Genomic DNA, 568,469 nt, shown 5'->3' with positions numbered 1-568,469 from the left:
CGGGGGAGCCTCTGCGAGCTTCCCCTTGGAAGGAAGCTTCATGGGCGAACCAAAGTGAAGACGTGAAGGCAGGGAGGGGCTGCCCTGATGGTCTCCTGCCCGTGCCGCTGTCTCCCGGCCGGGTCCCTCTACCTGCGGCCGGCGGGTGTCGCTGCCGGCCCGTCTGTGCGCCCGGCCGGGCCCGGCCCTGCAGCCAGCGCGGGGCTTTTGGGGAAAGGAGGCGGTCCCAGGCCGCGCCGCGGGCAGGGGGGGAGGTCGGGGGGTTTCGGTGTGTGTGGGGGAGAAATGGGGAATAGTGGCTTTATTCTTGTCTTTTTTTGGGGGGGGAGTTGGGATGGATGGGAGGGCGAGCCCCCTCAGACCGCGGCGGGCGTTGCTCCGCAGGGTCACAGGCTGTGGGGCAGCGATCCGCTCCCGCGTGCCGAGACACCATCGAAATGCCGCCGGTAAAGGCAAATTAGCGACTTCTTTTTTTTTTTTCTTTTTTTTTTTTTCTTTTCTCCCTTTCGCTGTCGTTACACACGCGTAGGTGTGCGCTGAAGACAATAAGTTTGGCCGGAATATCGCTGAACACCGGTGCCAGCGTTAATTTCCTATCTGAGCAGCGAGTGAGGGGCTGTAGGTGGGCATTCGTGCTCTTACAGACACGTAGGGGAACCATTTGCCTTGGGCACTGCCTTGCGTGTGCCACCAGCACGGTGCCTTCCCGCCGGGATTGCCGTTCCTCCCCGTTCTTAAGGAAAAAAACAAAACAAAACAAAACAAAACGATAAATGCTTTTTAACATCTCCCGATGTTCTGGGCTGTCCGTGTCCCCGTTTTGTCCTTTTGCGATGGATTCACAGGAATTTGCAACTTTTGAAAGCTACTCATTGTTACTCAGAACTTATTGAAATGCACAGATATGTTAAATAGCGAAGAGAAAAAAAAAACCAAAATCCCACCCGATGACTTCTGTTTCACTGCATATGCAAAGGAGCGCAGCCTGCCTGTTCCCTGGCGTTTGTTAGTCACATCCTGTTGTCCATTGTTTTGCTGTTTGTGGTGCGAATCCCATGTATTTAATGGTAAAGAGCCAGGGTGGTTTTCTTCTTCCAGCGACGGTGAGATGAGCTGGGCAAAAGCTCTGCAAACGCAGGAAGAGCGGAGATGCCGATGTGCAGCTCCATCGCAGAGCTGCGCCTGCCCCTCGCGAGGCTCTGCTCGCAAATATTGCCCTGCATTGCTCTGCTTCCCGACTCATTTTGGCCCAGACGCTGTGCGAATGAATACGTGGAGCAAACTTTGCCGTGCTTCCCGCGAGGAGCTGCAGGCACGGCGCTTTGCTCCTTTTTGCCTGCCCGAGGAGGTGATCTGCTGCTGCTCTAGGCTGCCTGTTCCTTTAAAATCCTCCCCAGAGCCCGCAAGAAAAGCTGTTTGTAGCAACAGGCCTGTTTCTAACGTTGGGAGGACACACCGTTTTCAGACGATGAGATTTTCAGGGAAACAGAAATAAAAGATGTGAGTTTCCTAAGTGGAAGGACAACACCGATATGAAAGCGCCGTGGTTCCAAAATGGTTTTATTGAAAAAAGACACATTGAAGACCGAATTTATGATGTTGTTATGGCAACAGATATAGTTGGGTTGTGGTGTGTGTATCCAGAACGTAAAATTGTAAGACAGTGGCAAAATAAGCGCAGTGCTGTAGTTGGAAACCAAACGGAGCAGTGGCAGCCCCGTATCTGCTGGTCTCACTCGCAGCCTGCAGTGAATGCTGCAGTCTTGCTCTCGTGTGCCCAGTGCTACCATGGTGCTTTACCCAAGGCGCGAGCAAGGCACTGCAGTATTCACTGCCTTGAGATTTAAGTTTGTCATTTTTGCTGTTGCCACGCTGGCACAGTGATATTTAGCACTGTTTTATATTTCCTCCTTTTCCAGAACCTGTGACTTCTCTTCTGCCGTGCTGCAGGGATGTGTGCTCTGATCCCTTTTTGTCCCTGCCACTCTCCGCCTTGCCTCCCGCAGGACTGTTGGGAGCAAAAAGAGCTGAACGTGCTCCCCTTAACTCTTTGCAGTGGTAAAATGCTGCCTCTGCCTCCAGTCCAGTCGTTAAGCTGCAGCCCGTCCTCGCAACCCGCGCTGCTTTAGAAGCGGCAGCAAAATTTGGCTGCACCGTAACACGCTTCGGGAACCTTTTGTCCCGCATCTGACATGGATGAATTTGCCAAGTTTCAAATTTCAGGGGCACGGCAGTACATTTGTAAGTCAGTGTTTTTGTTATTCTGGAAAAGTTATTTGACTTGCAGGCTTTCTTAGCTTACGTTTAATAAAAAGGAGATGGAGTGTGACATTGGGCAGTTTCACAGCGTTATAGGTTTGGGCTGTAAACAAAGGCAAATGAATCTCGATTACTTTCAGTCTCGGAAGTTTGCTGTCATTTGTTCATAAACTGTGAAGCTGATGCTACGGGATGTTATTCAGGAAAACAGGGCTTGAAGCCGCTGACAATGTGCCTGAGTAAGTACTGCGGGACCAGAGCCTCTGCCTGCTCCAAATACAGTACCTGCATCCGAGGGAAAGAGCTCCTGTGCTGCTCTCCCCGCAGCACTTTTGATTTTCTCTGGGACTGCCTTGCTAAGATGCTGGTCGGGATGTGAAGAGAAAAAGAGAAATTGAGGTTTTGGACTGATGCTCGTTTTTGGTTTTGGTGGTTGGTTTATTTTTTTCCAACTAAACCTCCTCAAAGCAAAGCAAAACAAAAGAAAAGAAAACAAAGCAAAACAAAGCAAAACAAAACCAAAAAGCTTTTCTTCAAGCATCTGATTTTAATTTGATGTGATTTTGTAGAGGTTTCTGAAAAATTAAAGCATATTCCTCCAACGTTCTGAGCTTAGATTTTTAGCATTTTACAATATAAAATTACTTGACATTATTTAATTGGACATGAGGGTGTAATACAGGAATTTCCGTTACGTGATGGATTAATTGTTTTCCTAATACTTTAAAGGCTGGGATCCAAACATTTTTCCATTCTATTGCGAAATTAACTGCAATAAATCTGTCAGACCCAATTATTCATTTAAAACATTCCACACTGATTAAATCTGCACATTTGCCTGTGCGTGTGCGCGGCTGCGAGCGGGCGGCACGGAGAGGTGTGCGGCGGGGGGCGGCCGCACTCTGCTTCCTCCCCGAAACGGCGGAGGGCTGGGGGGCGAGCACTTTGGGGTTTAACCTGGAAAATGTCATTATGCAGATGGTGCCCTGCGAGGAATTCGGCAGGCAGATAGCTCTCCGTCCGTCCGTCCATCCGCGGCCGCTCTGTCCATCTCTGTCCTCAGTGCCAGCTCTGAGCAGGCAGCAGCGTAGCGTGGAGGTGTGCGACGCCGTCCGACTCGATCCTATTTTACTTCTATGGTGTGGTGGCGGATTTTTTTTTTTTTTTTAATAGTTTGTTGATGTTTTCAAAGTCTCTAAACAAAGTCAGATGTGTTAACAGTCTTATTAACAATGTTAAAATGGAATTAACAGCTTGTGGATACCTCGGGAGCACAATAGCATGTCAGCCTACCCTGCCCCCTTATAAATCGTGTCCCGCTGTCTTTCCTTTGTTTCGGGCCCAATCAGCAAACCAAAGTTTTGTCGAGGCAGAAGGGCAGCCCGCGCCTTTCTGCGGGGCCACGGCGGCAGGCCGGCCGAGGGGAGGGCTCCGCTGACCCGCCGGGCTGCCTGACCTCTGCCTTGCCGGTTTGGAGGTTTGAAAGGCTTTTCCTATGTTGTAGTTTACTTTTGTGGTCCTCTCAGTGCCGCCACGAAAGCTTTTGTTTACTTGAGATGTATTTGGGGTTCGCTTTCTGTTAACCTTCACATCGCTCCCAGGGCTGCGCTGCTCTTGGGAAGGCTTACCTCTGGAACAGCGCTGTGCCAGACTGTACACAGCCACCACCGACCGCAGCCAGGTTTTGATACTTCAAGAATTGTTTGCCTCTGAGAGGGGAAGCTAACAGCAGCACGTGCTGCTCTTCAGGGCGATTTCACCGGAATGGGCTTCTGTGCAAGAGAAACTTTTACTTCATGCTCTGTGTCAAGTTTTCCTCCTGCAGCCCTGCTGAAATCTTGAGAAATGTCCCCCGTCACATAGCAGTGTTAAATGTAAAAAGGGCATTTAATGAGACGTAAATTTTTTCATGTGGCTAGAGTAACCCAGGGTTAATTTGCATATAAAATTTATGTGAAACGAAAGGCATTCCCCATAAGAGAAGTGTTTATATGTTTTGCTTTAGCTATGATAATGACATTTTTGCTCCTTTCATCCAACGGTCTCAAAGTATTTACAATTCCTTGTAGGGCTGCATAGCACCACGAGGCAGGCGGGCGCACCATCCCAGCTGCACGCCACACACTGTGTGCTGCAGGCAGGCTGCACTGTGCCCAAGGACTGCAGAACAGCAGCAAGCTAAGAAAAGCTAAAGTAGTCCCGTTTATAGCCGGCGCTACCCCGGCATCCTTCCCTGCTCTGGCTGTTCCCCACAGCCGCTGGCAGGAGATGCGGGGGGATGTGGCACACAAAAGCACCTGCTGGAGGTGCACCTGGTAATCCAGCTTTAGGAAGTGGGCGTGCTCACTGTCCCCAGAGCCCTGCTGTGCTTTATTCAGTTGTGGCACTTGGAGGCATCGCCACAGCGCCCAGCGAGAGTCTCTCCAGTGTCATCGTAAACGCGTGCTGTCATCCCTGCTTCCCGTTCTATAACTCATCATTCAGAAAAGTTGGCTCTTGCTGCTGCTGAACAGCTTCTTTCTCATGGCACTATTTTATCTAGTGATGTTTTTATGCATATTGCGCTCATTTGTCTGCATTTGGGGTCATCTGTGGATTCAGTTCCACTGGTTTATTAGTCCTTAGAGATAGAATAAGCCCATCCACGAGTAATTTTCTTCAACCTCAGTTAATGTAGCTATTTTGAAAGCACAGAATATTAGATTACAAACATGCACTAAAAAAAAAAAAAAGAAATGCAAGCTAATCAAGAAGGCCTGCAGGCAATTTGGCTTCGCTCTGGTGTCCGCTGAGCACTGTTCACCCTCGCTGCAATGACAGAAGTTGGAAACATTTCACCTTTTTGAGGGTCACATCCTGCAGAAGGTGTGTAGTCAGGAGGATGAAGTTGAAAATATTATTTTCTCACCTAGCTGGTACAAAAAGCTTCTCACAGGGAAACCCGTGCCAGATTTACAATGATAAAAATCAGTACCTGCTCTCCATTTTGTAATAATGAAAGAACCAGGCTGATAAAGACTAAATTATAGAGGAATCAACTATGTTATTTATAGCACAGCTCACTTTTTACTATGTTGTGAAAACATATGCAATGGAATACCCAGCAGTTTTCCAGTAATTCAGCTTATTTTCAATATTTCGTGCCTATTTTTAAAATGCAGATTTTTTGCACTGTGTAGAAATTCCACAGATAAAAAGGGATATTTTAATATTTAAGTCTATGGCATGAGAAACAAAATGATTTGTAACTGGGTGCTGTTTTATAAAATTTTATAACAAAAATAAATACTTAATGCTTAGTGTTCTCATTTTCATGCGATGTTGTTTGAGGGAGTTGGGAGATCTGTAGTCTAATAACTGCAAAATTGGTAAGTAGGTGGAGTGTTTGCTAAGAGCCCAGCCAGAGGCGTTGCTGAGACCTGCCTTGGGCCACAGCAATCGGAAGAAGATCTAAGAATAATTGATTTTTCCTCTATTCATTTCTATTCTTTATAATATATAAGAAAAGCGACCTGGTGTAGGGAACCTGCTTTGGCAGGGGGGTTGGACTCGATGATCTCTGAAGGTCCCTTCCAACCCCTACAATTCTGTGGTTCTGTGATTCTGTGAAAAGTCCTTTATACAATTTATGCTTTGTGAAAATAGTTCCGTCCGTTTACTTTTAACAAATGGCAGTTTTGTATGTGGAGCTACGTGGATGGCCACTAAATGTACCGCGTTGGTGAGCTCTGAATAACGTGTGCGAAGAGTTACGTGAGTTTCTTGAAAGGAGAGCCATGAAGACTACACAAAAATATGTCGAAGCTATGCAAAAAATAAGCAGGCTCAGTGCCACTGATTTAAGAGCAATTCTAAGTGAGAGATTGTATTACTGATATGCTTGTCGATTTAGGTCCAGTTGAGTGTCAGCTTGGAGAAGGCACAGCTGAGACTGGGAGAAAGGCCCCAAAAGTGCTCATGGTTGCCTTCCTATTGCCTTCACCTGCAGAAGTGAGCACGTGGCTTTGGGGCACAAGGGGAAAGTGTAGGACTTTGATGGGTGCCCTGTTTGGTTTTTCTGTTCCTCTGGGTGAGCTGCATGCAGAGCACGTGAGGGTGATGCTAGGTATATGTGCCAATGGCAGAAGCTTCTGAGGATGGAACTGGAACATCCATCTTTTGCGCAGAGCAAAAGGAGCTGCATTGCCCCAGGTATGAAGATGTTTTAGACATCATCAGCAAAACCGGTAATTGCTGCCCACCTGGGTCTTGGTTGGGCTGAGTGGGACATCTGGGTCCTCACCAGCATATCCCTGAAGTTCACCCCTGAGCTTAGGACCCTGGCTGCCCTTTCCTAAGGCATTAGTTGTGCTCATGTGCTAGTTGACATTTGTCTGGGCAGGTTTATTTAGTTACCTGTTCTGTGCCAAGCTAGCTTTATTGAAGACATCCTGAGGATTAACTTGTTGCAGGTGACTTTCTTTTTTTTTTTTAACTTAGAAGGGAGGTGAAGTGAGGAGGCTGGTTGGAGGACTGTTCAGACACAGGGAGGCTGGGTTTCATCTCTGGCACAGGGGGAGGTGTGGAGAAGAGTCTGAAGGAGAATTGATGTGTGTGACACAGGGGCTTGGATTTCCCCAGATCAGACTGGTCAATGAACAAGTTATGGTGCATCAGCTCTTTACTAATGCTACATTTTTATGAATGCATGCATGCCATGAGATGCAGTCTTTAACTCTTTCATCTGTGTAGACATATTTACGTACAGTTTTCTTTCCACGGAGTTATAATGCAATAATCATTTATGTAATGGAGAAAGATGCAAGGAGCGTTTTGAAGATGTAGCACATTTAATTACATATGCTTTTCCATCACAAGTCGATTTTTAAATTGGGAAACTTGGGAAAACCTTGTAAATGAGGATGGTGGTTTATTTATTTATTTGTTTCGTTTCAGCTAAGACAGATGGGATTCTCGGATCATGCTCTGTTAAGCCTTCCTTTGGAATTCGCGCCACTGTGACCACAGAGCCCAGATGGTGCTTAAATCTGTCATTTTTTAACAACCCTACTTTCTTAATTTTATATCCAAACACATTGAGCATTCTAAGTGATTAATTACTGTCCAGATATGTCTGTGCTGAAGCAATGTACTTGCACGTGCCAAAGATCATTTTGTTTGCAGAAGTTAGCTTGGAGAGGGTTGGATGGGCAGTGAGAGACCCCCCGGCACATCCCTTCTCCTGGAGGTACCACACACAGCAATTTGTACCTTCTTTTTCTGACAGCGGAGCATTAGCAAAAAAAGTTTCTGCCAGTAAAACAGAATTTTGGTCACTGATATTTTCATAGAATCATTAAGGTTGGAAAAGATCTCTAAGATGATCCAGTCCAACCACCAACCCACCCCCGCCGTGCCCACTGGCATCCATGTGGCGCACCCATGTGTTTCTTGAACACATCCAGGGACGGTGCCTCCACCACCTCCCTGGGCTGTCTGTTCCAGCACATCACCACCCTTCCAGAGAAGGAATTTTTTCTAATACCCCACCTGATATCCTCCCCCGGTGCAACTAAAGACCATTACTTCTTGTCCTAAGTCTTAAAGCTTCTGTGTGGGATTCACTCTACTGCAATATAAATTTTGATCTTGCCAAGTCTTCCATTTGTTGGGAGCAACAGGAAAAGGACAGGTTTTGATGCCTGACAGCACCAATGTTATCATTTAAGGACTTTGCATCAGAGGTTGTAATGGCCAGCTATTTAGAAAGCAAAGACTGAAGACTTCAAGAAGCAGAGCTTGTTTACTGAGATTTCAGGAATGAAATGCTCAAATCACCGTATTAAGAATTGGATGTTTCTCTGGTGGTTTCTCTTCAGTTTTCGTTTAAACTCTTAAAGACTTTAAATGCAATTATTATTTGTGTCTGACACTTGCTTTAATTTGCGTGTTGGCAGCAGGCTGCTATCAGTTCCTTGATTTTTGGAAACGAGGCGAGAAGTGGTGCTGTGTGGTGTCGCACAGCCTTCCAGCAGCTATCAGTGCAGCCCAGGGAAACCCCTGAAGTGCTGCTGCTCTTTCCTTTGGCTGAGCACCGATAGCCACCTGAGGGTTGTTTGGGGATGTCACCGTGCATTGTCTGCTTGATCACATCAGCTGTATATGCAGGTAGAGCCGCTGCTCAAAACACTGCAAGGAGTTTCCTCTGGGGTGCCTGAAGTCTGTCAGGGTTCCTGGGGCTTTTTCTGTTTTGCAAAGGAATTGCAATGCTCATGCTATGTTAAACACTGGCAAAGCAAATGTCGAATGCTTCTTGCATTACGGGGGACACTGGACAGCAGCAGGCTGTGTCTCTCCTTCTTCATACGGTCTTTGTGCTTTGCACAGTCCTACCTATTAGCTCCATGAATAAACACAGCCTGCAATGTTAAACGTAACAGCATCAGCATATGCCATTTCAACCAAGGGATGTTGCTTTTTGCAAGGGAGATACTATTCTTGTCTGAGGGTGAAATTGCCTTCCCTTCCTTGCAGTGGGAAGCTGCGCAGTCCCTAGTGGCAAACGAAATCTGTTTCTCTTAGGTGTAAAGTTTGCAAGGAGGCATCTTTTCCTGAAAGGTTTTAAATGAGCTCAGCCAGCATTAAGTACTGGAGACTATAATACTGTGGTAGCTGCTGCTGCTGAGACTCAAAGTGATGAAACAATGCATGTCATTTATCAGACCAGGCAGGGTCCCTCAATGGACAGGAGCTCTCAACTCAGAGTGTTTTGTCTTATCCACATCACTGCTGAGGACCAGTTCTTGGGCAATGAACAGCCCAGGTTGTTTGGTTCAGACTGATCTGCACTTGTTTAAGAGCACGGGTTTAGCAGTGCTTTCTTTTGGTTATTCTTAAAAACCTCAAGAACCATTCCTCAGCATGGTAATGCGCTTTAAAGAAAAAAATTCTGGTTCTTGAAAAGCAAAGGGAGGGTTCTTTTCTCCCCAGTTCCTAGTATCTGTACAGAATCAGATAAGTAATACTTAATTAGATAATCAGACACCACCTGGCCAAAGGTTTTAAGGAATCCTTATACCAAGGTGAAAATGCTCTGACTGAAACACAGGCAGCACTCAGAGGCTCAGCTAGCCAGGCACAGCGTTCAGAGGAGGCACGCTGCAGGGTAAGGCTTACGTAGCTTTTATTGTTTCCTTGAAAGCAGGAGTCTTGCCAGCAGAGCACATGGACTGAAATTGTGCTAGAGAAAGCAGGTATTAAAAACTGAGTTTAGATGGACACGTATAAGGTGATTTTTTCTCTAAGATAAGGACAGTGTATGATATTCATAGTGATAAATGTGTGTTGTAAGCCCAAAATATCACATTTTGTTATATACTGGGGCTTCCATCATTTAACACGTCACTGTAGAAGTCTTTGATTCTGAGGGTACTCTCTTGGCATAGGCGTTTCTCTTGTCGTGTTTCAGTTGCATTTAATTACTGCTAGCAATTACTGACTGGTGTTGCTGATTGCAAACCTGATTGTTAATATGAAGTAGATCTCATGCAGCATCTCTGAGAGCTGCCCTCTGAGGTGGGAGGTGCTGGCTTGGCTAGCCCTGGCTGCAGGAAGCTCTGTGCCCTGCACCCTTTAGGATTGGTGGGCACAACCTCTTTCCCCTTCACGTTCACCCTCCTTGCCATAACACAGCCTAGGCAGTTCTGGGAAGTCATGGCATTGGCTTTTGGTTTAGGATTTAATTAGGCAAGAGTGGGTTCTGGTTTTTAAGAGGGACATTTATTGGCCTTCTGGGGCAGGGAGTTTGGGGTGGACACTATTTGTTCCATGCCTCTCTTACCGGTGATGTTTATATCCAATGAGATGTTTTTGGGTGTGCTGAGGGTGCTGTAGTTAGCAGTGGTTTTCAAAAAGTACTGATAAGCCCTTAACCTGAGCCCCGCAATAAAAAAAATGACAGCTTACCTTTGCTGCTGTTGAATCAGAATACCCTGCTTAGTATTCAATGTTTTTTGATTTTTTTCTTTTGATAAATAATTCTACGTAGTAGCAGCTCTCTTAGCAGTTGGTGTCAAGTGCCACAGGTTTTCCATCAGGTGAATTGCGAGGGCGGGAGCCTGTCCCCTCACTAAGGAAGGTGACCTAAGGAAGGTCTTGCTCTTGGCTAAGTTTTGGTAGCCCAGTAAAATGTCCATGGTCATTTCTGTGCCTCCAGAGTCCCTGTAAAATGTGGTGGTAAGAGATCTTTAGACAAGGTGACAGCTTGGGCTTTTTTTTTCTTCCTCTACTGTTTAATAAAATACAATCAAGTTTACATCTGTAGCTTCATTTTGTCCTTCCTATATGAAGCAAAATGCCTGATGTCCCACTGGAAACACTCTGTTATTTCTAGGCAGACACAGAACGTTACACTACAGTGTTTTCCCTTTTCACAAAACTTCAGGGCAGTTTCTCTCAGGAGGAGATTACCACCCGATATCCTGTGTTTGGTGTTGGCACTTGAATTCCTCAGAATATCTCTCTATGATCTTCCTTAAATCTCTTTAGCCCCAGGATGACCTGACAGTGTTCACAGCTTTTTGACACTTAAAACATCAGAGGGTGTCTTCTTGGTGTCTGCCTGTAGTGACCTCCAGGTGTTTGGCCGGGCTGCTCACAGTGCATGTAGCTTTTGGGTGAGTAGAAGCTAAATCAGGCTACCTTGTAAAAATCAAAAAAAAACCACCACACACCATAATGTGAAGAATGAAAATCCCAGAATCTCAGTTCCTACCCACCTTTAAAAAGGAGCCCACTTCATCTGATTTGAAGTATATCAGCTTTTAACCTTATTGTTTCCAGCACTGACAGATCGTCCTAGCAAAAAAATATGCATGACCAGGTTAGGATCCCAATTTTCACCAGCCCTCTGCCTCGTGTCATATAAAACTTTAATACAGGAGTTGACGAACAAGTTGTTTTCTTCTGCAGCTTACCTTTGTTGTGTGAGCAGAACCCAAGGAGGAAAGCCAGCAATCGCTGTTGCAGGATCTTTGCACCCCATCTTCCTCACGCCCCAAGGCCGGCTTCTTTGGGATGCTGCTGTCATCAGAACAAAGCTGTCCTTCCAAGGGAGCCTTTTTAACCTCCCTATAATGAGTTCCCAAGTGCTTTTTGGCCCAAGATATTAAAGCTTGTGTGTTTGCAATTTCTCTGGCAAACTGCCTTTCGTAAAGAGGATATAGTGTTTTCTTGGTTCTTTGCCCAAAGTAATTTTGCAAGAAACTGTAACTGTATTTAGTACATGTCGCTCATTTGAGACAAGCCATTGTAATTGCATTTGATCAGATTCAGTTTATGGTTGTTTTATCATGTTTTCATGCTGCATATCGACTCCAACATCATAGCAAAACTTAATGGCTACTGTTTTACATCTGCATAAAACATTTTATGGCCTTTTTGTGCAGCAGACATCAGGTTTCAATCACTGTTGCCCCATAGAGAGAGAAAAAAGTTGGCCAAAGAACTATCAGAAGTCTTTAACTACATAAAATTTTATTTCAGGTCAACTTCCCATAAAAGATATTAAATGTATTTTGTGGTTTATTCTTCACGTTAACAATTTTAGAGGAGCTGTGATGTTTGGGGGGAGCAGTATGAAGGGGGAGGTTAATTTGCAGAAGATGTTTTGCATTCGGGGTAGTTTTCCTTTGTAAAAGCGTGTATTTGGGCTGGGACAGGCGGCTGCAGATCCGCACAGCCATGTGTTCAGCCCAGCTCCGAGAGCTCACTGTTGCCTTCAGGAAATTCACACTTCTGACCTTCCGTTGATGCTTTTTAATCATAGCTGTACATTTTTGACGTGCCATTCATAAAAACCGGCACAATTCACATTCCTTAAATAAAACACTTTGCTGTCGGAGCGCTGCTGAAGTTCCCAGCTGAAAAGTTTAATTAAAAGGGAAACTTTGACACGGTGCTGAGAAGATTAGTTCGCATTACAATGGCAAGATAAAAGAAAATTTAATTCTAATCTAATTAACACCAATTAAAAGATGTAAAAGAGTTTGCGTCAGCCAATTGTTAATTATGCATCAATTTGCCTTTCCTGTGGCACAAAAAAGCAAAATGCTCCTCGTTTTGTATTCGGGACACCTATCGTGTGATGGCACTGCCACAGTCCCTCTTCACGTGTGGTGTTCGTGAGGTGGTTACACTTGCTTAGCATCAGCCCTTGGCTGCTGCTGGGGGTTTTGGTGCGAGGCCTTTCGCTGAGTGGTTCCATTACTTGGCGAGCGTATGCAGGGATGATGCGGAGGCCAAAAAATGTTCAGGCTTCTCACAAATTCTGCTTAAATATGTGTATGGGTTAGACAGCTCTGCCAGTCCTTTTTTAGATGTATGTGGGCATTTATACGTGCTTAGGTAGTGCATTCATTAATTCACAATTTCTTTGTATCTGGGATTATCTGGCAGGAAATAGGTTTTATTCCATGCCCCTTGACTCTTCTTTTGTGTGTGTGGAATGTAATATTTGGAGAGAGCCAGTGTGGCTAGTGAGCTCCACACTGCTTTCAGGCAAAGTCTGGAGGTGTTTCTTTGCAGCATGGCAGGCACTTGCAGCGAGTTTACAATGTGCTTTTTTTTATGTGCATTTGCTTTTGTTTTTTTTCTAAATTGGCCCTTGCAGATTTAAAAATTGAAACAAGATAAAGGAGGGATCCTAGCAAGATTATGTTGGTTACATTCTGTTAAGGATTTCACTAAGTTTATCATACTGCTAGACAATTTTATGTATAAATTCAATTTGGGGAGGGATAACACTGCCAAATAAATAATTGGCTTATGATGTTGGTCATATTTGAGGGCTTGTGCCCTCAATAACCCTCAAATAAATTTGATACAAAAATCCTGAACTTATCTTTCTCAACTCTTCTACTCACTGTGCATATAGTGGGCAGTGCAGTGGCAAGAGTAACGGGATTATGAAGATATCAGAGCCCTGAGAAACACGAAGGTTGCAATTATCTAATAGTTACAGAGGAAAGGAGATGTGTGCAGTTATGTCAACCAACTTCAGGAAATCTATAGGCAAATGGAATTTTAAAGCTAGGTTGTACATTAGAGGGACAAATAGGGACAGGGAACACATCCAAGGGAGTAGAAATATTATTTAGCAGTGTTGCTTGTAATCAGACGGTGTAGTTGGAGTGGTAGCTGTTACCATTAAGATTACAATTAAGAATTTCCCTTAATTTGGTCATAATACTTAAAAAACCTAACAACCAAAGTAATTCTTTACTGTGAATGTATACCAAGTAACTCTTCGGTGTGTCTTCTTGTTCATGCTATGCCTTGCTGTGCTGCTCTTTACTCTTCTATTGCCTTCTGTGAAAAGCTCCACAAAGGTTCTTTATAAAGAAAACAAACCAGGAGCTAGAACATTAAGAGAACATTATATGTTTGACCAATCACTTTTATGAAGTCTGATGCAAGTCTTTAATCTGAAATCCTTGGAGAATGCTTTCGTTTTTAATATTTCTATGACCTTCTCCAGGGGACTGAAAAATTACTTTGAAGTATCAAAGTGGTGCATGGAGTTTTAGCTGTGTGATTCCCATTAAAGTCAGTAGGAGCCAGGTAGCTAAAACTCAACACAACTATGAAAACATGCTCCTTGTGCAGTGTTAAGTAGTTAGGCAATTCTGTGACATGGTAGTGACATTTTACTGCATTTGCTGGCTTTATAGATCCATTCAGGGCTTGTATTTTTACTGGAGTTTTACTGTTTGGTGAGAATAATAAAGGAATATTTAAAAGTAGGTGTAGGCTAGTGTAGGAGCAGGCACAGATGTTGGGTAAAGCTGATGCCTTGCATAAATTTTTAATGTAAAATGGCGAAATCACTTTTGCAGACTCCTAGTTCTCCTACGTGTAGCAGTTGTTGGAGATGCCTTAAAATGCTTTGTGTATTCTCTTAGCATGGGAACAAATTCAGCCCTCAGTGAATTTGGGTGCTGGCAGATAATGGGGACATATTCCCATCTATGGCTGCCTTCCCCCAGAAGCAGTGGAGTGGTTGTGGTTTTTCATGTCAGAGCTGTGGGTGCCTGTAGGAGGACAAAACTCTGTTGGGCAGTGTTTGTCCTATGGACCAGGAGGGCAAGGCTTTCTGTGGGAATGTCAGCCCTGGTCAGGATGATATCAATGAAGAGCATCATCACCTGCTTTCAGTGGTGTGTCTTCACTTTCAGTTCAAGCTGTAGTATTTTGCATTTTATCTGCCATAGATCTCCATATATTGTATATGAACCACTTCAGGCTTTCCTGCAGATGATTTTACCCCTCACAAAAACCGCGTTACATTATTTTGTGTTGACTGTAGTAGTCTTGCCTTTGTCTTTTCTAGCAAAGGCACCCCAGAAAACCAGAGGCTCATCCTTGTTACTGAACTTTCAGCTTCTCTGGATGTGTTGCCCGTGATATACTGTAGCTGTAGTGCCCCTCTGTGTGAGGATAGATGTGATTTACAAAAAACCTCTGGTCCAACTGAATTTATACCACGTAAGTAAGCACAGAATATGAAATGTTTTCTGCAGACATCTAATTATTTTGTTTTTAATGACAGAAAAGTTTGTGTATCAGGTTTTCTGAAAGACTACATTCATTGAATCACAGAATGGCTTGGGTTGGAAGGGACCTGGATTGCTTAGTCTGGAGAAGGCTCAAGGGGGACCTTATTGCTCTCTATAAGTACCTATAGGGAGGCCGTAGGGAGCTGGGATTCAGCCTCTTCTCTCACCTTTTCCAAACTTGGTGATTCTACAATGTTATGATTCTATGACCTCAAAGACCAGCCAACCCCAGCCCCGTGCCATGGGCAGGGCTGCCACCCACCACCTCAGGCTGCTCAGGCCCCCATCCAACCTGGCCTTGAGTGCCTCCAGGGATGAGGTATCCGCAGATTCTCTGCAGCCTGTGCCAGTGCCTCACCGCCCACTGAATGAATTTCCTCCTAACATCTAGCCTAAATTTCCTATATTTTAGTTTAAAGCCATTCCTCCTTGTCATATCATTTTCTAGTCATGTAAAACATCAGTCCTCCTGTTTATAATGTCCCTTTAAGTACCGGAAGGCCACAATAAGGTCTCTTGAGAACCTCCTCATGGTCGAACAAGCCCAGCTCTCTCAGGCTGTCTCCATAGGAGAGGCGTCCCAGACCTTTGATCATCCTTGAGGCCCTCATCTGGACCTGCTCCAGCAGCTCAACATTGTCTTCAGGGGCTGGAGGCTCTGGGCTTAGATGCAGTACTCCAGGTGGGGCCTCACAAGGGCAGAGTAAAGGGTGACAGTCACCTCCGTCTCCCTGCTGCCCCCTCTCTTTTGTTGCAGCCCATGATTCCACTAGGTTCAAGTTACTTCCAAGATACTTCTGAGCTGCAAGTGCTCACTGCTGGCTCATGTCCAGCTTTTCATCCACCAGGAATACCAAGTCCTTCTCTGCAGGGCTGCTCCAGTCTGTACATATACCACAGATTGCCCTGGCCCAAATGCATCACCTTGCACTTGGCCTTGTTGAACATGGGCCCACTTTTCAAGCTTGTCCAGGTCCCTTTGGATGGCATCCCATCCATCTATTGTATCAACTACACAATTCAGATTAGTGTCATCAGCAAAGTTGCTGAGAGTGCACTATGATGGAGGAGAAAATGCAATGGTATCTCCACTCGGTCATGTCCTAAGATGCAATGAATTTCACAGAGGCTTGATCCTAAACTATAATTTTTCTTTTTCATGCAAAAGAAACCCATCCTTTTTGTCTGTGGAGCTGCATGCGGGGATCTGTAGGGTTACTGTATATCACAGACGAGATATAGAAATAATTTATAATACCTGAAGTGTTGATAATGTTTGGGAAAGTGGATGACAATGCCATCACAATCTTTAAGCAAAACTGAGTTGCAAGTTTTCCCAACAAGGTCATCTTTCCTTTGTGCACTATTTAGGAGAAGAGCAAGAGTTCAGAAGGCCTGGCAGTCAGAGCTCTATTCAGCTCCTCTGAGTTGTGCTTTCTCCATGCTGGCCTTTGTCCAACTCAAAGCACCTTTGGAACCAGCGTGTTCCTTTGCATCCTTTTGCCTGGAACCAAAACATACTTTAAAAAAAATCACAACAAACTCAAGTAATTAGATGCCTGTGAAGTTTTATTTACACCGATCTATAATAAAAATCAGGTATTCTATTCATCTTGCCTCAAATCAAAACAAGGCTTTAAAGCTTCCTGACCTCACATTTCACCAGTGCACCCAACAAACCAGCAAGCCTCCGTGCACAGAGCTGTGTACCAGGCCATGCTCCCTGGTGCAGCAGGGCATGAGTGCCTGATGCTGCTGCCAAAGGTCCTTGAGGAAATCAACGTAGAGCTGTCCCATCTGTTCCACAGTCATCCCTGAACAGTCAAAATGAGTTACTCCATAATTCTAGGGCCTGAGCTCATCCCTATTTGGCATGACATGCTGAGAAGCCCACAGTACTCAGAAGATAAATCCAGCAATTAATATCTGATTACAGTTTCTTGATTACGGCTGGTAACACACTGACTCTTACCTTTTCACCAGAGAGGAGTTTGGCTTGTGCATAATACGTCACATTACCTCAACTACTGCAACTTCTATGCAGCTAGGCAAGCATATTTATGGAGTTCATGTTATAGCATATCAAGTTTTATAGCACCAAGTGTTACATCATTAGCAGGAGTGTTTCAGTTTTCCTCAAGCTGTCTGAAAATAGATTGAAAAAAATACAGAATGTAATAGCATGGAAAGAGAACAGGTAGTGTCCCCGGGCTAATCTACCCTTAATCCCCAAATTTTGCTGGTGTGAGCCTCAGTGCCACTTGCCAGGAGCTCAAGTACTACGCAGGGTTTTCAGAGAAAAGTAGTGGTAATTCATCTCTAATATGGGTATGTAGCTCCCAGGATCCACGGGCTGCAGCATATGAGCTGCCCCTCCGTGACCCAGAGCCCAGGCAGCAGGGATGTAATCTGGTATCGCAGAGGTGTTTCACTGCACCTCTGTTTTAAAACAGCAAGCTGCATTTGAAAGTCATAGCACTGACTTCCTTGGGGCAGTCATTTCTATGAATTAGATTTCTGGAGCTGCTTTGATTCCTTTCAGTGCCGTTTTAAAGCCTTTTGAAAAGGCCAAATTTGTGAAATATTGACCTGTGCTTTAGGGTTCACGGTCAAGGCCAAGTGCTCGCTCTGTTTTCTCCTCAGCTACCTTGTGCATATTTATACTGATCTGTTGGAAAATTGAGTTGGATCTTCATTGCCATATGACCGTAGAGCGACTTTTCTCATATAGTTAATTCAAACTGATGCTTCTTTAATTTTAATAAGGCAATGTGTGCATGTGCTTACCTGTATTTGCATCATACGTAGTGAGCCATGTCTGAACAACAGGCGTAGTAGTATCATTGCATTGGCTTTATTAGGCTTCTCAGTTTTAGAGATGTAAGCAGATTGTGATTTTGTTTAATGGCTTATGATTTTATTATTTGTTTCTCTTTAATTGAGAAGTATTTGGAAGTGTGCAGAGACTGAATCAAATGTTCATTATGTACCTGCTCAGGGACCGGGCTAAATGATTCTTTAAGCAGTTTGGAGAAAAACGCTCATAGAAGACTTGTTAAGTCGTGTGAGAATATGTATTAAATGCTTATCTCTCCTGTGGGTATGTAGGTATCAGATACTTGGTTTGCTGTGTGAGGTTTAATGCTTTTCTTCTAATTTCTAATGAACTTTACCACCAGACTACTTGATCATGACTAAGCCTATGAACAATGCAAATGGAATTGCCCCCTGATGGTGAGGAATGGGGCCCAGATGGCCCTTAAAAGGTGATAATTAGGAAATATAGCATATCTGAGTAGCTAGAAAGAGAGAAATTTGTTGAAGACAGTCAATCTGTTTGAAGCAATGGTCTTTCCCTTAATTATATAGATTTTCAGTTAGGGCTGCTTTAAAGTAAATTTTCCTGGAAAAAATTATTTGCAACTGGAAACTAGGAAACACTGCTTCTGCTGCTCCCTGCTTTAAATTATCTGCGGAATCTTCTTGTCTCACACTGTTTTCAAAACCCAGATGAAGGCTGCTTCTATACATTGTGGCAGCATTTCAGGCTGTTGGGATTCTCCTGCTGCAAAATGGTAGCAAAAAGAGAAGTACTGGAGGTAGATATCAATGTGCTGTAATACATAAGCCTGACCAGAAGTTGGTTGTAAACTCCAGTAGATGAGAATCTGCTTGCTTCTACAATGATTCGACCTCATTTAGAGTGTTTCATTGCCTTTTGGGGCTTTCATAAAGCTCAGACTTCTATTCCTCCATTTATCTTTATAACTTCATTAAAATACTGTGATTTGGAAATAGGTTGTTGCTTTATATTGTAGTTCAGATGCTAATGAAATAGTAGCACAGGTCATTTAAGGCTTTCCATTGTAGTTTTCCTTTTACAGCTGCTTTATGAAACGATGCTTTATGTTGATTGCATTTGCTGTGTTCGTTTTGAGAAAAAATGCCAGTGGGAAAGGAGCATCTATATTACTGGGTTCTGGCAGGATATTATGAGGGAGAGACAACTTACTGGTAAATCCACTGCTATTGATTTTGTGTATTTGCTAAATTCTGTACCTGAGAGTGCTGTGACTCAAGCACACATTTCAGAGAAGAGGCAGGTAATGTAAAAGTAGATACAACTGATAAATGCTGATGTTTTTTTTTTTTAATTTAACCTTGAGTTCAAGTGTCAAATGCAGGCATGCGACAAATATTTTGCAGTAAAACCTGTTGGGATGGCTTGTTTGCCTGATAGTGATAGGACAAGAGGGAATAGCTTTAAACTAAAATAAAGGAGATTTGGATTAGATGTCAGAAAGAAATTCTTCTCTGTGAGAGTGTCAAAGCACTGTCACAGGCTGTCCAGAGAAGCTGTGGTGCCCCATCCCTGGAGGTATCCCTCAAGGCCAGGTTGGATGGGCCCTGGGCAGCCTGAGCTGGTGAGGGGCAGCCCTGCCCAGGGCACAGGGTTGGGGCTGAGTACCTTCCAACCCAATCCGTTCTGTGATTCTACAATTCTAAGTTCCTGTATCCTTAAACATAAATGCATTACTGGTGTCTTTTCTGCTAGAGCATCCTCTTCTCACAAGAAATCAAAGATAGCGCTAAGAGGCAAGCTACAGGAAAAGTACTTTTGTTATTCCTCTGGATTTTCTTTCTTCCAAGTCAAAGGCACTCCAGTGTCTAGTGCGATACCTGCACTCGGTTACTACTTTTGTGTCTGGAAGTGCAGCAAGTGAAAGAGTTCTCAAGGCTTTGAGCACTGTGACACAAGCCAGAATACCTGGGGAAGAAGTATAACCGCAGCCAGGACTGTGGGCTACACAAGGTCTTGGCTTCATTGTTACCTGTTGCAATCTCAGAAAGCTCTGAGGGCTGGACTTCTTTCGGTTCTGATTGTTGTAAGCCAAATAATCAAATCTTGTCTGCTAGTCACAAGTGTGTGGCTTCCCATAGTTTCCATACAATAAACATTTTAGGTACCCTTCTGCTACAAATAGAGAATTTTTATTTATTCCCTTGCTCCTCTGCAGCTGGTTAAAAAAAAAATCTAGTCATGTCTGATGCTGATTATTGCTTAAAGAGAATGCCTTTGGTGTCTCTATACATCCCATCCTACCTAAAATCTTCCAGAATGGCATTCTGTCATTTTACAAATAATTTATTGTAATTTATTTTATAGAGCACAAAGGAGAAGACAGACATGGGAGGTTACTTCATTGGGCTCTGGTGTGATTCAGTACGCTGGTCCTGTTTATTATAATTGATTGGGAATGGTTAAAGTACCTAACAGCTGCTGCCTGTATTGTGCTGATATTTATATGGTACTTTAATACTCTGTCTGAAACCATAAGCACAAAAGGTTTCCAAAGAATTAATATTAAACTTGCTTGTAAAACTCTAAGGTTTACAGCATGATTTCTTCAGTGCAGGCTTGCTTAGTTTATGTGAGTGGATGCTACTTAATTACTTAACTTTGCACGTTCTTTTCTGTACTTCTTTCTTGCAGAAAAATGCCAGGTTTTGAAGTTTAAAGCCCTTTTACCTTACTGAGATACGCATACTGCCCTTTTGTAAGGCAGTTATTTTGAAGGCAAACGTGCAGGATTGGTGTAGTGTAGGTACATACAGATATCCTGAAGTACTTTAAGCCACTTGAATAACCAGTGGCCACTTTTCCCTAGCACTTGGAACATTTTGTTTAGAATTAACTCTTCAATAGCTTTCCTATTTCCTTTCCTATTTTCCTTTTCTTTTTTTAATTTTTCCTTTCAAGTAGTCACAGCCTATGGCTTGATCCAGGAGAGGCTGCCAGTACAAACTGGCTCAGAACCATCTTTTCTCCTTTATCCCATGACCACTCTTACCTTGAGCCTGGCCTCTTCTGATACTTTCCCCAAAGCTGAATTTACGGTTCAGGAGTTTTACACTGGCTTCCAGCTGTGCTAACACAACCCATCTCTGTTTGGTAGCCACAGACTGCTTGTTTCCTTGTGAGCCTGTGGCCATTGCCAGGCTTCACACCATCTCCATCCATATGCCTTGCCCTGTCATTGCAGGGGCACACAATAAGGTAGGGGAATCCTGCAGCTCTTTCTGTATGTTGTCAAACTTGGGTGTCTCAAACATATCCTCTGGAGCCTCTGCACACATCTCCCACTCAATTTCGGTGACTTCTCATGATCCACTGTATTTCATTCCCATAACTTAACGTTATCCTCATGGCACCTTTCTCTCCATACCTTCTTTGCTCTAACTTGAGTTGGAGCATGCAAAAGCTGAGAAAAGTGGGCATGCACTGATGGGATCGAGGGAAGGACAGTGGGCTGTAGTCCCCAGTGGGTGGCTGTGCCAAAGGCACTGGAAGTGTGATGTGTATTTTTTCAGAGCCCTTTCTGTTAAGTTCTTTGGTATGAGAGTGATAAGGCACTGGAACAGGCTGCCCAGAGAGGTTTGTGGATGCCCCGTCCCTGGAGGTGTTCAGTGCTGGGTTGGATGGGGCCCTGGGCAGCCTGGTCCAGTATTAAATGGGGAGGTTGGTGGCCCTGCATGTGGCAGGGGAGTTGGAGATTCATGATCCTTGAGGTCCCTTCGAACCCTGGCCATTCTGTGATTTTGTGATTTCCGACTGCAAAAGGTGTTGGGTCTGTCCTCGTCACTCCCAGCTCCTATAAGGTTGATCTTTCCCCAGCAGTTCTGCCCATGTCTTGGGGTTGGTGTTTGGCCATGGAAGAAGACCTTGCAACAGGCAGGCAGAGTCATTCTTGTGTTTCCTGTGGAATTGTTTCTGAATTTTTGGTGTAGTCTGTGCCCATCCAGTCCGTGCCCAGCCTGGACTAGCGTGCCAGGAGCACCAGAAACACAAACTCCCTGTCTCTTCCCAGCCCTCCTACCCTCAGCTCCGATGTTATTACACAGTGTTAAGCATATTCTTTCCTTGACATTTGCAAAAGAATAGGAAGATTACCTTATTTTCATGTCTATAGCCTGCATCCCAGATAGCTTGTGCCCTGTCAGAAGCACTCCTACTTGAAACTAAGTCTCTGGATAATCTGCACTCTCAGAAAACCTGTATTAAATGAGGAGGCAGAGTGGGATTAGAGAGAGCAAGGACTAATTAGTCCCCCAGAAGAAGCTTTTGGCTGAGTGGAAAGTAAACTTCCCATCACATACAGGCTCCCTTCTCCCTGTTTGTTTTGTATTTTATCAGACAGCTCGGGGTTTACACGCATACAAATCGGAGAATAGAAGCCTGCACTTCAAGCGAGGTGCAAACCTGACTGCTTTGGCAGTGTGCTGTGCCGGGTGACAGAAGCATTGCCTTCACCTTGCAGTGCAGTTTTGAAGCTGGGTAGCTAATAGACATCTGCTGCGCACAGGTGAGGCCCAGTGAAGGCAGGCACTCGGGCTGTGCTCTGAGGCCATACCCAACTGCGTGCTGTTAACCTCCTGATACAAACAAAGTGCCCGGGTTCCACTGCCTTCCTACCTGCCGATATCTGCCATGCACACGTTATCCCAGTGGGGGAAAAAACGAAAGCTCCTTTTCTCCCTTTTTATTGTGGAGAAAAGCCTGAGGCTGTGGAATCTTTAGCCTTACAAAAATATAAATGACCAGTCTTTGATTCATGCAGAAGGTTTAAGGCCGATTATTTTAAGAACCGTTGAAACCTGAAGCCTCAGCCCTCTGATTACAGTTCTAGTCTGTATTTGACACAGTGCAGAAATGATTTTGAACATCTATTTTAGTTTGGATTTAGAGAGAGAGCCAACCTACATTGAAGTATATTACCATGCTCTGACTTGTGAGCATTGTGTAGGAGGTTTAAGTCAGATTATTTTAAGAACTCAACAAGCCTGAAACAGCATTTTTATGATTATAGCTTTTTTCTCCCCCATCCTTTCCACACAGTGCAGTAGTGAATTCTAACATCTCTTTTAGCTGGCTTTAGAGCAGAGCCAGCCTACACTGAATTGGCCTCTTTTGATGCTACAGTATTGACTGAGGGGAGGGACAGATGGAACAAAAATCCTAATTGCCCAAACTTACAATAGGTTCCCAGCAGCAGCCATCACAAAAGAAATGTTAATGCAGTAAAAGGTAAATGGAAGGAAGCTAAACCCAACTTGTGGACAATTCAAAACCTACATCAATTTATTTCAAACTGCTTCCTGCCGTTTGTGAACACCTTCCTTGTCATAGTGGAATTATATTTGTTTTAACATTAGTCACCGCTCTGCAGAAGTCTTACCCTGCTTCTGCAATTTGTAAAGTAAACTGCAAACTGTAGTCTGGCATGGGGAACAAATGACTTCCTATGGTCTGGGGCCAATGGTCTCGAAGGTATTTGTTGCAAATGGTCCCCTGCGTATCCTTCGCAGCTGCAGCTGAACACTGTCTTTTCTAGCAGTGAGATGTGAGGGTATCTGCTAGGAAAACAGATGGCAGTAGTATTTTGATACTTCGGCCATGAAATGAGGGGGAAAAATGTCATTTTCCATCCATCCATCCATCTCCCAACAATTCTGTTAACATTTATGTATGCTTTTTCTTCCATTTCCACACCCATATTTTTGACACCCTTACCTTTGGCTATCACTTTCTTTTCTGGTAAGGGTGCAGCCAATGATAGTTTTAACAAATTCGTTGTCTTCCATGCTAAGCATTAATTCAGTATACAACTTTAATGTATTTTTTGCTGGGATGAAAAGCATCGCTAGTCCCAGAGCAAGCCCCTGTGTGCTCAATAGTTACAATTCAGCAAGATGGGCCATCCTCTAAAAATACATAAGTCATAAGTAATTCATCTCTGATTTTCTTAACTTGTGTTTAGGATGGTTTTTATAGATTGATTGGATTCCATTGCCCAGACTTTACACTCTCAGAAGAAGCCAATACAAATGTCCTTTAAAATTTAAGATAGGAACCGGTAGGTATTTAGCTTCCAATATTTGATTTTTTTCCAACATTGTAATCAAAATCGTTACACGTATAAGGATCACACTTGGAAACCAAAGGCAGCTGTGGCTCTGCAGCTCCCTGAATCCAGCAGCCAGGTGTTCCCTTGCCTTCGTGAGCATCACTCCCACTGGGGCTGTCCCTCATGTGGACAGACCAAGGTAGCCCCCTCACCGCCCTGTCCCATGGCAGGGTGTAGCCTTAATTACAAGCTGCTACAGGTTTAGCCTTAATCACAGAGTGCTTTGTCCCTCCTCTGCCTGCTGATCAACCTAACCTTTGCCAGCCCCATACGCCAGCGGAACATGGGTGGAACCACAGCAGAAGCGCTGGGCAGCCCCTTTAGCTCTAAGCGTCTTTTTCTCCAGAGGAATTTTTCGTAGAAGCTTTGGTTTCTGCGACCCAAACCCTTTCCTTCCCATACCCTCAACTGCTGGCTTGCTGGCAGTGCTGCTGGCCAGTCCCGCCAAGGTAGTGATCCAGGGTCTGCATGTTTAGTTATAAAAGTCAAAGGTTAAGTGATTTGGGAATAAAATGTCATTTAACGTGACAGAAACGTGACAGAAATGAACCTGCCGATGCTCGCATTACTCCTGGGGTTTTCTTTTCACGTGCAGGCTTGGTGTTAAGTAATTTTATTAACTGAGGAGGGGGAGACGTGTTATTTGCTAATGTTTTTATCCTCGCGGCAAAATTTATTGTGTGTCGCTTTGTAAGTATTTTAAAGCTGAGGGATGGGGAAGGCAATGAAAGTAAAAAAATGGAACATGTTTTTTCTCTCGGAGGTGTTACTTAAAACATTGTACGGCTAGTCAGAAAGATTAATTGTTGCCGGTGGCTAAACAGATGATAAATTTTAAAATGATATTATTACAGTGTGTCAGCATAAAGGCTCCGTGTCCCAAGTGTGTCGCCTTTTTATGTTTCTGTTGACAAGGTTCACATTTTATAGCACGCTACCAGAAAGTGTTGACACATACTCAGATCACTGATTAAATGTTTTAAAAACGTGCCACTCAGAAACTAACCCTGATGGTCTTTGAGACAGGCGTTTCAGGAGCCTGAGCGCCTTTCCCTTCATCAGTCATGCTGTAGCACAGTGAGCAGCGGCAATTAACATTTTAACTTCTTTTTCATTTTCCTGCTCTACTATTTTTAGAACACAACGATGGATTATGTATTTTCAGGCATACTTTACGGCTGTCTTCAGTATGGTTTAAAAACGGAATGCTAATGTAAAAAACAAAACACCTTTCTCATGTGGAATTTTGCTGAAGGATTTTTCTTTTCCATTTTTGTTTGTTTGTTGCTTTTGCTCATTGTTAACGTTTTGATGTGTCCATCTTGAGACCATTGGATGATGTTTAAAAGTACAACTCAGTGTAATCTTTGTAATTTCAGTTGTTCAAACTGGAGGTGCCCCTTTGTACTTAAAAATACGTTTCGTTCCACGTCCTGTGATCTGCTTTGCCACCTCCAACATTTTCTCCCCCCAGGGCTTGTCCTGCAGTTCCTGAAGCCCAATCGTGATGTTGCTGTGCAGTTTCCCATCCTGCTGCTTTCACAGAAATGCTGCTCATGGGATGAAAAGCAAAAGCAGTCCTGAAAGCACAGGGTGGGACCCAGGTGGTTCCTATCCCAGCCCTGCTCTTGTTCACCAATTCAGGCTGCTCTGTAGCTCCTTTTCCCACCTACTTTCCATTCTGGGAAGACAAGTGCAGGAACGCCTCTGCATGTGCTGGTGTATGAGGGACCTGGGAAAGTCCCTCCCACAGGTCACGGCTGGCATGAGCACCCTCGTCTCTCTCTCTGGGCAGCAGCTGCTAGGTGGTTCCTGCAGGAACTATCTGCTGAAAGAAAATAATTAACCCTAATTAGGAAAGGACTGCTTTTCATTGAAGCTATGCTGTGAAGCTCAACTTACTGTTTTCTTAATGTTTCTTTTTATTTTTGAGAGGGAAGGCGTTACTGAAATATGAAACATGCAATCTATCGGTGTTCTGTTGCCCTGCCTGCAATTCCAGCCTGTTCAGAGCAGAACTGTAGTATTTCTGGAGTGAAAAGTTTGGTCAAGAAAGAATATCTGGCTGACAAATTGCCTTGCTATTTCCCGTGACAGGAATGTGTAGAACACAAGGAAAGCGCTTTTCTATGTTCTGATCACACAATTATCTCATCTCTTGGTTCACCAGTAGATTTTATTGTGCTTATTATCTTCTATCTAACTCTATTCACGTTATGAGTTTTCTTTCTCTTCTTGTGATTCAGCTGATCAGAGATTTTTTTAATTGTCAAAAACGTGACTAAAATATTATGCAAAAGATTGGCCAGCTGAGTGAGGAGTGAATTAATGGCACTTCCTAAAGCTTTGTTTCCAAAAGATCAATTGTGATGAAAATGTGTTTGTTCCCTTCAATTCCTACCAAAACCTCCCTGTAAACTTTTTTAAATAGCAATTTTTTGAGAAGAGACTTCCTCCCATCTTTAGGAATTGAAAGAACCTGCTGTGGGGAGATAGGTTCGGTTCCCACATCTGCAGGCCTTGGGAACACTGAATAACTGTTCAAGGAGAGCAAATCATATAGGCATAGCATCTCACTTCTGCTCTTTTGGTAATGCTGACCTCTCTCTGGTTTTCCTGTCCCATTACACCACCAAAGAGCACTTCTCTGGTGTCTAGATTTTGGAATAAGCCCGTCCGTGGGGCCACGGTGCATTTGCACAGGCAGGAAGTCTGTCTGGACACCATCTCACCCAGGAACTGTCCTTCTCATTCTGCACCTGCACTCTTGGGGCTGCCACCCTTCTGCTGGTCCTCTCTGCCAGAAGGGGATCTAGCTTATATTATACAGAGTGATAATTATGCATTAATAAGAGAAAAGAAAAAGAAAGATTTTCCTCAAGAAGGTAGTTCTCCTCATCCCTGAAGTAGAGATTTAAGACAGTTGTGATGGGACCATCTTGTGAGGAGCTGCCTCTGTCTCCACTAACTGCTTAAATGAAACAGGTGACGTGCGTGGACTGAATTTTAGGTGGCTAAAGTTGAAAATAGTGAGTCCCAGCCTGGACTGTAGAGACTAAAAAAGTTATGTGTGGCCTCTGTGTTTCATCAATGATTCTTAAGCAATGGAAATTATCACCGTGATGCAAAATACCCACATTTATCCTGGGCAAGGGGCATCTTCAGGGGTGTTGCGGTAGCCAGGGTTTGGCACAGACCACAGTGAAACGTGAAGAATGTTGTGAGAGTTGAGGGCAATATCTGGTCGTCGTTTGTGGCATGAAACTCCCAGCCTTGACTGAAACCAAATATGGTGGAAATGCTGCCACTGGCTTCTGAGGGAGCAGAATGTAAAATGGCGCGTTGTGGTGTTGGGTGCAGCGCCGAGCATTAGGGCACCTCGAGCTCCACCTCTGCTGGAGTGACATGGGCAGCGCAGGTGCCACAGTGGCCTCTGTGTAGGGTTTTCTAAGAGAAACAAGCATCCCCTTTTTAATTTGTGTTCTTGAAAGACAAAGTGCATTCCGAGCAATAACAAATGGAGCCATCACGGTGCTAACAGACATGAAAATTCATCCGTTGCTCCACTTAAACTACAAAAAAGCTTTCACCAAAACTCCCAGTTGGGCATTATTTTCTGGATTTACTACAAAAAGAACAATGCATGTTTATTAAAAACAGAGTGGCTTTTAGCAGCAGCAGTAGCACAGCACACAATACACCAAAGCACAACAGGGGCCTTCTCCTCGCAATTGATGTGGAGAAGACCTTTGGCAGAGCAATATGGAAATTCGCATTCAGTGGCTTGATTAATTTGGAGTTTGGAAGCCACCTTCCAGAGATGGATGACAGTGGCTTATTAAATAAATAAATAAGAAAAAGCAAGCCGAAGCAGCGCCGGCACTACAGCACCAGATTTATGTCATCGGCTGAGACAGAAAAGGCCTTTGTGGCCGCTATTGTTCCGCCTGTCAGCCGAGCCCTCAGCAGCAGCCTTTTGTAGGAACTTGTGCTGGGGTAATAGCAGGGAGACGGCGGTTGGTCTGTTTGATGTAACCCGGTTTTATGTATCCTGGAGCTGGCATCTAGGCACGCAGGCGGAAGAAAATAAGCGTGCCGGAGCGCCGGGGTGGACGGCCCACATCCCATCCGGGGCGGCAGCTCCCATCTCTGCTGGCTGTGGGCCCTGAGCACCAGCACTGGGCAGATGCTGGTGAGGGTCTCCAAGGTCTGTTCCTGCCTGGGTGAGGGTGACGTGGCAGTGGAGGGCTTCTCATGAGCCCCTCACAGCTCACAGCAGCACAGCCTGAAGCCTAAGCTGGTTCTGCGATGGGGCACACATGGCCAACGCTGGTTGGAGTGCCTGTTACAGAGTGGGGTACAACGACACGGTACGTGGTCATAACCTGGCACATTTGGAGTAGAAACAGATAGGGACAGTAAAAAAAAAAAAATTATTCCTGTGCCACAAGTTCAAATACGACACTTTTGGGGGAGTGAACATGCCCTCATTTCACATCCTCGTTTTATAGTCTGTGACCCTGTGCTCCTTACCAACATCTGTGCGTTTCTTTTCAGCTTGATATTTTTCTGTCTTATCCTAAAATGTAGAATTTTAAAAGCATGATTTTATTTCAAGTGCTGTAGGATTCATTTTCTCTACAGAAACACAGGTGAAGTTTATGTTGCTCATGCTTAGCTCTTCCATGTTAAACACGAAAAGTAGATAGATGATCACAAGTCGTCTAAAAATGTAAGCATGCTGTCCTGAAGATATAAGATAAAAAGGACTATTAACTTGCAGCTGACTGTAAGAGTAACCCACTGTTTTCAGTCTCAAAGCCAATATCACTGTGTAGAAGTTAAGGGGTACATAGCGTTCACTGAGAACAAACCCCTCCGATCTTAACCTTAAGAATGAAGACTGAACAGTTGCCATGCACCCTGGAAGCTTGAATTTTCAATTTGCAAGCAGAATACAAAAGTCATTTCAACTCTACTTACGACAAATTGAATAACAGAGAATTTATTATGAAGACTTTTTAAACTGTTTCTCCTCTTTGGCATTTCTTCAGAGGTAAGTAAGTGAAAGTGAATTAAGTTTGACACCAGTAAACTAAGTAACACAGTGAGACTCTTCTTCAGTAACCTTTTTTGAGAGAGGGAGAACAAAGTCATCAAGTTTCCCACTTACTTGCTTTGGAAGTAGACTTTATACATATATAAATCCTTATGTACAAAAGTAAAATGCATGCAGTAATAAATCAAAACAAAGCAAAACAAGCAAAACCAACCTTGGGCAATCCTCTTATCTTACTGCAACTCATGTCAGTACTGGCATGATATGGATGTTCAACTTTTTTACTTGCCTGCGCTGCACAGAATGAAGAGAAATTGTCCAGGGCCACGTCTACAAGGCTTGCTCTGAAAGTAATGCCTCCTACTTATTTCTGTGGAAAATACAACCAATACAAAGATCACAAAAACAGTATTTAATAGAGCAAATCTTCAGCTACGAAACAATATTTTTCAACCTAGTCACTACCATTAGCCGTGCATTTTCACCAGCAACGAAAAAGAGCCTGCATACTGTGCTCATAACAATCTGCATCAGTGAAGATGACCCACTGTTGCTGTTGCCACCGCTGAAATGCGCTGACCACCACCTCACTGTGCTCACATACGCTGGTTGGTCTCCATAATGTTCAGCAAGTGCCAATGAATGTCCGTGGATGCCACTGTCTCCCTGTGGAGGAATTCAGTTTACTTCGTACGCACTTCCATGTCAGACACCATTCTGTCGGACTGCCCCTCTGCTGCCATCTGTTGCACAGCAACAACATGGAAGGGAATACTGGCGGAAAGGTTCAACCTCTGCTGCCATACCACCACCATCTACCTCTGATGTCATGGGCAAATGTCAGAAAATAGGGGACATTGCTTTCAAAGCAGCTCTCACAAAATATATAATATAGTTAATGTATGTAAGTAACAAAAAAACTTACATATTTTCTAATTAAGAAGTAAAAAGGAGAGCAACAAACCCATAAAACTAATGGGATATGTAACCTTGTTTTTGTGAAACTAGCACATCAGTCCGGTTCTGTGGCAATGATTGCAGTTCTTAATGAGCTCCCAAGGTCAGATTTTTGATAAAATTTTACTCTTCCTGTACTTCATCCTTGAAAATAGTTGTTCACAAATATACTTGCTGCCAAAAAGTGATGACACAAACAAGATGTGATTGTGAAGCAAGGGATATTTCTCTCTGGTAAGAGGGTGCTAATAGAGGTCTGGTAAGGAGGTAAAGGGATGTGATCAAATTTTTGAATCCAACTCTATGGATTCTATTTTAAAATTGCCAAGTATTGTACTTATTTTGTCTAAAATATGGAGTTGCAAATAAACCAAATAACTGATGATTTTTTTGGGCAGTCTTGAAACCTGTTCTCAATTTCCTCTATAAAAGCAGAAAGCGCAGCTGCATATTTTTTGCTGTTCACAGGAACTGTGTTTAGCCAATGTATCAAAACCCAGAAACTTATTTGCTGTATCTTGAATTAGCACTCCACTGCTCCCTGTGCCCTGGTGTCAGCCTAGAATAGGACACAGGTTCTGTTGTTGTGAGTGCCTGGAGCTGAGCTGCTGCCGTGATGGTACAGGGCAGGAGGTAGCAGCAGTGTGAGTTGTGCTGGGTGCATGTGGCCCATGGGCCATGGGTTGGAGATGCCTGGCCTACATGTGTCTTACCAGGATGGAATCAATACATATGAGTTTTCTATAAATTCCACTGGATAGAATTTCGTCTCACCTGTATAATACAAAATCTGTGAAGATACTGGTCATTTTTCTGGGTTATGTCCAAACTTGTAGTGTTTTTGAAAATGGGATTATTAATTCTTTGCGTGTGCATCTACTGGAGAAAAGGGATTCTGTGAAACAAATCTTACGCTGTGAAATTGGTGGTGCAGCTGATGGTAAAAACCCTTTTTGCTTTCCCAGTCTTTTCACATTTCTAACATGTTGCTGCTTTCAGAAAAGTTTGTGTTGTCTTATTAGCTAGACCTGTGCTGTAGCTGGATCACTTGGCCTGAGAATGCCAGAGCAATGCCTGGTAAGATCAGAGGTGTTATTGAGATTACACTGTATGCGGTAAGAGCTGAGATCTGTAATAAAGTGAGCTCATTTCAGAAACTGCGCAGTGTTCACTTGTATGTGAATGACTGGGTTCAGTGTTTGCGGTGTTTGACACTGATGAGCTGTGTAGATTGGTGAGGTACTGCATCAAGCTCACTGGTTATGGCCCAACTACAGGAGATGTTTGAAACGCAAAGGGTGAACATTGTAGGTAGCCTCACTGTAGGTTTTCCTCAGTTTCATTGTGTAAATTCAGGTTATATGCTTTACCTCAAAATGTGTTTCTTAATATTATACAGAAAACATCCTTGCATGACTTTAGATTACCTAATGAGCACGCTCTCTGCTTCTTAAATAGGCTGACGGTTACCCTGCGCAGTGAAGGTTTTGTTGGCAGCTTCAGCAGGGACAAGATTTCACCCACAGCCATTTTGTAGAAGTAGAAAATCAGACTTCCAAAAGGTCATCTTCACTTCTGCTTGACTTAAGTTGATGAATTGAGAGCTTTGGAAGTTTCAAAGGAAACAAACCTCATTTTGAAGGATTTATCCATCCTAATTTACTTATCCCAAATTTTAAAAAAATATATAATGATTTTTTAAAAAAGAAATTGTGAAGCATCCTTCTGCTGGAAATGGCCACAAATTTACGTCTGTGGGGCTATTTTTTCATGCCACTGTTTTGTAAATTGTTAGACAACACCTTTAGGTAGTATTCAGAGTGTTTTAAGGAAATTACAGTGTATGTCATATATAACGCAATTGTTACATTTCAGACCGACAGAAAATAATTTTCCCAAAAGCTGGAGTTCTTCTTTGGGTGAAACAAGCACAATTTTTTGCCTTGTAAAGCTATCGAGGAAGCTTTCTAACCTGTTCTAGCTGGAGATAACCGAGTCTCTCTTCTTGCTGATTGAGCTGATTGACACTTGCACACCTTAGAGGATTTTTTGTTTGCTTGTTTAGCTGTCCTTAGACATACTGTCATTTGAAAGCAGTATAACTAGTAAAATAAAACTCTAAATCAAGAACTGTGATTGAAACAATAGGCTTAGAGATTCTGCTGCCACGGAGGACTGTTTTATATTGCACCAAAATACTTTTTTCTTGTTTCTAAGAAAACTTCCTAGATTCAAACCAGATCTTCCAAAAGAGAGTGAAAAAGAAAGAAAATCTTTATGGAGTTAGCCCTGACCTATAAAAGCACCACTCTGCAGGAGTCACAAATGGCTTTTTGGCTAAGTTCAGCAGCTGAAAAGGCCGGTACTTGTTTTGTCTCCAACTCCAACAATAGCTGTGAAGAAGAATGTCTTCTTTAAAAGTTCTGGGGATCAAGCTGCATGTTCGGCTGCTAGAGTGTTGCCTCTTCTGATCCCTCCCCCCCTTCCCCCCCCCCCCAAAAAAAAGTATGCTAAATGGCCTAATCCTGCTTCCATTGAAACTGATATAACTTTGTCTCTTCTCAGAATTTTATGGTTGACTCTATTTTGGTGTTGCTTTTTATGCTTTCAGGTTAAAAACAGGTTTCGTATTTTGCAGCACAATATAAAAATATCTAAATATCTAAGGGAAGGAGAAGATATTTCATTTCTGAAAAACTCATCTGGTTTGACAGTAAGCAGTAGGAAGATTTCTACAAGGTGATTTTTACATGGCTGCAGATGGCATGAGCTCTCCCATTCTTGTTTGCAAGCTTCTGTGCTGGGGCTGTTGGCAGCCCTCAGGCTCCAGCAGGCTCTCTAAAGCTGCTTTTCCAGGGAATAACTGAGTTTTCAATGAGTCTCCTGGTTTATTTCTTACAGTAGGAGTGCTTTCTGCCCAGCATCTTTTTGGTGTTCTGGTGCTATCCCACCTGTCAGTATGTGAGAGCTGGGCTCAGCTCCAGCGTCAGCCAGCGAGGGTTCAAATATAGAACTCCGAAGATGCTCTGATCATCCAGACATTTGCACTTTTGGTGGCGGGGAATCCCCTGTTCCTCCTGATGAAACTGAGTAAGAAAGAGTTGTCAATGACTGCTTGTAATGCCAAAATGTACCTACACCTTAGTTCTCCCCAAAAGAATCAGCCAAGGGAGAGAGACAAGGGGGAGCAATTCCTCCAACCCAAAGGTGCCAAGCTTGCTTTTTGGATGCTCTCTGGAAACACGTGGTTCTCTTGGTTGATAGTAATGTTTTAGATTACCACTGTGAGGTAGGATGAAATCTACTCCTGAATAGCTGACCTGATTTACAATGAAGAAGTGGTGATGCCACTGAAAAAAAACCAGTGGTATCTGCAGTAGTCCTGCAGCAGCTATGGAAGCAGAAAAATCAGCAGGCAAAATAAGTCTCATGGTTAACTGATGGGAAAGAAAAATGATCCCAGGTGTGAATTTCCAAATAGGTCTATCTCTGAACACAAATCCTTGAGTATGTAGAGCTGTAATAAAACCACAACGTGTATTGCAAAGGAATTGGGAACAGACATCAAATTGACAAAATCTAACTGAACACAATTTTAAAGAGAATTATTACAAGCCAGAAATACCATTCTTACATTTCCCGCCCTGCTTTGTTAAACTTGTTCTCCTACAGCGAAGATACACTGGGTGTGGGTGCGCATCTCCGTGTGTCTGCCTGGGCTGTGAAAAGACCATGCAACCTATTTCATGTGACACGAAGCAGGATAAAATTAGAATGAAGAAGGACCGGAAGAGACACCATGTGGCTCTTGAGGGGCAGGGGGAGAAGCCGAGAAGCACGAGGCTGTAGCTCTGGCGGAGCTGCCCATGGGCTGTGGCTGCATGCCCGCTGAGGGAGGGGAGCCTCACTGTGTTCCACCCACGTTCCTGGCTGGAGCAGGGAGCAGCGGGTTCCTTTCGGGGATAATGGAGCCTTTTAACTGCCGTGCCTTGCTTGATGTATGAAGGTAGATTCACGAGGAGTTCCCATAACATTTTGCTGGTGGTTTAATCATTACCGAGAGAAAAGGCTAAAGAATGCAGAGAACAGGACACTGCACTTGTTCTTTTTTTCGGGGGTGGTGTTTTCTTCTGTTTTTAAGAAATGCGTGTCTTTGATGAGATATTGCCACAGGCTAACGTTTTACATTTTATGTCGGCCACCTTTTGTCAGCGGCTCGTTATTGATGCCGTACTCTGTTTTAATTCACACTTCTCTGCTAATCAATTACAGCGTTTATCCATTAATCAGGTGTTCTGACAGGGTCAATAACTGCTTTTCGGTTTTGTGGGACGTTGCGTGTTACCAAGCAAGTAGCAACAGTCGGCAGACCAGCTCAGCACGGTGTTATTTCTGCAGGCCGGCGGGCATTCAGGGGAACAAACACATAGCACAGCTTCTGGCCATTGCTTCAGGTTTGGGATTCCATGTCACAGACCTCAGCTCTCTGCACGATTCACCCGCACCGGCCATAGCATGAATGTGTGTGCCCATGCGTGTGTGCCCATGTGCGTGCGTGAGGCTGGGCCTGCCCCCATCTGTGTGCCTGCGGACACAGGTCGGCACCTCACAGCCCAGATGTCTGCCTTGGGAAATGGGCCTGTTCAGCTGGGAGGCTTGCAGCTCGTAAAGCCACTCGGGAATTAAAGTTTTTTTTTCATTTTAACAAGTGGTGTAGATAACAGAGGGGGCAACATTTAATTGAACAGTTACAGTTTTGGTAGTTAAGTTACCATCTATAATGATGGTAACAGGTTTCAATTATCTTTTTTATGACAGATGTACCAACATTTAATTGTTTCTCGTCAAGTGTGGAAAGAAAAGACACTTCTGTAGATTTTTCAATTCTTCTACATGTCACTTAGCTGTCTGCACCATTGTTTGAGCTCCTTTCTCTCATCCTCTTTGCAGCAATGAGTTGTGTCATTCCCTCATGATCAGCACTTTTGTTGTCTTTGTTTTTTGCTGTACCTCAGAAGTCCATCTTTTCTTTCATCTCCTTCCCATTCATGCATGAGGGAACAGTTGTGCTCTGTTGTGGGGATGTTCCGCTGGATTTCAAACAGTAGGGTTTCTTTTTATTCTCTTCTAAGTAGTACAATGGGGCTGAATGTCTGTTGCAGAATGCACACACTAATATGCCAGGTTATTTGGTTTCTAAGAAGTCAATAAAAATGCTACATTTAGGTTCAGTACTTGGCTTGCTTTTTTTTTTTTTTTTTTTTTTTTTTTTTTTTTGCTGTTTGCTTTTCAGTCTTCAGTTATAAATCTGTTTGTTTGTTTCTGGTTATAAAATATAATCCTCTATATTAAATCCAAGCGTGGAATCAACAAACACTTAGGAAAAAGCGTTGCTGGCGGTGGGGTATTTTCACACTAGCAGATTTGGCAGACCGCTTCTTCCCTGATAAGGAAGGGAAAACTGCCGCCAAATCTAATTAATGGGGTCTGTAACAGAGAAGGGGAGAGGGAGCAGGGAGGGGGAGATGCGATCATGAGTTGGTCTTGGCAAAACTTTCCTGTTTCTTGGAGACTCAGCAAGTCTTTGCATTTAAAAGAAGGTAGCTTTAGTAGATTGGATTTTTAAGGGTTGGGTTTTTTTGCCCGTGCTTGTACTTAGTTTATAAACACTCATTCAAAAGCCGCTTCACCAGCAAAAAGCTAAAGACACAAAAAGCTTGAGATACCTTCAGATACTTTGTTCTCATATTCAGGAACAATCTTCAAAATCCTTCTTAATGAGGTCATAAAAGAAAAAAAATCGAACAAGTGGTACTTGTGTACCTCTCTAGGATGTGTCATCGGGGTCACTTGCCACTAGGTTATCCTATTTAAAAAGGGATTGGGATAGTTCAATCAAGCATTGCATTAAGAGAGAGACTTTGATTAATTCCTTCTCTTCTCTATTGTGCTATAGATAATTTCAGTAAATTTGTGATACTTTCTTCTTAGTCGGTGTTGAGGCTTAACGTTCTTGATGCGTCATGCTGAGTATTAGCATTTATTGGGCCTATTTGGCTCTAGTAAAGAGGAGTGTAGGCTGCAGACAGCCCTCTAATCTTTGACAAGTGAGGCCATTCTTTCAGCATTACCGTTATCTCAGGTCATAGAGAGAAAGTGTTCTCTTACAGGTTTGCTGCAGGAACAAATATTGCGTGTAAAGGAAGGGGAAGAATAAAAAGTAAGTAGGCTGATGATTTATTGCAGATTTGTTTTTGGAAAGTAGAGTCGGCTTTTATGCAGAAAATCACTGTTGTGAGTAGCTCGTTCCTTTTGTGGCACAACGAGATGGAGGTTAAGAAATGCAAAGCTGAGCTGCTTTACCGACGTACGCTGAAACACAGCGGAACTGCAACTTAGAGGCCAGCTGCGATTTTGTTATCTTTGTACTGTGTGAGACCTAACTTTTATTTAAAATGCTGATTGGTTGTTGTGAGAAATTTCCTTCTTTGTTCAATTCTCTTTAAAAAAAAAAAAAAAAAAAAAAAAAAAAAAAAAAACCAACTTGTCCTGACATTGACAAAATTGACTTAATGTCCTATTTATCAACTATCTGCGCACATTGCACGTTTCTTCCCTTTAAACTCAGGTCTTTAGAATTTGCATGATATGTCACTTACTCATTGTAAAACTTTCTATCTCCACGTTGCTTGGTGTAATCTGCTTTCTCTCTCCCGGCTCATTTTGAAAACGTGTGCGCCAGTCGCTCCGGAGACTCCAGGCCCTGTTGGGTGTACACATATTTAGGCTCTCTTTAAGAAGTGGATTTTTGACCTGATAGACCGTAACGGCTCCCAGGGAGCCACTATGGTCATTGTGTAAATCCTTCTTAGTTTTTGGTTTACTCACTTGATATACCGTAACGGCTCTTAGGGCCGTTATGGTCTATTGTAGTAATCCAGCTGCTGCACATGCGCATGAAGCTTTTGTGCCCAAAAACCCCAGGGAAGTTCTGTGGGGAGCGGGTAGGCATGGATGAGGTGCTGCCTTCCTAGCGGGGCCCAGGGGCTGAAGGGACAGCTTTACTCCCTTCCCTCTGGCGCAGCCAAAAAACCATAGGGTGCACCAAGGCCAGCAGCCTGCCAGCTGGGGTGTGGCAAGAGAAACAGTCCTACTGCCTGGCCTGGGTGCTCAAAATACCATTGGCTTTAAATTGAACGTCCCTGAGTACGAAGGAGCCAGCTTGTGTCTGTGCAATTTTTTTTAACGTGCGTCCGAGCTGCGTGTCAGGCTTCTGCCCAGTGGGGTTTTTGACAACTGAGTTATTGACCCTTGAAAACAGGGAGTTGTAACTGAAAGGCTGATACAGTCGTAACTATAGCAACCCTGTCAGTGTTCCTGTGATTACTAACTTTTTTTTTTTTTAATACAAAAATTAAGAAGCTGTTTCCGTTCTTAAAGAAACCCTCGTTGCAAACGGATGGTGCCACCGCAGAGATACGCTACGCTGAAACAACACATGCCTGTAGCTAACACAAAGTACAGGCAAAGCAGGGGAAAAAGCTAAGCATTGCTCGCCAGTAGGGCTGGAGTTGCTTGGCAGCTTCAGCCACTGCTTTGTGCAGAGGTGGGTGATGGCTCCGTTTCCTTCCCTCACATCAGGACAGAAATGCCCGTGCTGGTAGCAGAGGCACGGGCATTTCTTGCAGTCAGTGCCTGCGTCTGGGGAGCAGCGAAGATGGCAGCTCCTGGGATGTGCTTGCACACCGCTTTGCAGTGCCACCATGCCACAGGAGCGGCCAGCCTGCCCTGAGCCACCCGTGGGGGACAGTCCTCATTGCAGGCACCTGCACATCCACATCTGGTGGCTGCATTCCTTGTTGTTGGTCTGGGGTTTGCTTGCGTTTTCTCATCCACCTCCCAGCAGGCGCAATAAATGCCCGGTGGGTATAAAATGGGCGCACCTTGGTATTTAATGTGAGGGCAGCAAGTGTTTGCTGCTGCCACAAATGGCGGCCGGCCCTCCATTTTCTTGTTCCTTGGAATCCAAACTATTGACAGTACTGTATTTAATGGAGTTCCTTAATTGCTTCTGTTAAACAATCAGTTGCTAAGCTTTCCTTAGCCAGGTTTTCAGATAATGGCTTTTGTTTTTGCTTAGCCATCTGTCCCTGTATTAATTGTCCTTTCCCCCTAGCATCTACCCATAATTTTGGCAAACTGGTTCCTGAGGACAATCTAAATTCCTTGTGCCTCGTTTTCTGTTGTTGGACACCGTTACCTTTAGCGTTTCACACATTTAATGGATGTAGTTCTGGATACTGAAGGCAGTTCAGTCACTTGCACCGCATCGCAGGGAGCTGAAGTTACTCTATTTCTATGCAACGCTAAATGCTGGCAAAACAATCAGAGGCCTCAGTTGAAATGATGGCTTGTTTGCAGGAGATCAGCATGCATGGCAAGTAAAAATGTTTTTCTGCTTTCTCTGCCGAGTGAGGTGACAGCTCGCAGCTAGAGGGCTTCAGAAGAACTTCCTCTGAGCTCAGCACTGAAGTTCCTGTTTTGTTTCCACCCTGCATACTGAACCACCATTTGTTCTGCCTGGTTTGCACAGCTTTGTCCCGAATCTTTGACTGCAAAGCTGCTGAGCCCGGCCCTGGTGCAGAAGGGTGCTCAGCCAGGTGATATCTCTGGGTGCTCAGCCCATTCCCATTGTGCTCAACTACTTGGCTGAACCAGGACTGTTCTGGTTCCTTTTTCCTCCATCCTCCTCCCCTCTGCCCTCCTTTCTTGCTTCCCCTTTCCAGTGATTCATTCTCCAAGACTTCTGCCAGGCTGCCCATCTTTTCCTTAAGTGATGCAACTGGTTGCCCTGAGTTAAAACATTTCCTCTTGTCTCTGGAGCTGTGTTAAGAGATTCCTCAGGCCCTGCTTTTCACTGATGCTCACTATAATCTCCACGGATTTGTCACACCCCTTTAAGGTATCTTTCGACCTTGGTTCCTTCTGGCTCCCTCGGTGCACCCCTACCCTGGTTCCTTTCCTGCATCACTGACTGATGGTTTGGTATCTGCATTTCAGTCACACCTCTCACTCTACTGTGCTCCTCCACAGTTCCCTCAGGCCTTCTACCTGGTGGCTCAACTGGGGCCACAGCCTGTTACCATCTGCCTCCCTGCTTGCACAAAACCATTCCTTCCTGTTGGGGTTCTTGACAGATATCCTGCATATCTGTCACTCATCTCCTTTCCATCTGAACCAGAGTCTGGATCCACAGCCACCTCTTCTGCTTTGCCTTGCCTCTAGAGCCATGGCTGTCTGTGGATGGCTTCAGTCTGTGTGTCTATACTGCCCAGTTTTCCTCACCTCATCCTTCTGCCAAACCTAGGTTTCTTGCAGCCTTTTATTCTCTTTTTAGAGAATAAAGCACATAGGTGCTTTTTTGTTTTCTTCTTTACTGGTCTTCAAATATAAACAGTCTTAAAAAGTCCTTCATCATTCCTGTATTCACAGCCACCCTTATACTCCTAGTTCTGGGTTAAACACTGATGTGTTAGTTGCTTGCTTGAAAGCAACTAACTAACTAATGAAAGTATGTTTTGAATCAAGGCATAGCAGTATCAAGAGCCCACATTTGTCTCTCCAGACTCCTATATCTTCACTCTTCATAACTCAGTTCATCCAGGGCTAGAACTTGTCTTCAGTTTGCATTTCTGTTTTTTTTTTTCCTAATGGTCAACATTTCTTAGAGAGACTAGAAAATAATAAAGCAGAATATTTTAAGACTGGCATGTTGATTCCATAAAATTTACCAACTGGTTATGATTTTTACACAAATACAAAAATAAATTCTTAAAGCACTTACTAATATTTATTAGATCCTTTTTGTGGATAAAAACCTAGCAGCATCCCTTGCATGGTCAGGTTAGCTAATATGACTCTTATCATGGTGGAAAAACAGTTAACATTATAACTGCTTGGGACAGGAACAAAGGCAACATATATTTAAAAGACCAAAAGACACAACTGCATTTGTTGAAAGGAAAAGCAGTGTTTAAGGCCAGACTGCACCAGATTTTTTTCTTTGAGTGTGCTGAGTGCTGAGACTTATCTTTTAGAGCATGCAAAATGTTTAGCAACTAAACTCTTCTTCTGAAGATGTAATGGTTGTAGAATGCAGCAAAGGAAATTATTTATATACAGTGTCAGTAGTGGTGGTAATTACCTTTCAACTTTACCCTAAGCACATATCCATTCAGTGCTCTGTCCTGTGTACAGGGGGATGCCAACACTGTGGGGAGGAGGACAGCTTGCCAGCAGGACTTCCCAAGCATCAAGCAGGATCTTAGACAGAAAAAATCCACCATTCCTTTGGCCTGAGCATCACCGTCTGGCTATGTTATCGAAAAAGTTATCTTCTCAACTATTAATGTATAGTGGCATACTGTTGATCAAGCAGCCCCTAAATTCCTTCCTTGCCCTACAAAACAATCAGAGCAGGGACAAGGGAGGATATGAGGTCATCATCTTCCTTGTTTAATGGCTAAAAATGCTAAGCTCTAGGAGACAGAAATGAAGGAGTGTCTCTTGTGCGAAATGCCTGGTTGCTTGCTTTGTTCTGACGGGGATTTGGTGAAGACAGAATGCAGTAACATTAAGGGCAGAGCTGCTTTGGCTTCTTGAGATGCATCTTCAGCATTCAGCAGCTATAAACCTGTGGGGTCATACCTGTTCTTGCAAGGTACGTAGGATGCCTGCAGTATGCGATGCTAAGAGCAGCAGCACTGTGAAGGAAAGCCATTGGCACTGGAACTGGTGGTGGAACAGCCTCCCACCTAGAGTTCCTGCAGCACTGGGGGACTGAATAATTCCTTGTAGAATTCCCAGTTTAATAACATTGCTGGAGATGTGGGAAAAGGCAGTTTTTTCCAGCAAAGTATTTGAGACTAAAAACTGTGGGAAAGAGCACTTTTATTATATATGGATTTATGGAAGAGGAATTATTTTTGCCACTTTCCACTTATACATGCTATTGTTGTATTATGCCATATTGGATGGTTTTATATGCATGCGCGGACACATGTATCTACACTTATATAAGCATGAATAAATAAATTGTAAATGTAGATACATGTGCAAATACATAAATACATAAATATAAGCACGCATGCAAATAAGTGAATGCCTACTTCTGACTGTCATTGTTACAAGCTAACAAATAACTTTATCTTTTAGACAGGATATCCTACTGCCTTTCCCAGGTCTCAGATTTTCAGTAATTCAGTTTCTAGATTTATTGTTAATTACACATTGTTACTGTTTTTTAAGATTCTTAAGTAGTAGCATTTTTTGATTGCATCCAGAGTAAATGAGATTATTTTGCATTTTCTTCCATATCAAATTCCCCAAAAAAGGAGGAAATTCTTTGCTTTCTAGAACTATTCTGGAGAAAAGAGTGGCTATGCCATGTTGGTTTTTTTGTTTTTCTTTTTTTTTCAATGCATCAGATGCTAATCTCTAACCACAAATCTTGCTGCCACTGAGACATTAGCTCGACTAAAAGGTTATTCAGGGAGATAAATGTTGAAAGTCCCTGACATTCCTCCGATCAGTGAGGAAGCAGATGATGATGAGCAAGGGGTGACGTGAAACTAAAACTGGTGTCTGAAACCATCCAATAACGTATTATATAATCTCAGATCTGAGAGTCATACTTTGCGAGAACAATTCAGTTTGATCCATAGCACTCTTCAGTACTTGTGTGACTGTTTTCTGCCTCTTTTTCAGTCCTTTGTTTCTTACTGTTAGTACAGATCGCTGATCTGCTCTGTAGAATTTAAATGTATCTCAAGAAAATTTTACTTTTTTTTCTGTACTGAAATGTATCTCAGGTGATTCCCAGTTTAAAAAAAAAAATAAAAATTGAGATTTGATTTGAGAATGGAATACTATGGCAGATTTGAGAATGGAATACTTTTTTCCCTGTTTTTCTAGTACAGGATAGAAGGCATACGTTAACTAATTATCTAATTTCTGTAATTCTGAGCCCATATTTCTGACAGAGGTCATTAAAAAAGACCTTTAGCAGAAGAAGAACGTGATGTCTCTACATGTTTTCACAGGGAATTTTTTTCTGCAAAGTTATTTACCAGAGAGTTTGTATGTTGTCTGTATGTCGCTTAGTTTTTATACGGACGTTCAGTGGTATAATGTTTACTTGCAGAAACACAGCTGCTCATTTAAAATGCCATAAAAACAGTTGAATGGAGGTAGACCTAATCCTTTTTCTCCGTACTGGTTTTATTTACATGTAATCCAGGACTGTTCCTTATCTACTGTATGTGAACGTTAGAAACCAAAAGCATTTTTCTTTGTGCAATGGAGGCAATACTTTTTTCTAATCTCACAGTAAGTACTGCATCAAGACTTTGGGGAGCAACGGATCAAGGCCATTGGGGAAGAGAGCAGCTTTGACTGCCAGTGTTGCCTGAGTTTTGGCTGGCTTTTTGCGTTCTCACTGGCCATGGTCAATAGAGGCTGTAGCAACTGCAGCCACACAAGCCATCTCACCTGTGAAATATAGATAAGAAGCCCCCGCAGAGCCTGTAATGCGAGGCCTTGCCCTCGTGCCTCCATAGAGCCAGGCTCACCAGGTGCTTCCAGTGCCCAAGAGGGGCTTCTTGCTGCCCATTGAACTTCTTTTTTTGTTTGTGAAAATAAATGCACAATGTTTTGCAGAGGTTTTCAACCCGTCTCTCTTCCGTTCTTGATGATGATTTGTGGAACTCTGGCCGCGGCCAGTGGCCGACTGACCATCAAATGGGATGGGGCTTACCGTGTGGAGGATCTGCAGAGGGGCTGGGGTCATGCTTTTATGACCACTTTAAGTCTCCCAAGATGTGGTGAAGCTGATGTGAAGAGTTCTGTGAGAATGTTTAGAGATAACTAAATGATAAAAGTAGCTCCTTCTCATCCAAGTGGGCTCATCTCCTTGGAGCCTTCAGTGACCTGTCTGGATGGGGAGAAAGGTTATGACTGCGTTCCCCCTTGAAGGGTGAAACTGGGGCTCTGACCACCCCCAAATACGCACCCTTTTTGGGGCAGGACCTGACCCTGGGTCAGTTAGGGCAAGGGAGCTTTGCCCCTTTTCAAGTGGCACTGGTGTGTTCTGTGCAAAGCTTATTCCTCATGCTGGAGATTTTGGTGACTGGAGGAGTCTGGGCCTGAAGAAGAGGATAGGCACTAAACATAGCATTTCCAGTTTCCTGACTTTACCAAGGAGATGATTTTGGAGGGATGTGTCTGTGTTAGGGGTTGGTGTGCCTGTTTCCATATGAAAAAACATCCTTCAACTGACTGAGGGGGTGGTCAAATGGAATTGATAGTGTCAACTATTTTAGCCTTAGTTTCACAGTATTTGCCATTTCCTTCAAGTCCAACATCCTAAAATCTCTCTCTCTCTATTTTCTTTTTTTTTTTTTCTTTTTTCCTTTTTTTTTTTTTTTCTCTTTTAAAGAAAACATCTGGCTTCAATTGTAAGGGAAAGTCTGAAAATACAAACAAGAACTACAAGAACTAACAAATAATACTTCATGGTGCATTTTCAAGTGTCGAATTTTTTAATGCAGTCTCACAGTGCGATGTCACATTCTTAATGATTTTTTAAATTATTGATATTGTTAACAGACAAAAAATGAATGGCTTTTTTGAGAGGCACATAGAATAGTGGGAAGACATGGAATAAATAAAGAAATGGAAGAAAATGTAGGTGTTTATGTTTTCACTGTACTTGTTCAAAAGCAGTAATAATTTTAATTCTTGCATAGCAAGAGAAAATAAAAAAGCAGAAGAACAAGTAAAGACATTGGGCAATAAAGCTTTGCCAGGTGCTTACTTACAGGAAATTTTTGCAGTCTCCATAATATTGCTTACTCTCACCTCTCCTACTAATTTTGTGTATTTTAACTGTAGATAATTGAACAGGGACATAGTTTAAGGCATGAAAATGTAGAAGTCAGAATTTGGGGGCCATCTCTGCTGTTTTTTAAATTAATAAAATGAGATCTGCCCTAAAGTAGTAGGGCTGGGCATATTATTGCTACTACCAGAACTGTCATAGAAAGGTTCCCACATTTTGTTTAAATTAAATATAGATAGAGGCATAGAAAATTCATTTGATCTTTTATAATGTTTTCATGGTTAATAAGATTTACATATGACATTTTTGTATGATTAAAAGTACTGGAATTTCATTGCAGTAGACGTTAACTCCTGTGATTGAAGTTAAGTGATTTTTTTTTTTTATAGCTAATCAAGAGTTTAACAACCTCTGGGGCATTTTAAGAAAACGTTATACTGTACTTAACGAACATTATACTACAAATAAGAGTGATATTTCTGTAATTAAAACGGTCTGGATATTGCTTAATGAATGTTTTTCTTATCTTAATGCATAGGCCATAAGGATTCATGTAGTTGCCTTTATTAACTTGTGGAGTTAGTTAAAAAGCTGGTTAAAACAGTAAGTCCATATCGGGTCAATATAAAATGCTTATGTAGGGATTTCATTGCTCTTATAAATCTGACTAGTTAAAAAATAAACACAGCTGCTTGTTTGTGCCATCCTGAGCTGTACTGCAGCAAGGAATTTCTGCCTGAAGACATTTCTGAAGTGAGTATTGCCCCGAACTCTGAGCAATTTGGGAGCATTCTTTATCATCTCTTTAGGAAATACTTTAGAATTTGCTCCACACTGAAATCCAAAACAGAAAGTAATTGTTTTTCAATTATTACGGCCGCATTTGCTGGGGAACTACCGGCAGTGTGTGTTTGTTCTTTCTCCTATCATATGACATCAGCTTTGATGTAATTATTTTTCTGAATGTAATTACAATGTATTTTGGTTTCTTCAGCAATTTCATATCCGCTAATTGCTGGCTGAATTTTTCCTCACCGCTCAGCTGTTTGGCACAGAAACAAAGCAGAACTGATGCAAAATGAGGCTTCAATCTGAAATGCTCGATGAAACATAGATCGTATTTTTCCTTTTCATCAGATTCTGAAAATAACACGCAGTTTATTTCCCAGTTGAGAACGACTGCCTTTATGTTGTTAAAAAGATGTTCACCAGCTGGATTGCATCTGCAAGCCTCCAAGTCTCGATTTTGCACCCGTCTGTGTCCCAAAAACATAAAAGAGGAGGTTGACCTATGAATAGCCTACAAACACATATAGAAGAGTTTCAGCACCCCAAATGAATCCTCAGTCCTGCGGGCGCTTCAGCACACGGGCAATTGTAAGTGCTTGACGAGTCCTCTGGATTTCTCTGGGCAGAGCACATGCTTGAGCAGGTTTACAGGAGCAATCCCAACGTGCAGGGAAGATTGTGGTATGGTTTTGTTTCTCCTGAGTAGTAAAAGTGCCTGCGCTTTATTTAGTGGCGCAATTTGCATACACTTCTAAGTGCGTGCACAGGAACCGCTGAGCTGTTGGTGCACGGCAAGTGTAGTATGCCATAAATTGTAAATGGACATGAAATGCAGCCTAGTTGATGAAAAGTCCTCAGAAGTACGAAGGAGACCTCATTTTGTGAAATCGCCTCACCGCAACAGCAATTGGAGAGAACAGAACCAGTGATAAAACATCCGAAATCCTGAAAGAGGCAAAGCGTGGGGCAAATGTCTTCCTTCTGACAACGTCCCTGGTATATTGATACCGACTCTTCTTTGCCCAGCTGCTTCATTTAAATATTACCAGGTGTAATTTTATTGTAATTGCATCTTGAATTGGAGCTGTTTTTAGGGCCAGCCCAGTTTGCTGCAATCTCTCGCTGTGCATCGGTGCATTTCTGACCCTGCAGCTCTGGTGCAGGCAGCTGCTCTGGCCAACAGCACCGCGGTGCTTCATCGGGGCTGATTTCACCAAGTGCTTGCTTCTTATTTTACGTGGAATTCGTTAGCAGTCCTTGACTGTGGCTGTTTGGGCCTGGGATGGTAATGACAGTAATTAGCACCGATTTCCAAATCCCAATCTTGGTGTCGGCCCTGCAGCGCTTGGCACACATGCAGGCAACAGGCCAGCGGCTGTGCCTGTGCGAGGAAGAGAGGGGAGTGGTGAAGAAAAGGGATGAAAAACAGAGGAACAGAGGGAAAAAGCTCTGTCCAAATGCTGTTACCCATTTTTGTATGTGTGTGTGCATAGGGTTGTGGTTGGGTGCGTTTTGAAGCAGTTAGCAGCAAGGGCAGTGTCCCCGGGCAAGGCAGGGAGAAGAATGTGAATTGTTCCCTGCCAAGATAGGGGTGTTTGGGTGTGACTGCCCACAGGGAGCATCTCCTCAAAACCCTGCTTTTCCACAGAGGCCACTTCTCTGATTCTACAAAAGCATTGATCTGTGCTTGTTTTGTATTCACTTCCTAAGGCAAAAAATTGTACTGGGTTCTCACCAGCAGCTCGTGGGTACTGTGTGCCCCATCCTCCTCCCAAACTTGAGGATGCTCAGCTTCAGAAGCCCTGTTTGTCCCTTGGTGTCACACAGCCCTGAGCACACTTTGGTTTGTACACAAGAGCGATAAACCAAAGCAAATCATAAATCAGTGCCATATACCCAAAGCAATCTCTTTTACATTGCCACACGTCTTCTAATGGCTGATCTCACATGCAGCCCTTTCTAAGTCTTCTGACGATGTACTGCTCAATCTTTGTCTTTATAGCGGGACGTTTTTGTGATTTAAAAAGGGTTGTCATTTCGTTGCAATTCTGTAAGAAATGTGTCATGCAAGAGCTTCCGTCTGGACGTTGTATGGCTAAACAAAATTCCCAAAAATCTCTGTGCGGTGTTGTGGATTAAAAATGCAAAGAACAGATAGCATTCATTAGATAATTGAGATCACCTGAAATTTGCCTATAGAAATTGAAACTTCAAAACGCGAGCGATGCAGCAGTGCCCTGTTGGTGTGACATGTTGCAGAGAGGCATCCACACGGAATGAGGGGAGCGGCCCGTCCCCCACATGTCACGTATGTTACAGCTCCCCCAGACAGGACACCAGTTAGCCTTGGAGGCACACGCACGTTGCCATGTATGCACACAGGCTTTCCTGTGTGAGCAGCCAGTCGCTGTTAGTGGCAGGCAGCCCTGTCACCATGACCCGTTCTTTAAATCTTTTTCAAATTCCCCTGTTAACCCCAAGAAGCATCACACCATCGTCTTCCTCAAAAGCAAACTATTTTTGCTGCCTGAAGAATTCAAGGCATCACTGATGGGAGCAGCCCGCAGTCCTCTTCCTGCTTCCAGCCTTATTTGACCGTTCTGAGCGGAGAAGAGAAACCCCACCTTCAGTCACAGCAATTCAGGGCATGGTGGGGCTCCGAGTGAACCAAAACAGCGGGGTCAAATGTGGTTGAAAGAACACGCAGGGGTAAATAAAAGGTCTTTTTTTTTTTTTTTTTTTTTTTTACAGATAGTGCTGGTGGGAGGAGAAAGTCTGGTTAACTATTTAACCTGTGATAGCCTTTCATCATTTTATGGCTTAGGGGTCTGTGGTTTCATGCCATTGTCAGTGAATTATTGGTTTGTTCTCCATCCGTGCCACGGCCAGGCTCTGGTTTTCAGTGACACGACTTACATAGGTTCACTGGAGATAGGAAAAAAACTACAAATAGCAGCTGGCAGCGCACATTTTCCCTAAAGTGACTCGCCAGCAACTTTTGCTGTGGTACTGTTTCCATCTGAGCACTGAACTGCTTTCTTCTCAGCATTTCTCCGCACCACCATTTCTTTTCCCAGTGGAGCTCTCCATCCCCAGGCCATTTCCCGCTGGGTTTGGGGTACAAGGCTCCGGTGCTCAGCCCACCTTGGCCAGCACTGCCATGGGGTCCCAGCCCTCTGACACCCCGTTACCCAGTTTCTCTGCTCCCCATGCTGCCCTCCCATTCTGCCCCTTCTGGAGCCTGCAGTTTGTCATTCTCAGGTCCTCAGCCAACTTGCGGGATCCCTCGTGGCTCTGCACGAGCTCTCAGGATAAATATTTTGCCTTCCCAAGAGCTGAGAGAGGGGGTCCCGCTCCCATCTTGGCTCCTGCCTTCTTACACCTGTACGGCTCCATCAGCGTCAGGAGCATTAATCCTAGCGCTGGGTTGCTGGGAGATCACACAAGCCTTACTGGAGACTCGAGCGGCAGGCAATGGCTCTTTCGGGATTCCTCGACTTCTCAGCAGAGCTGCTTTTCGAAAAGTCCCAAACCACGGGAGAAAGCCGAGTTTGGAGTTTGAAAGCTTTCTAAATTTTCTTCCTTATTTATTTTTTTTCTTTCGGTGCGTCGGTCTCAGTGGGATCAGAACAAAAGAAGAAATCAGAACGTAAAGCGTGGCGTTTGATGTGTTGATCAGCCGCAGTTTTGATGTTAGCATAATTGGATCACCGTTAGCGGCGGTTGTGAGGCGAGGTGTCCGGATGCAGCCGTGCCTTTCTCGGCAGCAGACATCCCACGCCTTCCCTTTCCCCGCTGCCGCCAGCAGCAGAGCGCAGCGCCCGCATCCCGCACTTTGCCGGCGGAGCCCCGCGCTGTGCCCGCACGGCGCTGCCCTAAGAGCCTCTTGTTTTCCGCCCGAGAAAGCGGTGCCCTTTTTTTTTTTCCCCCATGTTAACTTCTCAACAATCGCGGGGAATTTGTTCCATTGTTTTGTTTTGTTTTTCTTTTTCTTTTCTTTTTTTTTTTTTTCCCTTTTTTTTCCCCTTTTCTCTTTCCTCCCTTTTCTCTCTTCTTGATATTTTTATTTCCCTTTTATATGGAGACTTGTAGATTTTGTCACTTCAAACGTCCGCTGGTCCTCCTCTTTTCTTCTGCTTTACAATACGCACTAGGAGATTTTTTTTTTTTTTTTTTTTTTTGCATATTCCTCCCCTTTCTCAGTGAGATATTGTCGCTGACCAAATTTAAAACACTACAGTATTTAGGATCCCCGCGGTGCCATTTGAAGTATTTGGACCTGGAAAATGCCCCAAGCAATAACTACCTGAATTGCTTTTAATTACACGATATAGCTGCATCATTTTACTTCAGATTCTTTCTGATTGATGCTGTAAGGCAATTGTAACCATGGATGATGGGATTAAGTGCCTCTTGAAGTGACTTTAGCTTCTTGTGGGAACAAAGGGAAAGAAGAGAACACTTAGTCCCTTTTGGAGCGAACAGCCTTTTTTCACTTGCTGTATAAAGAAATACAATTAACAAACATTATCCCCAGAGGTGAATTGAAATGTACGTGCAGACAATAACTGCTCTTGACTGCAATTAGACATATATGATCCGAGGAATTTTGGCCATTCATTAGTGCTAATTGTTTGAGAAACAAGCCCACAGAACAAATGATTAAAATGTTAGTGCCATAACCGGGATTATTAGCATGTGTGATAAAATGCATGCGCTGCAGCTGTACCAATAAAACTCTCGGGAAAGTCGCTTTGATTTGACGAACGCTCGGCTTGGCTGTGAGCTGCTCGTATTTGCACAAGGCCTGCTGATGTTTATAACAAACAACTTCTCGCTTCTTTTCTTAATTAGAAAGAATTACCATGCAAATTGGGGCGCTTTGTAATTTCGCGCAACTCGCCTTTGTCTTCGGTGGATCGTTTGTGCGTGTTGGGGAGCTGCTCCCTTGCAAATCAGACATAGTCAGACCGCCGCGTTTAATTTGTGTGGTGGTGTGTTTTTTCACACATCAAACAATTAGCTGGAGGAGACTTCGCTATGTTAGCTGTGCTGCATTCAGGGTCGCTACTTATGATCTTTAGAAACTTGTTGCCTGCACAGTGCTGTAGGAGTGGAGATCTGGCCTACCAAGCCATGGGTATTTTCCCATCTGTTGGGCATGTGATGCTGTAGAGTCTCTTCTAGGATGATTGGGTCTGGCCAATAAACACGGAGCGGAGATGCAGGCTGAAGTGCTGATCTTGAGAACAACTTGTGGAAGTGCTTTACTTTCTGTGCTGCAATTTGTTGGCTCCAGTGAGAAGGCACAGGTGTGTGCCATTCAATATATGTGTGAGCACGAGCAGTGCTGGAATATGACGATGCAGAGTGCCTCAGGGGCATCGCTGTGCTTGTCAGTAATTTCGCTGGTTGCCGTCCCGCTGTATGGCTGCCATCGCAAAGTGCAGCTCTTAGTAATCCAAGTGCTTTTGTTTTCTCCTTCCTGAGGATGTGCTATTTGCTCAGTTCAGTTAAACTGTTCTCAGAGGATCAAGAGTAAGTTTAATTTGCTGGCTACTTCTACATATTTGATATAGACTTTAGTAGAATGTTGTTTGCAGAAGCAATGTGCCTTGATCACCAAGACCCACAAGCGTTCAACATATTCCTGGATGCTATGGATGGAGGAATACTGCGGTAAAACTATGCACTGAGCATTACCCAGTAGCCTAGTCCTTGTTTTAACTTAGAGTGCTTAATGAAAGAAACACTGTCTTAGCATATTCACCTGGCTTATGTCAGTGTATTTAGTTTTAAACACAGTCAAGCTTAGTTTGAATCATCAAAATACTTGTAGTCAGCAGACGTGTAAGATTTTCTTCCCCTTTACAGCATGGGGTTATAACAAATTGCATCTCCCCTTTAAAAAAGCGACCACACTGGGGATGTTCTCACTCCATCAGAATCACAGAAGATGATGATCAAGATAGCATTTGTTGCTGGAATAGCTAAACTATTAGTATGCATGCCACTGTCAGATTTACAAGGTTCTATAGGCAAGTGGATTTTGTTGTGGAGTTGTTCTTCCTGGGCAATTTGTTCTATTGCAGAACATAAAATTTGGCTATGCAACACAAATGTGCAGTGAGAATGGGGGTTTTTTAAGACTATTTGGCAAAATAATAGTGTCCAAAAATGTACCTCAGTATCCTTGATAAAAAGGATTTTATTTTGCACTCACATTTCTAGAGCTCTTTGTTTTGGGAAGAGAAGGTGTTGTGTTGGTCAGCCAATGGCAGTTCCTTCCATACACTCCAGTTTCAGAAAACGTCCTGAAAAAGCTACTTCATGTTTCATAAGACTATTAATTTGACAAACTGTCAATATATGTTTCCAATATTTTGTGTCCTAAGAAGCTTGTTTTTGAGCCCCTGGGGCTGCAAGTTGACTAACTGAGGAGAGCCCAACATTTTCTAACATTGAGCCCAATAGATTCGCAGATTAAATATGCTGCTTCTTGAAGGGGAGCCACATTGCTGCCCCATCTAGAAGGGTGTTCACAGACGTGAGTGGGGATATGTAGCTAAGGCTGCTCTACTGGCAGCGAGGGTTTCCTCATGCCATTGTGTAATAGGAGATATGTCTTCTCCTGGTGTGCTCTGAGAGGATGGTTTTAGCCACTCCTACCAGAGTAGGGTGGGTTGGAAGGCTGGTGGGAAGCAACGCCTTTGGGCACTATGGAGCTGAAGCCAGCAGAGACAAAAAATAGAAATGAATCACTTGTATCTTCTCATACATGTCTTGTGAAGAACTGCAGAGTTCTTTACTGACCTCTGTGTGTCACACTGAAAAAAGACCCTCTGCTATTGCACTTCCTCCTTGCTCTTCCAAAGTGTACTACTGCAAGAAAATGAGATTAAGCAGACTTAACTAGCAGCCACTTGATTTGCCTCAAGTTGTGTCACCACCCCCTCTTCAACACAAGGCTGGGAATGAGGAATGGTTTGTGGGAGAGGAGCAAGGAAGGTGCTCAGGAGAAACTCAGCTGGTGCTGATTATCAAGATCTCCAGCATCCATGTTTTGGAGCTGCTGCAGCTAGAGATAAGATTAACTAAGGAGGCTAGTGGCACAGTTTGTAACAAACAGTGAAGCATTTCTGTTTAACAGCAAAGCTACCATGTTGCTTAGGGTGAGACACATTACAAGGAAGAGATTGGTGTGAGATTTTTGTGGGCTCAAGAAGTGAGTCCACCCAGGATAGGCAGAGACCTGGCAGAGGAGCTAGTGGAGTAATTGTCCTTTTCTGATTAGTTTTGCTGAGATAAAATGTAATTAAAGTTTTCTTTGTGTTTTTAATTCAAGATCTGTCTTTCAGGATGCCAAGTCTAGGGGGAGGGAGAATGCATTGGTAGGGTTAGTTTAGAAAGTGGTCTGTCAGCAAGGCATCACACTGGCTCTGATGTAGATTGACTGAACTCATTTCCAGATGTTTGAGAGGGTTAGTCACTTTGGAAAAAAGCCTTGTGTGCATGTAGTTGTGTGTTACTCAGATGTAGCGACCTGGGAAATATTATTAAGAGGGACATAGGAAAATGCATGGGTCTCTGACGTGATGTGATAATGACATATTCAGTGTGGTGCTAGAAAAGCTTTGCATTATTCAAAGTGCTGAATAATATACATGATAATGCGTAACGGGGTTGGATTATGGTGGGATTATTTTGTGACTTATAAGTGACTTGTGCACGGGCTATGAAGATGAGTTGTGTTATTTTGTCCTCAGTTTTGATGTAGCAGAAAATGTCTGAGGGGTACAGCTTGAAATAGGTAGAAGCAGGGCTAGGGTAGAGCAAGGGCTTTTTCTGAAAGGCCACGAAATGCAGCGGTGCTGTCTGCAAAATATTTCTCTGTGCCTGTAATTACGGAGCAAGGCAAGCTCCCTACTGTGCTTGAGGCCAGCCTCTTTCAGCAGCCCTGCTGCCTCTGAACACACAACACCAGATTTGGGATGGGTAGGCCACAGCCTCACCAGGAATGATCAGCATGGAGTGGAGACCACCACAAACCCAACACCTACAACCACTCAGGTGAAGCCCACTCAAGCCCTGTGGCACTGCAGGCTCATACCTGTGCTGAAGTGTGGGGCACGAAGCCTTTATAAGCATGAAGAGATTCTGTGGCCAGCTGGCCTGCTGATGATGCTGGTGGGCTTGTTAGCTCTGCCAGCATTCCTGGTTTTTCTCGCTTCCCTCTCCATCCATTTTGCTTATTTAAAATCCGCATGAAAATACGTTTGTTGAAATAATACTGAGGTTGCAAAATCAACCTTGCAAAATGGTGTTTGTTTAACCAGCCTTCCTTCTTCATTCACAGCATGCCATCCAGCTCCTGCAGCACATGTGGCAGGGAGCAGCCCCTGTCTTAAAGCAGCCCTGACTTGCTCCCATCACAGTCTGTGGAAGAATCTCATGGCAGGGGGGAAAAGTAAAATAAAACCTTACTGTACTTGTCATGGGGCACAAAACAGGCAGTGCAATTAAGGCCACATGGATAACCTCAGCCCTGACATTTCTTCAGTTCTGGGTGTTATAGTTTGCGACTTCTGTTGAACATGGTGTTTTGAGGGTTTTATACCATAATTACCTTTAATACTGATATCTCCCTACCTTAGCTATAATACTAATATTTCCCTACCTTATCTCTTCCTGAGAAATAAATTCAAAAGGCCACTATCTAGATAGGAAGGTTTCAGTTTTAGGATATCGTCAAGTACTCTTTTAAGAGCCTAATTTCAACTTTCTCCTTTACAGGCTGAGTTCTCTGCCAGCTGGCGTCCCCAAGCTGAGCTATCGCTTTGCATCATCTCACAAGTACATTCCCAGGAGAGCTGTGCTGTATGTACCTGCGGATGATGAAAAGAAGATACAAAAAATCCCATCACTAAATGTCGATTGTGCGGTGTTGGACTGTGAAGATGGCGTGGCTCTGAACAGAAAGGTAATTAAAAATTATCTGTGCAATACAATCAGCGCTAACTTGGATGTGTGGGCAAATATTGCCTTTGCCTAAGGGGAAGTGGCAATCAGACAAAGGTAGATCTTAAGATATACAAAGTACAGTGATGGTGATAGGTTTTATGGAGGTGTTGGAAAATGTGCTTACCCAGAACTGCAAGAGATGGCTCCTAAGTGGGAAGCGAGTTTTGAAGGAACGCAGGGCTGGGCATAAGCACTCACTACAGGAAAGTGGGAGGTGCCATTATTTTTGCTACATATTTCTTGTAGAAAAAGAGGAAATAGACTGTTAGAAGAGAAGCAGGGAAGGAAGAATTGGCTCACAGACATCAAGCAGGAATTTTGTTGTTAAAACAAAAGCTTCAGATTGCAAGCAAGTTTGGTTTCAGGCTTGAGCCTTGGTGTATTTAGAAAGATTTACTCACTGACATTTTCAGAGGAAATGTTGGTGGGTTATTTCTGAATAAGTCAGAACCCAAGTCCACCAGGGACTGAAGGGCATTTTAGATCCAAGGAGCTGCAAGAAAGCAGGCAGAGTGAGAAATAAATGTAGACGTGTGAAGTACCAGTGCTAAGTTTTTGATGATATTTGATTTTGTGAGAGAGGATGATCCAAACGTGCTTTCATCTATCCTTGCTGGCAATCTTTTTAAAGTATCTCAAATGAACCATTAAAATGTTTCACATCTCAAGTAATGCATACCAGAAACTGGTTTGAATCTTTCACAATGCAAGGTATTTTGGAACTGGAATATGAATGTGCCAAAGCATCATCTTCGTATTTGTAAGTCTTACAGTACATTTTACAGTACCTCAAACAAAGGCAAGCACTACTTAGGGTTTAGGTATTAATTTGTTGTCCAGACAGTTATGAAAATAGGCTTGAAAATTTTTCCAGGTAATTTCAAAAATGTGGATGAAATTTTATTCTTTTCAGTTTCTTGGGAGTTAATGCTTTCCAGAAGGACTCGATTGGGTAGCGTTCCCTTTAACTTCCAGGTCTTCTTTACAAGTATGTTGAAAAGAAAAATATTACAGAGTTTTCACATAATAATTCTAGCTCTGAAAAGTGAAAATAGTGCTGCTGAATGTTCATGTGCACTGATGAAGGCAGATGGAAAACATTTTCCAGTTGCTAAAATTCTGTGTAAAAGGCTAAAATTATATCTGCTGTCACAGTGAATTAGTGTTGTTTAGTTCATGTTTGGAAGGCTGGTACTGTAAAATGACACAAGACACAATCGTGTGTTAAAATAGCATTTTTAGGCACAGCTTAATTATGTGAAACAAACCATTTATAGCAGAGGCATCAATTTCTAATACAGGATGACAGCAAAACGAAATTTTATGATCAAGGTGACAAATTTGATAGTAGTAATTTCTAAAGGGTGATAAAATTCTACCTTTGTTGAAGTGAAGGGGAGCTGTGCCACTGGCTGTAAGATTTCAAAGAAATTAGGAGAAAATTATGTAATACAGACTGGAGGTGACAGACAAGCCCCTGACTGAGCTTAAATGCAAACAAGAAGCAGATAGGAGGTAAAAGTAGGGGCAAGCTACCAGAGAGCAGCACAGAACTGCTGTCTGGGCACGCAGGGACAGAAGGTAGAAGGTCAAAGCTTGGCTGGAATCTAAACCGATGAAGCTTGAGCAAGTCAGCAAGAATGGCTACTAGGAGTTTATCAGTAGCAAAAAGGAGAAGAAAGAGCAGGTGAAGTGTGGACTCACTGCTCCATGAAGCCTCAGGCTTTACTGTCAGTCTGCTCTCAATCCTCCTGGGGCATTTCTTAGAAGCAAAATCTGTGGCAGCAGGACATAGCCACAGTAGAAGAGGATGAAGTTAGGGTCTGTTTCAGCTGGTTTGTGGGACCAGGCAGGGTGCACTGGAGACTGCTGAGGGAGCTGGCTAGTGCCATCCTGAAGCTGCTGTCAGTCGTCAGTGAAAGGTCATGATGGCTGGGGTGGTTCCTGATGCCTGGAGAAAAGAAAATGCTTACAGCCATCTTCAGAAAGGGTAAGAATGAGGAACCACAGGCCCATCAAGCTCTCACTAGTGGTTGTGAAAGCTGTGTTGCTGATCCTCACTGCAGTTATTTCATAGCCAGAATCAACTGATCAGGACCAAATCATGCCCAATGAATCTCTAAATAAATGATCATGTTTTAGTACGAGAGATGAATAGAGGTCTACCTTGACTTTGTGAAGACTTTGGCATGGCCTTACACAGTATCCTTGGTAAGCCTGAGAAGAAATGGACCATGTGGACAGAGTGTAGGGTTGGTGGCAGTTTGCCTGGACGTGAGTGGTGCGTGCTGTGTATATTTTGCAGTTGCCCCTTGTGGGGCAAATACCATGAAAATCTTCATCAACAGCCTGGTTGATGGGATGGAGTGCACTTTCAGCAGATTCATGATCATAGCAAATTGGGGTGCAGTTGATAAGCTGGAAGGGGCAGCTGTTCTTATGGGGCTTGGCCTTCAGAGGAATTAGTTGGCAGAGACATAATGAAGTCCAGCCAAAATAAAAGTAAACTCAGAATCATAGAATTGCTTAGGTTGGAAGTTGGCCTTCAAGAACATCTTGTTTCAACTCCTCTGCCATGGATGGGGTTGCCAACCACTAGACCCTGTGATCTCAAGGACAGGCTAGGGGCACAACTGCCTTAGTGCAGCTCTTCAAAGAGGCCCTAGCAGTAGCTGTTTTAATTGCAGCTGAAGGGGTTTCAGCAGCGCATCCTGTGGCAAAGGTTGCCTACTGCCTCAGAGCCATGCTGCCAGGGATGCAGGCAGCTGGTGCAGGGAAAGGGTTCCTCACCCTTCATTGGGATGGTGAGGTGAGCAGATTGTGCCCAGCAGGAGGCCCCAGGACAAAAGAGGCACTGAGAAATAGGAGGGAGCCTGTGAGAGGCCACCAAGACGGCCATGGCACAGGGGGCGAGGCTGAGGGAGAGGAATTTATCTATCCTGGTGAGGAGAGAGCAGAGGGGACCTTGGTGAGGCCCTACTTTGATCAGGAGGATGGAGATGTTCTACTGAAGTCTCTTCCAACCTATGAATTAGTCTGTGTGATGCACGACCTAGTAGCAAAGCATAACTCAAAGTGATTGGAAGATCGAACTTCATTTTTAGATCTGCCACAGGTACTCAGGAAGACTTTGACTATTAGGTTCTGTGAATGCGAAGCTGAAATTATTACTGCTCTTGCTGCTTAATATATTAATGTTTCTGAGGTGTTTGGAGACTTTATGTGAAAGATATGTCAAGAATATGCACTGAAGTACTGTATTCAGTGGCCCGTTGCAAATGGGTCGTCTAAAACTGAGAAAAAAATACTCAGCAACACTGAGTTTGTCCTTTTGATTCATTATTCTTAAAATAAATAGTGCTGATGATTTTTGCTGTTTACTGCCATGTTTTGTAACAATAAAAATTCCACCTGTGAATTTTCTTGAAGCTACTATTAAATGTTAGGGCTTAGGAAAGTAAGAACCTGGCTGAAGGTTCACAGTGCTTTGGGCCAATTTCACCTGATTACACAGGGTCCTTGCTTTAATCATATCCAAGCAGCAAATTTGAACAACACCTCACCAAGTCTGTTTTACAAGACTCTGTGTGGTGCACATTCAGATTAAGCTAGATTCAGGTAGATCAACGATCTGGAATACCAGCAGTTCCATTTGTTTTAAAATGAAAAGTCATTTCCAAATGAGAAATGTTGCAGTCTGAAGTCATAGAAGTGGAGTCATAGAGTCATAGAATCATTTGAGTTGTCAGGAACCTTTAAAGTTCATCTGTATGTCAAACTGCAATATTTCTGTAGTATCCAACCTGTTTGTCTTTTTTTTTTCCTTAACAAGACAGTGCCTCTCTCTATCCTGCTTAAGCAGCAGTCTTGATGTCAGGGTCTCTGCAAATATGTTTCTGAAACATCCCGGAACCCCAATAATTGCCTGTATTCAGCTGTGTATTCAGTTGAGAGCATATTCTGCCTCACCAGGTAAAAAGGTGTTGGAAGAAAGAAAAACTAATTGGCTGCAGAGTTCAGGTTTCTTGGAGGAACATCTTTATTTCTTCGCACCCAATACTGCTGTTGGGGGCAGGTAATTACAGCTTGATTGTCTGCAAAGTAAAGCCATATGCAAGTCTTTGCTCATTTTGAGACAGTAGCTTCATGAGCAGTTCAGTGATCAGGGAACAGCTGGCAGGAAAGCAGCCTCCCTTGGTTATAGCATTTTCTTTGTAACTTCCTCTGCTTAGTTCTTCCTCATCCTCTAGCATGAGTCCCTTTCCAGGTTCCTCTGGACTTTTGCCTGTGTCTTCTGCTTCCCAAAGTCTTCTCTTCCTCTAACCTTTGGTCATAGCTCAGTAGCCTCTGGTCTCATCACTTAATAAATAGCTTTCCCTCAATGTTAGTTTTTGTTCAGATTTGCCAGAATGTTAACCCCAGTAGTGGTGTTAGACCTAATTGCCCTTTCATACTAGGGAATTAAATCCTGCCAACAATATACAGATATTTATCACTCTTTGTCCTAAAAAAAATTTGACATACAAAGCTTCACATTTCTCATGTTTTTTACAGTACAGGTAAAAAAGCAATCTCTTGGATTAAATATATGTTTAGGAAACTTCTGTGGGATCCCCCAACATGAAACATTTCATTTGAAATTGAGCAGTGTTGCTGTTTTTCCTCTGAAACTGAAGAGATCGTCTTCATCCAATAAAAGTTATTAATATTCAGGGCTGGACTCTAAAATGATGTCGGACTGATGAGAGTTTAAGTTCTTTTGCTGTGAGACAGGATTCTATGACTTTGTGTTTTGTAGGAGGAAGCTGCCTGCTCCTTCAGCGCCTGAGCGATAGAAGCTGGGGAAGAGGAAGCTGTACTCCATCTTTCCTCTCATCTCTGCCTTCAGCAGACAAACAACAAGCCCTGAGCCTTCCTGCTCTCCCTGTGCTCCTCAGCAGTGAGGGAAGTTCAGTTTGGCTGGGAAGATGGGTAGGGAAGGACCTATTTTGGCTTATCTGCAGCATGGCTTCTTAGGGTCAGAGCATAAATTTACTCCCACTTAATATCTTATAGCAGCCACTTAAAAGATCATCACTGTGCTATGCCATGGAAGAAGAAGAAAATCAATTAATTCTTTTGAATCGTCTGTTTTTAAAAGTAGGATTAAAGCCTGACCACTTTTCAAACTGTTCCATTATGAATAAGGCATACGTGAGGGATGTCTCTGGGTTTCATTACAGTTAAGAGCAGATCATCCGCATACATGCTGATTTTATGGAGATTTCTCCCCATGAGAATGCCTCCTCCATCGTTGTAGTGATCTGATCCTGGGGTCAGAACAAGTAGCACACTGGAGAGAGAGCATCCTATCCTAGCATTTTTCTCCTAATATGAGGCGTTCTGACCTTTTTATTCCTTATCACAGATGAGAAGAGGCTCTTGCATACAAAGTAACACTTCAGCTGAGTTTTGGGGTGGAGATGAATACATAAAATGGGTCAGCACGGCATACAAAAAAATCCTAGGCTTTACTTACTGAAATGCATTTCCTTGTTGATCTTTTACCATATCAGTGGAAAAAAGCTGCAGTTGGCTTCCATAAATTTCTAGCTACTTCAATTAAAACCAACAGTTTTCCTGTATTATGCTATGATGATTTTATATATACATATATATATGTATGTATATGTGTATGTATACAATTATTAAAGCCAAGATGGTTGGGATTTGTCAATGCTGCAGGTATTTCTCTAGACTCATAGTGAGAATGTTAGCTAGTACTTCATAGGCACAGTAGCATGAAACATTGATAACTAGGTTATCTTACCAGGTCTTTGCTTTATTTATAATAAATTAGTACTGTACCTAATTGTATTCCTCCTACGGGGAGAAGGCTTGCTGATAAAGTGTGTAGAGAATGATTAAATGTACACAGGCGCATAGTAGGGTGACTTCTCTTCAAAAGATGCACAAAATTAAAATGGGAATGCTGCTCTCCCTGGTGGCTTGCCATTATTAAAAGTCTCAGTAGCATGGGAAATTTCTTCTGTAGGAACTGGGGAGTCCAAAAGTCTCTCTGGTATATTGTAGGGAAGCTGAACTGTACAGTGAATCTCTGCAAGGCCTTTTTGATCCTTGAAGAGTTCTGATGAATATACATTTTTATGAAAGTTGTAAAGTATTTTCACTTTCTTATTAATCCCACCATGGTACTTGAAGAACTGCCACTCCTTACTGGTAGCTGTGGCAATAAAAGTTCTTGTTCCTATTGTTTTATCCTACAAGCCAATCATCTTCCTAACAGAAAGATTTGAAAATTCATAACTATAGTCACAATATTCAGCAATTTTCTTCTTAATGATCTCAATAATGCTTGTGTCTCTTCAAGCAAAGCCTTTGAAATGCCTGTTATTTCTTTTCCGCTGATTCAGTTGTATCCAATTAAGTTTGACTTAGACGTATTCTGATATAACAATTACTACTGACAGAATGGAGTCTAGAAACTTAGTGAAAATGTCTTGGTTCAGTATAAACAGTAACTTCAGGCAGAGGTATTTTAGCAGACCTGAGAAAATGCTTTAAAACACAATGTTTGTTTAGGTTTGGAATTCATTTAAGTCCTCATGAGTAGTCTTCTGTCTTCAGACACAGCAATACATGTGGGTACTGAAGGCTAATTGCAGGGCTAGAACTCATTACTGCTACGTATTTCTGTAGCATTGTCTGGATTGTTTTGCAATATTTCCTGTGTTCTCATAAGAAGAAGGACTTGGCTGTGCAGTCAAGGAGCATCTAGCACTCTGAAGGGCATCAGTGAGTTTTGGGTGTGCTATGCCAAATCAAACCAATGCAAAAAGTTGCCTATTCACATGTAACTTGGAAATCCATTGGATCAAATTTGGGTTGACTTCTGTCTATACAGAATGTGTATACAGGTATGTGCATGAGGTTATGTTGCCAAGGCTGCGATGATAGCAGAAGAGAGCAAAATGTAAAGTTACTGCCCAGACCCGTCAGCAATGTTCTTGGCACTCAGAAACATTTGTTCCACGTCTCATTTGGTTATGAACAGAGATATACGTCTGTCCAAATTTCACTTGCAGTGATCTCAAAATCTGGTCTTGAACCTAAGACTTCATGATTCTTTTAACAAGCAGTCCACTCTGCTTATCCTTCCATGTTGTAAAGACCACATTTTGAAAACAGAGGCAAGCCAAGCATTGGGAATCTCACAGACTCCATTAATAATGGCATGAAACAGAAGGTGGTAGGACACAGAGACTATAGAACTTGCTCTCTGGTAATTTTTTCTGCTACATATCTCTATAGTTCGAGCCAATGTACCTTTGCTCTGATTTAGGGGAGGTAAGAGAAGGCAGAAATCGATTGTACTTTTCCCATTGCATAAGTCACAGGATAAGGAGAAGTGGAGGGAACCTTAGAAACATTCAGAAGCGACATTTGTCTGCCACAGTGATGTTGAGCTTGCCTTTATCTTGGGTGGAAATTGGCTTGAGTGACTGTGAATTGTTGGCAAAACCTGTGCTATATTCTACCAAACTACCTAAACATTATCTGTTTACCTGGGAATTAGTGGTATTATTAGGAAACAAAACAAGTGTGGTGAGATACTAGATAAGAAAAAGGAATTTTTGATGTCAGATGGTGGAACAATGTAGTTGTACATATGGAAGTTGCAGATGAAGGTAGCAATGTCTCTGGTCTTGGCTAAGTTTGGGAACATGGGCAGGTATTTGCTGTAATTATGAGGTTTAACCTCTGGACCTTTGGTTTCATTGTTATTCTTCTCAAGGCCAGAGACAACAATTCTAACTCTCGTTGGTGAAAAAGAAAGCCCTTAGTATCTCTGCAGATTACGTACCTGAGCTTCATTTCATCCCATTCTGTGTCTTAATTGTTAAGAGTCTATAATCCCTGCTATGCTCCATCTTCATAGGCAGATTCAGCAGATCTTATTCCAAGAACATTTCTCAGTGAATTAGGACATTTGTGTCTAAATGTGTAATTCAGGATAAATCCCAACAGGAGTTGGAGCTTCCTTCTAGTGTATCCTACATATAAAATTGAAGATCTTACCAGCTTCTAAGCTTGCCTGATATCCCTGAGTACTTTTGATTAGCTCATTTTCTCAGCAAGTTTCAAAAGTTAACCCCTTTCTTTGAGCTGTTGATGATTCCATGAATGTTCTGTGAAATGAAAGCCAACTGTCAAGACAAGGGTTGCTGTGCTGGTATGCACATGTGTAGTGCAGGACAGTCTGCTCCCAAAGTAAGCAAAGAGCCATCTTAAAACCAGCCATTTATTTCCACTAAAAGCTAGGCAGATGCCATGACATCCCTTCAACTTAGAGTGGAGTAATTTATCTCTGTTCAGCAGAAGACAACACATGGATTACATTTGCTTAAAGCTCTGTTTTTTACATATTCTCTGAATTACTTCCTTCTTTGAATTGTAAATAGGCTTTATGTTGAAGAGTGCTTTATACAGCTGAAAAATACACTGTGGAACAAGCTGCTAACTAACATAACTACAGAACCAAACTTCTGGCTTACTGAAACTGGAGAGGAGCCAGAGCCATGAATTCATTTTGTGCTTACAGACCAGAATAGGAAAAAAAAGATATGCAATTCTGGTGATTTTTCTTGTCCCTGTCTTAAAAGCCATAATTAATTGGGAACAGAAAGTTAGAGAAGCACAAGTACAGTTTACTCACATCTAAACCTGCACATCACTGCTGGTTCTGCAACAGGCTCCAGGGGCAAGAAAGCTCTTGATGTGTCTCTGCATTGCCCACAGCCATGCCCACATTCTGGGCATTCAACCAAGGAATTCCTCTGCAAAGAATCAGAAATTATCCTTTTTTTTTCATCCTTTCAGCTAAGTCAAAATGTCTAGCAACATTTGAAAACTACTGTTTTATCACTGCTTTTTATGTACGTACGCTGCCTGTGTGTTTGTTAGCACACCTAAGTGTGTTGGCTGAAGTCTACTGTATTTTTTTTCCCCAAAGGCAAATACAAATACATGTACAAACCCAGCATACTACAGATTTTGCTGTTGTAGGTTAATCAGCTGAGGTTGTCCACCTTTTCCCTTTGGCTACAAATGTCACAAGGGAGGTTATGATCTCCTTGTTTATCAATAAACAAAGTGATAAGCTGCCTGTAGAGTCTGATTAGCACTTTGCATAATTTCTGAAAGGATTAATAAAATCGTACTGCTTTCTGCATTTGACTGCAATTTCTATCTTTAAAGGAGCTTGGTTGCTCTGAGATTTCTGTTTCAACTTCTAAATGGCTGCATAGCCTCCTAGTATCTGCTTTATATCATTGTAATGGTACTTTCTGCTGTCTTTCTTTCACTGCAGTGCATTAGGACTACCCTCTCCAGAACAATAAACTTGCTAGTTATTATCTCTTCAAGGCTAGGGGAAAAGAACTGCAAATATTTTTCTTCATTTCTGATCACTGAGCTCCAGAAGGTCATAAATCCTTGTATTGTTCCTTTATTTGGGAGCAAATGGTTGTAAAGATGATGGCTGTTCATTTTAGCATCATTGTAAAACATTGCTACCTCATTCTTTCCTCCTCATTTGTTATGGTATCTTATAATGTTGCCTCAAAATAGCTGTTCCTATGCCAAACTTGAGATAGCTTCATCTTCTAAGGTTCCGTGATGAAACTGTGCATTATAAGGGGTTACACCGAACAAATTGATATTCTCTTCCTGCTTAGTGAGGTTATTTGGCTATATTTTAAACTTTGACTCCACACAGGCCCTATCTTCCACTCATTAACCAACCATTTTTAAATAGAATAAATACAGACAATAATTTAGCGAACATTTTCTTGAGAAAAAGGGCAGATTAATGCATGTAAACACGGGTGAATCTATTTAAATAAACTGTCCACAAAATCCTTACAATATGTAAACAACATTTGTTATGCCTTGGAGATAGCAAATGATTGGACTCATGAGACCCTGTTTATCCTACTGAACAGTTTCTTTCATAACTTCAAAGGGAATTTTATATATTTATGGCAATAGCAGGGTGTTAAGTGTAGCTAGACAGAAATTATACCTCAGCTATTTAAGTTAATGCCAATAGGGATTAAATTAGATTTTATAGCTGTTAGTAGAAGTCTGTTTTGTAGCTAACAAGTGGGATTTTTAAATCCTGGAAAGCATAATCCTATTATAAAACTGGCAGCTGAATTAACATTATCTAGGAAGCACGTCTTCACGGATTAACATTTTTTGACATTAACAAAGAAAAACTAATGCTACAGGGATATTAGATGCTTTTCCCAAAAGTGGGAAAAAAAGGAAAGTGAATATAGGACAAGATAAATGGCATAAATACTGCAGTAAGGAAAAAAACGGAGAGAAATATGCATGAGAAATGAAATCTGGGAGTGACCGTTTCCTTTATCAAACACAAAAGAGATACACAGAGGAAGAAAAGGCTCTACAATTGATAGCTCATATGTTAGCCCACGTGTTGATTTATACACAAGGCTATCCTGTGCTTATAGCCATGAAGGCATTATGCTATCCTGAAGTCTGAGATCTTTGCATTCCAGAAAGATGGTATGAGAGAAAAGAGCTGACAGTAATACAGAAGAAACACTCATCCCTTTATTAAACAGGACCATAAAGCTGTTCCAAAGAGACACTGAGGAAGTTCTCGTTACCTTGAAGGGCAGCTATGGAACAACTGCTGTAAGTGGTGGCTGTACAGGAGATGAGTGAGTCACTGAACTTGCTGTCTTGCACTACATTTTTTTAGGTATTTATTAACTGAGTAGGCTGACAGCAGTGGTAAAAGCCACATTCCTGTATCTCCGTAAACTTTTCATTACTTAAAATTACAAAGAATACATCTACTTTTCATTATTTTAAAAGTTTCCTGTTTAGAATCTGACTCCTTGTTCACAACTGCAGTATTGAAATAGTAGAAGCATTTTGTAGTGTAACATACTGGGGAATCCACTTGGTGTACACAGAACAATTTTCTGGACTTTGCAAAATATTCAGTGTTGCTGATCCTGTACAGGTTCTACAGTAACATTATCTGTTGGCTGCCATCTTGTCTCACAAATTTCTTCTGTCTCGTCAAATATAAAATTTCATTAATTACTAATGAGAGATGAACTGCAACAATTTCTTCTGGCTTTACCTTCTAACATCCAAATCTCTTGGTTCAAGTAAAGTCACCGTTAGACTGGATTTTGTGATCAAAGGTTGAACTGTGTCTTTACAAACCCAATGTATGGCTTTACAGGTTGATCCTTGGTTTGTCGCGTTCAAAACAAACATTGCATTTTTCCATTGCCTTCACACACATGCTTGATTTTCTAGCTGGTGGGAATTCACATACTGAGCAACCTCTGAACAGCAATTGATTTGACTTGACAGAAACGAGCAGAAAGAACAACTGGCTTTTAGCCTGTGACAGCCACCTCCATCCCCAGTCAACAAACGTCACCTCTTCCTATGTCCATGCCTTCATACCAGCATAATTGTTGTCAAAATGAGAGCACTGCAGGGCTCACATCCTCCCAGGGGTGATGTTTCCTGGAAGAAGAGTGACGATGCTTTGCCGTAAGCAACTTGGTGGGTCAAAGAAGTCTCTCAGAGATCTCTCTTCCTGTCACTGTTGGAGCTCTGAGTTCTCCCTGTGCTGCCAAGAGAAAGCAGTCCCACAAGGGTCACCTTTCCATGCCACATGGCATTGGCAAGCAACCTCCTTCCATACTGATTGGGGTAAAAAAAAACCAACAAAAAAAGCACCTGTAGTAAATCTGTGGGTATCGAGCCTAATTCCTTGAGAGAAGCAGAGGATTTATTGAACTGTGTCTTTTTTCCTTCTACTGGTAAGTATATGCAGCAGGGGAGCCCAAGACCTCCATTTGGAATTGTTTGTTGGAGGGCATTCTGGGGTAACAGCAGTGTTGAGCTTGACCAGCTGTCATCATCCATTTCAGTCCCCTGACCTGAAGTAGGATGAAGCTTAACCGTGTCAGAGACTTTGACATGATCTCTTGCCATATCCTTCTCTCTAAACTGGGGAGGTATGGATTGAAAAATGGACTATTTGATGAATTAAGAACTGGTTGACTGATCGCAGCCAAAGGGTTGTGATCAATGGTTCTATGTCTGGGTGGAGACCGGTCACATGTGGTGTCTTGTGCCCCTTGGTCTGGGGCAATCCCAGATATTTATACAGAGCAGCCCTGCAGAGTAGGACTTGGGGGTCCTGGTGGACAAGCAGCTGGACATGAGCCAGCAGTGTGTGCTTGCAGCCAGGAAGGCCAACTGTGTTCTGGGCTGCATTAAAAAAGGGGTGGCCAGCAGGGAGAGGAAGGTGATTGTCCCCCTCTACTCAGCTCTTGTGAGGCCCCATCTGGAGTATTGCTTCCAGGCCTGGGAAACCCAGTAGAGGGAGGATGTGGAGCTCTTGGAGTGGGTCCAGAGGAGGGTCACTAAGATGATCAGAGGGCTGAAGCACCTCTCCTGTGAGGAAAGATTGAAAGAACTTGGCTTGTTTAGCTTGGAGTAGAGAAGGCTCCGGGGAGACCTCATTGTGGCCTTCCAGTACTTGAAGGGAGCTTATAAACAGGAAAGGGAATGGCTGTTTACGAAGGTGGATGGTGATAGAGGGTGGTGACATGCTGGAACAGGTTGCCCAGAGAGGCTGTGGATGCCCCATCCTTGGAGGCATTCAAGGCCAGGCTGGATATGTCTCTGGGCAGCCTGATCTAGTGGTTGTTGACTGCCCATGGCAGGGGGTTGAAACTAGATGATCATTGGGGTCCTTTTCAACCCAGGCCATTCTATAATTCTATAATTCTATAATTCTATGATTCAAACCACTCCAGTGGGTATTTCTGTAACCTGCTGTTGGTGGTGTGGCCCAGAGATGGCTATGGTTCTTCTAATGTCTGTTATAAATTTTCTGATATGTCAACACTGATGAATGGAAAGCTGGACATAAGCCAGCAATGTGCCCTTGTAGCTCACAAAGCCAACCACTGGGCTGCAACAAAAGCAGCCTGGCCAGCAGGACAAAGGATCTGATCCTGCCCCTCTACTCTGCTGGTGAGGCCTCACCTGGAGTACTGCATCCACATGTACGGGAGAGACATAGATGTATTGGAGTGTGTTCAGAGGAGGTCCACAAAAATGGTCCAAGGGATGGAACATCTCCCTTACCGGAACAGACTGGGAGTACTGGGGCTGTCTTTTTCATTTCTGGTTCTCAAAACTGTTTATTTCAACTGAATTCTTACAAATGCTACATAAAAATGTGTAGTTGGCCCCTATTTTATACTGTGTGATGCTTCTGCTAATATATTTCCAGAATAAGCTTTTTTTTTTTTTTAATAATCCTGCACTGGTGGCACCTATGAACGTGACCATAATTAGCATTTTCAGCTATGTTTCTGCCTCTGTCTCCATCTCATACGTGATGTTGTTCTTTTTTTTTCACTTTTGACAAAGTTTGAGAACATGTTTGCATGGTCCTCCAAATTCTAAATCCCTAAAGATGCTGTAAATCTAATCACTCTTGCACTTTTCATGTTGCTACTGAAAATATTGAAACCGTGCCCATTCTCCCACTGGGCCAGCTGCTCCATGGAACTGCTGGTTGCTGGTTTCCGAAGGCAGCTTTCCACAGTATCCTATTTCCTTTGACATTATGTGCGACAGTGTCAAAAGCTTTCTCACATCTTGGATGCCCTCCACTGAGCCCTGCCCAGTTTTTCAACACCTCCCTTGAAGTGAATTGCTTAAGCTGGATATTCTACTTCACATTTCACCTCACTGGTGCTGATCAACACAGTAACAGTAACCTCCTTAGTTTTCTGGTCATCCTCCTCACAATGTAGTCCAGTATTCAATTTGTCGTGTTTGCAGTATGAGTGCACTGTTCCCTTCCTGGCCCTCATTCGGGTTGCCACTCACTAAAGTCCCATGATCTTTTCAGTAGCCAGTCTCTACAGCCTTTCACTCCTGGCCAGGTAGGTGCATGAGATTATCCTACTCATACTGCACAAGTGCTCTCTTCTTCTTGCTGAGCTTTCTTGAGTTCCATTTTTCCCAGTCCTTCACTTTCTCACGGTGCCCCTGGATAGAAGCTCTACCAGTCACATCCCTCTGGTTTGGTGTCATTGGAAAATTTACTGAGTGTTCATTCAGTGTCATCACTGGTGCTGATGCAGAAGATGCTCAATAAAATTGTCCCCAGTGCCAAAGCATGGGGTCTTTTTACCAGCTGCCAACTAGGCATAAGCCATGGATAACTATCCTTCAAACTCAGCTGTCAAGACAGTTTTCAGCCCATTTAATAGTTCCTTCTTTCTGCCCATATTTCCTATGCTTCCAGATGACAATGCCATGCCTTCTAAAGTCACAGTGTATTACACCTGCTGCTCTCTGTTCACGTAGCTACTCATTTTGTCATCAAAGGTCATCAGATTGATTGTGCTGAGATGTCCTCCTCCTATCTCCAACCCACACAGACCATACAGACCATCTTCTCCTTGTTTGGTTGTCTGTGATTATCATGATACCATGATTGTAACTTGTTCTGCCTCCTTTTCTTATTTACCTAGCTAGAATCTGTAGTCTTAATAAGCAAGGGACTTTGTCCTTGTTTCGTTATACAACTTCCCAGTCTCGGGTATTGATGCCCCTAGCATTGCAGCTACTGTGCCTTCTGAGCAATAAAATTTTAGTTGCCTCACGTTAAATGTGGATGGCTGCATCTGAAAATGTGATTCCTAGCTACAGTACTAATGTGGCTGTAAGTGTGTAAAAGTCTGCTTTTGTGCATGCTCATAAATGCCTCTCTCCTTTTCTGGCAGCTTGTTGCCTCTCTAATGTCAAGGCTATCAGAAAAATGCCTTCTGTTCTAAGGCTCCTGAGTAGATGAGATCAAAACTTGCCTAGCAGATTCTGAGAGAAGACAAAGAACAGAAACCATTGCCTTTTTATTTAAAAATGGCTAGAAAAGGAAACAGGAAATGATGGATAGTGATAGGACAAGGGGGACTGATTTTGAACTGAGTCAGGTAAGGTTTAGGTTAGATATTAGGAGGAAGTTTTTCACTCAGAGGGTGGTGACGCACTGGAACAGGTTGTCCAAGGAGGCTGTGGATGCCCCATCCCTGGAGGCATTCAAGGCCAGGCTGGATGTGGCTCTGGGCAGCCTGGTCTGCTGGTTGGTGACCCTGCACATAGCAGGGAGTTGAAACTAGATGATCATTGTGGTCCTTTTCAACCCAAGCCATTCTATGTTTCTATGATTCTATGAAATAATGGTCTTGTACATAGTGGCATGTGTAACAGGCTCACTGGAAGCTAATTGATCAGGGTCACAGATCAGGATAGTGGAGTGTTGTAGATAGAGTAAGAATAGTGGAGCATAATCATGTTGCCTGATCAGGGAAGGAGACTGTAGACAAAAATTTCTTTAAACAGCTGAAAGAAGTCTCTGAAATTCTTTCTGGTTTTCATGGAGGACTTTAACCATGCCATCATCCCCTGAGAAGGTCACATAATAGAACACAAGCTATACAGATTTCTGGAGCGCAAGGGAAACAATTTTTGATGCAAGTACTGAACAAGATAACTCAAGGAGATATTTTGTGAACTCTTGAGTGATAATGAACTGTTAATCAGTCACAGTTCTGTCCGCAGGAGCTGTGTGAAGCTGGAACTTAAGATCTTGAGAGAAGTGAGGGCAGCAAGGAAATGAGATTTCAGCTTGTTCAGTGAGCTAGTAGGCAGGACAGATATCATGTTGTGTTGCCTCTGATGGACAAAGAAACTCATAAGAGCTGGTCAGACTTCAATGGCAATCACCTTAAAGTGCAAGAAAATCAACTTAAGCACAGGAGAACAGGCAGCATGGCAGGAGGCCAGCTGGCTGAAGTGGACACTCTTGATTCAGCTAAAAAGCAGAAAGATTGTACGCAGGGAACCGAAGCAGGAGTGGGCTACCTTGGAAGAAAATAGAAGTATTGCTTGAGCATGTAAGGGCAGAATGAGGAAAATCAGAGCCTGAATGGAATCAAAATTGATGAGGGGCCTGGAGAACAACAAGTTTTCAGTACCTTCAGTAACAATATAAAGGCCAAGGAAAATGTGTGTCCAGCTGAGTGCTGACCTTTGCTGCAGGACCAGACTTAGGTGTTTAGTAGGTTCTCTGTCTTAGGCTTTAGACCTTATCTGAGGGCTTCTGGTCTTAGAATCATAGAATCATGGAATCACCAAGGTTGACCTCCAAGATCATCCAGTCCAACCATCCACCTATCACCAGTATTTCCCACTAAGCCATGTCCCTCAGTACAACATGTAAATGTTTCTTGAACACCTCCAGGGTCAGTGACTCCACCACCTCCCTGGGCAGCCCATTCCAGCATCTGACCGCTCTTTTGGAGTAGGCATTTTTCCAAATGCCCAACCTGAATCTCCCCTGGCACAACTTGAGGCCATTCCCTCTAGTCCGCATATTAGTTACACAGGAGAAGAGGGTGACTCGCACCTCATCACAACAACCTCCTTTCAGGTAGTTGTAGAGAGCAATAAAGTCTCCCCTGAGCCTCCTCTTCTCCAGACTAAATAATCCCAGTTCCCTCAGCCTCTCCTCATAAGGCTCTCCTTGTGTTCCAGGCCCCCCACTTTTGCTCTTCTCTGAGCATGCTCAAGGGCCTCAATGTCTTTCTTGTACTAAAGGTGCAAGAGTAATTAGTGAGGATGAGCGAGCATCCCCAATAAGCACGTATACACAGTTACATATACATGCACATATGAATATATATACACACGCATAGAATCATAGAATTATAGAACCATAGAGTCATAGAATCATAGAGTGACCATATGACCATTGAGTGAGGACCTCAAAGATCACCTAGTTCCAAACCCCCTGCTACAGGCAGTGTTGCCACATGTGGCCCGTCGCACAGCTCAGTTCAGTCAGAAAGCAGTGGCTTTACCAGCATCCACATAAACACGGTGCTCCTACATATATGAACAGCATGGTGGCCAAATTCTATTCCCAGTCCTGCATGTACTCCTTCTATATATTATTATCCATATGCACACAGTGCATGATATGGACACACATAATATGGACCTCCCATATCCGACCCTAGAAAACCTGGATTTGGTTCCAGGTACCTCAGTTTCTGTCATATGGACCTGCAAAGTGTGGAGGTTCATGGCCTCACCACAGCTGCTTTAAGTCAAACTTTTCATTAAACATGCACATGCATATACACATGTGCACATGTACATGTATATACACACTGTCAAGTAGCCCACCCAGTATCTGGCCCTAGATCTCATTAATAATTTGTGTTCTTTTGCCATTTGCCTAGGATTTACCACTTCTTGTCCCCCACAGCCCTACATAGTTGGAAAATTAAAGGCCAGGTTTCTGAAAGTCGTAGACTGGTGATAAGAAATTTGCTGTCATTCTTTTTATTTCAGTAGGATTTGGGTGTTAAACTGTTATTCCAAAAGCCCGTTTATCTACAAATGTACATGTGAAATGAACAGCTGTAGGAATGGCATGATTGACTACCCTATAGAATGAGGAAGGAAACTTCACAAAGGTCATACACACTTCATTTGAGATTGTAGTTTCAAATTGTTGTATTACTTGTTTGCTGTGTTGACCCACATACAAGGGTCTGTATATGCTATGTGTTTTACTGTTCCTTTTGTAGCAGGAGGAGAAGCATCTCAACTGGGTTAAGCACAGTAGATGGTAGAGATAGGAGGTTGTGGCTACCCTGCTGCTCTTGCAGTTGATTAGCTGTTTTCAGTAATTACACATTTCCATCAGGGGTGCAACGGTTATCACCTCTGGTAATGAGATTACTCCCATTTCATACAAGTGTAATGTTCTGCTGCTTCCCTCTTGGCACTTTACATGTCTCTTTGACTCTCACTCTCAAAGCTTACTGAGGTTGCTGGCCATATTCTCTCCTACGGATCTATTGAACCATGCAAACTGGCTCCCCAGCATTTGTCAGTTTCATGGTAGTGACAAATAGTCCTGCCAAGGTAGTATGACGGCATGGGCAGAAAATAGCCTGCTTTGCAGTTATTTAGAGAACTTGTTCAAATTTTTGTGTTGCCTTTTTTAAGGTGGCTAAATTAAATGTTTTTCACTTCTGTGAGGGATTTCTGCTACCCGTAATGTAGCAGGATTGTTTTTCCTTGTTTTTTCTTTCTGTTCACCATGGAAGAGAAACCAAATAAGGTACCATATCTTCATTACAAGATTGAAAATCTTGCAGAATTTGCTGGGATTCTCTAATTGCAGACTACTTGTTCCCCAAAGCACTGTTGAAAATCATTATCGTCAGCAACAGGACAAGGCAGAAAAGTGGATGCTGGTGTTGCCTCTGATTTATACAAACGAATCCCCCATTCTTCTGGTGTTGAGTAAGTCCCGAGAAATGTCTTAAATAGGAAGAGAGACAAACCCCAGTAAGAGGCAAATAAATCACTGAAGAAGACACACACACACACACAAATAGTAATGTGTGTTACTGGAGCTTAACAAAGAGGAATGAGGATGCAGTGAAACATTACTCTGCAAGGAGCTGCAGATTCCAGGCATTTCTTTTGATAGAGCCTCTGAAGGAAGGTTAGTGGCTGTGTACTCTTTTTGAGACAGCTTTGCAGTTCATAGATCTGGCCTAAACAAAAGTATTTTTTCTAAACTACTCTTTTCATTTCCCTCCTCCTCATGGCAGGACTCCAGCAGAGTTTTGTAAGCAGTCTGAGGGCCATCCTGACAGCATCTCTCTCCCTGCCTCTGGGGACAATTCCAGGTCATAGATCACAGTGAAGGTATACTTCATAGAGCTATTTGGCGCTTCCACATTTCCTTTAATAGTTATTTTTTTTTCCTTCCAGAGTGTTGCATGAAAAGGGCAACACTGTAGGCTACCAATCAACCACCTCCTTAAAATAAACTTCATCATCGCAGCATTTTTCATGTAAGCATCCCAGTGAGTAAGCTGCATGGTGCAAAGAAGGGCATCTGGTTTTCACCCTGTTCTGGAAATCAACTGAGTGCATAAATGCAGTTTTTGCCAAGAAATATAAATGCAAGTGCTTGAGCGGCAGCCTTGGAGAGCAGACTTCCTTGACTCTCCGTGTGGTTCCAGGAGCCATGTGACCCATTCCTCCAGTTCTTTTTTCCCATTAAAATTGATCCAAAATCCCAAAAGATAGGTAATGAAATTCCCCTTACGTATGAAGCTGCCAGATTTCCCCATCAGGAAACCAGAAAGCCATCAAGAGACCAGAAAGAAATGCTACCTCTGCAGGAAACCTCTCCTACCACTTAGGAAGAATGGTCTCCAGTCTGAAGGTGCTCATAAACCGAACAGTGCTCTCACACAATCTTATCCGGGGGGAAAGAGATTGAAGGTGCAGAAATAACTGTCCAAACTAACTTGGACACCGGGCAGTGTGGCAGGACACCTACCTGCTGCTGGCAGGAGAGGGAAGCGTGAGAAGTGAGTTTGCCAAGCAGCACATTAAATAAGCTGGGAGCTCTTTTGCTGTAGGAACTCTCTTGAGATCGAAGGGATGGGGAGGTCTGAGCCTCCTACACTGAGAGCCACACAAAGGAGCTGTGCACGAAGCCTGCTGTGCAAGGGAACAGTTTCCAACCCTCCTACTTTTTCTGGCCCACCTCCCTTGTTTCCCAAGTGCTAAAATGAGACAGGGTGGTGTTCAATCCAGTCGCTTTCTTTGGTCATGCTTCTGGAGACCAGACCCCAGCTGTGAAATTAAATTGATAAGATCTACATTTCAACAGAGTAAGACATATAATTCACCCTTGAAAAGTCGGGAACCTTATTTCTGTCAAACTACTGCTTAAGAGAAGATTTGAGTATACTCTAATTCAGTCTAATCTACCCAGTCAAATTACATGCTCATTTCTTCTCTACTTTTAAAGAACAGTAATATAAAAAGTCATACAAAATTTGGGATCTTTTTCAGCATTGCATGAGGTCACTGAGCTTGGGTCACATAAGTGCTGTGAAGGCAACACCATGGAGTTTTCATTGAAAGGGTCTGATAAGGACCTTACATGGTAGCAGGGGTAAATGCACTCTCAATTGAACTGGTTAGTTCATGTAAAGCTGCAATAATGAGAAAAATCATATCTAATTTCCTGGAAGAGTGGGAAATTGAGAGAATATATTTTAATGGAAGTCTTACTGTTAACTCTTTGGTATTCTGGTGTATTTCAGTGATCTCCAAACACAGCTGTACAGTACAAGTGCCAGCATTGGCACGGAGAGCATCTGAGAAAGTTCCCCGTTGTGCCAAGACTGTGACATTGCGTTCTGCTGGAGATCTCTTTGGCCTTGTTTCATGCATACCTAGCAGACTTAGCAGATTGTGAAAATGAATGTTTGCCATTCTCATGGCTGATTTTTGCATGCATCTGTTCACTCATCTGAACCTTAGTTACATGCTGCTACGAGAATGAAAATCTATAATTTTTTTCCTTGGAAATTGGGATTGTTTCATGCACTATGATTTCTGCTTAAGAATACTGCACAGAATTTATGAAACACTTGTCTCACTATTTGTCTTAGAAGAAATCATAGTTACAGGGACATATTTTTCTCTCCCTCTTCGTATGTGTCTGGGCTTCATGCTATAAGAAATAAGCACATAAATCAAGAGAAGAGTAGTCCCCTTAGAAAAGAAAATGCCTGCTGGCAGGTACCAAAAGGTAAGTATTTAAACAAGGTATTTACGTGTGACATTCATGTACCTGCACTTATTACATCACAAATTCAGCTCTGTAAGCCATAGTTCTTGCTTCATGCGTCAGTTTGCAAGTAAGTACACAGAGTGTTGGATTGTTTAAATATTGAAGTTGTGCTATATTTCAGAACTTGCAGAGAGATTTATATGCTGAATATTCTTCTTATTATTTTTTGAAGAAAAAATGGCCTGACAATTAGCTTGATATTGTGAATTTGGATGGGATCAGGGGAGAAGACTGCTGTCTATGTAGTGCTCCAGCATCAATAGTGTTTACATTCTCACTTTCTAGAAAGTGCACTTCTGACAGAGCAGCTTTTTATTTATAGTCACTGGAATTATTTACAGTTCTATATATCCCTTAGTACTAATACTTGGTTTCCACAAAGGACGGGTGTAAGTGGTAAACATTATTTCAAAAGAGATCTAGGCAAAGACAAAGGATGAGATCCAGATGACCCTCTGCCCACCCTACTCCTGCAGTGTTCCCAGTAAATTGTACCAGCTCCCTTTTTTCTCCAAATTATTTGTGCTCTGTGGATGTGTATTTGCTTTGCTGTGGTGGTGTACTTTTCTGAGCCTCGTGCTTGTGCTACCAAAGTTAACGTGCACCATCTGAAAACTTAAGACAAGGATATAAAGGCAAGAAAGCCATCAGTGGAAGCATTGTGCTCTTAAAACACTTGCTTCTAGCACTTCCAAAGCACCCGTTAAATCTTTATATCACTCTTCAGAGACTGTCATTGCTTTTTCCACAGCATACACTTTACTGGTCTTTCTCCTTTCTCAGGCACCCTCTTTTCTGAGTAGCAACACAAAAGCAACAGAGCTAAAAAGTGAGTCCCATTAGTCATGCTGTGTAAGGTCCAGTGAAGTGGATTTCCAATTATTGCTAATTTATTCAAGGGTAAATTGTTGCACTGCGAGGGGGTTAGCAGTAGGGGTGGATGCAGTGGGCGCCCGGCAGGGCATGGCATGCAAAGGCTGTCATGGTCATCACATCTCCCAGAGGCCTTCAGGGGGCTCTCAAGCACGTGCAGGGCAGCTCCACCATCCCGCAGAAGGAAGAGACAAAGGTTGGGTTTCAGCCCCTCCTCGTCATCTGTGCATCCTCCAGGGTGCCAGGCTGCATGCAGGAGCTGCCACCGACTCAAGCCTGGCTCAGCCATTGAGGCTGGATCCTCTGCAGAGCTTCAGATCATTACATCACTGGCTCTGGTCACTGTTACCTTCTCTCCAGTGTTCATGGCTCTAGTGAGGATGTGTAGAAGAGCTTTCATTTCAATTTCCAGACCCCATCAGCTTCAGGCTGATGATCTATATGATCATATGATCTATATGCTAGCTATGTTCTGACAAGCCGTCAAAGGAAACTCCTGTGCTCACCTGGTGGAGCACCTACTCCATGCTTTTGTAATGCAATTAAAAAGCTGAAATGTGTGATTATCTTAGCTAGCACATTCAGAGCCCTGAATAAAGTCTCTTTGCAATGGCTAGATATAGAACTCTGTGGTTGAGAACAGCTGGCTTGGTGTTAGTGGCAAGCACAATGTTTCTGGCTGTGCACATATCTGGCCATGGGAACTAAGCCCATCTGGGCCCTTCCCCAGGGAGCTGGGCTCCCTGCTATGGCTGATGGATATTTCCCTGCCAAGCCTGCCAGTCTTTCCCTGGAAAGGACCAAGCTACTTCTTTTTACTGTGTCATAGTGAGCTTTTGGGCATCTCCTAAAAAGCTGAGGATATTTTCGGTGGTGTTTAGATGCTTAAAAGTCTCATTTAGCCTGTCTGAACCTCTGTCTGAACCTGAATATCTAGGGCACTCCCAGTATTGCTTTGCAGAAATTTCCTCCACTCAGTGATCACGCTGACTCATGTAGCCAGATCTTCCTTTGCAAGTCAGTATTGTCTTTCTGGCATAGGAAGAAATCCAGTAAAACCAGTGAATGGTGTATCAGCAGTGTGTCTCATAGTAAATCAGGTGGGTCTCGGTGCTTTGCAGATTGGGACTAATCTTGCTGTCTTCTTCACTGTTAGTTTAAAGTCTGCACACTGTTGAAAATCAGAATATGATGTGTTTCTCTAAGGAAAAAGTGCATTTAGTCTTTTAATCCCCTACGCGCTCAATACTAAATATCTCCAGTAAGAATATCCCATCATTTTCATCAATTCATCTTTAACAAAGTTTTGCAAAATATCCCTGTGTATTTCTAACACATATTTGTCAGAGTGTTGTGGATTTCCAAGTGCTTGGTTTTGGCAGAATGCTGTAAATTGTTTACACTCACAAAGATTTTGTTCAACTGGAATGCCACTGTATTCTGTACTACGTAATATTTTACATAATGGAGATGTAAGTTTGCGTGCTTTCCTCTTTTTTCCCTGTTATAAAATGTAAGAGCTGAGAAGCAATTAGAAATGGTGATTTTCTTTTGGCAACTAAAACCTGTTAATAGTTGGAAAGTTATGTTTGTAACATAGATTGCTAATAAAATTCGCCTCTTCCTGCCAAAATCAGAGAGTCCAACTTTCAGCATCTCCCCAGTCTCTCTCTCCGCACGAGCCGTTCTCACAGACCCAATTTCACTTCTGGCTGTTATGTTCATGCACTCTTGTCAAAAAATATTTTCTGCATCTCTAATTTCATCAAGATATGCTTGACTGCGGTCGTCAGAATCACTGAGAACTAGTGTTTAATTCAGAATTCACTGTGTCTATGAGTGTGGCAGCTGAACAACTGAAATATCAGCGAGGAATCAGACCACCGCGGCTCCACAGTTTGTTGGCATGTTTGTGTAATTAGATGGGAAACGTCACTATTGTGTGACTGCCCATTCTGAAGCTGTCCTCCATGCACAGTGTAGTGTGCTTTTCTGATATTCGCACTGGAAAAGGACTATATAAAAAAAAAACTCTGCATTTAATTCTTCAATACCTTTTATAGAGAACTGTGTTGTATTTTCTGAAATAAGACGTGCCCTTTTTTCTTCCTCCATTAGTCACACTAACACATTTTTAAAAAGCAATCTTCAGTGGCAATTTTCTCATCTGTGCAATTTCTAAGGTATTCCTTGTGCTGAGGTACAGTCAGTAGCATCAAGGATAAGATCAGTGTAGAAGTCCTAAAGTCAGACACAGGTAGGATATGAACATGTAAGGATGTAATGAACTAAGGCTTGAAAAAGAATGAATGGAAAAAATTTAGTGTCCTCCTTCTTAAATGGGGATTGTTTCTATGAACCTTGATCATTTTTGAAGTGAAGCTGTATCCTTCAAGTCCAATGTGCCCTCACTTTCACTGCTGATCTTAATTTACCTTGACATAATTACAGTGCTGTGGCTGCCTGCTTCCCTGGCTGTGTCATTGCCTTGCACAGTTCTTCTTGAGAATTGGCACACTGGGAGAGGTGGGTGCCCATGACACAAGGCATGGCAAGCAGTGTTGACTTTGGACATGCTGTGTGGGAAAGTAGCACTGTATGGGCTGGCACAGACCAGTGGTGGACCTGCAGTGGTGAGTAGCTTCAGTAAGCACAGACCTTTCTGGGTGGACACCATTTCCAGGTGCCACGGCTTCCAGGGGGAAGGCTATATGGATGTGGATCCTTAAATATGGAGCTCCCTTGTACTGACAGCAATGGGGGAAAGGCGTTTGGCTCAAGGATACATCATACTGATGTGCAGGTGGGTGGTGGAGCTCAGAATAGAAAATAGGCCAGGGGTCTAGACTCACACCATGTGTAAATCCAACCATTTCTCAGATTTCTCTGAATATATTTAGCTATGGAATTGGGTTTAGCGGGTGATTATTTTGAATGATGAGCTGTTCATTACATCTGTTTTCCCTGACTGCTGATGTGAAATAATTGACAGATGAAATGTGAGAGGATAATTTCATGTTTCACACCAGTGACTCCATTTTATGTGGTTCCCTTCTCACATGATTGGGAAAGACTACTGTCATATGAATCCTTTGCCTAACTGAATGATGAATCAGCAGGTCAATGCCGAGGTCATATCAAGACCTCCCAAACAACTCTTTATTGTTGTTTTGGTTTGGTTGGGTTTTGTAAAGGCTTCTGAATAGGTTTTGTGGCATGGCATATGGTTTCAGTGCTTGTCCCAAAGTTCAGGCTGGTTCTGTCAAATATTTTAACTATGCAATGGCAGTGGTACCCGGTGGCAGTCCTTTTTCTGGCAGTTAGCAGGGCAGCCAGTAGCTGATTGAACACAGACAGTGGCCTGGGCTTCATCCCAGGGATAATGTCTGTGGCTGAGGGAGGAATAGGGCACTATGGAGAAACTTGCTTAAGTTTGTACTTCTCTTGTTAGGGTCAAACGTGAGCAGAGCAAAACCCGTAGTATTTTTTGTCCTGGTAGATGAGCCTGAAGTGACCTTTGCTGTGTTCCGTTTGGCAATAGTTTTGGATGCCTCTGGCTCAGAGCAGGGGGCAATCTGGTGTGCTGTGAAGACAGATAGCAGATCCTAAACGCAGCAGGTATTCATGGTGAATATGACACCAACATCCTTGGGAGGTGCTCCGTGGGGCCATCACTCGCACTGCCGAGGAGACGAGCTTGCAAAATAATGCAAAGGCGCAGAAACTCTTCCCCTTTCTCCTATACAAATTTGAGATTACTGTTTGCGTTGACATCCTACAGCTGCGCCAAGATTCTTTTTATAGAATTTGTCCCAGGTTTGCCTGGTGATACTGAGCACCCACAAGAAATTTCCCATTTCCTCCTGCTGCCCCCACCACAGGAGTAGGTGAGGAGCACAGCGGCTGGCAGGGGCCTGACACCAAGCGTATCCTCATGCCCAGAGTTCTGAGCCTTTCTACATGCTCTGAGGTTCCTGCCAGCACAGTTTTCCAATTTCTCATTTACAGAGGGCTTAGCACATTATTGCCATCGGAAGCTCCTAGGGCAAGATAAATACATGCTTTGTGCTTCTGCCTCTTGTCAATGGCGCTATTCTTGAGCCCAGTCCCAGCCCCGATGCTCGGTCTGCAGGCCAGCAGATGCAGGAGCTCAGTGAGGGTGGTCCGGGCTAGGCGCACTCTGCATCCTGAGTTTCTCAATGCCCAGCGGATGAGCCCTGGGGGGAGACCCAGGCAGCCCTTCACTAGCAGAAGAAGCTGGCAGCAGCACAGGGCCCCCAGAACAGTGCTCATAAAGCCGGGAAGAAGTCTCCTCCTGTGGCGTGGTGCTGTGTGCCAAGCCGCTGTCCCTCCAGCCAAGGCAGGCCAAGGAGTGTCCCGCCAGGCCTGCCAGCCCCTTTCATGAGGCAGCCAGGGCTGCCGCTGTGTGATGCTCCCGGCCAGGGGCTGGGGGCAGGGTTAGAAACCAAACTCCGGCTTTTCTTCTTGGCCCTTGAGTTTTTATGTCTAAACATATCAATAGTCTGTTTTTCTCAGTTTTGTTCTCGGCCTCCGCCTCCCCTCCACCAGAGGTGCAGGCATGGGGGATCACACTCCACTAAGGCAGAGGGCCGGCCGCAGGCCATGTGATTTCGTCCATCTCATTACAGCGAATGCATCACCTGCGTGACTCAGTCGTTCTCCAGCCGCCTGCGGAGCGAGGCCTTCGGGAGCTGTTGCAACAATAATCCTGTCTCATTACAGCATGCGGCACTGCCGCTGTGCTAGGAGGCAAGCTAGCACATCTCTCCTTAGAAAACAGAAGCAGTAAAAATATCTTCTACATCCTGGCAGAAAATTAAGTGTACAGAAAAAAGCAGATGTTCAGTTCTTGTATTTCTCTGTGATGATTTTTTTCCTGAATTTTGGGAGAAAGATGCTCAAACTCAGTGCATTTAGTGGGCCACTACTCTACGTCACAGTTGGGTTCACCATGTTCATGTTCTGCCATACTCCTCCTCCCACTCACAATTCCCTTCACTACTACATGTCTTCTGGTGATCCTCCAGGGGTACTGCCTTGGGTAAACCCCCTCAGCAAGGAAAAGTTGCAAGCTGGTACCAGAGGCTTTTCTATAGCCCCTGTTATGCTTTAGGACCACTGGGACCACTTGGCAGCACAGCTTTTTGTCCTCCTACAGGGCAAAGCTCTTTTCTACCACCCCCCCTGCCCCAGAGCCTTTCCTTCTACTGGAGCTCTGCTGAGGGGCTCCCCAATATGGGTGTGGGTCTTCCACATGGGGGGCTCCAGGAGCTGAACTCTAGCTCATTCTAGGTCCTGACTGGGGGCCAGAATGGCCTTCTGTATGCCACAGGATTTGCTGCAGGAACCTCCTCCTAAACAGCAGATGTCCTTGCCAAAGGAGGGTATTCAAGCTTATGCTTTCTGTAAGAAAAAATGCTTCCTGAGCAGCTAGAATTTTCTCTCCAATTCTCTGTATTAAAACTTAAAAAAAAAAAAAGAGAGAAAGCATTATTTTGTGCATGTGGTAGTGTAGTTTAAATATAATAAAGGAGAACTAGTCTTTTTTTCTCCAGTTAAAGAGTTGCATTTATGCATTTTAATATGAAGATATGCTCAGTGGGGAGCAAGAGCCTATCATTGGCTCTTACTGCAGGCAACACAAACTGCAAATGTAAAAGAAAGGACTGCAGCACAGAAAGGAGGAAGTGAATTTTAGATGCAGGGGGAAAATACAAGTATTTAGACCATATCTGGGTCTATAAAGCTAGAGATAGAAGGCTTTCTATTTTATATTTTCTTTTTATTGTTTTTTATAGAGCAGTACAATACAAACATTACAACCTGGCTGACTCCTGCAGAGATGCCAGGCACTAGCGTCGTGTCCAAAAATTAGCTTTATACATATGCTAAATTAAAGATTGGCAGCCGCAGCAGCACAAATCCCATATTGGCAGCAGTTTGCAAATCCCACGTTGGCAGTCTTCTCCACATGAAAGAAGAGAGGAAATACAAAGGGCAAAAAGCCCAAGAGACTTTCTCTATCGAATAGCAGCGAGTGGAACACATAAACTATCTGTAGGGGAAAAAAATCTCTGAATTACTGAAGATGAAAGATTAAACTGAACGTGTGATAAGCTCAGGAGAGGCTCTGTTTACACCTTTTACAAGCAAACACTGGTTTGGTTTTGGGAAGGGTGCAAGTCCAGAGCTGATCAGGGGATGGCATTTGACCTACGGGGACTGGAACTGAGGGAGTCTGCTGCTTCTCTGACATTTGTACAAGGCAGGAATAGCACTATTAAGTCTTTTAAATCCAACCTGTCACTAAATACCTTGGACCCTGTAAAGCATGTAAGGTTACTTGGTTACCCCTTCACAAACTGTATATCATGCTCTATCTGCAGAAAATCCATTGTTTTTTGAACTCGCGTTCATTATGAACCGATCAAAATTGTCATCACTTTTAATTCATCAATCTGAACATCTGTATTTGCATGTTACTTCTGCTTATTACTGTATTCTGTGTGTGTTTCACAACAGTGAATATTTTCTTTTACATGTATGCTTTTGGCAGCAGTTTTTCATGGTCTGCCCAGCCCGGATGGATTACTTAGCTCCTTATCCACCCTCCTATGTTATTTTGGCTTGCATTGCTTCCTTCTTGAGAAGCTGCTGCATCTGTTAATTTACCTTGAGGAGTAATTGCTTCTAATGCTTTAGCCTGTTTGGATTTTAGAAGTCACAAATCTTTTGTTGGTGTAGGTGTCTGAATCTAACAAAGATATTCAGCAGCACATCTTTTTTAGAAGGTGTCACCTAATATTTAGTTGTAACGGTTGGCTGTATTAAAAGGAGAGTCCTGAGATGGAAGTGCAGAGAAGTATAATTTGCATTTTTCCAGGGTTTTTATTTTTGTTTAGTGCTCACTTAAAGAATAAAGCATTTCTTGGTCTTCCAAATCTCTGATCTAGCCCAGGACATGAAGTTTTTTTTGCTTCCCCAAGGAGGAATTTGCATTCAATCCAAGAACAGCAAATGACAGACATTTCACCCTTTCCATTGGCATGCCGAATGCCAGCCCTCACTACTTTAGGTAACAAACTGTGCCCAGGACAGCCAATCCTAGGCCAGCAGCGTGGGATCTCATGCACTGCCAAATTGATGGAAGCGGCTCTGGATCAGGCACATCTGTCAGGCAGGATAGCACGTGTGGTACAATGCTCTTGGCCTTTGCTTCCTGCAGGTGAAGGATGCAAGTGTTTTCTGCTTGCACTGGGCTTTCCAGCTGCATCAAGAGGTGGGCTGCAGTGACTGGACATGGGGTTTGGGGGAGGAGAAAGTTGTTCCTGTATTACTCATCAGCTGGCCTCTGGTAGCTATGTCCTGGACAAAGGCACTCGGGTTTTCCACTGGGGCACCCACTGAAGCCTGGCTGTGCTCCATGCTTGTGGTGGTTTTCTCTGCCAGGTCTGATTTCACACATTCACTTTGTCCAGTCTACTCTCGCCACTGCAGCCCTGTTTTTGCTCCCAAGCTTTCTCTAGAGCCTGAAGGACTGGCTGTGTCCTTGAGTTGTCTGGCTTTGGCTGCAGATGCCAAGATGCTTCAAATAAGAAAAATTATCAAGTGGCACATTCTAAGCAAATAGAAACAGCTCTTTTAAACACAGTGCATAGTTAGGCTATTTTCCCTCTGTTGAGCAGATGTGCATCAGTCCAAACAAGCAGTAGGGCATATTCATGAAGGCTGTTCAAGGGCTGTTAAAGGGCTGTTAAACATAAAAATGTTGCCTCTCACTCCAGCAATCTCTGAGTTGTAGGTAAGAGAGGTGTTTATTTCTTCAAAATTATAGGAAAAGTGGATTTTTAACAGTTTCTCTCAATTATGAATGGATATCGACCAGTTTACAAAGTACGAGAGAGTAAGGATGGGAAGTTTAGACAGACTTTTTGGTAATTACTCTGACCAGCTGAGAATACCACACAAATTTGTGACTGTTGCTTGGATCCATGATGTTCTGGATTGACAAATGTGCAACTTTACTCATGCTATGCCTATCCTTTTTCTGTTATTGCATACTGTGCCTGTAGTGTATTAAACTATAAGAAATCTGTCCAGATTTCTCTAGAAGAGCTTGCTGTGCTGGGAATCCATTCTGTTATCTCAGGTTCAGGTTTGATTTTATCAATTCTGATACACTAAGTGAATGTCAGAGAATAATCTGTAATTACATATGGTTTTTGCTGTATGAAATTCTTGAATCTGACAAAATCAACACCACGTAATTCATGACCATTGATCTCAAGGAAAGCAAGGCATTGAGGAAGAAGGCCCATTACATAGCAAGTACCCATACTGAGGAGGGTGGAAGTGAGGCCAATTTCTGAACATCTTGGGAAACCAACAAGGATTGAGTGCAATCCTGCTGAGAAAGACCTGGGGGTACTGGTGAATGGCAAGCTGGTCATAAGCCAGCAATGTGCCCTCACAGTCCAGAAAGCCATCTCTATCCTGGGCTGCATCAAAAGCCATGTGAACAGCAGGGCAAAGGAGGTATCCTGCCACTCTATGCTGGTGAGGCCTCACCTGGAGCATTGCGTCCACATGTGGAGTCCTCAGTACAGGAGAGACCTGGACCTGTTGGAGTGCATCCAGAGGAGGGCCACAAAAATGATCCATGGAATGGAGCACCTCTTCTATGAGGAGAGGCTGAGAGAGCTGGGGCTGTTCAGCCTGGAGAAGAGAAGGCTGTGGGGTGACCTGATAGCGGCCTTTCTAAAGGGAAGCTACATACAGGAAAGAAGGGAACAGACTCTTTAGCAGGGTCTGTGGTGATAGGACAAGGGAAAAAAGTCTTCAAGCTCAAAGAGGGTAGATTTAGGTTAGATATAAAGAAAAAATCTTTTACAGTGCCCTCACTGGTGAGGTGCTGGAACAAGTTGCCTGGTGATGTTGTTGATGCCCCATCCCTGTGGACTTTCAAGGTGAGGTTGGATAAGGCCCTGGGAAACCTGATCTATCTATGAATGTCCTTGTTCACTGCAGGGAAGTTGGACTAAATGGCCTTCAGATGTCTCTTCCAATTCTAAAGATTCTGTGATTCTATCATCAACTTGATATGTGCGTGACAGTGTCTGGAGCATCTCTTGGTTGTCCCCTCATGGATGCTGCCTTCTCAGACCAAGCACATTTGAAGCCCCAGAAAAACACTGATGTTCCCCAGAGTACTGCTGCTGACTTGCAGTCTGTCATGCCTCAGCTGGAGTTGCTGGCCCAAGCCCTGCTGTGCTCCTGTTCAGTGTGGGTGACCTGGGCTGTGGTGTCTGAGGGGACACGGAGTGAGAATGGGTGTTTTGTGGTGGACGAAGAAGCACCAACGTTCAGCAAACTTCCTTATGAATCATCATGAATGTGCTAGTAAGGTCCAGAGGATGTGCAGGGACTTGGTGTGGAAAGGGAATGACAAAACCACAGGATAGCTGAGTCGTTTTTTTTAAGCCTGTTCAGAAGCTCAGGCTAGGCTAAAGTTACCCTTCTGGAATGCGTGAATAGCTTGATCCTGGCTGATGGACCTTATCCTGTGTCAGTTCCCTGCATCATGTGGGCAAAGCGATTTTAGTCTGGGATTAGGAGCTTTAACAACAAGACACACTTTCCCATTGGCTGCAGCTTTTACTTTTTGTACCTTCTTTCTGATACTTATCCAAATTGCTCACGGAGTGTTTTTTTTAAAAAACACCCTCAGTAACTTATCATTTTCAGTGCAGTGTTTACACGCTTGAATTATTTGTAGATGCCTTCCATCTTAATCATGGTTAAGCTAAACAATGCATATTTATCTCATTTCATCTCCTTTTTTCGCTTCAGTCCTTTTTGCTTCCATGTGAACACGTTTCTATTTATTATGATCTTTCCGTTGAGAAAGAGCTAGAATTAAAAATAACTAGATACTGGCAGTGCTGCAGTGGCAGAGCTGCACAGGGAGCTCCACTGGCTGTTTCCTTATGAGTGCCATGTCACACAGCGTGCCCCTTTCCCATTTGCCATCCCCGGTGAGCCACACCGCCTCTACTGCTTTGTCTTTCTCACTGATGATCCGTGGCTTTGAATTTCGTTTTTATCTTCAGATCTTTTGTATCATTTCTCATACTCTCACACGGCTTTTCATTTTTTTCCACATTAGAACCGCTAGAAAATTTTCATTGGGGTGATGCTCACATTTTCTTCAAGACCGCGATGCAAATTACAACAACAAAAAAGGAGGGGAGTACCCTGGGCACTTCTCTTAGCTCGATCTGATCATTTTACTTTTTATTTCTGCTTATAATGTACTTAACAGTGTTTTACAGCAATGTACCGTTGTCCCCTTCAACATGAATTCTGAGTGATTGGGAAGCAGAGGTATAATAGATTAATTGCAGTGAAATGGTAAGAAAATCTTGAACAACTAAAATTCTATCATAATGCATAATATTTTGAATAGTCCTCCTGATTCCATTTCATTAATTTCATTTTGTAATATCATAATGACATAAGAATATGTATCAAAAAGCCTGAAATTATTCATAATTGTGACCGTCTACTCCTCCCCCATGTCCTGTCAGTTTCTTCATCCCAGATTAGTGTCTGTTGGCTTGGGAAGCAAAGAAGGAGCAGATGGACCACAAAATGAGATTCTGTAACCTTCTTACCCAATAGATCTGCTTTCTGCATGTATTCAGACATATTTACTTACTGTAGTGACAATTATCAGTTTTATTTCTTTTAAGAAAACCAAACAATTTCAGCTCAGTATGAACGAGAGCAAACTAAATTGTCTTCTGGCACCACTACCATCCATATAATTTTAATCAATTAGGAGTTATATAGCCAAATTCCGAGCTGTGTTATACCTGAATATGTCCATTAAATTAAGAGAAATGCTTTGATATAAGGGGACTTTATGGGGGCCGAAATAATTACAGTACATGTAGTCTGTGGAAACCAGATAACATTTTATTGTGCAGAACACAGATCAGAAGAGCAGAACAATATAATTCCTGGATATTTTTTTTAATATGCTTTTTTGATGATCAGAAGGAGCATCTTCTTACTTGCAAATGAGGAGAGTTGGATACAAGAGTAACCAAATCATAACGATGACAAAATGCACTATATAAAGAATTTAGTTTATTCAGAAGCTCTGCCTCATTTGAAGAGCATCCGTTCAGAGCACTAGGTGTGTTTTAAAGGAGTGGAGATACACATCACTGACTAGTGTTTGGGTAAGATATTTCTGTGAGTGGAAATTGCCATCTATTCACAGCAGCGATAGATTCAGCTCGTCTAGCAACACATTAGCCTTTTCTTACTATAAAACGCCATGTGTGTCATCCAGGATAGCAGCCAGTGGTCCCAGAAACATAGGGGTGAGGTTCACCTTGCCAGTTGTAGGTCTCCAGGAGGAAGGCACCTGGTCTGAACCAATTGCCTGTGAGGGAGCTGGGCGGCTCTAATGAACAAACCATCTCCATGTCTGAGGCAGCTGTCCTGGGATAAGATGAATCTCCGTTCAGAGACACCAGCCCAGCTCTGTTGGCTGTAAAATTGGCCTCGAAAAAAATCACAGAGCACACTGCTGGCTTTAGATGACTCAAGCTGGATGAGAGGAATCCCACATCTGTGTCTAGGGCAGTCTGCAGTGCAGAAAAAAAAAGCAGAGCGGAGGATTTTGCCCAAAAATGCAAGTTGTACCAGACTCCTTTACTAAAACAGTGCCATGCTAAGCACATGGGACTCGTCCAACACCTATATGGCACACACATGGCCAAGCACTGGGTGTCTTCCTTAGGAGGAGAAAGGAGCATGCCAACCTGGTGATTAGGGCCTGGAGTTTTAGGAGTTTAGGTAATCGAGAAAATAAAAATGAAAAGCGGGCACTTTGTGTACAAGAATTGCCTGGCTGCCTTGTATGCCTGAGAGCATTGCCAAGAGCTGCAGGTGTTCAATCAGACCGCTTTTATTCAAGGTGCCCAATGTGGATTTGGAAACCACCATGTAAGGAACCCGGCTTGAAAATTGACCTTAATTTCTTCTAATTGCATGTCTTATTCTTCATTATTTTTCTTGTAAAAGACAGAAATTAGAACGGCAGTTCACTAGTGCAGCTATTTTTGACTCATCGCTGACTTTGTCTTACTTCTTGTTATTTAATGGGTTCCAGTGGCCATATGCTGTGGAGAATCCTGGAACAAAGTGAGTAAACTGGGAGGCATTGCTCAGAAGGATAAATTTCACAGTTGGAAATACACTTAATACTAAGCCTTCTAACCAGTTTTTCCAGAAATCGCAAACTTGATTACCGCAATATCTGAGCATGGCATTAGCTACTCTAATGAAGAAAATAATTGATATGCCATGGAAATTAGGTCTAATTAGTTCTCAGTAAGATAAATATCTCAGTTTAGCTGAAAAGTCAAAAAGAGATTTTACAGTGTTCCAGATTATAAATATGACCCTTGTTCTTCACCCTCCCCTGCCTTGGGATGATAGTGGTAGAAGTGAAAGGTCTACCTGTCAGAATCTCTGTAGCCTGTACCCACCTGACATGGGAAAAAGTGACAAAGGTGCTAGGTCATTTAGCTCTTGCATAGCTTAAAATCCATTTATTTTTTTCCTCGAGTTTTAGGCTAAGATTCTATCTTTAGAACTGCACAGCATAGTATCACATATCTATTCAACGTAGTAGCACGTACCTATTCATTTTCTTCAATTAAAGAAATACAGTGATGTTTTTGTGCAGGTATACAGCAAATAATGCTCTCCAGTCTTTTTGAGCACCATTTTCAGTGACTCCAGAACAACATGAACATTGTATTATATCAATAACATTTTGATGGAGGAACAGTGTTGACCTATGACAAAATCAAAGTCATTATTAAATTCTAAAGGACGAAAGATGGATATAGATATATGTATATGTGATGGGCCATCCATCCATATATACACCAAGGCCACCTCTAGGCCTTGTTCATGTTTGGACAAGGTGGGTGATGTACAGCCAGAAGTACATCTTTGCAGGGTGCTGGCAAGCGATGAGCCAGGCTCTCTTCCCCCTTCACCAATGCAGTTACAGCGATGAAAAGCAGAATTAAGCCTTCATAGTGTTGCCTATTTTTTGCTTCTTCGGTGCACAGAAAACAGATCAAAATTGTTCATTGCCCAGATAAGCTTGAATTTCCAGTTTGCATATGTCTTGTTTTCTACAAAGCAAAAGAGAGAGGAATCCATGATAGCTAATAATTCTATTTGATATCTTCTAATTTTCACAGAATAAGCTCTAAAGTGAACCCTTTAAAAGTCTGCCTCCAGATTATGAATTTTTCAGAGCCTCTGAGCTAGTAGCCCACAGGCCCTAAAACCACTGTGTGCATTCTGCAACACCACAGGCTGTTTTGAAAATGTGAAATATTAAGGAGGCAATTTCCCTTATTTGTTGTGATCTGTTTAATTCCTTTGCCGACAGCCTGGTAGAACTGCCTCTTTTGCCAGCTGCTTCTGTTCCCTGTTGCCTCTAGCTCGCCTCTGGGAAGGGAGCATGGCACAGGCGACCCGCAGAGCAGCAGGGACACCTCCATGGTGTGTCAATGGCACTCAGAGCCCAAAGGCATGGGGACAGCGTGCAGGACCAACCCAGAGATCTGCTGGTAAGGAGCAATGCTCCCAGGAGCAGTGTCACTAAGCAGGACCTGGGGCGTGCAGGGGGAAAGTGATGGCAGGAGGCAGGAGAGCTCCTTCCAGATGCATACAGTCCCTCTGCAAAACCAGCTCTCTGTCTGTATGTCTTCTTGGCAAGTTTCAAGTAGGGGAAAAGTGAATGATCTGAAGTTGGTAGTCACAGTTCATGATGACTTTTCAGTGCCTCTGTGCCTTGATAAACACACACCTCTGCCCAATGATATTTTTTCTTGCAAAGTGAGCGTGGGGGAAACCGTGGCAAGCTAGTATTCATTTTGCCTGGATGAAGGTGAATAATAAGTGAGTAAAACAAGATGACTCTTTGCATGGCCTTTAAATATTAATAAATATCCATTCTCATTACTCATTCCCTATCATTAATTTATTTCTCTGATTTTATTATCGGTCTTTCTGTTTGCTACCACTCTCCTGCATCTTTCATTTTCATACTTGCAAGCATCATGAAGGTTCCCAAGTACTCCATTCATAGATGCACAATTGCAGGATGAGATTCCATGCAGACCAGCAGCATATGTATGGAGATTTCTTCAGTGGGAGCCTATTGCAATGATTTCATCACGCAGCACCAAGACAGCAGTTGTTTTTTAAAATCTATTTACTCTTTTCATAACAAACCTACTGACTGCAGAAATGAGAACTCAGCCTGCAAACAGTCCCGATTTAAGTAAAAGCACCCCCACACTAGACTATAACAGTGGCAGATGGACAGAGGAAGACTGTGTATATAGTCATATTTTTTTACCATTATAGTATAGACCCTTTCAGCTTGCAGCGAGCGACTTGCCATCTGCAAATCTGAGTCTTTCCTTTTCTGCTGAGGCACCGATTCAAGAATCATGATTTCTAAAGTTGGAGTTGCAGTATTAAGTGGTTTATCTCTCGTTTAAAGGCATATTTGTCTCGGGTTTTTGCTTGAAATACATAGGAAAGGCATCCTGAAAATTTCCCTCAGATCTCTTCTTAAAACAAAAGCAAAACCCGGTGGCTCCGGCTTAGGTATGCGGTGAGGTAATGGATTGCGCACATGAATAGCTTTTTGTCAAACAGTCCCTTATTGCTGTTGTTCTCCCTTCTTTGTGCATTTTTCAAATGGTCTGTGACGCTTCTTGATGCTCTCTGGGCAAATGATTTGCTCCGTGCCTGTCTTAGATGTGGGCTGCCACGAGCACTGCTGTGGCACACACACAGACCTGCAGCACGGCCGTTTGCTGTAGTGCTGCTCCTCCAGAGGGATGGAGAATGTGATCGCTACATAAATGTCATTGATTTTAAGTGCCAGACCTTTGTGTAAATGGCTGCTGATTTGGCGGGAGTGTCAATTTTACACATATTTGAAACAAGGTCTGGGCACATTTTTAAAACCTCTCGGTGTGAAATGCTGCCTTCCACACTGCTTTTTTCCACTGTTCTGTCGGTCCATAAGTTTTAAAAGTGTGATGGAGATGTTGAGCATCACAGAGCTCAGGAGAGCATATGCAAGGTACAGCCTACCCAGCCTTCTGCTGCTCTCAAATGATGGGCAGGGAGTCGCTTATTCTCAGGGTCACGACTCATACAAGTTTGACAATTTTTTTCCCTCTGTGTAGCCAGCAGCAACCAAAAAATCTCCTTCAGGGATGAAAGCCCATTTTGAACTCGTCTAAAAAGGAGAGGATGCAATGCAGTTCTGGCAAATCTGTTTCAAGAGGTGCTGCAGTTCGCACTGCAATTCTAATTTTCACCAAATCGGGGTTGCTCTCTACAGAGGGAAAAAGAGGAAGGGTTTCTTTTGTTAATCACACACACAAGAGCCTAGTACAAAATAAACTATTAAACACAGTAATTACAGTCATTTTTGTTGAAATATTTCTACACAGTAAACCTGTGGCTTTGAAAACTCTACCAGAAGCAGAAGGAAAACAACCTGTAATGAAAAAATTGAAATCAGAAGCCACTAATAACACTAAAGGGAGCCCAGAAGCCAAATTAACGTTTCTACAAAGAAATACTTTCCTATACCAGGCAAATTCATAGGAAGACTCTTACCTGGCTCTTTATATACAGGATTCAGATTTCAGTTTGAAGCACGCTTTTTACAAACTGTTTAGTGTTCATATGTCATTACCACTGTTGGGCCAGATTGCACCTGGCATCGATATAAACAAAGCTTTGGCAGGAATTCTTTCCTTTGGGATGGAGACATCTGATTTTCAAGCAGAAAACATGTCAGTGTTGCAAGACACTCCAAATAGCCTGTTTTACCAGTGCAGTAAATTAACCCGCCTGGTGTAGTGTTAAATGCTTTACAAACATCGACTGAAGGTGAGGGAGGGAAGCAGCAAAAAACAAACAAAAACGTTTCAATAACTAGCTTGACTAGTAGAGGTGGAAAAACTACCACCACAGCTTGACAGCAGGAGGTGGGCCTTGGGAGGGAGGACTACAGGGCACACTTTCTGTGTTTCGTCTGTGTTCATCGCAGAGAGCGTGCCGTGGCACAGGGAGGTGCAGAGAGATGGAACGGGAGCAGTTATACAGGCAGCAGAACAGGCATCTCCCAACAGAAAGCTCCATCTAAAACACAGATTAGGATATCAGCACACAGTGTCTTGAACTCATCATAGCCTTGTCTACAGGAGGAAGCTTATGTGCAAATAATTACACTCAAGGGGCTTGTCTCCAATGCTGCAAACCGCTGGTAGTCAGTGGCAAAAAAAGAGGATGCAATATTCAGCTGTCCCCTCGCCTCTCCGTCATTCAGGATGAAAACACCGCGCTACACTTTTGGGCACGCAGAACTGGCTGAGTGGAAGCCCCTGTTGCTAGGTCTGCATTTGTGTTAGCTGAATGGTATGCAGTGCAATGGGGCTCAGCCTGCCTGGGGCTCTGTGCTGACTCTGCGTGTAAGTGTTCAGCTATAACTGCCAGAAAGCGGGTCCATGTGCATGTAACCAAACAGTGACCTGTCCCAAGGAACACGGGCAGAAGCGGTGTTCTTTTAAGATGGGTATTTATGTCACTTTTAGTGATCAGAGAAGACTGAAGCCATTTTGCTACTATTGTCTTGCTATTTTAATTACCGTAATAGCCATCTATTTACAAACATGCACGCAAGTGGGCCAGAATAATTAATTAATATTCATAATCACTCATAAAAAGTGACAAAGCTTGTGTTAGGGAGGGTGATAGCTACAAAGAGGATTAGATTTATATGAAGGGTAGATTTATATTGATATGATTCAGCGTGCTTGCTTCTTGCTAGGGCAGCGATGGAGGAGTTAGCTTCCATACTGGCAGAGATTTTATCTGGTCAACAGGAAATGAAAACTGGCCAAGAAACTGCCAACAGAATCTGAAGCTGTGAAACCTGGTCAAGAAGAAATTAAGCCAAATAAGCAACAGATGAAAAATTATCTTAAAGCAAAGATCAAATCACTCAGTTGGAAATGAGAATTATATTGGAAAAGGTGATGCTGAGAGTGTGAAGGGATGTAGGAATTTAAAACATATATATTAATAAATATATATAAGTGTTGAACACTAGTATTTTTTTTTTCTAATGGACTTAAGCATTTTTCAAGGAAATAAAAAAAAAAAAAGTGGAAAGCTTTGATATGTCTAAAGACTTACAACAAATAGCAGAGGGGAATTTAAAATCTTATGAATAAGATTTATTTTTCTTTTTAAGAGAATGCCAGAGGTCTGAGGAGATGACATATCAAATGAGGAATCAGAAAAGAAGGACACTCTGGTAGGGTATGCATTTTACAACACCAGTGTTGTGCCTGGTATCCTCAGCTTTAGAATAGTCCAGAGGCCTCAAGATAAACTTCCTAGGAAGTCAGTTGGGCAATTACCTGCTACATGCAATAGTGGGGAGAGACAGAAAATGAGTGGAGCATTCTTGATGTAGAGAAAACACGGTTCAGGGACCACTTTGGTCTACAGTGGCCACAGCCCCATCACAAACAAAAGCAAAGACATCCTAACTACCAATGGACAGCACAAGGGCCAAAAACATGCTGGTGGGGACAGTGTTGCAGAGCCCAGTTGGAATTAACAAATGGAACAGGGTGCTTCTGGAGATAGCTGGTGTCGCTGCCAAGGGAATGTGATACTTGGTGGCAGGCAGACAAGGAAGGAAAAAGATGGGAGTACAATCTGTGTCCCATCAGGGTCAGTCTGCACCTGCTATGGGCAATGGGAGTGGGAATTCTGGCTGGAGAAGACCTCTGGGGGAAAAGTTACCTGCTGCTCATTGTATGAGGTACGTTATTACTGGGGCAGTCATAAACAGTAAGTGGGTTTACCAAGCAGAGAACAGCTTCCATAAAAAAATATTTGTTAGGTAAATAGGAGACCTTTTCATGAATCTGTCTTGGTACTCCTTCATTCAAACCAAGGGGGAGATTCATAACAAATCAAAGGGGCAAAAAAAATCGCTGAATACATGTTTAGTGCAGTCAGTTACACAACTATAAAGCCAAGACAATGTGAGTAAAAGCGATAATCTCATGGGTGTCAAATTTGTCAGTACTGAATTCCATTTTATCACAGCTGGTTTAAAATTAATATTGGGGGGGAAAAAAAAAGAGTGCCAATGAATGTAGTTATACTGCTGTAAAATCCTGATTGTCCATTTAGGTCACCTGTACAGGAAGAAAGTGCTATCAGCATTTTGGCAAACAGATGCATGCCAAAGTTTTGTATCAGCTTAATGTTATTGGCGTTAACCAAATTAATTGTTAAATCAGTACAAAGGCAGGGTCTGGGTTGGCCCCAACTTTTTATATTTGTACTGAGATGTGGTCTGCACCCATCCTTTCAGTCTTGTATTGATTTTTCATTGAGAGAAAGTATATGATAACCCAGACAAAGAATTTGAGCTCAAAGCCTGATGGACTGCTTGAGGTAGATGAAAGCTTTGTTGCACTTGGACTTGGATATATCTAACAGTAGGTAACAGAGACATGGCTGGAGGAGTCCCCATGCTCAAACCTGGAAAGAGGCACTGAAGAGAGCTAACTAACTTGAGGCAGGAGTTGCAGGAGTCAAGTAATAAAAGATTTAGCAAGGTTCCCTGCTTCCAGAGGCCTCCATCAGCTAAGCTGAGGTGCCATTATGGGTAAACAAGTGTGGATATAAGAATGGTGATTCCTGATATGGTTGCGATGGGATTCAGACACTTGCTTGAATCTCACCGCTACCTCTTCATTAGCAGGAAAGAAATGAAGTCACGGGTGCATAGTTGGCTGGCTCCAGTTCTCTAGGAGCAGCTATTGGAAAAAAAGAACAAAAAAACCAGAAAGTTCTTTCTTATTTACCCTCCTGGCTGCTTATTGCCAACCTTTACAATCCCCTTGCTTAAAATGGTGCAATTTTTTGTTTGGCCATGCTGAAATGGTCTAGATTTTAAAATAAAAATAAAAAACAATTTCTCCACCCAGAAGTGAAATAAACCTGAGTTTTTCTAATGTGATTTCTCTGTGATCCAGTTTGTATCTTGGCTTGAGAAACAGCTGCTTTGGAAGCTCTGCATAAGGGAAAAAAAGAAGGATGGAATGGCAATAAGCGGAAGATAGGAACTGCTTAGATCTTGAAGAAATGAACCTGAATTGATTTATCTTATACTTTGATTGGGAAATATGCACCAACCTTACTTCAAATTTTCTGGAAACCCCACTGTGAAGCACCTCCTTAGCCTAGCATTACAAATAATTGATTTCATCAGAAAAAAAGTACAGCTGAACAAAACCTTAGGGAAGGAAATGCCACAGGTTCCAGTAATTTGTTCTGCTGCAATCAGGAATATCTAAATGAGGAATTTAAAAAGGTGTTGAAGAACACCAATAAATAATTAAGATTTCTTCTCTACGTGTCTATAAAGATGTGTATTGTATTGCACTGGTAACGTACAGTTCATCTATTAGTGATGTACAAATACTGTGACCGTGGGGCTGGCACAGGGGAGATTTGACCTAGAAAATAACCACCTCCTCAGGTGCCTCTTTCAAACCAGAGAAAAATCACAATTTCTTTAACACTGATCATAGGTCTAGGCAGGAACAAATTCACATCCTCAGATTTGGCTTAGACCACAGAAAACAACTGAAGTCATTTCTAGGAGATCCTTTCTCCTTGCCATGAGTACATGAGTCACTGAATTGATCTTATTTTATGCATGAGGGCTCAGTTTCTGTCTCAGATAATCGCTGCAGACTGGGATGCAGCATTCTGGTGCTACTTCCCCTCTTCAGAGGTGTAGGTGAGAAGGAAAGGGGGACAGTTGCATAGGGATTCTGCCAAGAGGGAACAGCAAGCTGTAAGCTACTGAGAAAACGCAGCCTACAGGAGGTGCTAATCTGTATTTGGGGTGGATTTGGAGATCATTGACTCACTGCTGACACCTGTCCTGGTGGGTACTCTGTAAGAAGGAAGCTCTTCTAGTGGAGAAAGAAGGATTTCTGGCTAAGTCCAGCACAGTGACACACTCTTAACATTAAGGTAAACACTGGAGGAGAAATACACGTACAAAAAAAAGCCTGCTCTGCAGGAAAGCAAGAGTTATGTTGATTTGGCATGAAGCTTGCGAGGTCAGAGTTTCCTGCATTGAACAACCCCGTGAGGCGCTCTCTCTTCAGTGCTTCTGCCATCTTCTTTCAAGCTCCTAAACTTAAAGATATCTGAAATTGTGTTCGTGGTCTCCTAACATTATTCTCTCATGGAAGTAATTACTGCAATTATAAGCTACTTTACAGTGTTAAAATGTATCTGGTCCAAGGAGCAATCCCTGGTGCCTTCACCTAGTGGGGCTGAGGACCCATGTTGTATGGGGGCAGCCCTCCAAAGCAGACAAACAGCAATGACAGGTGCATGGCATGTTGCTGGGCATCTCCCTGTGAAGAAGAGGAGGCTCTTAGGGACCTATGGTGTAATTGTTCCGTGTGGTTTTTCTACAGTTTCAGCAGCCAGAGTAGTATGAGCACTGTGCCAAATCAATATGGCATTTGTTGAATGTTTAGCTGAGAATATGTTTCTCATGTCAGGGTGATATATGTGAGTGGTTGAAGGCATGCAGGCCTTGCTGGAGCACTGGACAACACTGAGCAGTCCTACCCATACTTCTGGAGCATGATCACAGAAGACCCATTGGTGAGACCACACTATTGCTTTGGTTTGGTGAAACTCCTCCAAAGGAGAGCCTGGATGTAGATGAGGAGGTAGGCCTCTCAGGTGCTTAGAGCCCAAGATCTTTGGGTGGATTTGGAAGCTCAGTTTTCTGATGGCGCTGATGTTCTCAGAGGGTCCATACACAGAAATTACGACAAATTTCATGATCTCCAAGGGAGTGTGGGCCTGCGTGCAATGATCTCTGCTTTAAAAAGCTGCACATGTGATGAAAAGGTTTCAGAACTCTTCTGAAAGATGGCGCAAGAACTCACCTTGGGGGAGCAACTTCTGCGGGTGTGTTGCTCAACGCAGGGGTACCTGAGTGATCAGTTGGTGCCATAAATCCCATGCTAAATCCATTGTGTGGAAACTCTTGCAGCTGCTAAGTGACACCATTTAACTTTAAAATATGAGTTGAAAATGATCCCAGCTTTTTTTTTTTTTTTTTAATAGAAGCATGATTTGCTGTAGGCATCACTTGTAAATATTTGGTCTTTGTGAACTCTAGGATTCTTATCAATTACAAAATTTGAAGAGTTCATTTGGAAGGGAGCTTCAAAGAATGTCCAAATGCCTGACCTCTTCAGGGCTAACCAAAAATTAAAGCATGTTACTGAGAGCATTATCTAAAATTCTCTTGAATACTGACAGACACGTGGCATCAACCATCTCTGGAAGCCAGTACCAGTGTTTGACCAACCCTCATGGTAAAGAAATTTTTCCTAAAGTCTGATTTTGGTAGCCTACAAATGCATGTAAAGCACTTAATGAAAAGTGAGCTAAGGGCTGTTAATCAGCTTTTGCATGGTTCAAAAAAGTCATGCTCCATTGTTCCAAATTTTGTCTCTAAAATACCTTTTACTGAGGCTGGGTGCAGATAGTGAAAATTCTCTTCAAGAAAAGAAGAAGAATGGAGAAAGCCATTGGTGCAGTTTATCTGATTTTTCTTAATGTTCTGTGTTCCCAGGGGCCTCTGTTAACCATGGGGTAGGTAGTGACTCTTTCAGTGAAAGCCTTGGCCTTCCTTGCTTTCTGTTCAATAACTGTCTTAAAATGTGAGGAGTACTGCAAGTGGTTTTTAATCTAAAGACCTTTCCTTGCCTTTTCCTAGATGCAGGCTCTCAGTCACTTTCTTTCTGATAAGATATTTTCCCCCTTAACTTTACACTATTTTAATGTTCACTTTATTTGGCTTATTTTTTTCCTCCTTTCTTTCTTTCTTCTTGTCTTTCTTCCTTTCTTTCCTTCTTCCCTTCTTTCTAAATAATTTATTAAATAACTGTAACAGTAATTAAACAGCACTTCTGATGATGTGCATTTGCTGTTCATCACACCTCAACTCAGCATCTGAACAGGAACAGATAATTTGCTAAAGTAAAGATAGTTCTGGTGGACAGTTATATATGTCGTTATCAGCATTAGAAAAAGATACATTCGTAAAGATAAAAAACGGGCATCTAAATGCAAACATTTGTCACAATCATTTATTACATCATGCCATGGAAATAAATCTTCAGCTAGAATATTTTAAAATACAAAATAGCCATAGCATACAATTAAGTTCATGTGCCAGATGAAAGGAACATAGAGCCTTCTTTGTATTGATTACATCAGATTGGTTATTTTGTGGTCTCATTTCATCATGCAGTGGCTCATTCAGACTGTCCAGGAAGACTAATTAACACTAATGCTTCTAAAGAATTTTCGTTTGTGATGCTAATCTGTCACAAAACAAAAAGCATCCTCAGAAAGCCAGGGAAAAAAAGTAAAGAGACTACATCTTGCAGCCAGCTTAAATTAGTGTTAGCTTGATTTGTCTTAATTGAAAGGTTGTTTACATCTCTTTTGTAAGTGTTTATAAAAGTTGGCAGACAGAAGAATAGCTGCCCACGTACATGCACAAAATTTTCTTTTATTGGAGCTGTTGTGTATGAGACTGTCATTAAAAAACCTTTTCTGTACATTTAGTCTTAAGGTATAAGTCTGTCTCTGTATTTATGTATACACACACAGCAGGCTGTATTATTTTTACTATGAACAAATTTATGCTAAGTCCTCATATCACACTGAATATTTCTATGCATTCATTCTAGCAGCCTCTAATTAGATTTCTGTGAGATATGTGCAAGTTTGAAAAATATCTTAAACACAACTCGTAAAATATCTTGCTCTTGCACTAAGATACATGTCTCTGGGTTCCCTGGATCAGCAGAAACGTGCTGCTCTCATAGCTGAGCACCCCTGCAGCCGCATGGGGAATCACCAGCCCTGTCCTGGACTGCTGGCTGAGGGGACCTTAGGGTCTGCTCCTCCGGTTCCCCACATTCCTGGCTTCTCAAGCCAAGCCAACATGCCATCATCATATATGGAAGTTGTCCAGCTCTGTTGGTGTTGGCCATTAAATGATGGATCTTTGGGATCCACATTGTCTGTGCTGATGGAGGAGGGGAAAGGCTTGCTAAAGCTACGTGGCAGCAAACAGCTCCCAGATACTCATAAGCATCTTAAAGTGATCTTATCCTCCAGAAAATACAGCAAAAATATTGGAGATGGGTGCAGTGATGCCTTCCTACATCTTTAGGGCAACTTCCAGGAAAGTGGATAAAGGAGATAAGATTCCTCAGCAGAGCATAAATAAATTGCAGCTTAGTTCATAATGCTGACCGCTGAAGTGGTTTGCTTCATTTCAGTGTTGATAGACCATGTACTACATGTAAAGACAATTAGCAGAGCAGAGAGAAAAGCAGCAGATGCTAGAGATGCACCGAGTTAGATGAGTCATTATGTTACGATGAATCTCTTGTTCGGAAGAGTGAAAAGGATTGTATAAAAAATAAGGGACTTGGGTAAACCAAATCATTCTTAAAGAAAGATTTCAAAGATTTTACAAGAGCGTAGCGGAAAAATCAGACTCTTGCAGAGTGCTTAAATGCACCTTTGCCTAAAGTGCAGAGAAGAGATACAGCCATACACATGGAGGCCTTATTCTCCCTCCCCACTCCTGCCCCTTCTTTCCTTTAAGATTACATGTTGGCTTTGACAAGTTCTCTGTGAAAACAAAAGAAAATGTGTTTTAAAAAACTTAATATTAAAAATTTCTCGAATTATAATCTGATCTAGAAGGTAATTATAAGACCTGATTAAATAGAGGCTTCCTGAAAGCTTTGCAATAAACATATTTTTTGCAGCAGTTTTACAGTCTCACAAGGCTAGCTAGAAAAAAATAATTGCCATCTCAAGGATTGCTTCTCACAAACAACGGAAGCATATGAAGTAGAAAACAGGTATGAAGCAAGGACCTCCCATGCTCGGCAATGTTCTGTTTTGCAGTTACAGTTTTCTTTGTTTTCTTAAAAATGAACACAATTTTTCCCTTCTCTTGCCAAACTCATTTGAGAATTTGAAACTAAATGAAGTACCATTCTGTATGGCAACACTTTATTGATGGAGACTAAGTATGTAAAAAAATTCAGGCTTTCTCTTTACAAAAATGTAATTTTGTCCAAAAATCCAAATATGCACTTCTGCAGAACCATGTTTGAGTGTTGCATTTTTTGCACTAATATAAGTGACAAAAGATTCCGCGATGTCAAGCTCTGTAAACAAACCACTCCAGGGAAGTAACATTAACACATAATTGTATGTTTTTATCGTGTCAGACCTGTCACAAAAAATAACTTGAATTGCGATTATAGTAATTAATTTTTCGTCCGCCATTTGAGACACACAAACTCATTATGGCTGCAAGGAGGATATATTCTGGACTGCCATTTTCGTGCGTTGTGTATTTATGTTTCTATATGAAGAATAATTACAGAAGGAAGTTAACAGGACAAGAGCTCTACATACACAGGCCTTTAGGTATACCCACTATCTTTGTGTTGAGACCTCAAGGTCTTGAGAAACCAAAGGGTAAGAATGTACAAGAAACATGGAGCAAAATAGGTACAACTCAAGAGTAATAAGATGCGTTTATGTGTGTATATGCTCCTTCCCACTTCTCCCTAGATCATACAGTTCTGGGAATCAGTGCTGGAAAACTGGGCTGAGGGGTGTTGCATCAGTTTGAAAAGAAAGAAGAAAATGTAATTTTTCTCTGCTGTTTCTGTCCCCAGTATTCTGTTAATTCCAGTGCCTGCGTTTCGTTATTTCTTTATTAACAGTGTGTCCGTGGTGAGTGGGTGGCTGGGCTTCCACTCCTGTACCATCCCTTCTGTCTCACAATGGAAATCTCTATGCATTGGCATACAACTTAAAGAAACAGAAAAAAAAAAAAGAAGAAGAAGAAGAAGAAGGAAAGGTACAGATTGAGATGCCAGGAGATGATGCTAATGCTGTAACTTAGGGCACCCATTTAGGTGTGCTTGTACTTGGTTCCATTAGCAAGCCCAGGGGCTCCTTCCCTGCCACCACCTCCCTCCCTGAGTCTCGTGCTCTGCCTGCCTGATCCCACCCGACAGTTGCCCCGACACCGCACTAATCCCTGCAAGTTTAGAACTAATGAACTCGCTGCTGGGCTGCCGCCACGGAGCTTGGTCCCAAACTATACTGTACTTCACACTCGATTTATTCTCCAGATGGCGAGACTGCGCAGCCCTGCCGCGAGGGACCACCTCTTCCACTGGAGTGTAAAAGTGGACGGATGTTGTTTTCTTTGCAGATTTGATAATTCAGAGCTAGCAACTCGTGAGGATGGGTAGTGATTAGCTTTAATGGGTGCCAATTGAGACGGCTACTTGCGTATTCCCGTCTTTAATTTCGGTGTCTGCGTGTCCTGTTGGCAGTTGATTCATCTGCGATGCAGCATCACCAAAGGCTTTATCCTCCCCAGTTGGCGTAGCTGCATGCAGGAATGGAAATCTCCCCTCGTCCCCCTCTGAGTCAGACAGAAGAGACACAAAAGGAGCTACAGTCACCTTGACCAACATTTTTTCTCAAAAAGTTTTCCAGCACAAGTAGCCAGTTTAGGATATATCAGCATATAATATATAATAATATTAGTGTAATTTAATATCACTGTTTACTACAGACTCTCTCGATTGTCATCCTTCCTTGATCACTTTGATAAGAACTCAACCTACGGGTCCTAATGGAGTACCACAGTCCCAGAGTGGACCCCTTTGTTTCACGGCCAAGTTTTTTCTTTACCTGTTCAGGACAGAGAGTTGTCCAATGCTGTAAGGTGAAGAATAGATAAATAATTTCTTCCACTGTTGTTGATACACTCTAGCTTGACCAGTCTTGACGAGGACTTTACTTTGGAAAATGCATTTATTCTTGCATCTATTGCTACAAAAACGTTGTATTAAGTACTTTTTTTCTCTACTATAACATCATTGAAGTAGATCAACTAGCTTAAAATCTCAGCTTTTGTCTGCATATTAGAATTGTATTTACATTTCACTGCATAATGAGGCAGAAGGTGATCTCCTTTTCCTCCATGCTTTTAGTTCATGCTGCCGAGAGATTTTGGTAGATTTTATAATTCAACCATGATGTTTTTTTCCTGGAATCCCAAGCAGGGCCACTAACATCAGTGGGATTTTCCCTATTGTAGGAAGGGCAGGCGCAGGGTCAGTCCCCTCAAGAGGTCTCTGACTTGGAGTACCAGGTCCATCTGCCTGTCCCATGAATAAAAATGCCTGTTCCTGATTCAGAAATTACAGTGACTAGAGGTTTATCATGGAAGGGAGATGTTTCTGTTCCTGGGGTATCTAGGCAGACAGATCTAAAATGTAGTGGCTATAAGAAACTGCATTGATTCTCAGCCCAACAGATGGCATGGGTGTGTTAACATAGCAACATATTTTCTATTAAAATATGGGAAAAAACAACAACCCCCTCCCCATGTTTGTTGGTTGGTATAAATTCAGTGAAGTTGTTAGTTATTTTTGGGATATGTACCAGAGGGCTGCACATTTAGTTTATGTAAATTGATAACAGCAACAGCCTGTTAATAAGTGTTTTGTATGGAAATATACCTAGAAAGACACGATCTGTCTTTTTTGGGAAGGGAGTTTGCAGCCTGAGGAGAAAAATAGCTAATGAGATGCTCTACTGCTCATTATTATAATCTGAAAAAATTGTAATGAATTAGACTACAAGTTTTCGAGAGATGTGCCTTCAGTTGGAATTGGATGCTGCCTTAGTGGATAATTTTGGGAGAGCTTTATTTTGCAAATTGGATCAGTGTGTGCTGAGACGGTGATAATCTGGCTTTAATTAAAAGCATAAATTGTTTTGGAGAATGCATTTCAGATACCGCTCTGCATCACGTCCAGAAACCTTTGGCCAAACATAGGCACCAGCCACCCCGCCTTGAGAAGGACAGGGAGGTGGGTGAGTGCTGGGCAGCATCTGCAGCCTGCTTCATAACATTCAGGCAAACTGGCCTTGGCTGCAGGGAACTCCCTGCATCTTTGCACAGATTTCCTGAGCCCACTCATGACTGCTTTTGGGCTGGATTTTACAGAGACTACCTCTGAGAGTGACCCTGTACAAAGATGCATACTGGTGTGCCCTGTGTCTCCAATTAAGGCCCCTGCAAAGGCACAGAGTTGCAGCCGTCTGGTTTAACTCTACTACTGTGTCCCATCTCACTGATTGGTATTAGCCTGAATGTTAGCTTTGATGATTTTTTTCTCCTCCAAGTTTGCCTGTTTTCTTGCAAAGTATCTCTCCAGCAACTGCATAGTGTTATAGTTGTTTCTTTACATTTGCAAGTCAGCAGCTTTAAAGTTTTATGAGGACCACAAAAGCTCTTCAAAAATGAAATTACTTTTGATAAACCTTCATTTTGACAATGAGGATTTGTTAGGGCCTGTTGGCAAGTAGGAGGAATTTGTTGCCGAATCTGAAATGGGCAGAAAGTGAGGGAGACCAACGGTGCTCTTCTGCCACTGCCACTCCTCTTCTTGAGGCCAATAAAAGCACTGCATTTCAGAAAAACACCCAAGTATTCTTCATGTATATCAAATATTCAGCAAGTTTATAAATTTACATTCACAAAAAATAGCGAGTGGCTACAAGAAGCAAATGTATTTGGACATTTTATTTAGTGCCAGCAGGAGAGTATCTTTTTACATGGTTCATGAAAACCTATGAATCATTGTTGTGGCATTGTTTTCAAAGGCAAGTTCGGAACTCTGCTATGAGCCTTAATACACCTTTTATACATGGAGAAAAAGAAGATTCACATAGCAGAACCAAAGAAAGAGATGTACATCTATACTTACTGATACTGATATCTGAGCACAGGCAATATGGAGATGGATTACAAAAATGAATTGTTTTAAGCAAAGGTATTAATGCTCCGCTGTTGTGAGCATAGACTTAGCATAATATATTATAGTTAGTAGACAGATTCACATTTGTTAGATGTATTTAGTAATTATAATAGAGATGGATGTTTTCCATAAGTGGCTGTTGAAAAATATTTAGGCATGAACTGATCTTTTATTTGCTGGTTACAAAGAACTGAAAATTGCAGAACTGCAAGGTGCTGCTGATGACTGCTTTGACAAAGAACCAGGAGTGACAGACTTGTTGGGGACAAAAATACACTGGCTGCCTAGCTTTTTCCCCATGTCGTTTCTGTGAGTTTTCTGTTCAGCTTATAAAAATGTCAGTAGAAAATAAGCTTTCTTTTTCTCTTTCTCTGTGGCTTCGAATGTATGTGTATGTGTATATATATATTGTAGAGAGAAGCAAGGCTGACAGTTGTGAAAACGCTTGAAGAGTTTGACATTGGCCGTGCTGAGAAGTGTGTGAGGATAAACTCCGTGTCCAGTGGCCTTGCAGAGGAAGATCTAGAGGTGCTTTTGCAGTCCAAGACTCTTCCTTCAAGTCTGATGCTGCCAAAGGTTGAAAGTGTGGAAGAAGTTAAATGGGTGAGTAGCTAACCATGTACCAACAATGTGGTGGTTTTTGACTGAAGCTGCTGGGTCAAGTTAAGCCAGGTGCAGAGGTAAGGGACTCTGATGTGTCATGAGTGCCATGTCCTGTTGCTGCTTGAGTAAGGTAATTGGGAAGTGCTTCTGTTTAAATGTGTGTACAATGTGCTACATGAAAAGCATATGTGGAGTGCATAGCCTTTGTAAAGAATACTAGATTTATTTCTCCTATAGTCAGTGAAGAGTTAGAGCATATTTTGAAAAGTAGCTGCATTGGTATCTGACTCTCATTTAAATATTCTGCCACTGAAATGCTTGTCTGTGGCCATGTGCCATAGTTGCATGCGCTGTAAGAGGGAGCAGAGGAAAGCATGCTAGCAACATGTGAAAAGTACGCCGGGGGGGGGAAGGTCACTCCTGGGGGCAAATGGAGGAACAAACAGGAAGCTTTTAACTACTGTTTTTAATTAGCACAGATATTATTTCCTGAGCAGTTCTCTATTTCTTCCTTTTTAATTGCTGACAGGTGTGTTTGTGTTTCATGACTGACTTTTCAGCCAATAAAAACCTGAAATGTAAATGGCTGGTATGTCAGATTACTTAAGAAAACTTTGAAATAGGCCTAATTACGCTATAATTGTTTTAATTGTCAAGAAGGGGGACATTTGTTTGGGTAAGCCGTGACTGCTGCACGGTGCCAGTGCAGGAGCAGCCGTTCCATGCGTCGGGCTGGCGTTGTGGCGGAGCCAGCAGGCTGGCTGCACTGGGAAGCTGGGAGATGCCCTCGTGCCAACTGTCGTCCTGACACTGAGCCTCCATCACAAGCTGCCGAAGACACACAAGGGCACCCTGAGCAAGCGCATCCATCCCACGCCCAGCCCCAAACAGCAGCCAATGGGCCACAACATTTGTTTGCCGCAACAGAGGCTGTGTGCCTCGAGCAGCCCTGTGAGCTCCGGGCATTGCTCATCACACGTGAACATTCGTGCTGCCAAAATGGCGGGTCTTCGTGGCCACGAGGCAGGCTCTGGGCAGGGGTGAGGCCCAGGTCCCCCCACTCCCCACCCATCCCTTCCACCTCTCCTCGGGCCTGCTGCCGTGGCCACCGGCTCGCACACGGCCGAGCCCAGGAGCACAAAGAGCGTGCTCTGCTGAATGACACCGGCGCGTTTCAGAGATCCTGCGGCTTCGCTCCTGCCCGCTTCTTTTCCAGGCTCCCAGCCTAAGAGAAGCTGTTTATTTTTCCCCCCTCATTTTTATTTATGCGGAGCATAAAACCTGGAGGCTGATGCACAACTAAAAGATGGGCTTACTTGTTTTCTTTTGTGTGAGAATCTCTTGCTCTCCTTTTGTCCCTAGTGTGGGTACTTGTTTGACTGGCATGGCTTATTGGACTATAACAAGCGTAACTCTCCCTCCTTTGTGGCGGGACAATTCTCCCACAAATCCCGAACAGTGTGCATTCTTTCCAACACACTATTGGGTGTGCACGGGAACTGAAAGAATTGCGGGGGCCTGCTACTTCATCCCCTCCCCGAGCTTTGTTTTCTTCCCTCCGCCTTCTCCTTTCCCCCCTTCTCCCTGAAATGAACACTTTACCAGGCCGGAAACATTTAATCGTCTCCTTTTGAAAAAAATTAATTGAAACTTCTCCACTAGTTACCTTTTGTAGCCGTGCTTATTGCAAATTTTTTAAAGGGAGAGGAAGGGAGACGCCATTTAATTAAACCTTCTTCATTTTTCATTTACCTGCCAACAAACCACAAGCTGTCAAAAATCCCGGAGAGTGACTTTTAAAATATTTTAAGAGTTCCGCATCTTTAACTTGCACCTGAAATTTAAACTCAGTAGCACTTTTTCCTTTTTTTTTTTTTCTATGGCTGGGAGCCTTAAGAGCATACGCTGATGCGGTTTGATTACCTCATTTTCTGTGCTTGCCTGCACAGAGTTTGCATGTTGTGCTGCCACAGTACCTGCCCAGTCGTACGCTTGCACGTGTGAATTGCACTCGCGTTTTCTTGCTGGCACATTTTTGGTGGAAGTCCCTTCTCCAAGGAAAAGTTGCGGAGAGGGCCCCGCTGGTGATGCAAAGCAGGGACGGGAAGGGCAGAATTCTTTGTCAGAGAAAGCTGTGATTTATTTTGGCCTAATTGTAAAGTTACTGCAAATTGCTCGAAAGCTTTTTAAAGATCTCGGTGATTAGATTTTCCTTCTTTTGGGGAGGGGCAGTGGGGGGAAGCTAAAAGGGGAAATAACACCTCTAATCCAGCTTCTGGTAAATAGGCTGCCAGCTTTTAAAATGAGTTTCCTTTCTATTAGTCAGAATATTATGCTAAGCCTTAAGCATTAGTTTTTTATGTTGCCATAGCAGCCTTATTCCTGCAGGGTTGTGACCTGCGATGATTACAGTACAAAGCTTATAGGGTCTTGAAACCCCCTTTGAAGATGAAAAGTCTTTGATGGTTTATATTTATGCAAATCTCTTAGATATGATTTACCCAACTGAGACTGAATGGAGAGATGATTAAAATTCCCTTTCCTTTGATATCCATTAATAGTCGAATATTCCTTAAATTTAAAATATATGCATATGTTATTTTTGTCTTTATTTATTACGATATTTTTGCCATACCTGCAGTATGTTTATCTCCGCGCAAACAGCCAGATCTAGACCGACATAATAGATTTACAATATAGGACCGAGGGTTTCTTTTCCCCCCTTTTTTTTCCCCCTTTTGAAAAGGGAAAAATCTGTGCTAGAGCTTTTGTATGTTTCCAGATGATAGATTTTGGAATTTGGGCTACCCCACTGGCAGCTCAGAGCTAGCTGTGAACTGGTCTCATGGAAAAAATTGGAAAGCTTTGGTCTTCAAAGAATTAAACTTCCTTTTTGAGGCCTTCCTAGGTAAGCTAAAAATTATGAAGAAAAGCCCGGCGAACAAAGGGCAGCGGTGCCGTAACGAGCCATGCAGATGCCTCAGCGGCGGTGCGGTGCCCGACCCGAGGCAGGCAGGGCAGCACTGTGTGTGCCCCATGACTGGGGCAGGCTGTGCCCCACCAGCACGCCCTAGGACACGAGGTGCAAAGCCCACGCCTCGGCACAGACCTTCCCCAACGCTCTCTGCAATTTTTAATTACGTCTTCTGAGTTTTGGGGCTTTTTGTGCGCCGGCGTTGCAGCCAGGTGAAAGATGTAAAGTGCTGCACGTGCCCGCGCGTGCTTTTTTCGCCGAAGCCTCACGTTGTCTGGTTTTAGTTTGCAGACAAATTCGCACATCACTCGAAAGGCCGAACACTTGCAGAACCAATGCATTTTATCCCATTTGTAGAAACCGCGGTGGGGTTGCTCAATTTTAAGGTAAGTAGGTTTGGGTGCGGTCCAAGCGTTGGTATTTTGCCCTCTCAGCCACCAGGATAAGCAGAGAGCTCTGTTGTCCCGGCATGATTTTCCTCAAGGAAGAGAGGCTAAAAAATGGTAAACGTTTTTCAGTCCGCTAAGACATTTGGATGCCTAACTGTCGTGTTTATACGGCAAAGGCCTTCATAAATCCAAAATATTTTGGTGGAGGAACAGCTCTACATACTCCTTGCCAACTGAGGAAACCCATCTGCATTTCCTACCCGCGTTTCTAACAGGAAACTTGCTTCTCTGAGGATCTGGAGCACACACGCTGCTGCGATAAACGACTATTTAGTAGCTGTCGAGCTTGACTTTGATATAGCATTTAATTAGAAAAAAGAACAATCCTCATTTCATTGCTGCTAAAGCGGTATAATTTTCTACTGACACAGTTTCAGCCAGATTTCACGTTGCAGTTGTTTTTTTGTTTCATGCGTACAACAGGGAGTTTAATGCTAAGATTAAAAGTGCAATTAACTTTAAAAATATCAAATATCTGAAGGGTGGTTTCAACCAAGCCTTACATTTAAAGTGCTTTGTAATATAGGTCCCTCCCCACCACCTCTCACATCCAGCGCAGGTTTTCAGCAAGGAGAGGCAGCACGAGGAGGAGGCACTCGTGGGGCTCCCCCAAAGTGGATGGGGAAGGCTTGGGGCCAGCTGAGGGCACGCAGGGCAGGAGCAGCTCGGGAGCTGCCGGCAGCCTCCGCCTGGCGCAGCCACGTACCTCCCTGCACGTCATAACATCGCCAGGCAGCGTGCTCCCGTTTCAGGACACGGGCACAGAACTTGCATTTGCAACTGGTTTTTATTCGACTGCAGTATTTTATGGGGGGGGCGGTTGATGCTGCGGCCCTTGATGTTGGCAGCAGAGTTGCCTTTTAAAGCATTCGGCTTAATAATAATTTTGTGTCCCACCAGCGGCCATGTAAGAACACCCACTAGCAGAGTTTGTAATTACTTCTCTCCCTCTCCGCATACCTAATCCTTAACAAATTAATATTACAGAGGTCAATATAAAACAGTAACAGACTGGAAATGCACTTCTTTATATATAGGTACGGTAACAAAATTCTGCTTGCTTTCACTTTAATACTTTTCTGTGATACTTGTTGCATTTTTAACTTCCTTAGCTACTTTTTAGTTTGATGTAGCAGAAGCTTTTAAATTGACAATTTATCCGAAAAGGAATCCACAACCATTTTAAACCATTGAAATTGTTAATTTTATAACCAGTATCCCAATCTTTCTCGGGCAGTGCTGCTACATGTTAAACTGATTAAACATAATAATTTTTGTTTGCTTTTAAGCAGTTTTTGAGGGGTGTTTTGTTCCTTATTGCTACCTGAATATCCGGGGCAGCAATTGCAAGGGCATTATGGTAAGCTCCGGCTAAGAGGCAATGAAGCTGTTGTGATGTCCTGCATCTCCACACTGGAGGCATATAGGTGCTCAGGGCAAGATAATGTTTTCTATTCTGCTGAGTCATTTTAAAGCATTGTGCACACTTGAGTACCTACAATGGTTTTACTTAGCAGGAGAAATTTTAACCAAAGGATCACCAGGTTTTGGTAATACTGAGTTGATGTAACATCCTCTTAGTCTCTCTGCTTCCTGCATTTCTATACAAATTAACAACATGCTCCCATTTGTAGGCTGTCTGTGAAGAAGCATTGAGAACAGGATCCCAGGTTGGCTTTCATTTGGATGCAGTCGTCTTTGGAGGAGAGGATTTCCGTGCCAGCATAGGTTGTTACGTGTTTCTTTTCTATAATAGTTAATGGCATTTGCAATGGAGAAACCCAGTTTATCTCCATTGCATTACTGACAGCGATAATTAATGTAATAAAAACTCTTGATTCTGCATTTTACATATTCCCTTTTCTCCATTTTTATTTTTTTTTTTTTTCAATGCGGAATGTATCACTGAGAAATTAAAATGTGGTTCCTGTGTATTACAGGGCACTGACACTTCCTCTTGCTTTCTGCCATGCAGTAGCAAAAATTAACAAAATAAAAAGTCAAGGCAAACTGTTGAGTCACTGACATTATTTAAAAATACCATACCCATAAGAAACATGCACATGCTTTTAAGAACTATGTTAAAAATCTTAAAATTCTGCTGTCTGCTTTATCTCTGATCTAGAGTCAGTTATCACTTGGGATTTTGACATCATCTGCAAATACTCTCGTGTCATATTTTGCTGTAATAAATTTGCTTTAAATATGCCCTGTGTCAATACAGTAATCCCTAGCATATTTTCCTGTAAAAACACTATTAATCTTCCTTGAAAATGAAAAGTTGTTCTGATTTTTTTTTATGAGAAGCCACTTGTCTCCTCATTAGTCTGATTCGGTTTAAAGATATTAGTTCACAGCTGCAGACGTTTAAATTAAAAATAAATTTTAATATAAAAATTAGCCTTGATTCATTAAATTATTCCTAACAAATTGGAAATCTGCATCTAAACAGTGACCCTCAGGAAAGGAACGTATTATTATTTTTTTGCATCAGCCTTCACATGAGAATGCTGCTTAGCTGGTGCACCGTGTCTTGTGAATACTTTTGGTTCCTCTCGGTCATCTACCATCATTTTTCATCCAAATACTAAAGCTTAAATATTCAGCTTAGGACATCCGTTGTGACAGGAATCACAACCAAGGAAAGTGCAATTCTGCTCTCAGTGTGAATTTTTTAACCATTTAGTTGTAGCCGGCGGGTCACACTGCAGAAAGCTTCCCTTGCTTTAGTGCTTCTTGCTGCACATATAGTAATACAATAAGGCCATTACTGCACGTTAGTCCCAACTCAGTTGTCCTTACCAGCCAAAACTTCCATCGACTTCATGCTTACAACTTCAGATTCGAACTGAGTCAAAATCTGAATTCTACAAGCGACTCTATAAAGAGAGATTTATTCCTTTTGCTAAAGCAGCTTATTTTTTCCCTGGGAGTATCGGTTTTACAGTACAGCCTTGCGATCCACCTTTGTTTCCCAAATCAGTTAAATGAAATCTCAGATTTTCTTTTCTTTCTTTCTTTCTTTTTTTTTTTTTTTTCTTACAAAAGATTCAAGAGAGAAAGATTTAAGGCATTGTCATCTTTTCTTTGTTTTCTTTCTTTTCATAGGTGCAACAAGCAATAAGGAAACTCACGATATTTTATATGCCAGGCAGAAAATAATAGTCACAGCAAAGGCATTTGGCCTCCAAGCAATAGACCTGGTTTACATTGATTTCCGAGATGAAGATGGGCTCCGTAGGCAATCAAAGGAAGGTGCCTCGATGGGCTTCACTGGTATGGGTTTCTGCCAATGTCTGAAAATAATGCCTATATTCTTCAATTTCAAGATATTGCTACATTTCTTTGACAAATATTTGACAAAGTAATTCACATTACTTTGACAGGTCAGTTTTTTAAAAACTAAGTGACACCAAGCTCATATGCATTTATTAGCACCTTTACAATTTTGCCTGGAAATTTTGCCTGAAAAGTCTCAGGCTGCTTTTTAAAACTACACCCCTTGGAGCATATGACTGTATTTTGAAGAGAGGTTGGGGCAGAGGGTGTGCAGGATGTGATTCCTCCAGTCACAGAGTACGGGACAAGCGATACTGTACTTTGCAATGCTCAATCCACAGTCACTTTTTAAAGATATTCAGATCCCTTCTGCATATTTTTTAAGCAGCAGTTGCTTAAAAAGCACTTGCTAGGTGAGGGAATTGATAAGCAAACCCTGCACGCTAATTGCTACAGGAAAGTTCTTTTTTTATTATTTTCTTTGATTTGTTTTTTTCATCTCCTGGCTCCCCTCCCAGTAAGTGCTGGTGACACCTACGGGTATTGGCAGACAGCAAGACCAGCAGGCTCCTTGCAACAGAGCCCTGTAATGCAGCCTGTTACCCTGTGATTGGTGTACCAGATCACTTGGACACCCTGGTGGGACAGTGCAGCCACCAAAGATTGTGTTTTTGCAATAGAAATCAGCCATTTGACACAGGCGTTATAGAATTCTAGGATTCAGCACTGACGTTTTATATTATTCGTCTGTGACTGTCATTCAGGGTGTATGCATAGCAATCGTTTAGCTGCTCGGGTTTTGTTAGCAAAGGAAGTGCTTTAGCACACTGCATTTTTACAGTTAATGGCATATGACATCTTAAAGCACTAAGCAAAGTAACCAAATGCAGCGAGCGTCCTTTTAAAAGTGTTCTTTCAAGTGATCTGGACTCGATAGTAAAAAAAAAAAAAGACATTGATTCCCTTCAGCCCAAACTCTGCTTCCCCGTCTGCTGAGCTTCAGCAGTTGTAAAAGCACATCTCGTTTCAGAGGCAGAGCAGGAGCTCCTCACAGCTACACAACATTATCTGTGTCCGTGTGGACTTCCACCCTCAATTCGTCCGCTATTGAAGTGGGAAAATAATGGAGCTCCTGAATGGTAGCACCTGCTGATGGCTACGTAATCGAGACCAATCTTTTCTAGTTTAGGGAAGGGCTTGATTTTTGAAAAATTTAAGTATCTGAACCTCCTGTTGACGGAAGATGGAGCTGCAGATGCCCAGCACCTTTGAGAGCAATCTTTCTGAACGTTTAATGTGCTTTTAAATACTTTGCTCAGGCTGCCAGTTTGGAAAATTTTAAATCGTAAAGCATAAACAGCACTGATGGGGTTTTGGACTCCTCTGACTTTCTGTAGGAAGCTTTCTAGCATGAGAATAGGGTCCAGATAGGAGAAAAATAAAAAGGTCATACGTGGCAATTTAGAGCATCAAGTTGGCATCTAACGCACCCATAAAGAATAAAGCTGTGTGTAAGGTACCAGCTTCACCAACAGAAACTCACAGCTCTTTGCCTTCTGCCTCTCTGCAGTTCTGATCACCATATCTCAGAAGGGCAGCAAGCAGCCTGACAAACACTCCCATCATAAACAGAGATGGGTCAGTATTCAGATTTTGTGGCCAAAATTCTTAAAGAAAAAAAAATTGTTCAAAACAAAACAGATTTTTTTTAATTTTTGGTAAAGAAAAAATATTTGAGGGCTATCAAAAATATTTCCCTTGTCTTTTTTCTTTCTTTTGCTTGCAGTTCACTTAATCTTTGTTTTTTGCGTAGTTTAGCTAAATTAAAATGTCACTTCCAAACTAAAAGGAAAAACATTTGGTTCAAAAACTATAAAAATAAAAACATTTTAATATTTGCAATTTAATTTTCATCACAGAAATTTACAAATGGGCCCTAGCTTAATCCATGACCTTCTATAAAATACATCACATTTGTCACTGGCAGTTGTCGGATAATGCGATAATAAAATCCCGAAGCACTGCCTTCATAACAAGTTCTAAACACATCATTCTTGTTATTTCTAACTACTTGCGATCACATCTTTCTACTTTTTCACATGTAATCTAAATCACTGGAATCAACAGGACTAAAATGAGGGAAAGCTCACCAATTACCTGGTAACTGGCAAAACGCGTAGGGCCACATTCACCTCTCTCAAACACAATCATAAACTCCATGTATTCAGCAAAGTTACACGTCCTTGCATTTTCTTGTATTCAGAAACCAGTAGAACAGAATTATCCCTTAAGTAATCACGCGTGTTCACTGACAATTTAACAAGTTAAATAATATAGCGAAGAATTTACCGTCTATTTGGTTACTGCTGTGACCCTCAGTGCCAAGTTTTTTTCCAGCTAGCTTTCAAACAGCCTGGTTTTTCGTCGGCTACTGTGTTTCCATAAAATTGATTGCTTTCAATTGTAGTTTAGCCAGTGTAATATATCTTTTGTGTATTTATTAATATACACACGCACATGCACATACAACAGGATGTTTTACAATGCCGGAGTCTGTGGACTTAAAGCCAGCGTGCAGCCCAAGTAAATGGTCATCAGTTTTAGGAAAGTTTATGTAAAAAATTAAGGAAGACCTACGACAAGCTTTAACAGCCGACTTAGTCATTATAGAAAGTCCTGTGCTCCATGCTGAGAAGCCAGATACAAATACGAAACACTATAGGTTTCCTCTCTTTTTGTAGCCTTTTGTAGAAGGCTAAAACGACACCATCATACAGTTACCTAAAAGACTTGACAGGTATTGATTTAAAGCACGATATATCAAGAGGTACTGTAAAAAGGATTTCATGGTCATAAATTTTAATGTATTCCAATTTTGCACTCTCTCGGTAACTTGTCAATAACAACAATTCCACTTAAAATATTTGCTTCATTCCTGCATGGCATTACGTCTATTATGCAGTTATTTGGATACATAATTCTGTGACAAAAATCCACTGAGTGCTATAAATCAAAGGCTCGATTTTCTTCTCTGTAAATTGTTTGATAATGTTTTAATGAAGCAAAGTACAGCTTCCTGCTATGGATATTTGTATCAGAAGAAAATCATTTCACAGAAACATTTCACACCTTAAAAAATCGTACCTGTGTTTTTATTTTTGTTGTGATTTTAAACACAAATTAAAATCTGTTCTTTATTTCTTCCAGAAAGTTAGGTTTTCAGCATTTTGCAGGAACTACTTGTCCACTCTCCCTCTTTAGAATTAGTTTAGAATGCATCATGTTAAAAATAAGGAACACCATGAGCTTATCAGTAGTGACATTTAATTAAAGCAACTAAAATACATTTCGTTAGAAAGAATGTAAAGCATTAGCTCAGGGAATTTGTCTGCCTATAATTTCTTTCTTTAAAAAAAAAAATATCAGATTATTGTGAAATATATGCAATATTAAGATTTGAGACAGAGTATCTGGCCGCCCTCGAGATCTTACACCAGCAACTGTTTAATGGGAACTAAAATAAAATCGAACGACTTGTGGATTTTGAAGAAACGCGGCAACTCTGAAGAGTTACAATTGCTTTCTATCAAAAGAAAGCACTCACAGTCCTTTCATGGCACACATTTATCAGAGAGCCATTGCAGGCTGACACAAGGAATCCCGGTGATGGGAATCTTTTCTCCACTCTGTTGTTTAAAAGAGTGGCACGCGTGTGCTGTGGTACGGGATCTATTGCATGTAGCGATGAGCTTATTTCTAGCTTCACATCCTGGAGCCCAGTGGAAGGGTCGCGTTTCTTCCCCAGGCCGGGCCGCATGCCGTGGGCAGCTGCCCACAGTGCCAGTGTCACCCCAGAGCCGCACCCCAGAGCTTCCTGAGGACCCCAGGGGTCCCTGAGCACCGCACGAGGGCTGCAGGAGGCGTGGGCCCAACATGGGGCACGGCAGCGGCCCCAAGCCCTCAGCCTAGCCTGAGGTGCCCCGCTGTAGGGCTGGGAGGCGTGAAAGGCTTGGGGATGGGGCTCGTGGCTGCAACCCGCTCTGCCGTGTGGCATAGAGGGATTAATTTGTGTCACGGCGAGGCTTGAGGCTGCAGTAGCCCCGCTTTATTGAAGCGCTCCCACGGCACGGCGCAGGGGATCGTGCAGCCATCACGTTGCCTGTGAAATTCCCTTAGAAACGGGCTAATAACGTCGAGTGCCACACTTTGAAAACTGTCAAACAAATTAGATATGTATTTGTTTTAATGTGGCTAAGTACAATAACAGATTAGAACGGATTATGTGGCTGTCTATTCGCATTGGAAAATCTCTGGTAGGAAAAAAAAAAAAAAGAAGGCTACACCTATTTTTATTTTCCTACTGTATGTTCATACAAGAAAGGATTAATAAAAAGTTCTTCGTAACACTTCAGGGTACCTCTGGCAGCAGTTTAATATACCGGTGGCTAAACAAATGCCCCAGCCTACCTGCACCTGTGAACCACAACAAAAACATAAGCAGCCCTGAGCATCGCGTGATGCAGAGCCAGTGCTAAGAACTGAGGGAACGATCTCTGCATGGCCAGAAACTTTTCAGTTCGATAAACCTCATTTTCTGAACACACTTTAATGCAATTTATTTACGAGTGACTGGCAGTGCCATTTATAAAGGTAAAATTCAGAGTTGCATTGTGCTCTAGCACTGCTGACTTCCCCAGACCAACAGTTCCACCTGAGATGAACCATGGAAGATGTATGGACTGAAATGAGGAGGGAGGAGAAAGAATTCTGGGTCCCTTCAAACATACTAAATGCAAGTATTGCGCCAGATATTTTTATTGTTAAAAAATCTGGCACGTAGTCCAGTTAAATAATAAAAGAAAACAAGTAAAATAATTAGTTCAGGAGCAGAAAGTCTGCAAGGCATAGGAGAGCCTCAAGTGGTTGGAACATTTTGCTTGAACATCTGTTTGTCGATGCATGATTCTGGTGTTATTAATCTTCTTTGTAGGTAAGCAGGTGATTCACCCTAACCAAATTGCTGTTGTCCAGGAACAGTTCTCTCCCAGCCCTGAAAAAATAAAGTGGGCGCAAGAACTGATTTCTGCTTTTGAAGAACATCAGCGTTTAGGAAAGGTAAATATTTTGTTATATGATGTTGTGGAAAGTGAATTTAAACAATGTTTAAAATTTAGAGAGATGGTGGTGGTGGCTGTTTGCGTTTGTCTTACAAAGCATGCTGCATAGAGAGTCACGCTTTTAAAATCTGTATCTGCATCGAGTCTGTAGAGTGTGTATTTATCATAAATGTGGCACCAGTGTGTTTACAAATAACCTGGCTGTCTTTTTCTCTCCCCGTTTTAACCTTAATTTTTTGAGCACAGAGCCTTCTGAGTACACGCATATATCTCTGCAGAATCGGTGAATTAAAGCTGCTTCTGAGTCGCACCACCAAAAGAAAATATTTGCCAGCAAAAGGCAGGTAGATGGGCAGAAGACTCCAACAGCTTGTGCAGGCATAATTGATGGAAAGGGGTAAACAGCTGAGGAAGATTCAGTTTTCAGAAAATCTCTGTGCTGCTAAAACTGCCTCGCTTTTGGGGGGGTTGATCCTGCAAACGTCCCTAGCAGTGAGTAGATTTACTTCTGAGCAGAGCTGCTTGCGGATTGTGGTTCTTAATCATTAAAAATGGGAATGTTTTATGTGCATTTACACCGATTGCTGGACCTGAAATTTGGATAGAGTGGAAAGCAAATTAACACTAGAATATGATTGTTCCTAATTTAGTGCATCATTGAGTCTCACGTTTCCTGCTCTGTGGGTTTCTGCTATGTAAATATTGCGGTGGTGATGCGCAATCTGTCTCCACTTTGTGCCAGTAATACTTAAATTAGGGGTCGCCTGAAGGAAGATTTTATGCTAGTTGCAGCATTGTCAGTTAATTATCTTAAAGGTTATTTGCTATAATCCAGTTTGCCTCTTTTTGAATGAAAAAAGTTGTGGTGAAATATGTTTGTCTTAGTGACAGCCAAGCCCGGGACAGCCAAAATCCCGATGTCAGAGCGGGTAGTGGGGGCGTGCAGAAATGGTTTACACTTGCATGTGTGCAATTCGAGTGGGAAAAAATATCTTTGTTAATGAAGCTCACATGTAGGGCTGTGCATAGATTCTCGCTTTCTCTGGTGCAGCTTAGAGATTTTCTGTGTGTTTTGTCGCTTGCTGGTGGGTAGGAATAAGCTGCAGCGTGCCCCTTCCCTGTTCCCTTGTATCTCGGCTGCCCCAGGTGTTGTGTGTTACAGATTCTAAGAAAGGTCAAAGCAGAAACGATGCTTTCATCTCAGGATGAAAGTATGACAAGGTATTTGTTATTGGTCTGCCCTTCTCTTTGCGAAGCTGCCGCATCCCGTCTGCGGTGCCGAGGTGTCCTTTACTATCATATTTGGGTGCCATCCTGAGCAGTTATTTCAGGGTCACTGTTACTGTATTACATGCCTGGATCTCTTTGTTCTACTTCCCCTATTTTGGAGGGTGACTGTCTTCCTGTTAGTGGTTTAGAAGTAGAAAATCTGTGACCAGCATTGCACGTTATCTTGATTTTAAAAGCTTGGGTCTGTTGGCAAAGGCATCATTATAAATGTGCTGCTAGAGCAAGAGTGTGGGCAGGTAGATGCAGGATGAAAAAGTCAAATGACATGTTCACCCCGATATTATTTATTTTTTACTGCTAGTAAAATGCTTTTAATTCACCGAATTTAGAAACTCATCTATGGAATACCCCTGTCGTTTGTACAGCCAGTGAGGAGACTGGGAGAGATGTAACTACAGTCCCAGTCTCACACAACAATGAAGCTACAGATGTTAAAATGCAAGCACTCTGCATTAGCAAGCATTATTCTTTGGATTTGTTTCGTAGCTGCAATTTTATTGGCACGACATTGGTTTCCTGATCACATCAGCCATTTTTTGGTGTGTTTTAATAAATGCTTTTCATTTAGGTTGTAAGCTTCTGTAAGCAGACACAAGTACAGATTTGTGGGGGTTTGCATCTTGGTATATTATTTTAACCATGCTTCATATATGTATGCTTTGTATCTGTTTGTAAAAAGAACTGGCAGGTTAATCTGAGAACTTCTGATCCTCACACCACTTCAGTGTTGCTGGGCTTCCTAACCAAACTGGAAAAAACAGTTTTCTCTGTAGTGCTTCCTGCAAACTTCTTAGCTGGGTTTGCATTTTGGTATTAAAAACGTGTCAGCTAGAAGAGCTCAGGCAGCCTGATTACTTCATATTTTTCCAAAGCAAACATATCTCACCGAGGGAGCCTCTGGCTCTGCGTCCTAGAGACACGCTAAAATGTAAGTAATAACTCTTCCCGTGCCACCTCCTGACAAATGCTCCACACAGTGGTTTTAGTAATCCTCATGTCCTAATGAAACACCTCTTCTGTTTTCCTTCTCCTTTTATTTTATTAAAGCGTTCGTGTCAGTAGGGCTGAAAATATAGCTGTGGTTAATATGGTTGAGACTTGTGTGCTTTTGCCATGTTATTAATCAAAGTTGAAAGCCTGGAAAAAATAAATGTGAGGGATTTGTGTGGTTGTTTGCGCAGCAGATAAGTTACTGGTCTTTGGTCTCTGGGATCGCAGTTTATTATTCATTGGTTTTAAAGTTTGCTGCCCTTGGTCAACAGTATTTTATATTAAAATACAGTGATCAGCTTTTACAGTCAGTTCCAGTTTGAGAGAGACAATTACCATAATCATGTTTCTTTGAGCAAAGGCTGAGGCAGGCTCCTCCGTCCTGGAAACTGACAAGCTTAGGCAGAGCAGCCCCCGAGTTGTATTTGAGTATTGAGGATCCTAAAAATTTGCCTATCAGATGAGCACTGCAGAGCTGGAGATGCTGCGACAGCGTCCAAACAGATGAGTGTTAAAGACTTTGCTGGCCAAAAACAGGTTTACTTTACAGAGATCGTGCTGTCTGGGGTGTTGTTTTGGTTTGGCTTCTAGGCTGGTTTCATTGTATTTTTTTAAATATATTTTCAACTTGAAAAATAGCATATGTAGGAAATAAATAGTAACAGTGCATTCTGGGCAAATAGAAGGCAAACGCTAAAAACGTACATTTCATGTTTTATCGATTTACATATTAAATGTTCTCTATTGTCTAGGAATTTGAGATCTAGAAATAAAAAGTACTGGAAGAAAAAAAATATATATATTATTTCTGTATTGTTTCAGTATTTTTCCAGCAGATCTGTTTTAGTAGGGGATGTGATTTCCAAAATTGATAACTTCATCCTAAAGAAAACGGGTGTAGCTGTTGGGAAAACCTAAGCATTAGATAAATCAGAGTGTGCTCAGAAATGAAGGAGAGAGGCAATAAATGTTGTGTTGGCAAAGTGAAAGTCAGATTCTATTCTAAATTTTTATAGAATTTGAGCTGCATTAAGCACAGAAGTCAGCTTAGAAATCCAGATTAACTGAGTGTGAGAGGGCAGAGTTAATGGGAGAAGCTGCTGGCTTATTGTGGGAAGATCTCACTTTGCTGACTGCCGCTGCTGCTCTCTGCTGTGCAAGTAACTCCCGTGTTTATGCTACCAGCACATCGGGTGAACAGAATACCTTCTCTATCAGTTTGTACATGATGAGTGAGTGAGGCACTGTTGCTGTAAGAGGATCTTCCTGAATTGTTTGTTTTTACAGTAAGATTCAGACAGAAGGGAAAACAGGAGAATCGAATTAAGAGGTTGCTTACACGTTTACAGCAGCATGCTAATTTATAAGTGTTTTCAAAGCACCTGCACATCGCACCAGGCACGGGGAGCTAAATGCTGCTGCCAACATTGCCTGTCAGGTAAGGAGTGTTTAGAACCAAGGCGAGCAATTCACAAATCCGAGCTGTAACAGGGACAAAACAGAAGAAATATCTGTACACACAGTATCCAAACACACAGACTTCTCCTTAGAAAGCTTTTGGCATACGTTTCTTGCATTCAGTTCTGTGCCATTGTACATCGTGTGCTCAGCGGCGGAGGAATAATATTTATGAACGTTAGCGATTTGACAGGCTGTAGAGCTTCTTTTACGGGCCTTTCCGGGATTATGAAAAATCTTAGGAATGCATTTATTTACACAGCATCCACCCAACAAAGGGATGGAAATTTCCAGCAGTGGTTCCCTCATAATGCTCTTTGTCTGGGACAAGCTGCCCCAAGCCACTGTATCTTGGAGACGATGCGCCTCGCGCTTGGGCCCTGTCCAGCTCCTGCCGGGCCCAGGAGGGCTCTGCCTGCTGAGAGCAGACCCCTCGCAGGGCTAACGGGGCGGTCAGGACCCCACGGGGAGCACAGGGTACCTTGTTGTGTGTTACACTGATATAGAGTACATTATATTTGGGTGTCTGCAAGGATCCGTTGTCCCCATGAAGTGGGCAGCGCATATTCCTCACACAGAGGATCCAGAAATTTGGGTGGCATTCCTGGAGTTAGGAAGTACAGGCTCAGGTGCTTCTCTGTGTGTAAATGGAGAGAGCTGCTAGGATTTAAGCATGGGCTGCTGACAGGCTGCTTGTTTTTAGAAGTGCAAATTGATGCATATATAAAAATAGAGACTGGATTCCTGCTTCAAGTTTATCTGTACAGTTGTACAAAATGTGTGTTGTGTCACACTAAAGGCTTTTCTCTTAGGAAGACCCACCTGGGGGCACTTTCTGAGCCCCCTCAAGCAGAGCAGTTGGGGATGTTTTAACTAATTACTTGTGCTCTACCTATTCTTACACTGGCACAGTCATGAGGGAGATGTGCCAGGTGGGGAAAGCAGGAGACAGATTTCACTGCACAGGGCTGCAAAGCCTCCTAAAGCAGGGCAGAAACTCACACAAAACATTTTCTTGCTAATTCTCCCTTCCTTGTTCCCCAGCAAGCATGTATTGCATCTTTAATCTGTTTTCCTCCTCTCCTTAAAGGCCAGTGCATGGGGTCAGAGGATCTGGGATCATAAAATCATAGAATGTCTTGGGCTGGGAGGGACCTTACAGCCCATCCAGTTACAACCCCCTGCCATGCGGCTGTAACCCACTAGACCAGGTTGCCCAGGGCCCCTCCCAGCCTGGCCTTGAATGCCTTCACAGACAGATTGTGCTTATATACTGCATTTCTCTGGTCAGGAGGACAGTCTCCACACACCTTCATTGCCTGCCCAGCCAGGGACATGGCCCCTGCCCTCCAGGACATGCACCCACAGAGGACAGAGGATGTCATCTTTCTGGGGTCCAGGTGCCAAGCCTGTCCCTCCATGTGGACATCTCCATGTGGAGGTGCAGTGCCAAGAACCACTTCGCACAAAGCAAATCACGAAGGCAGCCATGTGCCCAGCCCTGCTTGCAAAGTACTAACAAGTGCTCACTTTTCAAAGCAGGATCTGACATGACATGTCGTATTCTCACCAGATGGCCCTTTCTAAGGCTTACTGAGGGGAATTTGGAGGCCTTTACATCCAAAATATTGTTTCAGGTAATTTCAACAGTAGCAGTCGTGCTGCCTTGCAGCTCCATTCTGTGCTAGCTGCCATTCTCACAGAGCTAGAGCAGCTTTCTGCAAAAGCTCCCTCAGCTGGAATAGAGAAACGCAGTGAAGAATGGCTGCTCAACCCTATTCAGAGAATTAATGTGAAATTAGAGATAATAATACAGAACACAAAAATAATAGCAATTCCCTTCTTGTTGACAGAACAAGCTTCACCGTTGCTACTATTCTTGCCTGTGTTGCTTCACAACCACCTTCCTTTTCAGTATCAAATGCCTTCTGAGTGTCCTGTAGGCACCTACTTCCAAATTCAATTTTCGAGGTTTTAACAAATTGCTTCAGTAACTGGAAGCCTCAAGTTAATATTGAATGACTTAATTAAGGGCATCTGAGGATATGATCTTAATGTTAGTTACTTTTCATTTTTCTGTATAATAACCATCGTGCTCGTGGTTGAATATGATGTTTATCCAGGGAGCTGCTTCTGTGCTATGAAGTAAAGATTTCCTTGGCAGCAGCATCTCCAAACCACTGTGCTCTCTAGACTTCTTTCATTCCTCATCCATTATATAGATGACAGCTGGAAACTAAGGAGGAATATTCCTAGGACTCTCTTTGTTTATTTGATTTTATTCCTTCCTACTCTACATGAACACACAGGAAGGCAATAACTACAGTGAGAAGGAATCTAGTGAAATCATAAAGACAGCAATTAAAAATCCTGGTGCCAGCCTTTCACTCAGGGATCTTACACAGGCTCAGTGCAAGGTGGAGACCTCTGTGGCTTGAAGCAGTTTCTGTGGCTGGACCAAGCAGGATCTGTTGGCCCATCCCAGCCTAAATGGCTGTCTCCACTGGTTCAGACAGTCTTGGGGAACTGTGAAATGGAAACATGACTTGCCTGATCACACAGCAGGGCAGGACCTTCATCCGAGGACTGGGAACATTGGGTGGAGGAGATGGCATTCCTCAGGACTGAAATAATAGATTTTCTGGGTCCCTGTTCTTCATCTTTCCTGCCCCATTGTGGACTGGGGGGATCATAGAGTCCTTTCCACCTGTTGAGCTTTAGAGAGGACTTTCCTGTCAGAGTTCATGTACTACTGCTAGGGGCTTATTTGAGGGGAAAAAAAAAATCTCTATTTCATGTTGCTGTTGCTCTTTTTTTCTCGACCTTTTGTGTCCTTCCATCATCTCCAAGAGGCAGAATCATGTCTCACACACACAGGCTGTCGACTAAGTCTTGCATTACAAAGTGATACATCCTCTGTACCCAGTAACTGCTTCCGTACTGGTGGAAGTTTACACAGGTGAGAAGAAAAACAAAGGCAGTGATATTTAAAGTCTTATTCACATCAAGACGGGATGATGACAGGGCCTTGCTGGTGTACATACATATATTGCAGAATCCCCTCCCTAATCATCCCTGACTTCTGTGGGTCACAGAGACCCCCTATGTATCTCCTCTTGCCAAAAGGAAATTTTTGACAAATCTTTCCAGGGATCATTTATTTTTCCCAAAGATCTTGTTTATAAGTGCCTTCCTTTCTTCATGTAACATTGTGACCAAAAGAGGCAAATGTCAAAGTGTTCAGTGCAGAGGATATGAAAATATGCAACCGGAAAAGCTCTTCTAGCTTGCTGTGATGGGAGACCTCAGTTTGTTGTATGTGACCGCACTGGTTCTTTCTCCATTTCCTATTGCAAAGATGCTAAAAGAAGGCTGAGAGTTGTGTGTCAATTTGGAGGCAGGACAGACCTGAGCAGAGAGGAGTGGGAGACTTTTTCTTGCTATAACCTGAAAAACGTGCTCAGTTGACCCAGATATCATTGACCAGCTCCTAGTAGCTCACTGACCTTTGGAAGTTCACCAAAAATAAAAATGGAATTGTGACCCAGCTCTCTGTGATGGGTCTTTGGCGACAACTCGCAGAAGAAAAAGAAAATTAATTAAGCCTTCATTCAGCACCATCACAGCTGTTAGCTTATTTCCTACTCTTGACTTCCCCAAAAATATGGTTTCAACCTTCTGTTTGAAGGGAAAGTCATTCCTTTGTGGTTAGGCTAATCACTCCTCCCCCAGGCACAGACCCAGCTCCATGTGCTGCGAGCTGGGCTCCCTTTTGTTCAAATACCTGTAAGCAAATCCAAGCGTTCTTTTTAAGCCCTGAAGCAGAGATTTCCACATTTCCTCTGCAGGGGGGTGCTTAAAGAATGTGTGTTTTCATTAATCCTTGAGGGAATTATCTTCCTGAATGCCATGCTTTTTAGGAGGACCCTTTGCCATCCACCTGCTTCCTCCCCTCCTCAGAAGAGCAAATCTGCCATTCTTCTAGGGCACAGCACTCCCATTTCCTTAGGACAGGTTAATGTGCAGGATAAGGGATAATGTTCTCAGACCTGGGAGGATTTTAATGGGTTTATTGTACGTACATTTGTGGTCTCCAAAAAGTCCTAAGTAGACTTCTAGGATCTATCCCCAAGTAATCCATCGAATTACAACAGAAATAGAGACTGCTTCTCAGGTAATTGTGTCTCAAAGACATTTCTAGTGTCTGTGGAATTGGGGACACTTGCCTACGTGAGTGCAGGGATTTGGTCTGCAAGGGAAAGTATTTCTAGCGGAACTGAGCAGAAAAGTAATTGAAGAAAGGCACGTCTCCATCAGCAGAGCATTGTTTCTAACTAGTGACACCAGAGTGCCTCCAAAGGACTTCCCCTCACTCAAGAGCTTGCTCATCTTCTGAGCACCTAACCAGCAGCAGAGATTTGCTGGTAATTTCACAGGCATTCAATAACCCTCACCCCAGACCTATGTCTAATTCAAAATTCAGCAGCAGGTTCTTTCTCGTAGGAACTGCAATTCCATGGAACATGACCTTGGCTCTCTTCTCCTTTTCTTTCACTGACCAGAGTGCCCCATGCTAAGGCCCTATCTGCTCATGAACATCTCCTGGTACCTCCAAGCCTCCAAATCTCCTGAGTAGGATCCCGAAGTAAACTGCTTTGAGAGAGCTGGCTATCCCCACATGGGACTGCCCAGTGCAGTCCATACTTGTAGACACACCACTGAGCCCAGCACCGTTGGCTATATTATTTCACGTTATATGAAATAAATGTTGGGTTTTTTTCTGCAATAGACAAACTACAAGCAAGGTTGATTAGCAAAGGTCAAGGTAATTGAGAACAACTACTGTTGATTCCCAAAACAGAACGCGGAGTCCTCGCAACCATTTGGAGTCATATCTGTAACCAAAAGGGAAGCCAGTAGATTTTGGTGATTTTTTTGGATTTTTTCAGTACTTTCAAATATATATACTTGCTAGCCCTTAGGAAAACTGATCCTGTTTCTGGTATTTTCCTCCATCTAGGGAAGAGAGGATCTGCAGCTGCTTTTGCAAGGAGCTCATTGCAGCCACCCAGATGGGTATGGGTAGATGCAAGGAAAGAGCAAATACTGAGGAAACTGCCCCAAGTGTTCCCTGGAGTGGGAATTCCTCTAATTCCTCCCTCTTGTCAACCAAGGGGGACTAGTTTGTCTGATTGCTGTCCCACATGTCCCAGAACAATTACTATTTTGCTTTAATTAACTCATTGTCTTTCATCCAAGCCATCGCTCAGAGGCAAGTGCGCTACAGAGTTATGAGGTCCCCGAAGTGCTCTGTACCCCAATAGCTTCAGCCAGCTTGTTTCTTTAGTTTACCCAGTGATACATAAGGAAACAAAAGTGGAGGGAGTAAAACCCTGTATAGCACTGCACATTACATGGAAGTAATGTAAAAAAGCAAAAAAGAAGAAGTTAGAGACTTCAATTTCCATGATCTTCTGCAAAGTCATGACAGGTGACTCACTGGTTTTTCTGTTCACTCAAAGTCACCACAACTCTTCCACACATAATAAATGCCAGCAAGAAAGTTGGATGTGGAGTTTTTTCCCCTTTCCTGGCTCCCCCAAAACCCATTGATCCCCAGCAGATACAGAAATCGCTAACTCTGAATCCCATTCATTTACTTTCTAGGAAGATCAAATACGTCTTGCCATAGAAAACTTATGCTATGTTTGTGAGAGGATAGTATAGATTTAGCAAGCTCTTAACCATCCCCAAAATTCCACAAGGCAGAAGATCTTGGATTCTGCCTCATACAACACACAGAAAGAAGATCTGTGTGTTCCAGGAACCATCACATTAACACATTTAGCCTTCGGTCATTGCATATAAATGGTCAACGCCAAAACTTTCTGCTACTTGGTGCTTCTTGTATAGATGGGACACATTGGAAATTTATGACCTGATCCATGGCAATGCATGGACAGGGGTGTCGTCTACATTGTGAGCGAGGAGTCCCCAGTTATGCACTGAATTCTGTTAGATCTGAGTTAGTTTAGGCAATGGCTATGATTAGTTGGCCCCTTTTTCTCAGATTGCCTCGCCAGCTCCCAGCCTGTGAAACTGGCTGACCTCTGTCAGCTCTCTGTTGCTGCTTCCCATGTCAGCAGGCTGGATTTCTGTGGCACTGACACTGACTGGGCTCAGTTCTCATTTTTCCAAGACTAGCACTTCTTGTTAGTTTCCTCTTGAAAAAAAAAAATAGAGAGAAAAAAAGAAAAAAGAGAAAAAAAAAAAAAAAAGAAAGAAATTGAAAGAAAAGAAGAAAAAAGATAAAAACTTTATCTAATTTTAATTCCCTTCCAGCTGTTTTGTTTGTCAAAAGCCCTCTACGTTCTGTTCTCAGAGCACTTTAGGACACACTGAAATTCATCATAGAGGGGATAGCACCTCTTTGGGCTTGGCCTGGATCTGGTTTCCTTGAGAGCTGACTCTGGGTCTGACCAGCAGCTGAACTACTGGAAGTACAGGCTGGAAGTGTGAGATGATTGAAGACCATCAGCCAAAAAAAAAATTGAGATCTATGGCTACACCGATCCTCAGATTAACACAATCAAAGTCAATGGTGTTTATAGAAAGTCTCGTTTTCTTCGTATTAATGTGAATAAAAATCAAAAGAGTGTTAAGGGCGAATTTCTGCTACCAGAGACGGAAAAGAGAGCGTGGGGACAAAGCTGTAATTACGGGTATTTCCTATCTGCCGAAACCTGTGGGTGGAAGGGGAGGCAGTGAATAGGGCATATTCAATGGCATTAAAATCGGTTTCTTTTTCTGGACTTGAGCTCAGCACTGCAAATTAGCAGGGAGAAATTAAGCCTCTGAGTGAACGGGCAGAGAAGCCAAATTCTTTGTGCTACTCGTTGCTGCTTTTTTTCCCTTTGAGAATTCAAATTCATAACAGCCAAATCTGCAGCTGCTTGCTGACAGGAGGATGCGCTGCTTACCTGCCGTGGTTCTGTGTTCATGCCTCCATGTGCTGCTATCCCATTTTCCTTTCAAGACGGGCCCTGAAGACCATGCCCTGACCCCACAAACATCACTGGGCGCCCACCTCTTTGCACAACATTACGGGCACTTGGGAGAGCTGCTCTCAGTGCATCCACTTCTCAGGGCTGGGAAGGGCCATTCCTGATCTTAGCAGCTCTCTGCTTATCACACACGCATGAATTTCTCCTTAAACAATAGCCATTCTGAAACCAACTGCTTATAGGAAAACAGGCACAATTAAAATGCATTTTTCTCACTGTGAAAAAATATGCCTTATGCTTACCAGGAGCGTTACATCATCGATTTGAGTGATTCCAAAGAATAACATCATAAAAGGTCTACTTAAATCTTACGGTATTTTCACAACAGTTAATAAATGGAGTGGCTTGATGCTGCATCTTTTGTTAATGTTGAAACTATACATGAAACTGGCTGGGATGTCACTAAGGCAGAAAGTATTGTAATCGTTATTTTAATTCATATTGTTGTTGCTATTAATGTAGGCTTGATCTGTTGCTCTGTAAATAAGACATTCGATCTGAAGCATCTGCAGCTGAGTGCTGTCAGTCTGTTATTCTCTGACCTCCCTAAAATACTGCAAGCTCTAGCATGAAATCCTACTTGCAATAAAATCATAGCTCTAACTATTGCTTTGTTAATGGCTCCTACAGAGCCTGCTCTTATATGCAGTGATACTGATTTGTGTCATGTTAGTGTGCAAGAAGGATTTTGTTTTACTTGTTTCACAATGTGATTCAGTGTTTAATTCATACTCCTTCAGTCAACCGATGTGTACCACCAGAGCAGCACATTTCATTCCCATTTCTGTCAATGGGCAATGTCTTCCCTCTGTTTATGAGATTCCTCCATTTAACCCCTACCAGCCCTCAAAGACAAGCAGACAGCAGCAAGCTGCCTATCCCAACCCGTGTGCCCGCAGCAACCTGTTCCCATGCCATCCCCCCCATTCTCACCTCACTCACTGCCAAACCTGTCCCTGGACCCACTGCCACACTGCACAGGGTGCCCCTCTCAGCTCCCTGGGGAGAGAGTTGCACCCTCGTGTTTGCTTTATCCAAGAATGTGCCAAGGTACTGCCAGAACTACAAATAACATTTCCCCCCCCTGTTTTTTGGCATATCCTGATGCACGGAGCTTTATCATCAAGTCCTCTCTTGGTAAGAACACCCAACTCAGGCTTTGCTTTGCTTCATACGTGTTTCTTCTGCCGAGTGGTGGCTGTGACACATTGCTGACTGCTTTGAACTCAGCACAGCACCAGCACAGAGTCCCTGGAAATGCAAAGTGAGATCCGGCTTTCCTTGGTTCTCCCATCACTGCTGATGTGTGTTGGGATCGCTGCTGGGAAACCCCCTATAGCAGCATTCAGGTGGGCCTCACACTGCTTCTGGAGATTTGGGCTAGATTCTTACAGTAACCACAATATTACAATAACCATTTGTTTTTCCCAGGCTCCAGCCATCCCCATGCTCCCTGGTGGGGAGGCCCAGCCATACACCCAGACAATGGGAATTCCCTCTGCCCACCCCAAAACCATCTTTACTCCAGGTGTTGGTTATCTCATCCCCTAGGAGCCATCTCTGCACCCTGCCAGCAGATGTCTTCTGATGGGAGAGCCGAGCTGCAGCTTCCCATGCTCTCTCTTTTGCAGGGCGCTTTCACGTTCCGCGGGAGCATGATAGACATGCCGCTGCTGAAGCAGGCACGGAACATTGTTACGCTTGCCACAGCCATCAAGAAAAAATGATCTGGTAAATGGAGCGCTCACCATGGGGCCACGGAAGCTTGTTTTAAAAGATGACTATAAGACTTCAGGGGAAAAAAAAAATCAAATGCATCACGCTTAAGAAGAAATTCATTGACGTTTTGCAGATCTGCCATAATTTCCTTGCCAGAATTGCTCGTCGTTAACAGTGCTCGCAACCCAAAGTGCCGCTCGCTCTCAGTGCCTGCCACGGTGCCATGTCATGCGTGATATCATGGCTATGGGATCGTGGCTTCACAAGAGGACACCAGCAGGATATGAGCAGTGAGCTCCCCTCAAATAACCTGCGGACACCGGTCAGCCTTCAGTCTCCATTCCCATGACAAAGTCCATGTGAAAGTCAAAGCTCTGGGTAATCACACATCAGCTGAAATAAATGTGATGAAACTCACTGGATGAAACTCACTGTCCTGCACAGGCTTCTCACCCTCCATTCCCCCCTCCCCCCCCCCTCGCCTCGTATCTCTGCCATTAAAACACTGCCCCTACACAAGACTCTGTCTCTGCTTTCGGCAGCCGCGGTCGAGGCACGGTTCTCGGCGGCACAATGCGGCAGAAATCGTGCATATGGTCGCGAGTCAGATTTACATCACATTAGGGATACGGCGACAGGTCATGTGGGCCGTGTGGTTAACGGGCTTAGTAAAGCTGTTTTGAAGAGGTTAACCCAGCTTGTAGTAAGGGTAAATAAACATAACAACCGGGCATTGTCCTCTATTCAGCATGTACTCTTATATGGAGGGCTAAAGGGTATTGAAGCTGCAGAGGATCAACTTGTGGTTGCCAGAGGACTCCAATGAAGTTTGAAACACCAACAATCAGAGATTTTGTTTCTGTTCCTCATTAAATCATGAGCTTTTGTGCTCAGACTATGAACGACTGTTCTTTAAGAAATTAACAGAATGGGAAGTTTTAAACTATGCACCAACCTTTTCATGACCTACACAGCAGCAATGCTGCTGCACTTAGACAAACACCGCGGGGAAGGCTGTTCTGTTTATTTAAATTTGTAAATAGAAAACAGTTGTTTTTGGGTCTCATTCCTCACCGCCTCCATGGCCGTTTTACGCAGGGAGTCACAGCACCTTCTCCCTCCCATCTGCTCTCTTCTCGTGCTTCCCGCACCTCGAGCAACACTTTTTGAACGCTTTGCTTAGTTCTGATGGAGGGGAGAGGAAGGGAAAAAGAAAAAAGAAATAAGGAGAACAGAATCCAGCCTCAACCCAATACACCGTGCCTGGAGAGCTGCGGCTTGGCCAAGCCCCAGCACTGGGGTATGTACAAGATGACCCCAGGGTCCGAGTGGCACGGGGCGAGCTGTCCTGCTGCAGGGTGACCCATCCCAATGGTGTGGGGTGACCTGTCTCAGAGCAGGGTGAGCTGTCCCCATGGCACGGGAACCCACAGGCTAATCAGATGAACGCAGGACTACCTTCCCAGATTGTATCTTGTAGCACCCCCAGCCCTAGCCCTGTGAGTCCCTTTGTTATTAATTCTTGGATGACTAAATTACGGGTAGCGCTGTTAAAACATTATCGGGACTAATGAGAAACAATTACTTAGGAGATGATCTGGGACAGGCAGGGCCAGGCGCATTTCTTGCTCTCCCCACAGATTACGTCTGTAAATCATCAGGTGCAGGGCAGCATGGGGGCGAGGCCTGGCACAGGGAAAGCAAAATAAGATACAGGGTCGGGATCTTTTTTTTTTTTTTTCCTTTTGCATAATTTTTTCATTAATCTCAATAGGACCCGTGTGGCATAGATTGTTTTATTCCCTCTGTGCCGTGTCGGGAGGGGGAGTGGATTCCCCCATAACTCCTGCATTGTCCCTGCAGCACCAGGGGTCCCGGCAGACCCTGGCCCCAAAACCTTCATTCCAGAGGAACTGAGGACCCGATTCCATGCCTTCACTCCAGCACTGGGGCACTTCCATTTCCCCCAAAGTCCCTCAGATCCCCTCCAGCAGAGAGTCCCGCGTTCATTTCCCAGCCCTAACGAGCTGCGCTTTATAACAAATAAAATCCCATTTATTTGTTTCTCAGTTTACTTTTGGGAGCGCTACGTGCTTCCCAGCTTTATTCTGTCCCTCTTTCTTCCCTTCTCTTTCCCTCTCCTTCTCTCCCGCCCGGTGCCAGGCAGGCAATTGATGAAACAAAACAGATTATAAGATTAGCAGCGGGATTTTGTGCATATTAATGATAGGGAAGGGCGCCGAATGGGTTTGTAATTGCAGATCTCGCGCTCGGGATTGGGAACTGTAGCCCTGCTGCAGCAAAGACCCCCCTGTGAGGTTTTCACATTGGAACTTAGGGGAAAAGTGAAAAAGTAATTACCAGAGCACAACATTGAAATGTTAAAGCACTTATTCTTTCTTTCAGCGTTCTGTTTTAAAGGGGGAAAACGGGCAAAATGGAAAATAAATTACTTTCAAATAAGTAGGTTAGCACCTGAATGCTAGTGTGCATTTTCCCTTCTGCTGTTGCTTCTTTTTTTCTCTCTCCGTTCCTTTCCTTTCCTTTTTTTTTTAATCAGATTCTAGCAATTATTGAGCAGGATGCTGCTCAAGCCACCATCCGGGAGGCAGCACGGGGAGAGGGCAGGGGCATGGCGGCGGGGGCAAAGCAGCAGCCAAGGGCTCTTCAAAGCCGCGCTTGGAAATTTAGAGGGTTTTTTAAATATATCTTTTTTCTCCTTCGGTTTTGTTTCGAAATCGGGGCTTGAAAGGAAAAGATTGTTTTGGTTTCCTCTCCAACATCGGCATCAAACGGCGCTGTGGCAGGGATGCGTTTCCCAGTGCAGTCCCTCGCCGCTCTCGCACAGCACCGAGCAGTGCCCGACCCCGGGCTGTGCCTCCTCCTAGGGTCCCGGGGACAACCTCACCCTCCCGGGACAGATCTCCCAGCTCTGGGGTCCGCACTCTCTCCCCACCGCCACCTCACGTTGCACACACGCCCTGCTGCAATTCCGCCGCCAACGGAAATCGATGAACCCAGGAGAAATGGGCTCTGAAAACTTTTTGTCTAGGTGACAGAAAAAGGGAGTACCTGCTCCTAGGCGGCAATTCCTTATTTTTGAAAGGGAGGGAGGGGAAAAAAAATGAAAAGCAAGCACAGCTTTGGGCACATTTCATCCATTCTCTGGCTATTTTGGAGAACCATGCAGTCCGAGTCATCGGCTCCTGTTCTAAAGAGCAGGATGGGGGTAAACCTGTGGGGTGAGTCATTGCCTTGTTTTCTGTTTCTCCTCAAGCCCCTTTCACCTCCCAGCCCTGAGTGTCCCTCCCTAGGCAGAAGGGACTCCACTCCCCACGCTACAGGAGTGGGTGCCCTAGCAGGGAGATCAGCATCCCACTGTGCTCCAGGGCTGCCGCTTCCCAGCACACAGCTGATACTCCCAAATCTGCTCTGCAAACCGACGCCGGGTCTCACACTTCTGATTTTGTTCCTATTTCTGCTATCAAAAATCCCCTCTGCTGTAACACTCTGTTGGAGGGGTGGGAAGGAAGGATAATAAATTTTTTTTTAATTGCTTCCCCGGCTATAAATTGTCATGCATTGGGCTATTTTTTTTTTTCCTTGAACAAAAGCACAATTGACAGTGGGGCTTAGGGAAAAACAAGAGGGGGCTTCGAGCCCCACGGCTCCCCTGTGCATTGAACCTGAGCCAGGGGGGTGGCTGTGCCCAGAAGTTGAAGGACACCGAGAGCCGCAACACAACAATAGGGATTTTTATGTCTCACCAACTGTTTTTGCAGCTGCATCTTGCCCCCTCCTCCTCTCCTCTCCCCCCATTATTCCATGTGAGAATCAAGTACGAAAATAGGAGCCGTGCTCTCCCTCCGTCCTGAGCAAGTGTGCATAAATCCAGACTCCGCAGAGGTCTGGAGCTGGTTGTTACCAGCAAGGGCTACAGGCAAACACAGTGCTTGTTTCGTGCTTCAGTACTGCATTTTGCTCTTCTTGTCATGGATAGGAGGACATACCCAAAGCGCGCTGCTGGCATGCCTGGTTGCAGTGCTGGCCCCCACAACCACACCTCTCTGTTTCCCAGCATCCCCTCCATGCATGCACCTGGACATCCCAAATATCCCAGCAAAGCCCCTCTTCTTACACACCACAAGCAGAGGCTGAGGGATGGGGATGGATGCCTGTTCACCCATCTCTCCAGTGGGGCTGTGCTGGACAGAAGGGCAGGCAGAGCTCAGCTGACTCTGTAGTGGGTGAAAATACAAACACCTGAACTATCTGTAAAACAAACCAGCAAAATTTAAAAAAAAAAAACACATCCCTTTGAAGACCAGTTGCACTAAAGTCACTAAAGAAAAGAAACAAGTTTTTTTTGAAGCAGGCAGGCTAGGTCAGCATCTGACACAGAGCCTTGATGAGGGAGTTGAACTAGGCAAGCCCCATGGTATGTTCTTGCCTTATGTTTTGATGATGCTGTGTCTCCCAAGCCTCTGCCCTCACTGTCTCAAGGAGCAGTGGGCACAGGATCCTCACCCTCCCATAGGCAGCCCCAGCAGGTGCTGCAGCCACAGTGGGCAGCTGCCTCTTGGTGGCAGGCATGGGATTCACCTGTTCAGTGTGGCAGAAACACAGCCATGAGTCTTTTCACTTTAAGGCACGCTCTTCTTACTGGGCTTAAGTTTATGACAGTATTTATATCCTTTAAAACTCTTTCTTTTTTTTTCTTCCAGTTTGTATTGTACTTTATAACAAATCCACTCCAGATGCATCATCACTGCATGCAGCATGCAACTATGTAGCATAGGAAGCAAATCATTCCTTTCTCACTGTGGTGTGGAACAGAGCATTTGCAAAAAGCATCCAAGTTCTGCCATTCAGTTCAATTTCAGAACTAATGTCCTGCCCTGGTATCATTTTGGATGATTTTTAATCAGGCATATTCTCTGCTATTGCTCTTACATAAAACACCTTGCTGGCTGAACTGCGAAATGCTGCAAAGGCACCGATTGAAACAAAAAGATATCGTCTGAACTGAAATGTGTCCCATCCCCAAACAGCATCCTGAGCATCCAGGTGGTAAGGGACGTTTTTCAGCCACGTGCAAACTGTGAACCATATTTGAAATTAAGTCTCTGTATGAAAATCGGCATCTCTGAGCCTCCCGCTGGCAGCCGCTGCTGTTCAGCACGGTGACATCTTCCCTGGCACCGGCGGGCTGGGAGCTCGCGCAGACATCGCCAAGCAATTTCCTACTGCTCTGCAGATATCAGGGCTTTACAGCGACGTGTGCCAAGAAAGTACAAGGAGTGCAAGGTGATGGGGGGAGTGGGGAAGGGGCCGTGGGTGCTTTTGTCCTGCTCACAAGGGTGGAAGCCGTTTCACAATCCTCTGTTAAAGCAGCATATTGCTGATGTCACAAATTATGTCATTTTTCAGCAAGCTGTTAAGGAGCAGCGGGATGCTTAGAGGTCCCAATCTGAGCGCACAGCTTGAGGCCTCATCATCCATTGAAATCAAGGAAACACTCCAGTCCCCCGACCTCTGTTTACAAATAATATATCAAGAATCAGGATTCCCACAAATGAACTTTCAGGAGCCGAGCTAAAGGAAAAAGGTGTATATATACATATGCATACACACTCACACACATACATACATATATTGACGTATGTACGTGTGTGTGTATGTGTAGTCAACTGAAGTCTGCAGTTTACCACCAGGTTTCTTTGAACAAGCATTTTCCATTCTTCCTTGGTGTTTGGAAGAAATGCTTCACCACCACTTCTACGGCCTTTTCACACAGAGCCCCATCAAAGTCAGAGATACCAGCACGAGAAGGGAGTACAGCCTAATCCCATTCGTTTCTACTTTTAGAAATAGTTGGGGTTTTGTATGTGTCGAGTGCTTATATAATGTAACAGTGGTCTGATTTATAAACATATGCATAAGAAGAGACATATTGATAATGCAATACGTTGTAAACAAATAAAGCAACAACAGAAATGTCCAAAGAGATAGCAATTGGTAGAGCAAACCAGCTTTTGATGCTCAGCTTCTCTATTTGGTGAGCTGTGTTTATAGACATATAGTCCCCCCACTAGAGTGGAATAAGCCTCCGTGTCCTCCTGACACTCCACATATACCTGGTGGATCACAGTCTTCATTAGAAGATGAAAAATGCCTATTACATGATAGGCCAACCCAAGAAAAGGAATTAAATCCAGAACTAACCATACCAAATCCATCTCTGTGTGCTTTTACCCCATGCGTTGGTGATAGCCAAGTCTGCATTGCTCAGCCATAGCTCCCAGTCACAGCTGCTGCAGCAGTGCCACTGCTGCATGACCCGCACAGGGTGCTGGCAGGGCATGGATGAGGTGGCTCTGCTCTGCTCTGCTCTTCTCTCTCATTAAAATGATTTCAATATTTTGCTATTTATTCACCAGCATCGTTGGCTGTACCTTCCTCTACTGGAAGTGATATACCAGGGCTGGATCAGCTTCTCCTCCGCAGCATATCCTTGGTTTAATTACCTCTGTTGCTATCCCCCTCTATCTGCACAATAAACGCAGTTGCTTACAGAAACATGATTACAGGATTAGAGTTACTGGGCCCTCGCCCAGACAAACGCGGTGACAGAGCATAGCACTGGCACCTCCGAAAACTGCGCTGACCTCAGGCATCTGCACTTCAAAGGCCACAGCCACAATCTGAGCTTCATTAGCCTTCAAGGCTGACGTTACAGGAGCACTACTTCCTCAGCCGCTAATGGGAAACACTCTCCTCCATTTGCTGTTGAGGTGTTAAAAGTTCCTCTTAATGTCAGTTGCTGAGCCACAGCTCCACTGGTACCCAGTGATGCCTTGTGGGGCAGGGCTAAGCCTGTACCAAGGGCAGCACCCTCCTGCACCTGGGGGAAGGAGGGCTGTATATGGGTGTGCACCTCTGAGTGGCTGAGATTTGTGGCGCAGGCAGGGAGAGCTGAGCAGCTACCTGTGAGTCAGGGTAATAATTCTCCTGGCCAATCTGCACCCATACAAGAAAGCTTAGGAGACAACTGGAACATTTGTCTTTCCTCTGTTGCTTCTATCTATGTGATGTGTTCAGGGACACTGATCACTTGTGACTATGTTTGCACAGTCCTAGCATAGTCAGTGTTTGTAGCCATGAATATAACAGAACAGCACTACTTGGGAGATAAGGCCACATCACCAGCTTGCACAAAGCAGTCTGGCTATGTGTGCTGGAGGAAGCCTCAAAGTTTCCTATTTGCACAAAAGGAGAAAATAACACTTATCCCATATTTGGGAATATTTGGACGTGCTAGAAGACAAGGAAACCATCAGATAGCTTTATATGAGGATGAAATGTCTGAAATTATGTCTGAATTAATGAAATAATGTCTGAATTATTCTGTGTCTTTGCCTATGGGATGGCTACTGCCACGTTTGTAGCAGGAGCTGAATAAAGATGCATGCCCACAAGTTCTCTGACTGGGTCAGTCCCCAAAAACAGGGTCTTCCTCAGGGCTGAGGGTGCCTTCTGAATGGACTCTCTGGATTCTCAGGCACCAGCAGAATCACCTCAGCTCCTAGCATTATTTCAGCTTACATGTTCAATAGAGCCAGGGGCTTGCTTTGGCTCACAGGCTTAGCCCCATTCCCTCAGCTTGCTGGATGCTCAAAAGCCTGGTACACTGTCAGGGCTCACTGCAGATCCCCAGGCTTTTCTCTGGGTTAGGAACTAAGGCAAGATGAGAAGCTAAGCAAGAAACATTCGGCTGATTTTCAGCTAAGCAGCTTCTCACCACAGAGGCTTACACAAAGGCATTTATTTCCCAGGAAGTTGTTGCTGGATTTCCTTTTAAATTAAATTACAATCTTTCAAAGAAACGGGAATTTCCCCTTTTCTCCATGAATTATTGATTCTTTCCAGCCTTTCCCCACACCACACACACAGGGCTGTGACCCCAGTTGAAGATTTCCATCACCCCAGACCTAGGCAGTGCATGAAGCAGGCTGCAGAAGGCAGCAGGAGGGGTACAGAGTTGCTGGGGTCCATGTGAGGGGCTGCTTTGAGGAGCCAGCCTTTGGAGGAGTTAAATGGAATTCTGGTTGCTCCCAAAACCAGGAGTCTAAAGCCAAATCAAGAGGAGGAAAGCAGCTTCCCACCACCTCTGCTGTGCCAGCTGAAGGAAAGCCCAGCAGCGCTCTCAGTGCGCCCATCCCAGCCTCCTGCTCACAGGGGCAGGACAGCCTGTCAGCCTGTCACACTGCCGGGCTCCTGGGGTTTACAGACTCCTCAGTGTTACCCCAAGCAAAACCACAAGCCCATAAAGCAGCCTTTTCAGTAAAACCTTCTGCCGTTTGCCTGAAGCCAACACATCACTCGTTTAAAAAGGAAATAAAAAGAGCCCTTTCCCCCTTGGGAAGCATCCCTTCCCCTGCTCTCTCTCCTGGCCCAGGCCTGGTGGCTCTGCAGGGCTCTGTGGCTCTTCACTCCTTGCACATGGCAAAGCCCACTGGTCCGAGAGGAACCTGCTTGAGCAAGGACTGCAGGAATGATCACCTGGCTTCAATCAGAGCTCTAAAGCCATGTAGGATGGCTCGTGCTCACTCCTGACCCTCCACCTCTTGGCTCCTGCTAAGGCTCCGCCATTTCCAACAGGGCAGTGGGATCTCTCTTACTGGCTCACACCACCCCAAAACTACTTGCTGGAGGTTTTGCTGTGGATGACACAGTTGGAATCACATTGTGTTTGCAGGTGGCAGGTCAGAGGAGATGTCACCTTCATTTTTCTTATCGAATTGCTGAGAAGAACAGAAACTCCAAGTCCGTCAAAGATGAACCGCGATAACACCACCATAAATACAGCAGCAATATCTCAGTGTGAACAAAAAGTGGCAACTTCAAGCTGCAACTTATTCAAAATATGGGAGACGAGCTCTGGCAAGAGTTACGCAGCCATCAATGCATGCATCATAGGGCAGGAGTGTAGCAGAAGCAAAAGTCTGCTGACAGCACAGTAAACAACAAGCTGAAGACTGAAACAAAATCTACAACACCCTGGAATACAGATTTTGGAAGCTGGCACTTAGCCTATACTATGAGCTGAAATCTCGTTGCATTTTACATCTATTTTAACTGAGTATACCTCTTCAGAATGAAAAACTCAAATTGCATTTATAGTTCTGTTTTCTAAAATGCACTCACATGAGCAAAAGAGAGTATTTTCCTACCTCCCTAGCAACAGCAGAAGAGACTGTGATGCTATATGAAAAAGGAACAGCACAGGGACAGCAGCAGTCATCTCCAAAGTGCAGAATACAAAAACAAAGCTAATGGAGGAGAAAAACAGTCTGCCATGCTTCCTCAGGACCTCACCCCACAAGGTGCCCTGTATAGAGGCAAAAAAAAATAAAGATTTCAGAAAATCTCAGTTTCTTCCCAGTTCATCAGTGAAGTGCCAACAGACAGCGCTTATGGAACAGCTAAAAACTGACAGCGTGACATCCTGCCTCTCAAGTCACAATTCTCTTATGTATGTTAATAAACCAAGCCCAAGAGGACTTGTCTGATGGGAAGCTTGACTTCAGATCCAAGTTTAAGTGTGCCAAACTAGCAATCAGGACAAAAGATCTGTTTCTCTATGAGTAGCCACTAAGACACAATAATTTTGAAGTCTGTGTTTCAGCTAAACCCATCTTTTAGTATATCCAAGCTTCAAAGTCAGAAAATAATTCATAGTTACATAAAATAAAATAAAAAAGGCAAATATCCTCAAAAGTTTACTTGCAAGGAAAATCAACCAGTACTTTGCCACTTGTAGGATGCTCTTGGGGTGCCACCGTAGTGGGCTGGGGGTGGAAGCAGAACAGACCTTGGGACTGTTCACTTTGTCCACAGAAGAGCTGTCAGGATACACAGAACTGGTGCTCACTCAAGGCAGCCGTGCTGGCTCCTGCTCTGCTGGAGAGAGGAGCGTTTGCCACATGGAAGCAGAAAACATTGGCAGGGAAATATCTTCAATTTCCAAACTTGAAAAGGAGTAGATCAAGCAGGAAAAAGAAAAAGCAGAGTGAGAAATGACATTCACCTGGTTGCTCTGATTTTACTTTAAGGCACTAACCCCATGGTTTGGGGTATATTTGAAAGGCATTGGGCTTTTTTGTTGGCTTGTTGTTTGTTTGTTTGTTTTTTAATTATTTGTTTGTTTTTTTACAGTGGGCAGAAAGCAAGGTTAGAGATAACTTCTGAGCCTCAGATAGGGAAAACATGTGTGTGTTTATCACATGTGGGCTGGGATGAGGATGAGCGAGGACTCCCTAGAGGAAGACACTAACACTGTGTGTTTTAGAGATATGCATATATATATATATATATATATACATATATATGACTGTGTTGTTATGTACACATACACTGGGAAAAGACAGCAAGAGAAGCCTGAGCATCCGCTCAAGGAAGATGACATTTCTTCTAAAGTGATGGACACTGCTAGTTCTCCAGCCCTAGGGCAGGTGAAGCTCGTGGTCCATGCTTGACCCAAGCTACAGCAGACTGTATCTGCTGTGTTTGGAAACTTTCCTTTCTAGCATCTGTTAAAAAAAAAAAAAAAAATTATTAGCAGGTGTTGAAAAATGTGTCCTCCAAACGAGAGATCCAGAGCCAAAATACCAGAGGGGAAAAAGTCATTTCTTGACAACCGCCTGACTCCGGGGCTCGATGAGACAGAGAGACAATCTGCTGCCATGGGAGATGCCAGATAGAGGAGGGAAACGCAGCACCTCAAGTAATTAGTCTAATTTTTTTGAAGCTACAAGTGGCAAGGGCCAATTCCTTGCCTCTGTGAAGTTATAAGCCTGGCGGTCCCCCCTTGTGCTGTAAAAGAGTCCTAGCAGTATGCAGGTGATCAGAGGAGGCTTGGCTACCTGCACACCGCCCAGAGTAACCAACTGAGGGCATTTAACATTTGCTGTGTGGATGGCACACTGCTATGTAAATATACCCCAGCAAACCCAGGAGAATAAATTCTTATGTGCCACGTCATTACACACACACACGTACATAAAATGAGCTGATATAGAATAAATATGCAGATGTCTATGCCTATGCCTATCCCAGCCTCCACTGCAAAGTTATTGCATTACCAGTGTGTTGACATAAAAATGCAGTTTTATAGGTTATATCTAAATAGAAACGTGTGAGAAGGGATTATGTTCTGGCTACCACCCAACCTCTCGTTATAATTGCTGTTTTTACTACCACAGCTCTTACAACCACCACAACGAATTGGGAGCCCTTTGGTTCTACCCAGCAAGAATGATCCAGGTCTGAAAACACGGCAAGTGAAAGAGGGAGAGAGGCAATGTGATTTCTGCAAGGTGGTGCAGCAGGACAGCAGTGTCAGCAGTGTCAGCAGTTGGTGCTGCTCTGCTCAGTGTTTCGCAGCAGAGGTAGCAGTGGTAACTGGCTCTGGTGGCCACAGCCATGCTGGCACAGAGGCCAGCAGCCTCAAGTGTGTAGGCCAGCCAGCTGGGCCCAAGGAAGGCACAATGTCTTCCTCATATGTCTTCCTCAACGGGCCCTCCGTTATGCAGGTGTTGGCAGCGAGGCTGGGACACTTGCCACCACGATGGGGTCACGATGGGTGCTTATGGGTACAGTTCTCTACCCAGTGCATGGGTGATTCAACCACACCTCCTGCAACAGTTTGGAGGGAAGGCTGCTATTTCTTAGACGTGGGAGAAAAAAGGCCTTCCAGCTTCCACTAAGGGAATTATTTCTTCTTACAAGAGCCATGTTGGTTTGTCTTGAGGGCGCTGATAGGATTAGCTGAGTTAGCAATCCATATTGTCAATTAAAATATAATGTTGTCCCAAAGAGACCCAAAATAAGATTCACAAGCAAAAATAACTAGGTTTGCAAAATGATAATCGGCAGCAGAAGCGTCATTTAGGAAGGAGCCCATTTAATGATCCTGCTCAGCTTTTGCCTTTGGGTAGACATATGCATCAAGCAATTTGCACAGACACAGCTACCCAAAAAACACTTCAGCCCACACACCCCACACACATCCTTCTTGTGTTGATGCCCCCAGCCACATTGGCTCCAAAAACCCCTGGGACCTCCAAAAGAGCCCCTCCCAAAGGGCAACGGGGTGCATGGAGATACAGATTGACACAACACAAATGCAAGCTTGGAATACAGCAATACAGATTTGGCTTGTCAGCATAGCAGATCATGTTATAATTTCTGTGTTCGCAGACAGACTTGACGTTTCAGTAGTACTTGGCTGAAAGATGCCATCCAGATAGCTGAGTGTCAGCTGCACTGAAGTGTAGCCTGTGACCGGTTTCTGGCCCTGCTCAGCTATGTACAATACTCCCCACCACTCTGCCTCTGCCACAGCACCCCCCGAGTCAATGACAGCTGCAGGCAAACAGCATCCCTCAGCAAGGCAGAACTGCAAGTCCTCAGGAGTCTGTGTATGAATACATGTGGGGTGCATAAGGGATTGCTAATGCATTGCATGCCCCCAGGGATCGTTTAAATAAATTGGTGACATCAGCAAGAAGGAACTGGGTGTCACCCTCACCATCGAGACCCGTTAGCTAAGTGTGATTGCACCAAAACCTGCAAACCTTCCTCAAACTGAAGAACACTCACACAGCACACTGCAGAATTTGTTTGTACACGTGTGCTGCACCCCTTCATGCTTGTAAGGATTTCTTTAACATGGCAGGTGAGGGAGCCCTGTGGCTCCTGGTGCACAGTGCACCTGTAAACCTGGTCATCCTTCATGTCACCATACTCTCATGTCACCGCACAAGTGTCCCCAGTGTCACCGGGGAGCTCCCCTCAACACCGTGGCCTTGCCAGCCCACATCTGGGCTGCCCTGTGCCTGGCCCTGCTCTGTCACAGCACTGGGCAGAGGGCAGGTCACAGCCATGCTTCTGGCAGCCCAAGGTGGGCCCAGGCTGGGCAGTGCAGTGTGATTTGACCCTGACTTTTCTGAAACTCAGAGTTATGGTTTTAACAGGATGCTCCTTCTCATAGCCTCCCTCCCCTCCTTTTAATCTGATGGACCCTACAAATGGGCACCCTGCAGTTCTTAGCTCCTGGCAGATAGGCAAGTGTGACAGAGAGCCTCGGTCAGAGCAAGACCAGGTGATGAAAATAAAGTGGGTGCCATGAAGCAGGCTGCTCCTTGACAGTGTATCTGCTGCCAAAGGGACACTGCTGGTGCACCACAGCCCAGTCTTCCTGTCCTTGGAGAGCTGCGAGGACATGATCTGAGGGTGTCAGCGTGAGACTGATGCCAGTGCGGAAGGCAGAGCATGTCCACTGGCTGCAATTGTAGCAATGGCCTTTCTCTGGGGCTGACACAAAGCAAAACTGCGGCAGCCGAGGAGAGAACAAACTGCTTTACGGCAACTTGCTCCACTGGAATGGTTATAAAATGCTGCAGAATCCTGCTCACCTGCCTTTTTCACTGCCACTATGAACACTTGGTGCTCTCTGCGGCTCTGTGGTTGGCCTCAGGATCTTCCCATTCCCTGCTCACCATCCAGGAGCAGCCTCACAGAGGTTGCATGGACCCAGCCCCAAATCCCAGCTCAGTGCTGCTGGTGGGCTGGTGCCCTGGGCACTGTCAGCAGGTATCATGGAGAGGGAGTGCCCCATGCACAACCAGAGAACTGGCATGGTCTGCATCCTCTTAGGGATGAAACAATGAACACATCCAGCACCTGAACCTACAGAGAGGAACGCATGTCCCAACAAAGAAAACGGGAAGAAAGTTCTCAGTAAAACCCTCTTACTGGTACCATAGGAAGCAACTCGAGGCTCCCACTGACCACACTTCTAATGGAGACTTTTCCTTTGGGGGATAAAGGCTCCCAGGGCCACCCCAGGGCTGTGCAGTGTGGTAGTGACACTGGGCTTCCACAAACTGCTCTGGAAGACATCACAACCCAAAGGCTGGAGGGAGGGGAGGAGGGTCAGGCTTGGAGTGAAGGCAGCAAGCCTATCCCAGGGCCGAGACCCCGGCTGAGCTGAATCAGTCTGTGTTCGTTTGTGGCTTAAAAGGGGAGTTCTGCGTTACTGTGGAAAGTCTGCGCTTTTGTGGGATTCAAATATTGCTTAATTAGGTGTTGTCTCTTAGCGGAATGAAAAGAGGGCTTTTATTTCATCTTACTTTACCGTTTTAATTTACTCCCTTTGTGTTTAATAACTAGGTAGGACACGTTAGCAGCAGCTGTACCACATTTTGCAGTACTTTCACCGCCGACAGCCGTGCAGCCCCAAACTTCGGCCCCCATCCTCCACCCGAGTGGCGACGGGGAAGAGTCCCAGCAGCCCCTCCGGCTCCAGGAGGGTCCCGCCGAACCCAACTCTCCTCTCCCGGCTCCAGAGGCTGCCAGGCGGGGCGCTGCGGGTGAGACGGGACGGGATGGGCGTAGGGAGCTCGCCCTTAGGCAGCCCCCGGCCGCACCCCCCGGTCCGGGCTGAGTGGGTACATTTGAGTTCCTCGGCCTCAGGCAGCAGGCGGGGCCGTTCGCGCCCACCAGCTCGCGTTTGCCGTCGGAGCCACGCGATGCGCGTCCCCTCCGCTTAACTACTGAAAATAAGTCGCAAAGCTCGATCGATTCCAGCCGCCGTTCTCCCCGCGCCAAGTCCCGGCCACCTGTTGTACTTTTCCCCCGTTGTTACAGCCTGTTTGAGGACGCGCAGACCGCGGCGGCCCGTCTCGCGGCTCCCGAGAGCCCGACCACGCGCAGGGACAAGCGGGGAGTCCCGGCTGTTTGCGGGGGGGCTCCCCACGCCCATCTCACTTCTTCCTTCCCCAAAAGGAAACCCTCTGCCTTCTGTCCCACTCGACCCAGGCCCAGCCCGGCTCCGGGAGGTCGCCCCGCACTGCAGCGCTCTCTCCGCAGCCCCCGGTCTCTCCCTTTGTCCCAGGGCGGATGACCCACTTCCTTTTCTCCCCTTTCCCGCTCCCCTCCGTCCCCGCCTCCGCCCCGGGAGCCGCCGCCGGCCCCGCTCCTCCGCGGCAGGCTCGGGGCGGGGGGGCCGCTGGGCCGGGGGGGCCGCGCCGTGTTTGTTTTCTTTCCCCCCCACCCCCCACCCCCCCTACCCGCCCCGATCTCTAGATTAAGACGTGAAGATTACACTTTTATTGTGGCGGCCGAATAATACCACGAGTCAACACAGACGGCAAACAAAAGTGCTTGTAGTACATGGCCAACCCCGCTGGGAACCGGGCTGCGGGCTGCTGCAAAAATCAAGCTCTTCACTGCTAATTACAAATAAATGATGATGTGCTCACTAAGTAATTGATTTAATGAAGTTCCTATGAAACTATTAAAACCGGGTAGAGGTCAGCGCGGAGACGCCCCAGAGCGCCCATTGAGGGATGTTTAACTCCGCCAATCTCCTCGGAAAGACATCGGGGCTAATAGGTGAAGTCACAGCTGTTCCGGCTGACTTTTGCTGCAGCGGCCTCCCCGAGCCCGGCCCGAGGACACGGCCGGCCGGGCGGACCCCAGGCACAACCACGCGAGCCCCATCCCCTACCCGGGGGCGGCCGCCGCCCCCCATCCCGTCCCGTCCCGTCGGGGCCGCGCTGGGTACTCACTTGCTCGACCCGGCCGGCCGCCCGCACCTCGGCCGTCCCCGGCCCGATTAACGAGGGGGGGGAGCGGAGCTCTGAACTTGTGCCTACTGCTGCGGGGCGGCCGGAATTCCACCCCCCGGGCCAGGCCCCCCCTTCCTCCCGCCCGCCCGCACTTCTTCGAGAAACCGAAGCTGGGACGCAGGTAGGGTGCTGGGAGGATTTGGCAGGGCGCCTGGAAGGGGATGTGTGCCCATTGCTACTTGAAGGGTTTTCTTGTTTGAAAGGCCGGCCGGGGCCCCGGGACGGGCTGTGTGAAAGAAGGAGGAGGAGGAGGAGGAGAGGAGGGGGGAACACAGACATTAAAAAGAAGAAGAAAAAAATAAAACTAAAAAAAATCCGGCGATTGGATTTCCCGGCCCCGCGCCCGGCTCTCCCCCCTCGGCCCTCTCTCCGCCGCCGCCAGGTGCCCCCGGCACGGCCCCGCGCGGGGGGGCGGCGGTCCCGGCCTGGCAGCCGGGAGGGGGGGGGGGGGAGAGAGAGTCCTTCTTCACCTGCGCGGGGAGCCCCCGAGCCGGGAGAGCTGCAGTCACTGCCCATGGGGTAGGGGGGGAGCCGGCAGCCCCCAGCACACAGCCCCCCGACGGCGGGGTCCGGAGACTTGGGGGGTGCCCGAACCTGTCCCGTTATCCCCGCAAAATCAGCGCGAGGCACCATTTGCTCGCAGGATTTCGGGGAACGGCCGCTGATCTTTTTTTTTCTTTTCTTTTTTTAAATACATTTTTCGATTTGGTTTTTTTTTTTTTCGGGATTGGGATGGGATAGGAAACGATTAATTTGAAACAACGAAGCTCGCCCGCCCCTCGTTTGCCAGCCAGGCTACGGGGCGGCATCGGGCTGAACGCTTCGTGAAGGGCCTTGTGCCTTCGAAAACCCCCTTTTCCCAGCGTCGTTCAGCGTCCGACAGCCGCTGTTGGGGCTCCTTTCTCAGCGGTGCCCACGGGCAGGGAAAGCCCTTCAGGCTGAGCGAACTTCTTTCTGCGGGGTCGGCTTCCACCTCCCGTGTCAGACGCGCGCTCACGGGACGGCAGGACGGGCGCAGCCCCAAAGCAAACGGCGGCCCCGAGGCACAAACGGCGCATTGTGCCGCGGCTCCCCCCGCTGCCCGCTGCCCGCTCCCCGCCCGGTGGGTGCTGCCCGCGGCCGGGCGCTGCCGTTCCGCTCCCGAACCATTGTCTGCGAGTGATGCCACGCGGTCAAAGGGAGAGGGGAGGGCGCTTGTTTCCAGGCTCCCGAGACAAACGAGTCCGCCTTTCATCCTTTAAGACGAGGTTTAAATGTCACCTCCACGTCTTTCACGGACGGGGGCGACCCTTCAAAGCTCTCCGTAATAAACGGCCCTTATTAAACGCGTCCCCGCCTGGGAAAAGCCGAGGGCCGAGGGGCCGGGCCCGAGCCGTACGCGCCGTCGGGGCCCCGGAGCGGGGGCTGCGGGCCGGGCCGAGCCGCCGCTTTTTGTGGCGTCTGCGAGTCTGGGGCGGGCGGTGCCGGGGTGCGGGCTGCATGCTAAGGGATCCCGCGGGCGGCCCGGCAAAGGAGAACAAATCGCTGACAAAGGAGGGCCCTTCCAGCCCAGCGCCGTCGTTAGGGCAACCAGCGGGCATTCGCCCCATAATAAGTTCCACTTCAAAGGGTCCCCCATTCAGCGGGGGCCGCGCCGCACTTTTATGAAGTCGGCGCTTTTTCACGCGGCGGAATCATCTGTTTGGTTATTTTTCATCGTGTTTATTTTGCGCCATTCACCCAGCACTCGTATTAAATAAACACGGGACAATCGCTCTGCAAATAACGGGGCTGAGGTGGGAAATAAGGGGGGGAAAGAGGAGGGCGGGAGGGGGGGCATCGCCCCGCGTGCGTGTGTTTGTTTACGGCCGAAAATACGGAGGAAGGGGGGAAGGAGGGCAGAAATATGGGGGGTTCCGATGAAGCCGAAAGCTGCCGGCGCTAACGCGGCGTGACACCAAGGGTCGCCGCAACTGTATCTTAATAGAGTGTCGCGAATCGCGGTGCACCGCTCCGAACGCGGCCGTTCCGCTGCGCTCATCGCCATGGCGATGCCCGAGCCGTGGGGATCGGCGGGACGGCGGCGAGGCTGCGGGGCCGTGCGGGAACGTGGGGAGGGGGTACGGGTGTGTGCATGTGTGTGTGTGCGGGTAGGTGCGTGATCGTGCCGGTGGTTGTATAGGTGAGCGCTGCTATGCGAGTGCTATGCGAGGGCACACCTCACCGTCTTTCCCTCGCCCCATACCGTCTCGGTCCTCCCCGTCAGTCCCCCATCTTCTCGCAGCATCCGGGCACAGGGCTGGCTGACGAAAGGAGCACGTCTTTCCTATGCTGCCGGTCTGCGCTGTGTCACCGACGGGCTCCGGGCCAGGCCCGGCCGCTGCCGCAGCGCTCCTAACGCGCCGGGGTTGGCCGAGCGCCTTTGGGTGCGGAGCCGGGGACGGTGCGCATAGGACACGGGAACACGGAGACACGGGGACACGGGAACACGGGGACACGGGGACACGGGGAGGGGAAACGCGTTGTGTGCTCCATGCAGGGCGCTGCCCATTGTCCGACGGCTTTTATCTTTTATATTTCCCATGAATGATTCATGCCTCTGTGGCTTTGTGTCTCTCTCCTTTCACCAGAAACTTCATTAGGAGAGCTAAGTTTTCCCATTGACGGGAGCCTCATTTGGGAGCTCTCTTCTGCTCCTCGCGTTGGTCATTGTCACAGTGCCGCTCGGGGCCGCTCCCCGCAACCTGCTGCACCGCGCCGCGTCGAGGTGGGGCTGTTCCTGGTGTTCTGACCGCTCGTCTTCGAGCATAGAGGCATCCGATGGGGGGAAAAAAAAGAAAAAAGAAAAAAAATAGAAATAATAGCAACAAAAAATCCTAGGTTTGTTGCAGTCATATATTAAAATTTAAAGATTAAAAAAAAAAAAAAAAAAGGAAAGGAAAGGAAAAAGAGAAAAAGAGAAAAAGAGAAAAAGTGTCTCCCTTCGGCTCTGCGTGGCACTGCGCCCGGGACAGCGCTGAGGCTGTGGGAGGGCACGGCCGGGAAGATCTCGATTTATTAGGAGCATAACTATTCCTGACGATTATTATCATTATCGTGATCATTCTCGTCGAAATATTCACAATGAATTTATCGGTGTAAAGCCGCGATTTTGCTGTTCCGGGAGATAACAGAGGAGAATCGGTGCCGGACCTCCCGCCGTGTTACCCCCGCACCTCGAGTCGCCTGCGGGGTCCCTCGTGGGAGTGGGACGCGGAGCCGCGGGGGGAGGGGAGGAGAGTACGGGCGGGGAGGGAAAGCATCGCCCCTCTCAGCCCCCCCAGCCGTGTCAGTGCCCACCTGCAGAGCAGCACTTCGGGCTGTCAGCGAGCTGTGCGTGACGCGTGGGAACGCGCCGCTCAGTCACCGTGCGGGGGGACCTTTCCTGCCTTTCTTTTTTTTTTTTAATGGGGCTTACAGAGACCGGTTATCATTTTTGTTAATTGCCGTTCTTTTATTCGGGAGGTACCGGTGTCACGGAACGGGGGCAGGGCCGTGACCCTCCGCTCAGCGGCGGGGAGATGCGCAGACACCAAGAACTCCGTTTGCAAACAGCGCGAGGATCGATAGAGGAAAGGTCCGCGCCCCATCTCGCCGGCTGCTATGGGTTCAAACCGGCTTTGAAAAAAAGCCATTCTTAAAAATAATAATAATGATTAAAAATATATTTTTTAAAAAATCGTATCAATTGAGCAAAAACAGTTTTCTCTTCCGTTTCTCCGCTTCTCCGTTTGCCTTAAAGCGACGCCCGCTCCTTTCAGCCCAGCACAGCGCAGCAACGCAGAGCCAACGCGGAAATCCCGAAGCACCGCGTTCTGTCCCGGCGGTGCCGCACTGTGCGTGGGGGAGGGCGAGGGGGGGAGATCAGAGCCGGGTCTGGTAGCGGACAACGGGGAGGTGATGGGTGGATCCAGAGCGCAGCGCCGCACAGCGCACCCGCAGCCGGTGTGAGCCACGCAGCTCCGCGCTCCGGCAGGAAAGATAAAAAAAAATAATAATTTTTAAAAAAGGAAACGAGGATTGGGGGGGTAAGAGAGGGGTGTGGGGGGGTGATGTCAGAAAAGAAATTGATTCCGCCGTACAAAAGAATCGCGTTTGCGTACACGTTACCGACAATGATAAAACCAAACAAATTTCACGCACCAAACACATTTCCACAAGCCCTCGGGGGGGGGAACGCGGGGAGATCCGGCCCCCCCTCCCTTCCCCCCCTCCCCGCAGAGGTGCGGGCGGGGCTGCAAACCCCCCCATAGACCACAGACACGAAACAAAACGAGAGGTGCCAACCCCCCAGTGCTGCCGGTGCGCGCTGTCGGGGCTGCAGCGGGGGGAGGGGGGCTGAGCCGGGGGAACAGCACCTGCCCCAGCGGGACGGGAAGCATCGCTATCATCGGCTCCCGCGTTCTTGCTGGTATTTTTTCCCAATTGCAGCGAATGTATCGCAGCGTCATCCCCGGTGTCAGACGGCAGCGGGTCTCTGTCACTCCCCGGTGTTTTGAGGGAGCCGTAGGCACAGAGAAGGCGGAGGAGCGGTACCGAAAACCGCATCTTTTCTCCCTACAGCCGTGATACAGCCGAAGGAGAGAGGTACCGACCGGGTCGGCTGGAACCGGCGGCTCAGAGGGGAAAGAGAATTACACAGAGCTGCACTGCAGGAGGCAAAAAACGGCGTTTATTTTGCGGCATTCAGCATCTCCCCAAGCCGGCTGCGGGGCCGGCAGCGCTGCTGCATTCGGCCGCAAACCTGTCCCCCCCCCCTCCCCCCTCACCCGGCTGTGGGGGCTGCGATGAGGCTGGGAGGGAGCGGCTGGAGCCGCTTCTCCCGGGCCGGGGGGGCGGCTCAGGAGGCACAGGGCTGGGGGGGCTTAGAGGATGAGAGGGTCTCGGCTGGGATGGAAAATGAAGGGAGCTCGTGGATGGGGTGGAGCCGTGCCCGCTCGTAACTTGCGTGCCAACCCCCGCCCCCCTCCAATAGCTGCCTGAGCCCGGGGCACCTCCTGACCCCACACCCCTGCGGTGGGTGGCACAGTCCGGCGTGATCCATCCGTACCGAAATGGGACACAACCGTCCGAGTCTCTTTAATTAAATTAGTGCCCGTACAAACACCATAGGGTTTCGTACACGGAATAAATAGCGCGAGTCAAACCTGACGGCTTTCCCGCAGCCCTAGGGGGCGGCCCGGCCTCCCGAGGTCCTGCGGGGCCCGTCCCCCTCGGAACCCGGCGAGGCGGAGCGGCTGGGAGGGCTGCGCGGCCGCCTTCCCCCCCCGGCCTGGCAGACGTACCACTCGCTGAGGTCGGTGACCGGAGGGGACAGGGCGGCGGCGCGGGCGCGGGGAGGCTCGGGTGGGAGCTCGGCGCCGGGGGGCAAAGGGCCGTCGGGGGATCCCGGCGCGGCGTAGCCCGGGGGGGCGGGCGGAGGAGAAGGAGGAGGCGATTTGCAGTGGATCTTCATGTGCTTGCGCAGGGAGCTGGGATGCGTGTAGGACTTGTCGCAGCCGCGGATCTTGCAGTAGTACGGCTTGTCGCTGGTGTGGACGTGGGAGTGCTTCTTTCTGTCGCTGCTGTTGGCGAACTTCCTGTCGCAGCCGTCGAATTCGCATTTAAAGGGCTTCTCCCCTGCCGGCAAACAGCAAGCTGCTGGTTAAAGCCCGGTCCCGCATTCCCCCCGACCCGGCGGCAGCTCCGTACCGTCATCTACACCCAGCCACCCAGGGATGCTGTGGAGACCAAAAATGAAAACCAAAACCAAAAGAAACATAAAATCCAACCGCTGACCTCCAGGCAGGCCTCCAGCTCGTTTGCTCGCGGCAAACCCTTCATTAGGACTCTAACGACCGAACCCACACAATGCACAGCAGCATAACCTCCTCGAGTGTAGTCCCCCCCGTCCTCCCTGTCCCCCCCCCCAGCACAGCACTGCAGGTTGGGAACGGAGTTAGCATCTCTCTGGGCACAAAGGTCAAGGCATCACCCCATGCCATCCCACATCAGGGCAGCAAGCGGACCCTTCTCCCCTTTGCACCAGGGGATGCTCTTCACCACAGTACAGTGGTTTTATATTGGTGCCATCACGCTGTTTCTATAAGAACACAGCCCTCCGCTGCCCACCACCAAATCGGGGGCTGTGCACCCCTCGAGGGGCCGGGGGAGAGGGAACCCTCTTCCCCGGCCCCTCGAGGGGGGCACAGCCCATAGAGAACTGAGTGCAAGCTGCAACCCCTCCCCCTCTCTTCCCCCCTCCCCCCCCCCCCCCGCCCGCCCACTCCAAATCAGATAAACAACGCATAAATCAATGAAACTCTGCTTTCCCAAAGTGTCCTCTGAGGAATAGCAGTTGTCCGCCTCCGTAAATCCCAGCTTCGTTGAGAAATGAAAAATAACGGAAAAGAGGGGGGGGGGAAAAAGGGTGGGGGGGGAAGGAAAAAGAAAAAGCTCTGAATGCTGCTCGTACGCAGCCCAAAAGGTCTCCCAAACCGAAGTTTCCTCAAATAGAGAAGAGCCGCTTCCCGAGAGCCCCGACGGGGCGGTCCCGGCGGAGAGCAGCGGGAGAAGCGAAGCCTCCGTTGTGCCCCGACGGCTCCGTCCGTCCTCAACCCGCTCCGCCTCGGGGCTGCCGCTGCGGGCGGAGCGGTGCTGTCGAAAGGGGGGGGGGTTAGGGTTAGGGGGGGTTGGTACGAGGAGGGGATTGGGGAGGAGGGGGGGGCGGACGAGCACGTGCGCGTCCTTGTGTCCGTGCGTCTGTGTGTCGGGGCGCGCCGTCGGATTACTTATTCATGACAAAGTCACATGTCCGACGGCACGTAGGGAAAGCGGGAGGGGGGGGGGGGGGAACAAGAAAAAAAAAAAAAAAAAAAAAAAAAGAGGACGGAAAAGGAAGAAAATAGGCGAGGCAGGGAGGGGCGGAGGCACACCCACCTGTGTGAGTCCGTTTGTGGATCTTGAGGTTTTCGGACCTAGCGAAGACTTTGCCGCAACCGGGGAAGGGGCAGGGGAAGGGCTTCTCGCCCGTGTGCACGCGGATGTGGTTGATGAGTTTGTACTTGGCCTTGAAGGGCTTGCCCTCGCGGGGACACTCCTCCCAGTGGCACACGTGGCTGCTTTGCTCGGGCCCGCCGACGTGCTCCACGGTGACATGGCCCACCAGCTCCGGCATGGTGCTGAATGTTTTGGAGCAGGGCGTCCCTCCGCCCGGCGGCGGCTCGCCGTCGATCCACTTGCAGATGAGCTCCTGCTTGATGGGCGGCCGCATGTAGCGCAGGAAAGCGCCCGCCGCCCCTACGGGCCCGCCCGGGGTTGGCGGCTGCCCGCGGCCCGCTCCCAGGCCCAGCCCGCCGGAGCCGTAGCCCTGCAGCGCCGCGGGACCGTAGTGCGGCTCGGCGCGGCCGTACGGCTCCGGCCGCATCTGCCCGTTGAGCGGCGGCGGCGGCGGCGGGAAGGCGGCGGGGTGCGCGCCGTCGGCGGGGCCGTAGGTGCCGGCGGCCGAGATGAAAACGCCGTGGGGCGGCGGGGGCGGGAGGCGCGGGGGGGCCCCGTGCGCGGCGGCTGCGGCGGCGGCGGCGGCGACGGCGGCGGCGGCGGCGGCGGAGGAGGGCAGGTCCCGGCGGGGGAGGAAGTCGCGTCCCGCCGCCCCCCCCGTCGGGCAGCCCGGCAGCGCGGCGGCGGGCGGCGCGTAGGCGACGGCTGTGCTGGCGGCTGCGGCGGCGGCGGCGGCGGCGGCTGCGGGCGCGGCGAAGGCGGCGGCGGCGGCGGTGAGCGCCTCGGGGGCGAGCTGGAGCGCGGCGGGCTGCGCCATGTGCTCGGGGCCGAGCGGCGTCAGCGCGCCGCCGGGCTCCGCGTCCCCGGGGTGCGGGTGGGCCGCGCGGGGGGGGTGGCCGTGCGGGGCCCCCGGCCCCGGGAAGCGCGTCATGTGCGGGTGCGGATGGGGCTGAGCCGCTGCCAAATCCGCTAATCTCGGGGTCGGGTTCCTCTTGCTCAAAGGGGGCTCCATAAGGACACGGCCGGGCCCATCTACGTTGGCTGTTGTTATTTTTTTCCCTCTGCCCGCCTTCAAAAACATGTATATATTAAGCGGCTCTTTAACTTCTTTTGTCTGCGCTCCTAACTCCGCGTATCCCCGGCCCCGCTCCGTCCTCCAGCGATTGGCAGAGCGCTCCCCACATTTGAGCTGCACAGTGGGAAATACGGTTCGGACATGGCACCGGAGGGATTGGACGGCTCCCGATGATTGGCAGCGGCCGCCGCCGCGCCATTGGCTCCCTTTCAGGCCGCGGCTCAGCGGGGATCCGCCCCCGCCGCCCCCCGCGCCCCCCCGGAGCCGCACTCGCAAAACTTCGCGCGGGGCCCGACGGGGCGCCCCTGGACCCCACGCACGGGGAGGGGGAGCGTCCGCCGTGGCTCGGGGCCGGGCTTTCCGGGTGCGGGGTGGGCTTCGAAGGGCCGCGGTGCTCCTTCTGCCGCGTGCGTTGTCGCGGCCGATGCCGGTGACTGAAGGCGCTGCCGGCGGAAGGCAGCCAACGTTTTCCTAAAAAGAAGGCGGCGGGAGGAGAGAGAGGAGGAGGGGGGATTCCTTTCCTTTAGAAAAGAGCTGAGAGCGCAGCGGCGGGTAGGCACGCGGCGCACGGGATGGAGGAGGATGGGGAGTCCGTGCCCGGAGCCCGCGGCGCCCCCTGTGCCGCCCTATCCAAGCGGAGGGCTCTGAGGCAGGGGGTGTCCCCGGCTGCCCTCCCCAACTTCCACCCAAGCCCTATTTCAGCCACGGGGAAACTGACACAAAGCGATGCCACAGCCGCAGCGGAACGATGCCCCGCAAAGCTTCGAGATGGGGGTGCTGTCGTCGGTGGAGGGAGAGGGCAAAGGATACGGGGAAGCACCGGGAGAGCCGCCCCACGGTGCCCACTGCGGGTGCGATGTCCGCGTCGTTGTGTCCCCACGTCCTTCTGCTCTGTCCCCGTGGGAACCGCGTCCTCCCCCTCCCCCCCCCCCCTTAAGCCGGGCTCCGACGGTGCACGTCGCGGGTCGGCCCCACTCCCCGGTGGAGCTAAGCGGGTAAATAACGTCCGGCCCTTTACTGGAGACTCTCGATGGTTTTATGGCACAGTAAAGCTTTCCGCCAGTTCCCTGTACATCGATATGACTGTGTCCCTGGGCTCGTGTGTCACGCGCGCACACACTGACCCCACACACACACAGCACCGCGATGTCACGGGGCGCCGGGAGCGCGCAGAAAGGGAGCGCGGCCCCGCGCACGCCTCCTCACCCGGCCCTCGTTAAACGCAGCGTGATAGGGATCTGTCATCGATTTAATATGGCTTAATTCAAATCTATCCCCCCGATCAATTTCTTTTTATGAGAGGCCATAAAACAAAGAAAATATTTTACAGCCGAATAACAGGCGGCCGACCCGCGGCTGGCAGCGGGGGGGCTCGGACGGGCCCCACGTGGAACCGCGCCCGGGTCCGAGCATCGCTGTGTGCGCTGGGTGGGGGAGGAGGGGGCGACTCGGGGCACTCGGAGGGCTGCAACCCAGCCGGATCTCTCCCTGCTCTGGTCCAGGCCCGGCCCCGAAGATCGCCCCCACGGGCACTTTCTCCTTAAACTCGGGCTCGGGACATCGGTTCCGGAGGGTTTTCCACAGTGTTGCCTATGTAAATGTATGCTAATGCTCACGAGCAGCATTTACAAACAATCGTCTTTACTGCACGTCTTATTGATGGTTAGGAAGCGGGGAGAGATATTTTATAACGGCGAAAACGTTCTGCCTGGGCACCGAGAGAAAGTGGGCGGTTACAGCCCTCCTCGGCTTCCAAATCCCAAATCCATCACTCCGCCCTGCCCGGCCCGACTGCTCGGGGCGGCCTTCATCGCGCATGGGCTGCCCCGTGCGTGGGGATCACAGCCGGGCCCTCCGAGGGCAGCGCAGAGCCGTGCGCGTCCGGCGCGGGGTTGCGAGAATCCTGCGAGGGGCTGCGCTGGCGGCTGCTCCACAGCTGCCGGGAGAGGCCAGGAGGTTCGGGCAGGGCCGGGAGCCCTACCCAGGGCGGAGGACAAGCGGGGCCGGGCCTCGGGCGGGAGCGGACAGCCTTTGGGAGGAAGACCCGCGGCAGAAGTCACGCAGTTGCCATTTTCAGCGTGCGCTTTGACGGGGAAAGCGTGGCCCGTTTCCCCCGGCTCGTCCCCTTTGGAGACTTGCTCAGACACGGGCAAAATCAGAAAAAACAATCCTTCCTTCCGTCTGAGTATATACGTGCTTGAAGAGAACGGAGGGAGAGGGGCAACCTCAAGAAACCCGGGGAGCATTTTGGTTGTTCCCTCTCCCCTCCTACCTCTCTTCGCAGCCGAACGTCGCCTCCGGAAGAAGCTGTTGAGATAAATCAAACGGTGACACTTTGACGGCTTTTCTTGTACCCGCAATATGGAGACCATATGGCATTGTTATTTATGAATGACAGCAGAAATTGTATTACAGCGCCCATTGCGCGCTGTCGCCGCGCTTCTCCTCCGCCACCGGCGCGGACTCAGCCACCCCCGCTCCGAAAAGGGCCGCCCCGGTGCCCCCGTCCCTGCGGCTCTATGCCGGATCCGCTCCTGCCGGGGCTGCGCCCGAGCTGTGCCGCGGGGCCGGGTGCGCAAAGTGCACGCAAAGTGCGCGGCCGCGGGCGCTGCCCTTTGCCTGGCAGCGGCAACTTTCTATATATACGTATAGACGTCTATAAATACAGCAATAAAATATGATTGGCAAGAGAGAGAGGCGCTCCTTCCTGCCTCGAGAGCAGGTTTGAGGGGGGAAGAAAAAAAAAAAAAAAAAGGGCTTTTAAAAGTTGCGGCTTTGGCTGAGATTTTCACGATTTCCCTTTTCCCTTTCACATGGCGCTGCCCCTGGAGCCGACAAAGAGCTGCTGTCCCGAGGTGCGTTTCACAGAGGGAGCTGCAGCACCGCACATGTGGGCTTCACGGGTCAGAGGTCGGACGGCCCCGGAGTGCGGAGCTCGGCCCCATCAAAGCCGACTGCAGCTCCGTATCGCGCCATGAGAGCGGCGGGCGGATGGCGGCTGCGGCACGGACAGCGCTGCAGTGCTTCTCCCGACCCCGCGCTCCCCCGCTCCGGCCTGACTGCCGCTGTCTGGCCCCGCCGCAGCCCCTTGGGCCGGGGTAGGGGTGCGAGGAGGCACGGCGGGGCTACGAGAGGCACGGAACTGTGCCCCTTTCCCGGCTCTCTCCGCGTTAGCAGCCAGCAACGGTAGGAGCTGTATTAAAGAGAAATTTGGAACACTTACAGAAGGAGGGTGCTCCCAGCAGGGATCCTGCAGGTCAGGAGTGGCCAGAAACCTGCTGGGAAAAAAAGAATAAAAATTAAAATTAAAATCAGACTTGAAGTTTTGTTCACGAAGGAGAGCTCTGGCCCGGCTCTGGAACCACACTCGTATTGGAGCAAGGCTCTCTGCCACCTGGGGAAAAGGGGCCGCGGTGCAGGGAGGGATAAAGAGACTCTCGGAGGATGGCCATGAGACTTTGAACTTGGAACGGGCCCGCTGCGTCCTGGGGATGCGCCGCTGGGAGGGGAATGGAGCGCGGCCGGGCTGTAATAGTGCTGGTGTGCCCCGGCAGGGAGAGAGGGGACAGGGCAGAAGAGGGAGGGGTGGGAGAAGGGAGAGGAATGGAAAGGGAAACAGGGAGGGAATGAGAAGGGAGGAAGGGAGAGGGCAAGGGAGAGATGAGATGAAAGAAAGAAAGGAAGGAAGGGAAAGGAAGGAAAGGAAGGAAGGAGAAAAAAAAGGGAGAGGTAAAGTAAAGGAAAGAGAGAAAAAAATAAAGGAAAGATAAATAAATATAAGAAAGGGGGGAAAAAAAAAAAAACAAAGGGAAGGAAAGAATAAAGAGAAGGAAGGAAGGAGAGCGAGGGGTAAATCCAGAAGGTAGACAGATATTTGTATGGACTTTTTTTTTTTTTTTTTTTTTTTTTTTTTTTCTTTCTCCAAACCAATATTTCATTTGGGGTTTTTCTCTGAGTCTTTCGGCTTCTTTTCTGATCCGAGATGCAATCACACTTTCTGCATTTTTCTGTCGGTGAAGTCCCGGCTCTTGCAGAGCGCTTTCCACATGCGGCACCGAGGCACAGCCCCGGCCTCTCCCGCACCTCGGGGCACAACTCCAGGCCCTCCTCCTCCGAAACCTGCCGAGGAAACAAAACAGTCCATCCGCCCACTGTGCCCACAGTCCGGGCTGTGCAGGGGCCGGCTGTCAGCGGGCATGGATGGAGTGGGGCTGAGGGCTGCGGGGCGGGGCGGGGGGAGGATGAAACCTCGGCCCGGGCAGAGAGCAACAGCGGGACACTGCATTTCGGACAGGGCTTGGAACATTTTAACTATTTGGTGGCAGCGATGGGGGAACCTTCTCTGACAATCTTGTACTGTAGACAGTGCTACCTTTACTTCTTTCCTTCTTTCTCTCCTTTCCTTCCTTCTTTCTCTCCTTTCCTTCCTTCCTTCCTTCTTTCTCTCCTTTCTCTCCTTTCTCTCCTTTCCTTCCTTCCTTCCTTCCTTCCTTCCTTCCTTCCTTCCTTCCTTCCTTCCTTCCTTCCTTCCTTCCTTCCTTCCTTCCTTCCTTCCTTCCTTCCTTCCTTCCTTCCTTCCTTCCTTCCTTCCTTCCTTCCTTCCTTCCTTCCTTCCTTCCTTCCTTCCTTCCTTCCCTCCCTCCCTCCCTCCCTCCCTCCTTCTTTCCTTTCTTCCTTCCCTCCTTCCCTCCTTTCCCTCCTTTCCTCCTTCCCTCCTTTCCCTCCTTCCATCCTTTCCCTCCTTCCATCCATCCATCCATCCATCCATCCATCCATCCATCCATCCATCCATCCATCCATCCATCCATCCATCCATCCTCTCTGGGTGCAGAGCAGCTGAGAGCCAGCAGTATACGGCCCACTATACCACCATAACCCTTTTAACCGCTTTTTAACGCAGAGGAAGCTGCGTTCTGTTCTACCCGTGCCCCCAGCACAACTCGTGCCCAGACGTGTTTTTATGGGGGGAGGGGAGGGAGGGGGAGAGCTGACCTGCTCGCTTTTCTATTCCCGCCGTGAGAGGATCCGGTTTGCCAATAACAATGGCGGGGCGGGGGGGCCGGGCCGGTTTGGGTTGGTTTTGTTTGTTTGGGTTTTTTGGTTTCTCTTTAAAGAACGGAACGAGAACGTAGGGCTCCCGGAACACCCGCTCCGGGACTCAGCACAGCGGAGCAGCCCCGCCCCGTGCGGGGTCCGACGGCCGCTCCGTCCCTCTCCGGCGTTCCTTTCTGTGTCCATTCCCATCTCAGTGCGTTTCCCCCCGGTCGCGACAGCAGGACTTCAGCTCAGCCCCCAGCCCCCCCAACCCCGGCCCCGCTCCCTGCTTCTCTCGTCAGCTTCGTGTGCCTGAGCCGAGAGGGGAAGGGGCTGCGGAGTGGGGGAGTGTCCCTCCCTCCGTCACCATCTGAAAAAATAATAATAATAATAATAAAAATGAAAAAATAGATATCATTTAAAAATAAATAAATTAAATATCTCCCCCTCCCCCCCGTGTTGATGCTCCAAGCCCCTCGCTTTGTTTGTTTGATCCCCAGGCACAGCGGCATCGCCCGTGCGTGCGGCTCTCCCCGCAAAACACCGCCCCTTCCCTTCGCCGTCCAAAATCCGAAGTGGCGACCGGGAAGGGGCGGAGAGGGGGGGACGACCGAAGAAGCCCCGGGCGGGCCCTCCGCTGCCGGCCGCTGTGCCTCGGGGAAGGGGCTGCGCGGCCGCTCCGCTCCGTGCCGGGCTGTGCCGGCGGGGGCCGGGCGGGGGCGGGAGGGGCGGCGGGGCCGTCGCGCTGCCATTAGCCGGGACCGGGGACGCCCGGATGGACGGGGCGGCCCGGGCCAATGAGCGGGCGCCGGGAGAGTGACCGGGAGCTGTTATAGGGGCGGTGGGAGAGAGAGGGGCCGCCAGTCCGGGCGGGGAGAGGGGGAGCGGTCGGGCGGGGAGAAAGGAGAAGGGGGAGAAAAGGAGGGGGCGAGGGGAGGGGAGAAAAATAAAACGCGGACGCCTCGGCAGCACCCGGCGGGATAAACAGCGGCGGCGGCGGGAGCGGGCGGAGAGCGGCTGAAGCTCGGAGGCCCCGCGCCGCTCCGCCGCCCCTGCTCCCCCCTCCCTCCCCCATTGTTTTTAATCCGCCCCGGACCCCCCTTCCCCCTCCCCTCCCACACCCCTCCCCGCGTTCCTTTCCTCCGTGGGAACCCGAGGCTGCCGCGAGTCCGCGCCGTGAGAGCCCCGGCGGGGCAGCGTGTGCACGCGTGTGTGCATCGCGCGTGCTTCTGTGTGTGTGCGTGTGCTTGCGCGCGTGTGTATCCGTGTGCGCGTATCCGTGTGTGTGTGCCGCAGGGAGCGGCGGGGCCGCCTCCCCCCCCCGCGTCCCCGCCGCCAGCCCCGTCCCTCCCCTGCTCCCCCTCCCCTCCCCTGCCCGCCCCCGCCTCGCCTCCTTTAATACACTTTGGTTCTCCGCTCGCCTTTGGACTCTGCGCTGCCCGGGCTCCGGCTCCGGCTCCGGCGGCGGCGGCGGCGGCGGCGGCGCGGCCGTGCGGGCGGAGGCGGGGACGCCGCGGCTGCCGGGGGGAAGCGGCGCGGGCGGCGGCGGCGGCGGCGGCGGCGGCGGCGGCCCCGCGCCGGGCGGGCGGCGGAGCGGCGGATCGGAGCGGCGGAGCGGCGCGGCCATGCTGCTGGACGCCGGCCCGCAGTTCCCGGCGCTCGGCGTGGGCACCTTCGCCCGGCACCACCACTCGGCCGCGGCCGAGATGCAGGAGCGGGAGCTGAGCCTGGCGGCGCAGAACGGCTTCGTGGACTCGGCGCACATGGGCGCCTTCAAGCTGAACGCCGGCGCCCACGAGCTGTCCCCGGGGCAGAGCTCGGCGTTCACCTCGCAGGCGCCCGGCTACCCCGCGGCCGCTCTGGGGCCGCACGCCGCGCACGTCGGCTCCTACTCGGGGCCGCCTTTCAACTCCACCCGGGACTTCTTGTTTCGCAGCCGCGGCTTCGGGGAGGCGGCGGCGGGCGGCGGGCAGCACGGCATCTTCGGGCCGGCGGCCGGCGGCCTGCACCACCCGCACACGGACGCTCAGAGCCACCTCCTGTTCCCCGGCATCCACGAGCAGCACGGCCCGCACGCCTCGCAGAACGTCCTCAACGGACAGATGCGGCTGGGGCTGCCCGGGGAGGTGTTCGCCCGCTCCGAGCAGTACCGTCAGGTCGCCAGCCCCAGGACTGACCCCTACGCTGCGGCGCAGCTGCACAACCAGTACGGCCCCATGAATATGAACGTGGGCATGAACGTGGCGGCCCATCACCACCACCACCCCGGTGCCTTTTTCCGCTACATGCGACAGCAGTGCATCAAGCAGGAGCTGATCTGCAAGTGGATCGACCCCGAGCAGCTGAGCAACCCCAAAAAAAGTTGCAATAAAACTTTCAGCACCATGCACGAGCTGGTCACCCACGTCTCGGTGGAGCACGTCGGGGGGCCCGAGCAGAGCAACCACGTCTGCTACTGGGAGGAGTGTCCCCGCGAGGGCAAGCCCTTCAAGGCCAAGTACAAACTGGTCAACCACATCCGCGTGCACACGGGCGAGAAGCCCTTCCCCTGCCCCTTCCCCGGCTGCGGGAAGGTCTTCGCCAGGTCGGAGAACCTCAAGATCCACAAACGGACTCACACAGGTAACGGGGGAAGCCGTGCGGGAACGAAGACGGGAGGGCTGAGAGGCAGGAACCGGGGGGGGGGGGGAGGGAGGGGTATGCGGATGAGGGGAAAAAAAATAAAAAAAAAATACGGGAGAAAAACAGAGAGGAGACGAATAGTGGGGAAAATCGGGGAAGGAAGAAACAAGGGAAAAAGTCGATAAGGAAATAAATAGGGAAAGAAACTGCGGAGGAAATAAATAAGGGAGGGAATTGGATGAAAATTAATAAAAGAAAAAATGAGCGAGGCAATAAATAGGGGAAAAATCGGGAGGTGAATGATAAAGGGAGAAAAAATAGCACAGAAATAAATAGGAGGAAAAAACGTAAGCGATGAAATGGACAAAGGAGAAAACCGGGGAAGGAATAAATAGGGGAGAAAATTAGGGAGAAAATAAATAGGAGAGAAAACGAGGGAGGAAGTAAATAGGAGGACAAATCCGAGAGAAAACGAAAAAAAGAGAAAATCAGCGAGGAAATAAATAAGGCAGAAAGTCGGGGAGGAAATAATCAGGGGAGAAAAGCGAGGAGAAAAAGAAGAAGTGAGAAAAGCGAGGAGGAAAAGGGACTCCCGCGCAGCTCGCCGCAGCCCCAATTCCGGCTCACGGCCGCGGGCGCTGGGCTCCGTCCGCACCGCCTCCCCACGGCCGGGAGTTCGCGGTCGTGGGAACGGCGCGGATGGAGCGGGGCCTCGGCCTGGCCCTACGGAGGGGCGGGTGGGGGTCTGCGGATGTGAAACGCGGCTCTGTGTGTGTGTGTGTGCGCCGGGAGTTGCGGAATCGCAGAGCTGTAGGATCGCGGAATTGTGGGGCTGCAGAACAGCAGGATCGCGGAATTGTAGCGTGGCAGAGATGTAGGCTGGTAGAGCTATAGGGTCACAGAACGGTAGGGTCACGGATCTGTAGGATATCGGAACTGTAGGGTCACAGAGCTGTAGGAACACGGAGTTGTGTAGCGTCTCAGAGCTGTGGGGTCACAGCACATCCAGGGCCGGGCTGGACCTGCAGCGTCCCCGAGTCCAACTCAGGGCTCCGCTTTGGGACAGAACTCGGGAACCCGCCGGATCCGTGCTGTGTCAGACAACGGGGAGAGGTTCCGTATGGATAGAGAGCCCCGGGGTCGCCCGAGCCCACTAGGAAATGCAGCACGTCCCTCGCTGGGAATGCTTTCCATTATATTTAAATGGTGTGAGCAAGGCAATAAAATTTTCTCGTTGGAAAAAAAAAAAAAGAAAAGAAAAGAAAAAGAAAAAAGCCCCAAACAAAACAAACAAAAAAAAACCCCAAAACCAAAAACAACCAACTAATCCCCCCCCCCAAAGAAAAAAACCGCAACAACAACAAAAAAGTGTTCTTAAAGTATTATCGAGCTGCTGCAGGCCGGTCGGCAGCGGCGCTTTGAATGACGGGGTGAGCGGGGCACGGCGAGGGCGGAGAGGCCGGGGCTGCCCCGGTGGGGAACGGCGAGAGCCGCGGGGCCGGGCAGAGCGAGGTGCCGTCTGTGGGTGCCCGCCGGGGCTGGGCTCGCACCGCATACTGAGCGAACGGCCGAGCGGCCCCGGGCAGCAGCAAGGAGAGCTCCGAAGCGCGGCTCCGCGGCCCTCGGCACCGCGCTTAGGCTCTGCGGACGGCCGCGAGGAGAGGCGTTTGGGTGCCGACGGCGTTCAGCGATAAGCGCTTCCTCCGGCCGACGAGGAGTTCGCGGCTCCGTAACGCCGCTTGAGAAACGCCTGGGAAAATCAAACGAAGTATTTAACGGCCTCTTCGTTTTCCCGGCTGACGCGCGCTCTTCGCCGGTGTCCGAACGAGGGGCGCTGCCCGGCCCTAAAGCTGCCCTCAGTGCCGGTTCTTTGAAGGGATGCGCGGGGCCGAAGCCGTCTCGTTTGCTTTTTCCCCCGTCTCCTCGGCCGCGGGACGCGCGTGGGGCGGGTGTCGGGGGCCGGAGGCCGAGGCCCGGTCCGAGCGCTGCTGTCTTGCAGGGGAGAAGCCCTTCCAGTGCGAGTTCGAGGGCTGCGACCGGCGCTTCGCCAACAGCAGCGACCGCAAGAAGCACATGCACGTGCACACGTCGGACAAGCCGTACCTGTGCAAGATGTGCGACAAGTCGTATACGCATCCCAGCTCCCTGCGGAAGCACATGAAGGTACCCGGCCCCGCAGCCGGCGGCGGGAGGCGGGGGGGCGGCCGCCCCGCTCCGGGCGCCCAGTTGGGGCGGCGGGCGGCGGGCGCGGGGCCCGGGGGCGGCGGGCCGGGACGGCGGCGGGGGGCGGCAGAGCCTGGGGGCCGCCCCGTCCCCCCTCCACCCGGCGCTCTTGCCTTTGCCCCCCAGGTGCACGAGTCGTCCCCGCAAGGCTCAGAGTCCTCGCCGGCCGCCAGCTCCGGCTACGAGTCCTCCACGCCCCCGGGGCTGGTGTCCCCCAGCGCCGAGCCGCAGAGCTCCACCAATCTCTCCCCTGCGGCGGCGGCTGCGGCTGCGGCGGCGGCGGCGGCGGCCGTGACAGCCGTTCACCGGAGCGGCGGCGGCGGCGGAGGAGGGAGCGGCGGCGGCGGCGGCGGCGGTCACAGCGGCCTCTCCTCCAACTTCAACGAGTGGTACGTGTAGGGCCGCCGGACTGCTCTGCGGCCCCGCCGCCGCCGCCCCTCCCGGGTCGGAGGAAGCGCTCCCGGAGCCCGCTCCGCATGGAGCTCCCCGCGCTGCCGGCCCGCGGCCGTCTGTCGGAATTCGTTTCTGTTTGGTTGGTTGTTTTTTTTTGTTTTGTTTTGTTTTGTTTTGTTTTTTTAATTATTATTTACGAACGCTTTAAACCAGCAAAAAAAAAAAAAAAAAAAAAAAAAAAGAAATTTCTATGTAACTGCGTGCTGGGAAACGCGAGGGAACAACTCACGAAAGAGAGGAACGGAAAGGAGAAGAAGAGAGGGGATAAACCAATGCTCTCGGCGCCTGGCGGAAAGCCCCGGGGGCGGCAGAGCGCGGCTCTCCCTCCGGAGCGGCGGACAAAGCAGCGCCGCGGCCCGGCCGGCCCTGCAGAGCCCGACCCCGAGAGAGAGAGAATCGGCCCTGCTTCGCCCCGAGCCCTCCCAGCCCTCCTCCTTCGATTTCCCTCCGAAGAAGCGAAGGACTTTGTTTCTTTTCTTCCTCACTTCCCCCTCTTTTTTTTTTTTTAGTTCACCCTTAAGAAAAAAAAAAAAAAAACCACAAAAAAGAAAAAAAGAAAAAAGAAAAAAAAACAAAGTAACGTGGAAGAAAAAAAAAAAAAAAAAAAAAAAAGCAAACAAAAACCACAAATGGTTTCTTTTGTACTTGTGATCTCTTGAATATCGTGTTCCTTTCGAAGAGGCGACTTGATTGTAAACCGCATCTCCACCGTACCCGGGGAAGAAGTGCCGTGCCAAAGTCCCGTCCCGCCCCGCGCTGTCCGCTGTTAGCTGGGTGCCGTGTGCTGTCGTAGTGCTTTGCCGTCCGCTCCCTTAGTCCTGGTGGGAAGGTTGTGAGGAAATCAGCGTCGTGCCGTAGGCTTCCCGTCCACCGCCCTCCTGTAAATACCCGTGACCATATTTATCCATTTGTAATTAAATTATGGTATTAACTTGCTACAGAGGAAACAGTATTTATAAAGAATGTTTCTTAACTATAAATATGTACAATTGTGAGCATAAACTGTTTCAGATTTTTTTATTTGAAGGTTTAAGTGGTTTCATCCTTTCTTGTGATATGTTTGGAGAGTAATGCGTACAGAAATATAATAAAACGTGTTGAAGCTGCACACGGGCCGTCGCCTTTTTGTGCCGAGGGCTCTCCCTGCGCCCCGGGGGAACAAAACGCCCTTCGACGGCGGCCGCGGAACGGCAAACGGAGGGGGCAACGCCGCACCCCCCGACCCCGGTGGGATCGGCCCTCCTCGGGAAGGGCCTCGCACGGAGACGCCGCGCTGCCCTCAGCAGTCCCCGATCCTCCGCCTTCTGAGGGAGGCGACGACGAAGCCGGTTCGGGCCTCAGGAGCTCGGAAGTTGCCCCGGCGCTGAGCCCCACTCCGGAACCGCGACTCGGGCCCCGGAGAGAAGAAGGCGGCCGTGTGCGAGGGCTCCAATTTCCCTCCCCTCTTCTCTCTTCGATTGTTTGGCCTTTTGAACCAAAAGCGGCTCGAGGTGTGGGATGAGCTCAGTGCGGGGCCGGAGGCGTTCCCAAGAGCTCCCATGTTTCGGGGAGACGTCGGGGCCTCCCGCGTCAATCCCGCAACGCAACGGGGAGAGGCGGCGGGCACGGGAGGGTCCTTTGGTTGTTCGGTGTTGCCCACTGCCTCCCCCCCTTCCCCCCCCGTCCAGGCCTTGATTTGGTTTTCGGGCTCTGTGCCCCGTGCTCAGGGAACGGCGGAGGAGTCCCGAGCAACGAGAATAGGATAAGTAGGGGTACGTGGAGACCTGCTCGCTTCGGGAGCATTCCACAAACGCTGGGCGAAGGGAGGAGGGGAAGGAGGGAGAAGAGGGGCCCTTCATCTCGGTGCTGCCGCAAGGTTGGGGCACGGAGCGGGAACACTGCACCCGCTGCAACCGCGCCTCTCCCAATCCGACCACCCCCCCGCGTAGCGCGGGCTCACGAGCAAGCAGACGGCTGTTAACATCCATTTATGTTCTGTAATAATATTACGAAAAAAAAAATTAAAGTTAATATGCTGTGTGCCCCTTGGTGAAGTCCGTGGGAAGATCCCTCTTCGTCCCTGAAGCCGAAAATTCTCTCAGGGTCCCTCTACAGAGCGCTGCTGGCCGGGGGCTGCCCCGAATCTCTCCCGGCCTCGAGCCGTGGCTCCAGCTCAGGCTTGGTGCCCTCTGTCCCCCCGCCCCTTCGGGCCTCGCCCCGCTCACTACGTCTTCGCCTTGCCCCGCTCCCTCCCCGGGCCGGGGCTGTGCCGACTGCGGTGCCCGGTGTCACCGCTCATCCCCGCACAGTGCCAGCGGAGGTCGGAGCGGGCGGACCCACACGAGCCTCCCCCCACCACGTCCTCTCCGGGCTGCCCCTGAACTTGAACTTGGCCCCGGCGAGTCCCGCCTGCAGCCCACTCTCTCCTCCCGCCTCCCGCAGGCCCTGACCCCGGCCCGGCCTCGCCACGCTTAAGGCAGAAAGCAGTAATTCATAGGGTTCGGGACTTGGGGTGCGGGGGTGTGACCCGGAGTCTCCTTTTGCCCTGTGTGCGGGTGGCCCGGCCTCGGGGAGCCGGAGCCCCTTTTTGCCCTCTCTCCTCCTTCTGCCCGCGCTTCCCTTCATCTCCTGCCCGTTTCTCTTCTCTCACGCCGCATCGGACGTTCCCAAGCATCCCCGCTCGGCCCTGAACGCGACCTGGGGACAGCCCCCGAGGGCCAGGGGGAGGCTGAGCTCACGCCTCGACGGCGCGGCCCCGACGGCGGCCATGAGAGCCGGCCCCGGGAGCGCCTCTCGGCCGCTTCACTTTGGCGGTCCTTCACTTACCGCCACCGCCGGTACAGAGCGGTGGGTTTCATCGTAATGTTTATTATTGGTATTATTATTAATCATAAAATTCGCTCCCAACTCTGCCTGGAGACCCCCTGAAGGCACAGAACGATTTCCCCGAGAACCGTTCTCTCCCGGCTCTCCTCCTAAATCCCGGCTCAGCCCATGAGAGGAACCTCTCTCCTTGCAGCGGGACCCTACCTGCCCCTGTCCTGTCCCCCCCAGCTGCTTCTCTGCAGCACCACCTTTCTTTTGACGGCGGAAAGAACGGGACCCAAAGCCACAGCTGCCCACCCCACCCACGGCCATGCCCGTGCCTCCGACCCGCACCCACCCGGGAAATGGTCGCGGCTCTCCCCGAGCCCGGCCCGGCCCTGTCGAACCCCCTGGCTGCCTCGGGCCCGACCTCCCCGAGTCTTTTCTGTCGCCCCTTTGTTTTCAGTACCCGCACACATTTCCTGCCCTGTGTGCAGACTTTGCAGACACACCCGCACCTCTCCCGGCCTCACGGACACAGTGAGGTACGTGGATTTTTCATCTTCTATGATCACAATCACAGTCACTCTGTTTAGTTGCAATCTCGTTGCAAAAATTTTCTTCCTTTCTTTTTTTTTTTTTTTTTGTTTCTTTTTTTTTCCTCCTATTTAAATTAAAAAAAAAACTCCTTTTCTTTTTTTTTTTTTTTTCCATTCTTTTTCTTTATTCCTTTTTCTTTTCTTTTTTTTTTTTCTTTTTTCTTTCTTTCTTTTTTTTTTTGTTTCTTTCCCCCCCAACCCCTCACTCCACCCCCCTTCCCAGCAGCCCTTCTCCCGATCGGATCCCCCTTTCCCATCAGAGCGGGCAAACCCCATTGTCTCACCCCGCGGGACACGGTGACCCCCTCCCTCCGACAGTGCCATTCCTCCCGAAGGCGTCGGGCTTTCCTCCTTCTCGCCCCGGCCGGGTTGGGGGAGGTGGCGGGGGGAGGCTAACACTGGGGGGAGAGAAAAAGAAAGAAGGCGAAGAGCGGGAGGAGCCGAGAGGACCTTTGCGGAGGTTCCACGTCTTTATTTAATTCTACTTCAAAGCGGCCGCTGCGCCGTTGTCCCGAGGGGAGGAAGCGCGGCGCGCAGCGCACGGCCGACCCCGCTCCTGTCGGGCAATGCCCCAGCGCTGCTCCCGCTGCCCCACCGCTCCGCAATAGAGCTCAGATAGGAGAAACCGCTGCAATGGGAACTGCGCTGGGCGAGCTTTGCTGCGGCCTCCCCACGAGTGGGGACAGCGCGTCCCACGGGGAGCAGTGGGTGTCCACAAGAAATCGTCGGCACGGGAGACGGGGGAGGGGGTGGAAGAGGGGGTCCAAACGCCGGTGTATGGCGGGGGGGGGGCTTGGGTAGCTCGGGTTTATCCAAGCGGGGCAGTGGGGGTGGGCACAGGACCGCTCAGGTGCGGGTTGGGCACGGCCAGGGGAATCCTGGGGAGCGGGACCATGAGGGATTCGGTGTGGGGGTCAGAAGGGGGGGGGGGAGGGGGGAAAGAAAAAAAAAGAAAAAAAAAAAGCAATTTTCATTCCAACTTTTTTTTTTTTTTTTTCCTTTTGCTAGAGCAGTAATTCCTCCGTGTGGGCGAACAGCCCTTCTCCCTTGATTCTCAGCCGCATCCCCGAGTTTTAACCGCAGTTTTAATGAGAGTCGCGACCGCGCCGGACGATGCAGGACAGGAGGGCTGCTCCGTAGCGACGGAGCCGGTCCGATCCGTGCCCGTGGAGCCTCCCGGCCGCGGGCAGAGGTAGAAATCGGCCCCACGGCGGGGCGGCGCGGCGCGTTGCCGGCACACGCTGCTGCGGTATTGATCCGGGGAGAAAGATAAACAGCGAAGCCGGCCCCTGTGTCCTGAATGCTAATGCGCGCGCCTTCCGCATTTTAATTGTTGTTCACTTCTTATTTCCACCGCAAACATTTGCCGCCCTCAGCGTGGCAATTTTGCCCCCATCTTTATTTCACTTTGCTCGCTCTCCTTTAGCTTTCTTCCTCTCGTTTTGGTTTCTTTTCTTTTTCCCTCACCTCCTCCCTCGGAACCTCGCCTCCACTTTCCCCACTGACGCCGGGGACAGCGGCTCCGCTCCGTGCCTCTCCCCATCCCCGCGCAGCGCAGCTCCGGTCCCTCCGCTCCTCTCCGGGCAGCGCGGCTCAGCCAGCAGCTCACAGCTCACCCCGGACCCCTCCTCCCCTCCCTTCTCACACGCTGTTCGGGGACCTACGGACCGCATAGGGGCAATTAAGCGGGTCGAGCCGACGCGTCAGACAGCGAGGAGATACTCAGCTCGAATTCCCGTCATTACAAATAATTTTCACGAAGGGATCTTCTAAATATTATTGTGTTTGTTTGCTTTTTTTTCCTCCCTTACCCTACTCAGGATGTTTCTTAGCCCACGAATGATTTACTGCGGAGGTAATTTCGTAGGACGAGGTTTACATCGTGACTTACTGGGGCGAACAACCCGGGCTCTGCGTGCCCGCACCGCTCCGCTCCGCACCGCTCCGCATTCCTTCAGAGCACGGACTCCCGGCCGACATAAAACGAGCACCGGCCAGCGCGGCCGTTTTAAGACACGGGGAAATTAAAACTAAATACGGGCATAAAGTATAAAACAAAATTCGGGAGGAGAAGAGTAGATCGCTTCAGTGCGATACCGCAGGGACAGAGCCCGAGCAGCCGAGTAGGGCCGGAGCAGAAGCGGTCCTTCTGCTGACCGCTATTTACTGATGCATTATTGCGGCGGTGTTTTTAATTCCCGGTGGGAATGTCGGGCCGAGCGCGGTGCCCGCAGTTTCCCTCAGCGCGCTATCATCATTTCTTTGGTGCCGGCGCTACGAGGCTGCAACGGAAGGAAAACGTTTCTACTGCTTAATGCCATTCACTTCTCTCCGGCTTTTAGAGACTTCTCCTCTCGTCACCGGCACGGACGCCGCTCCTCTTTTTTCCTGTTATTTTGGGTATGGCGAAGGCGGCTTTCAGCTCCCTGCTCGCCCGAATCCCGGTGCCCCGCTGCCCCCCCCGGCTCCGCTGCAATCCTTCTCTACCTCCGTTGCGTGCCCCGAGGGAGGGAAAGCCCCGGATCCCGCAGAGTTCCCCTCCTTCTCGCCCCCTGCGCCCCATTCCGCGCCCCCCGCCCCGGAGCGCAGGGGGGTGCGGGGCCGCCTTTGTCCGCCTTTATTATTCGAGCATTTGAAAAAAAAAAAAGGAATTATTCAATTATTCTAAAGAAATTCAACAAATACGTAAAGAGAGGAGAGAAAAACTAAAGCGAATGATTCGCTTTAGGAAATAGATCAAACCCTACATTAAAAAAAATTATATATATATATATATCCCCGATAATTAACCCCGACAGCCGTTCCGCGTCCGCGGACTAAGACCACGGCTGGGTCAGCCCCTTCCCAAATGCTCCGCCCGTCCCGACGGCTGCGTCCCGTGCCCGCTGTCCCGGGGATGCTCTGCGCGTAACCTGCGCTCCCGCTGCGTGCCCTGTGGGGTCCGGCCGGAGGCAGTGCCGGCACGTGGGGCGGCCGCGGGGCTGCCGTCGGGGCGCAGGTGTGCTCCTGCTTTGTCAAACCGCGCTCACATGAGGAGGAGGGCCACGGGTTCCTTCCCATCTCCAGCTCTTCCCCCAGCATCTGTTAGAAAAAAAAAAAAAAAAAAGAAGGGCTGAGATTCTCGTTTTCGGCTTTTACACACGAGGCTGAGGCTTGGCGAGGACACGGAAAATCCGCGGATTTTTTTTTCCGTGAGTGGAGGCTGCAGGCTCCCTGGTGCGTATCCCCCCGTGCAGCCCTGCGGACAGGTGCGGAGATCCCAGAGCTCCTGCGATACCCGACGGGGCGTGAGGATCCGTAACCTCCGGCCCTGAGAGCCGTCGGGGGGAGTGGGGCATGAGAATGACAGGCTGCCTCCTCCCGAGTCCCTTCCCCGTGCACTGCCCCGGGGCCGACCTTGAATTAAAACCCCAATGGGGTTCCCTGACACAATGAGAACGCAGCTCGCAGGGGTGCTCGGGGACTGAGGCCGGGTTGGCCCCGAGCCCTGCATGCTGCCTCCACTCCCCGCGTTATTTGGGGGAAAGCGTGAACACGGAGACGGCTCTTGCCCCCGGAAATCGATTGACTCAAATTTTGCAGAGCGAAAAGATGCTTGAAAATACGACGAGCTCTTTCCCTTCGGAGGAAGCACTGAAAACACTTCGGAGCTTTCGGTGAGCTCCGTCCGTACCTCCGGCCGCGCCGTCGGAAGGAGCAGAGGAAAGGGAAAGCCGGCAGCTGCCGCCGGGCGCCGGGTGCGAATACGCACGGGTGGCGGTGGTGCGAAGGGGGGGACGACGACATACGTAGTCCAACACTGTGCAGAGAAGGAGCTTGAAGAGCCCCAGACTAACGGTCCTGGGGGCTTACCTGTGAAAAACAAATAATTTGGTTCTTTGGATATACACATTTATTTACGTAGCATATATATGAAACAGAAAGAGGAAGGAAGAAGTTGTCTTTGTTCTGCTATTCCTCTTTTTTTTGGGGGGGGGGGGGTGAGGGGTGTGGGTAATAGAGAACACCCACAAGCCTTCCACATTAATGCCCTTCGGTTTTTGTTTTCACTGTTTCTGTTTTCAAGGCTCCCACGCACAGTTCTGAGGCACCACGGGGCCCTACGAGCGTTAACCCACACCTGAAGGCATAAATAGGCATAAAGTTAATACCTCATTTCACAAAAGGTGCTCTAAGGTGAGGTGCTGACCTGGTTTTGGGACGGCTGCCCAGAAGAACCCTTTTTCTTTTTTTGTACAACAGCAATATTTTCTTTCCTACCCAGGTAGCAACAACTAGAAGCGCAGAAGATGAGGTGGAGGTGGAAAGGAAGAGCTTCAGGAACTTCCCAAGCAAAGCCAACTGATGGCTGTTACCTGCCAACAGAAATCTCAGGCATTTTGTTTGCCTTTCACAGCTCTGTGCCTTTAACACATTTTATTGTCCCACCAGGCTTCCAGAATGTTGCTGCGTCCTACCTGGAATCACAGACCTCAGCGTGGGATTTTGGCAACCTCCTTTCAGCTACAGCTGTTAAAATTTATTGCCCAGCAGAACTCATCCATCCCACAAGCCATGCTGGGTACAAAGGGACTCATTCAGGCATCCCATTCAGCCCTGGGGTGGCTCCTTGTGCAGTCCCATACAGAGCCCACCAGAGATACAGCCACGTCCACCAGGATACTGAAGACCATCCAGTGCCATTAAGCCAGGAGTATTGATTTTGTTCCTATCCAAACCAGTGGGAGATACGTGGGAGGATGGAGTAGCAAAAATTCTGCTTTTAGCCTGAGATATGGGCTTGAGCACTGAAATTTATGGGTAGCACAATCCTTTATCCTAAATTCTGCATGAATGAGACATAGCTATAGAAATTGAGATTTTTGTCTTTAAGATATGTTCATTTAATGCTGCTAAATCATAATCCTTATATGCATTCCTGCTTTCCTCTGAGGGTTCAGTGGATTTCAAATAACTCCTAGACCTTGTGCCGTCTCTCTATGAATAAATACCTCTTCCTCTCTGTACCTGCCTGCATTTTGCTAAGCATGTCCCATGGTGGGGTGCATCAGCAGTCTCCAAATGGACAACGCTCACATCTGTGGTGCTATGAGGAGCTGTTGAAGAGATAATTGCGATATCAAGAGGATGGGTGGGAAGAACAGCTGAACTCTGAGAATGAACAAACTGGTTTGATTCAACATTCCAAAATGGGAAAGACAGAGACCTCTCAGCAGAACTGCTTTCAAGGAACGGATTCGATGAAATCTCAGTGGTGTTATGGGCATATCCCATTTGCTCAAGAAGTTTTGCTCTTCTGTTTATTATCAGACAGGCTCTGATGTTTGCTCAGCTGGCCCATCCTGATTCCTTGCCCTCTGCTGCCCATAGGCGCCTCTGTAGCCATGCTCCTGCATTCCTCATATCCGGCCTCTGTATGGAGTGGAGAGCTGTCTCCTGGGCAAAATTGCAAAATGAGTCCTTCAGGTTCGTTGCCACTGATCTGAACTACAGCCAAGGCATGGGATGTTCTCACACCACAAGGGCTGGGTTTTAAAAATCCCATGGGCATGGGGCTAGTAAAGAGCAGAATGCACAATTGCTGTTTATTTCTTGGTGGCATTTCATCATCTTCTGAAGGCTCAATTGTGCAAAGGTGCACCCCATCAAATTCCAGCCCCAGGTCCCGTGTTGGTTTTGCATAGGTCTGAGAGGCAGTTTGTCTTCTGCAAAATGCCTGAAAACTCAATTCCAGGCTTCTGTATCCATAGATTGGATGGAGTGGTCAACAAACATAAAAGTTCCTCCAGTTCTTCTGAGTAGGCTTGAAGATGGCACCAAGCAACAAGAGTGGCTGTGGGCACCCAGGAACCCACTGGGCACTGCTGCCTCTCCCCACAGGGTTTCCCCATGTTGGAGTGAAGGAAACATCTGGAGCACTTTGCAGGACTGTCCCTTCTACATCTTCCAACAGCAGATTCACACCCTGAAAACTATAAATCAGGAGAAATACGTGCTAACTGCAGCATACGGGCAGAAAGCTTGTGTGCTTTGAGAAAAAGGCATCGTACATCTAGTTGGAAAAATAAAAAGCATATGCTTGGAGCTGCTATCATATAAACACAGGGCTGGAATGCGAACTTTTCCAGCACACAAATAAGTGGACTTGCTGCCCAGCATAGTTCCTGTATGCTGAAATTTAAAGTAATTAGAGGACAGCTGCTGGGCTCCGTTCTGAACTATTAGTCTTGTTTTTATAACACTCAGGATATTTTCTTCATCTTCAGAGGTATTAGATTTCAGTTTGCTACATTTAATGCAATATAAAATTCTGAAGCCATTGACTGCAATTGCCAACATACAACTTGGGAATTAAAGTCCAATGCGGAGATGGATACTGAAAACACTTTCTGCTCCTACTTTACCTTACAAGCAGTGCTAGGATCGAGCTTGTTTTCAAGGGGCTCTGCTGCCCTGAGGCTGAGACCCTAAGACTAACAGAGCCTCGTAGATGTCTGATGGCACCACAGAGCTTCCCATGGGCAGGAGCAGAACAGATTGCCCCACTTTACTGGTGCGATAACTCAATTTTAAGATCTCCATCTGAACCCCATAGTTCCTGCCATTCACAGTTTTAGGAACACTGATCAGAAAGCGTGAGTTGTCCTGAATTGTGTGGCACTGTAACGCAATTTGTGCCTGAAATCTGGCATTGTGTTTAGTGAGAACTATTGGTGATAGGTGGATGGCTGGGCTGGATGATCTTGGAGGTCTTTCCCAACCTTGGTTCTATGATTCTATGTGCTGTGTGTGCTTATCTCGACTACGTACAGTAGATACAGCAGCAGATGATTTCTGTTGTTTCATACTTACCAGTTGCCAAACATGTTCAACTTAATCTTCTGCTTTCATGTGATCGTAATCAAGAATATTCAATATCTTCACATTTCCTCTCTGTGGTTTTTGTCCCAAGATGTTTTCCCCAAGTCCTTTTTACAGCGTTCTTTCATTCTCTGTTGAAGTGGTGATGGTTAAAACAAAACAGTAGTTTTCTACAAGGAATAAACCTCCCAAACCCAAGAGTCAGAGCAAAGTTATCATAGACACAATCCGTATCACAGTCACATCTCTTCTCAGCTGCATTAATTTAGACTGTTTTGCTGCACAAACTTTATATTTGGGGAACAGAATTTAAGAAACTTAGCATAGGTTGTTCCCAGCACTAAGCCTCCAGATATACACTGTGCTCATTAAGTGTCTCATTCTTCCATCTACATTTTTGTTTCCAAGAAGCAGAGATTGTATCCTCTTTAGGATGAATAACTTGGAAAGAAGGAATTTACAAGCTCCACAAGATTATTGGTTCCAGATTTTGTTCCTTTCTTTTTCCCCTCTGCACATAGTTTGAGATGCCTTTTCCTTAGAATTTGAGCTAAATATGCTGAAAACACTAATGCTTCACAAAAGTCAAAGATGAAGCATTCAAATGTCAGTTGATTTCAAGGGCTATGACAGCAAGATCTCAGGATCTAGGTTGATCTCCAATGGCACAGCATCAAGAACATCAAGGACCACTGCGGACTTGATTCAGCACTTTGGTTTGGTTTCTCTAAAGATTTTGCATCACATTTAACCCATCACTTGGACGTAAATAAGAGAAAAAAGATTTGCCATGTTATCAGAAATTGACATGGAACCCCCTGATGCATACAAGGAAATGTCTGATTCCACAGAATCAGCACAGCTCTGCTACTTTCATGTTTGTACTCAGCCATCTAGAGACTCTGGGCTTAGACAAAATATTGCTACCTATATCTATTGCTAGTTTACAGAGGCATAAACGACTTCAGGAAAATAAATGGAAACTTTGGGCTGCTCACTGCAAGAAAGACACTGAAGCCCTGGAATATATCCTGAGAAAGCCAATGAAGCTGTGTAGGGTCTGGAGCACACGTCTTACGGGGAGTGGCTGAGGGAGCTGGGATTGCTCAGTCTGGAGGAGGCTCAGGGGTGATATTACTGCTCTCTACAGTGACCTGAAGGGAAGCTGTAGCATTCCAGGTTGGCCTCTTCTCCCAGGTAACAGTGACAGGGCAAGAGGGAATGATCTCAAATTGCACCGGGGCGGTTCAGCTTGGATATTAGGAAATATTCCTTCTCAGAAAGAGTGGTGAGGCACTGGCACAGGCTGCCCAGGGAGGTTCTGGAGTCCACATCCCTGGAGGTGTTCAAGAAACATGTAGACGTGGCACTGACGGATGTTCTTAGTGGGCATGGTGAGAATGGGCTGATGGTTGGACTGGATGATCTCAGTGGTCTCTTCCAAACTTAATGATTCTATGATTCCATATACAGAAAACTAGATATTTTATGCAATAGGGATAAAAGGATCCCATAATGTCATCTCATACCAGTGAGCACTATGTATGCATTTTGAGTTCAGTTTGTCTCTACAGGTCAACTCAGTTCATCTGAGGCTGCACACCAGTGATACATTGGTGTCTCATTACAGTTAGGATGATTTCTCTTCCCTCTGCTCCATTTTGGCATTTCCCAGACAGCAAAGCTGGCCAGCTGTGAAGAATCCAATAATTTTCCCTATCACCCTGTAACAGAATAGCTGTTTCAATGGGTGATTAAGCTCAATTTGTCTCTCTAGCCTTAATTTTTTTAAGAAAGTGAAGGTTGGAGTGGGTAAATTTTCACTGTGGTTGTGAATAAAAGAAAAAATAAAGTAGAACTCAACTCAAATAAATCAAATTTCATTTTGGAGTCAATCTGAGAATTAAAATTGCTCCACGTCTCCTCACCCTTAAAAGAGGAGCAAACTCTGTTCCAGTCTGCTGTGTGTCCAAGAAAACTCCCATGGAGAGCAGCAGCAGGCAGTGAGAAACTGACCTTGTGCCAAAGCTGGGGAAGGTGGAGGCTGTGTCCCTCTGAGACACTGGCACGTGTCATTGGCAGCAATGAGGAAGAGGTATCAGCATTTCATGATAGAAATCCTCCTTTCTCTAAAGAAATAACTTGAACTGCTGATCTAAACCTAGGGACTTAATTCTGTTAGGACAATTGTTTTTTCAGAAACACATGGAAGTTCATATTAGTGGATAACCTTGCCTCAGATTCTCTGTAGGCATGTCTGCCTAGGATGTTTGCTCTAATCAGCTCTCATTTTAAAGAAAATTTTGTGTTTTCATAGTAGCACAGAATCATGGAATCATTTAAGTTGGAAAGGACCATTCACATGACACAGTCCAACTTCCCTGCAATGAACAGGGACACCAGAGCTACATCAAGTTTCTCAGAGCCCCTTCCAGCCTGACCTTGAATGTCTCCAGGGATGGGACATCTGAACCCTTTTGGGCATCCTGTTACAGTGCCTCACCATCCTCATTGTAAGAAACTTCTTCCTTATTTCCAATCCAATTCACCCCTCTTTCAGTTTGAAACAATATTCCTCAGTATCCTGAACAAAAAGAAATTAGTACAGCTTTTCTATATGGACTTTTGTATTTGCCTGCTTTATAGCTGCAGGACTGTGATATTGTTAGCTGGAGGACTGTGATATTCCTTATCCAGTTTTGACCATTTCTAGCACGATCATCCAGACCTTCCAAGAACTGCCTAATGCCTTTTCCATATCTGTCAGAAAAGCTCATGCAGTCTGGAAAACACTGTGGTATTTGAATGCATTTCTCCAGATACCATTAGCAAGGACATAGGAAGAGACATTTGTCTCTCTCTCACCTCTGCTTATGTCTGAATGAAATTAGATTTCCCACTTGGCTGCACGTTTTGTTTTTTAATCATTTTTCTCCTTACCTCAGTAATTAGCAAAGTGTAAATGAAAAGTCATAATTAATTATTTGAAGCAAAAGCAGCGTATCCCATGTGGGAAAATCCGTACACATCTTAGTTTATAAATCAAAATTAACTTGAATTGTTTACAAAGTGGTAAATGAAACACAATACAGCTTGGAATACATCACTGACAGAGGGAACATGGAATCATAGAATGGCCTGGGTTGAAAAGGACCACAATGATCATCTAGTTTCAACTCCCCTGCTGTGTGCAGGGTCATCAACCACCAGACCGCTTACTCAAGGAAAGTTTGGATTTTGTGTTGAGGGACATGGTTTAGTGAGTACTATTGCTGATAGGTGGGTGGTTGGACTGAATGATCCTGAAGGTCTTTTCCAACCTTGGTAATTCTGTGATCTTGTGATTCTGCGAGACCAGGCTGCCCAGAGCCACATCCAGCCTGGCCTTGAATGCCTCCAGGGATGGGGCATCCACAGCCTCCTTGGGCAACCTGTTCCAGTGTGTCACCACCTCTGTGTGAAAAGCTTCCTCAACGATCAGCTGTTCTGGCTCACACATTTTATCAATATCTTCTTCTGATTCATGTTACCTTAAAAATGGTGGAATCCCTGTGTTGCATAGGAATGCGTCCACTGCAAGATGTGTCCCAGGAGTTGTACTCAATAATCTTTTTGGGTTCCTTCCAACTCTCATTAAAATAAATGCACCTCTTGGGGAGTTTTCTAAGGAGGCAGTTTCCTCTCCTTCCAAGCACTGTTGTCCCCAGGATGAGGTACTGCTTGGTGCCAAGTGCTGGCACTCCCCACACCTTGCCTTGCACTGGGCTTGGACGACAGCACTGGCACAGCAGCAGAGCGAGCTGGCGGCCGTGTCTCTGAGCACAGCATGTTTGGGATGGCCCTGATGTGATCCAAAATGTGCCTCAGTGCTTCCTCAGCAGGTTTTGCAATTGAATTAGGTGCCTGACTGCAAAGGCCTGTTCCAGAGAAACAGAGCAAAGTTCTTCAAATTAAGTGCCTGCTTACATCCAACAGGCGATTACCAGCCCCCAGTACTGATCAGAGAGCTCAACACAGCTGGGAAGGAACCACTGGACTTCAGCCCTAACTCATTGCCAAGGTTTTGGCAGCCATCCTTGTCCTGAATTTGAGTCTAAGTTTGTTTCCAGAGAGTTTCCTGGGTGATAACAGAGAGGATAAGAGCAGGTGTAGGGCCAAGGGGCACAGCGTGGCAGCTCTGGGGAGACCTGTAAGCTGTGGGGGCCGTCCTCTGGGCACCTTGGTTGCAGCAAAAGCAGGAATGCATGAGTTATAGCGGCAGAGAGAAGACAGGCAAGAAGAAACACCAAATAAAACCTAGGTGGTAGGACACTCAGCCAGAAGAGGGAAGACTCCAGGCCAAATGTGTAAATAATCCTGAACAGCCAGAGCAGAACTCAGTAGCCTGCAAACCTGCAGCTAAAAGTCTCCAAATTATCTCTTGGGGCAAGGGATTACCTAGAACCTGGTGTTCTACAACCTAGTGCTTTTGTGCAGCAGTGCATGCTCCTGGTACAGTACAATAAGGGTGTTCAAGGGTCACCTAATCTGCTCGTGATATCAAAAGACGCATATAATATATTTTGCAGTTACCATGTAGGGTTTTCCTACACAACTTGTTAGATTTAGGCACTTTAATCACGTCTCAATCCTATGCTGAAGTGCTGTTCTTAGCTTCACCCACGTACTTGTTGAGTTGTTCTGTATTCTTATGTACGTGCACACATGTATATCAGGATCTTCTCTCAGTCAACAGGCTGTGAGGATGATGTGACATCTACTTCCCATTCTCATCCACTGCTGCTGACCTCACAACTTGTGGGATATTCCAAGCCGTGGTCTCTCCTCTGCCAGGAACCAGGAATCATCTTATAGTAATCTCTCCAAACGGTCAGAGGCTACAGCCAAGATATGGGCTGAAGCCATCTCCCTTTATGAGTTAACTGCTCTGTCCACCCCCTACAGAAGATGAATCCCCAGCCATTCCAACCATGCCTTGCACAGGAGCCCAGGCAAAGAAAAATTATTTTCTAAAATGACACTGCTGTCATTTTTATCCCCAGTGAAATGGTACAGTTATAACATACCTGACAAGGTGAGGCCGACATACATTCGAGGAAGCAGGGCTGAGGGAATGCATTTAGCCTTCATACTGGGAAGTTTCTCAGATTCCACATCTTTACCTTCTTTGACCGAACACGGTGTTAAGTACAGAACCTACTCAGCTAAGACCCTGGTGCATAAACACCAGGGTAGGGATGAGCAGCAGCCTGCAGGATTGTAGGTACCCAAAAATCCATATCATGGGTATGCTGTAGTTTATGCAGAGGAGAAATACAACCACAACACTAAAAAAAATTATTCTGGAGTTGTGTGTGGCAGTGTATTCTTGCTTTTTTTGAAGTAATACAGATATATGCCATCATTCCCTATCTGCCTCGTGACAGATGAGAAATCTGATGCATCTAAAAAAGTTTTTTTCCAGAAATGTTGGCTTTTTTTTTCACGTGTGCCACACTCACGGGAGATAATAAGAATTATGGTGGATCAAGAGAAGTATAGGGCTCAAACAGTGCAATTCTAAATTAGGTCTATGCAAAGATCACAGGAAGGAAGACGCTGTTTTTAAAGGAATCAGAATTGAGACATATTTCTATGTGGAAGCAACATGAAGTTAGCGTAACACCATTTAGGTTCAAAAGGAGTAGGAATAGCAGGCAAGTTGGCTGATAAAAGTAGGTTCTTAGCAGAGATGGACACAGACAAGTGTGGAAAACATGGACCTAGCTGGCTACATTCCAAGCGTGCTTGCTGCTGAGAAGCAGGTAACACATGCTATGCTCAGGAGTAAGGGCTGTTCCCCATGCAGATGAGATGAAAGGTCCCCTTTTGTCCATTGGAAAAGAAATTAAAAAAAACCCCAAAACCAGCTTTTTTTTTTTTTTTAATTTAAAAATAAAGAAATATTTTTCATTGCTCTGAGGCTCAGGCATGGTTGCATAGATGATTGCTAACCAGCAATCCAAATTTCTCATATACTTTGAGCAGCGTGTGAGACAGCTAGTGCACTTTGGAATGGAATGGACCAGGAAGCGTATGGGCAAAAAGACAGGGATAAGACAAGTTACACTTATGCAGCATCAGCTGTAGTCACTTCTTCTTGATGTCCTCTGAAAACAAATTTTGTTGTTTGCTGCAGGCTGGTAAGAGTGGACCAGAAATCATGTTTGATGACAACTAGAGACACAACATTATCTCCTAAGAAGCTAGATAATGAGAACAAGAATAGTGGAGAAAATTTGCCTAACATCCAGGCTTAAAGAAGAGTATAATAAACTAAATGTTCTCATTCTTTTTTTTTTTTTTTTTAAAGTCAAATTGATTTCAGTCAACTTCTTAGGCCATCAGAATCCATGCAAAATTTAGGACTCCAGAATTGAAACTATATGAGATGTGATCTTCTGCCCTTGTGATGACCTGGTTGTGAGGTTATGAGCCCTGCTATTTCAGAGATAACAAAGTGTACATCAAATCAGTAGGGAAAGTTCTATGAATGGAGGGGGAAAAAAAGTGAAAAAAAAATAACAGACATCAAAAGAAGTTGTAGCTCTGTATGGCAGAAATCTACTTGGACACATAAAAATATCAGCATAATCACATCTTAGGAAAAATTTCTTTACCACAAGGGTGATCAAAGACTGGAAGAGGCTTCCTAGAGAGGTCATTGATGCCCTGTGCCTGCCAGTGTTCAAGAGATGTACGGACAGTGCCCTCAGTAATGTACTTTTGGTAGCCTTGAAGTGGCCAGGTAATTATACAAGATGATGTGGGACACAAGCCCCACATTGTGCCAGGCTGAGCCTAGATATGGGCTGGGGAATGGGTGGAGCACAGCTGGGACAAAAAGGGCTCCAGTCCCTTTAGTGGTATGCATGGAGGTCCTGGGGAAATCTACTGGGGACAGTAGGGCTTGAAGGTGTCCTCAGGACCCTGATGAGAAGTCGCAGATCACCAAATCCCAGTCTGGCTGAGGTGAGCAGGGCCCTCTATGTCCCTCTGTGTCCCTGTGTCCCAGCCCCTGCTCTAGCAGCACCACCCAGAGCAGGGTGCCCAGGCCCACGGCCAGGCGGCTGCTGGAGAGCTGCAGGGAGGAGACCCCACAACCAGTAACCTGTATGCACTCTTGGTCAGCCAAAGTGACTGAAGTCAAAACCAGAAACATTAGACTGTTCTGGAATTTGAGGTATTTTCTGCAAAGACACTTTTTTGGGGGCAGTTAATATGTGCAGTATTCTCATCTAATCAACTCCAGGCCTTGATAGCACTGCCCAGAAGAGGTCTAGGAACAGATTATAGGTGACTGAAAGCAAGGAAAATGCGCATAGACCTTTGATTTACCCCATGTTTAAGAAGGCAGGCACTCGTACGTCATCCCTAAATAATGAATACACCATGGCATCACTGAAATGTTTCCTCACGAGAACAGCATGTTTTTGGCTGGTTGCCCCAGTTCACAGTCAGGGGACAGTCAACAGCTGTGCAGTCAAGCACCCAATTTTGTATGCAAATCTCAACTTTTCATTTTTTGAAAATTCAGTCCAGATTTCCTCTCATTCTGAGATTTCATGTGTTTGCAAATACCAAACATGCTGACTGAACTTTGGAAGGCTCTCACTGTAAACATTCCATATTTTTTCTCACAGACTCCATTGTTACAAAATTACAGATGACGTGGAAACAAAAACAGGTCAAAAACAACTGCAAAGCATGCAATTTCTGTTATGAATCCATTGCTCATCATATGACCTCATATTTATGAAGGATGCCAAAGTGTTGTTTTGAGTTTGCATCTGTCTCTACCAATATGGGTTTACAAATATGAAAGACACACAAAAGTTTATCGAAGGAAAAGTGGAAATCAGAATGCATTTTAGCTTAAAGCTCATGTATTAGACTTGGTACCTGTGTCTCCTACTGGTTGTATGAGACATTCTGGATGTTTTTACTTCAAATGTCTAAGGAGTGTAATAAAGTGATTGACATAAAAACTAGCAACAGTCCAAGTCATGCTTGTCCAACAGGTGACAAAGATACCACTTAATGGTACAGCCACTAGCAAAAGCCATCACTAGAGGCTGGTACTGCCCTGCTCCCTGCAGCTGCAAATTCATCATCTGATCTGGTGTAGCACCATGTGGATGTGGATACTATAGCCTGGCTTCTTTGCTTTCCTTTCTAGATTAATATTTACAACCGTTACATCTTCCCAAGTGGCCACTAAATGTTTCTCAATGAACTAAAAGTCCTTCTGGGCTCTGGATTATTTATGACTTCTCCTACTCCCTTCTATACTCATATATATTCAAAACTTTCCCTAACTCCTAAAAAATACCCTATGTAAGTGTTACAGACTACTAGCAAAAGGACTACTATACTAAAATACCTCACTTTTCAGAAATTGTAATCTACAGAATATACCTGCTGCTGCATCTTTCCTGAGGGTGTTTTTGTTAATTCAAAAGCACACTGAATAAGGTGTTGTGATTTGCAATAACTCTGTTGACAACAGTTGAGTTCTTGTATCAGTGTAAATGGTATAAATATTTTTTCTCCCTCCCACATTACATCTGGGGAGAGAAACTACCATTGCTACAACAACTGGTAGAACAGGAGGTGGAGTAGTCAGATGGTTTAGTCTGTGCTGTAAACTCTTGCTGAAGAAGAGATAAGACTAGAGGAGACTACTTGTAGAAATATTTGCAGAAGACTGCCACTGAGAGCGTAACATTAACATGGCTGTAGTCAGCTAGATAGGTTTGATGTAAAAAGATTCATTTTCCTTGAGAAATGCTACTATGAGTGATGCTACAACAAGACTTGAGGACTGTATTGGTTTCACTAGCGTGCTTTTCAGATGAAAATGCCTCTGTGTTAGTCAGAAAACTATTAGGATTACACCAACAGCAAACATATTTCAGCAAAATCATCTGTTCAAGAAGCAGAAGAGTTGCAAATCACATTTCTGTGTCTTCCCAACATTACAAAAGGATCCCATACCAAACAGGAAGCTCTGATGGGGTAAAGGATGAAAGGTGAGATGGGGTGTTCTGCTGCAGCATGAAGGAAAGGAGGAGTGAAGGCTGCTGTGGCTGGGCCACAACACTGTGCTGTGTGCCTCCCAAGGAGCTGCGCTGTCACCTTGAGATGTCACTGGAGTTTCACTTGTTCCTGGGTCTGTGGCTCAGATGCATCCTATGGCTTCATCCCCATGGATACAAGGATATGTGTCTTGTAGAGTCATGAGAGTGGGTCCTCTGAAATGAGACATTTTAATGAACGAGCTGTTCACCTGTGTTTATTGATATATTAGTCTGCAACACTACTTATACAACTGTGTGAGCTATATCAAGCTAAATAAAATAGTAACCTTTTTATGTAATTAGCAATTTGGTATTTGCTACAGGCTTTCTTGTTGAAATCAGTACCAGATTCCTACTTTAATCTCTCCATCCACAAAACACAGGTATGACTTTATTTTTTTATTATTATGTGGGGTGGGGGAGGAAGGGGATTAAACAGTTAGCACTTATATAATGCTTTAAAATGCTCCATGCTGTTCTGGTTAACAAGTCATGATCTTTATTGGTGAATGCATGGTGAGAGGCAGCCAAGCCTCTACCCTGCTTTTATGCATGCACCTGTGCAACAAGCATTATACCTGTATAACATGCTTTATACAGTTTTATAAGCTGCAATTGCCTCAGCTGCAGCATGTTATGCTTTATTTTCCTGCTGGAATTTGGAAATTCGCAAACAAGTCTCAAAACAGGCTTAAAACCTGCTTTAGAGGACTACTTCAGTGGCACAAAACAACGGAGCCTCTGTCTCCATGTATCTACCGCAGCACTCAGCCTCTTCCCTGAGGTGTTGGACTTCAGACACATTTTATTAACATTCTGGAGTTGTACCCTCCTGACTAACCAGCCATTAGCTGGCTCACTGATCCTTAACTGCAGCTCGCTCTCTCTTATATAGGCAGCATTTCCCTTAGGTTCCAAAATAATTAGTCTCACGGCTATGGATGTGATTTCCGTTTAAAGGCATGCAGAAGCCACACCTCCACCACTGCTGGTGAGCATCCTCTTGCAGCTCCACTCCTACACTGGTTGGTATTCACAGAGCACCATATTCTAATTCTACTTAATAATTAGGCTTATACCAGTCATCCTTACATTTGCCTTCCGGCGCAATTTTCAGCACAGTAAGCAAGGAGTTACCCACACAGAGCTCCCATGGCAACATGTTATTGTTAACCGAAGTTGTGTGCATAGCTCCATGTGCTAAAAACTCACCGAGGGCCAATTCAGCTGTCAGATACATGGGGGCAACTCCCACGGGATGTCAGCGAAGGCTTGGAGGGCAGAATAATCCTACAGAAACACAACACTGTGCTGGGGTAATAGCCAGCCAAAGCACTGACAAGTCAGCATTGTAAGCAGCCCTGTTTTGGACAACAGAGATAAAACCCTGCACTCAATCCTGGGTCAATCCTGACCTAAGGGCTTCATCCCTGTAACCTGTTTGAACACTATTTCCCCATTTGTGTTCTCCTGCAAGGTGGGGCATCTCTGTACTAAGGAAATGATGGTGCTCTCTGATGAACTAAAAGCAGTGCAACAGTTCCCTTCAGAGGACTGGAGAAATCCTACTCTTCATTTCAAAATATAGAAAAACACAGCACCTCAGGATGCTGTGGTCACCTTATAGGCTTCAGCTCATTTCATACCCTCTAAATTTAGGGAAGAAAAATGAATGCAGTAAAAACATGGTGCCTGAAAAGCTGCATATTGTATATAGAGTCACAAACACCTTTTCTGACCACTTGGTGGTCTAAAATTTCACTGGTTTATTTTTGTTTTTAATGACATTATGCCTTTTGTTTAGTGACCTTCAATTGATGGGATGCATCGAAAGCAATCACAGTAGCAGTGTGATAAAGACATTTACTTACTGAAAGGATGGATACCTAGTCACTGACTTTGCTTCTGGTATTTATTGTATTCTACAATTGCAGAGTCTCCAGGAATACATTTTAACTCCTGTTACTCAACATCACAAACTGGTGAGAACAAAACACGAGCGGGCAGACAGATAGGTCCCAACAGAAAGCGCTGTGTGGTGTCTGTTCCCCACTATGCAGGCCTGAGTGCAGTGCTGGGGATTCACATGGGCTGGCTTTTCCCCTCCTGTGTCTCTGGGCATCCTCACAATTTGCCAGTAGTGGGCAGGACTTGGTACACTCTGCCCCAGCCAAGATTCCTATGAGTCAGTGAGGCTCTGCTGCAGGTACAATTACATACCTCATTTTTAGGTGCCTGCTTCATATGCAGTCAACTATAGCTGTAAAGACTGTAACCAGCCACCTTACCTTAATTACAAATACAGCAATGTAACTTCCATGTCTGAACACCAGCCCTACTTTTGCAAAAGTAATTTCAGAAGCTAGAAAATACCATTCTCTTTTGGAGGTGGCAGCAGCAATTCTCTCCCTTTCTCTGCACACGTGCACATACCTTGTCTGACATGCCTATTTCTTACAGGTATGACTGCTTTCCTCTCTTCGATGTAGGCTCAAGCATACAAGGCCAGGGAGGGAGTCTTATTTCCCTAGAAGGAGAGTACGTCTACAATCTGTACATTTACGTTCTTTCCCCCTTGTTTTTAAATTCCACTTTCCTTGATAAGTCATTGCAAATGTCCTTTTTAAGCATTTCCTTTGATCTGTCTTTCCAGTAATTAAATTGCCTGCTTTTAAATTGCCGTCATTTATAGTAATCCTAATTAAAACAATTTCCCCAAACTTCAAATGCTGATTTTGAATTCTGGTGTGAAGAGAATGAATAATGATTCCCCATGTATTCCCTTTAGCAGTCTCTTTTTCCTGTACAAGGAAACCAACTTCTCACCTGTCTTGTTAACTAAGGGAACAACCCAGCAAATTTTTATCTCTGCCATTAAGTCTGATTCATCCAGCAATTTGTGGGAGCTAGTTACAGGAAGATTTGCTTATGTAGGTAAGGATGTTCTGAATCTGATCATTTGAATAAGCATGCAAGTGTCTATGTGTACCAAGAGCAGACATGAGCCAATGCAACCTGAATTTCTGTACTGATGTTTTAGAGGATGTCCTGGACAAGATGGTAATCCATACAGAAATCAGAAATGAATATTTGCATAGGATGAAATAATTATCATGGATACACATCTATCTGTAATGCTTCTCATTTGTGCCTGAGTAATTCATAAAGCGATGATCTGGCTGCACCTATTTCAACTCTTCAGAGAATCAAATAATAACTGCAAAGTGGCTGGATTATATTTGTGTCTCATATCTAACCTGCTCTACTCTAACTTACTACAAACATTGAACATCGCATTTTTATGGCATATACAGAGCACTAAGTCACAAGATAGCTTATGAGCAACTGTGACAGACAGGAGATGGCAAAAGATACATAACGGGTATGTCCAGCTTCTATCAGTCTACTGAGGCTGTGAAACAATTACACATCATTATATTTACTTCATGCTTTTATATTTACATATCAGAATGCATGTTGAAGGGCTTAATGGTGAGGCTGTCAAAAATAGAAATACTTTTTGAAAACCAAGCCATGCAATATTACAGGGAAAAAAATGATTAAAAAGTCCTTTGTTCGAATGGAAATACAGAAAACAACATGTTGTTTAAGTAGGATTTTATTTTCTTCTACTCGAGTGATGAAGAGGCTTTTGTAAAGAAAGGCTTTCATCTTAAACACGCAGTACTCCATCACAACATAATTACCCTAATTTGTATTCAACTGTAGAAATGTTTTTTTTCAGCTTAAACAAATTAAGCAACAATCACTAAGCACACATGACCAGCATTTTTTCAAGTAACCTGTTATCAGCTCTGGCTACAGCTTTATCTTGATAAAATGGAAATCCTGTTGTATTTCCCTACTTTTCCCCTTAGGATTATGTCAGACAAATTGCCTGAAGAGGCTCTGTGATTCATGGGCTGGAGCAAGGGACAGAGTACTCAGGGATTATTTCTTACAGCCTTACTAAATCATTATGTGATCCGGGTCAAATCCTTCCTGCCTTTGGGCCTCTATTTAGGAAAGAGCCTAAGTATGTACTTAACTCCAAACACATGGATGCCCCAGCCATGCTCAGAAGGACCTTTAACAGATGCATGTGCTCCCTGGTGAATAGTGGCTGTTCTGCTGCTCTTTTCATCTGGCTTCAGCTGGCACTTGTGTCTTCTACCTGTATTTATGTTATTTGTCCTTTACCTGTGTAACTATGAGTATCCTTGCTGCTTGCACACATCCTTCTAATTGTCAAACTCTAGTAGCAGATCATTTTGTTTCAAATCTTTCAGTGCTAATAGAGTTTGATCCTGCATCAGAAATCCTTCTGAGGTAGTTTCCAGCAGGAGTCAGGTGAACGGGAATGTAGCTACCTCCAAAAAGAGTGGGAGTCATCAGGTGTGCTCCTGAAGTGCTTCAGAAGCAGCACTCACCAGGCAGATACGTTGGTTGGATAGCACATGATCAGTGTGTTTGCTGTGATCTCCTCTGGTAGAGCTGAGATCATCTGTCAGAAACATGGGAATATATGGTAGTGGTTGGGGAATGCCACCGTCACCTCTCCTGCTTCCCTTCTTTTCCAGCCATCCCTTGCAGGACTTTCCTGCCTTTTTCAATCCTAGCAGCCTGTCGGACAGCAGCAGGCGTGAGGGAAGGTGAGCAGAGGTGATCACAGCACAGGCAGGGCAGCGCCCTCAAGGGCAGGGCACAGGCCCAAGGTAACCGAGCAGGGAAAAAAGAGCAGGGGTTGCGATAGCAACAGCTCCCATTAAGAGGCCATCAGGTTAGAGGTCATTTGAGGAAATCCAAACAATTCAGAACTGGGCATGGGCACATTTATGACACAGATCAGACCAGTAAATGGGCTGAAATGAAGATCCTGAGCATGAGCAGAGATGTGAGTTGAGGTCCCATGACATGGTAATTAGGGCCCAGTACAACCTTCCTTCCCATCTCACCTCACAACAGTTTGGGTTTTGGGGGTGCTTGCTAAAACAGATCCTGATTTTGGTCAATTCAATTGGTTCCCAGGAGTGCTCCTCAGGTCTGTAGCTCCATCCATTAATGAGGTGTTAATCCTTCCCCCAAACAGCACAGTGTTTGCCCAAAACTTACTTTACTGGGAAGTGGATACATGGGGAATCAACAAGTAGATGCAAGGTAATGATTCACATCTGATGTCATTCTGGGAAAACTGAACAGTAAATCAGGATCAGGTACATCCAGTACATCCATGGTGCAGTTCTGAAGAGGCCTTATGACCCATAGCTGGGCTGAAATGGAGCCCGTGGGCTGATGGTGTGGGTAAAAGCAGAACAGTCGGAGCAATTAGGGTGCATGGGTGCATTTGGAGCCAAGCATAGCCTTCCTCAGACCCCTCTCTGGGCTACAGGTGGAGCGGATAGCAGTTGTGTCTCCCTCAGAGACAGCAGAGAGGGAGAAAGCAGTACTGGCGATGCTGGTCTCCCTGTGCTTAATATCTTACTGGTGCTCAGGCAACCCTGAAATCAGTGCCTTAAATCTTGTCTTTGTTAACTCCAACACCTTTTGAAATACCAAAATCTAGTGCTTTCCAGCACCATATGGTGAATCCATAGCCCTCCCTTGTCATCGCTGGATCCAAGGAGGAATGTGAAACTGTGGTCTCTGAGAAATTGATACCAGAACAAAGCTGCAAAGATTTAAAGGGCTTAAATGCCCTTCACGAAAAAATGTGAGGACCAATCAGGAGTATCCTCATGGCTGATATGAGGATTATCACCCATGTATTATATGTCATGCCACATACAGGAGAAGACATTAATCATTCTGAGGAAAATGAGATGGAGTTATCCACGAAACAGAGATACCCTTGCGTTAGAGAGCTGTGGCGAAGTTAATGTACTGCTTGACCTTGAGATTCAGCCTTCTTGCATTCCTTTTCACAAGTTTGACATTCACAGTGCTTCCAGCTGAAACCAGAAGGAAATGGATGCAAACACAACTTCCAGCTGTTACAGCAAGGCAAGACATGACTCACTGGAGACTGTTCCTGTTGCCAGTTCTGGGTGCCATCTGTACCATCAGGTACAGATTTGGGCAGATGTTTCCTCTCAGACCTGCTACCTTTTCTTCACTCAGTGTTCCATTCCCATCAGTGTGCTCAGAAGGGTGATTGCTCCATGTACCCAAATGCAAAGCCTCCTTTCCTCCTGAGCAAACTGGGTTGCCTCTCTCTGCCCCAAACTTTCACTCCCTGGCTGGAATCCAAACTAATGATTTAACTCTGCTAAAATTATTGTCTCGTTTAAAGAAATCCATCTCCTCCTTTAGCTTGTCCATGCTTAGGAATAGCAAATTCCACAAGCAATCTTGCATTTAAATGTACTGAGCAATGAACCTCCAGGGAATAAACACTACAGTGGGAATGCACCAAGACGCAGGGCTTGACAGCCCCGACAGCCATTGCACAAACCTTTGTTAGCCCTGACAACACTTTTTTTTAATCAAAGGAATTACAAATTTGTTAATCCTTGGGGTTAATGATTTAGAAAGGATCAAGAGCTGTTTAAAACTGTATTCATATTACAAGCAGGCAGTACATTTCAGACTTTTAGTCAAGCAGCTGTCACTCCATGTGGAGTGACAATGCCATAGAGAAGACGCTCAGAAAACTTTTTGCCCATGTGCTAGAGTTCTTCAATGACTTTCAGGTACAGAAAATGCTCTGGACCTCCCTGAGCAGATGACTCTCCAGTCACGCAGAAACTCTGAAAGCATAATACAGGTGCCAAGCAGTAATCCTAGCTAGGACTCCTTTATCTTTAGCTTACAAAACTGGTACTTTCTTTGCTTTTTCAGCACACAGAACAGGAATTCACCCTCCAAAGGTTAGGACTGCCTGTTAAAATGCAATTACAGTCATTAACATAGCCTCCAAATTTGTTTTCCCTTGACTCCTCTTCCCAGCTCTAGTGAGCAGCCACAATTACTGCAAAGCATGTGCTGTGTAAAACCACTACGGCAGTATGAAACCTTATAAACCTTATAATCCAGTAATGACTCAGGCTAGACTATGATAGACTGAAATCTCTGCTTCATGAAAACCCTTCTCTTAGACTCTAGCATAAAACAAACACCTTTAAGGAGGTGGTGAGACCTTTAGACTGCAGTAGTTTGAGCCCTCCTGGATCCCCTTCTAACATTTCTTTAGGCTTGTTGCTAACCTACAGACTACACTGGTACATACATTTTTTGTTCTTTTTGAGCTCTGAATTTCACATTCTCATCCTTTTCCTCCCTGAGGAGCTCTCTCCAGACGTCTGGATCTCTGCCACTTTGATGCAGCCTTGCAGAATCTTCCAGCCCATGAAATCACAGGAAACACAACTCCCACAGAGACATCACCCTGCAGTGTCACAGCTTTTATGATTCCCGTGCTAATATCATAAGAAACATCACTAAACACTATCACTTAATCGCATCCAAGTATGAGGCCTTTCCAAAAGGTGCGGGTATCCTCCTTGGTTTCTGGTGCTCCTTAGGGCCGTGTGTCTCACAAACTTCTTAAATGGTCTGGAAGTCACTTTTCCTCCCAGCCTTCACTTTGCATCCCCCATGCTCTGTTTGGGATCCAGTTAACTCTAAGGCAGACAATGCTTATTTTCTTCTATTTTTTTCCACTGCACTCTTGTCAATAAATTTTAAACATCCTGAGGATGTGAAAAAGTTGGAAGCTCTTTCTGATCTAAATTGTCAGTCTAGAGGAAATCAGATACCCCAAGACAAAAGAAGTCTCACCCTGCCAATGTAAGAGTTCTTTCATGTTTCCCCAGGCAAACCCACACTGCAGTAAGCAAATTTAGTAGAGTGTTGTGGCACTCAGTGCTTCAGTAAGCCTCAATGGCCCTGACCAGCCTCATCTGTGGCCTCCACCCACATCATCTTTTTTTGGTCCTGAGGGTCCATTTAAGCTTAGGGCTGAATTCTGGTCTTGTTTTGAGCTCCGCTGTAGCTGTGTCTGCTTCCAGTTCTGTCTCTGGCTGTCCCCCTGATGGGATTGCCAGGATAGATCTACATGTGAACCATCATCTCAAGGGGGGATGGTCTTTGGCCTTTGTTCAAACCCTGGGGAACTGTGCTCTGGTGGGAAGGACACTCTTCATACTATGTCCCCCCTGTGTGACCCTTGCCTGGTACCTGGTGTTCCTTTGGGGTGGCTGGGGGAGTCTAGGCTGATCCTGAAAAGCTTGAAGGCTAGATGTCTGTGAAAAGAGATTTGGCCTGACTAACTGGGAAGCTGGGTTGAGGTGGTACTTAGAAGAGACCACATAGACCTGGAGATTTTAAGCCCTCCCTGGTCAGCTTCAGGGATCCCAGCGTCCCAAAGCAGGCCAACCTGCAGGGTCAAGCCACCTCCTGAAGCATGTGTGGAGGAGCAGGATCACCCCTGAGCAGCCCAAGACCTGGGCAGCTGGTACGGGGATGAACCACAATGTCTTGAAGGAGGACCCCATGCTGGCTTCCCAGTGCATGTGGCTGCTCTGGGCTTTGGGGCATTTCTGGGGCTTAGCAACCCCTGAACTCTAACTTATAAATCTCACAGGTGAATCTTGCGCAAAGAATCTTCACAATCAAGATTTTTCCACAGGTATTTTGTGCAGAGATGTATGGCAGCGTTGACTCAGCTGACTCTGGGGCTGAATGTCTGTGTCACAGTGCGTGGAGCAGAATGCTGATAGAAACACAGGCTGTTTGTAGAATATATAATTCTCAAAAGAGTACTCCTAGCTTTGAGTTCTTCAGTCCCAGGCTTGTGTACAATGCATTTCATGTCCTATAAACTTGATACAGAACACTTCTTATTAGGTAAAGGAGGAAGGATTACAATCATTCCACTTTTCTCTCTGGCTTACAGCTTAGAAGTCAGATGATGACACAACAGCTTCTGATTCCTGTCTACACTTAGAATTATATGAAAAGACTTGGGTGCCTGTCTTTTGTCCAGGATTCCATCAAAATAATCAGAGAATCGTAGAATAGCCTAGATTGAAAAGGACCATAATGATCATCTGGTTTCAACCCCCCTGCTATGTGCAGGGTCACCAACCACCAGACCAGGCTGCCCAGAGCCACATCCAGCCTGGCCCTGGATGCCTCCAGGGGTGGGGCATCCAAAGCCGTCTTGGGCAGCCTGTTCCATAATGAGACAACGCGGTGCCTGCTGTTCCAGCCCCTCCTATCCCTGACCTTTCCCCACCGCAGGCAGCCCTTCCTGCACCCAGCTGGCTGCCAGTTCCCCTCTGCGCAGTCCCGACCAGTTTCTCTCGCAGCTGCGCGGGGGGAAAGGCTTTGATGCAGCGCTGCAGGTGGCTGCTGCGCCTCAGCCGGGCCTGCAAGCGCAGCGCTGCGGAGCGACGAACGACACACCGGTGCTGCTCTACGCTGCCTGGCAACCCTGAAAGGAGCGAGCGTGCTCGGAGCCGGAGAAAAATCACGAGGATGCCACGAGATCAGGCACGCTTTCCGCGCCGCCCGCAGCAGCACGCTCAGCAGCGGGCGCGCGCTCAGAACTCGAGCCCCGGGCGCGCGGCCGCCAACCCCTCGCGCCCCCCGCGGCTGCTGGGATTGGCTGCGTGCGGCCCGGCCCCGCCCCGCCCCGCGCCGCGCCGGGTGAAAGGGTGTCCGGGAGGGCGGCAGCCATGGCGGCGGTGTTGGTGCTGCGCTACGGTGCGCGAGCTGGCCGCAGGGCGCTGCGAGAGGTGAGAGCGTGAGCGGTCGGCATTGGGGGTGGTTGGCGTGTTGCCGTGCGAGCGCACGGAGGTCTCCCCTTCTGGCCGCGTTGGGGAAGGGAGGAGTGGGAGATTCCCGTGCTGCTGCGGCGGTGGCAGGCGGCTCCCTCCGTGCTGGGGCTCGGAGCCTGGCGGGCGGTGCACGGAGCTCGCTGAGCCTTCGGGCTTGGGGGCAGCGGGGAGTCCCGTGATTCTGGCACAGCAGCGGCGTGCGGGAATGGGAAGCGGCGATGGGGGTTGAGGGCCAAAATCCAAGCCCTATGTCTGAAATCAGTGTCCAGATGCTCCATGAACTCCAGCAGTCCGGGCCGTGCCCACAGCCCTGGGCAGCCCGTTCCGTGCCCTCTGGTGCAGACCCTGTCCCTAACCCCCAGCTGCCCCTCCCCTGCTCTATGCTGCTCCTGTTTCTTCCTTCTCTGTCACTATGTTACATGTGAGCTCATGAAATCAGAGGGGCAGGATGTAACTGAAATAGCACTTTAAATGTGGTAAGGATTTCTGTGTTATTTTTGCTGTGGTATAATAGAATTGTATCTTGCAGCAAGGGGTTACTGCTTTCTCAAGGTGTTGTCTTTTAGCCACCCATTGCTCTGCTTAGCTGTGGTTATTTCAGCTGTCACAGCCCTCTTGTGTCATACTGCTCCTCTTACTTTTCCTGGAAATGCTAGAAGCTCATTGTAGAACTATACTAATGCATTTGGTGCACGTGGCTAGAAAGCCGAGGGTGTGGGATGTCTCTCCAGAAATATGACTCCTAAAATATACTGCATAAAATTATCACGTGCCTTTAGGGATTGTGCAGCTGCGTGAGACTTGTGTGGCAAGGTTTTGGTAGTGAGGGGGTTGTGAGCAGAGCCAGTGGTGCCCCTTGTCAGAGCACAGCTGGCTGCAGTTGCTCCAAATGGGCTTACTGCTGTCAGAGCTGAGCTGTGAGCAATGCTGGATGTGCTCACTGGGAGCAGATTGAAGGAAAGGAAAAATTGCTGCACAACAGCAGCTGGGAGAGAGGAATGAGGAATGTGTGGGAACAACCCTGCAGCCATCCAGGTCAGTGCAGAAGGAGAGCAGGAGGTGCTTCAGGTGCAGAGCAGCAGCTTCCTACAGTTCAGGAGAGGCCCATGGAATAGCAGGCTGTCCACCTGCAGCCCACTGTGCAGAGCAGATCTCCATGTGCAGCCATGGAAGAGCCCATGGAGCCTGAAGGAAGGCATAGACCGTGGTGTGCACCTGCAAGTCAGAGCTGCAGCCTGTGAAGAACAGTAGTGGGGCAGAAGGGCTGGAAATTAGCTTTTAGTTCTCACTGCTTGTCAGTTATTAAAAGATAATAAATTACATTAATCTCCCTTACACTGAGTCTGTTCTACCCATGACAGTAGTTTGTGAGTGATCTCCCTTTCCTTATCTGAACCCATGTACTTATTTTTCAATCATGTTTTCTCTCTCTGTTCTGTTGGGGAAGGGGAGTGATAGGGAGGCATGATGGAGTTGAGTGGTCTGTCAGTGTGAAGACATCACGGTGACGTAGGTGATTTGTGTGGTTGGGCAACCGAAGTAATTTTTAGCCCTTAATATCTCTGTGTGAAAGTCACCTTCAAGATTTCAGTCACTAGAAAACATTTAATCAGATTTGTGTGGGAATTATTAATAGGTTCTTTTATACTTTGCTCACAGGCAAATGTGATACAATGGAAGTCTTCACACTCTGAGCACTTAAAAAAAAAATAAAAATAATAATAATAATTCATAGGACTAGTAGCTGCTCACTTGTCCTTGATGACTTGTACTCTCCCATGGCAGTCAGTGAAGGACTTGTGGGAAAAAGGGTGGTGAGGAAACAGAACAGGGGATTCAGCGGATTGCTCTAATCATAGAATCATAGAATGGCCTGGGTTGGAAAGGACCACAATAATCATCTGGTTTCAACCTCCCCTCTGTGTGCAGGGTTGCCAACCAGTAGACCCGGCTGCCCAGAGATAATGCCCATATCTAATGCTTAACACTTCTGTGCCAGATTTTATGCAGAACTAATTCGGTATGGACTATAACTAAAACTTCCTTTTGAGTGCTTTGCATGTGTGAAGCGAGGAAAAAAATTTGATCTTGAAAGAAGGCAGTAGCTACTGCGTAAGGATGAGAAATGTCTTTTGATAAAGTCTTGAAACTCCAGAGAAAGTGGGGGAAAAAAAGAAGACTTAAAATGCAGGAGAAAGCTGTAAATGCAGTGTATTATGAAACCAACAGTGAACTGCTGACATTTGGCTTTTTATCAGCATGGATCAGTTTTCTAACTGCCAATCTAAATGTATGGGAATTTTCTGGGCTCTGATAAGTTGCTTATCTGTGTACACTACTGGTTTTTAAGTCATGGAAGTTACCTGTTGTTACCATATATAACCTTATGTTACCATAAGGGTAAGGAGACAGAGTGGTCACTGGTTTGGGGAGAGGAGCACAGCCCTATGCTTGTGGAATTTGGTGACTGTTTCTAGCATGTAAACCACAGACCTTCTAGAGATAAACTGCAGCACTCTTGCTTTACTTACCTCATTTCCAGGAGTAGCTGTTTGAACTTTGCAGGTAAAGCATGCTGTGCCATCTGCTTAGGTAGGACTTATTTTTCTGGATAGAAAGTTAACCTCATTAAAGTTGATGTTGATTCAAAAACAAAGTAAAAAAAAAAAAAAAAAAAAATCTTAGTTCTGAGGTACTATTCATGTGTTTTTGTTTTCTTCTATTGTCTGTAAACTTTGCATTGGTGACTCTTACATCATCGTTTTGGTGCTGTAATGTCTTTCACAGCTCTAGCCTTGCTGGAGCTATTTAAGCTGATGCTGTGAGAAACTGTTCCAACTTTCTGCAGCTGTTAGGTCTTGAGCATAAGCCATTGCCTTGCAGCTTCTGTCTCCCTCCAACTTGTCCCAATTCTGCTGTTTGAATGTCTAAATGGATAAACAGGACAGAAATCTGGCAAAGAACAGACTTTTCCCACTTCTTGTGAGTATCTTTTCAGCTGGACATATTCACTAGTCTGATTCACTATGTGACCGTGCAAACTTTTGTATTGGCACAAGGGAGAAGGTCCTTGGGTGTAAGAGTGACTTAGTGTTTAAAAACAGGCTTAGGTGTTGGGAGTTCCCTTGTTTGTAGCTCATATGCTATGTTGGCAAATGTGAGAATGTTTCCTCTCTCCCTTCTGAGAATTGTGGCAATTCCAGGCTTTATAGGAATTAAATAATTGTACATGTAATGCAGTGGACCTCACTGAACCTTGTACTGTATTTTTGTTTGTAGTTGACTTCAGAAGGGTCTGTAGTTAGAAAAGCTTGGCTGCTCAGTGATATCTGAGAGACTACAAAAGAGGGAGAGTACTTGGGGGAGGGGGAGAAGAATATTGTTATGGTTGCTTTCCTGTTCTCTGTATGTTTGATACACCCTCTATCAGTAGAACATAATTATTTTAGGACTGGTTCAGATCTGAGCAAAGGTTTGCTGTTGTGTAATTAACAGCTAAAGCAGGATGCTTTTCCAAAATAAATGCAGTGCATGGTGTTAGTACTGTGTGGGGCAAGGCTGTGATAGCAGTAGCAGCTGCAGGGAGCTGCTGCTCCGCACCTGGAACACCTCCTGCCCTCTTCCTGCACTGATCTCTGTGGCTGCAGGGCAGTTCTCTTGCATTTTTTGCTCTTCTCTCCCAGCTGCTGTTGTGCAGCAGATTTTCCACCTCTCATATTTGTTCTCCTAGAGGCACAACCAGTTGCTCATAGCTTGGTTCTGGTGGTGGCAGGTCCCGTTTGGAGCAGCTGGAGCTGTCTCTGCTTACCAAGAAGAGTAGATTCAGTAGAGGTGGGAAGCTCAAAGTCAAACTTCTAAGTTCAGAGTTGAGCTCTTGTAAATAAGTAACAGTAGTCTGTGTTTGTGGACTTTAAAGAGCTGAAACATTTATCAAATGGAGGTAACAAGCTATGGCAGTATCAGATTCTACCTGATTAATCAACTGAGCCGTGCTGGTTTCACAGGACATGAAAAGGTCACTAGGTCAAGCTGAGCCAGATATCAGTTAATATGAAATATTCTGTTAACCTTCATTTTTCTTTTGTTTGCCTTATAATGTCATTTATAAAATAGACATGCATACTCACTATCTTTAGGTTGTAGTAGTCACTAGATGTTATCAGTAGCATCAGATAAAATATGCTACAGTGTGCTTTCATCTTGACTTTCCCTATGAGTTGGCAATAGGGATCTGGAGGAAAATAGCTTTTGTGAGCTGGATTAAGGCTTGAGTTCTGAGATCTATATGTATATTTTTCCCCCCAGTGTCTTGGGGGAAATTGGGTAGTTTCCATTCCTCATTTGGTAGAGAGAAGCGGGCATACCTAAGCTAGTAGTGAATAAGCTAAATAACCATTTTGCATTAGAGATCAGTGATGGCTATAGAAACCCATTTGAGGAGGGGCTCAGTCTCTGTGCCAGCGAAGGTATAGTTAGGAATCAAGGTAGGTTTGGATATAACTGCTGTGATCTCCAGTTGCTCCTGCCTGATAGTAGATGCAATAAGTTTCTCTATAAGTATACCTACTGCTCATAAGCCTCTTGCAAAATGAAGTGACAGATGTCAGCAGTGAAGTTGTCTGACTCTTCTTGTAATGCTTGAGTGCTTGCCAGAATGTGGGAAACAGATCTAAGCTCCCTTCATCTGGAAGGGATTAAAATCCACCCGTTCTTCACTGGTCACTGAAACACTAAGTGTTTCAACCAGACCATGTGCTGCTTTGGAGGTGGAGTTTTGGGGAAGGTTCTGTCTGGATCCTTCCTTTTATACTCATCTGAGGTGCAGTTGAGGTTCCTATTCAACAGATAATTACTTAAAACTGCAAAACAAGATACCTAGGACAATGGGCAACAAAGCCTAGAAAGGAATAGGGAGATATGGTATTTAGACCTGTTACACAAGTTCCTAAATCTCATGCCAGAGAAGTGATTAGATTGAGCAATCTAAGTAACATGAGATATAAATCTCAGTTGCACTCTTAGATATGGTGTATGACCTGTATGACCAACTTCAGACTACTTGTGGTGCTACAGGCACCCCTCTTAATAGGGTCTTGGATTAGAGAGACTCACCTGCTTAACTGCATGTATGCCCTGGAGGTTCAGAGAATATGGTCTGGAAGCTGTCCTTGCTTCTCCCTCTAATGGGCGTTGGATAACAGTAGTCACTGAAGGTGCAGCTGGCATAATGGCCAGCTGATAGTTGTGGTTGCAGCTGGCAGAATTCTGATCCTAAAGGTATTTTCCTTCTTCACTGCCTGAAGCAGCTTGTGCTGTCACCTCCTCAGATGAAGAAGTGCAGAAGTGTAGGTAGTTCACGGTGTAGCATGAGTGACCTGCTAGATTATGGGATCACCTGGGAATGCTCTCGGTGGGGATGAGATGATGCTGTTGCAAAGTGGGAGAGGTGTGGCTGTGGAAAAATAAGGGAATATGAGCCTAGAGAAAATGTTTTTCTTCCTTAGATCACTGTCATCCTGGGACTGTGGTGGAAAAGACTGGGAGCCAAACTTGCTTCTCAAGCCTGTTGCTCTTTTGATAGCAGTTCTGCCCTAGTCCATTGCCTGCTGTATACTTAACAACTCCCTAGCAATGAGGGCTTCTCCCCACCCCCAGTGTGTACAAATACCTGTATGTGTGTTCTTAGAGAACTTATTGGTAAGTATTCCTTGAAACAAGAAGGAAATAGGAGGTCACAAGTTTGTGAAAAATCACTTATGGTCTGAAGAATGACTTCTGCCTAGGGCTTCTGAACTGTCCTTAGCTACTGTTTGTTGTGTGGGGAGGCAGATCCTTGCCAGCTTCCATCCACTTTGTGGGGGAGTGGAAGGAGGGGTAGGGAATGATATGGAAGATTTTCCTCAAGATGTCAGTATATGAACTGTTTCTGTCTTGCTAGAATATAGTAGCGGGAGAAAAAAAAAAGACGTGTAACTCCCTCTCTCTTCTATAGTGTGAAACGCTTTGTTCAAGACGGTGCCTTAAAACATCACATAAGCTGTATTCTGCTGTGTATGATCCAAATGAAAAGGTAAGTAGTGTAGTGCATGTTTTCTCTTTGATGTTTTACTGTAACGTTGGCATTTGACTTTCAAAGCTCTCCTCTGTGCTGCTTCTAACAAGGGCAGTTCTCCCAGTATAACCCCTTCACAGTCATTGAATTGCAGTCACTGAATTACTAAATGTTAATGTATATCTACTGAGATTGGATACTGTCTCAAGTGCATGACTTAAGATATTGAAGTGGTTAAGAGCTGGGGAAGTTACATACTAATCCGAGCATGTTTTTCTTTTGACAGAGCTATTCTTAATGTTGTACATGGTATAGGAGGTATAGGCATAAACCACCACTGCGTGTGTATGCATGTAAACATGTTCATGTAGATATGGAAAATGCAGTACTAGTAGCGTGTTTGTTAGATGGTCAGATGCACTTTGTCCAAGTTGAACTTGTTACTCGTGTGAGAGTGAAAGCTTCAGAGCTTGGATAAAGATGGATGTGTGAGGTTTGCAGGGTGTGCTAAATCCACGTCTTGGATGAGGCTGCTGGTTTTGTCTGAGTTTTCTGTCAGACTTGCTGACAGACTGATGCAGTAGCAATCTCAGCTTACAGTTGCTAGCCAAGGAAAACTTTTCCTGTGGGCGGCTGTCTTGGCATAGCTGCTGAAGTAACACGCTTGAAAAAATAATGTAGCTGGAGGTGTGCTCTTGCTAAAGGGCATGAATGCCAGTGTTTCAGCATGGACTAGCTGTATCTACCAGCATAGGTGCAATTAGTTAGGAGTGAAACAGTATTGGAAAACAGAGAAATACCAGTATGTAGTGAGAACTGTGGCTAACAAAAAATTCTCAGGAAAATTCTCCTGAAGTAATTAACTAAATTCTTCCCATATTCTCAAAGTCTTTGCTTAATCAAGGTTCTATTCCTTTTCTATAGGCGTAATTACACTGAGACAAGGTAATCACGTCTTTGATTTCTCTTAACTAAAAGCTGCTTTACTCCAGACAGTGGCTTCCATGAGTAGCTCAAGGTCTTCTCTGGCTTCTCTGCTCAGTGTTGCTGTTTTTGTAACGACTGCACTTCTAGTATCAGTCTTTTGCATACTAATTAGTGGAGATTGCATTAAAAAAAGAAATGCTGCATGCTATTTGAAGGCAGCATGTGAATAAAACTTTTTTTTAGTTGCTGGACTTAAATCTTGTTAACAGCAGAAATAAAGTGAAGTTTCTTCTTGTTAGTATTCATATTGCGGAACTGGAAAATTAAATGACAGATTCATAACATCCTAATACTGAAAGTCTTGTTTTGCTATGTCAGCATACTTGGTTAATAAAATAACTGTTACACCAAAAAGGTGTCCAGGCTGGACCTTAGCAACTTGATCAAGCTGTGGTTGTCCCTGTTCACTGCAGGGGAGTTGGACTAAATGACCTTTAAAAGTCTCTTCCAACTCTGACAATCTGGGAAACTCAATGAAGTATTTGAGTTGTTATACTCCTTACCACTAAGTATTGGCAGTTTTAAAAAAATTTCCCTTCAAGTCTATGCCTAAAGAGCTTTGGGTTCCTAGCATGCTGAAGCTGAAGTTCAGGAACAATTTCTGTTCTTGCAATGTTTGTACCTCTGATAATTGACTTAGCTTAGGAATGTTTGTGATCTATCTTCATAGGGTGCAAATGTGTCTGAGTGCTTAGCAGAGGTGTGCATTTCTTGGCAGAGCTGGCTGAGTTTACCGTGCAAGCTTGCTGCAGCTCTTGTCTTAATTTCTGTATGCTGTTACCATGGGGTAATATTCTGGAACTGATTAGCAGATGTTAGCTCAGCCCTGACTTTGAAGAAATATAGTAAATTTAGTCAAGTGCACCTTGTGTATGTCTGTTTGTTCCACCCTAGTCTGGCAATGGAAACTCCCATGGTGGTGTTACAGTTCCTTTCTCCACTCTACCTGCCCCTTCCACAAAACTGATGACTGCAGGGATAATGAACAGTTTCACTGCTGCACTGATGATGCTTCGTTTTCCCCCAGATGATATGGGAAACAGCTGTTTTAAGTAGGGGAGGTAGAGCAGCTATAGAATGTCTTGGGGTGTAGTTAGATGAAACTAATCTGGAGCAACTGTGTGCTGCCCATGAAGGGAGGAGCCTGCTGGCTTCCTGTCCTGTTTATGATTTGAAACTCAGGAGGCAGAGTAGGGCTGTTTAATTTGTGTGCTGAACTGATGCATCCTGAAGATGCATCGCTGCCACATCTAAAGTATGAAAAGCAGTGGGGTGAGTGTGCAGGGCAGGATTGTCCCTTCTGATGATGGTCTGTGTTTGATACTGAGCCTCCTTGGTTGGAAACGAACCAGTATAGCAGCAATAGTGCTTACAGCCAGGACTGAGGTTTCTACGTGGAGCTCCTCTCAAGTTTCTTAATGGAAAAATTTTGTTTAGGATGTAAGGCTGATTGTCTTCTGACAGCTTGTTATCCTCTTCTTCAGTGCTCTTATCATGCCTCTAAGATGTATTTACAGCATCAAGTGCAATGGACTGTGAAAGGTGACAGCGAATTTCACATGCCTACTAAAGTGTGACTTGCTGTTTTGTTGCACTTTGGTTGCTGCTTAATACTGAGTGTGTAATGACGTCATGATGACAGTACAGGAGTTTGCCAGGCTCCTCACGTGACTTAGCCATAATGGAGATCAAGGCCTGTACCAACTCAGCAAGAGCTGGAGGGACCACGTGGAGGTCTTTATGTGTCTGAGGTTTTGGGGGGAGAAGCCGATCCCTGGGAAGCTTGCCTCCTTTGGATATCTGGTGTGCGTTCAGCATATGCAACTTGAACGCTTCTGGGAACTGAGGCTGTTGTTTGGCAGTGCTTGTGAATGTCTCTTCCTTGAACTTGATTGTTTCCTACGGCTTTTGTGGGGTTCTAATTTCTATACTGTGCATGGTAAGGAAATCCTGGGAATGGTGATGTGAGTAGTCAACACCTTTCTATCTGTTCTGAGCCTGTGTATGTACTAGTACATATCTAGGCTAGCATACAGTTTGTGCTATACTGTTACTGATAAATCAGCAGAACCCTTTTAAACTAGGTGAACTCAGAGTTGCAGGCTTCTGGGTAAACCAGTGTTTTATTGGAAGTGGAGGAGAAAGGAATATTTTCTGAAGGGAGGGAAACTTGTAATGTGTTCATCTCTCAAGGTCGCTGTTGTTCTTTTCCCTTCAGACTTTTGAAAAGCTCCTTATTGCCAACAGAGGAGAGATTGCATGCCGGGTAAGTATGTAATCCTAAGCTTTTTCCTTTTGTAGTTTATTCTTAAGCTATTTATGTTTTCAATATTGATAGCTTTCATTTTTTGTGTGGTAGGTCATCAAAACATGCAAGAAGATGGGGATTAAAACTGTTGCCATACACAGTGACGTTGATGCCAATGCTGTAAGTACTGCTTGAATGCAAATGATAGATAGGGTTCAAGATGACTTGCAGCTATTAAGCAACCTGCCTTCATATAATGGCAGGCATGTTTGAGGTTTTGAAGCATCTTTGCATATGCCCTTTACTACACGTGCTTAAGAAGGGAGGTACTGATGAATTGGGCAAGTATTTAGCAGTATGTGGCTTGAACTCTCTGGTGCTTTGCTCATTGTAAATGTTATCTTTATGCCTCAATTCTGGGAGAGAACACAGTAACACCTAATAGGTAGTTGCTCTGTGCAGCAAGAGTGGCAGTTAACCCAAAGTTTTGTTTTGCTAATGAGCACCAAGGGTAATTAAAAATGGTTTGCGGGAGATGGAGAACTCAATATGAATGGTTCCTCTACCTGTTACCTTCAATTTATGCTTTCTGCTTGCCAGAGGAATACTCTCTCCTACCAGATAGCTACCAAGCATGCCAGAGCTGTTACATTTGATGCAGATATTGAGGTGTGTTCATCAGTGTGTCAGGAAAGTAGTTAAATGGCTCTCTAGGTAGGGAAGGTAGTTGTCTAGATGCTTACCCCTTTTTTAGGTCTTGTAGTTTTCTATGCAGCTTATTTCAAAATATCTTAATTTGGTTACAGCATACAACAGCAAGTATATTCATACTTGTCCTCTACAGTCAACAAGACTGTACATCTTATTACTTTTTGCCTGCAGGAACTGCAACAGGAGGAAGGACTAGAGGTTTTGAATTGCTTTTTGGAATTGGGAGCTGAAAACCAGTGTTACAATTTAATGGGAGAGGTCCCTAGGCAAGATGAAAGGAAAAAAAAATGTGGATTTTATGCATGGCAGGACTTAAGTTCATCAGCACTTGAAAAATTGAAGCATGAGTCGTGGAATTTAGGAAAGTTTAGTTAGGAGAACTTTGTTTTCAGATTTGAGTGAGAGATGAGAACTGTTGAAAATTTTGGACTCTGACACAGCTGTTGTCTCAGTTCTTTTGCTTGGTTCGAATAAATAAACTGTGGGTATAATAATGGTCTGAAACTAGATTATACTCAGATGAGTCAAATGAATTTCTGTGCCAAGTAATAGTTTTCTTTAGGTGCTGGAGAATAATAACACTTGCTCTGGATTTTAACTGGTAGCCAGTTAGCATAACTAGAAGCATATAGTAGCTTGTGGATTGAGAAATGATTTCTTAATAGATGGGTGTTAGGCATTATAAATCCTCATTCTTCTGGAAGCCAAGAATTAAGTGGAAATAAATACAAACTACTCAAAGTCCATGATCCTTCTGGTAAGACAGAAGCAGGCTAATGTGTACTTCTATTCCATCTTATACATATGGTATCTGCTGTTTGGATAAATGGATCTGCTGTTTAGCAGTGTTGCATAACCTTGTTTGTTGGCATGAATTCTGAAAATACAATAAAACTTCTTTAAAAAAGACAGTATGATCTTTCACCAGTTGGTAACAGGACTTGAAAAATGAATTGATCTTTCGAGTGCATCTGGATGCCTTTATTTTTATTGTATGGGCACTGCTATGAACTGGAGAGTATGGGAAACTTGAAAGTAATGCATAAAGACTGAGATAGAAGATTATAATGAGGGAATAAGAATAACAGGAAAAAGTACAACTCATGACCTTACAGAAGGGAGTACCAGTGATGTGTTACAAAGAACTGGAAATATAATAGCTATTCTGCTTCAATCTACTGTGCCATCTTAACTTTAATATATATATAGGGCGTTTAATTCATAATAGTTCATAAGAGAAAATAAATTCAAGCTGATGTCTCAAATTCAGTAAGGTATTCAGAACAGTTCATAACCTTAATGTGTCAAATGAGATGCTGACACTTTGAGTTTATGGGCAAAGATAATGCTAGCAATTCTATGAGGGTTAAGTATTGCCTGCTTAGCTTCTTTGGATCCTTACTTAGGCCAACAAATTGAGCTGTGCAACTTACGGATTAGCTGGGTGCATTGAAGAAGCTTTCAGTATTTAAGGAAAGTGAGAGAGATTGTTTAAAATGTTGTTCTAACAACATGGTATTAATACAGATACTATTGACATAAGTGGTTTCTTGGTCTAACTGTATGAGAGCTACTCCAAAACTAATGCCTTCTATTTTATTATGTTGGCCCAGAATGTCAGAGGTGGATGTTGGTTGATAATAGCAGAGACTGAGCCTTCCCATCAGTATTCCATTATGTTTTGTTGCTGTGTGACTGATGGCAACGTAGGGGCAGTCTGACAGGGAAGCGCGTGTGAAGCAAAGGGTTGTCATTAAATTCCTTAGTGCAGAAAAAGTAGCATCCTGTGACAGTCATTGATGCTTACTGAATGGTTATGGAGGCCAACCAGTGGATGTGAGCACAGTGAGGTGGTGGGTTGCATTTCAGCAGTGACAGCAGCAGTGGGTCACCTCTGCTGACGCAGATCTTTAGGAGCGTGGCATACAGGCTGTTGTTCATTGCTAGCAAAATTAATTTAATATTGAAGAATATTGTTTTGTAGCTGAGAATTTGTCAAATAATGTTATAGTGCTCTTTGTATCTGTTGTAGCTTCCATGGAAATAAATAGTAGGCATTACTTTTGGAACAACTGATGTAGTGTGTCCACCATGTCTCTTTTAATCTCTTCTTTGGGTGTGTAACTGGAAATAGCTTAATGTAATCTGACTTAATGACTAGGATATCTCCAGTCATTCACTGTTGTTGTGAATGACCTGGCCATTGCAGAGGTGTGTGTGATGGCTAGTTAGGATAGATGCGTCCAGAGGCCAAATTGTTTGACTGTGTTACTTATCATAAAGCAGTGACAAACTTGGCTTGACATACATTGTTTATTTCTGTTCAGATTGCATCAGCAGGTAACTACTTGGTTGAACCAGCAGTGGTAAGATGTCAAGCTGAAATCAGATTTGGCAGCTAATGCAACCTGCTGAATGAGTTTATAGGAGGAAAACGTTTGCTTAGTGGTGGGATTCTGTAAGAATTGTGAATCTGCTTATTTTTTTAATGCTGATAATCACTGGAACAAAGGCAGAAATAAATGTAAAGGTTCAGTCACCAGCCCATCCTAAAGCTATTTGTCTTTACTAAGAATAGTGGGACCTGATTTCAAGTGATGAGTATACAGGGACTGTTTACAAAAATGCTTTTTAATGAAGTGTTTAAGAACATAATGATTTGAAGTAGGTAAACTGCCTGTTTAGAAGGTGGAGCAACCTCTGAGATCCAGTAAAACCCCTTATTACCTTACCTGTGTAGCTACTTACTGAAGTGTGGGTAGTCTGATATTCTTGGTACCAATTCTCTTGTACAAGTAACTTTAAAAGTCAGTCTTCTGCATCTTTCTGGCTTTCCTTTCTGCCATTCTGGTTGAAAACAATTGAAATTGAAGTAGGGCAGCTTTGGTGTGCCTATATAAAAACTCACAAAATAAGACAAACAAAAAGCCCAAAACACAAAGCATCTAGCAATTCAAACTCTTCAATACAGCTTCTTGTTTATTCCCTATCCAGTGTCATATGCTTAAATGATTCTAGTAGGTACTTTCATTGGTGTTTGTGTAGAAATGATATATTTACCTGTAAAAGTGTTGATTTTTTTTTTTTTATTCATTTGCTGGTGAGCTTTTACTCCAAAAGCTTCACTCTGAATGACTTTTTGGAATTCTTCCATTTAATATGCAATTAAATGTTTCAATGTAAGAACTGACACATCTTTGTAGAGTTGAGTGTTAAATGGAAGTGGTGGGAATAGCTGAAATATATACATGCTTTGAGTGAAACTACTTTTGTTACTCCAGATTTGGTTGCTACAGAACAAAGGCAAAAGTTCTGTGTGCTGTTAAAGCAGTATTCATTTTGACATCCCAAATGTACGTCTTAATAAAGGTAACTAGGCTAGGAAAGTACACGAGAATTTTGACCTCAAGAAGTTAAAAACTGTAGCAACTTGTGTGCAGAAAGCAGCAGAAAGGACTGTACTAAATTGGGAATATGGCAAAAATTGAACAGCCTGCTGAGTGCCAGCTAATGCTTATTTGAGAGAGGGAAATAAAGAATAAAATACAGTCTGGTTCACTTAAAAAAAAAAAAAAATCTGAAGTATTCCTATAGGCTAAAAACAAGAATTGTTATGCTGATAGGACAGCAACATTAAAGCTTAAAAGGATGTAAGTGACATCAGGGGTTTGTGAGTTACTGTGCATTAATGTGAAGTTGTAGGTAGCTGGAAATTATATTAAATGGGATTGGATTACATTTACACTGCCTAAGGGATTTGAATGAGCAGAAAGATAATTTTTGGTGTTATTTATGCTGTAGAAAAGAAGTTGCTGCTTTAACAAATGTCCTGAAGTAAAATCAGCATAGTTTAGGGAAGAGCAATCTGGCAAGATGACTGAGACACTCTTAGAGAACAAAGATGCCCATGAGGTGCTGTGTATGTTCAGGAAAGTAGGTTGCAATTTGTGCATTTTAGAGTCTTGACAGTCTTGGTTAATGCTCTGTATTTTATGATGTTTTGGGGAAGAGCAGGAAAGAAGCTGACAAACTGTGCAAAATGCTACTTTTTCTTCAGAGTTCAAATTGTGAAGCACTAATTCTTTATACGTGGGTATGTAAGGAGCAATAGAATCTGGACATTTGAATTTAATGCAAACATCTGGGATTATTTTTGGGGTGAGAAAACAAGCAAAGAATTTTCAGTGAAAAAAGAGTAATGGTATGTACTTTTTTTCCCCCTGAACTGATCGGAATAGAGGGTTAGGATGAAAGAGCCTCCTCAACCATAAATGTAACACTGATGGTGCAAACATTGTCGAGGAAAGCTAGAGAACTATTGTAGTGCCTAATGTAATCAGCTAAAAGTATGATAAATGAAGAACAGGCTTTCACTAATTGGATCTGAACAAAAGAAGGTATAGCATAAAGCAGTGAATGAGATATAATTTTATTTGGCATTTTTTAACACAGCAGGGATTCTATAGCCATATGAAGCAATGAACTATAAATGACTGAGAAAATCCCATGGGAAAGTAATGTAAACTACTAAAACTTCATGGAGTACTGGGCAGCTGGTTTTGCCCCTTTAATGCAATTTTTCTGTCATTCACTAGGCTTCAGGTGTTAGAGATGTTTGTGCTTACAGTCTTTTAGTATGCTAAGTGTTTAACTTTTGAGAAATACCTTTTTCTGCTGGATACTATAAAGGCAAAAATGATGCAAATGCTTTTATTGATGTAAAATTGCACAGTATTCATCTGTTCACATGAAATCTTGGTCTTTGAAGGAAAATGGGGGGGGGGAGGGGAAATCCAAGGATGTATAAACTGAAAACTTGTAATGCAAACTTATCTTTTTGTCTGTAGCCATATTTCAGAAGGCAGTAGAGAAGAAGGTTCTTTAGGGGAAATGCGAAGCTGATTAAGTTTGTAAGCTGCTATAGCAAGTCTGTATTGGGTGGAATGAATTTGGGTGAACAAGCTGAGCTTTTGACTTAAACAATAAAAACATAACTTAGAAGATTTTTTCCCTACAGCTTAACAGGATGTCTGTTCTTTGTTCTCAAGAAATGTGGTTGGCAAAAAAAAAAAAAAAAATTATGGGGGGATGTGGATTGTATTAATCTTTAAAAAAAAAAAAATCACCAACACTATTATATTGAAAAGTTTATCTGAAACTGAGAAGATTTCTTTGCTTGTAGCTGACTGACATACAGAGGTTTCACAGAGTAGATGAACACTGACTTTATTGTTGATTGCTTCTGTAAATATACAAAACAAATCTGTCATCTGCTACAAAAATGGTGATTCAAGCGTTTTAGAATCATAGAATCAGAAGATGACTTGCGTTGGAGGAGACCTTAAAGATCATCTAGTTCCAACCCCCCTGCTGTGGGGGGTGTTGACAGCTCATTGCCTCCCAATGGCACTTTGTTTGTGCTCAGATAACCTGAAGAGAGATCTACTTCAAGTACCTATAGGAGAAGAAAACGCTCATGTTTTGTCTTGTTCAAGAACATGTTTTCCAGACTGATATCTAAAGTGTACAGAGGGGACTCTCTGCTCCCATGCACTGCATCTGGAGCACTCAAGTGCTAATAAGTGGTGCAGTGTAAGAGTGTGCCAGGACATGCAAAGGGAGCACTAGGGTCAGGTTTGTGGTTGGTGTTCTGCTCTTTCTTCAATATTTGTCTTATATTACAGCTAAACCATACATAATAAAGTCAATTGTCTTTGTCTTCAAAGATAAGGCAGCGTGCTGCTAGTTTCTGTACAAGAGGTGGTGGAAATGTCAATTATTCTGTCCCCTTGCCTTACTGAGTTAAATAATCAACACTTGCGTAAGGCATGAGATGTTGGTATTGATCTTCCTGTGAATATCTCTGTGGGAGGAGCGTAGTTTTATTCAAAACTGTGTCTTGTCTGCCAAGCACAGACTGCTTTTTCTTTTAAAACTGTATATAACTTCTAAGTGAATGAGTGGAGGCTGCTGCTGATAAAGAAATACTTGATTTTTGTTGGCTTGTAGAAGCTTAAATTTCTCCTAAAATTATGTAACTTAGTGGGGCTCACTAGAGCTCTAAGGTCGAGGTTTCAGGCTGTTCTCCAAAGACTATGCATTTTAGTCAGTGATAGGATGGCACAAAATGCGTATAACCTTTGGAATAAGGACAAACACATTCCTTTTGTGTTATTTGGTGGCTAAGATAGTGCTACTTGGATTTTGGATGAAGGTGTTATGTTGAGCAGAAGGCTACAGAACAGAAAGCTTTAGGCATCATGGTGCACACCTTTTGGGATACTCCTTGAACGTGGGAAGTGTGTATTGGAAGGAGGGAGTTGAACTGAAATCATCTGGTCTTTGTGAAGAGTTATTTAATTACCAAATTTCTTATATGAAGGACCAATACACAGATTAAAATTAATTTCTTAACATAAAGCTCATTTGGAGGAAATGGTTGGTCTTAGGATGACAAGATGCAGGAATTTGGTCACAAGCTAGCTGTGATTTGAATGCCCAGTTGTCTCTGCAGCAGTAAACTGTATCTGTGTTTCTGTGGGTACTGATATCTGCCTAGAGTGAAGTGATTGATCTGTATAGTGTCCTTGTTGTCTGCATCTTAGCTGTTATGCATTAGGTCCTGTTTGCTACTATTGACTTGGTGCCCATCAGTGGTGATGTGATATATTTGCTGAACTGTATATTTTGAGTTTTGCCTGGAAAATAATCTTATAGCTGTTCTCATGCTCAAGGCTTGTAACTTAAACGCTGATGTACACTTGCCTGAAGCTGCTGTAGTTGCTAGATTGCATGGTTTTGCCTTTCTGGGCATTTTTCTGACCTTGTGTTGCTTCAATGCTTTGAATGTACCAGGCACCTTCTTTGTCAAGTTAATGTTTTCTTCTGATTTAGTATGCTAAAATATTTCAGTAGAATGTCTGATAGATGCTGGAGCCTTTTATTGAAAGGAAGATGAGTTTGGAGTAGGTCAGCCATCAGTTAAGCTGACCTTTGCTGCTGTGCTGGCTGCAGGACTCTGACCTGTTTGGAGAGAGCGCCTCGACCTTAGAGTCCTGGCAAACAGCCTGGGAAGGGCTGAAGCCACTAGATTGCTCAGCTTTGAGAATGTATGGCTTTTGTTGTTGGGGGAATGAAGAAGTGGCAAACAGCTCCTTCCTCTATAACCAGCATGGCTTGATGACACTGCTTGAAACTGGCAGTTCTGGATCAATGACTCCTGCTGCCATAATGCTGGCTCAGACCTACTGCTGATTACAGTGAATTGCTTTCCAAAAGTCCACTGGTGTGAACCTGTTCTTGTTTATTTTGTTTGTGCTGATCCTTGGTTCTTTCCCAAGATTGTGCTGGCAATTGCAATGTTTATTTATTTATTTATTTATTTTTTAAAATGAAGATAAACAATGTCAGCATGACCAAATTAGCTATACTGTGTACCTTTCTGAAAGAGGTTAGTGGAGTGGTGCATGATATTCTGCTGCCTCACCTCCTTGGAGATGAGAAAAGGTCCTTGGAGCCTTCCCTTCCTTTTGAGGCTCTTTGAATGTCCTGTCTCTATCCTGTTGTCTTCCTTCACCTAGGTCTTCAGCAGCAACTTTTTCACTGCGCTGATTCACTTCTGCTGCTTTTGTGGTTTATATAGTCCAGCTGTGCTATTTGCTATCAGCTGTGGTGTGTGCATTCAAGTATGCACATATGAACAAGCACTTTCCAAGTGCTACACATGAGCAATGCTGTTCAGTAATCTTATTTCTTATCTGTGTGGGTGTAATAATTAGTTAGCAGGCCTTGGGCTGAATTTCCCTTTACTATTAGGGCTCACAGGCAGAGATAAACCCAAGCAGTATTTGTGAATAGTTTTCAGAAGTGCTTGGGGTATAGCCACTTTGAAATTACACTGTATACAAAGAATATTTCTTTCCCATTCTTACCTCTCTATCTCCTGTGTACCTGACATTTCTGTTGGCACCAGTATTTGTGCAGTCTTTGGTAAATGGATCCTGGCTGCTTATCTGTCCCGAAAGAGTGCAAAGAAAAGAAATGCAGATCAGTAAACAGCTTCATGAATGCTGTGGTTGATGCTATCTGAACATGTGTTTGGGACCAGCAGAAAGGAGACTGCCTGCTCCCACTTGTCTTTTGTGAGACATTACAGATTACTGATTTAAGGTAGTATGAGCCTGTATCTTTGATACCTGTTTCCTTCCCTGCTCCTTCTTCCCAGCACTGACTTGTGTGGTGGGACTGTTGAAGAACTGGTTAGGAAGTGGAACAGTCTTTTAAAAGTCCTTGAGTGAATGTATATATCACTGTTTTAATTGGTATTGTAGCCTTAGGTTATACTTTCTTGTTTTTATAAAGCATCATTCTTTCATTTGGTTGCTTGCAGTAAGACAGTCTTACAAGTTTGAGGTGCTCTTGCTTTTACCCTTCATTACTACTGAATTCTAAGTAGTAACTACAATCATTTGGCATTTGTTTCAAATGCATATGGTGATGGTTATTTAAAAGAAACTATATCTTCTGATCTTGTCTAGTATTGGGGGAAATTGGAGGAACAGTGATCATATGAAAGTCATATCTACAATAATAACTTGTTACTGGGAAATTGTGTCAGTCTGTCAGTATCCTTAGAATAAGTGAACTGTTCAAAATTGAATTTATAAAATCCTCTTTAAATTACTTCATAAAAAAGCTTTTCACTGTTTTTATGATTGCTTTATAAATATTTTTCATAGAGATGTGGTATTCTAGATAACTCAATAGCAACTGCCTTTTCTTACCTCATGTGAAACGTACATATTTGTTTTCCTTGATGCCTGCATACATATGAACGTTTTCCTACCAGCTAGGCTGATCATGCCTCACAACTGTAACTATCCATAAATGGAAATTTATTGTTAGAAAGGCCCTCAAGTTTCTGTCAGGTTGGCAGGAAGCACATTTGAGAATGCATGAGTAAGCAAGTACAGTGGAAAAAACTGATTTTCATACTAGTGCATTCAAATTTTTGGTTTTTTTTTTGTCTGTAAAAGATCTTTAAGTGTCAAGAGATATAAAACTTCTATTTGCTAATGAGATGTTTTTTGTATCTTGGTTCACTTGAGTAGTGAAAGCCAGATATGTCATAATATTTGGTTTGGTACTTGTCTCTTAGTGTCTGGCTAAAACTGAATCTTTGAGATCAGTATAGTCATCTTTCAAGCTTAATTTTGGATCTTCATTGGGAATTGATAAAGCAATGTTTCTAAATGATAATATTATTAATAGGTGTTTGAAATTGCTTCCAAAAAGGAGTTTTTTAACAGCTTGTAGGTTTTTTTTTTTTTTTTTAAATCAAAACAAGTGCCTCCCAACTTCCTGAAGGGAGGTTGTGGTGAAGAGGGATTTGGCCTCTTCTCCCAGGCAATGAGCAGGACACGGGGCAATGGCTGCAAGTTGTGTCAGAGCAGGTTTAGGTTGGACATAAGGAAGAACTTTTTCTCTCAGAGAGTGGTCAGGCACTGCAATGGCTGCCCAGGGAGGTGGTGGAGTCGCCGTCCCTGGCAGTGTTCAAGAGGTGCCTGGATGAGGAGCTGCAAGATGTGGTTTAGTGCTTGTGGTGGCAATGGTGATGGGGAGACGGAAACGACCTATAAGATCATCCAGTCCAACCAACCTTGTGATTCTATGATTCTAAGTACGTATAGAAACACAAAACCAAAATCACTAATTTCACTATCATAATCACTAAACGTTTTTCCAATTTGTCTCCATCTTGCTGTACTAATCAGGCATTAGAAATGTATTCTGAGTCTGTAATTATGGATTTGATGTGTAGTGTTGCATTAACTGCTTGTGGCTTCTTTGTAGGTGGTGTTTAATAGTGGCTCATCTGTTGAGTAGTAATGTATGGGACCTTGTAAGGTAGGACATTGGAAGTTGTTCAAGTGCAACTTTTTGTAATGTGGGCTCTTGGCACTCTTGCAGCTCAGTTTGCTTGTGCATGCCATCTCCCTTGTTGCTTTCTGTAGTAATGGAACATCAGCTACTGGGAAGCGTGTCTTTAAGGCTGACCTGTTATAATTTTGTTCTTGCCCATTTTATTCCATACACAGCTTCCGAAAGCATTGGTTGAGAAGCAAATACAGATTGGGTATGATGCTGATAATACCTGTTGGGGGCAGTGGATGATAATCCTTTGAAAGGAGGGAGTGGGAAGGGAGGAGGACACAGTTCTTCATCCTTTCTTCCACGTGAATTGTTTGAGATGCCTGACTGGGGCTGATATGTACTCTTCCTTTATGATACTTGAGGACTGTTTTTTTTTTTTTTTTTTTCTTCCCAGTAATATAAAAGTCCTGGTCTCCAGGTAATGCTTATCCTACAAAATCTGTTATGAAATCATTAATTTTGTATTCCTTTCCCATTACATTTCCTTTGTAATATTAGATCATAATCAGGGGGCCATGGCTCTTTAAGTGCATGCAGCGATGGGTGCAGTGAACACCCATCTTGGACGTCAGGTCCCACAATAACACAACTGTTTGAGAATGGCTCCCTGCAGGAGTGGAATGTGAATGGAAGCTGAGGCAACTGTGTTGAATTGCATGCAGGTAAGATCCCACTGAGCACTGTGGGATATTGGCACGTGGCCAGTGATTGCAGTTAGTTTGTGGTGTTGCATTAAGAACAGGTCTGACTAGGTGATCTTCCAGACCATGTTGGTTGGCACTTCTTTTGACAGACTTTTCTCAGTGTGTTACAGCTGCTTGCTTAAGGATCAGGTGACTTGCCAAGCTATGGATACTGTGATGCTTCTCTACTTACCTTGGCAGGCGTTGTTGTCTCCTGAGAATTAAAAGAAAGGTAAAGGGAAGTGGTCTCAAACAGTGTATTACTTTTCCAGTTCCTTGGTATTCAGACTACTCACTTCTAGTGTTTTGTGATGTTCTACAGTAGAAGTTCTGAAGGATGCTGTTAAATGACATTTATTAAAATCTGTTCATGTCTAATATGGCCAATGAATGAAAATCAAAATCTGTTAATATCTAATATAGCCAATGAATGAAAATCTGTGTGCTTTAGTACTGACTTAAAATGTTCAGTTATTTAGCAGCATAGATATCAGACTATCATTTCTTTTAGGAGTTGACTTCCTCCACTGATTTAAAATGCTGAATAGGTAGCTTGAAAGGTAACTTGTAAAAGTTTATGAAGAAAAGCTTTATTCAAATAGAACCTCCATTCTCTTAGGGAAATTTTGTTTTGTCTTAATAATATGGGTATGTAAATGTTTGTTGGTAATTCTGATCTTGTTTCTCTGTTCTTTTGGCACTGTCTCCCATGACATCCTTGTAAGTAAGCTTAGGTAGCATGTGGTGGGTGAGCAAACAGTGAGGTGGATTAAGAACTGGCTGACTGACAGAGCTTAGAGTGTTGTGATCAGCAGGGAAGAATCTAGTTGGAGGCCTGATGGCAGATGAACTTCTTTATTGTGAGGGTGACAGAGCTCTGGAGCAAGTTGCTCAGAGAGGTTGTGGAGTCTCCTCTGGAGATGGTCAGTACCCTCCTGGGTGCTTTTCTGCGTAGCAAGGGAGTTGGATTAGAGCTCCCTTCCAACCTCTGTGGTCTTTGATAATGCATGTGTGGTGAAGAGTCTAGTTTAGTGACTACAGGAGAGTCTTCCTGAGCCTCAGTCAGACTTCGCTGGGGACCTTGCATCAAATGGAGATTGTGTGCATTTAGCAAGAAATCGGAGATCCTTAAAGCTTGTGTAGTACAATTTCTTTCAAACATAATTTCAAATTGATGCTTATCCATTTGCATGTATTGCCAATGCTGCATTTCCGAAGGATACTTTAGGAGTAATATCAGTTACATATAACTGGTTATGATATTCCCTGTAGAAGCTGTTCCATGACCTTATTACTTCCTTGGTAAACTCTGTTGTAAGTGTGAAGGAAAAGCAGCTTTGAGCAGATGAACGTATGTTAATCATTAATTTGTGACTGCTGGCAAGATTAATATTTAGAAGTACATGGAAGAAGCGTACATGTGGTCATCCATGTCCTGGTCTGTAACAAATGCTTGGTGCTATTCTTTGAGGCTGGCAGTAGGAGCAGTAGTGGAGTCCTCACAAGTAAGGAGGAATTCTGTGGCTGGGTTGCTGAATTGCAGATGAAGGAGCTGCAGGAAGCAGGGGAGCTGACTGCAGGGTTGTGGAGGACAAACACTGGCGGGTTCTTTTGCATGCAATCTGTGGAGCCAAGAGCTTTGTTAGAGGCTATCCTAGAATAAGTAAAGAATAGACTCAGTATAGGAAAGGCAGTGATTTCTGCAAGCAGACCGCACTGTGAATGTCTGCTACAAACCTGATAAAAAGATGAAAAAACCTGCTTAAGAAAACTGAAGGAAGTCTTGTTTTCATGGACTCTAGTATTAATGTGGGATTTTTAGCTATCCTGATAGTTGCTGGAAACAGAAATCCATTCAGGACTCTCGAAGTCTACTTCTCCCAGGATAAGTAAGACAAATAGTAGAACTACAACCTTGGACTTCAGGGGATTTGACCTTAGCATCAGTGCTATGTATTGACAGTGAAAGGAAGGAAGAGGAAAACTATGTTGTTGAGCAACCTCATAATGACTAGGTGTATGGCAAAATATGAGATAATCAGTGCTTTCTTTGCTTTGTCCTTTTCTGAGAGGATCCAGTCCTAGGCTCTCAGGTCCCTGTGCCTAGCTGCAGTACTAAGTGGAGTAAAAGATCAGATGGATATCAAGCAAACAAAATAGATGTAGGAAAGTATGGCCTTGGATGGGATTCATGTGAGAGAGGTGAGGGAAGGAGGTGATTTCAGTGGGAGACTGCTGTCTTTTTGAAATGTCATGTTGTTATGGGAGATTCCCAATCACTGGGAGGAAGTAATTGTTACCTACTCGTCTTCAAGACAGGAGGATCCAGAAGATTGCTGAAATAGAAATTGTGTGCAAAATTGGATTGGTTCTAGAAATCCCTTCCAGCTGCAACCACAATTGTTTGCTCAGTGCTTTTTTAAAATGAAGCACTTTTAAATGTGCGCCATCACTTCGTGCAAGTAGAAGCCAAACATAGAATTTATGAGTTAACTACATATCCTACGTATTGTCACATTTTTTCATTTTTTATAGCAGGCATGTCCAACCTGTGGGCTGCATGCAGTCTGGCACAGCTTGCAGTGTGCCCCATCCTCTGCTGCTGCATCACAGTTGTGACTGCACTGCTGAGTGCCCAAGAACATGAGGAGAGTGCAGTGCTGACTAATAATATGGCAATAGGATTAATTTGCAAGGAAATCATGGCAGTTTTCAAATATTACAATTTGAGAAGATGTTGTATGCAGAAACACGCTGCCAAATTTGTCAAATATACCAAGAAGTGCTTTATAAGGACAAAATAGTGGAACTGAAAGTCTGCCTCCTCAACAAAATCTGTTTTTAAACAGAAGTTGAAACTCAAATGAGCTCTAATAAAAGCTAGCTACTTGACAACAGATCAGACTTCAACTGTTTCCTGATGATGAGTTTAAGCAATGTATGGAAAGCGTGGCAGATGTAATGTGTCCTGATTTAAAAATAAAAAAAGTTTCTAAAACCAGACTATAGCCAGGAAATTGAAGAAATAGGAACATCTGTAATGATAGTGAAGCTGCTAATTTCAAATTTTATGCTTTGGTGATAGATGGAAGTACTGCTGCAGTTGTGGCTCAACTTGCCATTTTCAGTAGAGATTCATAATGAATCTAATGTCACTGAAGAAGTGGTTTCTTTTATGCCATTAAAAGACAATATCTCTCAATTTGTATTAAGAAATGAAATTAACATTGAAATGATGTTATTTAACCTTTGTCACCATATCTGGTATAGACACTGATGGTTGGTTTGGAAAAAAAAAAAAAGGAACTTATAAGATAGCAGATGATGGAGTTACCTCTGACAACTCATGTTTGAAATATCACTGGATTGGACATTGAGAAAAATCGTGTGAAAGCTTTAAAAATGTCATGCAGATTGTCATCAGGACTGTGAATTTCATGAAGTCCAATGGACTGAATCATCACTAGTTCAAGGAATTCCTTGAATGTATGGATGCTGATTAGGGGAGTCGTCATCCCGTTTTCTGAAGGAAGTCAGAGTAAAATGCTAAAATGTCTCTATGATTTGTGAAATAAAATCAAGTCTTTATGAAACCAAAAGGAAAATGTGTGTCAGAATGTGGAGATTTATCATTTTTGGTGGATTTGACTGTTCATGTAAATGAGTAAAACGTTTTCAAGGTGAAAATTAACTTATCTGTGCTATGTTTCAAACTGTAACAGCATTTGAAATGAAACTTAATTTATGATGAGCTCAAGTTATGGCAAGTTATGTAGTGCATTTTGATACATTGGCTAAACACAGTCCTGTGAACAGCAAAATAATATGCAGCCATGCTTTCTGTTTTGATAAAGGAATTTGAAAAGATGTTTCAGGACTTATAATAATGATTTCTTTTAAAATTTGTGATTCCATTTTCAATTCACATAAATACATCACCGGAGAACTTGTTTATTTTGTTTGTACTCTTTGTGTACTTTGTGAAATGTTAAATTTTTTTGTTAGAATCATGGAAGCCACTGTGAAGTCTCCATTTTTTTTAGTTTGTGAGTCCGTTTTTCTAATGCCACCTGTGACACTTAATTACAGGATAAATTGAGGTTGAAATATTAAGTGCTGAATTTGAAGTCTTGAGTTTACAAGACTACAGTATGAATATGGATTCTGCTGTTGTATTTCCTGTAATTTACAGATACAAAAGGATATCTTTAATCAATCCTAGCTTCTACTCTTTAAAAAAAAAAAAAAAACAAAAAACAAAAACACTTTAGTTATATTTAGTTGAACTGTAGCTTTAAATGTCACTTCCCTGTATGTATGTATGTAATGTGGGGGAGATTTATAGCTCTACAAATATTTTTTAAAGGTAATAACTTGAATTTTAATGTTGAATCCTATTTTGTCTTTGATGCAGTTACAGTAAAGTGTAACTTGTATTTTGTTTCTACTTGCTGAATGTTCTGAAGAATTTTTTACAATCAGCCTTGAATATGGGTTAAATTAAGCTTCAAGTGTTGTTCTGTGGTTTTTTTTTTCCCCCAGTGTCTTGAGAGCTCGAGATTGACAGATGAACTTGTAAGCTGTAAGCTCTGTGGAACTGATGCTTGTTGACAGCAGTTTCCTATCTACTTTTTTCTTTTCCATACTGGAAATATCATAATTCTCCCACAAGTTAACTTCAGTAACTTAACAGAGAAAGGTATTTTTTTAATAGGTGGCCTTACTTGAATGGATTCAGCAAGTGCTTTCCCCAAATTCTACAACTTGCTTCCATATGAATCCTTTTTGCAGATAATTTTCTTTTACAAGTTAGCCAACACAAACAAGAATGTGCTCTTTGTGTGAGTTCTGTAAGTTCATTTTTTTTAAAATTTGGCACAACATGAATAAATGACGTGGCTGTATTAAAAGATTTTTGTAAAGTAATCATCATAGCCCTAACATGTGGAGATTGCAACAAAGTTTCTGATTTGAAGATATGCCTTTTAAATGAAGTTTTCATCTACTAGAACATCACCGATTTCCACCAGCTGAACTAAAGCATACAATCACTGTTTCAGTTTTCTGCCCTCCACAGATTTCTGTGGGTGAAGCTGACTCATTAACTAGCATTCTAAATTCACTTGGGCAGGCAGGCATGCCTATGTATTCTTTGCGCCAATATTCTTTCCACAAAATCAGATTTCTTCTTTGAATTTTACAATTTCAAGCAGTTAAGTCAACGGTGGCCTTGTCAAGGAGCAAGTAGTAAGACTATATGTTCTTTAAGAAATAACTGTACTAAGTTTGGGGTGAATGAGGCTGTTTCTGTTCTTAAGCTAAAGTGAAGACTAACACATTTTCATACAAAGTTTATTAGTGAGCAACTGTTCTAAAACTTGCTGGTCTGATTTTCTTTCTTAGGAATTCTATTTCAGTAAACCAAGCCAATAGTATTAGTGTTGTCCCCATCTAGTGGCCTGTCTCAAAATCTAGGAAGAAAAGCACTGAGGTCGCATTCAGAGGGGAGGGAAAAAAAATCCATTTTGCTCATAATTTCACCCAACTTGATGTGCCCTATGGTTCTTTATTGTATTTTGTTGCCCACAAATGCAGTATTTCAACTTTCAGGGACAAGTTGTGTCAGAGGGGTGAGGAAACTTGAGTGAGAAACTTGAATGGACAGGTGGTTGCTGATTGTACCAAGGTACCTGGGGTAGATGCTTGTATCATCAGTGCTTGGAAGAGTGCTCTGTGCCTCTGACTTGCCTTGTCTGTTGAATTGTCTTCAGTCAGAAGAATAAAATGGGATGTTAGAACACTTATTTTTGTACTTTATTTTCCCATTCCTCTTTTTTGTTGTTCGTTTCTGTATATAGCTTTCTCAGTTTCCTTAGTTTTGACTGAGTTTTTTGACTCTGTATTAGAAATTCCTCACTCAGAGGGTGGTGAGGCACTGGCACAGGTTGTCCAAAGAAGCTGTGGGTGGCCCTGTCCCTAGAGGTGTTCAAGGCCAAGTTGGGTGGGGACTCTAGGCAGCTTGAGCTGGTGAGAGGTGTCTCTGCTGATGGTGGGGAGTTGAACTAGATGATCATTAAGGATCCTTTCAATGCAAGCCATTCTGCGCATCTGTGAGCGGCTGGGTGGGTCTCTGGTCCATCATATTGTTTGCTGTATGATGTTTCAGTCTGCAAGTTTACTGACAGTCAGTGTCTGAATTTGGGCATGGAAGTAGAAAGTGCTACAAACTTTGGAGTAGTTGTTCCCTCCCAATTGCTCAATTTATGTTTCTAATAAGACTTAGAAAGCTGGAGGAATTATGATAGTAATTTAGAACTGGGAAAGAAGGCTACCTATTCTGAGAAAGCAGCCCTTACCAAATCTTTATGTTACTACTAAATAGACTTTCTTTTCTGATTGACTACTTAAGCAGGGAAGTTGCGTCTATGAACATCTGCTTTCTGTTACAGCAAAAAACAAGCTTTGCCTATGGCCATGAGTTTCAAAGCTTGTTACTTCTTTCAAAGCTCTGAATGCATTTACATTGTTTCAGAAAGGAGTATCCTTTAAATTGAAAATGAACTCAAGCTTTATAGGTTTATTCATTTTTTTAAATTAATGAAACTTACTGGATTTTCTCTTGCCCACCAAATGACCTAGTTTATTTTCTCTTGACTCAAGATGAACAGTTTTGCTTTAAGCGTGTCCTTTTCTGCCATCGTATATACATGTATTCATATATTTTACTATATGACATTTACTGTGTTGAAGCAAAGAGCCAACAAAATTCATGAAAATCCCAGAGCTGCATCTTACTCAGGTGGCCTGCTGTTTGAAATACGACTCCTGGTGTGTATTGTACTCTCAGCCCTAGGATTCAATAATGAGATTGAGTGGTATCTTCTGTGAGCACTTCTGGATGATTGACAGTGAGGTGATGTGAATCATCATTTATCAGGATATTATCATGCCTACCCTTGATAATTTCTCCCTGCTGTCTGGGGAGGTGGTGAAGACAGATAGGACTTTGTGATGTCAAAGTAATTAGTGTGTGTTGGTTTCCAGCTGAACAAACTGGAAGCTAATGATCAGGTAAATGAAGATGAAATGCATTAGTGTAAGAATGAAGGTGCAAGGACCTTGGGGAAGAGCTTATCAAAATTTCATGGGGGCTATTTGAATATTTGACAATTTGTTTGTGCAGTTGCAAGCAGTATTTAAAACTACTGAAGGATACTTCTGCAACAGTCTATTTATGTGTCCTTTGCTGATATCTCTCTTAGTGAGAGGGTCAGCTCTAGTGCTGAGGACATCAGACTCTCCTGATCTAAAAACCAGGATCTCCTTGTGACTTGCATAAAATCTGGATAGTGAATTTCTAGGTAATAATGACAATGATGTTAAGATTGGGAAGGTTGGGTTTTTCTGTGATGTTCTCTTTCCTCCTATTTAAAGAGGGGAAAATTAACCATAATGAGGTTTTCATATTGTTGATCCATGATCAACTCTTTCATATTCTGAAAGTATTTTGCAATTGCTTGTACAAACCTAAGTATCTCAGGATGTGGACTTTGTAATGCAATTGGTGATGCTGCTGCAGGTTCCTGATGCTGTTTCATGGAGCAAGGTTTGAGAACACTGTGTGGATCATTGCTGAAATCTTTTTGAATTTTTAAAAAGAAAACAACCCTTATGGTGTAGGTGTGTACAGCTGCATTGATATTTTAAGAGGTGCTCAATGCATGGGTTGAGGAGAATGTAATTCTTTTCCTATACCAAGCATAACCAACAGCAAGTGTTCTGAAGGTCTCTGCATAGTTAGCTTTATCACATGATTACTTACTGCAAATTTTAATTAAATGATTGAAAACCTATCTGCTTCACACACTTCTCAATGATTATAAAGCTAATTTGCTTACTGATATTTATTAATGCTGTTGTAGTTGTCAATATGCCCGTTCCTTAGATACTTCCAGGAATAACATACCTATGGCAGTGGGCAAAGCTTGTAATTAAACCTTTTTTAACTGCTCTTTGGGCTAGCTTTATGTATGTAGCTTTCTTCCCTTTATTTCAGTTTAAGTTCTTTTTCTGCCTCTTATTTGGTGAAAGTGAGGGGGCTAAAATCCCTGGCAGGAATTTGTCCGTATTAATATGGCTCATCAGAGACATTATATCTAATTGGAGAGCCTGCGGTATGGTTGCAGGAGGCTGAAGGGAATTATTTAGCATTAGCGTGGCTCGTCTGGGAGTTGTGCGCTAATCAAGGAGCTTGTGTGTTAACTGTAGGGATGATGGGAGTTATGACGATTATGACATGTGAGCACGTCTGTATGAGAACTGGACAGGCAATGAGTTAATCAAGAAATGCATTAAATGGCTCCCATGCTGCTTCATTATTACTCTGCAGAGTGTCTGTCAGGTTGTGTACTTTAATGGGGGAAAGAATAAAATCTAACGAATAAATGTCTACGCCAGTAAAGTAAATACAATTTCTTACCTACAATAAATCACCTTTTCCTCATATTATTTTTAACCCTCATCTGGTTAGATGTTTTAGAAACTTTTACGTAATTAAAAACTGATTTTACTCTTGGATCTGTAAATGTTAGCAATTGCCTTTAAAAACATGTAAATACTAATTGCTTTTCACCACCAGGATGATTCAAGCCTTGCAAAGAAAAAAACAAACAAACAGAACCTAACCATAAACTGTAAAGCAAGTTTGCATTCCAGGTAAACTCAGCATAGATAGAAGCATCCATTCCATATCTGTCATGAAATAATTGGTTATGCTGGAAAGAAAATCTGTTTTTAGTGGGGTTGAAACTGATAAACTCGGTTAACAAAAAAAGTGCGTAAACCTGCAGACCAACTGGATTACATCTGTAGGCAAACTCATCCCAGAGCTGCTGGCCAGGTGAGCATCTGCACTTTTCCTGCTATTGTCAGCACTGTCAAATTTAATAAAACTTCCTAACAAACTGTGACCTTCATGTATTAACTTAATTAAAGCAGTATCATGGCAAGTACCCAAAGTGTTAACCTGTAGGAGGTGGTTATTGAAATCCATTATCTGTGGAGTCAGTATTAGTGGTCAGCAGCATCAGAAGTAAAACTGCAAGTCAGGCCCTCCCTTGGGTGCTGTGAGCTCAGCAGGTTAAACTGTCAAAGCTTCTTAAAGGACTGATAGTTAAACCCCCTGGAGTTATAGGTAAACCAATCATTTGCTGTCAGCAGGAAATACGACTTTATTTAGCAGGTTGGAGGGAGAAAAAATGCTAACAGGAAAGAGGATTTAGGTAGGAGCGTTGTGTGTGTGCAGTTGTGCTATGTAGATTCCATGCAACTTGGATTGATTTTCTTAATTCCAGGCTTTTTAACGATAGGAATTTATGTAGAAACTTACTCCAGTGTCATATAAGACTATATACATGCTTGAGTGTTTCTGTTGGACTTATATTCTAAGTGAAGAACAAATGTTTACAACTTAAAAATACAGTTGTCACTGTACAGAGACTGGCTACTCCTTTCCTTTGGTTTTATGTAGGTGTTGTCTGTGTAACTCAATCTCTCTTTAAACACACTAAGTATATTTAACATTAACCAACTGTATTACATAGAATGACATTTATTAAGCTATTATATAAAATAATTATATAGGACTATTATATAGAGAAGTGTGTTAGTTTGCGTACAGGTTGCAAGTATGTGATACTTTGATTAAATCAGTCTAATAGTGATACTTCCCTTTAGTTTTCCCTTCTAGCTTTTAATTCTGTTTTCAGGAGCAATGCTTACCCTCATTTTAGGGATTAGCATTATAGTGGCTTGTGAATAGTGCTCTCTTAATGTATCAAGACCTATTTCCTCAGTACAGTAAACTGTTTTTAGACTCGAGAGATCTTCTGTCAGATGGTCCATGTCAAACCACATGAAGTCTGACATCAGCACTCCTGGCTTGCCCAGTGCTGGCACTAGTTGTGTAAAAACTACTTAGGCTATGCAGATTTTGCCCATTCCTGCCCTTATGTTAGGTTGTGCACAGTCTTTATGACGTGGATAGGCCAACTGGTTTTGTGCACTATCTATAGACCACCAACACTTCTTGAAGTGTGCTGCTATTCACTTCCTGACTTGATATATGGGTACTACATTCAGCATGGTGGAGCATAAACATCGGATGGAATAGAGGTTAGTACAGTCATCTTATGAATGGAGGCAGTTGCCCATCTGCAAATGTTATGTTGTAAGATTAAATGGGAAAGTAACTACTTTCACTCCTTTTCAGAAATTTCCATGCAACAAAAAATATTTTTGTGCTGTATCTAGCAGTCAACTCTGGAAGTCCTCATGCTGTAACTTAATTCTGCTGACTTGTTTCTTTTTTGTTTTTGCTTTCGTTTTGAGGTCCTGAGCTCTGCTTGCTATCTGTTTTGATCCTCCCTTACAAAATAGGTTTTTCCTGTGTAATACTTGTGTACTTGACTTCAGGGAGGTCAACTTGACTTAAGCAAATTTTGCACAGGAATATGAAAGAGTGATCACTGATTGATTATTCTTGTGCAAAATTTGCTTAAGCTTTCTTTGAATACAGAGATGCAAACACTGACAGGCTTTGTTGGTAGGCCTTTTAACTGAAGTGAAGGCTATGTGTTTGTGGTGGGTGATGGTTTTATAACAAAGTGCTCTGTGTTCTCTTGCTGTGTCTAACAGGCGCAAGTGCCTGTCAAACAGTTCACATGCATTACACTTCTGGAATTAGCAAAGATGATAGCTTGCTAAAATACTTTTTTTTTAAAGGTAGGTCTATTCTGAAAAGTTCCTTAACAAGCAGATTTCATGGGATTTATGGCTTACTGTTTTCTGTAACAGTAGAGAAAGCATGCTTCCTGGTTTTTCTCCATGACTCAGCTTTTATTATTATTCATCTTGACACCTGTATTTTGGATTCTCAAAGCTGCCTTGTGTTCTTCCAAAATAAGATTTCTGAGAGTAGAAAACTTTGGACAGGTTTTACATTGATTAATTTCTTCCAAGTTGTCCCAGAATGTAAGGAATAATTTTAACAGTGTCAGGAAAGTAATGTTTTTCTCTAATTCTATTAAAGAAGTAATGAAACTTAATTTTTAAGAAGTAATTATGAATATTCACAATAGTGGATTTTGTTAAAATAAAAAATGCTCTGCTTCTGCTCTATTGCTTTTATTGTATACATGGAAGTAATCACTGCGTAGGTATGAGGAGAACACTTTGTATGTTAGAGAGTCCTTAATGAAAGTTCTGAGATTCCTGAAGTACTCTGTTTATCTCTGACATATTACTTGGGGTGGTATTCTAAGAATTGTTTGACACTTCAGGTCTGGTTTTATACTATGTTTTAAGTTGTCTGCATCCAAAGTATTTCCAAAAGGACCGATTATCCGTAGCTGCAAGGTGGTTTAACTTGCTGATCTGACAAAAGGTTAATTTCTCTTCCACTTAGAGTATTTCTCTGCTGGAGAGCTCAAGATTGACAGGTGAAATGACAGGCAGTTGATCTATTGGCAGAGTTGGATTGCTAGAGCTGAATGGGAAGGGGAGCTGGGTGGGATCATACTTTGAATGGCAACTTATATTTTCAGAAAGTGAGGCTTTCCGTGAAACTTCATTCCTATTTCAATATATGGTTCATCTTAAGCCAGAATGTAGTCCACATTGTGAAGGGCTTTATTTACTATAGGGTCTGTGTTTTGCATTTGATTATTTAATACTCCATATAGTGTTCCAGAGTTGCCTTGAGTGGCACTAACGTCTGTACTTTGCTGTCACGTTGCTTTTAAGAACTGTTGGTTAGTTGAAATACCATGTAGCTGTGAATTTCACCTTGCTGTTTTTATTAGCTGTTACATTGACCCTAGGACTGGTTTCAGGGATCCCTCACTTGATTACTGTCTTTAGATTCTGGAAGCAACTTCTGCAGTCCATCTTTGCAGGTCGGCAAATTTGGGCAATAGACAGGGGCCTCATCTGAATGACAGTGTTCTATATTCTTGTCTCTGAAGGACAACTCTAAGCTGAAAATCCTAAATGGAATCATGCTGCTAAAACATACTACATGTTGTTTGGTCTGATTCAACTTAAATTACTTTTTCTAAATCCTGTATGTCTGCTTGATGTTGACTAAAGCATGTGGAAGCTGTGATATAATCAACGGCTTCATTTGGCTAAAATTTCAGTGGCAAGCAAATTACTATTATAGGGTATTAAAAACAAGAGTTTTAGTCTACCATGGTGGGTTTCTAAAGCTTTAAGAGTGTTTTCCTCAACAAGAAAAGCTTCTTGTAGAAAAATATTTATGCTTGGTGGTTATTTGCAGATAGACTTGGTAGACAGAAGAAGGCTTGCTTAAAAAACACTTCTTGTGAATAGAAGTCTGTAGAGATGAGCTTTCCTAGAGAAGTTCCAGAAAAACGTGCTATGGAAAGAAACATCTTTGATTTTCAGTGCCTTGCAAAAAGATGTCATCTTTTAATCAACTTAAGTACATTCAGCTGCTTGGATCTGGCTCAGCTTCAGTTCTATAGTCTCAAGATTTATTTGAAGCACACTGAGGTACTAGTTCCTAGTCTTTACTCCTTTGGAGGGTGAAACTCAACCATTTGCAATAAAATGCTTATGAAGAAGCCTTCTTTCTCACCAGTTTTCTAGAAGCATGTTTTACTGGGTAGTTATCTATCATAAAATGAGTGTGTAGGAGATGATTTAGGAGCCAAAGTCATTCTCCTCTTGATTTCTATCAGTAATAACTTCAGGTTGTAAGGCATTTTCTTGCTAGTCCCAACAGGAGAACTCAGTTTTGAAGCATCTGTTTCATAATAGCGTTGTGTGGTCTATTATTTGTAGTCCTGGTCATCAGGCCTCTAGATGCAATGGGGAACCTGTTCCTTGTGATAGCATCTCTGAGAAGTGTGCGTGTGGACAATAAAGTTCCAGAACTCTGTTCACGGAAGAGAGGATTTCAGGATTCAAGATTATTTTCTTCTTCTAAGGTTATAAATCACACTTAATGAGTAAGACTGAACAAGACTGAGGAGAGGCTGAAGGAGCTGGGAATGTTCAGCCTGGAGAAGAGGAGGCTCAGGGGAGACCTCATTGCTCTCTATAACTTCCTGAAGGGAGGCTGTAGTGAGCTGGGGGTCGGCCTCTTCTCTCGTGTCATCAGTGATAGGACCAGGGGGAATGGTTTCAAGCTATGGCAGGGGAGATTCAGGCTGGACATGAGGAAGTATTACTTCTCAGAAAGGGTGGTCAGGCACTGGAATGGACTGCACAGGGAGGTGGTGGAGTCACCGAGCCTGGTGGTGTTCAAGGAGAGGCTGGATGTTGTGTTGAGGGACATGGTTTAGTGGGAGCTGTTGGGAATAGGTGAACGGTTGGACTGGATGATCTTTTAGGTCTTTTCCAACCTTGGTGATTCTATGATTCTATGAAATGGGGATCTTTTTGACTTTAAAAGTGTGTACTTTTAGTCTTAATTAAGAATTAAACATTCTTTGCCTCGTTGGTGTCTCTTCTTTGGAGGGGTTGAGTTCAACTCAGGTCACTGAAATGTCACATAGGTGTGGTTGTGGACTATCAATTAAAAAAAAAAAAAGCACAAACCAACAAACAACTAAACAAAAAAAACCAAACAACAAAACCTGCAAACCAACAGACAGTCTTGCAGAAGGATCTGCTTACACTTACTGTGGGCTGTTTTTTGCATGATTTTTTGTACAGTTTTTTTAAAATGCTGAGTTAAAATAAATGTGGAAAATGTGACATTTGTGTGATGTATGGCTTTCACAGTTCTGCTCTTCATGCAATTAGAAATGTTTTCATTATTTCATTTTAGGGTTAAATGCCATAATTGTGTGGCAGTATTTCTTTGCAATAGCACTTGGAGGACTGTGAGTACGACATGCTTGCTGTGTGCACAGATTTGTTGTATTCTTGACGTTTGTTTTTGTGTGAAGCTGTTAAAGACGGGTCTAAAAGCTGTGTATTTTTGACAGAGCAGTGAATTGGAACCTTTCTTTGCTTCTTTTTGGTTTTTAACTGTTCAGTGCCACAAGGTTTTTATTTTTCGTCTCTTTTGGTATTAGGATTGGCAAGATTTGAGATTATTGCTTTTACTCATTTTATTTTTTGCTACCCATACAAAGGATTTACTCATTAGCCCTATCTTATGGGTTGAGCTAATTGTGGTTTGTCTTGCTCAGTGGTGTTATGCAATTTGGGTCAATTGAGTTTATTTATACCAACTGGAATTGTTGCAACATGTGATATTGATTTGAGCTTTAAAAAGATTGTTTGATTAGATTTATTTGCCTAAACAATGCAGTCTTAACTAATGTAGCAAACATTAATTCTTTTTTCTTTAATTGCTTCTTAGATTTGGTTAGCATTGTATATATGCGTGTATAACAATTTCCTGTCTATTTACTGTGGAAAAGTGCAGAAGAATTGGGGAAAATGCATCTTGTAACTTAATAAAACTCTCTGCTGTATGAATTATCAACTTGTGTCGAGGCCTGGCGTTGCATAGGGTGACCTATCCTGAAAAACTGGGCTATCGTGAAGTCCCGGACAGTCTTTCTTAGTAATGAAGGAGGGAGAGTGTGTGTGTGCATCTGTGTGTACGTGTTAATTAGGCATTTACACTGGAGTAAATGGCTTCTGTCACACAGTAAATATCAAACTGACGAAGTGTATAAAATATCTGTGAAAACTGCGCAAGCGGTATCAAGCACTTTGTTAGGAAACACGTGTGGATATCTTTGCTCTTCTACTGGCTCGTGTGAAAATCAGCTTTGTTTCTTGCAATTAGTAGACGACATGATTATAAAGCAAGCTGGTGAGATGGGTAGAAAGAACTTTCTTCATGAATCATATCCTTAAGAAAGTAACAAACTCTGGAGTTCCTGAATAGTTACAATGCTAAGAATCTGTAAATTTTCCTAGTATCTTTCATTTTTTTTTCAGTGCTTTGCCTTAGTGTTGTGTTGTTCATACGTACATATTTCTATTTCCATAACAAAATACCTTTTATTGTTGTAAAGGCTGGGAGCATGTGTACTTGCATGTAGTATAAATTTTAGCTAGCAATCTGAAGCAACTGAATGACTGTTGGCAAAGATTACTTGAATTCTGCTGCATTAAACAACATCTCCAGGAGTGCTATGTGTATTTTAGCTACTAAACTATTACTTTTTCCTCTCTAAATGACTATTTGAGATACAGATTTCATGGGAAGGGTGCTTCACTACTTTTCAGAGTACACTTGGGCAAAAGAATGTGCTACTGTCAAATGCATACATGTGCCATCCTCCAGAAGTAAAGGAGTGCTAACAGTTTCAGTAATTCGGATACTGACCAGCTCTAGTTTAGTACAGTCCTTCTTAATTGGGTAATCTCCTGCAAAGTGTTGGTACTTTGGTGTTTATATCCAATGTTTTGGGTTGTGGGGTATGATACGATATCAAAACCTGCATACTGTTTCTGGTTTATCAGTCCTGCTGTTACACTGAAACAAAATAGCCAGAGCCTACTGCTGGCTGCTGTTGGCACTCCCTTGTAATTGACACCTTGAGAGCTGATGCTGCCTGGAACAGTGCTTGGAACCCGTCCTGGATGGATTAAAATGGCTGGATAATCACCCTGACAGATTAAGTACCTATTTCCTAGAGACTCAAAGAAACACAGTAGGATTAGTAGTTCAGGTGCCTTACCTGAACTTGCTCAGGAAATAAGTGGCTGTTTTGGTGTAGCTTATTGAAGAGGATTGTTGAAATTGAGTTCTTGTTTTGCTGTGTGGTCATGAATTGTGCACTAAAATCACTGCTGCATTTCAAACTGTGGCCAGTTGTTGTATTTTTTTGTCATATTGATGAACCTTCGTTTAAAAGTAATTGTGCTACTGACGAGTATTCTTTCTAATGAGTACTCTTGGATTCCTTGTTAAATAGAGACTATTGAGGCACATTCGTCATAGAAGAGTTGAGGAGGCTTCAGTGTGGTGGTTAGGTGCTCATTACAGGTTAGGATTTAAATTTAAAGATGTAACAAATCACAAGTCAATAGGTTTTGGTAAACCTTTTGTCTTCTTTGTGTAATTATTACAGTGTAATTAGTCCTTATTTAATATTTCAAATCTAAAACTTCTACAGCAATTAAACTGCTCTCTATATGAGTAAGTCATGCTTTTAGCAAATTTGTGTTGAGTAATGTAACAGGTCCTTGTAGTTGTTTCAAACATATCTTTTGAGGCACAGGTAGCCCAATATAAAAAAAGAAATTTACAGTTAAAATGTTTAGTACTTTTAGGCTTGTGTGCTTTTCCACCCTTTGTTGGTATCCATCCATCATCCTTGAGATTGCATGGCTGGTTCTAATATTTATGAAGGAATTGTTTCTTCATAAACCTCCTGGAACTGACTTCTCTGTCTTGTTAATATTTTCTAAACTAAAACAGAAAAGTGAAAATTTTTTCTTCTAAATTGTTAGCTGTCATAAGCTGGGTACAAGTTCTGAATACATAGGATTGTGTGACTTGTTTGAAATCATTTATTTTCAAACTTGTAATGCTGGAGAAGATGAAGTGGTTGTAATATGGCTACAGTTTTATTACGTTCGTGTGGCTGTTAGGGTACCTGCAAGGATAATTCAACAGTGAACTAGAGAAGATGCTAAAATCTTGTGGTAATGTAGATAAGGAGAAATAGACTCCAGAAGAAGAGGAGCATGGGGAGAAGTAGCAAAACAGTTGAAGAAGGGAAGAAAATGGCGGAGGGAAAGCACACACAGCTGTTCTTAAATGTTGTAAATCAGTGGTTTTTGCAATATCTTCTATGGACTTCTGGTGCTATAGGACTGTTGGGGGTGGTGGGGAGGGTGGGGGCTTCTTCTCTGTATGCTTCAAAATAGCTAATTGTCATAGTTTAGTCCCTTAGTAAGGAAGCTTTTGGTCCTGTAAAACACCCGTGCTTAAGTATGCTTGTCTAAAACATACTGAATAACTAAAAAACTTGAATCAATCAAATAAAGGTATCCAAGGGCAATGCTGTTTCTTGTACTTAATATTCCAGGAAGGGTAGCAGATAGGGTTAATTCTGCTATCATTTAATCAAATGTTAAATTAACTTAATTTGTCGAGGTGTTTTATTATAAAGCATTAAAATCCTGCCACATGATTGTCTGTGCTAGTGGGTAGGGTTTTTGGTTCTGCTTTGTTTATAATGTGAAGTGAATGCTATACCAAGAAAATGAACCCATTATCTCTTCAAAAAAGCTATAATAACTAAAATGTGAAATATGTGGAGATTCCAGGTGGTTTTGTGCACTTGGAGCTGCTGAATTGGCTGCATATTTGCATATCTATTTAAGAGCTACTCCCAGGAGAGTGCTAGGAATTTGGTGGCAAGTTAGTATTTCTTTCTGGTGTTGGGGTAACTTTCTGCAAAGTACAGAAAAACTTTATAAAAACAAAAACAAATGCTGAATGTTCACAGATGACTTAATAGATGTTGTTTTTCTTACACATTACCTGAACGCTTATTTTGAATAGCAAAATGAGAAATTGCTTGACTACTGCAAGGCAGTTTCTAGGTACCTTTTTTTTTTTTTTCTGGCTTTGACTTTTTTCTGAATGAATGAGTAGTGTGTAGGGACTGCAATATTTCCAACCTTAACATATTACACTGATAATCTCTGTGCTACTTGTGAGTAAAATTGCTGTTAGCAAAGAAAAAAATTTTGCATGTCGTATGTTAAGATTCACTTTATGAAACAACATTTTCTATATATTCTAGTGCACTGAAGATGATAGAAAATATTCATAAAATAACAGTTTTAAAATTGATAAGCATTGAAATGCCAAACTGTACAGTGCCAAGTCTTACTAACCTATAGCTATATAAATCTTATACAGGTTGAACAGTGGCACGTTTCCTTTAAACACAGACTGGACGAGAGCTTATAAAAGGAAAACAAAATGAGAAACTGATTTTTTTTTTTTGTGGGTCTGTGTGCGTCTTAATTTATAAGGAAAATATAGTAAAACATGTTGAAGAGCAATCTAAAAATGTTGTAACTTTTTATTCCCAAAGTGTGTAATGAGTTCTGATTTGTTCAAAACCAGCTATTTTATTGTTTCTGGTAAACTGTTTATCACTATTTTTTGTATGGTTTAGATTTGACTGTAAAAATGTTTGACAAATGCATTTAAATTAGGATACAATGAATCAGGAATCAAACATGAGCCTGCTTAAATAATTCTCAAGATTTTCTGGTTCACGTGTAGTGATATTGAACTCTTTAGTCATAGGCTTTAATTTGTGCATGGTGCTGACCTGATGCTGTGCAGGGACACTCGCTGCATCCCTTCATTCAATTCACTCTAATTATCCCCAACTTCCTGGGGAGCCTGCTTAGAACTGGTCATGAATGTTTGTTATTAAGATATTAGACTATCCTGGTTACATGTAACAAAGTAGTTTTTAGTCTGAATTTACATATAGATTATCAGTATAGGAAGCTGAAATTAATTTGCCGTGATTTGATGTAACCAAATTCAAAATAATACATTGGAATAAGAAATCTTGGCAATGACACTTCAGGTGGGAGTTAAATGAGATTTAATGTTATTGCATGAGTTCTTGTATGTCAATGTTGGTGATTTTGGTGTATGTTTTAGAGTGGTTATGGTATGTAAATTATCTTTGAAACAATAAAATTTGTGTGCATGTTTCAGGATGTCGGTAATTATTTTTGGTGGGAGCATCTGTTAATATGGAATATTTTCCCCCCCTTAGGTTCACGTGAAAATGGCGGATGAAGCTGTCTGTGTTGGCCCAGCTCCCACTAGCAAAAGCTACCTCAACATGGATGCCATCATGGAAGTCATTAAGAAAACCAGGGCCCAAGCTGTGAGTCTGAATGAGTCTATCTGCTGCAGCTGTTTCACATATAGAAAGCAGAAAAGCCAGAGTTTGTATTTTTTTTTTTAACGTGTGTGTGGGGGGGAATGATTGAATATGCGATTCCAGTTAGTTCATGTTAAATGTGTCCGAAATCGCTACTGGAAATCAAAGGCTTTGTAGCATCTGGCAGCACTGGTCGCTGATCCTGCAGGTGGCTGCTGGATTCAGCTTTCACACCAGGGAGCAGCTTCAGTTCATTTCCAAATTTGCTGGGGGAAAAAAAAAAAATCCCAATTAGTTTTGAGCACTAACCCTTTAGATGCCATAATGGCTTTTTGAACGTTTTACAAAGTGTGTCCAAAGAAGGCTTTTGCTTAAACATGGTTTGAAGCAGTTTTTGAATTACATGTCTTATTTGCAAGAAGATGCATTCTGTAATTACGTGTTTCAGGATGTTTACAGAATGCACATCAGCCCATATTTACTCATGTAAGCTGTTCTGCTTTTCTCCCTCCAAATTGGCCCGAGATTCAAAGCTTTATGGGGATCGGTTGGAAAAACGAATGTGTGGTCATGTTAACAAATCTGATGTTCTTTGTAATGTCAATGAAGCAAATGTATTATTCAGAGCTACTGTAAACAGCATTTTTAAAGTGAAATTTGATGGCTGTGTTTGAGCAACACTGATTACTGCGGAATGGTTTGGAGCGGCGTTGCAATTTCCTTCAGTGTGATGTTTTTGGTGTGATGCTTTCAGGGCCCCAAGACTTCCCTGTAAAGAAAGCGACTTTATGTCCTTCAGGTTTCTGAAAGTAGTATGTTGCTTATTCTCTTTAAAAGAGGGTAGTAACATATTCTTAACTTTATCTGTTGGAATATATTGGATCAAGAATCTTGTGACTTGCAAAAAAGAGAACTTCACCAGCACAGTACAAGGTGTATATTTGGGTATGAATAACAAATCAGGAATTTAAGGATGCATCACTTACACTGATGATACAGTAAATACTGTCCTCCAGCAAGGGTGGCTAGAGGTAGGAGGTTTATGGCTGTGGACCTTAGAACCACTGTTGTGATCAAAGCTATAAAGTATTTAAAATGAAGAGTACTTTGTAGAGTTATTGAGAAGAGTATGTATGAGTATTGATATAGAAGTCTGCAGAGATGTGAATGTAGCAAAAAGGAGTAAGAAAGAGGGAAAGTCTGAAGTGAGTATGTTAGTGTCTCTGAAAAGGGCATATTTCTCTGTAGTCAAGTAGGGAATATTTGTTTCAGAAAATGCTGCTCAACCAGTGGGTTTGTATAGGACTCAAGACAGCTAAATCAGCCATTTGAACTAATTGAAATGCTTGGTGCTCAATGTCACCTTACTGGTATCTAGAAGGCAGTGGTAAACTTGGGTGTCTGGCTTCTGAGGTCAGTGAGCTTGAAAACTTCTTTGCTTTGTTTTTGAAGGTACACCCGGGATATGGATTTCTTTCAGAAAACAAAGAATTTGCCAGGCGTTTGGTAAGTTATCTTTCCTTGCTTGGATGTGAAGGGTGCTCTGGGTTGCATATATTCACTTCAAGGTATCTGAGGAATCAAGGTACTAATTTAAGGCAGATTTTAAGGATGCATGAAGGCAGGGTAATTTATATGCCTTCTCTGCATGTGGTTTTTTTGTATTTTATGGGTCCAGTTGCAACCTGTGCCTGTTTGTAAGAGCTGCACCAAGGACATAGGAGCCTCAGTGTATTTGCTTTTTGTCTGTGATGTTTGTGCCTTCTCTGTAAAACTGAGTCACTGAAATGATCTAGGTTAAAAGTATTTATTTCTAAGTGATTGTTTTGGTGACTCCATGCACAGCTGGTGAACAGCTGTATCAGTAGCCCTGAAAAGGTGCTGAAATGCACTTTGAAGATGGGGATAGAAAGCTGATTAAAAACGAGCTTCTGTGCTGGAAGTCGTCTATTATAGAACTGCATCTTCTGGAAGAAATGAGGAGGTACTTGAAGAAGGTGCTGTTTTCCCTTCACATTTGAATTTATCGTCTTTTTTTATTCATAATCTCCTTACTTCAGTGGGATTTTTACATACCACAGAAACTGATATATGGCCCTCTTACTGATTTTTTTTTTTTTTTTTTTCCCCAAGCTCACCCAATCTTTTTTTTTTTTTTTTTAAGAGGCAGTAAGAGAAATTGGTTACTATTTTTAAGAATAATTTCTACTTTTTATAACTCAGGGTAGAAACGCAGATGAAGAATTTGCTTCTGTAAAGCTTCTGTGAGATCTTTTCTGTTCTTAGCATTTGTGAAGTAACTTCTGTGTTTTCCTTGACTGTATTACTTTCAGTTCAAGTTCTATTTGTAGTACAGATTGTTATAGTTTAGTTGGTTCTGGAACGTTAGATAATATTATCAATAGTAAGCTATTTGGGAATTAAATGTGTAATTATTTTGTTTCTTATTGGCCGTGCTTCTTTAGAACAAGCAAACAAGAAAAAACAGTATAGAGTCTGTGTCCTTCTGGTTGCTGTGTGGTGCTAGAGTTCTGTTAAACTTGAAAGGAATTTAAAACACTTGGCATTTGTCAAGTTTTACCAAATCTAGGATAATGTCTTCCATGTATTTTCATATAGTTTAACAGTTTTTTTTTCTCCGTACTATGCAATGTACCAGAGCCTCTTTTTTAAGGGGAGGATTCCTAGTTAAATTTATAGCAATATTCCTACTGGGTTGTACCAGAATGGTGACTGGCTTTACTTGGCAGTTCCTTGGGCAGAGAGGAACAGAAGTGCTATTTTGTGGTATATTTTTGCTGCTTTGGAATGTGATAGTTATTACTCCAAACTGGGCACACTTCCTAGTAATCTGGTTATTTAGATATGTAAATTACAGTATTGTTGACATGACAGTCTGGAACAATTTTTTTTTTTTTTTTTTTTTTTTGCAAGATGAAGTAGAAATGAAGATCAAACATTCCTATAGATCCTCTTCCCCTTCCTTCTCATCTTTTCACTCAAATGCTTCAATACTGACCACATTATTTTAGGAATTCACTAGAAACACTTTCAAATTTGGATTGCTGCAGTCTCAAGGTAGCTTCACAGAATCCTGGAATCACCAAGGTTGGAAAAGACCTAAAAGATCATCCAGTCCAACCATCCACCCATCATAATACTCACTAAGCCATATCCCTCAACACAAAATCCGAACATTCCTTGAACACCTCCAGGGTTAGTGACTCCACCAGCACCACCCTCAGCAGTCCATTCCAGTGCCTGACCACTCTTTCAGAGAAGTAGCATTTCCTAATGTGCAGCCTAAATCTCCCCTGGTGCAGCTTGAAGCCATTTCCTCCAGTCCTGTCACCAGTTACATGAGAGAAGAGGCCAACTCCCAGCTCACTACAACCTCCCTTCAGGAAGTTATAGAGTGCAATGAGGTCTCCCCTGAGCCTCCTCTTTCCAGACTGAACATTCCCAGCTCCTTCAGCTTCTCCTCATAAGCCCTGTGCTCCAGACTCATTACCAGCTTTGTTGTCCTTCTTTGAACCCGCTCCAGGGCCTCAATGTCTTGCAGTGAGGGACCACTAATACTGGAAAGTATTATTGTATTGTATTATTGTATTGCATTCTAAATCATTTCACAAACTTGGTGTGGTCTGGTACATAAAGCAGAATTTGTTTTATTCTATTTTGCTTTCTCAAACACAGGACTTTAAGTCTCAATTAAGTCATAACCATGCTTCCCTTCATGTCAGTTACTCTACAGTATCAAACCCCTAGTGGGAATTGGGAAAACGATCTGTCTTTTTATCACTGAAGACTACTTCTATTTTTTTCAGACAACTTGATTAACATATTCAGGAAAAAACTTGCCTGCTGTTTCTCTTCTTCATTAAAGCCTATAATAAATGTTACAAAAATGTTGTGAAGTTGGCAAGGATGTCTTTTTGTTCCATTTTTTTCTCCCCATGCCTTGATTTGCATCCATGCTATTTGTTATTTGCTGAAAGTAATGATGGACTTGTGAAACCTGTGTTTATTTCCTAGGTGCATATCTGTACTTGTAAAACAAGGCTACCTAGATTTGGCAGTGGAGAAAAAAGCTAAATGTTTTAAACTCACCCTTCTGTCTGTAAGAGTGGTAATGAGCTCAAGTGAAGCTTTGTCTTCAATTAACACGAGGAGGGTCAGTTCAGATGTAATCATACTGTGCATGATTTGAACAAAAGTGTGTATTTTTGTTCCTTACTGCACAAATGGTTCACGGAATAAGTGCTCAGCTTTAGATAGTCCTTGTAAAGGATTGGATTGACACATTCAGAGTATTGAAAATCGCCATTCTTTATTTTTCTTCTCTATACTCAGTTTTATTACTTTTAGAATGGGAGGAAACAAACATGTTGAGGATTTCAAGTGAGTTATTCATTGGCTCAAAAACAAATGATCTAAAGGATGATTACGTGACACCTGGCTTATTTGTCATAGTAGTCCAATAAAAAAGATGGTGCATCGCCTCTTCAGATGTGTCTGTTGTGGTTGCTGTTATGCTACAGAAGGGAATTCACTGTATTTATATAATGAAGTCAGCTAATGATTTTGTAAAAATGGAAGGTCAATTCCTTGAAAATTGCTATTTCAATGTAATTCTTTTGGAAACTTTTTAAGATTAAGAGCAGATATTTGGAGTATGTTTGTTACATAGAAGAACAAAGTGTGTTTCTGGGCAAGTGGATGTAGCTTCTTAGAATATGATCGTCATAAATGTGAGCTATGCAACTCAGCCTTTGAGATGCTCTAAAAAATTGACTTACATATAAAGGATCTGAAGTTCAGTTTACAAGCTGTTACTTGTAGTTTATGCATACAACTTTATATGAATGTAAGCAGGATTTTTCTTCATATATAATATATGCATAATTGCATATTACTGAGTTATAAGGGAGACCTCATTGCACTGTACAACTTCCTGAGGGGAGGTTGTGATGAGGAGGGGTTTGGCCTCTTCTCCCAGGCAACAAACAGAACCTGAGGAAATGGCCACAAGTTGGTATCAGAGGAGGCTTAGGTTGGACATAAGGAAGAACTTTTTCTCTCAGAGAGTGGTCAGGCACTGCAGTGGCTGCCCGGGGAGGTGGTGGAGCTGCCATCCCTGGCAGTGTTCAAGAGGCGTCTGGATGAGGAGCTGCGAGATGTGGTTTAGTGCTTGTGGCAGCAAGGGTAATGGGAGGATGGTTGGACTGGATGATCTTACAGGTCCTTTCCAACCTTGTGATTCCATGATTCTATAAACCTAAAGGTGCAGTCAACCTGTTGCATATGTTAGCAGTTCGTATTTTTAATCTCTCTTTTGAGAGGACATTTTGTTCTGTCATATCATAGAAGAATTTGCTAGTGACCTCTGAATTTAGGTTAGCTTGCTTCATGTTTCCCTTTATACAAAATTAATGCAGACCTTTTCTGAGAAGGCTATTGTTTGCAGCAGGCCTTTGAAATCTGGTGAGGAGAAAACCTTGAGTCTAAAGATAAGCCTTTTGGTTAGCCTATTGTTGGATGATACAGTCATCTGAAATTGCTGTTTTCCTTTCCTTTGACTGTACAGAGCAGCTGGGGGGTGCAGTGAGGGAGTGGGCATACTGAGCCATCTCTTTATGTGAATGTTGAATACTTGGGTACTGGCCCATAGTCCCTGTGACTCTTCCCTTTCCTGCCTGGGTAAAGAAGGGAGCAGGGGGGAAAAACAAGTGACAAAAAATGAATGTGAGACTGGATTGGCCCAGGCATTCATCCAGTTTAAGTATATCTCATGTTCTGTCTGATGTTTAGCATCAAGCAGGAGTCTTACTTCTGTAGCAGGAATTTATATGTATTTCTGCTTCATGGCAATGGTTAGAAGCCTAAATCATGATGCATGACAACTCAGTGTTGCAGTTGTTGATAATGGGATGGATTTTTATCTTTTTAATTAAAGAAAAAGAGAAATGCATTTCTCCCAACTGTTGCAGAAGTCCCTTGGGAAGTTGCAAGGTGGTGGTATGGACAGAAAGAAAAATGGACTAAATGAACACTACTTCCTTGCAAAATATAGTATGGAAAAATGCCAGTTTGCAGGATTTAAGTCAGTGTGTATATGTACTTTTGTACATGAGATAGAGTTCTTGCCTTCACAAATGATGCATTGCAATGTTTCTCCCTAGAGCCTATGCAATTTGTGTATAAAGTAACTTTAATTCTTAGCATTTATATTTGTAACTTTTTACCTGTACTATTCTTCTTTTGAGTGCATTCTTGATAATGCTGTCTGGCATTTTCTTTAAGCAAAGAAATTGCAGACTATGTTCTGCCATCCCTCCCCTCTGTACCAATGGCCATATGTGCAGTGGGGCAGAAGTGTTCAATTTTGGAATGAGATACGGATCTTTCTGGAATACCTAGCGAAACCTTTTTCTACAAGTCTTTTGTGTCCTTTTTAGCAACTACAATTTGGCAGGACTAAGGGGAGAACAAAGCACCCAGCACTAGTTTCCTTTACCTTTGAAGCTAGATTAACATTCTTGGTGGAATTAAAAAAAAAAAAAAAGTCAGTGTGTTATCTGAAATTGGCAAGCAATACACATAGAAGTGATTGTGTTTGAAAATGGTTGTAGGCTTGAGATGAAAAAGGTAAAATGAAGAATGAAGTGTATCATCTTCTGTAAGGAGATGCATGTCTAACCTGTAAGGAACTTTGTTCAGGTGGATCCATAGCCCAGTTGAGTTAATTGTGGGATTACCGCATTTTTAAATGTGAATTTATAGTGACAGCAGGCCTTTAAATGCTAGTTTATGGCTTTATTGTTTGTAAGTAAAATTGTGAGGTTACTTTATTAGGATTCACTGTAGATTATAGTTCTGGGAAGCATTGGGTGTGATTCATGTGCTATTCCCACACAAACTGCCAAAGAAGTAGTCAGTGTAAGTGGTTGGCTTTACTTGTGCCTTCTGACAGTGATGGTAAAAAAAAAAAAAAAAAAAAAAAGCAGATTTGGAAGCCTGATATGAAGCAATCTCATTTCAGAGGTTACATCTTTTGGACAGACCTATTAATATGGATTATTTATTCTGTCCTATGGTATTTTCAAGCCAAAGCAGTCTTTTTTTTTTTTTTTTTTTTAAAAAAAGCTTAGTCTCAAACCTTCAACTTGTTTTATTCCTATTAAAATGTGTACATAAAACATAAATATATAAACACAAAGCCTTTTTCAAACAGCCAGATACTGCTAGTGATACTGTTGATCCAGGAATTATGATCCTGCATGACTTCTGAAATGATTTAGGACTGTGCATGTGATTAAAAAACATTAGTGATTTTTGCATATCTAGACTATCATAAGCTGTTTAATATTTCACATGAGATGTATTTCAACAGCAGTACTTTCAACAGTGCTCTTACTAAGATGTGTGGTTTTGTAGATGAATGGATTTGTAAATAAAGAATCATTGCCCTGACGTGCGGTATCATTGCAGTAGCTCTGATTACCAGGCTTCTAAAATGCTTGGTTCAATCATCTTTCTTCAAATGTTTTGAAATCTGCTTATGAGAATAAAAGATGCTCTTTTTCCACTATACATAGCTGTATATGCCTATATTACTTTTTCCTCATCGCAATAACAGAAGGCTTCAAAGCATTACACTTGCTTCTTCTTTTATGTAGGTAACATTTTCTTTCTACTTCTTGCATTTTTATTCTGCTATTGATTTGCAGTGTTGCAGACAAGCTTGTCTGATTATGACAAATTCTGTCTGTTTTGTTGTATGGTGATTTGTTCATTTGTCCTGTTTCAGTATAATTGATGTGAGTTGGTATGGCAACCTTGATAATGTGTTATGGGTCTGCTCCTCCTGTTTCTAAATCAGTATTTACTGTCCAATTGCTACCAGTGGAGTTAGATTGGACTTGACACATCAACTCTTGACTGTATTTTGAATGAGAATCCCATTGCCTTACCACTTCTGTAGCTTAGAATTCAATGAAAGTAGTGCTTTCTTATTAATAACCACTTCTGTTTTCTGTCTTCATATTAAGAGCTAATTTACACTGTAACAAAGGATGGTCTATGTTCAGTAGTCTTGCACAGCAAGATTGCATTGCCTCTTGCCCTGACACTGGGCACCACTGAGAAGTCTGCTTCCATCCTCTTTATGGTCTTCCCTGAGGTATCTGAGGTATCCCTCAGGCCCTCTCAATCTCCAAGCCTTCTTTTTTCCAGGTATAACAGTACCAGTTGTCTTTCTTCAGAGGAAAGATGCTAAAAAAAATAAAAAAATAAATCAATGAACACACACCAAGAGAAAGCAATTTGACTGTAACTTACCTGGTCTGTTGATAACAAACCTGTAGCCATTATGAAAGCCATGATGACTCTCAGGAAGGACTAAGAATTTAACAAGTAACTTCCATGTGCATAAGTGTTTAGTGGTTTAATTTATAAGTCTTTAAAATAATTCTCTGGAACTTTAAAGTACTTTAGTAGTGCTCTCTATTATGAATGCATTTGCCTTTTCATTTTCATTAATTTTGTTTGAGGGATTGCTTCACTTGTTGTGCAAATAGACTAAGCTTGCATGTTCTGTTTCCGCTTCAGAATGAATGACAACGATCAGTAGCACTGATAACTGAGTAATGGGTTGTCTGAACAATCCCAACTCATCCTTAGGTGTACTGGAATGACTGCATGTGCATATAACTTCATAGGGCTATTCTGTAAGAATGATTCATTTGTTTAAAAAGCAAAACCACGTAGCTACCCCATTAAGAGTCTTCGAGCTAATATGTGTAATTGTGGTGGAAGCAAATAGGAGAGCGTCTTCCCAGCTCGAAGTGGAGGCATATTCAAACAGTTGATACTTTGGAAGTAGGATATAAGAAATAAGAGGGGGAAAAAGTGAGCATCTAAAGGTGTTGACTTATTTACAGTTATCACACTATTTGACAGAAATCTTAAGAATAGGTGCTTAAATAGTTTTGAAAATCAATTTTGTGCTCCTTGTCTTTACAAGACAAGTTTGAAACTTAGATTAAAAATAAAGCTGTGATCAGTATATACATATTTCTGAGCAGGCATTTTGCATATTTATCCATCTTGATTTTTACATTGGAACTGTGTAGGGCACAGACACCTACTGAATAGCATCTCACTATTTAGAGATGAGAACTTTAATTGATGCTAAATTACAGCTTTCAGTACACACAGGGTTAAATAAAAAGGTTGCAGTAGTATCTACTGAGCTTTTTGCTTTAATGTGCTCATTAGCAGTAGCAGGTCCAGGTTTTAGCACACGTCAGTAATTTACATTTCATTGCTGAGTGGGTGCCCTTGTTCAAGAGTTGTTTCTAAGCCTGATGAATATACTTGTATTGGGAATAAACTGAGTAGAAGAATTGAAAGCCAAGTACCCTGCCAGGCTTTTCAATGGGTACTGGAGTTTCCAGTGGGTCACTGATTAGTAATGCATAGAGCAGCAGGAAAATACAAAGATAAGGTCTGGAAGTGTTACTACAGGTAGGCTATAGCATCAAACCTCTCTTTGTAACTACTTTTGCAGTTTTCTTTAAAAACCTTTCTTCACAGGCCTTCTTTTAATCTGAGAATATGGTACATTGGGTAGACATCCCAACTAGGTTACTTAGTTGTTCAGAGGTGGCATAGTAAAGTGATTGTTTCTCAGAGAGTCCTAGAGACAAATGAAGTTAGAGGCTGTACAGTTTCCTGCTATCAGATTATGATGACAGATCTCTGTAAATATTTGCTCAAGCCCTTTTTTTCTTTTTCGTGCTTTGTCAGATGCTGGCTTGGCTTGGAGTTAAGTATGGCTAATAGCTATAAAGATGAATATATGTGTTGGGTTGCAGTAGCATTGTGGTTGGCTATTGAGATGCAAGACAAAGGTTGCTAGCATTTGGGGAAGAAAATGTATGCTTTCATGTAGCAACAACTTAGTTTGGTAGTAAAACAATGTAATTATCTAAATGTATTTTTGATAGGATGATATTCTTGCTGTTTTCAAAGCTGCACAGACTGTTTACAGATCACTATGTGGAAACAGATACTGTGAAATTCTGTTTCTCTTTGTAGAGAGTCCTGTGTATGCTTTCTGTCCAAAAGATAGGTATTGCTAAATTTACACTTGCACGCAGAGAACTGTGCATCTCTACTCCATATGCTGGTTAGAGGTCATACTGACATGTTCTTCAGAACTCCAGCAAAAGAGTTGGCACTTTGCTTCCCACTCACTTTCTAAGGTATTGTGAATGCTGTTTATATTCAAGCTACTTATTATACAGTTTGGGGATGGGTAATGCATTAAACATTTAGAATGGGGGTGCGGAGGAGGGGGAGAAGCAAAAGATATTCCAGAACATTCTTGTGAATAAAACCTGCCAGTTCATTCTGTGAATGGTAAAGAATTTCTTCCTGATACCTTGTCTAAATCACAGAATCACAAAATGGCCTGGGTTGAGAAGGACCACAGTGATCATCTAGTTCCAGCCCCCCTGCTCTGTGCAGGGTTGCCAACCACCAGACCCTTGAATGCCACCAGGGATGGGGCATCCACAACCTCACTGGGCAACCTGTTCCAGTGCATCACCACCCTCTGAGTGAAAAAACTTTCTCCTAATATTTAACTTAAACCTCCCCTGCCTCTGTTTGAAACCATTCCCTCCTTGTCCTGTCACTATCCACTGTTGTAAACAGCCCTTCTCCCTCCTGTTTATATGCTCCCTTCAAGCACTGGAAGGTCACAGCAAGGTTTTCCCAGAGCCGCCTTTTATCCCGGAATCACAGAACGGCCGGGGTTGGAAAGGACCTCAGGAATCTGATCTCTAGTCCCCCTGCCACATGCAGGGCCACCAACCTCCCCATTTAATCATCATAATCACCTCCCTGTCCCTGCTGGCCTCCCCTCTTTTGATGGAGCCCAAGATACCATCTATCCTCTTCCATTTTAAAGCCATTTTCCCTACTCATGTTGTTACATGCTCTCCTAAAAAAGGCTTTGCTGTAGGCCTGTTCAAGTACTGGAAGATCACTGTTGGATTCCCTGGGACCTTCTGAGGCTGCAGAGCCCCAGTGCTCCCAGTCATTCCTTGTGAGGTGCTCCAGCCCTGATCATCTTCATGGCCCTATTCTGGGCCTGCTCCAACAGCTCCATGTCCTTCTTGTGTTGTGGGCTCCAGACCTGTATGCAGTACTCCAGATGAGGTCTAATGGAAACACCGTAAAAGGGCAGAATCACCTCTGTGGACCTGCTGATCATGATTCTCTTAGTGCTACCCAGGATATGGTTGACCTTCTGGGTTGCAAGTGCTGCTTTGGTCACATTTGGAATTCCCTTTGTTAATAGATGCTTTTTGTATGGTCTGGGAAGGGTGATATCTTCACCATTGTATTAACAGACAAAAGGAATCTTAAGTGGTAACTTTAGGACCTCAGCTGATCCGGTCAGTGTGACTAGCCAGTGACTAACAGCTTATGAGCTAACAAGTGATTGCGTATCTATAGTTACTGCTGGTAATATTTTTCCCACCTCTAGTTACAATCACAAACTTTTTATGGAGTTCTACACTGTTTCCAAATAAATTGATGTCAAATCCTTTTCCATGTGGTTGAGACTTTTTCCGGTTCTCTGCTCTCAAAAAGCTGGATAGCGCTCACTGCTCCCCATGGGAAAGACATTGACATGAGCAGGAAAACAAACAGTGGTGTGTGAGTAGAGCTTGCCTGAGAAAGGAGAATAAGTATCTTACACTTTAAACTTAAAACTGTTTCGTTTTCTCTAGTGACATCTGGCATAAAATATTTTCAGCTTCACGTCTTAGTGTTGGACTTTGTGGTTCTGTGTGGCTTAAATGAGAAAGGGTTTGGAATAAGGGCTCTTCACCCTGTGCCGGTTCAAATTCTTCATTGTAAGTTTATAGAGGGAAAGACTTCAGTACAGACTGAGCTCCCATTCCATGATAGGTCTTTTCCTGACCTCATGCTTCCCGGTGTTTACTTAAATGAATGGTGCTACTCTGTGTGTTGCTGTGCTTGTTCTCTGAGTAAGTTTAAGCTTTATTCTGGGGCACTGCATACTGTGCATCGGTGTGTATATCTGTCTTGAAGACAGGTGAACTGTTTGCTTTCTAGGAACATGGCTCTTTGGTATTTTGATCCTTTTTTTGACTGACTGATAAAGAATTGCAGTTTGGGTCTAGCTATTTTATGTATATATTTTATATAATAGTATTTTATATATGTGAATGCTATGGTAATATGCTACTGCACCAAACGTAGCTTTGGTTGAGTTAATGATTATTTGATCTTTGGAACAGGATTCAACCTCAGATAAAATTAAGAGATGTCTTACTAGTTCTTTGTGTGGGTTGTGATTTTGATTTTAATCTAAATTTTTAATTGTCCACTTCTGGGCTGAGAGGTGGACTCTCATTCAAATTGGTGCAGTCTACATCTGTGCCTGTCTTTAAGGAGGATCAAAACACAATTCTTAAGTATCTCAGTGAATATTTTTATTCCTCTCGAAGAAAGAACATGTTATTTTAAGCTGATGTAGAACTGAAATGGATGAACTTTGCACGATGGCTGCTGTTATTCATGTTTTGATAGTCTAAATGCATTTAGCAGCATCTTTATCATCTTTTGGGCAGAAGAGTGTCTTTCTATGCGTAGGGTTATGCAAATACTGCATGAGCTCTTGCACGTAGTGAAGCTGGAAATATACTTATGCATGAGGGCAGCTCCGTGATGTCAGAGGTGTATGTTGGTGGTATGGCAGTAGAGGCGAAAGTTTCCCAACAATAGGATGAGATTTAATGACTTCAAGTTGCACCAGAGGAGATTCAAGTTGAATAATAAGAAAAGTTTCTTCTCAGAGTAGTGAGGCATTCGAAAGGCAACCCAAGGAGCTGCTGAAGTCACCATCTCTAGAGTTGTTCAAGAAGTGTGAATCTGTGGCACTGAGGGACATGGTTATTGGGCAGTGTGGTGATAGGTTGATGGTTGGTCTTGATGATCTTAATGGTCTTTTCCGACCTTTATGATTCTGTGAATACTCTGTTAAATTTTGTTGCTGTGCAAGCGATGGCAGTCTGATGAAATGACACTTGACATGGATTTGTGTATGAAGCAAAGGTGCACTTTGAATTCCTCCATACGGGGGAAAGAAGTTGTACTCATTGACATTCATCAGTGCTTGCTGCGTGTTTGTGGAGACCAAACAGTTGCCACAGTGCGGCGGTGAGTGGTGCATTTCAGCAGTGGTGACAGTGGGTCCCTCTGCTGTTGCGGTTTGTTTGAGTGCAGCATGCAGGCTCTTGTCCATACCTGGTGAAAATGCATAGCTGATGGTAGTGTCTGTGTTGAAAAATATTGTTTCCGAGAGCTTGCTCTATCAAATAGTGTTATTGTGCTTTTTGTATCTGTTGTAGTTCCATGGAAATAAATAGGAAACTTCTGAATGACTGAATTACTTTCAGGGTGACCTACATAAAGGTAGAATGTATGTTTTTTTTTTTTTTTTTTTTTTTTTTTGTTTTAGCTTTTTTTGCATGCAAGAGCTGCTTAGGAACCCAATGCGTAAATTTGCTTTTTAAAGACGGGTGAGAAGAGTGATGCCTTACCTATCCAATCTGGACATTGAGAAGCTTGGAAAGAGTAAATTCTGCCTGAATTTTTGGGCAAGGGTTCTTGATTCGAGTCTTCTGTATGAAACACCTTTTCATCTTGTATTAAGTAACAGTTACAATATTACAGCATTTATTTCTCTTAATCTAGCTCTTTGAAAGTTCTAACCTTTTGCAGATGCTTAGGGAGACTTCTGTGCAGGAAATGTGTGGAGTGGAAGACTTGAGTCCAACAAGATTTAGAATTCAACAGAAGTATATTCAGTGTTCTTATGTTGAATAGTTAGGAAGATTTCCACTGTCGTGTGGGGACTAGCTTTGCTTCCCTACTTTGCCAGTACCAGAACTGTATGTATGAGATAAGCTATAATGTTTTATCTACAAGATTTTGTTGTACTTCTGATGTTCATATTAAGTTAGGTTGTATAGTAGATTCTAGTTGTGTTTTCGTATTTTAAGGCAGACTTTTTTACTTACTTCAAACTACACAAAACACTTTCCCTAGTCATTTAAGTGCTTGATAACTTCAGGGTTCATTGCCCCTGTACATTTTTCAAATTATTAGCTTCCTAATGCATACAGCTTTAATTTACCCCCTGCTGATAGACTTAAATGGGTTTTCAAGAATTTTGAAAGTGGACTACTATAGTTGTATTTCAGTGTTGCTTCTGACTGACATAGAATTTCTTAAGTAGCCTCCACAATTAAAGTGATGGGAGGTTCAATCGGCTCCTACGGCAAGCTAAAGATTCTCTTGAAATTAGATTTGTATTTGGTTTCCTGGTGTTTTTGCTCTGCTTATTTCTGATGGTTTGCTTGTTTTTGAGTGCTTTTCCTCCCAAACGTAACTGAAATGTGTTGTAGGCTGCATCTGTTTTTCTAATGTTAAATGTTTAATGACAAAACCCTTGCTTTCCTTTATGAAGGAAAGAAGGAAATCTGATGTGCACCTCACAGCATAAAAAAACCAAATCTGTAAGGGGCAACTTAAATAGTTGAGTATGTTGTATCTATGAAGATGGCTTTACCAAGTACTTATTAAGTTTTGAATGTAATTATAGCTATTTTTTTTGGCTCAAAGTGCCAGGAAGCAACAGAATTATTTTTCTATGAACTGAAGCTTCCATTACAGTTTAGAATTATGGGAGTAAGGACCGAGCATCTGCAGCTCATTTGTGGGTGAACTGGAGTCTATACCACTTCTATCAGTATTCTTCTGCCATGTTTCTGTGGAAAAATTGTTCATAAGGAGTTCAATGTCATGCATTCTTCTTGTCTTGTACATAAAACCAAATGTTGTCATCCTTTCACCCTGTTGTATCTCCTTTCTGCTTATTGTCAAGTTTGACTTCAGTTAGAGTCCTGCACATACACAAATCCATTTCCATTGTTCGTGTTCCATTGAAAATGTGTGGCTTGAAGTTGATACCAGGTAAAGAAGAGTGGAGGAGTAAGAAAAAAGCTCTTTCCAGTATATTAAATTTACAGGTTTTAGCTGTACTGAGACATCTGTATTATCATTCAGTGCAGGATTTGTTTCTTTATAGATGTAACTCCGTAAGTGAAATATTTGTAATGCCAGATGTTGTTGATGTCATGTAAATGGCACATCAGTCTTGATATACAATATTATGAAAATGGAATTATTGCAACCGCATCTGAAAAGTAATGAAAGAAAGCAGCTTTTTGAAATAAAGTATTCCCTTATAAGGAGTTACTAGTGAAAATATTCATTGCATCATGTTCTGTTACCATGAAGTAATCTGAGGATTGCATTCCACTCTAGAAATGATAAACTACCTTAGAATCCAAACAAAAGTTACTACATTAATAAATTAAAGGAGTTGAAATGGAGATGGAAGTTGGCAAAAGAGAAAGCTGGGTAAGGAACAGATTTCAGCATGGATAAGTTAAGCTGTTGCCCACGATGCTGTGATAGCTGAATGCCATTGCTAAAATGAGTGAAATAAAATGTTATTAAATAACATTTTAAATGTTACTTTTGGGAGTTAAACTTGACTGTTGAGATTCCCTTGATGACTTAGTCTCCTGTTGGATTGTAAAAACATGTTTTAATCCATTATTCCCGTAAGTGAGATGGTGGGGTTCTGCACTTTATGTTTACAGCATGAAGTTTCACATGTGTGTGATCTAATGTGCTTAACATCAAAGTTAAAACCACAAATTCCATAATTAACACAGTAACTTCCACGATGCAAAAACTGAGGCTGATCATGTGTGCTGTGTAATTGCAAACTACATAAGCTGAACATCAGTTTTTTAAAATTGGAGTATCAAAATCACCAAGGTTGGAAAAGACCTTCAAGATCATCCAGTCCAACCATCCACCCATCACCACTAATTCTCACTAAACCACGTCCCTCAACACAAAATCCAAATGTTCCTTGAACACCTACAGGGTCGGTGACTCCACCACCTCCCTGGGCAGCCCATTCCAGTGCCTGACCACTCTTTCAGAGAAACAGTATTTCCTTATGTCCAGCCTATGTCTCTCCTGGTGCAGCTTGAAGCCATTCCCTCTTGTTTCATCACTGGTTACACAAGAGAAGAGGCCATGATTACAGAGCTTGTACTTGATAACTTTAGAGGTGAATTATGAGTAGTTACCTCTAAGAAATGCAAAATAACTGTGATAGTAAGAAATGATCTTAGGAATTGAGTAGTTGGTATGTTATACATTATTTTTTGGATTGCATTCTTCAAAGAAATTTAGCATTCAGCTACATTATGTGCCTAGCTTTAGCTGATAATTAAGCTGATAATGGAGATACTTCCAGTGTGAGTTTTCTAAGGCGATTCTGAAACTCTTTAAAAAAAAACCAAAAACTCTGAGCTGCTTGTCTGTGCTTAACATCACATTATGAAGGAGGCTCTACAAATGCTGGTGTTTGCTATATAGTAGTGCTGTTTCTGTACAACAGAAAGCACTTAATTTTTCACATCCTGTTTAATAATTAAAGTGTGTGGAACTGATGTGCATGTCTGTGGATTATAAGGGTATGCTACATCTTGTGCAAATGGTATATGTATCTAGATCGAGAAAAAAATGCTTAGTATGTTAAACACTGTCAGATTCCTTTTCTTCAGTACCTAAAGAGCTCATGGGTTTCAAATTTATTATGGTATGCACGAGCCTGAATTGAAACTCCATACATATGAGTTAAACAGGAGCTGTCACTTTACTAGTGCTCAGAATTTGTTTGTGAGAAAGTCTGATAGAAAAATGGAGTTATGGCAGAAGTGCAGAATACTTAACCAGTTCACAGTAACATGTATTTGAATAAAATACGATACGATGGAAGAACTTGAGAGACATAGGTTGAGCGTAGTTTCAGTTCTGTGAACAGCAAGAAGCTCCTGCTTGAACTGTTCATACAACTGAATAATAGAATGGTTTGTGTTGAAAGGGTTATTTAAGGTCGCTTAGTTTTGGCCTCTCCTGCTAAGGACAGGGATGCCTTCCACTAAACCAGGTTGCTCAGAGTCTCTTCCAGCCTGGTCTTGAATGCCTTCAGGAAGGGAGAATCTGCAGCCTTTCTGGGCAGCTTGTTCCAGTGTCTCTGCACTCTTGCAGTAAGGAATTTCTTCCTAATACCTTGTCTGAATTTACTCTCTTCTCCTTGACCTGTTGCAACATGCTTTCATAAAGAATCCTTCCCACCATTCCTTCTCTTCTGGTACTGGAAGTCTGCTTATCTGCATATCTTCCTTCTAGGGTGTCAAATACAACCCTCAGCTTGGTGTCATCTGCAAACTTGCTAAGGGTGCACTTGATCCTGCTGTCCCTGTTGCCTACAAAGATGTTAAATAACAGCAGTTCCAGCACCAGTTCCTAAGGAATGCCATTCATCACTGGTCTCCACTTGGACATTGAGCTGTTGACAGACACTTTGCACAAGTACCGGTGGAGGATTTCAGTTGCTCTTTATCCACTGATGCTCATTATCACTGATGCTTGTTCAACCTGGAGAAGAGAAGGCTGCGGGATGACCTAATTGCAGCTTTTCAGTACCTAAAGGGAGCCTATAAACAGGTGGGGAGTTAACTCTTTGAAAAGGTAGTTAACAGCAGGAGGAGGGTTAATGGTTTTAAGTTGAAGGAGGGAAAATTTAGGTTGCATGTCAGGGGGAAATTCTTTACAGAGAGAGTGGTGAGGTGCTGGAACAGGCTGCCAGAGAGGTTGTGGATGCCCTGTCCCTGGAGGTGTTCAAGGCCAGGTTGGATGGGGCCCTGGACACCCTGGTCTAGTATTAAATGGGGAGGTTGGTGGCCCTGCATGTAGCAGGGGGTTGGAGATTCATGATCCTTGAGGTCGTTCTGTGGCCGTTCTGTGATGCTGTTCCCTCATAAAAGGCCATCAAGTTTGTTAGATATTACTTGCCCTTGGTGAAGCTATATTGGTTACCACTAATCATCTCATTTTTAGGGCCTTCAGGAGGATCTGCTCTATGACCTTGCTAGGCACAGAGGTGAGACTGGTTGGCCTGTAGTTCCCTAAATCTTTTTTTCCCTTCTTGAAAACGTGCTTATGTTTTCTCTTTACCAGTCAGTGGGAACTTCACCAGACTGCCATGACCCTTCAGATACGATGGCTAGTGGCTTGGTGGTTTTGTCCACCAGTTCCCTCAGAATCCATCGATGGATCTTGCATGGGCTTGCGCACCTTCAGGTTCTTTAGATGGTCTCATCATTAACATCACGAAGTTCCTTCTTCCAGTTCTTGCCTTTGCTTTTTGCAGCTTGGGTGGTGAAGCTAGAACCGTTGACTGAAGACCAATGTGAAAAAGTCACTGAGTACCTCAGCTTTCTGTGTATGCTTCTTCAATATAGATTATTCTTTGCTTTAGTGTAGCTGTTCATGTTCTTGATGTAATGCTGAAGAATGAATAGCAGTGAAAATAAAGCCCAGTATCAAACAAAAATTTGTGGGGAAAAAAAAAGAGGAGATGGAAGCAGCTAGGTTATAACATCAATCACATTTTCAATTGTTCAACTCTTAAATGGCACTGGATTTTTTTATTTCAGGTGTGTGGTAGCGGATGCTACAGGGTAAATGTAATTATATTACAGTGCTACTGATGTCTGTTGAGTTTATCTGTATTAGAGCAGAATCCAAAGAATTTACTATGCTCACTAAATCCCAATAGTAGTAGATGTCATACATATGTAAAGAAAAGCTGGTTTGTGCTTCTCCTTCCTTCCAATTCTGTTAGCATCTGAGGTAATGTAAAAAGGACTAACCTAAGAGTCAATGGAATGTTCTGAAGAAAAAAAGCCTTAGCCTATAACTAGAGAAATCTTAATCCTAGTATGTACAAAAATAAACAAAAAAAACCCCAAAACAAATTCTCCTCAACCCCATGGCCCACAACTCTCTTAAATTCAGAAATCCAGGCAGTTCATGTGGCTAAACAAAGCAGCATTCAAGGATCTTATTTTTCTCTCCTCTTTCCTGAGTTAGTGTCATGCTCCTCACATGGAAAGAGTCTGGTGTAGTCCATTTATAGTCATCTTTTCATCAGAAGTCTTGTTTAAAGTGTGAGCAAGGAAGGCCAGTAATTTTCTCACTTTGTGTATTCAAGCTTATACTTCATTGTATTTATTTGAAAGACTACTTAACATAGCTTTTATTTTTTTTAAAGCATAAATTCCTGGTGTTTAATACAAATTCCTAAAAAATCTCTAGTACTTGGATACTAGTTTCTGAACTGTAGCTCTTAAAATTAGAGGGCATAGTTTTCTAGGAAAGAAAGTGACAGCATTAGGCCCTGGTTTCTGTATTTTTGGAACTTCTCCTTCCTATAGATAATATTTTCAAATTCTTTTGGAATGTATTTGTATGCAGAGTGAGAAAGATTATTTATTCCAGACACGAGTTAATGAGTTCCTTATTGCCAGCTCTACTACGTAAGCTATTTTCTGTATGTGAGAGTATTGAGTATATTCTGTCAGATTATTTTTGCATAGCTGGTATCTCTAGCTCCCTTGCCAGTGCTCATTCCACACTGATTTTTGCTTTTAACTTTTTAATTTTCTGGAGAGGCGACAATGAATTTTATAGACACAATCTATCTAATAAATACACTCTTCAGATTGTGTTTTGTTTAAAACTGTTCACAGGGTCAAATTTTGGCAAGGGGAAGGAATAAATTTAACTTGCCTCTGAATAGTTAATGTGATCCCTTACTAGGATAATGAACAGATATCATCTTGGCACCATATTTAAAATAACCAAATATTTCACACCAGAGGTGATGATCTGTTTTAAAGCTTTGCCAAGCTAGTGCTTTATGTTCTTTGTTTGTAACACTGTGCTTACTTTGCTTCCACTTGAGACTTTTTGTGTCAGGTTTCAGTGAAGATCCAGGCAGGATGAGGGTCTGGGGAATGTTTGAAATATTTTTCATCAATAGCTCTGAAGCTCATCAAAATCTCTAGCTTGAAGCGGGTTCCCTGTCTTTCACCCATGAGAGATGTTACTTTTTGGGAACTGGGAAAAGATCTTCCTTACTGAACAGTCAGTAGGTCTCTCAGAGAGAGATGGTAGGCACTGTTAGGCGTTTTAGTGATGAGTGGGTTACTTTATAGGAGAGTGAGATGGAGCTTGTATGGCAAATGCCTTTCTGTTCCTGCGTCTTTCCTCTGGGGACTCCAGAGTGAATGTTTCGAGTCCCACCGCAGTTCAGGCTCTCAGTGGCACTGAGGTGAGACTGCAAGGCAGGTAGGAACAGGGCCTGCAGTAGCCATTTTCACTCTTAAACAGCTGCGTGAAGATGTAGTTTCACAGTATCTGTAAGCAAAACTATTACTATTGATGTGAGGAGTTGTTGGCCTTGATGACTTGTTCCTGCCATCTTTCTTACGTTGGGAATACTGTTTGTGTAATCATCTAGAGCAAGTTCAGAGATAATCCAGAAAGGCGAGTTAATGCTAGTGCCAGCAAAGTATAATGGGGTAAATATGAGAAATGAAGAGCTTGCATGTCAGGGTCTCAATTTTGTGGCAGAAGGTGCATTAGTTTGACTTAGAATGCAACGTTTCTAGACATTGGTAATTAAATTTGTTCCCTCTTCACATGAATGCCATCAGAACAAACCTACTGTCACTACTGTTATACAGTCTGGAGGGGACTTGGAGACTGTAAAATTGGGTGTTGTTGATTACATTGCTGAAATTAGACTTACTCTGGCATCCTGAATTTATTCTTTATGTGCATTTGTGTTGTTTTTATTGCTGCTATCAGTATCGTGTTCTCTGTCCAATTGCCTCCCCTGTTGAGCACAGAAAGTAGGCGGTGACTGAACAGATTCTGAACAGAGAAAAGGTGTGATAAGGGCAATACATTTGTATCTGGGATATGCCCGTTCTCGTGGCAGGTATGATGCTGATAAGTATTAAAAACCACCAAAAAAGTCCTAATCCAAACAAATAATAATAAAAAAAACAACCCCCAAACAAATACTGGGATAAACTTGTTTGATGTATCAATGTTCCAGATTAAGTTACAAAGTCAACTTTCCTTCTATTGCCTTTTAACTGCTATTCTTGTAGTATATTCTGCATTTGCTTTAAAGATTTTTCTGTGGTTTCATGAAAGTCATCATCTGTACACACAGACTCTTTGAACATCCTTAGTCATGATTTAAAATCTGAATTTTTCTAAGAATTCCCAAATAAATCTAGCCCAAGGAATAAATTAAGAGGTTGGACTTCTGGAACTTCTATTGCATTTCACCATTTTCATATGCCATCTTAGGTGCTCTTGAGACATCAGTTTTCATTTTAAAAAATAATTGTGGATATCTGACCAGTTTTCTGTTAGTTTCTTCCCTGCGCTGTTCATTGTCCACTCTTAACCTCTCGTCATTAAAGTGGGAACATTTGAAAATAAAGAAATATCAACTTTTTTTCAGAATTATTGCCATCATTTAATAGGTTAACTTCCTCCACAGGCTGAAATTTGGGAATGTAGGCCCTCATCCTGCAACTGTTTAAGCATATGTAATTTCAAGCACATGCTTATTTACAGGATCCAGATTTGTTTGTCTAATTACTTTATAGAATGAGTGAAGCCAGACTGTTCAACTCTCAGGACCATCTGTTGGGAGAGGTGGCAGGAGGAGAAGGAAGAACGTGATTGTGTATTTCCTAAAAAACTGTTCCACTTTTAGCTACTAGAGCAGATTTGTCTTTCAGACTCAGAAGCTGTCTTACTTGAGTTAATATAGTAGGTATTTTTGTCATGATGTTTTACCCTGAGTTCACAATGATTGTGGTTCATGGGGAACAGGGCCAGAAGGGGTTTTCATGGATTGGTTCATAAGTTCCTATAACTTCTCAAGTAAGACATTGATACACATCATTGACTTGTTTCATTTATGACACTGATGTAATGAGAGGTTGTTATCCCAAACTTGTAGCACTGTGGTTATTGTAATACTGATGTTCCATTATTTTGTTTAATAGACTAAAATATGCACAATTCCATTGTTGCTTATGCATGTTAGCCAAGAACTGTAATATACATAGTCGAAATACTTAGTGGTGTTTATGATCACATATTGTTCTTTGTTTTGTTTGTTTTTGAAGCTGTTTACCTTTAAACTGAAGGCAAAAGGCCAATTCTGCTTCTTTTATTCATGCAGGAGTGTGCAGGAGGACTACAAGAGTAGTGTTTGTTAGAAAAAAATATGTTTGCATGCATTCTCATTACTTGAAGATAACAAAAATATTTAACTTAATTTTATTAAGTTTGACTGCAGAAGTATCTGACTGTTTTGATTGAACATTCACATTTAGAGGACAATGCATTTGAATCACAGAATGGTTTGGGTTAGAAGGGACCTTAAATATCATCTGGTTCACCACCAGCTTAGGCTGCCCAGAGCCCCATCCAGCCTGGTCTTGAGCACCTCCAGGGGTGAGACATCCACAGCTTCTCTGGGTAGCGTGTGCCAGTGCCTCTCATTTGTTCTATCACTATCTGCCTGTGTAAAAAGAATTGGTCTCCCTCCTGTTTATAAATTCCGTTTAAGTATTAGAAGTATTTAAGTATTAGAAGGACTCCCCCAGAGCCTTTCCCTCTCCAGGCTGAACAAGCCCAGCTCCCTCGGCCCCTCTTTGTAGGAGAGGTGTTCCAGCCCTCTGATCATCTTTGTGGCCTCCTCTGGACCCACTCCAGCAGCTCCACGTCCCTCCTGTACTCCAGATGGTTTCTCACAAGGGCAGAACTGAGGAAGACAATCCTCCTCCCTGCTGACCACTCCTCTTCTGATGTAGCTCAGGGTAATGTTGGCTTTCTGAGTTGCAACTGCACGTGCTGTTGAACTTGCATGAAGCTTTTAATCCACCAGAACCCCAAGACCTTCTCTGTAGGGCTGCTCTCAATTTGCTGTCATCCCTGTTCTTAATGTCTACCATATTCTTCATGATGCAAGACGAGCTTAAATAACAATTGGAGAGAGAGCAATGTATGTACCACCAAAGAACTAAATTGGCTGTTAGAACATAATGAAATCCCTCAGAAACTTCTTAGAATACTTTCCACTATAAATAGGGAAAATCAGTTTTTTTCATTTACTTAAATGCAGTGTATTGAGCTCCTCTCAGTAGGCAGCTGTAAGAGCTGTTTATCTGTCATTACAGGGTAATTAGCCCACAGTTTTCTCCAAGGATTTGTGTGAATGATTTTAACGTTTTTTATTAGTCTTCTATTAGTAATATTATCGCGTGCATCCTTTTAAAAATAATGAAGGAGATAAGACAGTTGTGCTTAACAGAATTGTGAGATAGGATCTTTTTAGTATGGCTATATCGTCAGACACTTGTTGTCCTGTATGTGTATGAGTGTTTGCTCAAATGATGAGGCTGTTGCAGAAGTATCACTCCCACACTGCAGCTTCTTTTTTCCTCATGCTTCTGCAGCTGTTGCAAGGAGTTCCCTTTTTCACTGCTTGACCCAAGCTGTCTCTTCCCAGCTCTTTGTTGCATCCTGTGATGAGCTCCTGGTACAATTACATGAGCTCATCATTCAGAGATGGGAACCTTTGGGTGTCTTTTTTGTTGTTGTTGTTTAAAACACAAATCATTTTATTAATCTAATGGGAATTACTTTTGCTTTTTGAACTGAGGGAGCATCATAGTTTTGTCCAGAGGTAAAAATCGTAGAACCAGAGAATCCTTAAAGTTGAAAGGGACCTCTGTAGGCCATCTAGTCCAACTCCCCTGCAGTGAAGAGGGACACCACAGCTCAGTTAGATTGCTCAGGGCCTGATCCAGCCTCACCTTGAAGGTCTGTAGGACAGAGCATCTATGGGCACATCTCTGGGCAATCTGTTTCAGTGCCTCCCCATCCTCACTAATGGTCCTTCTTCAGTCCTCCTTGTACCTTTTCTGCACTTTTTTGCTGTGTACCTCCTAGTATGACTGGTGGCAGTCTTGGCTGGCAGTTGCACTTCTGCCCCTCCATTACTGGTGTCTTTTTATTAACTGCGTGGTCAGCACCTGCAGGTTTTGCTAGCAGGCAGTATGTTGGTTCAATGAATTAAACCTCACCTAGGGAGAGAAACTAACCCAGAAATTGTCCCAAAAGTACATCAACGTGTAGACATGCACCATTTTTTGGTTGATTTTGCTGCTTTGTCTTTAAGGAATATGTTCTAGTATGGCTACTTCTGCAAGCTAGATGTTATCTTCCCTCGTGTCAGAGCTGGCAGCTGTTTGTCAGGAAGTAATTTAGTATCTGTGGTGTGAGGGTGGGGTGGGGGATGCTGAATTATACCAGCCCACTGAGAAAAGAGAGCTTTCATTAGGTAGAATGGAGTTGTCCATGTTAAAACTTGGTCTGGGCAGTTGGCACAATCTCTTATGTATAAATGAAGTGTCATTTTTTCAGCGTCCTCTTTTACAACATTTGAGAAATGATAACTTTCAGCATAATTGGTGTGCTTTGCTCAACAGTTTCTCAGTAGATAGCATGGTTATTAGGAGATCATTCCAGGCTCGCTTATTGATACCAGTGATGCTTAACTCATCAGTGAATTCATGTTGGGAGCTTGGGCATTCACAGGGTTTGATTGGTTGTATGAACATACACTATCAACATGGTCTGACTTAGAAAACATTGTAGTACATCTGCGGAAATACTTGTAATTTCTTTTAACTTTATTTCTCTTCCTTCAGTTTCTGATTTATTAAAGAATTTCTTGCAGGCGTGCAGTTGATATCTTTTCACTCCATGCTCCGTGCAATGTCTCAACAGTGGTGCTAATTTCCTGTCATTTCTCAGTCTCTAAATGTATTCTCTTGTCTCTTACTCCTTAAAAACAAAAACCCCACAAAACGAACCCAACAACCCTAGAAGCTATGGCATTCAAAGTGCACTAATCAGACTACAGGCTTGCATTCATTTTCAGAGCTTCCCATACATCCTGTAGAAAATGAGAGGTAAAATAGCCATATGAGGAATAGTTGTTCCATGTCCATGCACTTTGATTGGTTCTAACATTGTTATTTGAAGTGTTTAGGCTGTACTTTTTGAAACAGTGTTCAAATACTGAAGACTTCATGCATGTGGTAAACTCAGTCCTTGGTAATGCATAGTGTTGGTTTGGCTAGAAGAATGCTCTTCTGTTTCCCCCTCATCATTCTATCCTGCTTTTTCTCCTCAAGAGCCTGTTTTTCATTTAGAGAAATGTATATTTTGTGTTAAACATCTCACTGAGCATTGCTTGCCAAGCTGAAGTTTTTTTCTAGCAGGCTGAAAGCCAAGTAGGCTAGAAAATAAAGTGCTGCTAACTTTCTTTACTGAATTTAGACTGTCTGGTAATTCCAAGTGCTTTTTTTCACTCTCAATTAAAAATACAGTGTAGGTGGAATTGTAATAATAAAAAAAAGTTTTAGTTTAAGAGAGATGTTGCTTTCGAAGAATAAATTGTACTTGAAGTGCTTTATTTGAGAATGCAGTTAATGATGTTACTGGGCTATGGCTCACATGTGTTCTTTAATTGATAAGAAAGCACATCAAGCAGGGAATCTCTCCTACCTTACTGACATGTTCGAGGTAGTTCCGTGCAGCACTGACATGTTGCATTTAAAACTGAGAGTTTACAAGTAGTGCTTTGTTTAATGCAAAACTGTGCGGTCAGGCAACGAAGACACTGGTAGAATTTTTGGTTTTGGATGAAAGATGAAATGGTCTTCGTGAAGCTAGATGATTGGGCAGACTAAGATTACACTTGTTAGTGTTTGCTATTTCCTTTGTGCATAACTGATTTCTTCTCTTTATCTTCGTGTAATCAGCAGCTATATCCATTTCCAGGATCTAATTGAACTTAATGAAGAAAGAGGTTGGGCTGTTAAGCTTCCACATTCTCTGCTCTTTGTGCCGGTCATGGTGCTAAAAAGAGATGAGTTAACGTAAACCTGAGTAGGCTGCTTAACTTTCTTTCTCTTCTGGAAATGTAGATGCAATAACATTTGCAGCTGAAAAGACTCATTCGCAGTTTCTAATGTTTAAGGATGCAAATGAAGCATTTTGTCTCTTCTGTCGCCTGGAGGTGTTAAGCGAGGAAACAGAAAGAGGTTTCTAGGATTAGTTCCACAGACTTCTTTTATCATGTTAAAATCAAGGTTGGTTTCAATGCCGTGAAGTGAAGAAAAGCAATGTGGAAACTATCCAAGGAAAATTCTTACATTTCATTTGTTTCTCCCTAAATTTTTGGGGGTATTCATTACTCCCTGTGAAATTGAATGCTCAAACTTCTTGTAAGACAGCAGAGCTAGTTCCTGTGCCTGCATAGTGGATGTGTGTGTAATGTTTTATAGGTGATAGAGCAATGCATCATTGACACTGGCATGCCACATACAGTATGCTAAAGTTTCTATTACAATAGCTTTACTTTGAGTAGAGCTTCAAAAACTTGGATAATTTAGATTTGCATGTGGGTTTTGGACTAAGGCATAAGTAAGTATACCATCTAAAGCTTTTTTTAAGTGAAATTATCAAGTAAGGCTTTAGCTTTGATGGTCCCATACAAAGTGAAGATTTACAAGAATAGAGCCCTAGTGGTATTTTTTCATTTTTCCCACCACATCTTAAAGCACTGAAGAAGTTTCTTTTGTGTGTCTTTCACTTGAGAAGATAATGATCTGGAAATTGACTAGCACTGTTTTCCACTCTAAAAGTGTAATGTACACTGCAAACTGTTTGGTTAATGAGACATTTTTGATTTTCGAATGCAATGTTGAATTGATGCAAGCACATTTACCCTTTGTACACTTACTGTATGGCAATATGGCTTCACAACTTGTTAAAGATTCAGATTAGGTTGATTCTTAGCTTTGACTCTGGAAACATATCACTTCAAGAAGGAAATGAGTTTTCAGCTTATTTAAGCCCTTTTTCTTTGCAGCATTTGTGCACAAGGTGATGTTCACCATCTAGATATACTCTGGCTGCTTCCTTGTGCTTATGCAGGTCAGAGAGGTGCAGTTGAGGTACCCTTAGACTGTGTGTATGCTGATTCAGCAACAGTGTCTGAATTTGTTTAAACTGAGCTTGAGTGTAATTTAACAGATTGATAACTTTCTTCCTGCCCTATGAATGTTTAAATATATGTATACTACAATTTAGAAAGCATGTGGGTTTAGTTACTTTTATACGTATGATACATAAACGTGTGTTCTTCCCACATTCTTAGGATGCATTTCAGGCAAGTTTAAGTGGACCGGAGTAAGAGGGGCCTTTGTTTGATCCTTTGTACTTCAGTGACCAATGTGAGCACATTCACACCAATATGAAATAAATGAAATGTGTTTCTTATAGTGGCTTAAAAGAAGTTTGTTGACCTTTGTAATGGGAAGAGACTCTCTTAGTAAATAAGTGGCCTCTAGCTTTCTTCCTTTTTCTTTTGGAATGACTGCTGAGCATTCTTCTCTTTTTCTTGTTGAAGATAGTGATTGTGAAAATGCTTTAGTGTTCTTTAATTTCAGTTCTGAGCGCTGTGACAAACTTCTCAAATGCAGCTGTGGTCAATTTCAGGTAAGGCCTTTTCACTCTGTTAGCTTTTCCATTTTTCAGATAAATACTTTTAATGTGTCATTTTCTTACAGTGTATATACACCTATTTAAATCAAGTACAGAGATTGAATGGTGTAGTGTCACAACTAGCTTCTAAATTGCATTGTTTCTGAGCCAAGTAACAACAAATTTTATTTCAAAGAGAACTTAAAACACGCAGTGAGGTCTGGCAAGTCGAGCAGCACATGTCTTCATTTCCATCTCCTTCACTCCTTCCTTCCTCAAGCAAGTTTCATGGGGCTGACACCTTCTCAATTAGCAGTGATGGACAGAGTTGGCCTTTCTCTTCGCAGTCTGGTTGCCACATCAAGCTACCTGCCTGCTTCTCATGCAAACTCAGGTGGTTGTGATGCTCCTCCCTTTCCTACCCTCTAACGAAACAAAAGCTGGACCTCCAGGAATATCTACCATTGCCAAAGGGAGGTGTAGTTGGAAAGAAATAGGACGCTACAGCATTCCCCCTCTACCATCTGCTTATATCACATCAGTATTCACTTAACAGGTACTATGCTGCTCTTTTTTGAGCCTGTATAGAAGAACTTTTTCTTCATTGCTGCTCTCATTTTTAAAAAGTATTTTTTCTAATGAAGGATGCTGCTGTTGCTATAAGTGTCGTACACACCCTCTTTCTCCTGTTATTCCTAAGACTTTCTTCCTTCAAAAGTCCTGCTTATTCCATCCTAAGAATGACTGGAGAAACTCCTGGTTGCTGAACAGCTGGAGGGTTACTGTTTTGACGATGCATGATAGTACCTAGGCGTGCTGCTGTTTTAAGCCTTCTCCAGCTTAAAGACTGCTTTAAAGGAAGTTCTCCATTTGCCAGTGTTAAATTTACAGACTACATGGACCAGTTCTGTATGTGTGCTGTATTGTGAGCTTTAAGGATAGTAACTTCGTTGCCAGATTCCCATTCTTGGATTAGGTGGTTTCTGTGTAACTAGCAGAAAGCTTGACTGCATTCTTTCATCTCTACCACATTCAATTGTTGAGCGTTTTATCAGTTCAGTATTTTCTAACCTACTGAATAAATGTTTCTTATACAAGATCTCCCAGGGGAGAGTCTTTCCCAGTGTTCATAGTTAGTGTATTGTGAGGTGATCTCACAATAAAGCATCCACTTCTTTTTCTGAGAGGACTCCTGAGTCTCATCTGTCTTTGGATGTTCCACCTGGCTACTTTGATTGGATTTTTTTTCTCCTTACTGCTTGGCTGTTATCTGGGTTGTTTAAACCTGTGTTGTATCTTCCATTTGCCACCAGAGCTGCTTTTCAGCCCTGTGTTTTGCCTTGTGATTTGTGGACTTTTGAGCTGAGTTGGCTGTTCTAGTTATTCTTGAGAATGTCAACCTTTAGTTGAGCTGCTTATCTGGTCTGCTTTATGTGTTGCTGCAGGCAGCTGCATGTAACGGTCTGTTTCCTTCTGATGAGCTACGTGCCAGAATAGCTCTACCTACGTAGCAGCTGATTCCTCCTGTAGACAGGAGACCATATCTGTGGCAGATACCATTTTTTCTAGAACTCTTGTAGTGCTTATATAATTGCCAGACTTCTGCTACTTCCTTTTCCCACTGGATCTGCCTCCTTAATGGGGTGTGCTTCAAAAGGGCAGTAAAACTCAGGTAATCTTTCCTCAGTGTGAGAATGAATAAATTTGTCAGCCACAAGCAAGCTTTTCATGGAAACCTTTTCCCAATTTTTCTGGGAAGTAAGAAGGTGAGAATTGAAACTAAACTTTGAAAACCAAACCTATGATACTATTTTCTACTGAAGTTCGTATCTTTGAACTTTCCTTAATGATCTAATTCACCAATATGTTCTTGAGTATGTATGGTAAGTTGAAACCTGCACTTGCTATTAGTTCACTGCAGTCTTGTTTCTGATTCTGTTCTGAAGTTGCTCCACTGCTTGATGGCACTTGCTGGTTCAAAAAATGGGTTTGCTTCAAGATTCAACCATTCTGTGATTCAGACGATGTTGCTCGGAGAAGCAAAAAATTTTGTTTTTGTTAAACAAAACAAAACAGAAATACAGACTAAGTACAAGAGTAGGCCAATATCTCAGCACTGTTGCTTCCCTCTCCAGCACACCTGAGAGTTTGAGGATGTGCCTCTCCAGAAGGAGCTTCTACATAATTGCATGCTCCAGCTATTCTTCCAGTGCTCATTAAGCCTTTCTGTTAGCTTACTTTAACCCATAAAACAAGCCCCCAGAAACCTAGGCTATTTTCTCCCATATTTGTCATCTGTATCAGCTGAGTGGGCCAGAACCTGCTCTAGAGGAAGAGGGTAGGATGGTAGGAAGGGACATGCAGGAGAAAAGGGAGAGAGCATGGGGCAGAAGTGGCTAGGTTCATTAATTTCCTGCCCCAGTCACTCCTGACACACTTCTAGGCTCTGAGTTTGCTCAGCTAGAGTTTCTGGGGTTAAGCACTTTTCTTGAGTGAATTACTGTTGCTCTCTATCTTCCAATAGGATGCATCCTGAGCGTGGGTAATCTTCAAAATGTGAGTTTGAAAACCTGTGATCCAGTGGCTGTATGCAACAGATTGTTTGAATTCTGCTGAATATGTTTAAAACCAGCTGTGGTTACCTGGGGACATCTATTTTCAATAAGGCAGGGCAGCTGCAATTGCTTCTGAGATCCCTTCATCCTTTGTTTCCTCAGAGATGGGAAATATTTTCCTACAGCTGTTTCAGGCACCAAGGAATGAACAAGCACAAAACCTGCATTAATGCCATTACTTCTGTGTGGTGAAATAATTATAGGGGCTCTTGCAGCTGGGCAGTTGGAGTGTGCTTTGCCACACCATTGTGGCTTGAGTGGAAGAATCCACTTGCCAAATGATCCTGAAAGCAAACACAAAGTTCTTGGTACCTGTGTTTTTCTTTCCTCTAGTACAAGGGATATCTCCTTGGCTGTGGAGCTGCTCAGGCTGGTGTTATGTGCAGATTCAAACATCTTGGCTTGAACAAGGACACCAAAAAGCGTGCTTAATTGTCTATAACTAATGTGGTAAAAGCAGAAAAGTTTAAGCATGGCTTGTTTTGTCTAAAGCAGAGTTGGAACTGGTCTGTCACTCCCTGCAGTGCTGAGAGGCCTAGCAGTGATTTGGCTGTTTTGCCACATACTCAGAAACCCACAGAAGAGTGTTATGTTACTAAGAGAGATGGAGATTATTGTATAGAGGCTGACTTTATATTGCTTAATGTATAATGAATTAATTGTGAAGTTCTGCATCCAGGAGGAGAAGTAAAGGAATCTCCTCCTTCAATCTCAGAGTGTGTCAGAGGGGGACAGTTTATTTCCAAATGTTAGGAGGATGGCTACTTAATAGGTGTAGTTCCCTTCAATCTGCTCCAGACAGACAGGTGTTAGTGATGGAATGTTGTCTGTCAAACACAGCTCAACTGAAGACGCCCTAGCTGAGTTCTCCAAATCTTGCCCATGCTTAATCTACTGCTCTTGGAAACATAGAAAGTTGGCATAAACTCTTCAATATCCTTTTTTTTAGTGGAAGAAATAACTTACTGGATATGGAATGTATTCTGAAAATGTTCTTTTATATATTTCCTGTTAGTAAGTACCTTTGACTATGCAAAATAGAAAGCTCTGATACAAGTTTGTTTCTGAAGAAAATGGTGGGTGCGTATTACTTTATTGTAAAACTTGGCATGTTCTCATTCAGTTAAAATCTTCAAGGTTGGATTCTGCTGTATAGTGTGTGGAGGAGTAATAGAGCTTTTGGAAGAACTGTTTTGATATGGATTGTGTGAGCTTTTGTGAATGTGGTGAGATGTTAACGGATGGGCTGTCATTAGGCACTGGTAATTGTTTCTTGCACAGTTTCACTGTTTCCATGTTTATCATAGAACGCCAGTTGATAAGTGCTGGTATTTATTTATTTTGGGAGAGCTTAAAATGTTGTTACATTTTTATGTTAAACTTCTGGCATTTTCAGTATCAGATACTAGAGTTCTGAACTGATCATTTAGTATGTTACTTGTCTGTTGGCAATGAAGTAGTTGAGGCATTTTTCTGGATGTGATTTGAGTTCTGAGTTGACAAGATTTTGGCATAGAGATCAAGTAAGCATCTTTGATTAGAGAGAGATGAATTTGAAGGTTGGACTACTTGGTGGATAAATGGTTGGATGATCACAACCAGAGGGTTGTGTTCAGTGATTCTATGTCCAGGTGGTGGTCAGTCATGAGTAGTGCCCCCCAGCAGTCAGTCTCTTCAACATCTTTATCAAGAACCTAGACAATGAGATTGAGAGCATCCTCAGCAAATTTGATGATGACACCAAGAGGAGTGGTGCAGTTGATACAACAGAAGGAAGGCTGACATTCAGAGGGACCTGGACACTCTTAAAAAGTGGGCCCATGAGTGTCCAATAAGGTTCAAGAAGGTCAAGTTGTTTGCATTTGAGTTGGAGATAATCCCGGATGTGTACATCTGGAGAACAACTCATTGAGAGTAGCCCCATGGGGAAGGGCTTGGGGATTCTGGTGGATTCTGGTGAATTGAAAGTTTGACATGAGCCAACAGTATTCAGTTACAGCCTGGGAGGCCAACAATACTGGATTGCATCAAAAATGGAGGTGGCCATCAGGGAGAGGGAGGTGATTGTCCCCCTCGACTCTGTCCTCTTGAGGCCCCATTTGGAGTGCTGCATCTAAGCCCAGGGACCCCAACACAGGAGGGATGTGGAGCTTTTGGGGAGAGGGTCCAGAGGAGAGTTACAAAACTGATCAGAGAGCTGGAGCACCTCTACTATGAGAAAACAGAAGAGAAGGCTCTGAGGAGACCTCATTGCAGCCTTCTAGTACTTGAAGGGAACTTACAGGCAATAGGAAAACTTTTTACACCATCTGTGTGGTGATAGGACTGATGGGGTAATGACTTTAAACTAAACAGAGAAGATTTAGGTTAAATGTTAGGAATTTTTTATTCAGAGGGTGGTGAAGCTCTGGCACAGCTATCCAGTGAAGCTGTGTATGCCTCAGCCCTGGAGGCACTCAAGGACAAGTTGGATGGGGACCTGCATTGCCTGAGCTGGTGGGTGGCAGCCCTGCCCATGTCAGCAAGAGTTGAAACTTTCAAACTCAAGCCATTATGCGATCTTATCTCCTGTTAAGGTAAGGAGATTTGCAAGAGTTTGTCCGGAAGTCCTTTCAGCTGAGAAAGTGTTTTTTATGACAGTTAATTCCAGTGTCACATTAGAGAAGATGCTGATGAACCCTATATGGGAATAGAATAGCTGGTGTCACTACGTTGCTTATTGTTTACAATTCAATGGCAGTTCTTCAAAAGTTACACTTGAAACTGAGAAGTGCAGGTGGATTTTGTAAATTCTGAGATTAAAAACATGCATTTATTAAAGACAAACATGTGAGTTGTGATAGGTAAGATTTGCACTAATGCTCAACTGCTGCCCATCTTTGGATATTTTATTTTTAACAAGAACTTGTGTGCATGTGGAAATATTACAGGTCTACAAGATTCCTATAGCAAATATGCTGGATGCAGCCAGTTTATTTCTTGAAACGTTCTTGGATCAGAGCAGGAAATGAACAGTCGCTTTGAATGCCCAGATGACTAGGAAGAGAAAAGAGACATTAAGTGGAGCAAGATATCTCCTAAATGTTTTTTGCTGGAAAGATTCATGCTTGCTAGTGCCATGAATGCAGTTCCTATCCTCTCCTGTGACCTCTACCTTTCCCTGTCTTCTGACAGAAGGTTGGAAGAGGAGGAGAAATAGTTATTCTATATCTCTTCTTCCTCCAGCCTTTTACAGTAGAATGTTGGAAATAGATTGTAGCCTGGAAATCTTAGATGATCTGTAACAACAGCAGAAGTTTTGGATTATCTATCTTGATGAAGATGCTGTGTTTGCTGGTAGACTTGGAGAGGAGGAAGAAGTGGGGAGAGGAGGAAATACATAGTAAAGGTGGTGTTTGCCAGGTTTGCAAATGCCAATATTTTGGCAGAAGCTGGAGAAACAAGTCTTTTCTAGTTGAGTGATATGGAAAGAACAGCTTAATTTCCAGTTGCTATTTGTGTAAGCATTCTTCTTCCACAAAACTTTGAGGTTGGATTACAGCCTAATGAGAGAAGTCTGCCCTGCCTCCAAGTGTATGCAGGCACCGTATTGAAAATGCTGTTGTTCAGATTGCAATCTGCTGCTATTTCTGAAACTATCAGCTCCAGACTTTGTGTTACTATAATTTCAAATATCAACTCCTTGTTTCTCTCCTTTAAAATGTTAATTCCTTTATGTTCTACTCCTTTGGCATTGATGTATGTACACCCTTATGCCTGTCCTTCTGTTCCCTCCTCCCTCCTAGTGCAGTGTTCCCAGCTTTTGAGTTTGTAAGACTGCTGTTCATCAAGACAGTATTGCTGAGTTGCTGAGCTAATAAACTTACTGTATTAAAGAGTTGGGCTGAGATTTGAAGAAGAAAGACAAACAAAAAAAAAAACCTCTACCCCAAAACAACGAAAAAGATGCTTTGCATTTGGTTTGTATGTCCTTGCAGTGAGCTTTTTAGTGTTCCTGTAATACTATCTGACACTCCTAATACATGCAGTATGAGCATACATCAGAAATGAAACACAAGTTCCTGATATAAGTGATGAAATGTTTGCTATTGCATCTGTGTTGTTATTCCATGAACTGCCCATCAGTTGGAAACACCTTTTTTTAATGTATCTTACACATGTCTTAGATCTGGGCAATAATCAATGAAATGGCTGGAAAAAATTGTGCAAAGCCCACGTGCTTGTTCTTTTGATAGTATTATGGAATACCAAAGTTACCTGAGACATGCACACGCTCAGTGATCCATCAGTAATTTTCACTTGAAACAGGTGTGCTGGAATTGCCTTTAGCTCTGCATAGTACTGGCAGTTGAGAGGTTTAAAAAATGCCTGTGTTCATCACTGAAGTCTACTGCTGGCATAGAGAAACAGGAGAAGGGGAAAAGGCAATTTGATGTTCTACCTACATATTGAAGTATATTATGTTGACCAATTTCCGCATCAATATTAGAGAGTTGCCTGAAAGAACTGGGAACATTTCATTTGTTACCTTTTTTCCCAGATATTTAAATATGTTTAAATATGTTAAGTATGTTTAAATATGTAAGAAATGATGGTTCCATTTTAAAGTTTAATTAAGATATGGGTTTCAGGAATGCAGAATGAAATTCTAAACTGTACTACAGCTTAGTGAGCACATCTTTATAAGTTACTTCAGCAGTTATAATGGTGCACTTGCTAACTCTACTTTCTCAAGGAATGTGTCTGACTTTCAAGCTGTAGTACTTCCACTTTCAGCTATTTTTCTTTGGTGTGGCTTTGATTCATACAAATGCTAATTATAGGGGCTTTGAATCTGTGTGTATACATAGCTTCACAAGGTCATACACGTTTTTGAATGAATTAGCTGAAATGCTGCTTATGTTTTGTTGGGGTGTTGCATAAACAGATTATTAGGTCTTCTAAATATTACTTCATTAATAATATTTTTACTCTTTTTAAACTTGAAGGCAGTGATTGCAGTAGGCTGTTGATTTTTAGTTTAGTCTTCTCAAGTTGTATCTGCTTTGTCTTTGCAGGCAGCAGAAGGTGTCACCTTCATCGGACCTGACACGCATGCTATTCAAGCTATGGGAGACAAGATTGAAAGCAAATTGTTAGCCAAGAATGCAAAGGTCAACACAATCCCTGGCTTTGATGGAGTAGTCAAGGTGAGAAACCGTTAGACTACTGTCTGCTCTCTGAATCAGTGCCTAAAACAATGTAGACCTATTGAAGATCTGATGCATAGTGTAATTATAAATTCAACTTCATTTTCAATAAACGATGTAATTAAAATCAACGTAGAGATTTTTACTAAAAAGGGAAGTTTAGAAGAAGGAAGATGAGGAAGAGTGCTTTGTAATAAATTATATAGTAAGGACTGCTTGCATGGAGTCTGTAAAATGTCTTGCTTTAAATTCTATGTGAAGGCAAATAAATGTGTTTAATCTGAGATGTGCCATTTTATCCCTCTAAGTGTCTTTCCTTTTTTTGGATTTTTACTTTGTCTTTAAGTGTTGGTCTCTTAGAAGCTTTCCTGTACTTTTACATATCATCTGTGTTATGTAGGTAGAAGAAGTGCTTTGCCTTTATACCTTTGTGTATGCCTAGATATTATAAAACTTTGATCACCAGCGTTGAAATTTCTTATTGCTGATCTCTTTAAGTAAAATCTTTTTCAGATAAAATTTGAGTAAAACTTAAGAGTTGCAGGAAAGTGAAAAGCTTGTTTCAACAACATTTTTGTTGTTGAAGAAAAGAATGTATTTTTATTATTCTGTTGGCTTCTGTTCATCATAAATCTTATTTATATGAGGAAATAGGAAATTTCAGTGTTATGGGGAACAACTGAATGTATTGATAGAATGCAGACTGTACTTCAAGAAAGGACATATAACTAAATGCTGTTGTCCTGATAGTTGTGTTAGTTAAGTTGGATTTTAAATCCTTAGGAGGGGAAAAAAAAAAGGCCAACTAAATGAGAAAGATAAATATAAAGGGGCTAACTCTCCACGTAATGATCTGTTTTGATGAGAATATGTAAAGAACTTTCCTAATGAGAGTATGATAAAATTCTGAGATGGCTGGGAAGATCAGGATGCATAAGAGAACTCTTCAGTACTTGAGATGGGAATGCCTGATGTGTGTGATGCATATGTGTCTACAATGGGTAAAAGTGCAAAGAAATTTTTCAGTTCTGGAAGGCTGCTTATGAATGCTAGGCCAGCATTCATGGTATTGCTGAAATCTGACAGTATTAAGTTGCACACAGAGTTCCTTGGGCTTTTTGCTGCATGTTTTACCAGTCCTTGTGTCTGTGGTCCTTTAGCATTCATGAAATGTTAGGAGCAGCTAACCTATTGTGCATAAGACCCACTGTGCCTCTTGATATCCTACACAGTATTCTATACATCCTGGCATTATCTTCTGGAAAGTATTTGGCTAGGAGAGGACTTTGACTTAATGATCTGAACCCCAGAAGAGTTTACCTGAAGTGGACTCACTAAATAATTTCAAAATTCTTGTTTTATCACCGCATAAACTTCTATAAAGGTCTGTTACTCTGCTAATATAAAGAAACAAACCTGACAAGGTAGGATAGTGGTTAATTATTTGATAGCAACGTAATCAATGAAACTGTGCCTACGTAGCCATGTCTTTTTTTTTTTTCCTGAGGCCTTTAATTGCGTTGATTTTTTTTTTTGACAATTATCTGAAGTTCCAGACACTCTAAAGGAAGGAATGTAAGGGTTGGCAGTCAGCTGTATTCAATAGTGTTAGTAGATGGTGTTAACACCAAAAGAACTGGAACGTAGGATTAAGCTGACAAATCCAATCCCAGTTATTGAAAGGAGCTGCACAGTAGTTACTTAATCCTGAAGTCTCCATATCGTATCAGTTACACATACCTCAGCCTTGCGCTCCTGATTTTCTGAAGTGTGTTGACAAAAACAGAGCACTCGATTAAAAAGCTGCAGTGCACCCTCTGAATCATAAGAAGGGGAGTTCCATGGGCATTGCCAATATTGCGGTTTGGGTCAGAAGAGGGAGATCTAGATGAAAATTTAAGTTAACCGGTGCTTTGGTTACCAATTCTGTAAAACAGAACTTCCAGTAACTGTGATTTTCATCCTTGCTATGAATCTAATATATATACCTGTGTTGGTCTTCTGATCTCCTTCCTGTGTTAATGTTGAGTTTTGCTGCAATGAGTATCTGAGTAATTAGGTCATACAGGATTGCCTGATCTTCATATGGGTTTAATGTAGTATTTTGCCATTTCAAACAAACAAACAAAAAAATGAAGCCGCGTGGCACCAGACATAATCAAAAGATCAGCACACAAGGAATTGGAGGCTGTCATATTTCTGCCATTCTCTGGGAGATCTGTTATGGTCACAGACCTATGAAGCTCTCAGTCTTTGAGGGCTCTTGGTTTTGAGAAATAGACATTTTGAAGGTTCTGGGCGGGAGTTAAGTGTCTGCATGATACTTGAATTGATTAGAGGTAGTTTCATCTTTGTAGTGGAGTCTAAAGCTGGAAGGAAACTGCATTCATGCCTCTGACAATGCCAGAAGTTAAGAAAGATCAGTTGCATTTGTTCTTTGTGGATGAATAGTTAAAGCAAACATAGAGTAACAACTTCTAGTGCTTCTTTTATTCATCTCAGGGCTGCACTGGAAATCTTTGTTATTTGAAGAGTTGTCTTTATTCAGCTCTTATTAGCTAGTGCTGCAGATACTCGGGTCCTTTATGAATGAATTCCCAATTCTTACTGCTAGTATATAGATGGAGTTGTTGCTACACTCCTGTAATCACACCTTGGAGAAACTGTATAAAGAACAATTCCCAGTGAGTAGAAATTAAATTTTAAGAGGAGGAAGCGCTTCAACAATGTACTGTGAGGTAGGCTGTGAAAAGATATTGAAGAAGAGGATGTTTGTCATTACAGACACAGCCAACTATTCTCATACATACAATCTCTGTACCAAGTGTTAAACAGAATGGAAAGACAAATTGAGAATAGAGGCTGTAGTCTGACAAAGAGTAATTTATTTTGGGTCTGTTGTTCAGTTCCTTGATTGGCTGAGGCAAGGGTTATGCACTGCGTAGTACATGGAAGGAAACTGTCTGTGATGGTATCAGTTAGTGTCAACAAGTGTATTGAAAGGTAGTTCTTAATTCAAGGTCTCTAGCTAGTTAGTTTCCTAAACCTTGCCTGAGAGGGATAATGGTGAAGAGTCTTGGTCAAAAGACTTGGTGTTAACCCACATGACCAGTGGCTGTACTAAAGTTAGGGCTGAGAATATATTGTCTGTAGACCAGTAAAGAGAAATATGTGGCAAGAACAAAATGCAGATTGAGTAATGAGTATGCAGAGATGCTCTGGTGGGAAAAACTGGTAAAGTAAAGAGAAGAAGGTCTATCTGTGTGAGATTGGTTTGGTTTTGTGGCTGGAAGAATATAGCTGGTTGTAAACGCAGAGGATTAATGTCTCTGGATGGCTGCTTGGTTTCATTGTGATTCTGTAATTGATGTCAGGAGACATGCTTAAGCTTTTCAGCAAGGCTTCTTATTTACTGTTTTTCAGTTTCAGGCACCTGTTTTGGTGGTATTCTTAAATTGGGGTGTTGATGTATTCAATGTTCACTGGATGGCTGGAGAGATTGTTAGAAACTGGTTATGACTTGGAGACTCTCTAGACACAATACCCTCAGGAATTAGAAGTATTGTGTAGCTCTTTGTAATTAATACAATATTTTACAGCTGTGGGAGTCTCTTAAACATCTTCATCCTGACATTATTTTATGTTATTTTTTTTTGTCTCCACCTGCTGGTACTTGGCAAGGAGGCATGTGCATGAAATTAAGAGATTAGAAGTTCTTAAAAGTGAGTAAAATTGAGTGTTGTATATGTATTGTATTAACAAAATCAGGAATTTGTAAAAAAAAAAAAAATGTGATGTGGTTTTAACTCGTAACTCATGATTTTTATTAAGTAGTACAATTACCTGAACACTTTTATTTGTACAGTAAAAGTGCTAGAATTATGTATTTCTTTGCAGTCTCCAGGTTATTTTGGGAGAATGATAGCATGCATAATGATGCACTTTTGTAGGAAATGGCAATAAATCAAGGAATGAGGACTTTTTTTTTTTTTTTTTTTTTTTTTTTTTTTTTAACTAAAACCAAAATGAAGTAGTTCAAAATGCTCATAGTGCCACTGTGGATTTGTGTATTTTGGATAGGCAGACTTTAGCCATCTTAACTTTTTAATAGTACTGAAGGTGCTGCTGTATTTATGGAATCTGCAAGTGAAAGGCATGACATTAAATTGTACTTTCTTACAAAAGATCAAAAGTCCGTTATTGGAGTGTGTCAGTTGTTTATGATTTTTTTCGAACTGTTTTTAGAGCACAAGATGTTTTTGTTTTCCGTTTCATAAATACTCTTTGAAGACTAAAGAATTTGAATATGCATTATTTTTTTTTTTGTATCATAGAGTTTGCATTCTAATACATCAGAACTGTTAAAGGAAACAGATGTTTGAGTAGTACAAATTAATAACTGTTCCAGGCAGATGCCTTCAGTTCGTACAAGCTTGAACTGATGCAATTAGCGATTCTGATATGATGGTGCTTTTTTACTGTAGGTGTTGCATACATATATTTAAAAACAAAAATACAGTGGCTGTGCAAAGCTCCCCTGTTTGCAGCCTGTCTTCCTGTGAGCTGCAGTGTATCGGTTAGCCACTTGTTTGCAGGTAACTAAGTGACAAAAAATTACCCTGTTTGTTTGTTTCCCCCCTCTTAATTCTATTTTGCAAATATATGAGTGAATTTGCAAGAGAAAAGAAATGTAAAAGTTTTCTTCCCGACTATAATCGTGGCTCTTCATCAGTCATCACTCTTCCTGCATTTTGTTCAAGAGGCTCTAATTGTCTGCATTTGGCAGGTTTAACACTTCCTGACAGAGAGGCTATTAAGGGGAAGTATTCTCGCATAACTGTCACAGGCAGGAACAAAGAACCTTCAAATTCAATGTGTGGAAACCACTAACATTCTTAAATGACCCTTTTCATGCATTTTATCCCTTTAAGCTAAAATTTGGAGGGTGCAGGGTCACGGAAAGCAGCAAGGTGTAATAAAACAGTAAACCCTGATTATTTTATTTTATTTTTTACTTTTCGGAGTTGGGGGGGATTTTTTGCTAGATTTATCTGTCGACTTAGAAACAATTGTTATTTGGCAAAATCTCATTAACAGATGTGACTGGAGTAAAAAGACTTAAAACTGATGTTGCTTTCAGGACTGCTTTGAACTTAACAAGCACCGATTTGTGGAGCAGACTAGCTAATGAAAGGAAATTAAATTTTCTGACAACTTCCCCTGCCAGCCCCCTTATTCTTCATGGGGCTGTTACTAGGTACTGAAGACTTTTAAAGAGGATTTTGTTTTATTATCGGACATAAATGAACCAGGTATGAACATTGCTTATGTATTTTTTTTTAAAGTTCTGACCTGTGTGCTTTTAAAACGGATTGCCTTGAAAGCTTTAAAAATATCAGGTTTCATTTTAATGTTCATAAGTCAGCCCCCATAGTTTCAGACGCGCTTAGCAGCTGGTGGCTTCCAGACGTTACTGCCTCCCATACAGATTTTTTCATGTATGTCACTGAATAGTATAAATACTAGCAAATTTGGATGGAGTTTTCAAACTTAACCCTTTTTCCTTTGTAGACCCGTGTCAGGGAAATGGGTTGTTAGCAGCAGAAGAAAACAGGGTTAACTATGGCAGGAGAAGAGATCGGGTGGATTAAAAAGTGAGAATTTCTCACGTTTTTGTTTTGTGGGTTTCTAAACAGGTTTTTCTGTATCGTGTGTTCTGTAGCAGGCTGTGGTGGTATGAGTCAGCTGAAGGCAAAGGTGGCATCAACCAGAATTGTTCTAGCTGTCATGCAATAGTAATCGGCAAGCTTATAAGTGGAAACTATTGTATGAATCTTCTCATCTCTGACGCATTTTAAAATTATGCATTTCGGTTCTGTTCTCCTTAGAATGAATAAAACAAACAAACGAATCCGTACAAAAGCGAAGTGCTTGTTTTTCTTCCGTAGACAAGTTTTCATCTTCGAAGAAGTTGTGCAAGATTTTTTTCAGGACCTGACTCGTACCCAAACAATAGAGAATCAACTCCCCCTGCTGACAACAACCAGGAAAACATGACAAATATCTGAGAGTACAGAAACAAGCTGGCGGTGGACAAACTTTAACAATCTAATTTATGGACCATTATTGATTGTAAACTTCTAAATTCTAGCATTAAATTCCAACAACTGCAGAAAATCATTTTGCAATCCCGTCTGTGTTTCCTGTCAGCTGATTCCTCATTGCTTTGAGTTTCTCAGTATACTAATGATGAGGTAGAATTTACATTCCACTTATGGTATTAATTTTACATTCCTCTGGCTGAAAAGGGTCAGAAGGTTGTAAAATCAAACATTAAATGAATCAGAGGAGACAGTAGTGCAATATATGACTGCCCCGAGGACATAGTGCAATGGCTGATGGGATTAACGTTGGGTCTCATTTCCTGCTTTTACAGGATGCAGATGAAGCTGTCAGAATTGCAAGGGAAATTGGTAAGTTCTTAAATTAGCTATGGTGGGATTTGTGTGCCTCTCAGCAGACATGGTTGACTAAATTGTATGTGTAATAAGTAATCCCTATAGAACAAATAATGTTTTAATAGTGCTTAAGTTCCCTGTTGCCTATAAGGCTGGAAGAATCTAGACATTATCACCCTGTCTCTTTAACCATCACATTTCAGCTTTACAGAACAAGTGCAGCCATGATTTGTGGAATGCATATAATATGGGGTAATAATCTGGCTAAAGGGGTTATTTCAAACTGTATCTATCTGCAATTGGACATGGTATTCTTTTTGCAGAAGCTAAGCATGGTGTATTTCTCCTGATACGGAGGCTGACACCGATGATGCTATGATCCTTATTCCTCATCGCTGTGTGCAGTGCACCTAACATGAATATCTCCCACACCACCATCCTTTCTTCTGTGCTTTCCAAAATAAAGTCACTGCTCAGCTTCTGAACATCTTAAAGACTGACAAAAAGAGCAACCAGCAAACTGGCTGGGACTTGTTTTGATGAACCTTAATATGTGCTTAATGAGTTTTGGCTTTTATTAAATAGAGCTTAATATTTTCAAAAATATTTAACCATATGCTTGAAATTACACATGTTCTTAAATGCTTTCCACAAGGAGAATTTAGTGCATTAATAGATTTCTCTTGGTTTTAATTTTTTCTTTGCATCTTCTTGTTAAGAGACAGTAGCCATAAGAAGCTATTTAAGTTCATCTGTTATATATAGTTCCAAGAACCCACTTGAAATATATCTCTGCTGTGCCAAAAGCTATGTCTGTGCCTTACTGCCAAATAGAAACTGGGACTTGCACTGCTGCAGGCGATCCTTCACCACTGGAACACTTTCCCAGTCTGAGTGTAAGCTGCGTTCTTAGCCTGCTCGAGTTCACTATGCTGAAGCTTCTCATGGTGGGCTTGGCTGCCTGGTGGGCCAACACCACCAAACTCAGCATTTCTGTGGGTCAGCCTTTGCCCCTTTTGGGAAATCAGGTAATGACTGATCACCGTCACGCCATCAGAAACAAAAGGAAGAGATTATCAGTCAAACTATTAGGAGAACTGGCAAATGAAATTGGTTTTAGTGCATAAAAAGACATGTATTGTACTATGAATTTATATGGTTCAGTTTCATTGCTGTGGTCAGTTTACTTTTTTTTTTTTTTAACATTTCCTTCAAATCACCTTCAATTCTTTTATGTAGAAAGGCATCTGATGGCTTCCTAGGTACATTTTAAAATTAATTCTTGCTTAATTTTTTTCTAACTTCTAGTGTTCTATTGACTGGTTCCCGTTTTTGATATCAAGCAGCACTTTGGGGGTCATTATATCAAGGCAACCTTAAATCTGCAGATATTAAAGTTGATTACAGATGCCTGGGTGGTGTATTTTTTTTTTTTAGATAGAAAATTCTACAGCCACTGTATGAAAAAGTAGATGTCATGTAGTGAATGAAATTTGTCCCTTCTAGCTTGTTTTCACCCTTGTTGTGACTGACTGATCAGTTTCATTAGCCTTCACTCTCATCGTGATCACAGATCCAGAGACAAGCCAAATGATTAGTAATTTCAGGGGTTCTAAAATAAGATGAATTTAAACTCTCTGTAAGTCTCTGGGTGTATAATGTCCTGTGTATGTGACAAGACACTCAATAATTGAATACTTTAGGATTATTTTTAAATTAACGTATGTAGGGCCTAAGTATTTTAAGAGTCTTAAAGATATATATATATATATATATATATATAAATTCATTGTGGATCATTACTTAAAACTCTAAAACATTGTTTAATGTTCTCACACTGCCACTGTTTTTTTCTGCTTTCTGGCCAAAGATCCAGTAGCAGTAAAGTGACATCAGGGCTGAGACGCATTGCCTTTTATAATTCTTTAACAAGAATTTTATAAGTACAGGTGAAGAAAATCTACCTTTCACCTCCCATTTGAGAAATGTTCTCCCAGGTTTTCAAGTATGAATGCTGCCAAGATACCAGGCTAAGACAGGTACTGGGAGAGGTTCAGGCACACTGCTGTAGAGGCTCCTTCTTAAAGTCGCTCTTGTATTTTTTTTCTTTGTGTGAGCTGTTCTTTTCTTGTTATCACTTCTCACATGCTTAATCACACTGGCTCTTTTCCCATGCTGCTTTTTCCATTTATTAGTTATATGTTGAAAGCTGCCAGCTTCTTGATTTCTAAATCATCAATGAAACTTTGTAAAGTTTACTTTTCTGAATCAATTGAACTTATGTAAGTTGGTGTCTATTTTAAAGAAGAGTTGTGAGAACTTAACACTGTCTCAAAAAGTGTCTGCTTTGTAAGGCAATTTATTGATATTTTTATGGGTCCTTACAAATGATATTAACATTTGTTTGCTTGCCTCTCTCTTCCCACAATGATTCCAACCAATCCTGCAATTTTGACTGCTGCTGAGTAGTGCAGAAATGGTCAGGAGAATGATGAACAACATTTCCTGATCCTGGCATCATGTACTCAATAACTATGCAAAGCTTAAATTCAATGAGACCTTCCTTGGCTTTGGACAGATCAGTCTTTGCTATCAATCAAAGAACAGCTATGTCTAGCTAAGCTCAAATCCCCATATTTTGAGGAAGTTGGCTAATTCTCATCTTTTACAGAAGAGTTCTTCATTTTCATCCTAAAAAGCGGCATGTATCTTTTTAAAACCAAACCATGCTTTCATTTTCTTTTTTTTTTTTTTTTTCTTTTCCCCCATGACTCTCTGGAATCTTTAATTGCCTGGCATATGAGTGTGATCAATGTGTAATGGATATGCATAAGGCTGTGGTGGGGGAAAGAAATGCTTAAGTGTTCCTGAAACTAATTTTAATACCACAGGCCCTTGAATATTGTCCGATAGTTGAACGAAATGAGCTGTGATATATAAACTTAGATATTCTGTGTTATATACTTACCAAAACTCACTGGCAATGTACTTATTTTGCTGTTGAAACTGAGAAACAGTAAATTAAAACTAGATGTTACTTGCAGAATTAAAATCTACATACTGTTTGAGAGACTAATTCTGTTAAACTGAAATTGTTAGCATAAGTTATTTTATTTTATTTTATTTATTTATTTTTTAAGTACATGTAGCATTGGATAAGATAGATTACATGATGGAAATTGCCATAATGCATTTGCCATAATAATAATGCTTAAAACTATGCTTATTTCAGAATTCACAAACATTCTGAGCTGGACAGAATCATAGCATTACCATAAGTGCTGCAAGTTGGGTGGTATTAATTCACTTAAGGTCTCACTTGTTGCTTGAAAACCATACAGAAATTGCTTTTTGCGTTATTTCAAGATTGTCCAGTAGTGTGGCAGTTACCACGGGTCTGGAAAAGTAACTACAACGTTGATAAACTGCTCTAATGTAGATGATGTATATATTGCATTTCATGAAGTTGAATTGGACTTCACTGTTTCTACATGGAATCTAATGGCTGTGTGCATGCCATTTTATCTCTGAATTTATAGAGGCCTTAGAAACCATTGATAAGACTCTGGATCAGACCTGCTGTAGTCTGAATAATCCTATCCCCCTCTGTGGGCAGCTTGAGAGGAAAATGTAACACTGTTTAGCAGACTTCCTTGAATGGTTCTCTTTGGTCTTTACTATAAACCTAGTAAGTAAAGATTACTTTAGACTCTAAAGCATGAAGCTTTACAGAGTTTTGGTTATCCCTGCCTATGTAAACTTGAGATTTGTGCCTTTATATGGCTATACATTATCTTCAATGTTCTCTTGTTCTGTTTCTGCTTTCCTGCCTTCCAGTTAATACTCCTGTGTTTGTTTCTTATGCTTGTATCATGTCTCTTTCTGTTTGAGTCCACTTCAGCCTTTTTAAGCAAAAGATATTTCCAGATCTTGTTGTTTTTAAATGCCTCCTAAGAACCTCCTTCCTTTAAATGACTTTGCAGAGGAGATGGGAAGGATTTATCACTGCCTCTTGACAGGGTGTGAGTAGATCTACATTTCAGAAAAACTGTAAGCATTAGTTAAGCATGTGACAGCAGACGTGACCGTTTCTATTAGGGAACTATATTCAGATGTCCCTTTCTGTCCCCACAGTGTCCTCCCAAGCCTTATTTAGGAATCATTTTCAATTTGCATGGACTGGCTGGCTTTTTCTTGTCAGACAATAACAGCTGGTCGTTTGTTTGGCTTAATTTTATGATTTTCATTAATGGTATTGGGGACCAAAAGTATAAGGAATATTTTGGCTGTCATAGAAACATCAAAAGCTTTCTAGGCATATCCTTAACTTTCAAGTTCCCTTATTCACACTTGGGAGAAAGGTGAAGTTCGCCGATATGAATGAGAGATAGTTTTAGGAAGTTGTTTTGAATTCAAAGCATGCCATACTACAGGATATACAATCGTTACTAAATATGCTTCTAAACTATATAGTATGGTACTATATGGTACTATATTTCTTTTAGCTTTCAAAAAACTAAGATCCTGACTCACACCTATTAAGATATTGTGTTGCAAAAGTGAAACATTACTAATTGTGCACAGTTAGATTTATGCTGCTTACTTTTTTGTTACTTGTCAGGCTGGGAAAAAAAATGCTTTATTTTTAGATAATAATTACACAATGCTTACGATGTTTCTGATGCACACTGCATGGTATCTGAGCAGCACAGCTCTTTGGAGATGCTCTGTTCTTTAAAACAGACTGCTCCAGAAGTGTTGAATTAAGTACAGTTTACTTGTTTACTGAACCTCTTGATTGATAGTTTATGAAGATTTGCTTATTCTTGCTAAGAATTCATTTTTATCACAGGGGTATTTTATTTGTGCTGTAGCAAAGAAACCACTTTCTGTTTCTGAAGAATATGAGCTTAAAAAGGTCAAGTGTTTTTATTCGTGAAATATTTTGTTGTTTGGGAATAATTCATTCAGATTTTTTTTTCTTTTTATATAAATGAAGTAGAAAAAGCAACCTTTTTGGTGGCTTTAGAAATCATTGCACTGACAGCTAAGTCTTGGAAAGAGAAACCTCTCCTCTCTCTGCAAACAAGAAGCATTTTAATAAACGAAGTTATTGTCTACTAGCATTATCGGACATGTGGTCAGTTGTCATGTTTCTATGACCAACTGATCAAAGTTTGAACTTCTGTCTAATTGTTCCCCGCTGTTAGGCTACCCTGTCATGATCAAGGCCTCAGCAGGTGGTGGTGGGAAAGGCATGCGAATCGCTTGGGATGATGAAGAGACCAGGTGAGATGCTGTCCAAAAGCTTGCCTTGATGAATGCTGCAGTTACTGAAGTCCCATAAAGCCACCGTGTGCTGACAGTTGAGCAGATATGAAATGTTAAACAGAAACTGTGTAGTGCTTGTTTTTCTCCTTTTGGTAGAGTGAGTGGTGTATTTTGGTACACTTTAAATTTATTTTTGCTTAAACCGTGAAACACGGCCCATTATTTTGAGTAAAAATGCAGCCCTTGCAACTGCCTTTTTAATCCAATGTCAGACTGTAAATTTGCACTGTAAATAATATTTTGCTGTATGCTTTCCAGAATGCTGATGTATTAATTGTCTTTGTGTTAAGTAGAATGTTTATTGGCCCTGCTTCACAAACATTAATGTGAGCCATTAGCTCTGTTAAAGTTGATGAGACTGATTATTCATGTTTGGAAACAGTGTTTCCAGAATGTGCTCCAGTAGCATAATTCTGTGTTTAAAATATTTGTCTCTGTGAAATGCTGTGCTTTTGCCTGTTTGAAACTGAATATTGGTTTAAACACACTCTTTCATATGTTTTAATGCTTTTCTGACTCCTTAACCCTTTAGGATACTCATTACTGATTGGATATGTTTTATGATCTCCTCTGATGTTACAACAGTAAAGAGCCTGATTTCAACCTCTTGTGCCACTGTTACAAAAAACTCACTGTAGGATTTCTCAAAGATGTGTAATAAAAAAGCCTATTTAATCTGAAAGGGGGTAACTTTCTAAATGTTTTTCTTTCCACATGGTGAAATGAGCTTGAAGTATAATTGGAGTTTCCATTGGTTTAATTTTTAGTTGTCTGTGTAATTTCTCTGGCATGTTTTTTTTTGTTCTCTATCGATTATTTATTCATTTTTTGTTGTTGGTCCTGTCTCAAAACCTGAAAACAGAGATAAAGCTTAGTCACATTAGCTTTATTTTTACAGTGTAATTTTATTGGATAGTATTAAAGTGCTATGAGAACACATACATGGAGTTGTAGTTCAACGGTAGTCACTGATCTTATATCAAGTAGAAATGCTTGTTTTAACAGTTAAAGGTGGGTGGGTGGTGATGAAAGCAAAACGAATGTGGCAAAATACTTGTTTCAGAAGTTGTTGATTAAGAGAACTGATGATAGAAAAGTCTTAATTACATGTGAAATAGAATTTGAAAAAATACGTGGGGTTTTAAATGGTTTGTTGTGTATGTCCATTAATTGCTTTATAAAATTAAGGTTTTTCCTTTCCATGTAAATGAAGCGGAGCATCTGATTGAGTATTTTGAAGGTGACTCAAGTTATTAGTGGCAGGATGTTATCAGACAACTGTAATGCATATAAAGTTGTTGACATTTTCTTGCTGAATCAAAATCCATGTAATCTTCAAACAACAACAACAACAACAACAAAAACCAACCAAAAATAACAACAAACAAACAAAAAACCATAAACAAACAAAAACCCAAGAAGAATGCCCCAAAGCCTGTTTTTCTGCCATTGGCAGACTTGAGAAACCAGTATCTGAATGACCTTGTGTATTTCAGGGCTCCTACATCCAAGATGACTATGGAGGATTCTTGGTAGTATTTTGATGTGGAAACTGGCTTCAGTGTTGCCAAATGGGATGGATTCCAAATGCTGTTTGGGGGGGGGAAAGTTGGCTGTGGAGAGAACTTAATAATGTAATGGTGATGAATGGTAAATAGTAGAAAGGTAGAAGACCTACCTGACTGACCTAATTCATGTTGTTACAGAACTGTTCACGGGGGTAACTTACTAGTGCTTCTTTCACATCTCTTAAGTAGCCCAGGTACTGAAAATTGTTGGATTACTCTAGGAGTTATAACTCCTGCTGTATCTAAGATTTCCACCACATTCAGTTTGTATTTCTAAACAGAAGTGCTAGAATACTGTTTTATTGTACTTGTAACTTTTCTTGAAATAGCTCTTCAAGAGTGTGTGACTATGGAAGGTTGACATGTTCCTCTTCCTCTCTTTGGGGATACCTGCCAATATATTTCTTGATTTCTTCATATCTCAGTTAAATTCACTTTTTTCTTCTAATTTTGAGTTAAGTGCTAGTGTGAAATTTTATATGCAAGTAATGCCTCTAATACAGATCTGAAATTAAAATAACCTTATTATCACTCTAATGTATTCCCATAGCGTTATCTTGGTTTGGATAAGGTGAATTCAGGATGCCCTTTTTTTAAGTAATAGATACACAGTTGAAATTGTACTGAAAATGAAATCCTGATCTCTGAAGAGCAGTTTACCTTGAATTAAGGTTTGTATGTGTAGCCAAGGAACTGATGCCTAAAGTTCTGCTTTTTATAAAATTTTCTTGTATTGCTAGAGTTAGACATATTTATTCTTTATTATTTGTTATTGTATTTATTATTTATTATTTATTATTATTTGTTCTGGTATATAAAGACCTCCTATACTTGTATCCTAGAAATTCCAGTCTGAAAGTGCTTTCCAAACACTAGGTGTTACCAAAATATATGTTTCCAAATATCTAGGTGTGTCTAATCGAAGTGTTCCCGCTCTGGCAGGGGAGTTGAACTAGATGATCTTTTGGTGTTGTAGGTCCCTTCCAATCCCTGACATTCTATGATTCTGTGATGAGAATAGAATAATCCAGTTGGAAGGGACCTACAACAGTCATGAAGTCCAACTGCCTGACCAGTTTGGAACTAGCCAAAAGTTGAAGTTGAAGTGTTATTGAAGACATTGTGCAAATGCCCTTGAACACTGATGGGCATGGGTCATCAATGGCCTTTCTAGAAAGCCCTTTCTAGCTTTTGACCATTCTCACAGTAAAGAAATTTTTCTTCATGTCCAGTCCTAACCTTCTGTAGTGCAGATTTGTGCTGTTCCCACACTTCTCATCATGTCTGTCCCACTCATGGTCCTCCAATTCAGAGGACTCGGCAGCCCAAGATCCATTGTTAGCATTAAAACTGAGGCAAAAAATGTACTGAATACCTCTGCCTTTTCCTCATTCTTGTTAGATGACCATTTGCACCAAGTATTAGTCCTTGTTTTATTTAGGCCTGCTTTTGCTGTGAACATACTTAAAACAGCCTTTGTCTGGTTTTCTGACACTACAGTGGCCAGTATCAACTTAGACTGGGTTTTATCTTTTCTTATTTTCTCCCTGCAGATGTGAACTGCAGTTCTGTAATCTCCCTATGGAGTCTGACCTTGCTTCCAGAGGTCATATATTTTCTTTTCCTGTTCAAATTCCCCCCTCTCTGACAGATCTTATTTTAAATCTCCCTCAATCAATCTTGCCAGATTATGAGCCAAGAAATGTTCCCCCCGCCAAAACAGGTGTCCCGTCAGGTCCCAGCAGACCTCTTGTCTCAAAGGCTTCCATGATTATAAAACTTGCACTATAAAACAATCTCACACTCGCACTTATAACTAAGTCTCTGGCTTCACAGCTTCAAATGGTCTGCTGCAAACTTTGAAAACGATTTCACTTTAGGACACTAAACCTGTTCTTAGGAGAGGACAAAGTTTTGGGGTAAGGTTGTGATGAACTGTTACGTACAAAGGTATTTAAGTGAACATATAGTTCCAGGATCAGAAGTCACTGCATCGGGATTGCTTATCCATATGTTCAATTCCAAAAATTTATTGATAAAAATTATTTTTTTTTCTAGTTAGAAACTTCAGCTGCAAACACAGTAGTCATGGAGTTGGAAATTTGTGCTGAATTATCTTCTAATGATTCCCTTTTGAGAAATTTGGAGCTTTGTGGTGCTTCCTCTTTTGTCTCAACTTTTTCTAGTTATTGAAATCTTGCGTGAACACTAATTAAAAAAAGAAAATGGGCACTATTCTCTCTTACAAGTGTTTGGCCTACAGATTGCTCTGTGGAAATGAGTGTGTATAGGTTTGGCCTTCAGTCTAGACCAGATATACACTGTAGAAGTGTTCAGGTGAAGGGAAGGAGTGAGACTGGATGAGTGACAAGCAGTCACCTAAAACATTTTTAAAAATAGGTTTTCGTCCCAACTGCATGAATAATCATTTATGTAAGTTGCTGTGATCAGATCATTTAACTTTTTAAAATTTAATTTGGAGTCGAGTTGAAGCAATAGAGTGATTTTTATTCAGTGCAAACTCAGACAACATTTGAAGCGTTGGTTGCATGTCTTACTGGTTATGTTTTAGAAGGATTCTACTGTACTAATGATTATAAAACATCTGTTTTTAAATATGTCCCTTCAAATTCTGGCCTCGAGAAAAGACTGTTTTCTTTCACTATTTCCTGATACTGGAAACAGAAATATTACATGATGAGTGCAATTTTTAACTATTTGGAAGTCAGTCTGCTTCCAAATAAAGTGACTGTTTTAAATAAAGTAGCAGTGCTGATCTCGGAGCTGAATGCAAAACAGTGACAAGAGCCATCTCATTTCAGACAAACACAGGAAAGCTTGTGGCAGGATCAATAAGTACTTTTGAATAGCTTAAGCTTTAGCATGAATAACTGTGCTGTAGGGAGAGAGGAAACCTGAAAGACATCCTGTTCTTCCTCATAGAATCATTCATGTTTTAAGGGATGTAGAAATTCTCATCAAACTTCTTGATAAGAACTGAGTCAGCACTGTATTTGAAGCATGCTGCTTCGAGTTTTTTCTAGTTGGGTCTTGGAAAGGTGAGATTTCACAGTCTCTTTGAAGATCTGCCTCTATTGTCCAGGTTCAACAAGCCTTTCGCAGTCTGCCTCTCCTTGTGTGGTCTACCCGTCTTGTTGGCTCCCCATGGACCTCATCGCAGCTTATTGATATTGTTTTAGTTCTAGATGGGTCCAAAACTGGATGTAGCATTTCAGTTATTGTCTAGTGCAATGAATGAAAGAGAACGAAAGAAAGTGAGTAATTCCAGTGGAACCATTGCTTCTACTGGCTCTGCTGCAGCTGATACAGCCCAGTATCCAGTTAGACCTCATCACTGTCAGAGCACAATGCTGACTTGGGGGTTGTGAACTGTGATGCTAGGGATCTTAATCTGGTAGTCAGCTCCACAGCCTGTGCTGATACAGGGAGATTAGTCTGTGCTAGGTACAAGATTCTGCATTTGTTCTTGTGAACTGTAAGATATCTATGAACTTGCTGAGGGCTTCAGTCTGTGGCGGTGCTGTGTGAGGAGCAGCTTACTTGTAGTGGGGCTTTCCAGTGGGATTGCTATGAGTCTCAAGGGGCTGTTGTCTGTGGAAAAGGCAATGCTTCAAATGTGAGTTCTCTTCTACTCTAAACTTTTTCTTATATTTGTAGAGGATCAGACCATCTCCTCTTTGTTAGGATAACCTGTTTAAGGAAGGTTAAGTGTTTATAGTAATTTGATAACAGAGGGAGCATGTTTGCACAGATCTGTAAAATACAGACCAGGTCAGAATACCTGTGCAATTTCTGCTATGTGTAATTTGAAAAAAACTTACAGATGGATTGGATAATTAAGCACCTGATTTTTTTTTTTAACAAGTACTGCAGATTAGATTTCTAATTAGCACATCAGTGAAGGAAAAACAATCAATTGTGCATAATACTGTCTGATAGAATGCTTACAAAAGGAAACAGAACCTTTGATATAGAAGTTAAAACGGCTCCAAATCTGTATGACTGCTTGTTACATCACATTATGTTTTTTTGGACAGATTGGCTAGTGTACAAATCCACAGTTATCAATGTCTGTTTGTAATAAGTAATTTAATATATTAAATTATGAATTTATGAGAGATTGCACATTGAAAATAATCACTCTTAAAATTACAAAACATATTGTTTTGCAGTTTTGAAAGAAAGTGAAGAAGAGCATTTGAATATGAAAATCTAAATACTGTAAATTTCTCAGTCCCACAGTTCAGTTACGCAGGTTTTGTTTGCGAAATTGTCTGCACTCGAGAGATGTAAAGACTTCAACTCAGTTGTGCCATAGTTCTTTTCAGGGTGAAAATACCGAGATCACTGCATTTCAGTAGGGGATTCCACAGCAATTTATCCCAAGCATTTTATTTGTATCATTGTAAATGGGACTCGTATACCATTTAAAGAGCCTGTAGATAGAATTCTGTAGAATCTTTGGGTCTCTGGATTATGGTACATTTCAGTTAGAAACTGTTCATTAAGTTGCTTGCCAGCAATTATGTCTCATGGAAATAATCTTTCTGCTAGGAAAAATGAAGTCAGTGAACATATAACAGCAGAATTGAGTAGGAAGGGACCCCTAAAGGTCATTTAGTCCAACCCCCCTGCAATGAAATCAGGTCGCACAGAGCCCTGTCCAGCCTGACCTTGAATGTCTCTGATGGGGCATCCACCCCCTCTTTGGGCAACCAGTTCCAGTGCCTCACCACCCTTACTGCAGAAAAACTTCTTCCTTATGTCCAATATAAATCCCTCCTCTTTTAGTCTGCCCCTTTCCTTCTTATCACCCTCCTTTACGTACTGAAAGGACACTATTGGCTTACCTCAGAGCCTTCTCTTCCAGATTGAACAGCCCCAGCTCTCTCAGCACCTCATCAAAGGGAGGTGTTCCATCCCTTGGATTGATTTTGTGGCTCTATCATATCGTATAATCTTTGAGTAATGATGTTTTTTAAAAAGAAAACAGAGGGAAGTATTTGGAATGTGCATGGTATAAAACAGTTGTACTTCAGTGTGTGGAAAAAGTAGTAATACATATGTATATTCTGTGAAGTATTGCATTTTCAGGTTGTATGTTCAGTTGTTGAATTTGCAACGTTTCCAATATTATTTCATCAAGCTAATACACAACCGCTGTAATTCTTGAGTGTTAATGTAGTTTAACCTCCGGAAATAGTGATGACTTTCACTTTTACTTCTATAACAAGAACTTTATAACTGTTGTTTTTTATGTGCTGTTTCTGTTTTCTTCAAAAGAAAATACAGATGCAAAATGCACAACTGTTGTAAACACAGACTTATTATAATCACTTTGAAATTCTCTGGACTTTGAACATGTCTTGTTTTCTGTGTAACTGAAGGAGGGAAAAGAGACATTCGTTATAGAATCAAATGCTACACTCGTTTTTTGAATGTATGTTCATTGTCTGAAAACTGATTTATTATTACTTGAATAATTACTTCTTGCATGCTTCAGAACTTCATGTACTAAATAGAGATTGTTCTTTTTGTTTTGGTTATTTAAGGGAAGGTTTTAGGTTTTCGTCGCAAGAAGCTGCTTCAAGTTTTGGTGATGATCGCTTACTGATAGAAAAGTTCATTGATAACCCTCGTCACATAGAAATCCAGGTTTGTATTGTTATTATTGTTATTTAATTAAAAATGTTTGAACTGCTAAACCAATCAAAGTTCATGATGGAGACATCATGAGCAGGAAGGAAGACAGTGTGACTGCGTAGAGTGCTCGTGTATTGTGCTCCAAGTTCCTCATTTAGAAGAGCTCTCTAGATTGCCATCACACCTGTTCTAATAGAAACCTTGAGTATTGAGTTTTCAGTGGTAATTTCCTTGAGTAGCCCTACTTTTTGTTTCTGCAAAAGACAAGTTCAGTGATTACTTCCACAATTCTTGTATGTACTGCAATTTATTTTAGAAGAACAGAGATGTATTTTAAAGTAACTAAGTTTAGGAGGCTGTGGTGTCCTTCCACCCTTAACATGGTACTTGGTGGACTTGATTAAGCATTAGGGTATATTTTTTCAAACGTTAGGCTAAAAAAAATCCTAGTCTTTTGTTTTCCTGTATCTTGAACCATTGCTCAAACTGCATGGCTATCATACACAATGCAGCTTTCCTGTTTTGATTCTCTAGCCTTTCTTTAGCAGGAAGACAAAGAACCATACTCAGTTCATTGAGGGAAAAAAAAAAAATTAAAAATTATATATATATATGTATATATGATACTGTAGGTATCTGTTCTGAGAGCTGAAGTTTGAACTTTGGATCCTGTTTCCAGTGCTTTGAGCAAGGAGTGCTCAATTGTAGAATACTAGTTTTGTATCTGAAATACCTGATGCTGTTTGTGAACTCTGAAGGATTTGTATTATTTTGAGCATAGATCTTCAAAGTCAGATATATCCTCCCTACTTTTTGGATTATAATTGCTGTTTGTCTTCTACTGGAACTTGCATTAAACTAGTTCTGCTAATTTAAAACAAGACTTGTTTGTTTGTTTTGGACAGATTCTTTAACAAAGGTGTTTTGTTTGTTTGTTTGTTTTTTAATTTGGAATATATTTTATTTTATGTATGCAACTAAATTGAGTCTGCCAATAGCTTTGAAATTTTCTTTCTCAACAAGAAATTCATATGGTGTATGTCAGTTTTCATGACAGATTTCACTGAATCTTATCCAAAAAATGAAAGTCTAAATTGTGGCATGATGTAGGGTTTTTTTCAGTATTGTTACTGTTATTTTTTTACAATGAGATTCTGAACTCTTTTGATCGTAGCTCAATAGCTGAATGAAACAACAACGAATTTGACAGCATAGGATGTTTTGTAGGAGAGAACTATTCAACACTTTTTGTCCTGCCAAATATATGCCCACTCAAACCTGATGTTCTTTTTTCTTTTTTTTTCCTGTTTCAGTTTAGAACTTGTGTGCATACAAACTAACTTAAGGCACATGCGAATTGAAGAAACAGTCTGCAAAAATGATATTTAAACCCAACCTATTCTCATTCAAAGGGTCATGGAAAGACATAGGGGATGTTTAGTTTCAGTGCTAATCTTCAGTTACAAAGGAACTCAGGCTGCTAGAGCATTTTCCTCTACTGTCTTGATAGGACTAATGATTTTGGATACCTATGTCCTTGTTTCTTCTTTTCTTAATACACACTCAGTATACCTTAATAATCCGTTTCTGTCCATCTTTACAGATTTAGCATATAAATGCTTTATTGCATGTAAAATTAAGTTAGGTAAGAAGATGGAATGAAAGAGAGTTGCCTTCAGGGTGACTGAAGATAAATTTGGAGTGAATTTGGAGAGTGAAATAAATTTGGCTCATGCGTTTTTGAGATTGGTCTTCAAGGGACTGTTTGAAATTCAGTTGAACTGGGACAAGTGTGATCGTTTACTCAAGTGATTTCTTGAATATTCTAAAGTACGTATTTTGGCTTGGAATTCTTTTAGTCTTCTTAAAGCTAGCCCTTTGTTCTAATCTAGTTGTCTAAGCTGCCTCTCTAGTCAGTGGAAAGAGTTACGCACTTCCTGAGATTCAGTTCTGCTGCCCGAGAAATTTAGGAATACGTAGCTTTCTGAAGGTGCCCCTTTTTCTGCATTGTTTAGAGAGAGACCTTCAGCAGTTTCCTACTGATGCTTTGATGGCTAAAGTTAGATAAGGTTTGATTCCTCTATACTTTAATCAGCTGGGACCAGATTTAGCATTCTGTCTTGATTCCTTTGGGTTTAAGATGAAGGTTACTTCAAAACTGGGGAGCATTGCAATTAAGAACAACCAAATAATTTCATCTGTATTAAACAGTGTACCTATGCCATTAATAATGTATGGTTTTGTTTTTAAGAAAGATACAGGGAGTGTTGTTTTCCTTACACAATCACTTTGATGGTACCTTGTAACAATATATTGGAGTATCATTTTAACTACGTTTTAATCAGCTTTAGGACATTGACCTTGGTTGGTTTTCAAACTACTGAATATACAAACAATTCAAGGCCAGATGCCAAATATTTATTAAGTTAGCAGTAACTTTTAAACAGAACTTTTTTTTAACATTCTCATATAGCTCCAAAGCGTTGGTATTTAAAATTGTTAAATAAGGGGTTTCCTGCGTCTAGCTATAAAACAATCACTTTGTAAAACATGAGAAAAGGCTAAAACAATCAACAGGAAAAAAGAGTCCAAATAGACTTCATGCCTGGACTGATTTGAAGTCTTGTCCTGAAATATCTGACATAAAGGATCTGAGTTTAAAGTAAGAGTGCTTGGAACGTCTAACTGTTACTTGACTAAATAGCAGACCTGAAACTGGAAATAAAATGTAGCTGAATCATACAGAATACGTTATGGTACATTGTATTTAATTATTTTTGTGTGTAGCTGCACATAACATAAAGTACTCTAATAACAGCTCCACATAGCAGGTCATTCTCTTGTAAGAACATTAGGGCATTTAGCAAAATGCCATAGGTGTTACATGCATTTTTAGTGAGACGTGCACTGGAATTTCACTTTATTCTGGAGATCATGATCTCGGTTCTCTGTAAACGTCTTCTGAAAAACACTTGTTTTATGAAATAAGTATCCAGTGAAACCACTGGAATAATGGAATAGTATTTATTTTAAGGTACAGGTTGTGCCCTTCTTAAAAGAAATGTCATTAAATTAATGAAAAATTTTACAGGTTGGTTGGCTTGAAAAATATTATTCCACTGAGTTGGAAAGAAGGAGGAGAGTGAGAAAAAGCACATCAACTTAATTTCATTGAACATTATAGAACTTTTCTAGTTTCTGTTTTGGTGAGGTTGAAGTCTGATGTAAACTGTAGTCTTTGTGATGGAGCAGAAGTGCTCACAAGGAATCATTGTGCTTGCAAGGCAGCAGTTTTCCTACTACTACCATGCTATGCCCTAGAATCACTGTTTTGATAACAACAAGAACAAAATCTTTTGTTCTTCCAAATGTGTTTCTGTAGAACTCAGTGGTGTTTAGTTCTGGACTGGATGATTTAGAACTAGAACGGGAAGTTGCTTTAGATGCTGCTGGGTTTTCTTTTGTTTTGTGTAGGGGAGCCTGTTATAGAATGTAGCATTTGACTGGAGTACCCTGGCATTGCCTGCTGCTGAACCTTCCAGAGGTCAAGGAAGAGGCCTTTGGGATAACCTGTAATTTAGGAAATCCCTTGATGTTTATTTTGTAGTGTCATTCTTGTAGAACTCTTTCTAAGCGATTTTTCCTCTAGAAAGTTCTTGTGGGAGCCCAAAGAAATTCCTAAGGAAAAGTTGGATTCTACAAGAAGGCACAGTGCTCTGGCTCTGGTGCTGTACAGTGCACAAGTTACCTTCATGAGATCAGTGCCTCATTTTCAGTTACATCAAATCAGATTATTCACGCATCAGGAAACATTGGTGTCATAGATGCAGGAATTCATCTTGCTTAGTGCCATACTCGCTCTGTGGTGCTAAGAGGAATAATGAATAATACAGATTCTTTGTCACAAATGTCAGTAGATATGGTTGAGTTCACACAGTTTGAAGAAGATTGTCTCCATTTTTTTTTTTTTACTTTGTCTGTTTTCAGTGTAGAACTGCAATGTTAAAGAATGAAGCATGAATATTGGCACAGGTTCCAGCAGATCAGAGCAGGAAGATAGATGGAAGAAAATGGATTAGAAGGAAAATTTTATAAGGAACAAGGGAGCAGGTGTGGTCTGCAAGTAAACAAATTGTTCAAAGAATAAGTGCATAGAGTTACAGCATCACAAGACGGGAAATCGTCTGCTTGAATCCTCAAACTCTGTCTCCTATTTGAAATGGCTGCACTGTTCAGAAGAATTCATAAAGTGATAGAGTACCTTTCCTTTCTTTTCTTTCCAGCTTGAAATTGCAGAATCAATTGAATGATGAATTCTTGTGTGTTTTTTTCTTCTTTTTTCAGACATAATGTAGCTAGTTGCATCTAGATGCTTGACTGGATGTTTAACCCCTTCATGGTCTGAAACTGCAGTCAACAGTAGTTGACTCCATTTTTGAGAAAGTCCTTGAAATCACCAATTTCCTAATTCACTAATAGGAAATGTTGAGGAAGTAGCAAATTTTATTCTCTGGCAAAAGATTTCAGTTTCTGAAAAGCTTTTCATTAAAGAGAGGATGCTCAGTCTACTAAGAAAAACCCATTAGCTGTTATTTCTGAAAGTTTTTGTCTGTAATTCAAGATATAAATTTGACATGCTTCAAGGTTTTACTCTCCTTTGTTGACAAAAAATAATGCTTAACAACATGATTCTGAGTATTTCAGTATGCAGTACAGTTTTAGAGGCTCGAAGTGGTAACTTTTCAGTCTTTTGATTTCCGACTTCGTTCAATTCTGAACTTGTTTGGGAGCTCTCACAAGACATGAGTGCTCTTTGACATATACAAACTACAGAATGGCTTTAAAGTAATCCATTTAGAATTTGAAGTAGCATTTAACTAATATTTTATATACAACTATTTTTCTATGCTAGCATTTTCCCCCAGTAATTATTTCTGAATTTGAAAGAAAAAAAAAGTGATTGAATGCTATATTATAGCAGTATATTGTCAAAAGACTTTATGCGTTCATCTGTGGAGTAACAGCAGCATGTTATTTCAGGTATTGGCAGACAAACATGGCAATGCCTTGTGGTTAAATGAAAGGGAGTGCTCTATTCAAAGAAGAAATCAAAAAGTTGTGGAGGAAGCACCAAGGTACGTATATTGGACTCTGTGCAGCTATATAGTTACTGAAAAGACTTTGGGAAAGCTGATTACATTGTGCAATAGCATTTGAGTGTAATGGGCAGCCTGATCCAGTAGTTGGCGACTTTGCGCGCAGCATTGGGGTTGAAACTAGATGATCATTGTGGTCCTTTTCAACCCAGGCCATTCTGTGATTCTGCAATTCTGTGATGATAATGTACTTAAGAGGGTGGCTGGACCTTGCTTCATTAAATCCTTCTGTAAGGAGAAAAATGATATTCTGTTATATATATATATCCGTATATATATATATATATATATACGGATCTTACCAGTTAAATATACGGAATATATGAAATGACTTGCTTAATGCATCTGAGATACTTTCCTTTCCTTTACCATTCAGCTTTTGGATTTGGAAGCCAAATAAAATTTGGAATAGAGATCTTTAGAAATGGTAAATTGGATAATTGACTATTATAGTAATTATCAGGGAGCCAGATAATGCGGGCTTTTATTCGATTTTGAAGTGAATAGTTCTAAATACTCTACACCACTTTTACTACTGTTCACAGTAGTGAATTATGGATGTAGGTGTCCAGTAACACATAGATCTTAAATGGTCTTAATCTCACAGATTTCAAATGGGACTGAAATACACTGATTCTGTGCAAGGTATGGTCTTTCCGTGTTCTCTATTGTGTGATGGACGCATCAGAGAGTATGTGCAGAAAAAAGGGTAGGAGGAAGTTCTCATTTCAGAAAACCAGACAGAGGTATATATCTACTTGTGGGAATTCCCTACATTATGGATTCATCAGTTGGAGTGGGTCTGACATTTTTACTGCACAGAAATGTGATGCAGCAATTTAGGATATGAGGGAAATCATGTGATTTAATTGATGTTTATTTATAGGCAGCATCCAAGTTAATGTTGGACCATTGTGGGTGGGACTGGCACTGTGTGTGACCTAGATTTTAAATTTAAAAGAATTCAAGGATGCAAACCCAGTAATAAATGCTTAAATAGCTTTTGTTGCTTCCTGTAGCTCTTCTGGATTTCTCAGAAGTATCGTGCCTAGGATTCTGATTCTGCTTTTGTTTATGCAGTATGAAGGCTTCGTGTCCCAGTATAATATGTGTGTGCATATATGTATACCTAAGCACTTAGGAGAGTTTTTTTTGTCTCAGCAGTACATATAAGTTGCTGTCTGCTCATGCTCCATGCTTGTGGTGAATTGAAAGGAGTGATATGTCTTTCTATTACCAGCCAACCATGACTAACTAGAGCATTTCTTTCATCAGAAATATCAGGCTTTTAACTTTGAGCTTCTCTGTTGGAGTTGCCAGTAAGTTTTCTTACCACTTTCTATAACTCTAGAAAAGTGTGTGAGCAAGCCAACAGCTTCCAAAATTTGGCATGAAAATTCTTCTTTCTCACTGCCGTTGACTGTTTTAAACATTCCCAGCCCTTTATTGACAGCTTGGGAAGCCTCATCTGTGTTACAGCTGTTTGCAATTGACTGCAGAATCCTTCTTGGTAGTAGTGATGGTTCACTTCACCTAACTGATTAATGACCCCTGGACACATCTTTTCTTGAGGAAGTATGCTGTCCTCACTAGATTATTAATATATTTTTCCTCTCCTACTTTATGTGATAGGTGCCATTAAGATCTCTCAGCTAGGTCAAAGCCCCTTATTTTATTGCATAAAGCTGAGGAGATAGGAATGTTATAGGCTATTTGTATTTTGTACAACTCTGACCTCTTCTCAAATGTGTTTTGATTCGCTTTAGGCCTATGGTAGCTTTTTCTGATGTACATAACTGATTTTAAGAGACAGACTGTTGAGGACCGATGGGGTTTGAAAATAAACTTCATGATTTTGCTAAGCAAACCTAAGTCTGCAGCTATCAAACATATCTTGATGGGATCACTTTGAGTTTGATTCTCTGGTTTTCCCAGGGAAGTTGTCTTGTTTTAAAATGAAAACCAACCCAAACGCACTCGTCTTTTAAGGAGGTGAAACATGAGGAAACAACATTTGTCTGTTGTTTCTTGGTTCAATTTTTGTTCCTTCTCTCCCAAACTCTATTCCTTTATGAAAATGGTTGCTATGAGACAGTGTGCTTTGGCAAAATAAAGTGTTAGGCTGTTGTTGTATTTTTTCAGTCTTGTAGGGCAATTAAGAAAGGAATCATCCCCATGTAGATAAACAAAGCCTAAAAACCTATCAGAAAATTCACTGATCCCTTATGATGAATTCAAAATGAATTGATCAGTGGAACGTATATATATATGAATCTTAATTCACTTCCTATTGAGTAACTGGAGCTCGAAGGATTGTTCTTGACTTTGTTGAGAGCAAGTGACCTTTCTAGCCATTTCAGGATTTGTAAAGGCTCTCTAAAGCATTTTATTTTTGCCTCACCACTTTGGTGAAAGAACGTCCAGCTGATCAGAGGCACTTTTTTTATCTGCTCTATTTGATGCCCAAAGTTAGTTTTAGTTAGTTGTTTTAACCACATTTTCTGGTTTTGAGTTCAGATTGGCTCATCATTCAGCCTTAATTTCCTGAATATGCTTATGACTTTCCACTAAATCATCTGAAATGGTCTTACAGAGAAATGCCATTGAAATGTTTTTCTATTCACTGCTATCACCTAGCACTGTCCTTCTCTGTGGCAGTCAAAGAGATCAAACATCTGATCCACTGTGAACTGAATTAAGTATTGTGTCTCAAAATGCTTAATGTCAGGATCCTTGCTGTTAAACCTCTGTACAATTCAATAATTTCAGGCCTTTCCTGTTTGTAGAGTTATAGGCTGATTTGGGTGGGAAGAAATCTTAAAAACCATCCAGTTCTGACCGCTTGCCATGAGTGTGAACACCTCCCACCAGACTGGGTTATTCAAGGTCCCATCCAACCTGGCCTTGAATGCTTCTGAGCATGGGATATCTACAGCTTCTCTGGGCAGCCTGTGCCAGTGCCTTACCACTCACGGTGGTACAGCACCTGCCATTCTGTTCTGTACTGTCACATAAGATTTGTATCATCATCCACCACAATCAAGTCCATCCTGTAGCCCACAGGCCACATGTGGCCCTGGACAGCTAGTAAGGTAGCCCCACAAGATCATCAACTTTTAATACTACGATGTGATTTTCAGCAATACTTTTCATGAGTAGATTGCGTGTAACTCGAATGTAAACTGTTGGATGACAGTGGAATTCTGTGGAGGGGAGGCTGAAGTGCTAACTCTGCCTCTTGTGCTTGCCATGCACTCAGTCAAATTGCAACCCATGCGTATCACACGATCCACGTGCTTGTAATGCTTGGTGAGTAAAACACAGTGACTGCCAATGATATTTCAACCTACATATATGGGTGTGCCTGTGAACACGTGTTTTTTTGTTATTAAACAGACGTGCAAGTTTTCTTATTAATGATTAAACTTGAGCTTTTGTAATTTCATAAAATAACTTAATAAGTTAACACATTCACTGTGGAAGAAATATCCAGAATACTTGTGTGATACTGACAGATTTTGTAATTTTCAAGCTCACAAAAAGTATAAAATAATTTGTGATGTCTTTTTAATTAGTTTTGTGGTATGTATTTAATTAGTGTTTCAGCCAACTCCAGGAATTCCTGGAAAGTATGGATGCTGATAATGGAGGCATCATTTACTTTTCTGAAGGAAGGCGACTAAGTCAGAGTAAAATGCTAATAAGTCTTTATGATTTGTGAAATAAAATGAAATCATTTATAGAATCAGAGGGAAAATTTGTGCCAGATCATGAAGATATAAAATGGGTCATAGATGTAGCATTTTGGTGGATTTGACAGCTCATTTAAATGAGTTAGATGTGTCTTTTCACACAAATCCAACTTGTCTTTGCTGCTTTTCAAACGAGAACAGCCTTTGAAATAAAACTTAAATTATGGTAAACTTAAATTATGGCAAACAAAGTAGAGCAAATAATGTCATGCATTTTGATACATTGGCTAAACAGTCTTGTAAACAACAGAAAACATACAGCTGTGCTTTCTGTTTTGATAAAGCAATTTGAGAATAGGTTTCAATGTATCCAAGAAAGTCGTAATTTTTTGATATATTTGCTACTCCATTTTCAGTCAATATTAAAACATTATCTGCAGATTTTCATATGAATGTATACAGTTGGTATTAGACATCCAACTGAAAGAAAAATTTGATCATGTCTCTTTACCAGACTTCTACCTATAGTACCAGAGAGAAATATCTGTCACTTCACAGTCATGCCTCATTCACATCATTGCTTTTTGGTAGCATGTACATTTGTGAACAAATGTTTCCATGCAGAAGGAGTAAAATGAGGTTAAAAGAAGAAAAAAATCTAAGGAACTCACTAACAATTGCAACCATTTCCATTGTATGAGACACTGATGCATTAGTTCTTGAAAACAGGGTCAAATATCCCACTAGTTTTATGTTTTTTGTTGCCCTTTTTCTATTCCCAATATAATTCCTCAGTGCAACCCAGGTTTGCCAAAAGGTTGCACACCTGTGACTTAGAACTTGCTAGCTGCCTGCTTGTCCTCCTTGGTTATGTCTACTTTGGAGGTTTTAGGTGAAGCTATGTTCCTTGATTTGAATTGTATCAAATGAGAACTTCAGAATAAGGTTACTTCTATAACACAGTTGCAACTGTTTCCCAAAATTTCTCTGAGTTTCAGCTCAGGTGGGAAATAATTTTCTTAGTATATCTTTTCCTTTACTTGCTAGACGTGTGTTCAGAATTGTAGTAGACATCAGTTTTTCAAGTCCTTTTGAATTGAAAGATGCTCTTTCAATTTCAGTTCAAAGGACAAATATGTTTTTTATTATTTCTGCCTGTGACAGAAAGATCTAAGAGGAGATTTCAAAAGGGAAGCTAGTTTACCAGTAAATGCCTGCATTGGAATGCAAGTGAAACAGTCAAACTCTTCTTGTGACCTTGTTGGCATGCACCATTGTTAGCTTCTCTCAGAAATCTTTCTATTCTTGGAAGGTGCACAGACAGCAACTTTTTTCACTTTCTGCAAGTACTAAGCTCTCTCAGTAACATCTCAGTATAAAGCACAGTAATTTAGTATTATATTCTAGAATACCTGCCAAGGTGTTATATAAAGTCACCAATAATTTAGAATAGAATAGACAAGAACTTAATGGAATAATATATCTAGAAATCCTTGAAGGATTCTGGGCTAAGGGAAAATGTGAGCCTGTCCTGTTTGTAACCATACAGAACTTAGATGTGGAGGCCAAACCTGTGTTCTCCAATACTATAGCATATTAATGCCTGCAGAATGGTAGTAAGCACAAATATCTCAAAGAAGAACGGTTATTGTACGTAAGTAAATATTTTAAACAGACAACATGCCCAACTATTTCCTCAGAGCAGATAAGCTGACCTTGAAATTTAGAAAACGAGGATACTATTATCTCCCAGTGCAGTGATATCTTTAGAGGAAGGTTAATGGTGCAAGCTGAGCAGGGACTTGACTTTATCTGAGTGACAATGATAGTTTGGGAAACATTATCTGATGAGTTGGAGGTGGAGAGGTAACATATTGCCCATGTGGTCACCTCTCTGGATGTAGAAACAATAGAACAAAACAATTGGACTGTCTTTGATCAACTTTACAGTAGCTTGAAGAAGGTCTTATAAGTGAAATGTCAGGTCTGATCTTATTTGTTCTTTCTGGTGCTTTTATCTTGTGAATCCTTTTTATTTTGCAGCCTTCATGCTGCCATAGGAGCTATTTGGTTGGAAGAATTAAAGGTATATGTGTGAGAAAAAGTTGAAGTCAGGTTTAAAATGCTGTATTTTCAAGCGATGGCTAATTATACTGGAGAAGATTTATTTCAGTTGTATAAGGTGAGTGGTTAAAGTATGGAGAAACAATGATAGGAACAATAAGAAAGGAAAAGCAATAGAGGGGAATAGGAAAACTTGAGTTAATTAACCTAGCTGATTGCAGGGATATTCCAGTCATTTTAGTGCATAAAGCATAACCACATGGCAGAGATCAAGTTGAGCAGTGTGACACTTCTGTTCCATTCTTCGGCTACAGCAGGAGGTGTACAGAGAGATCTCTGACATACATTTAACAAACATAGGGAGACACCACTGTAATAAAGGGGAGTAACTGTCTTTCATCCATATGAGAAGTAATAATGGTTGTTCTAGAAATAGAATATTAAGCCAATACTGAAAAGGTTCTGTTCTTAAACTGTTCGTTGACCTTTCATGATCAAAACCTTGCAGAAACCCTGAATTGAATTATAAGCTAATGACTCTGTGTAATATGTTATCTTATTGAATCAAAGTAAGAAATATGTGACTCTTTTTGTTGTCAACACCTATTTTTGATAGGGCACAGTTTCACACTTTTTTTTTCCTCTGATCCGGCATGGGATCTACTGATAGCTTTCCTATGTTCTGTGATCTTTTCCTATTGACCCCATTGTTGCCAAGAAATTCTGTTGCCAAATTCTGAAACTGCTTGCCTTAATATCCATTGGAATCCACCCCAGTGGCACTAATTGAACTAGAGTTCTAGGAAGCACTTTTCTCATGGAGCAAAGTATCTATTCCTTTGCCTCTTAGTTTGCCTGGATATTTCCTTGGTCTTCGTGTTCTGTCAAAAATGGTTTGTTATGGCAGAAGTTTCTAGCTGTTGTGTGATTTTCAGTTTTAATAAAACAAAAGAGCAACAAGCCAGTGATAAGTTCAGACCCAGGCTTGTGTCTGAGTACAGTCCAGGGCACCAGATGGAGCTTTCCTGCTGTTGGTGGAGCCATTTTCTATACGTGGAGGCTCTTCCCTGTCCTTTGTAGAATTAGGACCCACTCTTGAAGACACCTCAAAATGTACATAACATTTGATACAGTGGCCTTTCTGTTTTAGCCTTAGAGTTAAGGTAGAAGTGGCTTCCTATTCCTACACAGAAGTAATTGATAGCTGAGATACATGCCCTAATATACATCACCACAGCATGTAAATGTGTCTAGAAGCTCATATAAAACAAATGGTTGTGCTGTATTTACTTGAAGGTTGGTGTATGAGGGGTGAAAGACAGTCTATTCCACAGCTTTGATGGAAAACCACAGTAATTTCTGTAGCTATAAATTAACAACCTACATAGATTATAACCTGTATGTGTCATATATCCAAATTTGCAGCACAGAGGAGGGGAACGTGCAGGACATGTATTGTCCTCGGTCTTTCAGTGCATTTGGCCAGTGAAAGTGCTGTATTGATTTCCTAGAATGAGAACGGTTGGAATCCCAGTGGATCTCAAGGTGGTAGCTGAGCTGCTCTTCAAATGCCCTTGAGTGATGTCTGTGCTTTGTAACGAATGGCAATTAACAAACCCTTACAACTAGTCTTCAGCTTACAAATAAAGCTGAGAGGGGAGATACAGAAGGTAAAGGTTTATCATGGATGGCATTGTTGACTGTGTTTTTGCTAAGTATTATGCATACACAGATTTTTTTTCATTACAATTTTACTCTTATGGGAAGCTCAAGCAATTACTTCGTGAACTTCCAGAATTTCTTTATTGCATAGAATATCAATGAAACAGACATGGTTTTAATTACGCAAATTGAAAGGAGACAAATTCTCCTTAGACCTCCTGGCTTGTATTTTGGCATTCTTGTTTCTATTGGGTAGTCTAATTCCTTAACACTTTCATTATGGCTCTTTATTTCTTAGTTACAGTTTTCATGAAAATAGATATGCCTTCTAAAATGGCATGCATTTAATATGTATTTATTTTCATTTAACTTGAACTTTTATAGACCTTTGTGTTATAAAATATTAAATATATTTTAGAGAATATTGTTATTTATCCTTAACCTCTGGTACATTAGTGGTTAATTGTGGGTACGTAGTGTATCTGTTTAGGAGCAGTATAAACGTAAAGGCATACATTTGACAGTTTTAACATATTTTCATTAATTGAATAATGATACTGGTAGTTTAAGCAGAAAATGAAATGTTTTTTTTTTTTTTTTTTAACTGAAGAAAGGCATTGTTTTTGTATTGCAGCACTTTTCTAGATCCTGAAACTCGAAGAGCAATGGGAGAACAAGCCGTAGCTCTTGCCAAAGCAGTAAAATATTCCTCTGCTGGAACAGTAGAATTCCTTGTGGACTCCAGTAAGAATTTCTACTTCTTGGAAATGAATACTAGGCTTCAGGTAAGAAAAACAGCTCTTCAGATTCAGAAAAGTGTTATTTAAAAAAACAGAACATAACCTCCTTCCATACTTAGGGGTCTGCTCCCGCAAAGACTTACACATAACTAAGTTGACGGATGTGAGCACTTCCAACTGAACTTAAAAGATCCAGTCACTTAAATAAGCCTGTGTATACAAGACTTCGCAGCCTTGAGCCCTTGTAGAGCACTCAAGTAGGCATTCAGAAGGTTTTTTGCTCTTTGTTACACTTGACCTAAGGACCTTTCAAGAGGTCGCTGTTAAGTGCCACTGTGAGCACACAGTAAGTAACTAGCCACTGTGCTCTGATGCTTTTCCCCCTGGTCCCTCAAGTTTCTTTTCTGTTTGATGATCACTTACTGAGTATCTCTGGGAGGGTGACTAAAGCTATGTGCATATCAGAAATAAAAACACTGGCAATCTGCATGTGATTGAAAATGTGTGTGGAATGCAACTTTGCTAACACAGGGTAGGTTTTTTGTAACAACTCATGGAGCCAGTGGTAGATGTTACAGTATGCACTGCAAATGAGTGGGCTGTCTGCTTCCTGGACAGCTGCACAGTCACCTCTCAGTTGATTCTGATAACGGGGCTCTGGTAATAATTGGAAGAAAGCAAGTATATGCCTTGGAGTCTGAATTCATTCAGAAACAGGAAGGAAGTCCAACTTGTGTGAATGTAAATACAATCATCTCTATCCTCCTTTCCTTGCTTTGTTAATTTACACCAGAAAGACTGAAATTTGGAATCAAACAATAGACTGATTAGCTTCTTTTTCAGTTTTAGATACCTTTCATTAGGGCTGCATTCAGCCTTCTGCTTGCACATGTAAGCAGTGACAGAGTGTAAAGAGTTGCTTGAAATCCTAACATATTTGAATAACTTTGTATAATGGCTGGGTAAAAAAAAACAAGATAGGATTGGAGTTTGAAGGAGTGAGGGTATTAAAGGAGCCCAAGCGAAGACTGTGGGTAAAATTTGCCTTTCCAGGTAGCAGTGTTTTTGAAACAACTCATGACAGTTGTAATTTACTTACACTTTTGCTAGGAGTTTGTATTCTAGGCACAATCCTTTCTATCTTAGATTCTGTTAGAAACTGTTACTTGCTTTGTGTAATTTATTAAGAGGTTAAGAGGAATTTCTCTATTTAAACATATTCTTTATGCTCATCTTGAGCTTGCAGTTCTTGAGAGAATAATTTTCAGACACTTTCCACACTCCTGTGTGAAGAAAATTCATGCTTGGTTTTCTGTGTAACACACCTGAAGTCCAAAACCATTTCCTTGCTTTAACATACCACCGACCATCAATTCCTAAGTGGAAATAATCAAGTATGCTTAGAGCTGATTCTCTTTTCAGGTTGTTTCGTTAAGATGCTATCTTACCTGTTTTCTGTGGTGTCTCTCCCCTTCCTGCCTTAATCTGTAGTGGTAAGAACTTCTGAAGTTCCAAGCCTCAAGCTTGCTTAATTGCAGAGATCTCCACATACACAGTAAGAAAGCTTCCATGATTCCATCTTTCAGGATTTAAAATGAGGATTTTAAAGACAATTTTTTGAAATATAGCCTAAGCAGTTTGGCAATTCCCTATAATACTAGACTCATTCTTTCCAAACCTTAAAGAAATCTACTAATCTTAAATTACGGTGCTTGTGTAGATATTCTCTAATTCCTCTATTCTGACTCTGTGTTGTCCCTAATCAGCATTTCAACCTGAGACTGGAGAATAGTAATTTTCTTTGATTCTTCCCCAGTCTTACCCAATTGATCTGTCACTTTTGCCAGGTCTCAGGCTTTACTGTCTGTTCAATTAACAGTTACACAACTAACATCTCCCTTCTAATAAGAGCCAAACAGAGAAACTCTAATGAAGCTTTTTTTTGTGTCCAGATTTAACTTCAGAATGTGGAATGTCTCCAGATGTCCTTCTGTTGCTTTGGTCTTTTCCTTTTGCATCTTCCAACTGTGAACAGTGACTAAGAGACTCACGTGTCCTGTTTCTGAATAGTACTCAACAGTTGGAAGGACTTCCTTAAATGACAAACATCTTGTCCATCGATCATGTTTCTAAGGTCTTTGTCAGTGTGCATTACAGATACAGACACCTGTCAGTGTCATCAGAATGTATCTTCTAAATTATGCAAACTTCTGTGTCTGTTTCAATATTTATGCAATGTCTAATCAGATCACTGTGATCTTTTTTTATTTTACATAAAGAATTCAGAATAAACTTGCATAAAGCCAGCTAAACCATGTCCAACACTTGACTAGGCTTGCTAATTTCTCCCCTCCATCTCTTCCGTGTAGTCAGGGGTCTTCTAAGTGTTTTGTAGAGTATTTTGCAATAAATGAAAACTGTTATTGTTTGACTGTCTTTTTGAAACTCTTTGGAAGCATACCTTTTCTGCTAAAGAGTTCTGCAAGCAAAGAATAGAAGCACCTCAGAGGAAGTTATTATTTTATGTAATCTTTGTGTGAGTTGTTGCTGCAGTGTGAGATTGGAAAGTGATAAAAAAAAACAACAACTTGTGAATCAGCTTCATTGTCTCTTGTATGTTATGTAAATCTTTTACAGATGTTTTAATCATTCAGGTAGAATGGCTTATTCTCTGCTAATGGCTATGCTCGTTTAGTTGCTTGCTTTTCTGCCATCTTTCAAAAGCTAGCTGATGAGCCGCAAGATTGGATAATTGAATAGCAAAACTTGTTATTTTCCCTTTTCACAAGAAAGTGTAGAAATGTCTGCTCTGCCAGCTACAAGGGAACTTCCTGTATGCTGTCATTTAGTGCACTTTTGGAGTGGTTTTTAGGCAGCTACCACTGCTAAATTGTTGAGGCAGACCAGATGTTGAATATCTGATTCTTTATAGCTGCTCATGCTGTGGTGTGCTTTATGTTACCTAGTTGTCATCAGTCTAATAAAAGGCAGTCATAATCCAAAGTAGCTAAACAAGAGCTTTGAAATAAAAGTTACTGGCCCCTAACTTCCAAATTGTGTCAAAGCCTTTGTATCAAACTACATTCAGAAGTACTGGTTTTCACCAGACGTTTTGTTTTCCAATGAAAAATAGAATATAAGTGTTTTCCTTTTTCGACTTGATATGAAGAGTCTGCAGTCTGTAAGTAAAGAATATCTGTTAAGGTATGGGAGTGCAGTGTGACTAAGCTTCTTAAAAGGGAATCAATTGGTGACAGCAAAGGGAAAGTATCAAATGATTGTAGTACCTTGAAATGAGAAGCATTTCTTGGCTTGAGAAAAGCTGAGACAACTACAATGACGGGTATGAAGAGTACAGTTACTCTAAGTACAGTTTGTACGTCTGTTTCTCAGATCTGCTCCCAGTCTTCTGCCTCCTTCATGTGTTGAATGATTTAAAATGACAAGCGAGCACTCCCTTCCTCCTCAGAACACAACTAAGTTTGCTTAGGGTCTTATTGAAAAGATGAATTGCATAGTCTGAATACGATCTATTCAGTTCAGCCCAACGAAGTTGTGAGACACTGTAGTTTGAACATCAATGTGTTTTCTCCTCGTGACAGTTGGAATATCATTACCTTTTAGGGAATAAATTCTACTTTTGTAGAATGTTCTATTGGTGTGTTTCTAAGAGGTTTATTGGAAACAAATGTCATGTCTATGTTTTTATTTTACAGTTGTATTTTGCTGCTTAATGTAAATGTTCTTTTAAAGTAACTTGCTTCCAAGGCATAAGGCAAATAAATTTCCATACATCAGTAAGTTATCACCGTGCTGTGACTTTTGTTAATAAGTTGTAATGCTTCCATTAGACTTCAGTGTCACCTGGAAAATGTGATATTCCAGAGTTTTCACTGTATTTGCTGTACAAGCTGTTTTAGAAAACAGAGGAAGAATTACACATACAACAGTTCTGTCCCTTTTTACCTTCCTCTTCATCTGTTTCTCCTTATTAAAATATAAAAAGCATGGTTGAAATACATAGAAATCCTATTGGTTTGGGGTTCCAGTGATGTTAATTCTTACTTCAGCCAGTCTCATAACAGCAGCTGTATTCTGTTGCCCATTATTAGGCAGCACCTGCCACATGTTTGCTCAGTGAAGGAGGGAGCACTGGAAAACATTGCAGCTGCACTGTGGAAGCAGAAGTAGCAAAATGTAAATAGCAAAGTGATGAGCTCAGTTGGGATTGCCAGAGAAAACCACGGCAAGGAGGGGACTTGAGTATCCATAGCAGACTCATGGGATGGCAAGAGGTGGTTTTGTTGTCCTTGCATGCATAACTGTCTGGAGGATGAATTGTGATAGGTGGGAAGGAGGATGGCAGCAGTGAAAGGGGCTGTCAGCGGTTCGGGGAGTAGATTTCTACAAAGTCTGAATGGAGGGATTTCAAAGTTAAGTCTCAAGTGACTGTTTCTGCCGTTTGCTGAGGCTCTTCATATTTCTTAATACTGGAATCTTGTTTTACTGTGACACTTTGCTTCAGTCATTTTAAATAGGCTAACGAACAGTGTCAGATGGTAAAGACTTTCAATTGCTGCTAACCTGGGCTGAATTTGAACTACTGACCTAAAGGTGAAAGGTCTCTTATCCCATTACCAATCCCCTAAGCCCACCAGAATCCATTCTGCACACAGTTTATACCAGCTGTTCATGGCCATTTTTAGAACCGAAAGAAAAGGTGATTTTGCTGCCAAACAACACTTCTTCACACAAGAGGGTCAGCCGACAACAGTTAACCAGATTTTTGCCACATTCTTGCCTCCTAATGCAACTTCCATTATGTAGCTACTGGTTGTCTGCTTTTCAGGCTTTCCAAAAGAACTACAGAAAAGCATTGCTAATTGTTGTTGACAGAAGAGACCGACATTGTTTGTCTAAGTCATTGAATCTGAAAGATGCCATTAACAGTGCTGCCAGGGCATGGAGTGATATCTTAGAGACAACCCTACGAGGTAGCTATCATAGAATACTATTAAAAAAGTAGAGAGAAAGGAAGCTCCATTTTTTTACAAGTAGAGGAGAGAAAGAGCTCTTTTCAAATGATACATTAGTTTCTTTCCTTTGGTGAATTTAGTGTAAAGAAAATGCAAGAATGGCTGCATTGTGACAAGACCCATCTTGAACTAAGTACTTGGAGAGCCCTTTAATGCTACAGCTAAGTATAGTGAAAGCAGACATAGCATCTCTCATAAAGAAAGTGTAAGACTGTTTTGTTGGGAGCAAGTTTCTTTGTTTTCTTAGATGGAGCTTGAAGTGGAAAGGAGTTGTGTAGAAATAGTGAATTTCAAGAGTTCTTCAGAAAGTAATGTTGGAATAGCAAGCTAAATAACCTGTTGATGATATCAAGTGTGTGTTGTTGAGAACCCAGAAAAGGCAGTTGGTATTCGTAGGCTGTATAAATTCTTACCTGCATCTGTCCAGTGCAGTGAAGAAGCAAACACTTGTAAAATGAAAATTGCCAAAAGTGAATCTGTGATTACTGGAAGATAGTTTTTTGTGAAGAAATACATTATTTTTTTTTTTCCCCCCACAGCTTATACTGTTATAAAAGAAAAACATCAAAAGAACAAAAACTAACAAACCGAAACACTTACTTAGTACCAAATAGCTGTGCGTTATTTTTTATTGCTACGACTCAGAAAACAATAGAAGAAGTCTTCCTGAGCATTTCAGTTGATGATTTTGTAGTTCTGGTTGTGCTTGTTTCTTTGATCAAATAGTAATCAATCAGAAATGTAAACAGCAATGCATATTATATTCTGTTTATACAAAATGGCAACGTGTTACTTCTGCTGTTATGCATTTGTTTGCTTTCTATTCAGTGTTTTCATCGAACTAAACCTTGTCGGTTCCTCAGCAGCCTTTCTGAAAATCTGTTTTTCTTAGCATGTGCCTGAAATTCCCACATGCGTGTGCTGTTGTGAACTACTGTGGAGGAACTATTTTGCAGAAAGATGATGTGACCCCAGAGTACTCTTGTTCATAGCAATCAGAAAGCTGGCATGCCTGAATAGCAGAACATGTGTGCGCCTCTGTGGCTGTTCACTTTTCCAAAATAGAAAAGAGGCTCGTTGAAATAACAGGGGCTGAGGAGCATCTGTAAGTTACTGGGTTTGAGTTAATTGATACTGGATTTGGAGCAGAAGAAAAGCCCCTGGGTTTTCCAGGTGAATCACGTTTCCTGGAAAATGGTGAATGTTAGCTTTTAGATTATTTATTTGAATGTAAAGGAGCATATGATACCATCCAGAGGCTTTCAGTAGTGAGATAGGGATGGCATGAGCAGTAGATTTAAGCCTACTGAAACTTGGATTTTCTTGGCCTGTGTGATCTGTTTGAATGCTCCAACTGATGTGCGAGTAAACTGATTCCTTGTGCATGCAGGAGCAAGAGTGCACTGTGAGAATACCCCTAAGGGTTTGCTGTTAGACCTGAGTACCTTACTGGTTGTGAGAAAAAAATTGTATTCTGAAAGTATTCCCCTGAATGTAAGCGGAATAGCCACTGCTAATTTACCTCTTAGCTTGAACCATTTGTAAGCATTACATGATTGTTTTTGTAGCTGTGGATGAACCCCAGCATGGTCAAGCTTTAAGACTGTTTGCAGTCACAGAGTAGGGCAAGAATTAGCAGCATTTCCATACTGTTCTGGGAACTGTTGCTAGTTGCACTGCCATGTTGACAGGTTCCCCTGGCTTTTTTGCACCTATTTCAATATCTATAAACAGGGATTTCATTATTATTTTCTGGCAGACTTTGTCACCAGTGCTGCCAGTACCTCATGGTGTATGAACTGGATGATGAGGGAAACAAAACCACTTGTGCTTACAGGGAAGGGATTGCTGTGAGGTGTCTGAAGAAGAGCATGTCCCATGTGAAGAGAAATACTCCCTTTACCCCCCTATGGATGTTGCTTGCCATAAGTTATGGCTGTATGGATTTTAGAAGCAGGAACAAAAAATGACATTCTTCAGAGAACTGTATCTATGTGGATCACAGGAAAGGTGGGAATAGGAGATTTTTTGAGCTGTAGACCTTGCTTACGGGTGCTTAGATAGCAACTTCTTGCTATTCATGTTTGTGACTGCAGTTGGCATATGTAAAAGAATTGCTAGTGAAGGTGATGCTTTTGCAGATAACTGCATTGAGAGTTATCACTGATCAATTTTTCTCCTTGTTGTGTTGCTAATAGGGAAAACTGCTTTGATGTAGCTATGATCTGTAGATTGCTTATTGCAGACATGTCTGGTTTTGCCCTTTGTGATAAGGACAGAGATAATGTGTGAATTTACCCACTATCACACAGCCATAGCACCATCAGTTCTTACCTTAATGATTAAGGTTGCACAGGCAAGACCTTGGCTCAGCAGACTATGAAATCTGAGCATGACCCACAGCTAAAAGAGTCTGTTGAGTGTGATTCAGCTCTGGTTAGGAGCATACTTACATGCATCTCTTTAAAAAAGTAATTCTTGATTTAGCATCCATAAAACGGCAGTGAATATTGTTGGAGAAGAGACATAAAATTAATAGGAGAAAATAAAGTAGGCAAGCTGAACAAGAATGGCACCTAAAGTAGGAGACTGAAAAATGAGAGAGGAAAACATTTAAAGCCTAATTTCTAATAGTGATTGAAATGTGGATACAATGGTTACCTTGGCTAAATAACTGCAGTGATCATTCTAGAACTTTCCTAATCAGGGAACGATGAGGTCTTTGTTTTATGTTTTGGGAAAAGAGTGATCTAATTTCTTTACTTCTTCTACCCCCATCCTTCCTTGCCTTTTATAACACTAAGAGCTTTAATTTCAGATCCTGCAAGTATCTCTGTGTGGGAGGATTCTTGGACCTCCAGAACCTTGCAGGGGGCTTGTTGAGCCAGGATTTGGCATTACTGCTTTTTTAATGTCCTTTTGTGCTATAAACCAGAGTATTCTGTACAATGCTAAAAATACTGACTCTCTCCTTCCCTCCCTACCCATGCTGAAAGAAAACTGCAAATGCTAAAAAAAAGTGCAATTTGAGCTGAGCACCTCAGTAAAAGATTAAAGTTACAAAAAAGTCAACTGGCGTTTCAAGGTTAAAATTATTTTCTACTTCATCTAGGTGATCTGTTGGCCTTAGTGTATATTGAAAAGCATTTTAAATATGTCTTGTACCACCAAATTTGTGATATGGTTGATTCTGTCTACATTATGCCTAAACAGCATTACTCCTAAGAACGGCCCTGTAAGAAAGGAGAACAACTTCTCTCCACCCTCAAAAAGACCTCAAAAAATTTTGCTTGTCATATTTTCTGAATGCTGTTTTCTGTGCGGACACAAAGGGAGTATTTTGAAGAAACAGAGGAAAATATTGACCAAGTCAAAGATCCTTATTGAAGAAGAGATTAAATAAATGTTTGTGAGTCATAAGAACCAAACAACACAAATATTTTTCTTTCCAGAAACATTCCGTCCTATTTTGATCATCAGCAATAAAGCTGAAAACAACAATGAAGCTATTGAATCTGGAATGCCAATTGTAATCCAAGAAAAATGACAGTATAGCTGAATAATGCAGATAAATGTCTTTGTAGAAAAGAAGCATTGTATTTTAATTATTTTTGACATTAGAATTCCAGAGGTTTTGTGAACTCTGAGGTAATTTTTTAGAACTTAATTTCCAAGGTAAGAGAGTAAGTTCTGCTCTTCAAATTATGCATGTGTGGTGAGTAACTTTGTATTAAAACTCAGTTTTAATAGAAATTGAATTGCTTCAATTTAGCACTGCAGGGTAGACGTAGAGGTGTTTCACAGATTCACCGAATGTTGTTATTAAGTTTCTCATGCTGGAGAGTATCGTGTTAGGTAGAATCAAGTTTGAATCCCAAACGCTCACCCTCAAACTGTATAATCAGATTCCTATTTCAATGTTACTTTTATCCTTCAAAGAATAAGTCACTGTTTCAGTGATGATTTGTCATTAAAATTATGTCAAAACGTCTTAAAATGTTGAAAATTCTAAACAAACTCACAGCACACACAGGGCTAATTATGGATGCCATCTGTTTATCTTTACAAGGCCTTTTTCGTAAAGACCAAAGCATCTACTTGTTCCGATTAGTCACAAATTAGTATAATGACTAAATATTTTCCTTATACTAGTGTACTTGAAGGAAGAAAGACATGTGGTTTGTTCACTGACCTTTTTCTGTGTCTCAGAGTGTATGCAGTATTGCATCACATGATAGAGAAACTATTGTGAAGTGCATTTTCACACAATCACAGAATGGCCATGGTTGGAAGGGACCTCAAGGATCATGAATCTCCAACCCCCTGCCACATGCAGAGCCACCAACTTCCCCATTTAATACTAGACCAGGCTGCCCAGGGCCCCATCCAACCTGGCCTTGAACACCTCCAGGGATGGGACATCCACAACCTCTCTGGGCAGTCTGTTCCAGCACCTCACCACTCTCTCTGTAAAGAACTTCCCCCTGACATCCAATCTAAATCTTCCCTCCCTCAACTTAAAACCATTTCTCCTTGTCCTGCAGTTATCAACCCTTTCAAAGAGTTGATTCCCCTCCTGTTTGTAGGCTCCCTTTAGTTACTGAAGGGCTGCAATGAGGTCACCCAGCAGCCTTCTTTTCTCCAGGCTGAACAAGCCCAGCTCCCTCAGCCTGTCTTCATAGGGGAGGTGCTGCAGCCCCCTGATCATCTTCTTGCCTCTCCTCTGGGGTTTCCAGACTTGAACACAGTATTCCAGATGGGGCCTTTCTGAAGGCTCTTGGAATACCATTTCACAACAAAAATAGCAGGTCATAATTTTTACGGGGAAAGTCTTGAAGTGTGAAGAACATGCTTATAGCATGAGATACAGTATCTATCTGGTGTGCCCTGAACTCTGTTGCTGCTTTGATTTTAAGTTTTTTTTTTGAACTGTACATAGAATCACAGACTCACCAAGGTCTTCCAAGATCATCCAGTCCATCCGTCCACCTACCACCCGTATTCTCAACTAAGCCACGTCCCTCTGTACAGCATCCAAACATTTCTTGAACACCACAAATACGGTGTTTAAAGATTTTTTTCATGATAATGTTTTCATTCCTATCCATTCACATTTAAAAGAAGGTGTGTGCATGCATGTGCGCACACGTGTGCATGCTTGTACGCACATGCGTTGTTCAGCGTGAGCGACGGGTATTCCCATGGCAGCATCGTCCAAAGCCGTTAGCAGCAATTTGCTGAGAGAACAGAATGACTCTGTTGGTCCAGCCCAGCTATTGTGCATGCTAAGCACTAAACAGATAAGTCTGGAGGGGGAAAAAAATTGAAGGATCCATCTGCTCATTTCTGCTACACTGCGCTGATGTAAGATTACGCTAATCTGGTTGCTTGTCAGGACAGGTTAGTGAAAGCAGGCGAATGGGTGAGATTTAGGGTAGGCGAGTTCTATGGTAAATTGTAAGCAGCTCCTGGACGTGCCGTGTTAAGTGTAGCAGAATGGGTTGATTATCAGCTTCTTTGAGATTCTCAGCTAAAATATATTTGGGTCTAATGTGCTGGTCTTTTCAAAACAAAATTGAACAGGAAAAGCTTTGAAAAAAAAAAATAACAACCAACTACCTTATCATCATGTGGCTCTTTGAGTTTGTGAAATAAATGAGAAAGCCCTCATAAGTGTGTTTCCCCTAGATCTGTAATCTAGTAATTATTTTATTTTTTGGCGTTTCTCTGCAAAGTAGGTTGCAGGGAGCTAGTCAAATATGTGTTTTTTGGGAGATGGAGAGGAAAGACCAAGATGGGAATGTGTTCCTTGCCTGGTCCGATTTCTTGTTTATGCGTTTGCTTATGGGGAGGGATTTCTTTGGTTGTTTTTGTTACCTACTGACTGACAGTTCTTGACCTTGCAGGTTGAACATCCCGTCACAGAATGCATTACCGGCCTGGACTTGGTCCAAGAAATGATCCGTGTTGCTAAGGGTTACCCTCTCAGGCACAAACAAGCTGATATTCCCATCAACGGCTGGGCGGTTGAATGTCGAGTTTATGCTGAGGTAAATGAGTGGTAATGGGGAGGAGGGTAGGTGGTAGAATTGCAGAGTGGTAATAACCAGGTGGGGATAGAGACCAAGGTGAAGTCAAGGATTGTCATATGAAAGGTGCGATTCAGAGTATGCAGCACAAATGGTTAATGAGCGTTTCTAGAGTGTTTATTTCTTACTTCAAAATGTGGTGTGTATTTTTACATTCTTTTTTTTTTTCTTTCTTTCAAAAAATCAAAAAATGGTAAATGATAGCTAAGGTTTGTTTTGGAGAACATTTGCTGTATATTCTGTTCACAATTAATAATGCAGAATTTGTATTGTTTGGTACAGTCAAGTAGTATTTCCAAATATATAGTTAAAACTAAAATGACCATTGAAATAATTCAGTAGTTTAAGGAGTGTTTGTTGTTGTTCCAAAACATTTTAATGGGTTATTGAAGAAGCAAGTTGTATCTGCTGAAATCACAGTTCTTCATAGGAAAAACTGTCTCTCTCATCTTAAAAAAGCTTTCTAAAATATAAAATACATTATGAAGCATTTTAGGACAATTCATGGTATTCAAATCAAGATAAGCTCACTGAAAAATGGCACTCAGCTTCTTTCATTTTGTTTTAAGAACTTCTTAGAGAACTGTATATAATATAACTGAATATAATTCAACCTCCTGAGATATTCTTTTCTCCTTATGTAACTATTTCTGATTTATGGCCCTGGGCTTTTAAAATTTTTTTTCTTTGTGACATATCCATAATCTTCAACTTGCTCTACTGCTTAAAAATTATGTGAACTATTTTGATATAGGATCAGTATTTGTCATGTCATTGGCCTGGAAGCTCTTCTGAGTATGAATTCACCCTGGAGTAACTGATGCTTGGGCTTTCTTTTTTGTTCAGCGTATTTATAATTATGAGGGAATTTAAATAATGGATCTTAATACTTTGTCATGAGATTGGTTGTTCTTACAACCCATACACTTACTTGCTATCTTAATAAATTCATATTATTGTTGCATTATGCAGGTGGTTTCCAAAGCGTGAAGGTCAGTTTGATTTCTAATGATAGTTGAATTCCTGACAGCTGTATTTAACTTTGGAATTTTTTCCTTAAACTTCTTTTCTCAATGCTACTCCTTTTCTGCATACTTCCCCATCCCTCTTCCAAAGCACAACGCAGTAAAAGAAGATGTGGTTTTTGAAAGTTTTGGTGGTACTATAGCTATATGCAGAGCACTTTTTTTCCTGCTATTTTGACTGCAGTGCAAGAGAATTTATATGCTTGCACTTCTTTATTTTGTGTCACATGGGTAGTTTGAAGAAGGGTAGTTCAAGTAATTCCGGGGAGGAAAACAAAGGTATTCCAACAGTGGTTTCTGTTAGACTTCAAGCTATTTAATATTATTTTCACCACATCTGTAAAAGCTTAATGCATTCTCATGTTGAATTTTATTTCAGGACCCCTACAAATCTTTTGGCCTTCCATCCATTGGTAAATTATCTCAGTATCAGGAGCCATTGCATGTGCCAAGTGTAAGTAACTTGGTTCTGATTTTCATAGGAACTGAGTGTTAAGGATCTCATTTTTATAGACAAGGGATATAAGTACTCGGGAGCTTTTTAAATTAGGATCTGTTTTTAGCATTTGGGGTTGGGGGGAGGAGGTGAAGGGGAGAGGATCACGGCAATACTTACTTGTGCTACTTGAAAATGACTTTGAAAGTGTATGGTTCCAAGCTGGCTTTCAGATGTACTCAGATTGGGAATCGCAGGAAATCAATGTATGAAATTGTATTGAAATATTTAATTATGTTCTGCAACTTTGAGCTTCAGTTTTTCAAACGCAGCTTAAGTGAAAATAGCGAGACAGTTCAACGTTGAGTCAAATGCGGAGTCAACTCTGTGACTACCAGAACTGAAGACATCAGTGAGAAACTGTCAGTGCTTTCTGCTTAGCATTACAGACTTTGAAAAGCAAATTTGCTTCAGTTTATTATATACAGATTATTACATTTTTCAGGATGCTATCTAAATATATGGAATAGCTGTGTAATAAACTGTGTTTTCTGATACTTGAAAAGAACAAGGGTACTGCTTTTCTGTAAAATCAAAGGACACTAAGTCATAAGTGCATATATAGATGACACTATCAGTGGAATTGCAAGGCTGTACCATCTGTGAATACGATTATTCAGTCTGATTGCTTGCACAGAAAATAGTGGAAGATTACAGGAGAAATCTTAAATGTGGAGATGTTATTGGATATATGATTTATTTCGCTTCTTAAATTGTTTTTGCCCATGTACTTTCTGAGGGGACCTGACCCTTTCTGGTCTTTAAGGCTTCATGCTGTGTTCAAAGCCTGGAAGCAGAAAAAAAATTGTAAAGATCTAACAAGCATTATGTGATCTTAAAGACGAGATGAAGGGAAAAGGTATCATTGGATGTATCTAAACTTCTTTTTTAAATGAAACAGAGTGTATTTAATAAGAATTTATAATGAATACTCCAGCAGTTGTTGGAAGTTTTCACCATGTTGTAATAGCTAACAGGATGTCAAACATTTTGCCCTTGCAAGTTTTTGCAATTTGCAATTTTCCAAACGTGAGACCTGTTGAAAGTACAAGTGATAATGGACAAACTATACCCCCTACGGTCTTTGTCCCACCAAATCTTTCTTCAATTAATGCTGCAGCAGGAGTTTTATGTAATAACATTTGCGCTTGTGAGCCATCCATACAAAGAAAAAACAATTAAAATGCCTTAAATGTTCTGCTTACTGCTGTTATTTGCTTGTGCGAATGTTGCATGTCAGCTAAATGGACCACGGAATAGATAAAGTGATTGGGTGCAGGAGAGTGCACACTAAGCTTTGTCTATCATTATTGCTGGGAGCAATCAAATTGATGCCAGCAGGACAGTAGACGCGTTGACAGCTGTAATTATGTATCTCCATGGTGATCACTTTTGGCCTGTCATGGAGGCCCACAAGTCCCCTCCCTTGCAAGCATTTAATCAGATTGGGCTGTCACTTGTCAGGTAGACAGGGTGGGCTGGGAGTTGTGCTTAGGGGGAGAGGTGAATTGAAAATGAAGGGTGGGAGATGCCTGATCGCTTCACGTGGTCCGTCATGGTACTGAAGGAAGAAATTTTAATTACACTGGAGGCTTCAGAGCAGTGGTTTGAGGAGCTTATGTGGAGCGTCTGGGCTGTTCTTTCTGTTCACTACTTCTATGTTATTAAAAATAGAACAGCTATTTTTATTTAGACACTCATCGTTTGGTATCTTAATACATGTTTCCTGCCACTGTTGAAATAATTTCTCTCCTGCGAATGTCATGCTGTGAAGAACAAAATTAATACTACCAAAAAACGTTCTTTACAGGCCCATTGTGCCACGGTGTTTATTTTATACATTTTAGATTTTAGAGTTGTCAAAAGTTGGATTTAGAAATCAGCTCAGACTCGCAACGTGTTACGAGAAGTTCAGCTTAAGAGTAGTATGTTGCCAAATGCATTTTCAGTTCATTTCTTCTGTTTCTAAAGTTAGCTGTGATGGGCTGCGTGCCATATTTATCAGTTTCTCAAGTTGGAGGAGCTGCCATGCATGGATAGGTGAGGTTTTTTCTTATTTGTAGATAATACTGTACTGATTCTTTTTGCCTCATATATCCTGTGATTTTCATACAACAAGGTATGAGGGAACATCAGTTTTTCATCATTGATAATGAATTATAAGAAAGGTAACCACAAAACCTCATATCGTTATAATTGTGAGCATACATATTTAATGCTCTTACCCAATGTGGAAAAAGTGCTGCTGTACCAGAAGAGCTTGAGCATTGCTCTTTGCCAATAGGAACAGCAATCTGTTCTTTTATCACTCTCAACAGAAAGACAAAAACTGTTAGACTAATATGGTTAAGAACTGGAAAATACTAGAAATCTATACCTGTAGGTGAGTGGAATTTGATGCACTAATAGTTCATTGCAGGACTGACATGTAGATTGGGCTTTCTCCCCACTTAAAGGTTTTTTTTTGTTTCAGTTTGCTGTTGTGATAGCATAACACCACGTAACAGTACAGCAGCAATAAAAGTGTTTGGGGTTGTAATACCAATGAGCTGTGGAGTACAATAAGATTTTGAAGTCTAGCTTTTCTTTGGTATTTTAAATGCTGAATAAAAGAAAGGAAGTACGCTAAGCAGAAGTAAATGCTGAAGGTCTAAAAAGTATTGCTGTTATCTATCTACTTAGGGACTTTATAGTAAATATCTGTTGAATTATAGTTTCTTTTTCATCCAATATTCATAGAATTCTGTCACACTGTGTAGTTTATAAAATCATCTACATTTACTGGGTTCTGAAAATTTAACCACTGCAGGGAGAATTGAAGATGGTAAATGTATTTCTTTTTTGCTGTCACTGTTTTTAGTCACCCTGAGTTTATTTTATGAAAATTGAGCTCCTACAGAAGAGTCTCCAGATTTCTTGAAATTCTACATTATTTTTTGAAGAAATTTAAATTCCCTCTGTCATTTTTCCTTTTTCAGAATAATGTACTTAATAAAAACTGTAAATTGTTTAGAGGTACAGATGTTGAATATGAACAGAAACAGAGGATGTGGAGCCAGTAGTCAGTACGGAATCACAGAATGGCCAAGGTTGGAAGGGACTTCAAGGATCATGAATCTCCAACCCCCTGCCACATGCAGGGCCACCAACCTCCCCATTTAATACTAGACCAGGGTGTCCAGGGCCCCATCCAACCTGGCCTTGAACACCTCCAGGGATGGACGGGGCATCCACAACCTCTCTGGGCAGCCTGTTCCAGCACCTCACCACTCTCTCTGTAAGGAATTTCACCATCAGAAGCTTTGTGTATTCAAAAAAAGTTACAATTTATACTAGAACACAGGTTGAGTAGATGAATGACTTCTTTTTGCTTGAATGCGTGCATTGCCTTTTAAATACAGGCAAGCATCCTGAGAGAATGTGGATGGTGCAGCAGCTACGAAGAGAGTTGAGAATTAAGCTGCTTATTTTTTCTGTAATAATGATGTGTCTGAGCTGCTTCTCATCAGTAGGTAATGTTGAATACCTGATATGGGTAGTGGGAGACCTAGTTAAATGTAAATAAAACACATTCAGGTAAGATGCAACACGAATGTTATGGAAGTGCTACTGCCTTTACATATAAGTAAATATACTACAGAAATGTAAATATACGTGAATATTTAAAACTGAACGTAAAAACATACAAATTCATAAATACGCTTTATTAATGAAACCTCATAAAATCCAATCAGTGTATTTTTACTGAAGACAAGTACACCTGCTACAGTATCTTTGTCATTTGGATAATAAAGTCATCATCATGCCCTCATGTGGATTTTGTAGACAAGAGGTTCTACATGTGGTCCCTTGATAATCGCCTAAATTAAAATATTAAAGGCCTAACAGCCGTTGCGTTGACCTTTTTCTGCCTTGCTGCAGACAGCTGAGCTGCTGCTTATTGCGAAGGTTCCTTCCCACAGGTGAAGTTTAAGTGAGATTCCAGGACCCTCTTCCCCATCCCCTTTACAATGCAGTAGATCAGAGTCCTGCTGTTTCAACAGCTTTGATTAGAGTCCTCCATCCTTGTGATCCCCAGAATGCATTTATTGCTCTTGAGTTACTTTGATTAGTATTTTAAAAATATTTCAGATTCCGGTGCTCAAAAGCAGCAATTTAATAAATATTTCTTCCCTAGAAATTGCTCATTTAAACAGTTTTATATGGCTAACCTCATTGCTACGGTGATGAAATCAAACTGAGAGATGAAAACAAGAATCACCATTATACTGACTAACTTATTGGCTGGTTAACAGCAATCGGCCTCTTCAAAAGGGATTTTTGAACTCGTGTTATTTTTTTCCGTGTATATTGCAGAATCAGAGATTTAATTGGGGCTGTGTCCTTACAAAGCAAAGCCATGGAAAAAGCTGTGTAAACATTAACGCCTCGGGGGAACAGCAGCAACAGAAAACACAATGGTTTGCAGTCAAGAGGGCGAGGCAGAAAAGGAAAGTGTTACAGACATGAAAACCACAGGATTGGTATTCCTATAGAGCTGATAAGCAGAGCTCCAAAGTTCCTGCTGAATGCTCCTGAGTTGTATTCCCACTGGAACCTTCAAAAGGGCTATCGTGAAACGTGTGGAATGTGATTACGTACAGATGCAGAAAGGGTGTGATTTTAAGGGGCATCCTTCATGCCAGGTGTCAGTCAGAAGAATAATTATGATATCTTATTACAGTGATTAAATCAGAATTGGACACGTTGTGAGTTGAAGTTTAGAGTGTGTAAACAGCCTAAATCTTTAAACCGAATTTGATGTGTTTAATGTGCATTCTAAGGAGAAGAGAAGAGAATTTTGAATCTCAGCTTTGAAGATTGCATTTGTATTTCTTTTAAAGGAGAGAATAACTTACAGGCATTTTTCCTGGTGGAGAAAAAGGCTCCCTTCCCCTTCTTCAGCTTCTCTGAAAACAAATTATTATCCTAGTTCTTCAAGGGAAAAATGTTCATGATGAGCTTCGTGAACGTTGGAAGAGAGCAATAAGTTTTTCCCTCAGCCTTCTCTTCCCCAGACTGAAGAGTTAGGGTAGTGTGGTTAGGTTGTGGTTGGACTTGATGATCTTGAAGGTCTTTTCCAACCTGAGCAATTCTGATTCTTTGGTTATCTGAATGCTATGTTTTAAGCCTGTCAAATATATTTAATTGCATATTGAAGTGGGTTGTTTGTTTTTTTTTTTTTTTTGCAATGTAAATTATTTTTTGCTTTTTGTTTTCTGAAGGTACGTGTTGACAGTGGCATAGAACAAGGAAGTGATATCAGCATTTACTATGATCCTATGATCTCAAAAGTGAGTTGATTATTTTTTAATATCCTTAAGGTATGCTGATTTTACACACAGATGAATGAAGAAGAATATTCTATAGGACTGGTAAATCAGTATTTTAAAGATGCTGGGCATAAAGTGCCTTGAGGAAATATGAAAGAAATGAAGGAAATTGTGTAACAGGAATATTCAAGTTACTTGTAAACAAATTTTTATATATATATATATATATATATATAATATATATTTTTATATATTGATGCAATATTTGTTTGTCTAGCAGTTTCTGGTTATCAAAAAGATTTCAAGCAGAAACCATTATATTCTTTTAATGTATCCTAACTGGAAGTGTTATTTCAGTAGTTCTGGCATCTGAAAAGAAGCAGTGAAATAAATGGTTGGAAGTGTCTCTCAGTATATTAGCTCATATTCATCAGCAATTGTTGGTAAAGATAAACTATATAGTCGGAGTTCAGTTGTCGAATAAGTCTTAAAAGTTGTTTGGGGTGTTCACTGAACTCAATCCCTGCTTTAATTTCCAGTGCACCTGAAAAAGAGAGAATCCATTCACACACCCAGATTTGTTTGAACTGAAGGTGATTGGCCTTCTTTCATCAAATGGGTTGAGATTTTAGTTTTCTTTTGATGTTTTTTAAAGCCTCTGAAACATAGACCCAGTAATGTGCTAGAGATGTTTCTAAGGTTGCAGAAATTTTACAAACTGTTCATTTTAAATGCTTTGCAAATTCTGGAGACAAACATGCTATTTTTAGTTAACTTCAATGCCTTTTGTTTTTCAGCTGATTACGTATGGCTCTAATAGAGCTGAAGCATTGAGAAGAATGGAGGAGGCTTTGGACAATTACGTAATTCGAGGTAACTACAGAAATTTGGGTTCCTAGCGTGGTCTGTTTCAACAAAACAGCTTGAAAATTTAGTAATTAGCAAATTGAGTAAAATTCCCACTTCGTAAGTGCGAATGAAAACAGGAAAAGCTTGTGTTAATTAAGCTGAGAAGAGAGATCAGCGGTAAAGGCTTCATTTTTTCTCCATTGTTTTTGCTTTATGAGATAAACTTTTAGAGGTAAGTATTTGAATTATTTCCTCAAAGAGATTTCACAAGATTTCACAAGATGGTGGCAGGTAATTTTTCTGTGGGGAAAAAATGGCCACTGTGCTGTAGGAAATTAAGAGTAGTTGCTTCTTTATAGCAGTTTAATACACAGACTACAGTAAAAATATTATCACAGTTGAAAATTGACTGGTTTTTTTTTTTTTTTTTTTTGTGTGTGTGTGTTTTCAATATAGTTGTTTATGTTTGGGTAAATAGAAATGTAGCCCAATAATAAAATATGTTTCAGCTTTTGCTCGCTGACTGTCTAGAAGCAGTAGATGCTCTTTCAGCTCTCCCAATCAGCAGGAGTGAATCAACCATGACCACTTTAACTTCTTTGAAGTTTTAAAAAGGGAAGTTGGGGTTTGTGTGGGAGGAATCTTTACATCTTCCTCTTTGTCTTATGGAAAAAAAAAAAAAAAAAGTAAAAAAGGAAAAATCAAAATAGAGGAAAAAAAAGGATTTTTTATTCTTTCTTATGCTGGGGATACGTAGAAAAGGGAACTGTAATGTAGTAAAAATCTTCACTTTTCCACTGTGGTGTCTGAAGGAGGGTTTTTTTTTCATTACTAGTCAGTACACTTAGAAGAACCAGGATAGGAGGGAGGACAATTATTAGGGTTTGCTGGTTTTGTTGCTTTTTCTTTTTGATTGTTCCATGATAGGTGAATGACTTGTAACACCCTTAAATCCATCCCTAAACAGCTGGAAGAGGAGCAGGAGAGCCTAGCTTGTGTCGTAGATCAGCATGCTCGTGTTTCTTAACAACTTGGTATGGCTTTAATGTTCTCTGATGAACACTACAGATGTCACATAAGACTCAAGATTTATCTGTTCAGGGGAAAGTGAGCATCTCTATACCACAGTGTAGCTAGATAGGTGGTAGGACTAGACTCTAAAATAGATTTATACTGTTGGAACTGGAGCCTTTATACTACTGCAGTACAGTATGCTGATGTAAACCCCTGCTGTATATCAGCTTAGTAAATGTATATGAGAGAATGCAGCAAGAGTGAAGTAGGACAGTGGTTTTTTTTCTTCTTAATTGAAACAGGTTCTTGATTCAAGCTCCGCTGTATAAGTAGCAAATGATACTAGATGAATTATATTTAATGACAGTATTGGAATTGTATGTAGACTGTGGTCTTTTATTTTGCACTATAATATGCAGTGGAACCTAATGGTTTGTTCTCGGTTATTTTACATAGATGATAAAATGGATAGATTAGTTAGTTCAACAGATAGATAAATATCTAGAAAGGGTATGTTGCCTTGCATCTGAAATTATTAATTTGCCTTCTTGATATTTTATTTTAGTATCTTACTAACGTGCATATATGCATTTAAATGCTCATAACTGATCTCTCACTAGTATTTATTCCAGTGAAAAATTTCCTCATGTATTAAAATCGCTGAAAGAGAAAATAAATTAACTACAGGCAGGAGTGTGTTTTTATTATTGTGTTACAGAGGATAAATTTTAATTTGCCATAGGTTTCAAAAGTTCATGAACAAGGACACATTTATGATTATGATGAGCAACGATTTCCATTTGAAAACCAACAAGATTTTTGTGTAGTTTTACACAGCAGACAATTTCTTGTCAGGGTTTATTTATAAGCAGCACACACAGATATTATAGTATCTCATCTCTAGTGTGATTAATACTTCTGTACTTGTCAGTGTAGTTCAGAACATTGCAGATTGGACAGATTAGAGAAATACAGAATTTCAGTTGTTCAGAGTTGTCTCTGTTAAGTTCAAGTAAGCTTCACAAGTGATGAAGAAGAGACAATACTCTCTTTAAATTGACAAAGAAATCCTGTAAAAAGTATTTAAAGCATTTTTAAATGACTTTTTTTTTTTGCTTTAAATTGTTATGTAACATAATGTTAAACTGTATTGGGAACATGTCTCACATGAAGTCCTTATGAGTAGCTGCTATTAGTAATTAAGTATACAGATATTTTTAACATGGTTTAGATTGGTTTTATATTTGAATATTGAGCCCATATACAATTATTTGAAGATCCACATATTTTGGTGTGCTTCATATTCCATATTTCTCATCTCTTTTGAAGCAGCTTTTGTTTGCTTTGTATTTTAGAGACCGTTTAGCGTTTCGTTTTAAGTAGCAAGTCGTTTAAGAGTTGCAAAAGATTTTAGCTAAGATTACCAGCTAAAGACAGTGCAAGGTAATACACACTGAGAATTTGGATTCCCAAGAACTGTAGCATTTCTGTAAACAAAAATTTTTGCTTGCCTACCTATGGTTGCAGTGGGATGGGGTGACTGGGTAGCGGTCGAGGATCATCTAATGGATAGCTTGGGGATCGCTAATGGAAGATGGAGTCTTTTCCATCACTTCTGTGTCACTAGTTCAAGGCAGGCAAAAGTTGGTGAGGATTTTTAGTCACTAGTATTTTGATGGTTGCTTGCTGACCCTTGTCAAATCAGTGGTCTTTATTGAGTTCCTAGAAGACAAATGTTCCTCTTGGAACAAATGCCAAAATATAATGTCATTCATGGTGGTCTCAGTAGAGAATCCAGGGACTGAAGTGCTGCAGTGACTCTCCTGGACGTGGTTCATCCAGACTACTTGGAGACATGCTGATAGCAAAGTCCTTGCACTTCACAGTGCTCCTTGTGTACTGTATGAACACACATTCAACTTCCACTGCTGTGACTTTAGGATATCCAAGAATTATCCCATTGCTTTTGGCTCCATTCTACTTGCAGGGAACAAATCTGTTCATCAGCAGATGTTACCAATGTACTTAAGGTATATTCGATGTCGTCATAGGGAAGTAATCAAATGCTCCTTTGTAATATCTATATTGTTATTTATGGGATCAGATGAAAGTAAAATAACATTTGAAGAGTGCATTGGATTAAATGATCTCCTGAGGTCCATTAACATCTAAATGATTCTGATATGAAGTTATTCTTCCACTGAGATCTGATCTAAATTTGAAATCTCAACTAAGATTTCTGAAAGTAGAACTTACTGGCTCACTAGAGATCTGATTGGGCAGATAGCTTAAATCACTGTATGCAATCTATTTTTTTTTTAATATATTCCCTGGTGATTCAAGTATAAAGCAGTAACATCAATTTAATAGTCTTTGTGAAAAGTTAGACTTTCTCTGTTGAGGTCTTGTTTTGCCAAGGGGAGAGAGGAATGCAGTCAACTATTTGAGAAAAAGAAGAGGAAAAAGAGTGAGAAGCAGATGCAGTAAGGAGTAGCAGAAATAAGGAAGGCACAAACCATGGGTTTCTTCCAGCATAGACTAAAAGAGCAAGTACTTAAAACTAGAAAGTGATAAATAACTGTGGTGAATATTTGAGGGAAATTGCAATATGGAATTGAAGTCTGTGTTGTGAACTGAGACCTGAAAGGACAGTGACAACAGAAACAGTGTGGGTTTTTTCCAGCTGTGGACATACTTACTGAGAGGAAAAAAACAAACAAAGTCTACTTAGTGTTACTTAGTGAAGATCTTCTGGGGGGGGTAGGGGGGGAGGAAGAGAGAGAGAGACACTTGAGTATTTTATCATATGATTCAAAGAAAATAATTTTCAGGTACAGAGGTTTTCACAATAAACTTTAATTAAATCCAAACAAGTGTTTATCAGGAATTACTGAATGCTTTTTATATATTTAGTAAAAAGGTATTTCTCAATGGGAGTGATGTAAGTTAAATAGTATTTTGTATTCTAATTTCATGCAGAGAGCTCAGGTAACGTGAAAAAATCTGTGCATGTAAAGCAGTTTTCCTGCAGAGTGCTTATTTTTAAAAAAGAAGAGATCTCTTTCTCCTGTCTGTGCTCTACAGAAGTGCTGCAAAGAGATTCTGCAGTGGAACTGTGTATTTTCCCCTTTGGGAAGAGGTAATGATGTTTGGGTTCCCTGACCCTTTGCAGCAGAGATCATCTGGCTCCCAAGTGCATTGCTGTGGAAACTGAAACTGGAGAAGGGAAAGCAACTAGCAGATAGCAGTTCCAAAGTGCTAGAAGTGACCATTAGTAACGTCATTGGCACGAATAAAGATTTTCCTCCTAGTTCTGTTCTTTTTCTTTCAAACCAGTTGCAGGGGAAGGGGTGGGAACGCAGCTTTTCAGTGGAGCTTTATGGCATGTAGTTTAGTAAGGTTAATTGACTACTGAGCTAAGGGAGAGAAAGAGACAGTCAAAGTACTGACTGATCAGGTGAAAGAAGAGGGTGATGTTACTGGTGCAGAAGAAAAATAAGATGATGATATACTCACGTTTTCTTTCGTTAGTACTGTTACTTCTAGTTAAGGCCTTTAGAGATAATGTCCTGGTGACCTATTCCTCTTCTTCAGAGTGAAAGAGTGGCTGGTGAGAGAGGGATAGCAAGCTGTCCATCCTCTTCCTTTCACTTATTCTTCACAAAGTCTTCCAGTTCTTCTGCTGATTGAAACATTCATACATTCTTACTAACACCATAAATAGTGAGCTGCTTAATCTTAAGGTTTTCAGAGGTCCACGCAATACAAAATTTATCTTCCATTTGGACTAATGATTTTTGCAGTAGGATATTACCATATCTATCTGCTTTTTTCTTCCCTCCCCCTCCCCCCTTATTCTGATCTATGCATTTTGTGAGCTCAGGATTTTAATACTGGGAAGAATTAATATTTTATTTGAAATACATGTTTGGTTCCAAGGCTCAGCTGTGTAATGAGCCTGTATAAGAATTCAATGTGGACGTTTGTGTATTAAAACTTAAATATAAAATTAAAAAAAAAAGAAACTGTAGAACACTTTGTATTTGCTTTTGGATTTTGTATGCCTGCAGCTTGCCCTGAAATGCATCAAACACAGTTACACAGTTAAATGTTGAAGGGTTTAAGGAATATTATGGCAACTTTTGGAATTGCAACCATGGGGGTAATGTGTGGTAATGATGATCCTTGAAAAGTTTGCAGTGTTTTCATAGTCTGTGCATATCGCTGATAATGCTCTTGTTTTAAGAGGAAAGTAACAAGGTTATTACAATAGCACAGCACAGAGCTTGGTTAATACTTTCTTTTTTTTGGTTAAAAAAAATGGACAGGGATGCCAGCTAAACTCCATACCATTTATTCTGATGCAGCATTTAAAATAATTGGTGATAATTTGGCCTTGCTGTTTTTTCTTAAGGAAAACATCGTGTGCAGTACTCTGTACATTGTTTTTGCATTCCATAAGTATGCAGATAAAGCTCTTTTTATTAGCACAAATTGAAACTATCAGCAAGTTAAGTATATTCAACTGCTTATCTACAGAGAGGCATGTAGGACTCCAATTAAGTTTACACAGATAAACGCAGATTTGTGTTTGCAAATGTCAAGATGACAGAAGCTTAATACTGTAAAAAGGCTAATCAACACTGAATATGTTTAGTGTCAGTAAATATTTATAGTGAAAACACGGCTTATGGTTTCATGACTTAGCATTCCAGGTTTGTTCAGATGATGTCCTGTTCATAAACCTGCTAAGAAACTTCTGTTTTCTGTAAAATTAATTATATGGTCTTTTTCATCTTTCTGCTTTTATTTTATTTTCTGAAACTAGAATAGGAGCTAGGCAGCAATTGGTAAATTAATACAAAAGAGGTATGTTTACCAAGGTTTTAATGTAGGTACGGTCCAGCGAATGTACAAAGAGGTGCAAGATAAAAGAGATGGACAGTATGTAGAGCAATTTGTTCCAAATATTAGTATTATTTTTTAATGAGAATTCCTACAAAGCAGTGTTTGCTAATCAGCCCTCATGAAAGATGTGATTATTTAGTATGCTCATGTGTTCATTAGGCAATACCTGGAGTTTAACTACAAAAGTGATCGAGCCTCAGGATTATATATGTTATATATAAGACTTAAATATTTACATTTCTTATTTCATTATATTTCCAGAAGTTAAACATTAATCCTCTGTCATTTACAAAAGTGTTCTGGAAAATGGTGAGTCAAAATTGAAATCTGTGAAGTACATCTTAAATTGAGTTTCTGCTGATGCAATGTGGTATGAAGAACACAGATGAGTGAAAGAAAAATAAGATACAAGAAACATTAATTACTATTTTTTATAATATTTTGACTTGGAGAAAAGAATATAGCTACAACTGCTGTTCTGCATCAGTCTTATCAGTGTGAAAGAATGGTGTTGAAGTGAAATTTTTGTTTTCTGGAGGGGAAATAAATTGATACAGTTTAGGATTTTGTTTGTTTGTTGGAAATGTCATGCCTTGTCAAGTTAACAAATGTGATTTTGTTCTTGGCAGACAGCAGACTTGGTCAAGAAAAAAAAAATCCCCTGAAAGCCACTGCAACATAAATATAATATACTTGAGTTTAGTGTGTAACTTTGCATGAAATAAGCACTGCCTGTTAGCCTCTGTTTGATCCTGTGAGAGTGTGGGGCTAATGTCTGGCCAGTGTTTTGGAAGCAGCAGGTAGTCAGGAGCAAGCTGCTGTAGGGGTCCATATTTCTGTAGCCTGGCAGTTACTCACACACAGATGGAGACCTTATGAACTTTGACAGAGGTCATGCTAAATTGTAAATCTAAAACTGCTAGACTTCTGAAGGATTGCATTGGTGCGTTATTATTGTTGTTATTTTTTGAACATACAATTAGGGGCATCACTAAAGATAGCAACTCGTGTTTGAGAAGCAGATTAACCATGCAATCATGCTCACATAATGATCCTAGGGATTGATAAAGATAGTGTTTTGTGATACTCTGAAGGGAAACTGATGCACATTAAAATTCTAATTTATGTATGTAGAACACATGGTATTGCTTCCCAGATACTGAGGCTTGCCTGCTCTTGAACATATTAAGACAATTTTAGACCGTAAAACATTTCAGAAGCTTCTGATTTTTCTGGTGCACGCAATTTGAAAATAATTAAGACATAGGTTTTTTCTATTTCAGGTTTTTTGGGACAGTCAGTTGAGACATTGGACTCTGTCATCAGCCATCATCTCACCAGGAATCTTACAGTGGTTTAGGAAAGAAAAACATGAGATGATTTGGTTACGTGTTTTGTGTTTTAGTCCTGCTTTCAAAGTCTGAGAGCTCCTCTTTTGTCTTCTTGTTGCAGTCCCATAGCTGGACTTAACAGATGAAAATCTCTGTGATATTTCAATTTACTATGGAAATGGAAAAACTTAGAGGGAGAGATCGATACTTTCACTTGTCATAGAATCCTAGAATGGTTTAGCTTGGAGGGGACCTTAAAGATAATCTAGTTCCAACTCCCCCGACATAGGCAGGGCTGCCACCCAGTAGATCAGGCTGCGCAGGATCTCATCCAGCCTGGCCTTGAACACCTCCAGAGATGGGGCATCAACAACCTGTCTGTACAACCTGTTCCAATGCCTCACCACCCTCGGAATGAAAAGTTTGTTCCTAACATCTAATGTAAATCTCCCCACTTCTAGTTTAAAACTGTCACTATCAGATGGTGAAAGAAGTCAGCCTCCTTCCTGCTTGTAAGCTCCCTCCAAGTACTGGAAGGCCACTGTGAGGTCTCCCCAGAGCCTTCTCCAAGCTAAACAAACCCAGATCTCTCAAACTTTCTTCACAGGAGAGGTGCTCCAGCCCTCTGATCATCTTAGTGGCCCTCCTCTGAACCCACTCCAGCAGCTCCACATCCCTTCTGTACTGGGTTCCCCAGGCCTGGACGCAGTACTCCAGATGGGGCCTCACAAGAGCTGAGTAGAGGGGGACAACCACCTCCCTTCTCCCTGCTGGCCACCCCTCTTTTGATACAGCCTAGGATATTGCAGGAACTGCAGATTCATGTTGCTGGTTCATGTCCAGCTTTTCGTCCATTTGGACTCCTTGTCCTTCTCTACAGGGCTGCTGTCAACAAACTCTTCTCGGAGACCATACTCAGATCTGGGATTGCCTTTACCCGAGTGCAACACCTTCTGTTTTGTGTCAGCCAAACAAAAACTGTATTTGTTTCCAAGTTGTGGTCATTTTGCATAAGTTAATTTTTTTAGTGGAGACACAAAGTGTGTTTATGAAATCAAGATCCATAAATGACTATCTAGGTCACAAGCAACAAAGAGGCTGATCGTCTTTTGATCAAATGGTCAAATTTTCATTTTGTCATCACAGAACTGGTATAATGTGCTTCTTAATGGCTCATGAACTGGTCTTTAAAGTTATGACTTCATGACTCAGTGAGGCTGATTCCATGTGTTGAACATGGTTTCAGTAATGGCCAAATTCACACCAGCAGCACACTGTAGTGGGAAAAAAGCTTTGGTCTGCATGTAAAATAACAAGGCTGTTATTCATACTTCTAAACTGAAAAAACACACAGGGAAAAGAAATATAAAAATCTCCTTCTATTGCCCCAGCAATTAAGTCACTGTACTGCTAGTATCTCTGCATCGGTAATATGTGTTTAAATAGGAAAAAAAAAGATCCAAATAGCTTAATTTGAAGCTGAGAATAACCAGTAGATTTCTTTGTTTTATGAAGTTCCCCTGGTGTCTCTTATGGAAAGTTGTGAAAATGCTATAAACCATGTACAGATTTGCCATAAAACTTTTTACCATTTTTCATTACTGTGACTGGGGCACGAAGCATGTATCTTCCACAGCAGTGTGTTTATATAAGCGTGCAGGTTAACAGGATGGGCTGGGATTCACTGGCTGATCATGACACATCTGTCCTTTCAGTGAGATGACTGAGTCTCTTGGTTATGCATGCTGTCATTCAGTTAACTAGGTGCTTCAGTCAGGTCTAGTGTGGTGAAAGTTTTGAGGGTCTGCTTGTTAACACTGAGAGTTCAAGGAGGATATCTTGAAGTAGGATTGGAGAAAACTGGTGAATTTGCTTTGATTACAACAGTAATGTGGTCTCTAAGTTGTAAATAAGTTTTCCTTGAAGATAAGAACACAATTTGAGAAGTTGTTTCCAGCTGTAATTCAATTAATATTTTTACCTGATTTTTGTGTTTTATTTGCAGGTGTGACTCACAATATCTCTTTATTGAGAGAAGTGATTATCCATCCACGCTTTGTTCAAGGAGACATCAGCACTAAATTTCTTCCCGAAGTTTATCCTGATGGATTTAAAGGTTTGTTCCTCATGGGAATTTTTTCTTTTTTCCCTTGAGAGTTGTTACTTCTGGTTGTTTTTCCTTTTATATTTACATGCTGTCATGTTCCCCACTCAGTCCTTACACCTTTTTATGCATCTGTCCATGCAGGCAGGTTTTTCTAACATACGATGTGATTGAAACAGTTACCTTCTTTCAGAAAGGCAAAATATATATCTGCAGTGACAAAGTAGTAAATTAAATACAACCAGAGTTGAGCAAAACAATTTGTAGGCGATATGAAATATGTAAAATAAATATCGGTTCAGCTCTGCCGTGCTGTTGTGCTTCATTACAGACTGCGCTCCTACTGTTACCTGGAGATGAGATTTCTCTTTACCCATTGCGTTTCCTTCTCATGTGGGTTTGTGCAGCATCTTTAGGAGCACCTGTTTGTGCAATTTGTGTTCACTGCAACGTTGCTTTGGAGGATATGGACGTTTTGTCAGAGTATTCCATTGAGCCTAATCTTGGTACACTACATTACATGTAGTGATGGGAAGTAAACACACATGCAGATGTTTCTTTACAGCATCCTGTCACCGTTTGGCGGATGTTATCACAAACCTTCTTGGCCTCTTTGCTCCCCTCTCTCCCTTTTTGGGGAGAAGAAAATGGAGACAGTTAAGATAAGGAGGCCTCACACTGATAATCATGAGGAAGACGCTCTTCCTTATTTAACATACACATTTTTGTGCCTCATGTTTCCTGGGTCTTTGGGTCTGCTGTGAATCACATGGAGATTCCATTCTCCCTAGTTAATCACAGAATCACAGAATTGTAGGGGTTGGAAGGGACCTCCAGAGATCATCGAGTCCAACCCCCAAATCATTAACCCAAAGTGGCAAAACTCTCATTCTACTTTGGAGACAGTGTTACTGGTTTGGTATTGACCAGAAATGACTGGCACCTTGCAAAGTTGCAATCTCACTAAGGAGCAGAACAGATTTTTCTTACCCCAGGTGTCAGTGTGCAAGTTTGATTTAAAGATTATTCAACCACAGAAATACTGTGTATCATCATGTTATTGGCAGGTCTATTTGATGCAGTCCTGCACAGGAGATTAATGCATCCAGCTTGTTCTTGGCTCCTCACTGAGCCAAAGGAGTAGGAGTTAGTCACCTTGGATGACAATAAGCTTGGGACTGTTGAAACTCAAATGTTCTTTGTCTTCTTTGCTAAGGTACTTAGCTAATACTCAGGTAACTGAGCTGGCTTTCATCTGTTGCAGACTTGAGGGTTCTCTGATCTGCTGTGCTGGCTCTCTGCTACTGATTAGCAAGTCTGACTCCCTTCCTTTCCCTGACACTTTCATATGGAATTCCATGTCCAATCTCTTTGATGGTTCAGGGACTTTTCAGTCCTTTTTCTTGGTGAATTCAGTTTCCTAAGCCACCAGAACACTGCATTCTTTTTTGTTGCTTCCTTTGGGATAGTCTTAGAGAGTTACCAGGTTGACTTAGCCTCATGGAGGAGCCTGGTGAACTTTAGCAGATGTGCAAAGTGAGTGACAGGTCAGAACTGGGGAGAAATGAACAGTTAGGTAGCTTTACACTATGTTGTGAAAAAACAGCTGCACCTGACACATAACTAAGAACAATGAAAATAAAAACCATTCTACCCTTAATTGAATTCTTTGATCACTTGTAATTAGACAGGACAGGTTTTACTGATGCAGGAGAGAGGCCCCATGCTCTATATTTTTGACTCTAGAAAGGAGCACATCTTTTATTTGTGTTTTTAATATTTCCTATTGCATTGTTAACTAGTGTGTGATCAGTCACTTGTGGACTTGACAATAAATTTGTTTGGGGTCATATGAATTGAGCAGTATATGCACGTATTTGTGTGCATATGTTCACTGATGCAAATAACTGATTAGTTTTGTAGTCTTGAGGTAATATTGTATTAACATTAAAGATAGATTTTTGCTGTAGGCACCAGAAAACATGGAAAGAGATATTAGTTCACAATAGGAACTAATAAATGACATGCAATGGTTCATTCATGCAGTATGAAATGTCTCAATCCTCTCCTTCCATGCAACAAATATACACACACATTAACCTTCTTAAGCTCAGGGAAGGAAGCCTTTGATTGGATGTCAGGGAAGTTCTTTACAGAGAGAGTATACAGAGTGTTTACAGAGATGCTGGAACAGGCTGCCCAGAGAGGTTGTGGATGCCCCATCCCTTGAGGTGTACAAGGTCATGTTGGATGGGGCCTGAACAACCTGGTCTAGTACCATATCTGGAGATTGGTGGACCTGCCTGTGTCATGGGGATTGGAAGTTGATGATCCTTGGGGTCCCTTCCAACCCAAGCCATTCTGTGATTCTTAATGATAAATAAAATGGAGAAATCATTATTACAAAACATTTCTATTTCAAATCAAGAATACTGATTAAAACCTCTCTCAGGTAATTGAGAGCCCTTTTGATGATGTGATTCTCATTGGCTTGAAAAACTACCAATAGTTGAGTTAGAGGATAGTTTCTTAAGTACCTATTAAAAAAATTCTGCAAAGATTCTAATGGAAACTGTTGAAGGCAAACAAGAGTCTTCTGCATTTGATGTGCTCAAGCTCAGAAAGAGAAGCAAAGGAAAATTAGCTTATACACTGTAAATTCTTCACTCATTTCACCATCCTCTTTATAAAAACCCATCATAAATTTTGCTTTGAAAATTAAGTAGCTTTATTTATTCTAATATTGTTCATTAAAAAAAAAAAGAAAAAAGAAGAAAGTGTAGAATTAAAAAATATATTTGGGATGATCTAAAAAATTAGAACAAAGTATGGTAAGAGTGGATTTGGAAACACCAAAATTTATGCTGCTGTTTGAAGAAGAGATCCAGTGTTTTAAATTTGGAAAACTTAAAAAAAATACAAATAAAAATTTGTGCTTTTGTGTTACTGAAAATAAGTAGAAAGAGATTATTTATTTTCCAGTGTTGTTTTGAAAACTTTTATAGTGAAACTCTTATTGAAAAGCTTTTACTGCAAGGTAAGAAGAAAAATAACTATTAGAAGTACTTTGGCAACTTTCACACTAACCTGTGATGTCTACTTCAAATTACATCTGGACTTGGTATTTCTAGTTATTTTCATGATTAAAGCTTAACTATTTTTCTTCCATTCTTTAAGTAAACATTCACTAACAAAATCATTTTGTCTGTTTCAAGTTACTTTGAAATATTTCTGTGCAGAAACTAGACTGGCTTGGTGTATGATTAGTGTGGGAAGACAGCTGCTGTCTAGAATGCTGGCTGGCTAATAGGTCAGCTGGCATGGGTTACTGCTCTGTGTACACATGTATTGGAAAGAGAACAGATCTGAAATTGGGTGTGGCATCACAGATTAGGTTAAATGTGACACAAATATGCCTGCATCCAAGCTCTTTGCTCAGAGAATGAAAATATTGATGAAGAATGCAGGAGTAGGCCATACTATTAGAGTGCTGTCAACCAAGCTGTCCTTTTAGAGCTTCCAAGCAACCTGGAATGCTTCTTTACTTCCTAACCTTTCTATTGAAAAAGAAATAGGTTATTCATTTTCTCTGTTATACAGGTGCAGAAAGTGCCTCTATATTCACAAAGATTTAAGGGGAGTCTTTAACAAAGGATAGATTAAACCCATGTGTCCTTAGATTATCATGCTATACGTGGGATCATTCTTTGTCATACATTTGATTCACAGTTAATCTCTTTTCCTGGCTAACTTTGAATATTGAGATATTTTTTAACGAACCACTCTTTCTGGTTATTCAGTGATGTTTCAAATGCTTGGTCAGTCTCTTTGGAAGACAGATCCTGTGCAAATGGGAAGTGGGGTGTTTTCCAAGAGATTATTGAAAATCTGTACAAGAACACAGAACAAAGGAAAGAATTCTTTATTTTCCCATTTTCTTACATGTTGATCTTGTTTGTTGGAAAGGAAGAGCAGTGCTGATAGACCCAGATAAGTCCCTTTGATAGACTCAGATATGTCCCTTCCAACCCAAGCTTTTCTATGAAGAAAAGTGGAAGGTTCTTTCTCCAGGGTATGAGTGGCTCCAGAGTGTGTTTGAGGTAAAGGCCTTAAAATAGATTGTGTTTGTCATAATTTTATGCAGTAATTGCTCGTCTTTACTCAGCACTCATGAAACCACTTCTGGAATCCTGTGTGTACCTTTACCCCTCTCATATATATGAGAAAGAGGTCAATAATCATAGAATCATAGAATCATAGAATCACCAAGGTTGGAAAAGACCTAAAAGATCATCCAGTCCAACCGTTCACCTATTCCCAACAGCTCCCACTAAACCATGTCCCTCAACACAACATCCAGCCTTTCCTTGAACACCCCCAGGCTCGGTGACTCCACCACCTCCCTGGGCAGTCCATTCCAGTGCCTGACCACCCTTTCTGAGAAGTAATAGTTCCTAAAGTCCAGCCTGAATCTCCCCTGCCGTAGCTTGAAGCCATTCCCCCTGGTCCTATCACTGATGACATGAGAGAAGAGGCCGACCCCCAGCTCACTACAGCCTCCCTTCAGGAAGTTATAGAGAGCAATGATCTTGAGTTTAGTAGAGAGGCTTGCGTGTTGGAGTAGATGATGTATGAGGAGAGACTGGGAGAACCAGACCGGACTATCTTGGAAACAAGGAAGCTTAAGGAGAACTTAATGGTGGCCTTCTAGCATCTCTGAGGGTGTTCCTGAGACAATGGAGCCAGGCTCTTCAGTGAGGTGTATAGCAGGAGTGAGATACAAGTGGTCATAAGTTGAAATATGGGAGGTTCCTCTTGGATATAAGGCAACAAGAATTTATTCTAATTAGGGATTATTAAGCATTGGGATGACTTGCCCAGAGAATGTGTGGAATTTCCAACCTTGGAGAGTTTTTCAAGACTTGCTTGTATAAAACTGGGCAACCTGGTCTAATGCTGGTGTTGAGATTGTCTGCTGGGGTGACAGGTGGATTCTGGATTCACCTCTGGATAGACTAGAGACCTTCCAAGATTCCTTTCAGCCTTGGTGATTTTAGGATTCTGTTTTATGCATAAAAGCACTTATTAGGTGAATTGAAACTTTAGATACTTAAATTGTTTTTAGTTGGATGAACGCTGCATCTCTGAATGTGTTACAGTTAGAAGGGAGAGGACTGTTGCTTTTAATTCTATTCATGTTCTCGGTATTGTAACCAAGTCCTTGTTTCCATTTTATTAAACTATTGGTTTATAAAATTTATTTTAACAGATAGCTTAGTTGACTTTCTTATTTATGCCGGATGTAGTCAATAACTTGTCTTAATTTGTCAATAATACCTTTGTACTTCAAAATAGTAGAAGTTGCCTTTCTGTATGCTGTAGTGTCCATCTAAAAAATCACAGGCTCTGAGAGACATACTTTCATATTCTGAATAGTTTGGGATTGCATATGCAAACTGTATTTTAACTGTATGTCTGTATTTTTCCATGACCATTTTTGGGTGGAACAAGGCTCATCTGGACTTCATAAGAAGTGAAAACCTAACAGCATTCAGCTTTTTCTGTTTCAGCCTAGTTGGTATACATGTTATCTGTAACTTCAAAATCTACTGGAAAAACCTCAAGCCACAGCAGAACCTAAACATTATGTATGCATTGCCTGCATTGCCGTGGATATGAATTATGCATTGTACTTTCTGATTTAACCATTTTGTTTTAATTTTTTTATTCTTTCCAGTCAGAAGACAGTCACTTTTCAGCTACTAAGTTGGGCACATAACCAGTTCTTGTTTGGCCTTTTTTTTTTTTCTTCTTTTTTTCTTCCTGTAACTGATGGTATGAAACACATTTCTAGGACAAAATGCAAATTAGGCTGTTATGGGAAAAATGATCTTTCATGTAATTTAATTTGATGTTGGTTATGTAAAGCGATTTCATGAACCCTTTTGACTCAGCTTGGGGGATACTGGGATAATATTGATTTAAGCAATCATAACATCAAGGAAATGAGAGAGAAATACTTTTTCCATGTCTTCTCTCCATCCAGGGTACTGCTATTTAGTACTAATAGATGCAGATTCTCTGCTTTTAAGTCATATGAGTAACAGTGCTTCCACTCCCTTAATCGTGACTTAGTTTTATTGCCATTAATTGTGTTTCATGTTCACACTGCGTAATTCAGTCCAGTGATACTGAGAATGCAGGAGTATATCCTAGGTTGAGCAGAGAGACTTGGGAGCTGCTGCATGCTTTATAGTGTAGACAAAATCTCCACATAGCTCAGGGATCTGCAGTATCCAGTAAGGAAAATAGAAAAGGGTAGTGATAGAACTTCCCATCTTGGAAGCTGGGGAGCATTTGCTTCTTACTCATTTCACTTTCTGTCAAGGCAGCACATAGAAAAATGCCACAGAAGGGGCTCTGTTACTTTTCAGGTCGATCTTCTGCATAGTGAACATGGAAGGCTTTCTGCTTATTTTATTGGTGGCTTTATTGATGGAGAATAGTCACTTACATTTAAGACATTCAGCTGAAGTCGAGGAGGGTGGCTTGTAAAATGGAATAATACTTGGAGAGAAACAAAGGTATTACTGTCTGGAGTATTTATGTGTTTCCAAAGATAGTAATGTAATAGGAAGTTTTACTTCAAAACTTAAAAAATCCTTCTAAGCATAGCAATGGAGCAAGAGAAAAAGAGAAAGAGAAAGGGGCTGGTGTTTAGAAAACTTGAATAGTGCTAACAGCAGATTTGTATTATAATGGTAAGTCATCATCCTTAGGAAACAGCTTTTAATCAAATGTCTGAGGTATGCAACCAAAGTTATGCTATGGACGTTCAATGGTAGGAGTGTATCTTTAATGCCAATGACCCAAACCTAATTTTGGTATGTTCTTGCTGTATGTTTTATCTCTCAGACTCAGGAAAATAAATGCAGCTTGCCCACACTGGACACAAACAGTAGCTGAGACAAAATACCAATTTTAGGTATACAGTTTTTTGGAAAAATAGTCTCAGAGCTTGTTCACTTTGTGCAAACAGCTAGAAAATTTAAACTGACACACCTCACAGCCAGACAGTGGATGTTTATAGTTTTGTATAATTATATAAAAGTTTTGTGTATGTATATGTGTGTGTGTGTGTGTGTGTGTGTGTGTGGTAGCATTTTTTGTCTTTCACTCTGCAGTTGATTCTTTTAGTAACTGTTAAAAGAAAGATCAAGTTTGTTTCTCAAGTCAGTTCCTCAGACTTTGAGAATTTTTAATTCTGCATGTTTGTGTTAGTGAAGACAGCTTCAATTTCAAGGCTGATAGAAAATAATAAACACTGAGCAAAGGAAGTTGCATTAATCTTTAGCCAGAATATGCTAATATGGGCTAAATTTAAAAATAAATGGATTTGCTGACTTTTCTATTTCTAAATTTACAATTTTTGGCCAGTGACAGCTCCTCTGTGCTCTCAGCTGGAACAGTAATGAGGGTGCTCCCATCATTCTAGCTTTATTGCATTGATAAAATTAAGCCTAACTATGGGTATGTGAAGATGCTGTTTAATGTTTCCAGTCCAATGATGGGCTCCCTGCAGAAGATGTCCTATTTGAAACTGTGTTCTTGCATTTGTTACTGTAAAGCCTATTCTGATTGTCGTTGTTGGTCTCCATTCTGTGTTTTCCAGAGGACTGTCTTAGTCTTATGCTACTGATAAAAATTGTCATTCCCTAATAAGAAGGACTGGTAAATGTGAGTCAACATTATGTGCAGTAGTGCTGAGGTGATGGGAGCATGCATTTGGAGACAAGAACTGTGTGTTGAATGACTTGAAGCAAGTGTGCCTCATTGGGCAGAGTTGCTTAGGGAGAAGAGAGCCTTCTGAACCCCTTCCCCATCTGTTTCATCATCATAGAATCATTTTAGTTGGAAGTGACTCTTAAAGTTTGCCTAGTCCAACTTCTCTGCAATGAACAGGGACCCCTACAGCTTTCTCAGGGTGGTGCTTTTCTTTTATACAAAGACTGTCATTGCTGCATATGGCGGCATGTGCTGTGTGATATCTACACATGAAATTCTACTGAGGCAGATAGCAGCTGCATAAAGCACTCTGAGCTCTGCTGTAATCAAGTTTAGCTGAATGATGTTGAGGTCCTTCCAGTTGCTGAATGGGGCCTACAGGAAAGCTGGGAAAGGGCATTTTATAAGGGCATGCAGCGACAAAGGGAAATGGTTTTAAACTGAAAGAAGAAATGTGAGGGTGGAGAGACACTGGAAAAGGTTGCCCGGTGAGGTTGTGAATGTCCTCTCCCTGGAGGTGTTTAAGGCCAGGCTGGATGGGGCTGTGAACAGCTTGGTCTAGAGGGAGGTATCCTATAGCAGGGCGGTTGGAACTAGATGATTTTAAGGGTCCCTTCTAACCCAAACCATTCTATGCTTCTATGAAATCTTTCAGCCTTACGTTCATATTATTTTTTTAACTTGAATTATTGCATTATCTTCTTCTCTAGCTTTTGAAACACCCATTCTTTCATCCATGCAAAATCTTTCTCCTAAGAATACTTTGAGCTTATTCTCCATAACAATTCATCTTTGCACTTCTTGTTCTCTTTTACACCAGCTTTAACTTCCTATCACCACGTTATGGGCTGGCTACTTCACTTGCTCTTTTACTTCCTCTCACATCACTTTGGACTGCTTTACTTATCCAGTGATACCAGTCTTGTCCACCTATGTGTCAGCTTCTCATAACAAATCTGTGTTGCACAAGGGAGGGTAGAATTCTGGCACCGTGCTCTGTGTTTTAATCTGCTGAACGGACTATTACAACAACTACTACAACTACTGAATTTCTACACAACTTTCACTTGTCTGTAGCAAGATCAGAATAGGAGTTACCCTGATTTTTGTCCAAAAGTTTCTTAGTTTGTCTACCTTTAAATTACAAGCTACTTGAGATGTTTGTTTGTTTGTTTTGCTTTTGAAGTGCCAGGTATGACTTTGACTTCATTAGTCGTGAACTAATAATGACACAAGTGACACTAAAGGATGCAGGACTGACAAGTTGTTTCATTCACATTTATTTCTGGAGTTATTATCCCTTTTGCTTGGAAGCTGTGTAGCCTTGGTAAGGTAAGGTACTGAGAAAGAACGCAGTATATTTTGAATAAGTTCTAATGTACAAATGGATTCCTTACCAGCATGAGGCACAATATGTCAGCCAGTGACATTTCAGTAACAAAAACAAGATGCTTCAGCATCATCCCATTTTTTTTTCTTTCAGTTGTCAAATTGTTTTCAACAGAGTTACTGGTGTTAGCAGTAGGGCTGATCTGTATGAAAACATACAATTTAAACTCTGAATCTCAGAGCATCTGCTATGCTGAGCCTTATCTTAATTTAGGGAAAAAAAATGCAGATTTAGTCTGTAAGGACTGAGCAGTGTCTTCCATAGTAGTTACTTTTGTTTTTATATTTGTGCTGGTCTGTGATTTCTAATAATTTTTAACTGATTTTTTGAAAACTAGGGCACCAGTTGACTGATGATGAAAGAAGGGAACTACTGGCAACAGCAGCTTCTTTGTATGTGGCTGAACAACTGAGATCTCAGCGATTTCTAGGGACACCAAGGTAAGGTTGTTTTTGTTTCCAGGAACTCAGGTGTGCTGATGCATTTTGTTAATGGCATCTTCTCATGCATGAGAGAAATGCTGGTGAGAAACTGCGTGGTTTCTTAATATAGTCTGCTTTTTTTTTTTCTTCTAAATTCAAATGAGCTGTGGCTTACATTTCCCTACTCACACAAGTCATACATGATTATTTTTATTCTACATATTAGCATGCTAATAGGCACAAAAATGTATTACGAGCCAGTGCAGTAATTAATGCACATCAGGAGTTTCATTACAGCAAAATGTTGCTACATTAGTAACTAACCACAAATTGAGCATCACAAATTTCCCATGTGACCATTTGAAGTGATCTAAGCACTTTGGGATAATGTGAGTGTTCAGCTACAGAGCTTTAAAATATCGTGGATTCATGAGTAATTCGCTACCTTGATGAAGAACCATGATAGATTTGGATCTAGTTCTGAAAACACATTCTGATCTATAAATTTTGGAATAGGCACTCTTGCTGTAAGTATGGATTTTGGTGCTGTTGTTGCCCTGCCTCTTCATTCTTTCGGATAACAGCTGCTGGTAACACACATAGTGCTGTTAATTGGTGAGACATTGCAGTAGTATCTGTCAAAATAGTAATCACTACTTTGTTTCTTTGGAACAGTGTGCTTTTTTTTCTTCCTGTGTGATGCTTTTGGCTTTTGTGGTCCACTGGCGTATTGTTGTAAGCTGAAGCCTCTGTCAGTGCCTTGAGATCTTTTATGTAATTTGTGAATCTGGGTGGTTGGTATTTCCAACTGTTGCATACAGAAAAACAAAATTTCATCACGTGTCTGTTTCAAAAGTTAAATTCTGTAATGTGTCTGCATGTGTATGTATGTCTGTGTGGGAGAGACAGAAGTCAGAATGCGGCACAGACATTATTCACATTCCATGCCAGTGGTTTGACAGTGTATTCTATTACTGATTTTACAGTGGTCAGGAATAAATCAGATGTGGTTTCGAGAAGTCTTTATTTTTATTTGTACCCACATAGATAAATAATACCATATGTGTCTAAAAAAAAAAAAAAAAGAAAAAAAGAGCAAGCATAACAGCTTTGTAATATGTAGCATATGTAGGGCTAGGTGATTGTTTGCCTTACTCACCTATAGGGGAAAGTTAAGTGTTTTGTTTTTTTTATTTCCTTCCATAAGTTACGTTCTTCATAGCAAATGGCATAAGGAGAGGAACAGGCACTCTGAGACCACTGTTCTTAGCTAACAGATGAATGAGGGAAAATGAGGAGGAGCTTTAACTGTAGTTTTTACTGGCTTGCACAGGAAGTTAAGTAGTCTGGTACTGCTGTTGAAAAGTAGTGGATTCCTTCATACTTAAAAAAAGGATGGGAATGTTTGACTTAAATAGTGATTCTCAAACTGCTGTTGCATTCCCTGATCTGATTTTTTTTCCTCTGAGTGTAAAATGTTCTTATTGCTAACAAGAGAAAAGCAGTCCTGTTTTGGAAGAATCTTTTAATGCTTTATTTCTAATGCAGAAATTTTCTTTCACTACTGGATGTTTGTGTATCTTAATAGAAAAGACACATACAACTACTTAAGCCAAAATATCAAATGTGCAAACAAAATAACTGCACTGAGCAATCAGGCACAGCCATGTCAGGAAAACAAATGGTTTCCTGCTTTGAAGAAAAAGTAGCTTATTTTTTGAGTCCTTCTAATATAACTCCCTCATATATTTTCCTCCAACATGGGCAGAGCAGAATAATCTGACCACATGACATTTTTACTTGATAAGACTGGATTAAGATTTGTGGTTTTTTTTTTTTTTTTTTTTTTTGTTTGTTTGTTTTGTTTTTTTCCAAATGCTATATGGTGGAGCTAGCAAATCTTTTGGTACATAGAGTATCACTTTCTCTTGCCATCAGGTACTTAGCTCAGCTTTCTCAATATGATCTTTTCTGACTGTTGTGGCATTCCAGATCTGCATATGAGTCCTTCAGAAGCTAAGCCTTAGAATTTTCTTGGAGTGGTGGCTGTCTGTGTTCCTCAGAGGATAGGTATTATTTCAATTCATGTATGTTATAATGTCTACTTATTGCAATGACCGTAGAGCTGCCTATCTGAGGTCAAATAAGGACAAGGTAATGTGAAAAGACTTACTTATGAGTAACTTCTGAAGAAAAACAAACATGGTAGTGATCCCCTTTCCCTACAAATCCTGCAGCTCCATCAAAGAAGCAAAAGCAGTGTGAGGTCAAAGGATTGTGTAGGGGCCTGACCAGTACTCTCCACTCCTCAGAGTAGCTGGTTGACTCCCTCTAGAGGGGACTGAGGACTGTGGAGTGTTCAAGGAACTGCAGCCCAATCAAGGATCAGTCCCTTGTGGCATGTCCTCAACTTACCAAGCTGCATCTGACTTGTGCCTGCAGGTGTACCATGTCACAGGTACATTTTAGGGAACAGGACTGTGGCCACAGAAAGCACATCCTTATTGGTGTGTCTGCAATGTGAAAAATTTTAGTAACTAAAGAATGTGGAGTAGGAACCTGTCTTACTGGTGATGAATCAAATGTAATCTTGGATGCAGTTCTCTGTGGCAGAATTTGATGTTTGGAATCTGTGCGAATTTTAAATCCATATTGGAGGATATAAGTGCATTAGACAGACTGTGCATCCCCAAATGGATTTATAACATTCTCCCAACTGTTTGGAAAATCATGACAACGCGCTGATGAAGTTTCACTACTCTGGCAATACCTATGCTGACATTTTCATTCACATGCACTGAAAACAATCACAAGGAATTTTTGTATGAAGAATTAGTCTGAAAAGTACTATTTTGAAATCATGTATTGTTTCTTCTAAGCTTGGCGCAGCTGCCAGATGTTCAGTTTACTACTGAACTTGGGGTATATGATTGACTTTTAGTTTTGTGTGGGTTTTCTTTTTTTTCTTTTTTTCTTTTTTTCTTTTTTTCTTTTTTTCTCTTTTTCCTTTTTTCTCTTTTTCTTTTTTTCTTTTTTTCTTATTTTTTTCTTTTTTTGGGAGCCACATGTATGGCATGCATTCTTCTCACTCCTCTGAGGGTATTTTTGAGTACCTTTCCCCACCTTCAATTATTCAGCCAAAGCTTGCGATTGTTATTGTAGTCAGACAGATAGAAAGAACCACTCTTGGAAGTCTTCACAGAAGTTCCACCTTTCACTAGCAGGGTTGCTGAGGCTGTGGTTGGATGAAATGGAGCTGAGCCAGTTTAAGGAATCATATCCCAGCCTACTCCTCTACTTGGTCTCTGCCTCTTCCCTCCTCCTACCCCAGGTATGCACACACGATTTTCTGTGTAGTTGCTTTCTCTGCTGATTCTGCCAAATCATAGAATCATAGCATCATAGGATCACCATGGTTGGAAAAGACCTACAAGATCATCCAGTCCAACCATCCACTGATCACCAATAGTTCTCACTAAACCACGTCCCTCAACACAACTTCTAACCATTCCTTGAACACCTCCAGGGTTGGTGACTCCACCACCTCCCTGGGCAGCCCGTTCCAGCACCTGATCACTCTTTCAGAGAAGTAGTGTTTCCTAATGTCCAACCTGAGATGTCCCATATTAGCCTAGAAACCGTTTAACCACAGTTTGCTTCTGATCATTTTGACAGCCAGGTTAAGGGCTGATGATGCGGAATTATTCTGAAAGAGCTGGAAGCGTGAGATTGTACAGCAAGGGATGAGAGGGAAGTGGAGCGTGTTTCATACCAGGGATCCAGAGATGGGCCTTAGCTGTTTCATGATCAGACTAGCAGCTGTCTCATGATGGGGATTCTGCTGTACAGTCAGTGGTATTTGCAGGAATATGGCCGGACAGTGTGTATTTTGCAATCCCTTGAGTGACTTAAATGATCAGCTGTAAGGTTCTTGCTAAAATGTACTCTGAGGATTGGTGAGTTTTTACCTCATTAAGATCCAAGGCCCAACCACAGGTGGGTTTCCACTGTCTGTATTACATTGTGCCCCTGGCCTCACCAGTGGTCCTGTAGGATTTATTTGCCAACCGTGATCTTAGAACAGATGCTGGAGAACCATGTGTGCTTGTAGTAACAGAAATATCAAGCATTTGCTTTTGTTATCCAGTATGAACATTTTCTTTGTCATTTTTATGTAACTGGTTGCTGTTTAGCCACTTTTCTTGGGAAGTGGGTTGTTGAGCATTTGGTTTTGTTTTGCTTTTGGAAGATAATGAGCTAATGAAAATGGTTGGTATTTTATAAGCCAGATACTACTGATGTGAATATTTCACTGTGGTATCTAGATAATAGGGGCACGAGTTTCCTACAGGAAACAGCTATGAATGATTAATGAGTGTTTCATTGTTCCGCTTTCATTTATTCTACCTAGAACTTTCCCTACTTGTTCCATTGTCCAGTTTATTGTGAAGCTGGTGCCACCCACAGCTGCTGAACAGATTTACAGTATCTAGTAAAATCTCAAGGTCTTCCAGACAGAACTTGATCTTCTTTCAAGTGGAAACATATTTTAGCTGAAGTGAATCCAGCTTATTTTACGTCTGTTTGATGTAGTTAGCCTTTGAGACAAAAAATGATGTTGTACAGTTGAATCTTCACATTTTGGCTTCAGCCTTGTTTTCGTTAGTGGGCTGGGAGAGGAATAAGAGAGTGACTCTCCAGGTGTGGCTACATCATGCTATCTCATGGGTCTACTAATCTGGTGTTTATACTTCTAAACCCAATTGCCTACAGCACTTCCTATGTGTTGCTTGTGTTGGCAGCCAAGTGTGTTTCCTAATTTTTCTATGGGTTTTACTCTTTCATCATTTATGACTTGGAAAAAAACAGTAAGTCTGCATGCCTATATTACCTGATACTACATACAAAATGACGGTAACACGTTGAAAAATGTTTTATATTGCTAGCAAAAATTTAAAGGTTTTTCTTGGTCTAACATTCAGTATAGGAAACTGGAACTGGAAAAGCTTGAGTTAAACTCCTAACTGTTCTTGTGGGACAGTTGGAATGGGCCTTGGTTTACAAGACAGAATGGTCCTACTGCTTTACTACATTATTGAGGTCATATGAATATTTATTTATGAACATTTATAAAGAGACTTAAAAGGGATGATATTTTCCAGCCATAGAATAATGCTTTGGCGAGAAATATATTTGTGAGTGAGGAATTGCAGCAAAATGCAATCAAAACTTTGTTTTAATCTGGAAATGATGGTTTGTGATTTTGTTGAAAGGCTTTAACTGGTTAGCTCCTGTGAGGTTCTTGAAATAGCTGAGTTGAATTTTTGCATTCTAACTAAGATCCTGGAAATTTGGTGTACTGGACATAACGTGACTGGTGACCTGCAAGAACAGATTGCTGGAAGGTTGTGTCTGGGTTGATTTGGTAGAGGCTTATTGCTGTAAATTCTCAGCTGCATGCAGTAATGATGGCTCAGATACCTACTTTGCTTTTCCATTGCGTGATCAGGGCAGCTAGTGAGCTGTTTCAGAGAGCAGTGGTCCGGTACCTCTTATGCTTGCTTTCACGCAGACTACACCTATTATCCTGCTGGTGCTTGGGACAGAGCCAGCTCTTCGCCATCCTGGGGTTTCCCCATATGGAAGAATGGTCAGCTGCCCAATAGGAGAGCTATCTGGCTCTCTTGCACTGTTGGAGCAGCAAAAAATAAAGTTATCTTACATTAATTTTAAGAAGAAGGAAGATGATGTCAGGAAAATTTACTGGAGTCATCCGAACTGGTCATTTGGAGAGACTTTTGACTTGCGGTACAGTCACAGGCATTCCTGAAGTGTGATCCCTCCCCTTCCCCCTCCAACCTCAGTAATAACACGAACAGTTATTGCAAGTACAGCTAAATATTTATACTTTGCATTACCCTACAAATACCCTCCAGTGTGATGTAAAGCTAAAATGCTTTGTATTCATTTAGTAAGGATGACTAAGCCCGGCCCACTTGTGGCTTTTCTTCATTCCTTGCTTTGGAGTTACGCAGTCATCCTTAGCTCACGAAAATAGCAGTATTTTATCCTCATTCTTCTGGTCCCCTGGTCAAGAAGTCAAGCATTCTTTTCATGATTTACTACTGTGCCTTTGAAAGCTCTCAATATACTTACATAACTACTACAGCTTCAGACCATTATTTCACCATTATATTTTTGTTCTTTGTAGACTAGCAAGGTACTAAGAATCTATTGTGTGTGTGTGACCCTTGTTTGTAATGGGACCTTCAGGTTGTGACATGCTTCTCGTCTCTTTAGTGTAACTTAATGTTGTTCTTTTGACCTCTCGATAATAATGTAATATATATATTATGTTGTAATCTCACTTAATCACTGCTAAACCAGCTGCCCTATATAGAATTCTGTCTGTCTTTAAAATCTGGTATTGTTTGCCCTTCTACATTGTTCATTTAATATTACAGAAAGAGGATTACATGTGCTATAGACAAACAAGTAGATGGAAATACATGAAACAGGTGTTTTTAGCCATTGGAAATGAACTTTTGTGTAAAATGTAGAAGTTGCAATGGAATTCAGCGCAAGTGGAACATTTATGACCATTTCTGGAGAAAGTAGGTATCATCTTTTCTTTGGATTCTATTAGTGGTATGAGAGTTGATAGTGTAAGTAATATAAGGTATTTATATACTAATTCAAAGGCAGAGCCATCATCCTGTGTGATTCATGACCACGTATATTCCAGAAACAGAACAGTCTGTTCTGGGAGCTTTTCATAGCATATTATCCCAATTGCAATTGTAGGGAAGAAGGTGTTCTGGTCACTCAGCAATTCATGCTTGCTCGATCTTAAGATTGGATAATCATTATGAAATCATTATGAAGGTAATTGTTGTGAAGCTTGGACCTCACTGAACATCTTTTGGGAAGACCCCAGAGCAGCAGGTGCACAGCTTGCTGAGGTGGCTGCTGGTGGGAAGGCTGCTCACCAAAATAAATGGACTTGGCTACGTCCCCGTGTTTATTGTCTTTTATTTTCATCATGTCTGCTGGAAAAGCAGCAGCTGTTGGAGGAGTGTCATGGCTTCTATGGCTACCATTCATGTGATGTTGAAACTTGAATGTACATGGCCTATGCACGTGAATGTTTTCAGTTGCACTGCTGTATTCCTAGTCCTTTTTTATTGTGAATCAGCCCTTTTCTCATCCATGCTTTGCTGATGACTTCTTCTTTCCAAGATCCCCTCTTTGCCATAAGACCTCTTTCTCTTTCCTTTACTTTGATCCCTTTTATAAGCTCAACAATTCTTTCCTTTCATGCAGGCTTACACCTCCTAAACTCGTTCTTCAATATTTGTCTGTGTGTAAAAAGCGTACACATGAAGCTGTAGAACTGCAGAACTAAGTTGCACACTAATCTCCACTGGTCTTTTTACATCTATTTTCAGCATTATTTTTTTTCTCTCCATCTGTATGTTTTATTTGGAATTTCCAAGGACTGAAGTGAAATCATGGTGGAGGTTTTTGTCTAAGGGATAAGGTTTTCTTCACTTTGGGAGACTCTAAACTCAGGAAATGCATGTTAAGCTCAGTAAATGCATATGTAGCTACATTCATATTGGAAGCTCTATTTATGTTTCTTTCCTAGGATTATTAACATAAAAAGGATAAGCCCAAACATCAGGACCTTACCTTGTTAAGTTCCTTGGAGTGTTGGCTGTGTCCTGCTGTTTGTTAGTGTAGTGCATAGTTTATTCTCAGTACTGTTGCAGTAGAAATGTTATCAACGAAATAACATGGGAAGAAGTATCTTATTCAGTATTGTCTGCATACTTTTACATGCATGCGTCTTGATTTGTCTGTTCTTTAGCATGCTTGCTTCATTCATGATTCACAAAGGCTATAGTTAAATATAAGATATTGATTGAAGGGATAGATAATTCATTTATACCTTTGTTATTGAGTATTACAATTTTCAACCGTTTCTTTTTCCTTTGATTCAGCTGCAAAAGTGGGATGGGATGCAGAATGGCCTCATTATTGTAGGAGTATTTCTCTGTTCCCTGCAATGATTCCAAAAGCTCTTGCACACTTCATCAGTATTATTGTAATTCTTTGGCTGCAGGATATTTGGCAGCTGTTGCACCCCACTGGCAAATCCTATTCAGACTTCACTTCCATTCACCATTGCCATTGGAGAATTGATTTCTCTCTCCTCTGCTCTAACCTTTCCCAATTCATTTTGGATTGTTCAATGTGAAACATTTTAATTTCATATCATACAGCCATTCAGCTCACAATCCTTTTTTAACCTGTCACCAGGGTAACAGCATAGCATGCTTTCTTTAGGCAATCAAGTTTTTATTTCACATGCTTAATGTTGCATTAAATGTTTGCATTTTGTTTAACCCTCTTAAATACTTTGAACTGTGGATATATTTTGCAGGGTAATGAAGTCTCTGATTTCAGTGTCAAGTCTTTGCAGAAATTGCCTTATTTAAAACTAAAAAAATATATATTAAAAATGAGAAGGTGAGTACAGTAATGAGGAGATTATTAGTAAAATCTCACATAGATGAATGAGACAAGCATTTGCAGAATGGCAAAAATATTTTTCTTCCATAAAAACCTTTCAGAAGCTTATAGTATGATCCTTACTCCTGTGCTTTATGATTACACCTACCTTTAAGTGCTTGTAATCAAATTAATGCAAATGTAGGATTAACCATGGAATAACGTGACTCTAAGAAGTGAAGTAACTGGCCTATATCTGTCAGCCCGCTTAAAACCACTTACTGGATACGTGCATAGGACTGCAAACTGAATAGCAAGTGGTCTGTTGCATAAAAATTAGAATTTTTTGGGATGATGCAATTGAAACACAAAAGTCATGTTTCTGGCATCAGCAAAAGACTTTTTTTGGAAATGAAAATAATAGTAATGATGCAGTTGGAGTACTTTATTGCAGATGATTTCAGAAATGAAATGGAATAGACCTTTTCATACCTGAAAAAACATTGATGTAATCTGTGACCTTACAGAGCAAGTTCAGCTTGTCTTGGTAGAAAGATAGCTAGGTTCTCCTCCACCTATTTGGCTGGAAATTAAAACAAATCTGCAATAGATATTCTTAAAATGCCCAGAATTTTATATCTTACATCTCTAGTTATAACTATAGATGTAGCACTAAAGGATTTTTAACTGGCATGTTCTATTCTCAATCATGTAGACAGAAAAAGTGGGAAAACTTCTTTCTAATTTTAACTAGTGAAATGTAAAAACTCACAGTGTTGTAAAGAAGGCCAAACTCTGCTCATTTACGAGATAAGCCTGTTGTAATGAAAACACTAACAATATTCATTTTAACACTTCATAATACTAATTTTACAAAGCTTCTTGCTTGCAAAATAGTTCACACATACTCACAGTGTTTTTTTATAAAGCAAAACATTTGCAGTACTGCATTAGGTAGGCTGAGTTTACATTTGATCTAGCTCTTTTTTGAGGAGACAGATCAGACCCATGAAGTTGACTTTGTTAGAGTCTTTATTTCAACAGTGTGCAACAATGCTGTTCCGAAGTATTCTGTCCACTTCCCTTTTTTTCCCCAAGTTGAACTATAAGCTACCAAATATCATTACCTGCCAAAAGTGGTTTGGCAGTGTTTTTCTGCTGAATTTTGCCAAAAGGAGCCAAACATATGGTAACAGTTAATTTATTGGTGCTTCTAACCTCAAGGGAACTCTTACAGAGTGCATATTACCTTTTTATCTAACATATTTTAAATAAAAGAGCTGCTGGCCTGAAATTTGATACGCCAGTATAGAAGCTGACCTTCGACGCAGTTATGCTTGATTCTGTCTTAAGGATGAAATTAAAAGTGCGAATGTCTAAGATTGAGCTGAGGCTTCTTTCTTTCTAACTTCGAGAGAGTCAAGTTGCTTTTGCATACCTATAGTGCGTGCGTGTGTAAGTGATAACAATGAAGAAATATTTTCTGGAGGAAAATGAATCCCACCTTTCCCTCAGAAATCATGAAAGCTCTTTCTTCACATTCTTGATAAGAGATTTCCTGATATACATATTTTCAAGAGATAATGACCTTTGTTTTTTTTTCTCCTCACTTCTTTATATGCATTTTTCTAAGTATGACTACGGATCTGTTTCCTGCTCTGTGACAATGTAGGTTTGTCTGCTCGTAATGGGAAAAGTATTTCAGAGGTAATATTGCTAATTGTGCTGTTATTTGCTGGTTTTGCCTGAGATAACTCAAAATCTTCCACTGATCTGCTGCCTGCAGTTGAGGTAACCCTTTTTGCTCTCTTCATAACCTGATGTTGTAGTGACTCGCTTATAAGTAAAGCTACTTGAGCATGTCAGAATATTTCAGATGACATACTTAGATGGTGTCTTCAAAGAAATGCATCCAGATATCCTTTGACTCATATTAAGTATTCAGATGCCTAAATGTTTTTCTCTGGATCTGTGTTGAGGCTGCCCAAATGACTTTTCCTTTTGTGGTTATGGATGATTCCTTAATATATACCACAGACCAGTCTTCAGTGGTTTACATTTGTGTAATTAGATGTGGTGCTTGGAGTTTGTTTTGGCTGTGGCTTCCCTTTAACATGCATCTTCAAAGCCTGTAGTGTGAGAAAGACGGGGCAGGAAAGAGCAGTGCAGAACATGGTTCTTTTGAAACCAGGGATGTTTACCTATTGACTTAGAAAGGAGATGACAAGCCTTTATCCTGTCTGTCTCTGGTGCTTAGTAAAATTAGTCTTGAAACACTTGTATTGCAGTAATACAAACTAATAGTCCATTGACCCCCCCCCCCCCCCCCCAAAAAAAAACACCCAAAAAACCAATCTGGGATATTTGTTAAATTTTTTTTTCCTAGGCTTCAACCTTTTGTTTCAACTCAGTTTTGTGGTACGTGTTTCTGAGGCTCCTTCCTCTGCCAAGGGTGGTGGTGTGATTCACCTTGACTAACCAGTAGTGATTTTTTCCAGGCCTTGTTGCACATTCTTCTACCAGACATGGAAATTCAAAGCCAGATCTGCATCTGGCGGCGCCCAACCCTTACTGTTCAGAGAGGGAGATGCCATAAACCAACAGCTTCTCTTTGTTTGTTGCCCTTGAAGTAGTGGCAGCACTTCTTTTCTAAATCCTTCATTTCACAGAATCACAGAATCACAGAATCACCCGGGTTGGAAGGGACCTCAAGGATCATGTAGTTCCAACCCCCCTGCCTAGCAGGGCCACCAAACGTACACATTTCCCCCACACCCCGGTGCCCCAAATCCTTGGACAAATCACAGTAACTTGAAGATCACTGAATACTTAATTAGATGGATTTTTAGCCCTCTCAATATGACTTGTTTCATATTCAGTGGTCGTGATTCCCCCAGAATAAACTGAGGAGGATTGAAGTACAAAATCCACTTTGTGTCACTCATTACATGCAGTTGTGTTACTGCCATTCTTTGGGTCCTTCCCACCCGCACAGGCTGACTTCTTCGCTTTGACTGGAACAGTCAACAATCAGTGGAACATTTAGCTGGCAAAAGTTTCATTTAATAATACTGAGCTGTTGTTACAAATACTTCAGTATTTTCTTCCTGTATCTTATTTTTGTCCTAAACAAGCAATGACCCTAATTTAGCTAATCATTTCTGCTGAAATTCTTTCATTCATATCTGTTGCATATAGTTTTAGGTGAGTAGGAAATCTATATATCATTTTTCTTGTTGGCTCTCTTGTTACTTGTGAGGTCATAATGTGAACAATAGCAGGCATCCTATAAAAAGTGTGATAATATATAGAGTGCAATAGAGATTCATCTTTTGAATGCATATAATTTAAAATAGTTGGAGCCTAGGTTTTTGTGTCGCAGATTCATGGTGCCTGAGTAGTGTAATAAAAATAGATGAGTGTTACCAAAAGGTAGATCAGCCTACCTGAGGACTAACTTATTGAGGAGAGATGTGTTATGGTTATGGTTAATATCACATGTCTAAAGCCCTGTGGTGTGAACTGAAGAGGTAAGCTGAAGGTGCAGTAGATGATGTATTGATGGTAATGTGAGTCATCGGAGCTCTCTAATGTGCTATAATTGTCTAGATGTTAAGAATTAATACTTATTGAAGACATGCATGTTTTATGTTATCTTTGTAATATAAATTAATTTTTAATGAACTCTTAGGGTTTTTTCATATTCTGTTTTTCCTTTCTAACCAAACAGAATTAGCGGCATTAATTTCATTCGATGGGAGTAGAGTGCAGGAAAGATAGAGAACAAAGCTTTAGAATCTATAAAGCACATCATGTTTTTTTATATGCCAAGAAGAGGATGTGGCTGTTGCATTGCCTGCCAGGAAATAGCATGAGTGCCTGTAGCCATATGCTCTGATCAGATTTATCTGTGAATTGATAGATGCATAGTTCGTGTTTGCCTGTCATCCAGCACCAGTTCCTGTGTATGCACTAAAGGTGCATCTTTTGGAAAATATGACCAAAGTCAGGAAAAATAGATTGTTGCAAAATGATCACAGTTCTTACATTATGGCATATGGGATAGTCAGGAAGGGAAAATCAGACCATCCTTTTCTGGAATCTTGTACCATCTTGGATGCGTAACCCCACATTCCTGAATTAAGTCTCATAGAGAAGAAATAAACAACAGAGCAAATATGATCAGTACAGCGGTATTATGGAAGTGATCTGTGGCATGAAGTGGTTAAGCTGTTAAATGAACTCTTTTGCCTGTGTTGCAACTGCGTTTGCAAGAGGCGGTCAGCTCCAAGATGTGTGAACTTCAACGTTTGTATTATTTTTCATTATTTTGCAGACAGGTATTCTCTGTTAATGTTCTTAACCTCAATGGCGTTGCCAGATTTCTTCAGATATGGCCTTATTCTGACGTATTCTCTCTCCTTTAACTGTAGCAGTTACCTCTCACTCATGATCTTAATGTAGTAAATTGAGCAGGTTTCACTGGGTTTGCTCTTACGCTGTTTATTCTTCAAAGAATTGCTGCATTTCTACCAGATGTTGCTGGCTGTAATGGTGCATCTCTGGAGATGAAAGATGAGTTGATGTGCTTTTTGGGATTAACTTTGTAAATTACTTGTAGTTAAAGAAGCTATGTTAACATAAGAGACAGCACTGAAATGTCTCTCCAAGATTTTTTTTCAAAACAGAAGTTTTAAATTTGATTCTAAAATAAATATTTTGTACTCCCAACTGGCAGAATGGTTTTTCAAAAGTGCCGCACTGTGTGATGTTCTCATTGCTTTCAAATGAGAGGAGCTGGCAGGGGTGAAGCACTTCTTAGCATAACTCTTTCAGTGGGCCTGAATCTAAATACCAAGTTTTGCCTGAACTCTTACAAAGAATAAAGGGTGCAGAAGTAATTGGTAGAAACACAGTTGAGAAATTACATATTTTAATGAAAGAGAAATTGCCCAAAACTTTTTCTTAGTGACAAGTAGATTATTAGATTTCTTTTTCTCTGTAGCAGTTTTCAACAGAAGTCAACATTGACTGATCTGATTAAAAACACCTGCTTCCAAGTAGTTCTTGGTAAATAGTTTTGCTGATTTCAGGAAAGATAGCTAGAAAAATATCAGAAGCATAGATTTGTAAACTGCATGTAAAACAAATGTTTTTTCTCTGTACTTGTGAACACGTGATCTGAGTATTCCTCTATGACTTTGAGCCTGGCCATCCACCTTTTTCTTAGTATGTGCCCCTATTGCTTGTGTTACTTCCCTTTGGAAGGCAGATGTCCCTCTCATGCAATGCTGGAGGTATTTAAGAGATATGTGGATGTGGCACTAAGGGACATGGTGTAACGATAGGACTCAGTAGGTCAGGTTGATGGTTGCACTTGATCTAGAAGGTCTTTTCCAACCTAAACAATGACTTTTATTCCTTCCAAGCAAAAGCAGAGCGAGATGATGGTTTCCTCCAGAGTTGCTTGGACACTGGCTTCTTTCTTGTGGGAGTTGAGAAGTAAATTTGAATCTTCATATTCTGAAGGAGATGGATAACGGAGATCTTTCATTCTCTGGGTGCATTTGCTGCAAGCACAAATCTGTTGCAGCTAAGTTCGCAATAGTGCAAATTTTACTTCCTTTTCCTGATAGATTTAAAGCTAAGAGCTATAAAAGATTTTTTTAAGTGACTTAGAGTTGTTGATATTAGCCTGCGTGCCTGGAGCACATCTTTTCCTCCAGACTTTGGAGTCGGCTTCAGCAGAGGATCCTCTATTTCCTGGACACCTGCTTGGCTATCAAGAAGCTAGAGTAGAGCAGGCAAGCAGGACCCATTAGGCTAAAGACATTCAGAAAGAAAGAAGGTGAACCAGGATGACCTCAGGTTGTCTGCAGGGTTAACTGACAAAAGTGCTTGAGCTATGACACTTAAATCCAGGTAGCTACATTCACCCTCAAGTTACAGAATCCAGATTTAACAATTTCATTAGTTTGCCTTGATCTGGGATTTGCTGATGAAGACACTGGAGGCTTTCTGTAAATGTTGCACTGCAGGCCTTTGTATCAATCCTCCAGGAGGCTTCCGTTAAAGGAAACATCCAGATGTATATTACTTCGAATGAAAGTACATTTCACTCCATAATGTTCTTTTAAATCAATGCTTTCTACTTTATAGTTTACCTCCCACATAATTTCATTTTTTTCCAGTGGTCTCTGTTCAGACATAGCTCACATGTCTCTAAATTTACATTTTTGTTATTGATCTAAACTTAATGTGCAAGAAAGTGCAATATAAAGCCGTTCTGACATAACCGTTTTGACATTAACTATTGGATAATTCAGCCTTTGTCTGATAGCTGGCACACTGGCTAGTAGAGGTTATTATTTTGTATGACACATGCAGAACTATAATTTACTCTAATGATGGTATATTTTCGTACTCTTGGTGAAAGGACTTATGTATACATAATGCATACATAAAGCAGAAAGAAGGGAAACCCATTTTTATGTACAGATGAATCCATCTGAATGTATGCAGAAGTGTGTGTGAGTACATATAGAGAAAATATTTCAAATTGCTGAATAAAATATTCCCAGATTCTTAGGTTCCTTTCACATAATTTCTAGTTCTTAAAATAATCCTGTGAAAATGCTGCTTTTATCTTCTCTGTGCAGGGATGAACTTTTATGTTGGAAAGTGTTGAAAGTACTCAGATAGTAAAGCTTAGATTTTTGTTTTGTTTGGCAGTACATTTCTGTTTAGAATTCTTTTAATCTATCCATTCCCTGCTTTTATATTCATCTGATAGTTGAAGGTTCTGTGAAGGATATTTCTTTGTATGAGAACTTATTAAACCAATAATGCTCAAAAGTATATGATTTACTTCCTTTTTTTCCCTGTTTTATATCACAAGACATACTCCTGTTTGAGTTGTTAAATTTCTATTTGCTTTTCTCAAGTTTTCTGGGTTGGGGGGGGTAGTATGGAGAAAATAAGAAACAATTTATATGGTAGATCTAAAGTTTCATTAAAATTGCTTATGCCCTGTCCCAGGCATTTTAAGTGGGCCATCTGTCTAAACATCTCTCCATTTTTTTCTGATCATTTCCTCGACTTATTCATGAGCCATGGGAGGGCTCCTTTGTAGTCTCCATGTAGCTGGTTCAGTCTACCCCCACTGAATACATCTATGTGCTTGCATAACATATCTTTTCACAGTGCTGGAAATTCTCTGAACTTGGTTCAGATGAATGGCCCACTTTCTGAAGGTCTTTTTTTCTCCTCCTGCAAAGATTTGTATGCAGAAACTGACCTTGGTGGCTACAGAATCCAGCACATTATTCTTGATCATTTTACAGGCCACCTGCTGTGAAAGTTATGATGAAGGATTTCTTAATGATTCTTTGACCATTAACATTGTTTTAAGTCAATATTTCACTTTTATTTAACTGCTGAATAGGTAATTGCACGATTGAAAAGCAGCTTTACAGAGTGCCACATAATGTGGTCTTCAAATGCTTATAATCTTTCATAACCGGAGAGTTTGTTGTGATAGTTTGGGATTTCTCTGCCTTTACCTGAAGTTTTATGCAGCAAAAATATTAGAAGTAAAAAAATGTTTTAAGTTTTCCCCTGCGTTAGAATTCACATTTTGAATTGAATGTTAAAAAAAATAAAAAATAAAAAAAATCCATACGCAATTTCCTGACCCTTTAGGAGCTGGTGACATTTATCATAGCTCATTACATCATCAACAGTAATCGAGAGAGAGGAGTTTATTTGCCACAAACTGCAGAAAATTGTAGTTTTATTGAGTTCCTCCCATGCGATTGGTTGATGACAATCAAAATGGACAAACTGGGGCAGAGTTATTACTCGCCTTGCCTTTGTGAATGTCTGTTTTCTTTCGTTATTTATTTCTGCCTAGAACAGGTAATAGTTTAACTAGTGTCTGTTTTTCATGAGCGCAGCGAGTGTGTGTCAGCTAAAATCTTTAGTAGCTTTCTGCATCCCTCACTGAAAATTTGCAAAGCAGGAGTTGTGATGGCTGCGTTATTCGAAAGTCTCTCTCATTTTCTGTCGTGGCAGCTGGGGCTAAGAGGAATATAACGCAGTGTGCTGCATATGGAATGCCTTAGGAGACCGTGACATCATCTGCAGTTGAGTGACAAAGATTGAAAAGAAATAACTAAGCAGGTGAAAGGAGCTGTTTTGCTTCTCACGCCGTTTACACGTTTTTATAACTTACGTGGTTAGAGTAACACCTTTCTGACTTGGAGCCAGGCCATCCGCCTTCCTCGTAGTACACTCCCCATTGCTGGTGCTACTTCTCCTTGGAAGGCAGGTCAGAGAAGACTGTATGGAAAGAGTTCATTATGCCCTCCTCCCTCTCGTCCTGTCTGTGCTGCCACACTGTGCTCCCTTTGCTCTCCCCCTCTCCTTGTGTGTAATACTGGCAAGGGAAAACAGCCTCTCTGTGGCCTGCTTCCTGTTCACCCAGCACTCGGCTTGCTGCTGAACTTGTGTTTCTTCCTGCAGCCAGTCATCTCCACACATCATTTCTTTGATGTTTCACGTGTTAGGACTGAGAGAAGAAAGGGAATGTTGAACTTTGTGATACTGAATCTGAGATTGGAATGAAAACAATTAAAAATTTTGCTTCTTTTGTAGTAATAAAAATGGCATCATTTTGTCTTCCAGTATTTTTTTTAAATGTAAACAGACTATCTAAGATTTCAGCCCAGTATGTAGAATTCTTAAAAGTTTCAAATCTTTCAAAACAGCCAGAAATTTGTGGCATTTATATCAACTAGTAGAGCATATATTCAAAAGTCCTAACTGAGGGGCTTTCTCCGGCACTTGGGCATCTCATACGCTATAAAAATACACAAACAAAACATCCCCTCTCCCTTTCTTAACCTGATAGAAACTTCAGCATTTCTGAAGTAGTTCACAGGTTCGATCAGCTTGATCAGCTTTCTACCCATTGATTTTCAAGAAACTTGGATTGACTTTGACCTTTGCTTTTGAACTTTGTAGCAGGTACCCTATGATAGGTTGCACGCATAGGCATCCAAATGGGTCTCCATATATTAAAAAAAAAAAAAAAAGCAAACCAAACCCCACCCCACAAACCTTTAAATCCTATCAAAATACTGAAAAAAAAATTTTTAAAGGAATTTGTTTTGATGAAGAAAAAGCAGAATTCTTATGAGAGAGTGTACATATCTATTTTAGTCAATATAGTTGTAGATCAGCTACGTAGCCCCAGGCATTTGCTTAGCAAAGCTAAAAAATGTCCCTGTGCAAGAGAATCCAGTAATTCCAGGAGGGACATAAAACTTGCAGTGTACTTTGCTATTAGATACATCTCTGGACCTTGCCCTCCTGACCACCAGTGTTGCAGAGAGAAATTATATGCCTGTGGGGCAGTTTGAAACCCCGTCAAAGCAGTGATCATAGTCATGCCTTTCAAGAGGCATGCATCCTGTTTGGAGATACACTTGACAAAGCTCAGCAAGACAGGACTGAACAAAAATAATCCCTGCTGGAGAACAAGACTGTCTTTCCTTTGATGGCCAGCGGCCAGATTCATGAGGTCACTTCCAGTCAAATGCAATATGAAGCAAGGGCATGCCAGCGGGGTTATAAGGAATCTCATGCCATCAATGAAGCAGATCCTACTAAGCTGTGTTTGAGATGAGGTCTTACTTCTTACACAAGAAATGTGAAGTTTCTATAGAGCACTGTTGGTTATTATAATAGAATACTATATAGAATTTAGCTGGGTTCTTCCATAGTCCACTACATTCCTCCTTACTGTTGCTCTTGTGCCAGGAAGTGCAATGAAAACATTTCTCTGCCTGCTACCTGTTCAGGAAATTCCTCAGTTCCTCTTCTTCAGGAACTCCAGTGTCTGTAATGTTTCCTATCAGCCAGTGTAAATGTTTTGGTGACATAAAGAAGTTTGAAGATGAGGTGCTGAGAAATGTCATTGCACCCAATAAGCTATAGACCATTTCCATTAATAAGCCATTTCCGTTTCATTTTGACAATGATCTCCATATACTGAATGAGAAGTATAATGCTTGGCATCACTAGCATGGGAACAGGCTATTTTCAATATTATGAACTTTGTGAGGAGTGTTGGTTATAGAAGTGATCAAGGATGCTTGGTGAAAGGTGGTATAAGACTGCTTGGCTTGCGTCCAGAGTAACTAATGGTAAATGCATCTATTAGTCTAGCCAATGCGTCACATGTTTTGATTTTACCCATTTCAGGCGCATTGCAAAGCACAGTTTTTAGAAACTTCTTGGCTGTTTGGATTCCTGAGTTTCTATTTGCCTATATTTTAGATGTTGAAAAAACCCAACCTTCTTAAAGGAATTGCATAAATTCTTAGCAAGTTGGTATGTTATCCTTGGCTTCTCCTGTGCCACTGGAGGACTCAGGTGCTTCTCCCTGTTGATTCCAGACACGCCGAACATTTCCTCTGGGGGAGATGTGGTTCACTGGGCCCCTGAATCCTTAGCAGAATGCATGTGGCACAATCCAGAAAAATGTGTTTCCGAGTTTTAAGACTCTGAAGACTGCACTGAAACATTCTATGATAGATGAGTGTTATACCTGAAAAGAAGATACAAATGTGGTGAGCTTAGTGTTGTACATTTCCTACAGAGAATCTGAATGTGTGTAGAAGTCAGTGTGGAAGAAAAGCTGTGCCAAAATAACGCACTTTTGTCCTAATGGTGTCAAACTCCACCTTTGTACATTCTTGTTTAAGCTACAGAGGAGACTGCTGATGTATTCTGCTGATATAGAAACATCTACTGATGTTTCTGCTGCTGTACTAGAAAAGATTGCAGCCTACTTTGGACACATGTTATTACAACAAAATTGAAGAGATGTGGGAAGCTATGCAGGAAGGAAATAAATCAAAGTTACAAATATACATTTTAAATAAAATATTGAAAACTACTTACTTCACTCTGAATTAACAAGAATGACTCTTCAGGTCTGTTTCCCTTGTTGTCAGATATGCTTCGTTGAGCTGAAGTTGGAAAGATTCATGGTTCTCGTGTTACCTGATAACTGGTGCAGCCACTGACTGCAGTGGGAACAGATATAATCCTGTGTATGGGTTGTGATACACAGTCATTTTTCAGTTTATTTGATGGACTCTGTGGATGAAATTCTATAAAATATACATTCATTATAAAATTGTGTGTATTACGGGTTTGGCGGAATCTTTTGTGTCTAATTGGACTTTAATTAAGGTTTACTGAGAATGAGATGAAAGGACTAGCGTTTATATTTTGCACATAGAAAGAATGCTGCAGCTATCAGTGTTGCTATTCTTCTGCCAACCCACTTTCTCATCTGCTTTTCATCCTGTTTGAATTAATTCTGTAGCAAGTGCTGGATGCATTTAAGAGCTTCCCATAACTATCAGCATAGTCAGTGTGTCAAGGCAAAGAAAGAAAGAGTGCATTTTCTCTTCATACCTCATTTGACAAAAAAATGTATCCAATACTTTTTTTGAAATATGCTTTCCTGGTTGTGTCTATAAATTAATGATGTTTTATATCCTTCATGACCATCCTATGAGGAAAGTGCTCCTGGTTTAAGTGGGAAAAATGTGAAATTTATTAAAAATTCTTTTTCTGTTTGTTTTTTAGAATTCCTATTGCTAAATCAAAGAGAAGTAGCTGGGAGCTCTCTGTGCATCTAGGGGATGGGATTTACCCTGTTGCAGTTTCAAAGGATGACTCATCATTTTCTGTAAGTTCTGCTCATTTTCCAAGATTTTCAGTCCATTTGAGACAATTTACATTGTCATTGACTCTTACTATAATCTGTTTGTTCAGTTACCAAACATGGATGTTTGTCTTGTCTTTAGCAAAAAAAAAAAAAAAAAAGACTCTATGTTAATTAAATAGTGTGACTGTATAGAGATTTTTCTCTGCTCATGACTGTGGAACATTTTTAATGCACTTAAATTAGCTTTTTAATTAACAACCCTCTTTAGTGTCTTGTTTAGAAATAAGGTCTTCATGCTTCCATTATAAATGTTTAAGAGTGAGAAAATAACTGCAATGTTGAGAAACATTATGTTAGCTTAGTTCAGTGATTAAAAAGACAAAGAACTGAGCAAGTTGCATATATAATCACACTAGAATTAAATTATCTGACACCTAAGTAGTAAAACTGCATGCAAGCATAGTAAAATCACTTCAGATGCATGTGTTTTAACTATTATTTTTACAAATATTGTGAAACAATTTCTTAAACAATACTGTCAGTATAAAAGGCAGACAAGACTATGCCAGTAGAACAATGGTGATGCTGTGTTCAGCAGAAAAAAGCCAGGATGCAAGCTGGTTGAATTGTGTTAAGACAGTAGATTTATAGAGAGAACTACTTTTTAAGTCTATTAATAGTAATTCCATAATAAAATGAGATTTTTAAAAATAGTTCACTTCCATAGCATCTGTTAACTCTTAGGCAAAAGTTTTCAAAGGGATCTGAGAAAGTCAGTTTCTCCTAGAATCACTGAAATACAGGACAAGACTGTGAGGAACCTCAGAAGTCTCCCAGTCTGCCTCTGTTTGCTCTTCTTGCCAGTCTTCTCTGAAGAATGTTCTGCAACATCTGCTTCATGATATTTTTAGTTGTGGTGTTTACAGCTAGGTCATATTCAGAATCATGAGATTTACTTGAAAAAGGATGTTTAAATGAATATTTCATCAAGCAAAGACAGTATTGTCTTGGTGATTCACTCTTGCTTTGCTCTACTGAGATTTCTATTTAAGAAGTATAGAAGTTGTAGTCGGTAATGTTTTTAGGTGATTATTTTCACTTACGTGAAACTGAGCAAATAAAAATTTTGCCTTTGAACAATCTTTTTGTTGGCCTAAGTAGGACAAGAATATGCCTAACTAGTTTCTTTTAGAACAGTGCATCTTTCTGTGTTGCACTGTTTCATACATACTCCAGATGAATATAAGATAAATGTGTGAGTAGAGACCAGAGGATACTTCCTGTTCCATGTGGATCATAGGTGTGCAGAAAAAAAGGATGTGGGCAAAATCCATAAGCACCTTTTAAAGTTCCCTCATGCAAACTCACTGCTTGAAATATCAAAGGTGGAGGTCAGTTCAGTTGTAGTGTTAATTTCTCTTAGGAAAAAAATACTGGGAGGTCTTCCGTGTGACTTTCTCACTCAGTCCATAGAATGTAGCACCGTACCACAGCTGAGACATTTATCCCCCTTGTGAATTGTGCTTTGTGAGCTAAGGCCATCTCAGAACGCTTTCCTTTTTTCTAAATTGGTAAAATTTATACTTGTTCTGTGAACTTCACTGCAACCCGTTGTTCAGGCAGCACAACAGCCTTGTCACAACAGGGCAGGACTGGCAGTGGTCTGTCTGCTCTTTCCAGGAGCTGTCATTGCCCTCAGCCTTTCCACCTTTTAGCTGCAAGGTTGCTATCTGTCAGTAGTCAGCCTGGAGCTATATGCAGCTTTGAGGGTTAGAAAGTGGCTGCTGCTTTTTAAGGGGGTAGCACATACATTTTTAAGTGATTTAGTTGAGTTTTATTTAGTTGTCTAGGCTCAAGCTTATATTAAATTGGTTAATTTTAATAAACATTATCTTTAAGTCAGACTAAGGAAGGTTTATAGCCAGGAGGCCTAAGCGTTCTTCTGTGCTTTTGTGTACATTGATGTTGAAGGTAACTGAAATTATAAGCTTATATATGAGTTATTCCTAGGTTAATGAGCAGCAGTTGTAAGCTGCACTATATCTCTTCAAGGTGCACTAACTGAGAAAGGAGTAACGCTTTTGCTGCTGGTAATTATTGACATACAGCAACTTTAAAGTACAGTAAATCATTCCTAACTGTGCCACAGACCAAATCTGTCAAAATCTGGAGCTGCTAAATACTTCTAATGTTGCAGCAGCATGGGCATTACAGCTCGTGCAAGCCCATTTTAACATGGCATGTGCGGAATCTGATTGCTACTCCTTCAGTTTATTATTCAAACAGTAAAACCTCCAATATAATCAAGTTGTTTGGCATTACTGGGCTAAACAAGAGCGAGTAGTTAAGCATGTCCTTATTTTTGTTTACTTTTGTAAATTCCTTTATATTTCAAAGTCAGTTGGCCCCCCTTTGCTACTTTCCCTTGTAGGAAAATTGCTGTGGGCAAGCAATGCTCTGTGGGAATCCCACTGGGGCAGAGAGGAGAGCAGCAGGCCTGCAAAGATCCTGCTTATCTCTGTGCAGCCCTGTGGTGCGTTAGGTTGGACAGGAGAGTTAGAAGCAACAGAAAGGAAGAATACGGGTTTGGGTAGCCACAGGGTAGGGAAGGGGGTCTGGAGACCTGGAGTCAGTAGCTTTGGTGTTCTGATTCTGCCCTAACGAAGACTATTTACTCTATGAAGAGATAATTTTTTAGTTATTTATATCTTGGGTATTTCTTTGCTGATGAAGTAAATCATAGCGGGTGGATTTTAAGATTACCATAAGATTTATCTCACTTAAATTTTAAAGTGTCGATATTAAATCCTGAGCTTGGGTTTATGCAAAGCAGGAAACTATTTTTGAATACCAAGATTGTTTAGGTACGCTTGTTTTTCCTTGTTACAGGACAAATAGCAGAGGACATGCTGTTCTTTAATACTTTCTCTTTTTTGCTGGGGCTCTCGTGGGATTATGCTGCAGATGAGAACAGAATAAATACAGTATAGTGAAAAATCTTCTGATATATTATTCAAAACTTTACAATGGAAAAACAATTGACTTAAGAAAAGCTGAAGACTAGGAATGAGAAATCTTGTTTCTGATTAGGAGGTATAATATACTGCAAGAAAACACGGAAAGACTCAAAGCCTTCTTTATGAACTTTGCTGTCAAAAATGCAGGCCTCACTTTTTGAACTTCCACATTTACTTTTCGCTATGAAGTTGGTGTGACATGGGCTCCTGACTTAGTAGGCTGTGTCCCCTTGTGGCTCATGACAAGGGTAGCTGAATCCATAGTGCAGCTAGATAGCCCAGTGGGAGGGCCGCCTTCACATTCCTCTTCAGAAGTTTGCTCCTGCTGCCAACTGTGCATTGCAGCAGCAACGTTCGCATTCTGATTTACTTTGTTTACCACTGGGACCTTTCCAACAGTGACTTCTTTCTTTTTTCCTTAACTCTTCTACTCTCACCAGCCGAAACCTCACCGCCCCACACTGTGCGGTGCTTTGCTCTCTGCGTAGGGAGCATGAGCAGCAGGCTTCCCCATGGTTCCTGCTGTTCACGGGAGGATCATTTGTCAGCATCCTGGTCTATGGGTCATCTGTGATTTTCTTCCTTTATCATGAGAATCTTAGTGAAGCACTAACTGCTTTTTGCTGCTCTTTATTTTCCAGGATTTTGAGTTCTGTAGCCATCTGTTTTTAACCACTTGATTTGTAACGGAGATCCTTAGCGCAGGCTGACTGTCAGCCACTTTAGAGGCCTTGCTTCCCAAAGCTGAAGGACTTAAAAATAAATGATCAAGCACGGGCAGTGTTGTTTGAAACAGTGAAAAGAACAAAAAGTACTTAGCTTTATTGTTTCCTATAGATACTGAAAGCTTTTGTGAATGCCAATTTGCTATGTTTTCTTTTAGAGTAGAATTAGATCTATTATTATTCTGAAGCCATCTACTTCTATGCTATAACACTGATGTTTGTATAAGATGAGCAACTTTGATGGTCTTAGATAACAAGAACTCTCCAACTAAATTAATATAAATGTATTTTTTGTGTGTGTGTGTTCCTCTTCCCATGTATTAATTGCTAGAAGAATCCTTGTTAACTAACTGCTTATCATGTATGTCTGTTTAGGTACTTGCAGAACAGATTCTAGTCTTTGGTCAGTATCTTCCTTAAATTTACAATTGTTCCTCTCGCTACTACTGAAAAGACCAACAATCAGAATTACAATTAAAATAGGGTTCTAAGGAAGGACAGATACCTTCCTTTACATGAGACAGCCTGAACAGCAATAAAAATAGCCTATAACAGCAATAAATAGCCCAAAAGTATCCCTTAACCAACCTCTGGAACTTTTTGTTTGGTCCAAATTCAGACAGGAATTGATTTCATCTTCACCTTTTTGACTGTTATTCTGGCTGTCGAGTTTTGATTTTCTCATTTTTTCAGTACAAAGGCGTAATCCAGTTTTGCTGGTGAAGGTTGGAGTCTGTTCTTCCTTTGCAAAGCTTGAGTGCTCTGCAGAGCACTGAAGGACTGAAGAGGCAAAAGCGTAAGGAAATAAATCTGCATGTACTGAGCAAACGTGGCTGCTGTGTGGTTTCCCTGTGCCATACTGATTTGTGCCACGTGTCTGAAGGGAATATCCTCAGCCCTTCAGAGCTAAATGTCAACCACTGAGCCTCCTCTGGGCCCAAGTTATGGTAGCTTAGTTGCCTTTTTGCATGCCCTATTGAGACTGCTCACAGCCAGCGTGGAGACTCTCTGCTAATGATAGTGAATGGGAGCTGCTTTCCCCAGCCCCACTGATGAGAGCCCCTCAATGCTGTGTGTGTAGGACTTCAGTGTCATCACCTGCCCTTCTGAATTGTGGAAGAATTTCATGTCATTCAGTGAAGTAATACTGTTAAAATGTATAATAAGGATAGTAGCATGGAACAAAAGTGGTCTAAGCAAGAGGGATCGTAATATACTGGACCAGTAATCCAATAATAACGTTCAATTTATTGGATCCGCCACTATACCATTTTTCCATTACAAAGTATGGAGTTTGCTGGTAAACCCAAGACAAATAGCTACTTGACTAGTTCAGTCTTTTCGCTGCTGTAACCCACCTTCCTTAATTCCTTCAATATTCTTCAGTATTTCCCTGTTAAGAGAAGTAGACATCTGAAGAATGTTTTGGAAAAAAGCAATGGGTGAATCCAAAGGCTCAAATGACGAATACCAGCACTAAGTAGTTACACTTTAGGAGATACAGTCATGGTTATTTCTTTGAAGTTTATTGCTGTATGCATAAGATGAGGACATAATTTTCCTTTCAGCACGGAATTTGTGGCGGTTTTTATGCAATATACTGCATTCTTGAAGAACTTTTGGGCATAGTCCATTTTCTGATTCTTTACTATAAAAGAGGAATCCTCTCTCTTGGGATTTCTTTATTGCTGATTTGCATGATTTCTCTGGAAGTAATTGTTGTCGTTCTTTTTCATGTTAAAAAACGGCCCACTCTCTTAGGGTTCTTCATCTCTGTAGTAGATGCATACCTTCCCAGACCACTTGGATTCATCTTCCAGCCTGCTTAGTTGACAAAGAATTTCCAGATGTTTTCAGTTATAAAGTAGCTTCTTATCACTGAAGTTGTGGTGAATGAAAGTTGTTTATTTTTTCAAAAAAAGCATAAGGTGAAATAGTTCAGAAGTTACTTTGAACAAATGGAAATTTGATATGTTTCCAAAGGGACCTGTGTAGGTCAAACACCAAATAAGAAGACCAGAGAAAGCTTAATTATGTGTTCAGATTACTGGTAGGATGGACTTCCATTTTCACGATATATTGGATCACTTCCTAAATTCAAATTTAAGATCAAGTAAATGTCATACTGGTGTGGAATCTCTGTGGAAATTTTGTGAAGCTCATTCAAATGTTTCACATGCTTCCAAACGAAGAGTTGACTGATTAATATTTTAAATAATTTTAACTAAAAAGAGTGCTTTTTTTTTTCCTCCCTATCTTTTTAACAAGAAGTAAAGAATTTATTAAGTATCTGCGGAGGTGTGAAGTCATCTTCTGTACCTCTTAGTATTTTCAAAAGAAAACTTACTGTATAGTATGCAAATGAAAATAAAAAAGGAAAGATATAAGGCAATTAGTGCCATTGTTATTTGAATGCTTCCTTTATCATTAGCATAGAATAGTTAAGTAGCTATCTATGTTCTTTACTTTTGTAAGTCAATTCATGTATATCTTGTTATGATTAAGCTTTTACTTTAAATTAAAATATAAGATATATTTAATTAGGGAAAATCTTGTATGCTGTAAATTTTATAACTGAAGGGTAGGATAATTAAAAAAATCTATTTTAGGAATTCTCTCTGGGGAGAAAAAACACTTGAGAAGGTCCGGAGTCAAGTGGAATGCAGATGAAGTATGTAAAGCATGAAAAGGAATGCTATAATGTAACAATGTTGAATGAAATTGTTCTAAACAAACTTTTAGTTCATTAAATACAACTGTGAATGGAGCGAGGTCGTAATTCAGTGCCTGTTCAGTACCACGTTTTCAGAAGACCATGCAGAAGAATAATGTTTCCTGGTCCTATCAGTATAAAAGTAACGATCTTATAAGAAAATGAATCACAACTACTAGTATTTTCCATTTCTGATATGTTTCAGGCACATCATTCCTTATAACTAATAAATCAAATAACAGAAACGTAAGGCCTGTATCAATAGAGGTGAAAAGCACATATCTGTAGGAATTAAAGCAAAAAGGAAAGGGAGCTGGAAAAAATGAAAGTCCTACATCTTCTACAGGAGGAAAGGAAATTTTTCCTCTCAATTTCTAATTATGACCTTCTATTATACAGTGACATATATGTTATGTTGTTATGTGCATGTAATGAAATACACTGTTATTCTGACATCCTATGTTATTTTGAGTGAAGGGAAACTGTAGACGTAAGACGTAAGTATGGAGGGCAGATCAGTTATTTACTCCTTGAAGCTATGAGCAGAAAACTTTAACCGACTTTGTCAAAGTAGTGTGTATTTTCCTTGCATAATAGCATACAAATTCTCCACTGAAGTTCTGCAAACAAATCTCTTCATCACTACATTCTCTAGGTTTTTGTTTAGGCAGGAGTTAAGGTACATATTTGCACCTTTCTGAGTATTTAGGATATTTCATGATGAATGTACTGTTCTGCTACAGCTGTTTTTTCATGACATTTGTAATCCAAAATGGTGTCTTGAGTGCCAGAAGCTGCTGATTGTATTCAGCATTTGGACTTCTTGGACTCATATTTTAAATAGAATTTGTTAATTTAATGTAACAAATAGCATTGATAATGAAAATATTTAGTAAAGCGTATCTCTTGACATCAGTTAGACGCTTTCTTCTGCCTACCTGATGGATGCTAACGCTGTGTAGTTAACTTTGTTCTATTTGTAAATCTCTTGTCAAATGAGCATGGTAATATCCATGTTTTGGAGTTGCTGTCCCCTCAATTACACTGTTATTTAATCTGTTCAAAAAGGTAGGAAGGTAACTCCATTTTCCCCAGCCGGAAAAGCATGTTGTCCAATGTCAGATCAATTACTATCAAATGCAACTCTGCATTTCTTAGCTACTTAGTTTCCTTTTTGTATTTTGTCTAAAAGTGTGCTCTGTCATTCAACTTGGAAGAACAATATAATTAATCTACTGATTTTTGGAATGATAGTTCTTTGTTCAACTTTTTTTTTTTTTTTAATTAGATTTTCATTAATTGAAGAAAATTGGATCTGGTTTAGGGAAGAGGACTTGTAGAAAGGTTAGAGTCAACTTCTGGGGGGCTGTGGTGACCAACGTTCATTCATCTCTGCCCTCTGACCATTTTGTGTATAGAACAGAAGAATGAAGGGAATGTAAATTTCACCTTCCTCCTTTTGCACTCCACTCCATCCCTAACTCAGCTGTCCTTTCTTTTGCATCCTGGCTTTTTTTTTTTTTTTTAAGACTTCAATAGCCTGTGTAATGGTATTTTAATGAGGTATATGTATGCTAACCCTTTAGGAAGACAAGAACCCATGATTTCCACCCTTGCAAAGCACTGCTTTTGTCACTGGGTACAGTAATGCTTGTTGCTTGCCTCTGTGGCTGTGGCTTTCCTGATCCTATGCTCATTTCTGCACAGTGGCAGATTTCTGCGGGAAGGGTAGAGATGCCCTCATCCTTCCTGATGTGTGGGGACAGTTTCTCCTGGGGGAGGCACTGCAGGCTTGAACCCTTCAATCTGAGGAGGGCCCTGATCCTCGTGTTCTGACTTTGTGGGCAACTGCTTTAATTGGTACATTTCTGTGGATGCTGACGTTGTGTTTTTTAAATGAAAGTAGCCTTGGCCTTGGTATCTTGTTGTGAACTCAGTGTTTTCTGGTATGCATCTCCACTCTGCTGAATTGAGTCTCCCAGAGCATATAGATGCTAGGACATTGTGAATTGTTAATAGTGTCAGATAAGCCAGAAGTAAAAATACTTGGGTAAATATTCGGTATACTTACCTAATATTTGCATATACTTGTATTAGGAGTGTTTGTGTACTAAGCAAATGGAGAAAAACAGTCTATCTGGGTTGCATGTTATTTAAAATAACATACTGTTTTAAAAATAAATATATGTAAGGGATTGGTACAATATGTGCATATTTGCTTTGTAAAGAGAGATCGGTGTAGGTTTGTTTGTATATCTCATACTAGTTTATTCATGCAGCACTTTATAAGAGCATACAGAAAATAGCCAGAGTGTTGAAAACTAAAAATAACATGAAAGTAAGAAACTAATTCTGTAGCTTTAATAACGTGCTCTCCCCTCTATGGCAGAGAAGTATAATAGCTTGGTTATAGCAGTTCTGTGGTGTACCATGTTTCTGGTGATTCATAATTCTTCTGTAAAACTCACAGTAACATATGATCTGACACTGGTATGTAAGCTAAAAATAATGCATAAATACAAAATGTAGCAAAAACTATGAAATGTTACATAGCAAAATACTTGAAAAACAAGCATGTTCTGTTTGTATATTTATTTTCCTTGTTTCAGGATCAGGATCTTCATTGTCTTAGAGGAACTAGGTTTTTATGGTGGTGGCTTCTAAATTACCCAGTGAAGACCTGCAGTGTGTTGAGTTTTACTCACAGAGGCAGCTTCATATCATGAGCTCCTGTGACATGAAAATGGACACTGTGTTCTCCTATGGGTCGTGACCCAACAATTCCAGAAATCCCAGTGAGCAATAAACTAAAATATAAATTTAATATCTGTAACAGTACAGAGCAATGCCATACAGCATTTTTTTCTTCAGAAAGTCTAATTTCTGTCATAACAGCCACCCTTTCTGTCCACTGGGCTCTTTTGGTGTAAGATTGAAAACTCCTTGGGGCACAAGTAATATTCTCAGTGCATTTGTGTGCCATGCATATTTCACATCCTGCACCAAAATAGTTGTATATTTCTTTTATAGTTTCTTAAATTAGTGCTTACATGAGCACCCTTTGTGTGCTTTTTTTTCCCTACTGATTTCACATCCATTGTAACTGGAAAGAAAAAGTTCAACGAATTCCTCCCTACTTTCAAAGAAACCCCTCCAACTTACTTCCCCACCCCCTCCCCAAATTTTGTAGAATCAAAAAATGTTGTGAGCTCCTCCTGCTGGTTCAGCAGGAGCAATAGTTGCATTTAAAAGTATGCTAATGTAATGTTAAGAGCCTGGCTTTTTTACCACAGAAGCCATAGTTAACTCCGTAACTCCTGAATAGTATTTCATCTTCAATTCTGTTCTCTTTGCAGCTCTCAACACGTTTGATGTTCAGTATGATGACGCTCTACCTCAGAATCTCTTGATACACGGGGGGAGGGGGATGACTTGGAGTCCGTACAGCTTTGAGTGGTTTTCTTAGCCCTAAACTTCTTTTCTGCAATTTTCCCACTTTAATTTAATTTTTAAGTAAACTAGATTGTTAATATTACTTGAATGTATCTTTTATGGCTTATGAGAAATAATGCTGCTGTAGTGGATAGACATGTGTCAGCTGTGACTAAATGTTTTGATGTACTCTTCTCAAAAGATAGACTTGAAGAGCTTTCCTTTGAAATATGTGAAGCGGTTTTAGACACAGCTTCTCAGATGGATCTAATTAGACTTTCATACAGACTGGATGTCCGTTTGTTGCAGCTGAATTCTCGTTTCATTCACCCATAACTAGAAACACCTCGCTTCAAACGTGTTTCTTCAAAGAAAGAAGGGTTTAGGGTTCCATGTTTTACTGCTTTTTGATGTTGGTTTCCCTTTAACTGAGAAGACCTTATGTTTATACAACTGTTATTATTAAGAAAACATAGCTTTGTTCAGGAGAGTTCATTCGGTATCAGTGTTGGCTATTGGTACAAGTCGGAGATCTGTAGAATAGATCCTGCTATACAAGACCAGTGGGACAGCTGTACGTCTGGCAATTAGGCTCATTGTACAGAAGATTTGAATGCAAACATAATGTTCTAATAAAACCAGAGAACCAGCGTTGTGGGAGGATGAAAATGAAGATTAGATGTACAATCAGGCTCATCAATGGTTACCAGTCCTATTTATTATTTACATCTAGTAGTCTCCAAAGAGACATTGGACGGTTCCCCATTTTAGGATATTTCTACATGGCACAGTTTAACGCAGTACAAAGAAACCTGTGCTGGCTAATGTAGTTTGGGCAGTGCTGCATTAATGCAGCTGTACTGCTCCTAGCTGGATTAACTTGGTTAGAGCCAGTGTACAGATCTTCACATGACACTGCATTGTGCCATGTCCTGACACCTCACCAGCAAATAGTATCATAAAGCTGTAATAAATGTCCCTTCCAACCCAAGCCATTCTATGGTTCCTGCTACTAGCCTCACCTAGTAATTTCCTCCATTTGCACCATTCTGTTTTCTAAAGTCCACTGCCAGTCCAAAAGCTTCTTTATTTTCCCTCTCTGTCCTGCCAGAAGGCAGGTCTGGGTCTGCTATGCAACCCCAACATTGGGCTCATGTCTGTCCAAGTGCTGAATGGGGGCACTCCTTGGGTTCTATGTGCAGATTCTTATTTTCATAAAACTTTGAGATATTTTAATATGTTTGGATAATGCTAACTAGGCAGTGGGCTCAGAAGTTGTGTGTGGGAGAATTTAGAGAGACTCAGAAATAGACAGTGGATTTTAACCCCCCCCCTTTTCTTTTGGAGATCAGGATACTGAATTATTGAAAGGCTTAAGAAAGAGAACAAGATGGCTTTCAATGGAGGAGGAAGAAAGCAATTTTGAGTACTGAAAATGAACTGCAGCACAGTCTGTCCCATATAGAGAATAAAAAGGAAACTGATTTTAGTAGTCATAATCCACTGCCAGTGGATTATTTCATTTTCCAGAGAAAATGTACAGATCTCAAGAATATACAATGAAAAGAAACCAACTGAAAACTGAGATAGACCTGTAGCTCCGTAAACCTAGAATCACTTTTTATTTCAGGTAACGTTGTATGTACCAGTCTTTATTTCCAAGAATGGTATTGATGTTCCAAAATCACTCCGATTTAAAGAATGCCAGATGCCAGGTGTGTGACTGAATGCAGAATTCCTTCACTGTTCAGTGTATGATACAGGCCAGCTCTTGGTATTTTCCATAGTCTGTGTAGACCTTTGTTTCAGCTGTTACTGAAATGTCAAGAGGCAGTGAATGAGGAGAGCACCTGGAGAGGGAGATCTGTTTTGTGGTTAAATAAGCTGCCTGCAGACTTTTGTCTCTGCTTCTGTCCAATTTTTTCAGAGGTACTTCCAAATCTTTGAAACCATACTTTCTAAATGCAGTCAGTTTATGTACTCTTCATTCTTTAGCCCCAAGCCACGTTCAGTCCCACACTAGCATGTGTAAAATATGTGAAGTTTCTTCTAGAAATGTAGCTGTGGAGTGGTCTGTGAATGGGTTGGACTTGTATGAAATGCACAGGGCTTGTCCAATGTTGGGATGTTTTCATGAGGACAGTAAAGCTGGAATTCCAACAATACTACAGCCTATCATAGAAAAATCAATAGAATTTAGTAATGTGACCAAAGATGTATTCTTCCACATCAGGAATGGCTAAATATTTCTTTCTGGAATTTCCCTTTTTTGAAATCATTTCTAAATGACTGTTCTGTCCAAACAGTCAGTGTTCCTCTGAGTTGTAAGGACGTGAAAACACAGTAGAATGATGTGAAGTGCTGGACAGCTTTTGCACGAAGGCTCTTCCCTTCCCCTTGGCTCGTAGCTGTGTCCCAGACCCATGCCTTTTGGCAGGCTCTTCCCCCGCTCCTCCCATGCTCCTTCTGTCTTCCTTCCAACCTTGTCTTTCTGTTGCGACTGCCCTCTTGTTTCCACCAGCTAACCTCTATCAGCTGTTTCCTTTATTGCTGTAATCACTGTGTATTTTCACAGAGTGACCTCTTTGTCACTGTTGGAGCAGCCCAGCTGTTTCATGCTAGCAGACTAGCTTGAATGCAGTTTATCCCATTTTAATTTAATATCTTCCCATGGCTGATAAGGGAGGGGAGAAATAGTTTAATGAAAAATGCATATGGTTAAAGTGGCATCTTTATTTTTGTGGTAGTGGGCTTTGAATATTATTAATTTATTGTAAACGTACTTTTGGGTAATATACTAACTTTTATGTTAGTTTTGTAATTAAAGAAAAACTTCTCTGATGGCCAATCAATATAACAGGCGCTATGCAAGAATGAAGGCTTTTTTGTTTGTCTATTTGTTTAAAAAATAACAATTTTTATAAAGAAAATAAGCAATTATTTGAAGAAATGGGTATTGATTGAGTGTCTATATCCTGGAAAACTGAGAGCCAGGATATATACTGCCCTTGAACAAGACAGCAGCAACTTCTTAGATAAAACAGAGGTTCAACCTCCACTGCCATACCACCAACATAATAAAACAGGAGGCATTACATTTGGAGCAGACCTCCAAATTTAAAGTATATCATAAAACAATAATAATTATTATATTATATAAAATAATATAATTATCGTACATAAGTAGCAAAACTTAGTTTTCAATATTTTTATTAAAACAATAAAAAAGAGTGACAAAACCATAAAACTAGTGGGAGATGCAACCTTGTTTTTGTGAAACTGATGCATCAGTCTGGTTTGATGGCAGTGATTGTAATTCTTAATGAGTTTTCAACTGCTCATCAGATATTTTTAATGAAATTTTACTGTTCACCTACTTCATCCTTGACAGCAGTTGTTCACAAATGTGGGAAATTCTTTACCCAGAGAGTGGTGAGGTGCTGGAACAGGCTGCCCAGAGAGATTGTGGATGCCCCGTCCCTGGAGGTGTTCAAGGCCAGGTTGGATGGGGCCCTGGGCAGCCTGGTTTAGCATTAAACGTGGAGGTTGGTGGTCCTGCATGTGGCAGGGGGGTTGGAGGTTCATGATCCTTGAGGTCCCTTCCAACCCTGGCCTTTCTGTTATTCTGTGTGTACTGCCGCGAGTGATGATGCAAGTGAGGTGTGAAGCAAGAACCATTTTTTCTGATGATATGATCTGATTTTTGGGTTAAATATCTGGCCGCAACTCTGTACTTTCCATGTGAAACATGTATTTATGTTAAATGAAAACAGAGTTGCAAATATACAAAAAAATTGATAATTTTTCCAGCAATCTTGAAACCTGTTCTCAAATTCCTTTATCACAACAGAATGCCCGGCTGCATGTTTTTCACTGTTCACAGGACAGTGTTCAGCCAGCATATCAAAATGCAAACAATTATTTGCCATAACTTGAGTCAGCACTGCACTACACCCCCTCCTGTGCTCTGGTTTCAGCTTGAACAGTGTTAATAGCTCACTGATGGTTTGGTTGTTGCTGAGCGATGGGGCAGAGCAGCCGCCGTGGTGGTGCAGGGAAGGGACAGCTAGCAGTGCTGGGCCTCACGAGGGCTGTGGGCTACAGTTTGGACATGCCTGAAATAAGGGGTGGTCATTGTCACATCAGTCCATCCGTCCATCCAACCAGCCAAAGTTCGTGATGAGATCAAAACTCTTTGGCCTGTGTGTGCGATATGGCAATAACCCACAATGAACCAAAGGTGATTTTCAAGTTGCTCAGGCTCACCTGCAGAATACTTGTCTTATTGTAATTTGTCATAAATCCCAATTCACAAAATGTGCTTTTCGTTTGTAAAAATGTGCTTGAAACTGTCACTAAAGTGCTAAATGACTTGAAGAATCAATGCTTTTAGGAGCATTGCTGAGTGTGATCTGTTAAATGCATTGAACAACTCCCTCCCGAACCTCTATTCACAACAGAAACCGTTTCTATAGCCGAGGGTGTGCTCCAGAAAGTTCAGCATGAGCAATATTTTCCAGAATAGGTTGGAAATGTTTTTGAAAATGGCATTAGGAAGGGCATTTGACGTTACAACTTTGGAATTTTGAGTCAGTTTGAACGTTTAACTGCTTTGTTGAATTTGGATGGAACTTTCTGTGGATTTATGCTGGTCTTTTTATTCTTTGGCTGTAATTTTTTGCTGGCGTCCTTTTTTTTTTATCACGGTACTCCAAATCTGAACCTGTGTCAGTGGTACCTGTCACAGGTGCTGGGATTGGAAAAAATCTGAATGCAAATTCTGCAACTTGGTCTCAAGTCTCAGAAATGTCTGAAGAGTAAATGAAAAGTATGAGAAACAGTGGAAATATTAGAAGTTAGATTCAGCTTAATGAGCTGGGATAATCTCTGAGAATATCTTACTATGTTAATTCTTTTTCATTATATGATGGCATTAAAAACCAATCTGTGCAAAGCATGTAGAAGATTAATTAACATTGAAAGAAAAGAGATGCCTGAGCCCTTCACTTGTACAGTACCCTTTATCTCCAGCAATTTTTTTAATATTATTTGTCATCTTCCCCAACAGGTTTCTTGATATATTCCTCCACTTTGCCCTGTGTACTTTTGGTGATTCCTATAATGCCAATACCCTGCTAAAATCTGTTATCTTGTCCCACCAAAGGATTTAAATACTCATTTGGCTTAAGCAAAAAAATAAACATTCATTTAACTGAATTGAAATTACTTTTAAATCTGTTAATTAAAGGAAGACAAAACACAATTTTTTCAATTCCAGGTTTTAAAGACACTGTAAATGTGAAAGTTAAAGTTAAAGCACTGTGATACTTTTCACATAAGTATTATTTATGAAAACTTCATCATTTTCCTGCAAAAAACAAACATGCAGGGAAGGTTCTACATATAGCTTCTGTAAGAGTCTATAGTGCACATTTTTGTGGATGAGCTTTACCTATGCAGGTAGCCACCTTGGCTTACACTGTTTGATTTGAAGGAATAATATGGCTTTTGTACAGCAAAACACTTCTAAGGAATGGTTTCAATTTCATGATGTGGTGACCATTAGGATATGATGGAACTGTCTGGTTTCATTTAAATATGAAGTGATTTGATTTTTCTTGTACTATGTGATTTGAAAAGAAGGGGGGTGGGGATTATTCTGTTTCTGCCACTATTGTATATCCAAGTTTCTTGTATAATTTTTACATAGATATGTGGACTTGTATTTATCTTCAGATTTTGTATGTAGGTAAATGCATACATTCCCATAAATTTACGCATTCTGTTTAATCTTATTTTAACACACAGCAATATATAGCATAGCATTTCTGTTTTGTAGCATCTTAAATCTCTCTGTCAGAGAGAAATGTGTTGGGTTTGGGGATTTTTTTTGCACTTTTTGGACTTTCTGAGCAAATATATTTTGTGTGAATTTCTTGGGTTTTGATAACCTTGAGCTTCAGTGCTGTAAGAATTCTACCTTAAGTCGCATGCTTGCTTTCCAGTATAAGGCATCTTTCTCTAAAATAGCAATGATAATCTCCTTTTTTATTATAGGCATTCAAATATAAAAAAATTCTTGTTAGACTACTAATAGTAGTGGTTGGAATACGTCTTCCACTCAAGGGATCATTTTTCTGGCAACACCAGTGATATAACAAAAACTTTAGTCTTGTTATCCATTTTTCTGTTAATAGAGAATCTGTGATTTACTTGCATGAGAAAGTACTTAGGGTTCTTTAATTGGCCATTAATTGCTGATTGGTGAAAAAAGATACCAAGATTTCTCTTCTTGCTGTGGAGCTGCTGAGTGTCTGACATGTGCTTCTTCACAGATCAGAAGCCTGCTTATCATGTTGAAAAAGCCTGCCCAAGGCCTCTCTCTGCAGAAATGAGCTATTTCCTTCCAGAGTGCATCAAAATACATGTCAAAAAGCGTGTATGAGGCCTTAGCTAAAAAGTGCCTGTGCCACCATCTTTTTAAAGTCTTCCTCTGACTCTCTGTGCTGCCACTTTGGAAATTTCAGGAAAGTTCACTGGAGATTCATCTTGAACTGAAACTGTAGTGAATCTGTATCAACCGCTGCTAGCTTTTTGCATTAGGGAGCCTACCAGCAGGCAGCCCTGCCCAAAAAGCATGGTTCATGCCATGCCAGATCAGAAAGGCTGCTTTGCCTGGTTTGGGTTGAAGGATACCACACTAAAATTATTGAGTAGTGGAAACTTTTTTTGAGGGAATGTGTATTCTTACTGATACAGCAGCAACACCTGCATAAATAGCACGGTCATAGCACAAATAATACCTTGTTGTGGAGAGAAATCTTCTTTTTCTGTGATTTTTTCACATCGAGACCATGCAGATCTTTCAGGCGCAAGGACTGTGCACAGAGAAGCTGGGTTAGGGGGAGCAGAACTGTGCTGGGGCTGCATTCAGGCAAATCAGTCTTTGGAAACCTGACAATAACTAGAAGCATCTACTCGTGTGCTGCAGAGAGCTGGCAAAGTCACTCATTTCAAGTTGTATTGTAACTGTCAATATGAAAGAAATTACTATTTTATTTCCAATAGATTTGGGAAATTGAGTGAAAATTTACTCTTAAATAATAATGATACTGTGTCTTTACTGTCCTTTTTGTTGCTTGAATTCTGACAAAAACTCACAAAACTCAAAAATGCTTTCTTCTAAAACTGCTGCAGTTGTTCAGCTGCCTAAACTTGAAATGGAACTAACTGATGATAGCTTATGTCCAAGCTGACACTTGTTGATCCAGGTCTCAGCTCTAGACAGTTTGGATGTATTACAGCTCCTATGTTGAGCAAACTGAATAAAACATAAATTTTCCTTGTGGGGTTATAATTAAGAAGAATGTACCTAAAAAAAAATAATAAATAAATGGAGCTTTTAGGGATATGTGGTTTGACATGCTGGTCTAGTAGTAAATGGGGAAGTTGGTGGAGTAAATGTGAGGGGTTGGAGATTCATGATCCTTGAGGTCTCTTCCAACCTGAGCCATTCTGTGGTTGTGACATGCTGTTTGGAATTGTATGGAAGGATCAATTAATTCCAAATCGTTTCCTTTTCCTTATTGATCAAACTCATGACAACAGATGAAATTAAAGTAGTGAAACCAGGACTTCTATTGCTGTGGCTTCATTTTAATCTTCTCCTAATTCACAGTTAGGTGTAACAGATGGAATGTAAATAAGGTACTTCAAATCCTTATTTTCTGCCTAGTTGAGTTGCTTTATTCAGTTTTTCTCTGCTGCTGAAGACATAAGGTTCTTTTCTGCATAACATAATGGCAGGGAAGATTCAGCAATTTTGAACTTTATTAACAGCACTAATGCCTTCAGCAAGAGTGGAGATTCAGGATATATGTCTATAGCAAAAGTATATTCAGTTTTTATCACTTATAATACAGCTCTGTCATCTTTTGTCTGGAAAAAAAAATGTATAAAGAAGAAAAAAAAAGGCACATATTGGATACAAAATGTAATACTAAGGTATCTAAGTTGTGTGGTTTTTTTTTTTTTTAAGGAAGTGTATGATGGCTTGTTATCTTAAAAAGAATCACAGAATTTTAAAAAATAGGTTTCTGTTAGTTTTACATTATCTGTCTGTGCAGAGAAAGAAATGTATTGAAAGTTTCCATTGTGAGGTGGCTGAAATTTTCTATATCAGAAAATATGAACGCTCAGAGCCTCAGTCTTAACAGCATCAAAGCTAATTCTATTTGTACAACATCGACTTCATGGACAGAAAGGTTCCTATAAACAGACATGCAGAGCTGCTCAGTGATCTGATATTGAAATTATTAACAAACAAACAAGACCTGTAAACTTAATGTCAGAGTTGGCGGCTTCTTGGATAGAAAGTTCATCAAACACAGGGAATTCTGAAAGTTTCTTGTCATCAATCATATAATTGTGAATATTCATTTTTCCCAGTCCTACTTGCTATGTCTGTGATTAGATACCACCTTTGTTGTGGTTATAACAAGGAAGCTCCCCACAGTGAAGATCAGTGCACAGCCAGATAATTACATTTTAGATGTATGTTAACAAGCTTTCATTATTTTTCTAGTCAATAGATGCTGTGATGCAAAATGGAGAGCTTCCTTAACTTCTTAAAAAATCTCAGGTTTTAAACTACTTCTGGTGAAGAAGCAGAGATCTCTCACTGTAGAGAACAGGAGTTAACAGCAAGCCCAAATGATAGGTGTTCTAGTTCGTGGGATGTGTTGTCACAGTATGAGACCATTAGAATTCTGTTTTCATAAAATTATTATTCAGGAGCGTGCCAAAAATGTTTTGACGCTGATTAGAAAATTCATACCAAAAATACATCTTTTTTTTTTTTTAATCATCATTGTGTAGTTATAAAAGATTCAGTGATAGAATTTTAGCATTTCATTATGTTTAAGGCTCTGACAGCTGGTCTCGTTGATTGCTCTGGGTATTTTGACCTTTCTTAGATACTTCACCTGTGATCTGACAGAGGTGTGTATTTGTGTCAGTCTTTAAAGCTGTTAGTAATTGAATATGATTGCTTATAAAATTGGTATGGAAGGGTAGAGAGAAAAGGCTTTTTGTAGTTTTATAGATTTTCTTAAGAGCAGAAAAAAATAGGCTTTTTTGTAAACTTCGTTTACACTAAAGGATTGTTATCCTTATTTGTTAATTCTGAACGAAAGATAATAGCTCAGAGATACTAAAGTATTCCATGCAAAGAAATCCCAGAACCCCAGTCTGGCTGAGGCAGGCAGGGCCCTCTGTGTCCCTCTGTGTCCCCGTGTCCCAGCCCCTGCTCCAGCAGCACCACCCAGAGCAGGGTGCCCAGGCCCACGGCCAGGCGGTTCTGGAGAGCTGCAGGGAGGAGACCCCACAGCCTCTGCCAGCCTGTGCCAGTGCTGCCAGTGCTCCGGCACCCGCACAGCGCAGCACTGCTCCTGGTGTTCAGGGGGAGCCTCCGGGGATACAGTCTGTGCCCAGGGCCTCCTGTCCTGGCACTGGATACCACTGAGCAGGGCTTGGCTCCGTCTTTGCAGCCTCTATCTGGGTATTTACAGACCTTGATGAAATCCCTCCTGAGCCTCCTCCAGGCTGAGCAGTTCCAGCTCTTAGCCTCTCCTGAAACAAGAGTTGATTCCATCTCTTCATTGCCTTGATGCCTCTCCATTGGAGACTTTTTCCAGTATGTCCAAGTCTAACATCTACTGACTAGAAAGGCATGAGACGTTGTTTGAATGAAGCTGAAATAAAAGGTGCCTCAGCTCTGGTTTTTACTCCTGAGACTGCTCAGAGATTTTGTTCAGTGACTGGTTTTGATACAGCTGAGTAAGTACAACGTTCAGCTTAGATTTTATGATATTACGGTAAGGAAAATACAGAAAATATGGGAAGTAATATCATTTTCTGAGGGGTTCTTGTACTGAGGTATGGCTGTTAAATTATCAACAAAAAAACATGCTTTTATTCAGTGCTAAGTTTTAAGAATTGCCCAAACTGAATACTTTTCGTTTTTCCCTTAGAAGCTAAATATAGCATGTATTTAAAATACAGTTTATAGTTTGTATTGGCTAAAATCAGCTGCTCTGCTTCTTACTGTCTTTCTAGTTCTAAAAGGACCATCCTTTTTGAAGGGGCACAAATAACATGCATTTGTTTCTGTGGGCATCTGTTACAACAACACAACAACCTTTGGACAGGTTCTATTTCTTATTTAGCAGCAGTGAAAATTGCAATTATTCTATTAACTTCGCTTGCCACTATGGCAAAGAGGAATTCTTTGGACTGTGAGGAGGAAATGTTTGTTTTCGTAGGCTGCTCTTTACATATGCTGCTCCACTTATAATTAAATATGAATATTTACCAATGAAGTGGAGTATTTTTGAAGTTCAGTTAAACTGATTTTTAAGATCCAATATATAGGTATATGCAACCCATCTTGTGTTTTGTATAATGCCATTCATTATACAAAACTAATAGATAGAGTAGCAAATCAATAAAATATCACCATGCACGTCAAATGAACATTATGGCTGTAAATTCTTCATCAGGAAGAACCTGTAGGGAGAAAAAGGAAACAAAAAAGCTAGATCAAAAGCAATGTGGGGAATTAATGTGGAGAAGATGAAAGGGAAGGAAGTGAACAATAGAGTTGATGTAAGTGGAGGATTAAGTAAAGCAGAAGCAATCATTTTTTATGGGACAGATGAAAAGAAATTGAGAATAATTGTTATGGGAGGTGCAAGTAGTAGCAAGTTGAAAATGGCATGTATTTAATGTCTGTATGAAAACTCAGGCTTGTTCATGATTTGTGCTATCATTCATTTCCAAGAAGTATCTTCCTAATAGCTCTTGCAGTACCATGTACTGTTCTGACAATGACATTCACAAAAGCTTATTGGATTCTTTCACAAGAAATTATAAATGCCATGCTAGCATCATTCAGTGTTGTTCAGCTCCAGATAACAATTTTATTTTAAATATTTAAGCCATCCATTCAGGGGTCTGCTGACCCTTGTATGTGCAGCACTCGGTTAAGTGCTTGTTTAACGAACTGTTAGCTCATTAATTGATGAAGCTTATAGCTAGGAATAGTAAGTTTGGCAAAGAAGCGTGCCTTCTGAAAATGTGCATAAGGCTGACACACTGCTATGTCATAAGGATCTGTTTGCAAGATTTAGGAGTAGGGTATTATTTTGTTTCCTGATAGCTCTTTGCTGCATTCCACCTTGTAAAGAAAGCAAAGGAGCCCAAATCCTGTTTCTCTGCTCTTAGGGTCGTTCCAGTCCCTCATAGAAGGGCAGTAGTCTTGGAAAACATCTTTATTCGTGCACTTGGGAAAGGCAGTTGGGGAAGTTCTGAAGGGATGATTGTCTTTTTTTTTTTTATCACATAGCTAATAGAAAACAGGCATTTATCACATAGCTAATAGAAGAAGCCCAGGTGAAGGAGGCAGTGGTTCACACAGGTTATTCACTGAGCCCGAATACTTCCTGATTCATCGTAATTTTTCCCCTCAATTCCCTCTCATTTCTTACATCAGTCAAGAGCCACAATAATAACACATTTTGGAAATTTTCAGCTCATCGTTGCTATTCCTGCCTGTCCTCTGCCAAAGTCTAGCTGAAAGTCAAAGCATTGGACGAGGTAGTGTCTTGGAGGTCATTTTAGACAGGAAGCAACTGTGCTGGTGTGGTATTAGGTAGGCCTGTTGCTAATCATTTGAACGCTGACCCTTTCAACTTTTTGCTATTTTGTGTAACAGTATATTCAAGCCCCCCTTCTGTCCTTGTTGCTCTTTCTGTACTGTCCTCATTTGTCACCTTCTTTTGAATAATGAGGCCTTGAATTATTTATAAACAATTATACAAGGGTTTTTTAATAGTCCTCTCTCTTCCGCTTAGAATATGTTTGATTTTTAATGCATGAATTTAGCTTCATTAATATGCCTTTCTACGTAGGGTCCCCGTTTATACAGGCACTGTAATTTCCCTGTCTGAGATTTTGTCCCTTGCTCTTCTTCTGTGGGGTTATATTAGCTGTTTTGACTCTTTCTTGAATGTCAAGCTCAGTTTTCTTCACTCTTGGTTGTTGTTTTTTTTTAATTTACCTTCTTTTTTCCCCATTTTTTTTTCCCTCATCTTATTGTGGATTTCCTTTGAAAATGTTTAGCTTTTAAAACACTTCATATTCCGTTTTACATGAATTTGTACTTGGATTACATTTCTTGTTGATATATTTGCATTGATATCCTGTTGACATAATTGCAAAGTCCCTTAAATCTCTAAAAATAATGGGGGACGTCTTACCCATTTTTGTTTTGGTTTTGCTTTGATTTTGTTTTGCTTGATGTACCGTCTCCTAGATTTCCCATGTGAACTGCGTTGATGCTTTGGGTTTCAGGTGCAGATTGCTGAAAGCCCTATTTCTCCAAAGAGCACCTTGTGTAGTTACATTTTCTCCTGTTTTGGAATACAGTCTCGTACAGAGAACCATCCTTAATGTGCCCTTTTGCCTAGGACCTTCCAGTCTCTGTGACACTTCCAACTACTTTGTGTTAAGTGTTAAAATTAAGTTTTGCTTCTTAATGAGGGAGAATGAATTTCATACTTTGAATTCAGAAGATAGGCTGATTGCTTCCCTGTAGCATAGCCCCAGAGGTAGGCACCAATTGTTTTTGCACCCTAAATACATACTGTCTTTATAGTCCCTGGTCAAGTGGTGTGGACTGGTTACTGCTCTGAGAGCAATGATCCCCCTGGCAGAGGGGAGAATGTTTTAAATAGGATAGTAGATTACTTGTGCAGTGAGTGTATGAAGGTCTCTATGTGCCACATAGCATGATTTTTCAGTGCATGTGAGATGGAGTCTGGCCACGGTTATGGGGGTCAGGAATTGGACCTTTGTTTGAAGTGCTAGGGAAAGTAGGAAAATGTTACTGTCTCTCGGGACTGTTAAGGCTTTGAAGCGTTATGATCCATAGTTAAACTTCCCACATCTTCTCATCTTTGGAATTCCACTTCTGTTTTGTGGCTGCACTGGAGAATGTGAAATGATGTCTCTTACATTGTGTTTTGTCTTTCAAAGTTTCAGAAAAGTATCCTAGAAAAATTAAGATAGTAATTACAAACAAGAAATATTAATAGAGTTTCTGAAAGCTCCCAAAGTGTATTTATAAAAAGATTTATGATACGTTTATGTGAAAAAAAAAAAAGCATTTTGCAACAAAACCTTCAAAAATAAATACATGCATTTCTCTTGGTATTTAAAAGATGAAAGCAATACACAGTAATATCAAAATGCCTTTTTCTTTGCTGCCCAAGACTTGGATAACATTATTGCTTTGTATTCTTTGTGCATTTTCTTCTAAATAGGTATCTCCAGAATTACTCATTTTTGCAGTAAATATTTGACTTAAAGAGTGACAAGTCTTTCATTTACGACAGTCCAAAACTTTTTCAATCTTTGTTGACTACTGTTAAAAAATAGGTATATTTGATTTGCCAAAAGTCTGAATATTTACAGACAATTAATATACAAAGGTTATTTAGCAGGTGCTGACTGCAGTTTTGTAGTTACAATATTGTAATCACTCCATGAGGTTTCTCTGGTGAGGAAATTATCTTTGTTTAATGCTAGAGGATGTCAGTAATTTGTCTCTAATGCCAAATTATTTCAGGGTGTGCACTTCACTTTTTCCCCTACGTTTTACGTAGATTGGAAAATTGAATGTTCCAAACAACTTGTGGAACAGTTTCCATATCAACTTTTATGTGCTAAAAACATAATTAGAATTACTCAACCCAACACATCAAATAGAAATAGAATGTAATGTTTGTGGTCTTTCTGAAGAAAACATTGAACTATGCTATTAGCACAGTGAATTTGAATTTACCCTGGTAAAAGTCAGTAGCAAATCCCTGACACCTCTTTGAATGTGCATAGCTGAAACTATGGGAAAATGGAGAATTCAAAGAGATGTCTATTCACCGTCATACTTTTCTGCCTTTTCAGTGAATTCATGACTATCAGTTTAACATAAACAGTGTGATCCCATTAAGTGGTAAGGTAAACAGCATTAGATGTAAACATCTGTTTTAGATTGCTATACCATTTGTTCAGCTTATGGAAATGCTGCAAAACTTTTTTAGTGTTTCCTCTTCGGTGTGATTGACTTATGGCTCTTCTGATATCTCAACTTCTCCCAGCTGCTTCAGCTTTTCCTTTTTTGCCTTGTGCACAGGCAAGTGTTCCTCTCTTTTCTGTTTATCACTGATACCTGTGGAGCCATGTCATTCTTGTTTCCTTTTCTGGACCTATTTTAAAAGCTAGAGGAAGGGCTCACCGGTAGCTATGCCTTCTATTACTTCTGGTAATTCCTTACAGTTCTTTTTTTTTCCCTGCAAGTTGGCTGGTGAGTTTGATAAAAATGTGAATTCTTGTCCTGGTAATGGCCAAACATACCCAGGAGAGATGATTCAAGTACTTATTTGGGGAGCAGGCATTGACAGAAGGGTTGTGGTAAGCATCTGATGTTACTTTTGACTAGATTTGAAAGTCATCAAATACTCTGATTTTAAAGTTATTAAAATTGGAAATAAATGAAACAGTGGAAGTAGTTTTAAAGATTTGTTATTGCATCTAGCCTCCTCTTCCCCAGTCCTTATTTTTATTTCAAAAATTAAAGTTGCTTTTTTGTCTTCTGTCTGTAAGTAAGAAAATATTTGAATAAGAAGCCATATAACTAATCTATCCATTGTCACACTTTTTCCTTAATCCAGTGAATTAATGTGCCCCATTGGAAGTTTGAATAAGGGAATGCATTGGATTGCATATGATATAAAGCAGGTTTGGCTATAGAAGTAATTGCATATTGTCTTGAAGCACATAATGGGCAATTTGGAGAAGATATGTAGCAGCAGCAGGTATTTTGCATGTAAAGCTTTTAGTTTATATGGTGAATAACCTTGTGCTGGGGATATCCTAAGCACTACTTCTGACCTTTGTCCTGTTGTGACAGCTGAGAGCAGCAGGTTGGAACTGCTGGATGAAATCCATACCCATTGTACTTTCTTCTTGTCACTACACAATGTCAAATCAAAGGCACTTGTTTTACTATTGCTTATTCTAACCCTTTACTAATCCGAAGAGAAGATAGCCTTGCTGCCATGGTAGTAGAATGGGAAATGTAGTCACCTACTCTGTGTAACAAAATTAAGGAGCAATACAACTTCCAAATACAATATAAAGTGTTTTTTCTTTCTCGTTGGCTGTTTTGGAGCCTGCTGATTTTATTGGATTCCTCTATCAAGTTGTGAATGAAGTAGAATACTCTTGCTCAGTTGATGGACATAGTTCTTATGATTTCAAATGCTCTTCAGGTTGCTGTGGTATGATTCATTTAGACCAGACATGAAAGTCTATCTAATGCAAAATCCTCAGTCTAGAAAGGAGATAGAAAACAAGCCAGTAGGAATTGATATTTTTTAATGCTGGGGATGTGTGTGCAGGTCTGCTTGTCCCCTTTAATTTTAGTTGTTGTTTAAGAGATCTTCCTAATATATATTCTGTGATGTTATCTTTCTAAAACACTGTGGTAGTGATACTGGGAGTTTCTCAGTGGCCAATATTGATTTGCACCCCTCTCCCCAAGTTAAAAGGCAATAGTTTCAAAATATATTGTTTGTCTGAAATGATGGAACGAATTTTAGACTGTCATATTTTGTGGTGACACTGTGGTATGATTTTATACATTGCGGAGTGGGATACCTTTGTGCCTCTGAACAGGAAGAAAAATGGAAACTGCAGCAGAAGGTCATCTAGGAATCAGGCTCGCTTAGTGATTTCAGTATGTAGGCATGACTTATGAGTCCAAAGCTCCTAAAACAGCATCGTCTACCTTGTAAATATTTATTTTACCAGTGTATTTTTCAGTTCCAACATAATGCTTTTAATTACCCAGATTCTACCATTGGCTTCAATGCTAGACCCTTTCAAGAAAGTAAAGGAGAATATTCCCAGCACGTTATCCTGTCAATCAAGGAAAACTGGATTGCAATGCAAACTTGAAAGATCCCAATGTGTACAGGAAAGTAGCAGTACTGTTTTGAACCACTTGCACCATTTTCTGTCCGTCTCAGAACAATTCTTATACCTACGTTGGTGCTAGGGCATTTGTCATAGAGCAACAAGAAAAGCAAAGCAAGTCTTTCTTCTCTTCTACTTTGGACCTATAGCAACAAATGCACATATTCCCCAAACCAGATGTGGTTTTTGTGCCTGAAGCTGTTGCCGTCAAATTTAGATTATTTCCTAACAGCTGATTTCTTTTATTGCTGTATTTTTAAATTTTTTTTGTTTGCTTTCTGGTTTTTTTTCTTAATTTTAGAAGGCTTGGGCGGGTTACAGATATGAGACATCATCTTAGCAATGACTCTACAAAGAAAACTGAAGTAGTGAAGCAAAGTATTTGCCACGGTGGAGTGTTTTTTGCTGTGTACAGCTCTAGGTTTTACAGAGAGGATGTCTTCCCTGGTGAAGTGTAGAAGAAAGCATTTGCTGATTAGGGGTGATGAAGGCCATTGCTTCTCTAATTTTGTTTTGTTTGATAATGTTGTTGTTAATCTGAGAAGCTGATATCTGTTGTGTGCTCCTCTCCTTGTCTCTAGGCTGACATGCTTCTACTTCTAAAGTGAGATAAACCAAAGCAGCTAATGGTAATTTGCATCTGTATGTGCTACTTTAAAGCAAAGAGAGATAATTTGAATGCGTGCACGTGTTTGCTTTATTCTAGTGGTTATGGGCTATTTGCTATTCTTGTGATTATGGACTGTGTCTTCTATGAATGTGCTTAATACTTTGAAATTTTGAAAGAAATGATGGCACCCCACACGATGTCAAAATGTGCATTTGAAATGAAAGCCCAGCAATTCAGATTTCTGGTCTTGTTCATAGCAGGTAAAAGACTGCCTTGATGACACTTAGAGCAAATGAGTTTCTCTCCTGCAGTCATGCACTGAATAAATTGCTTGATCTAGTTTGGCACAAAAGGACATGATCTATAAATAGTTAACAGAGCTTCTTTCAGGACGAGTGATCTATAGACTGGAACTCTCTCTTGGGGTCTTTTTTAAAAGTAAGTACTGATATGAACAAAAGAAAAGTTTGTTTTAAAAAAAGAGACCTTTTTAATGAGGTTGAAACTCATATTTTAACTTCCTTTTGAAAGCATCTGGACAACCACTTCAAAAGTAAAACTAACTACCCTTACAGTCACATTAAAAAAAAAAAAAAGAAAAAAGATCAGTCCCTGTTAATGTGATGTGAGTATATTTTTGTCAACAATTACAAGATATAGTGCAATCTAAAGCAGCCAGTTAATTTGAATCAAAGATATGCTGTCATAAAGGAATCAATGAGTTCAGCTTTTTATTTGAAAGACTCTATTTCCAGGCTTAAAGCAACTTTACATGGCAAGTGATTTAGTAACAGCAGTCATGGGTAAGCCGAACATACCTGATGATTTCTTGGCTTCATTCTTCACCAGCAAGGTCTTCTAGACCTCTGTGATTTATTGAAAGAATTCAAGGAGGAGAACAACTGGTGGTAGATGCAGATTAAGCTGGTTATTGAGGGAGTTTAACCCATGGCAGTCCATGTGACCAGACCAACTACACCAGACAAACTGAGAGAACTCATGGATGTAATGGCAAGACTTCACTGTCTTTGAAAGGGCATGGAGGCTGTGGAAAGTATCTCGTGACTGGAGAAAAGTGAGTGTTGTATCAATCTTCAGAAAAGGCCAAAAGCAAAACCCAGGGAATAGCACCTTGGTCAGCCTTACATTGGTCTCTGGAAAGATCATGAAGTGAATCCTATCGAAGCACATTTTTGGGCATACCAAGAAGGAATTATAAGCATAAGGAATTGTAAGCATTAATTTACCAGGAGTTAATCCACCTGACTGCCTTGGTAAATTGACTGGATTTGTGGACTAGCAGAGAGCAGCAAGTGTTGTTTAACTTGATTTTAACCAGTCTTTTGACACCATCTTGCACATCAAGATGGGTGAAAAACCGATTGAGTGGTCAGGCTCACTGGGTCGTGCTTCATGGTTTGTGCTGTCCTCAGAGGTCATCAGAAAGTAGAGCACTGCTGGGGTCTATCTTGATACCATTCCCATTTGACAATTTTATCGCTGATCTGGAGGAGATAATGGAAGTGCATGGTCATAAATGTTAAGAGATAACATAAAACGGTTGGAACTGTTCTATACAGTTAAGGGCAGTGCTGCCACCCAGTGGGACCTAGGCGGGCAAGAGGAATGGGCTAATGGGAACTTTGTGTAATTTATTAGCAAAATCACTGTCTTTCTTTTGGATCCAGTATCTAAATGTGATCTTATGAATATTGAGTAGAGGGAAATAATCACTTCTGTCTACCAACAGAGCAGGATGCTGCTAGACATTTTTATCTTCAGGGCATGCTGCTGCCTTATTTATGTCCAGCTCTCATGTCTGCTCAGATCTCCTGGTCCTTTTTTTACAAAGCTGTTCCCCAGCCAGTCAAGTCCCAGTCTGTATCATTACAAGAGATTCTTTTCACCATGTGGTGGACTTAATAACTTCTCTTAAACTTCAATAAGCTCCCATTTGCTCATTTCTCTGGCTGCTGTAGACTTTGTGGATGACAGTGGTGCCCTACAGTGTTGACTGTGCCAACTACTTGTCAAAGGTGCACTCCATCGTTTCTTCCGTGTTGTGATCTTAAAAAAATTGAATGCTTTATGGGTAATCAATCAGATCCTTTGCCACTAGCAAATATAGGCTAAACAATGGGGGAAAAAGCATATACAAGAAGGAGGAGAGAGCTCTCCATTGGTGATGGCCAACAGCAGGTCCCTTTTGAAGTATCTGGAGCTGGCTCTGCTTTGACATGGGACAGTGCTCAGAGGCCATCTCTGCAGTCCTTCTGCCACATATGTCCAGTACTTCCAGTAGGCATCATCAGACAGGACACTATAGACCAGAAATTAGGCCAAAAGCATCAAGTTAAAGTTGAATTCAACATTGTTCTCAGAGACAAGTTTTAAGTTAGTCCGACTCAAGGCTGACATGAAGATCTACAGGCATAATGCAGGTCAGCATCGGGCAGGAAACAACTGCTCGAGCTGCCCTCCAGTCTCCTGGAAAACCACCTTCATTTCCAGGAGAGAAGAAGTGACATGTGCCAGATGTATGTGAGACTCTGCATTAGTAAATTAACAGGGCTATAACACTCAGGCTTGTGCTGCCTCCTCTAATTGCCTGACACGCATATAGAATGACAAATGATGTTATTTAAAGGAAACGGAATGCAGTTTATGCTTTGCAGCTCTTTGCACTATTGGTTAAGTGTTATGCTTACATCAGGAACATCAGGAACTCAGTCCACAAGAATTGAAGGGGCTGCTACTGGTTCAGGTGCATAGCAGTGAAATTCTGCAAGTTGTGACCGTAGAGTAAGCTGTGTGACTTCTCTGACAGTGTTTATTACCATTCTTTTTTCTGAGGCCCTCATATACAGAGACTTCTGACTTCAAAATACTTGTAAAGGAGGACTGTGGCTGCTTTTATCTTTTTTGCCCTTACACAGGGACAAACAATACTATTAAATATATAAAGATATATATTTTCACCACTACCATGCCACATTTATTCATTATTAGCAGATGAAAGCAGCTGCCTAAGAGCATGTAGCTCTATGCTCTGAGAAGACTGCTGCAGTTTACTGAGGCAAGCATTGGTTCAGATAATACTTTTTCTTCCTTTTTTCCTTCTAACCCTTTATTCTTTCTTGAATGGAGAAAACATAGGCAAGGCAATATGTTGTATGCTTGTTTTCCTAAAGTGCCAGTTTCTTTAGACTTGCTGTAGGCTTTAACTTTAGCATCTGTTCTTTAGGGAGATTTCCACCAGAAATTCCTTCATACTAATTTAATCTGGAATCAATGATGTCTAGACTTGTATAGACCTTTGTAAGGGATTTTAAGCAAATCATTTACTGCTGTGACACACTTTTGTTTTTTTTCTGAACAGTGGTGAAAGAGAGAATTATTAAATTGAGTTTGGAGTGGAGATACTGAGTTATATCTTGTCACTGGAACACCCTTCAGTAAGATTATAGATAATCCTGCAGTGCAAAAAGCATGGTGTACAGCTGAACCCTTTTGGTGGCCTAGTCTGGTATGCTTTTATAGCATCTCTCTTCCTCCCTAGGAGAAACGTGGCAAATGATATTTTCAGGCCCGGTTCCAATGCAGACGGTCTTTCTTTGTTACAGTGATAGTAACAGATAGCTTTTTGAGTAATTGTTTTAGCAGAGTTCAGTTGCTAATCAAAGGTTGTTGAGGCAGAGCACCAGATTTGCTTTTCTCCAGACTTTTTCAGATCGCTGTTCCCAATAAAGGCAGTATTTGCTGATTCAGGTTTGCTGGGAATGAGTGAGCTGGATCCACTGGTGCTTTCCAGCTGCTTTTCTGTGCTCTGGGAATGCAAACCAGCTGCAGGTCTGGTTTAACTCAAGTCAGGTTTATGGCTGTTTTGCATCACTGGAGCAGTGTAAAGTACTTGAAGCATGCCAGCTAATCTGGCCTGTTGCTGAACCATTGTAAATGACTTGTTTTTCTTCATGTTCTGTGCATGTAACTTTATTTTTAGCTAAAGCCTCCAGGAATTGAGTAGATTGTATCACTATAAGTCAGATTTTATGCTCTGAACTCAAGTCTATAAAATTAGAGGATTTTTAAGCTAGATTTTTTTTTCCTTAGCTGAAAAAAAAAAATATATTGAATTACATATTGCTCCTCTGCACTTTGCTGCTATGGATTTCTTTTAAGCTACGCTAAGATTGCAGTTGCCTGTTCTCATTGTAAGATGAAATAATGATTAGTCTGAGATCTAAAAGAGAAGGTTTTATAAGTTTTGTTTCACAAAATGTGGGCTCAATTTTATTCCAGATGCAGTCATTTCATTGTAGTTTGTTGAGAATGTATGCAATATTTTGTGTCGTTATCAGTTTTGTGTGCAATTCAGGGATTGCAAATATTCTGAGATTTTGAGAGAGGAGGGAAATCGGCCAACCATATTTTTTCTTCTATTTATAGGAAATCTTCTAAATGAAATATTATTTACCAACATCTGATAGCATGCTGACATTCAAAACATGCCACAGATATTAATCAGTAATTTTTTTATTCCATTCATAGTAATATATATTTTTTTTTATAATCCATCTCTTTCTCTGAGGCTTGTATAGCGTTGAATGAGTTACGTGCATATTATTCAGTGGAAGAACAAGGGAAATGTCATTACATCTTCTCTGTGATATACAAGTGTGCCTATACTTCCTCCAGAACTCAGGAATTTTTACACAGAAATGTTCTTGTATTAAGATCATGGGGTTTTTTTGGTTTTTTTTTTGGAAATTGCTACTCGTATAATCATATTGATATTCAAGTCAGAAATTCATTCCTCTGATCAGCTGTATATTGAGAAAAAACATGACAGAATTTGCAAAGTTTTTCTAGACTTTTGAGACAAAACACCAAAGAATTAATTACTGCCTCATATTAATTAAGATAACAATGCAAAACCCTTCATTAGAAGCATAGGAGAAGTTCTTCCCTTGGTCCTTGGAGAGAATATTATATGCAAGCCCTGTTGTGTGGGTTGCAAGGTGTCACTGGAATTTATATGCATTACTTGTCTAATTGCAGTAAATGTAGCATGTCCAGATAGGTTTAAAAGTTGGATGGCTGTTTGTTACTTGCTGGAAATCACTTGAAACCTTGCTACTTGGAGGCAGCTGTTCACGGGTCCTTCACCTCTCCCCAGAGATAGCTAGAAGACTCTGTTGTTGGACCCTGTCTTTTATGGCAGAAGCAGTAAACATGACAGGTTGTTTGGGAGCCATCTGTTTTAAAATGGTCGCTGCTTTGTATGCAGTAATGAACTTGAGATCAGTTTTCTGTCTGTCTTTATAGTAACAGCCTTGTTTGGTGTCACAACAGGTGGAAGTTGATGGGATGAAACTGAATGTGACCAGCGAGTGGAACCTGGCTCTACCCTTGTTGTCTGTCACCATCGATGGCACTCAGAGGACTGTACAGGTAAATTTACCATCCCCTTTATCTGTGCAGCTGAACTAACTTTTAGATTCTTGCCTCTAGATGCAAAAATGTTGATACGTGGGGTCTAAACTTTCCATATCATAAAAATTATGCTATGCTGTGTGAATAATGGAGTCTTTGAGTTTTGAATGCATTCAGACCTTCAGTGAAATGAGCTTCTCTTAGAGTTCCTCACTTGGAGTTTCAAACATCTTCCATCTAATTAGAAGTTGCTTATTCTAGAAATTTACTCCAGTTTCCTAGTATCTTTTTCCTAGGTGGCTGGAATTACTGTTTACAAAAAGGTGGGGTATGGCAGTGGAAGTTTTCTCCTTCTCATCTTGGGATCACGTGTTTTTTCCACTTTTCGACCTTTGCAGGTTGAATGTCATGGGACAGTGCATCTTCCATGTGACATGCTTTTATGATAAGCCTTTATTTAACACTATTAGTTCCATGATTTAGGAAAAATGCAGAAAGCATCCAAAACCTGTATGGTTTGAAGAAAAGGAAAATCTGAAGATTATAACGTAGACATACTTTCTTTCCTTCTGACCGCTAATGCGTTTGGAAACAACTTCACACAAAAGGCTATGCTTTTAACTGTCTTGTAGATTTGGGGAGAATAACACCAATTAAAATTCATGTACTTGTTGAGAAATCATTTATTTATAAATTCTGCTGATCCTGGAAATAGTGAAAAGGGAAAAAATGAAACAAAAACCAACCTTCTGGAATCATTAAAGTATTTTTTTTCTGCATACAACAATTGCCTGTTTTACATACATTAATCAGTAATACGGAGATCAGATTTCTGATCAATTACAGTGAAGTACTTGCATTTGTTTTCATTTTCAGCCCTTGTATGTCACCGAAATGGAAATGTTATTTTTTCTGTGACTGAAAGACTCTAAGATGGAAAAAACAAAAAAAGGTCGTATCTTCCAAGGACTGTTCTTAGTGAGAAGGGCTGGACTAGATGATCTCTAGAAATCCCTTCCAACCCCTATGGTTCTGTGACTGTGTGTGCCCCTATGGGCTGTGAGTGTGAAATCTTCACTGCATGCAGATTTCTTGGTTGATTACTGCCAACTTCAAGGCTTGTGTATCTAAAAAAGAAAAAGTATTATACAGTTTATTTTTTGTATTTTAATACTGGTCCATTCTGCTGCTGTTTTGCAAAGTAAATCCCTGATCACTAAGAGGAAATTATACCAATATTTAAACATATAAAATCTGCTTAGGAGAAGAACGTATTTAGAATGGATACCTGCATTTAGAAGGCCCCACTGCAAGCTGAGTATCATGAAATGATAGAACAGCCTGGGTTGAAAAAGATGACAGTGATCATCTAGTTTCAACCCCCCTGCTGTGTGCAGGGTTGCCAACCACCAGACCAGGCTGCCCAGAGCCGCATCCAGCCTGGCCTTGAATGCCTCCAGGGGTGGAGCATCCACAACCTCCTTGGACAACCTGTTCCAGTGTGTCACCACCCTCTGAGTGGTTAATAATAGTTAAGAATAGTTGACTAGAAGTGAAATATTTGAATTGGCACATAAAATCAGTTTAAGAATTAATGATGGTTAGATCTTAATAAGCTTTCTTCCAGGAGCTGAGCAAGCAACAGTGTTACTTGTGCAGCCCAAGTATGACCAAATTGTATGAAATTCAGCAGGGCTGGCTGTAACAACATGCAATGAACTGGCTGCACATGTTTGTCCAACAGAATGTGAAATGAATGTTGTGTTGAAGGACATGGTTCAGTGAGAACTATTGTTGATGGGTGGATGGTTGGACTGGGTGATCTTGTTGGTCTTTTTCAACCTTGGTTTCTGTGATTCTGTGAAATAAGCGCATATTTTGTAGCTTTCTCAATGTTATCATGTAAGCCTTTGCTTTTAGTAAAGAATCGCAGTAGTTTAAGAGTTATTATTAACCTTTTATCGTATGTATGTAAAATTATAGGAACTGGAATCTAAGTTGTTTTTTTTGTTAGATATTTCTTTGGACTTGCCCCACTGCAGGAACCAAATTAGACAAGTGTATTCCTGTAGGTCAATTTGTCTCCAAAAGCAATTGACCCTTGAGTCTTCAAGTATCTTCTTTCAGCAAGACTTAGCCCTAGAGCCATTTAAGCAACAAATATGGATGAATCGAATAATTCCAGCTGTGCTTTATTAATTTTCAGCCAGTCTAATTTCTCTTCATAGTTGGTTTCATTCTTCTAAATTTGTTCAACCAAGTACAGTCTTTATGAACGTTACATTTCTTTGAAGGATTGATTTATGCACCTTCGGTTCGTTCCTGTAGTCTGACCCCAGTCCAGCAAAGTACTTAAGTGTAAAAGCAGGAAACAAATAATTTTAAAATGTTTTGGTTTAAAATGTATTTATGTAAATTATAGTCTAGACATTCAAATTGTTGCGTATCTGTTGCACATTTAAAAATAAGTAATTAAGCATGCTCCTGTATTTCCACTCTCATGCTAAAGTGTGCATTAAAAGCAAAGCACAGCACTAACAGTGAAGTTTAAGAAAACCTATGACTTTAAAATGCAGGTTTTCTAAAGCTGTTTCTAGACTAGGAGTCCTGGGAATAAATCTGAGAGCCTAAGGAGAAGTGTGTGCTCTACTTGCAGCCTCTCTAGGGCATATCAGGGCACAGCTAGGATGTGTGGCAGCCCCTGCTTGTGCTTTTGTTTCCTTTGCTGGGAAGCCCATCTGCATGTCACAGATGGGCACTGCGGAGTGCCTGGCCAGCTCCCCAGATGATAGAGGGACCCAGGGTCTGTTTTCTTACAGGATAAGGGCTTTCAAACCTTAGCGCTGATTTGGATTACTGTGAAACCGTAGGATGCTATAGAAGGTGATGAAATGATGAAAACTTTGGATCACTGGAGCAAGAGGCTACTCAGATACGGTCTCTAGGGGCGAGCGTCAGGGCCAGACCCCACAGAATTTCTTGAAGCTTGCAGATTCCATCACTGTTGTTGTTTTTTTGTTGTTGTTACTTTTAGTAATTCCTCAGCTGATATCAGTGTGTCATCATTTTCACCACTTTTGACTAGAACATCTCTCATTTGAGGAGGCTGAATTAAATACATTGTGAAGGGTAAGATTTTGTGCACCAAGGAAATTAAATTTTTGTGTGCAGAAATACTTTGCTGAAATATTTCCCATATATTTTTCCAAAGATATTACGCATTAAACTGAGATACTGTGAATTTAGAAATCTGACTTTGTTGAAATTCAGGGAAGTGTCTATAGGCATGTACAGGCATCCCCTAGTATCAGCACAAGCTGGGGGGTGTAATGATAGAGCATAGCCCCACCAAAAGGAGTTGGGGTACTGGTGAATGGTAAGCTGGACATGAGCCAGTGATGTGCCCTCACAGCCCAGGCGGCCAGCTGTATCCTAGGCTGCATCAAAAGCAGCATGGCCAGCAGCATGAGGGAGGTGATGCTGCCCCTCTACTCTGTGCTGGCGAGGCCTCACCTGGAGCACTGCGTCCACATGTGGAATCCTCACTACAGGAGATGTGTGGACTTCTTGGAGCATGTCCACAGGAGAGCCACAAAAATGATCTAAGGGATGTAGCACCTTTTCTACAAGAATGGGCCCTGGGGCTGTTCAGTCTGGAGAATAGAAGGCTCCAAGGTGACCTGAAAGCAGCCTTTAAGTATCTGAAGTAGGACTGTAAGAAGGAAAGGGTCAGACTCTTTAGCAAGTTCTGCTCTAATAGGATAAGGGAAAATGGTTTCAAACTAAAAAAAGAGAGATTTAGATTGGATATAAGGAAAAAGTTTTTCACAGTGGGAGTGATGAGGCACTGGAACAGGTTGCCCATAGAAGTGGTGTATGCCCTGTCCCTGGAGACTTTCAAGGTCAGGCTGGATGGGGCTCTGAGCAACCTGATCTAGCTGCAGGTCTGCCTGTTCATTGCATGGAGGGTGAATCCTTTGTGTGTTCCCTCCAATTGAAGTGCTTTTGTGATTCTATGTGGTTATACTGTGTCTTCCTGAGGATTCAGATTTGAAGGGATTGGTTCTTATTTGATTTAAAATGCATATCTAGATTCTATTCAAACGTGGTATATCCTTTCAAGCAATGTGTAGAGAACAAATGAACACTGATTTCTGTGAAGGAGGAGCTGAAAAGAGGGTGTCAAATTGTGGAAAATAACTGTAAGAGCTTGGACAGAAACTGGAGAGAAAAGCAGTGTTTCAGAATGGTATTCTGGAAAGTAACAATGGCTGGAGGTCAGAGAGCTGGGATATTTGGAGTCAGTGAGGACTGTTGTATCCTTCTACTTTGCAAAAGAAAGCTGTGTATCAGTGGGCCCTATGCCTGTAGGAGAAACTGTGTATACTAGATCTCTATCCCTGAGGAGGCAATGGGAGAAAAGAAGAGAATAAGCTGGTTTTCCTCAGAGCAGAACATCTTGTTTTATTCCCTCACATGAACAACAACCTTGTGGAACCTCCAGATAAAACAGTAATCCAAGAAGTCAGGAGGCATACTTCAGTCTAGCTACAAGTTCTCTACTTGACATCATGCTACAATTAGGTTGCAAGTAGCTGCCTTCTGCACAGGGAGATTAGATTGCTTGGGAAAGAAGTTCAGGTGGAAGGTCCTCAAACTCTCTTTGCTTTGGCACTGCTTGTATTTGGGCAAGTTCTCAAAAGCCAACCCAGCAACCATTCAAATTCTGAGCCCCCTCTGTGGCTAAATTTTACAACCCCTTAGTGCTGTTTTACAGTCCCTTTGAGATTATTCTGTTTAATTCTCTGCTTTTACTGACCCCATCATCAAACCCTCAACCTATACTTACGTGCCATCTACTTGCAGACAGTCCCTACAGCGAAAGGATTCTGTGCCAAAATAAATTCCTTGTCACCTTCTCTTGCTACCAGTTGTACCTCTACCATGTATCATACACACTCTGGCACATTGTTGACTCTCACTGTGCTCTAATGAAGCCTCACACCCTTCAATGGGAGCTCAGTCATTCTGCCTGGAGCCTGGGAAGCTCTTGACGTTGGGCAGCTTCAGCAACACAACATTATGATAGCAGTGGCAATGTCTTTCCTTCATGTTTTTTTTGGGTTTTGGGAATTCAGCCTATACTGAACTGAGATTCAGAGACATAAACAGAGCTCAGTTAGGTAGAATCCTGACAGCTCAATATTACTTCAATATTGGCCTTATTTTGAGCAGGGAACTTGACTACTTGATTTCCAGGGGTCACTTCCAGCCTAACTGTTCTGTGACTGTGTTGGACATCTCAAACTCTGTCACAAAAAGGTCTTTATCAGTCACAGCAAGAAATAGTTAAGAGTAGTGGAGTTACTAAGCAAGAAAGTGATCCTGTAAAACTGAAATAATCAGTCAGGCTTTAAGTGCTTTCGTAAATGAAATAGGTGAAGCTTTAACAGTGGAGTTTTCTCTACTTGCATTATTATGGGGAATTCGGTATTGCTACTGATTTTTTTTTTTCCCATTTAATTTACTTATTGTATCAACCAATTCCAGCAAGAGAAGAATATTCTACATCCTGGGATATGACAAATTTTAAGTGTTTCTTTAACACAATGTTTCTTTTGATTATTTTTTTTTGTTTGTAATAACAAAAAACCAAAAATGCTGCAGATTATGAAGTCTTTGTTCCTGGGAAATGTCTGACATTCTGGGAAATGTCTGATAGGAGAACAAAGCCTTTGCCCAACTATTCATTTCCTTCAACCTGGTGGAGACTTTCTCAAATATGTAATTATTTTTTTTTTAATCCGTCTATCTGGTTTTTTTGTTTCTTTGTTTTGTTTTTTTTTACTGTTTTGAGATCTCAGATGTAATCTGTGACGATATGTTTATAGACTTCTGATCTGAAGTATTACTTCATTGGTAATGATAACTCTGAAGACAATTTTGGAAAGATTTAGCAAACAGTGTACATGAAGATTTCACCTTAGTTTGTTTTTCAGTGTTGTGCGATTACTCCACAGACTCCACTATTGCCCTTTACCTATTAATTGAGAATTATTTTTGCTAGGTTACCTCTAGAAGAGAGATATAATGATTTGCAAATAATGGCAGACATCTGAATTCTTACAAAGCCATAGCCTTGAAACTCAAAAATGATCAGTGGATGTGATACTGAGAAACTGAATTTTATTTCATCACTTGATGCTCCCTTTGCATTTGAGATAAGTACAAGCAAGCAATCACATATCCCAGGTAAAAGATGGATACAAAACCTTTGGAATACAGTGTAGTTTGCCTTGCTGCGTTTCAGAGTTTTACTAATGATAACAATAATAAGATACTAATGTCTGTCCATCAGGGTACCATTATTATCGTTACTTCTTTCCCTGTGTTTTCAGAAAGAGAACTATAGATTCGGGCAAGTTACTTATTCAGTCTTATTGTTGCCAAATGATTGCTATGGCAATGTCGCAGAATTACGGAATCGTAGGGTTTGGAACGGACATCTGGAGATCACCTAGTCCAAACCCCTGCTAAAACAGCTTCTTTGCATTTCTTCTAACTCCTGTGTTGGAAGAGATAATGAGAAGTTGATCCCTGTCCATACTGCACATGTTCTCCCTCAGTTGCTGCTTTCAGTGCTGCAGAGCTGTTTGTTGCAGAGAAGCCTGTCTTTGCTGTTGCGTGGTGCCCTCAGAATATTTCCCATTTCTGTTGTTGTCTTTTTGGAGATGTGGGGACCAGAATTGCTCTCTGCATTGAAAGTATGGGCAAAGCATAGACTTATACCATCATTTGGTGGGGTTCACTGATGTGTTATCCATTCTCATTATTAATTTTGAATGTTTCCTGTGGCTTTTTGGACCAAAACCAAGCATGAAGGTGACAATCCTATTCAATTATCTGTTACAATTCCAAAATACTGCTTCTGGGTAGAAATGACAGAGGAAGAGAACAGAGAACACTGAGGGCGGGGAAAAAAAAGGTAAACTTGTGGCAAAGAGGTTTTGCCAGGGAGCTTTGAAGCTATGTAGCATGCCAGAGCACTATTATTGATGTCCTGGTATCACCTGTGGCAAATAATGTATATGGTGAAGGTGGATGCTTCCCAAAGGATGAAGGAGCATGGAGAAATTACAGTTAGAAAGAGTTCTGAAACTTGCCCAGTACACATGATTTAATGCTTATCTCCTAGGTGAGATAAGCATTCTTCTGAAGAATGTTAATGATCTGCCGGAAACTGCAGCACAGGAAGTTCTGCACAAATGTGCATAAGAACTTCTTTACAGTGAGGTGACGGAGCACTGGAACAGGCTGCCCAGGGAGGTGGTGGAGTCTCCTTCTCTGGAGATGTTCAACACCTGCCAGGATGCCTACCTGTGCGACCTGCTGTAGGGAACCTGCTTTGGCAGGGGGGTTGGACTCGATGATCTCTGGAGGTCCCTTCCAACCCCTACAATTCTGTGATTCTGTGATCTGCTGTAAGTAATTATTAGGTCATTGATCTTGCTGGGTTTGTGAAAAATTATGTGCAAGAAAGTTAGTAATTGTACCACTTCATCCTTCATTTCCAGAAATTGTAGAGGAAGAGAACATAAGAGCTCTTATGTTCTTATGTAAGAGATAGCCATGATGGTTCTTGCTGAGATTATCAGTAATGTATATTAAAACAAATATTATTATTTTGACTTGATTGGTACTGGTATTTGCCAAAATTGTTAAAATTGCTGCTTTTTAAAATGATCCCTGAACGTTCATATAGCCTATGTGATGGGAGTGTGATCAGTTCCTGAGTCATGAAGCTATAAAAAAAGTTGAGTAACCTTTACTGTCATACCAGTGTACATGTATTAAAAGCTGCTTTAAAAAGCAAATCAGTTTAACTCAGGGCTGACTCAACACTTGTCCATGGTTTGAATGGAGAAGGTGTAAAGAGAAGGGGAAAATTCAAGGAAGTAAATGATCACAAGATTACAGATTATTGCAGCCTTCTATTTTTTTTTTTAATTGAGAAGCTGGGGTAAAAAGCACGTAACAATTCTTTCATGAAAATGATTCTTTTTTTCATCCAGGAAGGAAATGAGTCAACTGCTATGCCCTGTAAACCCCTCTGGGACTAATTGTTCAGAGATAGGTCTCCTGCAATAAAGCTGTATCTACAAGCAGCACAGTTCTCCCTTTCTTTAATCTAAAGAGATTAGTAATACCCTGTGCTATGCAAAGGGTTAATCAAGGAACATTAGTTGTCCCCATGTCTTATACCATACTTTTTTCCAAGGAGCTTTAAAATTTAATGTCAGACAGTATTCAGAATGAATAGATATAAGGACTCTGTATGTGTCCCAAGACGTAGTCATTGTTTTCAGTTATTAACAGACCTTATAATTTCATATGTAAACCTTAAAAGACAGTAAATTGCTCTCTTGAACATGGGAATATGTTCATAGAGCAAAGGGAAAAAGACATGGAAGAGTGAGAAAGGACTTTGGATCAATCTCGGAGCCATGATCAATATTATCAGAGGAAAAATCACAACGTACCTGCACAGCATCCCTGATGAGAGCAGAACAAACCACCGTGAGTCAGATGAAGATAATACTCCTAAAAGTTTAACTAATTTTACGATTTAAGGTAGTAACACCAGAAATTAGGGAGAACCAAACTCTTCTCAGTAGTGTGAATGTGAATATCTGGAGTAAATGTTGGGCTGGAGTAAATGTCTTTCATGTTAATTCTTTAGGGACACCAAGTAAACAGTCTTCCCTTTGTGTAGTTTTAGATAGCAATATTACTATTTTTTTTGAGCCTATCATCCTCTGCTTTGTAACACCTACCTTTGTCAGAGGGTTATGGGAGCGCATGAGCATTGTTGGAAGGTGTTCTTTGTAAATATGATAGCCAGTGCTGCAGCATTAATACTAAACATTTCCATGTCAAACCCATAATAAAATTGTGTAATAAGTAACACAAACATTAGGCATCACCCAAAGAAACATTGTTTTTCCATTTTTCTGTTTATGGGAGAAGTTCCTAAGCTGCCTACTGCAACTGAATCTCAGGCATTAAGAGAACATTACTTTTAAAGTTTGTGGTCTGGTACATTTATGAAGGTGCAGTTCCTCTGTATGACTTGGTACCTTGTAAGCCATCCATGTTGTGCTTGGCATCTGTATTTGGACTGTTTGAGTGTAGGTTCTATTTAGTCCTTGGAAAAGGAATCAAGTAGCTCACAACAGGTGCAGGGAGAGGCCAATATCTTAGCATCCTGGAAGAATCCCTTGTAAAGGGGAAGAATAGTACTATTTAAGCCACTCTTAGAAATCTTGGTCATCTCATTCCCTGCCGAGTGACTGCTGTCCTTGTATGAAGCTGAAAAGTGTGGACGTGCCCCGAGGAAGAACAGTAAACTGAGGCTCCATTTATTCTGAAGTGTGATCTTAAACTGATAATGGCTAGGAGTAGAGCAGCACACAAAATCCAGCTAAGTTTTCACCTGTAGTTTACCGCAGTAAAAGGAGGAAATGATGGCACCACCAGTAGAGAGCACTAGGTTGTGATAGAAGCAGAGAGATCCCTTAAGTGGAAAGGCTTGCTAGACTGCACATTTCATGAATGTACAGTGCAGTGCAGTCTTCAAAGTACAAGAAAGCTTGGTCCCATTACCAGTCTGCTTGTAGATATGCTATCCAGTGTCCTGACCTTTTTGTAAGAGATGGAAGAACATGCAAGGAGGCTGCAGGAAGGGCCGCTATTGCTGCATGACTTCTCAGGTCAGGTTTTACTCTTCTGAAACTGCGGAACTTCCCTTGAGATTATCTGTGGGCTGGGATTTTATACTATGGAAAGGGAGCGTTGAAAATGAAGGTCTGTTTTCTGTAAAGGTTCTAGGGGAAGATGGAAAATAAGGTGGATGAAGCCAAACTTATCTTCATATTCTGACAAAATGTAGATTTGATTGTTTCACAGTTACTTCTGCTTTCTCCTCCTCTCTTTTCCAGCCATGGAACTCCAAAGATTGGACTGACACAGGTGGATGGTGGAGCATTTCAGACACCCTCATATGCACAAAACAATGAGTTACTATCAGCTGAATATAGTATAACTTTAGAGGATAAAATACTGCATTTTCACATGTTTTTACACCTTCTCAATTGTGGGGGATGTATATATACATTTATATATATATATATATAAAATTGAACCTGTCTGGAGTTCCAGGTTCCATTTAAAATGTGTACCATTTAAAATGTGAGTAAAATCCCCCCCTTAAAATTTGTATCATAAGGCATTCAGAATTTCTGGTAGCAAGCAGTTGATGTTAAGCAGTAGGTGTTGGAAGAAGTTCTGCGTTTTGAAAAACAAAACTGTGCTGGGAAAACACAGTTTCACTCAAATTTTTGTCAGTAATCTTCTGGAATTATTTTAGGTACTTATCAGCGTGTTGTCTGGGTTTGGGATTTTTTGTTGTTGCTCTGCATTATCTGATACATGTTGTCTGACACGTCATGTAGATATGCCACCACTTGAAAAAATTGCAAAAAAGATTATGACAGTCTTTGCATTTTCTGCAACAAGCGGTCTTCAGTTTTACTTTCAGCCAGTAACAGTAGCATATAGTAGCTGAAGATAGATGTGTTTGGGAAACTTCAGTGTGTTACTTCCTGCCAGTGAATATTCATTTTGAGTTGATACGTTGCTTTTTGATTTGTAACCAAAGCAAAAATTTGCTTTTGGTCTATTTCAGTTTCTTTGTTTTGATACCATTTCTTCCCTGCAGCTGCTGCCATCAAATAGCTTGGAGATAGCCCAAGATAACAGAAGATTTGTGAAAAATACTGAATTCTTGTTATTGTTTAATGATGTCTGTGTCAGGTTGGAATCTCTTTCAATGATACATATATTTTATATTTGTCTGAGCTGCTTTATCCTTCTTCATGTAAAGGTTATTATCGTTTTTATCTAAAAGTGCTCATCCACTGCGGGCTTAATGCAAAGCTGATTGTAACCCCACTGCATCTTACGATGAATAGATCATTGATACTCAGCTAAGTGGAAATAATTTTCTATGGCAAAGCAGAAGAATTTAAAGTAATATCACACTAACCTCTGGTAATTTACTGGGATTTACAGATTAAAATGATTGTTTGCGAAATGACTGTGGGATAGCACACACTTAGGGCAGGAAAATCAAACACAATACGATTGTGTACATTTGCCTGTTTTTACATGCATACATAAGCATGTTGTTTGTATATACGTAGCAGATGCAGTTTTACATACTCTAACCTGCATGTAAAAATACCTATCATATTTATGTAACACTCGGACCCGTTTGACAGCTTTGAGACTACAGATGGATTTTTTTAAAGTTGTGATCTCGTTTGTTTCCAGATTAGATTTAGCTTGTTCATGTCCAATAAGGAAAAAAATATATACTTTTAATTCATGTTATGCTAATTGAGATAGTCTGAAATCAGTCAATTGAATGAACCAGAAGAGTATCAGTTATGTCTAAGATCATGTAATTGATATTGGCTATGTAATTTTACTGTACTCCCAGGTGAACATACAGTGCTGTTTTGTCTTTGTTCAAGTGGCTGACTTCCTGTGCTTTTTGGTGTAAACCTCTTAGTAAATAATTTGCAATTTATTAGGAAAACAATGGCAGTACATATAATTAGTTATTCTCTTATGTTACCTCTATTTGATTACTTTCCTGCTATCACATGCAATATGAAACCATCTATTATGAGGTATAGAATATGTAAATATCTAACTTAACAAGAGTAACTGGAGACCGGTCCTTTTTCTAAAGAGGTGGAAAATAAAAGAATAATTGTTAACCATGTCCTTTCATTTTCTTGAAAACATCAATTACATTTACAAATCCCAGAAACACAAGCCCACCAGTGGAACAGAAATAACTCCTTTCAATATGCTTCAAAAAACCTAATCACATCTAACAGCTGAAATTTATTTACAACTGTAATTTGAAACATTAATTATGATAATGTGCTGATTTCTTTTGTAATACGTTTCTGAAAAGCCTGGCAATTTTCTTTTTGGTCTTGGTGTAACATATGTTTTGTGACTTGCAGAATTTCTCTACCTTTCTTTCTTGTTTTTTTTTTTTTGAAAGACACCCAGAAGGAAAACTTCTTTTTCTCCTCTGTGTTTGTTAACTGTTTTCCTCCCTTTCCCCATTATTATTATATATATTTTTTGTAGTGGCTGTTAATTCAAGGAGATGGATTTTAGTGCCCACACTGACTCTCAGTGTATTGGTGACTGAATGCAGTGTATCTATTTTGGACACAGTAAACAGCAGTGATGATTCACTGTACAGTGGTACCACAGCACTTCAGCTGTGTCAGACCAGCAAAAAGCTGTTTTATAACTTTGTCTTGCTACTACTTTTAGAAGGTGCCTCATTGATACATATATTTTGTTTTATATATAACCCACAGTTTGCTAAATTAGTTTTGAGAGGACTTGCTGGCTTATTTGGCTGTAAAGACAATTTGCTTGAGGGAATACTTACATGGTTTGATTCTTACTTATGGAAAATAGGTCGTCTCATTACCTGGCTTTACTTAGAAACCTTTAAAGAGAATGGCAAAAAGACTCTATTTTTCGTTTCATTTGTGTCGTGTTTTTAAGTTGTGTTTTTCTGTGTGATGGGGAGTTTGGCCAAAAAAATGGAATTTTTATTAGGACATGAAAAGGTCTCTAATGACCCTTGAAAGTGGACAAAAGGGTAGCACAATAAGTGACAGAACTCTAACGAGCTTGGAGGGCATTCCAGGAAAAAAAGAAATTAAATCCTTTAATTTTTTTCGGCTTGCCATTTTCTGACAGCTTATCAAGTGATTGGGACTTGTTTGTTTTGGCATGAGGTTCATTCATTGTAGGCAGCCGGTACTTTGTTCTTCTTTGTGGTTTCCAAAACCTGATTGTGTTTATCCTAGACTGTGGGAAAAGTGTATATTCCTGTTTCCTTTATAAAAGTAAACGTCAGGTTTTGTATGAAATTTTATTTCCCATATTTTCCATTCCATTAATCATTATTGTTAAAATATGTCAGGCTTTGGCAGATCATCCTTTGTTTTCATATGATTGTACAGATTGCAGTGTCGGTGTGAGACCTGTTAAGTCAAAAAGTGAGCATGTTTTGGCCATAGTAATTATTACTTAATAAAGTGTAGCTGAGGGACTTGCACTGTTATTAAAAATGGACTAGAATTTAATTTATTGCTGTTGAACTCCTGTAGGTGGATATCTAGCTATTGCATAGCATTTCCTCTCTTAGTCAAGAGAAGACCAGACTAGAAGGAGTCATGATAACTGCCCTTTGCCTACCTGGAAAGGTAGATGCAAAAGGATACAGAATAATCCTGTCTGTGATGAAGAAAAGGAGAAATGATGTTCTGCAGTTGCAGCTCAGAATGATGAAGATGCTGAGAACTGCATAGGGAGACTGTAAAAAATCTCTGCAATTGGAAGGTTTTAAGACTGGGTTAGATGTGCATCATTTCTGAGTGAATTGGGTATGCTTGGTTCTACCTGGGGTACCAGACTAAGGAAATTGCAGCTCTATTGCTAGGATTTGTGGTCTGTGAAATGCTGAAGATGTCAGTGTGGCTCTTTGTTGGCATTTTAATACCCACCATATCAATCTGTTTTTGGATGTATGTGTCTTTGTGTAAGCGTTAGGTCTGCCTTCCATGACTAAAGCTATGATTCTGGGTCTCTATGTATGGTAACTTAATTGCAATAGGAAAAGGAGAGCAAAAACGTTTTGCATTGAAGAATTGGATGATTCACAAAAAGAAGGAATTCTTTCTGAGTGTGACGTGTATACATTATGGATAACACTGTGTTGAATCAATAAACGTTCCTTTCTGGTTGTATCGTGGCCGACTGGTGGTAAGATTTGAAGGCTGTTTAATAACTTCAGCCAACTCCTGAACCATAGCATGTAGCCAGATGTTTCATAAGGTCGTTTTTTCATCGTTTGATAAGTTCACACTTTAAAAAGAGTTTAAAAAGTCTCTCATTGGCAGATAATAAATATAATACTGCAGGCACCAAGAACACAGAATCAGAAACTTAGAGATGGCAGAAGCCATAGCATTCATCTCTTTGCAAGCCTAAGGTTCTGCCTTGTGCTTGGTCGTATTTGTTTTCATTCAAAGTAGGTTTTACTGAGTTGACTGAAACAAAAGCAAAATCTGAATTGAAGTATGAGTTAGACTTCTGTTACTGAAAATCTCAAAGGAAATGGTTATGTTTAGTCTGTTTTATGGATAGTCTTTTGTACTCAGTTTTTATTACTTTGCAGTGATAGAATGCAAATAAAATAGAATTTTTGAGGAGCTTCTAATCAGTTTTTACGATGTTTCTTTTTTTTCCCCAGAGGCTTTCTCGGGATGCATCTGGAAAGACAAGCATTCAATTTCTAGGCACAGTGGTAAGTACACATAACTACTGTCAAGAGTTATGTTGGTAGTGTCTCACGTAAACAGAAGATAAGTGAATAGCACTGGCAACGTGTTTAAGCTTGCGTTTGTGAAGGTTGGCATTATGTATAAACATTCTGAGCCTAACACCTCAATTTAGGTAGATTTTTAAAGATATCTTCCAAGGCATGATGCACAGTACCTGCACTGCACGTTTCAATTGATTCAAGTCTGCCTGTGATTCATTTACAGTGGATTTAAAAGTAGCTGAATATATACTTGTAAGCTTATTGCAAGATACTCACGTTTGATCCACATCAGGATCAAAACCAATCTTCCTACTTCTGTTGCTCCACTGTACCATGCACCCTCACATACCGAAGGCATGCCTGTAACTGTCTTATACAAAGACTACTTATTGAGGCAAAGTACTATGACTTTTTCTCACTCTAAGCAAATGTGCTCCTAGTTGTTCTTTTTTTTTTATTATTATTATTTTTTTTATTTTTTTTTCCTGAGGAGAGTTTCACCATTTGACAAAAATTGACAATAAACTAGATTTCTCACTTGCTGTTATATGGAAGAGAAATAAAGGTATTAGGTAACGGGTGCTTATAAACATAAATGTGATTGAAGGAGAATCCAGTTCTATCATTTGCATGATTGATATGCTGCCATTGAATTTTTTAAAGTTCCTCAGGCACCTAAAGACAGTTCTAAAAATTAAATAACATTGAAGTATCCTCTAAAGTAAGTTGTCTTGATTACTGCCAATAGGCTTCCCAGTAGTGATTCTGACAGTGAAAAGCCCAGGAACAAAATGTTCTCCTTTGAAGTTAATCCTGGCATCTTCATGCACTGTAACTTTCAAACAAATACAAGTTAAGATTGAGTATGATAATGCTTTCATTCTACTTATGATTGATTCTTCTACAAGGCCTGTGTAGCCATTTTTGGGGACGAATGATGTGGCAAGAGTAAACTCGAGACAACATCTTTCCTTGTGTGTTTTATACAGATGAAGTGTGCTTCTAATGTTTTTTGCTTTTTTGAGTATGTATATTGATGCACATACACTTATTTATGTCTTATTCAATATCAAGCAGAGCATCAATTACAAATTAAACATAAAAGATAAGTTTTGCATACACAAGATCGTTGCTGGCTGACTGATCTGCTAGGCTTGGGTGAGAAGAAAATAATTATTCCCAAGTAGGTAAGATACAAACATATTGCATCTTTGTAAGAAGATACTGAAAAGAGTGTAATTGAACTCCAAACGTGGTGCTGTAGCACTGGGAAAATTCTGATGTTTGTTAGTGGCATTAAAAATAAAATTTGTTGTTAAGTGAGATGTAAAAATATTCTGTATTCATATGTTAAAAAGTGACTTGGAGTTCCACTTATGGACTGTAACTCTTGTGCTGGGCGTTGTACAACAGGAAAGAAAAGGACAGAAGAGAGTACAGTTTTGATTTGCTTTTGACTTTATAAAATTAAAGATGAAACAGTTGGTGGATTATAATATTTGTCAGGTCTCACTGACTAGCTCATGCCATATTTATTGGATCCTTCTAATTTTGTGAAATCAAGTGTATGATTATAACTAAAATTCTTAAGAAAAACTAAGAAAAAAACCACTTTGTATTACGCTGTCCAAGATTTCTGACTTAATATAAGTTATGTGTATGTCCTGCTGATCATACCCGAAGAGAGAACTTGAGTGAGCAGGATAGACGTGCAGTAGTGAAGTCTGTTTCCTAGGTTTTGCTCTGATACCAATTTTCCTACAGAATCCAAGCCAAAATCTTCACCTGAGTATATATCAGGTCTTCTAGCCTGGTCCTTTTCCTTCTCCCCCTTGAGTCCCTTTCCTTTCTATAATTTGTCCTTTGCACCTTTAACATCCTTGTGCTCTCTTGGTTTCAACATAAACCTCTCAGCTTTTGTGATGGGTAGGAAGTAATGGTTTTCCTTACAACAACAATCTCTACAAATTGCCCACAAATAAGGATCTATCCAATCTATTTGTGCACCTGCACGTTTGTGTGCACATATGCACAAATGTGAATGTTCCATCAAATGAAAGATATTAACCCTCAACAAAGGTTTTAGAACTACATTTTGGGCTCTCCATTATATATTTCTTACTAAACATTTACTAACATGGAAGTGCAGTCAAGATAGAGAAAGGAATATTTAGCAGCAAGAAACTCTGTTTTCTTGTTATTATCATAATGTATTACCATCCACATGGTAAACTGTTTATAAAGTTATTGCTCTGGTCATTTTTTTCATAGTGGGAAACAGTGGGGATAGCTATGAGCATTGAGTTACTTTTGTGACAGGACAAATTTGATGCCATTGGTGTGGCATTACTTAGTGTATGCACCAGCTGATCAGCTGCAAGCTACTTGGCAGATCAAGAGACTTTCAGCTTAGATAAATGGTTTCACTTGGTTTTTTGACATTGATCTGTAGAAACAGTTCTGCTACTGGTTTTTGATGAAACACAAGCCTCCACTTTGGGAAGCCAGCTGATACTCTGAAGAGAAGTGAAACATTTGTTTGTCCATTAGAAGCATCGTTGCTCTTTCGCGTAGCTGGGTGAAAGACAAAAAAAAAAGGGAACCCTACATTGCTGCAGAAAAATGACAGTTTGGTATGAATTCTGCTGCGTAACATAGGGTAAACATAGACAGTAGGGTAAATGCTTGTGTTAATGTGGCAGCATATTTCTCCTGTTTTACTGATCTTTTTCTGATTATTCATGCCTCTGTCAGCTGGACTTCAGCAATGAAATAAATCTGGGCAGGCAACCGTTAACACAAAGAAAGCTGCAAGTATACAGAAAACTGCAGATTTTTATGGAAGCATTAAATTTATTCTAGAGTATGTGTAATGTCCTCTGTGCAGAATTTCAAGAAAAGAAATGCTTTCTTGTGCACAGATAGTGAGTGGCCTGGCTCCATCACATACACTACATCAGTGTCACTTATGGGCTGAAGACATGCTTGGCAGCAGTGCTCTGGTGCCTAGTGGAACACTTCCCTCAAAAGAAAGAGTCCCAGGCAGTGATAAATGCTTCTCAATATCCTCTGCTCGTGGTGGTGTTTTGTTTTATTTTTTTTTTCTTCTGACTTTCTGTTTTTAAACATCAGAGCTTCAATGTAGAACATTACAACATTCCTGTGAGGGAACAGTGAAAGAACATATATGTGACAGATGTTAGTTGTGTTTCTTAGTATGTTCATAGAATCATAGAATCACCTATGTTGGAAAAGACCTCCAAGATCATCCAGTCCAACCATTCACCTACCAGCAATATTTTCCTCACTAAACCAGGTCCCTCAGTGCAACAGTGTTACTTGACAATGCTCTTCAGTAGTGAAGATGGTGCGGGAACCCATGTAGAATGAAATCTAACTGTTTTGGCCTATTAATCATGCCATTTTTAGGTACTTCTGAGTTCCATAACACATTTTCTTGGTCCAGCCTTCTCACTGGAGATTTTTCCATTGCTTCAGTCTCATTCCTGATGATTTGGTGTTTTTTGCCATGTTCGATTTACGAAACATCAGAAGTTTTGCTGTGGAAATTTATGCTGTCATATGATTAATATCAGCCTGTTAATACTGTGCTTACAATTTTCTGGACCTGCTAAGTATTTAGTGATTTACCCCACCCTACTCCTGCTGGGTCTGCAACTTTAGTTTGAGAACTCTATTTTGAAAAATTAGTCCTGGTCAATTCCAAGCCATGCTTTTTAGCATCGTTGGCATACATTCTAGTACAGTAATAATCACTGAAAATTAATGACTTTTTGATTGTACTTGAACTGCTTCCAGATAAGTTAGCAGAAGGATGCTTCATAAACAATCAGGATTAGGTATATTGCCCATAAAGAAATGGAGAGCTTTACGTTCAGGCATTCCCCAAAATGTTTGCCTTTGCTCCCTGGGTTATTGCACATTCATCATTTATGCATCTAGGGTTACCTAGGAGCTACAGCTTAGTTACTTCTCATTGCTGATTTCCTATACCACTCTCCCAACTGCAATGACTTGTCTGCTCTTGCTTCAGCAGTAAGCTTCCACATTCTCTGTCCCATTACTGAGGCTTACAAATTGTCCTGGAACTTTCAGTCTTTATATAATCTCATCAGCTTTGAGACAGTTTCATCCTTTTTTTCTTTCTCTTTTACAACAGTGCAGAATGTGTTACTAGGAAAAATGGACAGTTGCTTCTGGATGCATTAACTTCTGAAAATTCCTTTTGAACACAGACAGGAAGAATCCTGAAACAGGCTAGAAACTTCTGCAGTGTTCTGCAGAAAGTGGATATTTCATGCAGCAAGCATGGATTTGGCTTAGGTGATGCTTAGGTTCATCCTTAGGTCTGGGAAGTGAAAATTATTCCAACTCATGGGATGTGGATGATAACGTGGATGGTACAGCTACACATGCCCTTCTCATTTTAATTCTGTTATATATTCGTATGTTTTAAAGCGTGAAGTATAGAGGATACGTCAGAGCTGACAGTCGGAATCAAATTCTCAAAGGGACCTGGAAGATTTAGAAATACCACAGTTACCGAATGCCATGTCATAACTTAGGTTGTTTTGGGATTCTTCCTTTGGATTCCATTGGAAGGAGAAATAAAAGAGTGCTTGGAGTTATTTCTGAATTTTGCTTCCATGTCTTAAATCAGAAGTTTGTATTATTTCAGTCACGTGGATCCTGTGTGCCCCAATGCGGATGCAGTCCTAAGTTGCAGGATGGCTAGAAGTGGGTTTTTTACATTGATGTTCTAAATGGTTTTAATTTTATTTATTCGTTTTTAATCTTGTTTTTTTTTTTTCTTCTGTTTTCAATTAAAGTTTTAATTTGCAGAGAAGATGTGTGATCACATCAGAGACAGGTGAGAATTCCCTGGGATGTCGTTCATGTGTGTGAGTTGTACAGTGTGTGCTGTCTGTACTACAGCATTCTTCGCATATAACAAATTAAGCACCTTATACCTCACCATATCAAACAAGCAAATGGAAAAATAAGGGTTTCTGATTTTTCCATACATCCTTTGACAGTTTTCTTTCTCAATCAGCCTGGTAGCGCTTTAAGGACAGGGATTGAGCTTGGCTGATTAACCTGTTTGTAACTTCTTGGAACACAAGTTGATAGGTTATCCGAGTGTAACCCAAGTGATTCCCTTTGGTAGACAAAGATTTACTGATGTTGCAAAAAATTATCAGTTGCTTTGTCTGAGAAAAAAGTATTTGTTTGTTTTTTAACTGTATGAAGACTGTTACATCGTAGTGAAGACGTAGTGCTTTTTTCTGAAGATATCTACTGACAAATAATAAACATATGTGTAGCCCGTGTTTTTAAAGAGCTTTTTGATAGCTGAAGCTTTGGCATATACCCAAGAACTGTTTAGGAGGTATTAATTTATATGACTATGAAGCTTAACCAGGGATCTTAATGAAAGAAAGGCATGATGAAGTTAGTAAAGCTAATTTAAATCTCTGAATGTACATTTTAAATTAAGTTTTTATTGATAATAAATATACTTTGTTTCTCATTAGTCTTCTAGGCTCCAGTGGTAATATCAGTAAAATAAGCATGTTTAACAAAGATTTAACATTAAAAATGCTATTAATGTGACCCTGGGTACACCAGCACAATTAGATTTCAAAGTGAGCATTTAGGATGTAACAGCGATTAATGACAACCATCGAAAACAATTTTGAACTCCATCAGTTTAACTCAGGAGGGTAAACTTAATATGATAATTTATCTAGTTGAATTGTATCAGCTTAGCAGGAAAGTATGCAAATATGTGACCCTTACCTAGAATCTAAATGGATGCTGCGCTGATGGATTTATCAGTTCCATTAAAGAACTTTAGGGAACTTTGGAATTTCAGCAATTGTTCCCTCGGAGGCTGAAAACCAAACCTGATCTCATACTGGGACCATTCTGGTCTGCATATTTCCATAATTTGCCTTTGCTACTAATATGACAGCAAGACACAAATAACTGTTTCTAATAATATCAAATGGAGTTGTGGAGGACAGCATTTTAATGTAGTAAAAGACCTCCCTGTGGGGTTGTTATTGCTGCTATAGAACAGCAGTTCCACAGTTGCAACAATAGTCTCTTAATTGATTCGTTTAATTAGCAAGAGATGAAGCTTGTGCTGCGTCTTGTCATCTGTTATCATGGGGGTGGCTACAGAGAGAATCTTTGCATTTGTCACTCTTTACGTACGGGTTTAAGTAGAGTAAAAGGAAACTTCCAAACACATTGCAGCTATAGAGGTGGGCTTTAATCAGAATGTTTTCTCTGTGTGTTTCCACAGAGCAAGTTGTCAGTGTGTGGGCACGGCTGGCTCAAGAGCTGCAGTCGTCTCCGCGATGGATTTTATGACAAAGCATTGTTTTACTGGGGAAAATCTTAATGCAGATACGTTTGGCATTTCTAACCTAAATATGCAAATCTAAGTATTATAGGAATGGTGGATTATTTGGGGCATCGGTGTTGTAACAGTTGACTAGATTTACTTGGAAGAAATAGGGTCAGATTAGTGAAACTGGCCATCTGGCTTGTGATTGCTTTTTAGTGGCATTTTTGTTTCCAGTCTGGATAAACAATGAGTTACAGGGCCACATGGTCCGTGGTAGGAAGCATGTGTAAAAGAGGGACATTCTTTGTGGCTGGTTTTCCCTGGAGTAGTTATGCATACAGATACAGTGCTGTGCTTGCTTCTGGCAAATGAAGTCATTTTTTATTCGGATCTATTTTATTTAAACTTCAGGGGTATGTAAACAAATATATTTTAAAGCTATGTAAATACATCAGAGCTTTGGTTTCATTTTCCTCCTCTCGTTGGCTTAGGTTTATCTTCTGTTCAAGGTTATTCTTCCTTATGGAAGGAAATATTTCTAGAGGAGGACAAACTTCTTGTTAAATGCTAATTAAGAAAATGAAGGTTACATTGGCATGCTTCCATTGTCATAGCACTGACCTAAGATAAAGGATCTCTTATTAATCTGAAATAAATTAGTCAGAGGGGGAAGCAAGTGATTCTGTGCATGTAAAACACTCAAAGTGTCTATTCCTGCTCTGTTTTTAAATACCCATATTTCTGTTTTGTTGCTGTTACTTGCTAGTTTGTTTTTGTTTTTCCATCGGTGCATTGGCTGTGCCATCGAATTTTGGAGTGTGCTGCTGCTGTCAATCATTGTGCCATAGGGTCAATGTGCTGTTAGAAAAGGTGTAGAGTTTCTTTTTTTTCCTTTTTTCTTTTTCTTTTTTTTTTTTTGACAATTTAAACAGAGATTTCACCCACTTATCACTAAAGATCCCATGGTAATTTCCACAAGGTTCTGAGATTGCTTCACATTCTGAGAGTCTTGGCCAAAGTCCACTTTGTGTAATTACCTTCTGTCTACATAAATCCCTAATGCAATTTTAGATGTGTTTGGTATTTTTCACTTCCTGTCCTAAATAGAGAAAATATTGCCACACGCTGCTCATAATTACTGTGGGTTGCATCCTAAGATCAAATAAAGAGATTCCTGTAAATTGTCTTTGTCAATTTTGTTTTCCCATTGTTAAAGCACCGGAATACATGACAAAAGATGAGTAAACAGTAGGGTGTGTAATTAAATTCACAAACTGATGTAATAACTGTTTTTGGTTTGTGGGTTTTTTGTTTTTTTTTTCTGTTCTGTTACATTTTGGCTGTCTGTGAGATAAAATATTTCTACTGATAGGACTGTTAGTGAGGAAAAAGGTCAACTTTGAGGCCATATCAGAGGTCAAATTTAACACACTGCCATACACTTTGAAGCAGGTAGTATGCTGGTATGAGACTTTAGATGCCACCATTGTACAATGAGTTGTCTTTTCCTTATGTTCCATACTTTTTTGTTCCCATGCCTGAAACTATTGCCTTTCATCTCTTACCTTAACTAAAATTGATTTCATTTCCTCGTTCTGGATACCTGTTGTGGAACCTGTTGTGGAAGAATGTGTTCAGTACTGTCTTTAAACTTATCTGCTTCTGCTGTTCTATATTGTGTCTTTTGATAGAATTTATTGCTTTATACGAAGCAATACGAAGTTCATTCCTCCTGTTTTCATCGCAAAAGCTTATATTACGTTATTTTATGCTATACCCAAAAGTCCTTCATTCTGATATTTCATCTGTTCTTTCTAGTCCTTCTTTTGCTGATTTTTTTCTGCCGTATTTATCTCCTTCTGCTATTCTTAGATTGCTTCTCTTGTGCATTTCTTGTGTCAAGGTTTTTAGGAGTAGTTATCTATTTTTGCTAGGTATACAGGTTAGGTTAAGAAGGGAGTTACTGCTGTTAATCTGATACTAATTTTCACCTTGTGTAAGCAGCATTTAAGGCAAGCATGAGAATAAGAATAAGCTACAGAAAAACTGCTATGCGTCAGCAAGCTGTATAGCTCAGCTGAAGGTGTCCACAGCTGGAACATCGGAGACTCTTGTTTCTTGGGAGGCAAAGACATCCTTTGCCCCTGATATGTATCTGATAGTATAGGGGTACAGTTTAGTCAGTGCTAGTAAAATAGAACATTAGTCTTCAATAGCTATTTTGTAGCTCTGCATATTTTTCCCATCATTCACTGTAGTTTGTATCTAAATAACAAGGAAACTGAATATACCAAGTAGAGACAGTTTAGTTCACTTTTAATGAAACCGAAGTTTCACAGAAATTCTCTTCTGTGCCAGGTACACTGAGAATTACATAAAACCTCTGCATGTCTGCTTTTCTGAAGGACAGCAACCCCCCACTGCTGCAGACATGCTTACTGATAGCAACAGGCAGTCTACATCTTCATTTCATTCATGCCATTTGATATTTATAGCCCTTGCCCATAGTGAGGCGAAAGAAGGTGAAGGGCAGAGCAGTTGTAGGAAATATCATGCTTGTGTGACCATCTCCCAAACCCCATTCTTGTGTCTTGGAGAGGTGCCATGTTGGCAGGGTGCACAGGAAGTATTAGCATAGCAAATTGTGTTATGAGCAGCAGAACCACAACAAGGTTCTTCCTGCATCTGATGATAATTGTTTGATTGGGGGGAAGGAGGGGAAAAAAGGGAGGTCAGGGCGATGCAGATGAAAAGGAAAAGCCTGCACTATTGTTAAGAACAGTGAAAACAAAATGCCCCTGTGCCGAAGAGCGTGTGTGGCACAGCAGAGCTGAATGAGACACGGGAATATTCCATCATGTCCCGAAGTCTGGTGGGTAGGAAAGGTGTGGTGATCTCCTGTGTTTCCACTGCTAACTCGTTTTCCTCCTTGCTTCAGGGTAATTTCTCCTGAAGTGCCCTCAGAACCAACTTTCACTTTCTTTGATGTCAGTCTTCATATGAGGAAAAACAAAGATGTTTGAGTTTTAAACTATTTATGTTAGTGTGCTGTTGCTAGTCTATGGGTGTTCCTTGTTTTTTTTTTTTTTAGTGAGGGTTTTGTGTTATTTTGTTGGTTTTTTTTTTCCTCCCATAATCTTCTAAGGTCCAAGCCCACTGTTAACATTTAACAAATACTCAGTGAGAACAACCCAATGTGGTCACTGTACCAAAGCCAGATCTGGACACAGCATTAGGGAGATCACAGCTATGTCCTGGAAGGCATCTGTCCCACAGCCTGTTTTTTGACACAGTGACACAGAAAAGGAGTATTTGAAGGTGGGAATATCCTATTTTATGGTATGAAGTGGTGGCTTCTGCGGAGCACAAACTGTACTAGTGCTTCCTGTAAAGCAAACTTTACACGTCAGGGAAGTTGAGCAACATCTCAAGATGCAAAAGAGGCAGCGTTTATCTATGCTTAGTATTTTTCTTGCCGTGTGCAGGCAAGATTAGAATCTAGAACAATAGTGTTTCCTAACTTATCTTAAGTAGCTAAATAGAAGTGCAGTGTTACTTGTGAACTAACTGTGCAAATGTACTCATGCTGTTGGAGAGCCCAGAGTGGCATTTTAGTGAGTCGAAGAATGTTTGAGGCTGGAAGGGACCCATCCGTTCAAAGCAGGTTGACTAGAGCAGGGCAGTCAGGGCTGTGTCCAGTTGGCTTTTGAGTATCTCTGAGGTGTCCCCTAAGGCATTACAGGACAGTGATGCAGAGGTAATGTAGACAGAGAAAATCAGGACAAGCAATTCCAGGTTTGTATCATTCTTTACAGTAGCTTGAATGTCTATTCTCAGGAATATCCAGACGAAGAGAGGTCAGAAGTTCCATGTCTAATCTAAAGAAGGCTGCACATTTGTGATGGAAACATAAGCATGTAGCAGAGAGCACTGGTAGTACTGTGAGGCTTTGAGACTCAAGAGAGCTCGGGCAGGTTGGTGCCTCTTAACCCACCAGAGTCCTGCTAGAAGGGTGGAATGAAGCCATATGGAGGGTTAAGAAGAGGTTATCAGAAGAGATGTACTGGAGTCAAAGTATCAGCAAAAGGGAATCTGTTTTGGTTTTTTTCTTTCTTTCTTTTTTTTCTTTTTTTCTTTTTTTTTCCTCTGTAAATGCTTTATAATGTTAAAAGTAAGTGCATGTTTTCTGTGGATGTGTGTAAGGTCACCACTTTTCCTTTGGATGGTAGATAAATTTTCAAAGGAAAAAAAGTGCTTAGCTTAGCCAATCTCTTAGGTTCATGCCTCAAAAACATGAGGGTTCACAGGGAAGGTAAGAAGTAGAAAAATAGCATCAAAGCCATCTGATTATTTTCCCTGCCTGGTCTGATTGGTCAGAGGTTTGTTCTTTCCTCATTTAGGTACAGAGTTTTTTTTTTTATTACTAGGATTACTGGCTCATTTCCATGCAGGTTTCCCTACATTGTTATTTGCTCCGCTCCAGAATCAGCTCTGCTTATGGCAAACAATCTCTTTTACACTTCTTCTTTTCTTTTAACTCTGATCCTAGAGCACTTGCTGAGAGGCAGAGGGAATCAAAAGTTCCTTGGCGTTTGGAGGGGAGTTCTCCCCTCACAAAGAATGACCCACTCTCAGTGGGTCCCTCTGGTGAATTGAGGGCCAGCTCTGAGGAAGCTCTTCCAGTGCTGTGCCAGCTTTGCAAGTGTTTTAAAACCTGTGTGATGTTTCAGGCTTCGTCACAATGCATATGGCACAAGTTGGCCTCCAAATGATGTTTAGCATTGTGAGATTGCTGGGAGGCCCCTCCAGCTGCAGATAAACAAGCTGTGGTAACACTGCTGATTTTTTAATTCCTGTCTCTTTTTGCGGTTCAGAACACTGCTAGAACTACACTGGAACTGGATTGAGTAACATGAAGGACATACTGTCTTGTCTGAAATACCTCATCTGAAAAAGCGTTGTTCATGCTGACAGATGGTATTGCATTGTCTTGAGCCTGTGCTGTGCATGTGTCCCAAGCTGAGCAGTTGGCCTCAGAGCACTGACCACTGTTTGCCAAAGAATTTGGGTGTGCAGTGGGATGGGAACAGATGCCCCAGTAGTTAGCTGTGGTGGATGGAAGTGGGGGAATCTGGGCTAATGTGAGCATCAGCTCTGTTCCTCGGGCTTGAAGAAAGCAGAGTGAGCATAGATTGTAGGAAGAATGGTGTGTTTGGGGTTTTGTTGCAGTACAGGTAATCCCAATCTCTAGGACATCGTGACCACTCTGCAGTGGGAGATGAGCAACAGAGAACTTCCCCTGCAGAAAAGCTTTCTACCAACAGAGCTTCTTCCTGGGAACTCATAGCCACAGGAGTTCTCAGTGTAAGGATGGGGCTTAAAGGCCTGGCAACTGTTGGGAAAGGCTTACATTATACCTTGCTCTTTTGTCCAAATGAGAGCTGCTTCTCACTAGCTAAAAGGTCTGTCTGTGCCTGCTAGCTCAGAACAAGACCTCAAGGGCTGAGTAACCCAACTCTCTGCAGCCCTCCACAGCTCATCCTGAAACTGCTCTGTTTTGGTTTTGATTCCTTTTTTATTTAGAGTTGAGATTTTCTTATGTAATATACAGCTAAAAGTGATTTTAAAGTACTTGGACTTAATCGTGTTTGTGTTGCCCACCCCCATGCTTTTATGTCTGAAGGCTCCATTAGTGTTCGTAAAAAAGAGAGAGTAACACAGATGGTAAACATTTTTACCCCAGAACACCAGCAGTGAACACCATATCTCTGATTTAGGAGTCTCGGTGCTGTGCTTGCTCAGCTGTACATAATCACTCTCATATCCTTCTCTTGGGTTTCTGGCCAGTGAGGGAGCTGTACTGGCAAGCTCAGAGACATCTCCCTGGTATCTCTGTGCTATGGCTCAGTGCTCATATGTAGCACTTTCCAGAGCAAGAAGCTCCACACTGGAGCTGGTGTCAGCTTTCTTGTAGCGTGTTGTCTGATTTTTAGAGATTCACTAAATTTACTAAAATTAAAACTCTTTCGGATGACGACAGTATCTTCCTTAGCTGCCAGGCAGCCACAGCAGTTATCGTGGTTGTGAATGCCTGCTTGGTACAAAAGATAAAAATCCTGGGGAGCTGCGGTTCGCCTTGCCTGAGTTTTGTGGTAGACCCCATGGTGGGAGCTTGTGTGCATTTGGTACAAGACAGTGATATTTTCCACGTTTGTATTTTCTTTCTGGGAATGCTGATAGCAAGATGAATAAGTGTAGTTGGCTCTGTGTAGTAGTTCAAATAAAAGTGTAAAAAAGTAATTCAGTTCATTGCAGTATTTATCAAGCTGACTAGCTGTGAGGTTTTTGTTTTATCTTTCTTTCTACTTTTCTTTGTACAAACAAAATAGTGAACTTAGGCTCTGTCTATCAAAATGCAAGTGGCTTTTCTTTTGTACTCAGATGAGAGAGATAATCCTTAAGTAAAATTACACATTAGCATTCTTCTTGTAAAACAGTGCGGTGTCCTTCGGGCCAAAAAAGTTTTCTATCAACAAGCACGCACTACAGCCATGCAGCAGTGGCCCGTTTTGGTGACTTGTTTACTGCTCTGGCTTTCCTATCCACATTCTTAGCTACACACAAAGCATTCAGATAGTTTTCTCTTTGTTGAAATAAGATGAAAATTGCCTGAACTTAGAGCCAAGTTCGCATTCTCTGGAATACCGTTTCAGCCTTTGGATGGAGCATCTGATGCAGAGTAACTGAAAACTCTAGCCAGGTTTGTTTGAACAATCTAAACTTAAAGAGAAGACAGCAAAACAAATACTTTTTAATTCTTGTGCTTTTTATATTTACACTGGCGGTGGTGTCTTCCTCAGATAAAACGTTTTGATATTAAGCAGTTCCTCTAATTTTACTGTGCTCTGTTTCTTTTTATGGTAACACACACTGTGCAGGAAGGTCATTATACGGGAGAAAAAAGCTGTCAGCATAAAAGAGAAAGTTAACATTGCACATGTTGTCTTTGTTTATGGGGTTCCTGGAATGTGTTGAGAACCAAGCCAAATGATAGCTTAAACTGCTTTTTTTAATATTCTGGGCTGCTGCTTTGCAAGTTTGGCAGTGATGGGTGCTTCACCTTGCAAGTACGGGTTGCAAACTTACCTGTGAAAGCATCTAGAATGTTCCCTTTGTCTGTTACTAGTATTTACTTTAAAGATGATTTATATTTCCTGTGTTGTTTGGGGGAACGTGACAGTTATGGCATTCAGTTAATGACAAAACATGTATTGGTATCACACTCGAAGCTGGCTTAGGCAAGTGCTGGTCTCAGTGTTGCCTGATGAGCGTACATCACAGGGAGCCTTGCAAACTGCACTGGTGATTGTCTCACTTAGTATTGCATTAACATCTGTGTTACAAATGGCCATTCATCAGCTGGCATTTTTGCGTGAGTTCCAGAAGCAAGATGAAAGCAAATGCAGCTACTTTGCATTTATTAAGTTCCATCTCCTAACAAGTTACGTGTCTAAGGTTAAAGCAGGGCAAGGGTGTACAAACCATGAATCATTATTAGTTTATGTAAGCAGCACTAAATTCTCTAATTTTGTTTCCTATTTAAAGAAGAGTAAAACTTTGTCTTCTGTAAGCCACCTTCGGTTTATAGATAAAATGAAATTTTCCCCTTGCTGATACAGGGATGACAAAGTGTTCTCAGGGATTGCTTCTGAACCTGTGCAGGAGTGGGGAGGGAACCTGCTGGCTTGGGACATAAGGGATAAAATCAACAATTAAAGGATAATAGTGAGTTGGGAAGGAAAGGGAAGATGACTAGCCAGGAAGGATTAGCCTGAGTCAGGAACAAATTTCCTGAAATTGGCCAAGCAAGTGCTTAAATGGAAGTGGGCTGTGCTCTTAAAGAGTGATTTTGGAAATGTGTGAGCCACTGAGAGGGTCTGAGAGATCAGTGCAGAAGGAACACAATTGGGGAATGGATGGATGCTGCCTTGCAGAGTCAGGGAGAAAGCACTGTGCTGTTAGAGGACATCAAGATTTCCACTCCTTTCTGTGAGAAGCAGTGTATATCATACCATGAGTAAGGTTAACGTGCTAGCTCACAGATTGCCTTCCAGTGGGGGAAATGCAGTGCTTAAAGAGCTAATCTGTGGATTTTCAGTATGGTTCCCCTTTATAATCTCACTGTGCAATAATAGCAAGACTTGCTAAAGGGAAAATAACTGTCTGGAGTAAATCAGATAGGCAGGTTCCACGGAGAAAACCAGTGTCTTGGTTGACCAACTGCCACCTCGTTAGACGAACCCTCAACTCTTCTGTTCTCTTCTGCAGGCTTAATATGATCTTGGGATAAAATGTTATCTGAGGCCCTTTTGTCAGCTTCCATTCTTGTATTTTGACCTCAAAGAACTGGAAGCAGTGCAAGAGACAGACCAGGCATATGTGTGTGTGTGAGGAGAGGGCCTGTGGTTTCTGCACAGAAGAGGTGGTGCACTGTGATCACTGTTGGTGCAGCATGAGCATCATCTCATGAAGTGGCTTGGCATTAACAAATACTGCTGCTACCTGCATTCAGGCATTGCAGCTGCTCGTGTTTATTTTACTTGAGATATTCTGGGGTCAATTGTGTTAGCTGAAGTGTACGCACGTCTGCCTTGTGAATCAAAATGAGGATTTGGTTTTCTCATTTTCATTGTGTTTCATTATGCTGGATTCCTTCACAAGCCAAACTGATATTTTTTTTTCTGCTGAGTTTGCCTTAGGGATGTATGGGAATGGACACCTCAAATGCTAATTGATTATGCACCTAAATTATTTCTCTGGTGATTAATATTCTTTAAGCATCAGTTTTGTTCTGAAGCAATTCCATTAGTCTTCAGTAAAGCTGAAACTGTGTGTTTTGCTCTCTGTATTGTGTTTTCAAAGTGTTGGTATCCATTTAACACTTCTCCCACCCAAAGGAAGAAAGCAAAGTTTATTTGGATGTCAGTGGTTTTAGCATACTGTGAACTTCTGGCCTCAATCTAAATAAAATGGCTGAGATCTCCAAATACCAAGTAGATAAAATTCTAGTGTATTTTATTGGACAAGGACACGTTATGTTAAAAAAAGCACAGTATTTTGAATGGTTTCCAAAATAGATTGTTATATTCAAAGTTGTGAAATGTAATTGCTTCTATATCCTGACAGAACCACAAGATCTGGAGTGGTTTAAGAAGTGAAAACTGAAGGTCAGATTTTCAGAGGCAACTTGGTCCCACTAAAGTCAGTGCAAGTTAGGCACTAAAGGCCTTTGAAATTTGGCTTTGAGCCTGTAGTTTTTGTTGCTGTTAGTACTTGGGACATTTTCTTTATGCCAGCTCTTCAGTTCAACTCAAGGAACAGGAGAGGGATTTCCTGTGTCGGTCAGCAACGTGCTGTTTAGCACTGGAACTGGCCCCACGAGCAGGGCTGGGCAGTGCTGCTCTGGGACTTGCTCTACCTTAATATTGCTCCATAAGGAATCAGAGTTTAATTACCAATATGACATTTGACTTTGTTCTGAACTCCAAATAAGTTCTGAATTAAGGAGGATGCCAAAGAACAATTTCCCTTTCCCTCTCCCCACTTTTTTTCCCCATGGATTTTAGTGTTCCTCCCAAGACTTGTTTTGAGAAAAAAGAATGGGTATCCCTGTGATGTGGGCATTATTGAACAGAACTTATTTTGTAGCCATAGCTTTATTTTATGGCTGGTAATGCTATGCCTTTTTTAAAGGGAGGAGCAGCCTTGGAAAATCAGACTGGAAAATAGCTAAAAATTATATATTTTTTCCCCATCAAATTATAAAACTGTACTGTGCTAGCTGAAAGCACATAATGAGTAGGAAGTGAGCGCTAATCTATTTGGCTCTGTCTGAACCTTCATATTTCTATTTATCTCAGTAGGAGATTTTAATATTCTACTGATGCTATTTTATATTTTGCTGACTTTCAGGTTGAGATGTTGGCTCTTAAAATCACGTTAACTGCCTAAATGCAAAATCAGGCTTTATGAGAATTAATAGAATCATGCTATTATGAATCTTGAAGATGGTACTAGCTGATATAAATGGTCTCTGAAAATGATTTAATGAGCTGGTTTCTCTATTTCAAAGCTCCTTTTTTCCTTACACTTGAAAGTGTTTTGCAGAGATGTACGTATATTAAGGCCCAGATTCTGCTTACATTGCTAGGAGAGTAATTCATATGGCCAACAAAGCTAAAAGTGTGAATAAAACTTCGATAACTACTTTATTAATTGTCCAGTCCCCAGTTTACCCTCTGTTTTTCATGGAATACTTGCCTCCTTCACATGCAGCTCTAGACTGCGGATGCCTTGGCTTTGCAGATGGTTCAGCAAGAATTGCAGAGAATCTGGAGAGATGAGCAAAACTTGGTTTAAAGTCCAGATACCTGAGGGCACATATTATTTATTTAATGTTTATTGCATTGAAGATGCACAGAGTATATGCTGGTGAAGAGTACGATATTGTGAGCTAGGCAAACTGCTGCTCCTGTTGATGGTTGTTCCAAAACATGGCTGGAAAAGTAGCAAAAGGACAAACTGCTGACAAATCTTTAGATTTGAAGTCATGCGGAAGGAAGAGCCTGCAACCATCTCCTTCTCCCTTTGACTCACAGTCTTACTGAATTTTGAAGTGAAACAAATTGATAGAGGAATTCTCCATCTTGAGATCACTCAAGGTAAGCCATCAATTTCTCCAAATAACTTCCTAGGCTTTTTGCAATATTTGAGAATGGAACCACTGAAGCTGTCCATTCAGAAGAATGACTTCAGACTACTGGTTCCACTTTGTTCCTCAAGGACACCTTATTGCCCGTGGTAAAGAGAGTGCTCAAGTAGAGAATGCTGTTCAGTTCAGCCTCTCGTTATCTTTGAAAGCACTTAAAAAGTGACTTAAAGAGCACTGAAAATATTGACGTGCTTTTATGAGCTGACCTGTATAGACAGTTCAATTTTGATCCATCATCGTAAGAATGTAATTGAAGATAGCTATAGTTTTTGCTCTATATTCAGAACCAAATTGGATGAACTCAGTGTGTCAGAGGAAGCTAGGACACATCCACCTGTTTATCTGCTGTGCTTATCATTAATTTGTATTTGATTAAGGACCCATAATTAACCAAATCATGAGTGCTCAAGGAATCTTCCAAGAGAGCATTTGTAACAATTTTCAGAGCTGTCTCTGTGCTGTAGTTTAACAGCCCATAAAATCTCCAGCAAACTGGAGCATACCCTCTGCTTTTCTCCAACAATGATAATCCTTCTTCAAGTTCTCCAAAAGTTCAGTGATTGTCACTGGTAGAAATTTTACAGGTATCACTTACCCAGCTTCTTGACACTTCATCATTATGGTATAGACCATAACATGACCACAGGCATTTTTAATGCTGGCCAGCATGATTACAGGTGTTTCTAATGCTCTCCAACAGCAAGAAAAATCATTCAAGAACTAATTCTTTGTTCTTCAAAAGTCATTACCTTGGAGTTGAATGAGTGTAAAAAATTCTGACTTAACCTGTTGGAATTACTGTATGAGTGGCTTGCTTTCTTGTGTAAATCCAGTTTTGCATATAAGACAGGTAACTTAAGGATAGATTGTGAAAACAGATTTCGAGTAGGAGACATTTAGAATACTTCCATACCAAGAGGGCATTTTCCTGGAGGCTAACCCTACTGTCTGTACAAGGAAAACACTGATTAAAAATAAATAAAACAAAGCCCAAACCTTATTATTCATGTTTTAAAAAGTGCTTTTAGGTGTTACCATATTTGTGACACATGAAAAGCAAAACCATGATTCATATTGGAAATACATTCTGGTTTTTTTTTTTGTTTTTTTTTTTTTTGTTTTTTTCCAGTGGCAGTCAGATGAACGTGTGTTTAGAGATGGGGAATAAAATGATTCAAAATGCTTAGTGCTTCATCATCACTTGTGCAAGTGCCAGGTTGCACCTGAAAGCAGAAAGCAGAACAAATGGAGAAACTGAGCCTGCTTGGTGAACAGTGTCTTATTTCACACACATAAAGGCTGGATCTGCTCCTTAGTGTGGGGGAACTTTGAGTCATATTCCTGTGAATGGATTTTCAGAAGTGGTCTGCCACTATTAATTCCATGCAAATCAGTGGAAGTTGTAATTTCTTACATCTTTCAAGAAATAGGATATTGATAGCTTAGGTTTCTCCTCTGTCTCCAAATTGGAGTGAGTTATTTCTCTCAATGAAGAGTTATCAAGATATTTCTTTTAATGTGGATTTGTCTGTAGCTCGCCAGTGACATCTTTGCTATGCAGGCATGCACACTGACCCAGTGGGAGTTTCAGTTCACTTCTGATTATTTCCCAGGCTTTGAACAGAGGATTTCTCAGGCTCAGATGGTTCATTTCAGAGCAGTTCCCTTCTATACTGCATATCAGTGCCAGATTTTCAAAGATGCAAATGCAGTATAATGTGGGTATAAATATGAGAGACTAGCTTTGGTAAGCTCATTCCAGGGTCATGAAGATATGCCATGAAGGTATGGGGTAAATGCGGAACACCTTAGGTTCACAAGTAGGCATTTGAAAGGGAAAAAATCCCAGGATTATGTGCACTTTAGATATTACACATAATACTATGCTACCTGTGCAAGCTGGGGGATGAAAGGATAGAGCACAGCCCTGCTGAAAAGGACTTGGGGGTACTGATGGATGGCAAGCTGGACTTGAGCCGGCAATGTGCCCACACAGCCCAGAAAGCCAACCGAATCCTAGGCTGCATTAAAAGCAACATGGCCAGCAGGGTAAGGGAGATGATCCTACTCCTCTATTCTGTGCCAGTGAGGCCTCACCTGGAGCACTGCATCCATGTATGGAGTCCTCAGAACAGGAGAGAGATAGACGCATCCAGAGGAGAGCCACAAAAATGATCCAAGGGGTGGAATATCTCCCCTACGAGGACAGGCTGGAAGAGCTGGGGCTGTTCAGCCTGGAGAAGAGAAGGCTGCGAGGTGACCTGAGAGGAGCCTTTCATTATTTAAGGTTTGTTTTTTTTTTTTACAGTGAGGGTAGTGAGGCACTGGAGCAGGTTGCCTAGGGAGGTGGTGGGTTCTCCCTTCCTGGAGACACTACAGGTCAGGCTGGATGGGGCTCTGAGCAACCAGATGTAGCTAAGGATGGGTGTCCCTGATCATTGCATTTGGACTAGATGACTTTTGGGGGGATCCCTTCCAACTCAAACAATTTTATGATTCTATTCTGTCTCCACAACTCAAACGCCTGTATTTGAAAAGGCATTATTTTAAGACCTGATCCTGGCGATGCTGTAGAGAAAAAATGAGTTCTTTCAACAACAGAGAGCGAGAGAGAGAAATGAATGCTTTAATCAGATAGAACAAAGAAAGTCTGTGCATACTAGTCAGTAACTGGGTTAGTGGAGAGAATTTACCTTTCTTTAATTAAAAAAATGAATAATTAAATCTTGCTCTAAGCATGTTTGTTTTAGATGATCTGATGGTATCATTACTTATTAATTGATGCTGTTTTTCTATCCACAAGGAACTTATTTATTGTAGTTATATAACACTGCCTGGTGAATCATGTGGCTGCTTACAGTGCAGTGATATTGAAGTAGATTTAGTTATAAATACATTTAATATTCCCTTTGGTGATGGATGGATTGTTCCTCATGCTGAAGGCGATGACTTACCCAAGTCTTTTCAGAGAACAATTTGAGTGTCAGTTTCACAAGTGAAAAAAATCCTGAAAGGAAAAGGAAGCAATTCATTCACAACGGGACATGGTGCAGAGGAGGATAACCTGCCTTCAAAGATTTTTGTTTCGAGTATTATAATGTTTAATAAATAGTTTACTTCAAAGGCCTTTGCTGAAAAAAAAAAGAAAAAATAAGCAGCTTTCCTGCTATTCTTGTTCACTGGTCCAGTGTTGCTATAAGTAGCTCATATCCTGTCCTCTGTGGTCTCAGGTGGTTAGCTTTTGTTTTTGAAACTGAAGCTTCAACCAAAAGAGCTGTGCCACTGGTTAAATTATTGGGTAGCTGACAATATGTCTCGCAAATCAGTGAAGCTCATTGTGGAACTTTGGAGGTTGCCTTTTGCGGGGGGAGGAGGGATGTCTGTTATTTTGGGTGATGAGCAAAAGCAGCAGATCAGATCATCTAAAAATAGAAGTTGCTAAGAAAGGAGTCTAAAGTAAATGCTTCACTTCCATCTTCCCCCAGCATGCACTTTTTTCAGGCATTGTTAAAGTTTCAGAGAGTACGAAATATATTGGGAGGTTGTTTAATCAGTCTGCAGCGTCATGCCTGTTTGAAGTTCTTCTGACCTGTTCTGTGTTCATTTATATATTTCTTGATTGTTTTGTTTCTGCTAAATAAATGTGGTGCTCAGTATTTGTGTAAAGAAATGACTCAGAGCTTAAAGGAAAAGGCTTGAGTGTTTCTCAAATAACTACAGCTTTGGTTTTCTTGTCCTGAGCTTATGAACTAAGCTACCATTTTGTTTTCTTCCATTGCTTTTAATTCCTAATCATTTAAAAACGTTTGAGAGAGTAATGTGTTGTTGCCATCCTTCTAAGCCCCATGTTTGTCTCCCTTACTGTGGGCCCTTATCTCTTTGTGCATGGTATGGATCTGAAAACAAAATCAACATCTATGGTGGGGGGTCTTGAAATGGAATCACAAAGGTCCAGTCTTCAAGTTGTAGTCTATTGTAGCCCAAACTTTAAGTACTAAGAATTTAGGAGAGAGTTGAGCCCTAAAAGAATGGAAACTGCTGGAACTACCTGTGCTTCACTTGTGCTCTTAGGTGACTGAACATGGACTGCTTTTATCAGGGATTTGATCCACTCCTTACTTTTTCCTGAAATCATTGGCTTGTCAGATCTGGAACATAACTGCTGGAGCAGCTTTCTCTGATCGGACATTTATTGGGCTGAGTCTGAGGACTGCACGCCTTGTTTAGATGGCCACCTCAAGGTCAGAAATTTCTATGAGTTTTCATGAGTAGAATATCCCATGGAGAACACATAATTGGTTAGTGGAAAAAGGAAATTAATATCCTGTACTTCCTATACATTCCTATCTCTTCCGGTGTCTTACACATGCTTTCCAGTTAAATGCTCAGTAGTAAGAATGAAGGGGGCTTGATCAATGCCTCCCCAGGATGAGATCCAAATTCAGCTACCAATAACATGGCAAGAGAAATCTAATCGGGCATCTGGACAAAGAGGAATGAAGAAGATGCCTGGAGGTGTTCTTCTCATTATCCCACCGTGATAAATCTCCATAGCTGTCCTTCCTTTTAAAGAAGAGTGTGGCTTCATTTTTCTGTCCTGTTTGGCTCTTTTTCTGTTGCTAGTGTTTCCTGAGACAGGGACTGCATTTCCAGAATTGAAACTGATATCTGCCAAAAGTTGTATGTCACAGTTTGGGGTCACTACATCAGTAGAGAGAATTGGGTACTTCCAGAGGGATCCTTTCCTATGAGCTTTTTAGCTTTGAGTGTCCAGGGCTCTAAGTCCCCATGTTCAAACTTCACTATCTAACTCTCAAGGCATCCACAGGTGATTGATCCAGATGATCTTAGAGGTCTTTTCCAAACTTAATGATTCTATGATGCTACTATAGGGGGCTGACAGCTATAACACAAGTCCTACAAGAGCAATTTTTGAAGCAGAATACAGAAGCCAAATAGAATACCTTTGAACCAAAACAACGATAGTACCTGAACCTCACCCCTAAAGCTGAATGATTAATTACAGGAAATTTCTGTTGGAGCCTAGAATTTACCAAGAGTGTTACAGAGCTTCTATTTAACAACATATGTACTGTCTAATAACTAAACCGAAGAACGGGACTTCCTTAGGGATGCCTTTAAAAATGGATGAGAACAAGATAACTTGCTGCTTTATTCTATGAATCATGTTGCTGATCACAATTAAAAAATGTATATATCATTTTTTTCCTATGTCTCCCAAATACATTCTTGTACAGAGAAGAGCTTAAAGATACAAAAGAAAATGTTTTTAAACCCTCAAAACAAAACTATATCATTTTATATGTATATCTAGTTAGGTAACAATTATATGCACAAATGCAATTATGTATAAATTTGTATACATAGTGTTGATTTTACATGCATATATTTTATACAAATACTGTTTTTAAATTCTGAACTTAGATGATGAAAATGAAATGGTTTAATGTAAAAATAAATTAATCATATGATGGTTTCACTTTTTGTGCTCGTATAGTAAGATTCTATATGTGGTGGGGAAGTTTTGTGTGTGCAATTGTTGGTGTGGATGTTAACAGAAATAGTGGGATTACAAAAGCAGCTAGTATCTGATACTTCACCTGATGTTTTAGGAAACTTTAGGAAAATGAGGCTGAGAGGAATAGAAACAAAAAGAAAGAACAACAAAGAAAATAAAAAGTATGTTTTGATATTTGCTGTTGACTGCTACACATTAAATTGCCTCACTGCCCCACTGGCAAACCTTCAGTTTTGTGGACTCCAGCAGTTACAGTAGCTCTTCTGCATTGAACATGTTGTATTGATTGCTGTCTGTCGTTATGAGCACTTGAAATGTAAATTGTGGAAGCTTCTGCTCTGCTTCTGGTTTAATACTTTAGGGGAAATAATTTTATTTGTACATTGTTAACTATCTTTGGTTTGGTTTTCTCTATTTTGAGATTAGTATTTCCATGAAACTAGAATAGCATTTGTGCTATTTTTTGGGAGATTAGTGGTAGATTATAGCTGATGTGAGAATGTTTTATGAAACGGGTAATTGGGAGGAAAGATGGATAAAGCATGCTGCTTGTATTCCTTTTGCAAGCAGACATCAAAACACTGACAGAAGTGATACGGGACCAGAATAGAATTGTTTTTAATTCTTATGAATTCACACCTCTTCCCAAGAAAGCCAACTTCAGTCTCATAATGCATAAAAAGTGTATGAATTTGTAATTGATTTCTGAACAGTATGAACTATAAAGACTGTTTATATTTAAAATTGCCATGCATTCTCTGTTAGTAAGTACAGGGAAGAAAAAAAAAAAGGACCAATATTATTCTAAAGCATCCTGGTTTTGATCTCTTGATTCTTACTTGTTATTTTAATATTATATTGATAGTAAAATATGAAAGCGAGTATGCTATGGAGAGTACTTCAGTGTACTTTCCATGTATTTTCTATGAAGTAAACTCAGGGTAACTACATATGAAGTATGAGAACTTACTCAAGAGTCAACACCTCAGTACCTTGGACTACTGTTGGTGCAGTGTGACTTCAGAAATAATTACTATGAGAAAAATGAGGACTTCCTTAAGAAGACTGAAAAGCTGAAGAAATCCTTTTGAAAGTAACAGAGAAGATATGTGAGATATGTGAGATACCTGGTGAGACATTGGAAAAGGTTGCCCAGTGAGGTTGTGGATGCCGCCTCCCTGGAAGCATTCAAGGCCAGGCTGGATGGGGCTTTGAGCAACCTGGTCTAGTGGGAAGTTCTAACTGAGGTTGAGACTAGATGATCTTAAAGGTCCCTTCCAACCCAAGTCATTCTATGCTTCTATGTTTTTCTGAGCATATGTATTATAACTTAAAATGATTCTTTGCTTGTATTAACCAATATTGCCTTAGTTCATTATTTCTGAATGAGAATTGAATATATACTGGGACATCTTTCCAAGAATTACAGCTTTTCTTGTCCTGTTTTGCAGAGAGCAACTTGAAATTCTTTCAGTCTATCCTTCACAGTGCAGAGTTTTCTTTCACATGATGCTCATCAAGATTATTTTAACATTACTTTGCATTCATGTCATGTCAATTCAGAGATCATGTGAGAGTTCAAACAATAATGTTTCTTAAAAAGTGCTGCAAATCTCTTGTATTTCTGTCTGGGGTTTTCTGTTGATATCTCATGCAGTATAACCTTGTCAGAGGTTAATGATATTCAGTGCAATGGTTCTGCCTGGTAATTTTTGAGATGGTTACCTTCCTGGTGCTGACTGTAAAATTCAGACTCTCTTTGTATGAAATGTAAAAGATCTGAAATGGCACAAACAAAACTCAGTCTTCGCTTTAGTTACAATGCAGTCATATACCAGAAAACTCACATTTCTGGATATTGATTGTGTTCATTTACCACAGCAAAGTGCATTCATTGATAACTACCTGCTGGTATTGAATCAATCTTACGTGAAGCATGGGGCATTATTGTCAGGTAGGGTAAATAACATTGATTCTATTTTAAAATGAATACAGCATAGCAGAAATTAATTTGGTTCTATGAAGTCACTTGATTATGTTCTATTGACTGTATAAACAGTGAAAGTCACGTAACAATATGATATCATGAGGCAAGTTACATCTGCAAGCTTTTCAGCAAGGTTGTCCCTCCATAATGGCAGTCTATTCATTTTGTTTTTGTTTTGCATTAAAGGAGGAAGAGAAATCCAATGCCTGTAATTGATCTTCATGTAGCATCCCAAATCCTTTGCTAGTCTGTAAGTGGGACTGGAACTGTTGACTGTAGTAGCTGCAGCAAACCAGCTCCTTGGTTATATTGTAGGTCAGCAAATTTTGAGGCTTCAAATATTATTCTCACCAGTATACTCTGCTGTCAAAACTCCTTGCCTTCCAAAATAAGCAAATAATCAGGAATGGGAAAAGGGAGTAGTTTTGATTATACCTTTATGCTTGTTCATCCTTCAAGCTATTTGCTCTGTGAAAGAGTAGCAAGGAAGGGCAAGTGAAAAACAACTTCTGCAGAAGTAAGTACAGCATGGAGCTAGCCTCACAGTTATTATTGCATTTATTTCCCTATGATGTTAGTGAACTGTATTATGGTAAAGTTGTTAAAAGCAACTGAAGCAATAAAACTGCAAAATATAGATCCTTTCTGCATTACAGGAAGCCACACGTCTGAGATTTAGTCATTGATCATACACGCCAAACATGATCTTCATAGGCTATACAATTAATCATCAGGACTTAGAAAATGAGAAAATAAATGATAAATTATCACATACCATATGTAAAGGGCAGGTGACATGAGAATTGTGCCAGCCTCGTGTGACTCTCTTCTCATTTTAAATACTTAATACCAATTAATTTTCGGCCTAATTGTGGCCGTTTAAATAGCTGTCTAAAATTCAACATTTTTGGATACAGTAGTGAGGTCAAATGAAAAGCTTGGAGGAATAAAAAGAACTGTCTGTATTTGAAAAGGAGGCATGGGTTGATACAGTTTTATCTTGAATGTAATTTGCCTATGGAAAGTAATCCCAAGAGAAATTAAGGTAGGTAGATAATTATCAGTACTCAGTTTGATATAAATTGATATGAACAGTGGTATGATCATACACGTTTCTTTTTGACAGCAGTAGTTTAGTACCATGCATTCAGATATCTTTAGGCATCAGACTTACAGGTCCGGATGCACTCACGTGCCCATTTCGGTGCATACTGTAAGAGTCAGTCATCATTTAGGTGTCTCAGTCAAAGAGAATGGTCAAGGAAGCTGAAGAACCAGTACTTCCTAAATGTCCTCAGGACACCTAAAATAAAAGCTGGAGGTAGAGCTTACATACTGACTTCTACACGGTGGGATTGCAGTCTACTGTGTCCCTGCAGTGTGTCCGAATTGCCAGGTCTTGGGGTGGTACAGGGAGAAACCTCTCTGTCCCGTCATTGTATCTACCCTACTTGTTCCTATGTGTTACAGTTCTACTTACCTACAGGTGAAAGCCCTTCAGCACACACAGCGGGGTTGCCTTGTCAGCCAAATTCAAGCCATTTGGGGTACATTTAAGTTTAAGGAAAAAAAAAAAAAGTTTTGTTGCAATTTGTTTTCCTTTTTAAAATTGTGTTTGTAATCAGTGTTATGAGGCTGATCCGTTCAACTTTATTCTTACCCTGCAGTGAAACGTTTTCAGTTCCATTTCTTTGCAAATTTGAAATCTGCGGACCGACTGGGGAGCCTTAAAGCATCAGGATAACCTGCAGACCTCATTCTGCCATTCTACTGAGTAGTGGGAATATTGTGCAGGATAAAATCAGTGCTAGTTATTTTCGGTCTTACAACCCCTTCCTTTTTTTTCATCCTCATTTTACCCTGCCCAAAATGCTGAGGAATTTGTGTTTCTCAGCAGCAGTTCTTTGTTGTTACTAGTTTCTTTTTGTATTTCTAAACCAGATTTAAGTAAATATTGATATACAGACATAGATTGCTCTTTATGCCGAGGGTGGTTAACCGGTATGTTGAAAATAGATATGTAGCATCCTACTATGTTATTTCATTTCATACATTTTTATCTTATGGCCATTGGATATCTGGTAGTGAATTGTGTACAGCTTCTTGCAGGGCAGAGGGATTCACTACACAGTTAATAGTAAACTTGAGTGTGAGTTCAGGTTTTCATGTGAGTAATGGGTTTTCTTGGTTTTTGAAGCTAAGAACTGCAATTAAAGAAGCGCAGCCAAGCTCTCACCTGGTCAGAAGAAATGTGATGCAAGTTGCAGTTCACTTTTTAAACCAATAGAGACATTTGCCTGGTGAGCCTGAAAAATAGCCCTTGGGCCTAAACCAGTAAGTTTACTGCAAGCGTAGGGTGTAGGTGTAGTTACTGTAGGTTGTCTGAGCAATCTGTTGGATTACATACAGAAACATTTTGGTGTGAGAAATAAAAAGTTTATATATAGTTTATATAATAAGATGAAACAGATGTATAAAATGCACTTCTAAATCTTAAAATGGCAATTCTAAATGTTCAGGGAGGTGGTGGAGTCACTGCCCCTGAGAGCTTTCAAGAATAATGTGAATGTGGCACTGAAGGACGTGGTTGGTGGGCATGGTGGGGATGGTTGATGGTTGGACTGAGTGACCTTGGTGATCTTTACCAACCTCAATGATTCTATGATTCTTAATATATTTAGCACATCAAAACATTATTGTGAAGGAGAAGACTGATAAATATTTATTCAGAGCTTTTTGTCTGTAATTTGAATTTAAAGAAATATTACTAGGTTTCTGTCTTCACTATTTTCATCATGATTGTCTGAAACAGTTTCACACCATTCTTTAAGTGTTGTGTGGAAAATCAAGAGTCGGGAGCAGAGATGAAAATACTGAGATCAGTGTGCACTATGCTGTGAGTTCCTTATCCATAGAACCTGAGAAAATAATAATAATAATAATAATAAAATACTGAGTTATTTTAACCAATAATTGCAAAATATTGCCCAAAGGACAGAGGTTAACTCAATTGAGAAATAATGACCAAGGCTCACGCTTTAATAACTTTTAGGGGCCTAAGGGTAATTCAGCCCTTGAGGAAACTCCGTAATGTGCTGTGAAATGCTTGGCAGAAGGAGCGGTAGTTTAGAGGCAGGCTCAGCGGGTTGTAAGAACCAAAAAGTCTCTTGTGCAAAGACGTTTACATTTGTAACTTGTTCTTATCCCCTCCCAATGTATGTTGTTCTAAGTAGAATCGAAAAAGCACTCAGAAATTTTGCAGTACACTAAAGTTCATTTCAAGTTTGTGTCCAACAGTACAGAAAGTTGTGTGGAAGTGCTCCCTAGAAGTAAATCACTGGAAAGAGAAAGGTGGAGATTTCCAAAAGCATGAGAAGAGATTTCAGTGGATAAAATGCTGCATATCCATTTTTAGTCTTAAAACTGCTTCACCTGAAGTTCTCTAATGCTTTCAGAAGGGTTGTTAAGTGGGAGCGTTCTTATCTGGTTTCTGTTTGGGTGATTTGAGGGTCTTTTCCAACCTGAGCAATTCTAGGATTCTGTGACTGCATTCTGCTGTCAACTGCATTCCTGTCAACTGTAATTGGATATGGTGACATTCCTCACTTCATCCTCACTCCCAAATCTACTGCATAATGTTGTTGTTTACTGACAAATACCTCCCAGGATTCGTTTCTTACCCAGTCCTTTTGCATGAATGCTTCTTTGTGGCAATGTTGTAAATTGCTGAATGAATATTTGGCAATTATTAACTTCGAATTTGTGCTAGTGAAACATTTATAAACCTGTTAATTTATTTATTTTAAAAATAGCTGCTCCACGCTTAAGGAATGTAATCAACTACACAAATACTTGATGCTGAAAATACGATGCTGGCTTTTGAGAATTTTCTTCGTTCAATTTTAGTATCCATTTGATCTCGTATTTTTCCTCCCCTCCCCTCACCTGTCCTCTCCTCTTGCTTATATATGATACACAATGTCAGTTTAGTGAAGAATGTAGAAATAGTCCCTGGAGCAGAAGTTGTCCCTGCTTTCCTGATTTTGGTGTCACACCTGGGCTTAGGAGAGGAAGTGGATATATTGCGTGGTTCTGAGGAGGTGCAGCAACTCTGTTCTGTGGTGTTTTGATCTAGAAAGGAGGTTAGTGTACAAGTACCTATAGTATTCAGGGGCAGCTTATCAGGGGTTTCCGTTGCCTTTTTGGATGTAGGTGCTTCAGTTCTGCCATGTGACCTGCTTTAGGTATGGAAGTCTTTTGTTGGATCTAGCTCTAAGATATTAATAATGATTGTCATATGAGGCCTGAATTGTAAAGGCACTAGTATATAACGTAATAAGGACATTTTAATTCCTGTGTTAGTAGTGCTGCTCATCATCAGAAATGGGATGACATTTCTGAACTACTGAGCTTAAACAATATAAATCCTAAGGCCATCCAATGATTCCTAGAAATGCAATGAAGGAAAGCAGGTAGGATGCTGTAGGGGCATCATCACTCAGGCTTTCATAGTCATTAGTAAGCAGAATAATTCAGAAACATAAAAAATATATATTTTTTACATATTATAAACATGGAGAGGTTAGGATTTTCGTAATCAGCCTTCTTAATTATTTATTTTGCCTCAGAAATATAAAATAAGCATTCTAAAAAGAAAAAGTAAAGCGCATTTTGCCTGCAATATTTAGAAGTTTATCAGCAGCCCCATTCTACGGAAGATGGCCAGGATGAAGGTTTTATTTTTCAACCACATTTGAAATATGTGCATATGAGCAGATATGTCCACATTCATAGGCTGTGTAGCAACTTGGTTCTGACTGAGCTGAAGGTTCTCAGTGAAGTATCTTGGGTGAGACCATGAAGTCAGTAGGACTGTTTACAAAAACAAGTCTAGGACAAAAGCACATCCAGAGTTTAAAGTCTGTCTGTCTCTGACATGAGCAGTAATGCTACTGAAACTCCTAAATCAATCACTGGCCTGTTTAACTGCAGTAATGTGAATGCAGTTTGTCTGGCAGGAAGAGGTGCAGATGAGATTAGCACACAGCTTATGTAAAGCTGCAGCATCTTTGATGGGTTGAGTTCTCATAAACATAGTAATTTCTTTCTCACAGCTTCCCTTCACAGCTGGCAAAAGACTTCTGTTTCGAATTCAGACTTTGCAAAAGCCTGAAAATGCATTTGGGCTTGTCAAAATTGTAGGGGTTTCATTTGTTGGTTTACCTAAATCCATACTTCAGTCCAGAGGGCTTTGTAGACTGCACCAAATTGCTATAAAAAAGCCTTGGCTTCCTGCACATATTTTTCTCTAGTTGTAGATGTCGTTGTGCTACCTGCTGTACAAAACAAAACAGAAAGATGCTGTGGCTTACCAAGTAGTGTTTGGAAGCACTCCAAGGCAAATGAACAGACCAAGCTCTAACCAGGGCTTGCCCAACTGCTAGAAAACTTTGTAAAGTGTGAAAGAATGCAGTTTGCTCTGTAATTTGTCCCTTTAAAGTGTACAGACTAAAACCATCTTCACAGCCTGTGCAACGTGAGAACTATCTAAATGTTCTTTACCATTGATACTCTCGCAGTGAAGGATTCTGCACTCTGCTTTTTCTTCCACTTAAGCAAATGCCAGAAGCGGAGCTAAGCTTAAAGAGATGAGGAATCAAACGTATTAATCCATGGCCGTGGCATGTGGGAATTAATCAGCACTTGTTTGACATTTGACCAATCTTACTCTTATTGTTTCTTTTTCTGGAAAGGGATGTGTTGTGCCCTGAGTCAGAAGTACTTCCTCACTGAACTCACTGAATAACTTCTGAATTTATACAGAGTCATAGACCCATTAAAGTTGAAAAAGACCTGAGATCATCTAATCCAACCATCAGCCCATCCTCACCATGCCCACTGACCGTGTCCCCCAATGCTACATCGACACGCTTGAACACCTCCAGATACGGTGACTCCATCACCTCCCTGGGCCCAACCACTCTATTTTTCCTAATATTCAACCTGAAATTTGACAAATGGTAAACATCCTGCAGGTGTTGCATTGCTATTTAATGGATATTATGGTATTGAGCATCCTTATTGTTTTTTTCCCTTTCTCCGAGTTACCTTAGTCACTGAGGCCTCTGGTTAAACCAGACTTAGTTAAATGGAGCTCTCCAGGTTACCTTTGTGAGCCTTGTGCAGTTCACTGTCAATGGAGTTTATTGTTGTAAAATTGTTTTACTCTAATTAATTAAGCAATATACAAGCAACTTTGTAGTTGCCTGTGGCCTCTGCAGTTCACTGCAAACATCATTAGCTGGACGTCTGTGTAGTTCTCCTCCTTGTACAGCAAACTCCAGGTCACGGGTGAGAAATGGGGGTGGGAATTGTGTGGATACTTTGGGGAAAAAAAAGTCCCATTTTGTAACCAGCTGCTGCTCTCTACTTCTCAGTGAGAACTGAATGGTACTTGGCTGTGGCCACTTTTCTTGGTTACAGAATAAACAGGCCTATTTAAAATACTTGCAAAAATCAAATTAAGAGTTGTTAATTAATGTGCATTAAAATCTACTGCTCTGTCTAATGTCATGTTTAACCACAGTCTGTACACAGTCGATCGGAAACATTTTTTTCCTACTCCAGAGCATATTGCTTATTTAGCAGGTTTGAATGTGTAACCCCCAAGCAGCTAGTGATATAACTAAGCCATTTGCACGGAGTTGTAAGTGTTGTGTCAGGAGCCTGTTTCCAGCCCAACAGCAGATCAGCCAGGGTAGCGGTGTGTGTCGTGCGTATGCTCCACACATGGTGCTCAAGGCAGTTCTCACTGGGTTTTTCATTAAATAGCAGATATAAAGTGAACGTTTTAAGTATGAGTTGACCGTATTTGAAGCATAAGAGTGATGAAAGTGATGCATTATGTCACTGTAACATATTGACATTATCAATTATGTGTTATTAAACAGCTTAGCTAGCTGAATGATTTACCTTGCGTTTAACTGCCTTTTTCAATTAAAGGTAGCAAATGCTGTAGAACCGGGGCACAGCCATAGGAACCATATATTTTCTCCTGTTAACACCAGCGCTGCTGACATGCAAGTGATGGGAGTGTTGGCATTTTGCTGCAGGCTCTAATGGGCTAGTTTAAATGGTCTAAAAAAAAAGTGATTAATGATTAGGAACAGGACTGTTACACAGCTTCACAGCTCTTTTCCTCAGCGCGTTTCCATTTATGTCAACTAGCTGCACACTTGGGAGGTGTTATTTCAAAGTAGTCAACACACCTTTTCTTTTTTTTCTTTTTTTCTTTTTCTGCTGGCATTTGTTTCTATTTCAGAGTTCCCTTTGGTTGGCCAAATGTATCTAATGTTTCCATAAAGTTGTAAGCTTCAGTGATACGGGAGGATAATCCGCAGGCTTTATGTCTGGTGACCAAAATCTGAACCGCCGAACTCTAAACATCATTTCAGAACAGTGAATGCAGTCTTTAACGTCGCTCTGTTTGCTCCTGTTTGGTTTATTGTGTTGGAAATCATTTAAAGGTTCCCCTCAAATTAATTGAGGCACTTTGTCAACCAATAAATGATTCTCTTCTGCTGTTCACTGGATTTTGCAGGAAGCAGTAATTTGTACATTAGCGCTGCTTTGTTTGTAGCTCGTAACTGTCCTCCCCCAAGCCCTCCCTTATGTACATAGATACCCATACATATACATCAGTTACGTGCATTTCTTTGGGAACCAAGGTCAATAAGCACTGCAATAACACTTTGAACTCCACTGCTACCCCCCCAGCAACAACTGGCTGCCCAAATAAATTATAAAATAAGGTCAGAAAATTCAATACGCCGGTCTCTTTAATTAAACTTAGGATGGTGAGATATCTGGGATGTACAATGCAATGTCTTTGCTCTTCTAAGCTAAGGCAATATCAAACACTGAAGAACAGTAGAGATTGAACAGTCAAGGGGAAGATGCCTTTTATTTTTGAGAAGTTTATTTCTGTACTAAGATCTTAGAACTCATTGCTAAAAGCCACCATTCACCCTAAACTACCACGTTGTGGAGGGTGATGGATTTTCTTGGAACAGAATGTCAGATAGCATTTTAGTTACTATCATTTTCTCTTGGCTTTTTATTAGCGATCAAAATAGGAAGCTAGTAGTGATCAATAAGTCTTAAGTTCAATGAAGTTTTCTGAACAAGGAACTTAAGAAAAAGGTCTATGTAGTAATCTTGGGGGCAGATGGGAAGTGTGAGCTGGCTGATAGTGCGGTGATGTTGCAGAATGCCATAGAATATAGTGGTGTTGGATCTAGAGACATGTCTGCCGAACAGACTTGCTGTGTATGTAAGAGGAAGGAGTGTGGCTCACTGGTGGAGCATGTTGCTAAATTGGCTTGTCCTCCTTGAGTGGGATGCTCAGGATGGCACTGAAGCTCTTCTTCCTTATGTAATGCCATTCTTGGCCACCTTTGTCAAAAAAAACCAGTAGGCATGCTGTATATCTGCTATGCCTTTTTGTCCTCCAGGCTCCCGGTGGCCTTGACTCAATTGATGGTCTTCAACCAGAGCTGACAGGAGGAAGGGTCCTTTAGGTGCTGTGGTGCAATCTGTCCCATCTGCCTGGAGCAGGAAGCTGCAACCCGTGTGTGTGTGGTAGCGAGTGTGCGCAGAAGCGTTGGTCAGCATAGCATCACTGTTTCAGATGGCAGCGGAAAATGTAGTTATGAATGGCTACAACACTTCTTTTTTTTGCGATGACAAACAGCTACAAGCCCACCTGCGCCATTTGTTGATGATTGGACTGGATGATCTTAGTGGCTTTTTCCAACCTTAATGATTCCATGAGTCTGTGATTTGGTCCCGTACTTCTGCCAGTCGCGTTGCAGACAGGGTTACTTGTTGCTGCTGAGGAGCTCTCCCCTGTTGCTTGAGGAGGGGATTTTCCAGCGATTTGCTCGTCGCGGACATAATGCAGTTTTCCTTGTGCCCTGGCCCCCTCCCTAAGGGTCTCTCTTTAGCCCCGATATCAGCGCTCTCATTTTCCCTGCCCACCAGCGCAGCCCTTTCCCCTCGGTCCGCAGAAGCACCGCTCGTGGGCAGCTTTCAAAGGAGCCCACCTCCATATGGTTTTCCCCGATAATCCTTTATCCGCCATCTTCAGCTCTCATTCCGTCGCTTTCTTGCCTGTGGCTACGTTTCTCTCTCTGCATCAATTAGCACAGTGATTTATACAACAAGCAAGCAGTTTAGAGGTAATGGTACACAATTAACATCTCATTCCACCATAAAGGGTATGCTAAATACCCCCGTCACCGCTTTCTCTGCCTGGAATTGAAATAAGTGTTTGTCCTAATTCATACGCTATCTGATGTGAAGTGGGCCCGCTTTGTGCGGCGCTGCGCCATTAATCTAATTACTGATGGCTGCAAATGAAGCGCTGTCTGAGCGCGGGGCCCGCGGAACGCAGCGCCTTTGTCGGGCAGCGCCGCTCCGTGAAGCGAGATGGAGCCGAGCGCGGCCCGGTGGGGCCGGGCGGCACCGCCGCCTGTTGCATCGCCGCTAATTGCCGCGGCGTGGTAAACAGCCGGCCGGGGGGATAGAGCTGTACTGCGGCTGTCAGGCGGCTCGTCGGGAGAATCCGCCGTGTGCTGTTGTAGTAAATGATGCATCCTGATTGACAGCCGCCTTGAGACTGCGCTGATGGAGTTGTCAAAGCCGTGTGCGGGCGAGCCGCTCCCGGCCGGTCTTCCTCCTTCCCTTCTTTCCTTCCTTCGTTCTTTCCTTTTTCCTTCCTTCTTTCTTCCCTTCTGGCCCTGGAGCAGGCACGAAGAAGGGCGACAAAGCTGGTGAGGGGTCTGGAACACAGGGCTGGTGAGGAGCAGTGAAGGAGCTGGGAATGTTCAGCCTGGAGAAGAGGAGGCTCAGGGGAGACCTTACTGCTCTCTATAACTACCTGAAGGGAGGTTGCAGTGAGCTGGGGGCCGGCCTCTTTTCTCATGTAACTGGTGATAGGACTAGAGGGAATGGCTTCAAGCCAGGGGAGATTCAGGCTGGACATTAGGAAATACTACTTCTCTGAAAGAGTGGTCAAGCACTGGAATGGGCTGCCCAAGGAGGTGGTGGAGTCACCAACCCTGGAGATGTTCAAGGAATGTTTGGATTTTATGTTGAGAGACATGGTTTAGTGAGAACTATTGGAGACTGGTGGATGGTTGGCCTGGATGATCTTGTAGGTCTTTTCCAACCTTGGTGATTCTGTGATTCTTCTTTCATTCTTCTCTTATTTCCTTCCTCCTTTCTTTCCTTCCTTCTTTTGGTGCCATTATCCCATGCAGATGCTGGCATCAGCTCTCACCACCACCCTGCTGATATCAGCTGTAGAATGTGCAGCCAGCAGAAAGCCCCTGCGATCTGCAGAGTGCCCCATGGATGGATCTTTTCTGAGCAGAGAATCCTAGCCTCTGAAATAAGGTGATGCGCAGCACCCTGTGCAGTATGGCATAAATACGCCACTCTCCTGTTCAAATCATGGAATCACAGAATGCCCCACTTGGGAAGGAACCCATAAGGACCATCAAGTCCAACTCGTAATGCCTTGGTGGAAATGTAAGCCAGGCTGTAGCTGATTCCTATGTTAAAATGCAGAACAATTAATAATAATAAAAAAAAGGCAGTGAGCTCATTGTATTCAGCTCTGGAACACTGCTTCTTATTATCTTCATGAATGAATACTGCATGGCATATTCCTCATGGGTCTGCAGTGGTCAAACTCAAGGTGACAACAGTTAAGTGACTTGAGATAGGAGACCGATTAGGAATGATAAATGGGAATTGTGTGGCCACAGTTAATAAATGTCATTGGTTCCAAAAATGACACTGTAAGATTACTGAAAATAATTAAGATGCACAGCAGTTTCTGTGCTGAAATGTGAGCTGCATAGGATTTTCACCCCTTTGACCACAAGAATGACAGACATTTGGAAAACATGGTTGAGCATTAGGGAAAGCACACTGAAAATCCACATCTGGTCTGCAGTCCAAACAATGTCGTAATAACACATGGCCACTGATACATTAGATTGCTCTATAAAATCTCCAATGGAGTTTGAACATTTACAGCTTCTGGAGACATGAGTTTCAGGTGTATGGGGAAGATCATATTTAATAAACTAACGTGAGTTGTAACAGAGCGCAGTGTGGAGCATTTCACTGAAGGCAATGCAGTGTGCTGTTATACCCAGCAAGGGGACTGCATCTGTACAAGGAACAGAACTCATTTTTAAGTAAAAATGAGGTTCAGGTGTGCCCTGGCCACCTCTTCAATGGCAGCTGCTCTGCTTCTCACCTACTTGATGTAGGAGATCAGTACGGCAGGTATAACAGCAGCGTTAATCGCGCAATGGAGAAAGATGGGGATGTTCTCAATGGCGGTGGCATTGCTGTGCCTTCCCCAGGGCACCGTGGTCTCCCACAGCCACAGCAGCCCCCGGGGAGGTGAGAGATGCCCTGAGAGGTGGGGAACAGCCTCACAAAAGGCCGCTGCTGGGGCTGTCGGCAGCAGGGGTAGATCAAAGGCAGTCTTGGAGAAGGAACCTTTCTTTGCTGCTTTGCCTTTTTATATTAGGAAAAGTCATTTGTGTACCGAGTGTGCCAAAAAGGGCCCTTCCCCGAGAAGTTTACTGTTGTTATTTTTTACTTTCTGATTACAGTAACTTGCTTATCCCCCAAACAGACCGAAGAACAATAAACAAATACAAAAAGAAAAAGAACAGCTCATCAATAACAAAGAGCTGCGTTTTAAAGCTTTGAGTGCCCGGGCTCTCACATCTCCCTCCAAGCAAAGCAGGAGCCCTGCAGAGAAAGGAATCCATGAGATACGAAAATTATAAAGACAGTGAAAACAATGTTTGGTTGGGAGGTTTCAACTTGCTGCGTAGAGCTGGGCTTTGCAGTGCAGCTCACCGAAGGACGCAGCTTTCCCCCCTCTGCTGTGGGCTGTGAGTGCAGGGGGGGGGTCGGCGCAAAATGCCATGGTCCAGCTGAAGGCAGAAGGTTCAGCTCTCCCTTGGAGCTCACATTTTGAAATCGGGCAGCCCAGAAGCGGTGATGTCTCTCTGTGTTAGTGGCTGAAAAACGAAATGGCATCCACACAGAACCCTTTGGTATCGTATCGGAATTGTCTCCTGCGTGAGGCAGCGACGCAGCCCATGAATTTGACTTACTTATTTCTGTTTTCTTCCTTTTTCTTTTTTCGTTGTATTTTCAAACTCCGAGTACAAAGAAGACACCAACCACGGATACTGAAACTGTGCAATTTGGTGCAATTATTTCCCCCCCCATAGATTTAATGAAGGACTTTTAAGTACAATTTATCTTTGATAAATAGTCCCTCTGCACAGAATGTTTATTAGATTGACAGCAGAATACGCTCAGCAAGCTTTTTTTCCGTGCCACTTATGACTCAGACGAATTTTAATAGGAGTAAAAAGCTTTTATTTGCACGGCAATTTCACTTAAGGATCGTATCCTTCAGAAGCTGGCAGACACTTGTGTGTCGTGATTGCAAAACAGACACTCAGGAGTGAAGAAACACGGATAAGATGTTATTATTTGACTTGTCACGCCGCTGCAGTTCTATTGGCAACTTCTGTCATCAGATCTCCTCTGGGCAGCCTCCCTTCCCACACAGCATCCGTGCAGGCGTGCACACATGCACACGCGTGCACACACATGGCACACGCACTGTGCTTTTAGGGAAGGAAACCACAGGACGCCCACCAAGCATCGTTACGCGTGCGGGGAGAGCTGAGCGTGGTTTGCTTCTGGGAATACAAGTTCCACAGACCTCAGCAGCACGGCGATGTGTGGGTTGGAGCAGCTTTCTGCATACAAAATGGTGTTGCCCGTTATGGTGTCCTAGCCATGGTAACCAGGGCGTGGGCTTGGGAAGGGGTCCTGGCACCTTCCCTGCTGCAGGAAGTATCCTTGTAGCCTCCATTTCATTACCCGGGATGGTTTGTTTGACCGCCTTTTTTTGCTTTTGCATCAGAAATAGAAGCTTTTCTCATGCCGTTTGGGGGATGGTCCCCCACGACCCTATTTTGGTTGGGCTTTGGAAGCTGCTTTTTAGGGCTGTCACTGCCTAACTGATCTCCTTGTGGTGGCATTTCCAAACGCGCAGTTCTGCTTCCGTAGGCAGAGGCCCCTTTACCTTCACCATAAGGGAATCGGATTTTTTCTGTCGGTGCAAAAGTGAGAAGTAAAGACGTTTTATTGCTAATAAAACAATAGCTAATTGTTTCGGAAGAAAACATACTGTTCGAAGCGAGGTGTTGAACTTTACATCAGCAAAATGCGCATTTGAATTGTAAATGCGCCTCACCCGACGCTGCCGATTAAAACCTTTGTTTAAATTAGGGAGAAGCGCGGTGCCGGCTTCGCTCGGCGAGGCACGGCGTAGCGCAGAGACCTGCTGCCATCTGCCGATCTCCGCGTTCATCTGCACGGGCTCCGCGATGTGCCCGAGGAGCTGCATCGGGGAATTGCCAAAGGCGTTCAAGTTTTTAAGAGCTGAAAGCCTGGAGCTCGACGAGTGCACGCACCAGGGTGTTTTCCGAAGTGTTTTGTTTGGAGGATGCTCTTGGGCAACTGGGGCTCAGTGCTGTTTTCCATTTTTGTAGTAAGCATGATAGAGGGAATGCTCTTCTATGTCTTAAGGCAAATAACGACTGCCAAATGATTTTTATTACGGATAAAATAGATTCAGTGCCACCAAAATATTCCATCCGTCTACTTGTGCATGGAAACTGGAAGGGAAATTGGTTATTATGTTCCAATCTGAAATGCTAAACAAGTTATTCGCTGCAAAGCTTAGGTACATAATCAGAAGAAAAGCTTAAAAAATAAAAGCAGTATTTAAGATTCATCACGTTCATTTAAAAATCAACACTAAAAGCCTGTCTGTGTGTCCCTAAGGGTCAGTTTCTAATTGGACGCAGTGTTGGAAATGAATGCCACAGTTCTCCTTATCCATCAACGTTACCATGCAGTGGGCACAAGGATGTTAGTGTTTGGTACCTTCGTGTCTCCCCTCTGCACTCCCACTTTGGAAAATGAACCCAACATTTCTTTACTGCATTTGATTATTTCCTTTTCTGTGCTCTTCGCTGCTGTTTAGGGTCACGTATTTCTCTTTCCACATCCTGAAAATGAAACCAAATAAGGATTTCAAGCAGCGATTTTTAGGCACTCCAGCAAAGAATAGATAACAGATGTATTCTACAGAAACACGCTGCCAGACAGTGCGGCTTGTTCACTGGAATCCACGGAGGTACAACGTGCTAAACCCTTTACTCTTTCTGTCCTTTAGTACAAATTGCAGGTACTGACAAAGGCTGCAGCAGAGCTGAGCAAGTACATGCCAGAGAAAGCAGCAGAGGACACCTCCAGCATCCTGCGGTCGCCTATGCCTGGAGCAGTGGTGGCTGTTTCTGTCAAGCCTGGGGACATGGTAAGAGATGGGATCTGTGTGTCTGCGTTTTTGCTATATATTTTGCACAAATTTCTCCGTGGTGCAGCTGAAACTGCAGGTCAAAGGGGTTCTAACTTCACCTGTGGAGTAAAGCTGAAAGCTTTCCTTTGTTTTTCATTTAAATGATAAAAGGAGGAACTGTTCAGGTTTAAAAGGGATATTTTTGGCTGCAGTACAACCTCTAGATTGGTTTTGTGCCTTGAAAAGGGAAAAACATATCTGTGCGTGTAAATACGTGTTTATATGTGCAGTTAGGGGCAGAAAGATGGGGTTGCTGGTTTTTCTGCCATGAAACAAATAAAATATTACTAAACACAAGGGATAAAGCATAAGTGTTTTCTTGGGTTTTGGTAGCGTTTCATGAGTGGTGGCTTTTCTGAACTGAGAATTCCTGCTCTCCTATGGGAATTCCCTTGTCCTGCACAAAGGATAAAGTTGACATACTGAAGGGTAACAGAACAGACTGCCGCTGTCCTGGGGATTCCCAGTGCTCCCTACCTGGCCCTGAGCTGGAAACAAGTGGAAATGCAGTGTTTTAGAACTGCGTGTAACTACTTCCTCATATTCAGCTTTATATTGCATTCATTGTATCAAACATCATTTCTAAGGTCGGGGCCCTTGAATGGATCTCCTATAACCATGAAAAGCAATAGAGGAAATATTATCAAGAGAGAAATTCCTTCAAATGACACTCAGCTATCTGCCTCACATCTGTGCACATACAGCCATACAGATATGTGCACACACACACCCAGTCTGCACCTTTAAAAGCAGCAATATTCAATTAGGGCTGATGGACGGGGAGCAGCAGCAACCAGTTCTTTGTGGGGAGTGGAGGGGAACATTTGGAAGGGAAGGATTTGGAGCCTTTTTATAGGCTGATATTTATGCCTTGTTTTGGGAAGGAATAAAATCTACCACGTGTTGCAGCTTTCTCTTGAAGAATGTTCTGTGTTGTTTTGAAGGAATGGAACCAGTGGGGAAGGAGGTCAGAGCCAAAGGGATGTTAACTAACTAGCTGAGTCTGCCTCCACAGACCCACAAGCATCAGAGCACGAGTTGCTAAATAACATGTGGGGATGTTTTCCTGTTCTCCCCTCCTGCAGCTTCTTGCTGGAGGCACTGAGTGGTGGAGCATGGGAGCAGCGTAATCTGTGTTCTGCTGACCTGAGCTCCTTGGTGTTTTCATTGCAAAAACACATTTCGTCTTATCAAAAAGGGTTTCGCTTACATTTTTCCTTTTCAGGACTCGTGTCAAAACGTTAAAAGAAAAGGAAAAAAAGGACAAAAAAAAAAAAAGGGAGCGAGGGAGATGAGAGTGGCATGGTTCTGTGCGGTAAGCAGCGTGGCTCGGAGCACACCTTGGCTCTGCACAGCTGTCCAGTGGGCAGCACCAGGTGGCCTCGCTCTCCTCACATCATCTCTGCCACAGGGAAGGAGCAGCTGGTGAGAGATGTCTGTGGATGGATGGCTCTCACTCAGTGCCTGTGGCTCTGCTACAGGGCAGCACACCCAGCCAGGTAAAGCATGTGGTGTTTGGGTGCCCCTCTCTGTGCATCCTTAACCAGAGGAGAGGTGATGCCGCTCTCTGTGTTCATTTTCCTTGCTTGATGCATAATTTTCCTTCAAGTACAGTGCTCTCATTTGGCTGCTGCTGGTGAAGAATACTTGGGGCTGGTGGAGGATTGTGTGAGCACCCTCCCTCCAGCTGCTCCGATAGGCAGTTTTCAATTCACTTCTGCCAGAAGACAGTGCATATGCAAGGAATTTATTTTCTTTTGTCTGTAAGATGATCTGTAGATCTTAGGAGCACAGTGGGGAAGGGCTTGTTGTCATTCAGAGAGAAGCAGAACTTGCCATGCTGCCAATTTTTCAGCTTTTTCGTTACTTTCTACTTTCTTTCTTTTTCTTCGTGCGATCGGAGGGCTGTAATTAGTTGTCAGTCAGTTATTCCTGGAAGCACAATGCAGCCACACAGAAGCATGAAGCACACCAACAACAAAACAATCCGAAATCTGGCTGAGCAAAAAGAAGGTTAACATTATTTAGGGCAAAAGACTTCAACTGAGCTTACACCCTTCATGATGGCGCAGGAGGTTATGTAGGAAATATCAGTTTGAAGGGGTATTTGTGTGTTTATTGTTTCAGCAGATCGCTGTGAGCACCGCTTGCCACAGAGCAAGCCTTGGGCCGTCCCAGCAGCCTTGTGGTCCTTATTCTATTTTGACCCATGACTGTAGGCTTTGCTTATCTTAGTTTTGTGTTTACTTTTAGTTGTGTGTCTTCATTGGTCGCTTTCCTGTCGTAATTAAATCGGGTGGAACAGGTGGCATTGCTAAGCCCAGCACTGGTCAATAGGCCAACACAGCGCCGAGGGCCTCATTCACATTAGTGGCTTTTTTTTCCCCCCTCCTCTAAATGTAGAAGGAAAGCATCTCTGGACAAATGCTCCATCATAACTTAATCTTCGCACCTCTACAGCCGAAAAAAGAGAAGTTAATTATTTTGGTCTAAATTTCTAGATTTCCTCTCTTCTTGCCAGTAAGGTAACTCTGTCTTTTGGAATTTGAGTGGTGATAACTTGAGGGCTGCGTTTTGAGCTGAACACTCTCCACACATTCAAAGCAGCCGAGGAAGGCGCTTTCAACTGCATTCAACCTCTCTCCCGATTTATCAGTTGTTATTCTTCAAACAAATAGAGAAAAATGCCTTCTCCACAATTTTCTGTTTCCCGAGCCCAGGAAAGTAGTAGGTTCTTGCTGTGGGAAGAGATCCATTTCACTTGACCTCTGCTGCTGGAAAGCAAAGTCATGCCAAATGCTTCCTAATTTCTGAACGTGGGGAAGAAAAGGTAGAGCTGCATAGAGTTGCTATGAGCCAGGTGTGCACTGCCCTTCAGTCCTCCAGGTTTAAATAAAATGCCTCTTTCTTATCTCACCCTGTAATCCAAGTGGTGGGAATTTATAAACATAGATAACAACCAGGGAAAAGTGTAAAAATGGATGTAAGTAATGGTTTTATATTTATATACATAAATGTGTCCAAAAATGGTCAGGAAGAGATGTCATTTTTATAATGCTAGTTAATAAGTGATTTGTGTGTGTGTGTTTGTTGGGAAAAATACACTCTATTGGTAAACAGGAGATGAAAGCATTTTCATGGGAAATTTCAAGAAGGAAAGCATTCATGTGTTTCCCCACTCCTGTAACTCAAAACTTCGAGTAATTTTGCTGTGGTTGCATTGAAAGTTGCTACAATAGCATTAGTGTGATTTTTATATTTGACAAAAATATTTTTCTTCTGTATCTTTGTGCAATTACACAGCATAAGATTTGTGTTTGAGTAATTAAGAATGAATTGCTGTCCCTATGCAGAAGTACAAATAGTCAGCGTTGCTTGAGTTTCTTCGTAGAATCACAGAAGCCTTAGAGTTGGAAGGAACCCTTGAAGGCCATCTAGTCTGACTCCCCTGCAATGAACAGGGACACCGCCGTTAGATCAGGTTTCCTAGGGGAAAATGCTAACTTCTTGGGAAAAGAAATCATCGGCTTTTATTTCGGGGGGATTTACTGCCTTTTGGAAAGCCAAGCAACTCTTCAGCCATGGCTGAGATGTGTTGGGAGCATGGCGTTGCTGGGACTAAGCAGCACGAGCATCCCCCTGGAGGCGTGCTGCCCCGTATCGCTTCCCCCGGTGCCTGGGGGTCGCAGTGGCAGCGGGGACGTGTGTTTGGGATAAGTGGGAGTGCAATGGCCGGTGCTGGTTGCTGTCAGGGGGCCAGCACTGACCTCGGGTTAATCAGGGGTCACAACATTTGGGAAGTGCTATCTGCAAATTCGTTCTTGAAAGGAGTGCTGCCAAAAAAAAAAAAAAAAAAAAAAAAAAAAAAGGTTGATAATGATTTGTCAAGTGTATTAATTGCTGCTAATTATTTTTGCGACTCTGTAGCTCCTGTTTTCAAAGTTAATTTGGAATGAAGGGAAGGCCCGCACTAATTATTTTACATGGTGATGGGCAACGTCAAGGAATTTCAATTGCTGCTCATCCAGTTCCCCTCAATTTGTTTTCTTGTTAGATGCTAAATGCCAACAAGTCAGAGCAAAAGAATGGAACAGAAAGGGGAATGATACCAGCGTGAGCTGAACTTAGACAACAAATAAACAACCCCCCAATTTTAGTAAGGGTTTCACACAGCAAATGCATACCTAGTTGCTGTGCAGTGGTTTGGCATGGGTGCAAATGAGTGTTTGTGATTATTTTGCAGAAGCATGCAAGCCAGGGTAGCTGGATTTCCTGTGGCACGGTCTGGCATTGTCCCTTTCACTCAGAGGACTCAGTGTAATGGAAATCACAGGGGTTGTTTACCGGTGACTCCCCAAAGCTTGGAAAGAAGATACCCATAAAATCCAATTCCCCCTTTGCTTTTAAGCAAATGGAAGATCCTTTCTGCTTAGAGCCGTCACTGTTTTTTTGTGTTTTTTTGTTTTTTTTTTTTCCTTTGGATCTGAGAGCCTTAAAATGTTATGCATCAGCGGAGCACCTGCGTTCTAAATGTAATGGTCTTCAAAATGTAATTGAGGGATTTTCACTTTTGCAGGCAAATCAGCAGGGCTGATATCGATCCGCCTTTTTAGGGAGCCGCAGTGCACCAGAAGGTGATACTGTAGAGGGCCCCGTAAACCCTCGGAGCCTTCTGTCTAATTTGGCAGAAAAACACAGAATGTCGGACAACAAAAGAACGATCCGATTCCATAAGAAATCTTCATCCCTCCCACCTCCTTTTCAGAAGACGGGGGGGGGGAAAAAAAAAGAAAGAAAGAAAAAAAAAAAGCAGACAATTTTTTCAGCTGCACACACAATGATTTGGTGCTCACTCTTGCATTGAAACAGTTGCTGTCAGAACAGGCAGGAAACAGTTTTCTTTTAATTGCTGAAATCATTCGGAAGTGCTTCATGCACGGCTTCTATACAGCAGATGCTGTGCGTTAATTGGCCTGTGTAGGGCTGACCCAGGGTTCCTTGCAGCGGGCCCAATTTTAGGCAGAGGGTTTAAATAGCTTATTTTTGATTTTGTGTAACCTGGCGGACGTTAGGAGCGCACCCGCTCGCACGTGGGGTGTTTCACGGTCTGCACTTTCTAATGTCATGTGGGTTTTGAAACCCGTGTTTCCCTGGTAATGTACGAGCAGCAGGTAAGCTCTAAATACCATCCATCAGGAGCTAATTTTTTACCCAGATACTCCAATGACTGATGAACCTGTCTTTTGTATGAACGTTCAGCGCAGGAGAAAGCCATATGCCCCTGGCACTGGTTCCTATGCATTCTTTACAGTTTGTAGCGAGGAGATGAAGGCAAAACCAAAGCCTTACATTTACGCATCTCTCATTTATTTAGCAGTTAGCGCTTTCTAAAATAGCTCTGTTTTTTGCCAGTGAAGGGAGATTTGGGTCTCTTAAAGCAATCTGACTCCCACCACTCGCTTTCTTTATCAGGAATATTCCCGCACACCCTTAATAGGGAACCTTGTTTTGCTACTCCCCGTCTGTTCAAAACAGACCTCAGCCCATTAGAAGGTCCTCCCTTGTGTGGGAAGACCACAGCTGTTACTGTAAATCTCATCCAGTAACTGTATCACCCCCATTTTGTGGCTCTGAAGGATGAAATTGAGAAATGGAATACTGTGCAGTCATCCTTTACGTCTCCAATTTTAGGCCTTTGCACATCATTTTCATGCTTTTATTCCAAATCAAACGACATTAGTGAGCAACACCACCCCGTGCTAAATGCCTGGTGTCTGGGGCAGCCTCGGCGAGCTTTGTTTTTGGAGGCATTAGGATTTGGGGGGCCTTCGGGCTTTTGTTGGTGGGGGATTTTGTATTCTATTATTTTTAGTCCCTCTTTCCCTTCCTGCCACTTTCCCCCTCCCACCGCATCTTTCCAAATTGTCAAAATTTGCCTGAAAACAGCAACCCGGATGGTGGCAGAGTGCCTAAGATGGAGGACGCTCGGTTGTGGCTCCAGGGAGCGAGGGCCATTAGCAAACACAACTTTACAAAGGTTTCTGTCTCTTTAAATCCCCGCGAATAAAGTGGATCTAACTTCTTACGGAGGATACTGGGGGCTTTAATCAGAAATAAGAAGTGGTTTAAATCATTAGCACAACAAAGCAAACTATAAGCTTGAAGATAAAAGTCTCAAGGGAAGGAGTCCTCTGAAAATAAATGGGACTTGATAGATTTCCATATCATTTATAACTTCCCTTAATTACACTTGGAAGACTTGCCAGTAAAACTGGAAAATTGGCAGCCTATATCCATTATAGTAATTTTGCCGACCATGGCAAGCAGCTGGCTTTACTGGATTTTATTTCCCATCACTCACAATTAATCATCAGCTGGAGATGTCTGAAACTCCTCAAAACGTGGCAATGCTGTGTGACATTCGGGCCTCCTTAACATGCTAAAATCTGCTGAGTAAATGGGCCGAGCTCCCCTCCCAGCGCACTCATTTGGGCGCGAGGCGGGCTGCCGCCTAATGAGGGCCACTCGGAGCATCGGATGCGAACGTGAACCCTGACCCCGTGTCAAAGGAGAGGACGCCGCGAGCTGGATGAAAGATGCGGGATGCAGCTCTGCAAACTTTGCAGCAATTAGGCGGGGCGCGGGGAAGTGCATCAGCTCTGATTGGGTTTATCAGAAAGACTTGTGGGGCCTGTGAGCAGTTTCCACGCCTCGCTCTGAAGACGCCCTGTCACAATCGTGAAGTCCGTACCGGGTGATGCACAGAGGTCTGAGAAAAGTGCTGTGTGCTCATGGAGATCCCTGGCAGTGGTGCCTTATCACTGGGTGCGCCTCCTCTTTATGCCCTTTAAGCACGGCCCTTTATGCCTCTTTATGCAAGCGGGGCAGCAGTGCTGCTTCTCAGGTTCGGCTTCTGCTCCTCATCCCCTATTGCTCAGTGGGGAAAGCGCTCACCCGAAAAAGATGAAGCGCATCGCGCAGTCCCTGGAAAGAAAGAGGGCCCGTCTATTTTACCCAGCTCCCATCAAGAGGATTTCTGTTTGCTTTCCATTTGCCTGTTTTGACAGATTTGAGTCGTCACTGAAACCTCTCTGCGCTGAAACGGTGGTTTGCAGTGATGTACCATTCTCTGAAAGAAAGAATTCATCCAAAGAGAATCCCGCCTTACAAACTGGACAGATAGATCCTTAGATAAGGGAGTTGGGAAGCAAGAAATTGTACACATCAATGCGGCTTTCATTTACAGTCCAAATGACAGGCAGAGGGATATGTGCAATTATGTAATGAAAGAAATTGGACAATGCCCAAAAGGCTGAAAAAGAGAAGAGGCAGCTTCTAGTGCCTCATTTTAGGATTTGTTGCTCTGCAACACAATGAGTGGTGCTGCAAAGATTTAACATAAGAACGGTAATTAAACTTCTGGGCTTAAGTGACACTTTTGCCAAAGTAATTTGGAACAAATTGCGCATTGTCACAAGTACTGACACAGCATTTTAACACGTGCTGTGTACTCAGAGTGCCTCCTTCCTTTCAATCAGTGCAACTGTGGGATGTTTACCAGTTACTTGGCTATGTAGTTTGTTAGCTGGGTGGATTATTTCCTTCCCAGACACCAATTCCTTTTGTCATCAGCCCAGCAGGTAGTATGTAAAACACAAATTTTTTGTTGTAGAGAAAGGTGGGAAATGGAAAAATTCAAATTCGCAGACATGTCAGTGCTGTGGCCACTCGTGTCTACTGGTGTTCTACTGCTGCGCTGCAGATCTGTGAAGGCAACTCTGTATTTTCCCAGTAGCTGTATTCTCAGAACTCTGTTCAGACAGTTGTTTCAGGACATGCGTGTGCACCATGGCGGTTTGACAACCTGAGTCACACTGGACTCAAAAGGAGAGTTCCCTGTGCCCTTGAAATTACACCCCCAAATTCAGATCCACATTCTTCAACACCTCAGTCTTCGGCAACCCCAGAGCCCGGGGGCACCTGGCTAGCAGAGTTTAACCAGAGGATGGCAGATTTCTTTCTTTCTGAAAGGTCCTATACCAAACCAAACCAACATTCTTGTCTTCTTTTTTAAACTGAAATAGCTATTCCTAGCTTCCTGTTAACCTTACAGCTGTCTGGAAGTTCAGAGCAGGCTGGAGAGAGGCTGAGCAGTGAGGCAGGGGGAGGAAGAAGGAGAGCAGGAAGGAAGGGAGCGAGGCCGCGCAGAGGAGCAGGTGTGCAAGAGACAGACAAAGACAGGGAGCAGGAACAGAGGTAAATAACCAGGGACAAAGCATGAGTCTTTGGCACTATCCTCTGAGTTGATGCTGCTGCTGACTTAAACGCTCACCTGGAGCTCGAGATGGCATTTCGGTAGTCAAAGAGTTGGTTACAAAGGGAGGTCCTGGAGTCTCCTTCTCTGGAGATGTTCAACACCTGCCTGGATGCCTACCTGTGCGACCTGGTGTAGGGAACCTGCTTTGGCAGGGGGGTTGGACTCGATGGTCTCTGGAGGTCCCTTCCAACTCCTATGATTCTGTGATTCTGCGTTACCCTTCTGGATCTGGTTACTGTGCAGTGCTCCCGGAGCAAACACATTCCATCTCCAAAAAGCCCATCAATAACACTGCTGTTGGAAAAATGATACAAGACCATCTCCGTGACGTGGCTGGGGGATCCCCGGCTCACACGAGGGGTAAATCCTGGATTGAGCATTTTTGCCCTCATCTGTAGGCAGCCCATGGACCGCCGTAAGCCCTGGGGCCTGGTTTTTGGTGGTGAGCACACTCCCTGGATACTGCCACGTGCAGGGCCAGAGCCTCCCGCCCGCACTCCCCAGGACAGGTGCCAAGAAACGTCTGGCTTCCCCACCGGGATTAGCATCCATGGGATCCGTGCCAGGGAAGCAGAGCAGAGGCTGAGCAAATTAAATTTTGGTCTGGATTTAATTGATGCCGAGCTGCGGCGGATGTGAAATGCGAGCTGTGAAAGTTTGAGCTGAGTGTGTGAGACGGGCGAGGGGCCGTCCAGGTTCTCATGGGTGGACGACTTTGGGCAGGTGATTCCTTTTCTCCCGTTTGCCAAAAGCAGCAGTGGTTTGCATCTTGGCCGTACGTAATTGGCTGACTTGACTTGTGCCCTGGAAGCCTTGTAGTGTTTAATGAAATAATCCCTTTATTTTTTAAGAGAACCATACACACTTAGAGCTTTTTAAATCCTCTCTCCTCATTTTGTACTGCTTTAATTTTACCAGGTTTCAGAAGGTCAAGAGATTTGTGTAATTGAAGCAATGAAAATGCAGAACAGTATGATCGCTGCTAAAACAGGCAAGGTAAGCTACCTTGGGTCACTTAAAACCATATGCAGCTTGTCAAATAGGATGGAATTTAAAAAGGAAAAAAGGAGGATTCTGGTTGTTAAGGAATTAAGTCTGATTGTTGTAAGTCTTTCGAAGTGATGTATCTTTAATTTTTAACATTTACATCTGCTGTGAATGCTGTTAAGCAGTTCCAAGCCGTAGATAGCACAGCAGGAAGTAGTTTTACTGGCTTTAGAAATTCATATAATTCTTTTTCTCCTAAATGATTTGTTTTCTATGATGTTACAATGCCACATTGAATTGAAAGGTGTTACAGATCATTTTCCCAAATTCCCTATTTCCAGTGAGCAGCTAAAGAAGAGTGATCTCTTAGCTAGTTAATTCATTAATGGCAAACAATCTCATCTTACCAAACCACTCAGAGGAAGGCATAGAAAGCATTTTTGTAGGAAGAAGTTTTTCACACAGAGGGTGGTGACGCAGTGGAACAGGTTGCCCAAGGAGGCTGTGGATCCCCATCCCTGGAGGCATTCAAGGCCAGGCTGGATGTGGCTCTGGGCAGCCTGGTCTGGTGGTTGGCGACCCTGCACGTAACAGGGGGGTTGAAACTGGATGATCATTGTGACCTTTTCAACACAGGCCATTTTGTGATTCTATCATTCTATGAGAAGAGTGCTTTTTTTCGATTATCGGCCTTCTGAGCGGGGAACTGGGTAGGTTTGCATGATAGGGAGAAACCCCATCTGTATGGGGGGCTGTCAGCCCCTGAGCAGGGGGCCTCAGAGCATTTCTGTGCTGAATTGTAATGCACAGCGTAAAGCCATCACTTGGGCACGGCCAGGTTCTGCTTTTTCACAGGGAGAGAGAGCAGAGTCATCAGATCTGGATTTTTTTGTTCTCCTAATGTCACATTTCCCAGCCTATCTCTGGACCCACTGCTGTCCCTGAAGCAAGACCGTTTTGCTAAGAAGAATAATAAGAGTGATCATAGAAAGAAATCTTACAAGGTTCATTAGCCCAGAGGGAGGCAGCAAGGAGCCTCACTCCAGGGCAGACTGGGTTAGGCGTTGGCAAGATTTGCTGAGATCTGAGGATGGGTTTCTATGCCAAGGACTGTTTGTGTGTTTACAAGAAAGGATGATTTGGCACGGCACTGAAATTGTCACCAAGGCTTGGACCAGGGCTTGCCTCTTCCAGTATGTCTCATGCAAAATTGGGTCTTGAGGAAATAAATGCAAGGGGGAGATGAAGGAGGGGGCAGGAGGGAGAATGTACTTTCTCCTGTTGCTCTGACATTGGCACTTTGTTACTTTCTTTCATGCATTAATTCCTACGTAACTTATTTTCTCACTTGATTAATATTGTATAGCATTTATTTTTCAGTTTTGCATCTTTCGTTTAACCCCTTCTTGCTGCTCTTTGTCTCCACTGCTTTTAACCAGTGAGTATTTATGACTAAAGTGCTACTGCCACCTTCCCTCCACTTTATTTTTTCCTTTCCACCAAGGTGTGCTGCATCCCAATGACGTGTTCCTTGAAATTCTGCTTGCCCTTCTCCAATTAATAAATACTTCCCACAGCTGTGCACATAAAAACCCCATTTGGTGAATTAGTCCTTTCTAAACAGAAATTTTTGCTCCTCTCTGTAGTGCAAAACCATGGCTCAGAGTGCTAAAGGAGCCTGACTCCTCCTCAGGAATGGGATGTTTGGCATTGGCTGTTAGCCCACTTTTTTTATGCACTGAAATTGTGTTTTGAATCTCAGTTTGTTTGCCTTCAGCTGGAGGGCGTCCATTTTCCTTCCCCGTCTGAATTCCTTTTCTTCATCATTCCCCTTCCTGTTTATAGTTGTAGAAATGTGGGTTTGTCCACTCCGAGCTCACCCTGTGCAGGTGGTTTAGCAGGGAGGAACTGGGAGCAAGCCACAGCCAGGGAGAGGAGTGCAGGGCCACTGCCAGCACGTGGCAGAAACTACTGGGGAGGCTGAGACACCAGTGAGCTACAGCGTGTGCTGAACGTTGGCTTTGTAAAGAAAGGAGTATCTCTCATACTGCTTTAATCTCCTGAAAGATGAGTCTCAGGAATTGGGTTGGCTGTGTAGGTATTGATTTGGCAATAAAGCTGTTTCTTGTATATCTCGTGAAGTTTTCGCCTGCCAACAGTATTCAGCTTCATTTCTTGGACAATACTGTGAATGAGTCTGTGCGACAGACCCAGAGGTGCACCGACAGCTCACAGGGCTGTAGGCTGTCACACTCAGATGTAGGCAGTCGTGCAGCCCCATCAGTCTGATTTTGGGTGTGCTGTGGGTTCCCTGTAAGAGCCTCAGTTATCTTCAGGTGACCGAACCAGGTGCTGAATGAGACTTCGTCCAACAACTCAGGTACATCTGGATTAACACTGCAAGCAAATTCTAATGCAGAGCCTCAAATATCTTCTGAAGCTCCACAAGCTAACGTGTTTCAGCATTTTTTAGAGAAGATGAGAGTCTATATAGGACATCCTATGCTATGTTCATTCAGTAAAAGAACTCATCTACAGAAGTAGTTGCATTTATTTGACAATTGTAACCCTTTGCCAAGTTCAGTTACATTAAAGGATTCCAACTCGGATTTGAATCAATTTCTCTCAGCAGTGCAGGGATTAAGGGAAACCCAGCTTCATGGCTTCAGCCCCAAAACTCACTACTTCCAGTCTGTAATCCATGAAATACCAGAATATTATATTGTAATGTCCAGGCACGAATGCTGAATATTCAAACTGTCTTCTGAAAGATTTTAGTGTGAACTTAATGACAGTGCCCATCTACACACTGAAATTGTTTCTGTTTCTGTGCTGTAGGTGAAAGCTGTGCACTGCAAAGCCGGTGATACAGTTGGAGAAGGAGATCTGCTGGTGGAACTGGAATGAAAGGTTGCCTTCCCGCTGTTGAATTAGCTCAACCTTGGCTATTTCCATCCATGAAGTAAAATTAGAGCTATTCAAGACAGACGATGGACCTTCCTACGCAGAAGATCTTATAGAGCCATATTTATTGTATCAGTGGTTAAGACAGCAAACACAGATGTTAAACCTTGGCAACAGATCTCAGATTTTTACTTCCAGAAATACTTGTACATAACCTTTGTAATTCTTTGATTTTTCAGGATCAAGTAGAATCAATAAAATACCATTTCTGCTTTAAAACAGGAAAAGCTTCTTTTTTAAAAAGAAAACATAACAAAAGCCTGAAGCTGATTAATCTTCTCCATGGTAATCTCACTGGTTTGAGGCCCCAGCCAAATTGTACAGGATGGTTGATAGGAGCGACAAATTAACCACTGAATGGACTCAGCAGTTTCCTACACTCTGTGTAAGTGCTGAACAATTACTGCTTAAATTCTGGTCAGACTTATTGTAATATTGTGAAGCCTTTATGTAGAATAGCTTTAAATTATGGGTTAGATGCTTTATTTTGCTACCGCAGAATTTCCCTTGTATTTTCACTTGCAGCTCTAAGGGAATTTTCTCTTTTACTCAGACTCCATACTCAAACACCCTCCCCTTTATCTTCTTTCTGTTGGTCACTGGATACAAGGCCTTCCAGGCATGGGCCTCAAGTGCCCTTAGCCACCCCTCAGGCCAAGCACGCTGTCCTCTGAGCTCCTCCAGGCCTGGAGATCAACGTGTCTGACCTCTTGTTGTGCAGGGGCTCCTTCTAAAGTCAGGGATTAGGAGTGTTCATAAAATCAGAGCTTTGGAGAAACTGAGGCAGAGACCCTGCGGGCTTCCCTAGGAATGTCCTTGGTGCCATCTTGCCTCGTCCAGAAGGGGCACTGCTCAGGCTCTGCACGTTGCCCTAAACTGAAGCACGATGAAAAGATTTACAAAATGAATATTCTGCTTGAAAAGCATTTCAGAGTTCAATGTGCCTGCTGCAGAAGCACAACCTCTCAGTCTGTTTTTCTACTTGAATGGCAGCAATGCCCATTACTAATGAAGTTCAGGCTGGTTCCTTACCCTGGCTCCCTGTGCTGATCTCTGGCCATCCCAGAGCTCCTGCCAGTGAAGCAGAAGTACAGTGCAGTTCTGAACAGTCCCCTTGGTACACTTCATTGTACTCTGGCTCACTGCACGACACACATTCCCCACTCACAGCCTTGTCCCTGCAGCAGCTTTCTAAATTATACAATGTCAGTGTACCAAACGCTGCAGTTGAAGGAAATAAAAGGCACAGCAGTGCAACAACACAACCACAGTATCCCCAGATTGTACAGAAGCCAGCACAGTTGGTTGGGTCATGAGGACAGTAGTCTTTAAATGTTGCAGTAATCACATATAGGTCCTTTTTTATTTTTTTAATAACATGATTAAGGATCTTTCCCCCCTGTAGAAAATTCAGTCTGCATACAACTGCAAGTTCTCCATGAAAGTGCTTGGCTCAGCGTCGCCTTAATAGTGCTCACCATAGCTGCAGCTGGTGTGGTGCAGTGGGCAGCTGAAGTCAGGTTTGCTTTTCTGGCCCTCAGCATCCAGATCCCAGTCACTCAGTGAACTGAAAACGGTACCTAGAGCGCTTACTTAGGATGCTAAATGAAACATATACGATTTTAAATGGAATTCTCTTTAATAATTCTTTAATATTTCTTTACAGTATCTCATAAAACTAAATGTATTTTAAAAAGAATCACCTCCAGTTCAGAAAAAACATTATGAAGTAAGAACAGTCATCTTTAAAAATCTCTTCCCTTTATTTCTACAGCACTGTTGTATTTTTTTCCCAAAGCGCAGACTACCTGTGTGGTCATTTTTCCCCCACAGACATTTGCCTGCTGCTTGGTTTACATTCAGTAGCCTACCACTACAGGACAATATTAGCCGTGCATTTTACTTTGCTTGCAGATATGATTTTTTAAAATCAGTTTTAGCTATTAGTACAATAACGTCATTACTCCATCCAGCTTATGGAACACATGTGATAAATTTATCAGTTCAGGTAAGAAAGAATTAGTGTGTTCATCTGTCTTCCACTCACCTTGGCCGTGCACTGAGGTGAAGGGGTCGGGGGGCAGGAAAGAACATAAACCCCCTCACTCCTGTGCACAAACACAGTTATTTCGGCCACCATGAGAAACCAGTTAGGGTGGGTTAGTGGGGGCACAAGGCTGTGCCAGTCTCTAGGCCTACAGCACTGCAGCACTAGAGCCAGCGTGCCCAGGTCTGGAAGGTTACAGATCTGGGGATTTAAGAGAAAGGCATTATGGGGTTGCTGGTAGGGCTGCCACACAACACCTGCTTAGAACTGTCTTCGCAGGGCTGTGCCGGCTCAATCTCTGTTCTCTCGTAGCACGTAGGAGAGGCCGTGGGTTCCAGAGGAATCGTAATTGTCATGGTAGGGCAGCTGGACCCACTCAGGCTGGTAGGTGCTGGTGTTGTACACGAAGCACTCCATCACCCCGCTGCTGGCTGGTCGCACCTCAGCTGTGCCGCTCTTCCCCTCCCACTCCACCACCTCAATTCTCATCGTTGTGCGCTGGTACATGTCTGGGCAGCCTTCGAATTCGTCGAGGAAGCGCAGCATCTGGTCGTCCACAGTGTAAATCTCCCCTGCGATGTGGTGTCCCGTGCCCGGGATGTTGAGCATATAGGGGATGTTGTATTTCCCTGCAATCACCAGAGGGTATTTCTCCACTGTGCGACCCCTCCCTTGGTACTTTGCGATCCCCTTGGCGGTGTTGATCATGTGCTTGTAGTTGGGCTGGCCCTTTTTAAGCGTGCCATACACAAAGACACGAGCCATCGTACCTGCAAAAGCAGCAGAGGGCAGAGGTGGATGTTACACGTGTGACTGGCCTTCTCTAAGGAGAAGGTCTGATTGCTGGGAGCTGCTGTGCAGAGCCAGGAGTTAGAGTCAATGATCCTTACGGGTCCCTTCCAACTCAGGGTATTCTATGATTCTAAGGAAGCCACGCTAGCAGCCACTACAGTGCTGAGCTTCAAGCCTTCCTCGAGGTTTTTCTGCCTCTCTCATGATTAAATTGGAGCCAGGCTGCACAGAGCATGATGCCGTGCTCAGTAACACACCAAAAGCAACCCAGTGATAGGAACAAGTTCCAATTAGCACATCCTTCATGGAAGAAACCAACCAACCAGCCAACCAAAAACCACCTCAATAACAACAAAAAGGCACGGTTCAGTTCAGCTACTCAAGCACCTTACTATACTGCTCGACTGCATTTATGGTTTAAGTAGCCCCAGCCAAGTCCAGGTAGTGTTAAGACTGCAGAGATGAAGCCACAGGACAATTCTGCCCCTCCTTGGCAGAGGGACTGGTTTTAAAGGCTGTAGTGATGGACTTTTCCTCGTCCCCAGGTCTCTGCAGCCCAGCACAGCATGTGCCTCCTCTTCACCATGGCAATATTCAGGATATGAGAAACAACATTATATTCAGAGACAGAGGTGCCTGGTTTCAGTTCAAGTATCTTGTTTCATGGTAAAATAAAGCACAGTGGCATTAATCATCCCAAAGCAAATTAATGCATTCAAACTTGCTGTCATGTTGTGCTGCATTTGCATCCATTTTCTGGTGAGCATTTTTTATGTTAGTAATACCAACTTGGTTACACTCTCAAAAAAACCTCAAACAAACAGGAAAGAACAGTAAGAAGCACAATGCTTGTAGCTGCAGCAAACTAACACTGTACAAACTGGGACATCACTCAGCCCGGCCACGGAGCTGCCTGTCCTGAAGGGGAATGAAAAGGCTGGAACATCAGCCCTGGAAAAACAAGTGCTGTGCTGCAGAATGACGTGGCCTGGCACAGGCTTGGGTTAAGTTCAACCTGCTGTAGGGCCACTTTGGGGATATGCTGAAGGCTTCCCGCAGCCCCAGCACCAGGTCCTGCTGGCTGGCTCTGCCTGCTGAACGCCGGCGGAGCTGGGGAGGCCACGTCCAGCTGAGCCAGGGCTGCTCGGAAGCTGCCGTTGCGAGCACAAGGACGTGTTTGTCTTGCCTGTTCAGGGAAAGGGAAAAACAACGTTTCTCTTTGGTGCTTTCAGTGACTCCCAGCTGACAGGCCTCCTTTGCTGACTTGATGAGGGCACGCCAGGCGACAGTGTCGTCAGGAACACCTTCACCCCTCTTGTCTCGGTGAGCAGAGCCAATGCTATTTCCATTTGTTTACCTTGGGGATGGACTGGGAGGCAGGACCCTGTTATTTCAGTGGAAGATCCATCCTGAAGTCTTTTTCAGACATGCCCAAGAACTGAACCACCTCTGCCTGCAGTCACTGTTTTGCACGCATTCTAGCCACATCTTCTAAGCAGCCCCTGAACAATGTTATTCAACATTTGTTTTATCTAGAAGCACAAAACTCTACAAATTGGTTTAAATGTGATAAAAGATTGGCCTTACTGAAAGACAGGAAACACCCATACCTTCCCAGCTTTTCCTTTGTTTTTCACACTCTACCCTGTTCATCCCCAATTCTTCCTGCAGGCAAGTGACGGTTTTCCTGATTTTGCCCTGATTTTGTCTCTGTTCCGCCCAACACAGCAGTGAGGCAGCTGCCTGCCATGCACCAACCACCAGAGGAGAACACGAAGCTCCATTTGTTGTTAAACAACGTTCAGAGTTTGAAAAATCTTTAAAAACTGACTGGAAGCAGAAAATTAATGTGTTTTTTTTTTTAGCTTTCTTAATTTAGTAGCTAGGTCAGCTGGGTTATCCAAAGGGTACATTCCCAGCCAAGATGGGCGTCATTTACAATCACCAAGCCTTTTAACCAGTAGCAAAGCAGCTTCTCCCTTTGTGAAGAAAAGAGTTTCTCTCTGTAACAGAATGGTTTTCCAGCAAAAATGGTGCGTGCCTTTATTTACTGGCAAACAGCTTTCACGTAAGGAAAAAGACCACACTGATTTGTCTCTGTGTTTTATCAGATATACTCCAGTGTAATCTATCCTTCATGACATAAATGAGTTTTTTCAGATGCAGCTCATTCCCTCACAATAAAAAGGACGTTAATATTCGGATCATCTGACTCCCTTTTATAAGAAAAATCATTACCTTTCAGACTGTGTTTTGAATAACAAACAGAGATCTTTCAGGAAGAAACTTGCCCCAGTGGGGATTGGGAAAGGATCAGAGTTAAGCACTGAAACATGCAATTAATTCCCATTAGGGGATTAGGGCACTCGTGTTCACTTTGAATCAGAAAAATGAATTGTGAATTAAATTGTTCACAACCAAGAGGTTACTTGTCAGAGTTAATAAGCTAAAAAATAAAAAGGGAAACCTGAAACATACATGAAAAGCTCAATACCGAGTGGTGCATCTGTTGGAAAAAGATATGCTTCATTTCCACTAAGCTAAGATCTCTCCTTACTGTACATCTGAAGATAAGCTTCCGAAAAGTTTTAAGGGAAAAGCACTAAAACTCACAAAACTGATGACAACGACATGCATATTTCTGGCTGAGCAGCCTCAGGCAGTTTAGAAGCGCTCCCTTCAGATTGACAGCAGTACACCCAGCATGCTACTGCTCATCCCAACAAACCCAACCACAACGACAGAACTCGCTAACCCAGGGTTGGGTGTTTCAAAGTCAGGCTGGATGGGTCTGAGCACCCTGACTGAGCTGTAAGTGTCCCTGCTCACTGCAGGGGAGTTAAACCAGATGACCTTTCAGGGTCGCTTCCAACTCAAATGATTCTATGATTCTATGTTCCAGCATGTAAGTAAAAGAATTCACTGGGCATGTTAAGTGGAGACTGAGGAATTGGAAATTTCAGTCCCAGGTTACACAGAGTGATGATTCCAAGCCCCAGACTCCACAGCTGCCAGAAGAAGGGTGGTGACCAAATTTCCCCTTGCCCTCCATGACCACAGATGGTCCTGCCATCCCCTGGGGTAAGCTCAACACGCTGCCTTTGCATATGTGTTGCTAGGTGTTGCATTTTGGACAGCCTGCTTCACACCCAGAGCAACTCCCAGCACTCAGATCTGTGCTTTCAGACTGTCCTCAGCCACCTTGTGGCAAAGAGAGCAAAGAGCAGGACTGTATTTTAGGGTCAGTGCACAGCGGTTCAGCCAGCAGCAGCGTGTCGCTGGGCAGCTGGCGGTGCCACGGGAAAGTGGCCTTCCTCACCTAATCTGACACTTCAGACCTCTGCTGATCTACCTCAGAGAAAAAAAAATAATAATAATAGGAATCAGATTCTATACTAGGTAGTAGGTGCCAGGACAAAACAAACCCATTCATAAGGTTTTTTTCATGAAATATTCATGCTAGAAACATTAAAATTTAACGGCGCGAGGAAATGCGAATGAAATCTGTATGTCATCTCTCCCAACTCTTTCTTCTAACTACAAAAAGCAGACTGCTTGTGGGCCGCGTTACTGCTCCCTTTGCTATGTGGGATGCAAAGATCAGAGGACAGGGGGCTGCCTCGGGGTCAGGAGGGCAGGATGAGGATGTGGTGGTGAGCTCGGCTATGGGGCTGCAGGGTCCTGGCTGAGCTGCTGGGTCCTGAACTGGGGGCACGGCCTCGCCTCCCAACAGCTCTGGCCATAAGCATCCTTTTTGCAATGGTTCCAACAACTATTGCATCCTAGCAGCTTTTTTGGAAAAATAAAAGAAGCAGTGTGTGCATCACTCTTGCTCTGCAGCCCTTTGTGACTGCCGTAGCAGTGGGTTTGGGTTTTATTTTGCTGAAGCTCTCCCTTGCAGCTCAGAAAGTATCCATTTCTCTCCCTCTATACAGTAACACTATTTTCCCTTGAGAAAAAGTCTTAGCGCTGGCTCAGTGACCAGATATAGTTACACATTAATTCTTCAGAAGTTTCTTAAAACTGTAGGAAACAGGTGAAAAAACAAAATGCCTTGAACTTTAAACTTGAGCCCAGTCTGTTTGAATGAAGCGAGTTTTAAGGTCACTCCTCACTCAATGCTAACTTTCAAGCAGGACTAACATGCCAGAGAGGGCTCATGGGACCGCATCCTGTTGGGCCTTTGATGCTTTCATTTTGTTACTCGCTATTTTCTTTATAGCACAGACAAGGGCTTCCTGCCCTGGCCGACCCCTTTCCAACCTTGCTGAATACCTCGGAAAAGTTTATGGCAAGACACCTTTCTTACATTAACCACAGAGGCACCAGCGAAACGATGGCTCCTTTGAAATCCAGAGGTTATGGTCTCCTCGCAGCAGTTGTTCGCTCAGAAACTGTGAGGTGCTGGTTTGTGAAAACAAACAACAGTATTCAGTGACCAGGGCCATGTTGGACACTACCAGGCACCACCTGAAACGGCACTTAACCTGCTTCACAGACACTTTTCATCTCACCCTTGGATAGCTTATATCTCCAAACCACAAACGGGCTGCACTGAAGTGTGAGCGTCCCAAGGATGTCAGAACAAGCAGCAATCACACTGCTGCTCACGTTCCTGGCACTGACTTGGCATCAGAGCCCATGTTTGTTTATATCTGCTTGAAACTCTTCGCAATCACCTTCAACTCTATCAATCAGAGAGATCTACGCAGCTAACATCTTTGTTATAATATTTTTTTTCTTTTCTTACTACCAAGAAGAGCTTAATTACCAAAGTAGATATTAGCAGCGGGTATACACAAAAAGATGCTGGGGCGTGATGCAGAAACATGCTGGATGCATTTTTAGACTAATTAACATGCTAAACTTCTAGACAGTGCAGAGACAAGAGGGGATTGAGAGCACACAAAGAGGACAAGAGTAGGAAGAAGACAACGGATGTGAACAAATTGTGTTGGTAAGAAGTAGCTGCCCCCACAATACTTTATGAGTACTATTGACTGTTTTGCCATAGGGTAATATCATATAAGCCAAAGATTATTATATCAAGTTCTTGACACCACAATTCAGACATTCATGGACTACAAAGGTAGTCAAAATGAGCTCAAGAAAGATCACTGAGAAAATGAACCAAGGGCTCTTATTTTGAGGCATAGACTGAACAAGTTGTTCAGCTTGAACAGGAGCTAACAGGGCTCCTACACACCAGCAATGTATACAAGTGAAGGTTTTACAGAAGAGACAAGTGGTTCTCTATATACACAAAATTTCTGTATGGAAAAATTAACTTAGAAACAGCTTTCTAATCATAAGAACAGACAGGGCCTAAGAACGACCACAGTAAGTCACAACAAAAATGAGCTGGTATCCCACATGTCAGATCAATTTCAGATACCTCAGAAAGAGCCTAAGAACACGAATTGCTTTGGGATTTTTCCTTGCCGCCCGCTAGCTTCATCTGATGGCTCCTCCTCCAAGTGCTCTCTGTACACTCTTCTGTGCCACCACTTTGTCAGCCCTTCCCCTCTTGTCGGCTGAAGAGTCCTTATCTATTTCTGAGACTGAGAAACTAGAATTGACATCTTCAAGGATGGATAAACCATCGATTTATACAGTAATATAACTCACTTTTCCTGCTTTGCTTACACACATTTTGCACTAATATCTTTCTGACTGCTGTTGAGCAATAGACTGATGTGGCGAAGAGCACTGCAATACCTCAGCATCCTACTCTTTAGTGGCAACTGTTATGAGAAACATTTTCAGACAATCCAAGAGTGCTGAAGCCTTCAAAACCAGCAGTCCTGAAAACAGAAAGTCCTGAAAACAGAAAGCTCTCCTGGATACTACAGTTAATCTTGCCTAAGAGTAAGGTAACAAACTAGATAACTTCTCAAAACCCTTCTCAACTTTATGTCAAGTACATGTCATTTAAATCACATACACAGAAATATCTTTTGGGGAGAGATTTTTTACTACAGCCTATAGCAATAGGACAAGGTGTAACGGTTTTAAAGTGAAAGAGGGCATATTTACATTAGAAATCAGGAAGAGATTCTTCACTGTGAGACTGTGAGGCTTGGGTGCAGGATGCCCAGAGAAGCTGTGGATGTCCCATCTTTGGAAGAGTTCCAATGCAGGTTGGATGGGGCCCTGGGAAACTTGGTCCAGAGGGAGGATGGGATTGAATGGTTTTTAAGGACCCTTCCAGCCCAGACCATTCTGTGATTCTGTATCTTTTGTCTGCATCTCTAGCTGTGTTGGGTTTACACAGCAGGGCTTTGGTAGCAGGGAGGCTGCAGAGGTGGCCTCTGCAAACAGAGCCCTTCCTCTGTATCATTTAGGGGTAGGAAGTAGAGGTGGGTGGATGGTAGGGAGGTGTTTGCAGTTTGCTTTCAGTTTCTCACTGTTCTAGTCTGTTAGTAACAGGCAATAAATTAAACCCCCATTTGCTGAGTCTGTTTTGCCCATGATGATAATAGGAGAGTGGTCTCTCTGTTCTTGTACCAACCCCGAGCCTTTTTCCCATCCTGCATTCCTCCTCTTGTTCTCTTGACAGAGAGAGTGAAAGAGCTGCATGGTGGTATTTAGCTGCCCATCAGTGTTGAAGCACTCCAGTACTAGACAGGCTTAAATTGTTTTATCTGCACAAAAAGTGACAGAGGAAAGAAAAAAAACCAAACAACTTCAAATGCCAGATCACGGTCACAGAAGAACAAGGTAGATGCTGCAGCCCTGTTGTGCTAGCCTTGCTCCTGGTAGTTTCAAACACCACTGTGAATTTGAAGTGGTTTCTGCAATTGGCATGCAGGGCATAGCACAGTGATTCAAACTGCTGACATCCTGAGGCTCAAATGCAGTCTGAAGCTGGGACGGGTTTTCCCAGACCCCAGCAAGGTCAGCACACTGATTTACATGCCAATACTCAGAACGTTCAGTCAGTTGTTTTCGGTCGGGAAGAGCATCTCAGCCTGTGAAACGCAGCAAACACTCTGAGTACCTAAGCATGGGAACACATTTTTCTATGCTGAAAAGCTTGTGAGGGAAAAATGGAAGGGAGAAAAGATCAGGTTTGTGCTAGATTGCAAGGTGCCTTTCCACAAAGCAGCGCTGGAACGGGATGTGGAAAACACGGCACAGTAACACTTTGTATGGAGCAGAGAGACGCCCGGCTGGTCTCAGCGCAGCACTACCTGCTCTGCCGAGGCTCCCTTCCCTCATCCCTCAGTGATGTGGCTCAGCCTGGAGGACGCTTTTAAACGGCCATCAGCACAGCAGCCTCCCTGGCCTCGCACACCTTTCAGCTAGCTCAGTGTGGGTGATGCTCAGAGCCCCTGGAGCTGTGAGCCCCAGGTGACACAAGCACCCAGGTGGTGTCATCTCAGGCCTTGTCATGCAGTAGGCAGGCGAGACAGCAGCGAGCTCCTGGTGCAACGAGCAGGGAGAGCAATTCTGTACTGCCTGCAGGGTCACATAATACTGAATTATTGTTTCCTTTTTCCTGGAAACCACCTGCCTACATTGCCGTAGACGAGTCACTGAAACACAAACCTTTGATAAACTTGGCAGAAATTAAGGATTAGAAAATCCCGACAGACTTTTTTTTTTTTCCCAGCCTATGATTCCTTGGGCAGGTGACTTCTAAGGGCCAAAATAATTCACATATGTTTATAGCACTCATGTATATACATAACATTTCTATGCAGAAGAACCATGCTTTTCTTGGAAAATGTTAGAGGCCCACAAAAAACCAAGAAAGATTAAAACCAGCTGTAATGGAGGAACCAAAAGATTTAAATGCAGCCACTATTTTAAGTACACAACCAGGAAGGCGACAGGCAGCACAGAGTAATGGCCAAGCATGTTTGCTGTGAAGCAGGGACGTACAAAAGGGTGGCTGAATAAAATGGCATAAATATTCTCATTAAAAAAATACAGATTAGAAGTATTAATATGAGTGTACACATGTCACTAACTAGCACTGGGAGAAAAGGCCCTTCTTGATATTGGGAAGGGGCAGGTGAGGTCAGTAATGAGCACAAAAGGAAAAGTGGGGTATTCAGAAATAATGAATTTGTGATATTATTGTTTGCTATGATAGCTCTGAAGCAAGTCAGCCCACTGATGTGGAGATGGCCACTAGACAAACACTGGAAAAGATAAAATAGAATTAAATTAAAAAAAAAATAATTCAACATATCCTCTTTCTGTGATATTTTTCCTTTCACTTCATTTAAACTTATTCAGGTCAATTTTTTTTTAAAGCTAAGAAACGAATGATGAGGGAGCCTTGTATCAACCTTTCACACTGTCACTTGTAAGAAAGAGTAATATTTAACACATGAAATACAGGAAGAGAAACAAAGCACAATTCACTAACAGCCATTATTTTATTTGCCTAATTAATTAAATAACTATGCAAGTCTTGCTTTGATGCATATCAGGTAGTTTTATATAATAAAAAGACTCCTTTTTCTTGTAGTGAATGTCAGCTCACAGCTATACATGTCGAAAATAAAAACCTAATCCATATCTCACCACTAAATCTTTCCCCACCATTTTCTAGTATAATAAAAGGCAAAACAAAACAGATACTCTCATCAAAACTACAGAGAACCAACAGCAGATGTATGTAATTACTTCAGTCCCACTGAGGCATATCACTTCTGCTTAGAAATGAGTACCAAGTTTACTATAAAAAAAAAATCATATCACCATGAAAAGAAAACTAATGAGTTATTTCAACTTTCCTGATCTTGATTTTTGTTGTCCAAGAAAGAACTGCTTTTAGCATCAAATGGCAAAGCATTCTTATCTGGAAGTAAATACATTTCCTGGTGCTATATCTTCTACATTGAAGAAACAAATACATATTCTGGGACCATCTGAAAAACTTATGAAATGGCACTCAGCAAGGCACTGGAGCAATTGTGTTCAGCTCCAGAAGACATACTGACCAGAAGCTCACATATCCTTCTGCCTGGTGGAAAGAAAGATAAGCAAGAAGACAAGAAATCCATTTGTGCCCTGTCAGGATACGTTGAATGAAATCTTTCCTTTCAGGTAAGGAGTGATTTCATATCGGATGGAAATCTGACACAGCGATCTTCAAGAAAGAATTTCTGATCCTAACTTGATGAAGGAAGGAAAAACAGGATCAAGCACTAGCAATAAATGAGGAGAATAATATGTAATGTGGTTTTGAATGTTGAAAAAGCCAGACAAATGTCTTTAAAAAAAAGTCTGTTTCTTCCTTAGACAAGGACAACATGACCAGCTTAGAGTACAATATTTAATTTAGTATGAAGCAAAAATAGGACTGGAGCAAGTCACTGAGAGGACTGTATACGAATAGTGAATTAGTTAAGGGAAGATTAAAGTAGCCTACTTTAAAGCACATACAGTCAGCACAGGGAGAAGTTACTGTTCAAATTCCTTGGCAATCAATGCTATTTTATTTATCAGTGGCCCTGCCAAATCAAGCAGTTGTGTGCCTGTGAAATCAATGCATGACACATCCTGAGGAGGAGTGGTTCATGCTACAGACATTTTACACAGCCTATGAGCTGTGCAATTGAAATAAGATGTTGGAGGTTAATAGTTGCAACAGCACAAGATATCATCATCGTCAGCTACAGCAGATGCCTACGCAAGCCACCAAGAAACAGCTTTAAGACACAGCTAGAACAACTATTTAAAGGAAACACCATAAAAGGTGTTGGTAAAATCTTAGAAAACTACACCCAAGTGACCTCATCTACATGCAGAAACATCAGCGAAAGGCACAAGTGCACAGACTGGTGACTGATTTGCTTCCTTGATCATCCTATTATTTATTTATCAGAGTTAAAAATAAAAAGAGTTGAAACAGCTTAGGCTTTCAAATACAGACTGTTACTCCTCATGCATATACTCTTTGTACACTTGTGAATTTTATCTTATAGCAAGCACCTATTATTTCTTTTCCCGTGGTTGCAGATGTCTGCATTTGGTGACTTGAAGATTCTAGACGTCAGAAGTGTTTCATATTTTCCAGCAATGGATAATTTTGTGAAGGACTGTACTTCTACCAACCAGGTGTTTTTCATTCACAATATATTCCTGCACCATGGTAGAATGAAGTAGCTGAAAAAGCATTTCTTTTCTGGGGACAGGGAGGTTAAGAACATTCTAGAGACGTAAGTATCCAAAGCTAGTTAAGTGTATATCAGAAAAACTCATACCTTCAAGTATTCAAATGTCTAAGAAAGTGTCTCACTAAATCTCCTCATCAAACCTCAGGTAAGGGAGGTAAACAATCATCCTCCTGTACTCAGCACTGGTGAGGCTGCACCTCGAGTACTACGTGCAGTTTTGAGCCCCTCACTACAAGAAAGACATCATGGCCCTAGAGCATGTCCAGAAAAGGGCAACAAAACTGGTGAGGGGTCTGGAGCACAAACCTTATGAGGAACAGCTGAGGGAGCTGGGACTGTTTGGTCTGGAGAAGAGGAGGCTCAGGGGAGACCTCACTGCACTCTATAACTACCTGAAGGGAGGTTGTGGTGAGGAGGGGTTTGGCCTCTTCTCCCAGGCAACAAACAGGACCCGAGGAAATGGCCACAAGTTGTACCAGAGGAGGTTTAGGTTGGACATAAGGAAGAACTTTTTCTCTCAGAGAGTGGTCAGGCACTGCAATGGCTGCCCAGGGAGGTGGTGGAGTCGCCGTCCCTGGCAGTGTTCAAGAGGCGTCTGGATGAGGAGCTGCGAGATGTGGTTTAGTGCTTGTGGTGGCAAGGGTAATGGGAGGATGGTTGGACTAGATACTCTTGTAGGCCCTTCCAACCTTGTGATTCTATGTGATTCAATTTCATACTGGGGAAAGAAGCAGACAAGGCTGGAACAAGTGCTGAATGCCACAGGCAAAGGTCTTCAGATGTAGCCAGTTTTTGACTGGAGCAGATCCCAGCTGAAGGTGATCACTGATAGCGTACACTTTCAACACATATAAACTTGGCTCTGATAATTTTCTTTGTTCATAAAAGGAAAACAAAATTGAACAAATTTCTGAAGTGCTTTTCCTGATGTCTTAACATCTGCCATTCATCCACTTCTTTCCATCAGACACTCATCTCAGTAAGGCAAAAAGTGTAACAACTTTTCTTAGACTATCTGAGCTGTGAAAGATATTGCTTGTTTATTCATTCCCTGTTCTGGTCTAAGGAACAGGTTTTCTGACCCACTTCATGAGATTGGGCAGTCCAAGGGCTAAAATGAATTGGTGTACAACAGCACAATACAAAGTCAGAGCCATAGGGCCAAAGGCATGTTACATCCAGATCAAACGCTGCAGTAGCCACTCCATAAAGGAAAAAGCAAATGAAAGCTATCCACGGAATCATAAAAAAACCTGAGCTGGGAGAGACCCATGTGGATCACTGAGTCCAACTCTTTGCTCCACAAAGAACAACTGAAAAATCAGACTGCATGTCTGAGAATGCTGTCCTCACACTTCTTGAACTCCAGCAAGCTTGGTGCCATGACCACTGCCCTGGGGAACCAGCTCCATCGCGTGACCACCCTCTGGTGAAGAGCCTTCTCAGGATTTCCAGCCTGACCCTCCCCTTATGCAGCTTCGTGCCATTCCCTCCTGTCACCAAAGAGAAGATATCAGCACTGCTCCTCCGCTCCCCCTTGTGAGAAAACTGTAAGTTGCAGTGAGGTCTTTGCAATGAGGCCTCCCCTCAGTCTTCTCTAATTTTATGTCATTTTGTATTGCTGGACCCCAAACTGCACAAAGTACTTGGGGTGAGGCCACACCAGAGCTGTGTAGAACAGGACATTCACTTCCCTCAACCAGCTATAGCAATGCCATGCTTGATGCACCCCAAGATAGAATTGGTTTTCTTGGGTGCCTGGACACACGTTAACTCAATGTTGCCAATGTTTAATGAGAAATTGTTCAATTGCAACTGAGTCTTGAACTCTAAATGACATCAGCAAGGATGAAAATAAGGCTGTGGAGGTGGTCACACTAACCTAGAGGATAACTCATCCATCTCCTGTGCCACCACTGAGTTTGCTCAGTCTTTTTATACACAATCACACGACACACAAAAATGGCAAAGATAAGCATGATGCTGTTTCGGGACTTGCAGGTAACACTTAGGATTCTTTTTTTAAGTAAAAAAGCTTAGATAATTCTCAAGTAAACAGTAAATGGTAAGTAAATGGTAAGTAAATACTTTCCATGATAAGCTAACAGGGAATGGGTGTCAACACACTCCCACTCCAAAGCACAAATAAGAAAAAACAACTGTTTCTTCTGGTTAGCAACTTTCCCCCTAACTTAAAGTAAATTTACAGCCACCATTTACTATTTATTTTTAGACCAGAATGGATGAGATTCTGCTAAATACTATCAAGAAGTCTCACAAATGTGTGCAAGAACTTCTTTACAGTGAGGGTGATGGAGCACTGGAACAGGCTGCCCAGGGAGATTGTGGAGTCTCCTTCTCTGGAGACATTCAGAACCCACCTGGACACCTACCTGTGCGACCTGGTGTAGGGAACCTGCTTTGGCAGAGGAGTTGGATCTGATGATCTCTGGAGATCCCTTCCAACCCCTACAATTCTGTGATTCTGTGAACTCAGCATCATGTTTTAAAAACTGACTGCTTGCACTGCAAGATCTTGACCTAGAAGGTCTAAGTAGCAGACTAAGCAACTGTGGGCTGGGAGTTTCAAGAGGTGGTTCTGGGTGAACACTCCTACACTGTTACATCTAATACATTTCACAATGGAAAGCTGATTTTACAGATTAACCAATAACCATATATTTGAACTTAAGATATGATTAACAGATAATTTTAAACATAAACACTATCTCTGAAGTGTTGAAAATACAGTTGAAATATAATGAGTGGGAGGAATGACTGGGAATCTTAAGGTAGAGCTTCCATCCCTGTGTTATGGAAGGTTGTGGTTATCTGGAGAAAGGTAAGCACTCTGTTTTCATGGCTGATCTTAAATGAGTTTGGGATGCACTGGAACAGGTTGCCCAAGGAGGCTATGGATGCATCATCCCTGGAGGCATTCAAGGCCAGGCTGGATGTGGCTCTGGGCAGCCTGGCCTGTTGGCTGGAGACCCTGCACATAGCAGGGGGCTTGAAACTGGATGATCATTGTCCTTTTCAACCCAGGCCATTCTGTGATTCTATACAAAATATTACAGAATCACAGAATGGCCCAGGGTTGGAAGGGACCTCAAGGATCATGAATCTCCAACCCCCCCACCACATGCAGGGCCACCAACCTCCCCATTTAATATTAAACCAGGCTGCCCAGGGCCCCATCCAACCTGGCCTTGAACACCTCCAGGGACGGGGCATCCACAACCTCTCTGGGCAGCCTGTTCCAGCACCACACCACTCTCTCTGTAAAGAACTTAATATTATTAAAGAGTTGTTCAGATCAACTTGATGGTAAAGTGTTGTATTTACAGTTCTTGAAGAAATCAGTTCTTGAACAAACTGAATGAATCAATTCTATCCCCCTGCCCGAACATCATTCAGTACAGCAATCTATAGCAGCTTCCAATCTCTAAGTACACAAACATGTTACTATCCTGAACACCATTTGTCCTTGTGTTGGCAGCAAGCATGTAGGAACATTTGGAAATCTCAATCAATTTTACTTCTGTGTTAAGCAAATAATCACGTATTGATGCTAATTAAAAAAAATAAAAATAAATCTAATCATCAAGTTATACTAGCTGTACTAATAACGGCATAGGAAGGAGAGAAACCATACAAGAATTTAATGTTGTCTTGTTTGATATGGCTTGAAAAAATGGCTAATGAATAGATCACTTCTGATTTTCAACATGTGAACATCTATTTTAAAAACAGATCACGAAGTACTGTGAAATGTCAAACTTTCACTCGCTTCCCATTTACTTCCAGATAACTCTCAGCTAACACAAGTGTGCTTCTGAATACATAATGCATTACATTTTTTACTTTCAACACCTGGTGTCAGCAGAATAACGCTGTATATTTGTATGTAAGATGCTCTGCAGTTGTGTGTGCTATGATTTTAGGGCAGTAGTATCAAATAAAGTGGAACCATAGAAAACTATGGGAAATGATGGACGTAGATGGATTTAGTGGTTAAGTGACACATTGTTTGTTAACTGATCATAGCAGGCTATTTTAAAAATGAAACAAAGTTGTCTAAAAACCTTCATCCTTTACTCAAGGTTAAAGACAACCTGAAGTGAAGCAAAAAAATCATTCTGTATCTCTGAATTTTGAGCAAGCTTAATTTGCAAAAAAGCATTAACTGCTAACAATTTCTACGTCACAATTCAGCTGAATGCAATTTCATTTCTGTACTAGCAAACCATTACTCTTCTGTCTAGTTTAGGACAGCTGCACTAATAATCATTATGATGGTTTCACTAAGAACGAAGAGTGAGGGGAGTGTTTTTGTTTGTAGCTACCTGGATCTCTAAGACATTAAATAAAAAAAATCAAATATCAGAGATTAAATATACTTTGGTCCTTCCTTTCTTCCACCCTAACAAGAAAACAGTCAAATTAATGGAAAATGCCAAGACAGTCACCACGAGTAACATTGTACTTCATTACTTTAATGTGAAAGCATATTTTTTTTTTACTTTAAGATAATGGGCATAAGGGAATGAAAGCTTTTTCAGCTTTTGATGCTTATTTCCGAATCCAAACTGGATTTTGGCAGACATTTAGATCAACTGACATATTATCTAAGTTGTGCTAAGTTTCTTAAATTATAGCTTTTCAAATGCATTACTGAAGGAATCCTGAATTTCAGAAGAGTCATAAGCATCTTATACATGGAAAACTGAAAATACTGTACTGCTGTCAGAAGATCTTGATTCTATTTCAGAAGAAAATAATTTATCAGAAAACTGAAATAATACAGAAGAAAATGTGGTCAAGAGTTTTTTAATTCACTTGGTAAAAAAAATTAAAACGTACACTTCCACTAAGTATGAGTTTCCTAAAGAAAACTTTCCAAAAGCTGTATTGCCTTTCTTTGTTTTTTTCAGTGAGATACAGGGGCTTCTATGGATGTGGGTATTCAGGTATTTTAGTATTTTAGTTGTATTAGTTGTATATAGTATATTTAGTTGTATATAGTTAGGTATTTTAGCTGTATTTTAGTACAGCCACCGTGGACTTTAAAGCTAGAACAGAAAGGGTAACATGGTCAGCAGAATAATTTCCAGGTGAACAATGTTTGGTGGAGACCCCTATGCTCCAGCAAGGCGTTTACTACCTCTCAAATTATTTGTGCTGGCCAGCTTTTTGATTCCACAAAATCACATCACCTAAAAGGGGAGAGAAAAAAAGAAAAAAGACAAAGCTGCCTGTAGCACAAACCAGTGTCAACTGTTTTAGAACTCCCTGGCCCCTCATCTCTATTGGAAAGAGCAAAATAATAACAATAATGAAAATCAACAATTAAAACACAGGTCTTCAAGAACCCTTTTCTCCCAAACTTGCAAACATTCTGTGGCCATCTTAAGAAGCATGTACTTCAACTTGACAAGAACAGAAGTACAGCTGCTGAAGCAATACATAGATCAGAAAGGCTTGTCTGGCTACTCTTCTGAGCAGTTCTAGACATCTCCTCTCTGACCTGCACCCAGTGGGAGAGGCTGAGCAGAGAGAACTGCCTGGATGATTGGGAAAAGGCTGCCAAGGCAGCATTTGTATGGATCCACTCACTTTTTCCATCACTAATTCGAGAACCACAGAATCGGAGGGTTTGGAAAGGACCCCTGTACGTCATCTACTCCAACCTCCCTGCTAAGCAAGTTTCCTACAATAGATGGCACAGAAAAGTGTCTAGGCAGGTCTTGAATATTTCCAGAGGAGATTCCACAAACTCCCTGGGCAGCCTGGTACAACTGCTCTGTCACTCTCACAATAAAGAAGTTCTTACAAAAAAAATTATTAAAAATATCAATTCTGATGGAAGAAAAAAAGGGACGTACACTGTCCAGTAGTAAAAAGAAATATGCAGAGTGGACACAGAACTAGTTTCCTCTCTCATCAGGTGGTAGGATGCTTGGGTGCTAAAAAAACAATGATCTTTACCTAAAGGAAGGTGTTGTTTTTTGTTTTTTTTTTTTTATCTTGACCATGGAAAAACTTTTGATACTGTTATTCAAGATATTCTCATAAGCAAGCCAGAAACAAACAAACAAACAAACAAACATGATTTAACACAAACTGTTGGTACTTAGATTAAAAAAATGGTTAGAAATATGCATAAAATTTGGTACATTCGTTCACCCAGCAGATAAATACTGGCTCATCTGAAAGATGCAGGTAAGACCACAATGCAAAAGGCTGTGCACAAAACTAAGTTTTTGCCCTGCAAGTCTCTGCAGAGTTGCTGCTCTGCAGCAGCAATTCAACTAAGGTCAGCGTTGAGTTCCAAGATTAGTCAGGAATACTCAACTGCATAAACAAAATCTGGGGAAAGATAAGCTTAACAGAAGCTCTGTAGAAATAGATTTGGCAGTTATAATAATCATGAACTCAGCATGAGTCAACAACGTGGTACTCTTGGAAAAAATATCCCAATGTTTATGTACAAACAAGTGTATCATTAGTAAGACACATGAATATAATCTCCAACTCTGATCTGGTCACAAATAGAATACTACGTGTAGCTTCGAGCACCACACTTCCAAAATGTGATCAATTGGACAGAAGGGAGAGTAATCACAGGCCAAGAAAACATGGGGAGGTAAGACTCTACTGTGATCATTTGTTTTAGAGAAAATAGGTCATGCCTGTAATTATACAAAAACACACTGATTAAAAGAAGAAGCAGCAGGAAGCTTCAAACCACATCTACTTTTACAGAAGACCCAATGATCTTAAATTCCAAATACAGACCTTAGGAAAGACTGCTTTATCCACTGGTAAGCACAGTGCCTCAGAAGAGCCTAGAACATCTCAGAGGGCTGGGAATTCTCCACTGTAAGCAATACTAAGCAGTGGGTTAGTCAAATCTCTATTAGAAATAACAGTACTACTTCTAGGTTTGTGTTTTGCCAAGGAATTAGATTAGGTAGTCTCTTAGCTCTCCTTCAAAAACAGAGGAACAAACAGCAGGTTAATTCATATGCTCTGCATAGAAAGCAGTGCAGGATTTATTAAGACTGCAAGCAATTGATTCTGCAGTCCAGTCATTGGATCCCTTCTACCAACACCACGAGAAGAGACTTCTAGATCCTGCTCTGAATCTGTTTATAAGCAGGTTTATAGGCCTGTTTACAGTCACTGTGCAATTACTTGATTTCGGATTTTTTTCTTCCAAATAGCAATAAGCCTGAAAAGAGAACAAAATGTTGGATTCCTGCCCATTCCTATTCCACACAGTACCTGCCAACTATACTCAGAGATGTAATCCCAAATTTCTACATCTAATGCTCTTGGACCAACCAAGTCCTGCTTTTGCAGCTTCAAAAGGACAAGCTGCAACAAGATCAGATGTTCCTAGGAGACATGGGTTAGAGTCCTCCAAGGAGAGGGGCCATGAACCAAACTTCTCTAGAAAGACTGTTCTTAGTCCTGAAGCTGGTGTTGGTTGGAACATGTGTACATCTGACAGACATAAGGTATGCCCTGTTGAAAGGCAGAGCAGTGCCAGGCCAGCAGTACATCTTTGGCTGATAGAAGCACTGAAAGAAGGCAAAGTAAGAGAGTGACCCAGGACTCCACCACCACAGCCTCAAAAATAGCCTGACAATTCACTATTACCATTCCCCATTGGAAGCTTTGGCTCCTCAAGTAGAAAGCAGCAGAGACTTTTGCACTTAGAGTCTGCAAGACTGTCACCCTACTTCCCATACAGAACATAAAGGCAGCTACAAACCTGAACCTAAAAAGACAAGTCTTAATTTTGTCTATTTTACTTGTTAGATACTACTGTTTTCAGATCATAGACATCACATAATTTAGCCATAAGAAGATCTAAAATAATTGCTATTAGAGATTTTAAAAATATAAACCATATTTTGCTTACAGGCATATGTTGTATTTGCTCTATTGATAGCAAGCTGGTAAGATAAATCACTGATACAGATTAATTGGAGTAATTAACTGGAAATCTATAGCCTCACACAGGTTTCCTCCAAGCTGTCAATGGGGTAACTGTAGACAAGACACACAGAAAAATTTTGCACACACATTTTTTCCATGTGCTTTTTTTCTGCATATGTGATTGCAGTTAAGTTACTAGAGATTCACAGGTAAATTGTCACACACGGGCATGCATGTGATCCAGAGTCATGCCACAAATCTCTGGGGATATAATAATACAAAAGGTAAGCTGACACACATCTCTCAGAAAGAAAATCAAGTCATCGATTAGACTGTGGTAGCTCAGATGATATGCTACACAAGTTTCAGGAGCAGCAACTCTGCTTACAGCACAGAAATAATAAGAAGGTCAGATCCAAAAAGAGCTGCTGAAGCAAACAGTAATTTTGTGCATGCAGTTATTTTTTTACGGATCTCAAAATTATTGGGAAGTTGAATGATCTTCCCTCTTAGCAGCCTGCCTGTTCCATTGTCACTGACAACATTTACTAACATTTTTTCCCTAAAAACACTCCTAAAGCACCTCAACTAGCTGAAGTAAAAAGTCAGATGATAAAATTCAGTTAGGCTTCAGTAGGCTACTGTAGAGATCTGAAGGGGGGTGGGGGATGGGGAGGAATGTCAGAGAAACAATCATAGAATCACAGAATCATCAAGGTTGGAAAAGACCTAAAAGATCACCCAGTCCAACCGTTCACCTATTCCCAACAGCTCCCACTAAACCATGTCCCTCAACACAACATCCAGCCTTTCCTTGAACACCCCCAGGCTCGGTGACTCCACCACCTCCCTGGGCATCCATTCCAGTGCCTGACCACCCTTTCTGAGAAGTAATACTTCCTCATGTCCAGCCTGAATCTCCCCTGCCGTAGCTTGAAGCCATTCCCCCTGGTCCTATCACTGATGACACGAGAGAAGAGGCCGACCCCCAGCTCACTACAGCCTCCCTTCAGGAAGTTATAGAGAGCAATGAGGTCTCCCCTGAGCCTCCTCTTCTCCAGGCTGAACATTCCCAGCTCCTTCAGCCTCTCCTCATATGGCCTGTGTTCCAGACCCCTCACCAGCTTTGTTGCCCTCCTTTGAACACGTTCCAGAGCCTCAATATCTTTGTTACAGTGAGGGGCCGAAAACTGGACACAGTACTCGAGGTGCAGCCTCACCAGTGCTGAATACAGGGGAACAATCACCTCAATCCTCCATCCCATATGCAACCTCAAATATTAGCCAAAAGACAGACCACATTACCTGATCTGGCAGAGTCATGAAAGGCAAACTGTCCTAAGGGGAATAAGTATTACCTGCTCCTCTCCCCCAGAACCATACCTATCAGGTCACGTGGCTGCTGCACCACTCCGCTCAACTCTGTTTACAGTTTGGTTGCAACAACTCTGAAGGTCGACCACACGTGCACTCACAACATTAAAATGAAATTAAATACATCTGAAGAACATAGAACTGAAAGGCCAGAAACTTTATGCTCTAAATCTTGACACACTTCACAAGGATGGAAAGCGAAGCTCTTATGTGAATGCGTAACTAAAATATTTTCCGTGCTTCTGTGATAATAATTAACAAAATTCCAAACTGAATTACAGATCCTAATTGGGTTTTCACATACAGCATCACTGAAATGGAAGTCACATGTAAGACACGTAGTCTACAACTGGACAAAGAACAGAGATCAAATCATTTTTTGAATATGTAGGAATTAGAAAAATAACCTCACTGCAAAGATGAATCACGTACAAAGTTAAAGATGCTTGGTGCCACCCATTAACATAGCAAATTGCCATTAAGCATAGTTAATTAAAAAATCTAATCTACTAGCAGTAAAAGAACAGACTAAATGAGCAGATGGATTTGGATATATTTTGACCTAAATTTCTTGATATTTCAGGAAGATAAGTAAAGGTAAATATAAATAAGAATAAAAATGAGAGGAAAAAACAGCCAGACAGGGTATCTTATTATGAAGCCTCATACTAGGAAAATGGAAGGACACCAAAAAGCCTTTTTTCTCTCTTTTTACTGCACCTGTTTGTCTTCTCCAAGATGTTTGATGTTTGTTTGATTCTTTAAGCAGGTCTCTTAAAGGTTCATCTAGCTATAAATAATCACATAACTAAGAAATTCATTATATCAGGAACTACAAGCACAAAATACAGCCCATTGCCTAAGGAGAGCTTAATCAGATGAAAATGCCAGCTTAGAATATAATTTAATCTGTACGATCAATTTAAAAGTTGCCTTTCTTTTATGCCCAGCCTCTCCTGAATTTCACTCCTGTTAGAGGCAATGACTAAAGAAGATCTGCAGTCCACAGAAGTCAGAAAGATTCTTTTGTTTTTGAGCCCTTTATGTCACCTTCCCCACAGACACTCCCAACCAGACAAAGTTTATAAGCATCTAACTTTATGTTATTTTTCATATCTGAAATGAGTTTCAGAAAGATCTGGCCAGTGGCTGGATTCACATGCGGAAAGTTCTCATTGCTGCTGGAGTATTGGAATTACATTACAGTAAGCAGTGCAACCTTGGAGCAGGTTAGTGGTCCGATGTGGGAAACATGTGCATGTTATGATAAACATCCTGCTGGGATTTATTCCCTTTATAATTTTCAGCTAAGCCAAAATTAAGCCTGGGGCTCCGCTCCATAAATTATGTCAAAACATTTCCCTTATTTGTGTAATCTCTCATACAGTGCAGGCTAAGCTCTATTCAATCCTATCAATTCTTAATTGAGTTATTCTGCTGTTTCCACATCCAAACATAATAGTACCACCACATATCACATGTAACACAACACGAAACAGTCCTGTAGACAACAGGGTCATGTAAGGTAATGCAGTTTTAAAGCACTGCTTCAAAGTACATGTTGCCACACTCCACCTACGTGCTGTATGTTGCCACACTGCATCCCCTGTTACTGGAAATATTATGCAACGCTGAGATTGGATTCTCACTTACTCATTCTACAAAAAGTCTAAATTTAGTTGTAAATATTACCTCGAAGAAAATCAACAGCAGTTGATACTCCTGAATGTATCTGAATGCCAAGCTCACTGCAATGTTCTATTTCCCACCTTGTAATCTCTAGGTGGAACTCTTTTCTCACACTTCCCTTTTCCAACTCTTTGTAGGGTTCATAGAATCACTAAATTTCAAAAAGACCACTAAGATCATCCAGTCGTACCATCAACCCATCTCCACCATGCCCACTATCCACGCCCCACAGTGCCACACCTACTCTTCTCTTGAAAACCTCCAGGGACAGTGACTCCACCACCTCTCTTCAAAATCTGAACACTTTCTGAGAAGAAATTTTTCCTAATACCCAGTGTGAACCTCCTGTGATACAATTTAAAGCTGTTCCCTCGTGTCCTACCACTAATTACCTGGGAGAAGAGGTCAATCTCAACTCTCTCTCCCTTCAAGTTGTGAGAGATAAGGTCTCCCCTGAGCATCCTCTTCTCCAGACTAAACAATCCCAGCTCCCTCAGCTACTCCCCATAAGACTTGTTCTCCAGACCCTTCTCTGGACACGCTCAATGTCTTTCTTCTAGTGAGGGGCCCAAAACTGAATTTGAGGTGCAGCCTTGTTAGTGCTGAGTACAGAGGGATGACCACCTCCCTGTTCCTACTGGCTACAGGATTGCTGATACAAGCCAGGATGCTATTGGCCTTATTGGCCACTGGTGCACACAGCTAGCTCGTGTTCAGCCAGCTGTAAACTAACACCCGTAGATCCAGGTTGCTGTTTCTTTCCCCACAATAAGTGCTAGTACCTTGAAATTCAAGACTATCCACCTATCAGCAAAAAACCATGGCAAGTTTTTTTTTTGTTGTTGTTTCACCTTGTTGTTTCACGCTCCCCATCTTGTTCATGCTGTTTCATGGTCCCCATCTTACCTGAAGTTCTGCTCTACCCAACTGCTATTGGTTAAAATTGCCTTCAATTTTCCCTCTCACATATTCTCAAATCCTATTACCAAAACAAATCTGATCACAATGACTAAAACAAAATAAACAAAGAAATAACAACAAAAAGGCACCAACACAGTAATTTTCATTTCAGGTTATTACTATGAGTGCTTACACTGTATATCCCTTTCTCCAGGCTTCTTACATCGCTCTTCCTTTCCCATAACCATTTCATGTCATGGAATTTCCAGTTTCTTCAGGCTGTAACACTGACAAGATCACGGTGCCTTGCTATAGAAAACCTCTTTCTCGTTGCAGATGAGTTGGATAACTCTAAACAAGGGAGCAGATTCTGACACTCATTCACCATATTGCCAGCGTATAACCCCATAAAACCTCTGGAATAGGAATATCAGCAAAAGCTGGAGGCCAAAAGAATGTCATCACAAAAAAGAGGTATGAGTTATATAAAAGGTAAAAGAGAAGGCCAGTGCTTAGAAGCACAGAGATGGATTGCAGAGTAGAAAGCAATGACATTGTGCTTTAAAAGCAAAAAAATTATTGAGGTCCTAATGAAGGAATCAATATCCCTTAAAATAAATATCCCTTCACCGGCAAGCTGTGAAGATGTTGAGAGAACCACTTATTTTATTGGTCAACATCTTCTGGTCACACTTTTGGATTTGCAAACCACTTGAACCTGAAAATTTGCTTTCCTGCACTGCCAATTGATTTTGTAAGTTCTACTTTAGGAATCACAACAGAGATGCTAAATCAACAATTAAAACAGCCTTAAATACTTCCCATCAAGCTCAAAGCACATACTATGTGCTACCAGAATCCAAAATGTTTTATTATAGCTCCCAGAGCAAATTGCAGGTAATGCAGCTAGTTAAATTAGTTTTAAAAAGAAAACAGTTAAAGACTTAAAAGAGTTATATAAGAGTTAATTTCAAGAATTAAAAAGGAGTTAGGATTACAGCTGGGACTGGAGCCCTCTATTTACTTTGGCCTATCTACCATTTCCTTATACATTAAAACAATCCATAATTCCATAATTTATTCTAATAGAAGTTATTACATAATGAACTGCCACAGCCTTATACTCTTATCATAGCTAATGTCAACCTCTTGCTTGTCAGCACATCTAAATGCCATTCAAAGCAACTACAGTCACCATTCTTCCAACATAAGAAAACAAGACTCTTATTTCTCACTCACTACTTACAGTCTCACTTCCAGTATTATTTTTCTCAGCAATGTTTTGAAGAAAATTGGTTTATTTCTATTTTCTTTCTAGCTTTCAGCCCTTGTACTACATATGTGGGATGTATTTCTCCCGATGGGAAATAATATAACCTGTTACTTTTGATTTCTAGAGAAATCTACACATTTCTGAGATCTTGCAACAACAAAACTCCTACGACAGAAATCGGAGTGATCAGAGTGGATAGAATCAAATTCTTTTTTTTTTCCTTTTTTTTTTTTTTCGGACCCTATCTTGAAATCTAAGAGCCAAATAAATTAATATCTCATTGTGGATAAGAGATTATTACAATCGCATACTGATTTTAACACTAAATTTCTTTGTCTACAAGAAACCCTTGGGTTCCATTTAAAAGAACTCAGAAATAATTTTATTAAAAAGTTCTTACGAACCACAGAGCAGTACTCATTGCACCTGGCTACATTTTTCAAAGTTGGGAACCTTGGCTGGCCACTTAGACTTTACCAGCAGACGTGAAGAGACATGAGCTGAATCCCTCACCATCAGCTACAAATGAAATTCATGCTTTAAATGAATTAGTAGATAATTAAGCAAATATACTACCTGTCAGAACGGTATGGTACTCAGTCCCTCCTGCATAATTTGCTTCTATACTCCATCTTCCAGTTTTTGACTTTCAGATGCACTGAAATCCCAAATACTAATAAAACCAAATGGAGGCAGTTGCTTCAGGCTTCTACCTATTGCATGTTATCAACTAAAACCACAGATGAGGAAAAAAATCAGTTAAAAAACAAGCTTCAATCTTTTAAATAGTTCATAAAACGAACATAAGCCTTCATCACCAGCAGAATTCATGAAGGACACAATCAAAAAATAAAACCTCGTCAGCAACTGAATGGCTGAACTACTCAACCTATATACTTGAAAATATCAGCCTTCTAGCAGCACTGTGTAAAGTGTGCGTCGGTAGAAACAATAAAACCTGGTTATGTAATTGAAGTACTATACACAAACTGGTCTGCCTAACAGAAGGCAAAACCTGACAGGTGACACATTTCACTAGACATGTAGACAACCAGTCCCTGTGACGCAGATGGCTGCAGCAGAGATACAAGCTGATGCAAGGGATTTGGAGAAATACAGGAGAGGAAAGTGCAAGTGTACAGTCTTATACCTAGAGAAAAGTAACTGCACGCACCGGTACAGGTTGGGGGATGAGCTGCTGGAGAGGAGCTCTGCAAAGAGGGACCTGGGTGTCCTGGTGGACAATAGGTTGGCCATGAGCCAGCAGTGTGCCCTCGTGGCCAAGAGGGCCAATGGCATCCTGATGTGCATTAAAAAGAGCATGGCCAGCAGGTCAAGGGAGGTGATCTTCCTCTACTCTGCCCTGGCAAGGCCTCACTTGGACTACTCTGTTCAGTTCTGGGCTCCCCAGTACAAAAAAAAACAAAACAAAATCACAGGGATTTCCTGTAAAGAGTTCAGCAGAGGGCCACAAAGATGATTCTGACGAAGAAAAGCTGAGAAACCTGGGTCTGTTCAGCCTTGGGAGAAGAAGACTGAGAGGGGATCTGATCAATGTTAATACGTATCTAAGGTGTGGGTAAAGGGACAAGGTCAAGCTCTTTTCAGCAATGGGTGGTGACAGGACAAGGGGAAGCAGACACAAACTGAAACAGAAAGTTCCGCACAAATATGTGTATAAACTTCTTTATTTTGAGGGTGACAGAGCACTGGAACATGCTGCCCGGGGGGTTGTGGAGTCTCCTTCTCTGAAGACATTCAAGACCCACCTGGACATCTACCTGTGCGACCTGGTTTAGGGAGCCTGCTGTGGCAAGGGGGTTGGACTTGATAATCTCTACAGGTCGCTTCCAAGGCCCTACAATTCTTTGATTCTGTGAAAAGCAGACCACTGAGTGTAGATAAGCAGTGTGACTAGATTCTCTGACACATCACTACATATCTTATTCATCCCTACCTCAAGACTCATGAATATACCCTCCTGGACAAAGGAAGCTAGAAAGGTGGCAAGCATCCTGCACTGCAACAATGGGAGCACCCACAGTAGGCAGAGGGAGTGGGTTATCTCCCTCTACTCAACACTCATTAGATCATATATACAATATCACATCCAGTTTTTGGGTACAAGGAAGATACTGACAAACTACACTGAGCTCAAGGGAGAGTCACCAAGACAACAACAGGCAGGAGATCCTGACTTGTGAAAAGAGGCTTAGGAAACTGGGTTTGTTCAGCTTGCAAAGAGATGACTCTTGGATGACCCAGCAGTAGTCTTCCCACACCTCTGAGATGATTTTCCATAAGAAGGGAGTTTGACAAGCAACAAACATAAACTGAAACAGGACAGGCTCTGTCTTGACTCATGGAAAAGGATTTTAATGATGAAGACAACCAAGCATTGGAGCAAACTGCCTAGTTCCTATCCCTGCAGGTTTCTGAGACATACCAGGTATGGCCCTGAACAACCTGCTCATACACATGATCCTGCTTTGAACAGGAGGTTGCATGAGAGACTCCTGAGGTCCTTCTCAGCCTGAATTACACTGTGGTAAAGGTAGTGGGACTATATCAGGCCAGATAGAATGAGTAGAGGGAAAGACAGCAAAAGGATGTACAATCACTCTGGTATTATTTTATGACGTGTATGTTCAAAATTGCAACTGTGCTAATGCAGAAAATGCCCCACAGCTGAAGTCTGGTGTGCTTGGAATGACATCCCTCGCAGTTACAGAGTAAATGTACAGGTAACAGTAGAAAAAGCAGTGCTTTAGGGAAAAGGATGAGAAATAAGAATTCCACTTGGCCAAGGACTTCTGTCAGAATGGCAGTAATACAACGGTAACTTCAGCTGTTAGTAAAAGTCCCAAGCAATTACAGTCAAACACTGGAGAAAGAGATGGTTGTACAGGTAATCCCAAAGAGAATGAGAGAGAGAAATCAGAAGTGACAACAATACTCAATAGGCTTTTCCCAAGATGTAAAATGCAAATAACTGACAAACTCAAAGAAATGAAAAGAGACAAAATCTTAATGTAAAGGGCATTCTTGAAAAACACTGTAATGGTAAATCAATAGAATGGCCTTCTTCAGTGTTAATTGGTTTTTGGAAGTGAGGAAGAGAGGAGAGCTGTTTGACATGGTCCATAAAATGTAATTACATTTTTGGAATGAAAAAGAACAGAAAACTCAAAATAGCCACAGACTTGATTTAAGCATTTACTACTGCTTTCAACATTCTAGCAGAGAGAGGGAGAGAAAATGAAGGCATTACACCTGCAAACTCAATGACATTACTACCTTTATACATTTACTCTGTCCCTTGTTGTTACCTGTTTAATATTTAACCTGTTAATTTAGCTTTACAAGATGCAAAAAAGAATATGTCCATACAGAAAATGCTTCTTATGGCAAGTGTTCTCTGCTCAAGAAGTTCATATCACTTAAAGTGTCGCACAAACTTCATATTCAATTCTACCTAATGCATGACAGTTATGAAAACTACTTGACCAGATTTAAGCTTAAAAAGCATTTTCTTTTAGAGCACGAGAAGTATACAAGAGGACATGAATAAGGAGAAAAAAAAAAAAAGTTCATTGCTCCAAAAAAGAGAGAACATACAAACCACAGTGAAAAGAGATGCTTTTTTTTTTTTTTTTGCTACAAAGAGTAACTTAACTGTTTATGTTGTTTATACAGAAAAATATTTTGGGTAATCCATCAGAGAGCAAAAATGTATCAGAGTCAGTACCAAAAGGTGAATGCTACAACATAATCCTGAAATTTATTACTCACTTATTTCACTCCAGTACACCCTCAGGACTGCACCTGTGACTGTACCTACCCTCACAAATTTACAACATTTATCAGGATGTAACCTCTCACCTCCCCAAAGTTCCATAAGAACAAGCAAACACAACTATTTAGACAGCAGAGGCAGAAGAGAAAAAGATTATGGTTCTATCAGCAGGCAGATGCAAGCCCTTCTGAGAAATACAACCTTTTGAAATAAATAGTTGGGCAGCTACTGGGACTAAGGCAAACACACAGGCAGCTCAGAGGGACACTGGTTGGAAGGAACCAGCCTCCTGCTCAGAGCAAGACTCGTGCCCAGGCCTGGCGACACTGCTTCAAGTAAAGAGGCTGTGCTAAGTGAACAATAGGTAGGAGAGACAGCAAGGCGCTGGATGCCAAAACAGGCCTCTGCCCCGGGCTCTCAGGTGGCATTTAGCTAAGGAAACCATGAGCTGACACGATGATCCTTTCTAAAAAATACAATCAAGTATTCTAAACAGTATTTTTCTACCCTGACTCTGCTCGCACATAAAGAAATCACTGAAAGAAAAATTGAAAGGAACAGATGATAATGGGTATTGAATTTGTGACACACGCTCTTCTGTGATGGAGCAAAGCTTTGTTTCATACTCCAGCGGTCTTAAACCCATGAAAAGAACCAAACCTGTTTACAAAGATGCCATCTTTTTTGCAAAGATGAATATCAGTGATATTCAGTATCTAAGGGGGAGATGCAGGAAAGAAGTGGACAGACTCTTAAGCAGGGTCTGTGCTGACAGAACAAGGGGAAATGGCTTCCAACCCAGGGAGGGTAGATTTAGGTTAAATTTACAGTGAGGGTGTTGAGGCACTGGAACAGGTTGCCCAGAAATGTGGTGGATGCCCTGTCCCTGGAGACTTTCAAGGCAAGGCTGGATCACACCCTGGGCAACCTGATCTAGCTGTGGTGTCCCTGTTTATTGCAGGGGAGTGGGACCAGGTGTCACTCAGAGGTCCCTTCCAACTCTTAAGGTTTCCATGACTCTACGATGCAAAACATCACAGTAACTTGAAAAGCGAGGAGGAAACAGCCAGCAAAAATTCAAGCACAACGAGGTACTGCCCACAGTAACTACTTAGTATTTGTCAGCAATAGCATGCAGATTGTAAAACACAGGCAGCATACTGAAAATCAGCTACTTTAACATCTTGACAACTCAGGTTGAGTGAAGCTTGTTCTGTGTCACTTACTGATGGCAGATAGAATGCTGTAACACACTTAGCTAACAAGACATGCTCGTTTTCACATGACCTGGACCTCAGAGGCAAAGAGAGCAGATCAGTGTTAGCTGAGGATACAGAGACCATGGAGACACAACATAAATTTCTAAGGGATTTCTCATGGGAAGTGGGGAAGAAAGTCTGTAATAAGCCCATTCAGATGTGTTAAATGTAAAAACCTTTCTTAATGGCTTCATTTTAATTGCCAGGAAATTGCATTTGCAGGTGACTCACTGCTTAAACACTAACCTGGAGGGAATACGAACTGAAGTCCACTCTTTAGGCAGCTGGGTTCTGGAGATAAACTGCTGTCTCTAAGTCAGGCTCTACAAGGAGACACACTGGCATTCTCAGAGCATAGCAGAGCACAGCAGAAAAAAAGCAACGAACAAATGAAGCCCCAAAGCCTAAAAATGAGGAAGTTAACTGTAGTTAACTCAGACGCAGCTAAAGGAACCTCAAGTTGGGAGCGCAAGGCTTACATATCTCGAAAATGGAAAAGAATGCAAAAAACAAGAGTTAAATGAAACACCTGGGAGGCTTACCGAGACAGAAAATAAATCCCATCCCAAGCAAGGCTGGCAGCACCACTGATCTGAGGTGCTATCCTGTTAGGACGCTGCTGTCAGTCGCCACAGGGGCACGCACGCAATTTCCTTTTTGTTCTCCCTTTAAACGAGGTGTTTTTCCTGCTAACCCACTTTCCATAACCCCGTCATCAGGCCCAGCCGGGGTCACCTCAGCGCTCACTCAGCGCTCCGAGGACCCGATGCCGCACGCAGCGCTCCCGAGCCGGGACGCACTCAGGGGCCATCTTACAGGCTAAGGACCACGCGGCGCCGGCAGAGGGCGGCCTGGCGGACCCGCCGCCCGTCACCGGCTGCCGCGGTGGCCGTGACACCGCTCCGGACCCGGAACCAACACCCGGCGGCTCGGAAATCTCTCCGGAGCCACGCTCGCAGCGCCCCAGCTCAACAGGCGCCGCGGCGACCGCCTCGCCCAATCCCCGCCGCAGAAAGGACGGTGGAGGCTCGCTGGGTCACGTGACCGAGAGGCCGGTGCTAGCGCGCCCCCCACCGGCCATCGCTGATGATTGCCTCACCCGCAAGCTCTGCCCTCCGCCGCCACTCGGCGCCTCCGCTTCCGGCTGCGGCCGCGTCCTTCTGCCCGGCCCGCGGCGGCTCCCGGGGGAATAGGCGGCGGGGCGGGGCCGGCCGGGCTGGGCGGGGCGTCCAGGGAAGCCCATGAGGGACCGGGCAAAACGGGCAGCCTCTCCAAGGAGGTAGACGTTTGCGATCGGGAGAATCGGCTGAGGGAGGGAAATATCGCTGCAGAGCTTTGGGGACAGCGGAGCGGGTCCAGAGGAAGGCCACTAAGATGATCAGAGGGCTGGAGCACCTCTCCTGTGAGGAAAGGCTGAGGGAACTGGGATTGTTTAGCCTGGAGAAGGCTCTGGGTAGATCTCATTATGGCCTTCCAGTACTTAAAGGGAGCGTATGAACAGGAGGGGAATGGCTGTTCATGAGGGTGGATAGTGATAGGACAAGGGGGAACGGTCTTAAACTGAGACAGGGGAGGTTTAGGTTAGATATTAGGAGGAAGTTCTTCTCACAGAGGGTGGTGACGCACTGGAACAGGCTGCCCAAGGAGGCTGTGGATGCCCCATCCCTGGAGGAATTCAAGGCCAGGCTGGATGTGGCTCTGGGCAGCCTGGTCTGCTGGTTGGTGACCCTGCACACAGCAGGAGGTTGAAACTGGATGATCATTGTGCTCCTTTTCAACACAGGCCATTCTGTGACAAGCTGTGAAAACAGAAGCGCTACCTCGTGAAAGGGCTGAGTCAGGAATTGCGTGAGAATCTACATGTAATAACAGGTATAAAAACACAGCCAGGCCCAAATGAAATGAAAAATACAAGAAGAACCAGAAAATTTTTTTAACATATTTAATGTAAAAAAACCCCAAACATACATGGGCTACGCTATCACATTTGACATTCTAACAGTTGCAGCTTGAAATAGCAACTTCAATTTAAGGAAATCTCATTTTTGTAAATTTACAGTTGCTTTAAATTGCTTGTAAAACAGTGAACAACGACAAGAAGTCAATTTAACAGTAAGTTGTTGTCATTTATTGTGATCACAGACAAGCTAACCATAGATAGAACTGAACCCCAATGCACTGTTTGTGTGTAGAGAGATTTGTCATTCAGATGCTTTATCTATCTCATAAGTTTAACTGTCTGCAGAGACCAAAACTCTTCTAATTTGTATTATCCCATTCCCTCATCCAGTCGCTATAACTGACTCTCAAGGCAAATACCTGCCAGTTTGCCCCAAAGCCAGTCTTTTAATATTCTTTGTGCAAAGGATGGTGGAAGAGAAGACCAGATTAATCCACCCGAAAGAAGCAGAGGTTTTCTTAATATATATGAGCAGATAATCTTAGTAACCCTTTGAAGGTAGTGAGGAATATCTGTTTCAAATACACGATGCCTCACATCCTTTTCTTTAAGAGATGAACCATATTTCATATTACCTGTTTTATTCCTATTACAGAAAAACTAGGATGAACAGCTCAGATACAGATGTCTAAAACGTGGTGGAAACTGCAATTAACAGAGCCCAATGTTTGTAGCAAACCATTCAGAAGTATTGAAGATTTTTATTTCTGAGTGCTCATACACACACAACCCAAATCTCTAAAACCTAAGTATGAACTAAATAAGAGGAAACTTCATGTACACGACATTGTACTAAATACAAGAGAAACAAAATTATGGAATTCTCTTGGAAGTTTTTGGTGAAAATAGGCTGTAATGCGTAGTAGCCATTTGTGCATTGAATCATTGAGTATATCTTCAGAACTGTATTTGAACAAGCAAGCTTTGGAAAAACTAAGAATATCCATGTTTCTTGATTTAATGTCAGCTGATACGAAGGAAACATTAGTCTTCCATAATTGTCAATGGTGGAAAGGCAACATGGAGAAAAAAATCCAGCATGCTGGAAATACAGACTGTAACAACAGCTACATTCAAACCCACTTTTTTCTAAACCTTTCTCTCTTCCAGAGTATGTGTTCTGCACCATTCCAGGAGCCTGTTATGAGGTATGAGAAAATAAGAAGAAAGCTAACATTATAACTGTTTCTCTCTCAAAATAATTCTGAAAATAAAACAACAACAAAAAAAAGTTTGCTTCTTTCGAACCCAAAGTATGCTTCAACATTATGCTCACTCATAAGAGTATCGTTACTACTCTCATACAAGTAATCACAATGAACTTATACAGCACTAAAAAAATGATATAAAACAAATAGTCCCACACATAATAATACAATAGGTTCCCAGAAAACTAATCAAGAATAAATCACACTGTCTGTATTGAAGAGTAAACACCATTTTCAAGTGCCAACAAAGTGTTCAATTTGTTAGCATGCCTCTTCCATATAGGACTCGAGTAGAACAAAGTGATTTCTACACAGGAATTTCTGCAACACCTTTGGTTTGTAATGAGCCACAGAGAATTCAGACCCCATATATAATATTGATCTACCGGATTTCTGTAAAGCTAACCCAGTAGGCAACAGGGACAACTATACATATGAACTTCATGATGAGAATAATAATTTAAACTCAATGTCATATTCCAAATATACAGAAAAGACTTGATTATATTAAACATCTATTTTCTGCTAGTTTTGGGATCTAGCCAGATCCCAACCCTTTAATACCTTATGACTGAAGTCTCTATATCCAATGCATGCTAAGCTGCACGGAAAGCCTTAGAAGTCTGTACTGAAAGGTTTATCTATTTCAGCACATTTCAGATATGAAAGCTCAACTGTAAAGACTGAACTATACTGGTCGTCAGAAGATGGGAAGCCATACTGGTGCAAAACCAGAAGAAATGAAAACAATGCAAAGTTGGTACCCTACATGAATAAATTAGTCTTGCTGAGAAACAGAGTATGGTAGCAGGAGAGGAGCACTGCATTAATACAAATGCATGCCTCTGGTACTTCAACTAAAATCAGCGTGGCAAATATAAGATTTGTGCATGTGCAATGCAGGCATATTAATTCATTCAGAGCCAAATTTGTGCAGTATCACTGCCACAGCCTTGCTGGCTAGATTTGTAGTTACTCAGGAAAGAATATTACACTGAAGCAGCTGCAGTACCTATGGTGCCCAGACTAACTTTGTTGGAGGATGCTTAGTGAGCTCTACAGACACACTGGTTCTTGAATCAACTGTCATTTTCAAAAGTTAGCCTACTGCAGGTTCAAGACACAGTCTAGATGTAGAATGTTTACATGGTAGTCAGACGACAAGTTCATGCGACAGCCTGTCCTGTGGCAGGCATTTCCCCAACATTTTAAATGGTTCCACACACTTGCAGATGAAGATTTTCCACTTGTGTGTGGAAAACATTCCACAGTCTCCTATTGAATAACCATTGCACTAATTAGGAAAGCTGCAAATACTACATTAATCAATGTCTTCCTACAGGGATAAAAAGAAAGAATAACAAAATACAGAAAAGAGGCTAAGTTCCTCAGTTTTCACATCCAATAGAGGTCATCCAATCTGAAAAAACAAGCAAACAAATAAGAAAATAGACATGAGATCATTCCCTGAAGCAGGAATATAAATACTAGCAAAAGAAAATACAACTCTGGACAGCCAGAGTTTAAACACATCACAGCAAGTTGAAAAATGACACTGTATCAATTGGTGCCCCTCTCTGAATCACCCCGCATCAACGTGATCAGTTTACACATTAACAGCTACGCTTACTTAACTGATTTCAGCAAACTCAGCAGCCACAGTTAGACAAAGGTTTATCACAGTTCCTTCCACTTAATACCTTATCAGTCAAGGTCAGATTGTCTGCCCACAGAAATTCTCTTTCTTACCAACAATGTAGGAGCTAGAAGGTGTTATGTCCTCAATCAAAAAGCACTGCAATGCCTTAGACAACAAGAATCAGCTCCCGTGGATGCGATACTGTATTTAGACCACTGACTTGCTGCAAGAGCTAAAGGAATTCTGACTTGTGGCCCAACCTGTCTACACTAGATGAGGTTACCTGAAGAACAGAAATTCTAGCTTGCTCCTCTGACATCTGACACTTCTTTCTTTTCCATCTGCTGCTTGCTAAAATCTTGTCTTAAATCCAGGAGTATTTCCTCCACTTGAGCGTATCTCAGCAGCTTGGTGGCTCACAAACCTTTTATGGTGTACATTTTCACCTGTACAAATCCTGCAGTTCAAAGGGTGGAGCCAGAAACCAGAAACAAAGCATAACTCAAATTACAAGATTAGACTGCCAGATAGAATCCATTCTTCTACCGGCTCTGTAGGACTAGCAGTAGAAAGCAGTAATAAAACTGAAGTGGACAGATATTCTTCATACTTGAAATGATCAGTATTTAAGCAGGAAATTGCACTTTTTCCAGAAACGCTTTCAGAAATAAATCTGCCTTCTGATATTCATCCTGCTACTAAAAAAGTCAGATGAAGATATCAAATTGCAAGTGAAAGCAAATATTGCTATTTTTTTCACAGCTGTGAAATTCCATCTGCATTGCCTTCGTATACCTACAAAAGTGTTCTAAGGAACTTCAAAATGCAGTTCAAGAGTAAAAATAAAAAGATCTCCAAACTCCAGCTGAAATGTTAGAAACTGCAGGAGGGCATAACTGGACATCCAAGTGTGCATTGCTGGTGTTGTTCTTTTCGAGAAACGATGACTGAATCCTTTACATGGTCAGAAGTAACCACGTAACACTAATAGTAAAGGGCATGCATGGACAACCTGAAAAGAAATATCAGGCACCGCCTTTCCTTTGCAATTGCTCCAATTTTCTTCTTAAGAGATTGTAGTTTTCCTTGGTCCCAGGTGCCATAGGATCAAGCTTCAGAGAGACTTCATAGTGCTTCTTTGCTAAGTCAAGATTTCCCCAGCGATGATAAAGCACAGCTGGAACATCAATAAGGGATTTCATTAGCAATATTGCTGAATAATGTGCAGTCTTGCCAGTGACTTGGAAAACAACATTAAAGCATTTGTTTCCAGTGAGGGTCTCTCACTGGCTGGTGGCACAGTAGCTGCTTGTTCTGTTGCCAAATGCAGGAGCAAAGCCTGGGAGCAGAACTAGAATGGGACTGATGGAATGAATTATGCTATAGCCACAAATGGCAGCTCTTATCTGGTGAGCTCCATTGTGGGTTATAAGCATAGCATAAACGAACCAATTTGCAGCCACTGAAGTGCAGCTACCTCTGGGCTGGATTGTGAAGCCCTCTTGATCTGTCTTATCATGTGACAGCTTCTCTGGGTTAGTGCCCTGTTCTTCACTGGCTGGCAGTTTTACCAGGAAGTCAAATAGCATCTGCTCAGCAGGAAGAAGGCTCGAAAGATTGCTTTTTCTTTTAAACCACCATGAATATGAAACAAACAAACAATACAGCTGAGGAGAGTTAGAAAATCTCTTACCTAAATTACCATGATAACTGGCAGCATTTGGATTGGCTTTAATTGCCTTGAGGAACAAAGCTTCAGATTCCTGAATAATTTAGAAGAACAAGTCAACAGAGCAGTCGACACTTGCAGTATGTAAAATAAAGCAAAATATACTCAAAATTGTAATTGAAGGAGATCTCAAACACCAACTATATCTATGTGATTCCACAATATGTATAATCTAAGCTTGCATAATCCTGTAGTTAAAATGGCTGTAGCCTTGGGAAAGAAAAGTAACAATGGCACAAATATGTGCCAAGATTTTGCAGCTTCACATTATTTTAACTGGGAGCTATTTAGCATTAGTGAAGTCTGTAAAAGTGGTTTAATTACATCACTTGCTAAAGTTTCAGTTAAGGCAAGCATAATATAGTACAGTATCTGAGAAAACTGCTTTTAGACATCTTCCCCTTTAATACAATTTTTTTACCATTTAAAATGCAAGCATTTCCCCTATATTCAGCACTAGCGAGGCCGCACCTCGAGTACTGTGTCCAGTTTTGGGCCCCTCACTGCAACAAAGACATTGAGGCCCTGGAACGTGTTCAAAGAAGGACAACAAAGCTGGTGAGGGGTCTGGAACACAGGCCATATGAGGAGAGGCTGAAGGAGCTGGGAATGTTCAGCCTGGAGAAGAGGAGGCTCAGGGGAGACCTCATTGCTCTCTATAACTTCCTGAAGGGAGGCTGTAGTGAGCTGGGGGTCGGCCTCTTCTCTCGTGTCATCAGTGATAGGACCAGGGGGAATGGCTTCAAGCTACGGCAGGGGAGATTCAGGCTGGACATGAGGAAGTATTACTTCTCAGAAAGGGTGGTCAGGCACTGGAATGGATGCCCAGGGAGGTGGAGGAGTCACCGAGCCTGGGGGTGTTCAAGGAAAGGCTGGATGTTGTGTTGAGGGACATGGTTTAGTGGGAGCTGTTGGGAATAGGTGAACGGTTGGACTGGGTGATCTTTTAGGTCTTTTCCAACCTTGGTGATTCTATGATTCTATGATTCCATTCCAGTAAAACTCTTTCAAACAGATGTTTCAAGATGGTTCTTAATGAAGAATAACTGAGTGTCTGTCATTTAAAAATCAAACCAAGTGAAGCATTCTTCACATTTCTTGCAAGCTATTTTTTCCATATACCAAGATGCAGTATGTGAGCTCTTAGAACTGTTGATGTCTGAGTACTTCTTAGAAAAGCTGAACTCTCACCAAATATTCAGAGGTGCAACTTTTGCTACATTAATTTCACAATTCCACATTTTTGCTTTACCATACTAACTGCTGATATAGACACAGAACATATTTCCTAAAGAAGTTTACAAAGACACCCCTCAATCTGTATTTACTCACATGCAAGTTTAGATATTTTCAGAAGACGCAATTTCACATAGATTCTGTGCTATGCTCTTTTAGGGAAAATTGCTCATTTATTTTCAGTGCAAAACATCTAGAGACAAAATTTCCTCCATGTAGTAGTCTTCTGCCTTAAGGCACAAACTTGCCTAAGGTATGTGCAAGTTTTGGCATTGCTTTTCCCAGGCATAAGCAGCTGCTCTAGCATCCTCATATACTGACTATTAAAGTGCCAAGATACATTGGCCTCTGAGACTCACAACATTTTAATACTTTGTTAATGATTTGGGTGATAATGATAATGCATTATCAGAAACTTTTCAGAAGCAGCACCTAATTGAAGGAAGTGGTCAGTACACTGGGAGGGAAGGCTATCACTCAGATCTGGACTGAATGGAGAAATAGAATGGCAGGAATCATACGATCTCTGCAGTTGGTTTGGTCCCTGTGGCCCAGCCGCTGTTCCACCAGCACCACTCAGAGCAGGGTCCCCAAGTCCCCGGGCAGATGGCTTTTGGAGATCTCCAAGGAGGAGACTGCACTGCCTCTGTGGGCAACCTGTGCCAGTTCTCTTGTCACCCATACAGCATGCAAGCACTGTCTAGTGCTCAGAGGGAACCTCCTGTCCTCCAGCTTATGATCCTTGCATGTTCTTCTGGCACCAGGCACCACTAAAAAGAGCGTGGCTCCATCCTCTGTGCACCCTCCCTTTGAGTATTTATAGATACTGATGAGATCTCCTCTGAGTCCCCTCTCCTCTGGGTTGAGCAGTTCCATCTCCTAGTCTTTCCTTAAGTTAGAGATGCTCCAGTCCCTTAATCATCTTCATGGACTTTTGTCAAACTCTCTCCACCATGTTCACGTCCCCCTTGTATTGGTTAGTCCAGAACTCGGCACAGTACTCAGGTGTGGCCTCCCAGTATTGAACAGTGGGAAAGGATCACCTCCCTTGACTTGCTAGCAATACTTTGCCAAATGCAAGTCAGGACATTCTCAGCCTTCTTTGCCACAAGGACACACTGCTTGCTCCATGCTCAACTTGGTGTCCACCAGGATCCCCCTGTCCTTTTCTGCAGAACTTCTTTTTAGCTGGGTGGCCCACAGCATGTACTGGTGCTTGAATTTGTTCCTCCTAGGTGCAGGACTCAGTATCTCCTCTGGCTCCCTCCACCGTTCAGAAGAGAAGATGAATGGGAGACCTTATTGCTATCCACAACTACCTGGGCAGAGAACGCACAAGAAATGGAGCCAGACTATTCTCACAAAAGGACAAGAGACAAAGAAAATTTATGTGAAATTTCATTTAGATAAAAGGAAACACCTTTTCTGTTTGTATGTTTGTTTTTTAACCATGAAGGTGGTCAAGCACTGGAAGGTGTTGCCTGGAGAGGTTTTAAAGATATTCAAGACTCAACTGGCCACTGTCCCTGGTTTGGTCAGGGATTGGACTGGATGACTCTAGATGTCCCTTCCATTCGAAATTGTTAATCACAGAATCATAGAATGGCCTGGGTGAAAAGGACAAAAAGGATTATCTAGTTTCAACCCAACCTGCTATGGTGCAGGGCTGCCAACCATTAGAACAGGCTGCCCAGAGCCACATCCATCCAGCCTGACCTGACTTCTAATGCCTCCAGGGATGGGGCACCCACAACATCCCTGGGCAACCTGTTCTAGTGCATCACCACCCTCTGTGTGAAAAAATTGTCCTATGATTCTGAGTCACCTGAGAAATATCCCAGTAGTCAAACCTCTGGCAGATCCTGTGGTGTTGCAAGATAATCTTTTTACATACAGCCACACAAACCTATACGTCAACAACAGAATGGCCCTTCAAAGTGTGTAGTAGTCAGAAATCCTACAGCTTGTAATTTTTTCCACTGCAAATTCCAGTATTTCAGTTAAGTGAATAAGTAAATCTCTGCTTTCTTCATCAAGCAGAGTAACAACGGTCTGAAAGATGTGCTGTCCAGTTAATTCACTTTTATGGCTAAATGTTGTCATCTACACAAAGGAGTAGATAAGGCTTACTGTTTTCACTGCTGAAATAAGATAGGGCAATATGTGCAATGTGTTCCAAGAAAATACATTGAAATACACGATCAGAGCTGACTCTCATTACCATACATCTTCAACCACACACTGAAAACATTTTCATTGCCACTGCTTTCCTCAGCAGTTAGTAGAAGCATACTGTCTCATTAAAGACTATTGAAGGTGAATCACTTTCATATTATTGCAGATGTATAGAGTAAATATACATTCCAGTACATCCGGTGATACTTCAAATTACTCTGTCTTGCCAAATCTTTAAATTAAGTGTTGTCAGGAAACTTGCACGCTGCATATAGTGAAGGCTTTGGGAAACCACACTGCATTCCATCTGCTGCCAAGCCCACAGTACAGAGCTGTAGTCTGGCTTCATTTCAAATATAAGAAAAAAAAAATGCTGAATGTTTCTAATTTGTTGTACTTTTTACAGAAAAAAATGTGGATGTATACATAACAAAAACACAGCATATATATTTTCAAAGAACTAAAAGATAGCTTAATTCTTTGTCCATTGCAACAAGAACAAGTATTTAAGTGAGAAGTCTATACTGGTATAACAGATGTTAATTAAAAACAAACAAACAAACAAAAACCAACGACAAAACACAACAACTCCACAACAGGTAATCTTTTATGCGCTTTTGTTTCTGGAATAATAAATCATTCATGAATAGATACAACCAAATCTTAAAGGGTTGGAGGACTTTTTGGGGGTTGCTTGGGAAATTCATCTCCTGCTGCAAATCAAAATGCACTTAAAACCAAAGGAAAACATCCAAATTATTTGAAGGGAATCTCTGATAACATAATAAAATCTTTTTGACTCAGTGCCTTTTAAAATAACTACCCAAAACCAACCAACCAACCATAAAAAACGTCAAAAGAACAAAACCCACCCCAAAACAAATCTTATTTTATGGCAACAGAGCCAGTGTAGCATCAACTTTTACACAGAAACATAAAAAGCAAATAAATGAAATGCCTGAGGTTATACAACAGAACAGATGCAGCCAGGCAGCCCTCTGCCAGTTACCTCCATCACCTTGACAGCCTCTATCCCACGTCTTCCTCACTCCTCCCAACTCAATAAATATCCTTAAAGAACCCTCCTTTTCTCTCTGTTTTTACACATTGAGGGGGTGGGCAAGAAATCAATTTCCCATACTTTTTTTAATCAACATTTTTTCTCCCACTTAAAAAACAAACAAACATGCTCTATCTCCTTTTTCCAGGCCATGCAAAATACAGCTGCTGCTGTCATTATCTCCTTTTCTAACTAAGTCCACTTTCCAATTCCCTTAATTTGCTCTTCCTGTTATAACCAATCAACCTCAAGTTAGGCTTTATCATTTGCTCTACACAAACCTACTGCTCCCTAATGAAATATTAAAACTCTCACTGGCTCTCTGATTTCTTTCCTAGGCTCTTTTGCTTTATTCAGGATTCTGGCTTGAGAGCTTTATTTTCCTCTACAACTATTCCCACGTTGCCCAATGCATTCCCCTGCAGCATAATGACCTCTCAGAACTGGACAGCATTACCTCCTTGTTAATTTTCTAAGGCAAACTTGTTTCTTCTATACCCAAAGAATGTTTCCTAGCAAGTTTTCCACATATTTTTTCTGCTTACTTCATTATAAACATTTTTTATTCTGTCAGGCTGCATATTACCCTCGTTAAATAACTGTACAATCCTCTGTTCTTTCACACTCATGATTCATCTAAGTAATACTAGCAATTAACTCCTCCATAATGTTACTCCTTATACATTCTGGGTGTTAATTTGTATTCTTCAAGAACATAGTTAAAGTAACCTGAAAACATATTTTATGACAGCTTCAAGGTAGAAAGAGAGGAATAATAGAACATACAAAACAGCATCATCAACACAAACAAAAGTGTTGGGCTGTCACAGGCCTTGGCTTCACATGTGGACAAGTCATCACTCTACAGCTAAATACGACTGTGGAATTCAGACACAGACAGGTGAAAAAAAAAAAAATTCTAAGAAGTTTAACATCATAAAATCTTTCTTCTCTTACGCCGAGGCTGTTCCTTCTGCACTATTAACATTACAATGTATCAAAAAGCCATCAAAACCCCCAAAACTCATGGTTCAGCAAATGACATCTTTTTTTTCCTCAGGACTACCAAAATCTTGTTATTGCTTACATACATTAGTGCCTACAGAGTCCATTAAAGCAAATGAATATATTAGCTATATGTGATGTAGTCTTCAGATGCTCATACACTTTAGGAAAATAGTTCTGTCCCCAGCTGCATTACATTCACTTCTCGTAAATATGAGTAGTTAATTTTGAAGTACCACTGCTTAGCAGGCCAATTGTACCCAAGAGAAAGTGTATGAATTTCTCATAATATTCTGGGATTATCCAGGTATCCTATCTTCAATCCAGGATTAGAGAATCTGTAGTATCTTCATTTTAGAAGATTTTCATTTTAGTTTCTGAGGTAAAGAGGTTAGAATTCATATCAAGTAATGGTAAATATTGCTTTCCTTTACATACAAAGAGCACAAGGGCAAGTATATTACATCTAATTTTAGACCCTGTACCAAAGCCTTTAGGCAGAAGGTTTTTCTCCATAGACAGAAAAGGAATATAAATGCCCTCTAGTGTGCTTAAGAGCCCATTTCTCATCACTGACCAGTTATGTAGTTTAGGGCAACAACGTTCCAAACACCAGCATCAAAAATAAGGTATGATGAATTTAGGCCAGAATCACATCATAATTCTGTGACAGAAATGGGTGTTGAATACTGATTATTTAAGCCCACAGTCCACAATGACCTCCTTAGTTTCTACAGAAACAGAAAAGAAAAACCACAACAAAAAAGAAACAGAGAAAGATCTAGTTACCTACCTTATATTTTTGTGATTTCCCCAGTACATTTGCCAGAGAAAACATAAGGGAATGATCATTAGGTATTAACTCCAGGGCCTCTCTTCCAACTGCCTCTGCTTGAGCTAGATTCCCTGGGAGCCCACACAGTGGAAAAAGAGAAAGCATCTTTTAGCACAGCCTTACTAACTACTTTTCATGCTGTAAGCACACGTATTTTGTGAATAGCCGATTACATGCATTTTTAAAGAAAACCAGGTATCTCAGACACAACAAAAAGAAATGCAAAGTCCTATAGAAGGAAATAACAGAAAACCTCCATTTTGTTTTGAACAAATGACACTTTAAAAAGGACAAAAACACAGGTTCCAAACTTCTGAAGTTTGGTCTATAATACACACATGCCTGCACACTGATGGCATTTCAAACAAGGATCAGAAATTCAGTTTATGGGCTGGATTTTAAATTATGCTCTATAACCAGTGAGTTAGATGGTATTCTAATATTTATGAAGAGTAGCTTGATAGCTGCAGAAGAAGTAGAACTCCTTTTGGATAAATACAGATCAAGCTCTGAGTTTAGCAAGACACTGAATTATTCATTAAAATATTCAAATGGGCATATACCTGTGTTATCAAGCAATATAATCATATTGTTCCAAGCCAAACTATGCTCTGGTTTCAGAACTGTAGCATTCCTCCAAGCATTCAATGCATCTATATGGCGATTCAAATCCGCATACTAAAAAGAAAGAAAACTCCAGTAATTTCACCCTGATTTACTTTCCTATTATGGACTAAAGGTACTAAACAGTTATTAGCCCTTCTCATATCATTCTAGTAGAGCTTGCTCTTATAAACAAAAATAAGAAACATAAAAAGAGCACTAGAGTAGTATAGAAGACAGACTGGTATATATTAACATCACAGTTCCATGCTGCTCTTTCTCTGATAGCCAAGCTTGCCCTCAATTATATTTCTACCACTAGGAAGGGGATGAAAACCAGCATGTAGTTTAGAACTCCATACAAGAGAATAAGTAAACATTTAATATAAATATTTCCAGGAATCTAAGCTTTTTTATTTTTTGTGTGGTTCTACTGCCTAACAATCTGTTGAAATACAAAACAAACTGCATCTATGTAAAACAGTCTAATATTGAGAAATTATTAAAATTATCTCTTAAAAAAAAAAAAAGAGATCACAATCTACATATTTGTTTAGACATCTCTATAAGGAAAAGTAGCATTACCAAATCTGACATGGAATTATAGGAAAAGCACTGAAAATAGGAAATCACTCTGAAGTACACAACAAATAAACTAGAATAACTATAAGCATTTAAAAATACTGCAGAATTATATGAACATGCAAACCATGCTAATACTGATCATTTATTCAAACCACTCTAATAGTGATCGTGTATTCAAAAATACTTACCAACCGCCCTAAATTGTAGTAACAATCTGGGTACTTTTTTCTGTGTTTAATTGCTGTCCAGTAGCTTTGCTCTGCCTCTTCAAACCTCCTTAAGCTGTTCTGTACTATTCCCAGATTCATCCACGCAGCAGCAAAATCAGGTCTGCGTAAATTGGAAAAAAAAAAAAAAAAAAAGAAACAAAAAAGAGGGAGTGATGATAATTGAGTGTCTAGAACAGAAGAACCCATTTCTGCTTAGCCAGTGAAAAACACTGGTTAGCATTGTTCTAAACATACTGTATTTGTACAGCTAAGGACAGCAACTCTTCTGCTTCTTGGAGTTCATTTCTTTCCTTCAGAATATTTCCAAGGTTGTTCATGGCATGTACATATTTAGGGTTCAGCCTAAAATTTAAAATTGAAGAGATTATTATTATGTATGAGACACATTTCCGTATGCAAATTGTTAGCCCTTCATCTCTGCAGAGCATGAAAATGAATACCAAAGCATTTTCTCCTGGTTAAACATTAAAGTAATCTCAGGGTAGCTCAATAAAACAGCAAATTTTTAATACCTTACAGCTTCTCTGTAGTATTTGATTGCAGCACTTTGATTTCCTTTGTCAGCCAGGTTTTTACCAACGTTGTAGTGTACCTGAAAACACCAATGAACATTTTAGCAGATGCTGTAGAGTCACATATTTTATGGATTTGTGCTGCTAAAAATTATTAATAGGTACAAATAAATACAGATCCAAATAGATACAGTCAGTACTTATGTCAATAACTGCTGATTTTTTGTGGTAGGTGGATTCTCCAGGTTGGACAATATAGGGAATGAAAGCTGTAAAAAACCAAAATCTTAGGAATAAATAAATCGGCTTACCTGGTCTAGCTAGTTAAGAAAGATTATTCACTTCCTGATCTTGTAAATAAGCTCATCACACTGTCCATAAGACTCTTGATATGGAGACCTCTTACCCTCCATTTCTATTATTTGTCAGATGAATAATTCCGACTCATTCAAATCCACCACAGTAGAAGATAAACTACAACACTAAGCGTTGATTAAACTTCACTTTTACCTCACTGTAAGCCAAGAGAAATTTGATATAAACTGAATAACAACCATTTCTCACCACTCAAAAGACCCAACTATTTTTGTTTCACTTTAGCAACGCATTCCACACAGCATTTCTGAAACAAACAAACAAACAAACAAACCTTGACAGCATGTTGGAGGCCCTTCCTGTTATATGCAGTTGAAAATAAGGGAAAGGTCTAGAGTTTTGGGATAACTGCAGAGCAAATCCCTATGATTTGGATTTATGATAAGGATTCAATAGGAATTTCAGGATATTCATTTCAAATCCTATTTTAAGTCTACTGCCAGAAAACTACATTACCTGGTCAAGGGAATACTCAAGTTTAGAAATAAAAGTATTGTGAACACTAACTGCTGAAAATAGACTTCTCTGCAACTCGATCAGAATTCATGCTTTAAATTGCCTTACTATTTGAAATCAAAATGTATATACCACATCTAAAACAAACTTATACAATATCATTATTTCCACACCACAAAAATCTTATTTAAATCTCTTTAAAGAACACTATGCAGAAATTATTTTGATTGAAATACATAATGATAGGTTTGTAATAAATTTAGATAGCTCTAAATCACCCTAAACATTCAGAAAAGGATTTTTGTCTTATGTGTCCAAAGTTTAAATTCCCACTGTGTTTGGCACAACACCTGGGTCCCACTGATCCAGCACACACAGTTATGTTTGAACTCAATTGTTACAGCATTTTGTTGTTGAATACCATTTCTACATGACTGCAACTATACAGTACCATGCCACCAACAGATCAAGTTAAAATCATATTTCATGCTTTCTAAAATAAGTGAAAAAGTAGTTTCATTGGTTTTAAAGATAGTAAAAATGCTGTGAGGCTTACTAAGCATTCACAGAAGCAGCTCCTCGGGCTGTAAGATATAAAACAGCACACAGATTCAGCAACTCATAAAAGCAGTTCTAGCACAGCTTCCAAGGAAAAAAAAATAAAATATTCAGACATTTCCTTCATACATTCAGAAAAGATATGACAAGGTCTACTCCTAACAAGCAAAAGGATGGGACGTTTATATCAAGGCACAGACATTTATAAAAGTCAATTCACTGTGATAAAAAAAAATAGCATAGCTTTCAAAGGGTCATTAAAGTAAAATAATACACCCTAAAGATGTTGCCCAGGACTGAGTGTTATTTGCATCTCTTCAAGAAATTTTTCAGCACATTATAACAGCATTCTTAGGAAACTGGATGGCTTTGATTATACATGCAGTGAAGTTTACAGATTCAAAATCTATTCAGAGATATTTAGGTTATTAAACTTTGCTGCACTTCCAGATAAAAGATAACTTTTAGCAAAACAGAAAGAAATAAAGGAAGCCAACTAAGGCTATGCTAACCAGATTCAGTTTCTTTCTCTAAAGTTTTACAAATGCCTTTTTCTTCACGCTGCTCATTTTGAAGACATCATAAGCATTACTGCAAGGAGGAATTTGATTAAAGACGGAAGACAGAGCATATGAGAAAAAAAAACAACAACTGTGTATACCACCCACTCAGTCTTAGAAACATATGTTTCAGTTGTCTTGTGTTAGGAGTCAGTCAGCATTTCACTTTCAGACTCTATTTTTGCCTCATTTTCTTACAGTGTAGAACTCCCTGTAGTCCATTTCTATCTAAAAGAGCAGCAAAAAGCATATTCTTCTCATGTAAATAGGATTATTTAGCTTGCAGAAAGCCAAAAGATATCAATTCTTTCAAGTCAGAACGTCAAATGAAACATTAAGTGCACGTTTTGTGAACTGAATTAGAATGATCTATTACAGTATTAAAACAGATAACAAAGCTATTTTAATAAACTACTGCTTATTAAAACAATCTGTTTTTTTTTTTCTCTCCATGATTTCTTCTATCCTCAGATAGTGTTTCTGTGTAAAAGGAACAATGTTTCGACAGTTTTCCAGAATATTAAGAGTTCCTTGTTGTATATGTTTCCCAGCTCCCTTCAGGAGAAATTGTAACCTTAGCTCCTCTCTATATGGTGACAAAGAAGAAAATAAGAGAAGAAAAACTACAGTAAGCAAACCAAAGGAAACCCTCAGACCACCATAAACTTCCAACAACAAAACAGCTTCAAAGCAAATTTGCAGGCGATAAACATGCAATAAAATCTTTATCTTAAGAACAGAATCAGGAATTGTTTCTAAGCATACAGAACCATTGGAAGGGTGCAGGTTATTCTAGTTATACGGTCACGTCTCTCACTTCCCTGGGAATCACAGATGTCAAGATCAGCCTTTTGCCCTGCTCACCTCAACCAGGTTTACAAACAACCTGTATGCCCTCTGCTAAGCGCAGAGCTGTAGTTCTCTCTGATCTCACCTACAATTCCTGTCTGTACAACACAGGGACAGACACTTCCCACATACCCACAAGTGGCAGGTCAGTACGATGCTTTAAATTTAATCTCCAGAGACATGGTTCATTGGCTTTAACAGATACCACCCATGCCAACCTGGGAGAGGATTTTCCTTTCCTGATGAAACATTTAAGAACAGACATACCATTTCATTACTAAACGAGCACTAAAGATAGACATTAACTGAAAATGACACATTACATTATGCCCACTTGCTCCTTTATCAAACTTAAACAGGGAATTACATTACAGTAATAGCTCTAAAATGAACATTTCTCAGAGATGCATAACAACACGGCATTCTCTGCAGCAAGGACCGTTAAAAAAGAGTGATATACTAAAAATGCCCCATGAGAAAAGTGATGTGATTTCAACAGACAGCCATGTTTGAAGTTAACATAAGCGTGGCATCATGGCCTAGCACTGTGCTCTGTGTTTGTCTGCCCTTAATACCTCAATGGGTCTAAGATGTCATTATAGGAAAGTAAAAGTACCGTGTATTATTGTTAGACACACATGATGCTTGAACTCTTACTTACACTTACTCAAGTGTTTAAATGTGCATACACCTTAAAATGAGATAGAAAAAAAGAAAAAAAAGAGCCCATTTTCCCTGTACAAAATCATCATTAATATCAAACCAATTTCTTGTTCCACCCCCGCCCTATTTCCTGCCTCAAACCAGTATAGGAAGAAATTGAAATGCAGTATCATCTAGGAAATACATGTAGTGCTCAGCTGGAGCACTGATTATCGACTATTTTATTCTCTCTTCCTCACTGCTTATAATCACCTTTTCAACAAACATGAACATTTGCTGAAAAGGATGGAAGCAGCTCACAGATGTCAAAATTTGTACAGAAACACACAGTTCAATGCTAGCTTTTCTTCCATCAAACACTCTTCTCTTTCCTCTGCTACAGAAATTATGTTTTCTAAATAAAACAATGCTTTCTTTCTTTTTTTTTTTTGATCTCTTTGTTTGTGCAGCTAGTATCTTCTAAGGGTTCTTCTGCATTACTACACTCATATACAAAGCACATATACTCATATACTCATATCATGACATCTGAGACATTATCCATGCAACAAAACACCAGTTAACCTCTAAAAATATAACTGGCAGCATTTAAGGTATCCTTTTCAAAAGATAAACCCCTTTTAATATCCAACATAGAATTCTCAATATCTAAAGGAAGTTCTCTCTAGATCTGCTTTATAAAACCTTAAAAAGCCATCAATCGTGATGCAAGTTTTACAAGGCTTTTAAAAAAAAAATAGAGAAAATAGCCTTAAAAAAATCTGTTGTTCATTTTCAGTATGAGAATAGATTGTCTTTGACAAACTTGTCCCCATGATAAAAACAGTTTGCATGAAGCATCAGGAACAAAGCTACAGAATTACAGAATTGTAGGGGCTCGAAGGGATCTCTGGAGATCACCGAGTCCAACCCTCCTCCTAAAGCAGGCCCCCTACAGCAGGCTGCACAGGTTGGTGTCCAGGCAGGTCTGGAATATCTCCAGAGGAGACTCCACAACTTCCCTGGGCAGCCTGTTCCAGTGCTCTGTCACCTCACTGTGAAGAAGTTCCTTTGTATATTGGTACAGAACTTCCAATGCTCACCACCCTTAGTATCTCAAGGCAGACTAGTTAGCAGCGCATTCTGTTCAGAATGCCATAACTCCCTTGCTAAGTATTACAGAAATGTTGCTACTTAAGTGAATTAAAAAACAACAACAACAACAACAACAACCCAACAAGTTTATTAAATTACACGCTGCAAAGGGAAAAAAAAACAAACCTAGTACTAAATAGAACGTACAGACTATGTACAGACTCTTAACAATTTACAATCATTTAAATTATTTCAAAATCTCAGGAAAAAAAAGATGGTCAGTCACTGTGGCTGCTATTTTCCATATATTTCATTACATTATTGCACCTTTATTTGTATAATCAATTAAAAGTAGTCATCAAAAATAGGCACTGTCTGTGAATTCTTAAATTGTCATGGCTTTTCTAAAAAATAAGAAGAAGCAACTTGGCATTTTGAACAGTAACTTATTGCAGAAAACACCAGTGAGATGAGCATCTTCAGGACAGGAATATTCTTTAAAATTGAAAGAGAACAGTGTATAACAACATCAGAGAGTGAGAAGCAATACAATGATGTCTAGAGATGGTGAATGGCACTAGGACAAGGGCAAAATCTCACAACCTTATGTATACACAACTGAGGTAGTTCTGAGACCTGTCAGTGGAGGGAAATACACAGAACAAGGTGCAGTCCTTCTGCCCTGCATCAGTCAAGTAGCTCAAGATGATGACAAACCACGTGATAAAAGGGACAGTTTCTCCTCTCCAGATATAAAGGAAACCTGACTTGCTCAGATGTAGATGTGTAAACTAAGGGGATGAATACCAAGCCAGTAATCTGATATACTCAAACTGCAGTTGGGGTTTTATCATAGCCTGTAATCAGATATTCTAGTTTTTCAACAAAGCACTTATGGATTAGATTGCAACACACTGGCATCAATGAAAAGACTCAATTAAATCCATTGAGTCTTTCCTAAGCACTAGCACTGAATTATTTGAAATTGATGAACTACCTGTAACATGTCACCATCAGAAAAGAGTTTATGTAACCGTTTACAAAATTTGCTTTAGTAGAGACTAGACTGGCCTGGTTCTAACTCACACTAGTCCATTCCATCACTGAGCTCAAGGAATTCAACGAATCTATACTGTATGAAAAAATGTGGTGATATTAAATACATATACCTGCACCTCCTGCCTGTCTAGGCAAAATACTGCCATATGTATATACTGCTTCAGTCTACGAATCTTTCAACCCAACTTAAACACAGGACCAAGCAAGAGTGACATACTCCTGGACATAGCTCTAACATTCTTTTTTCTCTTTCTCGTGAATAAATAAATGCACATGCGTACGTACCTTTAAAATAGATAACATATACTTTTCTGTGTTGTGAACTTTAAAAAATAAATCTTTGCATCCTCATTATGGTACCTGATTACTTCCAATACATATCAAAATTACTGGGCCATGTTTATCATTAATTTCACCTTCTTGAGCCAGATACGTCCATCACTCAAGGGGTAGATTTGCTACTATGGCAGAGAATTTGATTTATTGCAGTTTCCATACCTCTGTCTAAGAGAGATGTTTAAGGAATGTGAGTGTGAAACTAAAGAAGGCAATATTGTAACTACTTGTTACTTAGAATTATGTTAAATTTACCTTACACTGCTCGCTGACACTTTGGAACTGAGAAGAGCTGTACTAAAAAAGCTGCAGGTCTCATTGGTATTTGGGAGACACCTGGAGATTTTGGAACCCTGCTACAAAACGGAATTAAAGCATGACCACTTAACATAAATCAAAGATGTTCTGAGAAAAATAGAAATGTTATCATCTGCATTCCATCTTTTAGTCTGAATCATTCTGCCACTGAAATAAAGGGGCCAATGAAGAGTGCTGTGGAACTAGTTTTAAAGGAAGTCTGCAATTTCTTGACAACAACAGAAGACTAAAATAGAACGTAGTTCCAACTTTTACATTTATCTTCGCTAAAATTGACTAGATGTAGCTAATCCATTATGAAAAAAAAAAGAGACTGGCACTTACAAATGGGTTCTCTATTGTTCTTGGCTAGTCAAGTTCCCTAATACTGCAACTTTAAAGTTACTCATTAAAGAAGTCTGGAATGTAAGTCTATAAAAACCTTCCTGTTCACATCCTCATGCTTGCTATTTGTGCAAGCTGTCACTAGTATCAATACAGCCCAGACATGTCTACATAGCCTAGTGTTGACAAACACAAGCTCGTTTTCCCTGTACACTCATTGGCTTTGAACCAGCTGCATTAGTTCAGTAGCTTGCACACAGCTTATCGGCTCAAGCACAGCACTGTGCAAACACAGCTACACAGCTTCCCAGCCAGACATGGCTGCTGTCCAAGGACCTTGGAGCAGAGGCAAAGAGTGTAGATCTGTCTAAAGCACTCGTACCATAGCAGATGGATAGAACTACACACAAAAAAAGCAGACTGCATTTGCTCCATTTACAGTATGTACTTGTCATTCAGCAGACAAGATATACTGAAGTCATAATAGAAGAGAGGATGGTTACTTACCACTGCCACTGTAAAATACAATAGCTCTTTTCCTATGTATCGAAATCCAAAATTGTTTTAAGACATAACTATGTTGTAAATATTGACCATCAATGCTTTTTAGACATCACCTCGGCACATTTCTATTCCAGTAGATGCTAAATTTGTCATTCTCTTCACAAAGTTCAGCATTCACAGGTATCTGTTTAAATTCTGTATCTTGATCTGTATTTTCTATATTCAACTTTAGACTACAGAAATGTAATTTTGCAAAACATCTGTGTGTTGTTATTAACAAGCTGTGGATTCCATTCCCAGGCTTACTGAAGATAGTCTGTTCTAAAATTCAGACAACATCAAGGCTATGTGGTATAGTCCAATAGATCCCAGCCTCAGCTATTTAAGAACTGCTGCAGAGCTCACCTCTGCAGGCAGGCTAGATTCAGTCTACTATGCCAAACACTGATGTTCATTCAGTGCAATGAAACATCAATTCCACCCCTGCCTTTTTCTCTCACTAAGTCCTGAAAGGAATATTGCAGTTTTCCTTAATGTCTGCATCTGAAGCCTAGCTCATTCAGCCACTGTAAAAGAGAAGAAGCAGGAGCAAAGATTTTATTCTGTCTTGCAGACACACAGATAACATTTCTTTCTGCCTTAGCTGTGTTGGTTATATATACCACTGGAAGGATTCTAAAAATCACAGTATAGAAGTTATTTAGATGAGAACACTGCAGCCTAAACTCTCTCAGATATTTTGCTGTAATAATCTGCAATTGTATAATCAATTCTTTTAAGAGATTTTTTTGACACATGATTTGACTAAATGCCCTTTCCTGGAGTATAGTCCCCCTTCTTTTCTCCCTCCCCATTCCCATTCCCCAAGTTCTGAATTACAACTGAAGATAATACTAAACTGTAATTTTTGCTGTCTGCTATTTCAGTTGAGTTAATACCATCATATAAGGTGTCTGATAATGTTATTTTTTAAAAACACAAAGAAAGAAAAAAGGTTAAAACTGACTTACTTTTGCATTGAGAGGGCAAACAGACAGTGCACTCCTAAAAAGCTGTTCTTCTGACCTCCACTGACTGCTGCGGAGTGCACAGCGCATAACGTTCATCAGTAAGATTCCAAGTACTGCCACAGCAAGAATTTTCTTAACGAAAGAGAGACAAGTTAAGAATCAAATCACTCAATTGAAGCACTTCATCATCAGCTTTGCTGACTGTTTTGATGGTACCTTTTTCTTGGCTTGCTTACTCAAGAGACTAAATCCATATGTAAACAGAATGCAATAGCCAATACTGGGGAGGTAGATGACTCTCTCTGCAACAACAAATCCTACACGGAAGAACAGGTTGCTTGCAGGAAGAAAAGGGATAATAAGAAATCCAAGTCCCAGTGTAAGAATTCTGCAAACAAGAAACAAGATTATCAGATTAGCCATAAAGCTTAATAAAAATTTTTCAATTTAACATACAACATTTATTTTAAAAAACCTAGGAAAAAAGTGCAAATGAAGCAGGGCATTCAAAAGCAGCATTTGGGAACCACATTAAAAAGTCAGATTAGGTTTCAGTAAGATTTTGACACTTCACTCTATTATGCACTTTTAAAACCTTAGCTATAATTACCAGAAAAGCAAACTTCATGCTTCAAAACTGCAAAATAATCCCATTAAGTATTAATTATGTAATATCTATTTAAAATATACAGGTAAGAGAGCTAATGATGAAAGCTACCTGTCTGGTTCTGGAACTAATAAGACCATAAAAAAGGGAAAAATATACAGGTCACTTAAAGAAATAACTTAGAGATGTTTCCAACCGAGAGCACTGTTTGGTTTTTTTTCCTCCCCCTAACAACAAGATTAATAGAATAGAATTGTGTTTAACCACATACAGTCTACATCTACACCCCTTCCACAGTCAGTGGAGAGAGGCATTTCATCTTCCTTGCTTTAGGTACCTATATCAGGAATGAGCAACTCTCAGCAGGTAACTAAGGAAGACAGAGAACTTAGACAACTGAGAAAATTGAGACAAGGTACCTCACAGAAAGGATCCTTATGAAGGATTAATGAACACCACATCTGTGTCAGGCCATGGGCATGGTTGTTGTGTACTCAAATTTATTGCAACTAAATCTCTATACTTAATGTATACAACAAACCTACAGTAAGGAACTCGTTAGTTTTCTTTTCTCTCCTCTCAGTGTCCATGGTCTTCACTACTTGGTTTTTACTTTTTACTAAAAAATGGTTCAGCAATATTGGCTTCATTTTTCTTCCTAGAGAATATGATGACACTTATAACAAGATTCAACTCCTCTCCAAAATGATTTCAGTTGTACAAATTAGAAATCAGTACAGAAATAAAGAAAAGGAAAGTTAGTCTTTGAAGAGACAAGCAAAGAAATGAAGTTACAGAATACCTCAGAAAGAAAATGGAAACATTCAGTACTTTGAAAAAAAAAAGGATGATCTCATTGTGACTAAGCTGCTAAAAAATGTAAAGGAGCTGAGAATTAATTATACATAAAATCCAAGGAAACAGAAAAGCTAACAAAAATTAAGCTGAAATCCTCAAATGAGACAGCATAGTTAACAATATAAATATATTTTTAGTTTCTTTTGGTAAAGTACAAATCATTTCTTCAGTAGATACAGTGGGTCAGTATTTTATTTATTAATTGTGTGACTAGCATTTGTACCTCCTGTCAAGGCACATCTCTCCTTTTCATTATTAAGAGAGGGGATTAAAAGAGATGATGACTTAGAAAAAGTGATGTCAACAACACACTGCTCTGTTCTGAACACAGATTACTTCTTACCACCTACAGTGCCATTTCAGGAGAAGAATAAAGCAGCCATCCATATTTCCCCCTCCAAGTGTTTCCCACTAGTCAGTGTACAGTGATGGACCCAAATTGGGATAAAATTGTAATGACAGCTATAAATATTTATTTGAACTGCATTTGCTAGACACTGGTTCCACTGAATTGTTAAAATTATCGGTACTGGATTTAACAAAATAATACTGTACTCAAGTTGTCCAGCCATTTAAAATTCATCACTGTCTCTTACCTTCTCTTATAGCTGTCTTCTGAGCACAGAGCTTGGCATATCAGGCCAATTAGGCAGAACCAAAGTGCTGCTAGTGCAATTATCCTCCAGTCACTGACGGATTTAATGAGGGGTATGCAACCCATTGACCAATCAAAGCACAGCCACCAGGGACACAACAGCAACCATGCATTCAGCGAATAGTAGTAATTATAGTTTATAGCCTGTCAGTCAAAAAGAAAACAAACATTTATTTGATACTAAACTTAAGTGTGAGGGGAAGAAACTTTAGTTCTTTTCTGCCATTTTTGTTATTGCAAAACATTGCTTATAAAACAGGCCTTAAATCCTTAAATTCTGTTAGGTTGCATCTAGCTGTAGACCACATATGTTACAGCTGTGAAATTAATTTTTTTAATTTTTTTTTTTTAAATACAGCTGTGAGGCTCTCCTCAGAGAAGAGAAACAGAGTTCTCTACTGTACAATCAACATCCACTTGCAGAAAGAATTTCTCACATCAGAAGAAAATGTCAAAAAACAACATCCTCATCTCCAAAACCCAGACTTAATAAAGTTAGAAGCATACAGCCAAAACATACTCCAAATGCACCAGACCAGAACTTTATGCTATTTTCTTCAATTGTAAAGGAACAGATGAAGAGTCAAATACAGTATGTGGAAATATAACAAAATGCAGCAAAAGCTAACTGCTGGCAAGCATGAAAAAAGTAGTGAATAAATGGAAACATTCAGTGTGTGCAGCACATACTAAATTGAATGCAAAGATTATTCAAGGTGTAGGTTTAAAAAAAAAACAAAAACAACAATGGCAGAAAATCACAAAGCACAAGGGAAGTGATTCATTACACATCTCACAACATAAAGATTGCCCATTTTGTTTCTTTAAAACACAAAATAAAATTTAATTAGCTGACCAAGACAAAAGTTCTAAGCATGTCAGAAAAAAAATAATAAAAATCAGCATCATAACTTACTCTCACAAACAAACTATCTGCAAATGAAGCTGGATTGTCTACTTCAGTAAAAGCTGGTGGCCCTGTGCCCATAATCCTCCAGCGTATATAAAGTATACCAGCCCCTCCAGACATCAGAAGAGTTATTCTGAAAAGCAGCCCCTTTCTTAGCAGACCAGCACTCTACAGAAAAGAAAGAAAGAAAAAGCATTTAAAAACAAATACTTTCTTCTTCTCCTTATTATACTCACATCCTTTTGGCCACCCATTTCAGAGAAGTTATTAATTGACATTTGTCTTACTTTCGCAGTTACAAGTCAAACTTCACTACAGTGTCTCTCTAACTCCCTGTGTTACAGCATTGTAGGACTCTCTTAAAGCTTCCTAAAACCTGATGGTTGAAATTAATCTAAGCAGCCTCAGTAAGTCCTAAGAGAAGCAGACTGAAGGCAAGAGTTTCTCCGAAATTAGGGGTCATCTGAACCACTTCCTTCTCTGTTGAACATATCTGAAGATGAAAACATTGATAAACAGTAGATTTTTACACGAAGGTGTTGACTGGATCCTGAGAAATGTGGTCACATGATCTGAAGTATGAGCTTTCCTTTATCCGTATCTTCCTCCTTTAGCCTGATATGCTTTAAATACTGTATTCCCTTTAAAAACTAGTTATACATGATCTGTTCTCTATGTCCTCCATAAGAGCTAGCATGCTGCTTATTACCATCTATGATTGAAATACACTGATTAGCAAGCATCACCATAATTACTTATGAATCAATACTAGCTTTTTCTGAAAACTATGAAAAAAAAAGTCTTATTGAGCAAAAGATCCAGCAGTGTCCTGGCTGAAGGTATTTATTCTCTAAAATGATGGAAAAGTGAAGTTTCAAAGAGATACTCAGATGAGTTTTAAATATTTGTAGCTGACAGTGGAATCATCATAAAATATTTAGTTAAATGCATACAGAAATAAGCTTGTAATGGTGAATTTATATAAGCTAGCCTTTGTGCTCAGATGACTATTTCCAATCTGCACGTCAGTAACAGAAGTCATTACAATGAGGATTCAAGCAAATCATTGCTAAATACTTTTTTTTTTTTTTTTTTGGGAAAAAAATTGTGTCGTGAAGGAAAACTGCATTGTGACAATTTATATGTCTTATTACAAACTAATTACACTAAAAGTGTCATCCCAGGTTTAATTTCATTTAATGAAACATGCACCTTCCAAAAGGCCACACTTCACAAACCACAAAATCTCTTAGTAAGCAGGATTTTAGAAGAGGGAGAAGTGTTACCACATGTCTTATTGCCTTTGATTTAGAGCTTACTGAAATCTGGCATCAAACTGAAAGTAGTCTCTCAAATCAAGAGGGCAAAAAAAATGTGTGCAATTAAAAATTTATGACCTGCCTTTCAACAAGACAAAACAAATGAAATTTAAATACACTTAAATGAAAAGACCTTGACACATTTTTTTTTTTTTTTTTTTTAAAGTTGCAGGAGCTAAAATTAATTACTTCTATGTAAAGATGATAGAGAAAAGACACATTCTATGTTTTCCTCACCCAGACAGCTTGAAGATCACAAAACAGAAATATATTGCTTGGAGCTGTTCATGCTTAACGAGTAATTCTCCAAAAAAAGTTTGACCCTGACACATTTCCATCACTTTAATTTTGAGTTGGATCTACTTTAGTTCCGTACAACTCTAGACTCCTTCCTTTTCTTACGCTGGTTGACATTATTGTCATTATACAACTCGATTCCTCAGTATCCTTGCTTGCTGACATATTCTTCTACCTTTCATCCATTCCTTGCCCAAATCTATTGTTTCAGTTCTGAAAATTCCACTTTCACCAATTTCCCTACAAAGATTCTTAAGAACATTGCCACTCTTCATGAAGCAATTTAACAGTCCCATAGGACTTGTGCTGCTTAGAAATACGAGCAAGAGTTCTCTACAGTGAAACTACCAATCAATGTAAATTCCAATGAACATACATTCCCTTTGCCTTGCTGAAGCTTGCATGGGAGAGGCAAATGATTCAGCTGTTTAACAGTAGTGATGTTCTAGTAGGCTGTTGATCTATTTGGCTGCTATCAATTGCTAACCTCACTAACCATGACTGTTTTTGTGATTTGCTTATGATTATGATCTCTCAACAAATAATCGGTGTTAAATTCCATTTGATCCTATACTAGTTAAAGCAGTATCAATAGAAGTAGATATTTATCCTTAGTATCTATCAGAGCTTGAATAGTTCTACTTTCAAATCTCCAATCCACTATAAATTGTCTCCTGGTTGGTAATTCGTATGCTAAAGAAAAGAGTACCATATTTTAGTAGAGTTGGGAAATGGGACATAATAATATTTTTACATTATTTTTCTAATGTCTATTTAAGCACCTGATGAATCTGAATAAATAGCTCTACCTATGCAGACTAAGTTGTGTTTAATAACCACTTCAGGAGTTCTATTGCTTCTGTAGAATTTGTAGCATCAGGCAGCTCGTCCACAACAGTTTTAAGATACTGACGTGAGAACCTGTAGAAAGGCTTTTTGTCTTCAATGCATTTCTAATGTAATACCATTATTACTCACATTGCTGCAAAGATTTAACTGCACAATTGACTTACTTAGCTGGCTGAAAATCCCTAATTTTTCTTTAATTCTCAGCAACAACAAAACTGACAGAAGATCTCTCTGTTTCTTTTGGTACATGATTGATCAGCAAGAATGAACAAAACCTCTAAGGACTCACCTCCATTAACTTGTCCTTACGTAGTAATTTTTGAATGAACTCCAAAATATTTAACTTGTTAATCACCAGTGCATCAAACACTGCATTCAAACCCTAAACAACCAAAAAAAAAAAAAAAAAAAAAAAAAAAAAGTTAAAAAAAAGATAAATAAAAAGTAAGATGAGGTAGCTACCCAAAAAACAATTAAAAAAAAATACATCTTATATTCCACTTCTACATTTTACATCTTATTCCTGATTCCAAACAAGTGAATAACAGATATGTTGCTAATAAGATGGCAGAATGAGAAATTAAGAACCTGAGCTCAGATGAGTGGAACATCACACTATTGTAATAGATAGGCTTTTGCTATATCCAATAATGTTGCAGGGACACCATGTACCAACAAACTATGCCCCATATGGTTACAACAGTTTCAAACTATTTATCTGTTCTCAGACTGCTTTCCCAAACGTTCCGCAGTGTAAACACAACAGTCAAAAGGCATGGCTTATATTAAGGTGAAGTTTCTTTAAGTCTTTTACACACACACACACACACACACACACATTTTTGAGCAGCATGGTATCTTTTGACTTCCAGCTTTCAAAAATATTATTTTTTAAAGATAAATTGATTGTCACAACAACCAAAGGCTCAGAGACTTTATCAGGCTTGCTTTTTTTGCAATTACATCAACACATACACTGGAAGTTGCTGAAAAAAAAATGAGAAGTTCTATATCAGCCCCTACACATAAAGCTGAAGTATAAGTACTGCTCTTCAGGACTGTAGTTTATTGTTTCCTTGAGTGGAATGTACATAAAATAGATCCAGAGGTAATTCTTTTGAGGTCAATGAGGTAATTCTGTTGAGGTCAATGTTAAAGTACAACTTCAACGTCCAAGCAATCACCAACCATGACAATTCATGAATACTTAGTCTACATCCTATTACCTTTGGAAATTATGTCAATAAACTAAATGGAAAAAAGTAGTCAGTAAAAACAGTATCAGGCAAGGAAGGAGTTAGAACAAAGAGGAACCACCATAGGGAAAAGCGAGGAGATAGGTTGGAGTGTGGCATGGTTTCACATAGAGAGGTCAGCTGGCAATTACAAGGCTTTTGTATCAATTACATGGAGATTAATAACGTAAGAATCTAACTGGAAAATACATTCAGCCTAGAAGCAATCTTTTTAATATATGATTTATCCTTTCATCCCTTTGACCCTTGTCCCTTAACACAAGAATAAATACCATCATCTTAGCAATGCAAATAAATCCTAGCAAACGAATAAAAAATCCAGATCAAATAAAAATTCTGAGTCTTCTAACTCAAATAATTACAGAATCACAAGTCAGAGGGATTGGAAGGGACCTCTGGATCATAGTCCAACCCCCCTGCTAAAATGGGTATTCAAGATTAAGTTACACAGAAAAGTATCTAGGCGGGTTTTGAATATCTGAAGAAAAGAGTCCACAGCCTTTCTGGGAAGCCTGTTCCAGTGCTCTGTCACCCTCAAAATAAAGTCTTTCTTTGTATTCAGGTGGAACTTCATCTGTTCCAGGTTGCGTGTTACCCCTTCTCCTGTTGCTGGACACCACCAAAAAGCCTGACCCCATCCATTTGACTCTTGCCCATTAGATATTTACACATATTGATCAGATCCTAGTCTTTTCCAGGCTGAACAGCCTCAGGTCTCTCAGCCTTTCTTCATAAGGGAGATACTCAAGGCCCTGAATCATCTTTGTGGCTTTTTGCTGGACTCCCTCCAGAAGTTCCTTGTTTTTTTTTGTTTTTGTTTTTGTTTTTTTTGAACTGAGGAGCCCAGTCCTGGTTACAGTACTCCAGATGGGGCTCACCAGGGCAGAACAGAAGGGGTGAGAACCTCCCTCGACCTGCTGGCCATGTTCTTTTCAATGTACCCCAGGATACCATTGGCTTTCTTGGCTACCAGGGCTTACTGCTGGCTCATGGCCAACGTGTTGTCCACCAGAACACCCAGGCCACTCTGCAGCGGGTCAGCCCCTAATCTGTACCGATGTGTGTAGTTATTCTTCCCCAGGTGTAGGACTCCACACCTGCCCTTGTTGAACCTCATCAGCTATGCCCAGCTCTCCATCCTGTCTAAGTCTCGCTGAATAGCAGCACAGCCTTCTAGTGTGCCAGCCACTCCTCCCAGATTAGTATCATCAGTAAACTTGCCCTTCATACACGTCATTGATGAAGATGTTGAACAAGACCAGACCTAGTACTGACCTCTGGGGAACGCTGCTAGCTACAGGGCTCCAGCTAGACCCTGTGCCACCGACCAAAACACTCTGAATTCTGTCAGTTATCCAGTTCTTAAGTCACCTCATTGCTCACTCATCTATCCCACACTTCCTAAGCTTAACTGCAAGGATGTTTTGGGAAAGAGTGTCAGAAGTCAAGGTACACAACGCCCACTGCTCTTCTTTCATCCACTCGGCTGGTCGTGACATCACAGAAGGCTATCAGGCTAGTGAAGCCATGTTGACTATTCCTGATAATCTTCTTTTCTTTACTTCCTTGGAGATGACATCCAGAATAAGCTGCTCCATTACCTTCCCAGGTACAGAGGAGAGGCTGGCTGGTCTGTAGTTTCTTGGCTCCTCCTTCTTGCCCTTCTAGACATTGTCTTTCCTCCAGTCCTCAGGCACCACTTCAATTCTCTGTGACCTTACAAAGATAATAAGAGAGCAGAATGGCAAACATTTCTGCCAGTTCCTTCAGCACATGGGTACATTCCATTGGGGTCCATGGATTTGTATATGTCTAGTTTCCCTGCATGACCCCTGACCATGTCTTCTTTGATCAAGGGGGTTTCCCTTTCCCCAGATTCTCTCTTACCTCCAGGGTCCAAGATTCCCAAGGAGCAGAGACTGAAGCAAGAGAAGGCGTTTGGTATCTCTGCCTTCTCAGTGTTCTTCGTCACCATAGCATCCACCTCATTCAGTAGCAGACCCATATTTTCCCTAGTCTTTCTTTTGCGACTTACATACCTAAAGAAGCCCTTGTTGTTGTTCTTGACCTCCCTTGCCTTCCTTGTTGCATCCCTGCATGCCCTGACAATGTACTTATACTCCTGTCAAGTGGCCAGACCCCTTTTTCACATACCATAAACTTTCTTCTTCCATTTGAGTTTTTCCATAAGCTCCTTTGCTCATCCATGGGGGACTCCTGCCAACTTTGCCCGACTTCTTATTCTTAGGAATGCACAGATCTTGAGCTTGGAAGGAGTGGTGCCTGAATGTCAACCAGTTCTCCTGGGCCCTTATCTCCCAATGCTCTAAACCATGTGAATCCTCCAAGTAGGTCCTTGAATGGGTCAAAGTTGCTTCTCCTGAAGTCCAGGGTTGCATTCCTACTTATTACCTTCTTTCTTCCATGTAAAATCCTGTATTCCACTGTCTCATGGTCACTGCATCCAAGGCTGCCACCAACCTTTATGTTCCCAAACTGTCAGTCCATGTTTATAAGAACAAGGTTCAGCAACACACCTATTTTCACTGGCTCCTCTTCTACCACTTGCACCAGAAAGTTATCATCCAAGCACTGCAGGAACCTTCTGGACTGTGTGTGTGCCTGGCAATGTTCCTTTTCCAGAAAATATCAGTGTTGTTGAAATCCTCCGTGAGAACAGAGCCTGAACTCATGAAACTAATGTCAGATGTCTGTAGAAAGCCTCATGAACTTCCTCCTCCTGATCAGGCAGCCTGTAGTAAACACCCACAGTTATGTCACCCATGTTAGTCTGCTCCTCAGATCTCATCCATAAGCTCTTCGCCCATTCATCACTCATCCTTAGGCAGATCTCAAAACATTCCAGTTGTCTGCTTACATAAAAAGCAACTCAACCATCTCGCCTTGCTGGCCTGTCTTTCCTAAAAAGTACATAGCTGTCCATGACTGCATTCTAGTTATGCAAGCTGTCCTACCATGTCCTAATGATCACAATAGGATTATGGTCCTGCGACCACACACAGATCTCTAATTCTTGTTTGTTTCCCAGGCTGTGTGCAATGGTACACAGAAAAGAAAAGGGAGTTGAGGATGCAAGTTTCCCTAGAGGGATGGAATTGACTTACACCATTAGAAGACATAATCACAGGATGTTTTAAGAATATTTCTTAGGTTATCCTCACATATGTCCTCACAAATACCTTTGAAAAAATGCATCAGCCTGCAAATGTCTGTCTGAAAATAACGTCCTACAGGAAGATGGTTTCAGTGATTTCTTCTACAATTTTTTTTTCTAAGAAGGACAAGAATGTCCTTGCTGCAAATAGTTCTTCTGATTCTGTTGCTTTGTTTTATGTCTGTTAAAGCACCGAATTAGATTTACTTATACAGATATACAACTACATAAAAGGTATAAATCACAGGTGCAGCATTTCAGGTGGCTTACTGGATCCCTCAAAATGGAGCATCTTCACTTCAGTAACAGAAAGCGAGAGGACAATGAATTTGAAAAGTAACTGTGCCTGTTTGCATATACAGTTCCTTAAATAGGGAACAGAAAGAAAAGACTCAGCGCTAGAAATAAATAATGACCCTACTTCTAATTAGAATGTTCAAAAAAAAGCGAGAAGGTGGAGCTTCTAAAAATACTCTCCTCCAATTACATCTCTGTTCATGGCCTTCAAGAGAGGCCTGTAGATTCACCATCTCAACAATTATACATTGAAAAACAAGGCCAATGAACATGGACACACAGTGAAACTAACACTGCTAATCTTTCAAGTTTTGCAAGAAATTAACAGATACATGCAAACTGCTTACAAAAGATAAAATGAATTTACAACATATGGGCTATGGAGACACAACCAATACAGCTCTATTAGAATACTGCTAGTTTGCTGAAGAGAACAAAAAGTTACGTGATTAGTTGTGGAGAACATTCATCTTTGTACACTTTACAACTGCACCTGACAGATGCTGAGGTCAAAATTCAGTCAGTAAGAGGATTCTTACCAGTATTGTAATTCCTTGCTCTTTGCACAGCATGGCTATTGCACCTAGGAGAACACTCACCAGCACCCAGAATACAGAAAAATTATGTCCTTCCTTATCTGTCAAAATAAAGCATGTCATAATATTAGGTATATACATTTAAAAATTAAAGTTAGAAATTAAAATTAGAATATTAAAAAAAAAAAGAAAAACAAAGAAATAAAAGGAAAACCAGCATTTAATCTCACAAGATTTCCTGTTAGTCAGAATCTAGTTACGTAGACTTGAAAAGCATGAGGTGCCTCCTGTAATATGCTGGCATTTATCCATTTATTACAGTCTTTTTTTCTTCTCTGAGACATTAGAAATCTTCCCATTTGCTAGATGTCTTAGCCAGACTAATTAGAATGGCAGAAGCTTCACACAGTTTTCACAATCTATCATCTGCAAAGGTTAATTCCCAAGACTTGGATCCATTTATCTTCCTTAGCTACAACTCTAATATTACTGGCTACTCTCTTCCAAGCTACCACAGGAACATGAAGTTATTTCTAATGGTTACATATGAAGCAGCACCACACACACAAACTCCTTCAACAGCAGTCTAATCTACACAGGCACAATGAGTCGCTTTTCCAGGGCTGCTGCATTTAGCAAGTGCTTCATGCCATTTCATTAGCACTACCACAGAATGCCACAGAGCTCAATAATTCCAGCATCTGAGCAGAGAAACAGTTTTACGACTGGGTGAAGAACTGTGGGGTTAAGAGATCAAGAGATCAAGATCAACAGCTTCTAGTCAAAGAAAGAATCTTTAAAGACCACACCATGTAGCTGCTTTTGGGTTCTACAAGCAGGCATTTCTGAGACTGATATAACAATAAGCCTTACTACAGTCACGGTATTATTGCACACACAGTACATGGGTACTTCACATAAAAACATATCTGTCACAATCTCTACTCCACAAGTTAAAGCAACAGAGGGAAGCACTCAGCTTATTCAGAGACATATTCTTGATTCAAGCAACATGGGCTCTATAGGCAACACAAGAATCCACCTTTCATTTGGCCTGTGAAGAAACAAAGCTGAACTCTATATTCATTGAGTGAACCCTTTTTTAATATATTTTCCTTGATCTCTAGAGTCGTGCTTTCCTACTGTTAATGCAGGTTTGACCCTCAATACTTAGTCTGAACTATCATAATGTTCTATGGAGATGACAAATGACAGAAATAAGATCTCATTCACTAGAAGTAGGCACCTACATCTGAGAACAGAACAGAACAACATAACAGAACACTAAGTGTAGTTTCTAATTGGTTGAAAGAGAGAGACCCCTTTAGGGATCTAGTTACCTACCTAATTCAAGTTCAGAGAAGTAGCTATTGCTCTTCACTGATGATAAAGTGAAACTAGTATACTAACTTAGATGATGTTGGTGAGTAAAGTACAATCACTACAAGTATGAAAAGGACCTATTGATATTGGTCTCATTTTGGGGCAGAGTACTTTTGCAGAAGATAGTAAAAGTTATGAAGAATAAGTTTTGAAGTTGCTTCTAGCATTCCTTTCTTACCTAAGACTTAAAAGCTTAAACTGAGTGAATATTAAGATGTTTACAATTTATCTTTGAAATAAAATGTAGCAGGCATATGTTTCTTCAACCTCCATCTCAAATTACATCCTTATAGTTGAGGTAAGAGTAGACGTCAGAGGTGCAGATGTCAAATTGAAAAGAAAGCCTTCTAAAGGAAAGAAGTCATATACATCTCAATGACAACAAAACAAAACATGAAATACAAAATATATAACAGCTACAAAATATATAACAGCTGAAGAAAAGTTGTAGTGACAAGAACAAAAAACGCAATGAGGAGATCCCAGCTGACATCAAATGCACAGAACATGTTTCATGTATGCATGCAATTCATGGAGAACAAGGCTTCAAAATTCTCTCTATAAGCATTGCTAAGAACAAAAAGTACCCATCCTAAATATATCCCTTGAAGACCTTCAAACTCTTCAGATTGCTTGCAACTGTCCATCCAGTCTTTGAAATGTGCTTGTTCCAAATGTAGAAAGAAAGTAGCTGGCAGAATGTGAAGACAGAAGGCAAACTATGAGCACAAAACAACAATCAGCCTTCCTAGTAAGTGTAAAAGAGAGAGCAGTAAAGCCAATGGATTTCAAAGAGGTTGCTGAAGCATGCTTACTTCAGGTAGGAGATTTCTTCTTTCAAGAATTAAATTCGGGGAGAGAGAAGCTGGGACATTTGAGCATTTCCCAGAGAAGTGAAGCAGCATTCAATGCACAAATAAAGATTATGTTAACACGGAGTATGGTAGAAAGTATGTACAGCAAGAGATCAAACTCAGCAATTCACAAATGCTTTGATGATTAAGTGTAAGAAGCAGCAGGGAGAAAAGAAAGGTCAAATTATCAAGGACAAGTGTAACAACAGCACACTAATAAAGCATTAAATTCATAAAGGCCACATCACAAAATGAGAAAATACAATGTATGTAAAGAACAAAACCACAATCCCATAGATATTTTAGTAAGAAAAGCAGCAAGGAAACAGTTATTCAGGTACTTGGTGAGAGAGAAAATGGGGGCAATGCCAAGAAAACAGAAGTGTTCTGTGCCTTTTTTTGCTCCATTTTTCACAAAGAGGTCAGAAGAGTTGCAGTCAGATGACTTTCACAACATCGACAGAAGCAAAGCAATGAACTACAAGACACAGAATTTATAGAGAAAATAATCTGCTTTAAATTATAACTACTGATTACATTTACTCCAAATAAGAGTAATCTCAACTGATACCTTTGGGACATCATGCAAAACAGGAGATTACAGAAGCTTGGAATTAACATAAAAAAATAAAAATTAAATGTCTGCATCCTACCACTAAAGAGGAAAATGGAGAGGAAAAAAAGAGATAAGGAATCAAAGCCAAGCTGACTTGGCCATTTAGAAAAAATTAAGTATAATTTCTGACTTGGAAAGTAAAAAGCAAACCTGAATAAAAGCAAACTTTGTCTTCAGGAAGACATGACAATTCTACTGGAAAGAGTGTGAAATAACCCAGAGAATACAGGGGCTGGATGACATTATTACAGAACAGATCCAAGTAACAGTTATAAAACTACTCTAAGATTCTAGGTTACCATGAAGAATGGAAAGATACGATCTGGACTGGATCTTTCTTTCATGTAGCTTTTCTCATTAGATATTTTTAATCAGAATATTCCATCATTCAAATTTTAAAGTCTCAAAGTGCTGCCAGGCTATAATGATGGGGAAATGTATTAAGGAGAACTCAGAATTCATTTGACAAACCTGAGGAACGATCTTGGGAAAAAAATGATAATTGAATGTCATTCAGGCACACATTCAAAGCTGTACAGAAACAGACTTGTCTTCTTGTGAACATTCCAAGCCTCAGATGCCAGCAATGTCTCAGCATGTATGGTGTAGCCAAGCTTAAGTATGAACTCTCAAAGACAGTCAAAGATGGTAAACAAAAAACAATTCCATAGATACAACATCAAAAAGAGGAACAAGCATCAATATTTCCTTCCCAAAACCATAATGTCAGTTCCTTTAGTTTCTTCATCAGTCTCAACAAGTCAATACAGTCATATACAGAACTGTAATGGTATGAAAATTAATCAATTTCTGATTAAACTTCAAAGAGATAATTTCAATTATGAAAGGCATTATCTTGTGCTTGTTCCTTGTTAAGTGTGCACAAATAATCCCCACATCCTCACTGCAGAAATCTCAGTAGTAAACTAGAATTGAAAAATAGATATGAAGCATTCAGAAATGCCTTCAAGCAATTTTTAACAGTGATTTGCAAATGTAAAGCACTGCATTAAGTGCTAATTATTATTATATGACACACATATGCCAACAGAAGTAATCAGTATAACAAAGCACATTCCCCTAATACAGTGCCGCTTCCCACCAGAAAAATCTTGTGTCAGAAAATGAAACCAATCTTTGGTTGGCACCTGTGCCTAGTTGAAACTGGTACACCATATTGTGAGTGGGCATTGTGCCATTAACAGATGGACAGGACTGTAAGCATGCCAAGTAAACAGGGTTTTTTTGGTTTTTTGTTTTCTTTTTTTTAAGCTGGAAAAAGATAGTGTTTCTATACCAACACAAAAAAGAGTTTCCAGATGACCCTGCCTGAAGAGTACATTAAGTCTGAAAGCTGAGGAAATCTAAAGAGATACCTGCCTAAGCCATGAAGGCACCTATACTCATGCTGCTGGACTTCAGTAAAAGCATCTCTAGGGAAATTCTGCAAAACAAAGAGTTTCATGATGTGGAGTTGACTGATACTAAATATATGACCTATACTCCTTCAACTCTGCCTTCCTAGATGCTAATCCTATTTATTGAAAAACCTCACTCAGCATTGTCCTAAATCCACAAATCAATGAAACAAGGTTCCTCAAAAGATCAGGGTATGAAGAAAAGTACAATATGTTTAGAGCATCAAGCTTAGTCTTACTTTTAAGTCAAGCTAGTAACAGCAAAGCAAAAGAAAATCAAGGAACAATTATCAATCCAAACATTCAGGCGTTCAGCATTCCCTCTTTCAAACCAACTGAGCAGCTTAGGGCTTAGACAAGTGACAACTTTGAGCAGTTTAATAAGTCACCATGCTCAAGTGAAATGGTGTAACTGCTCCTGTGAAAGTGCCATCTCATTTGAAAATTGAAGCAAAATCAATTATGATAAGCTTTTAAAGGAAGTTTTACTTTCCACTGAAAAATTACACATGCTTATATATATACTCTGTTGATGTGCATTGCCTGGAGGGACAGTAGCTTCCAGCTAAACATCTACAAATACTCATTTAACCCTAAGACTTCCCTGCTTGCACACTGCTGTACAAGGGGAAAGAATTACTTGAATTACTTAGTCTTAGAAGATCAACTAAGAATCTACTGTTAGAATTAACTTAAGCCTGAGATCTTTGTGTTTCCAGTTTTCTGAATGTATGTACTACTGCAATGCAGCTCAGCCATTCACGTAATAACAAAACAGTAGCACTAAAATGCTGTTCCTAAACATCTCTATGTACCTCAAAACTTACTAGGCAGACGTTACAGTAGAGGGATTGTCTATCCTCATCTATCCATAAATTAAACCATCTTGGAGAAGAAAAATTCAGCCCTTAAAAAAAAAAAGCAGCAGCAGCTATGGTTTCTCATTTTCCATATACAACTCCTCCTTCCCAATGTGTTCAAACATGAACAGCTGGGCACACAGTTGAAAAATCAGGGCCCAAATGTTTAACAGAAGTAAGTGCTTCTTGACTAGCTGCAAAACAGCTAACAAATTCTCCCTTTATCTTAACAGCACTCTTTCACATAGAAGACTTGAACATTTCCAAACTAACAAAAAAATAAAAATAAAAAAATTGGTAATATAAATCTTCAGTATTAACTACAGTCTACCAGTCTACTTTGCACATTTCATTATATCAGTGATGAACTAGCAGCTGATTAATGGGAGACTACATAGAACAAAAAAGAAACACACAACCAGTACAAAGTCATTTTTAGAAGTTATAGCATATAAGCAGTTGTTCCCCCATTTAATATCCATGCCTGGTGTCACTCACACGAAGTAAATATCACAAACTCATCATTTTACATTACTCAGAACACTAATGGAGTTGCCAAATAAATGCACTGGATCACTGTCAAGGCTGAAGACAAAGGAAGGCAAAACCTAACCTACCTAAACAGCTGTCAGCTCTTGCTGTCTCCAAAGCCTATGCAGTGGATTTGTCCCCATAAATACAATTTTTAAACAGTAGAATAGAATGAGAACAACAGATTAGTTCCTTGCAAACGTGTTAACCTGTCAATTCTGGTAACAACAAAAACTGTGTATTAGAAAAAAAAGTAAAAGATTTTCAGAATTTCAGTGAATATAATTATAGCCTACATAGTGAAATGCTGAAGAAAAAAGTAATAAAAGTAATGCTACAGATTCAGGCTGAAGTAAACTTTCTGCCCCAAAATCTACCAAGCCACAAATAAACCACATCAGGTAAGCAAACTGCAGTACATCTTGGGCTTTACAAAAGTCATTTTCCTTTGGAAGATTTCCAGACTGATAACTTCCACTTCTCGAATCTCTTTATTGCCATCAGAATTATTTACACTTCCTCACAGTATTCCTAAATCCATCCCAGACATTTTTATGATCCCTCACTCTCAAGCCAAAAAAACCTAAACACCCTCTGTTCATTCACTTAAGATTGATTGAAAACAAACACTAACCAGTCTCTTTTCTATGACTTTTGTTAGAGAAGACTTCAACAATGACAGTACAACAACTAAGTCCATGTTAGCAGAAAGGATTTCTGGAACCCATCTGGACACAAAACTTACTTTGCCTTGCTGCAAGAACAGGTGTGTGCTTTGTGAATGTCTGAGATAACCTGTCTGACAGCACTGGGATGCTGCTTGGACTGTATGTTACTGAGGATGAAACTATACCAGTATCATGAACTCAGGCTTTTCAATCTTTGTTTTAGTCTGACACTCAAACTTCATCATTAAATGCAAACTAGTATCAAACATTTTTTGTTAATTGTATTCTAAATGCAATACAAATGCAGTCTATAAATGCTGAAAGGCTCAGATTTGCATTTTCTTTTTAATAAACCAAAAAACCCCATGATACCATGCATTTTTTAATAACAATTTAAAAAAAAATCCCTTTTTGATATTTCTCCTCCTCCTATTAAACAGCTCATCAACTATGCTATACATGTGACAACCAAATTCAGAAACAAGGGCAGAGGCATTTTACCCAGGATTTAGGGTCATGCCTGCCAATGATACATACAAATCTAGCAAGATAAAATAAAATGGGAATGCTGGAACAAATTGCTAGGTATCATTTTTCTGGGGGATCTTCATGAAGGTGCTGTATATAATTAGAAACATAAGCCTGATGTAACAGAATGCACAGAAGGTTTTTTGGTTTTTTTCTCTCCCCTCATAATAACAAAGGCCACTCTACAAAGATTAATGAGCATCTTGGTCTGATCTAGAAAGTGATGCAGTAACAATTGTTTACTTGGACTAGAACTAACAATGAGCATTGGCAGTATTGCAGACTCTGAATCTTGTGGATAATTATGATTTACCAACAGAAGGAAAACATTCTGAATCCTGAGAAAAGAAATGGTATTTTCTTTGTGATATGTTAGAATCATAGAATTACAAAGGTTAGAAAAGACCTACAAGATCATCCAGTTCAATCGTCCACCTATCACCAATAGTTTTTAATAAACAGCTGCTTCCCTTACAGCCATTACTATAAAGACACTACTATCTACAGCAGACAACACATGAGGACCCTGATACATTGGACCAACCTCCTTGTTCAAAAGAAGAAAAGAGATTGTGTGGTCAGAAAGTAGAACTGGTGGTGGTTGGTGGTGGGGTTCTGCTAGTGGATACACAGGAACAGTGGAGAAATGGACTGCCAGCAGGTGGGACTGGGACAAGCTGGTGGAATGGGCTAACATAAGGCTCATGGAATTCAAAAACAGCAGCATGCTTCAGATCAGTCTGGGGACCGCCTAGACAACAGGTCTGCAGAATAGGACCTGGAGTTCCTGACTGACAGCAAACTGAAGACAAGTCAGCAGTGTTTTTGTGGCGATGAAAAAAAGATAAATGCACAGTGTGCTATATAAGCTACAGCATATCCAATGGGTGAGTGAATATGGTTTTCCTCTGTGTTCAGCTCTTGTGAGGCTACATCCAAAGTACTGTGTTCACTGTTGTGTCCAATGAAAGAGATGCATCATTAAGATGGAAATTCAGTAAGGTGGTTAGGAGACACAGAAGTATAACATATGAAAAGAAGCTGAGGGAATTGGTTCTCCTATCGTTCTCCCTTTAGAGAAGGCTGAAGAGGATCCAAGTTCAGCCTTCAGAGACAGACTTCTCTGAAGGGAAAGGACAGGATGCAATTGCAAGGCCTAGTAAACCAAATTATAACTGAACATAAGGGAAAAAAATCTTCATATGAGGGCAGTTAAACACTAGAAAGGTTGCTTAGTGAGGCTGTGGAATTGCCTTGGGTTTTTCTTACAGCTCATCTGTTTAAGGACCTGAGCAACCTGACGTACAAAGCTAGTCTTGTCTTAAGCTGTCAGAGCAGAGATGACCTTCAGAGTTTCCTTCGGAGCTAAATCTCTCTACAGTCTATGACAAAAGAAAGTTAGGTTGCTCCACTTCAGCACCTACCTGCCTGCACTTTTCCCCAACTAAAGTAGCAAAGGAAACATATTTTAAGTTATAAGCCCAGCTTTTGTAATCTTCTATACAGCTAAGAGTTTCAAGCACCTCCAGAAGGCCATTGCAAGTTCCTAACCTAAACCACCCCTCTCACTGACCATCAAAACAAGTCCATCTCTTTTGAATGACTACACAAAAAGAGCAGGGAGAAAAGGCTTTTAAGTTGCCTGCCCAAGTTAGCTGCTGAAGATCACAGTAGGGAAACCTGAACTCAGTAAAATTTGAGAATCCCCTCGTAATGGACACAAGATGAAATGCAGCTGACTTAAGAGGCTAAAGATCAAGCTTGTGGAAATACTGCTAGCAGTCAATCTCATCTACCTTTCTGTTCAGAAATTATTATTTTTATTATTATTGTTTTTACAGCAAGGCACATCTCGGATGAGAAATAAATCCTGACTTTGAAGTGTTTGGGCCATTTTCAGACCTAAAAATTTGTAAGATTCAGATTAAGTAACCTGAAGGGTGGACTCCTCCCTTTAGCTCCATGTAAGATCTGCCAAAGACATTATTATGCTCTCCACAGTGCTGGATGATATAAATTTTTCATTCTCTCATTTATGAGATGCAAGATATGATCTGCAAGACCTGAAATTGTCACAAAGCAGGAACTATATGTAACCTGGATAAAAATTTTCAGGCACAAAGAATTATCTGAGAGAAAATCAGGCAATGAGGGTGATAGTAACCACTTAAATGTGATCTGGAAAACAAAAGGCGCAGTAGTGTTGGCAGACCATAGTTTTCCTTAACAAATCTGAGTAAGAGACAGCTCTGATGTTATTATGAGATAGCATCCAACAAAACAACTAAGTAATTCTTACTATCTTGACTTCACACTGTTTTGTTTACATCAGTGACAAGAACTTTAATACTAGAATACTTTTGAAACTACACTGACTTAAAATCATCAGACTAGCCTTTGAAAGTTGTAAAACCACTCAGAATATCCCCAGTCAGAGTACACATCACATTCTAAATAATTCCTGAGATATCCTCCATCTCAAAACTATTTGAAAGACTGCACTCTGGAACTTGGCTCTTGAGGTCTTCAAACAAAAATTATTACCCCAGCCATATCAGCATACCTCTATCAATAAACAAGAAAGCCAGTATTTCGTCTGATTTACTCTGGTGCTGACAGAAGAAATATCCAAAGCACAAACACAGCCAGTTAAAATAGGTGAGAAAAAAATTAATGAACAAACATGATCCCAAGGCCCATTCCCATCAAGACATGATTTCAGTTGAAAACTGAAATGTATGCAGAGGAAAAAAAACAGACAGAAGTGAACAGGAATTACCACAAGCATAATCTGAAGTGACCAAGTTAAACTTATGATATCAAGTGTAGTAGAAATAAGCAAAGTAGTTCTAAGGAGTGTAAGCTCAACTAACAGGGTTACTGACAGCGTCTTAGAGCTCACAGTGCACCAGCTTACCTTCCCTCTCCCCCCCCACTACTCTAAACCCTGCAATCCCATTACTGTGTTGTCAATCTGGACCATTTTCAACTGCAGTTAAACGTTATAGACAATGCCTTTTGAATTGATGCAGTGCAAGCTCGCTGTAGCACAGCTCTTCATGTGTTCACCAAATGATTCCACTATTATTGCTGCTAGAACACATCTGGAAACCAAAATGCCTATTCCGTACAGTTTTTCATAATAAAAAATTGATGTATTTTTGTGTATTAATTTAAAAATCCCAAGACAATTCCTTCAAAACACTGTTTGAACTGCCAACTTGCATTCAGGTCAAATAATACAACAGATCTAAAATCTCTGTTGAAGGATTTTTTCATGTTAAAATAACACAGTTGTCTTACAAAAATCCTATGAATAACACTATAATCAACATGCATACACCAGCACTTGCATATTGCTGGAAATCAGAGGGCTTACTCATATGAATAAATCTTTATTAAAAATAACAAGTGAGGTTTCTAAAGTTCATTTCCATTTAAGCCATTCCAACACAACAGCATAAGTACACTATAACACCGATAATAGAAAAGTACAGGTTTAATTTCTTTCTAAAATACTTCTTAAAATATTTTATATGCTTCTGTACAATGAACTATTTAAAATATCAGCCCCATTACAAAACATTTGTTTCTGCAAATAAATTATTACAGTTTAACAAGAATTAGGGACAACATACCTTGGTTCTGCTATACTTCACTTTATGAATACAGATAACACAAAACATAAAATTAAAGATAAATAAAATGCAATGCTTACTTTCTCTAAACGCTTTACAGTAGCCAAGGAATGACAACAAAAAGAACAGGGCACATAGTAGATCTGCTCTGCCAACAATTCCTGCAACCTTAAAAAGACAAGAAAATAAATGATATTACCAGACTTTATTCTTAGAAAACTTGACATAAAGATACATACGTATACAAAGTGAAAGTATAAAACCATTGCTGTTAATATCTCTTTCTTTTTCTTTAAATCTTGTTTGCTCAGCTAGTGATACCTAATTTTTCCAAGCAGTGTCATAAGTTTTACTGGATGTTGCTTAGTAATAAATAGGTAAATGATTTAGCTTAAATTTATGAAATACTGCTACTTTTAAGAAAAAAACATGACTTCATTTAAGAAAATGCAGACTACCCCATTCCATCAGATTTTTAGATTACAATGTTCTTCAGTAGAACTCTTAGAAGACTTCAATCCCTACAAAATCAGAAACTCTGCTGAAGTACAAATCGAGACTACCTACTTTCAGAACACAAGGCAGCCTTCAAATTGCAGTCTGAATACTCCCAATGAAGAAATAATTTTCAGCCTGCTGGAATGCCATCTTCCAGCAGCTTTTGGTGTTGTATTACTTGATTACACTAGAGTTACCTGCAGCTTCATCTTGTAACAGAAGCTGTAGTAACGCAGAATAAAATCAGAAGCTCATCCTGGGACCTCTGCACCAAACTATTTAAATTAAGACCATTCTTGGGACCATCAACAAACTTTAGTTCAAGGAATTAACCTGCATTTACAATCGCTTAGACAAGTGATTGTGACACATTCTTGGATCTTCATTCTGACTTAAAAAAAAAAAAAAAAAAAGTCACAATGTGCCATGAATTTTCTGGGGGAAATCATAACACAGTGGCGTGGCAGAAGTCTGAATAAGTCCAGAAGTTCAGACCTCACTGGAGAAAGCACCCTGAGCAAGGAACTTGGAAAGACTCCCTTTTTTTTTTTTTTTTTTTGAGTTTATATCTACATGCTGGAGCTCCAAGTTCCATGTTTCCTGGGGAAGATGAACAGTGTTGGTTTTATGAGGTGATGGTTCAGGAGCAAAAGCAGAAAATTTGATTCTTCTTCTTCATCCATGGTCTCATTTTGTGAGAAAGGGATAAGTAAATAGAGAAACTCCATTTTCATGTAGCTTCAAGATATTTACTAACCCTCCTGTTGGAAAAGAGTTTATTTCTTTTGCACATCAGTCAAACATGATGTAAATTTCTGAAGAACTTCAGAACATGCGAAGGTGTAGAGACATGAGAACAGAACTGAATTCACAGAAGCAGCTCTCTTCTGTTACACCCTCAGCCTCAGTTGAGCACCATAAAAGAAGAAACTTGTGGTTCCTGAACAGTGCAGAAAAGCTTCTTCATTAATTCAAAGCCAAACACCCAACTTCCCTGCTTCTTCTCCTGCCCCATAGAGGAAGCATTTGGAAAGGTGATAATAACAAAGCATCATTCAGTTTGACAAGCTGCTCTCAGCTAATGTGATAAAAGTAAAGGTGAGCTTAGGCAATTTTGAAAACAAATGCCAATTTATTACAATAAAGATTAAGGAGTTAACAACACATATATGGCCTTAAATGACTCCAAATGCACAATTTTCTCATCTCAGAGAAGGATCAGGTGCATAATGTCTGATAACAACGTAAATGGAAAAATTCAGTTTTAAATTTATCAGGCATATTCTTATGCCTGTGTTTCATCTCTCAAGCATTACACAGAATAAACATTTATTAAGAGAGAGAAAGATGCCATAGCAATGTTTACTTGCCTGTAGAAAAATACATATAATGATAGATGTTTTTATTACATGGCTACTGAAAGCATTAAACTTTTCAAGATCTGTTTTAGATGACAAGTTTGTTTTGTGCTGCACATACCCAAAACCACAGCAGCAGACTGACAGATTCCTCACTATTCTGTGTCAAAATATGTCATCTCATTTCAAAACCAGAATGTCCTGCTACCTGAAGCTCACAGCTCTAAAACAATGAGAAATGCTCTTTGAGGAGATGCTTCCTGACATGCATTCATGCTGGAACCATAGCAGTATCATGACTGTTATGGTGCAACAAGATTTATCATTTACTGGGAAGATGATCAGAAGCCTCTGTCAGCTCCTGGATCTTAGAAGAGATGTGTTATCTAAGCATACTTTTTCCTCTTCTTCCATTGTTTGCCCAAAGTGTACATAAGTCTTCAAAGCTCACACAGCTGTCAGACTGCATCACTTGTGATTTATTTTATATGACCATTGTTTGAATAACCATTGCCTCCTCACAAATATATTTTTAAATAGGACAATGAATAAAATTATGGATATTAATAAAGATGTCAATAGCAAGATTATGATTAAGATTCCCATGACATTTCACTTTATATCAAAACACCAAAAGCACTGAGGACTTTTCTTACTTCACTTTGACATCTAAAACTGTTTTGGAAAACATATCAGGGACCCTTCTGACTAGGTGCTCTAATAAAAAAGATGTTACGTAGACAAACATCAAAGAACAAAGTACAGGATGTTTTAGCCACACTGCCAAATAAGGTTCAGAATTTGCTAATCCAGAACCTTCTCCAGGTTTCCAGTACGTACAAAATCTCCAGTTAACTGAGAGGCACTTTCTTCTGTTACCTCTTGCCCATCAATCACATACAACAAGAATGAAAAAGGGCCACAAAAACATGCCATATTTTAAATGAAAAGAGACCAGTGTCACACACACAGAACACTGTACAATGAGGATTCAGAGTTTCTTCATAGGACAAAGTTAAAATTAGTACCTTTTAAATACATCAGTCCCTCCAAACTCTAAATAAAAAATATTCTTGCATTGCAATTATTTTTCATTTCATGTATTCTTACTCATAAGATATTAAACAATCAGGAACCAAAGCCAGCAAATACACCAGCAAAAGGCCATAAAACTTTCTCAGCTATGAGGGCAGAACAGCTTAAGAAAATCATTTCGTCTTCACTAGAGCTTGCACACAGTGACTTTGATGTTTGGTCAGGTATTTTAATTGGACACTACTCACATGCCATGTTCCTATTTCACATCTTTATAGCTTCAACTTCCAGTCACTATTATGCTTCTGTCTGTGCTATTAAAGGGCCCATTACTATCAAATTTCTGCTTCCCATGTACATAATTACTGGCTGTGATTAAAAAAAAACACAAAACCATTCTTCAATCTTCTCCTTCATACTAAAAATATAAATCCATGGAATTTGATCCATCATGACATGGGATGATTTCCAATCCTTTAATCACTTTCATAGCTCTTCTGAGTCCTCTCCATTTTTCCCAGTATCCCCATTGCATCATGGATTGAAAACTGGATAAAATATCCTAATAGTCACATACAGAGTTTATGTAATAACCCTATTCCAATATTCTATCATCTTGCCTTTTATCAAAGCAAATTGGAATGAAAAGTAGTTAAGCATTTGCATTCAGTTTATCTTCCATTCTTCTTGGCTACTCATGTGCTAATGTTTCTAGTAATGAATTCTTAATCCAGCAATTAGGAAAACTCTGTAGTTTAGGGCTATCCTTCTTTAGTTATTGTACTTAAATGATTTAATTTATCTTCCTTAATAAGGTCCAGCCCTGTGGAATTACAAGGTTTTGAAAGCACTAACCATAATATTTGATCGTTCTTGTAAGCCAAGTGTCAAGAGAAGAGTTAAGAATATATATAAGCGAAGAGTACAGTAAAAGGCTATGTCAGAGCTAATTAATCAAGACAGTCAAAAACTTCTAAGATACAAATTGCTGGAAATAAGTATTCAGTACTTACACATTCAGTGTGCACTGGATGTACAGCAAACAGCAAAGCAGCTAGAAGAGATGTCTTTGGAGCCAGGTTTAGTCTTCTTCCTTTATTAGTGAATTGCAATCCACCCAATAATATTGAGAACACATCAACCATCAACACTGAGATAGTACAATGCAGTATGATATTGATGACATGGAAACCAACTGGGTAGAAGCCTCCAGCAAAAAGATAATTAATTCTATATACAAACAAAAGCATTAAGGTTAGAAGTTACATGAATAGTTAGAGACATACTAACAGACAACTTAACCAACCCCCAAACCAAGACTGTATTAGAAACGAACAAAAGCTAAGGCAAAAACAAAACAAAACAAAACAGGCTGAAAAATGCAAGCAAACCCTGGCATGCATAGTCTTACCAATTCATATCACCACAACAGGCCAGAAACAACATCCTGATCTTTATTTAAAGGTATTCATATGAGATACCATATTTAGAATATGTACTCTCTTCAAAAACATATGTTAATGTCATTGTGTTAATCACACTGATGATAAGTTAGAACTGGCTTTTGGCTACCAACAGAACTCCCAGCTTATTGTGGGAAGTCTTGGGCTTAAGAGACACTGTGTCCACAAGCAACTTGATGAGATAATTTTAAATACATTCACAGCATGGAAACTGAAATGCATAAAACTACAATTTCTACTGGCATTCTAGCAGAAAAACATCTTAGCATTTGGACTGATGTAGAAAGCAGCTGGGTACAATCCAGCATCAATCCAGAAAGTAGTCAGGCAGCAAGTCTTAGTAACTAATCTGTGAGACAGGTTAGAGAAAATGTCATACAAGTATCAGAACGAAAAGAAGTAGAAAACATTAAGTCTAAGATCCAACCCAAGATAGGAACTTTGAGGCAAAATGGAGAGGGTAAAGGGAGGAGCATGTTATTTTCTGTGTGCTTTTATAAGAAGGTGAGATGCATAGAAACTTACAACTTCAAATACTTCATTTGACCTGCCTACATCTGGCTTAAAAGAAATCTATTAAAAATACCTAACTCATTATAGATGTGATACACAGAAAAGTTAAACTTGGGGTATTAAGTAAGCCAAATTCTTACTTGTGAAAACAGCATTTTAAGGACCATGTATATAGTATCCCCCACATGATATAGTAATGATAGTATCCCAGTTCTCTCATTAAACTAACTGGGATATTACTAAAGATGGAATCTACCACAGAGACCTTGAAAAGAAAGGGAAGCATGTGCTGTTGAATGCAGTCAAAGCTTTACTAAGATTAAGACACTGAGACATACCATTCAGTTGCATATTTTCCTCAATGGCAATGTGAAGAAACCTTAAGACAGCGAGACATCATGCTAAAACACTAACACTGATCTCAAGAGTCAAAGCTTTTGCTTCAGTCTGAGGAGGAATCTAAATGATTCTCCAATCTTAGTTCCTGTTTAGACCAGAAACAACTCTACAGTCAGTGCCAACTCTACATTCTGCAGCAGCTGGTTCCATAGCACAGAGTTGTTTGGGGAAAGTAAAGAAGTTTATGGCTCAGTTCTTAAAGATTCTCTGCATTACTGTGCACAGTTGCTATGTGGGTTTTTTTTTGCTTTTTTTCTTTTTGTACAAGGATTTGGGCAAACGAGACATGAGCTCAGCATCTACAGAAGGACTCCTTGTAAACCATTAGTTGTCTGAGAAAACCAGCCAGTTAAATAGACAAGCAAACATCTTTTTCACTCAGACTCTCAGACAAACATTCACTTGAAATAAAAATATCAGGGAGATAGAGACAGAAAAAATTACTCAGTGTCCTAGGCCTCAGCAGATTGATGCTATTTATAAAAAGAATCATCAGACAGCTTTACTAACCAAGCAAGGAACAGAAACTACAATAGTAGTACAAGAGGCAGCAGGGCTAAGTGGAGGGAACATGCATTTCATTCCTTGAAAACACACTGATCCACAATGCTCCTAATACCAAAGTATATGAGATGCAATCTCTGAAAAGTATATTGAAAAACAACGTCAAAATAACGTGTACTTAGGAAAAGAAACAATTTGAAAATTAAAACTCAATTTGAGATTAAGAAAGAGAGCAGAAAAATCAGACTAAGGAAGGACATCCAACTCCCTCCAGATATTTCGTCTTTCCCTTTTTCATCTTGCCTCCTCCCTAAAATCAACATGCCAATATGCATTTAAAATAATCTTAAACCTAGAACAAAATGGCAAGTCTCACCTGAAAGTTAGGACAGTAAGTGGTCGATACGACTTATGACTGGTATTGCTGCTGAGTTTGCTACCCCAAAAGTCATGATGCCACAGGTCACCAAGTGGGGTTTCTGCCCTGAGGTCCTGAAATAAAACACCAGATTCATAACATCACTGATTCAAAGAAGCTATAACACAAATGAGTTCTAAGTAATACAAGCTCATGTTAACACGAACATACCAGATGTTTTGCTGGCTCTCCACCAACATTTGACAAAGTACAAAAGTTTGTAACAAAGGTCAAGTTTTGAATGCCTATCATACAATCACAGAATGATGTGGATTGGAGGGGACCTTACAGATTGTCTAGTTCCAACTCTCCTGTCATAGGCAGAGTTGCCAACCATTAAATCAGGCTGCTCACGATCCCATCCAACCTGGTCTTGAATGCCTCTGGAGATGGAGTATTCACAACAATTCCCCCTTAGCTTAAAGCCATTCCCCTTTGTCCTATCACATTCAGATGATGTAAAAAGTCTGCCTCTCTCTTGCTTACAAGCTCCTTTTAAGAACTGGAAGGACAAAATGAGGTCTCCCAGAGCCTTCTCAAAGCTAAACAAGCCCAGCTTCCTCAACCTTTCTTCACAGGAGAAGTGCTCCAGCTTTTTGATTATCTGGCCCTCCTCTAAACCTGTTCCAATAGCTTTGTACCCTTCCTGTACTGGGGGCCCCAGGCCTGGACACAGAGCTCCAGATGGGGTCTCACAGAGTAGAGGGGGACAATCACCTCCTCTCCCTCCTGGCCACCTCTCTTCTGATGTAGCCCAGGATACTGCTGGCCCTCTGGGCTGCAAGAGCACACTGTTGCCTCATGTCCAGTTCTTTGTCCATCAGGATTCCATCTCCACAAGTCTCCTCTCAATGAGTTCTTCTCCCAGCCTGTACTCGTACCTGGGATTGCCTTGACCCAAGTGCAACACCTTGTACTCGACTCTTTTAAACATCGTTAGATTCTTCTGTGCCCACTTTTTGAGCACATCCAGACCATCAAAAAGAATCAAAGCATCTTGACCTTTAAGTAGGCATAACTACATGAAATTTAGTAGAACAATGAGAACGTCAGTTGATAATCTGGTCCAATATTCGAAATAGAATGCATACAAAAAAACCCCCACCTTTACCTAATATTGTAAAATGTCTTTCATTTCACCTTGTTTTAAGGTTATCGTGCAGAAGAGGCCACTGTCACAAACAGCTATTTTTAAAACAGTGCAAGTAGGACAACTATTGATGAAAACAAGGAAGCAAGGAGACCGAAGACAGATAAGAACAAGTTCTTTCTGAAGCTTTACTTTGCACAGAATACTATTTAATTAGCACTTAAAAAAAATGTTAATACATGAAGCCAATAATAAGGTCTTTTGCATACTGGTCTAAACAATTATAAATTATAAAAATAGCAGATGCTAAAATGAACAAATTGTGTTAATTTTGGTTGGGTCAGAGCCTAAAAAAATACCCAAAACATTGCAAAGGATAAGTATGCTCTTTGCTTTTCTCTTAAAGCCATGTTGATAAAGAAAACATTCATATAACACAGACTACTGAGTGACAAACACAGACTTTGGAGAAGAAAAAAATAAGGAAGCCACCTTTCTGAAGAGGTGGGCTTTGTAGTACCCTCCTTAGTTCTTTGTGAGAGTAAGCTGTTGAGCTCAATCCAAAACTCTCATCTTCTACTCTCCCTTATTCCTCTGCTTTTCTGAGAAAAATTCTAATAAGCAAACATACAAGTTACATACAATTAAGATGGAGCCTAAAAACAATATTGTACTAGCTAATGAATACCTTTTATTTGAATGTTGATGTTACACCTGCAATCAAAAGGAAGTTACTCCACTCTGTCCTTCTTTCACCCTCTTCTTTTAGAATTTTAAATAGATCAACAAATCAAAAGGAGACCAAACAACCAATTCAAACAACAGTAAATCGATAAACCAGCCTGCCGACCTCATGAAAGGTCTTTCAAAGCCTAGTGCCCTATGTCTTACTCATTTTACATCTCCATCTACTTACAAAGTTGGCCCATTGTAATAAACTTAGCTCCTTACCTCCAATTTCTTAAAAACACTGCTATTATCTTACTTATTTCTACATTATCCTGGGCTCTACAGTACCTTTCATCTTATCCCTAGATGCATTTTTGGCCTGCCAGAAAGTCAAGAGATAATATATCACTGCTAATCCCAATATACAACTAAACACCTGTGCCATGCTTACTAGCTGCTGCTGGACTGAACTTGCAATATCTGAGTTTTTCCTGGTTCTCTTAATACATTCTGTTCTCTATCCATCAAAAAATCCAGAAAAATAGTTTTCTATCACCAAATCAAACCTGGCCAATATTAGTTAACAGTTACAGAGGGATCTGGATAGGCTGGTTTGATGCACTGGAGCCAATTGTATGAGGTTTGAAAAGAATAAGTGCCAAGTTCTGCACTTCAGTCACAAGAATTCCATGCAACACTACAGGCTTGAGGCAGAATGACTGGAAGGCTGCGTGAAGGAAAAGGGGTGCTAGCTAGTGAGCTGTCTGAACATGAGGTGGCTCAGAGGAAACCTCATTGCTCTCTACAATGACCTGAAAGGAGATTGAGGTGAGGTAAGGATTGTTCTTTTCTCCCAGGTAAATAGTGATAGGATGGGAGGTAATAGCCTCAGGTTGGGTATTAGGAAAAAAAAATATTCTCCAGAAGAGCAGTCAAGCATCAGAACAGGCTGCCCAGGGAGGTGGTGGAATCCCTGACCCTGGAGGTGTTCAAGAAATGTGTAGATATGTAGAGTAGATTTTAGTGAGTATGGTGGTGAAGACTTGATGGTTGGACTTGATGATCTTAACAGTCTTTTCTGATCTGAAGGATTCTATGAATTAGGATGGGGAAGTAACATAATAATCTTGCAACAACATACTATCAAACAGAAACATTCTGAAATATGTTACTAACAAATATGCAGAAAAGAGACTGCTAACAAGGCAGTCTTTGAAAAGTCTTATACTGCAGATGTAAATTAAGGCATTTTCAATGAAAATATTAAGAAACCAAGACTCCTGGGGAATCTCATTTGAATTTAAGAATTATTCCAGAGTGAAGCTTCTTCATTCTCTCACAGACATTTCTGTTGTCAAGCTATACAAAGAATTTCATTTTTTTTCTCCCAAGACCACAATTTTGGCCTTCAGCACGTTCCATTCCCCAGTGGCATGAACAAACACTAAAGGTCATAATCTGACTCTCAGAGGACTGAAGCTCATCATCAGCCCACTAAATCAATCAATATAGCCTGTTTTTACAGGGGCAAGTCAAGACTAGGTTGTACACCAACAAATATTGAAGCCTTCGTACTCTTCAAGATGGATCTATTGACAGGCATTGTAGTTCTCAGACTGCTGTCCCAAACAACAGCATTGTTCCTTATACATGTTTGTGTAAGAAATGAGCTAGGAAGAAGACTGTTTTTTTTTTTTTTTTTTAAAAAAAAAAGAAAGTACTACAATTTTAAAAGTACATCTTCTAAGTCACAGATAGCCTTAATGATGGGAAATCTATTTGGGATGAGCAAAGCGACATTTTCCATTCCACCAGAATCAGTCTTCTTCTGCCTTCAGCAGGAAGAATGCAGGTAAAGCTGAATACCTGGAATGATTTAGTGTTTACATCTCCTTATGACCCAGAAATTCTTAGCCACTTATCTTGTTCATGCATCTAAGCTCTGTGAGAGAAAGTTGTTTACATCAATCACCCCACAGTGAACTTTCTCTAAAAAAAGGAGCCCATTTGCTTTAAAATTCACAAGTGATAAAAAGTTACATATGATGTTCTCTATCAGAACTGAAAGTACAAATCAAAGAATCTCTAAGTACTTGATTAGCAGCAGCCCACACAAAACAGGGTTCAATTCCAGAAAAAAAAAAAAAAAGGTCAGTTTTTCTATAAAAAGGCTTATGGAAATGACTCACTGTGTCTGAAGTTTATGAAGACAAAAGCCATTGTTGTGTACTAGTTAAAATGCTACTTAAAGGAAAGGTTGGTTGGGGAAAAGGGGGATTGGGCAGGGAAGCTAGTACATTAAAAAAAAAATCAGTGTTCAGCACCCAAGAAGACAGATAGAGTAACTCAGTAAATCTATAAAATTACTTTATCTGTTCTCTCTCCTATTGAAAAAGCAGAAAATAGAGAAAGCATGCTGTAGCTTATTAAATGAACTCTGCCTTTTCGGTATACTCTTCCTTCCAACTAAAAACTCAGTCTCCTAACTTTTCTTATGGAGTTGATGTATATACGTTAGTACTTTCCTAACCCTATGTTAAAATGATACTGTTGACAAATTCTCATTTAGTTTCCACGAGATAATACAAGATTTTTATATGAAAAGTAGAGTAAGCCTCACAGTTGTTTGTTTGTTTTTAAATGAACAGCCTAGATTTGGGTTAATCTACTCAAGCAATTGGCTGAATTTCTCAGCACTGCCAAAAGCTATAATCCTGATGAAGGTTGTTGTGTTGTACAGATAAATAAAAATATTTTGAAAATAAAAAGTGAAAGAAGTGGAGAAAGATTACTAGTGTGGAAATTCTACAAGAAGAAAACAACTTGCCTTGTTTCAACATCAGTCTTTTGCTTGTTCTTTCAGGAAACTAAAATATATTATTGTGCCCCAAATAAAACTTTGCAGAATGAAACATTCCCAGGAGCTGTGTAATTTAAAATAGAATGCCTTAAAAAAAAAAACAAAAAAAAAACAGAACAGCACAACAACACAAAAACAACAGAAAAACCAAACTACTGTAGGATCTTCATTTGTTGATAGTCTTTTAATAGAAGCTTTGAGATTTAATTCCAATTTGATGGATTTTTTTCTTCCCAATATGTTTATAACTTGAGGCACAATGACGTGTACAAGTCTAACATAAATCTGTCTGAGTAAAGAGTAGTACTGTCAACTTCTAAAATGCACATTGCAGTATGTTGCCTCTAACTTTTGTACATCTTAGTTTTTAAGTATTTCAAGAATTACCCATAGCACGTATGATCAGTGTTTAAAAAGTAGGGAAGAAACACAGGAAAAAAAAGCTTTCCTTGCTCCTTTAACATTTCTGTGGCATAAACCACAGCTGGAGAACCCTGCATATTACAACTGGTTAGTTATCTCGCAACCAAACTGAATTTGCCCATCACTCCAAGGAGATAATGAAAATTTCTTTATTTACTATTACGAGATACTGGAAAAATCTACTGCGGACTCCCTCTCTCACTTAGAAATGAGCATAAGATTTATAGGCAGTTCTTGATATTCAGGTACCCCGTGAAGAAGTGTTACCAATCAGCACATCCAAATTAGCTGCAACCCTAGATAATGCTGCCTTAGATGAGAAGTAGATGAACTCCATCTGCCATGGCAGAGAAATCTCTTTTCCTTGACCATATATCAAGACTTGTCAAGCAGAGTATTTCACTTGCAAAAAAAAAGAAAGGTGACACGTTCTGAGGGGAAAAAAAACAACCCTCTTTAATTTGCTCACTCTTTTGTATTATTATGCATTAGAACCCAAGTCATGTTTTTCAAATAGCTTTAGGAATAAGATTTTGTTCAGTTTTTCTGCAGAGCACTGCTGCACGGCTTGCCTGTCAACGATAAAGAAAGCTTACTACAAAAAAGAACAACAAAAAAACCCCACCAAAACACCAAACTCAAGAAAAATAAAGCTCAAAAAAAGAAATATCAGAAGGAAGTTTTCTACTAGGATGAGTATTATGGGCCTCCTTAGACAAATTGTGGCCACTATTTCTTTTCTATTAACACTTAAGTCAAAAGGGAAGAAAAAAAGAAAACAAAAAAACCAACAACAAAAAAAGAGACAAACCTTATTATTGATGATGGCTTCAGAATCATCAAAGACAAAATCTCCATCATAGCTGTTAGCAAAGCAGAGGAAGGAAATTAATGCCACAACAGTCTTAGCCCAGCATGATGGAAGGAGGAACCATGATATGTCATGGTCCAGGTTAGGTTCTGCCTGTGCCATTCTGTGAAATCCTTGTTCCAAGTTGGGAGCTTCAGCATTATGTTGGTTGCAAATCTGAAAGAAATAGATACAAGTGCTCAATTACAGTAGCATTTCAATTAAAAAAAAAGAAAAGAAAAATTAAAATGGAAGGTTGTGTTGTGTGACATTTCCTTATCCCAAATCTAACACCTTTGTTTCAGAGTGTTTGGTAATCACTGGAACATACCTAAACTTAATTTTGTACTTCAAACTTGGAAGAAAGCCACAGTTTCTCATGGTCTATGCACAGAGACAAAAGCCAAGAGATTCTCAGATTCTAAGTTAAAGCTCTGGCACAGATAAATTCTAAAATCTTGAGCAAGACACTTTTAATTTTGTTTTTTACTATTCTTTTCAAGTACAACAAACTGGGGTGTCACAGGGAGTGCAAAGCATTTATAAAGTCCCTGTGAGGATGATAAACGTTTTAATTTCCTTATAGAGAGCAAGGAGTGCAGAAACACAAGCAATTGCAGAATGAACTGAACTTTGCCCTGGTTAACTGAACGAAAGGCTCCAGCCTTGCATGTAGCCCATACTGGCAATTCATACAAACGTCACAGCCAGCTAATGGACTAGGCCTAAATCTCTACAATTCAAGCAGCAAGACAACAGGTATCGCACAATTAAGACTCAAAGTGGCGTTCATTGGGTCATTCTGCTCACGTCAGACACGGTACAGGCTTCATTCCACCTGCTATCATAGCATCCACCTGCTAGAATCTTAGAATCACAGAATGGCGTGGGTTGAAAAGGATCACAATGATCATCTAGCTTCAACCCCCCTGCTGTGTGCAGGGTTGCCAACCACCAGACCAGGCTGCCCAGAACCATCCTCATAGGCATTTGGCTGTTGAGGCAAATGGAAAGGCCATGCAATCTCCCCGCATTGGCAGGTTACCCACGAGCCATCTTTGCTCAGCAGGGTCCCTCCTGCTGCCCCCAAACCCGGCTCTGCCCGGACAGCTGTTCTGCCTTTGCTCCTCCTGAGCTCCCACACCACAGCCAGTGCTGCTACAAATGGCAGCGACGAGCCTGCAGATGGAAAACTATAGCAAAAGCCGGGCAGTATGTGAAGTTTCTAACTCCAAACAAAAGAGGCACACACAGGAGCTCTGTCTCAGCTTTGCTTTGCCCTGACTCCGCTCCCAGAGCTCCCACCCGCAGCACAAAGCCGGGCACGGCTTCCTGCCGCCCAGCGGCCCCTTTGGCTCTGAGGATCCCGCAGCAGCGCTCCTGGGCTCAAAGAACACGGGGCTGCGCAAGCTGAGATCGAACGCAGCTCCTCGGCCGAGCAAAACCATGCGAGGCGCAGTTAAAACGCTCCGGTTCCTCAGCGTTCCCCTCGCGCAGAAAGTTTCCCTGCTCTGTTTACCAGCTCCGCGCACGCTGCCAGCAGAGGCTCCCCCAGCGCGCCCCGCCGCTGCCGCCGCCGGACACAGCGATCGCTCCGAGCGGCGGGGGGGAGGAAAGGAGGAGAAGGGAACGAGCGGCACAGCTCCCTCCGCGCAGCCAGGCGGGGAAGTTTGGCGGCGGCCCTGCCCCGCTCGAGGCTCCGCTTTTGTGCGGGGGGTGTCAACCCGTCACCCCGTCCGAAGCGGCTCCGAGCTCCGCCGCCATCCCGCTGCCTGCTAGGTGATCGGGGACCGCGCGAGGCGTTACCTGTGAGGAGAAGGAGCCCGCGCGGCATCTCCCAGCCGGGTGCGAAACTCTCCGGCCGGCGAGCCCCAGCCGGAGCGGCCGCCGGGGGAGGGGCCGCCGCTTCGCCTCCGGGAAACATCCCCACAACCCATTGGCAGCGCCGCCGCCCCACCCCTCCTTCTGCCCGCCTCCCCCTCCCCGCCCATTGGCGGCGCGGCGTGACGCGCGGCGGGCCGGGCTGAGCTGAGGGAGCAGAGCGGAGCGGTGCAGAGCGCTCGCGGTTGCGAGCGGGGGTCGGTGTGAGGCCCTCAACGTGTGCCCACCGCCACTCTGCACGACGCTGCGAACCTACCCTGAGTGCTGTGTCCGCTGGCTGACGGCCCGTCGGGCTCTGCGTGTGGGGAGGGTGTCCCGCTGAGCACAACCCGTAAGGAGAAGGGCTTTGTCGGCTGTGCTTTGTTCGTGCGTGTCTTGTGAGAAAGTGTGGTGATGAAGTACTGAGATACAAGACCGAACGTTAGGCGGAAGCTGTCCTAAAAACGATAAAACCTTCGCGTAGTGAAGGAGGATGAGAAATGTTGGCTGGGAGCCAGGCAGAGGGGTACAATTTGGAGAGGAGTTTTTTGAGAAATACCTAAAAAAAAAAAAAAAAATGCACAATCAAGTGTCAAATCAGCAAGGTTATTTCCTGGCTTTATCTCTCAGGTGGAAATGCTGCTCTGGGAAGGCTGCAGTGGCTGTCACCCATAGTCGGCTGCTTTACACCTGCTGTCACATATCTTCTGCTGCCATGTGGGCAGCTCCGCTGACCCAGCACAATTTCCAGGCTAGTAGGTTATTGAAGTATACACAAAATCCTTTCTTTTAAGACCCAGTCTGTAATACAGCCTTCTTCTGTAGCTATCGCGAAGCATCTGAGGTTCTTCTGGATGGGGAAAGTGGTAGAAAACAGGCAGCCAGCCATCGCAAAGCATGTTGTCCACCAGTCAGAGCTCACAGAAACTTCTGCTGCCTTTGTCACTAAAGCTTAAATAAATATCTAAAGACTTTGAGCTGCCAAACAGCAAATTGTGCCTTGCAGTTGAAAGACCTTGTCTGCTCTACCCTTGTCCTTGACCTGAGTGACATGGCTAGACACATTCTGTAAGCTATCTTCTAATTTAATCATAAATTTAGAAACAAAATGGCAGATGGATGTCTTGATGGCTTTTTTATGGGGCTGCCTTATGAATTCAAGATAAAATACGAGATAATCTCTAACAGTATGTCCTCTAGGTTTGCTACCCCTAAAATCAAAAGCAGTGAGATTGATATCACTATCAGAAACAGCTGGTTTGCCACACTGTGTTAGTCATGGTAAGGAAGAGCTTGTTCCTCACATCACATTTCCTTACTGATCCAACTTAAGACCCCCAAACTAATGCATGGAAAATATTAGCAATTTAAATCTTGTCAACTGCCTTCCCAGTTTTTCCAGATCCAGCACTCTTGTTGAGATGACAGTATTTATTTACATTTTAAATCACTAGCGTTTACTAATGGAAATACCCCTATCTGGAAGAGGGGAGGGGGGAGGGGGCAATTTAGAGAAAAATCCAACATCCTCACTTAGGATACTACATAAAACAAACATGAATGTCATTTATTTATTCTATCTTCTATAAATTCCAGTTAACTAAACTTCAGTTCATACTTAAACTTGCACATCTGTACGAATCGCTTCTAGTTTAAGCATATGCAGATACATGCAGGATTCTGTGAATCAAGGTTGAGGTTTACCTCGCTGGATTAACTATGACAATTGCTAGACCTACATCAGTTGAGTCATTTTCACATTTCTACATTACATTTTTTTCTGCAGAGGCTTTGACATTTTCATGTTTGCTGATGTATTTATTTCTACTAATGTCCCATTTGCATGAGATACTCATCTTACTAGTTCCTTTGCCCACATTTCTTATACATCCGCACATCCCTAGTCTATATTTTACAACTGGAACTTTATTTGCTCAATGTATATCTGCTGATATCATCAGTTCTGGGGAAATTTATCTAATCCACACACCCAGGTTAACAGATATAAATCTCTCATCACCTCATGTCGGTACAATACTGAGTAACGTTTCCTTATGGCATTGACAACATGTGCAGAAATCCTTCCTTCCCTTTTTTTAATTTTGAAATAAATCTATTCCTTATTTTTTTTTAAATTGTTTTACTCTTTTTATGACCTTCTGTTTCAATCAGAAGAAACCCAGAGCTAATACCTGTTCCCTAGTTCCCTCAAAATCAGATTTAAATCAGCTAGAGTTGCATAATTTATCTCCAGTCTGTTTCTTTTGAGAGTTATTACAGCACTTCATTTTAAAATAGTTCCTAAATGCAGCACTTTTTTTTTCTTTTTTTTTTTTTTTCTTTTTTTCTTTTTTTTCTTTTTTCTTTTCTCTTTTTTCTTTTTCTTTTTTATTTTCATATGCATTTTCTTGGTAGGTATATGTCTGTCTGAATATGTCAGTTTCCGTCTATTCACACTGTAGTTTTCTCGCTATGCTACATTGATCCACCTAAGAGGCAATCACATCCTTATTTTTAGAAGCATGCCATTGCAGATTTGCACAAAGACCAATCTTCCTTTTGTAAGGAAGGAGTGTGCAAGAGACATATTTCAAAGGATCAGCATTTGCAAGTATTGCAGTGACTTTGTAGATGAGAATAAAATGTCAGTCACTCTGGCAGTGAGGGATTCAGCCAAAATATTTCGGAAGCCTTAAAAGAACATCAGACCTTACCATAGCTGCATTTTAAAAGCTGCATCTTCATTGCTTCAAAATCCATCTCCACTGGATTTTGCCTTCGTGCATGTGGATTTGTGAACTGTGTTCACTGAGCACAGTTGCTTTTAACAGGAGATAATCTGCTCCTGGATGGTTGGGACATGCACAAACATTATCGCAGAAGTGCTAGCTATTTCTAAAATGTAATTTAATGATCTCTTTCTCTAGGCAACTTCTGTCTCATGTATTTATTATGCTAGCTACAAGGCATTTTAAGCAGCAGAAAGTCTTAGGTGGCTTATTTTACATTCAATTATATAAATAGGTGGATTTGCATGTGTATACATACATTTGAATACACAGGCAAACTCATCTTTAAGGTCTTTTCCAACCTGAGTGATTCTATGATTCTGTGATTCTATAGTTGCAGCCTTGTTTAACTCTAAGTGGTAAAAACAAAACACAAATGAAGCAAAAATTACAAAATTGTTGCAAGAGATATGGAGTGAATGCAGGCTTGTTTTACAGGGATTTGTCTCATATTCCTACACCTCCTTGCTTTAGTAACTGCCATTCCTGTCATGCCCTGTGTCAACCATCTTCATTAAGAACCTGCTCTATTCCTCACTTTGCTTTCTTACTTGTCACCTGCTCCAGATTTGGTTTATTCTGTGACTAAAGCTATGAATGGCCTGCCCAGACTCCTTGGCTATCCAGCCACCACACAGAAAGCATAACAGTGGGGCCTCTTGGTGAAAATATCTGTCAGGTTGCTACCCTTTACACCACTGTTACAATTTTTATAAAGCATATGAGTACTCTCCAGTTGGTGTTCTTGCACCTAGCTAAATCTGTGGGCCAAAAGTTTTCAGAAGAGGACTGACAAGCCAATCCCATCATTTTTTTGTTCCTTAGAAGCCAGGCATTCAGTCAAGTGTTTGACGCTTCAGCCCTGCTACTCTAGAAATATCCTTGCTCAGTGGATAAGAATGGGCAGATCTGTTGAAGACGTTGCTAAATTCATGTAATGTTTAGGGTAAATTTGAAAGATTATGGCTTGGAGTCTTGCATTAAAAAGTATTTAATCATGTGTTATCTTTCCCCACATAGATAGTTAACAAATATATATATTATATATATATAAAATAGTTGTTAATTCTGAAAGAGAACTATCCTCAGTCCTAGGTGTGGTTGTGAAATGCCTTCTTGTCAGTATAAAATGACAATATTGTACCAGGTCAAAAACTTGTGAATAACAAAGATTCTGCTGCTCTATTGCTCTCTGAACCATAGAATCTGCAGTTCTTCAGAAATAATACAAGGCATATTTTAGTTTTCATAGGAAAAAAAAACCAAACAACAGAACATTGATAATAACTACGTGTATCAACATAGTTACTCCAACTCCTTCAGTGTCAACCCTTCAGCTACTTCACTCTTTGCTTCTGCCTTGACTTTTGTCCTGTTGGAGAAAATACAAAGTTTTCACTTAACTGGGATACATTTTTCTCTCTCCACTCTCTCTTTGCCAGACATTGAAATAAAAGTAACTGTCAATGCTTGACACAAAGAAGCAGAAGATAAAAAAGACAATTTAAATGGAAAGTGGAGCTCTTAAATCACTTTCAAAGGTACTCAAATTTCCTTTCTGAAATTATTTCAAGCCGTATGGGAACAAGACTGGAAACCTAGTAGGGTTGATTGTATGTGCTAGCATTATATGATTTAAGAATATTTCTGAGTTTTACAATGAAAAAAAGTACTATTGTCCTAATCAATGTCTGTTCAAGCATCTCTGTTCTGTCAGAGGCAGTTTGTAATTCATCATTTTTACCTTTCAATTTAATAGTATTTTATCTACATATTTATATAAATATGTAAATGTTTAAATATACATATAAGTAGGCATTTTTAAAGACCTCTGTCTATCTTATGTTTGAGTTGGCATTGTATACTACACAAAGTTGTACTGCAATACATTAAAAGATTAAGGAAATAATATCATAGTGGGAAAACAAAAGCATTTTAAATAGATTTTCTTGAAAAGCATTTGAAGCTATGATCAGAGAACCGAGACATTTCTTTGCCTTTCAGTTTATCACATAAGATTAACAAATTGGATCTTATTTTTGCACTCACATAGTTATAGTCATTTGCCTAAGTGAAATATGAGAGCTGAATACAGTAAGTAAGTCAGAAGATGACATTTTGTACTGAGTGATACAAAATTATGATACGAGGTACGGTGAAACAATGAATTGGGGGTCTGTACCTTTTTTCAGTGTAAAGTTTCCCTTTCCAACTATATTTAGCATTTCAGCTACGGGTCCAGCTTTGTCTTTTATTCCTTTTCACAGACCTACTTACCTAACAATGAGTTCCATGAAATCTTGAGAGTTCAACCACATGTGAAGAACACCATGACCAGGACCTATATATAAAATGTAGGTGTAAAAAAAATGATCTTTAAAGCCAGCCCTAAAAATGATGAGAGACCTCTTGGGAAATGTATGCAGTGAAGCACTGTGTAATATAATGAAGAACAGAGAGATGTGAAAAGAGATGAATCCTGTTCATAATTCATAAGACAAAATCTAAATTGAAAGACCTTAAAACTGCACCAGTGTTTGAGGCAGAAATGTTGAGCATCGTCATCTAACCAGTGGACATTAGACAACATCAGACTACAGATCGAGACATCAGAAAGCAACAATGCCACCGAATGCAGAAGTAATTTTTTACTTGTTTCTTCTATTTGTGAAACTAAACTGGTATTCCTAACTAAAATCATTTTGTTTCACAGACAGGTATGTCTTTAGGCATGAGATCAGACACTGATGCCTATGTTTTAGTATGCACACAGGAAAGCACTGAGAAATTTGAGATGTGAGTTACTGTGAAGTGTAGCTGGAGTGACTACTTTTAGACAATTTCTAGCTGCAATTTGTAAATAACATTTTACTTTCATGTCTTGCACGAGGGGGTGGTGACTAATAAGACATTTAAGAAGAAATAGTGGAATAGTTCCTTCTTTCTTCCTTCATTTTTTTTACCCTCTTCTCTTAGAGTGGTTAAAGAAAGCTTCTCATTGGTAGAGAAACTGGGGAATGATGAGATAAAGTTTCTTATCCTTGGTTGCACAGCAATTAAACATCAAGAGCAAGAAACGGGAATCTACAGAGCTGATCAGAATATGGCATTTTCCTTCCTGTGAGGAATTCTGAGCTCTTGGAAAAAATTCTCCTGCCTGTCCAAGAGAACTCTATTTCAGCAGAAACAAGACTGAATTTTTTCAGCAAATCAGCTAACATCTGGAAGATTTTTCAACTGCCGTGGAGCAGAATTGGTATGAACACTTTGGGCAGTCTGCCATAGTCTCTGAATGCTGTGGTTCTCTCTGGCTGTCTGACTGGGGAGGAAAAGATAGTTCTCATCTCTCTCCCCACTCTGACTTCTGTTCTGTGGTTCCTGGCTTGGAAGATATTTGTCCATTATTTTGATTGTTTCCTGTGGGGAAATTATTCAGAAAGGTATTTCATGACCTGCTTTAGCCAGTTCGTGCAGCTCCTAAAACAGCCCCTTATGCAGAAGTCAGTCTGAGAGATATTTGGTCTGCTGACTGCATAGGTTTGTACAGAGCCTACTATGTTTTTTTTTTCTTTTTTTTCTTTCCCTTTTGCTGCCTACTGGGCCCTAACACGTATTTCTTTTCTGATAAGATATGGCCTGTGGATCAGATTCCCCTTGTGACTGACATTGTGCCATGATGGAATCTCTGCTCAAAGAGGTTATTTTCATCCCCCAGTTTTGCCAAATTTAAACAAGAGCAGCATTTTTTTTTAACGACATTTAATAGACCCTGTAAGGAGTAAGGCAGGACCATCCTTGCATCAGTGTTATTCTTCTGCATGGACATGAAAAAGCCATTTATGCCCTTCTGCTCCAATACTGCTACAGAGCTCATTAAATCTCCTTCTTGCAAGGAAGGCCTGAGGGTTATTAATTACTCAGTTTTTCCATGTATAAAATGGGCAGAAAGCTACTAATCTGTTGACAAGTCTGCAGGAAGCTGTCCAACTGTGAAATGATACTGAAAATTTCATTTTCCTCAGAGATACTGTCATCTCCTCTTTTTTTTTTTTAATTTTTTTTTTTTTTTAATTTCTAAATATGTTAGGAAGGCACTTCTCATTACCATGGAGACTAATATTTTATTGCGAAGATTGTAATTGCAAGCAAGATTCAAGGTTGCAAGCACATTTTCCAGAAATCAGGTCAATTGATGAAGTACCTGCGCTCACTCTCGACTGCTGCAGTGCACATCACTTTTATTCTGAGTCTTATTTACATTCCAAGCCCCAGGGCTCAGCTGCCAGCAAATCAATTGTGGAATTGTTGGGCTGTGATAGATTCTGCAACAGGATAATAAAGGGAAAATAACTTCACTGAAGGGTAAACTTGCTTGCATCTACCCCAGGGTATGGCAGAATAGCAACATGTATGCAAGCAGTGACAGCAGGAGTTGATGCCCCATAGGATCATATGTTGGCTTACCCATAGCAAGTTGTTCTTGTAACTGCAGCAAAAGATGGTTCAGCACATTGCAAATCAAGATCTGCCTAATAAAAAGCATCACTTGAAATCATTCAGTTAGATTAACTGCAGAAGAAAGAGAAAAAAATGTTACTACCGTTCTTTTCTTTCATACTCTTTTGTTTTTAAACATCAAAGATTGTTTAATTAATATTAAAAAAAAAAAAAGAAAGGCAAAAAGACAAAAAGAAGAAAAAGAAAGAACTTCAGTTTGCAGGCTAGAAGTAAAAATATGAAAAAATGTACTCTAATCCCACTCCCTGAGGCAAATACAAAGAGATATTCAACAAGTTTGTCCCTTTGAACCTGCTGTAGAAACCTTCAGGCACAATACACAGACATAAGAGATTCCTTGACGGCATCTTGGGGAAAGGACATTTCTATTCATTTCTTTTGTATTTACTCCCTTCCAAGCAGGTAAAAAATGTGAAGGAAATTTCTCACAGATACAGTGGCCTCCATGCTCCACCATAGTCAAGGCATTAGTTGTTTTTAAGAGAGATGTATGTAGCTTTAAAGAACCCTTGACAATCAATGTGCATTTTAAGCATATATATGCTTTTTCTTTATCTTCTGAAGTCTCATTTCTGAGAGGTGCCAAGTGCTTTATTGTCTGTTGACTGCATTGATAAAAACTGTATAAAAGAAAATCAACATTTCAGTAAGAAAGATCAGCATTGTAGCCTTCGCTAGTATCTACAGACATTCATGTTATCTTCTAATGTGTTTTTTTTTTCCCCAAATGCAGTGGGTTTTAAACCATTTTCCCAGATATCAGCTGTCTGTATGAAAGTTGGCTGCATTTCACAGGATCAAGCCTAGGTAATGCCATGTCCCTGAGCTCAAATGTAAACTGTTTGGTGTGTCAAAAGGATGCAATCCTAGACTTCTTGGCTAAATTATCGCTTGGTATAACACAATAGAGAGGATATAAAATATGGCTGTGTAACATTAATGAATAAACACTTCTGAAGGAGCAAATTAACCTGAAAGGAGTTTAAAAGGCTATCATGATGCTCACTAACAATGAAAATAAATTCAGAGAAAGTGCTTGATTAATAAAAGACTGCTAAACCTCTTTGAAATATACAAAAAATGTTAACATAGTTGTTCAGCTTTATGATTCTTCCTAAATTCTGGATTTAGTGAGAACTGATAATGGCAATCCAAATTCAGTCTATACAATTTTAAAATATATACATAGTAATATATATATGTATTTTATTAGGATATCGTATCTGAAATACTAGGCAGTAATCAACAAATTATATACTGAAAAAAAATAAGTGACATGCCCTCTATTTAGCGGAATGGAAAGATGGAAAGGGAAAAAGTAGAAGGTAAGAATTAAAAATCAAGACCCAAGGCACTAATTACAATAGGCAATAATTCCAATTATATTATGCCAGAATGTTCTATAATATGAATTTTTAAATATTTACTTTAGTGTGGTTACAGGTCTACAAACATTTAGCAAAAGATTAATAGTTCTCAACTACAATAATAATAACTTTTTTTTTTTTTTTTTGTGGATGTCTCATGCCATTGTTTTTACAATTCCTATATGAACTATTATTTTGTGTTCAGGTTCACCAAATCTTGCTCTGGAATGGTGCATCATAATCAGTATCAAATCCTTTAAGTATTAAACTAAAGTCTGTTCATAGAAGGTAAAATTTGTTTAGAATATTTATCCATCTTGAAAATTAAAGCAAGAAACTTTGAGAAAAAAATAAAGCTGAAATTATATTTAGGAGATTGCATGACAAGATTCTTCTTGATAATATATAGAAAAAGATTGCTAAGGACGTAGAAGTCAAAACATATTCATACAGCTATACCAGTGTTTTCCCATGCTGCTGTACACTCAATAATGTTGAAAAAGGGATTTCCTTTTCTTGGGCAATGAACCTGGCAACATTCGTACGGATTAACTTTGCACAGCATTACATCAACCAAAAGATAAGCAATAAACTCTCCAATTTCAGCTTGGTTTTTATCAGTACAGCATTACCCCTTGAAAATTATGATCTTGATTGTATAACGAGAAATGAAAAAGAAGCATGTAGGAAAGGTTTTCATAGTGCCTAACTCCTTTCCCTCTATAATCCCCTGTATGTCTTCCCTGGCTACAAGTAGAGGCTAAAGGAACTACATTTATTAGGCTTCTAGAATTAAATGCCAGTTAATCATTCTAGGCTCTTCCCAAGGCTCCCACTGTCACCTCACACAGGTTTTGATTCAAGGCAAATCTAGAGCATCCAAACCTGCCTATGTCTTTAGGTGTCTTTAGGTACACCAACTTCATCTTTGTTGAAGATTCTCAGGTTTTGGAAGCAGAAGACCTTGCTTTTGTCTGTTAAAAACTGTAGTGGATTATATATTGCTTTTTTTTTTTTTTTTTTTTCCCCCTTCATTTCTTTTCATTCCCATACAACCCAGGGTGTAATTTCTATTAATTAATTCAGTATTATTTTATAGTGCGTGTTGCTAGCAATTAAGTCATAAGTTAGCAAGAAAAGTATTCTCCTATGAGGTCTCTAAGGGCCACTTAAGCTGGTGATGGTATGTACTCACTGGAGAAGGACTATCAAGGTCAATTGGAATACTTGAGTAAATCCTTATCAGTAGCAATGGGGATGAGTAAGGAATCCATGCTTAGATTTGGGAGATCTAAGCAATATTTAAATATACTATTTAAATGCAGACTTACCATCTTTCTTTTATCCCTTAAAGTTAATTACCTCTCTGATGTGAGTATACCATAAAGAAGGGTGAGAATTACCATTTTTTTAATAAGATCATTGCTGTAAGGTTTATATGAAAACATCTCTTGGATTTTATGCTTAGGAACTACAGGAAGGATAAAACAACTGATGATGAAAACAATGTTCCAGTTTCTGAATCCAGCTTGCTATTTTCTGCATCAGGTTTATTGTTCTGACTCAGCCCCACGTCAGTCAAGCAAAATCCCAGATCAGTAAAGATTATACACATTAAAAAAGAAACAACAACAACAAACAAAAAACTCCAAAACAATGGAAAATACAGAAATCAGAATTTGAAATTTGTTGGTATAAAGATATATTTATGCACTACACGAACAGGGTAATCCTTACCTGCAACTCATCCACAAAGCTGAGAAGAAGGGGAGAGGGCAGAGCTTATCAGAGTGGAACAGTACTCCAGGTGTGTAATTTACAGCAAGCAGTTCAGAGTGCTAAGTAGGAAAAGCAGGTGACAGCAGATGAAGTTTAAATATGTATGCACATTTATATAGACATATTTATACAAATACTTGCACATAGATATATACGTATGTTTGTGTATACATATGTTTGTATATCTATGTACTTAAAGGAGTGAAGAACTGTAATGAATGCTCAAAATATGATCTCTAGAAACGTCTTGAAGAGGAATAAAAGCAGTGTTCTGATAAGTAAATTATGTTTGAGCATTGGCCTTATTGGTTCTTTCTGCTGTAGTCATGTAACATTGCAGTTTGTGTCGCTTTGATTTGTAGACACTGGAGATGTTAAGCTTGTTCTTCCTTGCAGGAGTGTAAGTTCTGTGGATCTTTCAGTACTCAATGTCCATCACACCACTGACTGTGATTTAGGGAGGACAGGATTTGATACAGGCGATTTCTTCTGTCTTGCCAGACCCAGCTGAAAATACAACAGAATAGAAACAGTTCTTTTACGTGTAACAGGATAGTGGCTGTCAGAAGGTTAAAATCAGTTTTGTAGTAAATGTAGTTGTAAGACTGCATTCATTTTTGTTCTGTCTTCTAATTTTCAGTTCAGTGCAAGTCTTGAAGGGGTGTGGGGGAACCATGTATAAGTGTACAAAAAGCCAGGAGTTCTGAAGAAAATTTGAGTAAAGCATCATGAGTTGGCTTCTCTCTTTCTCTATTCCCAGCTTCCCTATCTCTACACACACACACATATATATATGTTTGGTGTATACATGACATACTATAAGATAAAAGGCAAAGTTGAAGCAAATCCTGCTCTATCTGAAAACAGATGAATGCATATGTTCCTATGGGATTTCAGTAGGTCCATGTTTTCAAAGACAGCCTCATAAACTAAATACATATTGAAGAGATGTCACATTTAGCAGCATATCTAAGACGAATATATGTCACAGATATTGGCATAAATTGAACCAGCTAACAGTGACTCTTTTTGACAAATGCATTTAACTATAATACATATGCAGAGTATTTTTGTGGCTTCTCCCAGAAGAAAGTCCAGTACTTCATAGGGATAAACAAAATGTCCAGCCACCCACTAGGTGGTGGCAAGGAGCATAGTCAGGTAAAGTTGTATTTACAGCTGTGTTTTATTATGTTTTGAGTTGAAGTGCTTGCCATGTCCTTCACACTGATCTGTGTTGCTTTTCCTTAGTTCTCTTCAATAGTGCTGCTTGAGAGCCGTCACAAGCAAATCATCAAACCCATCTGCAATGAGACCAGACTAATTCTTTGCTAGAAGATACCATGCATGGAGCACTTGGAACACCAGATTCCTCATTTGCTGCCATAAGGGTGGTTATATTAAGCAAGAAACAAGCAATCAGTGTCTGACTTCTAAAGATGTAATGCTGAACAATAAGGCAACTTTACCATCCATATAGGCTGTTACTAAAACAAGACAGCTACCACAAAATGGATGTTGATATCCTGTATAAGCTCAATACACATCTGCTGCAAAAGTCTCATCTGTGTATCCTACGAAGGAGTTTCATTGCCTTGGTGTGGATATGGCTACAGAACTGTTAGGAGGCCATACCAGTTTAACAGCAGAATTTTATTTGTTCTTGAAAAAAGAACAGGGATTCCTCCAAAATGGTGTGGGGATCATAAATAGTAAAACTGCACATAAAAGCTGCCCTGGAGGCAGGGTCTCCTATTGCATTTGGTGCAACCACTGGCAGTGGCTGAATGCAAGCAAAGTCATTTTTATTTCAATAAAGAAAAATACAAACATTCATGGAAGTTTTGTTTGATACAATGTACAGGTAGAATAAAACGCATGGTGTACCACACTTTGTCTTCTGTATGAATGTTCAAATACGTTTATCTTGCTGACTCTCAAGCATATATCATGATGCTAAGCAAGTCATACTGTTAAATGTTTTTAAGCTTACAGAGGAGATTAAGCTGCAAGTTTGTGGTTGCCCTCTTTAAAGTTTGGTCTTGATTTAGAGCTGGAACTCTGTGTCACAATTATTTGCTTAACAAAACTCCTAAAAAGGCTAGGAATTTTCTCTTTGCTGTGTGAACACTGCTGGGGCTTAGCATTTCCAAGAGCCTTTTGTTTCCAAGACCACATCTAAATATGTCTATGTAGTTTGTTGAGGCCAAACCAGTGACTTTAAGGCAAATGTTCAAAACTGAGTTTGAGTCATGCAAACTGTTCTGTCAATGTGAGCTCAGATGTATGTGCCATTCAGATCATTCAGAAGGCTACATTTTTCAAACATTTTCTTGATAAGCATACCTGAGCAGAGTGTATCTGTTCTGAAAAGGGCCATGTGGAACTAGGAAGCTATTGCATGTACAGGAAATGGATGGGAGACAGAATACAGCATGCTCAGAAGTGTTCTCCTTACACAACATTACAGACATAACAGTTTTTTTGTTTAACAACCACACAAACTCTATGTCTGACAGACAGCTGTCTGATATTGCTTTCATTCTTGTTCTCGAGCTCAAGAGACAGACTCTAGACAGACTGTGTAGAGTGAGTTCCTCTTTTAATGTGCCTTACCTTAGCGAAGACTCCCCCTTGGGAAGTTGCTTCTTAAAAATGTTCTCCTGCTCACTTCATAATTTACCATTTCCCAAGGCAAGCAGTGTCATTCTGGAAATAATGGTAGATACATATTTGTAGAACTGCAAAATCTTGTAGTGCACAAAGCATCCAGTTCATTCCTTCTCCTTTCTGACAGAATTGCTCCTGAAGATATGGAGTAGAGTTTTGGATGGCATGTATATCGCCTCTTCCACGTTGGCAATCAGATAACAGACAGCAGTAAATTTCCTTCACTTGAAATGGGGTTCAATCAGACTGAATGTACACCTCTCTTTATTTACAACTGAACTACTCATTCCAGACAAGTGGGAGAAAAATAGACATGTCTAGATCCCAAACTGCAGGACTTATTTTAGAGACGCATATTAATAGCTGCTGAATCCTAACCTGACAGTGTCTGTTGGTCTCCTTAGACACTAGGAATCACACATCAGTTCTCAGGAATGCAATCTTCCTAGACAAAGAGTTCCAGGAGCCATCCTCCAGCACAAACTTCTCAGTGTAATGGAGTAACTTAGTATTAATACTTAAAATCTTAAATACACAGTACAAGAAGCATGCAAGGATTAATGCAATACAGATAGCACATTAAGAATTCATATCTTCAGTAATATGAGGTGCTGTAATTATGACAATAATATCAGAGAAAACAAGTAAAAAGGAGAGAAAAAAGTATTCAGAATGTATATTTATTCAGTATATTATTATTTGTTCACTAACCTACTGAAGAAGAATTAGTTAATTTTTCAGAGCTTAAAGATAAAAAATTTACAGAAGGATTTGGAAGAGTAGGGATAGGGAAAGACAGTATGAATACTGATTCAGTAACAGTGAAATACTGCTGTAGAACATTATTCTTTTAATATTTTAACTGATAAAAATCAGTTTCATATGCAATATTAAATCGTCTTACTCTACAGAATGTAGACTCATGAACCTATCGATAATATAAAACAATCTCACTCTTACATGAGGCAAGAGTTATATTTGTGAATGAGTTTTCCTCTTTATTTTTGCTCATAGGAGGCCTCGACACATTGAGCATATGAGCATTCTTACCACCAGTGTTTTCTGGTCATCTAATTTCCTTTATGTCATTTTTACACATGCATAGTTAAAATGCTGCTTGTATTTTATAACATGTAGTATTTGAGGTGTTAGGGTTTGATGCATGTATTACATTTATTGGTGGGTTTACAGAAGCCTCTAAAGACTGCACTTCATACCTGCTGTCTGTTTCTGAAGTGCTTCTGGATCAAAGTAGAGACCCAAAGCCCCCAGGACCATTGGGAGTGACTGAACAGGGAAAATTATTCCAAAGATCTCCACATCTAAATGAGATTCACAGTTCGATCTCATCTCTCATTTTAGCACCAGTTGCATACACGATCTTGGACATTTACTTTTCATATCTTCATATGAACTCCTGTGGATAATTTCATCAATCTTATCCTTCAGCAATGTTCCAAGATCCATTGGCTTCAGCAGGAGATTTTCAGCCATCTTTCAATTGAGATTTGAATCAGATCCTCAGTGAATATGAATCAAATACAGAGGAGAACTGTTTCTTAGGACATTTTCTGTCATGATTCTCCATTTACAATTACATTTCATAATGATAGCCTCTTCAGCTTTTCTCTCAGCAATTACTTTAGATCAGCTGAAAAACCTGTTTTTGTTGTTAGTAAAAACACATTTAAGATTTAAGACATATTTCTGCAATCTAGACTGCTGTTCCCAGTTGAAAAGTATGAATTATGCATGCTTCTTGTCTGCTTAGAGTATGAAAAAACACCCTACTATAGTCTTGTATTAATGATTCTAATGTTATGCTAAATGTTCACAGTTTATTATTCCAATAAATATGGCAATCTAGTGATATTTACACATTCATAATGGGTTGCTAATAATGATACAATATGCTCCTATTTGATATTAATAAAGTCAATTTGAAAGTAATTTACTAAGCAGCAGAGAGATGCTTTAGTGTGTTGTTTTGCAAAGAGTCTTCATATCAAAGAGGAGTCTGGAAGAGAAGATTGCGCATTGCTCAGGGGTCATGTGCTATTCAGTACATGCTTACCTGTGCTTATTGCCTGTACTGGTTATTTTAATTTTTATTCTAAAGACACACAACTGAGGAGTTATATATGAATGGTACATCCTTTCAAAGCTTAGTTAGTAATGAAATTCTTGCATTCCAAACTTATGGCATTGGTTGGGTTTAGTTTTTAAAATACCCAGCACCTAAGTAGAAGATGGAAAAGTAAGGGCAAAGACAGGACAATTAGTACATATTAGGAAGATTATATATTAAATGATTCATAGTTATATAAAAAATAAACATTTAATACAAAAAAATTAAGAAGTTCAGAATGAATACATAGAAAATCAAATAATTTGCAGATCAAAGTAAAATACAGAAGGTTATTTTACTCAGGGTGAAAATACTGAACAACAACACGCTTAGTGATCTAGTGATCAGCAGTATGCAAGATCAATTTATAATGGAAAGAGTAATTTATGGCATAAAGGTAATGGAAAATTGAATAAAATGCAACATGTTTGGCCAAGGGAAATTTATACCAGAATGACTGGATTCATTTTTTGGATAAAAGATTTTATAAAGCAGAAATTTATGAAATTTCTAATTTATTTTGTTACGGGTGGTGAGATTAATCTAACCAAAGGCATTTTTCTGCTCTCTTTTTCTCAAACAGTCACCCCAGGCTCTCTTTTCAGCAGTGCCAAAAAATAGTTAATTTTAGGGTATGATTCATCCTGTCCTAAAGTCAATGTCTAAAACAGGTGAATAACACCTACAAATGCTTATTTCTCTCCATTGACTGTGAAGTTAGCCAGGGGTGAGTGGCTCAGCTGTAAATGACCACTAAAAAGATGCTGAAGTAAAATGAGAGTAATTCCACTGAGACAGACTAATTTTTGAATAAAGCATCTGAAATGATGTCCATGGGAAAGTGCTCATTAATCAGAGAGAGGTGCAAATTTTCAGGTAGTTAAGGAAAAGTTTAAAGTGAAGAAGACAATGGACAATGTTAAAAAAAAGTAATAGATTGAAAAAGACCTCTAAAAACATTCTTTATGGATTAGTCTTGAAGTGGATTTTAGTATTTTCTTTATCAGCTTCATCATGAGAGGTAGGATTGGAGCAATAATATCCAGTGTAGAACTAGGCAGAAGAGAATTTGGATGTCATATGGTAAAAATTAGATAACCTTAAGGAAAGAATAATGGGAACGAGATGGAACAATGAAGTATAAGTATGACATTGAGGGAAGAACCTCAATTTTCAAAGAATATAAATGTCTACTTTAGTAGAAGCATTACAAAGAAACACCACAAGCATGTTCAATTACCTGCTGGCCTGAAAAGCAAAAAATCCTTCCTTTTTCAATTTAGCATGATTTATGATTTATATATTGTATACTAAAGTTAGCATTCTGTATATAGAAGTGATGCTAGTATGGTTGAACTGAACACTTAAGAACTCATCCACTGTCTAGGTATCTTTGTACAGCCTCAATAGTGCTTGGGCTGGAATTACAGTCTAAGTTCACTGAAGACTGTAGTCCTTCTAAACATTTTCTAGCTATACCTAACATTTTAACAATTCAGTATTACCATATTTAAAATCATCAGATAGAGGCAGCATAGAAAACCCTAATTTCTGTACAGTGACATAGTTGTTTGTGTGCCTGAGAGGTATGTATCCCAACCAGAGCAGAACTTTACCATCTGTGTTTTAGAAGATACTCTTCATTTTTGATGAGCAACAGAGAATGCAGGACTCAATGAGGTCAAACGTGTATGCTAGGAGTCCATCAAGAGACTCACCTCTGGTCTTTGCTGAAGAAATAGGGGACCTAGATCTGGATCTGGCCTTAAGTTTTGTTGCTATCTTTTTAATCATGATTGCTTCACTCCTGGAAGTCCTGAGAGGAACCCATCTGACTGTGATTCCCACTGAGCGGCATTGCCACTTGGCCACTCCTCTCTTCTTGCTTGAAAAGTGGCCCACCTGTCATAAGAAGAGAGAAGTTGAAGATCCTTTCTGCTAATAGGCAGTTTCAATTGTGCTGGTTGAGGGAAGAATGCAATTCAGGTGTTTTGTTCATCCAAATGTTAAAGTAACTAAACCATTCCTGAAGTTGGGCAACTCCTCTAGTGGCCATCTTTTCAAACTGACAAATGAATTACAGTCATCTGTTGAAATGCAGACTCTACAATACAGAAGTTGCTATCTGAATAGTTGTCTAGAAACTGTCTTCAGAAACATACAAGATGTGATCTGTCATGTTTCATATCAAGACAGATTCTTAAAACCAGCCAAATTAATCTTTCTGGGAAAGCGTATTTCTCTCCACTGGACATAACTGGACAATGTCACTAAGATGCAGATATCATAGATAAGATATTCCATGTACGTAACCTAGGTACTTCAATGCAGAAGTTATTCTTTCTTCTGAGTGGATTTCATATCAGATTATATTCCTGCATCCAGAGCATGAGCTCTGCAAAATTTCCCATTCCTTGTTTGGCTTTCCTCATTGTACAACTCAAACATTGCTCCACTCAGTGGAAAAGTAGTTGCAAAGCTCCTGTAACCTACATTCCTTTTCCATCCACAGCATATGGACCACAGCATTTTGGAATCCACTTTTAAATTTTGTGGTTAGGCAATGGAGTGTTGAATGCTGCAGTGCTTGAAAGAAATGAGCTCTCTGGATGTCCCAACACTTCTGAATTGCAGGAGTCCAATAACCAGAAGCTCAGTCCTGCTGTGAGTCCAGCTAACAGCAAATAGTGAACACTCTGCAATACTCAGACGTGGCATCCTACTCTGCATGCTGCACAGAGGAAAAAGTGCAGACATCTGAATCTCAGCTCCTTTGTTAAAACTCTCCTTCCTGGTATCAGAAGAGGTGAATCCTATTTTACTTCAGAAAGTGTTGACATGAAGCATCAGATTCAAGCTGATAAGCTAGAGTTCTGTGCCCCAGAAGTTAACTGAGAGGATGCTAACCTTTTCTTTTTCCATATCAGGCTCTGTTTTTTTAAACTGAACATTTTAGTATCCTATTCTTTTTCATAACCTTTTCAGTGTTGTAACTAGTTTTTTTTTCAATCAGTCACCTGCAGGCAATGATTCTGTTGTATGATGATTTATGAGTGTGAACAAAGAACAACTTTCTTCATAAGGCTTGGATTTCAGAGAATTGCAAAGGCAGATTGTAACCCAAGAAGTGAGCTTACAGATGATGGTGGCTCTGGTGTTTGAAATAAAACAAAACCAAACAATACTTCAATAGATTTGAAAGCAAATGAAATAAAATCAACATGGGGAGGATGATCATTTATGTGGTTTTCTGACTGATGATTCATGCTCATCTCTGTTGGGTACATATACTGGATATGAATTTAGAATACCCCAAGCTATTTTCCTGGTTTTTCTCACTTCTCATCTGTATCACCAAACATCCCTACTGTGTGTTTAGGTTGTGAGGAGGAGGGGATTCTGTAGCTCTGTGTGAATGCCTTGGATGCTGGCCAGCTATCATTCTGAGAGTCTGAATATATTATTATATTTAACGACCTTTTTAATTTAAATTTAAAGTTTCTTTAACTCTGCATAACTCCTGACATTGTTTCACCAGAATTTAGAGATGCTACCCACTCTTTTTGTCATGTTACAATACACATCCGATTAAATTCTTTCTGTTTTTTTTTTCCTCCATTGCCATTTGCCATTTTCTTTCCTTCTCACAGCTCATCAGCTTTTCATCAAAGCTTAAGAAAAATTTTTGACATGCTTTGTTTCTCTTATCAGGCCTTTTGCAAAACCAGCAAGTCCCATGGATTCTGAAAATTTGAGCTCTTTCCAGAACTCCAGACGAAAGCACTGGAGAAGGTCAGTGGAACCTCATTTTTCATTTTACACTACTACACTGACCAGAACTGCTCTGCTGTCACCTTTTCTGTGGTAGTTGCTATAAATTGCTCTAAGCTATAGGCCTCAAGTTGGAAGAGGGAGCTGAACTTTCAGAAGAAGGTGAAGTAATGAGTAGACTGTTGTTATCATCAACTGCAGGGGAAGCCAGGCTGTTCCCGGCTGTGGGCAGCAGATGCTCATGAAGTAACTACCAAAATGGTGTTTGTGGAAACTGTACATGTGTTACTTGGCACTAGAGTATTAGGAAAGCCAGTAGGTTGCCCACTTTTTTGCTCAATGCAGTGACAAGTAAAACAGTGGGAGGTGAGATTGTGCCATCCTAAAGTCCAGTGGAGAATAATCATCGAGGAGAGATTTCCCAGATCTGCCAATTGTGCATCTTGTGTGTAACCAAATGGAAATTATTCCAAGCTGGTGTGGCGCATATACAGTGAAAGTTAAGAAGTATTAAAGTATTGGTATAAATATTAGAGTTACCAGGTGTCCTCTGGTACAGAAGAGTGCTTACTCTGACGGGAATTTAATGACTTTTTTTTTGCCCTTTCCTAGGCTGATTGTACAATTTCTTGCTCTTAACCACACTTGACAATCACAACCACGTTTTACCCGAGTAGCTGTGAAATCTCCCTGGCTCTGTTCTTTTATTCACACATGGTGAGTCAGAATAAAAAGCTGTAACTTGTTTAAGATCTTCTTCTATCAAAATGCTTTTAAAGTGTACTTAGAAGAAAAAGGTTCCATTTGGCTTCACTTTTTTAATACCATTATTATAGCTAAAACTGGAATAAAAACAAATCTGTTAGGCTGTAATATTTGAAATGTTAATAAAAGCTAGAAAATGCAAAACTAGAATTTTATGCCCAGAGTGAATGCAGCAGTGGCTAATCTCACAGGCATTGGCAATAACAGGTCTGGGAATTTACCTAGTCTTCTAGAGTAACAGTTTTCAGTGAATGAACTAAATTCAATCAAATTTGAGATCTCCAGCTTGCTTTGTTCACATCAAAGAGGGCCTTCTGAATTCCGAGTGAATTGATTGGGAATTATTCATCCACGTTCTTCCTTCTATTTCTGTAACATAAATGTCTGTAGCCTTGTCAGGGCACTGGACAATTTCTTTTTACTCAGTAGTCAGCTTGGACTTCAGTCAAAGAATTTTACCTTGATTTTTGTAGCATCGTCTTTGAAACATTTGGCCAGTGGTAATGATTACAAGAACAATGATATAAAAAAAATGTTCTCTTAAGAAAGCCAATGTTCTTGCCTGAAAAATCACAACCATCCTGAAGCTGCATTAGGAGGTTCTTTCTAAAACATTCCTCACGTTTCTTTCAACTACGTATGATTGTCCAAGAAATCTGTCACTAGTAAAAATACCTGAATGCTCCCCTGGAATCACAGAATCACAGAATCATAGGCGTTGGAAGGGATCTCCAGAAAATAGAGACATTTCCATTTAAACATAAGAAAAAACACAAGAATAACTTGCCAAGGAAGGTTATGGAGTCTCCACTCTTGCAGACATTCAAAATCTGATGACACACTGCTGAGCAACCTGTCCTAATTGACCCTGCTCTTAGGAGCATTGGACTAGATGATGTCCAGAGGCCTCTTCCAACCTCAAAAATTCTGTGGTTCTGTTAGCAAGGAGAATAAAAATTGTCACGTGCTTACAGCTGCTTTTGCTCCTGGTCAAAAGAAGGATGAGAGAATAGTAAAATCAGGTAATGGTTTATCTTGACTGAAAGATGGTGGAAGTGCTGTAGGCTGTAGAGCTTCTACAGCTGCCACGTATCATGACTTCTTATTCCACCAGTGCCATCTACTGTATATGAACTAGAAACAAACACCTCAGGAAAAATGATAATTTGCAGAAGTATGGCTTTTGCATATTTACTAAATCATTGTATTCTGACTGGAGGAATTGCAAAGAACAGATGCTAACTGATACAGCAGCACACACCCTACTGAGAGAATAATGTGGCTGTCCTTGCTCTACTTGCAAAAATATATTTAAATTTAAAATGCCCTTGCATTTCTTCATTTCTGTGTTATAACCAACATTCATTTAACTGAATGATCCAATAGAAAAATTGGCATTAGTTTTTACCCAAATTTCCTGCGGGCTTCAGAACAATAGACACTTTGGCTGCACCTATTGGCATTTACTGCACAACAGGGATATGTTCCTCCCATTCTTCTACACTGAGGAGGAAGAATATTATCACTTATATATCTCATTGTTACTTCCACTACAATTGCTCTCTTGTGGTACAACTCAGAAACGAAGCATTTTTCATTAATGTAATTTACCATGGAAACTCACACTTCTGCTTCCTCTATTCGTAGTACATGGGACTTTATTCTCAGATATCACTAGGTTTCCTAGCACTACATTCTTCTTTCATGCTCTTGGCTGCACATATAGATAAAGCAATAGCACTCGTATGTATGCTCTTTGTATAGATACATGTTCAAACGCATACATGTTCATATACATCAACGTGCACATCAACATGAAGAATATAGACAGGGGCAGCTTGTGCTAGATTGGTCCCACACCACAGGACCTCTCTAGAACTTATCTGCCTCACTGTACCCTCTTCCTTGTGTGGGAAACTCATAGGGACCCTGAAGGCACCTGCTGTGCCATGCAAAGCTCAGCAGAGTTTTCTCTTTGCAGCCTGGCATAAATCTGCTGAAGAGTGCAGTGAGAGGGCATTTCTTAGATGAACTGTATTTTTGCAGAGAAATGCAATTTATGTTTGATGTAAAGTATTTGTGAAACCGTTATTCTTTCTGAAATATTGAATTGTTTGGTCCTGATGTTTTCAAAGTGCCACTTCTATGCTGCTTATTCCAAAACCACATTTCACTAATGCATAAAATAAAATTTATTTTGACTAATAGTAATAACCTTACAAATATGCTGAAGAATAAAAGGAAATAAAACACTTTGTTTGAAGTTGGTGGATATATATATTTATCTTGGGTGCTTTTTTCACTTGCTCTGATTCATCTCATCTAACAATAGGATGAGAGATAATGGCCTCAAGTTGCAGCAGTGGAGGTTCAGGTTGGACATTAGGAAAAATTTCTTCTCAGAAAGAGTGGTTAGACAGTGGAAGAGGCTGCCCAGGGAGGTCGTGGAGTCACCACTCCTGGTGGTGTTTAAGGAAAGTGTAGATGTACCATTTAGGAATGTGGTTTTCAGTGGGCATAGTGGTGATGGTTTGACAGTTGGACTAGATGTTCTTTTGCAACCTTAGTTGTTCTGTCATTTCAGTGAGGGAAATTAAAATATAATGCTATGAATGGGCATTAAAATAATTTTCTTTATGTTTCTTTTTTTAAAATGCACAAATGTCAAGCTCTATTATTGGAATATTTATTTATTTATTTATGCATTTTGTTAAGTGTAAGAAGAATAGGGCTTATTTTTGAGTTTGGCCTGGATAAGGCTTGGTAAATATCAACCTAAACTGATTTAACCTTAGCTTTAACTGTGTTGTGGTTTGCACATGGGGTAGTTTAGATGATTTAATCCTATCAGATTTCATCAATTATATTTTATGTTAGGCATTCTAGCATAAATATCTTATTCTAATTTTTTTTTTTCCATCTACACTGGGCAAAAAGATTAAATTTAGTCAGTTACCTAGATAATGGTTCTTGGGCTACCTGTTTGCAAGACACAGAAAGACAACGATACTGTTGGGAATTTAAACATGGAGTTCAGTGCAGTGGTTTAATGGCAAATGCATACTTCCAGTATAACAATAGATATCAGATGTTAACTCACTTTCAACTAAGATAGTTACAAAAGACCTTCAGTGATATATTTCACCAGCTAATGGATAGCAGCCAGTCTCTGAGTGATTTTTTTACATTTGTCTTTGCAGGTTGCAGATAAAGTTGTCCAGTGTATAGATGGACAACTGAAAAATAATCTTGCATCCTTCACCCCTTTCACAGGAAGCACAGCCATCTCTAAAACCCCCAGTGACTATCTCTGTAAAACACCCCTATCTTCTTTCCTACATTCACAGTATTGTAAATTTCATCCACATCTACAGTACTTTACAATCACCCGTAAAAGAAGCATTTATGAGAATTATAACAAAATGACAATTTATGACAATAAATAAGGTCTTAAAAATATTACGCCTCCATAATCTGACACAGGAGACTGTTTGAAATGTAGCTCAGAAGGATGAATATTGCATGTATCTCTGTGACTGGCTGACATTGAAACCCAGAATTTACATCTTCAAATGAAGGTCTGCTTAAATACTCAATTACTGGCTGTTTATATTGATCAGGAAAAATGCTTATTATATAACTTCTAAAATAAAGAGTTTATGGACAATTGTATGTAACATTATTTGTTTCAATATTTTAGTCAGTTGAATTGCAAATGTCAGGTCTATTCAGGACTATGTAAAGAGCATTCTTTCTCTCCATACTCCATAAAATTCTATACAAGTCGGGAACCTCACTGTGGATCAGAGATTCAGCCTCAGTCATGACAGTCACCTTGCCAATGTAAGCTTGCCCAACTGCCTTAAAGTAAGTAGGTGTCCTGTTCATTTCCATGGGAATTTCAGCAGCTACAAAGAGCACAGTAACACTATTTGATAGAGACAATTCTCAACTACAAAACACTATTTTTCGATGTAGTCTCCACCATTAGCCAAGTAACATAGATGAGCTTATCAAGATGCTTTTCATTTTGAAGAGTGACAGTTGTACATGGCTGTCCAGAATGTGGCTTTTCTTTCATGTCACTGTTGCCAATGCTGATATGCACTATCCACTGCCTCAGTTGTGCTCACATCAACTGGTTGGTCTCCATAATGTTCAGCAAGAGCTGATGAATATCATTAGGTGAAATGATTTCTGCAAGGAGGAATTCAGTGATACACCTTTGCTTCATACACAGTTCCACATCTGTCAGACTGCCCTCAGCTGCCATCTGTCATACGAGCAACAAAATGTAATAGAATATTGGTGGGTAACCTTTTGGTAACCTTTTACTGCCATACCACCATCTGCCTCTGATGTTGTGGGCCGAAATAATAAAATGGGAGACATTACTTTCAGAGCAGACCATGTGTATCCATGT

The 568,469-nt window shown here is 41.3% G+C and overlaps 6 protein-coding genes and 2 long non-coding RNA genes across 16 annotated transcripts; 5 read left to right on the top strand and 3 right to left on the bottom strand.

Moving 5' to 3' along the window:
• The first annotated feature begins 52,511 nt into the window (after positions 1-52,511).
• CLYBL (citramalyl-CoA lyase) lies at positions 52,512-129,260 on the top strand. The gene is made up of 8 exons (XM_052664784.1): positions 52,512-52,515; positions 53,286-53,500; positions 103,834-104,022; positions 107,281-107,382; positions 109,080-109,173; positions 110,554-110,721; positions 115,715-115,839; positions 128,275-129,260. The coding sequence occupies exons 1-8, from the start codon at positions 52,512-52,514 to the stop codon at positions 128,368-128,370; spliced, it is 993 nt and encodes a 330-aa protein (XP_052520744.1). The 3' UTR covers positions 128,371-129,260.
• A 19,424-nt stretch (positions 129,261-148,684) lies between these two features.
• ZIC5 (Zic family member 5) lies at positions 148,685-152,436 on the bottom strand. The gene is made up of 2 exons (XM_052705933.1): positions 150,994-152,436; positions 148,685-149,694 (listed from the first exon to the last, which is right to left on the bottom strand). The coding sequence occupies exons 1-2, from the start codon at positions 152,132-152,134 to the stop codon at positions 149,243-149,245; spliced, it is 1,593 nt and encodes a 530-aa protein (XP_052561893.1). The 5' UTR covers positions 152,135-152,436; the 3' UTR covers positions 148,685-149,242.
• A 6,304-nt stretch (positions 152,437-158,740) lies between these two features.
• ZIC2 (Zic family member 2) lies at positions 158,741-162,505 on the top strand. The gene is made up of 3 exons (XM_052705941.1): positions 158,741-159,784; positions 161,784-161,947; positions 162,134-162,505. Exons 1-3 carry the CDS (start codon positions 158,788-158,790, stop codon positions 162,404-162,406), a joined length of 1,434 nt encoding a protein of 477 aa, XP_052561901.1. The 5' UTR covers positions 158,741-158,787; the 3' UTR covers positions 162,407-162,505.
• Positions 162,506-191,450: 28,945 nt separating this feature from the next.
• Positions 191,451-455,207, top strand: PCCA (propionyl-CoA carboxylase subunit alpha). 2 transcript variants are annotated; one of them, XM_052705910.1, is made up of 24 exons: positions 191,451-191,560; positions 197,595-197,672; positions 200,860-200,907; positions 201,001-201,069; positions 231,029-231,142; positions 232,592-232,645; positions 266,508-266,639; positions 273,076-273,112; positions 278,308-278,386; positions 285,570-285,672; positions 290,701-290,795; positions 298,869-299,019; positions 309,917-310,060; positions 311,504-311,578; positions 316,885-316,953; positions 317,730-317,805; positions 327,040-327,150; positions 336,651-336,753; positions 356,914-357,016; positions 388,940-389,038; positions 403,437-403,490; positions 442,538-442,678; positions 451,956-452,033; positions 454,863-455,207. In XM_052705910.1, the coding sequence occupies exons 1-24, from the start codon at positions 191,501-191,503 to the stop codon at positions 454,929-454,931; spliced, it is 2,142 nt and encodes a 713-aa protein (XP_052561870.1). In that variant the 5' UTR covers positions 191,451-191,500; the 3' UTR covers positions 454,932-455,207. The 2 variants fall into 2 exon arrangements, with proteins under 2 accessions (XP_052561870.1, XP_052561871.1); XM_052705911.1 differs by lacking the exon at positions 442,538-442,678.
• Positions 403,506-411,065, top strand: LOC128071621 (uncharacterized). The gene is made up of 2 exons (XR_008201918.1): positions 403,506-408,399; positions 409,840-411,065. It is a non-coding gene; the product is annotated as an uncharacterized LOC128071621 (long non-coding RNA).
• A 1,401-nt stretch (positions 455,208-456,608) lies between the features above and the next one.
• On the bottom strand, positions 456,609-487,424 carry GGACT (gamma-glutamylamine cyclotransferase). 5 transcript variants are annotated; one of them, XM_052664496.1, is made up of 3 exons: positions 477,216-477,266; positions 474,762-474,843; positions 456,609-457,805 (listed from the first exon to the last, which is right to left on the bottom strand). In XM_052664496.1, the coding sequence occupies exon 3, from the start codon at positions 457,798-457,800 to the stop codon at positions 457,327-457,329; it is 474 nt and encodes a 157-aa protein (XP_052520456.1). In that variant the 5' UTR covers positions 457,801-457,805; positions 474,762-474,843; positions 477,216-477,266; the 3' UTR covers positions 456,609-457,326. The 5 variants fall into 5 exon arrangements, with proteins under 5 accessions (XP_052520456.1, XP_052520459.1, XP_052520455.1 ...); XM_052664499.1 differs by lacking the exons at positions 474,762-474,843; positions 477,216-477,266 and adding an exon at positions 487,301-487,424; XM_052664495.1 differs by lacking the exons at positions 474,762-474,843; positions 477,216-477,266 and adding an exon at positions 486,744-487,203.
• Positions 487,425-488,302: 878 nt separating this feature from the next.
• TMTC4 (transmembrane O-mannosyltransferase targeting cadherins 4) lies at positions 488,303-544,315 on the bottom strand. 4 transcript variants are annotated; one of them, XM_052705897.1, is made up of 18 exons: positions 544,206-544,315; positions 542,361-542,576; positions 536,466-536,581; positions 534,224-534,440; positions 530,400-530,487; positions 519,827-519,924; positions 514,849-514,941; positions 512,101-512,262; positions 511,126-511,328; positions 509,281-509,452; positions 509,065-509,196; positions 500,979-501,058; positions 500,701-500,808; positions 500,425-500,566; positions 499,612-499,726; positions 499,007-499,119; positions 492,702-492,771; positions 490,653-492,185 (listed from the first exon to the last, which is right to left on the bottom strand). In XM_052705897.1, the coding sequence occupies exons 2-18, from the start codon at positions 542,520-542,522 to the stop codon at positions 492,034-492,036; spliced, it is 2,223 nt and encodes a 740-aa protein (XP_052561857.1). In that variant the 5' UTR covers positions 542,523-542,576; positions 544,206-544,315; the 3' UTR covers positions 490,653-492,033. The 4 variants fall into 4 exon arrangements, with proteins under 4 accessions (XP_052561856.1, XP_052561857.1, XP_052561858.1 ...); XM_052705896.1 differs by lacking the exons at positions 490,653-492,185; positions 492,702-492,771 and adding an exon at positions 488,303-489,299; XM_052705898.1 differs by lacking the exons at positions 490,653-492,185; positions 492,702-492,771 and adding an exon at positions 497,997-498,086.
• Positions 544,316-544,478: 163 nt separating this feature from the next.
• Positions 544,479-549,386, top strand: LOC128071625 (uncharacterized). The gene is made up of 3 exons (XR_008201922.1): positions 544,479-544,611; positions 548,491-548,589; positions 549,316-549,386. It is a non-coding gene; the product is annotated as an uncharacterized LOC128071625 (long non-coding RNA).
• The last annotated feature ends 19,083 nt before the right edge of the window (positions 549,387-568,469 follow it).

The sequence above is a fragment of the Tympanuchus pallidicinctus genome, unplaced genomic scaffold (assembly GCF_026119805.1).
Source record: "Tympanuchus pallidicinctus isolate F22 unplaced genomic scaffold, pur_lepc_1.0 scaffold6, whole genome shotgun sequence".
NCBI classification, from domain to species: Eukaryota; Metazoa; Chordata; class Aves; order Galliformes; family Phasianidae; genus Tympanuchus; species Tympanuchus pallidicinctus.
The sequence above is the reverse complement of the archived record's forward strand: the minus strand, read 5'-3'. Positions and strand labels throughout refer to the sequence as shown.

Coding starts and splice junctions, on each gene's coding strand:
- CLYBL (XM_052664784.1), top strand. Junction 109,174..110,553: donor GGATTTCCGTGCCAGCATAG/GTTGTTACGTGT, acceptor TTCTTTTCATAG/GTGCAACAAGCAATAAGGAA. Junction 115,840..128,274: donor AACATCAGCGTTTAGGAAAG/GTAAATATTTTG, acceptor TCTCTTTTGCAG/GGCGCTTTCACGTTCCGCGG.
- ZIC5 (XM_052705933.1), bottom strand. CDS start 152,134: ATGTTTTTGAAGGCGGGCAGAGGGAAAAAAATAACAACAGCCAACGTA. Junction 149,695..150,993: donor CCACAAACGGACTCACACAG/GTGGGTGTGCCT, acceptor GTTTGCCGGCAG/GGGAGAAGCCCTTTAAATGC.
- ZIC2 (XM_052705941.1), top strand. CDS start 158,788: ATGCTGCTGGACGCCGGCCCGCAGTTCCCGGCGCTCGGCGTGGGCACC. Junction 159,785..161,783: donor CCACAAACGGACTCACACAG/GTAACGGGGGAA, acceptor GCTGTCTTGCAG/GGGAGAAGCCCTTCCAGTGC. Junction 161,948..162,133: donor CCCTGCGGAAGCACATGAAG/GTACCCGGCCCC, acceptor TTTGCCCCCCAG/GTGCACGAGTCGTCCCCGCA.
- PCCA (XM_052705910.1), top strand. CDS start 191,501: ATGGCGGCGGTGTTGGTGCTGCGCTACGGTGCGCGAGCTGGCCGCAGG. Junction 290,796..298,868: donor GTTGTGGAGGAAGCACCAAG/GTACGTATATTG, acceptor TTTGTATTGCAG/CACTTTTCTAGATCCTGAAA. Junction 316,954..317,729: donor ATGATCCTATGATCTCAAAA/GTGAGTTGATTA, acceptor TTTGTTTTTCAG/CTGATTACGTATGGCTCTAA.
- GGACT (XM_052664495.1), bottom strand. CDS start 486,765: ATGGGATTTATTTTCTGTCTCG. Junction 457,806..486,743: donor GGGATTTATTTTCTGTCTCG/GTAAGCCTCCCA, acceptor CTGCTTTTGCAG/GTACGATGGCTCGTGTCTTT.
- TMTC4 (XM_052705896.1), bottom strand. CDS start 542,522: ATGGCACAGGCAGAACCTAACCTGGACCATGACATATCATGGTTCCTC. Junction 501,059..509,064: donor TTTGCCCTCTCAATGCAAAA/GTAAGTCAGTTT, acceptor TGGTGTTTTCAG/GTACACTACAACGTTGGTAA. Junction 500,809..500,978: donor TACTACAGAGAAGCTGTAAG/GTATTAAAAATT, acceptor TTTAAATTTTAG/GCTGAACCCTAAATATGTAC.